The following is a 576,716-nucleotide window of genomic DNA, read 5'->3' on the forward strand; positions in this document are numbered from 1 at the left end:
CTGGGAGAAACTGGGAATGGATGTTGGGTAGACAGCATTGATTTCTGCCACCTTCACTCATCCCACAAAAACTTGGTGCCCCTACCTGCCTAAGGGCCCTGCTGCCTATGCTGAGGGGTAGTCGTGAGCAAGACAGACCAACCCCCATTCCCAGGCAGCTCACAGACTGCAAAGCTGTCTCTATATTATGCATTTCATGATTCCAAATACTTGGATCATTTCTAATGTACCTGAGATGCCAAAAGAATGAAGGGATAAAAGGGATAAATGTTTAGAAATTCTGCACACACGCGTTCTTGAAACGGGGAAACTATACCTTTGATGCAAGTGTCAGAAGTCAATGGAAGAATGAGGCAGAAACATTCAGCCCTGAGAGGTGAAGGCAAATTACAGCAAAAACTCTTAGCTGCCGCGAAGCTTTTGTAAGGTTGGCAGCAAGCGGTCAGCTTGGTAAAAGTGCAATGTTAGAGTAATGGAAATAACCACTGCAACATTTCTATGCTGTTTCATATTTTTCTAAGCATTTTCAAACACATAGGACTCTGTGTCAGAGGAAGGGCCGCTCTCCATTTTATTGAGAAAAATGGAACCAAAGAGAGGGAAAGTGGCTGTCTGGGTTCCCAGCGCCGTGAGGGAGGCGGACTGGAATTAAGCGTCCTGACTCCTGTTCAATCCAGTGGATCAATGCCATCTTTACAGGGTGCCTGCCATGCACACCTAGCTTTGCACTTGGACCTAATCACAGGGCCAGCAGTCATCACTAATATGATTTGAGCACTGCTGTGTGCCAAACACTACCCAAAGCACTATGCTAAGCACTTCACCTGCGTTATTTTAAAAGCGAGTTTTGACAGATACAGTAGTTTGTCTGCAGGGGCGCTGGGATTCAAACTCTGGAGCGGCTTCCAAACCTCGGGCCTCAACTCCTGTGCCCTGGCCCCTCCAGCGATCTCTTCGTGATCATGCTCCTGTGCGGTGCAGAGGACTCTGCCCCTGGGAGTTTCAGGTCCCCCCTGAGCCGCCGTAGTAAGAGAGGGCGTTCTCTGTCCCTTGTCTGTCTGAATATGGCAGTGCCGGGGAGAGGTGGGAGGTTGTGGGGGATGTGAAGCCAGGAGACTTTGAGCCTGGGCTTTACATTCCTGAAGAGCCTCAAGATTAGATTTACCTCCAAATGAGGCCATGCATTCAGGCACAGAGATTGAATGACCAGCATTGAATATTTAAAGTATACCACAAATTTGGCTTCCTCCCCTCTTTCAAAATATACCTTGAGAGACTCCCAAAAAGCCGAAGAGAAAAGAAGTGGGCCGGGCCCCACCTCCTGCAGAGAACCCTGGTCCCGCCCCCCTCCTCCCTGGCTTTGCCTCTCACTGTCCCTCATTGCTGTTCCCTTCCCAATCCAGGGACAGATTGCATTGATCTCTGTTCCCTGATGATCTCTGTTCCCTTCAGTCTGTTCCTTTCCTGTCCCGCTCCGCTCCTTCGGAGAGCCCCGTGGGGTCTTATCTTCCGCTGCTCCCTCAACTAAGTCCTATCATTTTTTTCTCCTGATTTGGAATGGCTCTGCATCATTTTAATCTGTTCCTCTGAGCTTTGGATTTCAATCTCTTCCCAAACTTAATCTCAGACTCTTCTTCACTAAGATAAAAGAAAAGAAACAAAAGGCCCGAATGAGAACAACCTGACAATACCTTCTGGCTCAGGTCACAATTAGAAAAGACAGCAGCTAGCTGCACCGTAATACCCTGGGCATGCAGTTGTGAAAAACGTTTTCTAATTAACCAAAGAATCACCGTCAAGGAATGCTACAGCCTCCCCCTACGTCTGCCTTTTTTTTTTTTCCTTTAAAACTATTGTTAAAAAGTTTCTGCAATACAACGTATGGGAAGAACACAGGTCTTGGAGTCAGACTGGCCCAGAACCTGAAGCTGCTCTTGCCCGACCAGGTGGCCCAGGACAAGTTGCGTGGCTTCTCTCAGTCTCTGCTTTATCACCTAGGAATTGGGAATAATAACTGGGCTCTTCTCATAAAGAAGCACTAAGTATAGCAATGCCAGTAAAGTAGCTGGCACAGTGCTTGGCACAGGTAGGTGCTCCATGGCTGGTAGGTACTGTTGTTAATTCACTCCCCAGCCCCACAAACTTGGCATTGGAAGCACATGTTTATTGAAATCTCTGGGCAGGCCTGATGTACCTTCCAGTAAGGGTGCCTCCAATGCGCTTGGAGAACCTGCACCCTGAACCTGCGGGCTTCTGGTCTATCTCAGCGGCTGTGTCTCTATCCCTTCATTTCTTCTCATCTTTGGAGAGCTTAAGAATCATCATGGAGCCCTGGCTGGTGTGGCTCGGTGGATTGAGTGCTGGCCTGCAAACAAAAGGGTCCTCGGTTCAATTTCCAGGCAGGGCACATGCCTGGGTTGCAGGCCAGGTCCCTGGTAGGGGGTACGAGAGAGGCAACCACACATTGATGTTTCTCTCCCTCTGTTTCTCCCTCCTTTCCCCTCTCTCTAAAAATAAATAAATAAAATCTTTTTAAAAAATGAAGAATCATCATGGAACATGTTACAATGCTAGCTGACTCAGGGAGTCTGGAATTGGTTCCTACTCCTTGCATTTTTCATATCCTCACCCGGTGTAATTCTGCAGCCTGAGAGTGTGGCTCACAGGCTCCCATTCAAGTACTGCTTCTATTAGCCTCCCTGATCCTGAACCGCTCTGTCTCGCCGTGCTTTCTGAACTCTTGACTGCTTTACCTGTGTGCTAGAACCTGTGCCCAGCTCTGGTTTTGCTCTTTCTTGGCCCACCAGGGTCATGTCGGGTGCTTACAGCTATTGCTCCTGATTTACAGTTCATTGTCTTGAACACTCCTACCTGTCTGAGATTTGGCTTTGGCTTGATTCTGCATTCCATTCTAAATTCTTCCAAGGCGACACTGGCACTCCTGTGGTCTCTCTACACCTGTTACAGCTGTCACATGCCATCCTTTCCTGCCTCTCATGTATGCTGTTGAATACAGCCACCCTTTGGACTCCCACTATGATGGAAGGTCTTGGAAGATGGCAAGGGCTCCATTTTGAACTTGAATCATGAATGAAAAACACTAGGAGTGTGGCATGTAGGCAATGCACGGAATGGTTATCGCTCCTAAGACATATGCTGAATTCTTTGTAATTTCAATTTTAAATCTACTTCATTAAATCTTCATTCATTGTTTTTTCACCCCTACTCAGTGATGAAGAATTTAAGAAAAATGCTATGGCTTCTGTCTGGTTTCTGGGTATTTAAGGTTTTGCTGTACCTTGAGTGTGACATCATGCAATTATTTAAACATGTCTTCATGCAGACATAAACCAAAATGGCACCTAGGTCAGGTTGGACCGCGCAAGCTCAGTGGGTCAGAGGATGTAACTGTCATGTTCTCTCTCTGTTCCCATCACCCATCAGTGTCTGGCTCACACTATACTCCCAAATATTCTTTGAACGAAAGAACGTGGGTGTTTCTCTTCCCATGTTTTGGTCCGTTTTATAACACCCTTCACAATAGGTATCTGATTTTCTTGAATTCCTCTAGCAGCTGAAGTTCACGGCCTCCTGTTTAAATTTTATGTTGTTCTAACTGGTGGAAATTGTATCTTTCCAACTGAGAAAAAATCTGCCTCTCTGTGGATTCCCATTCCTGTTCCCCTTTTCCCATGTGGAATAAATAAGACAGTGCTGTTCTCTCCTCCACGTGGCAGCCAGAAGGTAATGGCCATGTTTCTCTCTGCCCCCAAGTCTCCCTGCTTGTTCCTGAAACACCGGTTTCCTTTCTTCCTCATCTGTGTCTAAACATGCACTGCTTTGCCACTGCTCCTTCTTAAAATGGGTTAGTAAGATGACAAATCATCCAATTAAAAATAGGCAAAGATTTTAAATAAAAATTTCTCTGAGAAGATATATATATATAGGCATGGCCAATGTTGACCTGAGGTGCTTAACATCAATAGTCCTTAGGAAGATGCACATCAAAACCACAGTGAGATGCCACTCCACACCCACTAAGATGGCTGTAATAAAAAAGACAGCCAGCCATGGCTCAGTTGGAGCATCGTCCATACACGAAAGGGTTGCCGGTTCGATTCCCAGTCAGGGCTCATGTGGGAGGCGGCCAATCAATGTTTCTCTCTCTCCCCTCTCTTTCTCTCTCTCTCTTAAATCAGTAAATATATCCTCAGGTGAGGATTAAAAAAAAAAAAAGACAAGAAGTTGACACGGGGGTAGAGAAAGTGGAAGCCTCATCCATTGGTGAGAATGCAATATGGTGCAGCTGCTTTGGAAACAGTCTGGTAGTTTCACAAAATGTTAAACACAGTTGCCATATGATCCAGCAGTTCTTTTTGTTGCTATATAATGCCCCCCAAAATAGCATAGGATCACATGAAAACTTGTACCAGATGCTCATAGTAGTAGTATTTATAATTGCCCCCAGATGGAAATACCCCAAATGTCCGTTAGCTGATAAATAGGTAAATGAAATGTGATATATCCATACAACAGAATTCTACTTGGCAATGAAAAGATAAGAAGTACTTGCCCTGGCTGGTGTGGCTCAGTGGATTGAGTGCCAGCCTGTGAACCAAAGGGTTGCCGGTTTGATTCCCAGTGTAGGGCACATGCCTGGGTTGCAAATGAGGTCCCCAGTCAGGGGGAGGGCATGAGATTCAACCACACGTTGATGTTTCTTTCCCTCTCTTTCTCCTTCCCTTCTCTAAAAATAAATTTAAGGAAAAGAAGTACTAATTTATGGTATAACAACTATGAACCTCAGAAACATTATGCTAATTGAAAGAAGTTAGACACAAAAGATCACATATGTTTTTAGGGTGGACCCCTGAAAAAACAGAATTTGTTTATAAAAAATTGTGTATTCTTGCATGTTTAAACTTCAGTCACGTTCAAAGCAAGCTCCATTTGATACTATACACTTATTGAGACGTTTTTTTCCCACTGTTCAAAACAGGTTCTGAACTCATGGATTTTGATGCCTTTTAGTGCTTCTGCCATTTTTCATTTCACATCTTCCATATCAGCAAAATGTTTCCCTTTCAGGACTTTTTCATCTGGGGAAATAAGAAAAAAAGTTGCTCCAGGCAAGATCAGGTGAATAGGGAGGGTGGGGCACAGGGGTTACGCCATCTTTGGTCAAAAACTGCTGACCACTCTGCATGGTATGGGCGTGTGTGATGTTCTAGTAAATCATCCATCATGAAATGGGCAAACGTTTTGAAAGAGTCTTCAAAAAAGTTCACTGAAGCCGAATGCAGCCTCTCACAACAATGCCAGCTGGTGCATTTATACAGATGGGTTCCTGCAATTCTCTCCTAGCACGGGACGCCTGTACTACAGGACTCCTGCCCTCCGGAAGGTAATTCCAGCTTCTTTTAGGTCCTCCCTCGTAGCGTATGATTGCACTTACATGAAATGTCTAGAGTAGGTTAATTTATAGAGACCAAAAAGGATTAGTGGTTACTTACGATTGAGTATACAGGTTATTTGGGGTTAAGGAGTGACTATTAATGGGCACGAGGTTTCTTTTATGGGTTGAAAATATTCTAAAATTAGATGGTACTTATGGTTGCATAACTCTCCAGATATACTAAAAACCATTGAATTGTCCGCTTAACATAGGCGAATTTATGGCATGTAATTTACATCACAGTAGAGCTGTTAAAAATAGGGTTACTTGACATGAATGCAGGGGTCTGACCACCACAGAATAGAAAGAGGCCATCACATTTTCCTACAATGCAACCTAAGACCACATTCATTTTCTAAACAGCAGTATCTCACCCCGTTTCTTCAAACGGAGCTTGTGGTCATTAAAGTCTCCCTGGCCTGCATTGCTGGCTGGGCTGGCGTATTGTTATAAGCATGAGTACTACTTGAGAGGATTCTGATGTTGCCCGGAGAAGGAGGACTTTGGTGGATGATCTGTGTGTGTGTGTGTGTGTGCGTGTGTGTTGTAGGTAGAAAGGGGAAAAAGAAAAGGGAAAGGCAATGCTCAAGCCAAACAGAATGCTTTGGATTGGAAAACTTACTACGCCCAAAGAAAAATTTTAAGTTATTTTTGCTTTAGTTATTCTATTAGATAAAAATGGTACATACAATTTAAATATTTTCTCTCTTTCCCGTCCTCCAGCCATCTCCAGTCCTCTTCCGGGGCAGGGGTTGGGGGGAGTCACCACTGCTTGTTTTGCATATGTGTATTTTTCCCAAATATTTTATTCATGAATAAGCATAATATATAGATTCACATATATTCTATTATACAAAAAGGATTATAGTGTACAATTGCTTGGTACCCTCTTTTCTACTTCATAACATATAGTGGATATCTTTTCCTATCAGCACAGAAAAGTCTACTTAATTTATTTTTAATTGTTGAATAGCATACTAAAGATTATTATGAATGTGTCACAGTTATTTAACCAGACTCCTGTTGGTGAATAGCCTGTGACCAGCCCTCTGCTGATGAAGACTACGTGCAATGAGCAGTCTGATGTATATATCTCTGTGCACGAATGGGAACAGAACTGCACAGTAAATTCCTCCAAGTGGGATTGCTGCTTCAAAGGCTGTTCAGTTTCAATCTTGGTAGATCGGTTATTGTCAAAGCCCTTTCTAAAGTGTTTTCTCAATTTATGCCTCCATTAATTCTGTTATGAAAATGCCTATTTTCCTTGTAAATAACATTTAATTAGCTTTTTTTCCTAGCCCAACAATCTTTAACGTCTACCTAGAGCAATTTATTTATATTTAAATGAATTACTGATATGATTTTGGTTTAAACCTAGTATTGTCTTGAGCTTCTTATTCTTCATGCTCTGTGTTTCTTTTTCTCTTCTTCTTTTGGATAGATTTCTTTTACACTCTTTTTTTCTTTATTGGGTTGAAAATTACACAGTGATCCCAATTTTAGTGTTTCCTTCAGGAGTGACAACATGTGTCCTTATCTTTTCAACATCTGTCAATATTGTTACTTTCCTCCTGGACTATCCAAGACCTTAAAACTCTTTATTTCCATTTAACCCTCTTTCAATATATGCTACTTCATACGTTTTTACTATATGTAAAGTTATTAATTCAACGTGATATTGTTGTTGTATGCACTCAACATTTTCTTAGTACCTATGTTTTCTTCTGTGTATTTCATTGTTTCAAGCCTTATAGTTGAGTCTTTAATCCATTTTGACTTAGGTTTTGTGTAAGGGGTCAAATAGCAGTCTAGCTTCCTTCTGTTTTTCTTTATGTGGCTTTCTAATTTTTCCAGCACCCTTATTGAATAGACTTTCTTTTTAACATTGTATGATTTTTGCTCCTTTGTTGAAAATTAGTTGGCCATATACCTGTGGGTTTATTTCAAGGCCTTCCGTTTATGTTCCATTGGTCTGTTTTTCTGCCGAAACCATGCTGTTTGGATCACTGTAGATTTGTAGTATAATTTGAAGTCAGGCTGTATGCTACCTCTGGCTTCCCAACTACCGCCGGGATTTGTTTGGTTATTTGGGGTCTTTTGTGGTTTCATACATATTTGATGATGTTTTGTTTTATTACATTTTGCTCATTTCTACAAATATCCTAGCCATCTCATGATTTTATCCTTTCAGCCCACCATAGGAACTTCAAAATATTTTTTTGTTTTATGAAAAATTTTCTGAAAACCAACAGGCCCGCTGGGGCAGAAGTCGCTATATAAGGTCAGCTGGCTCCGCCCTTGCCACCGGGTCGCCATGGAAACCGGTTGGGGAGAGGCCTACATTCCAGGGTCCACAGGGCCCCATCGCAAGCTGTGAAAGAGAGAAGAACCGGCTCTCAGGCTGTAAAGAGGTGTCCGGGGAGAGCGAAGGGATGTCGGAGTGTCTTCCTGGGCTGACCTGGCTCTGACCTGGCCAGGGACCCCGCCCGAGAGCCCCCCTGAGCTGGTGGTGGTTGCCATTGGCCGGAAGAGGGCGAGCTTAGTGTGAAGAAAACGGACCTGCTGACTCCAGGCCCGGTTTCTGGGCCAGCCTGGCGACTGGAGAGCCCTGGGACGGGGCTCGTGCCACAGGGAACAGGCCATGCGGTCCAGTTTCAGCGCCCACAGAGAGGAAACCAAAGCCCCCGCAGACCAGAGGGCCAGTGGTGTGCAGCCCAGGGCCCCGGTGCCGCCGAGTTCTGAAGCGCCATCCAGGCCCATGTTGCCACTCACGGCTGCGGAGACCCGGACCCAGGTGAACTGGGACCCGCAGATACTTGGCGCGGTGGACAGTAGCGCGGAGCTCACACCGCGGGAAGCAGAAATGCTTGACACAAGGGAGGACACCGGTGGTCCCCCTACATCGTATTTTCATTTAATGAGTAATTTTTTGAAGCTGGAGAAGCCAACGGAAGCAGTGATAGGGCTTATAGAAAAGACAGTGGAAGTGATGAAACTGGACCACCAAATAAAAGAAACACAAATCCAGCAAAAGGTGGTCATGGAAGAGATGGAGCTGCTGCTCAATGAAAAGTTGCCTGTTCAGGCCGAGACCAAAGTCATGCTGGCAAACGTGATCATCAAAGCCGGGGAGTACAGGAGGGAAATCGAAAATCAGTGTGACGCCGCCGCCCAAGAAAGCGGGGGGATCCTAGACACGAGACAGGAACTAGCCTCCCCGTGTAGGGAACAATCGCAGCTCTTGGAAAAGCTGGATTTGGAGCCGCAGCCGGAGGCAGGGAGGGACATTTCCCTGGAGAAGAAGAAACAGCAGAGAGAGCTGCAGGCATTACAGCAAGAGCTGAAGAAAGCCCGAGCGGAGACAGCCGCAAAGGCCCAGGCCCGGTACCTCCAGGAAAAATCGTTGTTGGAGAAGCAACTGAGTGAGCCAGGCGTGGGAGAGAGAGAAGAAAAGAAGCTGCAAAGGAGGGCCCAGGCCTTGCACGAGGCAGCAGAGAGGCACGCTTCTGAGTTGCGCCACCTGTGCGCAGAGAGCCAGGAGCTACACCAGGAGTTAGCGTGTGCGAAGCCGTGCAGCGGCGAGGAGAAGGGCCCCCAAAGCTGGTTAAAGGTTCAGAAGCAGCAGCTGCAGCAGGAACAGTAGGCCACGAAGCGCTTGTTTCCACAGCGCAAGGACTAACAGGGTGCTCCAAAGACCAAGTTCTTCCCTCGCCACCGAATCGTGTCAGTGCACAGTGGCTTCTAAATTGTCACAGATTCAATAAACACTGCAGCAAGTGTCTAGGTGCTGCATCAAAGGAAGGCTTTGGAATCTCATTATTACTGTGAAGTATCCATCATGATGTGTTAGTGTGAAGGATTAGGTGCTTTTTTTTAGCCAAACCACTGGATATTTGTGGGAGCAGCTTCCCTTAATTAGGTTTCCCTTTAATTAGCTCACGTTAGGAAACAGGACATTTCTAAAACCTCCAGATAACCCAACATCATTTGCCAAACACTCATACATGAAACAAGGTCCTTGAGGAAGTGAAAGGAAAACAGTTCTGTGATTTATTTCATCTGAGTCCGATTTCTTTATAGAAGAAGCACCTTTAAGCATAGCATCCCAGGTTGACTTCACATAGTGCTTTCTGCTCTGTGGTTGACCAACATCAGTTTATCCTTATTCCTTCGGCCAACTCAGAACACAAGGGCAAAGTGTTTTTAAGTTTTTTTGAAGTTTGTGCCAGTTGACCAAGTAGTTTCTTCTATAGCTTGCTCCGGAGTGAGAAGGTTCTCCAGTAAGACACAGAGATAAAAATAACACAATAAGCAGTCACAAGGCTCTATGTTAGGCTACAATTTCTTTCATTACCAAGAGAAAGCAAAGTGTTATCTCTAGATTAGATAGCACTTTCATTTGAGGCAAGAAATCTGTCCTTTGAGTCCTTTCACGATACTTTACTTCATGATACTAGAAGTAAAACTTAAGCAATAAGTACAAGTGCAAAAATAAAGTATTTCATTGTCTCTAACTCAGACTCTAAACTTAGAACCTGATGGGCTGGAAGGAAAGTAACTTCCAGTCACGTTTGGAGGCTCCCCTCCCCTTCCCAGAGGTCACATCGCAGAAAGTGGGGAAGGATTCCTTCATTTTCAGTTCATCATGGCCTCTATATCTTCTAGCAATTTCTGGTTTATCAAAGTTCCTAACTTTGATGGGTTCTAGGCTTGGACACTTTTTCTGTAACTGTAGGAAGCATTTCAAATCACAGTTGTTAATCATTATCAAATTTAATAACAAAACCATTTTCTTTGAAACAAAGGTGAATATAAAGTGACATTTAGTTTTACAGAAAGACTCTGGTGGCTTTTTTTATAGCATTGATTTATTTCCATTCAAAAAGTTGACTTCTTTTTATGTTGATACATTTAACCTGGAGGAGAGTAGACCCGGGGAGATTTGATGTCTGTCTGCACAGAGCTGAAGGACTGCCATTGGGAAGGGGAAGTAATTTTGTTCTATGTGATTCCGGAAGGTAAATTTAGGACTGGGAATGGAAATGCCAAAAATTAATTTCTATCTAACTGAAGGAATGCTTTGCTAGAATAACAGACTGACCATCAGTGGTCAATATTTTGGAGAGTAAGATTGCTTTTTTAATCCTCACCTGAGGATATGTTTTTATTGATTTTAGAGAGAGAGAAAGGGGAAGAGAGAGAGACAGAGAGATAGAGAGAAAGAAACCTTGATTGATTGCCTCCTGTATGTGCCCTGACCAGGAACTGAACCCGCAGCCTCTTGGTGTATGGGATGATGCTCCCGCCAGCCGAGCCACCTGGCCAGGGCTGGAGACTAAGATTTTGATCACGTAGCATGCATTTGCTCTGCTTGTCCATTTGGACTGTCTCTCATACCTCTCTTCAGCCCTTACAGCTGACCCATCACCCACCCAGTGATGGCAGGCCAACTGAGCCTGAGGGATATGAGCACACTTCTTAACACACCCCTCCTACCGCTCCCGCCCCATGAGTCAGGGATGGGCACAAAACCCAAGTTAGGCCAATTAGCAAAAAGACGCCATTCCAAGACTTTTGAGTTATTCAGGATGACTGATCTTTTCCTGCTGGCCCTGAAGGAGAGAATGAGAGGCTGTAGCTGCCACTGTGCCCCCCGAAGGTCGTGTGTTGGAGAGGAAGTGGGCCTCAGATATGAGAATAAAGAAACAAACCCCAGTGACATTGGTTGACGCTTGATCATGCCAGGACTGAAATGATGATCCTGGATTTCATCCTCCATGATATGAGGAAATGAATTCCCATTTTCTTTCATCTAGTTTGAGTTGGGTTTTCTGTCATTTGAAATGGAACTGAAACAGGCAGGCAGCTCCCCACTCACAGCAGTAGTCATGCAGAAGAGGAAGACCCGCCTTCAGAGTAGATATGAAGGGGAGGCCCAGGTTGTATGAAAGGCTGGCTTTGAGGACTCCCAACTCTAAGTGTTGGCTTCTCCAAAACTGTTCTTTATTTTTCTCTTGTTCTGCCCAGTGGGCTTGCTAGCTTCAAAGAGACTCCAAAATCACTGGTTTGATCATTCCTCAGGGCCCAGCTATATAGTTCATACATGTTCAGGCCTGGGATGCATATTTAATAGAGAAATCTGTAATGGTGAATCCTGGGAAGAGTGATTTATAGAAAGTTCGATTATTCACTTTGCTTTGCATTGTCTTGTTTAGACCAAAGAAGACTTCCTGACAGATTTTCGTCATAGCCTTGGCTGAGTAATGAGTTTCTTTGCCAGGGTGAATTATTGGTTAGACCTTGGTATCTATCATCTGCCTTGCAGGTGAAGAAAAACCATTTAATTTTCAAGATGTTCATATTCAGACATACATGCACAAAAGTTTTGAGTGCTGCGCTCTAATGCTCCATCATTTAATCATTTCATGAATATGTATGGAAACTGGAGCTGAATTATATCACAGTCTTGGTTATTTTTAGGTCCAAATAAGTAGTAGTGCACATCTGTGGATGTAAACATTTTCTCTCCTTTTGTTGTTACCATTATGTATGTTTTAGGTCCAGATGCTTAATTTATTTTTAAAAATGGGAAAATTTCAGATCAAAGGAAATACCAAGTACTTAGTAACGAAGCCTTACATTTGTATGATGTGTTTAATTTTGTCATATGTTTTCATTTCAATTTCCTTAATGTGTAATAGTTTTCAGCATGCAGCACACAGTGTTCTAGGAACATGACATGGAGTATGTTATTTAATTCTCACCAAACCCTCCACGCTAGCTACTATTATTATCCCCATTTTGTAGGTAAAGAAACAAGTGTTGGGAGGGTAACTCGCTTGCCCAGAGCCACACAGAGCCAGGGTTTGAACCCAGATGTTCTAACCCTGGAGCCCAAGCTTTTAATCCATGTCCTAAACAATATCTACAAGGCCTATGGTGGTTAAAAACTTCATACAGCCCTGGGTGGTGTGGCTCAGTTGGTTAGAGTGTCGTCCTGTAGACCAAAAGTTTGCGGGTTTGATCCCCGATCAGGGCCCATGTAAGCAGGCAGCCAATTGATTCTCTGTCTGTCTCTCTGTCTCTCAAAAGCAATGAAAACATGTCCTCAGGTGAGGATAAAAAATAATAAAATTTAACATGGTCATCTCCATGGGAATCTAGAATTCTACCAGTGATCTTAGTGAAGTCATACATTATTATCCCAGTTATCAGAGGAGGAAAGTAAGACAGAGATAAAAATAACACAAGGGGTCACGTTGCTTTATGTTGGGATACACTTTCTTTTGTTACAAAAAAAAAAATCAAAGTGTTATCTCTGGATTAGATAGCACTTTCATTTGAGGTAAGAAATCTGTCTTTTGAGTCCTTCACAATGCTTTATACAGTTATACTGGAAATAAAATTTAAGCAGTAAGTATAGATGCAAAAACAAAGTATTTCACTGTCTCTAAGTCAGCTCTAAACTTAGAATCTGGTGGGCTGGAAGGAAAGTGACTTCCAGTCATGTTGGGACGTACCCCTCCCCTTCCCAGGGGTCACATCCCAGTGTCGGAGACATGAGTTGTTGTCCAAAAGGGGGAAGGGTTGCTTCATTTTCAGTTTTTCACAGCCTCCGCTGGGCTCCCCATTACCAAGCCTGAGGTGGGGAGCGTGGGGTCTCTTGAAGACAAATGTCTCAGTTGCTTTTGTGCCAAGCGTGGGCCCTGGAATATTGATCTACCTGTGTGTAATCCCCAAGGACTAGAGGCCAGCCCCCAGAAACCCCGGGGCAACCCCTCTCCAAGATCTGGCCACATCTCCTAAGCACCACGTAGGCAAAGGCCCCCCTGCTTTGTAGATAACTATCTCCTCCTCATTCTGGGGGCATCTCCTCTTTTTTCTCTGGCTTCCACCTTTCTGCTTCAAAGGCATCCCACTCTCTCTGTTACTCCCCTGCCACCCTCTCCCAACCCCGAAATTTATCAGAGAGTACCAGATCCTGGAAAACAAAAGTCCAAGATGTGCTGAGGACAACTTCTGCTTTTAACTTTGCAGCACAAGCCCTGGCTGGTGTGATTCAGTGGACTGAGTGCCACCTGTGGACCAAAGGGCCGCCGGTTCGATTCTCAGTCAGGGCACATGCCTGGGTCACCGGCCAGGTCCCCTGTAGGGGTCATGTGAGAGGCAACCACACATTGAAGTTTCTTTCTCTTCCTCCTTCCCATCCCCTCTCTAAAAATAAAATAAATAAAATTTTAAAAAAAAAACAACTTTGCAACACAAACCTCTCAGAAGAATGGGACATAAAGGCTTCCTGGGTGGCATGGTGAGACACACAGCAAGGAAACATCACTGATACCTCAGTAAACCGTCCTGCCACACAATGGTTTCCTTTCGCGTCTTTCTCAGAGAACCAGCAAAACAGCCATGATTGAGTCCCGCTCTCTTGCAGGGTTTGTCCAGGTACTGCCCTTTTGAGGGAAATGACTGTACTAATGAGGTTTGGGGTGATCTCTTAGGAGCCACCGGGAATGTTTAATTAGATAATAGCTGGAAGGCTACCCTGAAGAAGGGAGGGGCTGTGGGGTTTTGCAAGGAAGAACCAGTTCCAGCAGCGAACGTGACAGGAAGGCAGATCTGTGATCCAGAAACAGCTGGTGGAAGGGTGAGAACTGCCATTGGTTTTCTTAATCACGGGGATACTCAGAGACTAAAAGAATATGTTTCAGGGTATTGGGGATATTTAAATATAATTAGGGGTACTTGATTTTTAAGGAGATCTTTACCCTCAGAATCCATGTTAAGAGTAATCATCTATACTTAAGCCATGTGGGTTGTGAAAAATTAAGGTGGTTTTCACTACATGATAAATACCAAGGAAGGTACACTATTCATTTTCATCGAGTCCCTGTGTCTATGTGTGTGGCCTTTCTCAACAGGGAAGGAGCCTGTTGGCCTGTCCAAAGCCTAGGCTTCCAGACCTTGTGTCTATAGAGTTATCTAGGGGGGCTCCTTGAGGCAGGGTCCAGGAAAACCGGGCCAGCTGGCCTCTGCTCTGCAAGGCAAATGCAAGGTCTTCCAGTAGAGCCATGGACAGATGACAAAACAAAGACGGGGAGATCAAAAGGGGTCCTGAGGAGTGGCCCTTGTCTAACCCAGGGGTCAATGAAGGGGAGAAATTTGAGGGCATTTAAATATCGGTGATCAGCAGACCTCTTAGCGGATGCTGTTTTCATTGGTAGAACTGTAGGCTGACCCTGTCCAGGAGGGGACTTAGGAGATGGTCTCCTCGTAAAGTGTTCATGTCCCATGTGGGGAAAGGGCGATGCGGAGAGGGCAGAGGGCGTGCCCGACATCAGACTGGTGAGTGATTCCACCTGGAGCAGAGCCTCCGCGCGGCCTTCCTCCGCCTTCCACTGTTGGGCGCCGTGCGAACGGGACGCCACGCTTCTCTGCAGGAGTGTCTCCCCACAGCGTCGGTGTCAGGCCAAGATTTCGGAAAATAATATGTTTTGAACATTTTGCAACGCTAGGCTGAAAAGGGAGGGGCTCCTCCTTTCCGCTTCTTTGTATTCAACAGCAAACATTTCTCATTAGCGCAGCTCAATATTCGTGTTACTCAGGTTGCCGGGATGTATGAATTGCCTGGGGATATTGTTAAGATACAGGTTCTTTGGGTCTGGGCTGGGGCCGTGATTCTGCAGTTCTGCTCCCCTTTCGCCGCTCCCCCTACCCCGTGCTGCTATCGCTTCTGCACAGACGCCAGGTGTATGGAGGCGGGGCGGGGGCGGGGGCGGGTTGGTGGCCGCGGGGGCGCGTCGGGGGGGGCGGGGGTGGTGCTGCAGCCAGGGCCCAGGCTCCGTCTTCAGCGACTCCTAGGATTGGCTGCACCGCCTTCTGCGTCTCAGGGATCTGCACCTGGTCCACACCTGGGTCAGGGTTTCACGGGTCCCGTGAACTCTTTACAAGGAGAATGAGGCCCGGCAGCCATTTCCAATGCGATTCCCTTTCTGCACAGGGAAGGTTCCCCGGGTCAGAGTTTGGTAACAAGTCTCGTTTTGGTGGAAATTGTGAAGAGGCTCCAGGTAAGGACACTTGGCAGCAGGCACTGCTGCTATTGGTTCTTATCGCATTTAATTCTAAAACCTCCCTGACACTGTGGCTTGACAATGTTTGTTGATTGGAAGTAGGGGACATTTTCAGAGGGTCTAGGGGCTTCTTCATTGCTTTATAAATCAAATTGAGTACATCAGACCTTCACACTATTAATACTGCTCCTTGGCCCCCTCCCCCCACCAAGAAAACCTATTTGGAGCTAACAGAGGTTCATTCTGAGAATTTCATTATCATTGTGCCATTCATATTCATTACTTATCCTCTGTGGACGGCAGGAAGTGCGGTTTTGAACAGTCCTCCTGGAATAAAATCACAGGGTTAATGATCTCTGCTCTTTGTGAGTAATTGGAAAAATGGTATCCTGGTAACAAGACATCAGCAGAAAACTAGTGTGTACCAATTTCCATAGGCTAGAAGAAGTTAATGAGTGACTAGGATAATTTCATTGTAAGTTCATTCGCCGGACTAACGCCCACGGGAGGCACACCGTGGGCCCTGCACTCTGAGACCAACCACGTGAAATTTAGAAAGTGTCCAACCAGAGCTACTGGGCACAAGTACCAGCATTAAGAGCCCCTTTGCTGACCCACGTAGCGGCCGTGCACACTACTTTGCATTTTTCTTCTGCACTTAACTCAGTGTAGAGATGGTTCCAGCTCAGCATTCGTAGGTAAGCTTTGTTGATTTTGACGCAGTGAGTGGTGGTGACTGCTTGGAGAACCCCTAATTTACCTGGCCAATCGCGTACTGGTAGGCTTTTCAGTGTCTCTTGTATTGGGTTGGCCAAAAATTCCATTACGTTCTTCCATAAAATAAAAGACACATTTTTCATTTTCACCAATAACTTTATTGATTTGGATATTTTGAGATAGCCGTATCTCCCGCTATTGGCTTCTAGTGGGTAGAGGTCAGGGGTGCTGCTAAAGATCTTCCAGTGCATAAGATAGCCCCAGAGCAAAGAATTATCTGGCCAAAATGTCACTAGTACCAAGAAACTTCAGAAATCACTTTTGACACGTTCGATCAGTCACGGCACATTCTCCAAACACTGCACAAATATTTTTTGTGTGTTTCAGTTGCGTTTTTACCTTTCTTGAAATAATAAAATATACATAATCAAAAATGTTACATATCTTCTTCCATCTTTAATATTAAAATGGCTTCATAAAAGTTCATCAATTTTGATAAGGTTTTTCTTTTACTGCATGCTGATATGACAACTGTCACAATACAGTCTAACAAAATTGTTTCGAATGAAGCTAGAGACAACTAAGCATTTACTAGAACCATTGTATGGAAAAATACATAATAGACTTTTTGGCCAACTCAATAGCTTCAAGAAGCAGAGCGGGAACAAAGGACAAAAGCTCATGGTCCCCAGAAGCTAGATGAAATGACAGTCTGTGTGTGAAAGCTAGTCAGGCCTGAACTTAGGCGTCTACAGGAGTCTGTAGAAATCTTTACTGGGAGGAGAACATTTCTCCCAAGCCATGGGCCCTGAGGCTGGCGGAGAACTAAGAAGGCTGTTGTCAGGCAGAGGAGAGCTGCCAGCGTTCTTGGAGCAGGCCCCGGGGGAGGGAGCAGCAGAACACAGCCGTGCCGGGGGCAGGAGAACTCGCCCCTGGCTTCCACAGGAGCCCACAGGAGCGTTCTTGAGCTAAGGATCCCTTCACTGAGGGAGAGAGGTGGGAGGTTACTGACTCACCTAGCAAATGGCCAGGCACTGTCACCAAGCAACCCAACTACAAGAGGAAAGAGTTTGCAAAGTGAGGGAGGCCGAGAATTAGGTAAAGCCATTTCCAGAACTGGCTGACTGAGCAGGGCTGCTCTGAAGAGCCATCTGTGCTTTTTTGGTTTGTTTTGCAGCAGGTTGCATATGTTTGCTTGTGTGGATGAATTTGCTCTGTTTCAATACCTCGTATGTAGCTAAAGGAGCTTGGAGCCTGGCAGGGACTCAGTGCGTTTTAGCTGGTTCTGATTCTCTGTAGTTCTGAAACGTGTTACCCATTTTTGCCCTCGTGCCCCGCTGTTCCAATCAGCTTGGTTCCAAATGCCATTCCTGGAAGCCAGCATGTTCCAAACAGCGTCCTACCATCCTGCCTCATATCCGTCATCTCTCCTTCTGCCTTGTCCGCTTCCTAACCTCATTATCTCTTGTCTGTACTATCACACTAGCCTCCCAGCTGGTTTCTTTGCCTACGGTGTTTTCCCCGCCAAACTGTCAAGGAGCGCTTCCAGGGAACTTTCTAAATCACAACTGCAATCAGAGCCCTCGCATTCTTTGCAAGCTTTGATGACTCCCCTTACCCAGGAGATGCCATCACTATTCCTTACCTGGACGTTTAATAGATTTTGTGGGCTGTACGTCAACCCTACACTCCGCCCCTTTCTTTTCAGGTGTAGCTCTTACCATTTCCCATGAGAGCCACAGTTCTTCCAGAATGGTCAGAATAGAGGCTAGAATCCAGATCCTCATCCCTGCCTTTCTAGTTTATTTCACGGCTTTCCGTCCTGCCAGACAATTTCAAAACCACGCTCCACAACGTTAGTAAACCAGGACGTATGGGGGTTGCCCTTTCTGGGTCCATTGTGTTTCCTATATCATTAGAATTTTCTTCCTCCCTCACACACACCTCTCCTGGATTTTGTTGTTAAAAACCTTTCCAAATGCTTCTTTCTACGCTATCAGCCCTTGCTAAGATGACTAAGAGAAAAGTTACGAGAACAACATTCTGAACCTCACTGATCATTGAGGAAGATGCAGGGTTGGGAAGAGTTGAAGCGATTAGGCATGAGGTGACCTGGCCTCAGTAATGGTCATCTTGTCTTGTCATGGGGCTCCCTCTGTAGAGAAGGCAAAGTGCATCGGAGCCGTAGGGAGCCCTGCATTTCTGTAGCCATCACACACTTCTGTGGAAGAAAAAGAAGTTTTGAGCCAACGTTTTAAAACAAAAACAATAAAAGACAGGAGGGGCTCACATACATGCAATTCGCCCAAGGGACATCCTTCTATGAATACCTTTGCTTATTTGTTGCATGTTTGTGATTTCTTTTTCCAAAGCAAACCAGAGCTAGACAACCATGAAAATGGTAAAAACATTTACTCAGAAACTATTGCAATAGGGGGATAGAGACCTCAGGATAGAGCGAGGCTCAATTTCAAGCACAGCATGGGCGAGTGGGCATTTAGGCCAGGGAGCGGAGCGGAGCGGGGTGGGGTGGTCAGCGCATGGGAAATGACTAATCAGAAGCATCAGGGATAAAGGGCGATGCCTGGGTAAATCCATGTAACAGGATTGCTGGCTGAAGGCAGGCCAGGGTGATCTGATCATACCTTGCGCATGGTGGAGGATTAGGAATTTGATTAGACATGAAAGGTGATCAGATACTGACTTAGCAAGGTTTTTGCTCTAGAAAACCAGACCCAAGAATGAGAAGGGCTCAGAGGAGCCTGACTCCAGGCCGAGTTGGGGGAAGAGTCTTGGTTAGTGCTTTCTGATGGCTGCTCTTCTGAAATACCTTCTACTCTGCCCTTGCTGTTTACTTAAACAATAAGTCCCACCTGTATAAAAAAATTGTTGGGTATCCCAGGACACAAGGTGTGTTTTGCATAGGCCTCGTAACATGTTGAAGTTGGTCTCAAGGAAATACAAAAAGGGCTTTCTACTTTTGAGGGTTTTGATTATTTGGGGGCAGAGAAATTGAAATTCTCTTTTATTAGCCAAAGAATATTGGAGGTAACCTGAAGTTGATTCACTTATGCTTGGAAAGCTCCTCTGTCCACATTCTGGATAGCATTTCCAAACGCAGTCATCTACACCTTTACCATCAGCAGGGTGTAGCCAGGCAACAACCTTCTTCCCAATAATTCACTGGTTACTGCCTCCTGAGGATGGAGGGGAGGCCTTGAGGGAAGAAGAACGAAAAAGCGGTGTGGACTGAGAGGTGACTCGGTGATCAAGGAAACCAAATATACCAACTGCGCGTGCACAAATACCGCGCCATGAGAGAGCCACATCCTCAGAGGGGAGATAATTGAGTTGGAGATCGGTCTTATTGATTTTTGCCTGATGTAGTTATTTTGATTCACTTCCAAGTTTTGTTTTGTTTTTTTCCCCACTACCAGGAAGTTTTGCTTTGCCAATATGCTTCACAGGAAAGAACTGAAGTACAGTTGGGGATGAGGGGAAAGGCGTTAGGCATTTCTTCCTGCGTAATTCTAACAACTATCACACCAGATTTATAACCCAGTCATTTCTAGGCGTTTCTCTTTGGGTTTTACATTTCCATTGGGGTAACTGATATTTATATGCAAAGTAATTTAAAATAACACAAGCTTTAAGGCATGCCCGGTAATTGCATTTTTAGTGTCTTTTTTTTTTTTTTTACTATCCTTGCTAACAGTGCATTTCTGTATGCCTTTTCCTTGTTTGCAACAAATATTTGTTGAAGAATAGATTTGGATAAACACTTTGGGTAGCTCTCAGCTTTACACAAGGAGGGGAGATGAAGAGAGCATCCTTGTGCTTAGCCACCAGCATTTTTATAGAGACAGGCTAGTCTCCCTGGTTCCCTTGGAAGATTAGTGTCAAAAATAGAAAAGGGGCTATTGGAACTGGTGGCTCAAAATTGACCCTGTTTTGGTGGGGAAAACAGGCAACATTTCAGTTTTATGTGGCTTATATCATATGAAGAAACATTTAGAAAAATTACATCCCTGGATAGCAAACCATAATTGGATATCTTAGAGAAATTAGATGGTATTTCACTGCTAATGGGTTCCTAAAATCACTGCTAAAAATGTGAAAAAGAAAACTCTCTGCCATTACTACACTTTTCTTTGTGTCATGCACATAGGTATATATATTTAATACATATGTGTATTATATATGTATATAGTTTCATTTCCCCTGATGGTTATTAGCTATAAATTGGCACCCTCATGAAATTGTATTTACTGCTTTAAACACTTTTGGCTAATAAAGTATGCAAACTTGCGATCTTAATTTCGTTCTTTTCACGTTGTGTTAAACTTTGAATCAATCTATTTTCTATGTTTTCTCAATTCTTGCTCAGGACAAAAGACTCTCTGGAGTAGAAGAGAGCATTGCTATTAAAATGCAACTCTGGACCTGCTTGTCTACTCTGAAACAGTAACTGGGCATCACTCGATTATTGATCACATGGGCTTGTCTGAAGCACATCTTGAAGGGGGCAAATGCATCAAGATGGGCTCATGAATTCCTCTGAAAATACCCTGAGAACAGAGAGTCCTGAAGACTCTGTCCTTTCTCACCTTTGTAGAATATTGATGGGCCAGGTGCGTGAGAGAGTGAAGAGGGGTCCCAGAGAGATGATTTGCAGGGGCATTTTCCATCCTGGTTGCCAGTGACTCCTCTGTAGCAGGGCTGTGCAATACAAATGCCACTAACTCTTGTAGCATCTTTCTTTTCTGATATGCTTTTCTCCTCCAGAAGTTAGTAATGGGATGGGATCTCTGGGGAGCTGTAACAGGCAGGGGATGAGCAGATTTCTCCACAGTATCTTATTACTGCTGGAAACTTAACACCTGTCCACCTCTAGTTGCAGAGTCACTCAGGGGGAGAAACTCGAGAAGACATAAAATTGACCAGACAGGCTCCAAATGTCTGAAATGTTAGGGACTGATGGACAGGGTAGATTTCTGAGTTGCTGAGTATCTTGGGTCTCTGCCTCTGGGTGTCCTCCCGCCAGGTCACCTCTGCTCCCTGAAGCCAACGGACAGGAATTAGAATGCTGCTCTTGAGTTTGGATAGGTTTCCCCGTGACCAGTAACAAATGCAAATATGATGAGCTACTTATGGTAGTGATGAAATGAATATGAAAAAACATGCCAACTACAATGTAAGAGTGTATCAAGTGTAATCAAAGTATAACTGGGAGGTAATGGCTGGTATTAATCTTAGAATTAATAATGTGGTTCTAAGTTTTATAACAACCTCAGTTGTGAGATCAAAACTCAGAGCTATCAGAGGTAGTTAAGATAGTCTAAAGATTACTAGGATTGGATGTCAAAATGCCTTACTCCAGGTCCAGCCCATAGCCCTATCTTATTTGTGTGATCTTGGGGAATCATGTCACATCCCTGGACCCATTGTGAAATGACAGCATGATAGGAAGTGGTGCCCGCCCCTCCTGGGTTATTGGAATTACAAAGGGAATTTTCTGTTTGCTTGTCTGTGTTTTAGGGGGACAGAGATTTTTTTAAAATTTAAATTTAGCTCTGGCTGGGTGGCTTCATTTGAGCATCATCCAGTACACCAAAGACTTGAAGGTCTGGCCCCCAGTCAGGACACCTACTCAGGTTGTGGGTTTGATACCTGGTCAGTGTGTAAGAGAGGCAACTGATTGATATTTCTTTCTCATATCAATATCTCTTTCTCATATCAGTGTCTCTCTCCCTCTCCCTTCATCTCTATCTAAAAAAAAAAAAAAAAATCAATAAAATATAGCCTTGGGTAAGAATAAAAAATTTTAAATTTAGTGGAATAATATTGGCTAATAACATCCTGTAAGTTTCAGATACACACCTTTATAACATGACAGCTGTATGCTCTATTGTATGCCCTCCCGCCGCCTGGAGCCTAGTCTCCTTCCTTCACCATGTATTTGACCCCCTTTACCTTCCCTGTCTTCCTCCACCCCCCATATTTATGAGTTTGGGTTTCTTTTGATTTGTTTGTTGCTTTTTGTTTTATATCCCACATATAAGTGAAATCATATAGTTCTTGTTCTTTTCCTACTTATTTCACTTAGCTTAATACTCTCAAGATTCCTCCATGTTGTTGCAAATGACATTGTTTCATCATTTTTTAAGGTGGAGTAGTATTCCATTGTATACATACCACATCTTTATCTAATTACCTGTCAAAGGATACTGTGTTGTTTCCATGTCTTGGCTATTGTAAATAATGTTGTGATGAACATAGGGGTGTGTGTATATATATATATATATAGATAGATAGATAGATAGATATAGATATATCTTTATGAATAACTTTTCAGATTTTTTAAGTAGACTCTCAGAAGAGTAGTTGCTGGACTTGAGTTATATTTTTTAAAATTCTTTGTCACAATAATGGGGGACTGACATTTAGCTGTTAAATGTCCTGCAATGCAAAGGACATCAAAGCACAAAGAAAAAAGCATCTTATTTAAAATTCTAATAGCACTTCAACTAAAAATCACTGATGATTTTGACCAGTATGGATAGTCTCTGAATAATGGAGCTCATAAGAAATGGGGCTAAGGTGGGACACAAAGAGTTATTAAAGAGTTATTGCCAGAGAACGTCTTGATCTGTTTGTTTTTTAAGGTGCTCATATAGAAAACAAGAAAATAACATTTTCAGCCAGCTTTAGAATGCTTAATAGGTCATGCTGGCCTCTAAGACATTTGTAAATCTTCTTTTCATGTTTCCTTCCTATGTTTCTCAAGAAGTACCTGAAATATTTCATGAGACAGATGTAATCACAGTAAAAAAGTGCCCTTATTCCCCTTAGCCTGGCCTGGCCCCGCGTGTGGAGGCTGCCCACGTTGGTGGACCGAGAAGTCCAGCATAAATAGCAGACTCCTGCCTGTGTGTGGCTCAGAGATTAAATTTCTCAGAACAAAATCCAATAATGCTCTGTGAAAACAGTCACCTTAGCCCCGAAGTGATAGGCTAACATGCTCATTTTCCTGAAGGAATTGGACAGACTTAAATGTAGGAAACAGAGAATGGAGAAGGTCATTCAGAAAGGCCAGTTTCTTCATTTTACGGGCGGGGAACTTGCGAGGATGGAGGGAAGGGCTCGCCTCCATCGCAGAGCGAACCCGTGGCCCAGCCGGCCCTGTTGGCTGTGTGACGTGAGGGTTTCGTTTTTGTGCCAGGCCCTCCCCATGGTTCTTCTTTGCAAAGTCTGACTGTAGGTAAAGCCCTAACAACCCAAATCAGAGTGTACGGGACCTGTGCGCCCACCAACCAGCCAGCATCTAGTGTGCCAGCAACTTCAAACGCCCTGTAGATATACCACATGCCTCTGATGTGGCCGCCTTTTGGTGGGAGAAGCTGCCCAACTGATGAAGGTTATTATGAATTAGGATTCCTGTTGCGAATGGCAGAAACTCAGCTCGAACGGGCTCATTGTCTTCTGTAATTAGTAAAAACGAGAGGCAGGGCTCTCTTTGGGTCTCTCTCTCCATTCATTGCTTCTCACCTTCCTGAAGCAGGCTGGGTGCCTCTGAATGAGCACATCTGACGGGATGTTGGCAATCCCAGACTTAGAGCCTTCTAGTGCCATTGCGGCAAAGACAAGAGACAATCATTGTCACTGGTTCCAGCAGATGCCCCTGAGGGAAAATTCTCTCATGTTCTAACCCTGAACCATCTGCAGTAGCCTTGGATGCAGGGTTCTCTCATTGGGTAAGAGGCTTGATTGGCACCTCAGAGCTCAGGGGATAGGTGGGGAAGGCTGTTTTCGTAACTATAGGGTAACATGTTTTGGTCATCCCAAACTATAAATACCCAGTCTAATCAAAGCCAAAGTATTTAACACAGAAGATACTTATAGCTGGAATTCAAAAATATAGACTAAGGTGTAAGTCCAGGAAAACTTGACGAAGGGGGTAGGATGTGAACCAAATGGGAAGCGTACAGTGTTGCAATAAAACTTTATTTACAAAACACGTGGTGCAATGGATATGGCTTACAGGCTGCAGTTGGCTGATCCCTGTTCTTGCTCACCTGCTGCTTCCCCTGCGACTCACCTCCAAGCCAATTCTTTACCTGGTCGCCAGAGTGGTCCTTTTCAAGGTATATTTAAAACATGTTACTCCTTTGCAGCTAAGACAGGCACTGGGTGCTGTATTTGTTTGGACAAAGGACTACCTCTCCGCCGTGTGTCCAAAGCCATGCCTGCTCTGGCCCCTGACTAGTTTTTGAACCTCCTCTCAACTCCTTTTCCTCCTCAAAGATGTGTACCGGCCAATCCGGACATCTCTCCCCTGGGACTCACACAGCTCTGTCATGCCTCAGGGCTGAACACCCCTGTGACCTCCCCACAAGCTGTTCTTCCCTTGTTCCTTGTCCTCTGGCTCAGCTAAACAGAACTTCCTCCCAGAGGCCACCTGTAACCACCCTGTCTGAAGTGGGCCATGCCCCCTCAACATTGTTTTCTATCTCAAAACTATTTGCTCCCCCCGCCAACCAGCGTACTACCACTATGTGTAACTATTGACTCATTTGTTTGTTTACTTCTGGTTGGCTCCTTCCGCTGGATTAAAAGCTCAAAGAAGGTGGGCACCACGCCTGTTCTGGTCACCCTTAGTCCTGAAGACCCGGAAAAGTACCAGGTGTACAGTGGAGCTCTATAAATGTTCTTGAGTGATGGAACAATCAGAGGACTGGACATTGCATTTCATTCCTTACCTCAGTTTTACCTGACTCCAAATTCAAAATATGAGCTGTATCCGTCACAAAAATCAGTCTGTCCAGGGCTTCCAATTCTCATACCAGCTGGTCGCTCTCAGCAGCTTGAGTTTGTTTTCAAAAGCATATTTTGAAAGCACCGAGAAAGACAGCGGTGTGCCTCCCACCCAGATGCTAATTAGTCCCATTTTTATTTCAGATTCTATGATATAAACACCTTCAGTTAAACATTTAAAAAACATTTATAAATTAAATAAAATTTTTAAAAAATAGCAATTTATTTTTTTCTTGGACTTTGTTTCCTGGAGTGGGAGTTGTTTCTCAAAAAATCCTGGGTAAGAAAGGACCACGTCGTGTTGGAGCACGCATTTCCTGGGCCATTCACAGCATAATAATTTATAAGCAATCTCCTGCCTACTGCCCAAAAAGAATAGAAAGTCAGATCATAACAATGCATGGTTAACTCATCTTGGATAGTTTCCAGTTTTGTCGTCAGGGAGAAGCTGGTTGCTGGAAACCTAAGCTAAGGAAATAGACAAACAATGAACATACTGTGTAACCAAGTCGACTGTCCTCTAGTCAAGGGAGAAACCACTCGGCTGTCTTTCCTGGTCCTATAAACAAACAGCGACCCTTCAGAAGATAAACCCCTTCCGTCTTCCATAAAAAAGATAACGTGCGTTTGCCCATCTCCCTTAATGAGCATTTTCTCCATCACCTTTCTTGTCCATTTTGCTGCTGGCCCCTTTGTCTTTTTGGATGCCGACCTGCATGGTGATTGTCTGGACAAAGCTCTCAGGCGAGCCCTGGCTCCTTTATTAGCTCTGGGACCGAGAAGAGAAAAAGGGATGTCTGCCAGTGGGTTGCAGTGATGTTCCCGAGGTAACTGCACCAGGGGACTTTCAGATATTAAATCCTTAAAACTCACACAGCCTGCCGGAGCCACAGGAGGTCAATATTTAATATTCTCCTCGTTTTAACAGGCGGCAGTGTAAACTGCAGGGGCAGCTGCCCCTCACTACCCAGGAGCTGCCATCAGGGATTTTGATAAACCCCTGGCTGACAGTCTTAAGTTGCTGCCTCTGAGGCACCTTAGATAAACCCTCTCCTGGGTGCAGGGACAAAATCCCTTTATCACAGAAAACCTTAGCGAGGACCCCAGCTCAACCCAGTGGCAAAGAGCTGGGTTCAAATCCCACCACTGCCAATTCCAGACTGTGTGACCCTGGGCAAGTTTCTTAACCTCTTTGTGCTTCAGTGTCCTCACTATATAATAGGATCACCTTGTTTGGTTGCCACAAGACCTAAGTGAGAGAACATGGGAAATGCTGGGCACAGTGCCCAGCATGTCGCAAGTCCCTGATGAATGTTAGCTCTCACTTGACACCCATGGAAGGAAAGCTGCTGTTGGGAGCCCTGCTTGCCGCGTCTCCCCACTGCTCACTAGTTGTGTCCCTGGGACATTTTCGCAGGTCCCCTAGGACTCCGGAGGGTACAGTGTGAACACACAGGACTTGCTGGTTCCCCTGGGGAGTTTTGGATTCCTTGGTCTGCTGGGGACTAACAGGGTTTTTCTGCTCCACTAAATTTGAAGACAGAATCTGTGAAGCAGCTTCTCCAGTAGAGCAGCTTTGCCAGGAGTGGCCAGTAGCGGCCCCAGAACAGAGCTGAGCCTGCTGAGGGCCCTGCATGCCTCCAGGCAGCAACGGGGAAGGTGACCCACACCGCTGGCTCACCACTGTTGTCCAGCCCCTAACGAGACAGTGCCAGGTGTGTCTTGTCTTCCAGAGCTCCTTGTCTGTCTGTAGTTCCACAGATTTGCTAGAAGGTGGGGACCCTCAGCTGGCTCCCCTTGGCTTATGAACCTGGTGCCAGCAGAGGGTCTCATTTCCTGGAAGGTGATGAGGTTCTCCATGAGCCAACTCAGCACCGGCATGACGTCAGCAGCTCCAGTTTTCCTCAATGGTGTCCTTGGAGGCTGTCTGAAAAACTCATCCACCGCCTCCCTGCTTTTTGGCTCCTCACTCTTCATGCAAGCCCAGTACTCCTTGCAGCATCTCCCCTGGCAAGTTGACAGCACCATCTAACTTCTTGCTTCTCTGCCCTGGTTTATTGTCTGTTTTTGACAACCTGGCTTCAATCACAGGCAACCTCGGAGGGGCCTATCCATCACACCGGGCACCGCTGGCCAGGTGATGCCCCGTAGTTCTGGGCTGTTTAGTGTCCATCTGACCGGCCAGGTTCATCATTTTTTCCTCCAAGTTCTCCCTGGTCACCCCACTGCTCCGCCCTTAATTGTATGACCTTAAGTCACCTTGGGTTGTTGACATCCCTGATGAAGCTACACTTCAGAAAAGCCAAGGTATCACAGTATTTATCAAAGCGGATTTGCATGAATGGGCCCATTAGCAATGCCGGACTGTGAAATCATCAGAAATATGTGTCGGCCTCTGCCCTGGGTGCCTGACAAGGAGCTCCTGAAATGCTTGTATATAGGGGAGCTAAGAGAATCTTTTGTTCTAACATTTAGTCTAACACTTAACCCATGTCTGGATACAGGGCTCCGGAAACCCTTGGTTTTCTGGGGTGATAGCAGTGCCTTTTGTTCCAAGGAGGTTACTCTTAATTTTTACTGAATTTTTTTGGGTGACATTGGTTCATAAAACATATGGGTTTCAGAGGTACAATCCTATAATACAGCGTCAGTATAGGCATTGTGTGCCCACCACCTGAACACCATTTGTCCCCCCTTTACCTTCTCCTCCCTCCCTCCACCTTACTTTCCCTCTGGCAGCCACTGTACTGTCGACTGTGTCTATGAGATTTTTTGTGGTTTTGTATGTTTAATCCCCTCATCTTTTTCACCCAGCCCCCCGACCTCCTCCTCTGTGACAGCTGTCAGCCTATGAGTCAGCCTCTGTCCCTATGAGTCTGTGACTCTTGATGGGCTCCTGGATGAGGGCCGGTCACCAGAAAGGCCAGCTCCATTCCCCATGCCCCGGAGAGGGGAGAGCAACGAGAGATGGGGTTAATAAATGACCATACCTCTGTGGCGAAGCATCTATACAATTTTGATCGTGGGAGCTTTGGGGAGCTTCTGGGTTGGTGAGCCATGCTCTGGCCGGGAGGGTGGTGCACTCAACTCCACAGGAACAGAAGCTTTTGCACTGGGGACCTTTCTGGGCCTTGCCCTATCTCTTCATGTGCCTGATCACCTGCATCCTTCATATCGTGTTTCTCCGTTTAGGTTTGCCTGGTGGTTTCTCATGATTGCATGTGGGTTACTCATGCTTGGCCAGAACACGGCACAAGCAAAATGTCATTCTCAGGATTTCACATCTAGCATCTAATATTCATCTGTCCTTCCTTGGAGATGTTAATTTTCATCACCCAGTGAAGGTACTGTCTGATTTTTCCACTGTACAATTAGTTACATCTCTCCCTTGCACCTAATAAGAAAGACGATGCAAAGAGCCTGCTCCTCCTCACAATTTTCCTATTGATTTAACATTCCTTGATACTTTTTGCCTGACCCAACCTTTATTAAGTTGTTTGCAAAATGCTAATTTTCTAACTTCACCATGCCTTCCATATTCATTAGTCAGCCCTTAGCATTTTACTGTAATTATTGGAATGAACTTTTCCAGTACCCACTTTTCATTGGAATGAACTCATGAATCCCTGTATTTTCTCCCAGTGGTTTATAATTCATTACTGCCCTTAATTATTTTAGTGTCCAAAGCTGGCTGCATGTCCTTGTGACATGCCCTCATCATTTTGGAGCCCTTCGCTACTTTCTGGCATATCCTGGGACATTCTAGGCTCATCTCGTCTCAACCTGTCCCAGACTCGAGGGTTAGTCATTTCTCTGAGGAGCCTCGTTTCTTTCCGTGGAGAATGGTGTGGGAGACCGCCATGGGAGTGTTAGGTACACCCACTGCCAGTGGGAAGTCTGTGGGTTTTTATCCTTTAAGTGGACAGAGTGGACATTGACTTTTGTCCTCTCTTCCAGCTAGAATTTCCAGTTCAATATAGAACAGAAACAGTGATAAATTTTTACTCCTAACTTTAAAGCAAGTATCTCTATCCTTTCACAACTAAATGTATACTTGTTAGTTTTTGATGTACTTTTAATCAGATTAAGGAATTTTTATTCCTATTTTGATGATTGTTTTATCATAAATAAGTGTTTTTAGTCCTGGCTGGTGTGGCTCAGTGGATTGAGTGCCAGTCTAAGAACCAAACGGTCGCTGGTTTGATTCCCAGTCAGGGCACATGCCTGGGTTGCAGGCCAGGACCCCAGTGGGGGGCACAAGAGAGGCAACCACACATTGATGTTTCTCTCCCTCCCTTCTCCTCTCTCTAAAAATGAATAAATAAAATCTTTTTAAAAATGAAAAAAATGTTTAAATCAATTTTTTTTCTATATGTGTTGATTTTTTCCTTCCATTACTCTATCAAACAATTCTTGCATGCATGTAGGCATGGTTGACTAGTGGATAAAATTGTCTTGCTAATATTTTATTTAGGATTTTTGCATCCTTTTAAAAATTTTATCCTGAAATCACTATTTTAAAAGTTTGATTTTTTTTTCCTGTGTTACATTTTGAGTAATTTCTTCAGCTCTATATTTCAGCTCACATTTTCTTATTAGATATGTTTAATCTCTATTTGTCCCAGACATTGATAATAATAATAGGAAATGTGTACTATTATATATAATACATATAACATATAAGAATAAAGATATTTTTACTTCTAAGTTATTTGGTTCATTTTTAAAATTACCAGTTCATGTATTAAGAAGATTTTATTTATTTATTTATTCATTCATTTATTTATTTTAGAGAAAGGGGAAGGGAGGGAGAAAGAGAGGGAGAGAAACATCGATGTGAGAGGGAAACATTGATTGGTTGCCTCTTGCACGTGCCCCAACTGGGGACCAAACCCACAACCCAGGCCTGTGCCCTGACCAGGAATCAAGCCGGTGACCTTTCACTTGGCAGGACGACGCTGAACAAACTGAGCCACACGGGTCAGGACCTATCAGTTCATTTTGGATAGTCTTCTGATCTTATATCTTAACTCGAAATATCATTTCATACACTGTCTTTTTAAGTCTCAATCTGATTTAATATCTCGAGTCGTGTGTGGGGAGAAGCGCCTAATCCTCACTTTTTCTTCTGACTCTCCCTCATGGTGGTTCCCTTCCTTGTATGTGTAGTAGTCATTGGTTGTAAGAGCATATGAGGGTGATTTTAAATGGAAGATGGTTTCTTCCAAAGAGGACTTGCAGTTGTTCTGCTTCCGCTGTGACATGAAGTGCTGCCTATGTTGGGACCACTTTAGTTAATTTTAGAGTCCCTGGATTTATTTGGTGATATTCAGATTTCACCTTCACCCCCAACGTACTTTTAGCTTGAGGTCTAGCCTTACAATGGAAACACTGTGTGTTAAACACTTTGCCCTCTGTGTGACCAGACTGTTCTACATGCTCCCTGCTCACAGCTCTTGTTTTGTGGGTATACGGATATTCTTTCCCTCTGTGAGTTCCCTGTGCTTCCCATGAGTCTAGCAATGCAATCAAAATATGCCTGCTTTATGTGGAATCTAGTTGTTTTGAGGGGATGGGCCTTTCCAAACCTATCCATAATGCTGCTGGAAACAGAAGATTACCATTCTTGATTCTGTTTTGGTGACTTTCTTAAAACATAAAAACTTCCTTCTAATCTAACTCTGAAGTAGACAGCGATGGGAGAGGCATGGTCAGGATGACCGTAGTAACCATGCCTGCTTAGAACGGGGAAGAATGGGGGGTACACCGTAGTCACTGGTGTGGAGCAATTCTGACGGCCCCTGGGCTCTCAGCATCAGGACTTTGTAGCTTGTTCCTTTGTGAGCCTTCTGTTCTGCACCCTGCGACTATTTCCACTGGAAACTGTTCTTTCCGGCCCCCTGCTCTGCCTTGTGGGATGGTCTTCTGGTTACATCGCTCTCCTTGGTCACCAGTGTTGTAGGCATAGGATCATGTACCTTACTAGGCAGCTGGCTCAGCTGGCTCTTTCTTGGCCAATGAATGATGTTTGGAGGCTCAAGTGTGGCTGTAAGTTTTGAACAGTCAGTTACTTTTCATTCATTCATATTGTTTTGTTGCTGAATACAACAGAGCCTGTCTCTGGACAGCCTGAGGGAAAAGGCCGTGGCTCACAGAATGGAAGAGTCCCCGTGGAAGCCAGAGAAGGGTGGGCGCCGGGGGAGCTCTGGGAGAGGCAGCAGAAATTCACGGACTTTCTCCCTCGTGCACTGCCATTCGTCTGACTCGGTAATAAAACAGGCTCCCAGCCACGCCGAACTAAACTTCCGATTCCCGGGGGAGAGAATTTGGCCCGGATGAGGCCCCCGGTTTCCCTGGCTCACGTTGACTCAACTGGGTGCCAAGAACATAGGACGCAGAGGTAGCCCTTGGGCTCTGGCCTACCCTGGGGAATTAGAATTTGTTCCCAAAGAAAAAAAATAAATTCTTGCGGGCTGGCCAGCTATATTGATTGGTTTTGGCATAGAAAACTTTAACTCAAGGACTTGAATACAGTTTTGCCAGGTTGCAGGGCTGCGGATTTCAGAACTCACATGGGACTTCTTGCCCCTTCCCAATGAGCTGGCAGGATATTGCAAGGATGCTTCTACATCTGGCTATAGACAAGTAGGTTTATTTGACACACAGTGCTGTCACACAAGCTGGGGATTTATCTAATTTTTAAATTGGACAGATTTTCATTCAAGCCAGTAAGGAAAGCACCAAGTCTCGTGGATGGCCAGATGATAAGAATTCCAGCCTGCTGGGCTTTGCACCTAAAACTCGTACAAGTGACAAAACATTCTTAATGTTGACACGTTCTGGTTGTCTTTTCAGATTATCCCTGGAGAAAGGGAGACAGAGCTAAACATTCTTCCACTGTATCAGGCTTTCTCTTTCAAGGACTACAAGATGAATATGCCTTTCTTTTGTAAAATTCCATTATTTCCTCTATTATGGGTCTGTTCATTTTTATACCTGGTTGTTTGGGAAATAGGAAGTGGGAAATATCTTGCCATTCGTTTTCTTGCTACTCTTGTCCTTTCAGCATCATCAAGTGGCATCTAGCATCATGATTAACAGCGAGAGCTTGGGAGTCTGACAGATCTGGGTTTGAGTCCTCACTTCGCTATTCACTGGCAATGTGACCACGGGCTCATAAAGCCAAGGAAATTTGGCCACGTTGGGTATGACGGATGTTTTCCAGGGTTGGTCCTTGCTAGTATATTTTTCTTGTGTGTGTGGGTATGTACGTGTAATATCTATAATACCTTTGTCCTGCTTTTATTACTTACCAGTATATCTTGGAAGTCCTTTCTTATCAGCCCATAGAAGTCAACCTCAATCTTCTTAATGGCTGCACAGTATTACAATGTACGATTGTGATGTCCTTTACTTAGCTCATTCCTCACCGGTGAATGTTCCAGTTGTTTCCAAATTTTTACTTCAGCCTTAGGTATTCTCTTTACTCATGAATGAGAACATATCTATTGGGAAATACAGCTTGAAATATAATTACGAAGTCAAAGAGAATGTGAATTTTAAAATGTTATAGATGTAGCCAAATTGCCCTCCAAATGGACTCTACACTTCCGCCAATGATTGCGTAAGAAAGACTGTTTCTAACACTCACCAGCACTTCATTTTCAAACTTTTTTGGTATTTGTTAATATTGCTAAAATGTTATTTCATGGTTTTAAATGAAGTTTCTTTCATTTTGAATGTGCATTTGCACATACATTTAAAAGCCATTGCCCTTTTTTCCTCCTAAGTGTCTATTCATATAATTTGTAGTTTTGAGGGTGTGAGAGTCTGTTCTGACATTCATATGCCAGAAATTTTTACAATTTGAGGATTTTTCTGCTGTATCATGTTGCATTTTTCTACCATACTTGTCTTTTTACTCTTTTGAAAGTTTTATGTAGTCATAGATAATCTTTTTTTTGTTTGTTTGTTTTTTTGAGGCTTTTGGGTCATATATCTTGCTTTAACTTTCCCCTCTCCAGTATTATTATTTAAATTGCAGTGTTTTCTTTGACAACTTTGACAAATTTGTTTTTTCACCTTTAGATCCACTGGAATCTATTTTGCTGTAAGTGGTGATGATAGCTCGCTGTCTCTGTATCCCTGTTTCTGTGCCCCCCCCCCCCAACCCCTCACCCCGCCAGTGCCTGGCCAATCGTCCCGCCACCATTATTCAATAATCCACATGGTCCCGCTGCTTTTAAATGCTACTCTTTATCATGTAAGAAATTCTTTGTGGGAGCGATGAGGTTGGACCTTCTGTTCTGTCCCATTGATGTGGCTTTTCCTGCAAAAACCACAGTTTGAAAGAGACATGTCCTGGCTAATCTTGACCCCAAGTTTACAGTTTAAATTTTCTTGATCATCTAAATCAAATAAAAGACAATGAGGCGGCTCTAGCTTATAAGTTTTTGCTATCCTCTGATTGTTATGTATTAAAACAGTAAGTAATGTGCGTACGAGACAGATTTAATGTTTAATCTGGCCGATGAAATAGAGTTGGGAAAAACAAGGGGAATTTTTTTTTTTTTTTTACTCCCAAATAACCATTAACTCTTTTCTCATAATAAATTACCTTGGAGCTTTGATGAAAAATGATGGGGTTGTAGACAGGAGGGATTTATGAAGATTGGCGAAGTGTTAAGGCCCAAGGCAGTTCATCATTCACAGTGCGCTTTGCTTACCCAGACCAAGGCCTGTTTTCATGCACCATGACACTGTCTTCTCTTCTCAGACACCACTCTGTTGGCATTGTCATGCCTCAGGGCCTTTGCACGTAAGATTTACCTCTGCCTGTAGTGCCCTTTCCTGAGCCAGCTGCTCCCTCTGATTCTCCAGGCTTCTGTCCAAATATCACAGAGGGCTTTCCTGACTGAACTCCCTAGATTACGTCCTTGCCATGTGCCCTTTAAAAAACATTACTTCCTGACCTACAGGGTGGGGCAACAGTAGGTTTCCAGTTGTGCGTACACAAATCACGGAGTTTATTCTTGTTATTACTATTTATTAATTATTGTATGATTTTTTCCATGCAAACAAATGTAAACCTACTGTTGCCCCACCCTATTTATTCTGCGCACCCCCCCCGCCCCCGCATGAGATTAGCACATAGAATATGGCCTGGCATAGAGACACACAACTGGCTGTTGAATGAACAAACACACATCGGCCTCTCCTTAGCCTGATTGCTTACCGCTGCGCTGGAGCCCAGAAGTTGCTGAGATGGAAGGGGGTTTCCAATTTTCTTCGTTTTAAATGTAAATACGGGATGACTTCCTTTTGCTTTCTTCCGTTCTAGGAAAGTGTGACCTAGACATCGAGTCCTGTGTAGGGTAACTCTGTGTTCTGGTGGGTGTTTGTATCTGTTGGAGAGATGTTGCTGCAGACCAGAGTGAGTGTTGGCCTAGAAAGCGCAGAGGCCATGAGCCCTACCGCAGCTGGGAAGTCCGCGAGGGCCCCCAGCTCTGCGTTCATGCATGTGCCTCTGAAACAATCGCGCAGGCGCTGGCACGTTTCCATTTCTTTATTTTTTTGAAAAATTGATTTGAGAAGAATGGGGTGGGGCCGGGGGGGAGAGAGAGAAAGAGAGAGGAACATTAATTTGTTGTTCCATTTATTTGTGCATTCATCAGTGGACTTCTGTATGTGCCCTGACCAGGGATGGAACCTATACCCTTGGTGTATCAGAATGACACTCTAGCCCACTGACCTACTCGTCCAGGACTGGCTTGTTTTCCTTAATGCATGACGAACATGTCACAAAACTCTAAGTCTTTACTTGGTTGAATCTATTCATTGTCTTTCAATATAAGATGAGAAAAAAAGAAACAAGTTTTATGGATAATACTTTGAGATTGCTTTTTATGCACCCAGAATCTCTGCTGTCATAGAAATTTCTATGTAGGAAGGATTTGGGGTAAAACTTTACTTGTAAGTGGTGTTCAGGAAATTCTCCTGAGGCTTTGTTTGCAAAGCAACAGGGGAAGTTAATTTAGGAGTGAGTGGTGATGGATAGACTTTAGCATTTCCAAACCACCATCTGCCCCTGGACCTCCAGCTGAGAGGGGTGGATGAGGGGAGTCACAAAACAGGAGGTCGCAAGGGGGAGGGGTTAGGACTGGAAGACCCATGGAGTTTGGTCACAGGTGACTTCCTATTTACTGTAAAGTTTTCTGACCTCTCAGAGCCCCAGGTGATATCACCTCTGGCCTCCTTAAATGCATTTTGCACATTCTTCTGCAATAATTGTCTTCCTTATAGTCCTTCAGGGTTCAAGAGAGATGCGAGGAAATCTGACATTTTATAGACAGCTTCGGGGTTATCTCTTGGAACCCGGGGCAAAGACCCACGGGCGTGCTTCACCGGGCGCCGCAAGTGCAGGCACAGGGCTGTGCACTAAGATCAGGCAGCTTCTTCTTTGCACTTGAAAGCTCCGCTGACTCTCATCTTGACATCTTTCCATCCAACCCCACGTCCCCTCTTTTGGCAGGACAGCTTTGCTTCTCAATTGCACGTGGTGGGAAAATCACATCTCCATTGTTCCCAGGCTTGCGTGTCCTCCCAGGTCCTACACTAGCAAACAGGAACAAATAAAATTGAATCTAATTCTGAACTCATGAGAGCGATTCTGATTGGCGGTCTCGGGGTCAGGTTTCATCCTCGTCCAGCTATTCACGGCTGGACATCAGGGCTCCAGCAGAAGAGGTGCGGGCCTGCAGTGCCACCCGCCCCGGAGGCCTTATCCGGCCGGGAGCTCCTCACAGGCAGACGGCCCAGCGCCGGCTGTTACAGCCACACTGCCCAGCACCTCCCGACAGGTGCCGGCATCTGAATGAACACTCCTTCGTAAGGAATATGAGGAACCTAGTGGAATATTGATTTTAATTTAAAAAATTATTCAGGTTCTTCGCAGTATCATAAAAGCTGATGGCGCAGAGGGTCAGGATCAGGGGCCCAGTTCCATGTTTCTGTTTGAGTTGGAAAGGCCCAAGCAGAAGTCCATGATTCTGTTGTGTCTCAGCACACACAGCGTGACACACGGCACGAGCTTGCTTTTGGCCGCTTTGGGTCAGTTCTTCTCGGCTTGTATTTTATATTGGATGCTATTGCCATTTCTTAACTTTCCTTCTTTTCCCTCCTTGTTAGAAAGTGAAAATCTTCCTACCTCTACATTTTCCTGTTCCGCAGATGTAGCAGCAATTCAGCTCCCTCTCTACGTGGCCAGGAATCTAACATAGGTCTATGTTGCTCTTTCTGTGTAACTTATTTTTCTCCACATAATGATCTGCTTGCCAGTTTTCCATGTCAGCATAGAAATCTCACTCACTTCTCCCAACAGTTCAATATGAAAAATATTTAAACATGCTAAACATGTTAAAGAAATTTTACCCACTATATAGATTCTACCATTAACGATTTACTGTGCTTGCAGAGTCACATAGCCACCCCTCCACTTTCACTTTATTTTATTTGATGCATTCAAGGTAAGTGGCAGGTACTGGTACACTGCCCCCTAAACACTACTTTTTTTTTTTCTTTTTGAAGGTTCTTTAAATTTATTTTTAGAGAGGGGGGAACAGAAGGAGGATGAGAAGGAGAGAAACATCAATGCGTGGTTGCCTCTCGTGTGCCCCCTCCAGGGGACCTGGCCCACAACCCAGGCATGTGCCCTGACTGGGAATTGAACTGGCGACCCTTTGGTTTGCAGGCTGGCACTCAATCCACTACACCATCCAGAGCCCTAAACACCTCTTATATGTATAGTTAGCTAGAGTTCAATATTTGTTTACGTTTTTCTTATTTGAAGATAAATTTTGCATACAATGAAGTGCACAAATCTTAAGTGTAGCATTTGATAAATGTCAACTTGTGCAACTCAAATCCTATCAAGAAATAGAAAATTCTCACTACCCAGTATGTAGGTAGAATAAGTCTTTATTTAGGATCCTGCATAGGCTCTGGGACTTTAAGAGAAACAATGTATAACAAAACCAATTTTTACCATAGGCTAATTGATAGAAACAAGAGTTAAGTTCCTATGGCACCTCATGAATGTTAAATGAAATGATGTTGAATGAATTAGCGTTACCTGAGGACCTGTTGTACTCTTGCATAAGACTCCTTTCACTCAATATGTTTTTGGGGTATATCCATGTCCTTGAGGACAGTAGTAGTCTGTTTCTTTGTATTGCTGAATAGTAGTGTTAAGAGTGTATGAGTGTACATTATAATACATGTCTGTTTATTCACGCTCCTATTCATAGGTACCTCGGCTGTTACCAGTTTTTGGCAATTAGGAGTAAAGCTGCTGTGAACATACTTGTATTGGTCTTTCTTGTGGACCTATTTCATTTCTGTAATGAAAATATGTAGAATGGGAATTGCTGGTTCACAGGGTAGGCAGTTTTAAAAAGAGGTATGTTTTGCCTTATAGATAAATTATAATTTCACCATTGTGCAGTTGCTGGAACTTTGTTATTTCTACTTTTTTTCAATCATAAATTTTCTATAGCAAACCTCTTTATATGTATATTTTGCTTTTTAAAATTTCATCTTCAGTTGACATACAATACTTTATTTGTTTCAGGTGTAAAGCATAGTGTTTAGACATTTATATAACTTACAAAGTGATCACCCTGAAAAGTCTAGTATTCATCTGACACCATACCCAGTTTTTACAATATTATTGACTATAGTCCCTAAGCTGTACACTATATCCCCATGACTTTTTGTAGCTGGCAATTTGTACATCTTAATCCCTTCCCCCTTTCCATTCATGTCCCCTGTCCCCCTCGTATTTGGCAATCATCAATTTGTTCTCCATATCTGAGTTTCTGTTTTATTCGTTCATTTATTGTGATTTTCAGATTCTACATATAAGTGAAATCATATGGCATTCATCTTTTGTCTGACTGACTTGACTTAGCATAATACCCTCTGAGCCTATCCATGTTGTTACAAATGGCAGGAATTCCTTCCTTTTTATGGCTGAGTAATGTTTTATTGCATATATGTACCACATCTTTATCCATTCATCTATCAATGGACACTAAGGTTTCTTCCATATCTTGTATATTGTAAATAATGCTGCAATGAACATAGGAATGCATATGTCTTTCCAATCAATGTTTTGGATTTCTTTGGATAAATACACAGAAGCGGAATTCCTGGGTCATAAATTTGATAGTTCTATTTTTAATTTTTTGAGGAGTCTCCATACTGTTTTCTATAGTGCCTGCATCAGTTTACAATATCAGCAGTATACAAAGGTTCCCTTTATTTCACATCCTTGCCAACACACATTCTTTGTTGACTTTTTGATAATAGCCATCCTGACAGGTTTTATTTCATTGTGGTTTTGGTTTGCATTTTCCTGATGATTCGTGATGCTGAGCATCTTTTCACATGTCTGTTGGCCATCTATATGTCTTCTTTGGAGAAATGTCTATTCAGGTCTTCTGCCCATTTTTAGGTAAAAACATTTTTGGGGGTTAAGTTTCATGAGTTTCTTATATATTTAGGATATTAACACCTCATTGGATGTATCATTGGCAAATATCTTCTTTCAGTCAGTAGGCTGTCTTTCATTTTGTTGATGGTTTCCATTTCTGTACAAACTCTTTAGGTTAATGTAGTACCATATGTTTATTTTTTCCTATGTTTCCCTTGCCCTAGTGTGTGTGTGTGTGTGTGTGTATTGGTATATATACACACACTAAGAGTGATGTCAAAGAGTTTACAGCCTATGTTTTCATCTAGGAGTTTTATGGTTTGGGATCTTACACCTAAGTCTTTAATCCATTTTGAGTTTAATCTTGTATATGGTGTAAATAAGTGATCCTGTTTCATTCTTTTGCTTGTATGTGTCCAGTTTTCCCAACACTATTGATTGAAGAGACTGTCTTTACCCTCCTGTATATTCTTGCCTTGTTTGTCATTGATCAATAGACCACAAAGGCATGGGTTTATTTCTGGGTTCTCTCTTCTGTTCCATTGATCTATGTGTCTGTTTTTATGCCAGTGCCACGCTATTTTCATTACTCTAGGCTTGTAATATAGGTTGATAACAGGTAGCATGATACCTCCAACTGTGTTTTTCTTTCTCAAAATTACTTTGGATATTTTGAGTCTTTTGTTGTTCTGTATAAATTTTAGAATGATTTGTTCTGGCTCTGTGAAATATATCATTGGAATTTTGATAGGAATGGCATTGAATCTATAGATCCCTTTGGGTAGTATGGACATTTTAATGATGTTAATTCTTCCTATCTGTGAGCATGCTATATCCTTCCATTTATTTGTATCTTATTCCATTTCTTTCTTCAGTGTCTTAGAGCTATGTGGCTTATTTTCTCTCAAATTATCATTATTATTTTTTTATTTTGGGACATATACACTTCTGTACTAGTGGCAATATTTATACTAACACCTATGAGGCATTCCTTATTTTACTTCTTTCTTTTCATTTTTTCCTATTTAAACAATTGTAATATTTATGCTTCGACAGAACGTTTAACGTTTATGTACTTTCCTTACACCCTTACCGTCTCTGTTTTAGTCTCCAATCTATAACTAAATCTCTTTTCACGTGAAAATTAAGGGACCATTAGTCCTTGCACCAGAGTTTCCACAATCATCCTTTGCTTGGATGAAGCTTGGTTTGTAGCAGGGGGCTTGTGGATTTTCATGTGCATGCGGACCCCTTGGGAATCAGGCTCTGCTTTGGAAGGCCTGGAGTGGGACTTGCCTTCCAGCTTCGTAGGTGATGCAGCTGCTGCTGGCTGCAGACCTCACTTGGCGCAGTGGGGCTTGCGCAAGTTCCTCAGAAAGTGTTTTTGAGTTCAGTATTTTCCAGTTCCTATGTGTTTAAATTGTTTTTCTGTGGCTTTGATATTTGAAGGGTAGTAGAACTAGGTATAAAGCCATTGGTTTGCATTTTCTTTCCTTCTTGAAAACATTGTTCCACTGTTTCTTGCTCCATACATTGCTGTTGAGACTTTTAATGCCACTTGATGGTAAGCCCAATGTAAAACAAATTTTCTTTGTATAATGTAGCTGTTTTACTAGGATATGTTATGGAGGTGGTCATTCTTTGTTCATTTTTTCATATACAGAATGGGACCCTTTAATATGTAGATTAAGGTCTAGTCTAATATCTGAAAAGGTGTTTTTTTTTTTAGCTTATAATTTTAAATATTACTTTTATTTCACATTTAAAACCCACTTTTTTTAATCCTTCAGGGGTCTAATTATCTGTTTTTATTTTTTGGTCTTTGCTTCTTTTCTATGCTTTTCTTTTTATTTTCCTTTATTTCTTTTATTCTTTTTATTGTTCCAATACATTTGTCTCTACTTTCCCGCCACCACTTTCCCCTGCCCATCCCACCCCCACCTCCACCCTCAGTCCTTCCCCACTTTGGCTTTGTCCATGGGTGCTTTGCTTATCACTTTCTTTATGATCCATTTTACTCCCTATTTCATTTTTTAAAATTCTTTCAGTCTTTCTTCACCCACTGAATTACTTCCTCCTCCCCTTAGCCGCCTCTCCCCGGCCCTGCCCTCCCCCCACACAAGTATCTGCTTCTAGACCAGCCACGTGGCCTTGAGTGGTTTCAGACCCCTTCCTTGCAGTTCCCCAGTAGCCAGTGCTACCATGCACCTCTTTTAAGAACTTTGCCACTCAGGATGGGGCCCTCTTTCTACAAAGGTGATTTTCTCTGTGTTCCACCAACATGTGTACCTGTTGTGTTCTCTCGTTTTCCATGACACAGACTCTGACTTGGCCCTACTGGCTTCAGCACGTGTTTTTTTTCCTACATACACATAACTTGGAGTTTGAAGCATTATCTGTTTCCTAGTAAAAAAACCACAGGTTTTTATAGAATTGGCCAAAAGTACATTGCACTTTTTCTGTATGATAGCTCTAGTAGTGCTTAGTTATCTTTAACTTCATTTGGAACAATTTTGCCAGCATATATTTAAGAAATTTTATCAAAATTGATGAATTTCTATGCAGCCATTTTAATACTGAAGATGGAAGAAAATTTGCAACATTTTAACATATTACGCTTTATTATTTCAAGAAAGGTAAAAACGCAACTGAATCACAGAAAAAGATTTGTGCAGTGTGTGGAGAAGGTGCTGTGACTGTTTGAATGTGTCAGAAGTGGTTTATGAGGTTTCTTGGTACTATTGACATTTTGGGCCAAATAATTCTTTGCTGTGGGGCTGTCTTATGCATGGGCAGATGTCCAGAAGTACCCCGACCCAGCCTCTACTCACTAGAAGCCAGGAGCGGGAGGTAGCTGACATACTCAAAATATCCAAATCAATAAAGTTATTGGTGAAAATGAAAAATGTATCTTTACAGGAAAAAATGTAATGGACTTTTTGGCTAACCAAATATTTTTGCTCTTTATTAGAATGTTTTTCAGAAGATGGGTGAAAAGATTCTGATTTCTATAGTTGCCATCATTTATGTGGGAAATCTAGCAATCAAGATTTCATTGTCAATAAAGCTTCTACTGCTAAGACATACAAATAAGTTTCAACATATTTATTTTAACAGTCTGTGTTTAAGGAACCAGTGAAAAATTCCAGTGGCTTATATTCGAATACCTCCAGTGACAAGAAGCTCGCTCGCTCCTATTTTTAACCCAATCGAACGTCGGAAACTTTTTTTTAAAGTAATAATGTTCTCACTAGTCCTTAGATGAAGTAGTTCTCCTTGTAGTTTTCTCTAATAGTACCTAAATTCAGACCTTTGGGGATACATAGAGCAAATGTAAACTGTTTTTCTAGCTCGTGGGTTTTATAGTATTTGATGATTAAAAATTGTGATCAGAAGTGTTCTCTCTTTTTTTTTCCCCCCCAGAAAATTACTTCATTACTTCAACCTTCTTATTGCTGCTAGGAATAGAAATGCAGTGTAATATATGGTCATGTTGTAGGAATGAGCCTTTGTGTTTATTTCATTAGCTGTACTTATATTTATCTTGACTGTTATCTCTTCAAAGAGTATTCTATTTAACCTATTTTTCTTGATTTAGAAATGCCTATTTACTGAACAAAATTGAAATACATAATTTATAAAAACCAAAGTGTGGTTTTTAGGGCTCTCTTTATTTATGTTTATGGTATAAGTCCAAGTGAGCCCTTGAAATTAAAACCCACAACTTTACAAGTTTAAAATCTAAATGGTTGTCTTTTCATCTTTAAAAATGCCCATTTTGATTGTTTTACTGGAAGGTCCCAACTAAGAAGGCACAGAGAGATGTGAAAGCAGAGCAGTAATAATGACTGATAATCAGAGGAAGGCCAATAAACGTGTTAGTTTTTTTATACTTACCATGGAGATCAATGGGAACTTAGAGCCGAAACTCGTTTTAACTTCAGCCAACTTTTTCTCTACGGCTTTTAATAGGTTTCTCAATCACTTCAGTTGTCTGCTGGAAGAGGCTTTTATTTGCAGATAAGCAATGTTAACTAGTTCCAAAGTTGGAGAAATAAAGGTACCTTCCCACACAAGGCTGTGTGTTATCATGCTGGGCTAACCTGCTTCTGTCTTTGTAAAACCAGTAGAGGACAAAGGTGAGCTACGAGAGGGAGGCAGGCCCGTGGGCACTTCTGCAGGGGCGTAGGCTGGGGATCTCAGTGATGGGAGGTGTTTTTGTAACAAATGAAAGGCTGGACTTTCTTGCATCCTTTCCTGATTCTGCAGTGAAGGCTCTAAAACCTCAATTAAAAGGTAAATTATAAGGGCTCTGGCTGGATGGCTCAGCTGGTTAGAACATTGTCCCCAAATCACCAAGGCTGTGGTTCAGTTCCTGGTCAGGCACATACTTGTACAAGAAACAACCAGTGAATCCATAAATAAGTGGAACAACAAAGCGATGGTTCTCGTTCTCTCTCTCTCTCTCTCTCTCTCATATCAACAGAAAAAACTCAAAAAAGAAACAATTTGTAAGAAACCCAAACATCAAAACTTAGCCCAAGCTAATCTTTTCACCTGCTGACCTTGGAGCTACCAAGGAAATCAACAGCTTGTGTGTGACATGATCCCCTCTTGCTTCATTGCTAAAAATTAATTCTCTGTGAAAGGCCTCTATTGTTTTTTTTTTTTTTTTAATTTGCTCAGGAATAAGTCCTGAGGTTCTGCCATGTCGGCCTTCTTCCCAGTGGCCATATTTCTGGTTGTGCTGCAGGTGACCCTCATGGCATCACCATTCCGCTGGGTCTTCTCGCCTCTACCAATGACTCAGGCCCAAGAGAGGGACCGCCGCTCTTCCCCCTTGGCTGTGGGCGTAGACCCTCCTAGCTTCCTCCTCTATAACTGAGGCAGATTTCTACTGAAGGGCTTTGGAAAATACTCGGAGAGTGACAAGTGCATCAGCCAGCTCGGCAACTTGAGCTGTTTCCGATTCGAGTCCAGGTGGCCAGGGCTCTTTTGTTTCCCAGAATTAAAAACCCTGCAACTTTGTGCTTCGGAGTCAAGGCCAAAATTATACCCCACTGTTCCTTTCTTACTTTCTCCCCGCATGCCCCAAAGAGAAGAGAGGAGATTTCCTTACTTCCTGCCCTGTAATTAGTATTTTTACCGGAGAGATGACAGAGTGAACACTGACTCCCTCCAACGTGACAAGGACCCACCGCAGGGGCTCCTCGGTCCCCCAGAGCACCCTGCAGGCCCCGAGTGAGTGACTGGCTCAGTCCAGGCTTGGCGGCCTCCTGTCCCCAAAGACTCAGCTCTCACCTTCCAAACCCTCATACACAGCGCAGCTGGTGCTCAGAGAAGAAGGTGAGAGGCAGAGGTTCCGTCAGGCTGCCGGGGCAGGACGTGTTGAAAGATAGTCTCCTGTACAAATTACCTTCTAAACATGTGTCTGTTGTTAATAATGTCCCAGCCTTTCTTCACTTTTAATCAGTTCTAATTTATCTCCTCTTTTATCCACTCATATTACCTCTTCTGTCCCTGGCATTCTTCATCATAATCCTTTCTCTTTTTCCTCTTATCAAATTATATTTTAGACAGGAAGGCAATATAAGTGATCTATTTATATATTTCTCCTTTGGGGCAATAATATCTGTAATTTAAAAATAAAAAATGTCTCTATTCTCTTTAATAATTTTATTTTGCCATCACCTCAAACCAAGTTTATTTCTTCCATTTATAACTCCCCAAGTCATGGTCTGGTTGTGGTCATTTACCTTAAAACCTGTAAGTAGGTAATAATCTATATAGCTATTTAATAGATCTAGTGATGGATTTAATTTAGGGAAACCACAGGAACAATTAATTATATTAAGAAAATTAGCAAAACAAAATAAAGCAAAGAAATTCACTACCAAATTTTTAAAAAACCCAAAAAACAAAGGCATGCTTTTTAATTCTGTTTAAATATTTGTTGTCAGGACTTGCTACCTATCTGAGGAATTTATAATAATCTTAAAAGCATTTGGAAGCACTACCTCCATGAATGTATAAAAAGTAACACCAGTAAAATTTATACATATAGTAACCAGGGAAATGCAGATGTATTTTAAGGCAGAAGTTAATACTTTAAATCTGTTTGGTAATGGAAACTTTTCTTTTAATTCCTGGAGGATATCTGAGATTTTCATAATAACCCTAAGATGTTATTTTCTACAGTGCTTGACGTTTGTAATGATCCTGCAAAAGTAATGGTATGAAACTGCTGGTAACTTAGAACAAATTAAAGTAGTGGCATCAACTCCTATTAGTATTCATTGACTTCTATACAATCGCACACACACAATTGTATATACAGGGGTGGGCAAAAGTAGGTTCACAGCTGTGAGTACATATAACACGGTTAGTAAAGCTATTGTCATAATCATAACCTGCATGGCTCTTTCCATGTGAACACCTGTAAACCTACTTCGGCCCCCACCTGTATTAGTTTCAGCTACACAACATAGTGCTTAAGCATTTCTCTCTAGTGATCGCCATGGTAAGTCTAGTAACCATAGGGCTCCATACATAGCTATTACGATGTTATTGGCTATATTGTCTATACTGTACATTATATTCCTATGACTCACGTCATGACTGGCAGTTTGTACTTAATCCCCTTCCTCACCAACCTCTTCCATCTGGCAATCAGCAGTTTATCTCTGCATCCATAAGTTTATTTCTCTTTTATTTGTGGGGTTTATTTTAAATTCCTCATGTAAATGAAATCCTATGGTATTTGTCCTCCTCTGTCTTATTTCACTTAGCATAATGCCCTCTGGGCCCATGCATGGTGTTGCACATGGCGAGATTTCATTCTTTTATGGCTGAGGAACATTCCATTGGGTATATAAATACATCTTTATCAATACATCTTTATCATGTATCAATGGGCACTTAGGTTGCTGCCACATCTTGCCCAGTATAAATAATGCTGCAATGAACACGGGGGTGCATACATCTTTTTGAATTAGTGTTTTTTTATTTCTTTGGATGGATACCCGGAAGTGGGATTGCTGGGTCATAGAATAGTTCTATCTTTAATTTTCTGAGGACCCTCCATACTGGTTTCCAGAGTGGCTGTACCATGTTACAGTCCCGCCAGCAGTGCACAGGGCTTGCTTTTCTCCATCTCCTCACGCACATGTGTTCTTTGTTGACTTTTTGAGGATGGCCATTCTGACAGGTGTGAGGTGATATCTCATTATGGTTTTTAGTTTGCATCTCCCTGATAAGTGATGTTGAACTGTTTTTTATGTGTCTGTTGGTTATCTGTACATCTTTTTTTTTTAAATCCTCTCCCAAGAACATATTTTGTCATTGCTTTTAGAGAGGAAGGGAGAGAGAAATAATGATGTGAGAGAGAAACGCCAACACATACATGTGTGGACTGGGGATTATATGTGCCTGGACTGGAGACGAAGCCTGCAACCAAGGCCTGTACCCTGACTGGGAATCGAACCTGCAACCCTTCAGTTACGGACAACATTCCAACCAACTGAGCCACACCGGCCAGGGTTGTACATCATTTTTGGAGAAATGTCTATAAATAGATTAAAATTTTTTTATAAAATAAACTTCAAATAAAATGCCTAAACTTTGATATAAAACCACTTTTTAGGAATGACAAGACCTATTAGGTATTAATTCTTTCATTTTCCAGTTTGTCAAACAATACTGGCTATGGATTTTCGACTCCTCAGCCTTAGTAGAAATGAAGTCATCCCCAATTAAAATAGGCTTCTAGGAGTCAGCCATTCTGTATTTTAGGTTTATTTAGGTGTTTTCTGTATATTTAGGTTTACAATACAGTGGCCTGACAGCTACGATTCCCAGCTAACTTTGTGAACTTACTATGTATCAGGCACTCTGATAACATGCTTTAAATCTTTAAATGATTCATTTCATTGCATCCTCATGACTGCTCCACAGAGGGAGTGTGACAATACTGAAGTAACCTTACTATCTCTCTAGGCTAGTGGGTGGCAAACTCCAGGTTCAAGTCAGAGCTGTGCAGATGACCCTGGCTGGTAAACACTATACTGTATCTATGATTAACACAGATTTCCAGTTTTCCAACTTTAATCGGTTAAAAATCCCTTGGGCCTTTCTTTCACCATAAACTGACAGCACACAGAATATGGGAATACATTTTGTGTAAGCACATCCAGTGCTGGGATAAAAGCATTGAAGCAATTAGAGGAATATTAAAGTTTGATCTATTTTTATCGTGTTTCGATGTGTGGTATATAAGCACATTTTTATTAGGTGCTTTTATTTCCCTGTACAACTGAACTTGTGAAAAAAGTCTATTTTTATATATTTTACCCAGTAAAGTATTAGATTCCAATGACTTCTAGACATTCTTTATATTCTTCTAACCCATTACTCTAAGGTTCTAAAGCCCTATGGATGTATAATAAAATAAAACTCTATTCTTATTGATCTGTTCTGTGAGAACTCTTTAGTTTCACTGGCAGGCTTGTACCCTGCGCCTCGCTGTGGGGGTCTTGGGTTCAGTAGGCATTTCTGTAGGGGGGGCCTCGGAAGTATCATCCATCCATATGTGAGGTATACTCATCACAGCATCAGTGGTGATATGGAACTCCAATAAAAGCCCAACTCAGCCGTATGCCCTGTGTCAGAGCTCTGCCGCTGCCCCCAGGGAAGTCTGGGCTGCTGTGCAGGGCTGCGTGCTACCGGATTTTGCTATTATTGGACTTCACAATCCAAGTGACCTAGTTCTACCCACCCTCCCATGCCCAGCTTCTTCCCATACTTTCTTGAGCTAATTGACATAGGCTTTTACAGAGAAAAAAAAATATATTATGGCTATTGAGAGCTTGCATGGTTTTAAATTCTGTTTTAAATGATTGCATATACCAGCAGTCTACAGATCTTTCCTATAAGGGCCAGATTGTCAGTATTTTAAGATCAGCATTCCATATGGTGTCTGTTGTAAGTATTCAATTCTGTAATTATGATGGGAAAGTAGTAGATGATGCTTAAACAAATGGGTGTGACTGTGTTCTAATAAAACTTTATTTACAAAAGCAGGCACTGGGCAATTTAACCTGTGGGCTGTGACTTGTCAGCCCTTGGCATATATATACTTTTATTTAATTCTGAAAAAACTTACCAAGACAGATACTGTAATTATCCCCATTTTACAGATATGGATACTGGGGCACAGAACTGCTAACACATTGGCTCAAGATCACATGACTAAAATAGGGGCATAGGGATTTGAACCCTGGAAGTCAACCAGCAGAAATATATTCTCAATCAATTATCATATTGTATCTTCAGTAGAGAAGGTAGCAAAAAAATGCATAGTTTTATAACTGTACTATTTAAGTATCAGGTGTGCTACTGTACTTTACCATACACAATCACATTTAATCTTTTCACAACCACTCTGTGAGGTAGGCAGTATTATTTTCCATTTTCCAATGAAGAAATTGAAGCAAAGCTTAAAGGAGCTCGCTTAAGGTCAGACAGCTAGTAAGTAGTGGAGTCCAAATCAGAACTTGAGTCAAATTCACCTAGGTCTACATCTCCTTCATGAATGTCAAGGGGAAGGCAGTAGAGCATACTGATTAAGAACCTTTATAGACTTCACTTCTCTCATCTAACAGGGGTAATGACCAGATACAGGTGTACTCATGGGAGTGAGTGTCTAAAGTAGGGAGACGGATATAAGAGATGGAGAGGAGTAGACCATAAAACTAAGGAGGCAGTGTGCTGTATAATTCATTCGCATTTATATTGAAATTGCAAGAACCACAGTAGGAATAGTAATGAAGAAAGTGACATGAGACAGGAACTGGAAGTGTGAGAGCATTTAAGGAGTGACCTAGGGTTTGGTCGACAGTGTCAAGGAGAGATCATGTATGATGACAGGAGTTTCGAAACTCATTTGTTGCCGCGACCGCTGTGACTCGGTTGGTTGGGCGTTGTTCTGCAAAGTGAGGGGTCATCGATTTGATGCCTGGTCAGGGCACATGCCTAGGGTGAGGGTTCAGTCCCTGGTTGGGGCACATGTGAGAGGCAACTGATCAATGTTTCTCTCTCACATTGATGTTTCTCTCCCTCTCTTTCTCCCTCCCTCCCCCTCTCATTAAAAAAAAAGTGAACAAAATCTTGTAAAAAACTCATTGTTTCTTTTCTTTCTTTCTTTCTTTCTTTCTTTCTTTCTTTCTTTCTTTCTTTCTTTCTTTCTTTCTTTTTTTTTTATGCTAAGGAGGAAGGGAAATTATCTGGAAGCTACAACGAGAGGCAAAGAGATATAGGAGGGAAAAAAGAGTCACCATTTGAGAGGTCTGCAAGGACTCTGTCCTTAGGAGACAGACAGATCTCACGATAGAGTGATAAGGCGAATGGGGCACCGAGCACAAAAAAGGGCATGTGGAGGGCCATGTGAAAGATGGGGTTCATAAGCTGGGGCTCTGTGTAGTGACGATTCAGTAAACAGCACAGTGAGATGAATTCAAAGCGAATTACAAGTCTGCGTGCATTGGAGGGTTTGGAGCTTCCTCTTAACCCTTACAATAGGGGCAGATGATCTAAGGGGGCCTCATGCATTGGTTCCTTCTTAACCCCCGCCGGGGAAAGGGTAAGCTCTGAGTGTGCACCACTCATCTCGACCTTAATGATTGACTTCTGGAGAAGCAAGGGGTTCTTCCCAGAACGGAGGTTCTCCCTCAGCCTTGGTAATGGGAACAGAAGACACAGGGGAGGTGTGATCTTGGTCTCAGTCACCGGGCTTCCTTCTTCTCTGTTTATCAGTCACTTACACAGTCTTACTCCAGCTGTCTGTCCCTCTCTTATAATCCGAATCTCCTAGAACCCAGTCTCTGATCAATACCTTCATCTTTCTGCTCACTACCTCTATCTTTCAACCCCAGAAGTCCTCCAAACCCACTTGGACACTCAATTTATTAATTCTATTGCCTCTTCAATTAATTATTGCCCCATAATGACTGCGCTTTCCTTCCTAAATTCCAGGATCAGTCGTTGTAAGCATTACCTTCATACGTCCTTGACTCACTTTTATTACTTCGTGCCTGCATCTGTGCAGCTACACGTGATAGGAATAAAATATTTGCTTGGTCTGATTGGGTCTCACTTTAAATTCATGACCATAAATCTCCAGGGGATTCTTGATGCTGCCAGGCAAGCATTAGGAATGGATAATCTTAGTCCATTCACCATCTCATTTCTCTTTCTCTTTTTTAAAATTTATTGATTTCAGAGAGAGAGAGTTTCAAGGGGGAGAGAGAGTTTCAGGGGGGAGAGAGAAAGAGACAGATGGACAAACATACAAACATTGATTTGTTGTTCCACTTATTTCTGCATTCATTGGTTGATTCTCGTAGTGCCATGACTGGGGATTGAACCAACAACCTTGGCATAATGGGACCATACTCCAACCAATTGAGCTATCCAGCCAGGGCCCTCATTTCTAAGTAACCATTTTATATCTCATTTTCTTCTTTAAAAACTCTAATACCTCCTCCTTCATCCTCATTCTAAGCGATGATGTTGTTTCTCTTCCACTGAAAAACATTGAAAAGATCTTCCACTCATCCCTCCATCACATCTACCCATTTGCCAGTGCTCACATCCATATACTCTGTCTTCCCAGCTATGACCAGGGATGAACTGTCCATGATCCTGCTGACCCTCAGTTCTTCCACCTCTATATCAGATCCATTCACTTCCTGCCTAAGCCAAGGATATTACTACAATTATTCCCTCTCACCTCCCTCATCAGTAGATCTCATAGAGAGATCTATTATATCTCTCTAATAGATCATTCTATTTTAAGTGGAACAGTCTATTATTTCTCACACCTTTTTCTTTCTTTTTTATTGTTCAAATACATTTATCTCCATTTTCTAGCCACCACTTTCCCCTGCCCCATCCATCTCACATCTTTTTCTTGATGCTCCCTGCCTGCCCCCTCCCCCCAGTTTCCCTGGCAGATACACTCCATGTTTGCTCCCCTTTATAGCAAACTCCCTGGAAGAATCACCTACACTTGCTGTCTCCAATTCTTCTCTGTTCATTCTTTCTTGAGCCTGTTCCAATCAGCTTCTGCCTGTGACATTCTGCTGAAACAGTGACCAGTGACTGATGACTTTCTCTTGCTAAGTCGAATGTTCCCTTCTGAATCCTTATTTTCTACCTGTTACAGCATTTGGCACACCTGATCGTCACCACCTTCTTGAAACCCTGCCTTTGGGATCTCAGATATGATTTTTCTCTGCTCCCCTCAAGGGCTAGTTCTCATTTTCATTTGCTGGTTTCCTACTTCTTCAACTCCCAAGTGTTGATGCACCCCACGACCCAGTTTTTATACTTCTCTTTTTACTCTGTTCATATTCATCCTGCTTGGTTCTCATCCAAAGCTCTAGTTACTATCCACACATTGATTACTCCAAGTTTATATTCCCAACCCAGTCTTTGCTTCTGTAGTGCAGACCGGTCTTAACAATGGTCGATTTGACCTGTCCATTTGATGCCTAACAAATAAAAATTACTCCCCCACACCCAGCTTGTTCTTCCTACTTACAATCTTTCCTTTCCCCCTTGGTTTCCTTCATAGTCAATGAGCGGTAAGCAGTTACTCGTACAGATTTTGCGTGTATCTGGCATTATATAGCATATGCAGTTGCTTATCTCACAGTCTTGACACTCAGAATTTAAAATGAGCCCTAGCTGGTTAGCTCAGTTGCTTAGAGTGTCAACCTGATATGCCAAGGTTGTGGGTTCAGTCCCTGGTCAGGGCACATACAGGAAACAACCAATGAATACTTGGATAAGTGAAACAACAAATCATTCTCTCTCTCTCTTTCTCTCTTTTTGTCCTTTCCTCTCCTTCTCTAAAGTCAATAAAAAAATAAAAATTAAAATAAAATGTAACAGAGAAGATGTGGCAATAGCCGCCCTTCAGTAGCCCATCTTCCCCTAGGAACCCTGAGCTTCATCTGGGCTCATGGATACCCAAATGGCAGGGTGAGGGGGGCAGGACAATGACCCCCTCTCACTGCTTTGCTCACAGTCACACAACTAGCCAGTGACAGAGCCCAGACTGCAATCTAGGTGTAGTGCCCTTTATAACAACCCTTCTTAAATTAGCAGGCCTAAAAATGTGAATGAGTTCACCCAAGGCCTTATACATATTTATGGATCTGGCAAAAATGATTCCAGAGTGTTTTGTTTCCATTATTGTTAGCAAATGCACACACAGTACCCGTCTGTACCTGAAGGCAAAGGGTATTAGAAGGTTGTTCTGCCTGGGAGCAAGGTACTTTGCACCTCAGGAGGCACTAGTTAGATGTTACTTTGAGCCAACAGTTAGTTAATTAGAGAAAATAATTCTTGTTTAAGGAGAGCTTGGGAGAAGGTATTTAAATCCTATATTTTATCCCATATTCAGACTTATAATATCCACTCTTCTCCGTTGTCTTCATAAATCTGATATATTGGGGATGACCGGAAAAATTAATTTGTGGCCATTTCATCTGTCTTCTTTTTCAAAGAAAGGCCATTGAACCTTAAACTATATTAAGCATTAACTTTTTATGGTCAAATTGAGATTCTGCACAAATACAGTTAATTAAATTTGTAGGTGATCTACTGTCGGGATGTACATGGGAGCCCTTGATTGAAAATGAGCTATAAAACACATGTTGAGTGAGTACCACCCAGCCTCCACTCACCAAGCAGCTGTTTATGGAACAAATGGTCTTCAGGTCCTATTTTGTTGCATGAATGAACATTAGCATTTAACGAGTCAAGTGTGGAATTTGCTGTCTCCTCTTCCTCTCTCTGACCTCCAACTGTTTGTTGACCCCGTTCAATGTGGTTCAGTCTCTCTTTTCATCTCTTCTTTCCATACTCCCATCCTGCCTGCTTGTCCATCTGATGTCTGATAAACCATTCCATTAACATTTGAAACAAAACTTTTGGTTTTCCAGCACACAAAGTTCTTCCTCTCCAGTCTCCCCTGACTCAGGAGATGAGACCATCCACCATGATACTCCAGCCAAAAATTTAGGAGGTACCAATAATTCTTCTTCTACTAACCCCCAGGTGAACCCATCAGTAAATCTCTATTCAGGCCACCTTTTATGGTGTTTCCTCCATAGAGGTTCTTCTCTTCACTGAGGCCATCCTGGTTCTAGGCAGTAAAATTAACTTCATGGATAGAGAAAGAGGTGGCCCCTTTTAGTGGAAAAATTTCCAAATGGCTCCCCTTTGCAGGGGAATCAGTGCTTGCCAGCTGGGTCACAGGGCTTGGCAAGGTGGGTGAAGGCTAGATTTTGCCCCCGTTTTGTCCCCTGTGTTGGACACACTTGTAGTGGAGTCTGTGGTCCAGGCCACCACTCCCTCCCGTCTGGTCTACCTTGGTCCTCTCCTGACGCATCTCCCTGTTTCTAGTCTTGTTCCTCTGCAATCCTTTCTAGACACCACGGGAAAATCAATCTTTTCAAAACATGTGTCAGGTCATTTGTGTTCCTGTTTAGAATCCCCACCTCCTTCCTATTATTCTGTGCACATGGAACCCAAATGGCCACCGGGCCCTCCGTGACCAGCCCCTGACCGCCACGTTTTCCCACCGTCAGTCTGCTCTGGGCGCCCGGGCCTCCTTCCTAGTCTTGAACGTGCAAGGTTACTTCTGCCTGGGGGTCTTCACCTGCCTTTAGATGGTTGACTCTTTTCATCTTATTCTCAGTTTAAATGTCACTTCTTTCTGGAGGTCTTTGATGACCTACTTACCTAAGTTCGCACCCCAAATGCCCCCCTCCCACCACTCTCCTTGTTACAGCATCACCCAGTTTTATGTTTTTCCGTAGCTTTTAACGCAATATGAGATTAGCTGATTTACTGTCTGCTTCTTTCAGAATGTAGTCTCCTTGGGGGCAAAGAACTTGTCTGAATTCCTCATTGTTACGCCTCTAGCCCCTGTAAGGATGTTTGGCACACAGTAGGCATTCAACAAACGTTGATTGGGTGAGAGAGGATGGACTCAGAGTGCTAAGTTAAGGACCAGTGGGAGAGGATAATATTCAGCTGGCAGATTTGGGAAAGTTGATTAATAAAGCAAACTCAAAAATCATTCCATCTTTGCTCTTCTTCCATCCTTCATCCATGCTCTTTTCTTTGTGGGTTGAGGCAGTGGATGTGCTTGTCTGTGTGCGCTGAGCCATTGGTTTCCTGGGGACTCTGGCTGTGAAAGGTGTTGAACGCCTCTCTCAGGCGGAGAGCAAGAAGACCTTGTTCCTGAGCGAACTTCCTGCATCGGGACTCAGCCTGGCGCCGAGGCTGAGGCTCCGGCTTTCATTTGCTTTCCGGGCACAGTAGGGCTGAGCAGCATTGTTTAACCTTTTGGAAGCTGTGTATGAAATTTACATTAGCCGGGTGTTGCTGCTCAGTTACAAACCGTTTATCCCATGAATATCAATGTGGCCGTTGGCTCTGAGAAATTATCTTCTTTCTGTTGAGAAGAGCTGAGGAATCCATAAAAGTGTGCAGAAAATAGAGACTGTCCCTTTTCCTCGGAACTGCTGGACAGAATGACTAAGGAGCAAGGTGACCTGTGAACCCAGAAAAACATTTTTTTGTTTTAAAAAGTTTGATATGTTTTCTTGTGCTGTTACTTTGAGTTAGTTCTAACTGTGTATGAGTTACTGTCAAATAACGGAGGTTGTAGGTAGTTACTAAAGGCAACTACCTAGGTAATTTATCTTAAAGATGATTTGTCTCAAGACATTGCTGTGAAGTCTTTCAAAGGTCCCTTTTGAGTCGAGATCCTTGGGGTTGGGGGGCTTACCCCCATCCCCACAGAGAGCTAAGGATCTTGGTGTTGGCACCAGTGTCCTCATTTTTGCCGTGGTCAGCATGCAGCGCTTTGGTAACAGCTACAAAGGATGGGTCTGCAGGATTTCCAACAGTTGTGAACTCACACTGGCACACACACGACTTCTTTTGCTTCTTTCTGGTTGTGTTCCACGTGCTGTGTGGAGAACGGATAGAGATGATGTGGCACCGCATGGAGGTCACTGGGCCAAACCATGTGCCTTTTGTCTTCATGGTAGTCATGGTGACTTGCAAAGTGCTCTGGGAACTGGGAAGTCCAAGATTAAGGCACAAGCCGATTCAGTGTCTGGTGAGAGCCTGCTTGCTGGTCCATAGAAGGCTGTCCTCCGGGTGTGGAAACCCCACAGAAATCTTTCTTTTCTCTCCTCCAGGGTGACTTTGAATAAATAGTTGGGTTTATTTAGTTAAAAGCATATGAGTACCTATTGCAGAGCCTTGCAAGTAGTAGGCACTTAAAAAATACCTGCCCAAAAGAGCTGTTTGATATTTAATAATACATATTTCACAGAAAACTCACTCAGTAATTGAGAAGAAATAGGAACATGACATTAAGGTAATGCGAACCTAAGTCTATAATTTTTAAAAAATTTCTATTTGAGTAGACACCAATGACTAGAAAAAAAAAACTTTTAGAAAAGTTAATAGACTCTTTTTCAGGGCAGCACAGAAAATTGAGCAGAAAGTACAGAGAGTTCCCATAAACTTCTTTCCCACCTCCCCTCCTTTTCCTCTGTTATGAACATCTTGCATTAGTGGGATACATTTTTTTACAATTGATGAACCAACCTTAATACATTATTACTTTGTACCACATTACTTTGGTACATTATTACCAAATACTTGATAACATTTGGTACATTATTTGGTACATTACATTATTATTAACTAAGGTACATAGTTTATAGTAGGGTTTGCTTTTGGTGTTATATGTTCTATGGGTTTTGACAAACATATAATGACATGTATCTGCTATTACATCATTAGCTAGAATAGATCCACTGCCCTAAAAATATCCTGAGCTTCACCTATTCATTCCTCCCTGCCTCTCCTACTGAACCTTTGGCAACAACTGATCTTTTTCCTTTTTAAAAATTATGGTAAAATGTATATAACATAAAACTTAACATTTCGATTGTCTTTAAGTACAATTTAGTTGCCTAATTACATTCACTTTTTACTGTCTCTATACTTTTGCCTTTTCTAGAATGTCATACAGTTGGAATCCTACAGTGTGTGTAGGCTTTTCAGACTGGCTTCTTTCACTAACAAGTGTATATTTAAGGGAGGCCACGGTTTTAACAATTTTATCTGAAGGAGTATTGCCACCGAAGATGTCAGTCATCAGAACTAAATGTCATCAAGGGGTTAACCTTTTGGTCTTGCTGATTTTACGCCTCTGGCAACTGTCAGCCCCTGCGAAGGGACCAAAGCCCTCCCCCGAGGGCGCCTTTCCTGCTGCTCCGGCCCCAGCCCTCAGGCCTGTGGTGCCCCCGGTCACTGTTCCAAACCTCAGGGTCCGAGGCTGCGCTGTGAGGGTCCCAGGCTGGTCAGAGCCTGGGGCTTCATCGCTGCCGATATTTATTATTTATTTTTCAAGTCTTCAAAGACTAATAAATAAATCAAAAATCATTATAGAATAGTTCCGGGTTGTTTGGGTTTCTACCTTCTGAGAAGCAAGAGCTCACATTTTCGAAAGCATACCCTGTTATTTGCTCCCATTACGTAACGGAAATAACATTGTTGAATTCAAACACTTTTGATATAATGGATACATTTCAGCCAAACCAAGATTTAGCCAGATCAGAGAGATTTAGAAAACAAACCACTGTATGCTTTACTAGTATCGCCATTATTATTAATATTATTATTATTATTTTTACCATCATTAGCTTTTGCTGGCATTTTGTCTCTTGTGTGTCCAGGACATGAAGAAGGTTCTATCTAAACTCAGGAATTTCAGGGCATCAATTGAGTGCTGGTTAATGGACCACTGGGTGTCAGTGTTGTCTTTTCTTACCCTAGCAGGACCCAAATCGGCCTGTCTTGTCCTTGTGAGAGGCTTTCTCGCTTTGCTGGAATACAGACTCTAAGACTTTCTGTCCAAGTCAGCTTACGTCCCAGGGAGAAATTCTGAGTCATGGAGGAGGGAGAGCTGATCCTCGTTCGGGACGGACTCCACCCACTCCGGTTTCCCAAACTGTCCCAAACATAACTGCCCTTAGGGCCGGGTTGATAAGGGGTCAGGTGGGCTCACATTTGCCTGAATAAGAAGTGATGCTCTCTTCTTCTCTACAGAAAGATGCTGTTTCCATTTTTCTTATCAGTCCACCTGCTGTATCTCTCATTTCTGCAATATTAATACAGAGGAAATATCTTGTTTTTAAACAACAATGAGCTTAGGAAAGCATGGTGAAGGCCCCCGGCCCCCTTGGGAAGTGCTGGGAGACGGATGAGGGGCCGCCGTGCTGCCTGCGGCAAGGTGATGGGGTCCCCGCGCAGGTGCCTCTTCAGTGTTTCCAAGAGAAATGGCAAATCTGGATTCTCACACGAATCCTTCTCATTTATATAAGCTGGCTCAACTTTATTTATATTTTATTGATTATGCTATTACAGTTGTCTCAACTTTTCCCCCTTTGCCGCCTTCCATCTGGTACCCCCCTTCCCTCCAGCAATCCCCCCCTTAGTTCATGCCCATGGGTCGTTCATATACATTCTTTGGCTTCTCCATTTCCTATACTATTCTTAACATCCCCAGTCTATTTTGTACCTACCAATTATGCTTCTTATTCCCTAGATATTTCCCCTCATTCTCCCCCTTCCCTCTCCCAGCTGGTAACCCTCCAAATGATCTCCGTATCTATGATTCTGTTCATGTTTTGGTTCTTTGCTTAGTTTTTTTTTTCTTTTTAGATTCAGTTGTTGATAGTTGTAAATTTGTTGCCATTTTAATGTTCATAGTTTTGATGTTCTTCATTTTCTTAAATAAGTCCCTTTAACATTTCATGAAATAATGGCTTGGTGATGATGAATCCCTTTAGCTTTACCTTGTCTGGGGAGCACTTTATCTGCCCTTCCATTCTAAATGACAGCTTTGCTGGATAGAGTGATAGAGTAATCTAAGTTGTAGGTCCTTGCTTTTCATCACTTTGAATACTTCTCGTCAGTCCCTTCTTGCCTGCAAAGTTTCTTTTGGGAAATCAGCTGGCAGTCTTATGGGAACTCCTTTGTAGGTAACTCTTTGCTTTTCTCCTGCTGCTTTTAAGATTCTCTCTTTATCTTTAACTTTCGTCATTTCAATTATTGTGTGTCTTGGTGTGGCCCTCTTTGAGTTCAACTTGTTTGTGATTCTGTGCTTTCTGGACTTGTATGTCTATTTCTTTTCCCAAATTATGGAAGTTTTCTTTCATTGTTTTTTCAAATAAGTTTTCAATTTCTTGCTCTTCCTCTTCTCCTTCTGGAATCCCTGTGATTCAGATGTTGGTACCTTTGGAGATGTCCCAGAGGGTCCTTATATTATCCTCCCTTTTTAAAATTAGCTTTCTTCTTGCTGTTCTGGTTGAATGCTGATTTCTTCCTTATGCTCCAAATCATTGATTTGACACCTGGCTTCCTCCCCTCCATGGATGGATCCCTGTAGGTTTTTCTTTATTTCACTTTGTGTAACCTTCATTTCTTCATAGTGTTGCCATACTCAATGAGTTCTTTGAGCATCCTCATCACCAGTGTCTTGAACTGTGCGTTCGATAGGTAGGTTATCTCCATTTTGTTTGGTTATTTTTTTTGGTTTTGTTCTGTTCTTTCATTTGGGCCATATTTCTTTGTCTCGTCAACTTGGTAGCCTTCCCGTGTTTGTTTCTGTGTATTAAGTAGAGCTGCTTTGACTCCCTGTCTTAGTAGAGTGGCCTATTTTAGAAAAGGCACCTGTAAATTGTGTGGGGTGGAGACTTAGGTAATTGCCAGGATGGGACAACTCACTCTGTGTGAGGGGAGGGCTCGGAGAGGGGACAATGACGCTGTGTGGCTTCTGGAGGTTTGCCCAGCACTCGCCCCATTTCCAATCACTTCACCCACTGCCTGTATGTGACTGGCACCCTTCCAGCTGTTGCCCTGGTGGTGAGTCCCAGAGTGGGTGGATTTGCACATGGTCACATGGGCCCTTTAAACAGAGTCTCCTGAAAATCTGGCAGTTTCTTCTAGTGCTCCAACTCCCACCAGTTTTTACAGCCAGAAGTTATGGGGATTTATCTTCCTGGTGCTGGAGCCCTGGGCTGTGTGGTCTGGCGTGTGGCTGGGATCGCTTGTTCCCAAAGTATCCCTCCCAATTTTTATCCACCATACATGAATGTGGGACTGTCCATTCTGCTGCTGCCGCTACCTCTCCACACCTCTCTGCTTGTCTCCACTACTCTTCCCCTTCTACCAGTCTAGATGAATGTGGCTTTTTAAAATCCCTGTCAGACTTCCATACAGCTCAATTTTCTGACAGTTCTGGGTGTTATTTGTTTTGAGTCTAGTTGTAATTCTTTCTACGGTTATGCGAGGAGAAGCGTATCTACCTACACCTCCATCTTGACTGGAAGTTGGCTCAAACTTTTTTAAAAAGTCTGTAAAAAAAAAAAAATCTGTGGACTAGATACGGGACTTCTAGGATAATGAGCTGTAATCTCTGTACTAAACCTTGAATGTTTCCTTTCCTGACCAGGACCCTTTGGGTGCCTTGGATTAGCACAGTGCCCCGTGCACAGAATAGTGCTCAGTAAATATTTATTGAATGATTCAGTAATTTTTCAGAGATGATAGTCCTGTAAACAAACCCATTTTAGGGATCTATTCATATAAAAAAGCTTAGAACCTCACCCCGCGAACAGTTTTCCATGATTCACACAAGTCATGCAGCAAGTTCCAAGTATTCATTAGTTATTCTTTCTGTGGGATTTTTTTCTCTCCCTTTAGGAAACGGTAAAACTTCAATAGTAGGCTGTTTGCATTCTGCTACCTGTTGCAAGTGTGACTGTCCTTGTGTTCCCTTTCTCACATCCATGGTTTCCCAGCCACAGGCCCCTCGTGCTGCACCCTGGCCCCTGCTGCTGGGAGTCAGCTGCCAGCATTCCTCCCGCTGAAGTCCGGCTGCAGCAGGTGCTGTGGGCAGAAGTGGGTGACATATCACTGAAGGGACATGCTTCAATATCAGAGTCTTCTTCCTGCCCACCCTTGCCAGACCTGCGGATGGGTGGCCACAAGGAGCACACCTCCCTCCTTCATCCCCTTCATCACCCGTGCGGGCCAAGTGGGGTTCCCAGCCTGGCCCGGAGAGATCCCTCCCTCCCTCCTTTCCTCCCTCCCTCCCTCTCTCCCTTCCTCTCTTTCCCTTGTCAGCTATTCCCTGGGAGCCCACTAGGTCCAGGCACCTTCATGTGCTGGGCCACAGGAGTGAACAAGGCAGACAGGATTCCCAGCCCTAATGGAGTAACTTCCTAGTGGAGGGAGACAGGCATCGATCAAGATAAGGAAGTAGCAGGTAAAGTGTACCTGATAGTGACAAATGCTCCGAGGAGAATGAGGCAGGGAAGGGAGGGGGGAGAGCAGGGGGAGCAAGCTACTTACGCAGAGAGCCCTGGGAATGTGGGGCTGCGGGCTGGGGGTGGGGCTGGGGTTGGCCTGGGGTGTCTGGGATTCCCCTGGTGAATAGGGACAACGGGCACAGTGAGACACCTCTGGTCTCAAGGCAGAGAGTGAAGAGAAAGCAGTGAGTGTTGTGTGCAGGAAATGGTTTAAGTTCCGGGGAATAAAACACATGGAATCTCTCTTGACTCTTGCTGATGGAGGTACAAATAGGAGAATTCTTTTAATTTTTAATTTTAAGTGTATATTTTTTTTAACAGGTAAAACACTTACATGGGTCTACATTTAGGATATCTAATTTTAAAATTAAAATTCTGCTATCTTTGTCCCCTAGGAACTCATTTCCTCTTCTTGAAAGCAATTTTTCTAAACAGTGTATGTGTTCTTTCAAGGATATTTCATGAATATGCTTGCAAATATATTCATATATCTGATTTCATATCTATATATTCATAAACATGTAGCTGTAGTATATATGTATATACACACGTGTGTATATATGTATACATTATACATGTATGTCTGTATACTTATATATTTGAAAGAAAAGTTCAAGATTATTCAGGAAACTCTCACTTTGAGGATTTTGTCAGTTGCTAAGGATGTCTGTAATGCTTACGCAAATCAAATAAGGCTTTAGTAGTTTACCTGTCTAGTTCAGTTTTAGAGACACCATAATCAATTAAGCAATACCAAAGATCTCTGGGGGGCAAACCATTCTGATAAATGCTGTAGCTTTGCTTCCCAGTTCTGGTACCTATGCCTACGTTATGATTGATTAAACACAAGGGAACACAAAAACTGTAGAGACGGAAAAACCTGGAAGCAAATCCTAGTGAGGTAGGCATATTCATTTTCCATTGTTGCTGTAATAAATTACCACAAACTTAGTGACCTAAATCAGCACAGTTTTATTGTATTACAATTCTGGAGGTCAGGAGTCTGAAGCAGCTTGCAGCGAGCTGAAATCAAGGTCTTAGCGGGGTTGTGCTACTTCTAGAGGCGCTAGGAAAAAACGCATTTTGCCTTTTCCTGCTTCTACAGGTCATCTGTATTCCTTGGCTAGAGATCCCCTTTTCCTTCTTCGAAAACTGCAATGTAGCATCTTCAAGTCAATCACTTTCCTCTTTTTTCTTGGTCAAATGGACTCTTTGATTCTGACCCTTCTGCATCCCTTTATAAAAGGAGCATTGGATTGCATTCGGCCCATCCAGATAATCCAGGACCCCCTCCCTCTCTCAAGACTCTAAACACATCTGCAAAATCCTTAGTCATGTGAGGTAACATATTTGAAGGTCCTGGGAATTAGGACATGCACATCTTTTTTGGGGAGCAGGGGGTGAAGGGGGTGTCATTATTCTCCTCAACACAGGTAGACTTAGGAAAGTTTTTTCACTTCCAGGAGAGAATTTGTTTCCTCATGTACAAATTTTAAGACAAGGCTAATCAAACGAAATAAGGTATGTAAAGTTCTTGGCCCATCACCACGACAAGCCGCATCTTAGGAAGCTCTGGTTTATTAGCTACGCGATTTTGGTTCTGTCATTTAACTCTCAGTGTCCCAGTGTCCTATTCCATAAAATGGGAAAAAGAGCTCTGGTTGGGTGGCTCAGTTGGTTGGAGCATCGTCCCATAACTGAAAGATCGCACGTTCGATTCCTGGTCAGGACACAAGCCTGGGTTACAGGTTTGATCCCTGGTCGGGGAGCGTATGAGAAACAACTGATTGGTGTTGCTCTTACATTGATGTCTGTCTTTCTCTCTCTCTCTCCTCCCCCAACTCCTTCCTCTCTCTCTAAAATCAGTAAGTGCATTCTTGGGTGAGGACTTAAAAAAATAAAAATGGGGAAAAGAATATCAATCCTTAAGTTTTATTTCTACAAATATCCATGTAATCTAGCACACTTCAGTAAAGGACCATCCTTTTCTACTGAATTGCAAGTAACAGCTTTGTTCTTTGTCCTGAATCAAGTGCTCAAAATGTGTGTGGGTATGTGTAAGAATTCTTTTTTTCCCTTGGTCTATGTGTATATTCTTGTGCCAAGACCACAATTCCACATTGTTTTAGTTACTAAACTTTTACCAAAAATCTTGGTACCTAGTAGTGTAAATCCTCCAACTTTGTTCCTTTTCTCTGAGCTTATCTTGGCCCTTTGCATTTTCACGCCCGCCCCCAACACACAGCAGGGGGAATCTTTCAGAATTTTATCATCTATGATATAGGCTATGTATAGATGTATATTAGATATATATGTATATGAGTTTGTCAGTTTCCTAAAGAAAAAACTCGCTGGTGTATTGATAGTGATGCACTGAATCTATAGGTGAATTTGGGATGAAGTGACATCTTTACAACATATAAGCTTTCCAGTCCATGAACATGCTATTTACATCTCATGTATTTACATCTTCTTCAGTTCCTCTTACTGATATGTATAGCTCTCTGTGTAGAAGGCTTGCATATCTGTTAAAATGTAGTCCTAGATAATGATTTTTTTTAAAAAAAATTAATTGATAATGATGTTTTTGATGTAAATATACATGCACATATACTATTTATAACATTTCTTCTTGTTTTTTGCTTCTGTGGAAAATACAACTGAATTTTGTATATTGACCTTGTATTCAGTGATCTTGCTAAATCCATTTAGTAATTCTATTAGTTTATAGATTCTTTTTAAATATTCTGTATACACAATTACGCTGTTTGGCATAATTTTAGTTCTTAGTCCAAATCCCGTGCTGCTCCTTCCTTTCTGAGGCCGCACCTCACCAGTAGGCACGCCTGGGTGATGTTGACTAGGAGCAGTGATCGCTGGCTTCCTTGTATCGCGTCATCTGGACAGCAGGCGGGATCTTTCAGGGTTTTGTTATTTAATTAAGAGACTAGATATAATATCAGCTCAAGAGGGTTTCCTTTTATGTCTAGCTCGCTAAAGATTTTTAAAAATTATGAATGGGTATTATATCAAAAGCTTTTGCTCATCTATTAAGTTGATCAGATAATTTTTCTGTTAAAGTGGCAAATGACAATGATGGATTTTCAAAACTTAAACCAACCTTGTATTCCTGGAATAAATCCAACTTAGTTTTGACGTAGTATCTTCTATTTCATATACTTATTGGTAGTTAGTTTTGATTTTGCTAATATTTTAACAGTTTTGTGCCTAAAATCTTAAACATGAGAGAGATTGGCCTCATATTTTGCTTTCTAGTAATGTCCTTGTCAAGATTTATCATGAAGGTTTTGATGACTTTATAAAACCAGTTAAAAAGTATTCCTCTCTGCTGCTTTTTTTCATTCTCTGGTGCTGTTTGTGTGATGTGTTTGTTATTCTTTAATCGCCTGGAAGAAACCTACTGGGGAAGTGAGTGGCTTGGCATTCTGCTTGTCAGAAGATGTTTAACTATGGATTAAATCTCCTTCACAGATACAAGACTGCATCTATTATAATTCATCTTATATCTCTTCAATGCAATTTTAGGGATCTATCCATTTCAAGTAAATTTTCGAATATATTGGCTAAAAGGTGTTCATAATATCCTCCCATCTCTTTTGAAACTGAACAGAACTTACATTAAGTAAAATAAGCAAGTCTTAAGTGTGCATCTCAGTAAGTTTTTACAAATCACCCAGATAAAGTTACAGATCACTCCAGAAAGTTCCCTCCTACCCCTTCCCATGAATATTGGCACCCCCTCCACCCAAGGCAACCACTATTCTGTCAAATATCACAATAGATTAGTTGTACCTGCTCTTGGACTTAACATTAACAGAACCATACAGTGTGCATTTTGTGTTTGGCTCCTTTAACTGATTGCAATGTTTTTGAGATTCACCTGTATTGTTATGTTTGTAATAGTGTATTTTGTATTGCTTTATGGTATTCTATATTATGAATATAAATCTATTTTTTTCCTGTGGATGGACAGAGAGTTTCTTGTTTGAAGCTATTATGAATAAAGTTTCTATGAACATTCTTATACAAGTGTTTTTGTAGACCTGTGTACTTTTAGCGCTTTCTATTGACCTAGGTATGGAATTGGTGGGTCATAGAGAAGGTGCACATGCCACATTATGAGGAACTAGTGCAGCTGTTAGAAGTGGTTGAACATTTTTCATTCCTCCAGTCACATACAATGCTTACAGCTGTTCTGCACGCCCTCCGGGGTTTTGTTTTGTCCGCCTTTTAAGTTTTAGTCTCGCTAACGGGTGTGTAATATTTCCATTTACCTTTCCCTATTGAGTTACACTGTTGAGAATCCTTTCATGAGCTATTGGTCTACTGAATATCTTCTCCTAGAGGACAACTTTTCAAGTCATTTACTTATTTTAAAAAAAATTATACTGTTTATTTTTTTCTCACTGATTTATTAGAACTGTTTGCACATTGTAGACACGGGTCTGTTGTCATACATATATAGGTAATATTTTCTCCTGGTCTCTGTGGCCTTTCCACTTTGTTGAAGATACCTTTTCTTGGGCAGCAAAGTTTTATTTTGACTAGGTCAACTGTGTTGTTTTTGTTCTTTGAGAGTTGCTTAAGAAATTTTGCCTCCCTCAGTAAAATGAAGACATTTGGAAAAGTTTTATTCTAGAACTTTATAGTTTTCATCTTTAAATTCACTATCTACTATAACTTTTATGTGCAGTGTGAAGTAGGGATTAAGGTTCATTTTTTTCTCAATTGCTCTAACACCATTTATTGAACAGAACTTATATTTTCTACTGAATTGCTTTGACAAAATAAAGCAACCATATGTGTGTAGATCAACTTCCAGGCTTTCTGCCTGTTCCATTGATTTAGGTGTTTATTCTTGTTCCTAATAACATACTGTCTTAATTACTGTAGCATTAGAGAAGGTCTTGAAATTTAGTAATGTAAGCTACTACTGTATTTTGCTGTGTACAATGTGCAGTTTTTTTGCCCAAATTTTTGAGGGAAAACTAAGGATGTGTTTTATACATGGGTATTATTAATTCCATGTCTATATAAATGTTTTTAATTATTTTATTTATGCTTATGCATTAAAAGTGTAACTCTAGAAAGCAATAACAATATCCATATCCAGAAATAATACCATGGAATACAGTAATTGGTTTTGTTTTAAATATAAATAAATTAAAAATTGAATTAAAAAATTAAAAGATATTTTTTCCTGAAAGTTTGGGCCAAAAACATGGGTGCACATCATACATGGCAAAATACGGTAAACTTATTTTTAGTCAAGATTTTCATAGGTAGGCTAGATCTTTTATATTTTATACAAATTTTAGTATCAACTTGTCAATTTCTGCAAAAAAAAAAGCCTTTTGAAATTCTGGTAAGTATTCCATTGAAGTTATAGATTAATTTGGGGGGACAGAGTAATTAATGTCTTAAATGAGTTTTGTTCTTTATTTCCTACATTAGCCATGCTTATGTTTTTATAGGATATTTAGTCCACTTACATTTAATGTAATTGTAATATATTTGAGTTTGTATATATTATTTCACTGTGTTTTCTATTTGTCACACCTATTTTTCTACTATCTTTGTCTTTTGAATTAATATGTTTATATTGTTTCCTTTTCCCTCTATTGTCTTACTAACTGCACATTCTTTTACTTCAGGTTTTTATCCTAAAAATTACAAAATAAAGTTTTGACTTATTCTAGCCTAGCTTTTACTTTGACCACTTGCAAGGCGCATCAGACCTAAACCCTTTACCCCAGTCACCGCTCTCCCACCTCTTGTGTTATTAGTGCCCCATGTTAAAATTATGTATGAATTAAATTCAGTCTCACGTGGGTACGTGTGATCATGAAATGTATTCCCGCAATATGTGTTTTTTTAAATCACCAATATTTATGGAGATTTATCCACATATTTACCTTTCTGGAGCTCTTGACTTGTTTCTGTGTTGAGGTTCCTCCGCCAGGGATCATCCTCCTTTTGCCTCAAGAACTTCCTTTAGTGTTTCTTGGATGCCACCCTGCTGGTGGCAAATTATCCCACTTTCAGAGGGGATTATCTAGAAACATTTTTATTTTTTTCTTAAGCCCTGGCTTCCTTGGATCCCTAAGGTACTTGGTTTTTCAAACCTTGTGAGACTGACAAAACCCCTTGGTTCCCCTCCCTGCCACCGCCATCCTTTTCTCTAAACATTGGCGTTGGTACCATGGAGGGAAAAAATGACACACACATATTTATCAACATATTTTCCGTCTCTTCAGGAACTTGGCCTACCGAATCCTGGCAATCTTAATTGCCCTGTGATGAGAATAAAAAGCCATTGTTTCCTCTTAAATTTAACCTAGCTCTTATAGATAGCTCTCATTGATGGGAGGTTTAGTCTGGATTAAGCTTTTCTGTGATAGCTAGAAGTAGTACCCACAAATTCCTGTTTGTTTTTAATAAAATATATGGATTAACATGTTAATCATCCACTTGTTGACCTCTGCGATATTTTCCTACAGCTCCTCCAAAGCCTGTTGAGTCTCTGTTCCCTACATGAAATGATTACATTCATCAGCGCGCGCAGCATAACCTCCTGACCCCCCTCACCATCCTGGTTGCCCAGTTCATCTTTTATTTTATTTTTTTAAATGGAGACCACAAAGATGATGACTCCTGATTTTAGAGTCAAAAAAGATTACTTTCAAATCCTAGATCTGTTTCATAGTAATTGCTTGACCATGAGCGAGCCGACTGATGTACGCCTCTGATTTGTCATCTCTGCAAGGCAGAGACTGTGACCCAACTCGCAGAGTCCTTTTGAAATGGAAGAGCACCTGGATTATAGTAGTTGTTCAATAAAAGTGAGCTGCGCCAGTGACTCTCATGCTGTGTACTTGCTGTCTCCTTCAGAAGCCGTGTATTGGGGATGACATCTTCATGCTGTTGTTACGGGTTTGCTGACATCTTCTGTACGCCTGCTCTTTACATGTACCTCGTTGAGTTACCTAATTCTGCAAAAACTATGGGGTCATCCTCAAAGAAGGCATAAATCTGCAGTTATGTGTTGCACCCTCCTTAGCAGCTCCTTCACCCTTAGTCTGACACAGGTGGGAGGAAGGATGTTTCTGGAAAAAAATTCAATTTAACTGCTAGAATATTATTTAAACAGTAACGTGCGCCTCTGTCCCTTTCCAGACTGATCCTTGATCAGGATTTCAGCTTTCCTGTATTTTACAACAGAAAATTAATAAATGTTTTTGGATGCAGTCTGCAGCCAAGGTCAGCGGCCGCTGCTGTGCATGTTTGAAAGGGCTCTTTCCTCCCTCTTCTCCCCGACCCTCCTGGATCCCATTATCAGTGCCTGCACATTTTCGGTAACTGATTGTCATTACATTGTAAGGACATCGCCTGGCTGATTGCTCCTCAGCCAGAGGTGTCAGCCAGCTGAAACCTACCAGGAGAAAACAAAGGACATTCCTGACTCGGGAAAAATGGAGCAGGAGAAATTTACATGTGTTTGACATTTATATTCTTTTGCATAGCTTTTGTCTCTTTAAAAAATTCTCTGCATTTACCACTTCAAGCAGAAGAATGGAATCTAAGTATTAGGGAGAAAAGAGAGCCAGCTTTGAAGATGGAGAGTAGGATAAGGAATTAGAGGTTCATCTCCCTCTTTTAAGGCTTTTTTTTGGGGGGGGTAAGGAAAAGGACAGAGTTGTAAAATTAACGAGATCACAATAACTTGCATTTCTGATGTTTTGGGGAGTAGTTATATAAAACCAGAATATATCAACAGGCTTGCTATACCACTGCTTCCTAAGAGCCTCTCTCCTTTGCATCGGGGAGTGCCAACACAGGTGTTTTTCGCATGATTGATCACATGTAAAGGGAATGCTATAAAGAAATGTTACTTATGCATGGGGGTTTTTGTATTGGACCCATAGAGGCTTATTTGCATAATGAGCCTCTCCTCTTAAGTGGTAGAATTTCACATCGAGACTGTGATAAGCCCATGTGATTAAGTTCCAGAGCCAGACTGGTGCTTGGCCCTCACCCTTATTCCTCTTCCTGATAAATGCTCATTCATTGGTGCATGCTCTGGAGAGTCAAATGAGCAGACACTTATTTTATAGTAAAATCTTGACAGAAGAGGGTGATCCTTTTCAATCAATACATTGCACACAATTTTCAATGCCAGAGGTTACATCAATTTATATGAAGCCATTGGGACCTTCTTCTAATATCTTAGACCCTCAATACCTGAGGTATCTTTAAGAACTCAATACCTGGATTACCACTGTTTATGGAGTTCAAGCAGTTCATTTTTTTTTTTTTAAAAGCAGTTGTGGGGTTAAAGCAGTTAGTTTTTAATTTTCTCAAAACCTTTTTTTCAATTTAGTTTTCCTTGGGAGCCCAACACATAAAAGATGATTTTTAAGGAGAGAGATTTTGGACGACGCAGGAGGCTAACCCGGTGTCTTGTCCTCTCGCCTCCCCTTCACCCTGGCGCATCTGACCAGAGTCCCACGGACTTCAGGAAGCCAAACCCTAGTCTAACGGGCCCAGGGAACTTGCACTATTGGAGGCGAGTCGTATTGGCGAGTCAGGACTCCTAGAGGCCAAATAAAGCAACACCCTCACTGGGAGAAGCAGGCTTTTCCTTCTGTCATTTATTTTGCAAACCTAACTGTTTTCAGAAAGATTTGATAGATTTTGAATTTATCATTTCCATCATGATACAGCCCCAGATCCTTTTCAGAGTCTGAAAGAGGTCGCTAGGGAGCGTGTGAATTGTTTTTCTATTTTCTCATTTTTCAAAATGGCTTAGAGTGATTTTTCTCTTATTCCATCCACCTATAGGCAGGCATCAGTCAAGGATGTTTTTGGCCTCTTGTGAATTTCTGTGGATTTTAATCTGGGCTCCCCACAGGGCAAAGGGCATAGCTGACCGATAAAAAACCTCTGCTTACCAAGTCAGGTGACAAATATGTCTCCAGTGTATGAAATCTATGGCGCACGGATGGGGCTGCAGGAGAGATGAGCAACCCTTGAAGAACCACACAATTATGCGTGTTTCCAGAATTTAAGGCTGATCATTAGATGTGGGCTTAATAAGCCCTAATGAGGAATTTTTGAGTTTGAAGTAACTCAGACTCTGACAGTGCCTCCAGCAAAAGGAATAAATATATTGGTCCACAAAACGGAAGAGTCTGGGAGTTGACATAGTGTCATTCAGTTTCTGTCACCCTTGCTCATGTGTCTCGACGGAGCTAGCCACAGTGTCTTCTCCTCAGACTGGATTCCTCCAGATGTCAGGGGCAGGAGACAGGGCGGGGCCATGGCGCCCTGCAGCAGCCTCAGCCTCAAACCACCCAACTCAGCAGGCCCAGAAGTAACGGAGGCAGTTTTTGTTTCCCTAGCATTGTATTAAAAGTCTTAAAGAAGGTTCTGTTAGCCCGTTTAGGTCACATTTCCATGTGCAAGCCAATCAGTGGTCAGGGAGCTTGCAGATATTATTTTTTTTTTTAGTCCTGTATCCTTATAGAATATTCTTGACATTTACCGCATTCTCTCAAGACTTTGGTCTGTTAAGTCTATTCTGGCTGTTATTTAAGAATGATACTTTACTATGTTATTCCTCAAAAATAATATCGATATTTTCGTGGACCCCTCCAGAGTCTTCACCCAAAGATTTTGGCAACAAAGACACACTGGCTAGTTGGGATCAATGTGGCTCTACCAGGAAGAATGAGAAGCAAAAATCAAAGCAAAACCAAATGATTTGTCTGACTGGGGTGGGGCAGTAGGTATAGTCTTTCTTCAACTCAGTAACACAGATATGGCAAAGACTTAGTGGTTAGAGACCATCACTGCCTTTGGTGCGCTCATGGCAGATATCACTAGTCAATCAATTTGCTATTTCTGCTAAGCCCGGACATGGCGTCAGAACCTTTTCAAAGGAGCCCTCTAGGTACTCTATGATGATATGCCAAATAAGCTGTTTAGCATCTGAGGCATAACCCAGAAGTCTCCATACCCAACTGTTTCTCTTGTCCTCCTCCAACATTCAGGAGTTTAGGGGCATCTTAAAAGTTGTAAAAATATGTGAACTTAAATTTCCTTTTAGAGCCTCTATGTTGGAATCACAGGTTACTGCTTTAGTTGTTTCTTTGGTCTCATTTTAAAGAATGAGGCAATTGAGTAATGGAAAAGACTTAGGATGATGAGACAATAAGCAGGCTTCGGAAGTGTTTTACTTCTTTGGGTTTTCTTCTAACACCTATTCTTTTAAAGCCCATTCTTACAGTGTCACTATTAGATGCTTGAAAACTTCTTACTGAAGTTAAGAAAGAAATATTCTCTCTCTCCACATTAATATGACTCCACTATTATACTGTCTTTATCAATATAGCTTCATTCTTTCAGAAAATGTTTTCCCAAGAAGGTAAATATTGCAAATAATTTCATCGTGCACTCTGAAGACCCACTAACTCTCCAAAGGAAAAAAAAAAATAAGTTCATACCCTAAGGCCCTTTAAGCATTTCTCTTTAAAATTCTTGCTATACTGTGTCTACCAATCCCAGATTTCTATGTCATTCTTACACTAACCAAGCTTCCTGCATTGAGAGACATGTTTAAAAGTAGACTTCAAATCTCACAAATATCCCCACTTTGCCCTTCTCCATTTGTAAGGATCCAAGGACTCTTTCAAAGTAGTGCTCTCCCTTCCTGCAATGAGAAGAAACTCAATTTTGTCTTATCAGGTTGTTTGGGTGATGTTTTTGGGTCAACAGCTGCTGAGTTATAAATTCGAGTTCAGATGAATACAACCAGCAGTTATTGTGTGATTTCTATGTGTAAAGCACACAGTGGAAGGGGCTCAGAAGATTGAGCTCCTTTAAAGGACATCTCCTCTCCTTTAAATCCCTGCAACGACTGGAGGCATAGAATGCAAGTGCCATACTAAAGTAATATTATCAGGAGGTTTTGAGAGAAAGAATGAATTCCAAATGGGATATTTTCAAAGGCTTCTTAGAGGAGGTGTGTTCGCATTTCGGACTGAAACAAGGCCAGTATGGGGGACAGCATTGTAGACTGAGGAAATACCATGAGCCAAGGGCATAGAGGCAGGAAAGGTCAGAGTGTGTCCCCCAAACTCAAGTAGGCCCGCGGGCTGTTACGTATAGTAAGAAATGAGGCGAGAAAATTGGATGCATATCAAGCGCTAGGTACTGGAATGTCAGAAAAAGAGTTCCAGAGTTTATTCTGTTGGCAGTGAGTGCAGAGGAGGTTTTTGAGTTCACTCTACTTTCTTTCTCCCCAGCCTCTCTCTATGTCTCTGTCTCAGGTTATCTGCCTCTGTTTCTTGTTCTCTCTCCTTTCTTCCCTTTCTCCCTACTACCTACAATCCCTCTATCTGATCCCCTCCTTTTCTCTTAATCTAACCTCATTCCCCTCTCTCGTCCTTTGTTTCATAATCTCTTGTTCTCTTTGTGGTCCCCACCGTTCATCTTCATTCTCTCCCTCTCTCCCTTCCTCTCTCCCCCCAACCCCCCAACACACACATATTTTTGCATAGTTTTCTCTTGTGGCAGCTTTTCCTGCTCATTTTACTCTCTGGTTATCCCACTGTTATTAGACGTTTTACTCCCTGTTGTCCTTGTCTCTTTGATCCTTGCCTGAGACTCTTGATCCGACCCCACGGCGCCTCCTCTGGCCCTCTCTCCCAGTCTCTCTCAATCATTCCTCTTCTGTACATACATTGCCTTCATTCTTTCTTACTGCACCTAGTATTTTTCTCTGTGCTAGGAAGACGGCGTCTTATTTCAAGACACATGATCAAAAGGCAAGACCTTGTTTTTAACTGCAATTTCACATTGGATGATGCCATGGAGGGGGGCTCTGGTTTGCCAGCCTTGGCCTCGGTGTCTCATTCTGGATTGATCATGGCGGCCAGGGGAACAGTGGCGATAGCAGCAAGGCTTTCTTCCCATGCAGAAGCCTGTGGATGGCAGCCCTTCCAGAACCACGAAGACGACAGAAGAGATGGCTCCCCAAGGCACCAATGCCAGGCAGACCAAAAACAACTGATGTTCACTTCGTTCACTTTGCGATTGTTACAGTTCCATTTTACACGTGAGGAAACAGACCCAGGGTATTAAAGGAGACTCCTGGTCACAACCACCCCAGTCTGAACTGACTTCAAACCCATTTATGAGTCTCTCTGTGGCACCCTCATTTTCTTATTAATTGTAAACAAAGTGTTCCTGCAGCCTCTACATTGCAGATGTAACCAGTGACTTTGGAGAGCATTTGAATTATGATAGTTGAGCTGGTCTGACCTCCCCCCACCCCCTGCTCCCACATGCTTCCTTCCCTTCTCTTTTCTTATCTATCTCTAAGAGAACAGCTGAGGAGCAGGAACACAGCTCTCACTTAATCAGGTCCTTTGGTTTGTTTTTTCTTCTTTTTAAAGAATAGCATTCCAACATTTCTACGTGCCAAATTTCTGAACACTGAAGTATACACCTGCTAGGATGCAAGAGTCTAGCTGGGAAGATGGGTGGGAGCTTCTATGAAGATCAGACAAGAGAGTGATTCCCTGTAGCAGATAGAGAATGATGCCACCAGCTGTGTGTTCTACTGTCTAAATAAGCAGAGTATCATAGTTTTGATCAAGATTAAAACTTTAAGCAGATGCAGCATGTGTCAAAACAGAAGTGAAAATACCAGTTAACATCTAAGCCACAGCGAAAAGTGCCTTTGGTAAACTATAAATGCTTTTACATTAGAGAAGAGGTATATTGCCCTTCTCCATTTTAATGTGCCTTGAATGGATTTATTTCTAAGTATAAAAGGAATAAATGCACATTTGAAAAAGTTTGGGAGAGTATATCACAGAGACTTAGGAGGAAAACAGGAAGAGCCAGAACTTGAGGGATCTTCCTAGGTCTTTCTTTTTTCCTTCCTGTTAATATGTCTACATGGTTCAAAATAGGCTACAGCTTTACTTTTGCACCGTATGTTTTCAGTTAATTTTATTCATAAGATTGTAAGATTTGCTGCCATTTAATTTCATTTACATTCTTAGAAAACATGATTTTTAATCACTGTGAAGAATACTGTAGCATGATTATACCGCAGTAATTTATCGTTTCCCTGATGTCAGACCTTGATGGGGCTTCTAGCATTTTCTCAATGACAAGCTGCCATGAATATCTTTAGGACTCAATCTGGTGCATTTTCTCTGCGAGGTACTGTTTTTTCCCTCACGTTTGTAACATGTGTGTCTAGTGGGCCTAGCATCTATAATGCAGCTCTATTAGGAACGCTTTTAGAACGTGATTTTTATCAGTCTAGTTCCAAATCTGAGGCCCTGCTCCTCAACGCCGACAGGAATGGTGGGGGGCAGAGGGAGGGTTGAGCTTTGAGGTATTCCCGATGTAGGGGAACTTATACAAAAAATTATCATGAAACACTTCAAACTTTTCTCTGAAGGTCAGAGGCTTCTATAACAAAAACACACCAAGATGTGCCAAACGTTAACATTTTGTTATGTTTGTTTTAGCTGTTTGATTTCTTTGTATAAGAAATGCAGCCATCCAGACACCACTGGGGCTCACGTTTTAGTAACCACAGTCCTAGAGCTGGTGAGAGTCCTTCCTCTCTGTCTCTTCACATCTTCGTAAATAGTCCGACATTTAAAAACTACAAACAGCACTCGTGTATTTAGATTTTTTATTTTGGTATTTTAATATTGTTCAGTCATGCTTATTTTTTATTCATTCAATATGTTTTGGCATGTTTAACTGAGGGTCTGTCATTTTAACTGCTGTGTCGTATCCTGATTGTATAAAAATACTACCCATTACTTACCCATTGTCATCTTATAGTTTGCTTTCTCCTCTTTTGTTTTCCTATGACAAATCAATGCTCGATAACCATCTTCGGTAAACATTGTGATGTGTGTTGTTTTCTCTTGGGTGCACACCTAGAAGTGGATTTGCTGTGTTGAGAGGCAGCCACACCTGCATCCTTGCTACCTAGGGCCAGATGGCCTCCCTCAGGTGCCTGCACAGTTACTCCTACTGCTCTTGCCTGAGGACTACTCTTTGCCCTCATTCTTGTCCACGCTTGTTATCAGATTTCCTATTTCCGCCAATCAGAGGACTGTGCAGTGCTATTTATTTGTGGGTTGAACTTGCCTTTCCTTTATGACTGATATTACAGGTTTAATGGAGCTTCTTATCCTACATATACTGGTCATTATAATTTCCTCTTCAGTGAATTTCCTTTGCGTACCCGGTTTTTTCTTTCTGTTGGGTTGTTTGTCCTGTACTTATAGATGCCATATATTCTTGATATCGGTCCTTTGTTGAGAAAATGCTTTTCAGTGTTTTAGTCTGTGACTTGTCTTTTTGCTTTATTTATGGCATTATTTGTTGTGTAGAATTTTTAATTTTCAAACTAATCACAATTTCTACCTCTTTTCTCTTACTGTTAATATTAAGAAACGCTATCCTATTTAAAGAAAAACATATTCCTGTAGTCTCTGCTACATGTTTTAAAGTGTGCTGTTCCCATTTAGATCTTCATACATTTAAAGTACATTTTAGTAAATGTTCTCAGGTATAAATTAAATTTGATTCCGTTTTTCCATGCAGGAAACAATTTTCCCAAAGCAACTGATGAACATATCGTCTCTTCCACCAGTTTGAACACCACTGCTATCATACCCGCTCCGGTTTTCCGTATGTGTATGGGCCCTCTGTCCTGCTCCACTGGTCACTATCCACCCATCTCTGCTTTAATGACACACTATCTTAACCACTCTAACTTTATGGTAACTCTCACTATCTGGCAAGTAGAGTTCTCCTACCTTATTATTCTTCAAACTTGTTTTAGATATTCTTGGCCCATTAATCTTCTATAAATTTTAGTATCGGCTTGTCAAGTTCCATGAGAAACTCTAGGATTTTTATTGCAATTGTATCAAGAAAGAATAGATTACTTTGGGGAAAATAGACATTTCTGTGATATTGAATCTGCCCATGCACAAGCATGGAATCGCTTTCCATTTATTTAAGCTCCATCCTTGTGCTTCGTAGCAATGACATTTCATAATGTTTTCCTGGGTCTAGACATCAGCAACCCCACAGCTCTAGCCTCACATGCCTTGTGTTTTCATCAGTTTTTGCTTTTACACTATGCCGTTCTTGGTTTGGAAGCCATCTTATCACTTTTCATATTTCTTCCCTTTATTTATACTGAATTTTGAGAGGTCATTAGATCAGAGCCTTTCACAGGTATTTAGATTCAGGCCTTAACACGTATGCTCCTTTCATCATCTTGACCGATGCCGGAGCACAGGAATGGCCCGAAGCGGGGCCTCTGTTCCCTGGCAGCCAGCCACCCTTGGCAATCCCTGGTGTGCCTTAGCTTGGCTTCTGAAATTGTGGTCCCTCCCTGGCACGGTGCAGTCTGAAGTGTCTCCTACTAGCCACCTCTGACTTCTGTCCTCTTCTTATTAACCTCCCAGGATCTCTGTATTCTACCTTCTTGTTAGCCTCAAAGGCATTCCCCGTGTCTTTTGGTTCTTTCATTATAGTCCTTGATGGTCAATTAAAGAAGCCATCCTTAGCACCTAAAAAAAAAAAAAAAGTGTTCTCATTTCCTGGAGGACAGATTAATATTCATACTCTCCCAGCAGGTGAAAGGCAATAATTACAAATTCCATATGTCTACCTCACAAAAGAAAATGAAGACGAGAAAAAACAGTTGAATGTTCAGTCTTTCCAAGTAATGAAACTAAGGACTTGCCACGCTTCTCTCAGCACCGTGCTCCCCCTCCTGGAACACTCTTCTTGCTTCTTATGTCCCTGACTTGCCATCAAACCTCCGCTCAGATGTCTCCCCTTCAGGGAGCGCTTTAACTACACCGTTCTTGGTGTCTAGAAATTGTCTTGACTTTTTTGTAGAGTTGTACATTTGTAGATTGTAAATTCCATGATGGTGGGGGCCATGCTTGACTTGTTGTTTCTCATAATCCCCAGACCTCAGAAGCATGGCCAGCACTTAGCACATGTTCATTGAGTACCTGGCCAATGAAATGGGCTTGTTCCGCCTGGGATTCAGGACTGGTCACAGACAGAGCCCTGTGTGAAATCAACAGATGTGAGAGCTGGGAGCGATCATTCATCTGCCACTTTTATTTTTACAAAGGAAGGAGCTGAGGCTAAAGCCTTCTCACAGTCAGAAAATAATTAATGGCCAGACAGGGAACAAAGTTGACTTTCTCTTATTTATGCTGCATCAACAGACTTCAAAAGGAGGAATAACACGAGGGCTGGACTTCCTGCCACGTGGCTGGTGCTCAGTAAATGAAGACGCACTGGACAGATTCGAGATCTGACTCTGCTGCTTTCACATGTGTAAACTGGGATAGTCACTAAGGCTCTGCAACTCAGTTTCCCCATTTGCAAGGTGATGTGTCTTACTGATTTTATAAGGTACAGTGAGAATTAGTGTAATAATTTTAAAGGATTCTTTGGCAATCCAAGAAAGACCCTATTGACAGAGGCAGAAAAAGGGAAACATAGAAAGTAGGTCACTCACTGCCTTTATGCCAATTGTACTTACTGTACAGACAAAGATTGGTGGCCCGGAGAAAAGAAGGCAGTAGTACCCTGATGGAAAAGTTAAAGGCAAGGTGAAAGAATGAGAAAAGGCTGGTGTTATAAACTTATCCTCATGGTGCAAGGAGTAGGGGAATGGGCCACTTTCTATCTCTTTGTGAAATATCATTGTAACTATCAAAATCAGAGTAGAGCTGTCTGAGGATTGAAATCAGTAATGCAAATTTTAAAATAGATGCCAGAGCTGCCTGAATGGTGTGAAATCACCAGATTTTCACCAAAATGGAAAATAAAAACTAAGGTGTTCTGAGTGCTTTGGTTTAGTTTATTTCGTATTTATTGATAACCTTTCACATCTCCTGGTGCCAGCAGGGCAGGATGGGGGCCTGAACCAAATGGGAGCCTGGAAGGAGAGAGGACTGGCAAGTGGATGTTGAGCAGGCCCTGCCACAGTCTTCTACAGTGTGGACTCAGGGCTGGATTGGGTTGCAGAGAAACAGCCTGTGGAAAACCTTCTGATTTGAACATTAGGAGGTCAACAGTGAACTTTCTTTAAAGAGTAGTCTCATAGTAGAGGTAGGGATAAAAATGAGATTGAAGGATACTTATAAGTGAGAATACTTTTCAAGAATTTGGGAGATAATTTTTGTAGTGGGCAGGGCTGAAAGGACACTTTTGGGCCTTTGTGTCACAGGGAAAACTTGACCGTGTTGGTAGTCAAAATATAGAAAGATTCAAGAAAAAGAAAGAGCCTCAAGAGAAGGTATATCTCTTCAAGGAAGAGAAGAAATATTTCTTCAAGGAAGATGAACTACACAGATGATATTAAGGAAGACTAAGGACAAGAACTGAGTAGGCATGGTTGAAGGTTCTGGAACTCAGATTGCTGAGATCAGAATTTACTGCCATTTGTATGAGGGAACCTGGTCTTAGACACTGGTCTGGCAGAGACATGGGTCTAGTTGGCACCAAAACCAATGCCCTTCCCAAGCACCTGTCCCTTTAACTCTGTGTTAAGCCCTTTCTTGGTAAGAAACATAATTTGGTTGGAGAGGGAAGGATCAAGGGAGATAACTGAGTTGGGCCAGATTAGTTCCACAGATATTTATTTAACTGTTAAAGAGCAGAGAAGAACCCTTGTGGTAACTATCTCTAGCACTGGAGAAGAGATTAATTACTGGGTTTGGGGGACCTTGGTGGATTATCTATGATGGAGTCTTTTGCAGAGATGCAAGGGCTGAGTCAGATGTTGGAGGGCAATCAGGAACTGCCATGTCATGTGAGCCAAGGGAGGTAGGTCATGAAGCCAAGACATCATGGGAGGGATGGATTCAAAATGGACCAAATCTGTATGAAACCACTTGAAATGAGAATATGAGGTCTAACTGACAAAACAGACCTGGAATGTGGAGGCAGAAGGGAATCGTGGAGTCTGAGGGATGAGAGTGAATGCAGACAGCAATGATTGGGAAGGATTTCTAAGACTGGACTGCATGAATGGTCGATATCACATTTAAGGTAGCTGTCCATTGCCAGTTGTGGCAAAAGTTTTCTTTGGTTCCCCTTCAAGTCTCTTAAAATGGGAAAGGGTTGGACCCTTCCCGCTGGGTCACTGCTTGAACTCCGGTAGGGAAGCCAAGTTCCTACAACCTTGGTGTCCAAATAGAGCTCAGATGTGTGGCTTGGTCTTTGATGTCAAATCTGTAGTGGGGCTTTGTAGCTGTCGCAGGGATCAAGAGAACGTTTTCAGAGTTCATTCTTCTGTGAAATGGAAGGAGAGGCCCCCTTAGGCCCCCATGTATTCTCTATGATTGGAGGTCTTTTCTGGTTTGACCCAGGGGAATGCTTGATAAAATGGATGGAAAATTGAAAATTAAATAATTTTTTGACTGAGGTTGAAAGTGATTTCTGATCAGCCATTTTATAAAATTAATGGCTATAAAGTAACCACACTTAAGAAAGTTTAGGACAAACAGAAATAAACAGCCATATTCATACCTTAACATTGTAACTTAAAATTATCAGTGGTCCATTATCATTCTTAACAATCCTCTCCCCCGCCCCCCGCCCCACCATGTAGCTGCAATTAGCTTTCATGTAATTCCAGGTCTTTTTTACTTACTTTAAACATGTGACATCATTCTATGGTTTCCAAAATTATTTTAATACTTACGATATTCCATTGCTTGGATGTGCCACATTTTATTTACCCATTGACACTATTGTTGGGGAAAAGGTACAGTCTAGTTGTTTTTTTCTTTATAAATAGCACTGCAGTAAACAATTTTGAGTATACAAATTTTACTTGTTGAAGGTTATTTGTGGGATCAAATTATGTGTCATTAATTGTGTTTTATAGAAAAAGCAGATAATAGCTTTTTTCTAAAAAGTTTATTATATAACTATTATGAACACAAGAATGATAATAAGAAAAGTATACCTACAATACCACCATCCACATAAATAGGCTTGCTTCATTTTTAGTTTCCCCAGAAGTCTTGATTCATATGTATACATCGTTTTACATCTTTAACATTATATTTTGCCATACTGAAAACAAATCCTCCCAGCCCTTTGTAAAGACAGCATGATATTCCATAAAGTTGAAATAACCATCATATAAATAGCTTCCCTTCCATCTGGTTAGATAACGTTGCTAATTTTTCCCATCCTTAAATTCTACTGCCATGCGTGTTACTCTTGCTAACAACTTTTCCTATTTAAATACTATTGGTTGGATGAATTTTGAAAATGGATTACCAGGGCCAAAGAGCATGAACCTTCTTATGACTTCTTAAAAATACTGACTGCCCTGTCTGGTGTGGCTCAGTGGGTTGAGTGCTGGCCTGTGAGCTGAAGGGTCGCCTGTTCCATTCCCAGTCAGGGCACATGCCTCATTGCGGGCCAGGTCCCCGGTGGGGGTAGTGCAAGAGACAACCACACATGGATGTTTCTCTCCCTCTCTTTCCTTCCCTCTAAAAACAAATGAATAAAATCTAAAAAAGTTACTGACCAATTACCTTCTGAAATCATACACCAGTGTCTGCTGTGCTAGTGCCCAGATATGTATTTGTCTCACCCCATTTTCCTTGCCCTTGAACCCCACTGGATTCAGAGGTTCAAGGGCAAGGAAAGGTAGGCAACTTCAAAAAATGGAAACAGTTAATTGAAGTTAACACTCAGCTCCTCCATTTGCTAGGAGAATTACCCTAACAGTTCCTTAACTTTTTTGAATATTTCAGTAAAATGGGAATAATTATATCTACCTTATGGGGTTCTTTTCAGGGTTAAACAAATTATAAAGTACAGCCTTCTCACATGGCCCTATTTACATATAGTCACTCAATACAGTCACTATTTATTGAACCAATCTGGAAGGTTAAAAAAAAAAACACCCTCATTGATTTCACTCAGGTTTCTTTGCAGGGGTAGGAACATATTTAATCACCTTTATTTGATATATTAATTACATTTTAGTTAGTAGATTCTAAGTTGTACTTTTTAGCATTTCTGAAATCTGATTGCATCATAAAGTTTGTAAATATTTACTGTGGTAGCATTCCTTTGTTTCCCTTGAAAAGTGGTTATTAATTCTCTGTTCCATCTTCCAGTGCCTTACAATGAGGAAAAATGCACATTTTTGCTTGTGTGAATTACATGCTTATTATCTCTTTTGTTCATTTATTTCGATATCTTGATGGGTTTTCTTATTTAATTGCATGAACTCCTAAAAGAACATCAGTTTCTCCTATTTACTGCTATTATTTTATTCTTTAAAAAAATGGTCTATATGTGAGGTGGGGTAAGCAAGAACTCACAGAATTGAATCTGCCAGTTTTTTCTCCTTGTGATTTCTTTTATCATTCCTCCTCAAATCATAGGTTTGCTGTTATTCGATTTCCTGTTACTTTTTCTTATCGTTTTCACAGCTTTTCCATACGATGTTGTAATCGACTTTTTAGGTCTCTGTCCACCGCTCTGGACCCAGAAATTCAAGGGCAAGGAGTGTGTGTTGTTTAATTACAAGACAATAAGCATTCAGTAGATGCTAGATGAACAAATATATTTAAGTCTGGCCCGCAGAAGGTAATTTTTAAAAAAGATTTTATTTACGTATTTTTAGAGAGAAGGGAAAGGGAAGGGGATAGAGGGAGAGAAACATTGTTGTCTGAGAGCAAAACAGTTGCCTCTCACACACTCCCAACCAGGGACATGGCCCGCCACCCAGGGATGTGCCGGGCCTGACCGGAAATCGAATTAGCAACCTCTCGGTTTGCAGGCTGGCGCTCGGTCCATTGAGCCACACCAGCCAGGGCCACTGGGGCTAACTGAAGGTGGGGCTCTGAAGCGCCTCCTTCCTATCCTCACCAAAAACATGGCTGATTACTTTTCCTAATGATCATCGGATCATCAGTACCTTTCCCACTGGCTTGTGATGGCAGCTACCTGCTTCCCTGGCACCGTGAACAGCCCATCATTGCCATTTCCATGTCTCCGGCTACGTGTTTCATTGGCAGGGTTGCCAATCGTGAGTGACGCGAGTGCAGAGATTGGTCTTGTTCTTGTTCTCTGTTTGAGGTTGCTAAAGAATAAATGGTAGAGTGAAATGATCAATTGATAGAAGGTGAATTCTTAAATTCACTTGAGCCTGTTTCTTGGTTTTCTGGTCTGTTCTTTTTAGGTACCTGGCATTCTGCCAGGCTGAAATGCTAAAAATGAAAGCTGTGCCTGCATCCTTGAGCCCATGTTCTAGTGGGGCAAGCGGAAGAGTGAAGAGGTTGTTTTAGCACATGAGGGTCTGCCCCGGGCTCCCTGAGAGCACAGAGCAAGGGCTGCTTGATCCATCAAGGGGGCAAGTCAGGGAATCCTGCCTGGAGGGAGGATGTCTGAGCGGGTCTTCGAGGGTGAACGGGGCGGGGGAGGGGGGAGACATACGAAGGAAGGAGAGGGTGTTTGTCTCACAGGGAAATACTATTCAAGGCAGTTGATCTGGGTTCCTGCTTTTGAAATATTACCAACTTCATGACTGTTTTGTGTTTTTAGACAGTTTGTGAGGTTTATGTCATCTTTGGGTATTTCTGCAGAGAATATACCTTGCTTGTTTTTTTTGTTGTACTTTGCCTGATAAGGTTTAGAATTTTCTTGTTTATTTCCCCTGAAATTTCTGTTGAAACTTTTATCAGAAGTTTGTAACATGAGCAAATTGATTTGAAGGAAAACAAGAAAATCTTTATTAATTTTAGTCTGTACAGATGAGTTGGTCTCTCGTATTTATCTCTTGGATAATTTCTTTGCAAGTTTTGGGTTTTTGTTGTTTGTTACTTGAATGCTCAGTGTAAGAGTTTAATCATGTATAATCAATAAGATAAGGATTTTATTGTTATATATTTTTAATCTGAATCACTCCTAATAATTTTTACCACAAAGTGTACTTTAAAATATTGATTTTCCTTTTGTCCAAATTTTATAGGTTAATGTTTGCCTAACATGTTTTTAAATGAAACTTTTGACTTGGTCTCTAAATTAAAACAGGTATTTTAGTGTTATAGTTTCTGCCTTTGATTTAACATCTATTATCCTAAACTTTGCCTTTTCAAAATGCTTACTTCCTATTTTCAATATACTACAATTTGGCAGATTCTGTTCTCACATGATAAAAACCCATTTTAAATTCTAATGAGTTATCTTGAAATATCTCGCAGGGACTCTATCCTGTTTAGTTATCTGTGCCAGGGAATCTCAAAGGCTGTTCTGCTGTCTGTCCATTGTCACAAGGGTCTTCCCTGAAGGCCATAAATTGATCCTCAGTGGCTCAGTGGGTTTGGTGTTCTCAATGGTACTTGAAATTTGGCATTCACATAATATCATTAACCTGTCTTTGGGCTGAATTGGAGAAGCTGATTCATCCATGTTGCTCACAAGTTTTTCTGAAATGTGTTTCTCTCTCTGTACTCTGCTTCCCATTCTCCACCTTCATTTCCTGGGTTCTTTTCTTCAGATAAAGTGAGATTGGATTATTAAGTTGGCTACAGAATCTTATATTTTTTTTTTAAGTCAAGATCAAAAGAAATATAAAAGTTGCTGATTTATAACTATTTTCCACTTAAAACCTTTGCCTCCTTTCAAAGAAAGGAAATAGAACTCTTTTTGGCCTCTTCTATTTCATCTGCTTTCTCACTTGGTATCAACAATGATGTCAATTAGTGTGACTCATTAGTAGCAGCCTTTTCCTCTCCTTAGTATTTCTTTATTATTTTAGCTACATCTCAACATTTTTCCATCAGTGAATCCCCTCTATTGAATGGTGGTTTCTCTGATTTCTTTCTCTTCAATTTAGATTTTTTTTTTTTTTGGTAAATTCTCCTGCCCGCAAAGAAACCAGGTAATAAAATTACTATATCTTTGGAGGTAAATTACACCCTGATTGGGAGTAAAATTTTTATCATAGCCTTTGACCTTGTGGGTTATGTAACGTTGCTTCACTGTCATTTGTAGGCAGTAGCCAAATCTGATGAGATGTAGCCCACAGTGAAAATACAGTTGGGAATGGACACTAGTCCTGTCATGCACCAAATATGTAAAATTTGCCTCAGAGTTTCTAAATGAGGAAATGACCTAACTCCCCTACAACATATTATGAGGACCAATTTAGATATGTCATTCATTACCCTTTTTAAAAATGAATATAAGCATTATAGGGTTCTAGGTTGATAGGCAAACAGGTGAGTCATAGCACAATGTAGAATTATGAAAGAAATTAGAAAAAAATTAATAGGGGAATCAAGGAAGAGGGATGAAGGCCACAGAGATAAGATGATGTTGGAGGGTTTCCTGAAGGATGGTTTCCCGGGGTGAGGCGGTGCTGGATGGAAGGGCATGCTAGGCGGGTGCAAGAGTATGTGCAAAACCTCAGTGCAAAGGCCAGGAGAGTGGAGATGCTCAGAGCGGACGGCGGGCTGCGGTGAGTTGATCAGAGTGGCTCTGTCATGATAATTTTCCTCCTAAATTACTTCATCCCTGGCCCCATCCTGGGGAGCAGTGCTAGGGTATCTTTGGGAAGCGGATGGAAATGGATTGAACCATGGATGGGCACCTAGGTCCAAAGTGGCCTGTCCGTAGGTTGACCAAGAATGCTAAGGTAGGCCAGTTAAAATGGTTTCGCCCACTAGGGACTGTATTGGCTTCTCCATCGATTTGGGAGGGTGTGGTGAACTGGAGCAGAGAGAGCCTATGCGGTCCCTCAGAGAGCAGGAAGGCATGGCGATTCCCTTGACCGGTTCCAGTCCCGGGGACTCCCAAGCCTAGACTACGTATTACCTTTTATAAGGCAGCCTGTGTGAGTCTCTCCCTGAGAGTCAAAATGGCTTAACCAATGTGCCAGGCCACAGAGCAGAGAGATGCGGAAAAGAAGTAACTCTGAAAATGAATTCTGGGTGGAGTCCAGTAGGCGTAACTAGTTTACCAACTCTCCACGAGGAATGCCCTAAAGAAGTGGACAAGGGTGCTTTCCTTCTTACCAATCATTATTTTTATTAATATATTTTACAAGACTGCGGTCGAAATAATATTAAATACAAATTTTTTTTATACAGAAAGTGTAATAAAGTTAAAATAGTTCCTTGTAATTCATAGCATTATTGCAATGCTTACAAAATTTTTGCATAGAGTGTGCAAGGATTGATGTTATTCAAAATAAAAACAAAACTAAGCTCTTTCTTACATCACGCCCAAACCCAGAGAAAAACAAAACCAAACCAAAAATAACCCAAGAGCTGACCTTACTTACTTTATGAGAATGGGGTGACTTTTTCAAAAATCCCCAAGCAACATGGACTTCTAGGACCCCATCTTCCCTACTAAAAGCGCCAGCACCAGGCTTCCCCAGGAGCGCACTGACCAGCACTGCGATCCAGCATGGTCCTCTCTCTTCCCTTCTACAATCCGACCTCCTTCGGGGGTCTGCTTCTACTTCTTCGTGGCCTCAGAGAAAACTGGGGAGGTTGTTAACGTGGAGAACTGCCTTCTCCCCTCAGCAAAACACTGGACACAAATTAGGTTTATTCAGGTTTGTGGACTCTTCCCTCTACTTTGCTAGGTCCCTTCCCTACTGAGGCATCTGATTTCCAGCTCTCATGATGTTAGCTCCATGAGACGCCTTAACGGTATCCATACCTGATATGCCACTGGGACACGCACGCCATTAAAATAAAACCCCTGAATGACTTACCCTAAAACAGGGTCCCTGATGTTTTCGCGCTCATCCCTTTACTGAGGTTTTATGGGGCGGCGGAGCCACGTGAGCCCTGCAGGACCCTGGCTGGCCCTGGGACTAGGTCCGGGCGCGGGGACAGCAGCAGGCTCTGTCCACACCCCCAGCAGACTGGACGTGTGCTGCTGAAGGAGCCTGGAAAAGCAGGACGAGTCCCAGTCTCTTTCCCGTTTGGTCTCCCAGCGCTGGGTGCCGGCAGGCTGATGGCTGGGCCTTACCTTGGGCAAACTGGTCAGTCACCTGTTTGGATGGTCGCTGCCTGAGCTAATTCTTCAGAATGCTTTTTGGTCTTTTAGTTCTTACAGATCAAACCCCGATCTTTTTGCTTAGAAGATGAAAGTGCCCCAAAGCCACCAAGTTGTGAAGAACTTCAGATGCACTCATCTCCTCTAGTAGCTGGAATGTCCCCAGCTTCATTGCTGAGTCCAGGTCCCCCGTGCACAATGCACAGGTTCAGGGTTAAAGGGTGCCACCGTTTAAATGAGGACTGACCAATGGTCCCTTTTCCAACCCAGATCAATTAGAAGTTACAGCCTGAGTGCTTGGGTGAGAAGTTCCTGCACGTGGGGCGGGGCCTGGCCGGTCAGTGAGGACTGACAGGGCCTGGGGCGTGGGGCTACAGCCATCGGCAGAGCCAAAGCGCCAGGCTGGGTATTGAACGCCTGATGCGAACCGAGTCCTTGCTAGTCCTGTATTCTTGCAGAGAAACACGGACAGTAATAGAGATTGAGCTCCCTTCTAGTTAATTCTTTTTGAGTTTTGCTACAAGTAAAAGTAGGGAAGTGTGATAACCAAATGGTGTCAAAGACCTCACTTAAAATAAGACACTTGTCTTTTGGGCTGAGGAACAGGGAAGAAGATGAATGTGTGAGGAAATGCTGACTTGGTTAGCCACGCCCATAGATCACAACGCGTTAAAATTTTCTCTTCAATGCAAGGCTGACAACACACGTCTTCCAATTTGTAAGGACAAGAAGCCCGACTTAACAAGGACCACATGCAGAGCAAACTGATTTTTTTTTTTTTTTTGGTTCTAGATTCTATTCAGACTGACTTTGCATGTTTTCTCCTTGGGGAGGTAACACTTCAGCACTGAGTGCTGTCATGGACAGGAAATTACAGAAAGATGGGAGACGTAAGTTATAGTTCCATCTACCCAAAGTGGCCTAGTCTAAAAATGGGCAGACGACATTTTTCAATGGCCTAAAAAATAGTTTGACATGTTGGTGACTTCAGAGCACAGTGGCCTGGAGTTAGGTTCACATTCCAGCTCTGCCATTTTCTAGTTAGTGGCTTTGGGCAAGTTTCTTAACCTCTCGAAGCCTCAGCTTCCATCTCTGTATGTAGGGACAATACTAGAACCTACCTCAAAGGATCATTTTGAAGATGAAATAGTGAATGCATGTAAAACACTCAGTAAGTGCTCAATGGATATTAATAAAAATTAATATTGTAATCAGAGAATAGAATCTAACTCCCGTCATATCATAGATTAGGCTTTGGATCCAAGAAGACCAGTTTGACTTTATGCAAAATTTCTAGGGCATGATTCTTTTTGGGGAGAAGGTCCAGAACTTTGCTCAGCTTCGCAAAAGGATGACCCTCAAAATGTCAGAATCCCACGAATTAGATGAATATGGGGACTAAAGAAACACCAACATCATCCTTCTGCCCCAAGACAATTCTTTGCTCTGCTGCTCCTGCCTCAGTGATTAACTTGGAATTTCGCGCATTATGAAATCTGGGTTATCGCTCATTTCACCAAAATGACCTAAATGCAGAACTAGGCTGTGAGGACACTGGAAGAAGAGGGACTACTAGACAAGTCTCAGAGTGGGAATGCAGAGTTGATTTTAGGAAAGACAGATGGTTTCTCCTCTTTCCTCCCAATGAGGGCAGCCTCATGTTTGCCTTGTTTATCTGAACTCAGCTAATGCTCAGAGAAGACGGGGATCCCCTCACGCGTTAGTGAGGCTGGCTGGCTACCTGTCTAATGAGGTGTTTTTGCAACACTACTCTGGCTTCCTATCACAACAAGTACATTTGGATTCTATACATACTTCTCGCCTATACAACCTTTGTTCTATTCCAGCTGCAAACCTCATGCAGGCGGGAGTGATATTACCACTTTCTGAGCTGATGCTGATTTAGCGTTGTTGGCGGTTATGTTTGAGACTAGTGGACTTGAGAACACCTCCAATGTGTTAAGACATGACGCTTCCTATGGCATCAAGGGCTCACAGTATCCTTCAATTGCTCTTTTCTCAAAGGAAGATGCTCATTTCCTACCCTGTCAGTATCTCTAAAAGGAAGCCGGGCAAAAACAAAAGAAAATAGTGTGTGTGAGCAGGGGCCACCCCAAATGGGCTATTTTATTTTACACTTGTGCTCTGACAATACGCAAAACAAGGACCTCCCACCAATAATTATCTTCCCTTTGCCATTCAGATCTGCCTCGAGAAGTTTCAAGGTCTCCATTATGAAGACAGCTTCTAAGAACCATAGAAGCCACGTTGCTTTTGAAAGTGCTAGCGCGGGCCGTACGCTGTGCTGGCCGAAGCAGCAGGCTTCCGGCCGCTTTCTCTCTTATCAGTGGTTGCTCTTTGTGAATGAGAAATTCAGAGGCAACTGTGTAATTTTAAATTCTGATTACCACAAAGAAAGATGTGCATCCGACATCCCAATGCAGTAGCTTTGACTATTTTAATAGAAATATGCTGGAAATGGGAGAACCTTCCATGAAAAGTGATGAAAGACCAAAGGGGAGCCATTTTATATTTGAGATAAAAGGCCTGTTTTCTAAGGTTGTTTCTTTTAACTTTTTCCCCTCACCTGCCACTGGGGCACCGAGCAAATGTATCAATCCAGGAACTGCTTTGTTATCCTTTTTGTGCCTCAGATTTCCTGGTGCAGGGGAAAGCTAGAAAGTGGGTCTTGTTGACAACGTACTCAAATGGGATTTCCACCTTTCGTAGAACCTTAGGAATAAGGTTCATTTGCTTCCTTGAATATGTATTTATCTCTTTTGTCCAAGCATCATGCTACCTTTTACCTAAAAATATAAACAAAAGCAAGAAATTTTTGTCTAGTCTCTCCTGTGACGGGTGGGGCTGCCAACTGAATCCTCTTTCGGTTGGATGGAGATTAAAATGCTGAAGCGCTCCGTAAGTGAGGTTGATTAGGGTCTCAAAATGGTGGTGGTTTTCACTGAGGGAAAAAAACCTTTCCTCTCCAACACAATACTCAGATTCCAAAGGCTCATTCATACTGGTGCTATTCTAACAGTAGCGGATACGAGCACCCTGATTTCGCAGTAGGGATGCTGATGGAAGGGGCACGCCTCTGGTGGGAACCTGCCTCACCGCGCAGATGGAGACAGACTCCCACATGGGATTTTTTGCGCTCCCGCTACAGCGAAGCACAGAGACCCAGGGCCTTGGAGACAAAAAATCAAACCGGAGTTAGCCTGGCTCCTTCCAATAACAGCTTCATGAAAGAATTGTTCTCTTATTTTTTTCCCTACCTATTTAAAGATGCTTCTTGCAATATTTCTAGTTACTTATTGGTCTCACTAGTCTTTCTGGCCTTGTGTGGTCATAGGATAGTAAGTACATCGGAGGTGAGAAACTGAGGTGGTGATGTTCAGTCAAAAACATTCTCTGGAGGACCAGGGGGTGGATGGGCGTCTTTTGGGAATTGGGGAAGGTGAGGAGGAAACCTCTTGGTAGAGACTGCAGAAATAGTCTCTTTAGGGAGGGGATTCTAAATTTAAATCACAGGACCCCTGCTCCCCTCCTTGCCACATAAGACACAGACAGGAGGAGCCTCCTATCTATTAAGGGTCCAAGGAAAAAGCTTTTGGACGATCACAATTTTCCTGTCCTTTCCCATCTTCCCCTGAATTCTTGCCTCCTTGTTCCCAAGATCCTGTGAGCCTCCATTTCTCAGACAAGTGGATCACTTTTTTTTTTTTTTTTTTTTAAATCGCAGCCTAAGGCTAACCTTTTGTCTATAGCCAGGTGTTTATATCCCCAAGCACACGCGGGCATGTAGGCTTACTCCATGCTGTCGTGAGGTCTGCTTCCTTTGCTGCCGTGCTCAACACATACCACGAATGACCTCTTCGTCAGGGGTCAGCAAACTTTTGCTGTAAAGGCCAATTGGGAGCTCTTTAATGTGCTGTGGGCCAGGAGATCTCCGGCACAGCTATTCAACCCTGCTGTTACAGTAGGAAACCAGCCAGAGACAACATGTAAATCAATGGATGTGGCTGTGTTACAATAAGACTTTATTTACAAAAACAGGTGATGAGCCAGATTTGGTTTAGGGGTCTCACAGTTTGCTGAGCCCTGCTCCAGAATCAAGCCTCAAGCAATCTTTGGTCTGTGGTTGCTGGATAGACAATGAAAATGATCCAGAGGAAAACTGATGTAAGAGAAATTAAAACCAATTCATTTATAAGACCTGCTCCTTGGGTGACGTAATTAACAAGCCTCATGTGAAGTTGCCATCTATGCAGATGCCGCCATAAGGGCTTTTGAAACCTCCGTCACACCCTTGCCGTTTCCCAGGACTGAGACGTTATGACTCAGTGCTAAATAGACATAAGCGCTAAACCTGCTTGGAGATCAATTTTTCATTTTTAAAACTCTTTTGAAGAATATTAACATACTAGAACATCTAGAATATTAAAAATTCATTTGATTTGCTTGTTATGCCACCCGCTGCTCAATGTGCTGAAAGGTGTGATTGTCTAGAAGACATTATAAAAATTAGAAAGAATCTCATTTTTTAAAATTAAAGGTTCTCAGATTTTAATGTAAAAGATATATATATATATATATATATTCTTTTTCCCAGCACTCACGTAAAACTTTCCCTCATGACCATGGACAAATATTCTAGTTGAAGGAAGTAGGGGGAAAAAAAATGTACACTGACGAACTTAGAATGCATTTTATCAAGTTCTAAAGTCTGAACCAAAATACATAATTTAATCCATGCCAAATTTCCTGCTCATTACCTGGTATATTGTGGTCACTTAGCACAAATGAAAATTAGGATTTTATATCATGTTTGTCTCCCATAGGTACTTGATTTCTATTCTTGGCTGCTATTATTATTTCTATTTTATTTGTGATCTGAATACCTTTAGGGTAAAATTTTGTAAATGGGATTACACCAGTCTTTTCATTGGTATAAAATTCCCAAGGTGCTTATCTCAGTCTTCAATGTAATGATTAGACAAAAATCAGAGGAAAGAAGTTCAGGAACCTTTTGTGTCCTTGGCATTTGTAGATTGTGTACTAAGATGGGGAAGTGCAAAGATGGTGTGTCTTCTTGAAAAAAACTTTGTCTGCCGGTATTCAGCCACAAAGGACCTAATAGCTACACCTGTTCACCTGAATGACGTGGTACCTGTGTGTGGTGAATGCAGAATCTGGCTGCATGACCCTGCAGGAGATAGATAGATAGATAGATAGATATAAAATATTGATCCACAGAAACTTGATAGCTTTTTGGAGTTTTCTTGTCTAGATCCTAGTGCTATAAACCAAGCAATCTCATGATCTTGCCCTTGAACAACCCAATTCTTCTCCATGGGACACTGAGCAAGAGTGACTAGAGGGAGCTTAGGGTCTGGAAGCCAGCAGGGCCGTGGTCAGACTGGAACCACCCTTTTCCCCCTACTTCTGGGCGACTAAGCAACACAAAGCTTGCTCTTACATCCCATGTGTGCAAACCGTGGCCCAATACTTGAGTGGCAGCTCAACAATATCCTACCTTTTTTTTTTTTTTTAAAATTTAATCTCCTATGACAAATCTTACCCTGCTTGTGAAGTAAGAAAAAACTAGAATCTCGTTGAGGATAAAAAAAAGCAAACAAACAAACAAAAAACAACCGAAAACCAAAAGCCATTCAGGCCTACAACTACTATTTCATTTCAGTCTGTGGGGCCAATCCTGGCCAAGTGGCATCTAGGACTGTCTGAGCCAGGTGTGTCTCCCTTCTGGGCTCCTCAGACTTCACATCTGTCAGCCACTTGGCTCGCTGACCTGCTTTTAAGATGCCCCGTCATTACTGAACCATTCCCCTCCAATCACCCAAAATAAACTACAGGAAACGACAAGATAAATAGGATGTGCTTCTCCTTGCTGAGTGCATTGACTTAAGGCATAGGCACATTTCCCCCTCTTTGAACAGAGATGGTGTAATCCCCTGTCCCAGCACAAGAGCTGGCCAGGGTGACCCTGGAGCATGGTGATGAGGACGGCGTGATGGGTGGTAGCTGATGGCGGGAATTAGAGGGCTGCCTCCGCACGTGGGGTGGGGGGTCGCTGCTGGGCCCAGGGGACACAGTGATTCTGATCAAGACACTTGACTCAGTTGATGTTACATCTCAGTGAGCATGTCTGGGGGGAGGAGGCATGTAGTACTTCAGATCTGTTATTCTTGGAGAAAATATAATGGTGAATTTAGGAATATGAGTATCCCTACATCAAAAAAAAATATATATAGGAAGATTAAAGTCAGTGTGTGCATGCCTTTGAAAATAAAAGGCATGTCTCTAAAATACCTACCAATCCCAAGAAACAAAAATAATTAGGTTCCTGATGCTACCCTTAGACTTCTCTCTCCAAATGGCTCCTCTCGGGGTAGGGCTGCCCTCCTGTTAATTTTGGATCAATTATTCTGAGTTGGAGTCTACTGAGTGTCAGAAGTGAGGATGGAACAGATTTCGAGCCTTTCCCCCCCTTTAAACAGAGATATATTACCCATTTACTCTTTGCCTGTAAGGCCACTGAGTAGCTTCCAGCCGACTGAGGAGCAGCTGGTATCCCGTTTTGTGCTGATTTATAACTCCAGCTTTGACTGGGGGATAGCATGCGAGTTCGAAGGAAGTAAGGTAGCGGGAGTGGCGCACACAGTTCACACTTCGCCGAAATTCACCCTCCTGACTCATCCCACTACAGAAGCCCCCAAACATCTGACTGCAAAGGAAGAACAGCCATTTCGAGCTGCTACGGCTGAGCTGCCCCATCCCTAACTTGAAGAGGGAGAAGGTGGTCAGCCTCACTAAAGCCGTGAAAGGAAACTAAGAGGCCCATTTTTAATTCCAGGGTCTCAGCGCTTGAGCGTGACTTGGAGATTCCCGCCATCACTGCCCCGGAATGACACTGAAGGAGGAGAAATGCTGTTACTCAAAGGCAGGGATGAACATTTGGCAAGTGTCCGGGACACTGAGTGACTTTTGAAGGGTCTGGGGAATGCTGAGCCTGAATTTAGTGTTTTGATTTTTACCATGTTGGGGGTGGGGGCAGGGGCGGGGATGGAAATGACCGGACATCCAGGGTCACCCATGGTTCCTTTTGTACTGAAACCTCATTTTATACAGAGGATATATATATTTATTTATATATATTTATATATATTTATATCCACCCACACACGCAAACACATTCACACGTATACACGCACACGCGCACACACCCAAGGTCTTTGATAGGCTTTCTGTGTTCTAGTAAAAATAGCTGGCAGCCAGTGTCTCAAGCCAGAAAAAGGCCTTCCGCTGCCAACAATGTCCACTATGGAGAGTCTCTCAAAGGCAGACACTCGTGTTTATCTGACAAGTGGAACCGGTCCCTGCCTGGGACAGGAATAATCTTCCGTTGGCGCAGACGCAGATCTCGTAGACCTTCTGCCTCGTTCCTGTGGGCGTGTAGGATCCGTGAGGCAGTCTAGGTAGTTTGATTTTCGCAGCATCTAACTTAATCTAAAGAGAGTAAATAGGAAGGAAGAGTTAGAGGCTGGCGCGTGTTCTCCTGACATTCAGACATAGTAGATGAATGTTCAATTCAACTTAAATCGAATGAGCACATACTATGCGTTGAGTACTGTAGGCACTGGGCATGTGGAGGTGAGTAAGACAAAAGTCGCCACCCTCACAGAAGCTTCTGTTCTGGCGAGACAACACTGCACTGACAATGTTACATATATTAGCATCTTGCAAGAGTATATCATGTAGAATGTGAATAGAGTCCCAGAGTGAAGTAAGTTTGGAAACGCTAGCTTAGCAATTTCCTTCACCATGGGCCTCCTCAGACCCTGAGTATGTCTGCGTGCACGGTGAGTCTTCCGAGAATATTCAACACTTGCTGGGCCTAAGTGACTGTTACGACATAACCGATTCCTGCATAATCTGGATCCTGACGGTGGTACCTGTACCTGCTGTAGTCACTGTTTTAAATGTGTGCGGCTTGGAGTTTGTGGCTATTTGAAGAGATGGTTCGATAACTGAATGCTCTGACGAGCTCTTTTAAAAAAGATACTGCAAATGTCAAACCTATGAAAAGGTGGGCTTGGCATATGGAGCAGCTCAAGACTGATCTCACCTCCCTGTAGCTACAAAAGGTAGAATCGAGTTTTGCTTTAAAAAAGAAAATCATACGTTTTTCTCCTCTTAAAATTCTTAAATAGAAAACTTTGCCTATGAACACCATGAAGGCGTTTCAAAGGTTTGCAGTTGCACCATGTTTTCTGTACGCTGCTTGCAAAAACACAGAGAGCCGTTCTGTTCACCGAAGTGGGGCTGTGCTGGGGTAAGGGAAGGCGTGTTTGCCCCACTGCGGCCTTGTCTTTTGAACTCCGGCTCGTCTGGGCTGGGCTGGCTGTTGGATCTGACTCTCCGTGCTCCGGGAAGGTAGAAACATGCAGCATAAACTTTACAAATGACTGCAAGTAAATTAAGTTCTCCTTCCGCCAGGTGTGTGCGTGATGCATAGCTTAATTTTCCAGCTACATAAATCCTATTTTAGGTGACAAGAGACAAAATTCGGAAGCAGCAATCATCTTTACGGCCATATCTATTATTCTGTACTTGCAATACATGCTATTATCTCGGCATCTTACAAATAATGACTCATAATTTTTACAAGTTGTGGTTTTGGCTTATCATTTTCCTGCTCGACGTATCTGTTTCAGAAATAACACTTGCTGGTTGGCCCCTTGTGTCGTCACGGGGTAGGGTCCACTTTGGCAGCGAAGGGAGGCACAGACAAGTGGTGGGAAAGGCTGGCTTGTCGCAGCTGCGTCTCTGGACCTCTGTCCTCCCCTCCCCCTACCTCTCCATCTTTGGACTCCAGTCTCAGCTCTGTCCTGCAGGTGGCTTCCATGTTGCCGGCTTCTGCATTTATTTCTACTCCTTTTGGGGCCTCCATCACCAGAGACCGGGTTGGGGACTCCAATCTGAAATACACACAAGGCTGAGATTAAAGATCCCACATCAGTTTCTGTGTGTGTGTGTGTGTGTGTGCGTGTGTGTAAAATTTAAGAGGAAGTGTGATGCTCAGAGCACCGCAACAGCACTTCAGTATTTGAGCAGCAAATTTTTCCAGCTTCGATGAACAAACTTGGTCAAGCGGATAAAGGAGAGCACCTCTGGGCTTTACCCTCAGTGCATGTCACAAAGGTTGTAAGGAGGGAGTTCCAGGGTCCTGGCTTCCTCTTATCTTACCCCTAGTCAATTATTGCTTCATTGGTAGAACTAACCACATTCTTGTATAAGTTTTGTTTATTTTTAGAGTAAGGCGATCCCAGGTCTAAACTGTGCTTCCTGAAACTGGTAGGTATTCCTCCTACTCTGTCCTCCTTTCTGTGTCTTCCGTGGGGGCGGAGTGAGACACACGTGGACTCGAGCCACAGCCTCGGGGCTGCCACTCCACGACCTTGGGGAGCGTTTCCTTCCTCCCTTTTTTCTCCTTGCCAGCATTTCTCAAAGCCTCCATTTCCTCACCTATAAAGTACCTCAAACAGTAGCTGGCATGTTGGAATGCATAATACATATTCACTTATGTTCACTACTGTTACGATTGTTGTAATACCAGCAAGTCATAAAGAAATTTCAGGCCTTACTCGAGTAGACTTGTCAAAAGAAAACTCAGAGCGGCTCAGTGGCTGGGGCGCTTAGAGACGGGAAGCGATTTGACAGCAAGGAGGCGGCATGAGGGGGTGGTTGCCAGTCATACAACTGCTCTGTCTCTTGATGGCAGTGGTGCTTACATATTCCTATGAGTTTGTGGACACTCACAACTATAGCCCTGAAAGAGTTCATGAATATCGTATGTAACTTAATTATGTCAGTTATTATCACAAAACAGAGGCTAATACGCCTTAGAAGGGTTTTGGCCTAACTCACTTCACGTGAACAATATTACCCACCCACTGAATAGCCCACAGTTTGACATTACTACCAAATACAAATGAACAAAGGGCCCCTTCTCTGTTGCAGAGAGAGAAAGTGTCCTGACTTAGGGAGGAAGGGCCTCCGTGTGGCTCTCCAGCTGCTCTGATTCAGTCCAGTTTCCTGTGTTCCTAACTTTTGGACACTTTAGAGAATATTCTCACCTGAGGATATGATGATTGACTTGAGAGAGAGAGAGAGAGATGTGAGAGAGAAACATCAATCGGTTGCCTCCCATACGCACCCCCTTGAACCCGCAACCCTTTGGTGTACGGGACGATGCTCCAACCAACCGAGCCCCTGGCCAGGGCACTTTCAGACACTTTGAACGTGTTAGAAAGGGACATCGCCCTCTCTGCCACCTGCTGACTCCCTCTCTGCCTCCTGCCCTCTCTGTGCCTCAGGCAATCCTACCTTGGGCTTCACGGGGTCGGGGGGGGGGGGGAGGGAGCAAGCTGATTGGCGGGACGTCCCCACTGAGAGCCACACCACCTCCCACGGGTGCTGCGAGAGGGCTGCTCCACACTCCCAGGCCTGGGCTCCTGAGCTCTGCTTCCAGGCAGCAGGCTTCTCCACTGGTTTTCACATTTCCCCCACTGTGACTCCACCGGAATCACAGAGAGAAGCCGCAGGTCCAGTACTCGTGCATGGGCTGGCTTGGACTTCTCCATAACGCATTCTTTCCTGTCCGACCTCCCCACTTTCTGCACAGCAAAAATCCCAAGCCCTACCTTCTCCTCCTGGGAGACCTCCACCGGGGGGCGGGGGGGGGGTGCTGGTGTAGGTGTGGCTCTGCATGTGGCTGTTCTCACTGTAATGGCAGTACCAGGAGGGGGTCTCGTTGCCAGAGCGACAGGGAGTGCTCTGCGCAGGGCAGCCTCGCCCAGACACGGAGTCCAACTCACCTGAGCTCCTCCTGTTCTCTTGACCCCCCTCATTTTTGAAATGTGAAGACAGTTTTGCATCGTGTTCCCCCCGGCCCCCCGCCGCCCCCGTCCTGTGAGGACTGACTGACTTAACCCTGCTTATCCGACTCTCTAACGTCTTCTGTTTTCACTGACATTGATACCTTCCCCTTATTGATTTTCCCTGTTGGTAATACTGCCTGCTCACCTCCAACGTTGTTCATGCTCTTCCCAAAGGGACTGCTGCCACCCCCTTCCCCAGGTGACAGTCCCCATGCCGTCTTCATCCCCTTCGCCCTCCCTCGTTTGATCCGCTACCTCACGACTTCTCCACAGTCAGTGAGCTAATTCATCTCCCACCTGCGCTGTTTCACCTGCCTCACAAGTTCATTCTCTCGCCTTTCCTCTTCTCCACTGGCCTTCCCACACGAGCATGTCTTCCTAAAGTGAGTTTTGAGTACATCACTTTTCTCACCAAAACCTTCACAAGTTCCTCAGAAAAGATCCGACCTTCTGAGTTGACTCAGCCATTGAGAATTTGGTCTGATGTATTTTGCTAGTTTCATTTCTTGCCACAAACATCCGCTATGTTTTACTGAGCACTTACTCGGTAATGGGCCCTGGGCCAGCTGCTTTATATGCCTCATCTCATTTCATCGTCACAACAATCCTATGGCTTTGCGATTCCTGTGATCCTTACTGTGCAAACAAGGGAACTAGGGCGAGCGACTTGCTCAGGGTTATACATCTAGTAAAAGGGCAGAGCCCAGATGCAAGTTCAGGCTTAGTGGACACCAAAGCCCGTGCACTGACCGCTGTGCCACACGGCTTCCAAAGGGACTGCACTTTCCTGTCCACCACATCTTCATGCTGTTCTTTGTCATTAAAAGCCGCCTTTCTTCACGGAATGAGCCTTGTGTTCCCCAACCAGCTTCTGTATATAAGGGTCAGGTGATGTACCACACGTGGCTCAGCGACACACACTTCCCAGTGTGCGGTACTTCTCAAAACTTATGTAAACAGTTGACATTGGTGATATCGAATTCAGAATATGGTGGACGTGTTCACATTTGGTAGATAGTATTCAAAGTGAATGATTCATACCAAAAAGACAGTTGGGGGGAAGGGGGTGAAAGAACTTGACAAAACAAATCTGGGGCTTGGAGAAGTTTATCAGATGGCGTCGGCACTTCAGATGGGCTCTGTAATTCACGTGCCTCGGGCTCACCGCCGCGGGCTCTGAGGGCGGCAGCAGCCCTCCGAGGCCAGAGTGGGTGCCAAATGACTGCTGCCTCCCCGCCCCCCCGCCCAGCCTTGGGAGCAGAGGGTGCTGAACGAGGGAGCTGCTCTGCAACTGTCTCCTACTGTCAAAGGCTTCAGTAAGGCAGGCCTGACTACTCCGAGGAAGCAGAGACCAAACGGTGACTGGCCTTCTGTTTCACCGCCCATCTTAAGGTCCTGTGCTGTTAGGCCTTGTTGGGAGTTTACGCACATGCTAGTCTTTTCATGGTGATGAAAGCCCCTGCGGGAGTCCCGGGGGGCCAGCAGAGAGCGGACGAAGCCCTGCTGGAGCGAAGCGAAGCGAGGCTGTCCATCTCCAACCACGGGTTACCAGTCTCACAGCACAGCGGCTTACTTGGCACCGAGCAGGGAGAAACGGCAGGCGGCTCCCCCGGGTGCGCAGGGGAGGGTCCTGCGGGCTCCGGGAAGCGCACCGCTCTCTTCGGAGCAGGTGCAGCTCGCCTCTCCTGGGGGAGGTCTGACGGGACTCAGAATGGAGAGGGGCCGGCAGGGGCGGTGACCAGCTGGGCCCTGTCCTCAGGAACCAGGGCTCGCAGATGCACCAGAATCCCCCAGAGAGCTTGTTAAAACAGATCGCTGGGCTCCAGCCCCAGAGCCTGATGCCCTCTGTCTAGGGTGGTACCTGACGCTTGCACTCGTGACATGTTACCAGGTGATGCTGAAGCTGCTGCTGGTTCGGGACTGCCCTTGTGAGCCACTGCTCTGCAGCAGTGGCGTGATCTCGGGGGCACACAAAGGCTAGGCAGGCGACATGAACGAAAGAGCCCTAAGAAAGCTGTGAGGAGGACAACAGTCTCGGGGTCCATACTGTGTAGCACGGGATGGAGATGCTGTCTGCAGGGGCAGCTGCGTCCTAATCTGGCCCACTGCTGCCCAAACTTCTGGGGTTTTTTCTGATGAAAAAAATTCTTTAAATTTTATTCTGAATCATTCAATTTTTGGAATTGATGCAAAAATAATTTCTAAACATATTAACATGGTATAAAGAATGACAATGCAATGAGCCTTATATCCTCACCATCCTTCTTAAGAAACAAAGTTTTCTCACCCTGGGAATGCGCTGAGCCCCTCTCCCTAGTCCCATCCAGTTCCTTCTCTCAGGGATAACTGCTATGAGGAATCTCGTGTGCACTGTTTCCTTGCCTTTCTTTATAAGATGACTACACATGTGCCTCCTTAAACAACGGATTGTTTACTATCACATGTTTTTGACTTAACACACAGAACAATTCCACTTAGGTATTCTTTAGAGACTTACATGTTTTTCCCTCTCAACACTCTGTTTCTGAGATACATCCATGTATACAATTTCCCTGGCGTTGTCTTCCATTATAGTTTATCTGTCCATCTTGCTGTTGAATATTTGGCTGTGTTCCAGAATTTTGTTTATACAAACGGCCTTTATGCACGTTCTTGTACATGGACCCTGGTGCACATTTGTAAAATCTCTTTAGAACACATATGGGAGGAGTAGGGTTGCTAGCTTCTAGGATATGCATATCTATAGCTTTATTAGATCCTTTCCCACTAGTAGTATAGAGGGTTCTCCTGCTTCTACTTTCTTGCTAGCTTTTGATATTTTTAAATATGAAATGAGTGTGAAATGGGACGCTATTGTCTTTTTAATGCGCATTTCCAGATTAGTAATGAAGTTTAGCATCTTTTCATTTGTTTGCAAGCCGTTTGGGATTCTTCTTCAGTGAAATGTCTTTTGTCTATTTTAATTGCTTTTGTTGTTATTTTGTGTGTGTAAATTACAGCAATACTTTATTCTGAAAAATAATTATTTAGTAGTTCTCTGGATTGACAGTTTCTTTTCTGAGTCTGTGGTCTTTTCATTTTATGCTTAGGATCTTTGAAGGGATGAAGCTTTACATTATAAGTGTCCACAAATTTATGATCTTTCTTCTAGGGTTTGTGCTTTATCTAAGTGCTCCGTCCCTACAATGAGGTCATCAAGTTTTTCTACACTGCTTTAAATTGTTGGGTTTTTGTTTTGTTTTGTTTTTTTGCTTTTTCATTAAATCTCTAATTCACCGGGTATTAATTTTTGCGTTTGGTCTGAAGAGCTGGGGTCAGAACAGATGCAGATCCGTGACGGTGACATCAGGGAGTGAAAAGCCCGGGCAGGCTCTGCCACAAACGACGTTGTCATACACCTGTGGGTTTCTTTCTAGTCTGTTTCACTCTTCTATCTGTCTATCCCTGTAACAACAGTTAATTATTTTAGTTTATTTATTACAACTTAAAAATTCTTTGTTTCACAAAGCAACTCCTCTTACCTTGTTCTAGCTGTTATTGGTCTCCCATGTGCATTTCCAAATGAACCTATGTTCTACCCAAAAAGGCCTTCTGGCATTTTGATTTATGTTCATTCCATCTGTCTCTCTTTGTGTTTCCTTTGATGTATCTCAGTAGAGCTTTAACAATTTTCTCTGTGTGGGTTCAGCATATCTTTTGTGGCTATTGAAAATGGTATTTTTGTTTAAAAAAGTATGTCTCTTATCCCTATTTCTTTTTCCTTTTGTATTGATGTCCAATTATTTTGTATGTTGATTTTTTTACTTGACATCTATGTAAATTATCTTATTTTTCATAATGTGCTTGCAGGTTATTTTTGGTGTTCTCTGTAGGCACTAATTGTTTTATGACAGTGTTGTATCTTTTTACTTTTTATACCTTTTGTTTCTTTTTTCTCTTTACACTGTGTTGCTTAGCACTGACTGTCCAATACTGTGTTAACTTGAAGAAGACGGCAAGCGTGCTGCGTCCGGACTTTAAAGTGAGAACAATGAGCAATTTACCATTCAGTGTAATTTTTTTTTGTTCTAGGTTTTTTCCTCAAATACTTTGTTATTAAGGTAAGAGAGTTAACTTTGATTCTTATTTTGCTGAGAGATTCTGTCACTCATTAATGTGAACTACATCAAGTACTATTTTATTCTTCATATAGTTAGATAATCTATTTCCCCGTACTGGGTGAGCTGTATTAATTGCCCAATAATAACCCACTCCTGTGGGGCTTTTGGCATGACCCCACTGTTGTTACATGTGCTCTTTTCCACATATTTCTGAAACTATTTGTCAATTTTTAAAGGATTTTTGCACCTGTGTTCGTAAGTTAGTTTATTCTGTAATTTCTCTTCCTTATAAGATCTTTGTCATGCTCTATTACTTTTCTGTATTCTAGAATTTTAGGTGAAAGGTTAGAATTATTTGTCCCTTGTATATTTAAAATCATTGATAGACCCTCTGTGCATGAAAAAACATCTTGTTTCCATTTTTAAAAGCAATTATAGGATTATATAGGCTTTGTGTTTCTTCTTAGATTGGTTTTTGTTATCTTTTTGTTGGTGTCTTTCAATTTCATATAAAGGTTTAATTTTTTTGGCAAACCTTTTCATAGTATCTTCATTTCGAAAATGCCTCCTGCCTTTGTAGTTCTGTCTCCTCCCCGCCCCTGCCACCGCCCCCCGCCCCAAGCCGTGCTACCAACTATACTCTTTTCAAAGGGCTAGCTTTAGGTTTTGTTGATATTATCTGTTTTATATATACTTCTAGTTCTTGAATTTTTCCTTGTCTTTTTGTTCTAGATAAATTAGGAACATTCCAGTTGTTTGACATTCTACAGTGTGTTGCCTTCTTAGTTAATTTTTGCCTTTCCTAATTTTTAATCTACGCATTTAAAGCTATGCATTTTTCTTTGGGAGCATCCTAAAGGAGAATTTATAGTGTTGGTATAAATATTTTCTAAAGTTAGTATGGATTCTCCTGTGGTCTGTGAGTTTTATAGATGGAGTTTTCTTAATTTCTAAATATTTGAGATTTTTGAGGACATATTTCTGGTATATATTTTCTTCATTGATTTCAAACTTTTGAACCTTGATTTTGAACTGATAATCTTATACTAGAGAATGTTTTCTGTATAAAATCAATTCTTTAAAAATTGAAAGTAGCTCTTGGGCCCAGAATGATTCAATTTTTATAAATATTCATGCCCATCAGAAAAGAATGTATGTTTTGCAGTAGGTGCTATATTCCATATATGTCTATTAACTCAAAATACTTAATTGTTCCCTTCCTACACACACACACACACACACACACACACACACACACACACACTGTGAAATAATTCCAATTAAGCTCATTAATCTATCCATTGCCTCACCTGTTTACCCCCCACTGCGGTAAGAACACTTAATACCTACTCTCAGCATATTTCAAGTATATAATACATCATTATTAACTACAGTCACCGTGCTGCAGAACTCATTTATAAATGAAATCTGTACCGTCTATCCTTTTAGGAGACATTTGGTGGTTTCCAGTTTGGGGCTGTTTTGTACAAAGTACTGTGAACAGAGTTTTCATTTCTCTTAACTACGGAGCCATGAAGGAAATTACTAGGTTCTAGAATAGGTGGGTCTTTAAACAGTGTGGATAGGCAGCATGTAAGGTGGTCCCCAGTGATCCTTGCCTCCTGGAATTCATGCCCCCACGTGGTTCTCTCCCCTCAATGTAGCCTGGAGGCAGGGACTTGCTTCTGCATGAGGGGAACATGGAAAAAGTGATGGGTGTCACTTAGGACACTGCGTTACAGAAAGACTATGGCTTCCCTCTTGGTTTTGCTCTCATCCCCTCCCTCTGAGTGGGGCCAGCTGCCACGCAGAGAGCTGCCCCAAAGAGGTACCTCAGAACCTGAGGGAGCCCATCAGCCCCTCCCCAAATCAAGCATTTGAAGAGGTCGCAGCCCTGGCCAGCAGCGGAACTCTGAAGCTCAGCACTGATTCGAGGCAGTGGCATCCATCGCTATGTTGCACCCAGATTTCTGACCCACTGGGAGGTTGCAAATATCTGTTGTTGTAGGCTGCTCAGTTTTAGGAGACTATGTGACACAGCAACAGATTAATAAGAAACTGCCCAACTGTTTTCCAAGATAGTTGCACAATTTTACATTCTTACCACCAATACTGGTGTAAGAGAGCCATTCTACTGGCTATGAAACAGTTTTTTATTATGGTTTTTCACCTCCCTAATGATTAATGTATTGAGCAGATTTTCATGTGCTTATTGCCTATTCAAAGATTTTTTTGGGGGGAGGGGACATCTGCTTGAATTGTATGCCCAACTTTTTTGCAATTCTGTTTTTTGTGTTTTTTGTTATTGATTTGCTCTATCAATTTATCTGTCATCTATGTATATCAAGTATTTTGTCTTTATTCCATGACTTGCCATTTTATTTTTTAACAATGTAGCTTGATAAATTGTAATTTATCATGCATTTTATGTTTAGTACTTTTGTGCCTTCTCTAAAAAACCACTGTCCATGCCGAGGTCACAAAAAGGGTCTCCTATGTTTTCTTCTAGAAGCTTTACAGTTTTAGCTTTTACACTTAGATTTATGATCCATCTTCAGTTGGTTTTGAAGAAGAGTCTGAAGGCTAACCGCCCCCCCATAGGTTTATCCAGCTATTGCAGCATAATTTATTGAAAAAAAATCTTTTCTTTATTAAATAGCACCGGTGCTTTTTTGAAAATGAATTACCCACATATTTGTAGGTCTATTTCTTTCTATGCTGTTCTATTTATCTATTTGTCTAGCCTCCTGTTAATACCATAACTTTTACTATAAGTCTAAAAATCATTTTAAGTATAAAACAGAATTCATTTTCCTCATGGCTAATGGTAATGAGCAAATCTTCATGTTCCCACTGGCTACTCGAAGACTTTATTTTGGGAGAAATATGTTTAAATGCTATGCCCAACTTTTTGCAAGTTAGTTGTTTGTGTTTTGGTATTGATTTGCTAAATATTCTTAGTAAAATTATTTTATACATAGATAGAAAATCTATACATAGATGTGAGACCTTTAACTTTTACATACAGAAAACAGATTGTTCTGGTTATTCTAGATCCCTTCCCATATCTATCTTAAAAGCCTGCTGGGATTTTTACTGGGATCGTGTTAAATCCATAAACAAATTTTGGGAAGCACTGATATCCTAACAATATTGAGTCTTCGATAGATTAAAAAATATCTAACAGTCTAAATTCATGATCCTTGATTTATATGCTATTGTTATGTATTTTGGTACTGTGCTCTTTAATCAAGCAAGATTACTATTTATATCAATGTTAATTTACATACATTTATGTATTTTCTCCTTTCTTCACTTATTCATTTTGTTATCTTAAACTTAACTTTCCTTAACACCAGAAAAAATGAAGCTGGTATTCTCTTTTAGTGAGGTTCGCTGCGGACAAGTCTCAGTTTGGTTTTTCTGGAATAAACCTTAAGTGTGCCCTTCCCTGTGGAAGCGGGGGCTGTGGCCGGGCACACGGCTGTGCTGGCGCCGTTGTGTCTGAGGGACTGAAGATGCGATTCCTCTGTATTCTGGTTCTTACCGTTGTGGGTAAGAAGTCAGCTATCAGTTTAATTTCAGCTCTAGACCTTGAATTTGGTTCTTTTCTCTCCTGCTGCATTTTGTCTTTGGTGTTTGCAGTGTCATGTATATGTCTAGATCTGGATTTCATTTTATTTCCTTGAATTTTTTTCGACTCTCTAAATTTGTAGTTTTGTGTCTTTCCTCACTTCTGGGCAATACTCAGCTGATATGTCCTTGAAAATTGTTTTGGCTTTATTCTCTCTCTCCCCTCATTATAGTAGCAGTGCTATTATTCTGCCTACCTGCTGTCTGGATGGTTCTTCAGATATATTTTCACATTCATGTATTTTTCCTTTTATCTATTTCTTACCACATACACCAGGGTTTTACTTTTTGAGATGATATTTTCGTTTCTAGAAAATCTTGTTCGGCTTGTTTTGTAATTTGTGAGTCATTTTTATATTTTTTACTCTTTAAAGTCCTTCTTTGGTTTCTTTACTCTTAGTGTCTGTGCTTGTTTTATACATTTCCCTGCTAAAGCCCAAAGCGGATACCTCCGTGCATCTAAACTGGCCGCCTCATTTGTCTTCGTGCGCGCGTTCGTGGTGCCTTGTTTCTGAGGGTGATTCGTACTTCTTGGCTCTGGGTTAGGATTTCTTAGGGCTTTACCTGCTGAAATTTATTTGGAGACAAATGCAGGCTTGCGTGAATTTAAGGTGATTTTTCTCTAGAAGATGTGCATTTGTTTCCATCAATCTCTGGTGCCACTTTCAGCTTAAACTGTAAACTAATATCTTTGTTTCATGCTTTAGACCCACCCAGGTAATATGAATTCAGGCTACAAACCAGAGTGCGAACCAGCCTGGAGACAGCAATGCTTGGAAAAATGTGTTTCTTTCTCTTCCATTCAGTGCTGAGGTTCAAGACAGGCGACTTCCCTTGCAGTCCTCTGGGAGGAAAGGTCAGGGGTGGGGAAGCTAGGTCGCTCACACTGCACTTCCTCCTGACACTGAGGGTTTGGCATCTTGGGGTCCCATTTTCATCAGACCGTCTGCTTCAGGTGGGTCCTGAGATTTGGCTTTGTTCCCATGACCCTCTCCAGGGGTGTCCAACCTTTCAGTATCTCTGGGCCATACATTAAATACACTGTGACACAATCACAAAGAAATCTCATAATGTTTTCATAAATTTACGGTTTTGTGTTGGGCCGCATTCACAGCCATCCTGAGCCACATGCGGCCCACGGGCTGGACACGCATGCAGCTGGGCTGTGACAACAGAAGCTGAATGCATCTAATTTAGCAAAACCTGTCAGTCAGGTTACAGCTGACATGAATGCTCAGCTTACTTCTCTGGGTTTCCATGCTATTTTAGGTTTGGGGCTCTGAATAATCCCCCTTAAAATGTTTTCTAAAAAAGTCTATTTTTTCAATTCTGACTTTTATTACCCAGACAGCATCAAATTTAGTGAAACAATAAATAGAATGAGAGATTTAGCGCATGAGAGAAAAAAGAGAACCACAGCATTACAATCTTGTAGGCACCACACGTCCAACGAGCGCCCGTTCTGCCCGCCCCCCCCACCCCCCGTGGCGGGACGCTGAGGGCCGAGGGGGCACGCCCTTCTGGGGGCCCTCTCCTACCGCCAGGGCACAGGCCACGGGTAAAAAATATTTTTATCCAGTAACAGTTTTAGTTGTTTTCAACTAAAACAACTGGTCAGGGTGTTTAGACTACCATAGTACTGAACCAGATGCCTACATTTCTGATTTTTCAAAAAAATCAATTTTGAAATTGCATAGTAAAATCAATTCCTATTTAAAAGTAGGCAACATTATTATTATTTATTATTATTTTAAACCAAGGATGTAACAACTTTCCGAGATCCAGATCTGGCTTAAGGGCTGCCAATAAACGATTAGAAAGCTGTCTAGAAGTTTATTGGTCAGGGTGCCATTAGAGAAAGAGAATGCATATGAGTAATGTATATATACGTACATGGTAGGACATGGTAGGAATTTAACCTCATTCGGGGTGGGGTCTGGGTACACAGCCCACGAGGATGTCGTCTTTGTGTCTGATGCTGGGGCCCGGCGTCAGGCAGACAGGCGTTCGGGCAGGGACGGTGGGCGTGATGTGGGGAGAGTGAGAGTGAGCTGGGACCGCCCATGATGAACTGGTGCCTGTTTCTTACACTTCCAGGTCTCTGATTCGGTGGAGGAACAGCTGCTGCCCTTCCTCACGGACCTACGGGTGCTTCTGGCCCTGGCGCTGGAGGAGCTGAAGAAGGATCCTATGGGAGCTGAAGGATCTAAAGATGGGGGCTGCCTCACACTAAGCAGGTGAGCTGTGGGTGCTTTAATGGTGCCTGGGGCCCTGCACCCACCCTCCCGTGTGAAAGGAACACAACTGTGGTTTCACTCCCACTGTCTAATCCTCATGCAGCTACACTGACCCACAGAAGGGAATTTCAGGAAACACAGTGCTGGCTTAGTTACGTTGATCCAATATAAACCCACATCACTGTGCCATCCTGCTTTAAATGGCTGCTTTGGCTTAAACACACGATATTCAGTGGAATCAATTTCCCCTTCCAATACAGAAACTGATTAAAATAAAATAAGACCTACAAAAAATAAATAAAGAGAAACAGGCTTTTTTGATTATACAGGATCTGCTTTTAAGTCAAGCAAGGGTTACTTTGAAATTCACACCCCTCATAAGTGGTAGCTATTTAAATTTCATGAATGGAATTGCTGGATTTTTAGAGATCTGTCTTTAAACACCGAGCTGAAAATCTAAGCAGAGTACTCTAAGGTTCTGCTCTAAAGAAGTAAGCAATGGGTTGGATATTGTCACTTGGAGGGCCATTTCTTTCAGGAATACAGTGAGATTCTGTCCTCAAGAGCAAAGCCATTTTGAAGTTTGCTTTTATGAAAGACAAGCCAGACCGTTACAAAACACTCTTTTGAATCCACCGTTCTTTCCCAGGATAGAGTTGTTGGTTTATTTTGTAAACATTTATTATACTAGGCCTAAGGGGACAGCGAAGTGGCCTTTATGCCAGTCTGGAAGAGCCATTACGAAGTAGCTCATTTATTTGGACAACATTTATTGAATTGCTAGTATATGCGAAATGCTGGGGTTATAGTTGTAAACACTACAGACCTACTCCCTGCCCTAGTGAGTGTATGTGGTCTTGTGGATGAGACACATGAAGCCGCTATTGGTTTACGGTGATGAGGAATCCCTGAGGAAGACATGCAGGGGACTCTAAGAGTTTATCTAGCCGGGGACTGGCCTGTGGGCGGAGTTGGGGTCCAGGAAGGCTTATAACGATGGCTGGAGGATGAAAAGGAGTTAGCCTGGTGAAGGATGAGCGTTCCAATTAGACGGAGCAGCGTGCATGAAGACTTTTAGGAGAAAAATCATTTTGTGGCTTAAAAAAATGGAAAGAAGGTTCACAGAAACTGTGGTATTAGTAAGAGGAGGCCAGAGGTAAGTTAGGCCTGGCCTTGCAGAATATGGTGAGACAATAAAAGGTTGTAAATGGAGTGGGAGAATAGGGGCATAAAAAGACAATGAACAACCTGATCTGATGCCTGTGTTAGAAAGATGACTGTGACAGTTCCTTCTAAGTGTCCATGTGACGGGGACACAGGGTGCCCAGGTCCTTGGTCAATCATCTCTCTCCGTGTCTCTGTGAGGGGTTTCTGAGTGAGAATAACACTTAAATCAGTGGGCTCAGGAAAGCAGAGCGCCCTCCCTAACGCAGGTGGCCCGATCCAGTCAGCTGAAGACCTGCCTAGAACAAAAGGCTGAGTAGGAGGGAGCTTTGCCTGCCTGTCTGCTTGAGCAGGGACACTGGTCGCCTTCCGCTCTCAGACTAGAACTTACACCACCAGCCTTCTTGGAGCTCCAGCTTGCTGACTGCAGATGTTAGGGCTTCTTAGCCTCCATTAGGAGGTGAACCAATTTCCTTATGATCTCTCTCTCTCTCTCCCCCCACCCCCTCGCCCCCCGTCTCTCTCTATGGTTTTAGTCAGAGTTCTCCAGATATACAAAACCAACAGGATATATCTGTGTGCGTGTATGTGTGTATAAAATTAACCTTATACGTACATATATGTCTGGCTACAGAGTGGAGTGGAAAAGAAGGGACAAACAGAAGGACCACAAGGAGAAGAGCTCTAGGAGTCTGTGGTTATCCATGTGGGAGAAGGCTGTGACTTGGGACTTGGTGATGGAATTAGAAATGATTTCCAGCATTGCGAGTTTTACAACTGCTGTCCTGTGTGGGTCAGCCACTGAGACAGGAAGAGTGTGCACGGAATACTCAGAGTGGAAGAGTGGAAGACCGTGAGCGGAGTTTCAGGTGTGTTGACTTGGAGGCGTTTGAAACGTCCGGTGGAAATGTGGGTGTGCCGGGCTGGAGACAGAAAAGCGGGAGGAATGTCGGACGGGGCTGAGTCCATGACAGTGTGCACCCACAGCCTCCAGAGCCGCTGTGACACATAATCAGAGTCTGGAGTGTCAGCTGACTCTTCGGGCTGCGGAGACTACAAATGTGCTCTGAGAAGTGGCTGTCTTAGCCAAGTCCCCAAGTAAGGTGGCTTTTGAAAGGTTCCTTTGAAATGTTCTCTCTATAGCTATAGACAAAGCAAGATCCCGACCAGATTCCAGAGAGCCCCCGACCCTGTTGTGCCCTGTGGGGGCTTTAACAGGCCTGTGTGGCTGGGGACGGGGGGAAGCCCGGCTGCGTCTCCCGGGTTTGCAGGAGGCCCTGGGCAGCTGCTTGCCTTATGGAACCGTCACTTCCTGGCACCTTTCTCGTCATTTGAAAGCTCGGCTTCTCTGCTCAAATTCCATTTCAAGTACCTGTGAAACATGGGGCGGCCACAGTGTCCCTTTCCTCCTCAGTAACGCTCGCAAGTGTCATAAATCCAACAAATTGACGAAACTTAAAATGCTATCACAAGGTCTGTTTCTAAAACTCAGAGAATAATTTACTTGCTGTTGGCACTATCAGTTTGTTCTCTCTGTTTCAAGCTCATTTTTTGTTGAAATTGTTTTTGTTGAAACAGTGATTACTTATCCAGATTTCTCATTTTCATTTCCTTCATCATAAGAATCTACATTAATCACTTCCAAACCTAGACAAGCTTTTAGATCATATTTTGCTCCCATCCTCAGAGAATGGAGACAATAGCTTTTATTACTTTGGGGAGCGACCTTCAAAACATCATAAAAACCAAGTAACATATGCGGTAACTGAAATAGCAGAGGTTAGCCCCAGTCTTTCCGAGGAAAGGGCCGATTCACACTAACACCAACACCTCGGATTAGTCTGTGTTCTATGTTTGAGGAAAAATAATTAATTAGATAAAGTTATGGTTGAAAGGGAAACAATCTAGAAAGAAAACTGATGGGAGGGTTTGTGAACTTGGTGGTGCATTCGCCCACTGAAGTAGCTGCTCTTAGGGAGTTCTTGGGTTGGCTGAGGCCCACGCCTGGGAAATTTCCATTCAGTCAGAATCACGTGGGGTGCTTTCAAAGCTTGGGTCCTGTCCTGTACAAATTAAATCATGATTCCAGGGCATCTACATTTTAAAGTATTTATCTCTATGGGGATGGCGCCTGACAACCACGGACTCAGGCTGACTTAGCGGGTCCGTGTGTGTCGCAGTTATGTCATTTTAATGTGGAGCCCTGTCATCTCACTGATGGGAATGGGATGGTTATGACACTGTTCCCGGGAAAGAGGAACCCACGCTGTGACCCCGGGAGCCAAGTTAATGCACTTGACCAAATGGAGACCTGCAGTGCCTACTCGGTAGGTTCACTCTACTACCTGGGCCACTTGCATTTTGGGCTTGCTGATCTTTTAATACTGTGTATACAACCTCTTAGCCTATGAGCAGGACTCTGCTCAAAGAATGTGTATACTCCTCAGACAATTTCATCGCTGAAGTCCATTAGCTCTCCTCGAATCTTCCAGACCTCCAGTACCATATTTTAATTGTGCTCTTTGAGAAACACTAATGAACCAACATTAGTGTTTACCACTTTTCAGAACCCGATTTGTTCAGTGTCGTGGGCTACTTTGAAGCCACCGCGGGGTTTTGATGCTAGATGACTTTCAGGCATGGTACCGGCTGCCACTATGCCAAACACGGTGGCAATTTAGTCTTCAACCTGAAAATTCACAATGCTCCCTCTGACCACATTTTCTTGCCACTTTTGTGACTCATCCTGTATTTTTGAGTTAGGCTTTCACATGGTCTGATTCAAAGGAACCCCAGAGGCCTCAAGCAGACCCTCAGGATCAAGTTCCAGTGACAGATTTAGCTTCGTAGCTCATCAGTGAGTTGACGCAATATGCTCTGCACGGTGGGTGCCTTTCACGCACGTTGTCCCATCTGATGCTCACCACCGGCCCCGTCTGTGAGACGCGTCAGTGGAGGTTTTGAGAGGTTAAATGTGGTGCAGACCACGTGCCTAGGTCAAACCGTGGCCTCCGGATCCCCAGCTAATATGTCTTATCATAGTCCCTGGTTCTGATGGTTGAAAACTAGCTCTACATATTGGGTGGAAATCTCATTGTGTAAACTGCTGTGTCATCCAGAGTTTCCAGAGGTTAGCAGTTCAAATTTACAAAGACGAGCACTTGTTTTACCAAGCAGTTTGGTTATCCCTGAGTTCATTTCGTCCTGACGGAAGAGGATCTGCAGCAGGTCCTTCACTGCGACGACCTGAGCGACCTTCCAGTCATCTTGCTCCAAATGAAAGGTCCACCTGCCCCATCTTCTCTCTTTGTTCCTTTCTCATCCTTTAAGTGTCACTTAAATGCCACCTCTTTAGGGGGGCCTTCCCAGACCACCCGTTCCATCACCCAGGGACATTCCTTCATGCCACTGAACACAGTCTATAATCATTTGTCTGTTTACTTGTTATAATCTCTTCCTTCCTCTAGAATAAGGTCTGCAAGGGCAGGAATTCCACTAGATTTATGCCCAGCATCAAGGATGTTGCCTGGCATCACTGAATATTTGTTGAATCAATGTGCTGCTTAGATTCTGCTACCAAAATGGAATATAGTGTTCTTGTTACGTTCTGAATAAGGTCCAGGACCATAAAACACTCTTCCCCTTCCTCCCCATACCTTATGGGTATGATTCTGGACAATTTATTATTGTAATCTAATTACATTAGAATTGGCAGTCACATTAGTGTTATTTCATATTGAGTTTAGAACAAAACGATAAAATATGTCCCTCATTTTGTTGCCCATTTTGAAGTAACTACCTCGTTCTGTATTTGTGCTTCTAGGGCCGTAGTTCCATACCCCTCTGACCCCCCTGCCTCCACCTAAAAATTTTATCTGAATTTCTTGGGAGGAAATGTAGGAGAGTGGTTTAAAACTTGACCTTCAGAGCCAGGATTTAAGTTCAGGCACTTTCATCTGCTGGATGTTTGACCTTGGAAAAGTCGACAAGCCTTTCTGAGGCTCAGCTGTTTGGTCACGTCCAGTAGGAATAATAGTATCTCCCTTACCAGACTGTCAAGAAGCTGGAATGTGGGGATGTGGGTGACGCCTTAGACGAGCCCATAAACTGTGGTGGTAAGTGAGCGCTCATATTATTGTGTTCATCGAGATAAAGACTGTCACGCCTGTTTGTTCCCCTCTTACACCGGGGTTAGAATGGATGGGCTCTTTTCCCCCATCACTAGTGCCCTCCGACTCCCTTCACCTGTTAGCATCTCTCCAGTGGTAACCAGTAGATTAACCAGAGGCAATGTGACAGACTTCGCAAATAGCCAGAATGCCAAGGGTAATTTCATTCCAAAATCTTCAAATGCTAGTTAGTGGCCAAAGAAGTCCATTCCTCCTCCAAAAAAATATGTTTTGACTATTCTAAGATTTACTAAAATGTCTGATTTTCAGAGGGGGAAATCGTGACATATTCTCTCTGCATTAAGAGTTAAAAACTGGTCAGGAGCATGGTGTCTTCAGGGTCTAACGTGGGCTTCCGAACAGTGATCAGAAACTTGGATTTTGTAGCAAATCGTGTTTCTCAGAACTTGAGGTTTCCCAGGTGACTGCCTACGAAACTACAGGTACAATGATTGCAGTTTCCAAAGGAACTCTCTCTCTCACCCGTCTTGTACCCAGTCATCTCCAGACCATGACATTCTTTACACTGAAAGAGCCTTTCTCAAGAGAGAAAGGAACTAAATAATTGATTTGAGTATCAAAGAAATGATGTACATTTCCACACTCCCAGCACTCACTAATGACAGTAATAACTCTCACGTCTTCCCAGGAAGAGCTAATGCTCTCAGATGTTTAATGATCCATGCAACTAACCTGTCTCCACGTGTAACAGAGAGCAAGGTTGTCGTTTATTTTAAATTAAGAAATTCACAAATGCTACTTAGATTTTTTTCTTTAAATGAAATCACTAGCTTTGATCTGGATTGGAAGTCCATTCAGCCCCATGGGACATCTAGTAGCATACTAGAAGGAGCACTGGACTAGGAGTGGATTTTTATTACTACGTTTGCTACTGAGTTGCCATGTGGCCTTGGGGACCCACCCTCCATTAGTCAATGAGAGGTGGAGTAGCAGTTGAAAGGGTGCCTCTCCCAGCCCTAAAACAGACTTCATTACAGATTTCAGAAGGTTCGCAGTGAGTCAGCATAGTGCCTGCCCTATGTTTATATGTTGTACAGGAGTGCCTGTCTGTGGCGACCAAAATAGGTAAGCTCCATAGCTCTAAGGGGGCTGAAAAGTAGAAACTAATTATCTCGTATGTTTATAATTATACTTCATTCAAGTTTAATTTTATAAAAGCTATTAAAACTTATCGCATACACACTATGTACTGGGCACTGTGCTAGTAAAATAATTCCCGCCATTACACTACTATCAGCCTTACCGTTAGTGGTCCCCATTTTCCAAGCAGGGAAGGTGAGGCGTGGGGATGCCAAGCCTCAGCTCACGTGGTGGGGAGGGAGCCTCGCCGTGCCTATTCCAGCTGCAGCTCTAGCGCCGGAACCCATGTTTTAAGAGGCTACCCTAAAACCGCTTCCATTTACTGAGCAAGAGCAAATGGTAGGGTAACAGGACTAAGGTTTAGGGCTCTAGGGGAAGAGTAAATTGTTTTTAAAAAATTCAGGAGTACCTTATTGGTGTGGAAAGACATTTCAGATAGTGTGAATGTAACCACTTAAGATGAGTGTAAATGGTTTCTGTTTGATGTCAAACATTTCTATTTTTGGTCTAGCCATGAAATAAACAACTGGCAAATATCTATTTTGCAATTATTTTGGTTAGTACACATTTTGCATTTTTTTCGCAATCTATTTCAGGGTCCTCTCTTGGTTAAAAGAATCACATAGGAAGCCTGAAGGAGTCTTTGAGAGCAGTGTGGGCCAGACCCAAGGCTCTGTCTCAGGCTCAGTGTGGCAAGCGGTGGCTGAACGAAGCAGAGGGCGTGCTTTCAGAGAGATTTGTGAATGCCAGCCAGTAACGATCACTAGGGACTGGACAAGTACACGTTTCTGAGCTGTCACACGGCCCAGGAAATCTTTATGGTCTGCTCGGCAGTGTGTGGCGGAACCCCTACTGAGCCGATGAGGTTCAGTGAGGTGGGGCGATTTGCCCAAGGCCGCCCTGTCACTGGCTCGCAGAGCTGGGATGCAGGCGCCTGGGACAGTGCGGCTTCAACGTGGCCTTCTCACAACTTTCCGCTAAACCATCAACCGCCACAGAAGATGAACAGGACCCACTGAAAGGTCGGCGTTTCTTCGGCGTTTCTTGTACTCAGCTTAAACTTATGTGATTTAGTGTTCTGCAGCATAAAATAGCCCTGTTTAATGGAAAAATAGTGGTTGTCATTGGCTAAATTATTTGATTTCTACCTTAAGGTCTGTAGGCTGTCTTCTCAAGGAAGATGTGCTAGGTCCGTCCTATGGTTTCATGTTTCCTAGTTCAAGTGGCAGCGCTGGCGTGAGGCAGAGCAAGTCAGCACAGGGCCTAGGGCCTGGGGCCTGACCCCCCTCGGTAGCTGCGCCATCTGAGATGCTCACCTTCTCTGAGCCTTAACTTACTCCTCTGTAAAACAAGGGTTAGGATGATTCCAAGGGCTGCCTTCTAAAGCTATGTTCATGTGGTGGTTAGCATGGGTCTGGACTCCTCTAGCACAACCCAGTTGTGAATGTAGGTGGAGGAAAGCTCTCACATGTGGCTTGATTGTTAGAGATGTAGAAAAAAATCATTTGACTCACTTCTCTGCTGCTGCTGTTTTGATTAATGGTTCCTGTTAAAAGCATGACTTCATTTCAATCTGTAGACAGCCTTTTGCAATATTTGGCTCTTCATCTCAGTTTGAAGAACAAAGCAGAACAGCTTTACTCTCTATAGTTAACTCACAAAGTCACCAAAGTCTGAAAATAATTGTTGTTCTGTTTTCACTTCAAACCCTCTAAGGGGTGGGTGGTCCATTTTAGATATGCCTATGTCTGGTGTTGAGAATATCGCTGATTTTTCTGTTTTGTATGTTTGTTAATTTTATCATGTAACAAATGGAGAAAAAAAATGCTTATACATTCTACCCCAGCTTTTCCAATGGGGTTTAAATAAAAGTTCACCCTAAGACTCAGGATATCACCTTAAAATATCAGATCAGGAAGATGGAGGTGGAAATAGTGGTAATAGCACCATTTGGAACATTCATCGCCTTCTTCCTCTATCACAAGACTCTGCCTGCAGCCTTCGTGTGCCACCCCAGTCAGCACCTGCTGCAGCCCTCAGACGTCTGTCCTCCCAGCCTCTCCATGCAGCCAAAGTGACAGACCTCACAGCTCAGTTGCCCGGTCCCGAAGGCCTTGGCTCCACCCCGCTGTTAGAGACATTTCTGCTCATACACGTGGGAGATTTTCATTTGGGCAGTATAGGACAAACCTGGGTCTTGTTGCAAGGCAAATCGTGAGAATAGGACCACCATAAGGAAGAGGACTTGTTCTCAAAGGAACAATCACTATGGATAATAATGTACTATTCTTTACTCAGTCACAACAAGGTAAGTAAAAACCTTAGAAAAATCCAAGAATGACAGATGGTATATACTATATTTTGATGTAAAGCAAATTGTTTACATGGTGTAGATAGCGCTGCTAACAATAGTGTTTATCAAGATTATTTATTACAAGGCATTAAAATAAATCTTTTTCAATTACTCTCTAATGGAATGTACCAGTAACCTTTTGAATGGTGACATATGGCTGTAATCTATTCCAGTGGGGATAAATCTTGTTTACTCAAGGTTTCAAGGGCTCCCTCCTGAACTACATTAATTACTGATATAAACAAAGATAGAAGATTATTATCACATTTATAGATAAATCCTGCATCTCACTGCAATATAGTTCTCTGGGTCAGATGACATTAATCATCAGGTGATTTCCAACAGTTACGGTGCAAATCTGTTGTGAAAGGGGTGTTTCTGCAAGCCAGCTGACATTGGAGCTCGTTTATCAATGTGGCTGAATCCTGGGGTAACGGGGGAAAGTCACATAGTTATTGTGCACAGTGTAGTTGAAAAATAATGCTCTTAAAGCAACTGGTGGGCTACCTGTTGGCTAATCAATGAATAACTACCACAGGAAACTGTCAAGTACTATTTCATAGGGCCTTATCTGGGGTCTATTTGCAAAATACTTGTAGGCTACTGCCTCCTGGAAAAAGTCGGTCCTGAGTGGGCTAAGATTTTAGTAAGGACTTGGGAGGGGAGACAGAAAGAGAGAACATTATTATGGTTTCTAAACACAGGAAAATCTATGGACCTTGGCATTGAGACCACTTTCTTCCTTACTCTATGCTACCAAGCCACCATGGGTTTCAGAGAAGACTGTGGTATTTGCCATGAAGTAGTCTTCTTTGTTTCTGTTTTGGTCTTTAAAAACTTCGCCAAGCTTTGATTTATTCATGTGCTATATGAGGTTCATAGTAATACCGACCTCACAGGACTTGGGGAAGATTAAATGAGATGTTGACTGTTAAGACCATACTGGTCACATTTTGAAAGTTCAAAGATGTTGGCTACATCATCACTGATGAGTTAAGAAATGTAATTTTCATGAGATAAAGAGAAAACTGTTATGTGTTCTTAGCTCCTCAAACTACTTTATACTTTACATTAAAAGGAAACTTCTATAAAATATGGAAGGCAATTTATCAAGGGAAATATACTGATTACCTTCCCTGCTTGCCAGTGTGGTGGGTAATTTATACAAAAAATCTAATAGTCATATTATTCTCATTTTATATATGAAGAAACTGGAAGGGGAAAAAGGATTTATCTTATGTAACTCACAAGTAAGTAGCAGAAATGATTCACACCAAAATATAACTCAATAGTTTATATTCTTTGCATTGTGATTAAAAGTTGATTTTCTAGCATGTACCTAAAAATATTGACATTAGGACCTTGTTTGGTCAAAGTCTGTTGAAAATTTAGTAACCTTTTAAAGCACTGTAAGAACTTGGGTATAACTGAATTGTGTATTTTAAAGAATTGCTGAGAAAATACTTGTGATTTATGCATATTTTCACATCTGCCCTTACCTGTATTAATAAAGTATTGAATACTGATTGTGTCTTGTACAGAGATTTATTGAAGGGCGGCTCTGCAGTAGGCATTGCGGTCAGTGCTAAGAAGGTCATGTTTAAGGCATTCAATGACTATCCCTGCTCTGCCTATGAGGGAAGTGACCCAGAGAGAAAAGATAGGGGACATGGACATGTTCGTGAACTTGGGTAGTAGAAAGAGTGGGATTCAAGGCCCAGAAGTCTGGTTTTAAAGTTGGAATCGTAGGTGCTGGACAGCCTGGCTTGGAGAAGCAGAACAAGGTAAAGTCTCTCCCTCCTTTTTCTGTCTCCTTCCTCTCTCCTGTCTCTCCCTCTTCTCTCGCCTTCTGTTCTATTTCTTTACATTCTGTCTCTCCATATCTCATCTCTCTTCCCCAATCTCTCTCCCTGTTTCCTTCTTTCTCTCCCTCTCGCCATCTTTTCTCTCCTTCGTCCCTATCCTTTCTGTCTCTGATTTCTCTGTCCTTTCTCTGTTTCCTTCCTTTCTCCTCCTCTCTTTCTTATTTCTCTTTCCCTCCAGTCTCTCCCTCTCATTTCTCTTTCTCCCTCTATTATTCTGTCTCCTTCCTATCCTTCCCTCTTTACTCATTTTCCCTTATCTGTCTCTATTTTGTCTCTCCTTTTTCCTCTGTTTCCTTCCTTTCTCTTTGTCTCTTTGTCTGATTTCTTTTACTCTCTTCTCTCTCTTTCCGTCCATTTCCTCCCCTCTCTTTTTTCCCTCTCTCCCTCCCTCCCCTCTGTTTCCTTCCTTTCTATTCCTCACTCTCCCTCCACTTCTCTCCTCACACTCTCCCCCTAGCCTTTCTCCCCCATCACCAGCAGAAGAGGAACTCAGGCATCTGTGATGACTTTGGCTTCGGCATGAACACATCTTCCTCCTCTTACCATACCAGGAAGGTCTTTTTTCTCTGGGTAGGATCGTGGAAAAAAGAACGTCCTGGAACCTTCCACTTCACAGGTCAATAAAGGATCTTTGTGACCCAACTGTGAGCCACTTCTCCTTATTCAAGCCTAAGGGGACTAGGAACAAAAATTTACAGCAAACTAATAAATGTTCCTTTGATTGCCCTTTGTCCTCTGTGCCTATAAAGGGCCTCATTATTATTGTTTGTAGCGTCACACTTAAAACTTTTCTTGTTAAGAACAGCATCATCTGCCACTGATTGTGTGTTTGGATACTATACTCTGCAGTGCTCTATGTCCACTCATACGTAATTATTAATGGGAATACAATGTGCTAGGCTCTACTAATCTTAGCCTGAATCCTGCCCTCATGCAGGTTACAGTCCCTGAAGATTAATTTTGAGTGTCAACTCGGTTAGGCCATGATACCCGAATATTTGGTCAAACATGACTCGTTCCTATACAGGTATTACTTAGATGGCGTTAACATACTAGTAGACTGTAAGCAAAGCAGGTGACCCCTCTAACATGGGCGGGTCTCAGCCAATCGTCAAAGGCCTTAATAGAAAAAGACGAATCTCCCTGGAAGAACAGATTCTGCCAACAGATGGCCTTTAGACTCAAACTGCCTTGTTTCCCTGGGTCTCCTGCTTGCCAGGCAGGTTTCGAACTCGCCAAACCTCCACAACTATGTGGACCAAGCCTAAAAATAAACCTCTCTTTCTCTCTGCATCTATATTCTATTTCTCCGGAAAACCCAACTCATACACAGTCTAATGGAAAAGACACACATTACTCAAAATCATCAATGAAAAACATCACAGCAGTGAATACTACTAAGGAGAGGGACATGGGGTTCAAGAGGTCTGAATCAGGGAGAGCTGCCCCAAATGGGGAAGTCACACAAGCCTTCCCTAGAGGAAAGGCCCTTGAGCTGTGAGGCTGGGCATAAGGAGAGGTAGAAAAGAACAGCACAAGCACAGGAAACGGTTTGTGAAAAGACTTGCTGCCTTTTAATCTTCATAGCACTCGGAGGGAACTACTGCTACTCTCCCTGCTATACAGATGAGAATACCAGAGCACACTAAGGCGAAGTACTTTGTCCAAAGCCAGGCAGCGACAAGGTGTCGGAGTTGGGGGACTGACAATGGACTCCACGCCTGTGCCTAGCAGCCAGCAAGCTCCAGGGCCCCATGCAGATTTGGGGGAATTAGGCAAACACACTAGCCTCTTTTCTGGCTCACGTGCACTCATGGACTCAGATTGAAAGGCTGAGTTATTTTCAGTTCACCTGCTTATTCCTCCTGTCACCACAGACACAGATGCACCGGGATAAACGCTGGGGCTTCGGAGATGAACATGACGCAGACTCTAGGGGAGCTCAGTCCAAGGAAGGGGACAAACATGACTGTATTACAACGTGCACAGACAGAAACCACTTTTGCAGGAGGAATGGGGAAGGTGCCGCAGAGAAAGTGCCTTTGAGCACCTGCGCTTTGAAGGATGTTCTAACTACACGTGAGATCTGTTTTAATCAGGTATGGCAAGACGGAGAGACGCGGGAGTGACTGTCACGAGTGAGGACTTTGTTACCTTCGGATCCCTAGAAACAGGAGGCATGACGTGCCACGCAGGGAGGCCGCAGGGGCCGCACCAGGCTGGGCCAGGAGGAGGGAGGACTGAGGGGAAACATGGACAAGAGCCTTTACCGGGCCTCCGAAGGAAGGAACGAGCAAGGCATTTGCGAGCGTGATGAACTTCAGCAGGCCCCGGGCTGTCTCCGGCTGCGGTAACTGGCCGTGGGGTGATTAGAGCCGGGGAATGGCGATCGGAATGTGAGGGCCTGACGGAGGCGGCGTGCGGGGGGTGGGGGACTCAGGACCAGCTGGCGTGTGCACAGAAGGTGTGCTTGCAGGCAGGCGAGTTGTGTGGTACCCGTAGGAGGTGGCTAACCCTGGGGGGACAGTCCCGCCCAGAGGGCTCCCTGGTGTCAAAGCATCGGAATACAGAGCAGCACAGGCAGGGCCAACGGCGAAGTGGAGGGATATATTCAGAAGAGACAGGGCAAGGCACTGGGAGGGGGCGGGGGCCACCTCATGTACAGAGCCACTGAGGTATAAGGGGCCTGGCGGTTTTAGGGCAGGACAAAGCCCGATGTAGCTGGAGAACAGTACACACAGGCAGGGCAGAAATTGGAAGAGGAGTAAAGTGCCCGGGTGATGGACCTAGATTTTCTCTCCAAGTGAAGAGGCACCACAAAGGCGGCATGACCGGATGTGCTGGTGACCAGACAGAGTGCGCCTCGGAGGCACCCCATGCACCGCGACCCACTGGAAGCCAGCTCAGCTTCCCCAAGCACTGCTTTAGGCGGCCTCCTTTGAACTGTCTGTTTTCTCTCAACCTGGTGCTGAGGTAAAAATGCTTTGGATGTTTTCCTTATAAAAAATATTTAATGTATTAATTTTATGCATGAGGAAAAATCATATTATTAAATCTCACTACCTAATTAGTCAAACCACAAAAACATTTTCAGAAACAAAGATGACTCATGTCATTTCCTAATTAAACCATGCGAGGTTTAATTACGAAGCACGGTTTGGAGAACTCTCGTTTAGGGGGCCTGGGGTTAGGCTTCCTGGGTGCGCGCACAGAGCTGCCCTGCCCTCCTGAGAGGCCGGGGGAAGCAGACACGTGAACGACAGGACCGGCCCCCTGCAGGGGCGTTGGGGTGCTTTCCTCATGCACCACACACTGTCTCAGACAAAAGGGAGCTAGTTAATGGTAAGGAGCAGCCTTTTAAGAGAACAACTAACATTCGGCCACCTTAGAGTACGAGATGCAGAGAACACACTGGCGGACTGGCCACGCAGGAGAATAAAGGTAACAGTGGAACATGTATGGAGCGCTTACTCTATGTCCAGCACTTTGCATTGATATACCAACCATTCCTCACAACAATTCTGCGAAATAGGTATTATTTCCACTTTTCAAATAGGGAAACTGAGGCACAGAGGTGCCAGGCAGGGCTAAGGCAGCCTGCCTGACTTCAGGGCCCTCTCTCCGTCACATTCAAGGTCCCTCTGGGATCCACTGAGAAGCCAGGGGGCCCTGGGGCAGAAAACCTGCGTTTGGATCCTGGCTGTGTGATATCAAGTCCTAGTTTCTCATCCAGTAGAAGCTTCTCATCCTGGAAAGCAGAGGTGCGGTTTGAATAAAATAATGCATGTGAGCCCGACATAGGGTAAGCACACCAAAGGCAGCCTTTGTTGCAGACACTTCCGCTACATGTGCTCTCGTCATCAACCTCAGAAAAAGCGGGTCCCAGCAGAATTTTAGGTCAGGGCATGTGGGAGCGCTGTGGGGTCGCTCAGAGGCCAATCAGAAGGAAAGGGAATGAAAGTGTTGAGGTGACGTTGAAATTTTTTCCAGTAAAAAAGGACAGTACATTGCAGAAATTATGTTTACGACAAACACTGCCTTCTTTGCACAGGGCTACCAGCGTCCTGCCTAACACCATGCAAAGGCTCCCTGACGCCCGTGAGAATTGGTTCTGTAACCCCGACTCCGCCTCCCTGTGAGGCCCAGCAGAACTGGGCCTGGCCGCCTCCTCTTGGACCGTTCTTCGCTGAAGACATCGTGGCACAGTGGCCATGCCTTCTGTTCCTCAGACGAGCACTCAGTCTATACCAGGCACTGTGCTGAGCGCCACTACGCAACTCGTTTAATCCGCTCAAGAGCCTTATGAGGTGGGGACTAGTGTTATCTGTGCCTTACTGCGGAGGCCCTGACAGGTCAAACTGGCCTGACACACAGAGTTAATAAGTGGCACAGCTGTGATTCGAACCACGTACTCTTGTACTGTAGTCCCAACACACAGCCATAGCATCCCCAGAGTTTGACCTCGCCTGGCTCCTGTAGCCACTCCGAGTGACTGCTTGTTGAATGAGGCCAGACTGAAGACAACAGGCCAGCATGGATTAGCCACTCAGGTTCAGGGAAAGCCAGTATGATGCGTGAACCAAGTTTTGTCCCCAAAAGAGACATTTCACAAGTCTTAAATGTGAAAGCACGACAAGTCCACCTCTCCTTTGAGCTGTGCCCTGCAAAATCCTCATTGAGACTGAAGTTCAACTCCACAAACCAAATTGCCATTGGCTGTGGGCTTCTACCCGCCTTAAAGACTATAATCTGTCCTTTCCATTTACTCTCGAGTCAGTCAATTTACAAAAGTTGCACTGAATTTAATCTCCATTATTCATCTTATCTAGTCCCTACCTCCCCCTTCCAATTATTAATTCTTAATTAATTTTAAGTCCAAGACAAGTGACAGGCAATACGATGGCTGACCAGACACATTACGAGGAAATGTAACACACCTCCCTGAAGCACCCCCACCAGGCAGGTTCAGGGGCTGTGGACCAAACGCCCGCTGACACAGCTCAGGGAGCCCCGCCCCGGCCCGTCCGCAGTGTGCAGCGGAAACCTGGTCTCTTCCTTCAGTCAGCAGCAGAACAGCCTAGACAGCCCCAAACGTTCGTGGGTGCATCTGCAGTTCTCACAAGCCTGACACCAATGAGCTGAGACGAATGTGAACAAATGGTAAAGGAAAAAATGATTTATGGAAAGAATGCATATTCTTCATCAAAGATTTGCGTTCTGAACAGCTTGTTTTGAAAAATAAGCATATGCTTTAAGCAAACATCTGGAAGGTCTACTTGATATCATCGATAAAAACAGGTAGGAAAATCCCTTGAAGTAAGTCTCACTAGATTTATACATATAGTTGATTCTCATTATTCATGACAGTTACCTTCTACAGAGTCGCCATGGACACTGAACTAGCAAGCACTGAACTAGTGCTCCCAGGGGAAGGGGAGGTTAGGTTCCTGAAAGCCTCTGGTCATAACACGTTTGTCGACGGATCAATGCATAACCTTGTTTTATGTTTACAGGCACCTTATTTAACAGGTCATTGATTCATTAACAGGGAACGCACGGACAGTGCTATAACTCACGTCTGATAAAGCTCATGTAACACATGTATTTTCTCTGTAAGGCACATGACAGCCTTCTCATGCTTAGGAACACTAAACTGCACTTTGGCACTAGGCTTGGGGACTGTATTAAAGAGCAAAATCATTTAAAAAAAAAATAGTGGTGGTACGTAAACCAGAAAGAGGACACCGGTTTACAGCATGAGAGCTGAACCGGGGAGGCAGTCAGAGAGTCACCTTGTTCAACGTCAGCCCTGTGCTGCGTGCGCATGAGTGCCTCAGATTTTTTTCCACTCTGCCATGTCCACAAATGACCGTGGAAACAGCAGCAAGCACTCACTTTTGGGCTACAAATACATGTTAGCAGGAAGGCATGTTCATAAATACAGGGATCTGTGAATGATGAGAGGTGACCGTAAACATCAATCCCAAGCCTTCAGTCTGAGGTTCCTTTCATCTGGGCCGGAGTGAGCAGGCAGGTGAGAGGGGTACTGGCTGGACGTGACTGTGGACCCGCGCCCTGGGCCCTGTGCATGGCACAACTCGTGAGCGCCTTGAGCTGCTGGTGGAGGGGTCAGCGCCAAGCGGCTCAGAGGCAGGGTCAGAGTGTGATACGCATCCCCCTGCTTCATGGAGAAAATACTAGAACTTGATTAAGGTAGCCAGTTGGAAGCAGACATTCTTGGGAGTATCTCCTAGCTCACCGTGGTCCCCTCTAACTGCTGGTCACCCTTATATAAGCTGAGCTTGCATATTCATTCAGTCAACACTTATTGCGTGTGTGGGGCAATGTCTAGATGATGGGAATTTAGAGGTGAACAAGCTCCTCATGAAGCTTACATTCAAGTTTGGGGAAAGATCATAAACAAGTAAGATAGTTTCCCACTATTTTAAGGACTACAAAGGAAATAGCAAGGGGACAGAGAGCCACTGAGTGGTAAACTAGGCTATTTCAATAACAGGGTGGGGAGTGCATATCCAATGAAGCCCATGAAAGGGAGTGCCAGCTCGCGGGAAGAGCATGTGCGAAGTCGGGTGGGGAGCAAAGGGCGTGGTGGGCACCCTGGAGGCAGGGTCTCGTTCTGCCATGTGACCCGTGGGGCAGGGGCAGCAGAGCCCAGGCCTTGGCTCTGGTGTTTCCTAAGCAACTGGGTGCTGCTCCTTGGATTCTGCGAGACATCTACTAATGTTGTGTTCCCTATATATGTACACATACACTGAGGGAAAAATAAGGATGCGCATCATACATGGGTAGTACTAATTCCATATCCATATAAATGTTTTTATTTCTTTTATTTATGCTTATGCATTAAAAGTATAATTCTAGAATTGTTACATAAAATTTCTTGTACCATATGTTCAAAAATAAATGCTAAAATTCCTTTATAATACAAAAAACAAGTATCTAAATATAAATAAAACTGAATTAAAACATTAAAATGAGAGATCCTTTTCCTGAAAGTTTGGCCCAAATATGTAGGGCCACATTATACACAGCAAAATACGGTATGTATACATATTTTTAATTTAAAATTTTTTTCTTTAACCTGGGTCTGTGTAGTTTCTAATAATTGCATCCGACGCTTTCTATCTAATTGCAAAGTTGCTTAAAATAGGTAAGTGGGGACATTATTTTGCCTGGAAAAAATAATTTATCCCATATGAGTTGCCAAAATAATGGCTATCTTATCGAACTCCCATAACCTTCTCGCATACCAGCAGCTCATTTTAAGTATTTCTTAAAGATCGGTGGAGCCTGTGGTGTTACCTTCTCTTGCAACAACAGACCAGAATATTAAGCTATCACACCTCTGCAGAGATTTGTATTTATGATGTATTTCACTTCGGGGAGTTTCAGAAAGTCATTAAAATATAAAACCTGATTTAAAAAAAAAATGCATGTACTAGATTAAAGCTAAAATAGTAGCTCCCAGGGCTCTCTCTCTAAGTAACGCCGAGTCAGGGCCTGGGGACAACCTTTCCCTGAAATCACAGCAAGAAGTAAAGTAGAGCAATTACCACTCCTCACAGAGAGGGTCATCCTCTGGCAAAATACGATGGATTAAAAAGTACTTATGCTGATGCTCACCGAGGCGAGAGCTGCTTGCATCAGAAAGTTATCTGCCCCTCCACTCTCCCAACTACATTTTCCCTCTTATCTCTCACTGCTCTGTGAGGGAGATATTAAAAGATACATTTGTAGGAACTTAACGTTAACTTGGCAGGAAGCCATCTCTACTGCCTCAGCCGCGCTTTCTAAAGTAGGACATTCCAGGACTAAGAGTCCTATGGGACACACTCTGTAAAGCATCCCAGAATATTGCTCTGGGTCTTGAAAGCGAAGGTACTGTTTGAAGTGCGTGGTGTAACCAAGTGATATTGCCCCCAGGCCAAAAATAAATAGTTTTCTCAGAGAGGCAGAGCGGGCTTGTCTTGCTAAGGGTGTTGAAATTGGCAATGGCAGCCCATCATTCACAGAGTTTTTACAGAGCACGTAGCTGCCATCAGGACTTGGTCTATACAGAGCTACGCGTACCTTTGAAAACCCGTTTAAAATTCCCCCGGCTCTGTGTGTCAGTGCTCTTGAAGTCGGTGAGAGAGAGCTGGAGGGAAGACTTTCTGTATCCACGCGCTGCCCAGGCATCAGGCCTAGGTCACCTTCTGCGACGTTTGGGGAGCGAGACTGGTAAGAAAATGGGACCACACGGCTGCAAGGCTACTTGAGCGCTTTAAGACTGCGAAGTCTGGATCCTTGCTCCTGCTTCTCAAACTCTTCTATCAAGTCCCTGATTGCTGGGGGACTGTGAAGTCAGAGTTTGGCTGGGCAGATTGCTTTTCATGTTGACTACCTTCCCAGCTCCCCATAGGAGGCAGGAACTCACATAAGCAGCAGGAGGTTTAATGGCTTCATCCCACACCCGTTACACGGATCATCAAGAGAATACATTTTTGCTCTTTTCCAAACCCAAAGTTTCTTGTCTGGCAGTGCTGCTGATGAGTTAAAAAAAGGGGAGATGCAATAGGTATGAAAGGTCATCATTCATTGTTTGTACAATCTGTGACTCAGGGGGAGAAAAAACCCCAGAAGCTCTCAAGTGTGGATCATTTTAATCCTTTTTCCTGTTACTCTGAATTCTTCTCCTAGGACCTCAGTCTTCTCAATCTTTGTCTTTGACATAAACTCCTTCCTCCCTGTTCTTTTCCAGATTTTCTCCCTGGTAGACCTGGCATGGCCTCAAGTCGCTCTGACTGTCGTTGCTACATTCTTCCTGTGCACGGAGACTCTTTCACTCCAATACTGTTTGCATGGAGAGGATGTTCATTATTACCAGGTGAACGAGGGGGTGGGGAGGCAGGAGCAACTCAGCCTCATTGGAACCCTCTGTTCCTTCTGATCAAATTTCAAAATTAGCTCACTTCTGTGCTCACTGTGGAAAGACTCCGCAATGTCAAACATTTCCTATTGTTTCTGTCACCACATAGCCTTGGTGATCTCTGCATATTGTCCTGAATTTAGGGACATCCCATATTCTATATCTATTAACCTACTCTCCTGACTTCCCATCCTGCTCATTCCACCCATTCAAAAATAGGCAATAAATGTGTTTGAAGATCAGTGCTTTATCCTGTAAATTCATGCAATTTTGGCATCCGTTCCTGAATACATTTATTTATATATCTGGCGTGTGTGTACCCAGCTGCTGGAATCAAGTGAAGCTGTCCAGAGCCATGTCCTGTTTATATTTGGAAGCGTATTTTACCACTTTGTACTTTGCGTCATAAGCCAGAAGGTGAGAACCCAGCTTACACTATGCTGTCTTTCACCTTGACCAAAACCAGGAGAAAAGAACACATAAAACTGGACTCTTTGAAAGTCCTTTTAGATCACCTATCCAGTAGTGCCGGAAACTCAGTCATGGACTTTCTACCTGCCCTAAAATTTTCTTATTGTTTTTTATAATCAGTACTTTTCTTCCATTTTAAAAGGCAACTGTGTTCTACTACCATAATGGAAAATCAGCATTTGTTGTCTCAAAGAAGATAACCGAAGAATTTATAACAACACAATGATGTTTTACACCTAGAAACCACTGCATACTAAAAAACTCTGAATTCAAGGTCCATGTTTGTTTAAAAAGTAGAAGTAACACCAAACTACCATCAACAAGACAAGTACCTTCGCCTTAACCTGGACGGGACAGCTGAAAGGGGACAGTGCTGTGGCTCTGCGGTTCTATATACGGCCTACAATGGTCTCCAGCGACACTCGGGACATCCTTTCTCCACTCTGGGAAACACTGACATAGTCCAATGTCCCTTCTTCTACTGTTAAAGAAAATACAGCTCAGAGAAATGAAGTGGAGTGCTAATTAATGACACAGCCAAACAAAGAATACTTTTTAGATCCTTAACTAAATGATTTTTTAAGTACAGGACAATTCTAATTTGGAAGAAAAGAAGATGACATTTACAGGTTATTTTTTAGTCCCCTTGACGTGACTGTTTACCATTATTGATTCAATCAACCTCATTAACAGCCTGCACGATAATCTAGCCCAGGATTCCTCTCATGTTAAGATTATCTCTACATGGTTTGTTATAAAAGGTAAATATAAACTAAAACTCCTAAACAAGGAACAAGTAGTTCACATTCAACTGGCTGTGTTCTTCAGACCCTTTATTTGATTGTGTTCATCTGGGTTGTATTCTTCAGCGTTTGCTCAAGAGCTCATTCTCTAGAATAACCATGAAGCTTTTCTTGTTAAAGGAAAAAGATGAGGCCTCGTTGTAAAATCTAATAATGCACAAAAGTGTGTAAAATATGAGTACAGTGAAGCACTCTTTTACTGAGTAATAAGTGTAATAACTGAAGGGGATTGAGTCTAAAGAAGTAATTTTATTGAACAGAATAGGCATGAAACCAGACAATGTGCCCTAAGACGTGATGGCTGGCATAGATTTCTAATGTACTTCTAAATACCACCCTAGTCTGCAGACAGGAATAGATGAAAAGACCAGTGAAAAACAAATATTTTCATATAAAAATGGCCTTTGATCAAAAGATGCTGTATTCAAAGCTCAAAGAGGGTGTTTTGTTTAATCTATGACTACGTATGTTATTATATATGTATATGTGATAGAATAGTATCTTGAAACAATAATGATTGCATTTTTTTTTTTGAACACAGATTACTTCCTGTTATTCTGTAACTCTTCTCCCTATTCAGGTAACAGGTGTCATATTCTTTACAAACTACTTCAAGTAAGAAATGACACAGCAGTACGCAGGCCAAAAGTCAAGTTCTTGGCTTTTGGATCGCAAAAGGGCTGGATCAGGATATAAATTAAACAGTGAATCCCTAAAATCCCGTTGAAGAGTCAAAGTACTATGTCACCAGACTGAATCAACAATCTCCTGGATGAAGGAAGAAAGTGATAAGTCACAAAAAAAGAAAGCTTAGACAATGAGGAATTCCTGAAAGTGGGTCCAAGTGCTTCTTTTATGCTTTGAAGAAGTCCCAGTGCAGGGAGGGGCAGGTCTTTGAAACCTCTGGTAAAACTGGGGAATTTTAGAGCAGAGAGAACACCTATGTTCATATCTTTCCCAGGAAAGGCTAGCAAAGCTCCAAGAGTCCAGGAAGAAATGGCTACCTGAGGGATCCGACAGATAGGCCGAGGGCATTTCAGCGTGCCCCTGGATGCGGCGCAGGAAGGAGCAAAAGGTTTCCCACTGCCACAGGACGGCAGCGGGGTCACATAGAGAATGGATGAAGTCCAGGGCCTCATTGCCAGGATTAGGGGGATGCAGTGATATTCTGCTGCAACCAAAGACTTGAGAGTCCAGGAGAAATAAAGGCATCGTGACAGATGTCATTATAGGTGGAGAATGACAAGGACTCACCGGCCACTACTGAGCATTGTTGTCGTAATATCAGTCCTCTCACCCGAACTGAGTCACATAACTGGCCTGAGAATGGTAGGGGATGGTGATACCCTCAACGACAGATTTATGGTATCTAGAAAAATAGGTGTTTTACAGACATGAAAAGAAGTTCATTTGTTTTTTTAAATTCCAGGTTGGAAATTATACCTGCTATACATATAAATTGAGATCATATGCCCAGAAGATAGATAATACATAAATCCTTCATAGAAATGGAAGAAAAAAAAGGGTTTAAATGTATACTTCAAGTGACTTCTACTTTAGAATTTCGGACAAAATTGAGTATGATCGCACCAGATTGATTGGAGTATTTTAGTAAAGGTGTCTGAACGGGCTGTGAATAAAGACAAGGTACTACAAAATAGTGGTGGAGGGCAAGATCTAAGTCACATCGCTATGAAAGGCCAAGATACAAAATCAAATAGTAGAGTTCTGTAAACTAAAGTACCAAAGGACTTTTCTATACCTGTGATCACAGAGTCACGACAAAGACACTTATTATTTTCGAGAGGTACCCAATGTCTAGGCAGAATCGATGCAGGCTAGTCACCCATAGCTCATTGCCAACACTCTGAATATCGAGTTCTTTGTGATTAGTACAGCCTTTATCCCTCTGCCCACTGGGTGGGAAGGACCAATAAGGCTCTCTATTTTTGGATCAAAAGGGTAATCACGTTTAAGCTGATACAAGATCTTTTTAAATCTTTGGATTTGTATCAGTCAGTTTAGGCCTAGTTACGCTGCAGTAACAAGGACCCAGACTTTCAATGGCTTACAAAAACAATTTGCTGATATCATGGTGGAAGGGAAAAGAGGAAGTGGCCAAACCAAGTCAGGGATCTCAAAGTTTCTGCTTGGAAAAGGTGCTTATCACACTCGATTGGTCAAAGCCAATCACGTGGTTCCTGATGTGGGCAGGGCCGTGTAATCTCCTTCATGGTGAACTGCTCTGGAGCGAGATTCTATTATTCCAGACAGTGAGCCTGGCTGCCCTCTGGAGGGAGACACTGTGTCTATTTTCTAAAGCTGTTCACCATGTAAACATCCTTGAGACTAGAGTTTGGAACAAAAGGCAGCTCACAAGACATTCAGAAACACAGGAGACTGGTGAGAATGGTCTCCCACTAACAGAAAACCTAAATGAAAATAGTAAAGTCTGACTTGATTAAACTTTGGGTGTATAATATCCCTTCAACTGGAGCTCCTACCCATACCAGAAAAAAGAAGCTGTATAGTTAGTTAGACTCTGGAGCTTTCTGAAGAATAAAAAGCAAAACATACATGGCTTTCTTTTCTTTTTTTTTTTTTTATTGAGAATTATTTTCCAAAGAAGGATTCTTTTGGCTTTAGTTTCACTAGGTTGGGTTTCGATACATTTCTCCCTGAGTTTATTCGAAGATGACTTAGGGAGGAAAAATAGCCACATTTTTGCTGGACCATTAATTTGATACCCAGGTAGAATTTATGATCAAAGGGTGGAGAGTTCGTGGAGAGGATGCGGAGCTGACAAAGTTGTTAAGAGGACTGGAAATGCAGGCCTGCACCTTAAGGAGTGGAACATTAACACTAAGCACAGTGGCATGAATGAAGTTTTAGTCCTTCCCCCCACCACCCGGCCTTAAACACTGTTTCACACAAACAGATGAAGTGCTAAGTCAACACTCTATTTCTAACAGCATCCTGTAATACCCAGTACAAGCGTATCTAGAGCCAGAGAAGGATCTGCCTCATCTGCCGGTCTTGCCTCCATGGCTGGCAGGGCATGGTGCACATGGAGAAGTTACATGACATGTATCCAGTGCCACCACTAACCATTAGAACCAAGCTCTGCTTCTTGGGCTCCAGGAAGCCAAGACCCAGGACTGACAGTAGCAGCCAGTCTGTGAAGCTGGTAAGAACAGCCAAGAAACCAGTAGCTAACTTCTCTTCCAGAACTTTCAAAGACCAATGTGTATATAGTTCCAATCAAGTAAAATTTAAATTAAACAAACATTTATTAAGCATTCATGAGGCAGTAGGACCTATGCTATGTGTTTTTATAATTATTATTTCATTTAATTCTTAGAACAAATATCTTCATATGTGTTAAGGCTATAGAACTATTAATATTAAAAGAACCCTCAGGTGAGCAGGAGTAGCACACCCACTGCCTGATTCATGTTAAGACATTTAATAGTTGTTTTGCTGCAGAACAGTTTGGCTGCCCAGATATGTGCATATAAATGGCCCTTTGTTCCTTCTTTTAACTCAGTGCCTATCAAACTTTAAGGTACATTAGAATTATTGTGCAGGGTTGAACCTTAGAAACCATGCACTATAGGCAAAATTTCAGAGATTGCCAAGGGTAATTTCTTTTTTTACTATAATTAGTTCTCTTGATCCTGCTGACTTTGAGACCTTGTTCCCTTATAATTTGTGATCCCTTATGTATAATAACCCAATAAATAAATGTTGAATGAAAAAAATAAATACTGCAATTAGAGTTGTTTGCTTTCTGTCAGAGATACTCAACAAAGCCATTACTGGGAACTGGCTATGTGCCATGAACTTGAAGGTACAAAGGTGGAGCACAGTCTCCTGGGGACACTTGGACAAGCAGGGACATTGTAAGATGACCATGCAGGCCACACACAAAGGCACAGACCCTGAGATGCTGGGGGACGTGCAGGAATGGGGGATGTTCGAGGTAAGTGGGAGTGATCTGGATAGAAACAGAGGGTGTGGCTGCAGGTGTGCCAGGCGAGGGGATGATAGGTTCGAAGCACAGGGCTAAGGACAGAGAAAATCAGTCACTACGATCACTCTAGGGTTTGCCAAATTCATTGAAAGACTTAAACCCAGGCTTCCCTATATTCTCGCTGAGCGTCACGATGCCTTCACCCAGGAGAATGGGACCCAAGAGCGCCCTGCATTTGGAGGCAGTGGTGTAACACAATGGAAGGCCATGAGGAGAGAGTAATAACCTCACGGTCCTGAAAGAAATTTGGGATCTTCATGCTTGGCTATTTGGAAGGCCTTTCCACATTAACCTTATGTTCAGCCCACATGTGCCAGGTGTGCTTTTAATGAGGCAGGAGACTGTGACTGAGACGCGGACTGATGCCACGGTGGGAAGTGCTGGAAAGTCCTGGGCCACCTGAGAAGCACTCCCATATGTTTCTCAAGAGCTCTGTCCCCTGAATCTCATGGCCGCTTTGAAGAAACTGGTTCTGGTGCTGATTCATCCTTCAAGAAGTAAGAGTGGGTGACTGTGGAACTTGGGGAGTCATCAAAACCTTACTCCTCTCTTGGCTGGCCGGCCTGAGAAGCTAGGTTCTAAATCACAGCCCTCTTACTTATAAGGATGTCTCCTGATTATAACACCTGGTAATTCAGAACAATCAACAACAATGGTCTTTTGTTGGAGAAGAAGCAGCTAATTACTTTTAGAGATCAGACAGAGATTCCAATTATCACCTTGATGAGCTCAGTAATTTCAAGCTTTAGAAATAGGGAAAAAAAAGAACCCAACTCCGAAATCAAAATTGGAGTAATCAAACTCTGCATGCGGGTACTGATAGAAAAGAAATAGCTTTTCCTTCCAAACTAATTGATTTGTTTGATTTTGTGCTGTCTCGTGGTTTCCACTCGCTGGTGCAGCAGGGACAGAGAGCTTGGCAAAGCAAGACAGTCAAGGTACACAGAGGGGACCTTCAAGAGGTTTCACTTTCTTCTGTCCCACTTTGCTCTCTCAAGGAAGCGGGGGGACCGAGCCCATGCCACGATTCACACACGCACGCCCCCCAATTTGTACCTGGCCGTGTCAGGTCATTCCGCAGAAGGAGCTCCGAGTCCCTCATTTCAAATCCAGGCGGCATCACAGGATGCCATGTATGTATGTTATAAGATGATACGGGCACGACTTTGATAGTCACGGTAGCCATCGGTCATTCTATTCCTGACCTTGATATGCAAATATCAGTCTCAGAACCTTTTAAGAACGTTTTTTTTTTTTTAAGCTACTACTACCTATTGCATATTTTCTAGGTGCCAGGCAACACATTAAATGCTCTGCATATAACATTTTTTCATTTAATCCTCATAATATAATAGACCAGGTATCACAGCCCTACCCTTTTGTATATATAGAGAGGAGTAACGCTTACAGGTTAAGTAACTTGCCCAAGGGCGCCCTGCCAGTCAGGAGCAGAGCCATGACTCCAGGGCTGCGGTGTTTCTGGACCTGGGCACTTTAAGACTGCTCCTCTGAAAAGAACTTTCCGTACTCTTCTCCGACAGGGAAATCATTTGTCTCCCGCGGTCATGAGTGACTGTCCCTCGAAATGCACAGAGAGCAAGCTGAACACCATCTGTTCAGAGCACTGTGGAAGGGACTTCTGCATTAGTAGCAGGTTGGACCAGGTGGCCTCTGGGGTACCTTCCAACCGATTGTTCCATTTTGGTAAAGAGTTGGCAGATTTTTAAAGCTGAGCATGGGGTACTGAGTTGGTGGCCACATTAGACCACTGTGGGAGCTATCAGGGAGTACACAGATGAAAAGAAAAGAAGTGGCCACACAGAGAATTCTTCATTTTTCAACATGTTATCCCTGCTCCTGACCTACTTAAAAATGGTCAGTCCTGCAAATAAACTCTCATCCTATTTGGTCTTACCCTGGTGAATGATTTCATGCCTTGAAGGAACGTGTGGGGCACCCCATTTGGGCTGCAATGATGTCTCTAAACTGTCCCACGCATCTTTCACCTTACTGCTTCTGTATGAGAATACAGCTCCCCCGCCAAGTTGAAAGATGTTCTCTAATTTATAAACAAGCAGGGAGAACAGCGGGACAGCACAGCTAGGTCAATTATAATAGCAAATGTAAGATGAGCCACCATCCCCAGAGAGCGCCTTCATTACACTCGAATCAAAAAAATTAAGATTCTGAAAAACAAATGACCAGTCTGAATGGTAACATCCTCACCTCTTCCTCTCTCCTGACTTAAGTGGAAAAATTACTTCTTTGTAGCTTCCATCAGCTTTTTTTTTTTAATCCTTACCCAAGGATATGTTTTATTGATTTGAGAGAGAGGGGAAGGAGTGGGGGCAGCGGGGGTGGGGGCGGGGGTAAAGATAAAGAAAAAAACATCAATAGGTTGCCTCTCAGATGCTCCCTGACTGGGGATTGAATCTGCAACCTAGGCATGTGTCCTGACCAGAATTCAAACCGGCAACCTTTTTGGAGTACGGGGTGACGCTCCGACCGGCTGAGCCACTGGGCAGGGCTCCATCAGTTTGTATAGACAATGGAAGTGAAATCCTAAGCTGGGTGTTAGCGGGTAGGTCATGCTTCCATCCACCCACCCACCTGCCCACCCACCGCCCTGCACCGAGTCTTCCAGGCGCTGTTCTGGGCCCCGGCGCTGTAACAGTGGGATGTGATGACAGTGATTCCTGGGGAGGAAGCCGTGATGGCAGAGTGCAAAACGGGCTGGGACGGGGACATTTCATGACATAGTCTGAGCCCGTAACAGGGGCTGATAACTCGCATGTGGCTGGTCAAGGAAAACTTCATGGAAATGGGTAATGTCTGAACTGTCTCCCAAAGGATGAGTTGGAATTCTGGAGACAAAGCACATAATGCAGGAGATTTGGGGCGGGGGAGCAAGGAGAGTGTCATAGTGTGCAAAGGAAATAGGTGAAGGAGATGACAAAGCACAGAGCTGGGGAAGGAGAACACCTCCAAGGGATTCCGTGCACCTCCTCGGACGCACGGTCAGGGGTCCCGGAGAACGATGTCATTCCTCTTTCTATTCTAAAAATCTAAATAGCTTTTTAAAATGACTTTATTAAGATATAATTCACCTACCATATAATTTACTGATTTAAAGTGTGCAATTTACGACTTTAATTATAGTGACAGAGTTGTACAACCAATCACTGTAACTACATTTCACCTCAAAAAGAAATCCCATCCTCCTTAGCCATCAACCCCAAGGCAGTCAGTTTTTACTGTACAACTGGCCTGCAGGAGTAAAGAAGGCCTACCAGTCAACGGCCATCCACTCAGCCCAGAGAACAAACCGCCGGAGACCTGCAGTGCTGGAGTCGCGGGCGGCTTTCCACGCCTGCTGTGGGGGTCAAGCCTGTGCGTGCAGATGGGGGTGCAGAGCAGGGGGCTGGGGGAAAGAGGAGAGGTTCACAAAACCCTAGAATAATGAGTCAGACCCTCCAGTTTTAGCTCTAAAAGAGGCTCCTGGAAGCAGAGGTATTTAATTATGAGGGTTGATCTTTCGAGAGAGGGTTTTGTTTTCTGTTTGCTGGCTTCTTTGTTAAGCCACAAGCAAAATAGTCAAAGGAAAAGAGGTTGGAAAGGCCAAGCATGCATGAGAACAGTTTCCCTACTCCAAAGAGTTTGACAAATAGCTATCAGGACAAGATCTGAAGAGGGGACATATTTGGAGTTTTGAGCTTGTCCATGGCCCAGGGTCAGCTACCTGGAACTGCAGATGGGTTTTGGGATGGTTCCCAGAGCAAAACTGATCATTTCTTAGTTTCAGGATATCACTAGAGGAAACCAGAGGTATCAACGAGAAATCCCAGGTCTTTCTGTTAATACCTCTACGACAGGCATAGGGATGTTAAATATTTACCAGTGCTATTTTTCCTTTGGCCAGTCCTCCCATCTAAGGGCCGTGTTTCTTCACTGTCTCAGAGAAGAAATATGGTCAATGAAAGCAGAGGAAACAGGAGTCTTTGGTGCCTCTTGGGTTTGAAGAGCTTAGCGGACAAGGGGGTCGGAAGTAACTCGTGACGTGCGAGGTTCCCCCACTCCTGGGCTGGGGGCTGCTGACCGCGCTTGGGGAGGGACGGCAGAGGCGAGGGGGACAACCCCGGCCCTGGCCAGCCCCTGAACCCTGCTCCACGGCTCAGCCTGGCGAAGGGGAAAATGTTTAAAAAAAGTTTACGGGGTTGAATTTATCCCAACATCGGAACGAGCACGGAGGGGCAGGAGGCTGGGTAGGCCGACTGGTTCGTGGATTCAGGCAGGGAGGCCACAAACGGCCGTAAGGAGCTTTCTCTGCCCCCGTGTGAGGCAAGGACAGAAAAATGATCTAGAGTGGCCATGCTGATAGCACGAAGCCTCTTTGGACTGGAAGGACCCAGGGAGACAAGATCTAGGAGCATCTCAGTGGTCACCCGTGATGGCTGGGACCAGAGGAGACAATGACCATCTCACTGGATTTCAGCAAGGACGGAAGATATTAAAGATATTAAGTCTTATATGGGCATGCTCCTTTATACAAGATAAACACTGGGAAAACTATTCTGTGTGTCCTAACTGGTAGTTTATGTTTGTTACTCTAGTGGAATAAAAGCTAAAATTAGGTGTTAAGTTTCTAGAGAAAAATGAGGATTCTGTATCTTGTACATTTGAGTTGTGGTTGAAACATGTACACATTAACTGCTGTAAAATGCATGGACATATATACTAAGTGCTCAATATTTAATCTAGCAGCCAATAACTGTTACAATGATGACGTTATGTAACACCTTTGGAGTGTAGAGCAGAGGTCTGCAAACTATGGGCTATGGGCGATCTGACTCACCACCTGTTTTTATAAATAAAGTTTTATTGGAATCCAGTCATGACCATTTGTTTTCACACTGTCTGTGGCTGCCTTTAAGCTATGACAGCAGAGATGACTAGCGGCAACAGGGACAATATGGCCCTCGAAAAGTAAGATATTTACCCTCTTGCTCTTGATAGAAAATATTTCCTAACTCCTGCCTTAGAGCCTAAATTGTTTTAGGATACAACCCAAACACACTAACATACACCTCCTCCTCAATGTCTCCCCTCTGCATTCTTTGCAAAGACTTCACTCAACTCATTTTGACTCGTTTGTAGTCAAATCCGTCAATCTGGATACACACATTCTGCATAATACTCAGTTCTTCCGTGCTCCAAGAAAGAATATATTTTGCTACAAAATTCACATTTTCTCCCAGAGAATAAAATAAAGGTAAATATTTCACATTTCATATCCTGATCATTTTGGTGTAGCACCAGCATGAAAAGGCTAAATTCAAGTGGATTTTTATTTAAATTAGCTGGCATAAAAGATGACACATTCCTTTTTTTCTCTGTGGGAAAACCAGACGGGCCTAATTAATAAAATGTATCATATCAATCTTCAATTATGTCTCAGTGGGGAGGGAGAATAATGCAGTCTGGAAGTCTTAAAGCCTTGGAAAATGATGTTTTAATTAAATAAACATGTTTTCATTTTTGTTTTTAGGAAATAGCTTTAAAAATAAAGTATCTGATTTTAAGAGACAAGGCTGAAATGTAAAAACCTTTGTTAATAACATTCTGTTTTCCTCTTTCTTTTTAAAAATAGGCGTAGCAATACATGTTCCATCTCTCTCAGAGGGTTAGTGTGCAAAAGCAAATGATATTTAGCAGAGAATATTTTTATCCTCATGCAAGGACATGCTTATTGATGTTAGAGAGAGGGGGAATTAGGGAGAGAGTGAGGGAGACAAAGACCAATGTGAGAGAAACCAATGATCGGTTGCCCCTTGTACGTACCCTAACCCAGGACCGAACCGGCAACCTAGGCCTGTGCCCTGAAGGGGAATCAAACCTGCAGGTTCTCGGTTTGCGGCACGATGCTCCAAACAGCTGAGCCACACAGGCCAGGGCTTAGGAGAGGATTTTGAAAATTATGAAAAACTATGCAGATAGAAGATGATAAAGCATGTGGCCAAAATAGTCTTGTTGGTTATAGTTCAGATTTGAGTATCATTACCCAAGAAGTTAACAACAACAACAACAAAAATCCTTAATAAAGGGCTGAATACCAAGGGAGAGCAAAGACAGGGGAGATGTAATTAAACAGAATGCGGGACACCAACAAGCTCACCTCAACTCCCAGAACCCCGAGTCAGCAATTCCTCTGAAAATTACAGCGACCTGGGTGATAAGGTTAGCCCTGTAGTTGGGACTCCAAAGCTCCCACTGCTGGGAAGCTTTAATTAGACAACATATTGCAACCTTAGCCAGTCGAGATGTTATATTTTACCAGACAACCACAGAACCTCTGAGATCTTAAGAGTTCATGAAGTCCAGGTTGTAATTGCAAACGTCTCCAGGGATCGGGCAGGGAGTATAACCATAATATATGTCAGAAGTCACTGCAAATAAAGTGACAAATGACAACTGGCCCTCAGCTTCCTCATCAGGTAGGCACGAAGAAGTGCGGGGAACACAAGAGACCATCCACGTATCCTATCTGAAGGCAGTAGCTCTATTTGGAGATTCCCAAGTCTTGCCATGTAAGAACAGGGGTCCAGAAAAGATGAGAAATGTTCCAGTTTTTGAACATTGGGAGCTAATTCAAATTAAAACACACACAATCCATATGCTAAACTAAACATCGACAAGCTGACAATGAAAATTTCTGACAGTCTACCCTTCTGGTTTTACTGATGAAGAAACAAGACCAGAGAGAAGTGACTAGGCAGGGGCAACCAGCCAGTTAGAGGTCAAGTCCCCCTGCCTCGAAACTATTTTTTTCATTATTATACTATGCTGGCTGATGTATTGCTGCCTGTAGCATTTTGATGCTTCCACATAAATGTATAATTGCCTCTAAGCATTCCTTAGAATATTTTCTCATTCTCATTTCCATCTTCACAACCACTTCCCAAGGGAGACATTACACCATTGTGCAAGGGCCTGACGGCGTGTTTGAGGTCAGGTCACGCAGTTCGTTTCTGAAGTCTGGGGATGTGAGGTGCGCTGGTCTCTTCCTCTAGGTGGTCAGAGCATGTAAGAGCGTGTCCCTTATTGTCATGGTCATAAATATCAGCTCTTGCTTTTTTCTCTCTTCATGGTTTTTGTCAGACATGTCTGAACTTCAAGGAGCCACTGGACTCAGGCTCAAAGGCAACTTGAGTAGAACAAATAAAATCTACCAGAGGGAACACTGGAGTTCCGTTGAATAAGGTAAAGGAAGCTTAAGGGTGTATTGGAAACCATGTTTCATTAAAACAGCAAATTATTTCCTTTACCGCCTTCCCTGTGGCCTGACTGGTCTCAGGTCCGGCGCTTAGCACCGCTGTGCCCTCAGCCTGCCTGGGATCACAATGCCTCACAGGGCCCTGGACGGGAGGAGGTAATGATTCTGAGAGTGGCATTTCACGCGGTCAGTACATGGTCGTTGTGAGCTGAACCTGAGTGCATACATTGTGAGTTACGTCTTTAAACTCATCCATACAAACACTATAGGCATATGAGATGGTTTCAAAAAAAGCTCAGGTCTGATTTTGCCTTAACATCGCCCACTGGCAAACACTGAACAGTTTCAAAGCATTTAAACTGAATGCCTGCTAGGCAGGGCAAGAAACTGGTCAAAAAATAGCTCATGAAGGCTCTGATGCCTGCGATTTGCTTCTGGATACTACGGGAATGAACAGATGAAGGGAAGGTTCGCCATGAATTGGTCATTGTGGAAGGCAGGTGATAGGTCCACCGGGGCTCATTATACCCTTCTCTCCTCTGTTTATGTTTAAAATTTCCCATAATAAAGTAAAAACAAAAAAGCACCTCCTATATAATAGTCAGCTCTTCAACTGGTTCAAAATCTTATCCCCCCCTCCCCTGGCCCCATATCATGCCGCTCATACAGGGATGGCCGTAGCGGACACTCGTAGTCAATTACGACATTTCTCACTTGGCTCCAGGTTGCCACTGTCAGTGGGTGAAGGGTGGTAGATGAGAAGAAAACTCTTTCCCATCAATGTCTTACAAACAGGGAAGGCCACCGTGGTACTTAACTGTGTCATCTCTGAGGACCTCATGGAGTCTTGGGATGATGAGTATCTAACACGGCAAATGGTGGTATTTCAGGAGATTGGGCTGCATATGGGAACTTATTATTTTTTTTTTTAACAGCGAAGATCTAATTGGATTTCTATATGGCAACACACCTAGTTATCTAGTCATATCAAATCCACGCATAAAAATTTCCTTTTCATCATTATATATTAACAGCTTCCCTTTTTACATTGTAAGACAGCTCATGTAATTTTGATGCGTATTTTTATCTGACTTGCATTATCTACTAGGATAAGGAAGGGCAGATGAAACCTAGTGCTGCTATATATCCGTTTTATACTTTTTTTGTTATTCTGTCAATTTAACACACGGAGGCTGACGCCCGTGCCGCTCTGTTGCTGAGACGCACAGTGTTCCGGTCCGGGGCTCGGGAGACTGCAGCGCCCTGGTCGGGGCTGACCTGAGGTCGGCGAGTCCATGGCGCACAAGCTAAGGATACGTTTTATATTTTTAAATGATTAAAATTTAATCAAAAGGATAATATTCTGTGACACGTAAAAATTTCATGACATTTTGATACCATTGTCAAAAAAGAAAGTTTTACTGGAACGCAGCCACACCCATTTGCTCACAAATTATCTTTGGGTGTTTGCAAGCCACGATGGCAGAGTTGAGCAATTGTGACAGAGGTCATGTGGCCTAGAGTCTAAAATATTTTCTTTCTGACCCTTTATAGAAAAACTGCCCTGGCCCTTATTTTAGTTCGACTCTGTATCTGTGTTGTCCTATTGAATAGCCAGCTACATATCGCTATGGAGCTCTTGAAATGTGCCAGTGACTGAGGGACTGAATTTTTAATCTTATTCAATTTAAATTTAAATTTAAATAGTTACATGTGCCTAGTTGACAGTATAGTCTTTGTCTGTCTATAATGGCAATTTGGGTCTCATTTTGACCTTCAAAGACTACAGTACCCTGTCATCTCTTTCACCTTCTGACCTTGTCATTCATCCTGTTTTTCACCATATACCTGACCTTCACGTTACCAAAGGCAGGGAGCCATTCCAGATACTCACTTCCCTTCGCATTTCTTCCACATTAAACCAATTATTTCTCCTTCCTGTGCTACAAAATTCCTTCTCATCTCTCTTTATGGCAAGCTCTTCTTTCTCTTAACTGTAGGCCTTCACTAATCACTTGGCCATGTTTTCTATTTGCAATTGTTTTCCTAACAATAACTTTTACTCTTGTGCACCAACTGTCACAACTAAGCAGATGGCTTTCGTATCTGAGCCGCGTTCCCAAAGTTTAACGGCTTGCATCTACGTCTCCATTTAAAAAACTTGCCAGCACATAACCTCAAGCTCATCTTTTGCCAACACCTTTTTATCTCCCCTGAGCAATCTCTCTCTCTCCCCCTTTTTTTTTGTCTTAATTTTCTAGAAAAAGTTCCAGTTGCAAGGCTTGTATGTTTAGAGTTACCTTTTAGATTTCCCTCCTTTATCTGCAGCTGTATTTATGGAGTGGCTCTATTCTATATTCTTCATATACTCTTTCTCATTCATCACTCCTCCTGCCTCTAGTCCTGCTGCTGTTTTAGCATCATCTTTTTTGTTTTAATTGAAACTTTTAAATAATAACACCAAAATGGTGTGCTGATTAAAAGTGAGGACTCAGGCCAGGCTGTCAGGGTTTGAATCTAAGCTCTACCCTCAGCTCTGTGACCTTAGGCAAGTTACCTAACCTCCTTCTTCCTTGTTCCTTCACCCCACACAGTCCTTACTCCACAGGGCACAATATGAGGATTACAAAGAATTAAACTGTGTAAAATATTTAAGACAATGCTTGGCAGACAGGAAGTTTTTAATATGCGTTCAATCACAACTGTCTTTTCAGAAACATAAAAATTGTGTTTTGAAAATGATAACAGCTGTTTCACATGACAAAAGGGATGATAATCTTTACTAAGATATCACAAAGAACTCCAAACAAGATGCCAAACTCCACATCCTGTCCGCTTCTCTAGGTTCTCGTAAATAACAGTCGATGTCTGGCGCCCCTATCAGACAGTTCTGGATATCTGGACAAACGAAGACTTTCACTGGTGACTATTTCCAATGCTTAAGACACAGAATTGATCTGAATTATCTCTTATTTTAAAGTTTGAATCGTCTTCCCACCATACTCCTTGCCTCCTGCTTTTCTCTTCAGAATCTCCCCTGCCTGTCATGTGAGAGAATCCTTTCTCAAAACAGCTCTCAGAACTTCAACCAACTGACCAAAGAGGGAGTAAATCCCACCTCTTCAGTCTGCGCAGGGGAGTCTTCCATGAGCCTGCCTCTTGCACCATTTCAATGTCATTCTTGCTTCTGTGGTCCAGGGACTCTGCTGCACACTTCCCTCTCCTTGGCGGTGCCCATTTCACCATCGTTCACGACCAACTCAAACCCCACCTTCCCTGCAACTTTGTGCACACATTTCCTTGCCTCTCCTGAGCTGAATATGTTGTTTGTCCTTCATATTTATTTCTTGTATGGTTATGGTTCTTTCTAGACAACATCTTCCTTTAGTACAGGGGCCAAAATTTCAAGAGTTTTGGGAATTTCATAATGCCTTGCATGTAGAAGGCTATCGATAAATGCATGTCACTGTGTCCCAAGGAAGTCTAAGGAGAGCTATCCAGCTGACATTTTAAAAACATTTTATACTTGGAATAATTTAGATTTATAGGAAAGTTATAAAGATAGCACAAATAATTGTATTTTTCACCCAGCTTCCCCTAATATCAACATCTTACATAATCATGGTATATTTGTCAAGACTGAGAAATTAACATTGGTACAATATAACTTACTAACCATAGGTTTTCTTTGGATTTCACCATTTTCTCCCTATATCCTTTTTCTATTCAGGATCCAATGTACCTTGCATTCAGTGATTTGTTCTGAGGTCTAAATGAACGTGTTACGTGAGTGTGCTATAGAGGAAAGCATGTGGAATTGGGGAATAGAAAATACAGGTTTGAGTTACTTTTTGAAGCACCACAGGCGTGATTTTGAGAAGGGACAGATTCTGAGCCTCAGCGTCTCTGTCCACAGAGAGCTGCGGTAGACCCTGGCGGGTTGTTTGCTGCCCAGTGTCCGTTTCTCTTTCCTCACAAGCACCCTACTTACCTTCTGGGATATTCCTCTCAGTAAGAACAGGCCACTGGAGCTGTAACCTGGGGCCTACTGTTCTTGAGGCAAGGGAATGGCCTGGAAGCCAGGCTAGGACGACCCTGCCCGCCTGCCTGGAGCATGACCCCTGAGCGGCAGGGCAAGAAGGTGGAGGTCGGGGTCCATCCCCGCGGTGGCTTCCCGGCCGGTTGCACTCTTCTGGCTCCCAGCGTTTTTGTTTCCTGGACTTCTGAAGCCATCTTCGTTCTGTCTTGTCTCCTTGCCTCCTGTTCCAGCCTCCTATTGTTTTTGGAAGGTTCTTGACATTCTTTGAAAGAAAATCCTCTTTTGGGTAATTAAGTCCGAATGTGTTTCTCTTGTTCACCATCAAAGAACCCTAAGTACGAGGACGGTTAGAGTAGCTGCTGCTTTTGATGTAAAGATCAAATAAATTGATATCTATGAAAATCCATTATAAACAGTACTACCATGAATATCCTAGTTGATAAATCCACTTAGATTACATCCATTACGTCACTCTTATATTCAATGATTTAAATTCCAAATATTTATATATGCCAGCCACTATGCTAAAAATAGCGAATATTCCAAAATAACTATCAAGGCAATTAATTCAAGGCTGAAATGTTCTGCAATTCTTCCTCTTCTGCAGGGAGATGGTGGTATCTGTGTGTGTGTGTGTGTGTGTGTGTGTGTGTGTTGGCGGAACGGGAAGGTTTGCGTGTGTGTGTTGGGGGAACTGGGAAGGGCTGTGTGTGTGTGTTGGGGGAACTGGGAAGGGCTGGGAGGGATGGCAGCAGAATTTCCCATGCTCCCTGTAGTGCTTAAGCCTTTCTCTTCTGGTCACAAATGTGCTCAAGTGTGTATGTGGGCACTGGTTCTGTAATGATGGCGGTCATCATCTCCTCTCCCTCCGCCAGCCAGCACCTGGTGATCAGTGTCGGACAAGCAGGGCCGACAGTCATGGGCACTGAGTGGGTGGTACATTCCTCATGTGCTGCTACCGGCCTGGAGTTCCTACCTGCACAACTTGTCAGCAAAGAGCAATTTATGACACAAGGTGGTGCCGAGCAAAGGAGGGCCAGGGAGTGGAAGTGTGATGTATTTTCCCGGCTGAGGCTGCCTATTTTACCAGACATGCTATCGGCTGTCTTCTTCAATGTGTGTGGGTCCATTCAAAATTGAGAAAGAGTCTCCGATAGCTATTTAGTGCTGTGGCAGAATGTCAGCATGAGTTGAATTTTCTACCACCCACAAACAGCTCATCTCCCCCTTTCTCTTTGTTCTGTTTCATGATTCTTGCTAAATGGTTTTTGAAGAGGAAAAGAAAACATGGAAGGAAAAGATGGGGAGCAAGGAATGTTTGTTCCACTTGAAAGCGTATCTTTTAAATTCCGCTGATTTCCAGATCGCTGCAGTCCAGATCTGAGACCACTTCCGACGCCTCCAGACCCCTCCTGCTGGGTGGGAGGGGCGCGTCAAGGGGTTGGCGTCATGTGAAGCGCTATCACTGCCCGGCTTATTTTTCAGGACTTCGGTCTCCGTGTTCCTCAGTCTCTGGCCTGTCCTGCCTTTTTTGTTCATCGTTCTCACTTGGTCACAATGTATGTCCCTCTACGCCCGTCCCTCCCCTGTGCGTCAGGCAGGTTCCCGAGTCGGCCGCATTGTCTGCTGAGGCCTGAGCGTATCCGGAGCTGCTGATTGCAACGCAGGTGCCGCTGATGGACAGTCACTGCGCAGGGAGCCATCTGGAGACGGGGATATCTTTGGAAAAGGGACTGCCCCGGAGGGGATCAGACACGTTAATAAATCACAGCCACGGCTGTTAAATCCTGACAGAAGCTCACAATGAGAAGGAGACATGGTCGGATTTAAGAAGTGGCCCTGGAAAGTCCTCAAGATCCAATTAGCAGCTTTGACTTTGCCCATAGAATTCTCTAAAGCAGTGCTGATCAGAGATGCAAGCAGAAGATGCCCAATTACTCAAAGGAGCTACTCAGACTAGTCACCTCAAAGCACCGAGATCAAATCACTTGATGGATCTTAAGCAAATTTAATAATCAGCCACAACTTTGTTCCTTGGACTCTCATAAACCTGTTACTGGCTAGATGATCATTGTACCAAGTATTGCGGCTGTTCTGTGCTCAGCAGAGATCCTGCTCTAGGATGAAGACAGGTGGGCGCCCATGATGTGTAAGACACTAACCTGCCTAGAGAGACTATCCGTCAGGGTTCTACTGCTAAACGAGGCAGTGTCTGTGCTGATCATACAGCAACCTTGGCTTCTATCAGGACTGGAGAGCAAATGGGGAAAAAGGTGGGAGAACGATGCCTCACAGATTACCGAAGTCCTGACATTCTCTGGGTACATGACCTGTGGAGTCTGCGAGAAGAGCTGACCCCATGGAGGACAGCCTGGCCTAGGGGTCTTTTGATTTAGACACATCTAAGCTCAAATAGCAGCTGCGCCATTTACTTACAGCATGACCTTGGATTAATACATTCCTCACCGTCTCCAGGCCTCTGTTTCCTTATCAATGAAATGGGGATAAAAATAATATCACCTCATAGGATTGTTTTGAAGATTAAATGTATGTAAAGTATCCTGCACAGTGCTCAGTATGTAGTAGTCACTATTTTTAGTAATTTGTGGAAGAGTAATATTCTTCCCAAAGTGTTTTTCATCCACTTAGAAGACAGAGTATGATAGTCAAGCCCCATGGCATAAAAGAACATCAGCCCAGCTTGATTTCACTTTAGTAAATGTTTGTTAAGTTGCTTCTGTGGATACTGGTTTCTGCCAAGACACTACAGTAAATGACAATATCCCCGTTGTCTTCCCGACTGTACAATAAACTTGTTGACAAGGCAGGCGTGCACGAAGAAAACTTAGGAAGGGTTCCAAGGCGGCAGAAAAGCAAGCTGGAGGTTCTGTGGATACCGAAATTCCTAGGAGCTAAAAAGCAAAGCGAAAAGCTCTTCCCGAGGATACCGATGGCCCTTTCCACCCATCTCCAACCATCCCACAGAAGGCTTCCTCAGATGTCTGGGAAACTGCTAGGGCATCCTATACAACGATATGCCTTCCAGTTCCTACAATTCCAGTTCCTACAGGGGAGCAGCATAAGGAACAAAGAGGATTCTGGGACAAAATTGAATAACACCAATAACTTTCTAGCTCATAACCATCTGTCTCATTTTCTTCCCTATTATCTTCCATCTCTTCATTTTCATGGCCTTTCACACCTCACAGGTGTGAGTCTAACTTGTTCTGGTAATAGCTGCCTTTGGCCAAGTAGCCCACGGGAGTTTCTGTTCGGCCAACTTTCTCCCCTCTGACGTGCCAGAGCAGTCACCTCCCTTCTAGCACTCATTTCCTTTCGGCCTCCACTCTTTGATATGGCTTTTTAAAATTCCACTTGTAGGGTTTGGCCATGTCTATTCCATTAAGAAAATTTTTTTTTTTCCTTCTCAGCTTCTGTAACTGAACTCCTTTGTCAGCTCCTTTTCTTCCTACTAGTCCCTAAATGTATGGGTTTTTTTGCTCTTTGTTCTTCCCTTGTCTCTGAAGATGTCATCCACTGCAACCTTGTTTTCCTGATCTATGGCTTAACTAGGTATTTTTATTCATCTGGTTCTCTGTTACTTCAAAGAAAACAAACAACTGAAATTATTCAGCTTTAAGCCGTAATCTTCCTATTACTCTAGCAACATTCCCATGATTTTTTATGTCTTAGAGTGCTGTTACCCACTCAATAAATGCTGACTGATATATGTACTAGAGGCTGGTTACTATGAATGGGTCATGAACAGTTCTTTCTCCCCCAAACTACTAGGAAGAAAGAAGCATCTAAACATACAAACAGTACAGAGGAATAATTTCTATCATTGTGTTAAAGACTGAAACCAGTTTAAGAGATGCTTACAGGAGGAGATGATGCCTAAACTCAGACCCCCCAAAGGAGGAGCAATTATGTCAAAAGGATATGGAAGTCTTCCAGGCAGAGGATTATTCAAAGATCAAGAGGGGAGAGAAAGATTTGAGAATCTGGAAATAATGCACCATACTTGGAGTCCATTGTGCAGGAGAGCAAGACAGGGGTTAGGGCATAAAAGGCTATTTAGTCCCCCCCAAAAGTGTTTATGACCATGACCACATGGAGGTCTACGGTGTTATGCTTACTTCGTTATCACCACATTCTTCATCATCCTTACCCACCTTTCCCCCGACAATGCCATCACTCTATTTTTTTGTGCTAAGCCTTTATGGTCTGAACTCTAGTGTAGTCCATAAAAAACTCTAACTAGTCCATAGTTTGGCAGTTCATAACGTTTTACCTGGGAATTTACCCATCCATCCATCCATCCATCCATCCATCCATCCATCCATCCATCCATCCAATGTATGTCAATGACTTGCATGCCTGCTTGGTAACACATGGAAGTAAACAAAACAGAATTTGTTCCTGGATTATGAATCTTATAGCTTCTTGCAGGAAACAATCAACTAGTAAACAAGTGAGTTATAATTTGCTACAGTGTTGTTTTTGCAGTTTAGTCTCATCTTTCTGATTGAAGAGTTTATGTTTGATTGTGAGACCAAAGTTCTTGAATTAGAATAATTTTTTTATGATGTTAAATGTCTCTTTGCATTGGCACTTTGTTTTACGAAACTTGTTCGAGACCTTATGAGATGAATCTATTATGATTTTTCTAATAAGGCAAGTGAGCACCAAGAGGTTAGGTGACTTGTTGAAGATCACATGACTGGGGGGGGCAGAGTCCCCTAACTTAGGTCTCTGTGAGTCCAAAGATCAGAGTACTGTGTAGGTGCTCAGATGCTTCAAAGTGCTGGCTTTGTCATTCTTGTTAATTAAATTCTCAAGGAAGTGTTTTTTTATTTTTGTTTTTGGTTTTTTTTTTTGGCTGAGTAAAGATATTTAGACCTATGTCAGGCACAATGACGGGTATGAGGTTCTACAATCCAGCAAAATATAATTGTGTGTACAGGGTTACCCATATCCTCTCTTAGGGTTAATCATACCACCTGGCTTTGAATTATTCCCATTAGTTTACCTGTCAGTCAACAAGTATTTACTGAATAACTACTATGTGTTATGCACTGTTAGTCACTGGGAATAACAAAGAAAGCTGCATTACCTTTATGATGCTTCTGGTTCATTGGGGATACAAACATAAATAAAATATGCCTAGAAGTGAATGTACAATGGAAAATGGAAGTAAATGCTATGGAGGAGAAATGTGGGGGCTGGAAGAGCTTAGGATGGAGCCTGAGAAAGTGATGCTTCAGCTCAGTATAGAATTTAATTAGGCAAAAGGGAGGGAACCTATGAAGTCTTCGATGGAAAGGTCTGTTCACAAGCTCACGCAGCTTATCAGCTCAGTGCAACATTACAGAATGAACGATCCCACGTTCAGCTGTTTCCACAGTCTAGCACGGTTCCCTTGTTAGAGCTAAATATCGGTTCCTTGAAGATGTGTGCCTGGCTGCCACTCAGCTATCTCCACTCCCTGCTGTTAAGAGAAACAAGACTTTCCCTTCCATATTTTAACACAGGCTTCAGCACGTACCTCCTGCACTGAAATGTGTTAACTATTTTAATATCTTTTGCCTTCTTAGGGATCCTAAGTTAAACTTCCCATGGAAACGTGTGCTGGAAGGAGGACCTATGGGGAAGGGAAAGGCTGGCACCAGCTTTGCTAACTATCCCATTCATCTGCCTGCCGTGTGTGTGTGCACACGCACACGTGTGTCTGTACCCTGGCTGTGTATATTGGGACCCTCAGTGCTCATACTGCTCCCAAAGTCATTGCTGAGGGTTCCTAAGGGTAAAACTAAGCTTCCTCCGGTCCTGACCCCTAATACCCTGGGGCCACGGAGAACCGAGTTCCTGCTGGCCAAATGATGGCCTCAGTCTCTCTTTGCAGCTGGATAGGCTAGTTTCTCCCTGCGTTTCCAATTAGTTTTCTGCCCAGTATTTTAGTATTTGTTGTCCATATTACACTGTTTTCTTTATTTTGTTCACTGTATTGAACTCTAAATTGGCTGTTGGATAGTGTGAAGATGCTGCATTTTTGGCAGAAGCCGAGGTTTTTGCATATGTGCAGTTTTATTTGGAAGAAGAGGAGTAAAGCTAAAGCCAATGGTTCTGTTGGTTCATTTTTTACTATTTAAGCATGAATGTTTTCTAAAGAATCCCTTTCTTGCTACTTTCCCATGTTAGAAGCTACTTCTGACACCTTCTAATATGTATTTTATTTATTTTAGAACTTTCCAAGTGCCTGTCACATCCTATGAGGGGGACTCTACAAATGTACTTTTGTTTTTATACCAATATGGCATGGCACCACATCATCTATCTTTTTGTTTTTTAAGTCAAGCTGATATTCTACGTTATCTTTTCTCTTTTTAAAATGATATATCCTTGAATGAGTCAGCAACGTGTGTCACATTTAATCCCCCATAACTGAAGTCCTGGGAAGTGTACCAGATAGAAAATGCACCTCACTTTCACTCTTTTTATATGTACTTCAAGCAGGTTTTCATTAAATCCAGTGGCAGGGAACATGTTATTTTAGCTACAGTGAACTCCTTCATTACGCAAGCCCTCAATTAAATAAAAGCCTGCTGGGATTATATTTTCACCTTCATCACAGCATTTGCTTTGGCTACTTTGAGGCAATCCATTTTCAGGTGGACAGCTTAGAACCAGAATATTTTTCATCAGTAATGCCAAATTGAGAATACATCAAGAACAAGGATAACTGTCAAAACATATTAAAAAGTCACTGTAGTGATTAATGTGATAATGCTTCCTGTATTTTGTGATTGTTTGCTCTCCCCATTATGTAGATTAAAATCCAAATTTACTGGCATGGGATTCAAGGCGTTCCACCATCCCATCCCTCACGTACGCCTTCAGCATGCTCTCCTCCTGCTCTCTGTCCCAAATGTTCTGTTGATGCTAGCATCACAGTTTCTATTTCATTTTGAAGAAGGTGACTGTTACATTTCTGCAATAACAGACGGGGCACCGCATTATCATCACACTTCTGACACGGCACACGTGCACGTCCAGGCTCTGCCAAGTGCCGCCATCTCTCCTGCTGGGCTGTGCTCTTCTTTTTTCTTTTTCTAGTGAATTGCTACCCATCTTCGAGACCCAGCACATGCCTTTTCACCTGTGTTGCCTCAGTACCTTTTACCTAGGCCTGTTATGTGTTTACTAGGCGAGGTATTCATTGAGGTGGGGACTATGGTTTATTTATCTCTGAATTCGAATATTTAAGCTATCTGAAGATATGCTTCCTTAGCTGAGTGAATAAAGAACAAGACTCTACAACACTAGGAGCCTTGTGGAACCCAGAAAGTGCATTTCAACTGGATTTTTAAAATGGAATTAGTATCCCCAGTTTGCTATTCAAAGAACAAAATTGCAGAGGGGGTAAGTGGCAGAATTAGGACTGGACAGTCAGACCCTAATGTCAAGATTCTCATAGTCATGATACCAGGTTGACGTATGAGTGGAATAGAAATTATGAATTAAATGTTGTAAGAGGTCACCTAGTATCAAAAAGATCACAGGCCTGGAAATAAGGAGTCTCAGTGCTGACCACCCAAGTCACTCTCTCTTTCTGGGCCTGGGCCCCCTATTACAACATGACGGGATTGGACCAGGCCATATCCAGGGACCATTAGCACCTTCACCTCTCGTGGATGCTCCTCTGCCAATGGCTGCTTCCTCGGTGCCTCCTGCAGAAAGCTCACGAGGTAGACACCAGCTGCCAAACTGAACAACCCAAACGCCAGTTAAAACAGTTATAGCATGATTTAAAGAAAAACTCTTAATGCTTCCTCCAGAATTTATCTTAGGAAAGACGTCCTCTTTGTTTAGGAAAATATTTCGATATGTGTAGCTTGAGGGAAAGACAAAACCCTAAGGGCATGCATGGGTCTGCAGGAACCTCAGTTACTAAGAAGCTAACAAACTAAAATGCCTCAGAAAGAATCCAGATATCTGGGGGCCAGGAGTAGAAAGGGAAGAGAGAAGAAAGATGGGAAGACTGTGAGAGAAGACAGAAGGACTGGGTAAGGTGGCCTGGAGACTTGTTGGAACAAAAATACTCGCTATTGAATCAGAGCCTGCTGTTCTTTCTCACAACTATAGTAAAATCTTTTGTGCACACCAGAGCCTGTATGAGTCGTCTATTTGTATGTGATCCAAACTGTAATCACTGTGCAGTTACACAGGCAGGAGGGCGAGATGCTCTTTTGGGAGAGAGCATGACTTGCATGGCTGTGCAGGTCCTGCATTGTTCAAGGGTGACGTGTGCATGTGCGTGTGTGTGTCTGTGTAGGGGCAATTCAAATCCTAGGCATCACAGATTTGTGCATTTATAATTCTCCAGTACATAGCAATAACTTTCTTGCTCGAAAAAAATCACATTATGACAATTCCCTGATAAATGGAAGTTAAGTGACCTGAGGAAGGGAAATCTTTTTCTTTCTAATTGAATTTATACGGGTGACACCAAATAAACCACACACGTTTCCAATGTGCAACTCAGTAAAACATCATCATCTGCACACTGCACGGCACGCCCATCACGCCCACACTCGAGGTCTCTCTCTGTGCCCGTCTACCCCCCCTTTGCCTGCCTCCGCCTACCCGCACCCCCTTTCCCTCTGGCTGTTTCCACACTGGTGTCTGTGCGTATGTTTTGTGTTTATATATGCTTTTTGCTTAATCCCTTCCCCTTCTTTCATTCAGCCCCTCAGCCCCCTTCCCACTGACAGCTGCCACACTCCCAGGTATCCACGCCTCCCTTTCTATTTTTGTCAGTTTATTTCATTCATTAGATTCTACATAGGAGATGTGCACAAAAGTGATATATTTAGTCTCGTGGTGGTGCTCAGTCTTACACTGAATATGTTTACAGAATAGATGTCCGAAATTAGAGGTGCTCGTGAAACTAGAGGGAGGATCTAAGGATGTCACCTTTTGCCCCATCTGTCAGAGTTTTGCACCAATCATGCTCAGGAAGATATCAGGGGACAGCATAATCTCAGCTGACATCCAAGTAACATATTGACAAAGCAGTAATAGATACATCAACAGAAGTCTACGTGATGCTACTTTCTCCGCTGGTCTTTCCACTGCTCCCTAATACATGCTCAGACCTGCTTGAACTTGCACATGAGTAAGAGCTAGAATAAAAATTGGCGTGCTCAACATGGCACCGGCATGCCACAGAATTTTCCAGGGGAGTCATCAAGGCTGTAACAAGGAAGGGGTGGGCTGCCCAGCTGTGGAAGATACCCCCGTATCCTTCTCACCTCCACCCCGTCCCCGACCATCGCAATGTGAGCACGGCATACAGCGTTCGCTGTGTGTGTCTTTGGCACCGGGAGGACAGAGACAGAATACTCAATCGCTTGCATACACTTCCCTTTTATTGCTTGGTTTATAAGCGATCGTATCACCCCATACAAACTGTAATTTCCCCTTTGTTACCTTTGCTTCCTTCAGACAAACATGATTCACTGGAGAAATAATCATGAACCATTACCTGTGAGGTAACGGCCGCCTGCGCGGTCGAGGCGGGGGCTGCTCAGGCTGGAGGCTTAGTGTGGCGTTAAGGAAGGCAAGGGGAAGTCCACTCCAAGGATGTGAGTGCCCTGCAGTCTGCTGTTCACTCTTTCATAGCCCTATCTGAAGCCTCTGATGATACTTTTTTTGGGTGGGGCACAGCAGTTTATAGAATCTGAGCTATTATAAGGTTGACTGTAAACAATGATCAAGTAACAGTTATTCTGAGAACTCTGTTTCCCCCCTTGGCTGCCCCTTGGGCTCACTGGTCATGCTCTAAAGAGTCTAAACAATACCAGTATCTAGGTCACAACTCGGGAGAGTCTGATTTAATTGTTCTGGGATGAGGATGGGGAGTCAGATTATTTATGAACTCCTCAGGTTGAGAATCACTGGCTTAGAGTTTACAACCCCGTAAGGGAGACAAAACAATAAGCAAGTGAACGAATGAATAGTAATTGCATGACACAAAGGGCTACGAAGACCGGTGTTTCATGCTTTTTGGGTAGCTCTAACAAATCCCTTTTCTGAGATACGGTCCAAGGATTAGTAGACTGTGACTGAAAAGTAAATTTTGTTGATCTGTGTTTCCCTGCCTTTTTTCCCCAAGGTGTGGCTGTGTTTGTAGCAACACATCTCCCTTGTGGCAGATTTTCAGTGAGGCAATGGCTGGAAATCTGAACTTTGGGCTTTTCTTGCTATGTTCTCGAGTTACTTTTCCAGACTTTCTAAATCAATGCAACAGAGGGCATAGGAAATGCAATATGAACACGGAAATTCCTTTCCCCTTCCAGCTGAGAGCAGATTCCTTTCGCGTGGTGGGATGGTTTAGCTGGAAGAATGTAAGCTGAAGTCAGGCAAAGTGAGTTTTCCCCTGGCTCCTTCCCCATCTTTGTAAAGTCCCTGAACCTCCCTGAGTCCCTGTTTGCTCATCTGTAAAATGGAAATGATTCCTGGGCTTTCTCCCAGGGGAGCTTCTCCTGATGTGGGGGGTAAATGAGAGAACCACACAAAGGAGGCGGGCTGGTGCCAGGCGCGGTGTGTGCTCCATGCCTGCTGACCACTGCGCCTGAGCAGCCCAAGCCTCTCTGCTAGAAAAGGAATTCCATGAGGGCAGAGGTGACCTCTGACCTGTTCGTCAACTGTATCCCCAGCACGTATGTCAGACACATAGCAGGCATGTGGATATCTGTGAAAGGAACGGATTCATTTGGGTAACATTTCTGTGTCTAGCCTGGAAGGTCCAACGAGAACCCTAGGCAGCTGAAATGTCCAGATTCTGGTGGCAAATGTCATCCCAAAGACTTCCGGATGGGTTCAACTTGTGAAGCAGCACTCCGAGGCTGCTCTGCACTGTCCTACCTTACAGGCTGTGTCCTCGGGTCTTACTATGTTCTTTTAGTTGGAACGGGGGAGCGTTAGTATACCAGAGGGTGAGCACTGCGTAGCTTGTCTTGAGGCCCCAGATGGAAGACCTTGACCTGGCTTTCCCTGCTTCCCCTCAGAGCCTGTGGAGACAGCATTTCGACCTGTGCGCTACCCACCCACTAGACCTCCTTAGTGGTGTCAGGTCAAGTGACACCAGCCCTTAAAAAATTCCTGTTGGGGTTTGCTTTCTCATGGCCCTGGGGGTATCTAACTAACTGTTATTACCAAAGGCGATTAATTTTATTCGGAAAACTGCAGAAGACCCTACATCGTGCAAGTTAATTTGGCAGGAAGCACGAGTTCAATGGCAGCAACTCATGGTTATGAGATAAAAATCCCTCCACGCCACGTGAAAAACAGGTACCCGCTGTGGCCTTCGGGGGGAAGGAAACTCCAAAACTCCTAAGGGTACTTCTAACAGAGGATCAGAAACTTGACAGATACATGTTAAAAAGAAAAGGGGGGGAGGGGGCGCGTGTCTGGGATGATACAAAAATGCCAATGTGAAGTATTTTTAAAAACCAGCCTCATCTGAGTTTAAAGTAGGAGTCGACTTTCCTGCTAGGGTTGAGGAGAGCAAGTGACTCCCTACAGCAGCCAGCCACTGGGATGCAAGGCCCCACTGGTTTCTGGGGTTTTCTGCGGAGTCTGGTTCTCCTGGGAGGTTCACAGAGCCCCGCCTTCCTCCTGTGAGTGGCGGCAAGAGCCAGGAGGGAGGCTATTTTGGTCACTATAGCAGTAGAGTTGGTGGATTGTTAAGCATTTAATACTTAAATGCTATACTTTTCCTTTTCTAAAAAAAAGCTTTCACCTCCATCTCTCATGATACTGCAGTTCAGAAAAAGTTCAAAAGCTCTTTACAGCAGAAGCGCTTAAAACACCGATCTTTTCGTTCATAACCACAATGATTAACTGCTTCATCTCTTCTGTGCGGTGTGTAAGTCCCTCTGTTCTTCTCTGCTTAGGACGCACTATCCGCTCTCATGCCTTCATGTAGATGACAAAGGCCTTTGCTGTAGAGCGTTTCAAAAGCCGGGTTAAAGCTCATTTTTAATATTGGGCCAATTCATTAGTCCACAGCTTGTTTTATCATCGTCTTGATTATACTGACTTGTACAAAACAGGCCATTAACCTGTGGCTGACCATTACTATGAGAAACATGATAGGGCAAAACCACCCAATCACCAGGACAGGTTCCTTGGCCATAGCCAAGAATCTGTTGCTTCAGCAACAGAGGCCCCGCATGAATGTGGAAGCCGTAAGTTCTAGGTAACGTCTGAAGTATAATAGTTCCTATACGTCATGTTATTTAGTTCTCACAAGTCCTGAGACTGGTGCTGTTCTTACCACCCTGTTTACAAGTGGGGAATGGAGACAGAAAGAGGGTTTTTAAAACCTTGCCTGAGCCACACCCTAGCAGGTGGTGAAACGAGGGTCCTGGGTCTGGCCGTCGGACCAAGAGCTCCGCTCCTACCCTTCACTCGGGCTGCGGCCAGGGCCTGAGACTCTGTCCCACGTGCCGAAACCTCAGGATCTTGCGGAGTCTCAGCAAAGACAGGCCCTTTTCCTTCTGCCCAACAGAGAGGTGTCGCACAGCAACCCTTGGTCTCCTCACTTGTACAAGGGGAACAGAGTCAATCCCTCTTGTCCCACTTGAGAGAGGACTGGAAAGAGTGCTTGCAAAAAATACGCTGACATTTATAAAGCACTGTACGAATTTGAATTATTTTCCAAACACCCACAGTACAAAGAAAAATGAAAAAGAATCAATCAATGCTCGTCACAGATCTGTTTTTCAACTCTGCAGTGAATACAGCTTTTTCAAGGAATTTAAACTTAATGAGGGGTCCCTGGTAAGAAGACTGTTATCTGCACGCAGTCCTTTGAAGTCTGAGCCTCAGAATCTTCATATTAGAGTGAATCTGAGAAGTTGTTTAGTTAAAAATCTTCCCTCTTTCTAATGTGTGGCACATTTCTACAATAGTTTTGAAATGACAGTCCCCTTTACGATGAGTCTCAGTGACAGAAAGCTTGTGACTATCAAGGGAGATAATTTACCACTTCGGATGATTAGAAACAGCTTACTTATGTTACACTATCTCACTTTTAGTTCTCCACCCTCACTCTTTTGCCATACTAGGTAAGGAGAATAAAGAGAAAAGTTCTCTTTTTGTAAGAATATCACACCTTGCACAAAGAGAGGGGAGTTGCACAGTTACATGTTCACTTAACTTGGTCATCGCATGGCCCAAGCTATGGGATTGTTTTGTGACAGGAGGCACAACCCTCCATGTGTCATTCCTTAAGAACTGACTTCTAGGTTTGGAAGGAGCCACCAATGTGTCCTATTGTAACAGTGCCTCAGGCGCCACCGAGAGGGGGTGTGCCCAATCCATTATGGTTGTGTGTCTTGCAAATGGTCCTCAAAGTGCAGCCCAGACATTTGCAGGGGCAAGCGATCCAAAGTTCAGCACCTCCTGTTCTCCATTGTCATCCCACCCAGCATGCACATGTTCTACAATACATCGGCAATCAAAGACTAAAAGACATTTTCTTCATTTCCCAAAGCACTTTCCATGAGGACTCCAGGGAGAACCATAAACTAATAGATGGATGCATCATGTTAAAAAGGGTGTCAACATTTTCCTTTAATCAGTACACAGTCGATATTCTCCATCATGAAAAACTAATGAGTTCCTCAATTCCTCTCCTCAGATGTCACTGCAAAAATCTATCGAAAGAATGTCATCTGTACTTAATGAAGGGACAAGCATTGTAATTAACTTTTAAGCTATTTCTTCAGCATGAAGCTGCTGCTAAGTGTGAAATGGCTATAATTCATATTTTTAAGACCTTGTATTTATTAGCATCTATTTTCTATTCAAGGTTAGGGATATGGCACATGGTTGTTAAAGAATTCAAATTCCTCTGGTCTTTGTTATTCCAGGCTGAGTGTGCCTGAGCTCAGATGCCAAGCAAGGAAAATTGTCATTAATGAATCAGGGGGTATTTTTGAAAAAAATCCAAAAAACCTGGAAACTCATCTTCCTTTGTGAATAGAATATTATGATGAAATGTGTAGGAGGGTAAAAGGGGACTTGGCATTCCTCTGTGAATTACAGTGGCAGAGAAAATGAACAGGGGCCATAGGCTAGAGGTTCCAAGTAAGGCGCTGCTCCGTTGAAGAGCGCTAGTGCGCGCCCAGGACTGGAGGAGAAAGAGGCCCACAGTTTGGAGACTGCTTGTAAGAGAAAGACTAATGAATGATTCTTTTTGCAAATGACTGAGCACGGATAGAAAATAAAAGACATGAGATTAATAAGTGTTTAGACAAAATTAGGGACTGCAGGAGACTTTGATAGCTTTCCTTTATAAACAAGCATGAAGAAGGTAGTTATTCTTTTTCCCGCCACTTTTGTGGGGAGCAGAATTTGTAATGATCTTTCGAACCCAAACCCCTTTGTGGGCAATGATGACTGTAGAAGACACCTAGCCAGTGAATCCAAAAATGAAGTGTAGGGGTTATGTGTGTTTGTAGCAGGCAGACCATAATGAACCTAGTGGATAGGCCAAAAGGATTTTCTTAGGAAGTCAAGTTCAAGCTGAGAGGTGAACATAAATAGGATTATGCAGAAAGAGAGTAGAGAAGAATGTTTCAAGAAAAGGGTCTAAGTGAAGGCCCTAAGTGAATTCTAGAGGAAACCAAGAAAAGACAGAAAGGTTGAAGCCTAGAAAATGAGGAGAGAAGACTTTTGATTCAATAGTGAACTGCACAACACACGTCTACCTCTGCTCCTGAAGCTCTAGTGCAATGACTGTAAGTAAACGAAGAAAGGACACAAACCCACAGGGATTGAGAGAGAGAGAGAGAGAGAGAGAGAGAGAGAGAGCGCGCGCGCGCGAGAGAGAGAAGCAGCAAGAGTGGAAGATGTTGACAGAGCATTGGAAATTAAAAAGAAAACAACAAAAAGTAACTTCATTAGCAGATGACATAAAACTGAATGCTAAGAGCCTAGGGGTTTGGTGAAGATCAAACCCCAAAAGTTAATTTAAACTGCAGAACCCTGGCCAGGTACAGGGGTGGGGCCACCAGGCATGTGTGTGGTCTGGAGTGTCTGGTGGGGTTGAACTTAAGAAGACCGGTAGAGGTTTCCATGGGGCATTGTCAGACTCCTAGATGGTTTCTCCACTGTATATACCCAGGTGATCAGGACACCCTCACTGTTAGGAACTAAATGTTGTGCCACCCAATTCATATCTTGAGATCCTAACCACAGAAGTGATGGTATTAGGAAGTAGGCCCTTAAGAGGTGATTAGGTCACAAGGGTGGGGCCCTCATGAATGGGATTAGTGCCCTTATAAAAGGGACCCCAGAGAGCTTCCTTTCCCCTTCTATCACTTCAGGACACAATGAGAATAGCTGTCTATGAACCAGAAGTGTGCTCTCAGCAGACACTGAATCTGCCAGTGCCTTAGACTTCCCAGTCTCTAGAACTAGGACAAATAAATTCCTGTTGTTTGTAAGCCACCTAGTCTATGGTATTCCATTAGAGCAGCCCAAATGGACTAAGATACAGCATGGAAGACTTGAACTTCAGGCTCTGTGACAGGACTGCTGAGGGTAGCAGTGCTATACTGAAAACAGGGAATTAGGTGAAAATCTGCAAATTAAGAATGAGACCTCATAGGCCCTGCTTGAACAGACTGGTCACAAAATTCACCCCAAACAAGGGATCAAGGCTCCTCTCTAGGGAAATTGACCAGTCCAAGAAAACAGACCTCCAGATTCAGGCCTTTAGGGTCACCCACCTAAAAATCCCAGCCTGATAACTCTAACTGGAAGCCTACCCCTCATCAAACTCTATTCATGGGAACAAAACTGTCCCAGATTCTTAGCACTCAGCTCTTAAAAATGAATTAGACCTTCATGTATCTCCAACCATTTGCAAAACTCCCAGTCAAAAACCCTGAGATCTGAATTAAAAAAAATAGGGAGAGAACAGAAGAAATTGGAAAAGATCTAAAAGTGAAGAGAGGATAATACATCTGTGAACTTAATGCAGGGTGCCGGAGAAGGGGACCGCCACCGAATAAAGAATGCTTGGAGGTTGAAATATGAAAGTAGGAGTTAAAAGTTGAATGGCAGGAATGAAAAACAGACAGCAGGTCATAGAGAGAAACAAAAATAAGGAAAGGTTGGAAGGAGTGAAAAGAGTAACAGGGGATGGGAGGCCGGGGCCACCACGCAGAACCAGATCGCAGCTTGAAGGTTTCGGCCAAGGGCTTTTGTTTGGAAGTTTGATCTTCGAGTCAGTGGGAGCCACTGAAGAACAGCAAACAGGGAGTGACAGGGAGCCTGGCTTGGCCAGGAAATCAGGGAAGGTCATTGAGTTCTCTCTGATATTTGACAGTCTCATTCTTGTTTATATCATACCCTAACAAACGATGGAGAATTCTGGATCAAGGGGAAAAAAAAATATATGCACTGGCTGATTTTTAAAAAAGGAGCACTTCTAGTTCTCAACTTGTTTCAGGTAAAGACTGTTGTCAGCTTGTTCCTCTCAACTCCCATTCCTCTTAGTTTTGAAAAGGTTATAATTGGAATAAAACAGGCATGGCTTGGAGCCAGGATCATGAAAGATGTAATTAAGGAAGATTTTCTATCTAGACTCCCAGCAGGGCCATCCCACTGAGGGGGGAAGGGGGTGGGGGATTTAAAAGCAATTGTGTGTTTTTTCAAGAATAATATAACAATCTACCTCACGCATTTTACATAATAAATGGCAGCTGCTGACATTTCAATAAAGATATAAACGATAATAAAGCTACAGTGCTCTGTTTTGAGGCAGAAGGTGGCCTCAACTCAGGAATTTCAAAAAACAGACACACTTGCCCGTTCTACTCCGAAGGAGTGGGAGGGCTAGCACTTACTTCTTATGTCACATTTGATTTGATAACATGAATAAATGCGATGTTATTACCACCACTCCCCTGTATGGTTTTATCTCTTGAATGACTTTTTCTTTCACATTTTAGAATCTTCTGTTAAAAAATTTAATCTAAAGGATAACATTTTAAAATAAAAGCCACTTGTCTTAGATGACAATAATAATGTGTCCCATTGTCTCTCTCAAATTCAGATGGAAATGGTTGGCTCTTAAGGGACAACCAGTTCCCTCCTGCCCATGGCTGATGCCTGTGGCTTTCGTAGATAGTGTAGGCATGATTGTTTTCATTTAAATAACATTTTATTCATCCCAATATATCAAAGTATTATCACAACCTACGGTCAATATAAAAGTGAAGAAAATAATTTACAGTTTTTTCTACCAGGTTTTGAAATCAGGTATATATTTTGGAGGGAGTCTTGTGGACTGTTTTGATTAGTAAGGCATTTCCCCCAGAGCTCGCTGTTTTAAGAGATTAAAAATCCAGAACCACTTTTGGGGAGTATGTTTAAAGCGTCTGACCTGGACTACAGTTCCAACCAACGCTGGCTCGACACGAAGAGAAGTGAACATCACTAGTGGCAGGGGCCTGGTGACGGATTCCGGAAGTGCCTTTTCCTTTTGATCACACTCAGTGGTCTTTACAAGACACAGAGAGAAAGGCTGACAGCCTTCGAAGCTTGGCAAAGTCACTGAGATACTTTGTGACTGGCATACTCCCCTGTTTTGCAGGCTGGCCAATTTATAAACCATGCTCATCCATGAAAGCAAATGGCATTTTTTTATGGTTCTTACCTTAGTTTTTCTCTCAAACGTATCCTTATGGACTGTTGGAGAAAAGTAAATGTATTCTATTCTGCTCTCTTCTCTGTGACCAAAAAGTTTCAGTTTCCTCTTTAGGATGAAGAGCCTCCATTTCCCTCTTCCTCTTTAGCATATCATTATGGATATGGCGGGAAGGGACTTTCATGACTTCACAGTGACAGGAACAAAGAAAGTCGAGATTCCATAGATGTTCAAGTTGGCATCAGAGTAGCAACCCACGGTGAGTGAGTTCTGGTTGGGTCTCTCTGCGCTCACTCGGCCGAGTCAGGTCTCACAGGGGCTGGTGGACGCGGAGCTCTGGGCACGTCTCCCACCCCCATCCCCAAACGGGACCGTCTGCAGTGGGGCCCTCAGCCCTGCCCAGGAGCCTGCCCGTCTGCACTGTCAGCCACACGACACAACACCATGTAGATGCCTCTGAAACTCCTCCCTTCCCCCACCATCCTCCAGGAGCTGAGGGAGATTCAGGGGTGCTGACCCAGGCCCTCTTTGTCTCTCCAGAGGCACGACAACCCAGGGGGCTGTGAGACGCCCTGTGAGTTGGCTTCCGAGAGCCCCAAATGAAAATGCACGATGTCTTCTGCTTTCGACTTTCCTTAAAACCTATCCAATTCATTTCTTTCCTCCGTGACTCAGAGGAAAAAAAGCCCATAAGGGCATGTCTTTCACAACCTGCCTTCCCTACATTTCCCATGTTCTTCTTCCCACAGTTCACTAGAGACCAAATAGTTGGGTTTTCAACTTCCTCTGCCTGTATTAACGGGCCTTTCTGCACCCTAGCCTCACAGGTCTCCACCAGGCTATCCGCCGTCTGTCCTTCCCAGGCCCCTAACAGCAGAACTGTAACATCGGGAGGGTGTGAACACAGGACACATGAGTTTAATATTTAAAATATAATCTCAATTGCATTTGTAAAAGTAAGAGCTTTTGATAAATAAAGCAAAGGGAAAGATGGAAGTACTATCTATGTACTACTAAATTAAGAACCACAGAAAAGGGCCCCCTAGGGAAAATTTGGAGATAAGGGAAAAAAAAGAAAATATGAAGATAAATTCAATCTGTAGTACTGATACTAACGGGAAAAAAGGGGAGAATGACAGCATTTTGGAAGACAGGAGGAAAGGAAAGAGGAAGAAAAGAGACAAATATATGACTGGTTTTGGAAAATGGGCTTTCAAATAGGACAGCCTTAAGATCAAGTGGACCTCATTAAGCACTGGCCTGTGGCTTCCAGATCTTCATTTTTTTCCCCCTGGGTGGGCAAAAAAATGCCTGTGGAATGTGGGATAAAGTGTTGCAGGCGCTAGCATCTTTGGCTAAATGGAGGCAAAATGATATGTTAATATAATTAAATGTATTCAATATATAGGCTGTGTTTATTCTAAGGTTATGTCTTCTCTACTCTGTTGAAATATATTTTCTTTTATACACAGTGCTATTAATAGCAGATGAAAGTACACAATAGTTTATTTTTTGTCTGTAATTGAAAAACGATGATTGGTTTCCATTATTTCACAGGAACTTTTATGGGTTGAAGAAAAAACAACAACTCTGGAAACTCCTGCCTGAGCCTGTGAGTCCCCGCGCAGAGCTGTGGGCCCCTCCTCCCAGGAGCGAACATCTGTGGGATGAACATTCGCTGGGCTTTTTCCATGTTCTAGACACTAGGGCTAGGGCAGCTTAAGGGCACTTGCCCAAGTTCATCAAGCAGGGAGGCCCGGGGGCCAAATTCAAACCCAGCACAGGGCGCCGTCAGAGCGACTCTATTTGGTGACCCTCTTAAGTAACTGCGCTATTATTTGGCCCGCTGTACATTTTCACCTCTCCTTTGAATCGCGCCAGTATTCATGCCGCGTGATCTAATAATTCTGAATCCTATACATGTAGAACAAAACTAAACCACTTAGTCTAAGTATGTTAAAGAGGGGAAGAAGGGAGGAGAGAGGAGATAAAGAAAATGACAATGTTTAAAAGAGAGGAAATTTAAAAATTTCTTCCACAGTTACATTGTCCCATATACCATGTAAGAAGCTCAATACATAGCTTTTCCCCATCTCCCCATTTCTCTCTCCCTATGTTTCTGTCTATGTCTCTCTCTCTCCATGTATGTGCATGTGTATGCATTTGTGTGTGTACATTGGTTTTTTTGATCAGGCAGTTGATCCAATATTTTTTCGATCGTGAGTTCTGCAGAGGACAAGAAAGAGGGGCAGAACTACCAAGGCTCTAACTGGTTGAACCCTGAAGGTTTGACAGACTGTTCTGGTCACATAAACTAATAAATCACAGAGAGTCAGTAAATATTTAGTTGGTTACAGACATTTTAAAATAAAAGAAAGAAATGCATTTTTGTCAGCTCATGGGAACCTCACTTAATCTTTATTTCCCTATGATATACACAGATTAAAATCTCACATATTCCCTAAGGGGTTCAGATTTGGTTTCTATCCATTAAAGAACATCCTACAGAATATTCAAGTGCCTACTGGGTGTAATAGATTTATCTTAGAATTCTTCAGTTTTATCATTAAAACCTTGGTAGTAGAATGGAGGAAAAACTAAACAGTAACAAAGAAATGCCTTATTTACTTGGGGCAATAGAATGGGTTTGATATCAGTGAATCTTTCAGCCCTGAATTATGTTATGTATTCAAATATGAAACTTGTAACACTTTTTAAAGTCTTTTGTGACCATATTTGAAATTGCCTCCACACAATCTATTAAAGAATACAATTGTCATAAGGAAATGATGCGCCCCCACCTTTGTAAATAACACAGTAACCTTGGCAGCTACGAGATTATTGCAGGGTATTAGCCCCTCCATGAAATGGCTCTAGAGAACCATGCTTTGTGAATTCTGAAGACTACCTCTTGGGTTTTATCTTTTCTTCTTGCAACTAAAATGTCACATCCTCTGGCCAGCCGTATTTAAATCTCTGAGGTAGATTTTGCCATTTCCTGTGTTTCCTCTGACTTGGTTCATACATCAATCCCAGGACTGAGCTTACTGCCTTATACTCTGAGGTTCTCTTCTGTCTTATTCTCCTTAACTATAAATTATTTGGGTACTCATTTATCTCTCCATCCTAAGTATTTATTTAGCACATGCCTTGACTCCTAATACACGTCAAAAAGTACTTGGTAAGCAGCAGCTGCTCTGACATTGAATGGAAAATCTGGTTACCACCCTGCTTGTCACTTTGTGTGGCGTAAGAGCACATCATCACAGCAGCTGATGACGAATTCTCTTTTAAAGACCTTTGGCTTCTTGCCCTGTTGTGGTTCCTTCAAAGCTTTTGGTTATAGTTAGAGAAACAGGGTTGGCTCTCCATCTAGGGTCTATATAACCTTCTCTTTCTTTACGTTTGCCCAGCATAGCTCTGGGAATAGGATTTCACAATCTATTCCCTGTTCCTCTAGGATCAGCATCCTACGAGGAATCTTCATGGTTGAAAAGAATCTTAAGAACCAGGTGGGCATTCAAAAGCAGCCTCTGTTTTTACAGAAAGTACATATGCAGAACTGAATGGCCCATTTCCTGTCGCAGATCATGCGCTGCCTGAGATCAGGGAGTTTTCCATATGTCTTTTTATGGATTCCAGGAAGAAAAATAGTAAATAAGAGAACACTTAAAATATTCACATTTTAAAATCATAAATTTATTAAAACCCAGTTTCTGTTCAAAACGAGTCCCCCCCCCCCCCCTTCCCCACCAAGGTACAGGCCTAGAGGCTGGTATATATTTGAGTATAGTGACTCTAGTGTGACATATCCTTATTTCAAAATAGCCCTGCCGAACAGTCAGCACACACTGTCCCAGATGAGTGCTGGGCGCAGACCTCGCAAACACCCTATTTGTCTGAAGAGAAACAACCGTCCTTTGTGATTTTCAGCTCAACCTTGGATTATTTACAAACATTTTAAGCAAACACTGCAGACATGGTAAGTACAGTAACTCTGAAAAAAACAGCCATAAACCAAAACTCCAGCAGAAAGAAGCTGTGAGTCTATCCCCTGAGAGCTGAGCTCTTTTAGGGAGAAATGCCAGAGGCTTAAAATTTGCTTCTCATTAACAAACAAGCAAACAGCAGCAGCAGCAGCAGCAGTAACAACAACAACAGGACAAAAAAAAAAAAAAAAAAAACCAAACAAAAATAACCAAAAAAACCAAACCCTCCAGCAGCCAAGACAGGGGTTTGAGGAAACAAAAGTTATTCCAACAGAGATTTCTGAAATGGATGCTAGCTTCTCATGTTTGATTGATTGGGGTAAGTGAGGGGCATATTAAATATTTAAGTTTTGCCTGTTTATTTTATAAGACAGTCTATGTATAAATAAGCTGTGGTCTGTTAATTCAATTTGTTTTTCATTAATAAGTAAGACAAAGAAAATTAAACTTATTAAAACATTAAAAACATTCCAATTTAACTGCATTGGGGGCTTTAAAGATCCATTAACTCACATCTCAACACATGACTTTTCTGTTAATCTTCTTGTATATTTTTTAATCTATAAGACATTAAGGTGATTGCATAAAGTAAGCTTTTCTAGGACTTCAATGTTAACTTCTTAGTTTTTATCAACTTATCATAGATGTGTAAGGTATTAACAGAGAATACCAGTTGAAAGGTGCATGGGAATATCTTTATGAATTTTGGAACTCTTCTTTTTAAAAAATTTTTTTTCAAAAAAATTTATCCACTTATTTTTAGAGAATGGGGAAGGGAGGGAAAAAGAGTGGGAAAGAAATATTGATGTGTGGTTGCTTCTCGCCTGCCTCCTACTGGGGACCTGGCCTGCAACCCAGGCCTGTGCCCTGACTGGGAATGGAACCGAGGACCCTTTGGTTTGCAGGCCAGCGCTCAATCCACTAAGATACACCAGCCAGGGCTGGAACTCCTCCTTAAGTCTAAATTTATTTAAAAATAAAAAGTAAAACAATATAAAGGAATTAGCTGTTTGGAGCAAGAAATGACCTGGCTGTTTACAGATGGCAGGGCTCTAGGTTAGTTCAAGGCCACGTGGTGGGTTTGCAGTAGGTCCTGACTCACAGCCCAGCGCTCCTTCCCCTCCATCCAGCTGCCACTGAGGAGCACCCGCTTCCACTTCCCCTGGACAGTTCCCTCAGTGCTACCTGGTGGCACAAGTCCAGGGACCTCCCGTAGGCGACTCTACTTCCCTCAGACCAGAAGACACACCAACATGAATGAGCTGGGTCAGTAACACTGATCCAACTGTCAAGCCAGAGGCCATGAGACTCAGTCACCAAGTTCATTACCTATTTACTCAATAGCCAAGGTCAATTCCAATCAATCACAGAGAGCACAATGTGGCACCATGACATGGCAAATGTGAAACATTCACAGATGCACTAATCTAGACCAATCAATCAACTGCATTTCATTATCCTTTTATTGGTCAGAGATTCTCCCACAACATGCCACTGAGAAAAAATTCCAGAAGAATGAAGGGGCTAAATGATCACATTCTAGTCTACTGACTCAGTTCAGGTTATGGAGCATCGCCACGATTAGAACAGGTGCAAACAAGAGGCCCATTTTAAAATTACCTATTAAAATCTTTAGATGCTTCCTATCAGAAAATTTTATTTCCATATAATTTTAGAATAAGCAATGAAAATGTAGCAATTACCGCAAGTCCCTATTTTGTTGCATGGACTTAGGAGCCTCACTCGTAGCTGTGGATGTTTAACTGAAGGTCCGTCCGGGGTTTCCCACAGGCTGTGTGCAGGGGGCTGGCAGTGTGTCCACAGCACCACGCGAGCGAGTGCCCTGCCCTGCGTTCGGAGGAAGGATCTCTGAAGGGGGCTCTTTCTCAGAGAGTTGCTTTGTGTTTCATGCGGGCTAGGTTTTTATTTAACAACAGAAAATTATTTTTTCTGTTCAAGTCACGTTAGCCAGCACTCATTGCTCTTATATTTCTCAAGCATTCCAGGTCACGGAGAACTCGTTACCGACTGCCTCCGCCACCCCCGCCAAAACAGTAAAAATAAATAAGGAGCCTGTCTTATATTTAGAGTTCAGCTTCTTTTAGTCAGCACTCATCTTTGGGCTGATCAGCACTAACTACTGACTAGTTCTTTTGTAAAAAATAAAATAATAACTTCGCTCCTGAGGAGGACTCTGAAAAGCGAGGGAGGCAGGCCACCGTGACTTGCCTGGAAAGAACTCTGACACCAGAGACACGAGGAGCCACTGAGCTCTCTGAGACGGAGTTCTCAGGGGCCTGAAACCCAGGTTTCCCTGGGTGCGTCTGCTTAGAAGATCCCAGTTTTAGTACCTGATAGGAAACATCACACCCTGCTGACAGATACTCAGGTAACTTCTGTGCATCTGGAAGCACTGATGAAAACAGTTATTTCAGTAAAATGTACAACTTTGCAGGGTGGTGTATAATCTAAAAAATACAGCCCACTGCATACGGGATTTTGCTAAGAAAAGGTTCTCATTCCCCACCAAGTCGTTTCTTCCTTTGGCCCAGTTTATTTCTCTACACTCACAAGGATTGGCAGGCTCTGCGAGAACGCGCTGAGCTGTGTAATGAGAGGAGAATGCCTTTTCCCCTTATGGTTTGTGCAGTACAAATACATTTGCTCATGGTTAGGTCTTTACAAAACAGTGATTCCCTGCTAGCTCTGATGACCTGCGATGGGTCCTAGCTAAAAGAACTAGGAGACATGAGGAAAGCCAGCATTCACTGAATTCTTCATGGCTACAAGGGTACAGTAAAAATTAAAAGCATGTTTGCATCATCATACCATTAGTTATATGTTTCTTTTTGGGGGCTGGAGACAGTCCTTTGGTGGCAAGGACGGTTTTTAGGCCATATCTCCATCTCTGTTTAACTGTCTGTCTGCATGTCTATTTTCCTTTTTTATTTTCCACAGTTGGTGGTGGTAAGCACAAAGCATCTCAGAGTGCTTTTCTGCTAAAGGCAGCACACGTACGGGTACCTGAAGATCACCAGTACAAGGATACTCACCGAGGTAGTTCTAATACCGTAACCATCCCAGGGAATGGGGGACTTGTTACACAGGAAAAAAATCTATATTGTATTTAGAGTTCAGCTCCTTTTAGACACCACTTTTCTTTGCGCTGATCAGCTCCTAATTGGACTCGTTCTCTAACTGGATGGGTTTTTGATACCACAAAATACAGCAAGAAACAAACAATGCAATAACATAAATCCTAGATCTTACAATTCCAAGGCGGACAACCTCTTCCTCCAAACCCTCAATTTTAAGTCCTCAGAGAAAATGTTCCCTTGGTTGCACCTTACCTTCATGTCCTTTCTAAACAGTTCATTACATGGATTCAAAATGCATCATCAGCCAGTTGCACAGAAAAAACAAATAGCCATTAATCAATGCAAAGTCAAAGGCTTACCTTAGTTCCTTGAAGGGGTCTGCCCTGACGTTAGGGGTCTCTATAGACTTAGGGAACACTGTGCCCTCTGCTCCTGTAAACAAAAGTAAAAAGCAGACAAGAGGTTGGAGACTGACGGGCATGCCACCTGGGGGAACAATCAGCTAAATGCAGTGAATCCTTTACCAACCCAATATACACATATTTTGCCCCTGGCTTCAGGACTCCCTAATAGGAACACATTGAATCAACTCATGCAAACAGCCTTTGAAAATAGAAGGAATTTCTTCTGAAAGTGTTCCTGCTGAGATCAGGGTGGGGCCAGAGGGCAAATTCTATATTGGCTTAAAACAACAACAACAACAACAAAAGAATGCCTAGAATTGACTCTGACTCTGACCTCTCATGAACTCTAAAAGTCACCAAACTGGAAATGTTCGAAAAAACAGCAGCTGAAGGCCTCTTATTGCACTCACAGCGCAGATCAGAAGACACACAACATTTAAGCAGAGGTAGAAATTGGAGATGGTAGAAAACACTGTTAAGGCTGTAAGATATTTGCCTGACGACAGTGAAGCAGAAGTAAAGAAAGTTGTACATTATTTCCCTGAAACGTTACACACAACACTATGCGAGATCATTTGAAGTTCAGCGCTTTTACACTTTGATTATTAACATTGATCCTCAACCCAGTCTAGACATTTAGCAGTTGACTTTGCTATGAGCTTTTATCTTCACAGCTTGTCAACACCAGCTAAACCTTCCTAGCCATAAAGATTGTGATTATTTGATTTGTCTGCTCCCAAAGTGTTTTCAAATCATTTAAGCCTCAGTTTATCACAGACCATTGCACTGGATATTAGTTTTTCATTTAAACTTAGCTAGGCAATAATATCCTGTATACTTTGATGTAAAGGTGTTTATTTTTATACATTTGGTATAGTTCTTTAATGCTGTAAGAGGGGGCAGAATAATATCTTGCATTCATGGGTGAATTTCTAGAATCCTCTTGCATTGTTTTAATGTCTAAAAATCTCCTCCATTAACCACTGTTATTCCAAATCCAGATTTATCCTGACATACTGACGAGTCTAGGACGATGAATTGGTTTCTTTATTTTTGTAGCTTCTACAGAAGTATGTAATCTTTATGATATGAGTAGAAGATTATTGCAAGTAAAATAAAAAAATGCCTTGACTTAACATTATATATTATCATTAAAATAATATCCTGGTGAACAATAACTATTATTCTAAGCGAATATTTTGTGTGACTACCACATGCTAGACAGCATAATGTATATTTCACCCACAATAGCTCATTTTATATCCTTCAATATCCAATAATACTTTCAGCTGCAGGAGGCAGAGAGACATTTAGTGTGAGGACATCTGAGACCTTTCTCTGCCTGCAGACACTTTTCAAGATCCCAAACCACATCATTTCAAACATAATAGAATGTACCCATAGCCCCATTAAAATACAACATTTTTTGATGTAAATTTCTTACTGACGTTCATTGTTTTATTATGCATATGTTGTTTATTTTGCTCGTGTGGTTTAAACTTTATTGTATTCTTTATGGCTGCGATGGTTTGTCTTATAGGTCTACTGGACTGGATCACAGGGTGCCCAGATTTCTGGCTGACCATTATTTCTGGTTTGCGGATGGGATTAGCATCTGAACTGCTGGACCCGAAAGCAGTTTGCCCTCCAATGTGAGAGGCACCGTCCTGCTGAGTGGACTGAATAGAACAAAAAAGTGGAGGAAGGAAGAGTTTTGCCCTTCCTGCCTGACTGCTTGAGCTGGGACGTCTGTCTTCTGCTCTCACTGCTCCTAGGTCTCAGGCGTCACACCTGGGCTGGTCTCTACAACACCAGCTCCCCCGGTACTCGGGCGTTTGGACTCAGACTTCACTATGCTACCAGCCTTTCTAGGTCTCCAATTACAGGCAGCAGATTATGGGGCTTCTCAACCTCGGTAATTGCGTGAGCCAGTTTCTCATAATAAATCTCTTCCTATGTATAGGTCTTATTGGCTCAGTTTCTCTGGAGAACCCTAATACAACTGCTGTGTAAGAATGGGCTGGGTTATAGATGACAGTGTAGCTTTTGTTACATGGGTATGGAATTTGGGTGTGCAGAGTATGCATTCCCCACTGCCTACATCTTTGAGATCCTTTGAACCACACTGAGGCCAAAGGCATTGTAGAGGCTGCCCAGTGGATGAGAGAGGCCTGCAGAAGTCACAGGACAGTGAGTGACACATTGGGATGTGGCTCTAGGCTGTCTGACACCCAAGAGCATGCCCTTAGCCACCCCTCAGTACCAACTCCAATCTGTTATCGAACAACTCCATCTGTTACTACTGCAGTTAACAGGGATGACTTCCCTTTGACATCCTTACAGATATTTTGTTCTTAAGTCATTTGAACCCTATTTAAAAGCAATATAATTAAAAGGAGCAATTATATATCTCAGGGAAGGACACGTTATTTCTTTGTTTATATTGTCTATACTCTTCAGTCCCAATTCAAATCTCCCCTCCCTCTACCAAGAAGCCTATGAAAACGTCACTATAGAGAGCATTACCGCTTTTCAGATCAGCCGTGACGGTCTGTCTGACCAGTATGGCAATTAGTCCCGCCCAGCGACAGCCTTTGTCATTTGAACTCTTACTAGAATGCTGTCAAGCTTAATGTTTCTCCTGTCTCATGTCCACTCCTATCATCCTTTCACAAGGCCTTTGTCACTGAGGAATACTTATTTTGCAACTTTTGACTATGCCAAGTATATGCATGCCGTAGAACACATACTACATTTATTCTGACCAATTATCTAAAAATGAGGGATGACATATTTTTATGTGAAGTGAATCTCAAAAGCCTGGGGCGTTTTCTTTATCCCATCCAGAATTTGTGCTGAGCCTGTTACTTCCTTTGTCAGATCCAATGACAAACCCTCATCTGCGACCTTCCTTCTTACCGTGGGCCACACCAAGCTCCCTAAGGAGGGACTTGACTGCGGCTGGAGGCCCCTGGCTCAGCCACCCTTCTAAAGCAATTCCAAGAGGAGAAAAAGGTCACAATAAAGCAACCCGGCACACTGCAGGTGCTCACTCTGCGTCTGTGGAAAGAATATGCTCTTCTCTGAACACCTGGTCATGGGTCCTCAGCTTTCTGCGATCGCATTCGCTGTGCTCCTGGCTGGAACTGTGCCCTGTCCTCTGCCATATTCCCAATGTCTAGCACAGTGTAGGTGTTCAACAGATAATCTGTAAGATGACCACACAACTCATTTGGCACTGAGCACATGCTACCTGGGATTTTCATTTGCCTTGTAGACATTCGTTTAACCTCTTCAACTAGGTCTTAGGCTCTGTGCGGCCATGGACAAGGTCAATAGAGGATACGGTCACTTCAATTGTAGGTTCCCAAGGCTTCTACTGGACTCATTTCCAATTGTTACCGCTATTTCTATAAGAGTACTAAGTTATTGTTATAAATAAATAAACGTGTACATTTTAAATGTATGCCTAAAAATCACAACCTAACACATTTTAACTACCTTTAAAATAAAAGAGAAGGCTCATAAAAAAAAAATGCTACGTGGCTAAATATGTATAGCTCTAAAGTAGAATGACATCAAAAGGCTGTGGTCTCTTTCTTAGACCAAGGAAGCTGCTTATCTTATAATAGTGGACTGGGGCTAAAAACATGTGAGGCTCATGGTCACATGGCCAGTGAGTGCTAGAGTCGAGTGTCACATCTTACTAACGAACCCACTTTCAGCGTTAGCCACTGAGCCCCAGTGCCTTGCTTTCTCAATTCCTGGCCACTGTGGCACTTGCTAAATGGCAAACCAGCAAAAACCAGAGGGACAGGGCTCTGACAGGTAGAGGAGGTGGGTGACTGACAGACTGGACACGCAATGGAAACGAATGGCGAGAGGCTCATGCTGTCCTAGTGTCCGTCGTCCAACCAGGTGCCCTTTGATTTTGTTTCTGCTGCATTTTGGCCACAGGGGAACACGGGCCCCACGCATAGTGAAGGAGAGGCTCGCAGATGGCTCTCTCAGGGAAAGGTTATCAAAATCTCTCATTAGCCAAGTGACCTTGGGCATGAAACCCAATCTCTCTGATGCTCAGTTTCCTTCACTAAACAAGGGATATTGATAGTACCCCCCTCTCCAGGGGCCCTGAACAAGATCTCTGGCATGTAGCAATCAGCAGATGATAGGTAATAAAATACTACTACTACTGCCAAAATGTTTAGGAACGCTAATTATTCTATCTCTTTTCAGGTCCTCTATGACTCTTTAAGAAATAACACTTTTGGGGGAGTTAACGTAATCTTTTTAAAAAAAACATGTATTTTATTGATTATACTACTAGTTGTCCCATTTTTTCCCTCCCTTTTATTCCCCTCTACCCTGCACGGCTCAGGGAACAAGCAGCATACATAGTAGGTACAAAATAGGCAGGGGGAGGTTAAGGACAGTGTAGGAAATGGAGGAAGTGAAGAACTCAGGTGTATGTACAGCCCATGGACATGAACTAAGGGGGAGACTCCTGGGGGCTGCAGAAATAACATTTTTAAAGCACTATGAAGTAGAAACTATCAAAATTGCTTTTGTTTGATCATTGGAATAACTCTATGAGATAGAGACTATCAATATCTATTATTATGAATGTGGACTCTGAGACTCAGAGCAGCCAGGAGTTTTCCTATGGTCACACAGCAAAGAGGGGGAGCCAGGACTTGAACTCTATTTCAGCTCTGGAACAGATGCCCTTGACCACTATGCCACACTGTTTTGCAGCTGATTAAGTTACTCTCTACTTGCTCATCTTTTTATGAGATACGGACAAATACCAGAATGTTCATACTCTCAAGTAATACTTGCTAAGTCCCCCATTACCCCTCTTCTAAAAACAATTCCCAGGTACAATGAGATAAGTTAATAACACTTTTCAAAAAGACCATTTCTTTCCAAGTATTATCAGGTTTCTGATTTTTACACCATTTTTCACTTTCCCAGAAACTGCAGGGTGAACAACCATCCATCAGAATGAATTCCCCCATCCCATCCTCTATCCATTCTTGGATAATAAATTATTCTCAATTTTATTATTTCAAAAGGTTTCTATCAAAGCCATACCTACTGATTCCTCCTTTTGACACAATATAATTTACTAGCAATAAATGTTCATAAACAGTTTGAGTGAAAAATCCATAAAGCCATTTCAGTTTTATTTTAAGTTCCATTGAATGTCCCTCAAAAGTGATTTCATCAATGTGTTTCCATTAGCTAGTTCTCTGCCCAATAACTTAATTCCACACAATCAATCAGGAACTTATAGAGCCTGTGACAGGCTCTATCTAAAGTGTTTTGAATCACCACAAAGATCAGCGCAATGGCTTTGCTTCCCCTGGTAGCACAGGCAGGGGGTAAACGCTTCAAAAAAAAAAAAAAATCTCAAATGCACTTTGTTGCCATGGTAACAAAAAAAGCCAGCTTCTTCTCTCTGGAAAGTGTACTCAAGTTTGAAGCTCGTATTAGTCCTGCTCTCCCCTGGAAGTGTCCTGGGTGTCAGGAGACCTGCGAGCCAGTGCTCTCTGTGATGCCTGGCATGTCCGATAACCGCTCTGGCCCTTGATTTTCCTTATTTCCTATAAGACGATGGCTGGGATCAGAAGTGTCAGAGTTCCATTGTTTCTTTCCCAGATCTAAAATGTCATAAGGTAACAATCTCACCAAAACAGACTACTGTCTTTAGCAACCTCCATTCCCTATCAGGAAAACAGAGAAACCCGGGAATATCAAAGGACATCACTAAAAAAACGTTCCCAGTGTTTAAGGAAGAAATAAGTGAAAGCAAACAAGTTTTTGTCAACTTTGAACTTCATTTAATTGGTACAAATAATCAACAGAGAAAAAAATCTCATAAGAGAGCAAATGGCAAAGAGCAAAATCCAGTGTAGATGAAGCTAACTATAAAAAGAACCACCACAAAAAACTTGTTCATTGCTTTTTAAAACTCCAAAAGTTGACCCCAGGGAATTCAATTTTATAAAAAAAAAATAGTAAACACTGAAGTGCCTGAATTTGTGCATGTTAAAAATAGCCACGAACTAAAATACTGAAAGAAAAATTTACATCTGCAGAATTTGGCACAGGAAAATTGGACTTGAGAGAAATTAAGACACAAAAGAAAAAATTACAATGATAGAAGTTATAATCAGTAAAAATTGGAGAAAAATTTATAATGAATCAAACCTTTATTGTACATGAATAACAATGATTTTAAGACACACCTCTAAAAAGTTCAGAAACGATATTAAGTGTGCTGTTTAGAAAATTGATTAAGGAATGAAATTAGCTTACTGGCGTTTGTTCGGGTAAATTCTTTCTTGATGAATATTCATTAATATTGGCATGAATATGATCAATGTTTTTGTATTAAGAAACACAGACTAAAAATTGTCTGTGGGTTTAAACAGTGGGCCCGAATTGTGCAACAGGTTTCAAATGCAGAGTTAAAATATCTGATGACCGATGTTCGAAGTCAAAATGCCTGAAGTTTCCTAATTCCTGTTGCTTGGGTAGACAGAGCCTGAATGACAGCCCTTGATAACAACCATATTTTACTCCGTAAGATAAGAATGTATTCCTGTACCAATATTAAATTATAAATAAAAAAAGAGATGTCAATCTAAGAACTGGTGATAAGCAAATGGCAGAAGGAAGATTTGATTTCCTGAAATATCAGAGAACTGAGAAACTAGAGACTGGTTTTTAGTACTGATTTTGCATAAGCTCATTATGTGACTTTTGGCAGTTTGCCTCTTAACCTCATTTCCCCCACTTACTACAACAAGTCGGGTTGGGGACTAGACAGCCTGCAAGGCCTCCAGCCCTGTTCTTTGCAGTACTCCACTGACCTGGCTGGGTGACCAGGAGAGGAGCAAGGGACACCTGCTAAACTGGTGTTCGAGTTATTTAAGAAATACGGATCCAGCAGGGGGCTCTAGAGGTGAGCCAGAGGGATGCGGAGCTCAGTCTAGCACAGAGTGGTATATACACTCCAAGAGCGTATATAACTAGTTTAAATAATGAGGAATAACCTCACAAGGAAAAGTATACCTTAGTCACAAATGGTGATTCAGGCCTGAAAGGAAAATCAAAGATGTCTTTGAAAGTATAAAACTTGGAGTTATCACCTGGTCTGGCTGGAAGTTTCCCTGGAGAAGTGGAGTGTTGCTGACATTAGTTAGGAACAAGCCAGTTAATAGTGGGACATAAGAGCAGAAAACGGTTGGGAAGTTGAAGTTAATGAAGACCCGTGTGGCAAGACCACGTTCATCAAGGGCAAGCAGAATGGGTGAGGCTAGAGAAAAGTTGGCCCAAGCAATACAAAGCCTTGCAGGCCACGGCCAAGGTTGTAAGCAGGGGTCTGACTTAAGCAAATCGGCGTTTTTCAAAGATCACTGGTGCCGTGTGTGATGGTCTGCATGGGTGTCTCCCTCCAGAAGTCATATGTTGAAACTGTAACCTTCCATAGAACCCAACTACGCCGGCACCCTGCCTCTGGCCTCCAGGCCATGAGAAAGAAATTTCTGATATTTTTTAAAATTTTATTTATTTATTTTTGGAAAGGGAAAGAGAAAGGGAGCGAAACATCAATGTGTGGTTGCCTCTTGAGCACCCTCTACTGGGGACCTGGCCCGCAACCCAGGCATGTGCCCTGACTGGGAATTGAACTGGAGACCCTTGGGTTTGCAGGCTGGCCCTCAATCGACTGAGCCACACAGGCCAGGGCAGAGATTTCTGATGTTTAAACCACCCAGTGTATATTGTTACTCTGGCCTGGGCTGAGACACTGCATCATGGAATTGTGCAACAATGAGGTGCGGTGGGGCAGAGGTGGTGCTGAGACCGGGCCGTGAGGGTGGAGAAGAGCGGATGGTGCCGAAAATATTTAAGAGGACAGCCAACGGGACCCAGGGATGTGCTGGGTAAGAGGGAGCCTAATGGGTGACCCCAGGGCCCACGGGAAGAGCTGAAATTGGTGCCAAAGGCAAAATGATTAATGCTCAAGCTAGTGTGCCCATGGCTCGTGTGCTTGGCACAATTCCTTTACTTCAATAAAATCCTGTTGTTGTTGTTTTTTATATTCGGTATTTTAGTTGCAATTGAAATTGCCCTTACTTAATAAAAGAAGCTGCTCTGAATGCAATTGTATTTTTCTTATGAAGGTACAGGCGACATGACAAAGTAAAGCTAAATTAAGTCTCCTATAGTATATATAAGCAATGTGTTATTTAAAAAAAAAACAACTATGAATAATGTAGTAATTCCTTGAATAATAAACATTGATTCTGTGCAAGACAATTCTCTGGGTACTCCCAAGTTTTAGCTAAATACACATTCATATATCTCCAATTGTTTAAGAATCTAAGATACATGAGATACTGTTTTTGCCTCTGTGAGTCCAGGCTAGAGAACATGGTTACATTTTGATGTTTGAATATTATTTAAAGTCTAAGATTCATTCTCCTGAAAGCTAGTCTCCTCTACAGCATGCTCTCCATGGTAGATATAAAAGAATGAATTGTGGAAGAACTGATCACAGGAAATTCCTCAGTAACAGTGGTTTTACATTTAGGTCCTAACATGAACTTCTGACTTTCTCCTAATAGTAATATACACTAAAAAGTTCTTTTTAAGGAAGTGAGTTGGGTTATGTTTAACCAAGAATTTAAAATGAAATGTGTATCAGTGAAGTTGCAGAGTTTCCACAATTCCAGGATTAAGCACTTTGAGGGTGCCTGTCAGCCTCTGAAATGCTTCCCAGACTTGAACACTAGACGGACGCAAGACAGTAACCTGGGAGTGGAAAAAGTCACTTGAAGTAATTTAATCCTATTCTGTCTCTCTGCCTGCTGGTGGTATTTAACAATCTGCTAATGCAAAACATCTGTAGTCATTACAAGTTGTTTCCATGATATGTACCAAATATTTTCTTTTTAGGAATTAGGACAGATTCTCCTAACCTAAAAGGAAAGACAATTCATTCGTCAAATATTAAGGGAGGGCCTACTCCATAAACGAGTTTGTGGGGAAAATGGAACTTTCCTCTTTACAGACCACGAATTCATTAAAAAAATTAAAAAATATATAAAGTCTCTAGCCACTTCAAATACTGTAACATTCTTTGCCTGTAAATATTTAACAATTACCTACTATGTGCACAGCACAGTGCTAAGACAATATTCAGTCTATAGAGCTGATACATGGCCTCAGGGAGTTTTATTATAGTTAGACAGATTTAGAGAACACATTTAAATTTATTTTTAATAACTATTATAAATCATGAATTCTCAATGGGGATGATGTGGCTAAGGCTACAAAATTGGTTCTTGAAGGGGACAGCAAAAAAAATCTTGCTCTATTGATGTCTAAAGGACAGATACACAGGTAAGTAGGTATGTGTACCTCTGTGATACTAAAATTTCACTGGAGCAGAGTAATTAAAAAAGAATGTGAGCCTTGGCTGGTGTGGCTCCATGAACTGAGCGCTGGCCTGCAAACCGAAAGGTTCCTGGTTCGATTGCTGGTCAGGGCACATGCCTGGGTTGTGGGCCAGGTCCCCAGTTGGGGGCATGCGAGAGGCAAACAATTGTTTCTCTTGCACATTGTTGTTTCTCTCCCTCTTTTCTCCCTCCTTTCTCCTCTTTCTAAAAATAAATAAATAAAATCTTTTAAAAAAAGAGTGTGAAATAATTCCTTATAAGATCCATGTTACAAAAAGATTGAGAAACACTGAGGTAAACGCTATGAGGATTAGACAGCGGGCTGACGAGCATGGAGTAGGGGGCTTGCCCCAGCAACGGGAGGATCTGCCCTCTGGGGAAATGGTATTAATTGAGATCTGACCGAGGTGTTAGTCGGGCAAGGAGTTTAGGTGGAGAGGGGAGGAGAGGACACATCAGGAGGGAGGACATGTGGGAGCCGTGAGACAAGAGGCAGCCTGCCGCCTGTGAGGAGCAGGGAGACCAGTGTATCTGGGGCAGAAAGAGCAAGGTCGGCACGCAGTGAGATTGCTGAGGTAATCAGGGGCAAGTTCACGTTGAAATATGGAGGCCATGTTCAAGTTAGACAGAACTTTTTGAGAGCTATGGCTATATAGAAGGAATCTGATACCTTTATAATATTGCTATTATGCTGCACGAGTCAACCTATATCCAATATTTTTTTTACATAATAAAAATAAAGCCCTAACTTGTTTAAGCCACTGTTGGTTGGGCTGTCTGTTATTCCCAACCCAATTTAATTAATTGCAGTCAGCTACGGGACCTGATTACACTCTACAGAATGCACTACACGGGGTGGGGGTCAGGAGCAAATCCATCGAAATCAGTTTCAGTCGGCTAGTGAGAAATGATGATCCCCAAGCCACGGGTGTCCAACCTTTTGGCATCTTGGGGCCACACTGGAAGAAGAAGAGTTGTTTTGGGCCACACATTAAATATATTGTGAAATGTAATCACAAAAAATATCTGATAACGTTTTAAGTAAATTTACAATTTTGTGTTGGGCCACATTCATAGCCATCCTGGGCTGCATCTGGCCTGCGGGCCGCAGCTTGGACATCCCTGTGCCCTAGGCTAAAGGAATTATACTGAAAAAAAAAAGCGGGGTGGGGGGTAATTGTGAGAGTTATCAAGGAAGCAGAGTTGAAAGAACTAAATGGTGAATTTAATATAATGGGCGAGGAAGTAATGGATGTCTAGGTTTTGGTGAAGGAGGGGGGAGTCACACAAGTTCAACTTTGACTATGTTTAATTTAAGATATCTGTGGAGTTCCCAGATTGAGATATTTCTGTAGGCAACTGGATACACAGGTATACTGATCAAGGTAGAGTTCTAAATCACTGGTGTACAGAATCAGTGGAATACAGCTAGTCATAGAAACCAAAAGAACGGGTGATATGATATGATAAATGGTCACAGTGATATAAAAAGAGCCAAAGTCAAAATTCCAAGGGATTGTAACGTTTAAAATTTGGGTATGGGAGGATAAGCCATCAAAAGATACGGAAAAGAAGTGTCTAAAGAGTCAGGATAAAAAACCAAACCAAACCCAGGAATGGGGTTAACACAGGAAGCCAAAAATAGAAAGTAATTCCCCCAGGGGGGCAGGGTTACCTATGTTAATTGGCACTTAGAGGTAAGAATGAGATCTAAAATGTCCATGGCCCTTAGCAACACGGAAGCCACTTACAGCACAGCAGCCACTCTGGGCAGAGCTGAAGGCAGAATGAAGAGTGAGTGGAAAGGGAAAAAGTGGTTAGGGGAAGAGCCATCACTTCTTGACAGGAGAAATCTAGTGAGACAGCTGAGTGTTAGATATTGAATGTTAGGTACTGAAGACCGAGCCATGGTTAGTAAGCAAACTTGTATGGGTACTGGTTTGTTCTATGGGACAGGCTGGGTAGAGGCCCATGTGTTCAGCAGCCTGGATGCAGGCTTATTTGGGTTCGTAAGCCTGGGGACTTCGACAGACGTATACAATGTGAGTGTAACAAGTTTAGGATTGCATGGGAAGATTGTGAAAAGGAAAATGATATTGGGCAAGTTATTTAGGGTCTTCTAGACCCAGTTTCCAGCTTTGTGGAATGGAGATAATAACACTTCTCATAAAGCTATTGTGAAGATTGGAGAATTTATACTTTATATATATAATATTTTATATATTTTTTATATATAATGTAGTACTATGTGTACTTGGTACATCAAAGTGCTCAATAAATGATAGGTATTATTTACTATTATGGAATTGATGATATTGATTATAATGATAGAAGATAAGACCAGAAAGACAGAAGAATATCATTAAATATCTGAATGTTAATAATAGAGAAGAATAAAATAAGATGTGTTTCATTTTAACTTAACTGAACCAGCCATACCATCAAGGTGCACATTTTAAATACTTGTGTAGCATGTGCAACTGCAGGGTAATTTAAGATTCACGTATAAAAATATTCTGGCAAGACATGAAGAGACAAGTAGTTTAATTAAACAAACTCTACTCTAGAAACCAATAGACCAGAACTCATGCTCGGTGTATCATTAAGCTCAAAGTGGAAAAAATAAAAGGAATCAACCAAGCAGCAAGCAACCTCATTTCAGTTTCTTATGACTACATTATTTTTGATAGTAAATAAAACCACACAGTAACACAAATAATTTCAGCTCATTGGTTGTGTGTAACATTAATGGGACAAGGCAGCCGCTGAGTTAGGATGGTCTATGAACAGAGCATCAGCAACAAGCTGAGAAGGCTGCTTGACCTCAGCAGCAAGGGAGACTCCTTGGTTCTCAAAGATGAGGAAGTGCACTGTGTGTCCCTCGAATGAGATGAATGTGGCCCTCCACCCATTCTCCCCCCCAGGTCTCTGTGGAACAGGTGGCCAGACTCAGAGTCCAGGGAGGGAATGAACAGGGACAATGCGAACAAGTTAAGGAGAGCATGGGTTCTGCTGGCCTTCCACGAGGGAGTGAGGGCTACGTGGGAGCCCGAACATGCCGCTTCCTTAGCCGAGATCTCAGCTCTCAAGGGTCTCTCTCAGCGGGAGAGCAATCAAGACTCAGAGAGTCAATGGATGTGGGTGAGAGCGCAGAAAACACGTGCATGATTTTCAGGGTTTCTGGTCATTGAAAAAGTAGAACACTTTGCTCCTGGGGTTAAGCAGGTGGGGGGCATTGCCCTTCTATGGAGAAGGAAATTGAAACATTAATTGAGGACCATGGAGAAGCACTGTCTAAAAAATAATTGGAGGAACTTACAAAGTCATTTACAGGAGACGTAGGTGATGATGACTTGTAAAGGGAGAACCAGCAAGTGGAAATCTTAATAAAAGTGCTGAGTATCTCAAAGCATTAAAACACTTAAATGATTTACTTTCAGAATACAATCTTATTATGAAAGCAAGTCTCAAAACGAATACTTTACAGGTGACTGAAAGGGTCGCTTTGATGGTATGATTTTTACCTCCTCCAGTAACGTTATCCCTAGCATGGCCAGTATGTTATTTATCAACATTCATTCTCCCTGTCAACAAAATACCAGTACTGTTACATGAGAGCCAAGTGCCCACCTAAATGGTCACTTTACCAGATTCCCTAGAAGCTAGGGGTGACCACATGACACCAGTGTGTCTAATGAGACATAGGCAGAAGTCTACTGGGGAGGGGCACAGGGCAAACTTTTACGTCCTAATAGGAAGGTGCACGTGTGGCTGGTTCCACTCTTCTTTCGTCCTGCCTGAATATGAACGCAACACATGGGGCTGTGAGAGCCATCTTCTGACCATGAGACAAAGGTCAAGAAAATTCCAGATATGCCGATCTAACACCACTGAGCCACTAGCAACTGTCTCTCATGTGACTTCTTCTGGGAGGAAAACAAACTCTTACGTAGAATTTGCTTAGGCCACCTTGTGGGAATTTTGTTCCTCAGCCCTGCCTAAGTTTCTCTACTGTTCTTCCCAAGACCAAGGAGAAAGGAGCAAACTGATCACTTAAGAGGGTCGTTCTTAATGACCTAGAACCTTTCTGCCATACACCAAATGACCACAAGTTGAAAATCACTCCTCCTGTACCTTTATACTATACTGAAGTGTGTTTTTTCTTTTTATATCAAGTGCTGAGTAGGGCTGGGTTTTCCCACTTCTGGGACTTAACTCATAACATTCTCAGTCAGTAAGTTCTTTTCTTTCCTTTTCGGCACATCAAACCCTTGAAGGCCCAGCTCAAGTGCCACCTCCACAGTGAAGCCTTCCCTGGTCCTCTCAGTTATCCCTAACCGCTCCTTCCTTGGTGCATCCGGAGCACTTAGCTGCTGTCCTGGGCGAGCACTGGTTTCCTTCTGTCTTGGAAGATGGTTCCTTCAGCATGTTTTCCCTTCACCACCATGTGAGCTCCTTCAAGTCAAGGGCCATGTAATGGGCGTTTTTGTGCTTTTCTAAACAAGGGGTTGGACACAAACTTAGATGTTTTGAACTGAATTTCACACAAGCAGGGAAAGCTTCAGAATGAAAAAGAAGCTTCTGGAGGGGAGAGGTGTGAGCTGGTTTGCATTAGCTATACTACACTGTGAAAGCCTTCGAATTTTTTTTTGTCCAGGAAAGTAAATGGTTAAGCTCTAGCTCCGTGGTCTCGGGGTCTCGGTGGGACAGCCTGCTAACTGCAAGCTCTCTCATAACCTCTCCAATTTACTGCAGTCTGTGCAACGTCCCAGAGCTCACGTGGGAGCGGTTTCTTGTCTGGTTTACAACCTTTGATAAATTCTGTCTCCTACAATAGAAAGCCTGGCTTTTTAATGTGATACGATCAACCCACCCCTCTAGCGTTGTCTGTGGCTTGATAATTTCTTACAGTGTTTGTTTATATTTGTGCCCTCCATGTCTCCCCTCCATTGTAAGCAAGCAGCCAGGCCCTTTGCATATTCTTGATATTTGTTTGTTTCCATAAAGTAAAATATATTTTTTGTGGTGTATATTTTAAGGGTTTTGAGGAACACATACAGCCCTGTATCTACCACCATGAAGAAACAGCACAATTTTACTGCCCTGAAAGCTCCAGGTAGCCGTCCTCTCCCTCAAGCCCCAGCCCCTCCCGCTCTCAGGCCCTGTCTATAGTGGTGCCTTTCCTAGAACGCCATGTGGACAGAGTCACTCAGAGTTTTGGGTTTTGTTTCTTTCAATGAGCGACACGCATTTGAGTTTCATGATGGAAAGTTTCCAGTGGATCAAACGCAGAGTGGCCTGAAATAAACAGCTACCCCTGTCCTTTGTAAAGCTCCAACCCCAGTGGAGGGTAGGCTGGCTCTCCTTTGGGGGTTGGGGGGCGGGGAAGAGAATACTGCCTTGGAAGGGAGCCAAGGAGAGGGGTGGATTTTGCCCCTGGTTTAGAAGAACTGAGAGCGCTAAGGTCCTTTGAGGATGAATCCTCCCAAGGCAAGTGTCATACTCCCAGACGACACGGTGGTGTCATGTCAAAGAAGGCAGGGTCCTTGTCACAGGGGCCCACACCTGTGACAAATATTCCTAGGTCCTCTCTGGAATGTGGAAGTTGAGAGTCAACATACCTTAAACAGCCACACAGACAGGGAAAATGAAGACATCAGAAGTGATCCTTATGGACCAAGGACCAGCGGGCTTGCCCATATCCTCTTGGAAACACATATGCTTCCTTGATTCTTAAGCAACCCAGTAATGACAGAGACGGGATATCCTGCCAGACTAACGTGGCACCTCGGAGTCACAATTGGGGAATAAAAGTCATATGGATAGCTGACATCATTTTAGTGCTCACCATTTGCCCGGCATTTTTCTAAGCATGTCACATGGACTAACTAATTCTCACCACACCCCTACAGGGTATATATTATTATCTCCCAATTTTTAGGTGACAAAACTGAAGCCCAGAAAGGTTTCATAGAGAGCGCGTGTCGGAGCCAGGATCTGAACCCAGGCGAACCTAGCCGCAGAGCCCACACTCTTAACTCCCTGCCGAGCAATGCGCTGCTCCCGCCACTGTGAGCCTGGGAATTATGAGTCATACTCAGAAAACCTCCTCCGCCAGGAAAAGACCACCTGCAGGACTAATGTTGGGTTGCACACACACTACTCATGGCGGTGTCTCTGCTCAAGGGCGACTGTGTGGGCTGTTTGAATTTCTGAATTCCTACCTGGACGGTCAGACTTTTACTTGAGAATTGAAACTATGTGGCACAGGGGACAGTGTCAATGACTGACAGGTATTAGACAATAGCAACTACCATCTACTGAGAATCATGCCCAGTGCTTTCAGAGATACAGTCCCTTCATCTTCATGGAACCCTGAGTTGAGAAATACAAGGCTTGGGTAGGAAAAGTCACAACTACGTTAGTTACAGACCTGGGGTAAGAGCCTAGACAAACTCGTTCCCCAGCTCACAGCTTTAACCTTCAAACATAGACATGGGGCTGGAGGTCACATTAAAGTAGCACCTCAATGAGAAAATGATGGCAGAGCAGAGAAAAAAAGAGGTCACGTGGCCCCTGAGCAGCAGAGGGAAACCTCTGCGTTCTAGGAGTTTCCCCTCTGTAGATCCCATAATACAGGATCGAATGCAGATTAGCAGCCTTCAGGCAGCTTGGCCTCTTTGAATAGAAACTCTCTGCAGGGAGGTCTTCAGTGCACGGAGGTGGAGGTTTTCCAGTCCCCTTACTTTGCTACATTCAGCCCGAGCTGTGACGACTGTCACAGTACTGACCTCCCTTGCCCTCGGCCTCTGACATTTTGTAACTGGCATCAACTAGGATTAGACATGACAGCCATAGAGAAAACACAAGACAAAAAAAAAAAAAAAAAAAAAAAAAGGTTTATTTTCAATTCTGTCCATCATTGTAAATCTTTGAGATTCAGTGAGAAACAAAGTCTGAAGAAAGAACTTCAAAATAAGATGTTAAAGCTGCACGTGAGGCAAAAGGAAGACGCTGAACAGTGGCAATGTCTATACCTGTTCAACATTCTTTCACTCTCCCTTCCTTTCTAGAGCCATTGCTTGGTTGGGGAAACCCACTGGGGCTGAGAACCGCATGTCCATACCCCACACCCCACAAACAGACAGCAGGGAACGTGACTCAGGCTGGCCAATCAGAATATCCAGGTCCCCAGAAACAGTGTTTGCTCTAAGAGCATGGGACCTAAGCACAGCCAATCAGCTCTTTTCAAGGGCTGCTGTGGCCGTCCGGACAAGGTTGTCCCTGTCTCTCTCCTTCTGAGATGATGTTCACTAAGGATCTGCCTGAAGGAAACCTGTGCAGGGGCAGAGATGTTAAAAGCACCAGAGTTTGCCGGATCTGGAATTCTCAAATAAATGAGTGATCTAGGTCCCATCCTCTTTGAATTTTTCTTCTTCTTTGCCCACTTAGTTTTGCTTTCTGTCACTTACAATTGGAAGCACTCTGAATAATGCATTATTTTCCTTGTGGGCTGGAGGAGTCTACCTCATGACTGTCTGTTTCTAACACTCCATATCTCTGAAGCAAGGAGAACTGTTCTCCGAAGCCCACAAATAAGTCTGTCTTTTGAGAGAGATCATTATTTCTACACAACTCTATGTAAGACATCTGTTCAATACAAAAGGGAAACCCACAAGGCATTAGAGCCAGTCAACTTTCATGACCAGACAAGAGCGGTGACAGCGAGTATGCTCAGAAGTGTCCTTCTGGTCTCAATACCTGCAAGACACCTTTGAGGGCATTTAGCAATTTAGCATGTTTCTCTCTAATCTTCCCCCCAAACCCATCTAACAAGTCAGTGCCAAGCATAGTGGGTAAGCTTTTTATAGCTTTTTCATCTATCTGGTGCCAATGTCACACAGTAAGGGAAAAAAAAAAAAAAACCCAGTGTCTATAAGGCTTGAATTATTCAGTGCTGAAGAGTATGTTCTTAGATATTGAACTGATTATCTTTTAAATTAAAAAAAAATGGCAAGTGTCAAAACCCAAATCTGCCGAGCTTCATAGCTTGATTTGGGTATTTGCTAAGTGTATCAGGTGCTGCTTTGTCAATCCAAGTGACAGTTAATCGATACTAATTTGATGAGAGTTGATTCTTCCTTTTCCCTTAACAGGATTAAGGTATGCCATCTATGAATATATTTTATCCCAGGCTATAAATCCATATGCTTTAATATAAATGCATTAGCATCTCTTTTTAAATGGAATACACTGTGTATACAAGGAAATAAAGATGAATTACCAGGTTGTCTTGAAAAATGTCTTTCTAATCCATTATGAAAAGTGTTGCAGCTTTCAAGGCAGTAGTAAGTAGATCAGCCATTTTGCACTATTTAAAATTTGATCTATGCCTCAGTCTCTGGGGAGACCTATTAAGTTAATGCTCAGAATATCTTATGATCATATTGCCCTTCTTGGGCTAGGATTTTTCATTCACATTTTCCTGCTTGTTAGTTTGTCTATACATTTATTTCTCCTTTCAGTCAGTATTTCTTTAGTGCCTGCTATGGGTTAGGCAATGCCCTAGGTATCAGAGATAGAATGGTGAACAACAATATAATATCAACAGACCTGCAATTTGCCCTAATATTTTCCAATTTGTCCACAGCCAACTGGGCCAATACACATCTAGAGCCGAGCCTTCCTATCCTGGACCATCTCAGATTGCTGGGTTGAAGCAACAGTGAAAATCTTTGACTATCACTTTCCAGTTTGTGGGGATTTTCATACGTACTTTTTAATTCTCATACATACCTATATGAAGGGTGCAGGGGAGAAGCGAATATGTGACTCATTCAAGGTTGAGCATCTAACAAGTCCAGGACTATGCCTTACATATAATACCTGATGGCTATGATAGTATCTGCCTCAAAAGTTGTTGTAAAGCTTCAATGGGTGAACACAGGCACTCGGAACAGTGCCTGGCACACAGAAACAGTGCAGTAAATGTCAGTTGTGATGATGACAGTTTTGTTTAGAAACAGACATAATCCCCTGCCAATTTTCCTGTCCCTGCATGTGTTGGTCCATCCATTGGTCCATGTATTTCCCATCCATCCATCACTGATAATGTTGTTTGGGTACTACAAAAGATGCTAAAGATTCAGTGTGGAGCAAGCCCAGGCTTTCATACTTCTCACAGTCTAGGGAAAGACTTTCAGTCTTTGGAATTTGTATTTGGTATCAGACTTCACAGACTGAATGATGAAAAAGTAGCAGAACCGTAGCCCAGATCCTGGATTGGCACACCACAGACTGCGTGGCAAACCTATCCTACCACCTGTTTTTGTAAATAAAGTTTTATTAGACCACAGCTATACAATTTGATTATATAGTGTCTGTGGCTGCTTTCCCTATAATGGCAGAGTTGATGGTTGTGACAGAGATTCTGTGGTCCACAAAGCTAACACACTTAGTCTCTGGCTTTTAATGAATAATTTCCTTCTAAATACTATGGGCTATTTTCAACATAAACTTGTTTCCTTTTTTAAAAATTTTATTTATTTATTTTTAGAGAGGGGAAGAGAGGGAGAAAGAGAGGGAGAGAAACATCAATGTGTGGTTGCATTTCATGTGCCCCCTGCTGGGGACCTGGCCTGCAACCCAGGCATGTGCCCTACACTGGGAATCAAACTGGCGACCCTTTGGTTCACAGGCTGGCACTCAAACTATTGAGCCACACCAGCCAGGGCTCTCTGGCTCTTTATCACAAAAAGCTGGATTGTTACAGCTTTGAATTCTCTTAGCTGCTCTACCTTATCTAGCCCCTTGGAATTTAAGAAATGAAAGGTTATGGTTTGCCTTTATGAGGAGTTAGAATTTTTTTTCTTTTTTAAGTACTATTTTGCATGACAACTTTAAAAAACTGCTTTAACTGTTGGCTTATAGGAGTGTTCAAGAGTCTAACGGGAACTATGATTGACTCTAACCTCAACACAGGCACCTTCCTGCATTATGTTACTTAATCACTGTAACGATATACACATTAGACACTATTATTATCTCTGTTTGCAGATGAGAAAACCGAGATTCTATGAGAGGTAATTAATTTTTAAAGTGGTAATAGTTAACTTATTGAGAAGCCAGTATATCTTGGGAACTGTAGTAAGCTTTACGCGATTTGTCTTACCCAATTCCCACAGCGACTATCTAGGAAAGCAGTACTAACACTCCTCATTCTGCACTGCGCGCTGAAGACTCAGCAAGGCTGGTGACTGGCTTGTGACCCTGCCTCAAGTACGGGGGGACTCCAGGCCTTGATCCTGAATCCTGGCTGAGGCGTAGAAGGCGACTCCCACTAAAGCCTACATCCTGTGGTTCTTTCACAAGGACACTCATCTCCCGTTCTGTCTCCCCGTGGATCAAAGTGGTGTCTGAACGCAGCTTCCTCACTGGAGAAACCACTTTGGAATATTCTAGTTGCCTCGTTCTGCGGTTTGATAATTAAAATGGTAAAAGGAAAAGACAGCAGCTGTCATGATGGAGGCTTCTGCTCAAATGTAAATCAGCTTTAAGTTCTCAAGGATGCTTGATCCCAATAATTTCTTTACTATCTCTTATTTGTAAAAGGAAGCCTAGTCCTAGTTCTAATCCGAAATAGAAGATAATTATTGGAACTCTTACACATGAAGAAATGTAATCACTAAATCAGGGGCCCCCAACCCCTGGGCCACAGATGGGTATTGGTCTGGGCCTGTTAGGAACCGGGCTGCACAGCAGGAGGTGAGCTTGAATGTAATGCACTTCAACCATCTCAGTCTGTGGAAAAATCATCTCCCATGAGATCGGTCCCTGGTGCACAAAAGGTTGGAGACCACTGCTCTGAACGAGAAGCTACCAATGGGTTGCTGAAGTTGGCTAAAGACAGTCCCAAGAGATACACTTTACATCTTAAAATTCCAAAGTATCTCCATACCCTGTGTTTTGTTAACCGAACAAGCCTCTTATGACTCTTAATCTGCGTAGGGGATGAAATACATAGTGCACATTTTGGTTCTATACTTTACCAAGCACCGACATGGCTTGAATTTACAGTAGTGTACATACTAGAACCTGGGTCTTTTACCTCACTGCCTAGTTTTTGCTGCTACACATTGTAGAATACGTTAATATTGTTAATATGTTCAAACACTGGGGCTCTCATCTTCGATTTTCCACCACACTTACTGTGTGATTCTAAGTCTTTTGACTGTTCAGGGCTTGGTCTCTCTACCTGAGAAATGGGCACAATCCACTGGCCAATATACGGCTCAGGTTTATCACGAAGACCAAATTAGAGGTGAATGAACTTTTAAACCTGTGCAGTAAAATACAAATGCTAGTGACCAATGGTGCCACTCTGGGAATCTCCCTGGATCAAATAAAGACTCCCCTCTTCATCTTTAAAAACTGCCCTCTTTAGAAGCAGATCCCTTGAAAGACAGGTTAGGAAACTAAATATGATTAATTTAAGAGTAAAAGCAAGACTTCCAGCTGGGTCTGCTAAACTACTTCTAGGTATGTTCTCATGGCACCCTAGCAGCCCCACTCCGAGGTCTGTTTTTAGGGACGCTGGACACTAGCAAATCAATAAACCGAGTTTCATTTTGTTCTAGCAATGCAAAAATTCCTTCCAGATTTTCATGACAAATAGAAACAGCTCAAGGAGAAGGCTCACAAAATTATGGGAGCTGACACCCCCCACCCCTGATCCATTAGAGCAAAGCACTCTCAGGTACCCAGGGACCCCACAGAAATCACGCTCTTACTGGGCAAATGATCCTACCTCGAGGACTCATTTCAGGATTGGGCCACATTAGCCTTAAAGGAGGTAAAGGAAATGTCACTGATTTTGGCACAACTCAGAATTTTAAAGAAATAATTCCAACTATGAGATCATTCCTGGGTCACTGCAGTGGTCTCCAAGGAGCGCTTCTAACACCTAACACACATCTCGGCATTCGCCATTTTCAATGCCTGGCATGACGGGGCAGCCTATCCTTTGTCCCAATAAGAGGATTTTGTAACAGAGGAAACAATGTAGGATCCCAGGGGAAAGGGGTGTGGGGGAAACATGAACAACAAACAAGGTACTAAATGTGAAAGGTACAAAGCAGTGCTAAGGTCATGGGAGGTGTTCAACAAATGTCAGCAATGTCATAAATGACCTTTAAGGTCTATTTCAACTACAGGATTACATAAATAAGGGAATGGATAGCCATCCTCTATGGTAGGCATCGTTTTTGCTGTATCAAGGAAGGGAACTTCCCACTGGGAATGTCTTGCCCAGGATGCTACATTCTTTACATCACAGACAGAAGTAGGCCAGCAAACTGCTTTGAATGGGTAACGGATTCAGACCTCTACCTGTGTCTCTTCTGTTTGCTCCATTCCAAGTAGCTGTCTCCTGCCGAACTCCTATCTTGAGCTCTTTGCTTCTTCTATCACTACTTTGGAGCCAAGCCTTGAGCTAGAGAAACAGCAGGGTCACCCCGTACCAGTGGCTACACTTAATTATGTACCTGCTGTGTATGTGGCCTGACACTGGGCACCATGAAGTGGGTAAGAATGTAATCTTCAGCCTGAAGAAATCAGAAAGGAGGCACAGCCTTCCCAGTGGATGGGGGGGTGGGGGGGTGGGGGTGGGGAACAGAACCAGGCATGCATGAGTTTCTTTACAGTGGGATTTCACTTAGGGTCCTGTACACCTTGCCTCTGGTCCAGGGCTTCTCAAACTCAGTATTAACATTCGGGGCCAAATAATTCTTTGTTGTGGGGGTGTCTTGTGCATTGGACGATGTTGAGCAGCATCCCCGACCTCTACCTATTAGATGCCAGTGGCAACCCCTCCCAAGTTGTGACAATCAAAGATATCCTTAGACAGTCTCAAGTATCCCTTGGGGGACAAAACTGCCCATGTTGAGAACCATCTTCTGGGTCTACTGTGTTGTAATGTCCGCCCCCTACCATCTCCAGACTAATCCCACCCTCAGAGTTTAATGCTAGAGCTCCACGTGAAACAAGAGGTCCTTTTATGAGGCCTGTGATATTAAACATGAAATGATACAGACATATGTCAGGGTTTGGAATTGTTTTCTATTGTTACATTCTCCCTGAATCTTCAGGCTATCATAGAGTTTGTACATAATAAGAAGTGCTCCCTAGTCGCTTATATTAGGACAGGTGGCCTCCCTTCAGGACAACAGACACCAAGGATTCATGGATAGAATTCAGTGGACCGGTGAACTTCGAAGGGGCAGATTTCACATCACTATGTTCACTCATCTTCTGAAATCTAGTACGTCCTCTGATGAGAGTGTAGAACACGGTCTGCAGTAATTATGGGGACACTGGCGCCAAAGGAAATCCTAGATCACCTCCTATCAGAGGTGGGTTGTTGCATATGTTTCAAAATATCATTCACACTCAACTACAACTAGATATGTTTAGTGTTTATAACAGAGAAAGACATTATTATATCACAAAGTTGTTTTTTTAAAATATGTTGGTAACTGTATGCCATTGGTTTTCTTTGGTAATCTTGGGCACTTGGTACAATGGGTAAAAAATGTAATTCTGAGAAGGGGTCCACAGTCTCCATGGGCCTGACAAAGGGGTCTGTGGCAAGAAAAAAAAAAGAGAACCCCTGCGTTAGAATGGCCACCTGCATACACACCAGGCAAGTGGTGAGAGGTCACAGCCGCTCCCTTAGAACTGTCTGCATCCTTTCCGGTTGCGCCAGGGGCCAGGCGGGGGGGCGGGGGGGCAGTTGTGGACCACACTCACAGCAGGGGACTGTTGTGAGTGTGGTCCACAACCGCCCCCTGCCCCCCCCCCCCCGCACGCCTGGCCCTCTGTTAGTGAGAGGTGGGGTGGCTGCCGCGGGGAGGGGCAGGGCAGGGCGGGAGGCAGAAGCACACTCCAGCTGTGCGAGCTGCTCCACCTCGTGCACTTCAGTCTCTTCATCTCTAAGACGGAAGTGGGACACTGCTTTTCCTTTTTCTTTCCCCATCCTGAGCGCCTTTAAGGATGATTCTGAGAATCAAGTAAGTTGACAACAGGAAAATGTGCAAGTATTCTGAGCTAATTAAACACTACTCTGCAGAAGGCGATGATACACTGTTTTCTAGGCTTTCGTCCGTTCCTGTGCATTAGCCTATTTGTGATCTGTGGTAGCACAGACATTCCTCCAAGCCGGCTTTTCGTGCTCTATGAAGGGTCAGCCTTAGAACCACAGAAGACGAGGAGGGCAGGAGGGCAGGAGGGAGATGGGGAGAGAACGGGGAAAGCGATCATTTTAAGAACCAGTCTGTTCCACTCCGATCCCATAATTCATTTTTTATCCCTCAACTGTTCAGGTGACAGGACTAAGGCTTTAAACTGAAGTTTAGTTACCAGACGATAGCACAACAGTAAGAGCGGATTCTGAGGGTGCCCCCTTCCAGAGGGGGCAGCTCCCCCGCCCCCACCCAGTGAAGTCCTTCCAGGGCTAACAGATCTCCACCTCTCAGTGAAGGCCTCTCCTTGGAACTCCCCTGGCCCCCAAGCTCTGGGCCTCTTTGAGGGCGCTCAGCCTAGCACAGGAGTTCCTCCGGTACATTTCTCACATCTCATACTCCAGCTTAAATTCCTGAAGGCAGGGAGAGGTCACACCTTATAAATCCAAGGCCCTGGCACCTTCCCTTGGTTCACCAAAAACCTGTGGTTGGAATTTGCTGAGGAGAAACACTCCCTGAGTCCTGGGCAGGAGAGTTAGGACAAGGAGCTCCCCGAGGCCCTCCTGCAGGGGGGCCCTCAGTAAACATGCTGAGCTGCAGCGTCCCCAGTAACCGGTCAGCTGCACAGACAGGAAGCGGAGAGGGAAAGCCATTTTCCTTGGCCGCTGAGGTGCCCTTAACGGCCAAAGAAGAGAAGCACATTCCCTTTTCCCACAACTCATAGGTACCTGCACATTGATTTCAAATCAGCTCTCTCCTGTGTTTAGTTAAATGCATCCTCTTCTTTCCCAAGCTTACGATACCAGTGCTTTAAATGTGCTCTGACCTACAATCAGCTCCCGTCAATGGGAAGAACAGTGTCCAGCATTCGGAACTCACTGGCCAACCGGGATGGTCCTGCCCTCCCTCATAGGCTCGGGCTGCTTCCTTGGTGCTGAAAGTAACAGAGGCCAAGGTGAGCCACCTGTGAGTGCAGCCAGGCTAGTAAAGTGGCTGCCTGGCTTTCTTTCTGGAATGTCTCTCATGGGCACATCTGGTCCCACGATTAGCGGATTTGTCCAACCCACTCACTGACCTCATTTGTCCTCATGGGTCAGCTCTTGTCATTCCCGAGTTTGAAGCCCTTCAATGTCTCTGCATTACCCTTAAGTCTAAACACATTAACACAGTTCACGGTGCTCACTGCAGTATGATTTTATGATAGGTTCATATACACACATCTTGATAATGATTCATATATATGTATATATATAACCTATATATTCATATAATATATAATAGAGTATAGCATACACACATATATGATGGAGAGCAAATAAATACACCATACTTACATCTGAAACATATATTATAGAACTGTATATGTACATATGTATATTTGTAGCTATGTGCATATGTGCATTTGTAGGTATGTATATTTGCAGCTACTTGTATGTGATAAAAGCATAGGCTCTTTATACTAAAACACTGAATTTCAAACTTTGGGTAAATCATTTGTTATGTGAATTATATCTCAACAAATGTGTTATAAAAAAAAACGAACAAAATAGAGGCTCCAGAGTCTGATTATCTGGGCATCTCACTTCTGCTGTATAACTTGCTACCTGACCTTGGGAACTTAGCTCTCCAATTGTCAATTTTCTCAGATGTAAAGGAGCATACTAATAAAACTTATCTCAGAGGGCTGCTGTAAGAATTGAATTAACACATATAAAGAGATTTGCACAGTACCCAGTATTTAATAAATGTCGACCATCGTAATTATGGCCTGTCTCTCTTCCTGTCCGGGTGCTCAGCTCCTTGCCCGCCACCCCCTGGCTGTGCTGGACTCCTATGACCTTCCGAAAGATTGTGCCACCCGGGATCCTGCACACGTGCTCCACGCTCAGCTCCTCCAACTCCCTTTTCCTTCACGGGCTCCTATTTATCCTTCCAACCCCAACTTAATCATTGTTTCCTAGGGGAAGACTTCCCTTCCTTGAAAAGTTAGGTTAAGATCTCCAAATTGTATGTTTCCATGACGTCTTGTCCTTCCCCCATGATGAGACACATTTCTTTCTCATGTAAATGTGTAAAACATCTGTCTTTCTGGCTTGGCTGTGGGTTCCAGGGAGGCAGGGCCCCGGTGTCTCTCTGGCAGCACGGCAGTCGGCCCCAGTCAGCGCTCAGTGAATATCTGTCGAATGTACTGAATTTCTTAAGTGAGAACAGCCCACAGCGTCTTGCTGCGGTGACCCACTTCTACTGCCCTCTGACCTGGGAAAGCTCTTGCACCAGGAACTACTTCTAAGGGCCTAACTTCACGTGATTTTCCTCCGGCTTACAGCGTCCCAATCCTATCCACTACCCCCACGAGCGTTTCAGCTGCACCCTGCGCAGTGCACTCCCCGCAGGCAGAGGCCCCTGGCAGGGTCTAGCCTCTCCTGAACGTGGGCTTTTGGGGAAGTAAGCAATTCCTATCTACTCGATGCTGCTAATGACTCTCTCTTCCCAAAAAAGAATTCACATGCTTATTTGTTGGAAAAGCAACAGCTGCTCATCCCACTTCCTCTGTCACGGGCTCTGCTGATCCTGCTGTTGGGGGAGCTGTTGCTCACTCCCCTCCACCTGCTAAGTCATCCCCGGACCCCGGGAATTTTCCCCGGGGCTACCTCCACGAGCTTGGTCTCCTATTCCCCTCCCCCACTTACTGTCAAGTCCTCTCAGCACAAACTGCAGCCAAATGCTATCTTACAGTTTTTGTTTATCTTTATAGGGAATCTTTTCACTGCTCTTTAATATTTCACTGGGCATGTGCTTTGACACTCTTTTACCTACTTGGCATCCTGTTACATATTTGACACCCTATTACCTATTTGAGATCAAGGAAGCTTTTATGCTATGTCCTTACCTCTGGGCATTGAACTTCGATTGGTGACAGCTGCACAAATGGCACACAACAGGCATTTAAAGAAAGGACAATAGTAATGGGCATCAATACACTGGGCCCTTATTATGCGCTTAGCGTGGTGGCCAAGGACTTGGAATATATCATAAAGGCACTCTTTTGTCACCCCATCTCCAGATGTGCAGTGACTTAGAAACATGCCCAAGGTTGTGGGAGTAGAGCTGGGAGTGGAATCCAGGCAGTTGGCCTCCAAACACCAGACCCCTTGAGCCACTCGCCTACACAAGTGTTCCAGCGGAGAGACACTCGGGCATTTGCGTCTGTCCTGTGCCATGAGGTGTTCTGGATATTTTCTCCTCTGCTTCCCCCTACTTCTTCTGTTTGCATTCACCCTCACCACTCTCACGCTCTTTCTAGGGAAGTCAGGGTGCAAAAGGAGTTCCGATTAGAAGGGAAGGACACAGCGAAGCGTAGAGGAAGGTGGGCGGGAGGGCATACAGTGCTAAAGGAAGTATTTTTAGTGCTCTTTTCTCCCATTCAACTACGCAGAATTAAATTCTAGTCTCTCCAATAAAGGAGAATAAAGTTAATTTCCTTCCCTAGTCTGCACACTGAGAGTTTCTTATTCATGTTGTCATCTCATTAAATTCCTAGTGTCACTGTGGAATAGCAACATTCCCCTTGGCCTCTGCTGGGAAGAAAGGAAAAAAAAAATTCAACTCAGGTGACTTTTTTGTTTCTTAAGAGTATTTTGCAACAGTGAACATAATTAATGAGAAAGAAAACAGTGTAGCTAGGCTGCATAGAAAGCCTCTTGACATTGAAGATGGCCCAGCAGAAGTTCATCTCCACATCTGAAAATACTCTCTTCTTAGTATTAACTGGCAAGAAGAAAACTTCAGGGATAAAAAACAAGCCAACAGATGCCTGAAAGCACATTAGCTGTATCTTGATAGAGAAATTAAAGTCCTGTTGGTTCCACAAGCAAAGAAACAGAAACATATCCCTTCCTTGAGAAGTGCTGGAATTGGTTCTCTTCAAAGCAGCCAAATCGTGAACCTCATCAACTCTTTAATCCATTTAGAAAGCGACGAGTGTCCCCAGCTGACTCTCCTTCCCTGCCCTGCCACGTGCGGCTGAGGGAGACGATGGCTCAGCAAGCCCGTCTGCTGAGGGAAGGCTGCAGGGGCAGCTAGGGATGTTTACACAGAGCGACGGTCCACCACGCTCACCTTCAGTCCCATCTCCCTCCCGCCACAGGGGAGAGCGTGTGGGGCCCAGCAAATGCCTTTTCCTCCCGCATAAGGGATCAACCATGGGGGGGCAGCGCGCGGGGCTCGGTGCGCCTGGGTGGACGCACGATAAAACTGGGCGGTGGGATGGCCTAGGCCTTTGGACTGGCTCGCATTTAATTTTTTGGAAAATTATGGGAGTTGTCCTCCCAAAAGCATTTCAGATAAAAACCCCATTATTATTTCTCTGTTGTAGAACTGTGCTTTTCCTCATCAAGCATCTCCGGTTTATTAAGGTTGGGGTCGTTAATCTGAGACTCTTATATTTGGCTTTCTTGCTACATTATTTATGGGAAATGTATCTCTATGATCTAATGTGTTGTTCCGGTAAATAATTAACCAACACTGGAATGAGGTGACAGAGGAGAACTCTATGACCAGCAATTCTTTTTAAATAGTTGAATTCCCAGCAGATTTTCTCTGCTAACGATAACAGAGCGCAGGAGGAGGTCCCTGGCATGGTTCTGGCTCCTCTGATTTGTTACCCAAATGTTCCTATTAGATTGGTAGGCGCTCGGGTCCCAAGGATCAATGTCTCAACTATTCCGTTTTTGCCACCATGTAAGAGGTACTGTGTTCCGCCATTTACTATCATCCTTCAGCCTCTCTTGTGCTTCCTTCCACTCACTGAGATACTAGAGAGAGAGCTCTGGCTGGGTGGCTCAGCTGGTTGGAGTGTTGTTCCCTACACCAAAAGGTTGCAGGTTCAATTCAGGTAGGGCACATATGTAGGTTGCAGGTTCAATCCCCAGTTGGGGCATGTATGGGAGGCAACCAATCGATGTTTCTCTCTCTTTCCCCCCTCCCCCTGCCTGATTCTTCACTCTCTAACATCAGTAAACACATCCTTGGGTGAGGACTTAAACAAACAAACAAACAAACAAACAAAAAATGGCAGGGGGAGAGAAAGAGGAGAGTAAGATGAAGGTAAAGAAAAAGGAAAGGGGGAGAAGTTGTTTATTTAGAACCTACACATAGAGCCTAAGTGACGTGTGTAATGTAGCCCACATCATGTGGCTGGTAGGATGACAGAACCTAGTTATGTCACATTCTGAAAACTCTGAGCTCCTTTTCCTGGTGAAAGGCAGCATGGATTAGGGAAGGCATGAGAGCGTGAGGTAGGGCCTCCGTTTCTGAGGGTGCCTCCCGGGGGGCAGGCATGGCCCTGGTAAGGCTGCCTGTGAGCCTCTTTGCGGGGAACAGATGGGCTGGAGGCTGCTCGTAACGCTCCGATGGCTCAGTCCCTCCAAGTTCTCTTCCAGATGCCCCTCGATGCCATCTCCTTTCTGGAGTCCACCTACTCTCTCTGCGTGGGTGCCTCTCAGCCCACTCTGCTTGGCTGGGCCTCTGTAATGGGTTTTTCCACTGGCGTTGCCCACAGGACACTCGGCTTCTCCCTTAGAGAGGTCCTCAGGCGGGAAGACCAGTTTATCTAAAGCTGAACAATTTCTCTCTGATCCCAGACCTTCTGTTGCTCCTAGACATTTCTATTCACAGCATCATAACTGTCTCACTGACAAGGTACACAACACCAGTGACATCCCTGCTTCCCTCTGTTGACCCTCCACATCCAGTGAGCTACCGGGTTTCATGAGTTCTGCTTCAAGATGATCTTCCCCATTTGCTTTCTCTTCTCTTTCTACCCTTGTTTAGGTCCTGGTGAGCCCTCAACAAAGGTAGTACTGTGTTCTCCTAAGTTAGGTGCCCGCTTTCCCTCCCTCCCTTCCTCTATGCCATCAAATTGGTTATAAAACATTCCAGTGTCTAAAATTGTTCAATCCTCTCATGCAACGAATATCGCCGAGCACTTGATGTGCACCAGGCACTATTCTAGACTCTGAAAAATGTAAGTCCTTCTTGTCAAGAAGCTTCTATTTTAATTAAGGATGAAAATAAACATATATACATAGACATACTATGTAATGTTGTGATAACTGCTCTGAAGAGGAGTAAAGGAGTGTATTTTAGGTGTGTGGGCCATGTGATCTGTCTCAACTCTGCTGCTGTAGTGTGTGGAAGCAACCACAGGCGGTGCACATGAGCGCGGCTGTGCTACTGCCAAAACCAGGCAGTGGTCTTGGCCTGTTCTGGCCCGCAGGCTGTGGTTTGCTGATTCCTGGTATAGACATTGAGAGTGGGAACATGCTCTCTTTATAAGGTGATCAAGGGCCTCTTCAATGAAGTGAGACTGAAGATCTTTTAAAAGGAAAGAGGTCTTTTATGCACAGACTACAAAAGAGGGTTCTGGGCAGAGGCGAGAGTCAGCAGAAAATGCTGGAGATGAAAACACGCTTGCTGATGCAGAAAGGCCGCCAGTGTATCCAGTTCTGAGCAAGTATGGAGGAGAGAACTTACCAAGTATTTTCCACCCAACAGCCTTTGCAGCCTTATGGGTGGACTACTGTCTCATGTACGTGGTCATGATTTTCCATGATCTCAACTTGGATTAATACATTTTCTATTTATCTTTGCGCAGCATCCATTCCCTCTCCTGGTAACAACACCCCAGCCTTCCTTTGGAAAACTACCCCTCCCCCCAATCTCACTCTCAGTTATTTCCAGCCTTCACTCTGTGTGTGTTACATGCGTGGAGTCGGCTCTGGCTTTGGGCAACCTTGTGAGTGAGCAGTGCCTGCCCCAGCCTGTCCTCATCAGCCCTGCTCGGCTCTGCAGACTCATGCCCACGGCTTCTTTTATGAAGTTGACCCATCTCATCTCTGGTCTCCCCCTTTTCCTGCTGCCTTCTCTTTTTCCCCAGCACTACTGTCTTTCCCAAAGAGCCCTGCCTTCTTATGACATGCGCAAAGCAGGACACCTTCCAGTCTGTCACTTTCACCTCCAGCAACGTTTCAGGCTCCAGCAGTGGGGAGATGACCCCGGTTGCCTTGTTAATGACCATATTCCATCATCTTGGTCACAACTTGCTCAGGGAGGGGCATATGGCCCAAGTCAGTCCATCCAGAGGAAAAACTAGGACTTTGCTGGATTTACATTAGGAAGAAAAACATTCTTTCTGCTCACCAACAACACTGGAGAACACGGCTGAGAGATGGCATGAGAAAGAGAGGCTGAATTGCAGTCACATTACTTGAGCCGCTGAATCTAGCTTCAAGCCATCGATCACAGAGTTTTCCTATCACATGAGGCAATCAATCTTCCCTCCTGGGGCTTTGGTTGGACTTACATCACTTAAACCAACTGAACCCTGATGGATAAACATGAGTGATTTCATTCACCACGCAAGTGTTCTCCCTGTTTTTCCCCTAATCCATACTCAAACCTAGTTCAAATGCGCCCTTCAGTTAGGAAACTTTCTCAACTCCCTCCCGAGCACCGCCACACCACAGCTGCGTTCTGAAATTCCACAGTCACTCCGTTCTATCCTACTGAACAGCCTGCTTTCTGCTTGCGCTCTCAGATATCTGGAGTTGTTTTTGTCATCTTCCTGATCAGACAGGCAGCTCCCTGATAGAGCAGGGACTTTCATCTCTGTATGTCCATGATGCCAGTAGTAGTGATGGACACAGATTATATATATGTTACACTCATTTAATGAATGAACACTGTTAAGAACACCCTATCATAATTATCCATTGCCCAGGTGCAGTAGTGTTTCATCAGAAACTAATTCAAAAGGCTAACTGTATCATCTGACGCCTTTCCAAACAAAACAAAACAAGCATCAGACCACATTTAAATTTCTACAAATCTTATGCTAATTTAAATGGCTTTAGGCTTAATTAAAAATGTTTTTCAGTTGATAATAATGTAACTCAGATAATTAGCACCAAGTGGCATCTAGAGGACATATTTAAAAAACTAATCTAGAGCATAAATAGACCTAATTAACAATTAGAATAACATCTAATAATTATGTTTTGTTTATAAATGCTATAAATGTTCGATTCATTGTTCAATGCAATTGGCCATTAATGAAAATCAAAATTATGTTTTCCCTGCTGTCTCCACAGCGATGCCTCTTAGATGCACAGGCCTTTGTGTTGCCTATTTTCTTGCGGCTTTTTAAAAGACCATTCTTGTACAGTATGTAATAATTTTGTTCTGTAATTAAAGCTGAACGATACCACACCTCATCCTGCACACTAATTTTGTACCTCTTTTGGTAATTCAATGACGGGTCTGATTACAAGCCTGCTTTTTCTTGTGTCAGATCTAACTAGAAGCATTGTGGTATGAAAAACCCACAACTGGTACAGACATTCATGCCCATGTAAAGAAAGAAAGGGTCTGATGCCTCAGTCTAAGCAACGGCTCGAAGACCAGCGGAATGGGGGCCCCACGCGGAGAATTAGGGAAGTGGGTTCTGGAGAGGCGGGCAGTGGGAAGGGAGACCTACGTTCAGGAAGTGACGGAAAGATGGCAATGCAGCAAAGTGCAGGCTGTTTGGGAATTTGGAACGAGAACTGAGGAGACAGTGTAAGGCAAGTACAGTTTTGAGGGCCACCTGAAAAGAGCAAATGCTGAAACTTTATGTGACTGTGGGATTTCCCACAGAAGTGGGAAAAGAGGAAAACCAAGGGCTGAACCCTGGGGGAGTCCACATGGGATGCCAAGTGTGAATCTGACGCCATCCACTCGGCCAAGGAAGGCTCTGTGAAACGAGCAGAGAAACGGCCAGGTGTGGGAGAACCGTGGGAACAGCAGGGTAGTCAGAAGGCAGAAAGGCGAGGAACAGCCAGACAGCCCTTGCCCAGTTCTCTCCCTCTCGTTGTCATGCCAGCGTGCTGTGGAACTTGCGGAAGCGGAAGGTTACTGGCAAAGAGGCCACTAAGAGTAGTGGGTAAGACGGCCTGGATCCAGAGCCTGGCTCCGCCAGTTTCTACCTGTGGACCGTGGAGCAGGTTGTGTCTCTGTGGGCTCCTCTATAAATCTAGGTGATGAGCGGGAGCCCTTTCATAACGTCAGTTTGGCACCTTGCACAAGGTAAGCCCTCAACATATGTCAGCTGTACTTATTTTGTAGTTTTTCTTGAGCAAAGTTGTATAAGTTGAGCCTGGACTCAACTGAAAGCCACCAGCAAAGCTGTGGCCACACCTCCGAATATCTGACTTAGTAGGTGTGGGAAGGGGCTTGGGCCTGCACAACTAAAAAGCACAGCTGATGCTCCCATTTGAGGACCACTGTCTTCATGAGTGCAGGGAGGGACTCCAGAATTCTGAAAATTCAACCCAATCCTCTGGTTCCTCTATTACCCAAGTCTAACTTGAAAACAACACAGTGGGGAAGACCAGCCTTATGAGCACTGGGGTGAAATGGGTAGTATAGTACCTCCTAGCCTGTACAGATGTAATCTGTTCTGGTCCTCGCTGTGTACAGAAGTCCACTTGTTCTGACTTAGCTGATATAGGAACACGCCTATAGGTCCTAGACCAATTTATCTGTGAGTACCTTCTTTTCTGAACACAGAGCAGCTGCATAAAATTTTAGGACTGATGAGTCCCATGAAGCCCAAGTGGACCAACAGAAACCATCAGCAACATGACAACGGTTAGCATGTACTAAGTGCTCACTGTGTACCACACACTGTGCTATTCACTCCTTGTACCACAAGTGGCACACCTTGTACCACCCAGTGTCCCCATTACTATGAGAGCCAGGCATTATTACACTATGCCACAGAGTACAAGAATACTTAGAAGGGCAAAGTGATACAACCAAGGGCACCAGGTGACTAAAGACAGAGACCAAGATTAAACCTGTGCATTGAACCACTCAACTATATGGCTCCTAAGAGCTTTCTTTACTCCAGGAAAAACAGGTATATTTGGGAGATCCGTAACTACAGTCTGCCTACACTGATTCCCCCACCTCCTTTCCAGGATAAAAGTTTCCAGATAATTGAAACATTTTTCATGAGGCGTGACGACCGGTCCTTTAGCCATACTATTCAAGGATTGCACTATTTTAGGTCCTTTGAGTGTGCTCAGGGGAATAGGTGGTATGATTACCCAGAGAAGAATTTAAGTAATTACTCTGAGCTCAAGAGTTAAGCTACTAAACCCAAGAGGCATTATTTTCTTATCGTCTATTGATTCTTCCTACTCAACTAAAATAACTGATTTATTTACATTTGTTTCTTATTGTACTCATTCATCCTTACTTCCATTCTTTGTTTTGTTCACCTCTCTTTGTTTTATACTTGCAGAAACTAAAGCTTAGAGACAAAAACAGACTTGTGTAGGGTCACTTCCATCCTAGGTGGCTGTGCAAGGACTCAAGCCCAGGTCTGAGAGACTCCACCATGAAATACACAACCCGACTCAAAACTCCCAAGAGTCTGTGCAGTCTGACCACTCCAAAAGACAAACTTCTCATTAAGCTGAAAAAGAAATTGCCTAAATTTCGTGTTCCGCACCATATGGCTGAGTCCCAGCTGACAGGAAGCTCGTTTCTGCAACACACGAAGCTCATTTCACTGTGTGGGCTGATGCGAGATGCGCAGGGTGGTCATTTCCTAATCTTCTCAGCACTGCTAGCAGCAGCGGTCTTTATCATAATGGTTTCTTTCTACATTTTAACATAAAAAAAACAAATGTGTCTAATGACAGGGGGAGACAGATTTTATCCTAAATCATCTCTAAGAGACACATCGCAAGCATAAGCAACAAGAACAAAAACATGCGCCTGCCCTTAAGTGACCAAAGACTATAAGAGTATTTTAGCCCTTAGTCTACACAGCAGTGGAGTGGGGTGGGGTGGGGCGGAGTGGTGGAAAGTTCTTAAATGATGCCATTATAGAATTTTGTACAAGATTTAGCCAAAGTGTTTGGACATCTAAAATTACCATGTATCTTTGCAAAGTCAGATTTTAAAGCATCGAGTTGATTCAGGAAGCACTAAGAAACTAATGAGAAGTGCCAAACACCATTTGAACAAAAGGATCTTGGCATGAGATACCACTACTTTTTCCCCTGGGCAATTATTTTCGAGCTGGTATAGCCAAGTAGTCCCGAACAAGAGAATAGCCTGAAATTTGTGTGTGTGTGCGTGTGTGTGTGTGTGTTCTATTAACTCCCCAAACCTAGAACATGGAAAGTGTTGTTTCTACAAATAAGAGGGAAAAACATTAATTGTGAGAGTTAGAAAAGGGTCTTATAACTAACATATTTACATGCAGTTAAGTGCATTGAGGCTGGAGTCCATAGGCAAGGATTTAAACTTGATTTTGGGTAAGTTTCCTCACTTTCTCAAGCCTTAGTTTACTCACCTGAAAATGAGATACATTTGAGGAGGCAGAGAAGTACAGCGCTTTAAAGGAAGGCGGTCTGCATCCTGGCTGGGAATTCTGGCCCTCTCCCTTAACTGGGAATGACTCAGTTCTGTCACTTGTAAAATGGTGATATTTACAATGGTGCCCACCTCGCAGGGTGTCGGGGAGGTGTAAATGTAATAATGTTGTAAAGCACGTACTTGGGTCATGAGTGGTCGCTACCCAGGGCAGTCCTGGTGTGTTACATACACATAGATTATTTATTGGAGTTTGGTATAAAATTTTATTTTTATAAGTTTTTGTGGCTGAATTTGAAAACATCTGCTATCTTCTGCTCTAGACAAGTCTCACGCTATAGACAGGAAAAAGCGAGATGAAAAAGGGTGTTCTTTCAGTTCATGCCCTGGGGACACCTGATTAGGGACGGGCTGTCCCTTGCTCTCCGCCTCTGCACCCTGACTTCTCACTTCAATGGAGCCCCCTCCAGATGGTCACTTCCACCTTTTGACTCTGCTGATCCTGGTCCTGGTCAGGATGATGCCAAAGTTTTTAGACTGACAGGGGAGCATAATGGGGCCAGGAACAGTGATAGCGAAGGCAGAGGCAAGCGCAGGTGGGAGAGAAGAGGGCAGGGTGATTGAAGGGGAAGGGGAAGGGGAGGGAGAGGAGGAGAGAGACAGACTGACCAGACAAGTTGACTGAGGACCGAAGTGATGACTCGGAGCGGGACAGCAGTAATGGAGAAGAAAGATGTTTTGTGAAACTAATAACACAGGGAACAAATAGTAATTTCCAACTAGCACTTACTGAACACTTATTTGTTAGCCAACTTACTATCCATTTTACAGAGATTATTTCATTCAATCCTCCCAAGAATTTTAGGAGGCAGGTACTTCTACTACTCCCTCTTGCTCTCCCACCTCTGCATTTTATAGATGAACAAACACAGGCACAGAGGGGTTGGATAACTTGCTAAAGGGCACATAGCTACTACAGGATAAAGATGGGTTAAAATTGTATTGGGCACATTTAGGGGTCAATGGAAGGAAAAGCACTATCAGTATTATTATAGAAGTGGTAGCATGAGTACTAACAGCAGCAGTGCCTACTATTGACTGAGTACTGTTTTGTGCCCGGCGCTGGGGTAAGTACACATAACATGATCTCATTTAGCTGGAGGGGCAACTTGAGATGGCAGATGTTCTCAGTCCGATAGGAGAGAAAAGGAAACTGACTCAGATGTCGGTAACCTGACCAAAGTTATATAGCTGACAGGTGACAGAGCAGAGATTAAGATCCAGGTCAGCTCCAGTATGAGAGCTCGTAACAAACCCGCCATTCTAGAGCGTGACTGTGCACAGCCACGGAACACTAATTGCTTGTATCCTCAGATTCAATGACTCCAACAGTGGGACCATGGGAATCTCTTGGGTTCTTCCACCATACCTTGTAGCTCAGTAATTCACGGCTGGGTTTATGAATCTAACCTTTCTGGAACTCCCCTAGGTGATTATTTTTTTAAAAAATTTTCTAATGAGACTAAATTTATTCAGTAGCCTGGTAAAAGTTTTGATTATAAGCACCCAACAGTATAAAAAGCGCAAAACAAGATTTGTAAATTTCTAATATATTAATACAATGTGCAGCATATCCTATAGGCAAAGAGGTGGGAGGGAAAAAGTAGTGATATGTAAATAAATACAGGGTAAAGATGGTCCGTATTATAGTGTGTTCTACCACCGCTACTGAAGCCCAAAGGTTCAGAAGGAAGGAACCATGTCCAAGTAACTCAGGAGGAAGACGGTAATGCCTGGGACTCTCGTGACATGGCTGAGAGGTCGTGGGAGAGCCACCCCAACTCACTGTGTGGCCTGCATACAGTGGGATATAGTTTTTTCCAGAAGAAATAAAAATTTTAAGTTCAGATTATGAACTACAAAACTACAGGGTGCCCAAAGAAAGTGGCTCATTCTTTGTTATTTATACGATCCAATTAAAAAAAATCCAGTCTTAAAAATAAGCACTGAGTCATGTCATTATAAGGCAAGCAAATGATCCTTCCTCATTATGGTATGTATGAACTGGTAATACATTTTTCCTGAACTTTTAGAAGAGAAGCAATGAGAGTACTTCAGTTTGGGTTCAAGCAAGAAGTTTTTCCTAAAGATTTTAGAATCACAGGGGTCCATGTTTGGGATTTATTGCCTACCATCTCTGTTCAGAAAGCCTGACTGTAAGCAACCAAACCAAAACCAACCCACTGAGCATTAACCCATACCATTTTTCTTTTAGTAGAGTCTTATGTCAACATAAAGTTGTGGGAGGAAGAAAACCCCAAATCCTAGTAGGTAAAAGCAAGTCCAGTACACGCTCTATGCAAAAAAAAGCTTCACAAAAGTCAACTGAATTAATCCAGAGCAAAAACGGACTTGTGCAGATACTCAATGAAGTCACCTGTTATGTCACACAAACAAAGGTTGTAACTGTCCTCAGTTACAACCAGGTTTAGTGATCACTGTAGCACGTACACAGGTTGGACCTGCTTCTGGCAAGACTGCCAGCTGTGAGGACAGGTTGTGCTCTATTGTGCTTCTCAGCACGAGCACACGGCCCACCCAAGGCTCAGTGTTGGCAGATGCACCCCAAAGACGTTATGACGAGAAATTTTCACCAGGGACCAGGCTCCGGGGTGGGGAGTTCAACTGTCTTGATTTAAGAGAATCCAGGTAATTGGCCTAAATCAATTTCTAGACACCATTTCTCTCTTCCTCTCAAAAGTACACAATAGCATGAGGTCAATTAAAAAGTCTCCTTACCTAAGACTCGTAATCGCTCGGCTCCGACTACCACCTCGTTGTTATCAGCCGAGAAGAGCAGTTTCCCAGAAACTGTCTTTACTTCAAACTTTTGGCCATAAGCTTCTACAGCTTTCGGACCTAGAAGGGAGAGAGGGAGGATACATTAGTCTCATTGCATTCAATTACACATGAGCTTTTCATAGAATGTAGACATCTGACAAGATTGTACTGGACTTTGATTTAAGTGGATTGGTTTTCAGAAGCCAACTGCAAAAATCAGTCTCATAATTTGAGTTATGTCTTGTCAATTACTTATCATAGGCTCTTGGGTTATGATTTTTAAGGCCATCACATCCTTCCTCCAAACTAATGCTTGAATGACATTCCCTCAGCTAACCACCAAATTGCTATCAAATACTTGTAGATTTTGGCTTGAAGATATCTAGCCATGGAAGGCTCACCACCTCCTGAAGCAACCAGCATATCTTGGGCCAGCCCCAACTGTTGTAAAGGGGGCCTTTAAATTTAGCCAGAATTTGTCTCACTCTGTACCCTCAACGTACTGGCTGCACTTGTCACCAGACAAGGGTATTTCCTCAGTATAGATATCATTTCCTGGCAGGAAAGATCACAGTATCTTGCAATTACTTGCCTAGAAAGTTGATTAATCTTTTATGCTAGAATTGCATTCTGCAAAAAAATAAATTTTAGAGGGTTTGTCATATGACAACAGATATTATTCTCAAAGGCGGGGCTACAGCAGCGTAACAAAGACAAGCCCTGGTCCCACGGCACTTATCTCCTGATGGAGACACACAGATAGAAGTTTAAACATGCATAAATAAGTGTATAACTGCGGAGAGTCTGGGGTGCTATGGAAAAAATAAAACAGGTTAATGTGTTAGAATTCCTAAAAAATAGAAAGGAAACAAGTCAGCCTATCTGTGTTGGAGCCAGTTGAACACACGGAGTTCATCAGAATAACCTGGGAGTGCCAGCAACCACCACCTCTCCCGCCCCCGCTAAAGAACCCAGCTCAGACCCAAGGGAATTTATCTTTTGGTCTGGAAATTCATACAGAAAAAACTTCAAGGTTAAGGTCCAGAAACCTTCTATTTAAAGAGAATTTTCCAGGAGATTCTAATATAGAGTTTTTGTTTCCTTCTACTTATTAATAAAAAGTGGTAAAGAATCTTCACATCTTCCAGGAAGAAATGACCAGGAACACACCTGCAGTTTAACGAGTTGGGTTTAGCCGTTATTGCTAGGAGGGGAACACACCACGGGGAACCACGCGAGGCATGTCTGCAATAAGGAAGGGTTTCTTACAGTATCTGGCCTTATATTAGGTTATTTTGGGCAGGCTTTAAGGAAGCAAGACTTTGCTTTGATTAGATGCTGTCAGGAAGTGGGAGTAATTTTATGATTGGTACCTTCATAAATCTTTTTCTACCACCTTGAAGTAGGGCAGACCAGAACAATGCTAAAACTGTAATGAACAAAGAAACAAGTCATATTAGCTTGGGAAGAAGAGTGTTTGGTCATTTTTGTGGTTTGGATAAGTGTTTTTATTCTGTCTGAGCTGTCTTTGTTTTTGTTCTGTTTTTACCCTTCATGTGCACCAAGCAGCTTTGTCTGGTGTTGATGTTCTGTGAAATTATTTATGGTCAAACAGGAGAACACCAAGGCTTAGCTGATACTTCCCAGCCAGCCCCTGGATGTCTGTGGCTGCTTTCCTTTCTGTCAAGGTTATCAGTCCAAGCATCAGAAGATGAGAATTATGTCCCAACTCATTTTCTGGTAATGTGATTTTAGGCAAGACATTTGATCTTTCTTTTTTTTAATCCTCACCTGAAGATATGTGTGTTAATTTGAGGGGGGTGGGGAGGGAGCATGGAGAGGGAAAGAGAAAGAGAAAGAAACATTGATCTGAGGGAGAAACATCGATCAGTGGTCTCCTGAACTTGCCCTGGCTTGGGATTGAACCTGCAACCGTTTGGTGTACAGGACGATGCTACAATCAACTGAGCCACATGACCATGGGATTTGATCTTTCTGATCTTCCTTTTCTGCATCCATAAAACTGTACCATCACCCTATGGTATCTACCTCATAGAAAGGTTAAAATGATCAAATTATACTGTTTATAAAAAGAACTCTGTAAGCCAAAAAGGGCCGTGAAATGCAGGGACTGCTCTTGTGATTATCGTCTTCATTGTGTGTCCACGACCCTGAGCAGGTTTCTCATGCAGCGGTCACAACACATTGAAAAGAATTAATGATGAGAACCTCTTAGGGCACTTGCCTCCTTCACATAATCATGTCAACTTGGAGACCTAACCTCTTGCCAGAACATTCACACTGGCCCTCGGATGAAAATAACGGCACTGGAAAGGCTTCTCCATGAGTGAGGAGCGATTGGAAAGGGTTCTCTACAAGTCGGGAGCTGAAACAGCAGACACAGCACAGAATTTCCAGTGCCCAGGCCCCGGGCATCATCTTCTCTGGCTGCCGTCATGCTGTAGGTGGGAAGAGCAGGTGGGGGAGGCTGAAAGCTCCCTCGCGGTCATCAGGTGAGCTAACGGCAGATCTGGGTCTGGAGCTGAGCTTTCCTCACTGTTTCATGGAAGAAAAGGGATGTTTATTTGTCTAGGAAGGAGAAGGGGGCTGGAGTCCACGTGAAGATCTTTGGGAGGATGAGGGATAGCAGAAAGCCAGAGGCAAGGATGAGAGAGAGCGAGCCTGAAAGAATAGAGATGTGGACGCGGACTTTGGATTAGTTGTCCAGGGAGGTCTAGGAAGTGGGTGCCTTCTTGGCAACACCCAAGCCTTCCAGAAAATATGTATTAGTTGTCAATGTTTTGGGGTTGCTGACTCTTCTTTTTAAGGTGGTTATTCGGGATCGGGAGGTAGAGCAGTGCTAGTGAATGAATGAATGATCGTGCAGTGGGCACAGGTGAGCCCAGTCTGCCCACTCTGGATCCAGTCAGGGGCGAAGTGGTGGCATGACTGGGGAACCCTACTACTTGGACTTTGCCTTCGCAAACCTAGGCGGTACTGTGAGACTTGACGCTGCGGAGTCGAGAACGCTTGCCTCTGTGTGAACCGTGTTTACTATGAATGGTGCGTGAGGCATACAGGAGAGCATGCTGAAGAGACAGCAGGCATCAGAAAACACAAAGTACAATGAACTTCCCTGGCTTCCCGGGGCTTCTCAGAATACAGACTGGAATCTACCCAGGGCCTGAACCATTTGGGCATATAAGGCTCATTGATTAGTAGTTGTAGCCAAAACCCCCTAGAGAAGCTGCTGGCTCAGTGGTGCAGATGGGTTTGTGTTTCTGTCAGTTTCACCTGGGGCTGCCAAACCTCTGAGCACATGGTGAGATATTAAAAAGAAAAAAAGGGGGGGGGGGGAAGAGCACAATGATTCTAGAGAGAAATATAAATGGAACTAGAGACTGCAGAGATTGCTCAGGAGATCCCCTGGTGAACCCATTGCTCCCTCTCTGGGATAGGAAAAAAAAAAATCACTTCTTGTAACCTGTAATCTCCAGTTAATCCCCCTCTGTGCACGGTAGTCTGTGTGGGAAGCAATTTAACCGTTAATCTCAGCAGGGAGACCTGGAATCTAACAGGGGGTTTAGCAGCATCCCGGTCAGGCCACTGCCCCCAACACGGGAACGGGAAAAGCCTGCAGTCTACCCAGCCTCATTCTTTTCCCCAACTCCCTTGATACTGGGTCTCTACTCCGCTCTGGCAAGATGCTATGGAAGAGTCCACCACAATTTCATTCTTGCAGGTCAGAAGGTTTCCTGTTTGGACTACTCCTGGGCTGATGCTAAATCAGCTGCAGTCTGAGTCAAATGTGCATTTGAGGTCTAGCCTGGGAACTTAACTATCACTTAAAACACTGTTTCATGTGACAACGTTACCTGAATTGCTAATAGTGGAATTTCTTCTGGGCTTTGGAGACATTCTTTAGGTAAGCCCGGGAATTCCTGAATCCTCTGATTGCCTTAGTAAATCTGGCCTCTGGGACAACAGGAATGATTTGCTCATGGGGAAGTACACGACCAAGGATAACGGGCTTTACAAGAAACTGTCTCCCGGAACTGCCCTGCGCATCCACCATGTGCATACGTGGAAACGGAGAACCCTGAAGGAAAACTTTAGGGGCAGCTGAGTGCGTGTGGAGGGGAGTGCTTAGAGTTATACTTTGAACATATCTGCTCTCCTCTTTAGAAATTGTCTTGAAAGGTTCTTATGGGCTAGTGTTAGGATGGCTTTTTCTCCTCTCACGTTAATGTTAGCTATCTTGTGCCTTGCCTTGAGATTATGGACAGATCTGTCAGATCCCAAGAGGGTCTCACTTGGGCAGAGGAGACAGAAAAAAGTGAAGACAGGGAAAGAGGGAGGCAAGAGAGAGGGAACAGAAGAGGAAAGAGAGAGAGTGGGGAGATTAGGAGAAAGAAAGAAGGGGCAAAGGGCCCTGGACAGGGGGTTCAGTTGGTTGGAGCATAGGCCTGTGCACCAAAAGTTATGGGTTTGATCCTCAGTGAGGGCACATACCTAGGTTGTGGGTTTGATCCCCAGCCGAAGAACGTATGGGACACAACCAATCAATGTCTTTCTCCTTTCCTATCTCTCTGAGATCAATAAACAATCTCAGGTGAGGATTTTAAAAAAGGGGGGGTGCAGAGAAAAAGAGAAGAGGGAAGAAGAGAGGAGAGGAAGGAGGAGAGAGAGAAAGGAATCACAGTGCGGGGGCGGGGGAATGGGAAGGCTAGGGAGCAGGAGAAGGACGGGGGGGAGACACTGACTGTTCGCTGAAGAGTAGTCATTTGGGCAGGTCCAGCTTTGTCAGAACAAAATCTCTCAAATGAACCAAATCTCCCACCATGAATAAATGGCAAATGATCAACAGACTAAATAAGCTCCTTTTGAATGTGGAACACTGGAGCTGGAGGTTGGATTTATTCCCCTCCTGGAGGCAATTTACACACATGCCACTTAAATCACTGCTTACTGAGGCTGTTTATTTAATTATTTAGCATGGTGACTTCGGGCCAGATGTTCTATAAGCACCGCTGACAATGCACTCTCACGCCAGAACACCATGTTTACAAATTCCTTCCAACCCTGAGCTCCCCACTGGTGGTAGATGGTCCAAAGTCACCCACGGGCCGTGGGTCCCCAGACACCCACATGCAGGGCTCCTGCGGGGCAGACAGCAGGACACGGCACCCAGGCACCTGTTTCACTGCCACATGCGCATCAGTGGGGCTGCAGATGTTTTGGTCACAGTAACGTTTCAGGGCATTTGGGCAACTGGCTTCTCAAAACGTCCATCTGCATAATTTTCCCTCAGCCCGAAGCCAAACAAATGGCTTTTTCTGTCTGGAAGTATAACAATGCCAGTTGACACACACCCCTTTTCCTTTCCACCGTGTGGCCCGTGCGGGCTCTGCTTACTGCTGCTCGTAACACACAGAGGGGGCACTGGTCGTACCACGGCCACGAGGCCCTTGTCTGTCATTGTAAGCACTGTCATGAGTGACCGGTCCTTGTTTAAATTTGAGGAATATGCAGTTTAAAACCCAGTGGGTGCTTTCCACCGCTGCCAGGAGCCAATCTGCTGTATTAAAAGGAACCACTCAAACATATTTAGTGGGGGTACATCTGCATCTTGCAGCTGAGTTAGGTTCAAAGTCAGCATGTACGGCAAACATGGCTGCATTCACACTACCGTTAAAAATTCCTTTTACACGCCATAAAGTGTGGCACGCATGATTATGTGGACATTGTGCTCTCTCTTGGTTAATCCAACACAGTCAGCTTTTCCTCCAGCACTGGAGCAGAGCGTTTCTCTGTGGTCGAACACCAGAGGAAGCAGCTGGCTTGTGTTTAGGGGCAATGCTGCATGAAAAATAGTTTATTCCCCCTTAAACAAGTATCACTGGATTTGCGTAAGTTAAATGTATGTCTATAAAGACACTACCCTGTGGTGGTATCATGAAGCACGGGCTTCCTTCTCTTTCTCCGCACTGTAAAACGTGCTAGCAGACGTTGCTTTCTTTAGTTCACATGGTGCTACGTTCAAGTTTTGGTTCTACATTTTCTGAGTGCTTAGCATGGACCAGACACTGCTAAGTTTTTACTTCTCTTACCTGTTATCAGCTGAGTTAGCACTTTAGTCTGGTCATTGAGAATGTTCACGGTCACATTTCTGGCTGATTTGAAGTACAAAGCATTACCCTGTAATAAGAAAATAAGATAAACACATGAAAATGACAGCAGATTTCTAAATGAAAAACCGATTTTAGGCAAGTTCTAATTGATGTCTTTATTTAAAAACTACAAGTGTTTAATGATCCTCACATGTGATAATTAATTGGCATTCATCCAAAATGGATTTCCTCCAAAGAAATACACAGGTAGATACTATTGAGAGTTCACACACACACACGGCTGAATCAGAGACACCTGGGCGACCGAGCCCTTTCATTGTAGTTAGCATTACATGGAGTGATCAGGAGTGACGGGTACCCTCCTAACCTCACCTTTCCTAGTTTATCATTTGTCCAAAGGAACCAAGCAGAGCCCCTGATGGAGAGCAGAAGCCTGTGTAAGGCAGCCCACGCCTGCCCTACGCACGTCCCTGGCTGCGAGGGCCCAGGGCTCCCGAGTGAGATGGAGCAGCCCTCCTGTGGAGCTGCTCGCCCCGCTGGCGCACAGCGCCCGGGAGACCTGCGGCTCCTGACGCCCTGTAGGCCTCCGCCTCCCCTTTCTTCCTGTTCTGGTTTCCAGATTTCTCTTCCTTCAAGCATTTTGTGCCTTCACCCCACGTCCCTTTTCTCAAAAAGGCCATGTGATCCCTCATTCTCACTGTGGCAGAGCTTACTGAGAATGACTCAGAACAGGGGCTGGCATGCTTTTGCACAGGGTCTGACAGTCAACAGTCTGGGCTTTATGGGATGTACAGTCTCCGTGGTAACCACTCAACTGCTGGCGGCTGTTCTGGTGCAAAACGGCCACAGACAATACACGACAAATGAGTATGGTTGCATTCCCAGAACACTTTATTCATAAACAATGACAGTAAAAAAATTCAAATTTAATGTAATCTTACCATGTCATAAAGTATCCCCCCCGCCCATCATTTAAAAATGTAAAAATGATGCCATGTGAGAACGGCAGAGGGTTGGAATTGGCCCACAGGGCGCAGTCTCCCACCCTCTGGCTTAGAGTTCTCCCCTTCCTGGGGCACACTGAAGCCATAAGCTAAAAGATGAACCCTGATGGAACATCTCACGAGCAGACAGTTGTCATGAGCAAAAAGGATGTGCGCAGTCATTCTCGTCTCTCTAAACCTTTGTTACCACGTGGCATATATCTGCCTGAAAACTCAGTATGTAATCCCAGTATCCACTGAGTCCCAAACGCAGAAACACCACCGTCGTACAACTCAGTCTTTACTTGTGAAGTCTTATATTCTGATGCAGACAATGAGATGGGCACATGTAACACCAGGCAGAGAAAGGCAGAGTGATTAGGGAGCTACAAACGCAGTGTTGGGGAACCGTTCCTGAATGGTATGATTATTCACAGCATGAAGCTGTGGGGTGGGAAGCAAAGGAGGTGTGAATGCTTGAGCCAAGCTTTGCAAAGAACACAGATATGGCTTTATTGTGATGCAATGAAAAAAGGAGGTCACGTCACGGAGGTAGGACAGCTGTGGGCTGATTGTCTAATGTCTTTTCCTTCTAGAACTGGTGGGTGTAGAACCGGATTAGTGAGCCTGTCCCTGTGCCTGCATGTGGCAGGGCTGTCCGGACAGGCAGCCAACGCCACGGCCCAAGGTGGTTTCCGCCAGTGAATGAGGGAAGGGGTGGCCAATGCCAAGGCGTTTAACCACAGGCAGATGGTCTGGAGTTACGGTCTCTCTCACCCAAGGTGAACCGCTACAATGGATAACCAATGCCCGCAATGCACGGAGGCCCCGAGTAGCCTGCTAACCTGGGGTGAGAGCTGCTGTCCCGGGGGGCGGGGAGGGGAGAGGGCGACCTCCGCTACAGTAGGCAACCACGGGTTCACTAGTCCCCTACAGCAGCTTCAACGGACATTTTACCTAATGAAAAAAGTTTTTTGTTTTTTTTTAATTGGGTTAGAGAAGAAATGCATTAAATCTAATACTGACATAGGCTTTCTTCCGTCCATTAGGAAACAAAAATCAGCCAGAAATATTTTTTCTGGCAGTGTTTAATGGATGTACTTACAACTTAAAAACAACTTAAAAATGTGAGAATTCAGCGCTTGGAACCTGGACAGGAGGTTGTATGTTTCTACAAGTGAATGTTCTAACATTTCTGTTTGCAGATTCATCAAACCGATGCCACAGAGAGAAGAGCAACCTGGAATCAGAGACCTGGATCAATTGCTCTGCCACTGACCAGGGTGTGGCCTTGAGAAAATCGCCTCACTGTTCTGTGCCCTGTTCCATGCATTCTCCACTGCCACCGCCTCACGGCTCATGCAGCGGAGCCCTCACCCTGCACCGCGTGTGCAGGGGCAACCTGGACTCAGCGCATCTTGCTTCCAGTCTCCACCACTTCCTAGCTGGCTCACTTTGGGCACGTTACTTAATTGTGTCAACCTTCAGTTTCTTGATAAGTAGGATGGTGCAATCTAATTATTATTAAATTATCAAAATATACATATGACTACAATTGTTAAATTCTATGTGTAATAACAGACATGTTTCAGTGCTGGGCACACAGTTAAGTCCTTTGCAGATGCTATGGTCAGGGGACAGGTATGGCGGAGCTGCGGCTGATGAGGAAGATCAGAGCTCTGAACCAGGTCCGCTCACAGTTCTTCTGGGCCCGGGATAAGGCTGCCTGAGAGGCTCCGACCAGAACAGAGACATTGTGCCACCTCACCCCCGGAGGGCGGGGGAGAAGCACAGTCCACATCAGCGCTCTCCCCAAACCGCTAGAGCAGGCAGGGTTTGGACAGAGGAGAGTCCCCATCACATCTGTTTTTCTAAAGCAGGAGAGAACCAAACCTTTTACTGCTGACTCTAGATAGATCAGGGGTCCCCAACCTCCAGGCCGCAGATGCGTGTAAGGCGCCTGAATCATCCCGAAACCCTCCCTACCCCACCTGTGGAAAAATCATCTTCCATGAAACCGGTCCCTGGTGCCAAAAAGGTTGGGGGCCGCTGCTCTAGACCACTGAAGTAAACGCTGCTTGTCCTGCCATGCCCTCCAGGGGCACCTGCCGGCACACGCGTGGCTGTCTGAATACTGAATGGCTCCAGCCCGCCCATGTTCTAAAATTATTACATCTGAGTTTTAAAAATGTATTTTTTGCTCTCATATCACAACTGCACATAAACATCAAATACCACAAAACCTGTTCATACCCCTCACCACTATAAGACCAGAAGGGGGCGCTGTAATAAATCTAACTGAAAGTAACCCTTAATCCCTAACTGGGCAGGTCATAGTGGGTAGTCATGCCCCAGGTCTATGACTTCTTCAGTAAAATGTTTAAGCAAGTCCTGTCCATTGATCTTGTACATTTAGGTTACCACACCTTGAAACACCAGGAGTAATCCTCTTTTCCATACCTCTCCAAGGCATAACCACCCTCAGGAGACCATATAATCTTGCCAACTATCCTGTAAATTGCTTTCTCCTCCCTTCATGTGATACTTCACTCTCTCCTTAATTCCAAAGGTATAAAGGAAAGGGCAAAACTGTCATTCTCTGGAGCAATGGAGATCTTGCTTCCCAGAAATGTCGTCACTTTTGGCTCAAATAAACTCTTATAAAAATTCTCCACAGGTTTGGATGTTTCTTATGTCAACAACAGGAAACTCCTCTGTGGCCCAAAATACACTTCTCTGTGATCTCTTGATTTATCAACTTTAGACATTATCCACTGAATTTCTGCAATGGTATGGACCCTTTGTTACAACTTTGGTTAAAACAATGTTCAGAATCTTCATTATGATTGTTATATTGTCCACAGCTGAAGCAAGTAGTGTTAACTACACATCCTTTTTCTTTCTTGAACCCTTTTTCTGTTCCTGAAGTCAATAAATGTTTCATTTTTTTTAAGTGCTTTTATTTCCCAGGTGGTTTTTTTGTTTTGTTGTTGTTGTTGTTATTGTTGTTCTAATATTTAATCCTTTTTCTTTAGGTTCTGCTTTCTGGGAAATACCTGCAACTTTAAGTTCCAATCTTTCTGCTGATTTTCTTTTAACTTCCACTGTCATACCTTTAATTTTAAGAGCTTTTTCTGGGTCTTTGAACCTTCCTTCTTGCACTCTCCCCTCCTTGTTTGATTGATGTGCTATCCTTTCTTAGACAGGAATGAAAAAGCTGGCTGGAAGCTCCGCGTTTCTAGAGGGGTGAACGTCCCCACAGCGGACAGCAGCAGGGGTTCGGCCAATTCAGTGGCGAGCCCCCAAGTCTGCGGGCAGTCTGTACCCGCGGGCGAATTTCGTCAGAGAGGAATCCTCTAACTCCTGACAGGATGGTAGTGGGGGCAACTTCAGATAGAACAGTTCCGAGGGTCGGAGGAGAAGGCGGCTATGCATTTTGCTGTTCAGGGACAGGCTTTCAATTAAACTTGTTACAGTGACTCATGTATAACTTCATCTATGTTTCATGTCGGGAGCCCAGAGGTACTCTGGTCAAACTTTCTAGAAAATAATCCTCCTATTTTTTGCTAGGCCGAGAGGAGGTTCTTGCTTACTTGGGTCAACTGGGGATAGAAAGAGAGTCTAAAGGGCCTTTATGCAGATTTTCCAAGTCCTCTTTTTCAGCCCCATTCCAGGGTGCATTATGCCCTGGGCACTGTGTCTCAAGTGCCTCGTGGGTTAGTGACCCTGGTCTACTCACTGCATACGGTGGCTTTCAATCCAACAGGCACACCATCATTTTCTCTCTATCACTTTCTCTCCCTTTCTCTGTGACCATGTACATTTATCCCTTTTCAGTTTTGTTCTCCATTTTGTCTTTTTCAGGGGGTTTTTAATGCAGCAGGGATCTATCAGTTCTCAATGTGATCAGTTCATCTACCTCTAGAGCAACTTCATACTACTGCCTTCTTAAGAGGAAAGCAGGCTGAGGTGGTAAGTCAAGAATACACAGTGTCTGACCCAGGACCCAAGGGCTTCTGTTAAGCATGTTATATACGCTCACTGAGTACCTAGAACAGTTACAGGCTATCCTAGGCCCTGCAGAGTGGAAAAGATAAGACCTTTACCTTTGAGAAGCTCCTTGCCCAGGGGTAGACTGAGTCAACACGAAATTACCATAACAACGCAGTATCACTTCAATTGCAATCTGTGGTATTGATATGAGGACTAAGAAAAACAGTGTGTCAAGCGCCAAGCACAGGGGCTACCAAATATTAGTATGTTATAAACTATAACAAAAAATAAATAAAAAAGCACTAGGAGGGCTCCTTAGAAAACAGCTGACTCTAAGACTGGGGCAAGATATATAATAGATGAGCCTAGAGAATCTTTCAGTGTCAGAGAGGAACAAAGTGCTTGGAAAACAAATAAAAAAACAAACAGAAAAACATCCCACAATTATGGGAGGATGTCAAAGGGACACAGGAGACAACTGAAAGAGCTCCCAAAGCTGAACCGATTTGAACAACAAAATAATGTAGCACTGAATTATAACCCAAATCATAAAATAAAAACCCTTGAGCCCATACTGATAAAAATAAATACATCTTCTATGAAGAAGAATTCCAAACAATTCTTATTTAACTCACCACTCCTTAAAGATGGGTTTTACATAGTGCACAGCCTGGCACGGGGCCGGAGCGGGCAGGGGGGTGTGGCATCTTCACAGTGGCGAAATCTGACAAACACCAGCCCAGCCAGGTGATCAAGGCCAATGTCAACAGCTAAGTCATGTTACTAGGATGCACCCTTGGTGTAGGTGTAGAAAAATGACACTGTACCTCTGTGGTCTTCCCCATCAAAACCCATAACCCCCATCTAATAATAAGAAAAAAAAATCAAGCAAGTCTTAATTGAGGGTCATTTTGCAAAAGACCTGACCAGCACTCCTCAAAGTTAGTAAGGTCATCAAAATAAGGGAAATCTGACACTGTCACAACAAAAAAGAACCTAAAAATACCAGAACAAAACAAGACAGTTTCCTATAATGTAGTAGGCTGGATGAGATCCTTGCACTTACAAAGGATACTGGGTAAAAACTAAGGAAATCTGAATAAAGGATGAATTTTTGTTAGTAATAATGTATCAATTAGTTGTGACAAGAACGTGACAAAAAGGTATAATATATTAATTTTAGAGAAGAGTAATAGGGGAGATTCGGGAGGGGGCAAGGGAAAGAGGTGGGGGGAAGGCAGAGACAAATGTATTTAAAAAGTAAATAAATTAATTAAAAAAAATAATTCATAGGTTATTACGAAGCTACTGAAGAAGTTCCTAGGAGAGTAATAAAGATAAATGTGAGTAGTCAAGATCAAAAAAAAAAAAAAAAAAAAAGGCATGCCAACCAAAAACTCAGAAATGTATTAGAGAGAGATAAAACAATAAAAGTTAAATAAAAAAAAAAGAACACTGCACTATCTTTACAACTTTTTTTTTATATATATGTTTATTTATACATATAGAAGGTTTTGTTTTTTGAGAGCTATATTAGGCTGCCAGATTCGAAGAGCTAGAACTCCAGGGAGAGACTTTGGAAAGACATCCATCTACAAGTAGCCAGGACACTTAAAACATCATGGACATGCAATTTCACCTTTGTTATTAGAAAGATTTCCCTTAAACAAACCTATTTCCATGGGACTTTGTCTATAGGAATACTAAAATAAGCAACAGAGTATGGGCTACCTGCGGCTCTCTATCCACTGTCATTCTTCCCAATCAGCTTACGGAAAACAGGGTAATCAGAAGTCACCAGCCTCTCTGCAGTAGGTATCAGAATGTATTGGCTACAGTGACCACTGCTCACTAAATAATACTAACTCTTGATAAAAGTACAAAAAAAAAAAAAAAAGCTGACACAAACTTAGATTTATCATTAAAACCATCCCAAAGGGTAGTTTGTAAATTTATCTTCTGCAAGCATCAAGTGAGTCTGTTATGATCACAATCATTTAGAATAGGATGCTTTTGTTGTCTTTGAAATGACCCTTTCGAAAGCGTAAGAACAGTCCTTACAGAACGATTATTTCTACTTTACTTTGGGACATCTTTACCGCATGATGCCTGGGTGGATTTGCATTTTTTGAACAAGTGTCCAAGTCATGGATAATGAAGCTACACTGGGAAGCACTTGCTCAGAATAAGCTGGGAGCGGGTCCAGACTTTCCATCACAGCATTCCTGTTCAGCAACTCTGCGCTGTGCCCAAATTTGGGTGCATTTAGGTCCCTCTCAATATTTAACTAAGCTGAGCTGCTCTGTTTAATGACCCGTTAGAGGTGTCATGTTAGCATGTCAACGCTGGAAGGGGACTGCCAGCTCTGCTAGTTCCTGGCACCTTTCTGGCACCCACTCGGCTTTCGATAAACATTTGCTGAATAACCAAATGCTCAGATCACATTAAGAGTCAACAGAGAGAGCTGTTGAGAAAAGCAGTAATTAAATGAAGGTTGACATCAACTGTCAGAGAGAAGGCAAACCACTAAGGATGGCGGATGGGATCATCTAAATATAGAAAGCTGAGTGTGGTGGCAGGAGGCTGAGGAGGAGCATAATCCACAAACATTTGTTTAACACAAACAGAATGCGAGGAACTGGAGGTGATATTATACATGAGAGCTGAGATGCTGCGTTTGCAGGCGACAGGGAGCAGCAGGGGCACAAACCGTGGCCCTGAATGCTTCCTGACATGAAGATTAAAATATGCCTGGAATCTCCCCTGGGCTGGTGGCACCTACCCGGCAGGTGGCATGGAACATGTCCTCTTTCAGTTGCCCCTCATCAGTTCATTTTGCTAACATGCTGAAGGTACCTACCTTCTACGCAGAAAGCAGGGTGCCAAGTCCAGAGCAGGTGGCCTCTGCTCCTGGGAACTTACACCTAGTATGGGGCATGGACACTGAAAGGAGTTCTCTAAGTGATTACGTAAGTGCAATGAGTGCAGTGAATGCAAAGTAGAAGGTGAAGTAAGAGCACACGCAGGGAAACCTACCCTAATCTGGCCGTTGGGGAAGGCCTTCCTAATGGAGAGACATTTCTGTCGCGGTGACAGGGATGGGTGGGAATTAGCTGAGCCAGGGGAGGAAGGGCTTTTCAGACAGAGCAACAGACGGGCGCACTGGCCCTGGGACAGGAGGGAGCTTCGCATGCTTAAGGCACAGAGCGAGGGGCCAATGGTCAGAGCTTGTCAATCAGGACAGGGAGGGGAGCTCCCCGGTCCCTGGCACTGCAGCCTTGCTGTTAACACGGCCACGTGGCCTGTGATGAATGGGAACGTTTGATTTTGATGTAAGAAAACTCTTTGTTCTCCGTACAGTTGATTTCTTGCGGTTTCAAAAGAAATCATTTCTTGCCTTAGTTCATTCTTTGTATTCTCTTCTGTTAACATTTGAGTTTTACTTCTCACCCTCAGCCTTTATTGCCTCTGGAACCCACTCTTGTGTACACCTAAGGTAGGAATCCAGGTAGAAGGCATTTTCTTCCACCTTGTCTGCTGAAAGACTGTCACTGTCACATGCTGTGCCACCTTCCCCATATACATTGGTTCCCAAATCGACAGGAGTCTGTCTCCGAGCCTTCTAGCCTGTTCCAGGCTCTGTTCTTGTATCAGTAGCCTGCTGCTGTACCTCTGTGGTTTGTGGTGTGTCTAAATGTCTGATAGATCTGCTCACCCTCTTTGCTCTTGTAGATAATATTGAACTTTCTCCAAAAATGATTAGTCATTGAAAGGGTTTCTGCAGGGGCGGGATGTGAGCTACTCTTCATTTAAACCTAATCACTGTGCCTACCTTGTGAGGACTGACAAGGAAGAGGCAACATTTGATGTGAGAGGCCAGGTGGGACTCTTCCGTTGTCATCCAGGTGAGAAATAATGGCAGCCTGAGCTCGGGCAGGGGGAGGGGGCAGGGGAATTCTACATATATTTAGAATGGACGGGGGTTGAAAAGCGACTGGGCTTGGGAATGAGGAAGGGGCCAAGCCAAGGATGACTCAGGATTCTTGGCAACTGAGAAGGTAGTGGGCTCCTTACTGAGACAGACAATAGGGGGCGAAAAAGAGAAAACTTGAGGGGAGGGCGTGGTAGGTGGGAGGATGGGGACTTGGGAAATGTTTGATGTGAACTGCCTCAGAGTCTGACATATTGGGGTGCAGCGTGGGGTGCAGTGTAAGATTTCAATCTTACATTGTACCTTCTAGGTTCCACAATAAATATGAAAAGTTCCTTTAGAAAAAAGCTCACAATTATATTAGCTCAGCTGACAACCCGAACACAAGAATCTGCGCATTTCCAAGCGGCTTAAATTTTGCTTTCTACTTTCTCAAGAATTCATCCGGGGAATCTGTGAGAGAGCAGGTATATTAAAATGCCATTGTTAACAATTGTTAACTTAAAGGTAACATCTCAAGTTGAATTTCCCATAGTTTCAAAGTTACAAAAAATTGAAAGAAACTTCCCAAGAAGGACAGAAATCAGGGATTCTTCTGGTCTGCATGTGTGTCTTCAAAGGTTGGCGGAAGGGAGAGGTTCTAATTACATGTACAATACGGGAGTCAGCAGAAGCTATAAAATTACAAATTAATTTTAATTTGCTGGTCAGGGTTCCTGAAATGTAGCTTACTCCATAGGGGAAAAGAAAATGCTGATATATTTTTCTTTTGGGGGGTAGGGGCAGACCGGAGAGTTAAACCAGATAACGTGGCCAAGAATGGCTTCCTCCACATCCCAAACTCAAAGCCCAAAGTGACGCATGGTAGCCTGGGCTCCGTTCTGAGGGAGTGCAGCTAGTGCGGAGATTGTTGCTGAGCTGTGTAAAGAGATGTTTTAGTCTCGCTTGCCTGGGAAAGCCAAGGCCAGAGCTCAACGGGTCACCCTTTTAGGTGCCCAGGGCAGAGCGAGGACTGTGCAAGAGCTGGTCTAGGGCCTCTGCAGTATCTGGAGAGAAAATATTAACATTCAAGTAACAGTCCAAAACCAACATGAGATCAGAGACAGACACAGAAGGTAGAACTCGACAACGGTCGGCGCACTCTCCTGTGTGTCAGGTGATCATTTTGTCATAAAATGATGCCGGCTTCAGCAACTGCCTGAGCCTCTTACTGTACTTCCCAGTGCTCCATAGAAAACTTTTCTGTAATATGTGGAAAGCCATTCTTAAAAATAAAATAAAAATGAAATGAAATGAAGTGAAATAATAAAAATGTGTCTCCCAAAAAACTCTGTGGGCAAAAAGTTCAGGAAATTCCATTTATGTTCCTGCCCCTTCTAGGGGCACAGTGCATGGTAGTATATTATCATTTCTGAGAAGTCCTAAATCAATATAATTAGGTTAGCTTCACGTACCAAAAGTTGACTGATTGCTCTGAATACATGTGTTATAACTAAAATATTTCTGCATCTCTTTAAAAACCATGGAAGGGCTTCACAGAGAATCTGACACATGTTGGGCTTTCATTAACACCTGCTGGACTGGCTAATGCTTACAGTCCTAGTGAGCAGGTGTTACTGCCACTTTATAGGTGAGACGACCAAGGCCTAACGGTGGCGCATGACTTACCCAGGCTTACATGCTGGTGAGCTGCACAGAGAGAACCCAGGAACCTAGACTCGAGTCCCCTCCTCCTGTACCGCTGTTGCGGACGGTGCAGTCTAAGCTCTAAATCTAAGGCTGTGATGAAGGAAAGACTTCGGTGCTGGTTGGCACAGGCAGGGAAATCTTCACAGAAGGGGAGAGGCATGACCAGGGTTTCTGAGAAAGATAGTACACAGAGAGTTTGGGGTGCACGGAGGCAGCCAGCCAATGCCCCCCGCATCAGGCTGATTCCACTATTCCAGCATTACAACCCAACAGGCAACAAGATCAAGATAGGTTTTTCCCATGGGCGATTCCCCACCCCTCCACGATACAGGAGGTGAGATAGACAACACTGTTCCACCCTGTTCTTTGCTATAGAAACTCTAGGACAAACTTGTCTGGCTTATGGACACATGTGCCAACAGGGCTCTTGGATGCATGGTGTGCTTCCAGCGGCCCAAGAGCACCCCCGGATCTAGGAGTACAAGCCAGGCCTTTGTGGTGCCCACACACATTCCGCAGCTCCATTTGCACATGTTTTCCTCTCCTCGTCTGTGAGGGCCTTTGCTTTGGATCTTGACCTTTGACAGAATGGTGCATGGCATGCTGGGGAGTCAAACAGCATCTCTCAGAACTGCCTGGGTAAAGATGAGGTGAGCCTTTCAGGGAGAAACAAGGGCAAGTGGAGGCTGGAATTGCTAACGTGGCCGCAAAGACAACTGCTGCACAGGACTGGCTTAGGTCATGGGAGAGGCACGACGTGATTTGTTGTTGAAGACAGATGCTTAACGCTGACTCACTTGATGGAGGCTCCCCCCTGAAAAATTTCATCGGAGTGTCACAGCCTGAAACTACTAACTCTAGGGTCCCTCGAGCCTTTCTTTGGGGTGTGCTGTCGTGGTAATGTTGGCCTTTGGGACACACAGCCCTTCGCTGAGACTGCAGCGATGCCATTTCTTAGCTGGAATCCCTACATCACACAGCCTCGGTTTCCTCAGCTGGAAAGCGGCGATAATAATGTGCAAAATGGGGATAAAATTTATCTCCCTTACAGAGATGAAAGGATGAGCTAAAACAGCACAAGTAAGGAATTTAGCATCACCTTTAAATGTATATGTTTTAGAAGAGTGTTAGATCACTGATGTTGATGATTGATAGGCTCTTTCAGCCCCCACAATTTGGCAGCGAGAGATTAGGATGTGAAATGTTTCTGCATTATACCTGGCTACTGAGGGCCTGATTTTAGGCAGACTGGGCTGGGCACGGCACCTGGTTCTTCCATATGCTACCAGTGTGAATGCAGGTGGGTACCTTAACTTGTGTCTCTGTCTCCTCACCTGTAAAGTTCGGGGAAAACTGCACCTGCCTCAAACGCTGCTGTGAGTAGTAAGACACTACATGCAAGACATACAGCATAGTGTCTAGTAAGGAATGAGAACTCAACATGGAGCAACAGTTAACTAGTATCAAAGAACAAGAAAGTGTCCCACACTGCATTTGTGTCCAGGCACAGCAGGTAGCCCTGTGGTGTGATTAAGGAGGTATCTGAAGGTCCCATGGTCAAGGCTGCTCCTTACACGGAAGCCCTCCTCACCAGCTGCCATGGCGCACCTGGCTTGTGGAGAAAAGGAGAGAGAGGAGGTAACTGTTGATTTCAAGTGAGGACATGAAACACTAATTTCTGTTGGGTCCTAAGAACGGGTCTACCTGGGCAGCCCCATTGGGTGAATTCTTAAAGGGTGGATTCACAAAAGGGTGTATTTAAACAAAATATGTCATACTTGAGGCACAGTCTCTGCACTTTCTATCCATGCAATGATCAGATTTATAGAAAAATTAAGCAGTAATATTCCCTAGGTCACACAGAATCTAACCTCGAAACCAGGCTCAAAACGCAAATACGTCACTAGGACCTTCATGCCATGCATCCTTGCAGCTCTTAAGAAGTGGCAGACGATGTCTGCTTTTAATTTTCCTGTTAAAAACATGAGCATGCATTATATTCGTGACCATAAAAATCATGAATATGCAATATGTTCATAACCATGAATATCATGAATCTAAAATAAAAAATATATTCAAAAGAATATGACATATTACTATATTAAAGAAGTATTGAAAATACAGGCAATGTGTACACTTCTTAATTATTTTTGTGTGTTAATTTGCTTCTTCACAGGTCAAAAATTTATCATTTCTTGCGCAGGTCAAAAGGGAGAGAAGTGCAGTGATACTGTAGTTGTCATCAATCCTCTGAAAAGAAAGCTCAACTCTTATAGAAAAAGTACGTGTGTTCTCTGCTCCCCTCATTTAACTAAGTAATGTGTGCTTTATATTCGTTTGACTGCAAAAGGGGGCTGTCACGGGAGGAGGTCAGCTGAAGTAACCTTTCATTAAATTGGTGTGAAGTCTGTACTGCCTCACAAAGGTATCTCCTTCCTCATTCTGTAGAAAAGTAACAGTATCACGTGGTCAGGGACTTCGGGGGCTTAATCCATTGGCTTAAAAAATATAGCCAAAGTGGATGTGAGGTTCCTGAGCAGGGCTCAGGTCATGGTTTGGCACAACCTTGTGCTCCGAGCCTAACGCCAAGTTCGCGTCCTGCGGTGCTCTGTGGAGCAGAGCGTTTCCTGTCCCGGCAAGGGTGTCTGAAAATCGATCCATTCTCACACTGACTGCCTGGGAAGAGCCTCAGATGCCATAGGTTAAGGGTTCAGTTTTACAAGGCTGCCCCCCCCCCCGCCCCCCGCCTCACCACACACACACTTCAGACACCAGCTACAAACAAAGGTTGTATAACCTGTGCTTCTTATCAACTGCCTACAGACTGGAGGTTCTCAGAGCCCCTCACTGAACTTCAGACACCAGGTGTAGTTCCAGATTGTTACCTGCATGCTGACCTTCAGGCTGTGAGCCAGAGGGTTCAGTTAACCCACCTTGGTTTCGATTAATTTGCTGGAGCAGTTCAGAGAATTCAGGAAACCCTCTTACTTACTAGACCACCAATTTATTATAAAGGCATATACCTCAGGGACAGCGAGAGGGGAAAGACGCACAGGGCGACTTTCCATGACCTGCCCAGGTGCCCCACTCGCCAAGCACCCCCGTGTGTCACCCCGACCCACAAAGTCTCCAAACCCTGTCCTTTTGGGTCTTTATGGAGGCTTCACTGCATAGTCGTGATGGACTAAATCATTGGCCCTCAAAGACTGGTTCCGACTCCTGACCCTCCCCCCTCCCTAGAAGAGTTCAGGGGCTGGGACTGAAAGCTCCCACCCTCTCAGCACAGGGTTTGTTCACCGGGCAACCAACTCCTATCCTTGGGTGAGGTCCAGTGTCACCTCATTCACAGAACAAGGGATACCTTTGGGACTCTTAGGAAATCCCAAGGTTTCAGGAGCTCTGTGCCAGAAACTGTGATAAAGATCAAATGGATATTCCTTATTATAAATTACAGTATCACATAAAGTCATAACAATAACAGCAATGACAAGTAGAAAACCAGTAAGTCACAGCTGGACTCAAAAATCAGACAACGAACTTTTTATATGGATTAGAATGGCAATAATAGCAATCCTCCTCCTTCCCCTCCTTCTCATTGTCATCATAAACTGCCCAGTGTTGGAGAGGACGTGGGGAATTTGGAATCCTCAGACATTGCTGGTGGTGCTGTAAATGTTGCAGCTGCTTTTGAAAACAGTCAGTCAGTTCCTCAGAAAGTCAAACCTTAGAACCGCCATTTGACCCAAGAATTCCACTCTAAGGTATATATCCAGAAGAACTGAAAACAGGACTTCAAACCAAACTTGTACGTGAATGTTCCTAGTGGCACTATTCTGGATAACCAAAGGGTGGGAACAACTCAAATACCTATCAGCGGATGAGTGGGTGAACAAAAATACGGTGTACTCACGCAGAAAATATTCTTCAGCCATAAAAAAGAAGGGCTAACACATGCTAAAACACAGATGAACTTTGAAAACATTATGCTACATGAAAAAAGCCGGATGGAAAAGGCCATATATTGTACGATCTCATTTATACAAAATATCTAGAATGGGCAAACCCATAGAAACACAGGGCAGGTTAGCGGGGCTTGGAGAAGAGGGATGGTGCAGTGACCACTTCAAGGACACAGGGCTTCTGTTCGGGGCGATAAAAAGGCCGTAGACATTCACGGCTCTGACAGGGGCACCCCACTGCCAATATACTTACTGCCACTGCATTGTACACTTGAAAGAGATGAAAATGGTCAATTTTTTGTTATGTGTATTTAACCACAATAAGAAAAAATTGTATGAGCATCTTCACGAACCAGAAGCAGAGACACTAAGTGGAGTGTGACCTCAGCCACAGGCCTGTTGGCAAAAAGGCCAAGATGCAGACCATGGTGACTGGGTACTGAGCTCAGGCAAAGCAGAGGAACCTCACGATTTCTGTGTGAGATGAGACGTCAGAGCCAAACTCCTTGCTGGGAGGTCTGGGCGTGGGGGGTGGGGACAGTGCGTCAGTGGGGAGAGTGGGCTGATGCCTATATCACACGTAAGGGGAAGGCGTAATTACTGAGTAAGTACACATATTAAAAACTCAAATGGTCATTAAACTAGTTGAAATACAATCCATGGTCCTGAAACCCAAAGAGAGTAGGGATAGAAAACAATCCATCAGACAGAAAAAAATATTATTTAAAAATAAAATACAAAGGAGCAAAGAAAAGGAGAAGAAACACAAACCAAGATGGCTAAAGTAAAAAAATATTCATAATCTATGTTAAAAAATCAAAGTAAGTGCTGTTTGTAAAAGAAATATTTAAAACAAAACCATATGAAAAGTTTGAAAATAAGGATATAGCATAAAGATATTGCACACAAATACTTACTGAGAAACCTGGCGTATCAATGTTAGTATTAGAAAAAGTAGTATTTATGGCAAAAAAGCACTAATATGTAAGTAAAAACTACACATAAAATTAAAAATCTAACAAGAAGTTATATAAATTGCAATTAGATACCTAACTATCAATGTAGCTTTGAAATATTTGAATTTGTCAGGCCCTGGCCAGTGTGGCTCAGTTGGTTGGAGCATTGTCTGGTAGCAGAAAGGCTGCAGGTTCGGTTCCTGGTCAGGGCACATGACTAGTGTGTGCATTTGATCCCTGGTCTGGGCATTTAGGATCCCCAGTCTGGGTAAGTACAGGGAGGCAACCAATGGTTGCTTCTCTCTCACATCAATGTTTCTCTCTCTCCCTTCCCTTCTCTCTAAAAGCAATGGGTGAGGGGGAAAAAAAAAAAAGTCAAAGCATGAGGCAAATTCGACAAACCCTAGTGTGAGACTAACAGAAATATACTAGAAAATTATAGACTCTGAGGGCTAAATAATAGCAAGCATGTGAATAATATGAACAACAATATTTAACTAGTTCAAACTAATGGACCTGTAGCACTCTGCACCCAGCAAATTGAGAATCTACATTATTTTCAAATACACAAATTGACATTATGCTAGTTGACAAAGTAATTTCAAACAACCAGGGTCAAAGAGAACACACTTTCTGAACATAGTACAATGAAATGATAAATCAAATAAAACAGATAATTAAAAACCAACCTACCTTGGACATTTAAAAATAGCTGTTGTAGTCCATATTGATTTTCCTGCCCCAACTCATGCCCTCCTAAACTCTATTATTCTGGAAACAGGCAGAGTAATCCCTTTCAAATTCAAAACACATTATGTCATTCCCATGGAAGACAAAATTTGTTCCATTGGCTTTTTTTTTTTTTTTTTTTTTTTTTTACCACCACTAGGCTTAAATTGAAACTCCTTACTACAAGACTACATGATCTGGTCTGCTAATTCGACAATCTACTATGTTTCCTGTCAGGTCCTCCCCACCCCAACCCCAGGATATTTTGATTCCAGGGACCTTGACTTCCTTTTGTTCTTCAAACAAAGCAGGTGCCTTCCCTCCCTCGGGGCACTTGCACTTCCTGTTCCTGATATCCACCTGGCGGACAATGCAGTAGTCTCTTCACTCTTTATCCTTTGGAGAAAGAAGAGAGAAGCTTTCTCTTTCTCCATTGTTTCGTTCATTACTGTGTCCCCAATGTCTGAAACGATGTTCACACAAGGTAGGGAAGAAAAATATTTGTCAAATGAATGAATATCAAAGTCAACATGAGTTCACTGAGATAACTGATGGTCAGAAGGTCAGTACTCTTTGAAGAGACTGTTGCGCCTAAAATGATGAAGAACAAGAAGGTGGTCCCACTTTACCATATAGTCAAAGCACATCTGAAATGCTGTGTCTGGCTCCAGATGCTATACTTTAAAGGAGGCAGAAAAAGGTGAACAACCAAGATGGCCATAAAGTCTGTTTACATGGGAGTAACATACATAAAAAATGGCTCCAAGGTATTATAATATATGATGTACTCAGTGACATTACATGACATGTTCGATTTGTTGTTCCTCAGGAGCAATGCGGAGTTCAATAAACTGAAAAACTGCATTAAATGTAGGGCGTGAACAGATTTTTCCCGAGCTCTGTGTTTGTACCTGTGAGGCATGGCCTCCGATGACTCATGTCTCTGGCTTTTACTGAAGAAGCCTGCATTTTCCTATGTCAGAAAGGTTCAAATCTAGCACACAGGTAGCCCACTGCACGTGTTCGCACATCCGATTCAGATTTAAAGATGTCCACTGAGCAGTCCCTGACCACGCTGGTGTGGAGGTGTGGCCTGGCCTGCTGGGACCACTTGGAGCGCCCGACTCTCCAGTCAAGTATGGGGGCACTCGCTGGTCACTTACATGTCCAAATGTGTCAGTTAGTCACCTACGTTTCCAGACTTCACAGTCACCCTGTATGTTCTGCAATGCTTTTCAATGGTTCACTGGGGGAAGAGTAGGGGTCAGCACCACACAATGGTGATGATGATATAAACTCTGGAACCATACTACCCAAGTTTGAATTCTCTCCCCTGTTGCTTAGAAGGTCTGCATAAACCTGCATACATTACTTAACTCCTCTCTAGCTCGGCTTCTGGATCCACACAATAGAAATAGTAGTGATCCTCCCTTTATAGGTTACTGTGGGGATTAAATAATGTCAGAAAAACAATGAGAACTGTGCCTAGCAGAGAGCGTATTCCAAATCCATATTAGTTATTGTTCTGACATGGCTAATAATATTTATGATATCATTATCATCATCTAACACTTACCCAAGGACTGACCACCATCTCTTGGCTAATTAGTTCAAATTTTCAGGAAAATACTGAATTTGTCATGTGTAGTGGTCTACGTATTCCACTAAGCTGTCTATCATACTCTGGACAACTTGCTCACCTATTCCAAGCTTATTTTGTTAATCTTGATACTTACTGCATGATGTTATAACAACGGCAGTATGATGGTTGGTTTTATGTATCAACTCGGAGGGCATTTTTAGATGAGATTTATATTTAATTTGGTAGATTCTGAGTAAAGCATATTGCCACTTATAGCATGGGTGGGCCTCATTCAACCAGCTGAAGCACTGAATAGAACAAAAGGCTGACCTCCCTTGAGCAAGGGTGAATTCTGTGGCAAATGACTTTCGGACTTGAATTGCACACTGGCTCTTCCTGGGGCCTCCACCTTGCTTGCCTGCTCTTCGTATCTTGGATTTGCCAACCTCTATAATCTCCTGACCTAATTCCTTAAAATTACCTATCGAACGGTCAATTGATCTATCTATCTACACCCCCCCCCTTGATTGTTTCTATTTCTTTGGAAATTCTAATATAGGCAGTAAAAAGAGTAAAACAGCAGAAAGTGGGTAAATACTACTGCAGAATTATTGCACCTGAGGAAAAGATGGCAAGCACTGAGGGAGTCCAGCCAAGAGAAAAGGCGGCTAATTGAGATGTAAGAGCGATCTCGAAATGTCCAAAGGACTGTCCTGGGGTACATGGACTGAGTTTGTTTAGCTGGATCTGAAGAGCGGGATAACTGGAAGGTGAACCATGGGTACAGGCAGATGTCATCTTAATGAAATAACTTTCTAACAGCCAAGCTGTTCCTAAGGATGAAATGAGGGAAACAGGCATTGTTTCTCAGAGCCTGGGACTCTGGTGTGCAAGATGATTTTAGGTATCACAGAGCCTTGTATTACATCAGAGAGCTGCTGCCTTGCAAGTCTCTTCTATCTTTCACGATGGTGAAGATAATGTCTCTTTTGGGGCCTACGATTACATTACTACTTCTTCAACACTTTCACATTTCCATTTTTATCAAAGACAGAGTTGGCATCAAACTTACTTTCCTGCTATTTATAGTTATTTTTTATACCTGCCTTCTATTCATGGGAAATCATCCTGGTTTTCACTTAGAGTCATGTTAAATTTCTCTTTTGCAGCAAAGCAAAACAGGAATTCTACAGAAGAAAAATATTAATTAAAACCAGTAAGGAGGCCCCAGAGTTACACTCCCAGTCACACCAGGGGTACACAGGTGACTAAAGCTTAAGTGAAACAGGGCAGAGAATGTTCTGGCAAAGGTTAGAAGGCCAGAGACCACAAGAGGATTCAGCCCAGGGTGAGTGTGGGGATTCGATGTGTTTTTAAATGAACCTATAAGATGCTCGGTGCTTGAAGATGACGTGATCTTATTCAAATAAAACACCCTGCCATCTAAAACAGGTAAAACAAGCCATATAAATAACTTTCAGAAGTGAATTTTGAAATATCTTTATTTTCAGTAGACTTTGATTAGTTTTTTAAAACTGAGTTTATACATATATTAAAAGGAAGTCCGAATAAAACAGCCAACAATGACCCTTTGACTTACGCCATTCGGTCAACGGGCAGGCGTGGGGCCGTGATGACAGGCGACAGGCATACGGTGCGAGATGAAAGAGAATAGGCCACGGCTGGTGGGTTTTTTTTTTTTTTAATTATTGAAATGGAAATGAGTTTCACTTACAATTAATTTTATACATTCTTTGAAGAACTGTCAAATTGCATTTCCTTAGATTAATATTTGAACAAATCTATTACTTACTGTGGAAAGTAAAATTTTCACAAAACCTAAATGTAACCCTAAAAGTAAATTGTTGTGCAAACAAAAGGACTAATTTAGGACAAGTGAAACATAACAAATGAGATAAAAATGTACAATGGGAAACACTCCACTTATGATTCCATTTATGATTCTGTGGAAGAGAAGTCAACAGAAATTTCTGTTCTGTAAACTGAGAGACTGTCTTATTGATTTAGACAATCCGGTTGCTGAGTCATGGGACCATCAGATCTCTCATTTTAGAGTCTAGGAGCATGAAAGAAACTTTCCACTTTTAAGCCACCGCTTGTTTATAAAATGATGCCATTTCTAAAATTCAAGCAGTTAAGTCAATGTGCTATGAGATTCTTAAAATGTGTTTTGATTCAACCACAGGATGAACGGATAAACAGAATGAGGTATGTAAAAAAAAAAAAAACCAATGAAATATTATTTCACCTTAAAGAGAAAGTAAATCCTGACACATGCTACAAAATGGATGAGCCTTGAAGGTATCGTGGCAAATGAAATAAGCCGGACATAAAAGGACAAATACCATGCATTTCACTTAGATACCTAAGAGCAGTCAAATTCACGGAGACAGAATTAATAGAATGGTGGTTGTCAGGGGCTGTGGGGAAGTGAGGCTGGAGAGTTAGTGCTTAATGGGGACAGAGCTTCTATTCTGCAAAATGAGAAGAGTCTGAGGATGGATAGCAGCTGCACAACGAAGCGAGTGCACTTAATGCCACTGAGCTGTACACTTAAAAATGCTTTATGTGTATTTTACCACAATTAAAATTTTTTTAAATGCATTGCGACCTTTAGAGAGTACAAAAAAGACGTTTTTATATAATTCCTTGCTCCTTGCTTTTTCTTTTCAATAAATTAATTCTCTAGCCAACCAACAAACCAGCATCTTAAAGGACAAATTTCTTCTGCTGTGAAGTGTCACATTTAACTTCCTCATTCTCTGATAATGACTCCAGACAGAAGAGATACTGCATGTGGCAACCGCCGCCCGCCGCCCCCCGCCCCCCCCACTTCGTTTAGTCTGAAAAAGGGCAGGGAGCAAGGAGAGAGCGGAGCAGGAGACGCTTCACGCTGCCCAGGCCCTCGTGGCGCGGCTCCGCAGCCGGACTGCCGGGCTCTGCCCTGGCCCCGCGCTCCGGAGGCGTGAGCCCTGGGTGTGCAGCTTGGGCTCCCTCTGCCTCACACTCATAATCTGCCAAAAAGCATTAATAATTAAACCTACCTCACAGGGCTGATGGGTACTTTGCACAGTGCCTACTTCAGAGGAAGTGTTAATAACTGTCTATAATCACCATCTCCCTCTTGTTAATAACTCTCTTAAGTTCATTAGGTGAATACTGTTATCACAATTCAAGAAATTAAAGGTGAGGCAAAAGAGGGACCTTTCCAGAATACGCAGGATCTGCTCGCTCTCACCCCCCAGGGCTCAGGCCACCGCCACCTCTTGCCTGGCTTTCTGAGGGGCCTCTGTCTGGTCTCCTTGCTCCTGACCTCGCCGCCCTCTCCCTACTCCCTGCCCACTGTTGTTCTGAAACTGCAGCCTGCGTGGTTCTTCTGAAAGTGTTAAGTAAGAAAGTGAAGAAAGGAAAGCTTCCTTTCCTCAGAATCTTTTAATGTCGCCCCGCTTTTCCTCAGGATAAAAGCGAAAGCCTTTACAATGGCCTGCGAGGCCCTACATTGGCTTGGTCCCCCATCACCTGTCCGACCACATCCACTCCTGCTGTCCCTCTGACCACTTGGCCTCAGCCGCACTGGCCTCCCTGCTGTTCTTCAACATGCGAAGCTCGGCTCTGCCTCAGGGCCTTTGCACCTCATCCAGGAACCCTCTTCCAATAAATGGCCTCATGGCCACTTCCCTCATGTCGCTTTTCTTTCTTCCCCACAGTAATCATTACTTTTCTCCCATAGCACGTAATTTACTTATGTTTATTGTCTCCTCCCCTATACCCACTAGAAATTAAGCTCTATAGGTACAGGATCTAGGTATGTTTTGGTCTCTAATATATCCCAAGTAACTAAAACAGTGCCTGGCACATAATAAATACTCAGCAGATATTTGTTGATTGAAAGAGGAGATGCCCAAGTATCTACCTACTATCTACCCCCTGAGCGTCTGCCATGTACAATATACATGCTTGGAGTTCTGCACAAGTTATTTTACTTAAACTTCATGTCGATCCTTTAATATGAATAATACTGCTCCCATTTTAAAGAGAAAGCAGTTGAAATTCAATGAAAGAATTAAAATAACGTATCCAAGATCATGGATATGTGAGCTGGGACTTAGACCTAAGCTCGTGACCTTAAATTTCCATAAAGACCAATGGAAATAAGCCAATGGAAAAAAATATGTATATGTAACAAAAATTGGTCCACTTGCAGATCACACCCAGGCTGGAAGCAATGACCTGAGGAACCTGCCCAGTCACTGGAAAACCACTTAAGTCTATTCAATACCAGTGGGTTGATTATCTCTACCTTCAGAGAAGCAGATGGTATTGACCCCTATGTAACAGGAACAGCTCTGATCTATGCTTCTTGCTCATCAAAATTAAGTTATCCAAGACTGAAGAGTCAGAAAAACCTTCCTTAGAGTTTCATTGCTTTGTTTATTGGACTAATATAAGGCTGGATAAATTTCAGCTAGTCTTTTGATACCGTGTTGGTTAATTCCTTTCAAATGAAGAGCCATTCTTTATTTTTAATATGGAGTAAGGCAAAGATAAATGTTTCTACAATGGCTGCAAAAAAAATGGCTCAAAATAACCCAGGGGGAATCTCCAGAAGCCCAAGCCAGAGGGGTCCTCAGCAGCTATCTACTGTGACCTCTTAATGTGTAAAGGGGGAGACAAGGACTAGAGTTGGCCAATGACTTCCACAAAGCACCGGAATGTGGAAGAATCACATCTTGTCAACAGAAGGACTTTGTGTTCTGTATGCAGGTGGGAGTTGCTGAGTGGAATGTCTCTCCACATTTTCTTTAATTTAGTCTCACCCTTCATTAAGACTGGCCTTCTCTGTGTGTTTCTCTCTGCCCCCCGGAGTAAATTCTAATTAATGAGGTTGTTACTGAAACTCAATGGCTAATAAATAATTGCAACAGCAGCAATTATTACTGAGTATATACTATGTGCCAGAATAAGAGCTTTATATGCATTGGAGCATTTCAGCCTAATAACAGCCTCATTAATTACAAACATTATTATCCCTCATCTCTTTTTCAGCTGAGAAAACTAAAGATCAAGGTTATAAACTGATCATCTAAGCCCATCCTGAAGACAGATTTGAACTGGTTAGGAGCTTGTCTAACTCCAAAGCCAATGTTCATAATCACTGTATTACATGTTATTTGTAATTAAAATTATCTTTGGTTCATTTCATTGGTCTGAAATTCAGAGGATGAGGGGGAAATACAAAGTATTATATGAAACTGACATTTTTCTGGCATTAACTTAATAATGGGCTGTGAATTCTCTCCGATTCTGAATTTTAAACTTTGTTTTCTAGTGCGAAGCCTTCAGTTTTAGAGACTCCACGAGCCTCCTTCATCCTGGCCCAGGCACAGGCCGGCCTGCATCAAAGCCGCTGCCCTGGGGGCCATGTCAGCGCTTGGCAGGGTTTCTGGGTGTGACCCACGTGACTTTGGGAAACTGGAGGACTCTTTTCCCGATTTCTTCCTTGAACTGGCTGACACATTATTTAAGTTTATTTCCTTTCTATTGAGCATGAGCATTTTTCTTCTTCCAAAGGGGTTTTGCTACTGCTCCGAAGCTGAGAAATTGGGGGAGGACACGGTTCCGATGAAGGGAAGAAAAATTATATTCCTACATGTTTGCTTCTATTAAGAGACGTAAAAGGAAACTGTTACATCTGGCTTCCTTTCCTTGCCAAATTCTTTAGTCACTGTGTAGTTTGAGAAAAAACTTAGGTGGTGAAAGGAAACTGATAGAAATAACTAACCTTAAATAAAACAAGCTCAAAATGGAATCCTAACTCCATCGCCATGATGATGCATATTTGTACCTCTAACCTCTGACCCCTTATTACCCCTGAAGGCTTTTTATGAAAACTTCTGATTCTGAATTTTTACTCTTCTGTTGGAGGGGAAAATAGAAAGGGATCCATAATTTTTACGCCCTAGAACTGATAATCATCACCAGACAGAAAATGACACAACTTTATAATAACGCAGAGTTCTCATTCTCTTCAGAAATCTAGAGCCAGGTCTTCTTGAGACCTGTTTGGGAGGTAAATTTCCTTGGACAGGCCAGGTCCCTAACAGGCTGGAGATCAGAGAATACATGTGTGTGTCTCCTGTGGAGGTTCGGGACCTTAGCACGTTGCCCAAAGACCAGTTACTGAGAACTGTGCAAAGCCCTGTAGCTCTCTCACAGCGCTCCCCTGGGACAGGCGTCATTATCCCACGGCACTGATGAGGAAACTGAGGAGTTAGCTCATTTGCTCCAGGTTTCCCAGCTGGAAAGTGGCAAATTTCAAACTTCTTATTCTCGAGTTTGTAGTTGTCATTATTGTTCTCTTCTGATTTTGTGGAACTCTCTGGGCTGTCATAGTTTTTTTTTTTGTTTGTTCATTTGTTTGTTTTAATGCAAAAGTAGCTTCAATTATCTATCTAGACAGCACATATTTTCTGTTTTGAATGATCCAACATGTACTAAACCCAAGTTCCACTTTGCAAGCTTAATACAACAGTAGCAATGAGACATCACTGCTGGGCCCACCCATACCATTCCCACAGCTCAGCCTGGAGCAGCCATGAAAAGAATGACCCCAGCGAGGGGAAGGGTGGTGGGTGGGGGTGGGCTCCCAGCTCCAAGTTCAGGATGGAAGACCTCCTGGTTTGAGAGAGTCAGTGGCAGTTTTCAAAGTACAACGGTGGTTCAACCAAGACCAATCCGCATCTTCCTTCCACTAGAAACAGGCCCACGTTGCCACGCTCCTACTCTGGATAACTGAGCAAAGCTAGATGGCCTCTGCCCTCCTCCACGCGTGACTGCTACCCCCACTTCAGAGCTAATGCATACTGAGTTCTTACTACACACCTGGCGGTATTAAACTTGTCATGTTATCTCATTTCATCCTGTAACCGTCTGATTAAGTTGATATTATGATCACTCACATTTCACAGGGAGTGAAACAGATGGGGCGGGGCTGCCCAAGGTCATCTAGCTGGTGGATAGCGCAGGTGGGTTTACACCCTGTCTGTCAGATTCCAGAACAGAGGCTCTTAGGCCTATTCTTTATCTAACAAATGGCATTGGTAATTCAGCCATCAAGTGCCTACCTTTGCCTTCTGTAGCACCCGTATTCCTTTCGCCCAATTGAAGACCAAGGACTATGGAACTTTTTCTCTTTTTATTTTGTTCTGTTTTTGTTTTTTAAGAGCCATCTGCAAGTGCGAACAGAAACAGAGTCTTCAGGGACAGTGAGGATCCAGAGGTCTCTTCTGCCCACAACACTAGCCTCCTTGGCTCACATCTGAAAGTCCGTAGGTACAGCATCACTTCATTCTCTAGGGGTTTGTTCTCCCCTCGTCCTCAGTGATGGCCGGTCTCTGGCGCCCCTTTGTGCCCGAGCTGCGCGCATCCTTTCCCAGGTGGCACACTCAGGCTTGGCACATGAGGTAGTGAAGGTAATACTTACGGGTCATAATGACATCCAGTCCCTTTTTCTATCCCGACTGACTGGTGCAGTGTCTGACACAGAATAAGAGTCAAAAAACTTGTTTGTATGACAGATATCTTCATCCATACTATTAAGCAGTAACTCAGAAGTGTGACGAAACTTAAAGTGGCAAGAAGGGGAGTTGACTTTGGATGAAAGTAACAATGAGAGTCACCAGTAATTGACACCACATGTTGAATACTTAGTATGTGTCAGGTGTGGTACTAACACTTAACATGAATAATTTTGTCCCCCATAAGGAGTGGGAGGGAGAGAACATTGTTATCTCCACTTTGTAGGTGAGGAAACTCAAGTGGGAGAGGGTAAGTAAATTAACCAAAGACTTGGAGCTCTTACGTGGTGGACATGGAGTTTCATCTTGAGAAATTATAGTCCAGACACCACACATTTACCCACTATCTCAAACTGCCTTGAAAAGAGAGTGAAATGTTTTCTTTGTTCTCTATTCATAATTCAGTTATAGTCTATTTACTCACTCACTCAAGAATTTTTGAGTGCATTCTTTGCCCTAGGTACTAATATTAGGTACGAGGATTATAACTAAGGTAAAGTCCTTCCCCAAGAATAGTAATATTTCCTTTTTTGGATGGACAACTATCTAAACCAGGACATAAGTGAGAATTTTCACAGGCTCAAAGGAAACAGTAGACAGGGAAATTATTTATTTTAGATATTAAGCCATTAAAGGTAATAAGATAAATGCAGTAACTGAAACCCACTCACAATATTAGGAAGGACAGGAAAGAGCATTACGTCCAGCCTGATGGAAAGCACAGGGGAAGTGTCCTGGAAGGCTTCCTGGAGATGGTGATACTCTTGCTAGTTTTCAGTTTCAAATCTCAAATGAACTGAGCCTGAATGTCATACATATCTAGTGACAATAAAAATATTCTGATAACCTTCTAGTATAGTGGTAGGAAAACTTTGTTTGTAAACAGTCACACAGTAAACATTCTAGACGCTGCCAGCCATACAGTCTCCATCTCAACTATTGAATCCTATTATATCCTGAAAGTAGCCACAGATAATACATAAATGAATGGGCATGGCTGTGTGCCAATACAATTTTACTTAGAAAAACAGGCCACAGGTTGGATTTTGCCCATGGTCTATAGTTCGCTGACTTCTCTTCTGATTTGAAAAACTAAAACCCACAATAACTGTGTTAGTGTTGACTTGCCTTGAATTCATGAATACCCCACATGGCCAGGAGTTCTCATTGGAGCAGAAATCCGGGTAAATCAATCAGATTCTGATTCCAGCACGCAACCTGCCTAATTATGACTAACACCTCCCAACTTTTTCTCTGAGAGAAAACATTCTGTGAACAACAGATGGCGTTGCTATGGAGTCTTCAACATCTTCCTCAACTGCAGATGTAACTATGCTGGTTGCAGGCTGAAAATGATCAACCAACTGATGGCTTCCTGGGAAAATATTTAAAAGACAGAAACATTCTGCAGATGGGAAATTAAGAGCCATGGTTGGTTTTTCTCAAATAAAGAATGCCCACTAGAAGAAAAAAAGAAAAAGAAAGAGAGAGAGAGAGAGAGAGAGAGAGAGAGAGAGAGAGAGAGAGAGAAATCAAAGGCACTCATCCTTCACAGCCAGAAAAATCATAAAAACTGGGAAAACCCTAATGATTAAAAGTAGACACTCCCAGATCAAAACGTCACTCACGATGTCCTCTTAATTCTAGACCCTATGGTGTTAGGCATCTAAACTACAGCAATTGTTCTGCAGTAAATCATACGACTCCATATTTGTAAATATGACCCTCTGGTGTATAATCTGTAACCACGGCTACAGAAAAGCAGATATTTCCTCTAAGTCTGCAAAAACTCTCACATTATGTCGTGATTTATATAGCTGTCTGTCAACAAAGAAAACAGCTGAGAAAAGTCTAACATATTTCTCAGTCAAGCCAAGAATAAAATATACATGATTTCACTTCACATTATTTTTGTCTTGTTTCTTTCACAAATACTTATTTATTTAGTCCACAATCCAACAAAACAAAGATGTAGGGATGTAAAAGTTAACTAACCATAGTTACAAACCATGAAACCCTTAGCATTAGCTAGAAGCCACTGTAAACCACTGCTAACCATGCGTAATTTCCCTGGTGTGTATAGATTAGCACTGGTATCTATAGTAAACAGAGGGACGCAGTGAAGGAAGGAAAACTCTTGGCCCACGGCAGTAAATGAGTAGCAAGAAAGGGTAGCCTTGCATCACATGTTGAGGTAGCAGAAGTCAGGAAGATCAGAGGAAAGGATAAATTTTGGAGAAGGACCTTTCGAAGGAGAGACAGTGTCAAAAATGATATGGAAGCTTTTAGGTGACAAATACGCATGAGTAATGTAACCTGCTTAAGGCGTTCTCTGCTCTGCTAGGGAACACAGAGAGCTTGGCAGGGATTACTTTATATGGAGGGAGGTAGCTGAGCTTATAGAGCCTGACTCTGGGCCCAGTACTGGCATGTGTTACCTCTCGTCATTTATATTAGAAAGTGTTTTAGTTATCAGGTGTTCAAGTCACTGTCCGGACAATTAAGCAAACATGTGAGATGTGATGATTGGCTTCAGAAACGGTAATTTTCAGGTAAAAAAGAGGAATCTTTAAAAGCACAAATAGCTAAAATTTATGAGATTATGGAAAACAATTCCATTGATAATAGAATTAAAAAACTTAGGAATAAATTTAACCAAAGAAGTGCAAGGTGTATCAATGAAAGCTACAGACACTATTGAACAAAATTAAAGACCTAAATAAATGGAAAACATCTCCTATTTGTGGATTGGAAGATGTGATATCGTTAACATAACAGTACTTCCCAAACTGATTTGCAGCTCCAATATAACCCGGTTAAAATTTTAACTGCTTTTATTTTTAAAAAAGAAAAATTAGAAATAGACATGTTGATCTGAAAATGTGCATGGAAAAGCAAAGGATCCAAACTAGCCAAAACAGTTGTGAAGAACAACAACAAAATTGGAGGCCTCTTACTTCCTGATTTCAAGTATGTATTTGACTTATCAAGTATGATGCTGATACAGACCGATGAGTCCAGAAATAGACCCAAGCATTCCTGGTTGATTTTCAATGAGGTGCTCCAAACACATGGTGTCAGGACAGCTGGGTATCCACACGCAAAAAATGAATCTGCCACCCCCTGCACTGTACTATATAAAAAGATGAACACAAAAATGGATTAAAGATCTAAATGTAAGAGCTCAAACTATAAACTGTAACAAAAAATATAGGTGTAAATATGAATGATATGGGATTAGGCTACTTAGATATGGCACCTTCCCCTCCCCCCGAAACAAGAAAAAAACAGGTACATTGGACTTCATCACAAAATATATATATATATTTTTTCTGCCACAGGACACTATCAAGAAAGCGAGAAGACAAGTCACAGAATGAGAGTAAATATTTGCAAGCCATATCTTAAAAGGGTCTATATCCAGAATATATATAAAACTTTCATAACTAAACAATAAAATGACAAATAATCCAATTAAAAAGTGGACAAAGGATCTGAATACACATTTCTCCAAACAAGGTGGGCAAATGGCTAAGAAGTATATGAAGAGATGCTCAACATCATTAGTCATTAGGGAAATGCATATAAAAATTGCAATGAGATACTACTTCATTAGGGTGCCTGTAATGAAAACAAAACCCAGCAAATATTAAGTGGTAATGAGGACATGGAGACGCTGGAAACCTCATACATTGCTGGTGGAATGTAAAATGGTCCAAACAGCTTGGCAGGTGGTTCCTTAATAAGTTCAATAGAAAAATTACCCAACAATTCCACTCCTACGTATAAATCCCAAGAAAACAGAAAATATATGTTCATACAAAACTCACACATGAATATTCAGAGCAACATTATTCATAACCAAAAAGTAGAAACAAGTTAAACGTCCATCAACTGTGAGTAGATGAATAAATTGTGATCCACGCAAATAATGGAATATTTAATTCAGCCATGAAAAGGAATGAAGTCCTGACACATGCTACAATTCGAGTGAATAGTGAATCTTGAAAATAGCATGCTAAGTGTAAGAAGCAAGACACAGGAAACCATATATTGTATGATTCCATTTAAATGAATGTCCAGACCACGCAAATGGGTAAAGACAGAAAGCAGGCTAAGTGGCGCCAAGGGACAGCAGAAGAGAGAACGGAGTGGCGCTCATGGTATGGAATTTCTTTTTGGGGTGTTCAAAATGCTCTGGAATTACATAGTGGTGAGGGTTAACAATTCGGCGTATATACTAAAAAAACACTAGCATGCATCCTTTCAAGTGGAAAATACCATGTTGTGTTAATTATGTTTGTATAAAAAGCAGGGTTATGAAGGTATGAACGAGGTGATCATGGACTGGTCCTCAAATAGATAAAATCAGGGGACCTTGTTCAAAGTATGTCAGCAAGTGATCTTAGAGCCCCTAAAGAAGAAATAAACTCATTCAGGTTGGTATCCTTTAAGGCAGAATGAGTTAAGAAAGAGATCAGGCTTGGTAAGGGTGTAGTTAAATGAACAGATGAAAGGGGATTCAGAAAAAAAATCTAAAAGCATCGCAGGCTGATGACACAGGACAGCTGTGCTCTACTGTAAATTGCCCTGTGTCATTATTACTGTTATTATCATTAGTAATATTATAATTATATCCAAGAGAAATAAGAGACAGAGATACTCCAGATTGGCTGCAGGAGGAAATTCTTATTTTCTTATGAGCTGATCCTTACTTTTAAGTAGGTTAGGAGCTTTTTTCCCTATTCACAGGGCCTCCAAATCCATTTGTACTTGAACCATACGTACAATAGATAAAGAAAAGTCTTCTGTTTGGATTCAGTTCTGATAAAAGATGAATGATCAATAGATGCACACCTCCTCTGAATTAATCAGACACACAAACACTGAGTGTTAGGTCCTTGCAGGGTAGGGATAGCAAACGTGAAACTGCAGTAGCACCAGGTCCCCGCTCTGGTGTCTGACGCAGGCGCTGCTGCTCGGTGACTGCCCACGGCCTCCACTGGGCTCAGGTCCTGTTCTGCAGTGTCTCCTAACGCAGCGCTCCTGGCCGACAGAGCCAGGCCACCTGAGCTGGTAGCCAAAGGAAACCTACTCCCACCTTTGTTTTACAGGCTCCCACCCTGGGTCATCAGGGAAAACCAGGGGGGGGGGAGGGCGGAGTGCCGGGGAGAGACCCATGCTCGCGTGTCTGTGGCCTGAGTTCTAGTTCACTCCCGAGGTCTGTGTGGCAAAACCATCGAGGACAGGGCCTGCTGACAGACGTCCATGCCGTCAACAAAGGCCCGGGTGGGCTGTCATCTGTGCCGCCCCGCAGGACAAACAGGCCAAATCAAATGGCCCAGTGTGAATGGCCAGTTCAAGTGAAGAGTAAAATAAAGAACCCCATTCACTCCTATTCGCCAGGAGAAGCTTCATGGCAAGATGACGTTTTCATCAGGCCTTTGAAGAATGGGGAAAATCTGGTAGAAACTATGGAGAAACGCAGAAGGTGAGAAGGCGCGGGTGGGAAAGTGAGGAAACGCGATCTCTGCGTGAGGCGTGGCAGGACGCACATTAGCAAGTACTGATGGACAGGTCGCTAGGCCAGCGGCGGCGTCTCTCGGGACTGGGATCGCTGTGACGTGACTGAACTAGCAAACATCAGGATAGGAAGATCACGGCTCATTTGTTTCTCCCTTTCCCTTGCTTCCTTCTTCTTTCTTTCCCTCAGTCTCTCTCTTTTCTCCTTCGTTCTTTCCACTTCACACTTCCATTCATTCAACAGCTACCCAGTTTTCACTATGTGTCTGGCACTGTTCTAGGCACTAAGGATCCAGGACACTGAACAGGAAAGTCCCTGCCCTCCTCGCCATAGACACAAACGTTTCAGGAGCAGAGCAAGAACAGACTCAACTGTGACATTGTGACCGCAGCAGTCTTCGAGGTCAGAGATCTAGGGTGTGTGCGTGTGTGTCCACATGCATGTGTGCATATGTAGAGGGAAGGATTGTGGTGAGACAGAAGGAAAATGAATACTAGTAGTGGGAAGTGCTAAGAAGAAAAAACAAGGCTAAGTGTTGGGAATGGGGAAATTTTCATCGGAAAGACAGTCCAATGAAAGGAGGTTGATGAGATGGCTGAAAACTTCCCAGGCAACAAGAAAAGCAAGCAGAGAGGTCCTGAGGTGGGGGAGGCTTGTGTCACTAGAGAGGCGAGGGTTAGGGACCGATGAGGTGGGTGTGGGTGTCGAGGTGAGGAGAGACCTGGGGGCAGGCCTGTGTCTCGGTAGGAGGGACACAGAACAGCGGCGTCCTAGTAGGAATACTGTAAGGCAAGGCAGTCCCCTCACGAGGGAACACGTGTACTACATGAAAGAGCTCTCTTGAAAAATGCCTCTCTTCATTGTATAATGATTTCCGTAAAAGAAAAGGACCCATCAAGGCAGAAAAACAGTGGAAGGTCAAGTGCTACCTGCATGCAGTCTGCTAATTCCCAAACTCTCAGAGCCACCCTTAAAGAGCACTGCGTCCCAGCTCTTCCGTTTCTGTCGGCTAAGGAAGGGCCTTCGCTGGTCCGCAGAAGGCCTCCAGCACACCCTGATGTGAGCCTTAAGGCTGAGGCACTGTGGGCCAGGAGAGGGGCTCTGGGAAAGGAAATCTAGTAATGGCGTTTCATTTCGAACAACTCTTCCAAAGCGGATGCCTCTTGTTCGCACAAGTGAACGAAAGGAACTGAGTCATAAGCCTCCCTTCACTGACTCTGCAGGCAGAAGTACTTGGTGATACACCTGTGGACCGAGGAATCTGAGGCTAAATCAATGCATATCACGTCAGTTCCCACGGGCCCCCACTGCACAGGCGTCAATGGCAGCAGTGAGGTGAGGGATGGGAGGGGGAGCAGAGCCATCCTATCTACAGCTTATCACCAAAGCAACCAGAGTGTGACACAACCGCCTCCTGTGGGCACTGGCATCTCTCCCCTTCAGCTTCTCCTGCGATGCCGACTCCCCCAGCTCTGCAAAACCAAATTCTTCCTGTTCCTTCAAGACCAGATCAAATCCCACTGCCTCCCCCTGGGCCTTCCCCATATACTCAGATAAGAAATACAAGGTGTCTGTACTTCTCATAGGATTCTTGAAACGTGTAGAATAATTATGAGAGCAAGCACAGTGGTTATGAGCTATAAGAGACTTACTGGTTTTAAGTGGTAGATTCACCTCTTCCTAACTCCATGTGTCTGCTTTGTCTTAGGCTTTCTGTACCTTAGTTTCCCCCATCTGTAAAGTTACTTTCATAGTGGTAGAAACTCATGAGGGTTGCTGTGAAGATGGAAAGAGTTAGTGTAAGTAAAACATTCAGGGGTGCTTGCCTTGTAGTAAGGGCTCGGTACTCTTAGTTATTGCTTTGATGATGATGATGATGATGAAGATGATGACAATGATGGTTATCTGTGCTCACTTTTCACTTGGCAAAAGGACAGTAAATTTTTTGGTGACAGTGATTACTTCTTGTCCATCTCTGAACTAGAATTATTTAGCAGAAAGGGTCTGGACACCATAGTTAGGATTAGACATTAGAATTTCAGTTTTGCTTCCCTTCTAGCTCTGAGCTTGGGCAATGGCATAGAAATCCAAGAGTTTGAGAGGCTTTTAACAAATGTTCCAGATCTGAACAAAGTACTGAAAGACCATGTAACTGAAGGAAAACCAAAGGCCCTACTAAAAGCAGACACTGTGAACACAGCACAGTGCAATGAGGTAGCTCTGTGGGTTAGGCAAAATACCACACTAATTTCTATCTAGCCTATTATCTCTACCTCTTTTACTGGAGGAGAACACATGCCTAGTAAATGCTAAGTCTTTCTAGGTCTCTATCCTCTACCCCACCTAGGAATCTGTGTATAGGCACCAAGCCAAGTCCATGTCCTTGACAAGCTGTGATGTAATAGATGAATATTTGTAGCCAAGTCTGTTAAACAATAGAATACAGTTAGTAGGTTTATAAAATCCAGGACTATAAAATACCACCATGTTTGCATCTAGGCTGACAATCTGAGTGTCTCCTGCTTTGATAATGGATGTATTCTACGTTCTGTTTTACTGGGGGCGGGGGGAACAACCCCATGGAACAGATGTTTTCCTTTCGAACCAATCTGTAATCAAAGATGATATTGTACCTCGGGCAAAGTAATATTACATTTAACTGCTTGTGGAATATTAAATATTCCTAAAAACAATAAACATATTTCTCAGATGTAGGCTGACTTTTTTGAGGTTTAAATAATTTTGTCTTTTGATATAGAGAACGGAATAAGGTATTGTGAAGGGAGGGATGGTCTAAATAACTTCTTGTTTGAGCTGACAGATTTTATAACTGGACAGGACCTTAAACAGCCCTGGGCTGACTGCACTGTGAGGTGCCGGGCTCTTACCCAGGGACGGGGTGTTTCAGACCATAACTGAGAGTTCCTCCCGATGCGATGCCTGGAGCAGCCCTCTGCCCCTGCAAGGTCACCGGCACTGCCCTGCTCCGCCACCGGCCTCCCTTCGCACGCCCCTGCGCTCGCGCCTTCACTCCGCCCGGCTCGGTTACGGTCACTCCGCTCAGCACCCTGGTGATCTCACTTAGGTTTGCCGACACCTGCCACTCAGTTCACTGCTCTGTGTGCACTGACTCGCTCAACCCTCCCGCCACTGTTAAGAGGAAGGTCTTATTCTCCAAACCTTATAAAGAAAACAAATGAGAGGAAGACTGACTTAGACAAAAATCACACACCCAGCAGGTGGCTGTGTCAACTCTCTCTACAACGCAGACCAAAGTGCTCAAAGCACTGACTGAATTACCGACATCCCATTTCCCCCAGGGTTTTGGTCTTTGGCCCTCCATGCTTTTTTCTCTCTTGCTTGCTCAGCAAATTCTTCCTTTGGGTGTTTTCATAAATCAACTTATAGTCAATTTGGTATTTTCACTGACTCCAACAGTAAATCTGCTTGAATGATGATTAGCTCAAAATGCAGAAGGTACTAACCATATTCTATATTCCATACTTGTCTGATGATCTCTTTCCTTTGCAAAGATTTTGAGGGGCTATTGTGGTTAAGAACCCAACACCCACCCTGCAAAGCTGATCTCATCCATATATGGCGAGTGAGAGGTGTAGGGGCTGGGCGGCAGGGGAGGGTGCTAGTCCTTTGCAGCCAGTGATACATGAAGAGAGGGTTTTTGGTGGTTCTCGGGAAAGCAGGCTGTAGTGTGCCAGGCTCTCTCTCTGCCACTGGACAAAAATGAGGAAGTGATTAGACGTACTTGCTGCTGGAGGCTCTCTTATAACCAGAGGGGACCCGCCCAGTGCCAGGGGAGACAGGCCCAAAGCCCAGGGAGAGCGGAGTCCAGGGCGACACTGAGAACGACCGAACCAACCAAACCTGGAGTCTAGCTTGCCTCAGGATCACTTTTTCAAACAGGTTTCTCCCTTGTTCAAGCCAGTTTAAGTCTACATATTTGATACTTGCAACCAAAAGCATCATGGCTGTCAGAGATTTTAGTCTTCTTCCCTTTACACAGGCCAGAGTCCTTGAAGCCCATTTCCAGTCTGCCCCATCGTCGTTCATGCAAAAGTCCTGTCAACACTGCCGCCATCTTCTAGTACAGTGATTGCTCTTTATGAAACATCTCTGCAACGGTGGTTCCCAACCAAGGTAATTTTGCCCCCAGGGGGTGTCTGTCATTGTCAGGAGTTAATTTTTGGTTGCCACAATGAGGAGGAGGGGTTTCTACTGCAACCCAGTGGGTAGAGGCTAAGGATGCTGCCAACTCTCCGACAAGGCACAAGACTGCCCCCATGATAATGCCTCATTCACCCCCAAATGCCCACAGCGCTGAGGCTGAAAACTTGCTCTGGGAAAATGCACCAGGCATAACCCCCTCTGCGGAGGGAAGTGGGTAGCTGAAGCGAAAGGGTACCACAAACGAATGCAAATACTTTTAAATAAATCTTTAGAGTGATGGTAAAGTTTTTTTTAAAGGTGGGGGCTTTTTCAAATAAAAAAGTTGACACACAAATGCAGTATGTCCTGTTTGAAACCTAATTATTTCTTTCTGCATGAACAATGCCTTACGATGTCCAGTCACCTGTCCTTCGTCGCACCTGAGGTCTTCTGCTGGTCTCACCTCCCACGTCTCTCTCTGCTAGAGCTCATTCCCCTCATGCTGTTCCACTGCTCAGTAGCTTAGGATGGCTGCTTGGCTCCATGGTAACAAGTCCAAATACATTCCCTGCCCTTCAAATCCTGGCTCTGTTCCTATCTGCCGACACCACATTTCACGAATTTTCAAGGTCTAGACAAAATTTCATTTATTCCATAAAGCTTTCTCTAACCATCTCAGCCCATGATAATCCCTCTCTCTCTCCCTTCCTACCCCCCATACCCCTGCCTTCCATGGCGTTTAGTGCCACAGAATTCAATGAACTAATCTGAAAATCATTCAGCATTAGGACAACTTTCATAGAGTCAAGTCCATAATGAAAGTTGAAAAAACAGTATTTTATATTGTTCTCCCATTGCCCATAGAATCTACCACAGTAGTAGGTACAATGATTCAAAATACTTGCTAATAAAACATACACACACACACACACACACACACACACACAGGTACACGTCCACTTGCTGGAGCTCCAACTAAGAAGGCAAAGTTAATTTTATGTGAGAGGAAAAAGAAAGAAAAATTATCCACATAACCAGTTTGTCTGTAATATAAATAAAACAGACAGATTATAATTTCTCAGAGAACCACACCATCTAATCCTGAATTTCCCAATTGTGTTTCATGGGATTGTAATGAGTATTCCAGGGCCCTGGCTGGGTAGTTCAGTTGGCTAGAGAGTTGTCCCACTATGCCAAGGTTGTGGGTTCAATCCCTGGTCAACAACAAAGTGATGTCTGTCTGTCTGTCTGTCTGTCTCTCTCTCTCTCTTTCCCTCCTTCCTTCTGTCCCTCTCTAATATCAATAAATAAAATAAAAACCTGACAATTAAAAATAATAATAATAATAAAACAAATATTCCAAAGAGAAGAGTGCCATGGTCAACTTAATGTAACTTGGCAAATAAAAAAAAAATGAAGTGCGTTTCTTTAACACAGAGCATTTCAGAATATGCTAATACTAGTATCTAAGAGGGGATACAGAGTATTCTGTGTTTTCCAAACATGTATCTCTCAGACATTTTTGAAGGATATTCATTCTTGACAAATAGTTTTAGAAATGCTGATCTAGACTAAACCTTCCGTTTTTCAAATGAAGAAGCTGACACCCACATGACACATTGGCTAATCAGTTACAGGACCAGGAGCTGAAGCCAGGTTTCCTGCTGTGAGCTCCCTCCTCATTCCATTTATTTCACAACCTCAACATTCTTTCAGCATCCTCCAGTGTCGAACTGTGTGACAAGCTGGGCAGGTGTGATTCCCCTTTGCTAGATGACAAAATAAGGCCTCAGAGCAGCTTTGCGTCTGGGCCACAGCCATGGCTACCGTCGCAGAGCTGGGGCTAGAAACCCGAGGCTCGTGATTCCACGTTACCTCGCCGCTCTCAGCACACTTCTCTGTCTTTCCATCGTGGCAACAGATGAGCTCCTGATAGAGTGTGCATATAGGAAGACAGCATCCACTGCCCCTTGGCATTGAGTTAAAACATGTAGAAGTCTCATTATCTTGTTTCATTTCATGCAATACAGACTTAAATAAAAACATTTACTACTTAAAATACTGGGATATTAAAGCAAGAGATCTGAAGAACTATCAGGACTAACCTCTTTATTTCACAATTAGCTGATGTGATAAAAGGAGATAGAACTTACAGAGTTAGCAGGCAGGGCCAGCGCTTGAATAGGCCTCCCAGTTAGAAGATTGCCTAGAACTCCTCCCCGTACCAGGTGTGTGACCTTGGGCCAGCAATTTTCAACTGCTGTGCCACAGAATTTTTGTGCAATATCTCACTATTTAGTCAGGGGTGCTGACCTCTATTGCACAGAAAATGTGCAATATCTGACTATTTAGTCAGGGGTGCTGACCTCTTTTCCCTTAGATCGTCAAATTAAAAAAATGACAACCACCAACAAAACAAGAGCTGCCTGTTGTAAATGAATAAAAATTATACCTTTTTTTGTCAGATTGGCAAAAAAATATATTATTTGGTGTGCTGTAAAATTTTAGTAATTAGTTTACATGTGCCATCAGCTGAAAAAGGTTAACAATCGCTGCCTTAGGCAAGTGACTTCATCTTGGTAAAGTGCTGTTGTCTTTCCTGAAAAGCGAGGCTATCCATACATAGCTCTGAGTGTGAGGACTATGGGAGACAGAATAAAGGCCAGCTAACATGGCCAATGATAATAGTTATTAGTGTTACTGCCACCATTATCACCTTTCTATGCGTACATGTTGAAGTTCATACTTCGGAATAATGTCAACAATTATCATCATCGCCATTACATCCTGATAAAACATCCAATGCCCAAATTTATAGGGAAAAGGCTGTCTTTGACTAGCAGAGCTACTTCCCCTTTAGCTTTTTGCAAAACCCACCTTTTACCTTCCTGGCCAAGAGTAAAACCATCCTGAGCTTTGTTTTTGTTTTGCTAGTCCGTTTGCTGCTGCCTGCCTGCCAACACTGTGTTTATTTCAAATGTCTTAAATCAAATGTCTTCGTGGGCCAAACGCCAGCGAATGGTGATGCCTAGTGTGGGTGGGAGTATTCGCGTTTCCCCCAAACCTTCCAATTTCACGTATGAAGGCACTGAGATGGCAAACACATGCGCACGAGTGCCTCGTGCAAGGGCTGAACCTGCGATGCCCAACAGTGCAGCACAGGTCATCTTCACTTTCCCCCTGGATGTATGTCCCTTTCTTCTCTCCGGATGCTCTGTTCAGTACCCTGAACAACTGGTACTACAATGTTGTCCTGTCCCCAGTCTGTACTAGGTGGTTATAATTCAAAAAATTCTACTTTTAGGAAATGACGAAATCGTTTCCGCGGACCATCCACAGCCCACCCCTTGCTCTGGGACCCTGTGAAGCCCTCACGTTACATTATCCGAAAGGCCCAGACTGAGAAACACAGGCTGGAGGAAGCCTGCCACCCGTGTCCAGGCAGTCCCCACTTGCCGGAAAGAAACAGCTGGAGAGAGAGGCAGAAGCAGGTACGCCACCTTGAGGTACGTATCTTGGAGAACTTAAGCCCTGGGCAGTTTGTAACCATGACCAAAACCAGCTCTTACGACCTGATGCTTCTCCAGCTCATTACTCTGTGCCGTACACGTTACTACTCAGCACCGTTCCCTTTCCGGCACAGGGTTTCCCATGTGCTGACACAGGGCCAGTAATGGCCTGGGTACTGGGGTGCTGGGCCTGGCAGCAATTTTCAAATTTGGCAAAGTTATACCTTCCAGATTTTCTGACTTAGCAGTTTTCAAATTTTACAATCTGGCAGTTCTCAAATAATTCTCATTTAATTGTGAGATAACGGACGTCCAGAAAGGTTGAGTGAGCGCCCAAGTTCCCACAGGCAATTACTCATAGAGCTGAAAATTAGAAGGCGAGCCTTTATTAGCTATCTAGTGCTTTACTGCATGGTATTTGAGTTTCTCCCCCTGACCAGGGAAAGGAGAGAGAATGGAGCAACTTGCTGCCCTTCCTTGGTATTCTTGCTAATAGCAGCTAGCCCAGGGGATATCACTTAGGCTAAGTGACCAAATCCCTGTTAACTTGATACTGAGGGCCCCTCCTGACTTCTGTACACACATCTTGCTCTTTGGAGAGGAGATTTCATTCAGAAAATTTCTTTCCATTGGAATATACCCCGTTGGGCTTTCCCAGCTGCCTCCTGAAGAGAGCCTTAATCACAACATTTCTTGGAAACAAAGCCAGCCCACCCTTGGTACTGACGTCACAGAGTTTGCAGAAGTTACCCTAAAATCAAAGGAGCTCCACCACCTCACTGGCCCCTTACTGCACACTTGTCCAGAAGTAAAGCAACAGAAATGGGTTCAGCAACTGCTGGCTCAGGGCACCAGAGAATACCTCTGGGTCCCCTGGAGAGGCCAGCCACCGCCTGTGTCTGGCACTTGTCCTAGCCTCTTAGCTTTTCATCCCATTTAATCCTCAAAACAAGCCCGTGTTTTAGGTATTGTTATTATCTCTAGTTTGCAGAGGACATTATAGCTCAAAAAGAGTTAGAGACTTGTTCAAGGTGAAGGCACAAACCCAGAGCACATGCCCACGATGGTGCCATACCGCTGAAGTCGCCAGACCAGTGCTGTAATTCCAGAGTTCTGATTTACTGAACTTTCTCATGAAAAGGACCTGAAGTCACATGGTACTTAACACTGAGAAGCACTTAGCAAGGACCGCTGAATGACCAAATGGGTTCTCTTGCATTTGTTCTTCATCTAGGTCAGTGGTGTTTGAGGGAGGCATTTGGTGATGTTTTCTGACAGTACTGACTGGTGTGTATGGGGGCTGCTACTCACTTGTACTGAACAAAGGCCAGTGATCTCCCAGCACATTGGACAACCTTGTACGATCAAGAATTTTCCACCCTAAAATGTCGACAGTGCTGAGGGTGAGAAATCCGGCCTCGATGAAGCCAGCCAAGGTCCTGCTGACATCTATAGATCAGTGATTTTCAATCTTTTTTCATCTCATGGCACACAAAAACTAATTACTAAAATTCTGTGGTACACCAAAAAATGTTTTAGTTTTTGCTGATCTGACAAAAAAAAAAAAAACAGGTATAATTTTGATTCACTCACATTCGACAGCTGTCGTTGGGTTGGCTGCTGTCATTTTTTTTTATTTGACAATCTAAGGGGAAAGAGGTCAGTGCCCCTCACTAAATAGTCAGGTATTGCACATTTTATAAATTGTTGCAGTGCGCCAGTTGAAAATCGTTGCTATAGATCAGAAATAAAGCAGCTTCTGCCCGGATGAGTTTCTTAGGGTCAGAGTCTCCTTTGGTTTCTAGATGTGCCACCTGGCCCTGACTTCCTCTGGATTTTAGTCTTTTGTCTACACCTTGGATACCTGCCTCTGTCTTCTTAAATTCACATACCTGGATTCATGGTCTTCAGGCTCTAATCTCAGAAATGGAACTAGTACCTGGCTCTCTGGTTTTAGAATTCTTGCTCTGTAGTTGTCCCTGATGTGCTGTGATGCTCTGGACAATTCTTTACTGGGGCCAGTGTGCTACAAGGCAGAAGTCGCGAGCTCAATTATTATTAAGGGGAGAAAGCACAGACGAGAGCTTCAGTCTTGCTCTAGATTCAGAGTGCCCGAGTGGGAATGCTGACTGCATAGCTTATGAACTCGAGACAAGTTACTCCGTCTCTTTGAGGCTCACTTTTCTGTTTTCTTACATATACTGCAGGGATAATAAATAACAGGACCTACTTCACTGGGTTGCTAGGAGCGTTACATGAATTAATATGTGTAATGCATATTACCTGACAGTATATGAAAGACCGCTTAACTTAATTTTTTCCAGAAAGCTGGGTGCACTCATAGAAACTGGTTCCAGAAAGTCAGGTTGCACTCATATAATGCAGATAAATCATTCTGATAAATTTTTGCATGCAGACACAGAACTCAAAGATGACGACGTATAATATATCCATTGCAAACCCAACTACCTTGAAAGGCAAGACAAGTTACTGTAAATAGGAGCAACGCCTGGATTAACACAAAAAGCAGTGTGTGTGTGGGGGGGGGGGGAGCTGTGCCAACCTGGGGAATGGGGTACCTTGCCCAAAGGCACTGAAAAGCATTGATACCCTTTGCTCCCTCTAAACGCACAGACACACACACCCTCACGATTGGACCTGTTGCCTTATAATTTGCAAATTCCTCCCCTGAGTTTTAATCATGTCGAGTCTATAAAGGTGTCCTCTGTTTCACATACACTATATGAAGTCATTTGCCCAAGGTAAAGATGCTCTAGTTCTAAGTGGATAGACTCACAATAGCCTTCCCGGAGCGCGTGCTATAAACACACATATACAAAGCCAAATTTAACAGAAGCCATCTTTCTGAACATGGGACGTAATCCTCCGACCTGCTTAGTAGACAGCGAACTCTCTCCCTTTTTTACAGCCCTTCCAATACCAACTGTTTGGCAATCAACCTGAACTTCTGTTAGCACGCTTTAGTATGCCTTATATTTAAAGTGTTAAATATTTTGGGGTGCGAAGAATGCATGTTTGATATCACCAATCCAGCTGCAAGTTTAATGGGAGCGGAGGGGCGTGCTTGCACACAGCAGGCATACAGATAAAGTTGTTTTCTTCTAACTTTGCCATTAAAATTCTATCTCCTGTTTTCATCAACCCATCTTAAAATACACTGTACTTTTTAGGCTCACTAGCCTTTGAAACCTTTGACATTTCGATAAAGGCAAATGTTTGCACTGATGATTAAAATCTATTCCTTAGCTGGTATATAATGAATATTCAACAGATACCTGGCATAATGCTAGTCACTTTTCAAGGAATGAAATATCAAGCTATATGGCATTATCTCAGTCCTCAAAAATAGCACAATATTGTAGAAAGAAATGAGACTTCAGAAATAGATAACTCTGGTTTCAATTTCTGGATCCTTTATTTGCCAACTCTATGACCTTTGGCAAGTTATTTAACTTCTTTAAGGTTTCATTTCTTTGTATGTGAAATGCGTAAGTGATGGTTTTTACTTGTAGGATTGCTATAAAGTAGAAGACTAAACAGGACCTGCAAGGTCAGCAGAGCCCCCTGACACCCTTCAGGGGCCCCGAAACGTCCGATCTCACGTCCCTTTCCTTCTCACGATGCCGTCCTCCCCCGCCCTCCCCTCCATGCCAATGACTTATGATCCTGGCAAGACTGATGCACTTTTTCCAGAAAAGCATTCAAACAGAAATGCAAGATCATAACTGATCCCTCTCTTTCTCTTCCTCTCCCTGCTCCCGGTGGTTGTCTCAGCAGCTCCGGTCAACTGCACCGTCAATGCATTTGTCAAACCTCAGCTCTCTGTTTTCCCTGCCCCTATTCCATTTGGAGTTTCCATCATCTCTCTCTGGAACCACTGAGCAGATTCCTCCCCAGGCTTCCTGTTCGCACGTTGCTCCTTCCTACGGTCCCTTTTTTACGCATCAGTCACAAAAAGCACTATCTATCTTTTTGCAGCTTAAAAGCTTTCCCTGACTTCCTAGCTCATCTAGGATACAACCCCAGGCCACCAACGTTCCCTACGCAGCCTAGCTTGCAGTTATTGCTCTCGAGCACAATACAAGTTGTACTCAGCTTGGACAACCTTTTCTCCTTTCCTGACCCCTCCAACTGGATAAGCCTGTGTTTCTGCTCCTTGTGCCTATCAAGCTTCTTGCCTCCGAGCCTTTGCCTTCACATTCCTTTAGTCTGAGGCACCTCCCCCTCTGCTCTTGCCGTGCCTTGCTTCTTCAGGTCTCAGAAACATCCTCCATAACAACCTCCTCTCATCACACTTTTTCTCCTCATAGCTCTTAAAATAATTGGTATTTACCTGTTTATTGTTCTTTACTTCTCTCACTGGGTTATTAACTCCACGGAAGCACGTAAATGTTTATCTATTGATAAATTGTATCTCCAGTCTCCTGCCCAGGGGGTATACAGTACATTTTTGTGGAAAGAGTGAACAACTGACTGCAATTAAAATTGGGCAGCTGGGTGGATACCACACTGTGTCTACGGTGGAGAAAATGGCCCATCAGGATTTGATCAGCCCTTTGGTATGTGATGAGACAAAACAGCCAACGATGATGCAAAGTAAGACTCAATCATACTTGTTAAATCAGTCACGAGCTTAGGGTCCACTCAGGCGCCAAAGCATTGAGGTCCAGGACTCTCATGAAAATGTCCAGTGAGGAATAGAAGTGAAATGTCTATTTAAATGATGTGGCTTGGCTAGAGTTAGACATACAAAAGGGAATGTATCTCTTGGAAGACTCCCAAGTACTGCCACAGATATCAGCATGGAAAAACAAAACAAAACAAAACAATCTGGTATACCAGTTACCGCCCTCAGAGAGAAAGTTGTAATTCTTACCTCTCTTTTAAATAACTCACTATTAAATACAGAAAAAAATCATAAATAAAATACGTAATGCGTAATATTTTCCTACCATAGGAGTTCCTAGCATGCACTACAAATTCTGCTAAGTGCTTCACATACATTATTTCTACCTTATTTCCAGACATACCAATGTTCGGATAATTAGACAATGTGACATCGTGGTCAAGAATACGGACTTCGGAGTCAGGAAGTCTTGGGTTAACGACCTAGCTGCCTATAAAGCTTGGGACAAATTAAAAACCTCTCAGAACCTATTTTCTTCTCAAAAGATAGAATTGGCAATCATTCATATTTTGAAAGGGTGAGTTTATGTAAAAGAGGAAATGTATTATTCACTTAATGTTCTGCCTGGTGCTTGTAAGTTTCTTGACTCCGTGAGCTCATATTCACCTTTCATTGGACAACTGAAGAAAATAAAGCTTTGACAGGTTCAGCTATTTGTCTGTGACCTATGTGGTTGCAAAGGCTGTGGTTTTCCCAACATATCTTGTTGCCCCTTCAGGTGAAACCCATCTTTTGAAATGTGTCAGAACTGGAACTCATACAAAGAGTGAGACTCCAGTGCACCCTGTGCAGCAGGCACTCTGCCCTCTTCCCTACAGCGCTCAGCAGCAGCGTCCACACACCAGGTGAGACAGGCAGAGCAACTGGTGTCTTCTTCATGGTTTAGGAGGACTGCAGAGTACCCTCTACTAGGGTGTCCCCGAAAGCCCTGCCAAAGGGCCAAAAATACTATTTTCGTTTTTGTGTGCCCTCTTTTGCTATAATATACACATCCATTGAATTTACTATATGAAACTGTTAAGCTGTTATTTATAGCTTGATTATAATTAAAATTCCCATTAGGAGTTATTTAGAAAAGAATTAAGAATGGAACAAAGGAATTTGAAAAGATGAAGGGATAGTGTGAACCTTGAAAACCTGGGCAAGACATCTCACTACAGGGCACACCTCTCTCCCCAAGTTCCCTCCTTCCCTCCCCTCACTCCATTCCTCTCTCCTTCCCTCTTTCTACTGATTCTATAATAATTCATTGAACATCTTCTTTGTGCCATAATATGTATCCAAACACTCAACACAATGCTAAACAAACAGAAGTAGCACAGAGATGTTTTCTTACAGTATTACATAACAGACAATGCAGGGCAAGAAGAAATGAAGGGGGCTTACTTCACACCACACCCACACATTTGCTAAGGGCCTGCTCTGTATATGATGCTGGGAGCAGGTGCTGGGAAACAGAGAGCAGGAGGTGAAACAGCAGCAAAGTCACATATGGTATCTTCAGTCAATAATGAAAGGGAAGTCTCCAGGTACAGGAAGTAAAAGTCATTCTGGCCCTCACTCTTCGGAAACTCCAAGATTACAGAGTCAGCCAAAGAAGGTATTAAGAGAAAACAACAAACACAAAAGCAGAACATAATCAACTCCACATTCTGGTCAGTTCCATTGTAAACAGCACGGTTGCATCGCAGTCTTCTCAGCTGATCTTCAGGCACTTGCTTTCTTCCTTTCAAAAATAAATTGCTCCAAATGATGCAACCATAGCATCCAATGAAACCAACTTCAGCCAGCCACTTAGCTTACCTTACTCAATAGCAGTTTTTGCCAAAAGCATTATTCTAAAGACCCCTGGGGCTCTGAGAAAGCCAAGGAAGATTTATTAACCAAGATACCTTCTGAAAGCACGCCAGAACAGGCCCATGGGGGCTCAGCAGCAAAGAAAACTACATCAGCTTTCCTTTGTTTAGCTCTTAGAAGAAGAAAATTGAGTGTGCTTCTCTAGACCTAGAGTGGAGAGGTGGTAAGCGCACTCCCGAAAAACACATCTCTTGTCCAGCCACTGTGGTGTCTTTGATTTTTTTCCCCAACTCACTTGGGCATCGTGAGTGGGTACAAACATTTCCTTCCTCCCATCACAATGATGAGAACCTTATATACAGGATTGGGTAGCATTAGTTATGGTGGTATTCCTAACCCTTTTACCCTGAAAGTGAGCTCACCACAGAAAATATTTAGAATAATATTAAAAATAAGGTTTCAATCAGGCACTGTGATGTAACTGATGAGAAAGTCCAAAGTAAGATGTGCAGAACTGACAAAGGACATACCCGAGAACATCCTCACTGGTTTCAAGACGTGGCAAGGGTCAAAGGCTGTAGGGGAAAGGGGTTTGTGAACATACATATTTGGAGGGGGATGCTACTTACTAATCTCAAGACTGATGAAAAAGCCTTCACTGAATCCAGTCTGAGATCTTGCCATTTGTTCCCTATCACTGCAGTCATCAGATCCTTTTTATTTTTTTGAACTTACTGGGGTGACATTGGTTAATAAAATGGCATAGGTTCCAAGCGTACAAGTCTACAGCGCATTATCTGTACTGTATCACGTGTTCACCGCCCAGTCAGGTCTCCTCCCTTCGCCATCACCACTTGCCCTCCCTTTACCCTCGTCTGCCTTCCCCCAACCCCCTCCCTCTGTTAACTACCATACTGTCATGCCTGTGTCTATGAGTTTTTCCCCCTAATGCCTTCACCCTTTTCACCAGGAAATTGGGAGGGCACTGCAGGCAGGAGAGGGCTGTTAACTCAGAAAGAGCGTGCACTCTCAGAATCTGCCAGGGCAAGGCGGTATGATTGTTTTCACAAGTCAGACAGGGGCCAGGTAGGAGAGAAAGCTGTTCTGGAGTCAACAGATGTCCTTCTGAAGGGGACTACTGGGGAGACAAGAAGTTCTCATGCGGAACGGAAGGAGGGATGAAGTGTTCTAGCCAGGGATGGAATGCTTTCCTGCTTTTCCCACAGGAGCTGCAAGAGATGCCTCACATTCCCAAGGCTGAGAATCTCCAGAGAATCCCGAAAATGCTTCATGAGGGAGGAAGTCAGCTTAGCCATCGACTGGTCCTGAGGGCACAAAGTCACACAGGCAAATAACGAGTGTCCCACTCTCTACGACCACCATCACCACCACCACCCTGGTAGGGCCTAAAACTACAGCCAGTAGTTGGCAAATCAGAAGCTGAAAGTGGAGACTGCTGAAATGAACCTTACTCCCCGCAAAGGGAAGGCGCCGCCAACTGAAGGCTGTCTCCAGGGAAAAGAAACAAACCCAACTTTGATTACATAAGGTTTGAGTGAATAGATGGGACATTTAGCATTTCTAAAAACTGACCTTGTATTTTGTTCCTGAAAATATCACCACACCGTTTACGACTTTTAAGTGGCGGAAACCTCACCAGGACTATCTAAGGTTTCACGGAGGTGGCAGAGGAGAAGACCACCGCCAACTCAAATTTCAAAGAAACAGCGAAGACAAAATAAAGTTTCATTTCACTTATATTATGAGCTGTGCCTATGTAACATACCAATTACAATATTTGTTCAACACATATTTGCCGAGTGTCAAGCACTGTGACAGGCCAATGAGTGCAATGGTGAGTGCGTCGTGCAACAGAACTGCCTGCCTGCAAGGAGCGCCGGGGGCAGTGGGTCAGGGTGGGGGCTGCCAGGGCCCACTGACAGCAAGGCAGAGAGCATGTGCTTCGGGGTAATTCACACCGAGATTTGAATTTCGGCTGCTCCACGCACCTGCTGGAGAAAATTACCTAACTATTTTGCACTTTAGTTGTCCTCACTTATAAAATGGAGCTAATATGATCTATGTTTTCAGACTGTCAGGAGGATTTAAGGGAAATATAGAGAAAGCACACAGTTTATTTATTGACCAATATGATTTTGAAAAGTAGTAGGAGACGTCCTCAACAAGAGGATGGCGGCCAGTGATCCTTCGGAATCAGATAGACAAAAAAAAAAATGAATGGATATTGCCATTACATAGCTCCATGATAAAAGTCAAAACAAAGGGTTTAAGCAAAAGAGTTCTTCCTAAATAGCTTTCATCTCTTAAAAATTCCCACTCAACTGACCATGGTATTTTTATTTCTTGAGTTTTTATTGTATAAAAAAATCAGTACCAAAAAATCTAGGATTTAATCATCTCATTTTCTGTGCTCTGTCTTCTTGCACAAAGTCTTATCCCCTAAACTATGAGAGTTCATCGAAGACAGGACAAGCAGTAACATTCTGGAATATTCCCTAGAATGCTTTAGATCTTCAACGAGTGCAGGCACAATTCAATAGAAAGGACTTAAGTTTTAAAACACGTCAATGAATATAAAGGCAGGCTATTCTGATCTCTCACTCCAACCACAAACACAAACATGGATTCCTTGCAACTTCTTCCTAAACTGGAAAACACTCTCATTGCCAAAGCAGAAACACTTATTGACACCTGCAAATCACCTTACCTGATGAGAAACTCCTTTTGGCCTTGAGGTGGCTTCCACACATCACAAAGACAGGCAGGTAGAGAACAAACTCTCTCAAACTGTTCTTCAAGTTTAATTTCAACATGGAATCTCACTGAGTCTGCCGATGGCATTTTTAAAAGAATTTCATTAAATGTTGCTAACATGTCATAAGCTCCCTTAAATGGAAGGGTAATGGCTCATAACATTTGTAAGCTTTTTAATTTCATGCAATATGAGCAGCATAATCAGGACCTATTAAAGTCAATCAACTGTGCCAAGTGGGGCTACCTACCTTTGCTTTTGTTTCTAGTTTCCTTGTGGGTATGTCCCGTGAACCAAGAGACAACCGCCCCGTATCATTCTTTAAGGCTAACACTGGCAGATGATGTTCTCAACAACCTCTGAAGAAACCACCACAGCAGCATCTGCCTGTGAGAACTGAACAGACACCTTATGGAAAATGTCTTCTGGCTTCTGGGAAAGAGAGATTTCTCTTTCCATTTGCCTCAGCTTGGAAGGTGCAATTTTGTACCATTCAAAATCAGTCACCTGACCAATGTAATTGGAATTAATATGTGGAGACAAATATCGGGAACCTTATTTATATTTTCAATGACACTAAGGTTCTCAAACTACCGATCCCTCGAGACTCGTCTCTAGGTTTTCTTCTACCATGAAACCCTTCATTATGATAGTGGCCGTTTAGGGCTCAGTGCCAGACGCGTTTCTGGGCATCCTGCGTGTGTTTTCTTATTTTCACAACTCTATGGTACTATCGGCTACCTCATATCATGGACCAAGAAACTAAAGGTTGAGATGTCAAGTAGTACGGCCCAAGTTACAAGTACATTTCAAAGTTGGAGAAGCAGAGCTGAGCGTCACAAACCAGCGTAGGGCAAGGCTGCAAGCAGAAGGATGGTTGAGACGTGAGGATGGCGGAGAAGAGGCTGGAGAACGGAGTGGAGGACAGGCTAGGGAGAGAGGCGTGAGACTAAGAATGTGTGAACACCCGGCAAGGGTCAAGTTCCACTCTGTGCGCTGCTGGCTGGCCAGCGTGAGGCTCGCCTGATGGCCCAGTGGACATGGGCAGGACCAGACAGGTTGTCCTGTCAGTCATCACCACAAAAACATCAGACTAACGGGCACAGAGATGATATCCAAATGCAGTGTCTGCATTCAATTACAAATTATACGAAGGCTCAGGAAAACATTCAGTTTTTCTCTACGCCACCATTAATGAGTACCGAACCAAGAAAACGTACAAACTCACGGTGTTACACTAACTGACATGCACACCCTCCATAATATCTAAAAGAGATGGAAAAACAACTTATCTAAGAACACTTACTGCATTGGGGGGGGGGTACTGTAAATTTAACCATATCGCCAGCATGGCAGTTGGAGTTCATAAAAAATGAAGGGGCAGTTCAAGGAATAAGGATGGTAGTGGGGTGTTGTACTTACTATATTTGAAGAACTTGTGAGAGAAGTTGAATTTAAAATGCACAGAAAAGAATCCTTTCTCAAGAGGGGTTCCCAGAAGTAATTAAACCCTAATACCCTAAAGTATCCATTATATAAAATGAATTAGCTTCTATCCTATGAATCTGGGATGGTACTAGATCTTTGGAGAATTGGAAGAACTGAGAAAATAATCTTCAAGTGTGAGTGTGTGTGTGTTCTGTAGTTTCAAATTAGGATCCAGAGTTAAGAAAGGTCAGGTCTTTAAAAATTTGGAATTTTGATAGGTTTTTATAATTTCATATTTGTTTCATTTTGATGAGGTCAGAATGAGAAAAACCAGTAACTCGTAGCCTGAGATTCTGGGCAAAGCCACATTTCTATAGAATCTGGGATCTCTAGAGTAGCATGGCATTCTTCCTAAGTTAGATTTATTTAGAATGTGGACCCTTGATTATTTCCAAACAGACACTGTAATACAATTCTAACAGGAAGAGTGGCCAGACAGAAGTAACACTGCAGTGGGGGATGGCACAGCTCAGGAGCTTGGTGGCTTGAATGGACAACAAATGGTGACCGCATAAGGGAAAACTATAGAGCAGAGGCCATCAGAAGGAAATGGCCTGAGAAAGAGCAACTGGCAGAGAAAGGAAATACGATGCTCCCATGGTCATGAAACTGACAAGCATGTTTCCTTGGATTGCAGGGAAAGCAGGCGAGGCCAGCAGCACAGGCCAACATCTGCCTGCTGTTTATTATCCCAAGACAGTGCAGCACTTCTGTTAACCCCACGGTCTTAGAGTCAGCGTGGTCTGGGGTGTTAGGTGTGTGGTCTTCTTAACCCTTTCTAAGCCTTTGGCTACTCACCTCTAAAGAGAAGGTCAAAATGACAGATCGTTTGTAGTGTTACTGTGAGGAATAATGAGGTAACTTCACCTCAGTACTGGGCTGTCAGCTATGGCAACACAAGAGCCTGCTCACACATTACTTACATTCAAATTCGATAAACATTTGTGAGCAGTTACAATGGGTTGGCTCTTTGCTAGGTGTTTTTGCATTTATTACCAGTTCACTTTCTCTCCATAATAGCAAACCCTGTAATGTGTATTAAAGTTATAGATATTTAATATTAAAACAAGAGCAGCAAGAACCCTGTAGGCACTTGGTAACACTTCAAAACTTTATAAACATTCACCATCTCCTGGGAGTGATTTGTTAGTTTTCACAAGAACACAATGGTCCGGGCATCTGCAGAGCCTCTTACTTCTCTACTTAGCATAGCCTTCGCGCTTCTCCCGGCCGTCAGATTTACTGTACAAGGCTGGGCACACAGTCACAGATACTGTATCTTGTGGTGATGTAAGACTTTTCAAGGATACTTTTAAAAACAGCAGCATGTTTTGCTATACGGGAAAAACTTAAATATCAAAACCAGGTGACTTTACCCTATGATCGAAGTTGTTGAATAGTGCAGGTTTGTGACCCTGGTCCCCTGCCCGCCCCGAGCGCCACCGCCCCCACCCCCGTCCCCCCGCTGAGCACGGGCGACTGTCTTGCACAGTCCACGACAGTGTCAGTGGTGGCTGTATTTTCATACTAACTCTGCTGTAACGTTGTCAAATCCTGCTTTGGTTTCATTGAACTTCTTCCTGTACCTTCCTAACCAGAGGACCGCTGAGAGAGGAGGAAAGACGCCTGGTGACTTTTAACGCGCTCTCTGTGGCAGCGACAGAAAGCACAGGGGGAATTCCACATCTCAGAAACTCACATGGTCAGATGAACCAGAAATTTATGAAGGCTGCTAAGAAAAAGATGAAAAGCTGAGTTTGTTAACAACTGAAGTCAGAACAAATATGGGAACCATACAGCCATCCAGTGATATGAATACTCATGCATTAATAATTTAAAAATAAAGCCAAGTCTATTTCTCATCTATTAATGAGCTATGACCTGGGGATAATTCATTTTCCATTACATTCCTCTAACGTTTTCTTAATATAACTGCCTGAGCCTTAACTGAGGCCTAAAACCAATATACACAGCTTGATAGTGGAAAACTGCAATTATCGTACCATCTGTACTTGTCTTTTACTGTAGGGAAATGACACTTTTTATTTCCAGGACTCTGATGTTACACAATGGAAGCTGTGGCTTCCTAGGTAGAGAAATCCACCCTATTGCACCAAACAAGGGAAAAAACAGGTAAGTCTGCTGATCCTACTCTTTCAACATGGCGATTTTTACCACAGTCTACCTCTTGCTCCCTCCAAAATGCAACAAATGACACCTACGAAATATTTATCAGTTTTAAAAGCTTTGACTATTTCGTATTTGCCAAGAGGAATAATCATTGCTGATAAAAACAGGATCCTTCATGAAAAGAGAAAGGCCCACACTCACCACTTCGGCAAGTGCCATTTAGAACAGGGCTGGTGGTAATTTACAGCGCGCCACGTCCGAAGGGTGCGCTCAGCCGCTGCTGGAGGTCCCCAAATCAAAGTAAGCGTTAAGTATTCTCTTATAATTTCAGATGGCGAAGAAGTGTTTTCTTAGCCTCTGAAATGACATCTCCTGAAAAATTATCAGCGTTGTTGACAATGAACAAGTTTTTAGAAATAAAGACTAACAGTGTGCACACCCACCACAATTATAAAGTGCTGGGCGTGACAAGAGTTGACTGCAGAGGAATATGTTTTGATTGCAGCGTTAAGAAAATAATTTCTTTAAAGTGACTTCTTCTTCTTTTTTTGCCAACCCTTTGGGAGTGAAGAACAACAAAACTTTTAAGGATGAATTAAAACATCCTTCTTTTGTAAAGCTAATCTCTCTCTCCATTACTGATACTAAATACTTAGCCGGTATTGGCTATGAGATGCCACCTAAAAGTAGGACTCTTCCTCCCATCCCAAGAATAAAAACCAAATCACAGTAGATGCTGCTGTGTACTTTCCCCTCTTAAATGTTATTTATGAAATAAGTGAGAAGCAGTCTTGCGCTAAGCAGTCACTGCAGGTGGCTGGGGTGCTCCGGGAACAAAAGGAGCTACAGAGGATGCTGCTGTCCCATAGTGACGAGGAAGGGAACCCTGAAGACCTGAAGGGCTAAAGTGCCAATTCTGTCCTCTTAACACACAGGCCCACACCTGGGGGCTTCCATTAGCCTGCGGATGGCGTGAACCCAGGCTTTACAGCAGCGCCACATTGCAAAGTAGGGAGAGACGGGCATTAGTACCTTTAGTACTATTTTTATCTCTTCCACCTGGTCTGGCCTGTGCCCTCCACAGCCTCATATCACACAGTGGCTCAAGCTACCTTCCCCATAATAGGATACTTAATATGCGGCTGATACAGAAATCAATCTATAAGCATCAGTAGAAAAGAAATTTATCTCCCCGGCTGAGAGGCTCTGAGACAATCTTTGAGTCAGAAGCATCCTAAGAGAACATTCATTCATTCATTGAAAAGAAATGCTTTTCTTCCATTTGACAGTCACTAGTCTAGGAGCTAGGGATACAGTGGCAAACAAAGCAAAAAACATTAACACATGTTAATAGTAAATAATATATTATTATATTGTAATTTTGTATAGTGCTGTATACTTGAAACACTGCGGTATAAAAACTTATATTTACATAAAAATGTTATATACTTACATGAAATAAATGAACTACTATGACCCTGTAATAAGTTTATGAGGTAATGCTATTCTTATGCCCAATTTCCAGATGAGGAAAGTGAGGCACAGAGAAAGTCAAGTAATTTGCCCGAGGTAACACAGGTAGTAAGTGGTGGAACCAGGATTGGACCAGGAAGTTGATGTTCCAGGGCCTGCAATCATTTAGTAACTGTCTTTCTTTGTCTCTGCCATCATGGAGATTGTACGGTAATGGGATAAGGAAGACAGGTAAATATATAAATATTTAATTGTATACTCTGTACATACATATATAGATAGAAATTAATATAACCGAGTAATTCATGTATGATATACTAGTATGACAGAAAATAAATCTGCTAAGGAATTTGTTTTTGATGGGTGGTCAGGGAAGGTCCCCACAAGGAACTGCCATTTGAACAGAACCTAGGTGAAGCGAGGCTAGGATTTCAAACACTGGTAGTTCTCAGACTGCGGTGTGTGGAACCCCCAGGCCCTTGTGGCTGGTGACAGGGCAGGGCATCAGGCTGAAGTGCCCGGTCTACAACCGCAGCAGCTCAGCTTCCATCTGGTCCCGAACTGGGGGTTCCAAGTAAAATTTGACTTAAGGAAAAGGATTCTAAGGCTTCAAAAAAGGAAAGTTGTAGAAAAGCACTGGTCACGTCCAGACACTTCAGTTCACAGACAGAGAAACAGAGGGAAGAGGAAGGATTCGCTGAGAGCTCACTGCCCAATCACACGAGCACTGACGATGAGGAGGGAACCCAGCCTCCCTAGCGTGGCATCCAGCGTGCTTTCTAGACTGCCAACCTGCCAGCCTGAACTCTCCCCACCGTCCAGGACTCGGACTAATCTTCAGAGGGTATGGAGAGAAGGTTTTATCCCCGAGACTGTGTTTCTGAGTTTGGAAACTTCATCCCAAACTCCAGGCTTAGCAAGAGTAAATATACATACGCTCTGTCCTGTCCCTTGTATTCTATTAAATGGCCCCCATCTCTGTGTCTTATTCAAATGTATATTTTTTCCCAGTCTTAACCCAATATAGCTTTTCTTATTATGTTACTGCACATATTTCTTTTAAGCTATTTTAAATCCTTTATGTAAATGGGTATGTGCATGGGGGAAGGAATATTTGCTGTGTGGGTTTGGCATGAACACACATTCCTGTGTTTTCAAGTAAATGAGATACTGACAAGGAACCTTTGGACTCCATGACATGACAGGCAGCAAGGATGAATCTGGGGTAGCCTGCTGTCCACCGGCACCCACATCGCACAGTGAAGCGTTCTCAGCCTCACTTGAAGTCGGGACCTTCTTCTGCAGACACTCTGGCTGCTATAGTTACTACTGAGATCTGACCAAAGCCCTCGGTAACACCAACATTGCCAGAATGACCTTCATTTAAGAAAAGCATGCCCAGTCAATTTCTTCCAAATTGAAGAAGGAACAAAATCCCTACCAGCCAACTTTACTTCTACTGCATCCAAAAGTCTCTGAGTGACTGTCTCTGTTCCCCAGGATAAATAAACCAATGGAATTTAATATTAGGTGGGACTCTATTCAAACTTGGCACATCTGTTTAAAAAGAAAGAGTAAGCAGCTGGTTCACGCTATTGTCCACGATAAATTACAACAAGTGAAAAGGGAGATCCATTTCGGGAATGGCAATCAGCTTCACAGTACAGATGGGCTTATAGATGGCTCTTCCAACTTTTAATAATCTCCATAATTTATGTGTGAGCAAAGAAAGGCAAAGATGCCTCATGCACCCCTCTCCTCTGGCTTAGTACAAATCACTTTGATTTACTCGGGCAATACTTCATGGTCCAGTTAACTTCTTAATTAAAGACAGCAAGATGTTCATGTTCCATGCAAGTGGCACGGAAAGTACTGCTTTGTGCGCAATATGTTCAGCTGGGAGTTGAAGCCATTTTGCTTACTGAGGAGAAGCCACCATAGTCTTCACTTCGTTTTGAAACTAACCAGAGACACGGCTCTTCGCGCTGCAACTCAACCACTGACGTCGGTGGAGCCTCTGCGGGCAAAGCCTGTGCGTGTCTGCCATCCCTCATCCCCGTTACTCTTTTTTTCTTGCCTCAGGCAGAACATGCCAAGTCCACGTTTTCACCTTTCTTCTGTTTGTTGGCTTCCTCCCCATTCATGGTCTGTTGCGGTGAGAAAATAAAGACCAAAAGAGGCATGTTCTCGGGGGTTCACGGCGGTTCACGGCGGGGATGGGGGGGTTTGTGGCTGTGGCAGGCCAGGACCTCAGCCTCCAGGAGCTCTGAGACTGCTCGCTACCCCTCGGCACTGAGGCTGCATGCTACATCAGAACCCACAGCAGCCAGACCACTCGGAGAAACTGAGGCAAAGGCGAGAGCAGCAAGAAGGGAGGAACCGGGAATCATGGGTGACCAGAATCCTAAGATGTCAACCTAATTTCTGGACTTCTGCATGGTGAGATACACATATGTACATTGTCATTTCCATAAACCGGGAGTTGTATCCTCAAAGAACCTCAGGGCTTCACTGGAGCTACTCAGCTCCCGTCCTTAGGAGTATCAAACACTTCCCCCAAATGTTCTGGTTTTTCATGAGACTCAGAAAGAGGAGACTTTTAAAAAATGTTAAATCTGCAGGTATTTAAGTATCAGAAACAAATTCATATTAAAAAACCCCAGTGAATAAACTATCTGTCAGCTGGATTCAGTTTGTAACTTCTGTCATAAGCCTTTATATTAATAGTTCACTTAATGACTTATAAGGTGGGTCCCTTAAAATTACTTCATTTACCCCTTGCAACAAATTCATGAAGTAGAGAATGTCTTCTCAGTGGTTAAACCAGGTATTATTAAGCTCAGTCTTGCATTATCCACTGCTGCTCCCAGTTTTCCTTTCACAGTGCTCTGAATTCTTTCAGAGAAGTAACATGCTTTCCTCATGAGAAGTTAATAGCATGTGTAACTCAACTTCCTGTACTACATACAGTGTCACGAGACACTTAATTAACATGTACACAGCATGTGGATGTGGAGGACCACTGAAACCCTGGATTTTAGTTCTGACTTTGGCTGGGTATAACTTGGGTAAGTCCTATCTGCTTTCTGCGCCTTTGGGCCCCATATGGTGAATGAAGTGACCGACCTAACTGCACTCCTGGGGGCTTTCAACTCCACCCCTCACACTGTCATCGTCGTCGTCGTCGTCATCATCATCACGAGGGGTGACAGCAAGGGTCAGCATTTCTGGAACACTCAGTTCATCTCAACTTCTGTATGAAGCATGTAACAAACATGATCTCCCTTATTTACAACCACTCATGACGCAGGCATTAGTATCGCCCCAGTTGCCTGGGTATGAAAACAAGGACTTGCCAAGTTAGAAAATGGCTCAAAGATCACACATCTGTCAAACAGTGCCGGCTGCCATCCGAGACCAACAATACAGCACATGAGCTTCACCACGGACTCACGGCGCCCCTTGGTAGGAGGCAACTTCTAAGAGTCCCATTTAGATATGATTTCATAATTCTATGAACAGCTTTTGGTAGCTAGAAATTCTTAAAATATGTGAGTTTTTATAGAGTAAGATTTTTTGATGACATATAAAAGGCCCTTAAACCTTTTATAATAATTTCCCACTTTTTCTCTTAATTTTTTAAATCCTTCCTCCAACTTCTTTTTCTACCTCCTCCTCTCCTGAAGTTCTAAATATAACAATGGGCGAGGATCCTATACTCCAAGTATAGTCTGAAGTGTGGATACAAATCCACTGTGAAACTTTCCCATGGCTACAGGCCTAGTACACAATGTGCCATAAATGCTACTTTCCTTTCCCTTATCACTTTACATCAAATTATGGAAAAGCACCATCTAGTTCTAGCATAACAGGAGGTAAGGTAAGAAGCCTCTCTGAATTAAGTAGGAGTCTGTCACTTTTGTCCAAAGTAACACTTTGTGATTAAAGTTCTCCTTAGTTTTCCTTCATTCAATCTATCCACCAGTAGCTCCTGCCAAAAACATGTACTTGTATTTAGCAATTAAAAAGATGCCAAGTTATACACTGAAATGGGGATTTAAACACGTAATTTTTTGGCATTATATTCCTTACCTTTACAAACGTCTGTATTATATTCAGGTGGTAGTTCTAGGGACAGGCTGTTTTTTGGATGAGATGATGGAATAGTTTATTTAGTGTGTCTTTTTCAATCTATTTTCTGAGCAGGATGACACTTTACCACTTAAAAGTTATGCATCCACGTGCTAAAGCTAGAAAGTCCTGGGGCTTTCCTCCTATTCCCAGAAGGAAGTTTTTATAGAGATGAACATTTTCTTAACAATTTATCTTCCAAAGTGATTACTATCACACTAATCAATTTGTAGTGACTTTACCAGGGTTGCAACCTTCAATAATGAAACTGGATACAGTATTGAACATTGTGTAGATTGCTTACCCAACCTCAATTCCTCTCAGATCAATGAAACACAGAACCAAAATGAAGTCAGGTGCTGCATCATTAGTCACCCTCCGTAGGAGGGCTGAGTAATCTTGTTCAGCTGGACACTGTGGAAACCAGGAGGCGTCCCACACAACAGAAGCAGCTATGGTCTGTGGGGAAATGATACTGCAGGTCATTCTAAAGAGAAGAGTCTTCAGGTGCGTTGGAGAAAACCAGTAAGCTGAAGATGCCAGATGGGGAAGGGAAAGCTGCTACATGTGAGGTTCACGTGAGCATCACGTGAGGTTATGATCAGTAAGTATGGCAAATTCTATTGACTGCCTGTCCATCAGTCATTCCCAAGATTTTCTTTGCTCTCAGGACCCCAGTTTTGTCCAGCTGGCAACTGTCTCTGTGCTCGAGGGAAGGGGAGCCCTGTGTACTAAGTCACCAGCTCCTAGTGTTACTCTTGCCTTTTTGATCCAACATATGTTTTCACCTGCTGTGACAATTCAAAGAGAGACTAATTCTACCTTGGTTGTCATGCCTAATATGTTATTCTACAGTCTCTTTTCTGTGGTCTGATGTCACCCAAGAGAAAAACAGTAAAGGCCTACGCCCTGAGCCACCTTTATCAGTCCTCTCGCTCACCAGCCCAACCAAGACACGGCCCAACTGCAGGCAAAAACTATCTTATTCTTCTTTAAGTTGGATATTAAGTAGATGGTTAAAAAAAGATCTTGACAAAATGACATACAACTTATTCTTAAAATTATTTAGATATGTAAATTGTCTGGTTCTATTTTTTTTTAATTAATTTATTTACTTTTTAAATACATTTGTCTCTGCCTTCCCCCCACCTCTTTCCCTTGCCCCTCCCACCTTCCCTCCCTCAGCTCTTCCCCTTTGGTTTTGTCCATGAGTCCTTGCTATATGTTCCTTGACTTTCCCCTTCCCTTCCCTTTCCCTGCCCCACCCCCTTCCCTCTTGTCTCTGTTGATTTCTTTTCCTTTCAGTGTTGCTGGTCATATTTTCCTTGCTTCTTTGCATTGTGGTTAGGTTCCGCTTATAGGTCTGATTCTATTTATATGAAGTTCTAAGAAATGCAAGAAAATGTAAAGGACAAAAGCAGATCAGTGGTCGCTTGGTGACAGGAGTTAGAGACGCAGGGCGGACGCCACAGGACGAGGCCTGGAAGAACTCTTAGGGGTGACACATTTCTTATCGCGATTTTGGTGGTGGTGTCACAAGTATATACGTAAGTAAATACTTATAAAATTGCACACTTTAAATATGTGTGGCTTATTTTATATCAGTTATACCTCAAAAAACTCTTAAACTTTTAAATATTATTTAGATATAAAAATTTTACTGTTAATATATTATTTGGTGGAAAATAAGCACGGAATAGAATGCAAAGTATGGCTTTGTTAAAAAATATACTCATGGTAGATGGCTGAAAAAATTGAATAAATTGTTAGCAGTGCTTGCAAATGCAAGATAAATTTAAGGGATGCTTTCATTTTTAATAATTCATTACTCAATTCCACAAATATCTACTGAGCACATACTATGTGTATGGACTTAGCAATAGAACTGGGGAATGTAGTCGGGAAAATCCAGACAATCTCTTGCTCTTCCAAATTTATATTCTTAAGCAAATAAGAATACAAATGATGACAGTAACAAGGGGGAAAACCAGAGCGGTGTCTATATATGGCTGCTATGCTCAATGGATTGATTGGGGGCGGGGGGCTTTGTAAAATGGTGATATTTGAACTGAATTCAGGCTGACCCGAGGAGCCTTGCATGAAAGTCTCTAGCGAGAATTTTCTTTTTTATTCTAGGTGCAACGGAAAGCTGATGGAGAACACTTTGCAAAGGGGTGGAATGACTTGACATTTTGAAGAGACAACTTTGGCTGCAATTTGGATTACGACGCTGAGTAAACGGCAGCAGAGAGAGGGGAGGCTACGGCACTGATACAGGCAAAAGAGACGGTGGCTTGAAATGGGAGTGGCATAGAATGGAGAACGTGTTTCAGGTACAGCGCACATGACTTACTGAAAGATATTATTGTCTACGCATTTCTGTATGCAAATATAATATCTTCAGCTGGATGATATTTATTTTGTCATAAGAAACATGTAAGTCTAAAAAGCTTTATTTATTTACTATATTTTCCAAAAGGAAAAAAAGGAAAAACAGTGAATTTTAATACTTTATTTTCTTTAAATGGATATTTGAAAGCACTGAATTTAACCCCTTGATTTTTCAATATTAAAGGGACGTTTTTGAAATTATCATTACTTTTTAATCGTCCAATCAAGTGTGTCTTTGTGTTGAGGTCAAACGATTCTTCATTTCCTGAAAGACTGGCTGAAATACTTGCTATAAGTTCCATTCCTGTGTGAGTCTGAGATATACCAGGTGCCCTTTCTCAAGTCTTCTAAAACACATTTCTCAATTCCTTAATAGGAATCTAATTCTATACCAAGGAAACATTTCAGGATATTTTACTTAACACATACCAACTATTCTATCTATGATTTTAAAATCTACTCTTGAGTACACATACAATCTACCAGACCATTTATATAATTACAGAAATACCACTAATATAGGTTAGAGAGATTGGCAAACTAGAGTCTGCAGCCTGTTTTTGTGTCCCTTGAGAGAATATGGGTTTTTAGTTTTTGGGTTTTTTTTAAACATGTTTATAGAATTGTATAAAAGGGGGAAAAAAACCCTAAAATATTTCCTTCTGGCCAATGCCATCAGAGAAAAATGGCCAGTCCAAACTAGTGAGTTAAGCAAGCTCAAGATAGATGAAATTATTCATCTAAAGTGTAACTAGTAACTCAAACCAATGATTTAACTAACCAACCTGCCAGGATAGGAGAAGTAAAGGCAGATCAAGAGCTAGACCACCAACTTATACCATACACCAAAATAAACTCAAAATAGGTAAAATATTTGTAAGTCATGACACCATAAAATTCCTAGAGGAAAATACAGGCAGTACAATTTCAGATATCCCATGTAGCAATATTTTTGCGGATATATCTCCTAGAACAAGGGAAATAAAGGAAAAAACAAACAAATGGGACTACATCAAATTAAAAATCTTCTGCATGGCCAAAGAAACCATCATCAAAATGAAAAGGGAACCAACCGTATGGGAGAACATATTTGCCAATGATACAGTGGACAAGGGTTTGATCCCCCAAATATATAAAGTACTCATATGACTCAACACCAGGAAGACAAATAATCCAATTAAAAAACGGGCAAAGGACCTGAATAGTCACTTCTCCAAGGAGGACATACAGATGGTCCAGAGACATATGAAAAGATGCTCAGCATCACTAGCCATCAGAGAGATACAGAAACCACAATGAGATATCCTCTCATACCTGTCAGAATGGCCATCATCAATAAATCAACAAACAACAAGTGCTGGCAAGGATGGGGCGAAAAGGGAACCCTAGTGCACCGTTTGTGGGAATGCAGGCTGGTGCAGCCACTATGTAAAACAGTATGGAATTTCTTCAAAAAACTAAAAATGTAACTGCCGTTGACCCAGAGATTTTGCTGCTGGAAATATACTCTTAAGAGTTCCTGATCATCAGTTTGAAAGAACTTATATACCCTTATGCTCATCGCAGCATTATTTACAATAGCCAAGTGCTGGAAACAGCCTCAGTGCCTATCAGTAGATGAGTGGATCAAAAAACTGTCATACATTTACACAATGGAATACTATGAAGCAGAAAGAAAGAAGGAACTCCTACTTTTCATGACAGCATGGATGGAACTGGAGAATATTATGCTAAGTGAAATAAGCCAGTCAGTGAAAGACAAATATCGTATGATCTCAACTATAGGAGGAAGCGAATGAACAAAATAAACTAGTGAACAAAGTAGAACCACACGTATGGAAACATGGAACAGACTGACAGTGACCGGGGGAGGGGGGCAGATAATGGTGGGAAGAGGGGGGAGGGACTAGTTACAAGGCATGTATGAGTGACGCATGGGCATGGACAACGGTGTGGGGACGGACTGGGCGAGTGGGGGCAGGGTGGGCGGGGGAGGGCAAACGGGGAAAAATTGGGACAGCTGTGTTAGAATGACAATAAAAAAATCTTAAAAAAATTTAAAACAACAACAAAAAAGTGCAATGCATATCCCAGGTATTTCTGAAATGCTTAAAACCAATGGTCTCCATTCAATCCGAGGCAGAATCATCACCCGAACCTCCTCATTATGGTTTTAGTCCATTCCTCCTGCTAGGATGTAACTTCCTCAAAGACAGCGGGTACATTTACAATACTCTTGGGACTTTAAGTGTGCAAGCCAGGATGCTATGAGTTTCAGTTAAAATTTATATTCATTCTGCAGAAACACCAACTGGCACTTTTTGATGATTTTTAACATCATGGCTTCCTCTCTTTTACTAGATTCACGAGGAAATACATTTATTGGCAATTCAGCAGTTGCACACAGTTTAATACAACTCAGTAGTTTAGATAATATTCAGTTTAAAATTCCCCACTGCATCAAGTTGTCCAATTTCATTAATTTCCCCAACCACTGCACACGATGCAAATGATGCTTTGGGGAGCTTTCCTGATACTCTGCTTCCAGGTGGACCCGAATCAATCCAGGCAAAGCAAATGAATTAATAATCCCCTCCAACCAGCAAAGTCCACCACCCACCAAAAACGAAAATAAACACCAAAGAAACAAAAACATACCCAAAACCCCTCTCATAAACGATAATTAATTTTGTTAATATTGGGTAATAAAAGCAAGTATCTAGGAATCACTATCATGGCAAAAGAGAAGAAATGAGAGAAAAAACTTAGGAATAAGACGGTGCTTAACAGAAAAGCTTCAGAATTACATTACCGAGTGGAAATCCTTGTCCTCCTACTTCACAACTATGTGGCTTTGGCCATACTTCCTTTCTGAACCTCCATTCTTTAATTGAACTGTTATTACACTCAGGACTTTGGGTTTGAATCCAACATGTTACCTGTATCATCGACCCCATGCCACCTTTTATGCTCATCTGATGGTGAGACAGATGTCCCCCGGCCTACATTCCAGAGGAGCAATCATTCCTTCTCTCCGCAGAGACTTACCGGTTGGGACTGGATTTCTTTGGCGTAGAGAGGTTGCAAGAATTCTGAGTCTCCTTCTAGCTTTAGGCCTTTTTCTGTGATTCTCAAGTTCCCCATTCCATCCTGAAACAGAGGTACAGAGAAAACATGAAAAGTGCAGTTTGTCAAAATTTCAAAACACCTCCAGTTTTCAAATATTGCCTTTTTTTTTTTTTTCCAGAGAGTAGAATGAGTGGGTAGGGGTTCAAACAAATACACAGATTAGTAGGAGGCACTGTTCAATGCAATTACGCATACTGCCCTCTTTGCTTACTTCTTCTAAGGAAATTCTATCCCAAGCAATCTGTAACGACCCTTCGAGTTGTTCTCGTGCCCCAGATGAAGGAGGCCCATTGGCCAGGCAGTGCAGAGAGAATGAAGGCAGGGGGTGAGCGGGAACAGAGGAAAGGATGACTCCCCGAGTTAAAGCAACAGATCCTTTTTCCCGAAACCCCATGCAGCAGTCGCAAACTGGCAGTCTGCTGGACAAATCCAGCCCTTGGACATGGCATGTGTGGCTTACAACATATTTAAGAAGTCAGAGCAATTACTGATAATTTTACTAATAGTTTATTATAGAAATATTAAAGTATATACCAAAGTAGAAAGAATAAGAAGCAAACATTTATGTACCTATCAATCTTCAACTAGTATCAGTTTACATTTATTGTTATCTATTACACCTACCACACTACCCCTCCTTTGTTTAAAGTTAACCATAATACTACTACCACACTGAAGAAAAAAGTAATTCCTTAGTACAATCAAATATCCAATGTCAGTGTTTGGATTTCATTAATATTTATCTCATTATTTTACTTATTTGAATCAAGTTCTACACTGCAATTGGTTGACACATAAAATACTAGGTCATTTCCTAAAATCTCCTAAGTTAGTTTCTCTCCCATAAATAAACACACATACGCACACACACGATTTGATAAACAGAACAAAGCACTTTTCTAACAGCACTGCCTGAAGTTTAGATATTGCCGTAATTTCATATAATGTGTTCCTTTGCACCCCATATTTCCTGTAAATTGGTAGTTATATCAAGGGGCTTGATCAGATTCAGACTCAGTTTTCTAGAAAGAATACATCCTGGGAAAGAGAATATATTAGTTTTTTATTGCTACTATCAGAAATAATCACAAACTCAGTGGCTTAAGACAACACAAATGTAACATCTCACAGTTCTGTATGTTAGACATCTGACCCACCACTCAAAAGACGAGTCAAGGTGTCAGCAAGCTGCTGCATTTCTCTCTGTAACCTCTAAGGGAGACTTTATTTCTCAACTTTTTCTAGCTCCTCAAGGCTGGCCACATGCTCGGGCTTGTGGCCCCTCCACCTTCAAAGTTGGCAATAGTTGGTGGAGTCTTTCTCATATCCAGGCTCTCTGACATGTCTTCTGCCTCCCTCATCCACACTTGGATAAGCCAGGATAATCTTCCTATTTTAAGATCACCTTATTAGCAAATATAATTTCACCTGTAACTTAATCCCCCCCATCACGTTATGTATCTTTACATGGGTTCTGAGATTAGAATACTGACATCTTCGAAGCAGAGGGTGTTTTTCTGGCTATCACATGTGGTACTGCTCTACCAAGAAGCACATGATGTTCTTGCTACATTGTCATCAGTCATTGGTGATCTTTGCCCAGGGGATCCATTACCTCACTAGAGAGTTAAAATTGGTTATCAGGTAATGCCATTGTTTCTTCTGAATTCGTTAGCTGGGATGTTCTATCAAGGGAAATTGCATGTCATCAGCTACATGTTTACCCTAGATGCTTGATTTTCCCCCCTTTATTTATTGACCTTCAAAATACTGAATCGGTTATCTAATATCCTCCAAGGATGACTGAGATTTTTATTTTTACTTATTTTTTAAAAAAATTTTTATGTACTGATGGGGGCGGGGGGAGAGACAGACAGATGGCCAGACACATCAATTTGTTGTTCCACTTACTGATGCATTCATTGATTGATTCTTGTATGTGTCCTGACCGGAGATTGAACCTGCAACCTTAGCGTATTGGGATGACATTCTAACCAACTGATCTACCCAGCCAAGGTGAGATTTTTATTTTTTAAATATCACTATGATTTTCTTTTTCTTTTTCCTATGCTCCAAGTGCCCTTCTTTCATCTCTGTAACTTGTTCCTTCTTTCTCGGTGACTTTCTAAGTAAACTTTCGCTTGTAAAAAACATAAACAAACAAGTAAATAAATAAAATAAGTATCACTATGAACATTTTGATTTGTTTCACTCCAGAACTACTTTTTAATCCCTACTGATGGTCTCACTGTCTGCCCTGTTCTTTCTCAGTGGCGGGTCTCTTCAAGTTGACTCCTAAGTCCTTCTAATATGACCTGGCAGTCTTTAATGGCCCATAGTTTCTGGTATGACAAGATATTCCAGGGTTATCTTATGTATGTGCTGCCCCAGGCCTGGAAGCAGCCACTTCTAACAAAAGTCCTGGTTCAGTTTGGTGGGAACTGGTATTTAGAGGTGATAAGCTGGGAACTTTGGGTGCTCACTGCTATGGAATTGACCCTTGTTTCTGTGGAAAAAGCTAGAAAATAAGTTATGTTTTTAAATAGAAGCACCAGGAGTGCACACAAGACTTCAGTTCAAATTCAGGACTTGAAGGTTTCCATTTAACCTCATGGACCCGATAATGCTGTTACCTTTATTTCATACTAAAAATCCATGTTCTCGGTAACATTACCTTGATCACTCAGTTGATTTAACCCACGATACACACAGAAGAGTTTCAGAACACAAATGCCACTACCACAGTAACAATGTGATTAGGAAAAACAGTTTACAATTTGTTTTTTTTAAAAAAATACTAAAAGTGTATCGTACTAGGAAAGCACAGACTTCTGGGTTTCAAAGCCGCTTGCAAGAGCTCTGTGTGGTCATTCCGCCAACCTGCTGTCCACAGAGGTTCATTTCTTCATGACTGATTTTTAAAAAAAACCTAATTTTGTTTTATGGATTTGTGAAGTATTTATACAGCATAACAGTCAAATCTACAAAACAAGACATGTTCAAAGAAGTGCAGTACCTTTCCTTGTCCCTCCACACGTTTCCTCTCTGTGTCCCGGTTCTCTAGAGAAAAGGGACCAACAGGATGTGTGTGTAGATGTACACACATGCGTGAAACACACACACGCTCATTTATTTCAAGGAACTGGCTTCTGCAATTATGGAGGCTGACGAGTCCTAAAATCCACAGAGCCGTCTGGAGACTCGTTCCAAGAAAGTAAACCATCCCCCCGCCACACGCGCACGCGCGCACTTTTAAAAAACGTATTCCTCCATTTTCCCCATAATAGGAGGAAACTGAACGACTCAGATGAAAACATCCAGGTTTTCAGGCTCTCGGAGAGGCTGGACTCCCGGCAAGCCCAGGCCTGCCTGCTCCCCTCCGCAGGGGGCGCAGCCGCCGCTCTGCCGGAGCCGCGCTCCCCGGTCCAGCACGGCGCCCACCCAGCCCGTCCCGCCTGCGCGGCCCAGACCCCGGCAGTGTCTCCCTGGAGCCTGCCCGGCACTGCCACGGGCCCTGTACCTCAGTACCGGCAGCACGGACACCACGGGGGGCCGGGGCGGGCGGTGCATGGCCACGCGGAGAACGGGCGCTTCCCCTTCCCTCCTTTAAAACTGCGCTTGAGCCTGCGGATGAGAACACATCTTTCAGGGCGATACTGTCTTTCCACGGGTAGCCCGCCAGCTGCATGTTTCTGTTTTTGGTGCTTGAGGGGACAGCTCTGCCAAGAGGGCCCCAGACTGGCGTTCAAACCCAGCGCGGGGGGCAGCAGGCTGAAGCGCACGTTCAGGTCACACCAGCAGCAGGTGGAATCCACAACGAAAAGGAAAAAAATGAACAGCAAATATCCACCCAAATATTTCTCCTTCCCCTCTTACAGTACATGCGCAGATCCTCCATCTTCAGCATTTATCAACGACTAAGTGCCAGTTACTATACTCTGTGTTTTTCATACTTCATATCATTTTCTTCATTATACTAAAAACTACCACGTTACTTCTTGAATTTAATCATAGGGAAAAATTACGTAAGTGTGAAAGTATTTGGCTATAGAGTTGTCAGATACAAAAAACAAAAATGTAGACACTGTCTAAAAGTTTCATGTTAAAAGGGTAATTCAATGTTATAATAGAATACTATGTAGCTCTTCCAAAGAAATATTTAAGAACATAGGAAAATATTTATAATCCATCATTAAAAATACCGAAGAAAATGTTAATATCGAATATCTTTGTATGCTCAGGATATGAGTGCTTTCTATTTTCTTTTTGCTTATCTGCAATTTCTAATTTTCTATAAACACCAACTGTAATTTTAAAACTCCTTAAATTATTAAAAATGAAGTCCTCATCACTGATTTTCAAAACCAACATTTATCAAGAATCTGCACTCTAACATGAAGTGCTGTATACATAATCTCATGTCATCCTTTCAAAGACAAGATACGCATTAATTTTCTTATTTTACATGTGAGAAAATTTATTGCCAAGTAACTTGCACAAAATCACATAGCTAATTAATGACAGAATCCGGAATCTGAACCCAAGTCTTTCCACTTTCCTTTCAGGATATATACTCTCAGTCATTAATTTCACCTGCTTGAATGTATGCAAAAGTCATGTCTTTTAAGTGATCTGCTAGTTTTCTTAATGCCTGTTTGGTTTTCACTTATTTAGTGAGTGTACTCAGCAACAGCAGAGAGGGCCACTTCAATCCTAAGACTAACGCCATCCACTCTTACAGTGAAATACTTTTATTCCACTTTCCCAGGGTCTAGAGGCTCCTTAATACAACCTGGCTGCCTCCTACGCCCAGGAACATGGGCAGAATGAACCCTCTGCTGTTTCTGGAGAGCCTACTCTGTGCATACAGTGGTGCCTTGGTGCTGGTGGGAGATCGGTCACAGAACCCCTCCCGTCCATGGATACCAAAATCCATGCTGAAATTTCTTGTGTAAAATGGAGTAGTATTTGCATATAACTTATGCTCATCCTCCTAGATTCTTTAAATTACCTCTAGATTTCCTATAATACTTGATACAATGTAAATGCCATGTAAATAGTTGTTACACTCTATTGCTTAGGGAATAATGACAGGAAAAAGTCTGTAATGTTCAGTCAGATGCAATATTGGTAAGTCTAACTACGTACATGTCGGCAACAATTTACCATTTTTTTTGCATATTTTCGATCCATGGATTGTTGAATCTGCAGATGCAGAACCTGTGGATATGGAAGGCCACCTGGAATTGTGCGCTGTGAGCCACAGAGAGTCACAAAACAGAAAGTCCCTCTTAGTTCTGTCCTTCTGAGGATGTTTGTATCACAGGTGGCACATAGGCCAAAGAAGAATAGTAAAGGAGGTACCAGAATGATTAAATTTGAGAAACACTCATGTAATACAACAGTCAAATAACTCCTCCACAATAGAAATTTAACTTTTGCTTAACTGGATGTGTTAGAAAAGTCACTGCACACTGGACAAATCTCTATCTTTTCTTTCATCTATAGTTTTTTGTCCTATTCTTGGGCATCATCATCTCATTTTTTCCAGTCTCCTTCCCAGTCCTCAGTTCCCCCAACGGTATGTGGTGACAAAGGCCCATCAGTGTGAATTTTTATTAATGGCCTCTTTTTCCAAAATATAATACAAAGCAGATTAGAGTAGCCAACTGATGTTCCCATATTAGAGTCTCTTTTGTAGCTTTGCAACAATCAGACTGGATTTGATACACATCAAAACTGCTTGAGAATCGTCTCATTAAACCATTTGACCTTTAACCGCCTAAGAAGCCTTAGGTATTACTACGGTAAGGGCTTTGGGCCAACTGCGAAGCAAAACTGCCCTCCTAGTAAGACGCATTTAGAAGATCCACGGTTATTTCCAAAGCAATTAGGAAAAACAAGACCATCTTCCCCTTCCGCTGATGGTAACACTTCAATTATGTAGAAGGCAAGCATGACACTTCTGGCAGCTGGAGAGCTGGACCGGGACTGCGCCGGCTCTGTCCTGTGGGCGGTCCCAAGGCCTGTGAGATGCACCTGGAACAGGAGCCGGAGGCCGTGATCCCACCGTCACCTCGGTGAGGGCAGGGAGTCTGCTGCCCTGCGCACTGTAGTATCATTGTCGGTGCCTACCCCCGCGCCTGGCACATGCGGATTCGCACAAATACACAGGCAAGTCACGCTGTTTTCCCAGTATAGTTTAGGGTGGCCCCCTGTAAGCTCTTTTTGGGGGAGACAGGGCTGAGGGGCAAGGGCAGAAGGGTAAAAAATGGAGACGCTCTCTCTGGGCTAGACCAAGAATTATGGCATTTGCTCTTAATTCTTTTCTTTGTTCAGATCGGCTGGTTGAGTGTTTCGAATGGACAGTTTTCTATAAGGTGAGTCCAGAATAAATGAAGTGATTTCAGAATGGCAGGACAATACACTGAATATCGTATCCCTCTTTGTATCACTCATGCCAGCTCCTGGCCCTTTCATACCACGTCAAACAGCTTCCCAGGCTTTGTAATTATGGGGCTTAGAGCTTTTGAGAGCAAAAAGCAGAAGTCACCTGAATGCAGCGGGGTTCTTACCTGCAGTAAAGGTAATGCTCATTGAATGGATTGTGCCAGGTGTGCTGGGAAGGGAGGCAAGAGACAGGAGGAGATATTTTCCAACTGAGGGCTGGACAAGAGGTCTGTGATTCCTCTGAGTTCTAGAGACCACTGTCCCACCAGTGTCCCCAGCAGGGGCTAGGACCTCGGAGGGAAATGGGCTGCTGACTCTCCAAAGTTTCCCTTCGCCAGGAATGGCAGAGAGGTCTCTTTCCCAGACGTAATGGGACCACGTGGACTCTCAGCCACTGCCAATGAAAGGCAGTGACTGGTGTCCCCCGGAGCCTTCCCACAGGTACTGAGCAAAACACTGGGACATCCTGAAAACCTGGAGGATGTGGAATGCCCCGCTGGGGCCTGGGGCTGGGAGTTAGTTTTACATTGATTTAAAGAAAGCATTATTTCTTGCTGCTCTGATTTTCCTGCTGCATCAGCATGAAACAGGTTTTTAATTCCATCAGCACATTTGCAAGCTCGAAGAAATGCCAAGTCCTATTTTAGTAAGCTCTCTCTTGCCGGAGCAGTTTTAATGGCAGGCATTACTTAGTTCTGATTAAAGAGAGGAACAATTTTATCTATACACAGGTTGTTGTAGAAGGTAAGCTTCATGAGGGGGAGGGTTGGTGTTTGCTGTAGTTGCTCTTCCTAAAACTTTGCTTGGCTCATAGTATGCCAACAGCAGATACTTGGTTAAGGGACAGAACTTCTTCATTCTAAGTGGCTGCATTTTGAAAGGTATTGTGAGAATTATAAAATGATAACACCTAGGCCTATCCCTCGGGTAGATTCCAATACTTAGAGCATGCATTCTCACCTAGCGTGCTACAGCCCCCGACAGGCAAGCACCGGTGACTGGGGCGATGTGAAAAGGAAAATACATCTGTACTCACCTTACGTATAAAGCACAAGTGTGCCTGTGAACAGAGTACATACACGGTGTGTCTGTAGTACTAAAATTTCATGGGATGTGGACCAATTATGATAAAAAATGTTGAAAAATGCTTGCAGGAGAGGGGGAGGCAATAATTGTAAAAAGTTGAGACACCGTGCACCAGAGTGTTTGAGATTTTGACCTGGCTCCAACTTTCCTCCCTTTAATGTGTAAGTAAGTGGTCATTTCTGCTGGTCAAGAGTTGAGCCATTTTCTCTCTAGCTCCTCAGCCTATGGGGTGGGACGGGACGGGACGGGACGGGACGGGACGGGACGGAAGCTGCACAGGTAAAGGGCAAACTTCTGAGTGCGACACTTAACACACTCATCTGGCCACTGCCTTTGTCCCCAGCCTTCTCGCCAGTCTCCCTTCACGGTGTCACAAAATACGCGAGCCATTTCCCCAAACCTTTTCCTTTCAGGTCTTTGTCAGTGCGCCTCCTTTGGCCAGTCGTGCTCTCCCCAACTCTTCTACCCCCCCCACCCCAGTCCTGTGGTTCTGGTTACATTCTTTTCTGCATCTGAGGTCCTACTCTGCGGTCCCCTCATGGTCTGTGTGTATCACTGTCAAAGCACTGTCACATGGCACTGTGACGGTCCCTTCCCATCTGCGTCCTTCCTCGTTACACTTCCAGTCCTAGAAATGAGAGCTGCTGTGTCACCCATTATTCAACCTTTGGGCCCTGCAAGCATTGTCTCTATGCCTAAATGTGTGACTGTAAAGAGCAAAAAAGAAATAAGCTAAACTAGAGATTGTTCAGAAAGTGTGTATCAATGCAAATTTAAAACACTAATAATCAAAGCTACCATTTCCACATGCATGAAAGAGAGCACTTCATCGACATTATCGCCATCAATCCACATTATAACTCGAGAGGGCAGGTACCATCAGCTCCCTCTCATACTTGAAAAAACTGATGCTCAGACCCCCCGAGAGCCTAACTCCGAAACCCAAGTCCTTTATCACCACAATCTATGCTGCACTGTTATGCTCTGACCGGGTGCACAGCCCACGCTGAACGCTAGATGAGGAGGCCTGAAGATAAGAGCCCCTCCCTTCTAGGGGCTGCTAGTCTAAAGGAGACAAGGCACGGGAAACACACGTGATGCCAGGGATGTGGAGACACAGGAACTTTCTCGTGGGTGGGTATTCAACATGGTGCGGGCGCTCTGAAAAAGGCCTTGACTTATAAAAATTTAAATGCCAAACATTCAAAGACGACTTAATATCCATCTTTCACAAACTCTTCCCCTCAAACCTCCCATATCCAGCAGTTCACGCTTAGACACCTGTCCAAGAGAAATAAAAACCTCTATTTACACAAAGTCTTGCACATAAATGTCCACAGCAGTAAAGTCCAAAATAGCCAAAAAGCAGAATTTGTGGGGGTGGGGAGCAATCCAAGGTGGTATAGACACAGGGGTGTCCAACCCACGGCCTGCGGGCTGCATGCGGCCCAGGATGGCTAGGAATGCGGTTCAACACAAAACCGTAAGTTTACTTAAAACCTTTTTTTTGCTCATCAGTTTTCATTAGTGTTTGTATATTTAATGTGTAGCCCAAGACGACAATTCTTCTGCCAGTGTGGCCCACAGGCGCCACAAGGTGGGACACCTGGGGAAAGACCTGCGACTCACCTGCTCCCACAGGCACAGAGAGTCTATGGCCACGCATGGGTCATTTCCCCCGGAAAGGGTCTGAAAACTACATGCACTTCTCCTTCTCGACAAAAGATGGAAGGAGCACTCTGAGACGGGAAGGAGAGCCAGGGGCACGCTCTTGCCCAAGTCACACCCCCGCCCCTGCTGGTGGAGGAACACAGTGTGGGTCTCGCTGGCCTGGGGCTTCTCCCAGAGGACGTAAAATGGGGAAAGGACGGTCTCTTCAATAAATGGTACTGGAAAAACTGGAAATCTACCTGTAAAATAATGAAGCTGGAGCACTCTCTTACGCGATACACAAATGGACTGAAGACATGAATGAAAGATCTGAAACCATAAAATTCCTAAACTAAAACATAGGCAGTAAGCTCCTCAACACTGGTCTTCGCAATGTTTTATTGCATTTGACTCCAAAGGCAAAGGCAACAAAAGCAAAAATGAACAAATGGGACTATATCAAACTGAAAAGCTTCTGCACAGCAAAGGAAACTGTCAACAAAATAAAAGCACAACATTCTGAATGGGAGAAGATATTTGCAAATCATATATCTGATAATGGGTTAATATCCAAAATATATAAAGGAGTCATACAATTCAATAACAAAAGTAAACAATTCAATTGAAAAATGAGCAGAGGATCTGAACATTTTTCCAAAGAAGATATACATATGGTCAACAGGTACATGAGAAAGTGCTCAGCTTCACTAATCATCATGGAAACACAAATCAAAACCACAATAAGATATCACCTGACACCTGTCAGAATGTCTATTATCAAAAAGACAAGAAATAGTAAGTGTTGGCAAGGATGCATAGAAAAGGAACTATGGGTGGAAATGTAAACTGGTACAGCCACTATGGAAAACTGTACGGAGTTTCTTTAAAAAAGTTAAAAATAAAACAACGACATGATCCAACAACTCTACTTCTGGTTATCCAAGGAAAATGAAACACTAAATTGAAAACACTAAATTGAAAAGATATATACACCCTTATGTGAAAAATTATTTAAAATAATGAAGGTATGCTACTTGTCTACCAATGGATGAATGGATAAATTCATCACATATATATATGTGTGTGTGTATATGTATATATATTAATTTATCCATTCATGTACATATGAATGGATATGTACATGTACATATCCATACATATGTATATATGCATATATATATACATATATGTGTGTGTGTGTGTATATATATATATGGTGGAATACCACCCAGCCACAAAAAAGGATAAAATCTTGCTGTTTTGAATATACGGATGGACCTGGAGGGTATTCTGCTAAGTGAAATAAGTCAGACAGGGAAAGACAAATGCCACATAAATTCACTTCTATGCAGAATCTAACAAACAAAACAAACCAGACTCAAAGATACAGAGAACAGACTGGTGGTTGCCAGAATAAAATGGGTCAAGGATATCAAGAGGTACAAACTTCCAGATATAAAATTAATAAATCATAGGAATATAATGTACAACGTGGAGAATGTGGTCAATAAAGTGTGTTAACTGTGTGGTAACAGTAAGTAGACTTATTCTGGTAATCATTGACCAATGTATACACATGCTGAACCACTGCATTCTCTACCTGAAACTAATATAATATTGTATGTCAATCATACTTCAATAAAAACATAGGAACAACCCAAACTTCAACTGACATCTAAAATAGTCTTTATTTGTGCAATGGAGTACCACTTAGCAATACAAGGAAAATGAAATGCTGAAACATGCTACAACATAGACAAACCTCAAAAACGTTACACTAAGTGAAAGAATCCAGACATGGAAGACAATTCATTGCATGATTTTGTAAGTGGCTCAAGGAATTTCATTGAGGTGACATTGGATTGTGGCGATAGTTGTCTACCTCAATAAATTTCTCAAAATCACTGAAATCTAGGCTGGCAAGGGTAAAGCTTATCGTATGTGATTTTAACCTTAACAAGGTTGTTTTTTAAAAAAGAGTAAGAGGCATGTGATGATGTTTATAGAAAAGAGGAATCCAGTTCAGGAGACATGTTATGTACCTTGGAATTCCCAAAATCAGTACAGAGAGCTGGTTCAGAGACGTATGCTGGAGGGGGGCGGGAGGCCGCAGGCTCCTGAGGGAGGGGCTGGTGAGAGACCTCGATGGCTTGTCTAAGCCTGGTGAGCACATTAAAGGAACGTGCTGGCCAATGTTCAGCCCCCATCTAGGACCAAGCCTGGGGAAGGAGGAGGAGGGTGAAGGGAGAAGAGCTCCGTTATGCAGGAAGTGTTTTGTGCTCAAGGTAGTTAAATTGTGGGACACTCTGCAGAGACAGCTAGAGGTCTTTCTCTGCAGGGAGCATTATACCTGGGGCCACGAGTGCTGGATGATTAACACACCAGCGAGAAAGATGGCCTCATGAGTCCTCAGTGACCGGGTCACAGCTTCTGATGCTCTGTGTCACCTGCTGTATCATCTCAGCTTCATTCACCTTTTCTTTCTTTTACTGATGATGCCAATTTATCACATTTCCTTCTTGTCCTTATTCCCGGTCTCCATGAAGCTAAAGCTCATAGACAGGTTAGAACTGTGTACGTGAGTGGCTGTGCGTGGTGGTGGGCTGGGGGGGGGGGTGGTATAAGACATAGATTATTGTACAATTGCTTTGATGCCTCACTAAGTCGGCCTTGTGATTTCTCACTTATGTTTTATGACATCTCATACAGTTGCTTTTAATGATTTATAGACCCGAGGTCATGGGATTGGAAGCATTCTGTATTTCCTAGTTGCCAGTAGTAATATATGGATGGGCATTCCTTGCTCTATGCTTTTCCTGGGGGTGAGCCAATCGGTCAAAGAGAAGGGATTCCTCCCACACACATACATAAAGGCAATAAGCCTAATTCTCTTTATTTCCAAATTGCTTTATTCCTCCTTGTCCTTTAGGGCTACCTATCAGTTTCTTTGGAAAGCCATCCTTGATCCCACTCAGTGCTTTGGAAACCACTGGCCCTCCGTCACGGGGTTGGGGGGGCGCACGCGCGCGCACACACAGCATTTTGGTATACTGGCTGAGAATGTGAGTTCTGAAATCAGACTGCATTGGTTACATGCGGGCTCTACCACTTAACTTGTTGATTATTTAACTTTACCTTAAATAATCCAGGTAATTATATATTCTAAAGGGAGATAAATTAAAGAAATAAATTAGACAATCCGTGTGTGTCAGTCAAAAGAGGTTAGGTTATATACACCCCAGTGACAACAACACAGTTCTCCATGGCTTCAAGTAAGAAAGATTTTGTTCTCACCCTGCTACAGGTGTGTGGCGGTTTAACAGTGAAATCAGCCTGCACATGACAGAGCAGCCATGATTCTAAACACTTTGCTTCTCTGTCTTTGGGGACAAGCAGGATGTACTTCCCCACCCACATATGAAGACTCTGGCCGTGAGGTGTGCTGTGGTTTGTGAAATGTGAGCATAAATCAATTCAGAGCAGATGCTGGAACAGCCAGGGCGTGCTGGGCCAAGCTTGCCTGTTTCTTTCCCTTTATCTGGAGATTGAAAGCTTCTGCCAGACAAGCACGATATTTTCCACTTCTTTTTACCCCAATCACCTCTCACAATCCCTGACACAGGGTGGCCAGACAGTAAATTTTGGCTGCCTGCATGAGAAGTGTTCTGTCAGCCACAAAGAACCATGAGCGCAGCGCCGAAGGCAGTCAAGTCTTCCCGAAAAGCCACTTACCCAGACCAGCACCGCGCTTGCTGGCCATATGGAAAAAGAGCCAGATCGACGTGGGGTGGGTGTGCACCTCTAGACTTCAATGCAAGAGTATCCTTAAAGAATATTTGTGAGGAAACATGAGGACATCCCATGGAATCGTGAAAAAGGTGTGGCACTCGGGTGGCAGCCCCGAGCCTTCTGCCAGCTCCCAGCGCAAAGCCGGGCAAGGCCGGCTGCTCTGCGTCTGTTTCCTTTCACCCCGTAATGTAGTTGAACAGTATAAACGTTAAGGTCTGTCCCACTTAAACGAAGTCCTATGATGCACAGGAATGGGATGTTCTCCGTACAACAACAAAGCACAGCTGCCACTGGGCACTGCTATCCACAGCTCAGAAATGCTGCAATGAGGGTTTTGCCAGAAAAAGAAAAAAAACCCCAAACAAACGAATAAAGAAAAACACTGACTCTTAAAAATCACTGCAAATGCACACCCAGATTCAGCGAGGATTTAGGCATCAAAGCTGCAGCACACTGTCCTGAAACAGAAACTTGTAAGCAACCTTTAAAAAGAGACATCAGCGGAGAAAGTATTGATTGTGGGAAGGGAAGACAATGAGAGATGGATAACAAAGTGCAACTGGTTGTATCCCCTGTCCCTCGTGAAAAATGTGATCTTATGAATCCTGAGCTATTGTTGATAAAGGTGGGGACTCATTTATATTAAGCTGACACAAAAGAAAATAAGTGGAATACGATTAGGTGTATGGCACGTGTTCAGATTAAATTCCTACGGTGCCATTCTGTTGCTCAGTGAGTGTTTTCTGCCAGTAGAAAGCCTGATTAACACGCTGGCCTGAGTGATATTAAAAATGCATGCTGGGAAAATCCCTCCCAAAATAGAGTCTTTCTCTCGGGTATATACCCTGAGAGAGCTACCTGTCCTGTCCTCTATTTTCATTAGGAAAAGTTGTCAGTTGTATGCGACAGTGTCTTTCATGAAACTTGAAGTTGTAGCTTCAAAGGGCTCCAGTGCCTTTTTGATGCTGGTGAGAAACATTTCCAGGGACAAGTTCAGAAACAGGAAGGCTAGTACGTGGACTCCTGGCACTACGGCTGTCTTATCTATTCATTTGGCCCTTCTGTTCAAGTTTTAATGTCCAAATTGGCCTACCAAAGGTTGATATCAGATATATTTCAGTCCTACGGATGTGTAGCCAGTTTCCAGAACTACCTTTAACCTTAAATGAACAGGAAGAAGCAGTCATCCATAGGTGATGTCTACTGCTGCTTCCCTGGCATGTATCCCTGAGGCCTAATATTCTTCCCACGTTACCTGCATGTGTTCTTGAGGCAGTGGGACAACGAAATGCAACACAGGGACTCATTTAACCCTCTGCTCAGTGAACACAGGCATGCACTGTGTCTTTTTTTTACGCAGCCAGAGCTATGAAGCGCTGGAAGAATGAGGCAGTGCCAGAGGGGAGGGGGTGAGGAGGGAGCGGCGGGGTGAGGAGGGAGGGCAGGGTACACTTTAGACGGGAGGTCCAAGAAGGTGTTTCTGAGCAGAAACCCAGAAGAAGTGAGGGAGTCAGCCATGGGAAGAGCTGGGGAAAGGGGGAATGAGTCTGGCACATTTGAGGAACACCGAGACCACCACTGTGACCGCAGTGAAGTCACACTTACCCCTACATAAGACAGAGAACAGTAGATGAGTTCAGAATAGAAGGGACCAGACTGACAGATCATCTTGGAGGAGATGGTATGGCAGAGCCTGGGTTGGTATTCTACATGTGATCGATGCCAATGGAACACGCTGAGGATGGAATGATGGGAACTGGTTTACATTTTAATTTAGATAAATTCCAAAAAGACTTCCATGAAAGTACTGAACAAAACTCTGATGAACTGACTACCTCAGAAATAATTTCAAATGTAATTTTCTAGTAAAAAGTTGGTGGTAATAGATTCTATAATTTTGTTCAACTTAAATAATTTATTGGACTGTATTCTCTACTTCCTTCACCCAGCCAAAGTCATAGAGCACAGTGATCAAAGCCATGAATTGTGAAATCAAAACGACCCATTTTGGGGTCCAGGTCCCACCACTTACTAGTCATCGAACCTTCCTTGAACCTTTTCTATCTGTAAAGCAGGGATCACGGTGCCCTTCTTTGGGGAGTGTATGTGTGTGCACGTGCACACCTGATCTGCTTGGCAGGGTGCGTGGCCCACGTAAATGCTCAACAGCACCCTATACAGAACCATCCAGCACCCCATTCCCCCGCTCCCACGTCCATCCCCTCCTCCCTTCCCTTTCTGATTGCCTTCCCTCATCTCTGGCACCCACACTCGGCCACACGCAGCTGAGCACATGCTTACTTGATTTGCTGTGCTCTGAGAGGCTGGTGTGAGGGGAAGGAGAAAGAGGGTCAGTAACAGAGCTGCAATGTCAAGAGGATGGAGAAGGAGGCAGATAAGGGGCACATATGAAGAAGCAAAAAGGAGTTGGCCACTGAATGTGTCTCAGACGGTTTCTAAGAGAAAGTGAAGGGATTAGGACTCACCCAATGTCTAAAAGCTAGCAGTTCAGGAGGCCAGAAAAGAAGGGCTGTTTTAGGGTCTGCCAACATTGAGGCTGCCTTTCTCTCTGGACAGGAGAGTAATTTAATGATTTTAACTGCATAGAACCAAATCATCAAATATTAAGAGACTAAAACTGGTTAAAGGGATTCCATTTACCTCTTATTCACATTTAACTACTGGGCCAGATAGTACCCACACCCCTCTATCCGTCCCTTAAGAAGGGAATCTAGCCCTGGCAGGGAAGCCCAGTTGGTTGGGGCATTGTCCTGATTCACCAAGGTTGTGGGTCTGACCTCTGGACAGTGCACACACAAGAGCCAACTGGTAACTGTATAACTTAAGTGGAACAACATGTCTGTCTGTCTGTCTCTCCCCCTCCCTTTTCTTTCCTTTCTCTCTCCAAAATCAATAAATAAAAATGAATAAAAGAGGGAATCTTTAACAGTCTGACGAGTTTAAGAGACCCAGAGCTGGGTAATTCTCTGGGCAAGAAGATCAGACACAGGAGTGTAAGAATACATAGCAAACCAAATCAAATCACAACCATTTTTTAAATTTTGGGATAGTAGTTGTGATTGTTAATTTCACATGTCAATGTGATTGGGCCACGCAGTGACCAGATACTTGGACAAACATTATTCCGGGTGTGTTGGTAAGTGTGTCTGGCTGAGATTAACATTTGAGCTGGCGGATCCAATAAAGCAGACTGCCCTCCCTAATGTGGGTGGGCCTCATCCAACCAGTTGAAGGCCTGACCAGCACTAAAAGCCTGACCCTCTCTTGAGTAAGGGAGGATTTTTTTCAGGTTTGAACTGAAACACTGGCCCTTTCTGAGTTGCCAGCCTGCTGGTCTTTGTACTAGAACTTAAACATCAAGTGCTCTTGGTTCTGAAGCCTTAGGACTCAGGCTAGAACTGTATCACTAGATCACCGGAGTCTCTAGCTTGCTCCCTGTAGAATTTGAGAGTGGTCAGCCTCCCTAATCACGTGAGCCACTTCCTTGTAATAAATCTCTTTATACACACATGCAGGGCCATATGTGCACATTCTGCCGGTTCTGTCTCTCCGGGGCACACTGACGGACCCAGTGGCACCCTGCGTCACCGTGGTAGTTTATTCCCACGTTCAGTTTACAAAAAAAGAAGTATATCACAAAGCAACTCTGAGGATGATTTTGAATTAAAAGAAACCTTCATAAAGGGCTCATCCATGTTATGTAATCTCTACATCCACTACTCACTCCTTAGCGATGTGAACCAACCGTTCTCTTGGAGAGAACGTAAGGTTTTCTTGGCCTTTGCATCACAGCTCTGGCCCCCACCGCCGTCGCCCATTGGCCGCTTCTGCTTTCCATGGGAGAAACCCCACCACATGGCAGTCTCGGGGCTCTCACGCACTGAGTTAGAACTTCTCCTTGGGTCTCTGCCAAAACAGGAGGCCAGGCTTAAGCTTACAGTGTGATCATGTAAGAATGACCTGTGTCATGACTACAAAGAACTTAGGGCCATCTTAACCTTGCTGGGAAGAGAGGCTACCACAGCTGCTAAGAAATTAACTGCTTAATATATGTGACCTTGTTAGGTAATTTGGTAAGTAAGGCAACTGCAAGTTGGAGGTAGGGTGCGTCTTCTTGTTAGATGTGTATTCCACATGCTTATAGAAGGGTCTTGAGAGATTTGCCTTTATTAATGGCCTTCTGTATACTTTGTGGATAAGGCAGACCCAGTGAGTCAGACTCACTTTCTCCTACCTTCTCTACAACACATGTATGTCAAAGAGGTTAACAAACAAGCAACCTCCCTCTCTTGGACTCACAACATGTCAGAAAGAAAGAAGTACATAAAAGGAGGAGAAAGAATATGGTCCCTCAGGCCACTAAGAGGTATGTATAGCCAGGAGACTGCAAGTTAATGAGAAAACGTTCACCTGAGGAGCCCCTCTGCTTTTCAGCAACAGCGGGTACCTGCATTATGGTAACAACTTCCTACATTTGTACAACTCTTCACATTAAAAACAAGAGAAACTGTCCCCAAAGGTTGCATGGCACATCTTCCTCATTTACTTTACTAGCATTTTCAATTTGGGTTCAAATCCTATTATTCAGGAGATATGAAATGGCCAGTGGGAACACTTCCAGCTACAATATTTCAGAATTAAAATCTAATTTAACCAAGATGACCCCGGGAAATCACCAAGCTCAGGTAAAAGGAAACTCTTTAACATAAATGGCCATGTGTTATTCATTCCATCCAGAGTGTGCTGGGCAAAGTGTCCAAGCATTTTTTATCATCTAAGTTGCCTTTCTCATCACACAATGCCTTGTAATGGGCAAGCTGGAAAAAGAGCCACATGTCACCATAACTTACAGATGTGCGAGAACGAGACCAGGTCTGGGAAATACAAAAAAAAAAGGCCATTTCAGAGTGACTGGATAAGAGGGGAGTAGGAATAGCTTGAAAAACAATGCACAGTTTAACAAGTAAGTATACAATGAAGATATTAGCTTAGGAAATAACTCAATACTTTCAGATTTAAAACTTTTTTTTTTAATACAAAGCAGTGAAATACCAGCTTTATTATCAAAAAGACCCATTCTCATACCTCAGTTCTTTCTTCATTCCCTATGTGACTTTGGGCAAGTCACTTAATATTTTGCACCTCGGTTTCCTCTTATAAAATACAAACTACCTAGGCGGATGGGTGTGAGTATTTAAAGTGTTGGTCACCTAGCATAGAAAGTGGCAAACTGTGGATACTATAAAAATATTTCCTTTTTTTTTTTTTTCACTTAAAAGTAAAAGAGATTTAGCCTTAACATGCTTTCTCATTTTAGGGGGAAAAAAGGCTTCTGTTAAAGGTAGGGATTCCTGAGGCTAGGATTATTTCAGGGTTTCTCTTTTCTTCATAATAACATCAGGTACTAGAGAATGAGTTCTTCAGTGCATCCAGACCGCAGTCCACGAAGTTATTTCCCTGAGGTTCAAGCCCGGCACGGGGGACTCACCCGCGCTCATTTCTGTATATTGAAAGACCTGGTTTCTGGGATGCCAATTTCAGACTAGTGGGAGTATTCATGAAGTTTCTGTGGCTGTAGATTTTAAACTTCAAATCCTGAAACACATTGCATCCAGGCTGAGAAAGTGATTCCAACTGGCATCCAGTGACTACCCCTCTTACTGGGGTCTGGCCCCCAAGTCTAGGTTATAGTACAATGAGACTTACTCTAAGCTCTGTCCCCACGTTAAGAACGCTAGGAGAGACACCTCAAAGCTGCCTCTAATCTCCTGAATGATGCCAACTTTGCAAACTTGAAAAAGAGAAACTGGAATGAGTAGCAGGGTTTTATAGGAATTCAATACCTAGAAATATCCTTGCTGTGTCAACTATTTGAGAGACAAAAGTCACATCAAAATCAGACATGTTAAACAAACTGGCTGGCCTGGCAGGTAGAGAAGAGTGTCCTGGCTGGGTAGCTCAGCTGGCTGGAGCATCGTCCTGTATACTAAAAGGTTGTGGGTTCGATCCTTGGTTGGGGTGTACAACCAATTAATGTCTCCCCCCAAAACTTTCCCCCTCTAAAATCAATCAACATATCCTTGGGTGAGAATTTAAAAAATAAAAATAAAATAATAAATGGATATGGTGGCATACAGGTCAATTTAAGGGTCACAACAACGTATTTTACTCTTCATGTGGCACATATGAGATACCATACTAGTTATACAGCTACTGCTCTCGGTGAGGGGTTACGGAATACGGAGGGAAGGAAGGAACCTGAATTTCCCCCAAGGCTGATGCCACCCACAAAGGAAGATGGGGGACTCCTGGCCTTCCTTCTCCCTTTGGGTCTCCATGAACAAAGACCACAAAAAGGTAATGTGTGAAAAACAGTGAGTGTACCCAGAGTCAGCAGGCATTTAAAATGACATACCGTGTCAACTGCAATCTATATCCATTCTCTCTCTTCGACCTCAGGATGAACGCCTTCCCTCACCGTCAGACATCTAATATTTGTTGTCTTCTAAAAATGTCACAGTCTGACTTCTGTTAAATATCAGGCATGTGCATAAGAAGAAGAAAGTTTCTGTCTAAGCCACGTCCATGATCGTGGGGGCTTGAAGGAAGAACACAACTCCATTCCAGCCACACTGGCCTTCTTCCTGGTCCTCTGAACACCTCAACCAGGTCCAGTGTCTGGGCCTTGGCATTTGCTGTTTCCTCCGGCTGGAATGCTTTTCCCCAAGTTCTCTGCACAGCCGGCTTGGTCACTTAAATTCAAGTCTTTGCTCAAATATTATCTCCTTCATGAAGGTTTCTCTGACCACACTATCTAGGATAGCACCCTCTCTCCATCAATGCTGGTGCACTGCTCAATATCAAACATCCCACTCTTATGTACGTGAGGATGGCTGGTACCCCCATCAGAACGCGGCTCCATGGAAAGGTGGACATTACTCTGTTTGTTGCTGGAACAATACCTGACATATGGTAGGAGGTCAATACATAATATTTAAAAATAAATGTGTTATCTTTGATAAATCACTAAAGCCAAGTCATTTTTCCTCATCGATAAACTGAAATAATGGTATCTAATGCCCTTAAGGTTGGCACAGAAATTAAAATACTTTGACAAACTTCTTGATACACCCTAAAATTCACAGTTAGTAATTGCTTTTATCATCTTTACTGTTAACTAGCTCTTCTATCAAGAGTGCCAGGTAGTGATGGATTTTGAAGCTTTGCTTTCATTTACAAACTTGACAGAGTAGATGAACCTCTTGAATGTAGTAATCATACTTTGTTTTATTTTTCTTTAGGTATGACTTAAAGTAGGCACAGTACATTCTCTTTGAAAGGTAGATGGATAAATGGATGGAGGGCATAAATAAGACGCCGTAGTAGAGATGTAAAAGGAAAGGAGGTGAGGTCATGTGTACAGTTCTGACTCATGAAGCTGGGAATTAAGGCAAAACATTAGATATGGTAACAGACCAGCACCTGAAGACTCCCAAGTCTCTCTGGAAAGTATCTGGATTGAGTCCAGTCCAGAGGCCAAGCTGAATTGCTGGTCAAAAAAATCAATAAAAGTGTCATGATTAGTCAAATGCTCACTGACTATAGTTCATACATGAGCCATAAATCCACTCTGTTAAATGACAATGGATACCAGGTCCTTGAGAGAGACAGGAATTCCTGTACCTAAGGGTATGGCCAGCCCAAGGCCTGAAAGCAACAGCAGGGATATTTTGCTGGAGTGGAAAGAAAGCAGCTGATATAACTGGTTTACCAATGTGTGGTCAGAAATGACAATGGATTCAGTCCTGGGTGGGTCTGGGAACTGAAGGTTCCATTCAGTAAAATGATATTCTCTCTAATCGCATTTGCGTCTTACATTTTATCAAATCCATGGTAAACACAGGAGATCACTCATGCCAACAATTTCCTGTCTATGGTTCTGGTTCATGAAGACAGATAAGACCAGAATTAACTGAATGTATATGCAGATATAAAACTAAAGAATTTGAGAGCAAGAAGAAACCTTGGAGATGATGTAAGTGAATGCTGACATTTAACAGAAAAGGAAATTGGGGCTCTAGGCTCTGGGGTAACTCGCCCGCAGCCACACAGGTAGTTAGTGGCAGGACTGAAGACAGATTTCTGACTGCGTGCGGGGAGTTCGCTCCACTTCACCTTCCTGTTCGTACTGAAAGGTGCCTGACATTAGTCAGGCCTTCTGAAAGGGACCTCGAGACAGAACAACTCAAAACGTCAAGCAACGAATTAAAACAGGGCTGTGACCTCACTTCAGAGTTGTATTTGTAGAATCCAAGAACTTTATGTTATCAGGAAGAATATCCCAGATATACAAAAATAGCAACATTCCTTCAATTCTTTAGAATTTTAGAGCCAGAAGAACCCTTAGCAATCATTAACTACAACTCCTTAATTTCACAGATGATGAAATGGAATTCAGAGAGGTTACTTTCCCAGTACCAAACAGCTGGTTAAAATGAAGACCCATCGATCTAGCCAAACTACATTTGCACTGTTATATATACAGCTGTCTGGGCATATGGGTCATGGAGATGCTTTGAAAAGTTCCTTTTCATTCTAACCAAACTAAATGGGTCTTCTAGGAAAAACTGATACAATGGAAGCCAAGAGCTTCCATCCCAGCATCTAGGGAAAGCACTCTAGAGGTGATGTCATCTTCTCTGTAACAACTAAAAAACAATTGTATTTTTTTTTATACAACATGTGAAACACAGGTCCGATGAAATTCTCCAAGCCAGTGTTTAATGTGGGCCTCAAAGAGCTGGGTGAACTTGCCCACACCCTGACCTGGAGTGGACAACTTAACAAATCTTGTTGGACGGACTGAAGGATATGTGGGTGAACAGAGTAAATGAAAGGCCTATGGTAGATATTAAAAGGAAAGGGAATGTATTTTACATTTACAGCACATCTCAATGCGGACAAGCCACATATCAAGGTCTCTATAGCTTTTCATGTGGCCTGTGGCTACCATATAGGAACAGTGCAGATTTAAGCCATTTCTACCCTTTGCCATTTTTCCCCAGAATTTTAGTTTTTGAAAACTTCCAGCAGGACCCCCCAACACTTTGAGCACAGAGGCTGCAGCGACCTGCAGAGGTCTCCGTCACGCCACGGCACTGGCATCCCACACTTGATCCCTTGCATTTGGTCTTGGCTCAAAGATTGCTGTTTGGGTCCCAGCCGCTGCCTTGAGTCCCCCAACTAAACATTTCATTAAAACCTTAACAGTCAGGCTCTGAGGCAGCCAGGCACGGGCGCAGGAAGCAAAAGGAGGAGCTTCTCCTTGGAGGGGCTTGGGACTAGAAGGCCTCTCTGTGGGCTGTGCCGGTTCCAGTGGCCCCAGCAGGTGACGCGGGGTACGTCACGATGAATGAAGCAAAAGGAAGCTTTCGCATGCCCCACCCTTGCTTCTGTGCCCAGGTAAATATACTTCTTACCTCAGGGTTTTTTATGAAACCCCCTTAACATTCTTTTTTTTTACAACTTGCTTCTGAAATGAACCTGAAACTCAGGGTAGAAACATTTCTATCTTTTTCCTTCTCCCTCAAATTCCTGTGGGGCAGGCACTATTACTACCTCCCTCTCCTGACCGACTGGGATAAGAAAACCCCAGCTTGTGGAGCTCAAGAGACACCCTGGCAGAAGTTCCAAACTAGGCGCCTGTGGGCTATTGTAGGCCAGCAGATGTGGGGTTTTTTTGTTTTTGCTTTTGGATGGACCTAATGTTTCAAATAAAAAAAATAAAACTAAACAGAAACTAAGACATTTGAATTGTGGGTTTCTCTTAAAATATCATAGGACTTAGCAACAAGGCCGGAATTCTTGTATTATTAAAAGTGGCCCAGGCTGAGTAGCCGCTTTCCTGTTCACAGTCAGGGACTCGAGGTCCAGAGCATAACACACAGCCCTCCTACCCCCAACAGCCTCTCCCTGTGTCTCTCTGTGCGTTTGCTACTGGCCAGTCCTCATAGGTTTTGGAGTTCAACGCCTTAGCTTAATGCATTAGACTGCAAGGATAGGTAAACTTTCTAAATGGAGGAAGCTGTGGGCTACAGGTGCATGGTAGAATTTCAAAAACCAATAGTCTAGGGAAGAGAAAAATACTTGTATTTTTTTATGTAACTTCTCTATGCTTTGATACCGTACTTCTTATCCTAATCGTCTCACGAACATTATAGAATCCACCCTATTATTATGTTCTCAATTTGTCAGGTGACGAAAACCAAAGATCAGAGATTTAGAGACGTGTTCAAACCACGCTCATGGAAAACTATTAGTGAATGGGCTGCAAATAGCTTCCTGAGTCATCTTTTTGTTACTTATGGTTTCCCTCTCATCCAATTCTCAGGGACTATTATGCTCTTTTACATATACAGTGTCCTGTAGGTATGGCTTTTGAAAGCAATAAAGTCTAAGTGTTAATACCTAATGGGCTTCTTAAAAACTTGATCTAGTTTTTTAACCTCCTGAGAGTTAAAGGGCTTTCAGAATTTTCTAAAAAGCACAACTGGTTTTCAGTACTGGAAACTGCAAGGTAAGTGGAGTATCCGACATTATTCCTGGGAGAAAACAGAGTGTCAGAATATGTTGACCCCTCCCTGCCCCCAGCCCAAATCTGGTTAACTAACCAAACCATTAGAACAGGTACTGTAATTGCCCATCTGCCACGAATGGTAGCAGCCACACAATCTGGGTCGAACTGACGCCTCGCCCAGCTCCCAGGGAAGTCCCTGAACGACACACAGCCTTTGGGGTAATCTGACTCCTTTTGCACAGTGATTGCCTCAGGCTGAGCATGAGAAACCAGTGGTCTAATCAGAGTGAAGCCCAAGGATTATATGCAAGGTGGAGGGAAGAGAAGCTCTTTTACGCTCAGGATATGCTGTGGTATGCAAATACGATGCCCGGAGCAGCGACTGCCATTTTGCTACCATGAATAAAACCATTTTAGGAAAGCCAAATCCATGCTCTCTAACCCAGGCAGAACCGTGAGGTTCAGTGGGAAGCACTCCACAGGTAAGTCCAAAATAATGCCCGTCGGACAACCCTCAGGACCAAGGGAGCATGCTCCCCGCTGCACTTGCCTGCGGGCTCCTGCAGCCTTGTGCTAGCCACTTGTCTTGCGGCTGCTTGAGCCATCCACTGGGTTGGAGGGAAGAGTGAGGCAAGACAAGCGGAGGGCCGGCCCTTCCACCCACACGGGCTCCTCCTGGACACCACACCTGCCAAGACAACACTGGTGGTGTCCGCTGTGGTTTGAAGTTGTAGCAACTTCATAGTATTTGGGGCAAAGCAGGTTACTTCTTCATGGGAAGTGTTGAGACAGCCTGGAAACCAGATTCTGTACCTGTCGTATTAGCAAGTGGCCTAGGAGTGGGTGGCTTGTGTCAATGGCACCCTTTTCTAGCTCTCTACTCTTACGCCCTGTATTGTGGTGAAAAGGGAGCTGCGGGTGTTCTTGGACTGGAGTGTGGGAAAACGCCACAGGGGCTCTGAGCAAAAGGAGGGGACCCTCCTCAGGTCTTAGTGCTTTAAGCCTAAGGCAAGAGTCGCACGCTCCTGCCCGTGGAGGCTGAGGTGGCGACGTTAATGAGCGAAGCGGACACCCAGGGAGAGGCCCGCAGAGTGCAGACCCTGACAGGGACATGGCTGCTCAAGCGCTGGTCAAATGTTTTTGACAAAAACATTGAAATGGTTTTTTGTAAATGTAAAATTGCCCTAATTTTAAAACTCCTTTTTTCTCTCCACATGGAGAAGAGCAAATGAAACACTCGAGTGGGTGGATTTGGCTGAGGCTAGACAATAGAGGGATCTGGCTGGCTAACTAGGAAGGAGGAAGAGGGGGCAGTTTTTTGGTTCCAAGTACTGCAAGTGGAGAGTGACCGAGGGAGATGGGGAAGGTGGACGGGGAGCTGTGGTTCCCTGAGAGGCTGGAGCAAGACACCTCAGGGGACAGGGCTTCCCATGGTAATGGCTACTCAGGTTCCTGCCGGGACTGAAAGTGGGCTCAGTAGTTTCAGGAGCGTCCACAAAGATTCCTGTGGCTGAGAAAGGCCAGGAGGGATCAGAGCTGCCCTGACAGCTACCTGTTATCGAAAGGGCCTCACTGGGAGGGGACTGGCATTACCTGTGACCACCATCACAGTCTCAGGCCCAGGCTGTCTCCCCTCTTGGGGAAGGGAGCCCGCTCAAATTCCTGATACACGCTTCTCATCTATCCCAGAAATTAAAGACTGATAAATAAGGAAAACAAAGACAGGTGACATGCTATGGAGTACTCATCACTGTTACAGTAGAAACTGTTATTTCTACTTGACAGATGAGGTAAGAATCAGAAGCACTACACAACACTCAAAGTTCACAGAGCTGGTAGAGGGCAACATTTGAACTTGAACTCTAAGTTCTGGTCTCAAGTCCCCAAGGATCCATGCTGCCTCTTCAAGTATTCTTCCTGTAGTTCCTCTTTTGTTCCTACCTTTAATTATTTTTTACATTACCTAGATGGTGGTGGCATTTTGATCCAGAGATTCCAAAAGTCTCTGAATAAAATATCATTTTTTCCCCAACAATCTGTTCACTGTCTATGGGTTGAGTATTCTGGAGAACGTACTGAGAGAAATGCTGCATTATGCACCTAATGACATAGAAAATAAGTGATTTAAAGGTAAATTTTTACTGCCCATTTTACCTCCATTACTGTTAGTTCAGTTCATTAAAACAAAATTTAGATGAAGCGTCTATGGCTGGGATATCACATTTTTTGGTTGGCCTTAAATGTTTTTAAGCTGTTGGCTGTGAGATTCCGAGGCCAGTTACTATGTAATCAGAGATACTTTCCAGCAAATGCTTTTCAAATTGTGAAATACTGTGGGTTCTAAAATGTGTGCCAAGGGGTTTTTAATTTATGGAGATGACTGAGTGGTGATATGGAGAGGCCAACGCCACTGGAAGAACAAAGTATTTACTTTTCCCGAGAGAAGACGCGGCCTTGTGGGCCAGCACTGGGTGTGGCCAGGCAGAAGGAGTAAGGGGGGCCTGGTTCACAGACTTTCTTGGGTTTCCCCAGGAAAGGCAAGGTCAGAGAGAATAAACAGTTTAGGGTTGGCTGGTTTGGATTCTGGTGGACTATGGGCTGCAGGGTCGCCCTGGCTGCCTGGTAAGTGGCCTTGGGACGATTTAGGGCCCAGGTGAGGGGTCGCATGGGAGGGGAGACCGGGCTGGTATGTGAGGGTTAGAGAAGGAGACAGTCCACACCGTAGACCTGACAGGGATTGATCTGCATACAAAAGGCGTACCAGACAAGCTGTTGTGATCTTTTAAAATTAGATCGTCCTAGAAGGCACAGTCTCTCTGGGTCTGTAATGCCTCCAAGTGCCAGAGCATCAAGAATAGAGAAAATAACAAAAACAACAGGCGGTGGCGAGGATGTGGAGAAAAGGGAGCCCTCGTGCACTGTTGGTGGGAATGCAGATGGGTGTCGCCTCTGTGGAAAACAATGTGGAGGTTCCTCAAAAAATTAAAAATGGAACTGCCTTTTTACCCAGTGGTTCCACTTCTGGGAATGTATCTGAAGAAACCCAAACCACTGATTTGAAAGAATATACGCACCCCTTTGTTCATTGCAGCATTATTTGTAAAAGCCACGATATGGAAGCAGACCAAACCCATCAAAAGGTAAGTGGATTAAAAAGGTGTGGTAAATTTATACATCGGAATATTATTTGGCCATTAAAAAAATGAAATCTTACTTTTTATAACAGCATGGATGGACCTAGAGGGTAATATGCTAAGTGAAATGTCAGACAAGTACCACATCATTTCATTTTTATGTGGAGTCTAAATAAAGTGAACAAACAAGCAAAGTAAAAACAGACTCACAGATACAGAGAGCAGACCGACAGTTGACAGAGGGGAGGAATGTTGGGGGACTGGGTGAAAAGGAGAAGGTAGTGAGACTGGTGGTTAAGATTAGTCACAGAGATGTAGATTGCAGCACCGGGGATATAGTCAATAATACCATAACAACTATGTATGTGGCCAGGTGGGTATTTGAAATATTGAGGCCTGTAGCCAGCATGATTTTCTAACCAGTATGATGTATGTTTGAAACTAATATGGAATAACATTGAATGTAAACAGTAACTGAAAAATAAAATAAAAAGAAAAGAGCAAATAAGAATATGTAATTATAATGTAATTGGTCCTGTGACAAATGGGTGTCAAATAGACAAATACAAAAGCTATAAAAATATACCCCTAAAAATCATGGCAATTGTCCAGAAAGACGCAGTGTCAGTGTTGGGAGAGCCCCACAAAGCCCTCATGAGAGCAAGTCCCTTTAACAGAGGGCAAGTGCAGAGAATGCTGGCACCGGCTATACCACCACGAGCCAAGGGAGACTTCCTGCTCTTTTCCCTCTTCTCCCTGGAATTACTGAAATGAGATGTCCCCGTGACTCTACCTGTACAGGTGACTCTTCGTTATCTGAGAGTGACCGGAGAAGTCATGGGGTCCGCCGCACATTCATCCAAAGACAGGACAACACTGGGTGCACTGAATGAGTTCTAATGGGTTAGATAGTGTTTGGGAGAATAACCTTGTTGTCTGAATGCATCTTATGAGTCTTAACTTGCTCAGTGTACTGGTTCTACCATAGTATTGTATAAAAACATATACATACTAAACAAATGCCATATTATGTTGGTACCATTCTACTCAATGGGGCTCAACAATACTAAAGGATTCTAAAAGTAAAAACAGAATATAGAAAGAATTGAGTCTAAAATGCTCTTTCAAACTACTTCTCAGTCCATTTAGCACTGACAATTGTATGGGTTTTCCTTTCTTTTTTCTTTTTCTTTTTTTTTTACTTAAGTTCACTGCATTAACACATCTAAAATTGCTGTTGCTTGCAGTTCAAGGATATTGTGAGTTCCAACAAAGCTTCCTGTAGGTCCATAAAATATCTTTGTCTTAAAAAAAAAATCCCTGCTGAGATCACAGTGCTAAGGTCTATTTTGGGAGAAACCTGTCACTTAGATTGGCGACACCAGCTGGTCTGGATGTGTATTTTTAAAAGGAAAGGACTCAGTTTACTTGATTAGGATTCCCAGAGTCATCTTTGTAACTAAAGCAGCCTGGATGGGTTCCTCCCTTGGGTGACAATTTTCTTCTACAACGATTTTGCTGGAGAAATTCGGGATTTACCATCCTCTTTGAGTTGATTCCTCTGGGTGCATCATTTAGCTACAGAGGCATGAACCTTTGCTCTATTTTCTTGAAGGGGTTTCCCACCCCTTCCAGTTCCCAATATGGTTCTTCTATGCCCTGATCTCAAAATTAATTTCAAATGCCTCCCTATAAAAGTTTTAAACTTTACGTCTGCTTATGGCCATATTTGAATATAACTATTACTCTAGAATTTAGTCTTTCTGGATGTTGCAGGTGAAAAATGATGACTGAGGTTTTTTGTTTTTCTTTTTTAATTTCTTCCCATCCGTTCTTTTCCTCAGCTCTTCTATCAAATTAATTCTGCTCCCACGGTGGCCATCCCACCTCTGCACGCCCAATTTGTATCTGGAATGCTTTCTTTTTCACTTACATAAGGATTTTACTAATGTTTTGAAGATTAACTCAAAACATTTTTTTTTTTTTTTTTTTTGCTCAGCTGAAATGCAAGCCCCCGAACTTGAACTGAAAGGTGCCGACAGACAGGTCTGAAGACCCTGCCAACCTCCATGCCGTCCCCTCACACCCCAAATTCAAGCAGCAGCCACACAGGGGACTGCTTGGAAATTACCAAGTTCTTCGCTTGGTTTGTTGAAAAGTTGCATGGAGACGGGGGTTAACAAAGCCTGCTGGGGCTTTAGTGATGGGACAGAGGTGACAGCTGACTGCTGCCTTCAGCCCTGGCGAATCACGGGCAGGAGGGTTGCCCCTCTCTTGGATTTCTCGCTCTGGGGCCCTGGGGAACTTCATTGTCAAGCCCCATGCATCCTATTCCAAAAACAAAAAGCAAAAAAACCCTCTGCCTCTCTTGCATGTCTTTCTTTTCTCCTCCTTTCTGCCCTTCTGCCCTCCTCAGGTTTGGCCACTTCCTCCACTGGAGTCATCGCTCCTCTTTCTGGGGCCCTAGGGCTCTAACGGGCTTCCTCATAACTGTAACATGCTCAGTGGGACGCCTGAAGCTGCCAGAGAAACACACTTCCGCAGGGCCCTCCAGGAGTTACATGCAGCTGGGCTCTGTTTGGGAGTGTATGCCTTGTCACAGTGGGACTTGCTAAAAGTGTTGGCTTGAGGGAGGAACTGGAAGAAAATGGGAATCGTAGGCTATCTTGTCTCCTCCTATGTTTTGGGTGGACTGAAGTCCCTTTGGGAGACAGTCGAGAGGAAGAAGCTGATAGAACTAGTCAGCACAGGTTTCTAAATAAGCGATGGGCCTGCTGTGTGGCCCACAAGACAAAAAGGCACAGGAATGCAAAAAGATTTTTCTTCCTCTTCTGCACGGATGATGGGCTCTGACTTCTCCTAAGACTACCAGTCTTGGGAGAACCTGCAGCTTCAACCGCCGCCATGAACTTGGCCTTTCTGAAGACATCCCATGGCAGAGGCGCCAGGGGAAGTCAGCTCAGGTGAGAGAGAATGGCGTCAGGGGCAAGGGTGGCCGCAGCTGAAAGGCCGACGTATTGGGAGAAGGGAGGGACCCCTGGGTGGGTGGCTAAGACAATGGATGGGGATGCTCCGAAGAGGAGCTGACTTGCAGTAATTATGGCAGAGGAGCGTTTACTGTATTGTCAAAGGCTGGCAGAGCTCGACATGTTTTACAAGGTAGTGGCACAGGAAAATAACAGCTAAGAGCTATCATTTATTTAGCACTTATTGCATGCCAATCACTACACTATAATCTCTTTACACATATTAGGTCTTTAAATCTTTCTAACAACCCTTTACTATTATCATTATTATCACCATTTTGTAGTTAGGGAAACTAAGGCTGAGAGCAGTTTCCTAAATTCCTGAGATCACATAGCCAAACTGCTGAGCCACTGAGACCCAATGCATATGCATCAAGTTAATATCACCCTTAATAGCACAGCAAAAATAGGCCAAATGGACCCTGGGCACACACGGAGCATCCATCCTATCTTATATTCTGAGTTATGAGGTTTCCTTTCTCCCTGTTACCCCAATTATCCTTTTAAAAATCCCAAATCAGAGACGGCACATCTCTAAACTGGTTTGTGCTTCAATCAGAACCCAAATTAAATCTGTTTCCCTCAAATCCAGCTGGCTGCTCTTTCCGTGATCAGCTGGAGCCTCTCCCACCTCACCAAAGAGCCGTCGGCAAGGCTGGGTGGCCCGTGCTCAGGGCTCCCTGGCCCGCCGCTGGCAGCTGCAGCATCGAAGAAACGAGACCAGCTGCCACAGGCGCACCGAGGAGTCAGCCCAAGCTGCCTCCAGGGAAGGAATGTCGCAGCCCAGCCTGGGGCTTAGAGCGAGGATGAGCGTGCAAAAGCGTACAGTGCAGCCTCCAGGAGCTCTTGACACATGGTGTTTACACAAGGCTGAAGCAATTTGGAGAGGACCTGGGCTCACTGAATGCCACCATGACTATGCCATGGTTTCTCCACCTTGCACTGTTGTGTTGGGGCCCGAGTGTCCTTTATTGTGGGGGTTCCTTTGTATGTGTCCCGTATGGCAGCCACCCGCCTCCCCAATTGTGATGACTAAAAATATCATCAGAAATGCCCCATGAGGGACAAAACCACCCCTTTTGGAGAACCACTGCACTCTCCCATCTTGATAAAGCCATGGTTTGAAAGGGAGAACTGGATTAGGTTAGGAGTCAGCAGACATGCCATCGAGGCTCCATGCAGCTCTCTCCAACTCCAGGACCTTGGGAAAGTCCCTGCTATTCTCTGGGCCTGTTTTCACATCTATAAAATGAAGAGGCTGAGAAAAATGATCTTTGCATTTAGGCCCCTTCCTGGAATGCATTTGAAGTTTCTAACAGCATTATACACAGCTGAAAACTGGTATCTGAGGAATTCACACATGCCTAATCTATCGATAAAGGGCCTTGTTTCTTGGCATACGGCACTCAAGCCTTGTGGGTATGACGGAAATGACTCAAATACGATATAGATCAGTGTTTCCTAAAAGGTTGTCAGTGGAGAATCACCTGCAATCCGCCTTAGAAACACGGATTCCTTGGCCCCATGCCAAAGCTAACAATGAGACCTGCAAGAACAGGCCTGAAAATCAGGATTTTAATAAATTCCCTAGGTAATTTTTGTGCATATTAAAGTTTGAGAACCACTGATGCAGATGATGCTTCCAAGGAGTTTACAATTCTTTGAAGAGACAGGCAACAATTTTAAGGATGTAAAAAACCACACATCTTTAAATAAAGGTGGTAAAGGCTGCAAAGTTGCTGAAAGGACAGGAAATGGCTGAGATAGTCACACTTAAACCATCCGTGAGACTTTAGCTGGAATTATCTAATTTAGGCACTGGATAAATGGAGTATATGAGGTTGGATGACGGCATTTGAATCCTACCAGGCATTTCACTCTTTCCTTTTCCTTACCAGAACATTCATATACCATGAAATGCACATACTATTTGTAATTTAATGCATCTTGATGAATGTACACACTTATGAAACTGCCATCTTAATTAATACTCCCACCCCCCAAAGTCCCCTCGTTCCCCTTTCAGTCGATTCCTACATTCCACAGACATTGTTTGGTTTCTATCACATAAATTAGTTCTGCCTTTTAAAAAACTCATATAAATGGAATCACACAGTATGTACTCTTTTGTGTCTGGTTTCTTTCATTCAACATAGTAATTTTTTTTTTTTTTAGATTCATCTGCATTGCCGTGCATTAGTAGTTCTGTATTTTTTTAATTGCTGAGTATAAATATTTTTCAATTTACTCATCTCCTGTTGATGAATATTTGATTATTTCCAGTTTTTTTTCAGTGATTATGAAAGAGCTGCTGTAAACATTTTTTAAAAAAACCCTTCTTGGGCATTTTTTTTGTTTGTTTCTCTTGGCTACTTAGAAGTAAAATTGCTGGGTCAGAAAGTAGGTATGCTTAACTTTATAGAAAAATACAAAACAATTCTATGCGCTCATAATGTTTATATTCTCAGCAGCGTCACAGGTGAGTTCCAGTTACTATACACCCTTAACATTTGGTGGGTCAGCCTTCTGTTGTGAGTCATTCTAGGATCTGTGGAATACAGTCTCATTGGTGTTTCAATCTGGAAATCCCTAATGACTGCTGAGGACCTTGCCATGTGCCTATTGGCCATTCATAAATCTTTCGTGCCATGTTTCAGTTTTTTGCTCACTTTTTAAGTTGACTGTAGCAATTTTTTACATATTACTGATGTAAGTCCTTTGTCATATATATATGTATTTATATAAAATTTTAAGTTTCTTGATTGCCCTTTTATTTTCTTGATGGTACCTTTTGATGGGTAAAAGTTTATATTTTGATGAAATCCAATTAATCATTTTTTTTTTATGTTTAGTACTTCCTATGTTCTAAGAAACCTTTGCCTATCACAAACGCATGAAGATAATCTTGTAGGTTTTCTTATAGAAGTTCAATAGTTACAGCTTTTAGGTTTTAGTTTGTAATCCATTTCAAATTAATTTTGTTTTGTAGGGGCTGCAGTTCCTCTTTTTAAAAAATAGATTTATTTGCTTTTTTCCAGGACCATTTGTAAAATGATACTTTCTCTTTCCCCAAATTGCCTTGGAATCTTATAAAAAAAATCAGTTGACTATGTATGCGTTGACTATATAGACTGAGTCAATTTCTGGACATTCTGTTCTGTTCTATCATTCGATTTGTGAATTCATTTGTCAGTATCATACTGTCTTGATACTGTAACTTCAGACTAAATTTGGTAGTGTAAGCTCTTCAGCCTTTTTCATTTTCAAGAGTATTCTGGCTATTCTTACTCCTTTACATTTTTTTTGTGTGTGATTATATTAAAACTATGGGTCAATTTGAGGAGACATGGAGAAATGGCATTGCAATAATATTGAGTTTTCCAGTCCATGACTATGTTGTATCTGTCTATTTAATTACATATTTTTAAACTTCTCTTCTACAGGATCATTTCTTCCTTATCCTATGCAGATCCTGTTGTGCTTGTCTAGCATACTTACACTCATCCATTAGCAAAGGGTGAGAAGTCATCCAGTTAATATCACCCAATTGATTCCCTGTTTTAGGAATTTAATTTGAGGAGCTGAATTCTTCAGATTCAGTACCAACAACACACGGCTTTTGGCTAAGCTTCCGAGCAATGATCTACCTCCTGTATTTCTCTAGACTTTAGTTAAGCTTTTCCTTTAATTTAGTGAGTTAAACCCAATATCCATACAAGCATTTTCTTAAGTAAGGTAAACAGTTGCTTATGACCAAGGAAATTTAATGCAGCATTTAACATTATTACAGAAGAACACAATTTGAATCAAATTAATTCTTATTACAATTGCTTTTGAGATACTCAGTGCTGGTTCATGTTGACATATTTTGATATGGTACAAATTTGTAACTTGGCAAACATGCCTCTGAGAAAATTCAGAGCAGAATAAATGATAGAGAAAAATTTTCAAAACATCAGCCACTTCATGAATTGTATAGTAATCATTCATTGCTAATTAGGAGTGCAGCCTATGTAATAATTCTTTTAATATTCTTCTGGGATAATATCCCAGGAGTGAGCTGAGAAAGCATTTTCATATTTTCTTTCTTCCGAGGTGCTCAAGAAACAAATGAATTTGAATTTGCGGACACGGTAGCGTATTCACCTCCAGAAAGCAGCTACTTCACCATATAAGCCAACTTCTTTCCCCGAGGCTCTCGGCTCCCTAGGCTGGTTTGGATGAATTGTGTGCAATTTATAGGTAACTGCCTGGCAGAGGCTGATTATTTCAGAAAATGGGCCTCTCTCAACGACCACAGTACTTTATGAACTTATTAAGCCCATATGAACTCGGGGGACTCCAGAACTAGCAGCATCATAGTCTTCCGCTTCACCTGCCATGTCTGTGATTCTCCGAGTGCGTGTTTTGACAGCTCTGGCCCTCACGCTGTCTCTCCTCGAAATCACTTCTGTTTTTTGGCAGCTGTGTTCAGTTCCCATCAAATGGATGCCTAGGTGGCACTCGATACCAACCCATGCAAGAATGAGCTCAATCAACCAGGCGTAACTGTGAGTTACCCCGGGGCTGTGGTGAGGACTAAGTGTCATAATACATGCAAATTACTCCTTAGAAAAGTACCGAAAAATGGTAAATGTATATTATCTATTTCATTTTATTTTTTACCATGGTAATCATTTCCCAGAATCATTAGGAAATGAGTTGTTTCACTTATATTGATTTTCCAAAGTACTGAAATTCACACCTTTAGGTTAATTTAATCCTTTACATGAAAATTGTTTGTTCAATATCTGGGAATCTCACCAAAATATATTACTATGCATCCTTGGGTATCTCCTTAAATATGGTTACTAATTTAAGGGAACATGTTCTTGATAGCTTGGATTATCATCAGAAACAATTATAACAGAGGCTATGATAGGTGCCCTCAAAATGTATGTACTGTTTCTATTGTAACATGATTTGTACAGCCTTTTGGGTCACAGATCTCTCTGGGAATTGGATGAAAGCAAGGAAACTTTAATCTAGAAAATGCACATGTGGACAAAAAATTTTTAAAAGTTCTCGTATGCACAGTTTTAAGGGAATTCACATGCCGTTAACACTCACTGTGTGTCTCTAAGGGGACCCAAACTCTCATGCCTCACACTAGGTGATGACGATGAAGATGAGGAAGGGCAGTAGCCTTTATAACACCCTGCACTTTCCCCTACTGCCGGGACTGTGCCAGGCTTCTTACGCATTTTCATATTGAATATTCCCAACTGCCTCATGACACACAGTCTATTTATACCCACTTTTACTCATTTTTCAGATGTGGTACCTCAAGATCAGAAACGTGTGCAGTTAGAACACAGCTAACACCTATGCTTTTAGGTCCTCCCTTCTCTGTTATTTTTCCCAGCAGTAATCATTCCTGCCTCTAATAGGAATTAAAATGCAACCATTTATTGAGCACTTGCTTCACGTTAATCAAGGATATAGGGCCTTTACATGTAAAATGTTACTTAACCCTCTCAGTTGCCATGTACGATGGATAAATAGGTTTTCTTGACCCTATTCAATCGTTAAAAAACTGAGACTTAAATTAAACCCATGCCACACCATAAAGTGAGCAAGTGGCAGACCTGGATTTGAGTCTAAATTGACCCCAAAAGGCTGTGGACTTGTCCTTGCTGGCTGTTTCCTGCAGCCACCACTATTTTATGTGCACTGTCGACCCATTTAGCCATTTGTTCCTGGGTTGAAGCCGATGAGAACTGAAGTGCAGGCTTCAGGTGAGCAGGGGCCTGCCCTCTCCAGCCAGGTGCACCCTGTTCACGCCTGGGCTCGCGCTCGCCTCGCGAGGCGCTCAGAGTTCTTGGTCATAAACTGAGGCTGAATCTCTGGGAAGGTCTTCCTGTCTCTCCTACATAATTATTAAATATTCTCTCTCTTTCAGAAACTGCCTAGTCTGCCAAAGCGATCAGAGGGAGAACCATTCCACCCGCTTTGAATCATGAAGGATGGTTGCAGAGCGTACCTGGGCATGCTGGCAGGTACGGTTTCCGGTTACGCGTGTGTATAAATACACACATGCTCCTTAACAGAGACTGTCTGCTTTTATGAGTGTTTTCTTTTTCCATACAAGGTGGCCTCTGGGAACACTGTGGTGTGACCACGCTGCTTTGTTATCTCATGCGTGACTTCTTTTCTTTAGTACAAGGAAGGAAACTGTGCTGGCTTGTTCTAGTTGGGCGAATCTTGAGTAACTGAGACCTTAACACAGTCCTTTCATCTGGCTATCTTGAATACCCCCAAATATGTCACTCCTCTTCCCCCTTTGCTTGCATTTGCCTGGGGAGATCTCACAGATAACTGAATGAAAAAAAATTATGATTCTTTTTGGTAGTATCAGTAATAAAAGCATTAGTTTAGGATTGATTTCAGTCAGGAGTTAGCAAACTAAGGTCAGTGAACCCAATCCAGGCTGCTGTCTGTGGTCGTGAATAAAGTTTTATTAGAACACAGCCATGCCCATTTCTTTACATTGTATCTGTGGGTACCTCAAGCTACAGTGGCATAGCTGAGTAGTCACAACACAACAGAGGCCGTCTGGCCCGTAGAGGCTGAAATGCTTAGTCTGGCCCTTCACAGAGAACGTCTGCAATCCCCAGTGTGCTTTCCTCAAAAGCATGTTGCGACGTGCTGGTCATTGTTATAAGTGATTTACATACATCCAGGACTCACTGCGATTTTTGGGTGGTCCTAGGTACTTTAGCCTTTGTGCCCTCTTTCTCCATAATAAATTATTCAAAATTTTATGACTGCATTTGTATAAACATACCTATATTACACACTAAAACATTTTCTTAGACTTTAAAGCTCATTTTTTCCATCCGATTTTGAATTTTTTGGTGCTCCCAAAGTATCATGGGCACTGTGCCCACTAGTCAGCTTTGGCTGCATCCTTGTAAGGCCTGTAGTACTTGTCCGCAGTCCTGGTCACAGAGATGGGGAAGCCAAGTCAGAACATCTGGAGTCCTCTGCGCAAGCCCAACAGCCCGTGAGAACTCGGGCTCAGTCCTGCCTGACCCTGAGCATGAACTGCCTGCTCTGCCCTGTGCTGACGTGGCTGTGGGGAGAATGAGGTAAATGGCTCAGGAACCACCAAAAATAGGAGAAAAGCTTTTCCATTAAAGCACTGGGCCTAATTGAGTGCCTTTTGCCCCTCATTATTCTTAAAGCTAGTAGTCAGCTTAATTAGTGTTTGTGAAGTGGTTTTGGAAATAAATAGTTGTGGACAAGGGTTAAATACATTCATTTCTTAGAATGGTTTTTCTCCCTAGAGTCTTTACCAAGAGTGGAGATGAAATTACTTCTCCTCGTCTAGTCCTTCCCTACAGTTCCCCGGTTAGGGCAACACTGAATTTTTACAGTGGCATCTATTCACTAAAATATATGACTTGGCGTTTTCACTCTCGCACTATATTGAAAAATCATTTAAGCTGCCTTCCGGTGTTATCTACAGCTTGTCTAGGACATTGACGGCTGGGGAGGAAGCTCGGGAGGCTGCAAAGAAATGAGAGATTTGGAAGATACTGTCCCAAAGGGGAAAGAATAAGTGTATTACTTTCTTTTTCTTTACAAACACATACCAAGTAAGAACTTCTGAGACAAAAAGCCAATGTAGCTTTTTGGCATGAAGCTTGAGCGTCTGCAGAAGCAGGTACAAGGGATGGTCTGCCAAGCAGACAGCACAATCGCTCACAGAGGCCGAGGGCAGCCAACTGTACCAGTGTCTGTGTGGCATCATCTCAAGGTCCCAGGGGTTTCCTCTGCTCCAAAATCGCTCCGTCCAACTTCCCTGAATCGCTTGCTTTTGCATCAAGACTTTCCATTTATTAGACTGGCACCAGCTCTAGAGTAAGGCTGTGGGAGTGAAGGAGGCCACAGTTTATTTTTGAGGGGGGTCAGAGAGACAGAAAACACAGGGAAGTCTTGGAGCTACGGGGCCACACGGGAAAGGCAGAGAGATGTTCTCAGAGGCCACTGGGCAGGGGCAGCTTGGACACTTATTGATTCGGGAAATACAAGGTACATAAGGAAAGATGACAATGGATTGTATTATTTAAGGAGATGTCTAAACATAAATTTTGCTACTTTCACAATGTTCTTGTGAGTCTCACTACAAAGAACTGAAGCAAGTTGCCCAAGGGTTTTCTTTTTCCTAAGTTGACATGCTACATCATTTCCTTCCACTAGGACTCAGAAGTGTCCTTTAATGTCTTGCTCCTCAAAATACAGTGAGTAGACCAGGAGTAGCAGCACCCCTGGCTCCACCCCAGGCCTACTGGATTTGAATCGGCATTGCCACTGGCTCTCAAGTGACAGATACACACAATATAGTTTGGGAAGCACTGTCTAAGGATACACTTGAAGCACTGAGCTACTAAGAGGTAGGTGGGTCATTTCCTGGAGGAGATCATGGAGCGAGTAGCCCTGATACCCTCTGGTAAATGTATTCTTCCATGGGCAGATAGGACAAGTGGCAGCTAAGACACTGAAGACTTCTCTTCAAACACGGTCCTCAACAAATCTAATGTGTGCAGAATGACCTTATCCTATGTAGTATTTCAGTTCAACTTCAGAAAAATGCTGTAATTAAAATTAGTGTCAGAGAATTGGAGTTTTGACTTAAAAAAAGATCAATAGCTACCCAAAAGCCTTTCAATTATTTGGGGCCAAAACATTTCTGCTATACTCTGCCCACTCCTAAATGTCATTACATTATTTGACAAACACAATGTGGAACATTCATGAACTGTGGTGTGTTGTACAAGCCCTGTTTGCCAAGGGGGGAAAAGAGCTGGAGGAGGAAGTCAGAACATTATTTCCAGTTAGCTTCTTAAAGAGAAATCTTGTAAATCAAGTACCCTTTCTGACCACTGTTTTGATTTATTTCAACAAGACTATCTAAGAGTGATACAAGGAAAAAAGGTCCTGTATTTCTGTATGTCTGTTCTCAAAATGCTTTCATATATAACATGGTGGTTAGGAGCATAGATTGAAATCTCGTTCTTCCACTTACTAGTGGTATGATTCATGGGCAAACTATATAAATTTTCTTAGTCTGTTTCCTCATCTGTAAAATGAATATCATAGTTGTAGCTATTTTATAGATTGTTGGACATTTTAAATAAGATAGTACATTACCTGGCACATAGTAAATAGAGTAAAATCAATCAATCAATCTATCTATTTATCTATCTATCTATCTCTCTATCTATCTATCATTATCTAGACAGTTCTGTTACCCTCCTTTTGAGTGGAAAAAATAAAACTAAGAACTTCAGTGACTTGTGCAAGGTCAAATGCTTTTGGGATGAGGAATACAAAAATCTTCTCATTTCTTCCTTTTTGTCCCCACACCAACAGCAATGTGAACCATGCCGTCCCTATGTAAATTCATCCAAACAAATGCATAGTTCGGGTTAAAAAGATGTGCCTCAAAGGCTTATTGCCATGGAACTTTATTATATCATTTATTTGAGAAACCAAGACTGTACATCTGCTCTCTAAAGAAGATATTTTGGGAAAAGGTGACACCTTTAAAAAAAAAAGATTGTATTTATTTATTTTTAGACAGAGGGGAAGGGAGGGAGAAAAAGAGGGAGAGAAATATCAATGTGCGGTTGCCTCTCTCACATCCCCCACTGGGGGCCTGGCCCACAAACCAGGCATGTGCCCTGACTGGGAATCGAACCAGCAACCTTTTGGTGCTCAATCCACTAAGCCACACCAGCCAGGGCAACACCTTTTCTTTGCTGCTATTAATACACATTTTATTCTGATGCTCCCCAGAGCTGGTCACTTTCTTCCAAAGTGTCATTACAATCTTTCCAAGTGTAAGAAAGCATTTGAAAGAAGAGAAATGGGCTTACTTCAGGGCTAACTTTCCTCAAAAACAACACACTCAGTAAATCAAAATATGAATTCTTATTAATCCTAACTAACTGTCTATTCTTCACAATCCTGAATAAGCTCACAGGCCAAAAAGTTACATTAGAACTTTGTTCCCTTTGGGAACACTGCTATGAAAATAAAGAAACATGTCAATATTCTAAACACCTGTATTTTATTGATAAGAGAATACATTCCTCATAACTGTCTCTGCTGTCATCTCTACTCCCAGTTACTCCAAGTCCACTGAATTCGACTTCATACAAAATTCTGACAAGCTTGGCATTGATTCCTTAACACAGTAGAAAAGACACTAGATTAGAACCAAGGAGACAAAAATTCTACCTACCCTCCCCAAATCCAGTAAATGTGCTATATGATTTCCTCACTTTGGGTCTAGATTTTCTCAACAGTAAATAAGGATGGTTAAACAAACAATCTCTTTGGTTTCCCTTAATTATAAAGTAGTATAATCCTAAAAATTTCAGTAGCATGGTACCTTGAGAAACAGGCATCGGAAGTGAGCAAATAAGGTGAAAATAAAATATACACACAAGTTAACTTTGAAATTTTCTTAAATTGCCCCATAAAACTAAGAGCTGAGCTCTTAGGAACATGAAAGTTCAGAATTAGCCTTTAAAAATTTCTATTGTACTTGCATTTTGGCTGTGGATTCATGATCCATGGGACTACAAAGGCCCTGGTCTCATCAGAACAGCAGGAAGAACACAGAATATTTGATCATTTCATTCCTCTCACCCCTGACTCTCCCTCTGTGTTGGCATTATACAGCTGAAGCCTGGCTATAAAAAATTCACATATGATGCTATTTTACCATATGGAACTTTTCCTATTTTTTACTTCACTCAAAGTTCTAACCATGTCCTGAATATATAATATTTGTAAGAACGAAGTAGGCGGGAAGCTCAAGATCTCACAGGCACGGTTAGGATCTAAACTTCCTTGACTTAATATAGAGCTCAAAGGATGATGTAAAATTGCTTTGTCTGGGAAGGAAGGACATAAGAAGTGCACTTACTTGGTCAATCATAAAGGATATTTAGGAGAAGAAATTCAAATGAGGAAATGTGGGAGGCTCACTCCAATACTACCTCCCTCTTAATTGAAACCCAAAGGTTTATTGCTCCTTGAGAATATTGTAATAAAGGTGACCTCAGATTTAATTATTTAAAATGAGATTGTGAAAATTAACCGCAGAGTAAGAGAGAGGGCAAAAGACCAAGAAAAAAGGAGTGAAAACTCATAGAAAATATGAATTTCCTAACACTATCTTATGTAATTTGTAAGGATGGAGGCTTTTTCCCCCTAAGAAAATTGAATTTTATTATAGATGTCTTAACTCAAGAATTAACATTGTTTTATTTCAGCCAATTATTGCCATATTAAAATTTACTCTCATTTAACAGTAGTAGAAATTTCTCCTCACTTTTTTCTTCTAGTATTTCTGGGAATGCTATGCTGTTACAGAATACATGACAATAAGATGTTTATTTTGACATTTGTTCGGTTAACTAGACAAGAAAGACCAGATGTATCAAGTTGTATAACAATATAATTTTTTTTTGACCATTAGGAAACAATACTTTTATGAGAATGCAATGTGTATCTTATGCCACACATTCTGACGTTTGCAGAGGAAGTAATTTACATGAAGAGGAAGAGTTATGATAGGAAAGGAATAATCTGAATATAGGTGTAATCTCACATTGAAAGTTTTGGTAAAAGTCTAGGAGAAGAAAAATATTCTGTTTTTGTTTGTGAGTACTTCCCAAGGTATTCCCCGGAAACACTTTCTCTATGAAATGCCTTAGAAAAATAAAATTACCTATCTATCTAATCTATCTAACCTTTCAGTATATGTGTTTAATTAAAATTATTTCTTTATTGGCCCAAATCATCTTGGGAAATGCTATATACTCTGTTAACTTCTTAAAGGATGACAAGGTATAGCAGTCTGTTGAACATTCTGAGAAGCCTGCTCTAAAAGCGAGACCTGTTTAACTTGACTCATCCCAGTATTTTGCAACTTGTGTACAGAACTCCTTTTAATGAACCATCTTTTACTATCCTATAGAGCATACCACAGGCAACAGTATTATGACAGATGTCATAATCTGGAAATATGGGGTTATGATGTCCTAGACCGAGCAACCCCTTCGGGGTGTCCAAGCTGTGGCTCATGGGCTGTAAGAAGCCCAGGATGGCTATGAACATGGCCCACCATGAAATCGTAAAATTAACTTAAAACATTACGGGATATTTTTTGTGATTACACGTTGCAATGTATTTAATGTGTGGCGCAAGACAACTCATCTTCCTCCAGTGTGGCCCAGAGGCGCCAAACAGCTGGACACCCCGCCTTAGCCCAACCATCACAGGCAGTGGAGTGAACGGGCTGACACCCACCTGATCGTGGTGTCCCGAATCGCTGTCCTTCCCTCACCTGCTCAACCACGCTGTCACCACACACCCTGTTCAGACGCCCCTTACCTTTCCCATTCTTCAGAGTCCTGATCAAATCTCACTTCTTCATGAATTCTAGTGCAATGCCTATGATCAAATGGCCCTCTCCCTTCTTTGGACGCCAGAAGCACTTAACACATCCACAATGATGATTATGCTTTCTAACTCTTTTCATAATCCTAGGCTTTGCTTTGATGCCTAAAATTGTTAAGCTCTTAAAAGGAAGGCATTATAATATTTCCTACATTTTAGACTCCTAGACCGAACGTGGTCTTCACCCAGTAAATAGGTGTGCACTTGACATGGGTGGCAGCGCTGTACCCTCTGGCCTTATAAATTACGTCATCCTGCATCGCCCACATTGAGAGCGGCTGTCCCCTCCTTGGAACGCAGCGATTGATGCTGCATTTCCCAGCCTGCATTTATACACAGAAAATTAACTGCCTCCCATCACTGTTCTCGCTGACCTTCAGCTTGGGTTTGAAAGGAAAGACCGTGGTCAAACAAGAAGCATTATTGATGATTATCAATCCACTAGTGGCACCTTTGGTTTCATTATAATGGTGCCATATGGGATAATGAAAACATTTCAGGAGTCTGGAAAATTATACAATAATTAATAAATAATAGTACAAGAAAAAACTGTTTCACGTACTCACAACTGTAAACCTACTTTTGCCCAACCTGTATATATTTGTTTATACATGTATAAAAACATTTTCACAAATATTTGAAACTGTACAATGCTTATACATGTACATATATCAAGGGGCCAAAAGCCACCCAGCTAGACTGCAGAAGAGCCTGGACCGGACTCCAGGTCTAACTCCGTCACTTGCGCACATACCCTGAAGGAGAAGACAAGGTGGAAGGAAATAAATGACCTTCCAGCTCCCAAGCGGGTAATGCAAGGCTCTAACGAGCCAGCCGTGAAGTAGGGCACGTGGGACGCTTGCCCTGCCTGTCCTAAGTGAGGGTCCCAGGGAAAGGGTTCTGCTTTTAAATCCTCGGAGAGGACTCTGGGTGCTCCAGGCTCAGACGCCACCGGGCAGGGGGCTTTGACGTGACAGTGAGATTTAAATGAAAAAAAAAAAAAAATACTGTTTCGCTCCTGTGTTTTCTTTAGTGTGAGCCAAAACAATGGGATAAATGCGGTGCCTTGGTGAATGCCCCAGAATACCTGCAGCCCCTTTCAGGAAAGTGAGATCTGATGCATTTTTGGATGTCCGTGTCAAATAATTTGATGTTTTATGCCTTTTATTTTAAATGATTTTTTTAAACACTTTTTAAAGTTGTAAAAGAAATGAAAATTCATGTGAATAACTGCTGCGTACTTAATCAGTAAACATCAAGCCAGCCTTTTACATACATCAGAATTTATTTTAGGGAACAAAAGTGCAGAGAGCCATAATGACCAGCTTGAAGTAACAAAGCAGGCTAGAGAAAAGGCTATTTTCAAAACTGTTGTATGATTAAAGAAATATGAGGTGTTCATATTTTAATCTTTACTATTTTGAGTAAATACAGCTCCTGAATGGGGTACAATAGTTAAACACAGATTTTCACACATGGGAAAGCAAATAAGAAAGCAGAACAAATGGGATTTTGCTCTGTGTTCCAGTGAAATGTAGGTAACTGAGCAAAACCCAGAAACGGAAAATATTTCCTCAGGCAGAGGCTCCAATAAAGACATGTTTGCTGAGACCAAATTACTTTTGCATTAATCCAATTTTTGTTAAAATATACTAAACAAAATTTTGTCTGTATCCTCACAAAGCAAATGTAATTACTAAATGTGTTTCAATTCAAATTTTGAATTAATGAATAAAACTTGCCAATTATATTCATTTCTTAGGGCTTCTGTCACAAAGTAACCACAAACTGGGGCCTGTAAACAAGAGAAAGATATTATTTCACAGTTGTGGGGGTCTTCAAGTCCAAGACCAAGGTGTTAGCAGGACCACTTCCCTCTGCAATCTCTAGGGGAAGAACCCTCTCTTGCCTCCTAGAAATTCTCTTTTTCTTAACAGTTCTTTCCTCAGTTTGGTTCCTTTTGCATTTTATGCTAAGCAGCAAAGAGGAAGCTGGCTGCCCCTTGCGTGCTTTGCTTGAATATGTATTTAGGTGAAAAAATACCCAAGTTCATTGTGTTTGTTTTCCACTTTCCTGCCAACAAAAGAATGTAAGTCAGTCCAGTTCTCCTCCATTTTTTAACAAGGGTCTTCTTTCCTCTGATGTCTAGTAACATGTCCCCTATTTCTGAGACCTCACCGGAAGCACCTTTAACGTTCACACGTCTAGCAGCACTCCGCTCACGACGCTGTAGGTATTCTCCAAGACAACACAGACAGGTTCTCTATGGGTCTTCCCTATCCTTTCCGAGTCCTCACCAGAATCACACATAATGTCCGCGTTTCTACCAACAATTTCTTCAAATCAATTTCAGCGTTTTTTTATCCAGGGTCTCAGAAACTCTTCCTATCTCCTACCCAGTTTTCCCAATTCCGAAGCCACTTCCACAGTTTCAGATATTTGTTACAGCAGCACTTACCAGTTTCCTATGGCAGCCATAACCAATCCACACGAACAGGGAGATTCGAAACAACGGAAGTTCATTTTCACAGTTCTGGAGTTCAGAATCAAAAACCGATGTGTGAGCTGGGCCGGGCTCGCTCTGCAACTCTGAGGGGACCCTCCCGTGCCTCGGGTGGGGGCTCAACCCTCGGTGCTCCTCGGTCTGCACACGCACCAGCCCAGCCTCTGCCTCTGTTGTCACACGGTGCCCTTCGTACGTATCTGTCTCCACGTGGCAATTTTTGCTTCCTATAAGGACACCAGTCAGATTGGATCAGGGCCCACCCTAATGGCCTCATCTGAATTTCATTATATCCGCAAAGACCCTATTTCCAGATAAGGTTCCAGCCACAGGTACTGGGGTTAGGGCTTCAACATATCTTTGAGGGGAGGGGTGGGCACGATTAAACCTGGAACAGTAAGTGTGTTGGGCATCCATTAATAGTCCCTCAATGCCATATTCAGCCTTCAATACGTGCTCTTTAATTACGGCTGGGATTTCTGTAAGCATCCCTTCTTCACAGTGAAGATGCTGCTGCGTTTTCCCCACAGGGGAATGGCAGGAAGAGGGCCCCCCGCCCTTCTACCTCCCGTTCGGGGGACGGCCACTGTGCTGGGAGGACGTCCAGGGCAGCGCCGAGCCAGCCGCACGCCCAGAGCGCCCCGCCCCTTGGCCGCATTGCGGTCCCTGCCTGGCCTGACAGTAACCTGTCAGCAGCAGCTCTCCTGACAGGGACACCATAGGCTCCAGGCCACCTGCCCTCACAGAGTCTGATTCTGTAGGCCCACACACAGCCCTCTTGCTGCCAGAAGGTCCCAAATCTCGTCCTCACTCCCTCGGCAGGCGCAGGCACGGCTTACAGGTGCCCTGCCTGGAACCACCTCTCTGCACACTCACACCACGAGCTGCTCATCTGCCGCACCCTGTTCGCACCCCACAAGGTCGCCTGCTTCAGAGCAGTGACTGCAGATGAGCTCTGATCTGGACCATCCAGCAGACTTCTCTGCTATTCAGTGAGCTGAACCACACCTTCTCCAACAAAGTCTGATCTATAACCTTGGGGACAGGGTCCCCTTCCCACTACAGCCTTCCTTGGGCGCTCTCCCTCAACCCTAGTTACCATATGCCTTAAAATTACTCTTCCATCAGAATTTATTTTATTTTTTAAGATATGTTTACTGATTTCAGAGAGAGGGAGGAAAACAGACAGACAGACAGACATTGATTGGTTGCCTCTCATATGTGCCCCAACCAGGATCAAACCTGCAACCTAGGTGTGTGCCCTAACCAGAATTGAACCCTCAACCTTCTGGTGTACGAGACAATGCTCCAACCAACTGAGTCACACCAGCCAGGGTTTCCATCAGAATTTAAAAACTCTACACTCAATTTCCCCTTTTTACCTTCCTGTGTGGTCTCTATCACATGACTGGATCCATACTGGCACGACAAGCTTTTATACCATCCTCTAGATTGGCAATACGAGGGGCCTAAAGAATAAATTAATAGCAATTTGGAATTGGGAAGCCAAGTAAAAGATCTTGAGTGCAGTTCCTCCCAAGGTAATATGCCCTATTTTAAAAACAATTTTACTGAGGTATGATTTATATACAGTCAAGTGCATTTAAAAAAAAAAGCAATGCAGTGAATTTTGACAGCTAATGTAGATATTTGTTACAGCAGTGCTTACTAGTTTCCTAGGACGGCCATCACAACTCACACGAAACAGGTGGTTTCAAACAAGAAAGTTTGTTTTCACAGCTCTAGAGTCCAGAATTGAAGACCAAAGCATCAGCAGGGCCAGGCTCCTTCTGCGACTGAGTGGAATCTTCAAAAGCAGAACCGCAATGAAGATACAGGATAGCTCTATGTCCAACACATTTTTCTGTGACTCTTTGCAATCCATTCCCTCCCTTCACCCTGGGCCCTGGGCAACCATTGATCTGCTTCTAGTCACGGTAGATTAGTTTTCATTTTCTACAATTTTGTGCAAATGGAAGAGTGCAACATGTATTCTTTTGTGTTTGCCTTGTCTCTCACAGTGAAATGATTCTAAGATGCATCCTTGTTGTTGCATACATGTATCAGCAGTTTGATACTTCGTATTGCTGAGAAGCCATTGTGTGGATGTGCCATCATTTGTTTATGCCAGGATTTCTCACCCTTGACACTACTGCCATTTGGGCCTCTGTACTGTAGGATGTTTAGCAGCATCCCTTGTCTCAAACCAATGGATGCCAGAAGCACTTCATTTCCCCACTGTGACAAAAAAAAAAAATTTCTCCAGACATTGCCAAGTGCCTTTTGGAGAGCAAAACTACCTCTGGTTGAGAACTACTCGTTGATGAACATTTAGGATGTTCGGAGCTTTCAGCTACCGTGAACGAAGCTATTGTAAACATTTATGTCCAAGAATAATATTTCCTTTTATAGCATCCATGATATCCAATTTTCCAGTCCCTGAACAATTTTGATGATGGGGTGCTCACTACTTTGCAAAACAACAAGTTCTAAAACTGGACACTGCAATGTGGCTCCCATCACGTTCTCTGCAGGAAGGGGCAGTCCATCCACTGCCCCACAGGTCCCTCTTCTGCGCAGCAGTGCTTAAGTGTCCAGCTACCTTATTTCTCCTCTGATTTGCTTTCCTTTCCCCTCCATGATAAAGATTTAGTTTCTTCAGCCTCCCATCATGCGCCCAGAGTATCTCTAAAATTATGCAATTCTGTTGCCTTCTCTAGGTCACACTTTAATTTGGCAATGATACTTTTAGAAATGATTTCAAAATGGAATCAAAAGCACCAAATACACCCTGGCCAGGTGGCTCTGTTGGTCTGCGTGTTGTCCAGATACACCAAGACTGTGGGTTTGATCCCCAGTCAGGGCACAAGAATCAACCAATGAATGCATAAGTGGGACAACAAATCGATGTTTCTTTCTCTCAGATCAATAAATTTGAAATTAATTGATAAAAATATATTCTTTTTAAAAACTCCAAATACTACTTAATAGTACAAATAAAAAAAAATAAATGTTTATACTCAGTCACCAAAACTATTCTACTGAATGTAGATTAGGACTGAATTGGTTCACAGTAATTTATGGTTGTTAGTCTATCTTCAATCCTTTTTATATAAATTGATGTTAATTAGGGCTTCCTTTATCCCATTCTTGTACAACTATTTGGGAGTGAGCACAAACCTAAGATTTCACATTTCTCTGCTAATTTCACCCCTTGATATGAACCAGCATTTCAACAAGTCAGGGCTCACTTGACTCCTGACTGTTGTTCAGCGCAGTGTCTTAGCTTTGCTGCACCCAGACGTTTTTTTTTTTTTGAATAATTCCTAACTCTTCTGTGTGTGTAAAACTGAATGCTGAGTATGAAAAGCCAAAAGTCCTGCTGGCTTTTGCTGATTTGGCATGTTTTCTAAAACCCCAGTGGCCGTAGAAGAAAGCTGTTATCAGGGTCACCTGGGAAGTACCATAGAACCTTTGGTTTCTACAGAATTGGGGAGCCGTTTTCCAAGTATAACCCGAAGAAGTAACTGTTTCTTCCTGCCAAAAAAATTGTGGCCTGAAAAGCATGCTAACTGTGATAGCGCCACCTGAGCAATTGGGTAGGAGGTGAGAGGAGAATGTGGTCGGAGAAAGAAGTGCTTAGGGCTGCAACTTGCCTTGTGCAACGAGCCAGCACTGGATGACAATGGAACTCTCCCGCAAAACTTGATGGGAGACCTGGAGCATGACCTCTGAAGACCTGCAGGGATAAAAAGCTGATACAAAGAAGCAGACACTGGAGCTCAGAGGGTCACGAGACTAGACATCAGCAGTGGAAACCCAGGTGAACAACGGTGGGTAAGGCAGGGTTCAGAGGTTAAGGGAAGGCACTCTGAAGTCACATTGCCTGGGTCCAAATCACTGCTGTACCTTGTACCCGCCGTGTGACCTTTGGCAAGATAAGTAGCCTCTCTCTGCTTACTTCATTAATCTCGAAGACCAGACTAACTATACCATGGGGTTGCAAGAAGAGTAAGTTACGTAAAGCCTTTAGCAGTGCCTCGTACAGATTAAAAGTTCAGTAAAGGTCCAGTGTTTCATTATCCATGAAGTGACTACGGAGGGATATCCCCGTTAGCCACACCTCGCTGAATGTGTCGACGGTTTCTCAGTGCAGATAAAACGGGATGTAAATAATCAGCATGTTCCAAGTTGTAGTTTGATGTTCTTCTAGTTCACCTCCAGGTTCACCATTTAGTTAGCTTGGTAGTTCACTCAGTAAGAATCCAGCTAATTTTTCCATTGTTTGTCTTCTTGATAAAATCCTTAGTTAAAAAAACCCCTCCACATTCTGTGCCACATTGCAGCAATGTCCCAGCTGTTGCAGCTGGGATTATGTATGTCCCCAGCGGTCTCAAGCCCACCAGCTCCACTTTCCTGATTCCATCACTGAAGACCGTGGTTGGTTAATGGAATTTGATTGAAAACTGCTGTCAAGATTTTGATATTCAGTGTGAACAGATCAGCAGTTCTTAAAAAAAAAAAAAAAAGGCCTTAATAAGGTATATTCCCAGGTAGTCTCTGAACATAATATCTGCTAAGCATACTAGTACTAACACCACTGGGACCTCCCTGCTGCTTGGTATCTATGCATTAATCAAAGTCCTTTGGGTAAAAGGAACTGTTCAGCCAGCTGTGAACTCACCTAATTGTCCTGACATCCAGACCATATTTCTCCATCTTGTCCGTAAGTATGTGATAAGCACTGAGCTTTGCCAAATGCCTCACTGAGCCTAGATTGGAACCATCTATGGCATTAAACTGATGTATGATTAACCAAACCCATCAATTCTTAGCTAAAAAAAGGTTTTGGGAAATAGTATCATCACACTAAAAAAAAAAAAAACACCCTACAAAAACTGAATTTAAATAAAGAAGAAAAGGAAAGAAGAAGAAAGAAAGTAGATTATTTCAATCTGTCTGCCCATGTCGGGAAAGAAGGAAAAATAAAAGGCTAATTTCAGGAATAGTGGAATTCTAAGTAATTTTTTTTATTTATTTAGTTTTTGCTCATCAAACTTTTATACAATATGTTTGTATTACCTTAATAGTATGAAAAGAGGGTTCCCTCTTAATCCTAAGTAGATAGATAGCATTAATTCATTTCTACCATTGATTTCAGTTTCAGCTATACTTCTTTTAATTAGCTTTAATTTAGAGAGTAATTGAAATTCCATACAATGTTAAAATTATATGATTTGAAAACAAATGCCAGTGCTTTGTGGGCAGTGGGATTCCCTTATCCCCTCAAACAATAATAGAAAACAAGTAGAATACTGGTCTTTACTAATCTCTTAATCTGGAATACAAGAATTTTTTCCAAAGATGATTCACAGTTAATCTAGATCATCTTTTGGTCAATGTATGGCTTCTGTATATTATCCTTACTACACAACTTATGCACATTTGAGGAAAGATGTAGTGGGTTCTGGATGACTTCTCGACACTGGTTTAAGAGTGCTCCTTCTGAATGAAACATCCTGCCTCCGGCTGCGTTATTCCCACCAAGCCTCCCCCTCCAGTGTGCAGAGTGTGGTGTGTGAGGGCCCAGCAGTCTTTCAACACCTGTCCACATCTCCTGGCTTTGCACCTGGCTCCCACCGTCAGTGTGGACATGAAAAATGGACTGTTCTGGGCAATCATAGCAGCAAGCTGCCAGCAAAGGAGGCAAATCCAAGCTCCAGGAAAAACAGCAGTCTGACCCGCAGCCCACAGGAGCATTCCTAGAGGAAGAAGTCAGGGCAATATTGAAATACAGGAGCAACTGCTAATGGGGCTCATCTGACCAGCTGCCAGGGTGTGCAGGGGCATGAAAAGAGGTGTTCACAGCACGTTTGCTCCAGGCACTCTCATCCTTCCTCCCATCTGGAGGACATAGGCTTTCAGAACCTAAAAATAAATATAGCCATCCAACTTACCGAATCCAAACTGCCCCAGCCTTGTATGCATGCAGGGCTTAGAGCTGGCCCATCTTTGGAGGAATTCTGATTAGTCATGTTCCCTTTTTATTCTCTTGACCTTATTTACCTCTTCTTGGTAGATTCTCAGACTATCTCCTTAGGTTTGTCTTGCTTAATTCTGTCCTCCCTCCTTCCCTCCCTCCCTGCCTTCCTTTCTTCCATTTTCAAATGCATACTGAATGTGCCAGGTGTTATATTAGTTACTGGAGACCTAGTGGTAGGAAGTTCAGACTTAGTCCTAACCTTATGAAGCTTATGGTCTAGTGTGAAGTAAACATGATCCAAATTATCTGAAGAATGAAGCAGAAATTAAGGAGAAATAAAGAAACCGGCTTCATTTAGATTAATTAATTTATCTGATCACAGAACCTTTTTTAGAGTACAACCTACTCAATAGTATTGCACTGATCTTTTGGATACGCTATCAGGAAGCGAGGATGATCAGGAATAAGGGACACAGCAGCCATTTTGAATGCTTTGATAAGGTCCTTACAGAAAAGCGAAGTGAGGCCTTAAGGATTTGACGTCCGCCTGTACCTTTCACGCACTCCTGTGAAGGAGCCTGTTCTCATGCCTTTGCGTCGCCAGGGGCACTGCCTGTCTTCAGCATGGGCAACTGCCAAGACTAAGTTTGTGCAGAAATGTCCTAACACTGTTTCCCAGGCAATGGGAGGCTATTTTAAGGATGCCTTTCCAGCTCATGCTGCTGCACTCTGTGGAAAGAAGGGATTGCCAACAATGTCTCATGGAGAGCTTGCTGCTGTTCAGTGCCGTGCCATCGACCACACTAATAAAGGAATTAAATAACTGCTTTCCGTCGTCACGCTCTGATTGAGAGATCAATACAATTCATCCCCAATAGGGCGCTCTAATTAATGTGATCTCATTTTACTTTGTGCAAACTCAGGCAGGTGGTCAAACTGGAGCTGATGGCTTGTGCGACAAGTACAGCACAGGGCTGTCAACCACAGAGCTGGAAAGTGCATGGGAGGCCCTTGTGGGTGTGAGATTAGGACAAACTTTTGAACAGTTGGAACCATTCAATGAAGTTGCAGTTGTGCTACAGAAAGTTCTGAGTTCCAGTCACAGGGGAACTTATGACAAACGAGGAGGACTAACACTGAAGATGCTGTAGTTGGGGTTTTACAGAGGTGGGACAGAGTGGACACCAGAAGCACACACTTTGATTCAGACAGACCTGGATTTGGGCTCTAGCTCCTGGGTTGGAAGACTGGTTTGACCTTGAGCAAAATTTCCTAATCTCACTGACTCTCATTTTCCTTTCTGCCAAAACAGTGTCTAAGAAAACAAACAACCGGGTTTAAAAATGGGCCAAAGACCTTAACAGACATCTCACCAAAGATGCACAGGTGAAAAATAAGTATATGAAAAGATGCTCCATATCATATGCCATCAGGGAAATGTAATTAAAACGAGATGCCACTGCACACACGTTTAGAAAGGCCAAACTCCAAAACACTGACAACACAAAATGCTGATGAGGAAGTGGAGCAACAGGAACTCTCACACTCTCCTTCATTGCTGGTAGGCATGCAAAATGGTACAGCCACTTTGGAAAACAGCTGGGCTGTTTCTTACAAAACTAAACATACTTTTACCATATGATCCAGCAAAAGTGCCTCATAGTATTTACCCAAAGGAGTTGCAACCTTATGTCCACACCAAAAAACACCTGCTCATGGATGTTTAGAGCAGCTTTATTTATAATTGTCAAAAGTTGAAAGCAACCAAGGAAAACATGGAGGAACTGTACTTGTATATTGCTAATTCAAAGAGGCTAAGCAGAACATGCTATATGTGGTATGATTCCAACATACATGGTACTTTGGAAAAGGCAAAACTCTGAAGGCAGTAAAAATATCATGGTTTCCAGGGGCTGGAAAGAGGGGAGGGATGAACGAGAGGGACACAGGAGGTTTTAGGGCAGTGCAAATACTTTGTCTAATACCACAATTATGGATACATGTCACTATATATTTGGCCAAACTCACAGAATTATACAACGCCAAGGGTGACCTCTAATAAAACTAGGGACTTTGGGTGATTGTGATGTATCGATGTAGGTTCAGCAGTTGTAACAAATATAGCAGGGGGAGGGTGTTGATAGTGGGGAAGACTATTCCTCTGAGGAGGCAGGGAATTCATGGGAAATATCTGTACCTTCCCCTCATTTTTTCTGTGAACCTTAAATGTCTCTGAACAAATAAAATCTTAAAAAAAAACAATGTTTACACCTAATAGGACAGTAATGCAAATTAAATACAATGGTGTAGATAAAGAATTCTGCATGGTAACAAGACATATGGTAAGTATTCAGTAACAAGTAGTGGTTAATATTCAAATTTTAAAAATATGATTACTTTTTAATACTATCTAGGTTGCCCAGTAGGGTATCTGCATTCTACGGGGCATGCCAAGATTTTAGGGAAGATGAATTTCAATTTAGGCAACATGGCCATAGCAGGACTAGAAAATTTGGTTAGGGAATTCAGAAAGCATGAATTATTCCTGGCCACACTCCTGTGTTCTTAGAAGATTAAATAAGCACTCATTTGTTTGTTGTATTGCATTAGACTGAACATGACAGAAATTTCCATTTCAGTATGTCCAAAGTGGTCAGAGACTGATGATTCTATATGGCTCCACCTAAAATCATACCTTCCCATCTTATGTTTTAAGAACAGATTTGATGGTGGGTAGAAGGAGAATAAATTAACATTGTTAAAATATTTGATGGTGGGTAGAAGGAGTATAAATTAACATCATTAAAAAGTTACTTTATTTCAGCTCAAGGTCCTACCTATGTCTGTCCAGTACCCGTCCTGTGTTCTAGCCCCAATCCTGGGCACGGTACTTGTGGTCTCTGCCTTGTGTATGGGGAGACCTGGGCTAAAATCCTAGGTCTGCCACTATTTGATGCGTAACCTTAGGATACATGCTTACTTTACCTGGGCCTCAGTTGCCCCATCTATAAAATAAAGGTGTTGGAGGGGCGGTTTTCTAGATCTTTTCCAATTCAAAAATTCCATGATTCTACAGCTGGGCTCTAATGGAGGGGCCTGAAATTCATATTCTTTCCCACATCATCTCATCCTCACAAAATCAATCCATTCCAGGAATCTTACCAGGGGCTAATTTGCACAACAATTATTCCTGCCCAGCCAGCTTTTTCCTGGACCGGCTCTTTGGACCCGGGAAGGGAGGTAGAACTCTGGCCATCTGTCCCTTTCTCCTACAGGCTGTGTTTCTGAGTGGCTGCCTAAGATAAATTTAATTAGGCAAGCAAACCTGTTGGGGGAAATCACAAACACATTGCAATACCAGAAAATAAAAGGGGCTTTAGAATAAGACTTGTTTTCCTCTACCGTCCTGACACTGGCGAAATGTTGGGGCTTCTCCTCTTTCATTTCACGATAATTGCCCTGTCCGTTGTCTTCAGCCATCGAACTGCTCCACACACCTTAAGGTCCATACAAACGATCACTTCTGTGAGTTTTCCTGATCCCCGCACCCCGCTGCAACTGCCTCTGTGACTCTCCTAGGACAGTCACCTTTCCCCAGACATCCCTAATTCTTCCTGTGTCTGCAGAGGACACTGATTTTTGCTTCCAAACACCTATTCTGCCTTTGTTGTTATTGACAAAAAACAGACCACTTTTGCTTTGGGGACAGTGCCTTCTGTCCCTGTGTTCTCTGGGACGCTGCGGGGGCTGGAGCTCAGGACTCTGGTGGGCCCAGCTCTTCCATCCAGCAAGTCTCTCTTTTAGCACCAACTGTACAACAGGCACCGTGGATACCGAGCGAGCATGACAAGGCTCCTGCCTTTTGGGAACTTAATATGTCATAAGAACTTCTAGAGACTGAAGACTGTTTTTACATTTTTCCATCCTTAGCAATAGCATACTACATGGTACATAGTACATACCCCACCTCCCAAATATTTGGTTAAGGAATTAGTGAATAAGATTACCTCAAGGGCATGTGATGGCAAAAACAATGTGTGTGAGTGTGAGCACACACACGACATTACCGAGTTTTCAATCCTTGCTAGGACGGCTCCCATAGTTTCACATGGATAAGCCCATTTAATCCTTAAGGCGAGCCTATGCGGCATCACTGTTATGATGCCAGCTTGCAGAGAAGGAAACCAAACACAGAGAGATTAAGGGACTTGTCCAAGGCCACAGGAGCAGCAGACGGTGGAGAGAGGGTTTAAACCCGACAGTCTCGCTCCTCAGACCTCACTTAAACCCTGCTATGTTGTCTCACTGTCAGCCAGAAACAGCGGCCTGCGGGACCTGGCAACACAGTAAAGGTGGAAGTCACACTTTTACTCCTTCCTTCCCATCTGAAAAGTCATACTGCGCACTTTACATATTTTTCTCATCCTCAAGTCAACCAAATACACTTCAAAATAAATCCCTATTTTGTTACCGTTTTGACTTTATGGTTCTCCTTTTACCAGAAAGATGGAAGGTCAAGATCTATATATCTGCACGTTGGGCCAAATACATTGATATTGATAAAAACACAAAAGAAACAACCGACACTGGAGATCAAAATATATCTGCGCATAATACACCCGCGCTCATACATGTAACACGATGAAAACTGAGATGTCTGCTGTCTCTTTTTGGAGCCCCTAAGATCTTTCCCAAATCTTCTGGATCCAAGAAGCCCAAGAGAACGCCCGGGCAGCAGCAGACCTTCTGAGGTGGCCTGCTGAGTCGGGACCCGCCCGCGGCGCAGGGAACCCGTCAGGTCGCGTTCCACGGGGCGCTGCGTGCGGTCTGCAGAGCACTCATCGGGCTATTATGAAGAATGCTAATGCTCTCAATTACACCCAAATTAAGATAAAGCAGTAACCTAGTTACTGTAAAAGTGGTTTTATTTATAGACAGCAATTTAATCTTTAATATGCAACCACCATCTGTAAAACTACTTAGCCCCATCTATCCCATTTATGTCTTTATTATCCTCTTATAAAAACACATGGAGCATTCTTAGTTATAGATGTGAAATGAGTTCTTTCTGTAACACTTTTTTTTAAGCTTAAAAAAGTTGACGTAATTGCAGGGGATGGATATATTTTTGTGCTGCACGTTCTTCATCCATTATATACTATAATGAAATTAACCACAATCTGCAGAAACAAAAGGGGATTTACGATAGCTGAAGACCATTTTCCTCTCTAATAGAAGCATTTGTTTGGGTGGCAGGGAAGTCGGGAGCTGTGAGTGGAGAAGGGGAGGCGCAGAGAGGCGCCGGTGCTCAGGACAGGCATCCTTTTCGACTCTACCTGCCAGAAGGAAGCGCGCCGCTGAGCCCAGGGAGCCAGCCGGCTTCCTCAGCCAGCCTTGCGGGAGGCCCCGCTTTCAAAGAGCAACCTGTCGCCTGTGTCCGAACACACCAGGAAGCATTTCAGCAGAGGAGGCCTGTCTATCCCAAAGGACAGAAGTGTTACTCTCCGAGTGGGGTTTGTAGGCTCTTGAGGGGCTGTCAGTTACAGTGCTACCTTTAATGACAGTTAGTTGACAGCTGGAAGGAAACACGCACACACAAGTGCGCACGCACACACACAAAGAAAATACTTTGAAAGCCTGGTGGGAAGTCCAAAATGAACAAGTATCTGTTTTGTTCAGGCTGAACTTTCGAATGCAGAATATCTCAACTAACTGAGATTTTATATAAAGGTAGAAGAATTTTGAAGTTAGATGAAGAACTGGAAAGATAATATAATTCGGGGTCAGCAAATGTATGCGAAGGGTGACCCAACTTCCCCGCTCCCTTGCCCATGGCAGAGATAATCAGCTATGGCGTTCTTTGTCACTGGCCCCAACCCGATGTACCACACCACCCCTGGCATGTGCGATGAAATTTAGACGACATTTAATGCCAAGTCATCCCCTCATTTCCGAGGCTGAGGAACTGAATCCCAGGGAAGTTTACTGTCCCTCTCAACGACACACAGCAAGTTAACACCAAGGACTGGAATGGATCCCAAGTGTCCTTCCTTCCTGGTCTTGAAATCTTTACATGTCACAAGAGTTTTACACCCAATCAGCAGTCACCCAGGGTACAGTGAAAACATGAACCTATGAGTCAAACTGCAAAAGATGAGCACGTGCGAAGCCTTTAATCGGCACAATCCAGCTTTTAACACTCGCAGTCCCAGACAACGGAGACAGACACTTTGTCTAATCATTCCTGGGGTGGGACCAGGAGCCTCACACACAGCAACTGATTCACATTGGCAGAACTCTTTCCAACAAGAATTTAGCCAGGCATTGCTACCAACAGCCCGTTAAATTGCTACTGTCCTTTGCAATATCAGCCTCAGATCTGAGCACATACTAAAAGCAAATAGTCCACATGAAGGCGGAAAAGAAGGCTCCACGCAGGAGAGCAAACGTCCCCCATAAAGCCGGCCGCGCCCTCTCTCCGTCTGTCACAGCTGTCTGTCTCCTTCAAAAATACCAACGGCTCTGAAATTACTTTGTTTTCGTGTTTGCTTTCTGTTTCCTACATAAACAAGCACAAAAGCCCTACAAGGGCAGAAACATTTTCTTACTCTCTAACGTATCTCCCATACCTTTTACAATACCTGATGTAAGGTAAGTGCTCAAACTGTTTATTAATTTAAGTAATGAATAAAATTTGGGACATTTATAAAAGAAGACAAAGGGCTTTTACCTAGGTGAACAGCTAGGGAATGAGGGCTTATTAGGCAAGATTATGTAAATGACAGTTACAAAAATGACTTGAAAACTCAGACCACTGCTTATAATGAGTCATGGAAAGAAAAAGCAGCAGGCTACACAGCTGCCTGTGTGCTGTGGTTAAGGTGCACTCCTGCATCTCTGGACTTCATCCTGTGGTGTCTATTCATTGCTTTTGAAAAATAGAATAATTTAACTATCACCAACATATTTTTTTACTCCAATCTTCCCACTGTAGTCAATAAGACAAACGGACTTCCAGAGACCAGGGGCAACCGAAAGGCTCAGAGGCAGGGAAATGGTGCAGCCGAAGGTTTTCTGATTCCATTTCTATGCCTTCTGCTCTATAAGCCTGACCCCTGGGGTTAACAGCATCTTGAGAGTCCTGACTTCTTAATTCAGCCACACCTACCGATACCCTCAACCAATCTGAATGCATTTCATTAGCTCAGAGAACAGACAAAAAAACAATACACAACGTCATAGCAGAACTACACGCAATCACTCCCTGCTCCCACAGAAAACACCCAGCTGCCTCATTCTGAGCTAACTATTTTGTTTCCTCCGACTGAATCCTGTTCAATGGTTCCTGCCACCCAAGAAAGTGCACCATTATTTGGGGCCAACGTGGAATGCCAGCTTTAGAAGCTTCCAGCTCTCAAACACAACCTGCTACCTTCCGCCCTTGGATAAAAAATTCCAGTTAGCAAAGCACTCTTACAACAGTGCGCAGAATCACCGTCATTCTTTCCACCCAAGTCAGCCATTTCTACTTCGAGTGACTGTGAGCAGTTCACCTGTTTGCAGCACTCAGGGACTGCATGCAACTAATCCCCAGGCCTGATGACGTCATAACGGTAAACTGCAGGCACTGATGTGTGGAAACCGCCTTGGCTGGATTCCACACACGTTCCTAGGTGAACTTTCCTTGCACTTACACAGGTGACCAACAGACCTTTCATGTTTAAACCCATGGGGAAAAGGCACAATGGAGCTACATGGCAATGGCTAATTTTGACCACAAATGCAAAAAAAGAAAAAGAAAAAAAAAAGGGTTTATCGGCGCAATCATCTTTCCATTAGTCATACTAAGAAGAATTGTTGCAAAGATAAAACAGAACCAATGAATGTGGAAATGATCACTTGTACTATATGTAGTGATTAGTAAAGAATAAAGTAATAATTGTCACTAATATAGCTAATAATAAAATTTATCAAGCATGTACCATGTACCATATACTGGATTAAGCTCTTTATAACATGTCCTCATGAAGGAGAATCATCAGCCTCCCTTTACAGAATAAGAAAACTAAGAGAGGTTCATTAATTTGCTCAAGGACACAAAGCTAGCAAGTAAGTAATGGATTCAAATTCAGGCCTATTTGCACCCAAAGCTGTTCTCTAAAGCGGCGTGCTACCCTTGGTAGACATTCATCTTGTATGTGCTCAGAGTGGCTTTACGATGTTCAGAGTAGGTGGCTGCTACGTCAGCTTGAAGATGTTGCTGCAAGGCCACTCCCACCAAAGCTAGTCTTGACCCATCCCACCACAGGGCCTGACATCACAAGATTAAAGCTGTAATACTTTAGGTTAAGGGCTTAATAATTGGAAGAAGCCTGTTAAAATGCCGATGCATCTTAGATATAAACACCGAAAGTACAAGCAACCACCACCAAAAAAATCAATGATTTGGATTTCAGCAAAATGAAAAGTTATTGTGCATCAAAGTGCACTATCAACAAAGTGAAAAGGCAACTCACAGAATGGGAGAAAACATTTGTAAATAATACATCTGAAAAAAGTATCCAGAATATTTACAGAACTCTTAAGATAATAAAAATACAAATAAAACGATTTTAAAAAAGGGGTGGTGGTGGTGATGTGGATTTCAATAGACATTTTTCTGAAGACTATCAAATGGCCAATAAGCACACGAAATCCTGTTCAACATCATTAGTCATTAGGTAAATGGAAATCAAAACTACAATGAAATATCACTTCATACCTAGAAGGATGACAATAATAAAAAAGATGAACGATGAGTGTTGGTGAAGATGTGGAAAAATTCTAACTTGCTTACACTGCTGGTGGGAATTCAAGATGGTACAGCCACTACAGAGGAGAATTTGGCCGTTCCTGAAAATGTTAAACCTAGAATGACCAGATGATCTAGTAATTCCCCTCATTACCCAAGAGAACTGAAAACATATGGCCACACAAAAATTTGTAAACAAATCATTCATAACTGCATTATTTCTAATAGCTAAAAACTGGAAACAACCCATATGTCCATCAACCGATTAACAGATGAAATGTGGCGTGAGCCGAAAGAAGTGATGTTATCTAGCTGCAAAAAAGAGTGAAGCACTGATACATCTACACATGGATCAAACACCATGCTAGATTAAAAGCCAGACACAAAAGGCTACTTACTGTATGATTCCATTTATACAAATTATTTAGAAGAGGTAAATGCATAGAGATGGATGCTGACCGGTGTTTGTAAGGGTTGGCAGAACAGCTGTTGAAGGCATACAAGGGTTTCCTTTTGGGGTGATGAAATGCTTTGGAACTAGGTGGAGACAGCAGTCTCACATTCTGAATATACCAAATGCCACTGAATTGTTCCCTTTAGAAGGGCTAATTTTAGATTATGTGAATTTTGTCTTAATTAAGAGAAAAAAAAAAAACTAACCTGTAGGATGGATCTCCTGTGAGCTCTGGGCCTCAAAAGATCGAATAGAAGGCACACAAGGCAATTCCCGTTCACTACCATTTTTTTTCAGAGCCATGTGATACAACCTGGCAAGGCAGAAAGGGTGCAAACACGAAGGGTTCCTCGCTCACTAAGTGGAGCGTCCTGCACAGTGAGCTCTTACTTTAATTTTACTCTGCTTTTTCAGAGCTCATGCCAAACAGCTTAAAATAGGGGCCTCGAAAGACTCACTCCCGTATTCTCATTGGGGCAATATAGAATATCACCCCCAACAGGCTGAAACGTGCTTCTTGGTAGCTAAAATTTCTTCTTTTCATGCATGAAGCAAACATATACATGGAGTATATAAATAGATATAGTATATACCCATGGTATTAACAGTTCCTGGTGTGGGTTGGGGCAATATTAAAAAAAAAAATCCCTAACAGGCTCTGTAGGGGAGTCATCATGAATAAAGGATTGAGAAACACTTCATTAGATAAAGGAAATCAGAACATAAATTTCTCTTGAAATATAAGTAAGTTTCCCCAAGAAGAAATTCTCAAGTGGATAATATTTATTTGCCACTTAGGTATGTACCAACTGTGTCCTGAGGACAAAGTGGTGACAGTGGTTAAGAAGACAAGGTCCCCAGCTGTATGGCCCTAAGCAACCAATAACCTCTCTGAACCTAGGGTTCCTCAAATGGACAAGGGGGCTGGAAAGAGCACCCCCCGCAACTGGGGTACTGCATTCGGAGAGACCGCGCCCTAAGATGCCCGGACCCCGCCCGGGGCGGCCCGACCCCTCTGGCGCGGCCGGCTGCCTTGCCCTGTCTCTCACTGCCGGCTGGCCGGCGGCCCCAGGGTTAGAAGTGCAGGGCTGCAGACACGGATGCCTGGGCCTGAGTATCCTCTCTCACTTTTGCAACTTTTTTACTGGTCTCCAATGCCTCTCAAATGAAGGAACTAAAAGTAACCCTGTTAGGGTTGTTTGAAGATTAAATAGGCAGTCCGTTCTTTGAAAGGTTAAACAGTGTGTGCCACCTAAAACGCATTCAATAAATGTAAGTTGTTAACGGCCAGTGTTATTAGCATAATCACTACTGCAGCTATTATTAGCCTCTCTGGCTGTCATCATTAAACCAGGGGTTGAAAGGGGGACAGGAGCCTTTTAATGACGTAAAAGATAGAACACCACTTGGACTGGCAAACAGGGAGAAAAGAGATGGTAGAAAGACTAATGGCTAAACACGGCAGTGGAGATTACAGGTACTCCGCAGTCACACAAACAGGAGCTGGAGTCACTGAAGCGAGTTTCCTGGGGGGAGGTGGGTTGAGGTGAACATGCCTTCCTGTCCCTTAGAAATATAAATGCCTCCCTTTAGCTATAGTCTTTGTGCTGTTGCACGTGAAAAAAATCTGCTGAAAAAGATCTGTCCATCTTTACTTAACTTCCCACAGGTTCCCTTTCTTGCTGCGAACTGCCCACCTGAAAGCGCATAGAAAACGAAGCCAAAGTCCACCTCACGGAATAACAGGTCCTTAACTGCAGTGGCTGCCAGAAAATGCCAGCTCTTGGAGCAGGAGCATATGGTGGAAACTGCCAGAAAGGCAGTGGTAATTTTTACAGCAGGTTATTACAACGAACCTCCTTTGAGAGGCCAATTCACAGCTTGTCCTGAACACTACATTAACTCATTTATGGTTTTCCAAAAATGCTTGATTTCCCACTGTCCCTAAATCTGACGAATATGCTCTCCTAATTTAAAAACCCCTCCTGGAGATCCTTCAACTCCCAGTCGAGTGTGGTGCCATTTGGAGGTTGCAGACCCTGCCTTTCCAAGGCATCCTCTAGGTAGCAAGCTTAGGCGTAAGCTTTCCATTCCCCTAAATGTAATTTTCCTTAGGCTGCCAGGATTCTCACAGCTTCTCTGCTTCAGTGCTCATTCAAACACCCTCTTGTAACAAGTCCAAAGCGGTAATTCCAAATCTCAAACTTGCTTATAATTTCCAAAAGTTAAAGAAAGGCAGCCCTGCATGTCATCCTGTGCGCTGAAAGCTCGTGGGTTCAATTCCCGGTCAGGGCACATACCTAGGTTATGGGTTTGATCCCTGATTAGGGCATGTGGGGGAGGCAACCAGTCGATGTTTCTCTCCGATATCGATGTCTGTCCGTCTCTCTCTCTGCCCCCTGTCTAAAATCAATAAACATATCCTTGGGTGAGGATTAAAAAAACCCCTGATATATGTATAGTTCCAAAAGAGTGACATTAACTATCTATCCGCTCTTCATTGTCTGTGAATTGACATCTCCTTCTCTGGTCCAGATTTAAATAAAAGCAGTCAATTTGGGATTCTCCATTGTTGCTAGATAAATATCAATGATTTCCATGTGTTACCAGAACTGTTTTCTTGAAAATTATGTCAAATTCAGATGCTAATGCAACACTGTTCTCATTGTTTAATCACAGTAATGAAATGGCCTTTATATGCTACAAAATTTTCCAAAGAAATTCTAATTTCTACCTTAGTAATCTTTATGACATCTTAATTCCTTAAAAATAACTAAATAGCTCTGGTCAGAATATTAACGTTAGAAGACTATCCAAAGTGTCTCACTAGAGACAATACTGTAGAGCAGTCGTCCCCAGCATTTTTGGCACCAGGGACCAGTTTCCTGGAAGACGATTTTTCTGAGGGGGCAGGGTGAAAGGGAGGGAAGACAGGGAGATAGGAGGCGGAGCTCAGGATAATGCAGGGGAAGCATCGCTGGCTAGCCCACCGCTCACCTCCTGTTATGTGGCCCAGTTCCTGACAGGCCACGGACTAGCGCCAGGGGTTGGGGACCCCTGCTGTTAGAGGACTTAGAGAATGCTAGAACCGTCATTTTCATAATTAGAACATAAACATATTTTTTCAAAAGTATATGAATACTCTCCTTTGAGGTGTAATGGGAAGATCACAGAACCCAATTAAATAATGAGGAAGTTGTAATCCACACCATGATATATGTACCACTGATCATACGAGTTCTGTCTGGAAAACGTCCAGCCATTGTTAACATAGGGAGAACAGTTTGCATGACACCAATGTAACCTGGCAGCCAAGGAGAGTGGACTGGAATGCACATGCATGAACAATGATGACTTCACTGTACTAGTCAGTGGGGGCAGTACAGACCATTGAGCGAGCATGTGTACTATGTGGCTATCGCATTCAAAATGACTGAGGGAGTAGAGTGCATCAAATCTGCATCAAATTTTGCGTTAAGCTTGACATTCCTCCATGGAAACTATTCGAATGATTAAGAAGGCCACAGCTTTGGGAAACTGGTGACTGGCAGCTTCATCAAGACAACATGCGTGCTCATGCATCACGTCTCGTGCAGTTTTTCAGTGACCCATCAAACCATGCAGGTGGCTCAGTCCCCCTACAGCCCAGATTTGATGCCTTGTGACTTATGGCTTTTCCTAAAACTAAAATCACCTTTGAAAGAGAAGAGATTTTGGACAATCAATGAGATTCAGGAAAACACGACAGAGCAACTGATGGTGACTGAGAGATCTGTTTGAGATCCCAGGGTGCCTACCTTGAAGGGCACTGAGGTGTCATTGTTCTCTGTACAATGTTTCTTGTTTCTTCTTCAATAAATGTCTCTACTTTTCATATTACATGACTGGATACCTTCTGGACAGTCCTTGTATATAAGAACACTTAATAGTACAAGAATGGCACTTACAATAATATTTTCAACATATTAGAAAACAACTGGCACACCAGACCCAAGATCATGCATATTACCATTCAGGATGAATCAATATTTTTTTTAAAGTTCATTTGAAGGACAACATTTGGTGTTTGAATATAGCAGGTATTGTGATGACTGAATGCAGGTAAATAGAAGATGACACACAGCGGACTAAATGGTATGAGGGTCTTTCAAGCCAGGAGGTGTTCTGCTTTTTTAAGGCTGGGCTGCTTGATTGTTTGCTATACCCTGAAATCATCAGAACCCTGACATTCTGGTAAGAACTTTTCCATGAGTTAGCCTTGGCTGAGTTGCTTAGGGATAAGGCAGGAGTGTCTAGGAGAGGTGGGCTGTAGTTATCTGGAAACTGTCAAAAACTGGATTCATTTCTAATCTTTTTTTTTTAACTTTATTTACCATTCAGTCTGTTATACCCGCCTCCTCCCTCCTCCCTGCCCACCCCACAAACCCCCATTGTTGTCCATGTCCGTGAGTCCTTTCTCCTTTTTGCTCAAAAAACTGGGAGAGTTTGGACCTTTTCTTAAGAGGTTCTGTAGTAAGAACAGCTGTTCTCCTTCACCGGGCGAACCGCAGCAGTGGGAGCACAGTGACATGGGAAAGGTGAGGGCCCGTGTGAAGGCGTGGGCCCTTATTCCCTCTCTGCTACTAACGTGCTTGTGGCCTAGGCAAGTTTCTTTCCATCTGGTCATCTCAGCCACCAGGACCCTTCTAACTTTCAAAATTTTTTCTAAGCTTCTGCAGCACTGGAAATGAGAAATGGAATCCCATACCAGCAAAGCTTTGAGTCAAAGTCTTTAAGAATGTTCTTGCTACGTGGTCTTACTACTTCATTTCTTATGGTTGGAATTCACTTATTCTTGCATTCGTTCACTCCATGAATGCACACTGACTGCTTTGTGTGCTTGTCCATTCTTCAGGGAGCTGAGAGGATATACGAATGTTTCGAGACTTAATAGCATATAAAAATCACATAAGAAATTTGTAAAATCCACTTTATATGTCTTCCCCTCAGTTAAGTCTGGGAACATCCAACAAATTTTAATTTTTAATAAACCACCAAGTGATTTCGATGTTGGGGGCACTCGGACCGCATTTTGAGATGTAAAGTGAGCGCGGCAGGCCACCACGCAGGCTGCTCTACGCCTGAGTGATGGGAACCGTGAAAAATGCAGGCGGATGCAGCTGGGGTGGGCACACAGGTGGGGCCCGTGGCTGGTGTGGAAGCCAGGGATGGCTATTCAGAGGAAAGAATATTCACACAAGCACTGAAAGATGAGGAGACTTCTGCCAGCTCATAAATGGATGGATGGAAAGATAAATTAATTTATTTAGTGTTTAATAGCCCATGGATGTTAGCATACTTAAATTCTGGTGACACGGGCTGATAACGAGATAGAAAACTTGCAAAGGAACGCCTGTATTGCCACAGAAAATAACGTCAGAACTTGATGTGGCAGAAGCTGATAACTAAGCGCCCCCGCTTACTTTGAGCACTTTCCCATGTACCATCTCATGCAAGAAATAAACAGTCAAATCGTATTTGTTCATCATATAGATTTTTCATTTTCTTCACAGTTACAAGTATAGTTGATCATAATCATTTCAGATAAATGTCTCTCTGTAAAAAAAAAGTCTGAGCATGTCCTTAGCTTAGTGACACAAGTGGGAAATACCTGTCACAATTCTTCACAAGTTACACTCCACTGACTACACAGGGAACCGTGAGTGAAGGCGCACAGCTCAGCTGTGCAGCCTTGAGCAAGTGATATAGCCTCTCTGTGCCTCATTTTTCTTCTTGTAAACAGAATATAGCATGTGTTAGATAATTCCTGAGAACTGTTTCTACTCTGGCAGGCCATGCATCAAAGTAAAAGAACTTTTCTACAGGAATTAATTAATCCTCTGGGGATAAAATGAGATAAGCTTTTGCTTTTATTCAACATCGCTCTGCAGATGATCTCTCCTTTGCAATAATCAGAGCTGAAGAAAAGACCACGTGACATGCTTAAGTGTAACCAGACCGTTTTCTAAGAGATACAGTAAATTGAGCGGCGATGACTTGCTTGGCAGCTACAATTTTACCTCCTCAATGACTGAGCCAATTTTCTCCTCCAGCTCTCTTACACACCTTTAATGAATACATGTTTCTTTGATTAAATTAACATTTTTGTCTAGCTAATTAGCCTGAAAAACCTATGCTGAACTGATCTGTGTAGCAACTTCATTACCGCTCATCGGTGCATGTTTGCGACCAATCACTGTCAGCTCAATCGCCTAATGATTAGGGGAACATTAAGTTTGGCTAATTTGGTTCTCTGTGGCCATCATCACGTTCCCAGTGATGAGCCAATCCCCACCCTGAACTGACCCTGCTCGACAGTGATAGATGTTTTAATCACAGGGCTCCATTCATTAGTGTCCGTCAGCACCGCTGGCCAGGTTTTCAGCAAATGCCTTGATTTGAAATGAAAACCAATTAAATGCTATCTTCGTAATTACCTTATATAGTTACCCTTCCCTAAGTGGGCCAGCACAACAAGAACTGAAAAATGAAGCTCTAAGCAGGGCTGGAGAGGGAGGGAGTCCCAGCATTGCTGAACTGCATTCCTGTCTACATGTTCAATAAAAGGCGGGAGTCTGTGGGGGGCTGTCCCTCCCCGCTAAACGCAATGTAGAGAAAAGTATGTGCTAGTTTTACCTGTTACACACCAGCCAGGTGGTGGAACACCTTGCTTCCTCAGATCTATGACGTTTTAATAAGATTACTTTATGCACATACAGCGTTCAGAGGATGTCACTGAATTTTCATTACCGAAGTTACCACCCTTCTGGTGTGAGCCACTTGGGGATGATTACTGTCCTTCTAGGCTGTTCAGATGACACTGGCTCCACTGTCATCTACAAGCGTGGTGTGTGGCCCGGGCCTAGCCAGTGGGCGCTGGGCGCAACCACAGGCGACGACACTGAATTCTGGGACTCTCATTTTGAGCTACGTAAAAAGCTGCCCCTGTCTTTCCTGAAGTGTGTGACACTCAGGGACACCAAGGTCAGCACAGCTATTTTAGAACCACGAGGGGGAACCCCTTTGAGAAAGGAGCCTACAAGAAGGAAGACAGAGCCTGAAAGCCAGCCAGGGAGGAACCAACTGGCAGCGACACTTTCAGGCCTTTACCCGGTTGCCTACGTTAGCAGACCTACTCCTGGAGTTTTCAGTTTTATGCCTTGGTAGAAGACCTTTTTGCTAAAAGACACATGCAAATAAGGGAGCAATATCTCATATAAGCCCTACTTAACTATTGGAAATACTTCCAATACTTTTATGTTTGCAAGCCTCCACGGCCTCCGCACTAATACTGTCAAAGTGGACACGGCAGAAATGGTTAGTTTTGTTTCACAAAGAAGAGGACTGAGGCTCAAAGAGATGGGAGCTTGAGAAGGCTCGCCAAGCTGGTGCCCAACTCAGTCCATCAACTTGACCCTTTGTTCTCCTGTCTGGTTCACGGTGACTTATTTCCACAACCTGGTTCATCCTGCGTCACCCTTGGAATGGTGTTTTGGGGAATGGGAGTAGAACACATGGATAAGCTATGGCTCCGGCATCTGCTTGGTTCAAATCCCCGCTCCACCAGTTACTAGTTAAGTGACATTTGGCAAGTTTAACATCTGTAACATCAGCATGAATAATGCATGCAGAGTACTTAGCACATTGTGAGTAGGTCTTCGCTCTCAACCAGAAAAAAGAGTCAGAATTAACCCAACTTGATATTTGCTGTCATAAAAACTTTAGCTTTTCCTTCCTGTGCTTCAAATAACCCATCATCGAAGCAGTTTAAGAAAACATGTCACTTGCTCAGGACGGTAGCCATGGCTACACCTTCTACTTATGTGAGTTTAATTACTCAAGGATATTTCCAGAAACTGCTTCCAAATAAGAAAATAACAGGTCAAATTATTTTCAGCAAAGAAAGAGACAATGATTAAATTTTGTGGGACTACTGGGGGCGAGCCTAAATTGCCAGCAGAGAGAACGTCAATTTTAGAAGGCACTTTAAAAAAGAGGCCTCTTTCTAGGAAGCCTGGGGTACGTCCTGCCTCATTCGTTTTTTGAGCTCTGTGACCTGGGGCGAATTACTTAACCTCTTTAAGCCTCCATTTCCTCATTGTAAAGAGAGAGTGTTATCATCTGCTTTCCTGCCATTGTGTGCACCGAGACAACGAAAATGAACGTGCAGGACAGGGAGCGTCGCAGGCCTGACTGCTGTCCTTTGAAAGGACGGCTTATGAGGTTGGCCCGTGGCTGGCCTCCGGGGACCTGCATTTGGGCAGGGTCCCAAGCATTCCCAGGACTCTTGTGAATGGTGCGCTACTCCTTACCTGCTTGTGCAGGCCTGGTGGTTCATGCTGAACATCGCCTTTCCTCTGCGCTGTGGGACACCCCGGGCACAGGCTGCCCTGGGGACCGGCCCTGTGAAAGCCCTGGTGCTGAACCTCTGGTGGGTGCCCCTGCTTGGCAGTGGCAGACAGGGGCCACGGCTGGCTGCCGGGAGAAGGGAGTGCGCGCGGCCTCCCTGCACTGAGGGGGCCTCCCAGCACCTCTTCCTTTGCTCTTGGTGCTCGGCTTCCTTCTGCTAAGGTCAAACAGCTGTGAGTGTGACGACTGCCGAGTTCTGTGAGTTCTCCGACCAGATCGGGGGTGGTCCCGGGGACACCGCCACATAAAACATCTAGTGTAGTGTCTATAGCATAGGAAAAGCGTGCAATAAATAGGTGTATTTTTAATCACTGTATCCTCTTCCTACGTTGATGCTACTGCTGTGAGTGAAGCTGCAGGCGGCAGTGACACCCATGTAGCAACACTGGAAATCCGGGACGCTTCCCTATTTCAGCTTCTGTCTGACGGAAATGTGTGAACAGTGTCTGTCCCAAATCAGTCCTCACACATCTTAAGGATATTCATGCATGTGTTACTATGGAGACTTGGAGGCCATCTGTGTTCCCGTGACTGCGAGCACACCAAGGTGGAATGTGTTGATGTGCGCCGCCCACTGTCATGTACCTGCAAAGCAGTACAGGAACGAGCAGCACAGGCTGAGTGAAAGAGAGTAGGAAAAAGTCACACACTACAACACAGTATCACTTATGTAAATGATAAGTGCATACGAAACGATGTACATTATATAAGAACGCATGCAAAAAATAAAGATATCAGCTACCTCAGGCTACATTAGAATGATTTTCCGTAAGGGGGAGGGAAGAGTGATGAATGTGGGGTATGAAGAGGAGGGGAAGAAAACGCATACAAGTTGAGGGGTAGTACCTTGAAAAATTTCTTAATAAAAATGTGCCATGACCAGAAGAGTACAATTAACTCAACTGTCTGCACCTGGGATCCAAAATACATCTGCTTTACACTTTAACTATAATAACAGTGATCATAATGACAACTATAATCAAATTAACTAACATTAATTGAGCATCAGGTACCATGTACAATACTTCTTACATATTATTTTATTTATTCCTCACCACAATCCTGTAAGGCATGGCCTGGTAATGTCCCCATTGTATAGGTAAGGAAGCTGAGGCCCAGAACAGTGAAGCAACGCGCCCTGTCCCGCAGCTGGTGAACCGAGCTTGGGGCTGAGCTGGGAATTAATACAAGGATGCTGAGGTTTAGCCTGCGCCCAAGTGACCACTGGGTTTGAGGCTATTTTCGAGAGGCTGTCCTCTCTCTATTTTCCTCATATTACCATTTATTTTAGCACACACTAAGTGCCAGGCAATATTCCAGAAAGACAGAGATAAAATTCTCATGATCCAAATTGCTACATTAAAAAAAAAAAGATCTAAGACTCTAGGTACAACTTCATATTCAAGGTGCCTGGGACTCTTAACAAACCTCGACTCTTTGCCCATTTAACACTTCCCGGTTCAACTGTTTCTAAGGACCCTCGTGAAATGGACTCATGTACTTCTGTTAAGACTAATCCCACATTGTGAGTTTCGTGTCCGAATAAATCAATCAGTTTGTGAGTAAACACTGCCGGCCTCCCAATACTCACAACCTGCAGGCTCCTTGGTCTCACCTTGCACACGGTCTCCTTTAATCCTCCCAGTAACCTACAGAGGGATGTGTTAGCCTCACTCCATGCCACTTGTTCTCAAGGGGGATGAAGGGGGACGTGTCCCATGGGGACATCTGGCAATGTCTGAAGATAATTTTGGTTATCACAGTTGGGTGAGGGGTGCGTTCCTGACTTCAAATTGGGTGGCAGCTCAGGATGCTGCTCACACCCTGCGAGGCACAGGACAGCCCCCACAGTAAAGAATTATCCAGTTCGAAATGTCAGTAATGCTGCTGTTGACATAGTCTGTTTTATATAGAAGAAACTTGAAGACATTATGTACTATGGTATATCATGCATTTGGAGAGTTGAGAGCGTAATCAGGCTATCTTGCTTAGGAATATCAAGGATCAAGCTGTATGTTTACTCAGTGAATCTGTTTCTATTGTAAGTGCAGATTTCTCTAGAAGGCTGCTGTGAGGCTGCTGGCCATCTATTACATTTGAGTGGGAGGCAAGAAAAGTAAAGACAATCTGCCTGACAGATGCTCGTTCAAAAACTGGCTTTTCTTTGATGGCTAAGCAAGAGGAATCGAAGACAGAGGGAAAAAAACAGTAACTTTGTTACGTCACACCATTCTGATTGAAATGGATGGGTTGGGTTCTACATTTGGGGGGCAAACTGAGCTATTGTTCCAGAACTTTTGTTTCTGCCTTCCACAGCTTGATTTTTATTTTGACTTAGGTTCCTGCTCCCTGCAAAATGTCCCCCCAAGTGAGCAGTTCTAAGTCCTGGAAAAGCAACTGGAATGGGAAAAAGGCTGAGTGATAAAATCAAGAAATGAACTCTCACCCCTGGCTACTGGGTGGTAAATTTAACTTTCTGACCTTCATCAGAAACCACACTGGTGAAGTGCTGATAAAACACTCTAAGCTGGTGGGTGGAAGGTAGATGTTTCCAAAAGACTTCGTGGACTCCCTGGCCCAGCATAATGTGAGGCTGCAGTTATCGCTGTAATTTCCAGAGGGCACACGCTGTCATTTCACATTTATCCTGAGTGCCGAGCCTGCTAAAGGCTCACTTACAGGGTATCGGGACTTACCCTGAAACCACAGCCTATCCAGAAAACTTTCCAAAGGCCAAAAGGAGCAAGTAAAGCAGTTTCCCAGGCTTTACGAATGGCATCTGTGATTTTGTGAGGGGTCTCGTCAGGCCACAGCTGAGAAAATGAAGGACTGCTGACGGCTCTCACTTACTTAAGCACCACTTCAGCAATTCCAACTCGATGGCTCTTGAGATGTGACCTACCTGCCTGCTCTTGACGTCACCCACTCTCCCCGTCTCAAGCTATGTCCTTTCTCCTACCTCTGCACTTAAGAGACTATTGTACAGGCAGGAAGACGATGCTATGGGACTATAAAACGGCACGTGTGGCTGAGTTTCCTTTGTCGCAGCAGGGACGGTCCTGCTGGCCTGTGCTGGTGGAGCACACCGGCTGCTGTGAAGAACGCTGTCAGCACCTTATGGTATAAAACAACACTACCTCAACTGCCGGGAGCGCCAGGCACCACAGGCAATAAAGCGGGGAGGCGAATGAAATGTTGCTTTAACAACAGGTACCAGGATTCCTCTAAACAAGAAGGATGGTGGAGCACACGCTCGGCAGGCTGCCGTGGGCGGGTCGGTGCGGCCCCCAGCACTCGCACTCAGAGAGGAAGGGGCTTAACAACACGGGGTCAGGCAGACCCTGCAGAGAAACACCACCAGGCAGAAATTTCTAGTGGGTTACAGCTGAAGGGCTTCTCACAAGAAAGGACTGACATTTAAATTTTGAGTAATTTGTGATGTAAGCTACTTCTGTTATCCCAAGTCACACATCACAGTTTGTTCAACCCGCAGCCTTGTGTTGGTTGACTGGGGAACCAACCTTGGGGGCTGATGGTGTGAAGTGTGTCTAGTATACAGAACAGGGACAGGGTGGGTTTATTAGTGAGAGAGGAGATCTATAAACTGCACGAATAGAGCAAATGCAAAAATTCAGAGCCAGAAGTAGAAAAAATAAAAGCCTCTTTCCTCTGAAATTCCTGAAGATACCAAGGGAGATGCTGAATTACTCCACAAACATGTCATTAGAGGTTTACATTTACGTAACATATCTCAACTGGCAGTTGGCCTCAGCAGACACCTGGGATACAATACTATCAGACTGCAGCTAAGTCTTATTAGAATATATGTTTCACAAGGGCAAGGATACAGCCTGATTTGTTTTGCTTTTTCACCTGAATCCCCAGTGATTTATGCAGTGTCAGGTACAGAGCAGAGACTCAGTAAATAGATATGAAAACCTTTCTTAATCTAACAGCATTGCCCCAATTTAGAGACCAAAAAAAAAAACCAAAACGAAATCCAAAAAACAAAAAACAAAACACCACAATGCTAATATGAGATCAGCAACTTAGCCAAGGTCACAGGGTTTACGGATTCAGAGTCAGGGTGCAGATCTATGCTGCCAAAGTGCTGCCCTTTCTGTCAAACCGCCCAAACTCCTGCAACCTGATTATCAGGATGTTTTAATGAGCGGGTCCAGTAGAAATTCCTTGAACATACTATGTAATTTAGTCTGTGTGATTACCCTCTTTATTAGTAACAGTTTAGAAGGCATGAAAAAATCAGGCCATTTCCACTCTTAACCACTGCCCCCCCCCCCATGTATATACTTTCTTTGTGCCTTTTTATAACAATTTTCTGTTATGTGTCCCATTGGGACCATTTGGAGTTGTTAAGTTTTTCTTTTTTTCTCCTTTTTTTCAGGCTCTGCTGAACTAAGCATTTGATTTAGGGGAAATAACAGGTTTGAAAGAAAGACGTCTGGAAACTTAAACATAACAGATGCTTGTTTACAGACACCTGATTGAGCTGAATTGAAAGCCTCGGTCTAGATTCTAAAAAGCCGTGAATGTCAGTTGACTAGCACTGAAGCATAGCCACTTTGAAGCATGGATCACCAAACGATAGCCATTTCAGAATCATAACATCCAAAATGGCTCTTCATCGTGTCAACACTACTGAGGAGCAACATAATTCTTTCGTGGGAAGGAGCATTTGTCTCTTAAGAGATAGTGGCTGTAGCTTGCAGCTAATTGTCTTGGCAATTACAGAGCAAAAAAATGCCTTTTAAAAAGCCATGATGAAGATACCACATTGATCTCTTATCTCCACAGAAACCTGAACATGGTAAGAAGAGGGAGGATACATTTCTTTGTAAGGTAGAAATTAAATTTAGAATCTGGTTTCAGTGGAGATGGATTTTTATGTAAATTGTAGAGAAATACAGGCGAAGAAATTCACAGCCCTGTGAAATTCACACAAAATTAGTAACTGGAGTTATTTGGTGCATTATAGAGCATTCTCCCAATGTTCTCTAAGCTCCTAACAGTATGAGCTCAGTGAAAATGCCCAGGAACAAAATTCATTTGGTAATTCCCTCATGCCTTGCATACGTATTACATGCTTCATCTTTGAAATGGTTTCTGTTGCATTCATGACACATTAAACATTTTCACATGCGGAATCACACAAAATTAAATGGGCATTTTTAATCAGACTGTATTCAAACCCGAACGATACACCCATTTGTACCCTGGACTCAAACTGAAATAGGATATAAGAACACTTAGAGAAGAAAGACTTGGGTATTATAAAGAGAAAAGATGGTAAAGTTGAGGGCAAAGGCAAAGTAAATATTTTTGCAATGTTACTGTGGGAAGAGGTCAAGAAAGCCAAAGCAAGATATAGCAGGGCCAATGGGCTGTAGGCAAGTGTTTCATAGGGGTATAGTGAGGTGGAGCACAGGGGTAAAGCCAAGTCACAAGAGATCTACTATCTTGATAGAGCTCAGAGTTCTGCTCTCTGCTGGCATGGAGTTACCTTGGGCAAGAATGAAGAAAAGTATCTCACTGTATTAATGTACCAGTTTATTCTCATTGCTTAGAGCACACTCACACAGACATATATTCAGACACTCACCTTTGTAACTACGATTTACGAGGTCTGTCTGGAAAAAGTCGAGCCATTGTTAATATAAGAATAGTTTGCATCACAGCAATGCAACCTGGTAGCCAAGGAGGGTGGACTGGAATGCATGTGTATGAACAATGATGACTCCCCTGTACTGTCCCACTGGGGGTGGCAGATGCCGTTGAGGGAGCATGTGTCCTGTGTGGCCATTGCATTCAAAATGACTGAGTGAGTAGAGCAAAGAATATACATCAGATTTTGCATGAAGCTTGAACATCCCTCTGCAGAGAGATGCACTATGATGAAAATGGCCACAGCTATGGGCAACTGGTGATTGGCAGCTTCATCACAACAATGTGCCCACCCATGCATCGGGTCTCGTGCCAAGTTTTCTGGCAAACATCAAATCACCCAGGTGATTCGGCCCCCCTTACAGCCCAGATTTGGCGTCCTTGCGACTTCTGGCTTTTCCCAAAACTAAATCACCTTTGAAAAGGAAGAGATTTTAGACCATCAACAAGATTCAGTAAAATATGATGGGACAGCTGATGGTGATTGGGAGAACTGTGTGAGGTCCCAAGATGCCTACTCTTAAAGCGACTGAGGCATCATGTCCTACGTGCAATGTTTCTTGTGCCTTCTTAAATAAATGTCTCTATTTTTCACATTACATGGCTGGATACCTTCTGGACAGACCTCATACAGACATGGGAAGATTATTCTATTGTATACCCATGTAAATTGGCCTAGGTCTTTTCCAGAAAGATGTTTAAAAAATGTTTCAGTTAAAATATCAAGAACATGGATCATGACAGTCCTCTGTTTTCTCTTGTTCTCTTATGAAATGAACAAACATTGCACATGACAGCCACCAATCCCTACCTACCCTTGCCTCTTGAGGACCAGCCAGGTGCTGACCACCCCTATGTCAGTCACTCTTAGTGCTTGCCAGTAACTTAGAAGGATAATTTTTATCACATTCTTAGACTCATGCATGGATAGTAGCCAGATGCCATTCTGAGTGGCAGTATTGCTGTTTCACAATAACTGTATTTCTGATCCTAAAAAAAAGAAAGTGATGGAGATGCTGGTGTCAGGGACTCAGTAGAGACACATGCTTTCTCACCAACAGAACATCAGTTGCTGAGACTCCCTTTGCGGCCATGCTTGGGGGATGGGCGATGGCCATGGGCTATACAGCAGGAGGAACAAAACTGAATTCTCCGCAGACGCACAATCTGGGACGATAAATTTGCTGTTAATAAACTCTCATTCCTTTAGTCTAGATAAATACATCTCCTGCTGTCTAAGTGGCAAATAACTGAGACTGTTACTTCTATTTTAGTCAAATCCACAGGTGAAAAAGTGAACCAAAGAGGTCAAATATTCAGACAGGTTCATCATTTCTTGGTGGTCAGATCCTTCATGATAAACAGGCTTGAATTCTGTAGACGGTTTGGGAAACACTCCCAAGAGTACGCTGAGCTATGTCTCTTAATTGTAGGAAGCTAATGAAGTAGGATGATAAAGTTCACAGAGACACCCAAGTTGTTATGCATCTCTGCAGTCACAATGAGAACAGAACACAAAGCTGACATCAACCTATGTAAAAGAAGAGAATTCAGCCCTAGGTTTCATTCTGAATGGAAACAGAATGGAACCTACATGGCAGTGCCAAACACACACTACTATAGCAGTAGGCGAGAGGACTCCTCCGAAGCTGAAACGGGAAACCCTTCAGCACAAACAGCTTTCCATGGTAGAAGCTCTGAGGCTGCAGACTGGGGCAGACAGCAGTTTTGCTTTCTTTTGTTTTTATGGATACCCTGCACCTAACCACTTTCTATTTTGGAGTATGTCCCATCTGTATGGAGAGGTAGGGCCTAAGTTCCCTATGGAAGACGTGGGGGCCAGAGCCCGCCTCTTCAGTCCTAGGGAGCAATGGTATATGGGCATGGTCTGCAATAGGATGACTGAACACTACCTTCTGGGCACTCTGTGTTTTGAGGTCCCTGAAAGACACAGCATTTGTTTTAATTCACTCCAGGTGATGCTGGTAGAGGCCATGTCCCAACAGCAGAGATGGTGTCCTATAAATGGCCCTGGGGATACTTTCCACTCTGGTTACTGATGTCATATAGGACCCTGTCCAGTCACCAAACCAACTCTACCACTCTCACTGATTCTATGAATTCCTGGTATTCATTTGATTAGGATCACAGTCAAATTTACGTATTTTGCAACTGCAAATATCCTAACTGGAATAGATTGGTCCCATGAGACTGCAACTCACTTCAAAGCACAACTATGCAACCTTTCAACTGAAAGCACAATCGCATCCACTACCACACTGAGCACTGTGATGGGCGTCCGGAAACCTCCAGGATCACGTCAGTGGCTGATTATCAGAACTACTTATGGCAACAAGTTTCACCTATATGAATCTCAGTTTCTCCATCTGAAAAGCTGGGTTCAAAGTTTGGTCTGGCTGATTTCTGAGATCTATGAATCCACCATGTTGCCTGACCCTCATAACTGAGTTTTATGTTGACAGGTCAGTAGACAGAAGCCACTCAACTCCTGGCTTGAATTTTTCCTTCCATTCCATGCTTCTCAGAGGGAAGAAAATTAGTAGCACTCCTGATGCCCGTGGGACAGCCATGACAAAGGGTGAGAGCAAGAGAGCATGTTGTGAAATTGTCCAGTGAGCCCTGGGGCCACAGTAGTCCAGTTTCTGAGTATACGCTGCCACAAAATGAATTATACCCCTCCCTAATTAACGTGCTGTAGCCTAACACCTGCCCCCTCCAAGTGACTATTTTGGAGAGAGGGCATTGAAAGAGGTGATTAAGATTATATGAGGTCATAAGCATGGAGCTCTGATCCTATAAAACAGGTACCCTTGGAGAGAAGTTAAAAAAAAAAGGACAAGAGCGCTCTGCCCCACCCTCAGTATGAGAGAAGAAAGTGAGAGGGTTGCAGTCTATAAGCTGGGAACCGAGTCGTCACAAGAAACGAAATCCTGCTGGACCTTGATCTTGGACTTTGAGCCTCCAGAACTATGAGAAAACAAATTTCTGTTGTTTAAGTCATTTGGTGAATGGTATTTTGTTATGGCCACCCAAGCGAAGGAAGACAATACCCCAGGCATTCTCTGAAAATTGTGTGCAATATTAAGCACACTTCAAATGATTCATTGATTTTCCCCATTTTCCTGTGAGGTATTCTTGTCATCATTATACCAGTGAATTTATATAGTGTTCTGCATTTTGAAATGCTCATGATCATTTATTAATGATTAGAAGAGGTGTGTTAGAGACTTGTGACTTGGGATAATATCTCCAAAAGTGAAAGAGGGATGGAAGTAAATGTTGGACGTTTGGGATATTTGGAACAAGGGTAAAAAGAGAGAAATCGAGGGTTTTCTTGAGGGAATGAGATGCAGTAATTCAACTGAGGCATTGTACCTTGATAATGCAGCAATATCTGAAATGTGTAGAAGCAGTTTTCTCAAATACTTTTCTCCCCTAAAATGAGTTTTTAAAAAGGCCTTGTTCCCTCCTGCCCTTTCTTCTACTTCTTGCCACTACAACATAATTTTCTTAGCAAAGAAAATCTAAGAACATGAGATGGAACTGAAACTGCATTTGACGTAGAGCCAAAACTGTATTCTTCAAACTCACTAATACTGTAAGAAGAAAGAAAAGTAAAACAACCACGTGACTTTTTATTTTATTTTACTCACTTAAATGACTAAAATTTCAAAAGGGATCCGAAAGCCCTGGCTGGTGAGATGGTGATGTCATCAGCACACTCTAAAACTGGGGGGAACATTGCAAATTGGCTTAAAACTTTTGGAAAGCAACTTAACAATATGGACTCCCAGGATCTGCCAGAGGCCGAGAATGTCCTTTAAATGATGTCTCATGAGATGAACAGGACAAGGGAGACCAGAGACGTGAAGGAGTTTGCCCAAGATGGCCCAACAAGTTGGTGACTCCTATATTCCCAGCACATAGCACATGGCTTGTCATACTGTGGGAACCTTGTTAAATGTGTGAATAAATGAATAAATACATTTAGGTGCTAAAGCACCTTATTTCCCTCCTAGACATTTCTCCAGGTTAGTTAAGAGAAGGAAAAACTTGCATGCCCAGTGATGTTTACTGGAGAGTTCATTCTAACTGTGAAGATACAATGGAATAAATATAATTTCTCCAACGAAAACCATTTAGTTAATTTTTCCTGGCAACTTGATGAACAGTGGACATATACTCACTAAATATATATTTGTCAACCCATGGTTCTGTATCTGAAAATGCAAAGTCTATTTTAGTTGAAACTTAAAGAGACTTTGCTACGAGGTGAGGGAAGTGTTTGGCTTGGTATTCTAGAATCAAGCAGATACCTCATAGTTGAGTTTCTGCTCTCATTTTCATTCAAATAAGCTTAACTTGGACTACACATTAATTTCCTTGATCCATCAACTGAGCCTGGGCAAGGAATCTCAAATGCAGATTATGTCCATTCATTTCACCTCAAGGCCAGTCAAGCACCGCACGCTTACAAAGCTCTCAGTCCGATCAATAGTCGAATCATGGTATCAGAGAATGTCAGGATCACAGAGACACCCAGTCGGTCCTTTCCAACCCCCAACGCTGTGCTCAGACCCCACCTTCAACATGGGCAGCAGGCAAAACAGATAACCATGCGAAACACACGTTCAGACACCCTGCTTTCTCCTTTCAGTTGTGTTTAATGCCACATAAGAGAAAAGAGGAAGGGCACCTTCTAATCTAGGGTAACATCACGCAAAAGAAGGTCAAACTCTGATAATGCAAAATTCATGTTCCAGTTCTACGTTTTTAGAAAGTTTTAAAATTGGCATACCCTAAGGGTTTACATCAAGGTTCATCTTCTTCTAGTATGTGAGATCAGAGTGTGACTACAGCTACAGCGTAATTACACTCTGTTCTTGTGTAACTTCAGTGAGTTTGATCCTATACTTCTGGTTGCTTCCTATAAAGAATAAAATACCAGCAGCTAGTAAAAATAGTTAAACATTATTTATTTGGGTGGAGACACCAGGATTAGTTCAAAGTCTGATTTTTTTCCCATAAAAATGGAAGTATCTTCATTGTTTTCACTGACAATAAGCCAATCGTAGCTTATTTTACTATTTAAATGTTAGTAAAAATACTCCATTATTCCATCGCTCAAATATAATCATCATTAAACAGTTCGGTATATATTCTTCTAAATATTTAACTGTTGCATAATACAAATTATTTTATACTCCACATAGTTTATAAGAGGGTCTGCGACTGCAGCCTGTGGGACCACTGCCTGCTTTTGTCAATAAATACTGGGTTGGGACACAGCCATGCTCGTTTGCTTATGTATTGTCTGTGGCTGCTTTCACACCAAAACAGGACAGATGGGAACTGTGACAGAAACCGTATGGCTTGCAAAACCTGAAGTATTTACTATCTGGTCCTTTACAGAAAAAGTATGCCGACCCCTTATGTATAACCTTTATTCTCCGTCCATGTTACCTGAAGAACATCCTTTTGTTAATTTTATCTGATCTATCTCATTCTTTTAAAAGCATATGTATTATTGCATGCTTTTGAATTTTATACACTTTTTATAATTTAACTGATACCCTACTGATGAGCATTTTACATTATTTTCATGGGTGGAGTTTATAAATTTCAAGAAACAGGGAATCAATGAAGCATTTAAAAATGGCGCTTGGTAGAAATCCACAAGAAACTTGTTTTAGGAGAATGTACTGAAATATTTGGGCAACCATTTAACAATGGGTTTTCCTTTGAGTGTCTGGAAACAGTTTAATGCTGAGTATTACCTTAAGTATTTTCAATATTCTCCCAGAAAATCCTGGGAGTAAAGGGATATAAAGGACACCACTTTATAATCTTACTAAGGAAATGGGCTGCAAAGCAGAGCTTGAAATTCAGCCTTGATCAAAGCTCAGAAATTCTGCATTACTTAAATTCAAACAAACTGGCTTTCTCTCTCACTTAACACCGTCTGAAGGAAAGCAGCCCATGCGACTCCTGGCTCTTGAGGCCTAAGCACTGTGTCCTCCATTTCTAAGTCCCAAGTTCTTTGCTGAGGTACCCGCTTCTATTACAAAGGCTTTCTTTCCCCAATTTTCTAGCCTCAGTTCTAAAAGGCTAACCTTTAAGAAATCCATTTGAATGTCCCAGCCAGCTAAGACAATTCATTTTACATGCTGAGAAGGCTCAAAAGGGAGGTTAATGCTAGTAATGTGACTAAGCAGCTGCTTTAAGAAGTTCAAGGTTTCAACTGCAAGAAAGAACTCTCTGCCTCCACCCCTCTACCTGGTGCTCTACAAGGCTTGACGGGTTTCAAGTGTGAAATGCCTTCTTAGTCTAAAGTAATGTGTCAGGTTTGGTCTCCCCTATGCTGTGTCCCTAATCAACAGCTAAGCTGAGGTGTCACAGATGTGTCAATCTACCCCCTTCTCATCTCTTGGGTCTCTGCTTAAATGCCACTCCTTCCAAGAAGCCTCCTTAAATCCTCCAATTCCAAGAGAGGCCTCCTTTGACTCTCCAGTCTCCAAACCAGCACCTACTGGTTTTAGCTACATCATTTATCACAATGTGTTAATCTCTACTCCCAGGATTTTCTGGGAGACTATTTAAAATACTTAAAGTGATACTCAGTATTAAACTCTTCCTAGACACTCAAGGGAAAACCTTAAATAGTTGCCCAAATATTTCACGTCTGTTCTCAGCCGCCATTCCACTTACTGCATTATTTTCCAACTTATAAACATGGGTAGAAAAAAAATAGCTATTATATTATTTGTATTCATGGACAAGTACAGTTTTTTAAAGCATTTTTATATACCTAGACTAATTTTTAGTTTTTAAAAAATGTGTATTGATTTTCAAGAGAGAGAAAGGGAGAAGGGGGTTGGGGGGGGTGAGAGAGAGAGAGAAAATGGTGCGAGAGAGAAGCGTTGACTGGTTGCCTTTGATATGTGCCCCAACCAAGGATTGAACCCACCTTTTGGTGTCCAGCATAACATTCCAACCAACTGAGCCACACCGGCCAGGGCCCACCTAAACTGATTTTATACTTAAGAAATTCTTGTAAATGTAGTCAACTAAGGGTCCCTCTAATCATTCTGAGTGGGAACGAAGAGGAAACTAAAGGCTTCCACATGCCTGTGCCTCACCCTGGTAAGATGATGACAGTTGCAGGCCACTGACCCATGTAGTCCAACTGTTTGACATTCCGTTTTCCTAAGACACACAAAACATGAAGGTGAAATAAACATTCTATCAAGGTCTACCCTTGAATGCATGGCTAAAAAATATTAGCCAAATTCCACATTGCCTTATTGAATCCCCCTCTTTAGGGAACATAAAAATTGATCAGAGCTTGAAAATTCAAAGGAAAGGCAGAAAGGTAATTTTCAGGCTTTTCTTCCTGGCTGTCAGGTAGGAAATAACAAAAACGGCCCTAACTCACAGGTGTATTTTATCACGTTTTCCTCCTGTTAAGCAGGAAGAACAAATAATCAACTTTAAAGAAGGTTTTTACAACAGGTCTGAGTGTGGATGAGAAGTTATTTCTGGCACATGCATCAATAATGTCTGCAGTGTCTTCTCTGAAAGATGTTCAACCACCTCTGGGGTGGCAGGAGGACAGTATTAAATGTCGACTCTGTGCCAGGGGCTGTGCCAGGGGTTCATACTGTCTGTTCATACGGACCCTCTCTCTGATCTTACAATAGCCCTGGTAGGCTCATGTTGTAATCCCCACACTGTGGATTGAGAGAAGATTCAGAGAGGTTAACTGACTTGCCGCAGGTCTCAAAGCACACAACCGGCAGAGCCAGGATCTGAGCCCAGTCTGGCCCAAAGCACCTTGTTCTTTACCTGATCAGCAGCATTCCTACTTAATTTCTCAACATGCCTTGGAGAAAAATAATCAGAACTAGGGTTTGACAACCTTGAACCTACTTTCAACTCCCTGGCGTTCCATGTGACCCCTACTTCCACTTACCCCAGAGGGGCTGCCCTTCTGCATTTGCAGTTTACAAGGTGGGTGGGGAAGGAAGTGACTCATGAGCAAATTTCTTAAAAGGAAAAAATGATTCTGGGCGGGGGCCAATACATAGAGTGGGACCTAAGGATCAGAAGGTGCATGAGCTGCAAATACCATGAAAATCAACCTGGAATGTCACCAAGAGAGTTTACTGTGCTTTTATTCTGTAACTACTCAACATCCATCCCGTCTCAGCATTAGAAAAAGAAACACAGGCGATAAAAAGTCCCTCCACACAAAAAATATACATTCAAAACAGCATTTAAATATAATGCCAGAGACTACAACATCATTTGCTAATGTGATGTGTTTGTACACTGAATGTGACAGAGTTCCCATTACAGACTGGCATAGTGAGATTTTAGATGACTAATACTCTGAAAATCCCTGTGTTTCTCTTTCATGGAGTTAGACCTGATCTGGTAACTGGGAGAACAAGAGGACTTTGGTAAAAAGAGAAAGAAAACTGGGATTCTAGAAAGGAGGATTCAGAAAAACAGTATGACAGAGGCTAAGGAAAATGAAGCCCCTTACATGGGTAAAAAAAGTCATGAAGAGGAGGGGACATTAGGGAGTAAGACAGCAATGGCATCCAGAAGGGGTTGAAACTAAACTGTGGATGAGGTGGACTGTCCATCAAGGCATTTAGGGGGTTCATTCTTTGAGTGAATTAGTGCAAGGTGCTATTACCCTTAGTGAGTCTGAACGCTGTACTAGGTACCATGCAAGGAGCTTGATATTTTTAATTCCTAGTCCAGCTCTGAATGGTGGTTATGGCTAGTTAGATCTTTAAATTGAGGCAACTGAAACTCAGAGATGTTTGGAAGTCAGACCAAAGCTACCCAGCTAGTAAGTATCAGAGAAAGGATTCAAGCTAAGGTCTGCCAACTCTACAGCCTATACTTTGGCCATAACATGTTGCTTCCTAAACATTTACAACTGCACAGTAATAACACTGATCTACTATGTGTGGGTGGGATCTGGAGTATGAGATGGAGGGAAGCTGGAGGAAGACTTAACAATGGCATAAAAAATAAGACGACTGCCGCTTGTTCCAGTTAAACAAACAAACAAACAAACAAACAAAAAACCTAACCTGAGGTTGGAGTGGCGTGGAGCTGATTTAAGAGTTAAACCAAAGCTTCGACAAGTTCAGTAGTTTGTCAAAGTCCACAAAACTACTAAGAGGCTGGGCATAAGGTCAACACAACTAATCCGTCTGCAGAATGAGAGGGAAGGGGGAGGGAGAGGCCAGGAAAACACTGTACATGAGGACTCAATAGGGCCTGGTGATTGGTTGGGAGTGGGCAGATAAAAGCAATGGGCCACTCGAAGTTTCTGCCATGGTCTGAAGCTTGGGGGACCGGAAGAAGTGTGTTATCTTCTTAACAAAAACAGGGAGGAGTCTCTCAGTTGAACAGAACCGAAAGAAAAATGCTTTGAGTTGTTTCAAAAGAAAAGAATTTAACCACTGAAGTGTAAAAGACTAGTGAGGCATCAATGAGAAGGAAAAAAAATAAACAAAGGCTACTGGGTTTGGATATTGGGTCACTAGTTACCCTCAAGAGAGTGATTTTGAAAGAAATAGGAAGAACGGAGTTTGTAATGGGTTAAGGGGTGACTCAAGGAGGTGGTGAGGCAGCGGAGACAGGGAGTAAAAGGGTTTTCTGTTGCCATGTAGACAGAGTAGAGAGAGAAAGCAAGCATGATTTTAGAACACAGGCTGAGTGTGAAAGAGTCATTTCTTTCTAAAGAATAATGGAATCTTTCGTATATTTTTTAGGTATTTTTTATTATGGTACTGTTTAGTGTATATCTTCCCACTGCCGAGAGGATACAAGTTCCATTCATTGGGAAAATATATGCAACTGCAGAGACTGGAGATGGAAGCGACAGAGAAGCCATTATCTCTTTTCCATAGATGCGGACACTGAGACTTAGAAGCACAGGCACAGGGACTTGCCTGAAATCACCGTTTGCAGGCAGGGAACCTGCCCCTTGGAGCTCCCAGTTTCCACGCCATCCGTCTTCCCTAGACAGAGAGCTGCTGGCCTTGGAAAGAAGGCTCCGCTTCCTCCGCACTAGTGGAGAGAGACTAAATGAAGATAGAGAGATGCTCAGCGGATGACAGGAGACAAAGATGATAGAGGAAGAAGGGGAACTAAGAGGATGCTGAGCAAGTGAAAATCAACCAGGATTCCTGCCCAGGATGTGGAGGAGGGCAACCGAAGCTTCCTGGGTGCTTCCGCAGTCGGTCTTGTATGGACAAGTCCAGAGAGTACTGTGGTGGCTGCATCGTTTTTTTAGTGGATACCTCTTATGCCTTATAAAATGCTTAAATCATCGAGAAACATTCCTATGTAAAGATGAAAGGATATTAAGGGGGCAATGATGAACTTATGTCAGGTTGTGGTATGACTCTACAGTCTCACATTACATATGCAATGGTAACATAAAGTGGACATGTAAGTAGTACCTTGCCCAGGCCACTTTCCCTGCACTACTGTTCCTGTGGTGGACAAGCATAGTCCCCGAACTGAGTGTTAAATGCCACCATCCTTGGCTTCGAGGAAAAGGCCTTTGTCCTCCACGGGTGTTAGATACAATGCCTTAAGGGGGAAAGGGTATGACATGAGCTTAGGGAATAGAAGGTCTTAAAATCACTCCTCTGAACAATGGCACATGGCAGTCTTCGTCTGCCCTTCATTCTGTAAGTGGAATTAAACATCGGCGATACGAGAACACTGTGTGACTGAGAAAGACATGAACTCACAACTTGCTCTCCTCTTTCCTTCCTCCCCTCTCTGTTTTTTTTTTTTATCTTCTTGCCATTCTCCTTTCCTCTTCAATGAACGAAAGCTGAATGAAGTCAAGCCCTCGGAGAGAGCCCATCCCTGGCTTTACCATATTTAATTGAGTAGATCAGAGCTTCTCTTAGTTATTTCTTGCCTTTGATCATGTTTCCTTTTGCTATTTTCTTTTTGTTGCTCACTTATTAAGTTCAGCCATGTCGAAAGTTTTATGAAGTGCTGTGGACAGGCATTAAGAGGAAGAGACCATGGTCCTTAATCAACTGAGGTTCACAGACCAATGAGGGAAACAGATGTGAACGGCGATGGGAAGGAAGGAGCGGCCCCAGCCCACGCATCAGGACGGGGGCCAGGCAGCAGCAGAGCATGGAGACAAAGGGAAAGGTCTCAACATTATAAGGACTTTGGATTAAAACAGTCTGAAGCTCCAGTCCTGCCTTAACAGTAAAAACTTGGGCAGGTAATTTAACCTCCCCAGGCCCCGGCTTCATCCTCTGTGCAAACAGGGGTAACGCCCACCTCCTCCAGCTGCAGCGAGCAGTAGGTTGATGGAGCTCAGGCAGAGCGCCCGGCATAAGGAAAGGAGTCAGTAAACCTTTGTGAAAAAGTCCGCTGCCTGGGGGTTCAGGGAAGGCTGCATGCACGTGACGCCTGAATGAAGTTTTGAAGGATAAATGTACAAATTATGAGACGGATAGGATTGAGGGAGAGGCTGTAGGAAAGTTTACTCCAGAAAAGGCACTTTATGCACTGATCTTGGAGGAGAGGAGAACCATGGGGCCAGAGGCGTGTGAGTAGGTGAGTACAACCAGAACAGAAGCCTGCACAGGGCCACGCAGCAGGGGTGAGGCTGCAGGGGCTGGGGCCCCGGGGTGCCACAGGAGGTCACACGCTGTCCTGCGCTCGGTGAGGAGCCACTGAAGGCTGCCTGTGCTAACGGCCAGGAATTATAACAGGATGCCTCGAGGAAGGACACGGCCCCCACGATCCTCTTCCCCGCTGTGTGCAAGGTCTCCAGCGCTCAGGCTATTTCCTGCCGTACACAGAACTCTTAACAAGCCAACCATGGTCTGAACACATGACAGTCATTCAATCTTTAATGCCACAGACCAGCTGCTGCTCAAACTATTTCTCTCTCTGAAAAAGGAATTTATGCCTGGAGGTCCTTCTTTTTCCTTTTTCTTTTCTAAACGTAAAGATGGGGCCCCCAAATACAACAGGTGATATCTAAACACAAGAGTGGATAAAGTCTCAAAGTTGAGTTCATCGGATTTATTTAGTAGGGAGTGCTGTTCCCTGACTGTAAAATCAGTAAGTCCAAAAGTATGTGGGAGTCCACACTGCTTGCTGGGCTCAGGGGGAGACGCGGGAGCAGAACCTCATGGCCCCGCCTCCAGGCCTCTGGCTGGGGAGACAAGACAGAAGGTGAGGAATGTTGACTGATAACAGGATTTCAAACCACCTTGACAACAAAATGAAAGTCATTACCCGGGCACAGGTTTTAAGAACTCACTGTTAAGAGGAAGCAGATTTCTCGGAGGCGGAAAATACCCAGAAACCCTTGTGAAGAAGCTGACGTGAGGTGAGGGGAGACGGGTCGTTTTCAATCTGTGATTTCTAGACTTGGTCAATTTCATTGTTTACTAAAATCCCCAAACTAATTATATATGGCAGGTGAGAGCCGGCACGGACTGGTAAATTTTCCATTTTCCCTAAGGAAGACCATTTTATTAACGATAGAAAAACATATTCTCTACTAAGTACCATCCTTTCCCCAAAGCACAACCACTGTGACATGCACGGTGAAGGAAAAATGAGCCCAGCATGATGTACGCGCAGCACCTTCCTGTTGCTGAGGAGCAGATGACCACGCGTGTAGTGGCTTATCTCAGCCCCCACTTATTAGGTCAGAGTTTGTGCAGGCCAGAGCTCCAGGTCCAGAACTGGGTTCGCAGCCCCGGGCCAAGTCCGAGTTTCCACTGGGCTGCATCCTTTGCTGGGACTCGGCTCATTTCTGAGCCCCAGGGCTGGCGGACAGATTCAGGCCTCAGCAGCTGCGGGGCCGAGGCTCCTGCTTGCTCGCTGGCCAGGGGCCTCTCTCAGGCCCGAGGAGCTACCTCAGTTCTTTTCCCCGCCGTCCTCTCCACGTCCCTGTCAGGCCCCCTCCCAGCCTCTCTCTTCCTCAGTCTCTGATCTTCACACCTGCTTTCAAGGGCCAGTGTGGTTAGGTCAGGCCACCCGAAGAATCTCTCTTTTAATGAACTCAGAGCCAAGTGGTTAATAACCTGAATTACACCTGCAGCTTCCCTTAAGTCATATAACATAACACGAGCCAGTCTTGGGGATGCTGTCTCATGTTATCCCCCTGCCGACCCGGAGAGAATCCCTCCCGTAAGGCAGGCATACCAGAGAGGGAGGGTCTTGGGAGCCGTCTTCAGTTTGTCTCTCTCTGTGCATTTCTTCCCAAGGAAGCAACACACTTCTATCAAGATGTTATAAAGGATATTTTTACGAATTCTTCCCAGTTGGTGTTTACTTTTTTAATAAGTAAAACTAAAGGATGGCCTGTCAGAGAGGATACAGATGGAAAAGCCTTTTGAGACGGGAGCGGGGATGACTGAGCTGCTCCATATGCTATGGGGACTGGAACAGAGGTGGGGTTTGAGGTTACAGAGGTGAAATGTAGGAGGGGGGGAATTAGAAAAGACATGCTGGAAGAACCAGGGAGAAAGGCAGAGGAGGAGGGAAGCCCCAGTGTGATCTGGAGAGAATGAACAGACTTAGGATGGGCGATGCAGCTGATGAAAATGTCATCGTCTTTGCTACAGATGCTTCTTGCTCTGGCTCCCCTATGAAATCTTCGGTAGAATCTATATTCCCCTCTAATGCTTTTCGTGTTACTGGAACCTCACTAACAAAACACAAAGGAATGCTAAATTCTGCATCAAAGATGGTGTGGGACAAACAGGGAGAGAATGCCTATGAAAGCAACAACGCCGCGCGCGCACACACACACACACGCAAGCTGGAGGGAATGGAAACAACATTCTCAGAACTATTTGTGCTTTCATTTTGAATATTCTGGGAAAACAAGAAATGGCAGGGAATCTTAAGCCCTTCTCCTCTAGGTGCTTTTCCATCTGCTCCCCAAAGATCCAAAAGAAAAAAACCATCCAAACAGTAGATAAGTGCAAGGACTATAGATGAACAATGAGGACTAGAGCAATCTCTAGGAAGCAGTAAGGAGTTCATCTGAGAGCTATGCATTTCAGGACCGCGATTCTAGATCTGGACTCAAAGAAAAGGGAGCAAGAAAGCCCAAGTCTTTTGCAGCTGAGTGAATATCCAACAAAAGGCTTTGCAAACACCTAGCTCCGAAGGGAGGTCATTACAGCCATACCAGTGAGTCAGAAATCGTGGGGATTTGAGGAGGTTAAATGACCTGCCTGGGGCTCCTTCACACTTTGGGGCAAAGTTGAGATTAGAACTCCCTCCGAGCCTATGCCCCAGGCTTTTGCTCAACCCTGACACAGTTCAAGTTCTCTAAAACCAGCAGCTTTTCCTCTGGGCCATGGCAGCAGGGTTATGGAAAATTGTACTAGGGATGGGTCAACTGTGATCTGAAGGGACACATTGGAGGCCACCTGACACCAGGCTCATAACCTCTTGTGTCAATTTCTTATTCTAAAAGTTGAAATACAGTGCTGAGGCTTTTCTTCACTAGGGACAATGGACAATAAACTGGGGGAAGGGGGGGGCAAATTTCCTCAAACAATTAAATACAGAATTTACCTTATGACCCAGCAATTCTGCATCTAGAGCTATACTTAAAAGAATGGAAAACAGGGTACAGATATTCGCAAACAAATGTTCATAGTAACCTTATGTGCAATCACAAAAAAATGAAGAAAATCCCAGAGCCCACTGATGGATGAATGGATAAGCAAAATGTGGTATATACACACAACGGACTGTTGTCCAGCCTTACAAACGAATGAAATTCTGAAACATGCTAAACATGAATGAACCTTGAAGACGTTATGCCAAGTGAAGTAAGCCAGACACAAAAGGGTAAATATTGTACGGTTTCACTCCCATGAAGTTCCGAGAGTGGTCAAATTTACAGAGACGAAAAGCAGAACTGTTGGCAGGGGCTGGAGGGAGGGACAATAGGGAGTTGTTATTTAACAAGGTACAGAGTTTCAGTTTGAGATGACAAAAAAGTTTTACAGACAAGTGGTGACAAAGGTTGCACAACTGTGTGAACCTGCTCAATGCCGCTGAATTGTTATACTTGTAAATGGTTAAAATGGTAAATTTTATGTGACGCATACTGTATCCCATTATTTAAAGAAGAAATAAAGACCCTGACTACTTATTCCCTCTGTGAATCTCCACCAGACTGCAGGCCTGTGAAGGCAGCGGCCACATGATTTGCTTATTACCCATATTCCCAGTGCCCTGCACGATGCCTGGCACCTAGGGAGTTCTAGATAATGATTTGTTAGGTAAGTGGAAGCAATCCTGGCCCGCTCTGTGGAGAGACAGCACCAGGGCCTTCCTCTGTCACAGTGCTTTGCCTTTAAAGGACAATTTGGCTCTCTGCAGACGGCGCGCTCCAGGCTGGGGGAGCCTCTGCAGCCTGGGCTAATAGCTGCCCTGCCCAGAGTTCCCACTCGTCAGCCCCATCCACAAATAAAAGCACAGGACCGGGCAGTACATACGCGATGTTACTTAACGAACACAGAGTATGTCCTCTGGGTTAAGAACGTATCACAGTAGTGTACTATAGAGCATCAGTTAATATTTAAGAAATTTAAAGCTTTCCCATGGGGGTCTACTTTGCCTGGTTATCAGGTTCAACGAGGGAACTTAGTAAAAGTACATATTCTCGGGCATCACCCTCTTGATATCTGAGTCACAGGTCTAGGACAGGCCCCGGGAACCTGAGCTTTTGTTGGCTTGTTTGCTTCAGCTGCTGGGTGAGTAAGTTTAGAAACTTCTGCTCTGCTTACGTTATGGGTGTGTCTTGCTTCCCAAATTATAAATTCTGCAAGGGCAAGGAGTGTGCCCGCTACATTCTGTATATCACTCACAGCGTCTAGGGGATTAGGAAGTGCGGAGCCGAGCGACTAAAACCCCGGCCCACACAGAACAGCACAAGGTCCCCCCAGGGCCCGTGCTGCTACGCCAACATTTTAGACCTCAGTACCCGAACGCAGCTTTTCATTCCAACGCACCAAAATATCTAGATACAAATAGATATAAATATGTTTCCTTTGGAAGGAGTATCAGCAAGAGTTGATTATTCCTTTAGGTCCACATCTGTTCTCTCAGAAACTTGGAATTCAGCAGACTTATGAGTAACACATTTCAAACCACAGAAGAGTCCGAGAGGCAAAAAGCTGCACGTTGTCAGGGCCAAGCAATGTGTGTTTAAACTAGAACAGCTGCAGCTATAAAGCATCACTGTAACTTTAAACAATAATAATGTCAGTGATTTGAGTTATAAACAGTTCTTTCCCAGGCAATGTAGGTTTTGATCCACCCCGTTTCATAACTGGGAGGAGTAGGTGATTGTTTTTTTGATACTTCAAGGCAAAATTCTGTCCTTACTATTTTAGAATGCGGTCTAAATTCTCCCAGAAGCAGCACAGTATTTGTGCTTCAAGTAGTTCTCTGCGCAGATGTCTCTTTTACAGTGTGAAGGCATTACTTTATAATTTATTGATGCTCAAGTGTGAACTAGTTCAGCACATCCTAAAGTCAGAGAGAACTCTAGCTTTGAGAAAACTTTTAGTTAAACACTTCTGGGAATGGTGAAAATGGTATTTTTTTCTCTGGGAGTCAAAAAACACACCTCAACGGCAGTTTGCAAAGGGTGGTCACTAGACTGGTCCCATCAGCATGACTCAGGACTTCATTCAAAATGCAAATTCTCAGGTGTCCTGAATCAGGAATTCTTGGGTTAGAGTCCAGTGACCTGTGGTCTAACAGTCCTCAAGGTGAGCCTGATGCTTACTAAGGTCTGAGAACCACTGCGTTGGCATATTTACAGTGTGAGAAAGCTTGCAGTAATGAAACATGCTTATTCGAAGCAGCATTATTCAAATGCATTTGCCTCTACACCTCCTTTTTCATGTAACCTCTGTCGACTTCCATGGACTCGATAGCTGATGAGATACTTATTAGAAATCACTACACGAGATGATGAAAAAGCAAAATATATTCACTGCACCATTGGCAGCTTCTAATGACAAGAACAAATATTTATTGCATCACATTGCATGGCAGACCATGGAAATACTATGGGAAAGCTAACAGATATAATCCCCGCCTGCCCAGGATACATAGTAGTAAGACATAGAGAGCAGTAAGACAGACAAACAGGGAACATAAGGAAAATGTTAGGTATGGAGTGCACACAGGGTATGAAGCTATGAGAGCCCATTAAAGGAACAATGGACAATTAAACATTGCTTGGGTTGTTCGTGTGCTTTGCAAGACATTCTAATCCTTCTCTTGTCTTAATAGCTTTGGCCAAGGGGACTCAAGCACCTGCCTGTGGCAGACAGAAGACGACCACTTCTCTCAGACATACTTTTACAAGTCCCTTGTATTAGGGCTTTAGTTAGGTCAAGGTCACCAACAAGGCTGGTGATATGGTCTGAATGTTTGTGGCCAGCCCACTCCCATTCATATGTTAAAATCCTAAGCCCCAAAAGTGGTGGTATTAGTATATGGGGCTTTTGGGAGGCACTTCAGTCATGAGGCATGAAACCCTCATGAATGGGCTTAGTGCCCAATGAAAGAGACTCCACAGAGATCCCTGTCCCTTCTGCCATGTGAGGGTACAGTAAGAAGTCCCAGTCTGCACCCTGGAAAAGGGCCTTCACCAGCTGCTAAATCGGCCCGCACCTTGATCTGGGACTTGCCAGCTTCCACAACTGCAGGGAATAAACTCCTGTCATTCAGAAGCTGCCCGCTCCGTGGCATTTTGTCACAGCAGCCCGCACAGACAGAGACTGTGGGCCCATGATGGGCCACGTCCCTCACACAGGCCTGTCTTCTCTGGTGGCTCTTCTGAGCCTCCAAAGTCAGGCCGGCTGCTTGGGATATAGTTGATGTTTGGGAAACTGGTGAGAGAAAATGATATTGCTGCTACAAAAACAACGAAGCCTGGATTTGCACCTTAGGAAATCTACGGCCAAGTCATACCACCCTAGTACAACGGTCTCCTTGGAGGCAGGGAATTCTGTCTTTTAGCTTCAATGATATATTCCTAGACTATGGAACGGTGCCTGACACATTGTAGGAACCTCAAATATTTGCCTCTTAGAAGTCAGCAAGCCCTCTGTGTCAATCTTGTTTTGACTCGTGTATTAGCAAGAGTAGGCTAATGGTTACAACAGTCAATGTCGAAATATATAAAAGCTCAGATATGACAGAGGAGGAGAACTATCCAACAAAACTTAGTGCAATAATGGGAAAGTCCTTTATCTACATTGTCTGATATGACAGCCAGCTGTCTCTGCCACAATGACTATGAAGATTATTTTCTAGGATCTTCTATTACCTGCTCCTCTCCTACCAACTCTAGACAGAGAATATTAGAGTGAGATACAAACTAATAGATTGTTTCATTCAGCTGTCCATCAGGTGTCCGGGCCGTTCATTCTAGAACATTCCCTGTGACAGGCAGGTCATCTGCTCTTCACACTCTTCATTTCAGCTTTTCTACGTTTCCTTCCCTTCAAGTCAAACTTAATTGCACTGTTCCCTAGAATCTACCCTGGATGATGGCATTAATCTGATTAACATTTGCCTGTGAAGGAGAATGTCAGCAATCCTATCGCTTGATGCTGTCAAGTCTCCAGACAACTCTGCTGCACCCTGAACTGAGGACTTCAATGCCGAAGTGGAAGGAATGACCATCAGGAACGTCAGGCAGGGCCTGGAGGAGAGACTTACCTAACCAGGAGGGCTAGCCCTCAAGTTTCCTGGAACACTTAGAAAAAGGGGGTTAAAAAGATTTGGATGGGGACCCAAAAGCATAAGGGACTTATGATAAATCCTTCCTCTGCCAGCCTCAGGAGAAGCTCAAAACCGCTTCTCAGAAGGCGGGAGGGACGGCGAGCACCAGACCCCTCTGCCCAGAATCTCACCAGTGGAGCCCCTGCCCTTGGCGAGGAGCTGCCGGCAGTCGTTCAGCCCCATTCGCCGGGACTCGGCGGTCACGGCACCGCCCTCCTCCCTGGCCACGACTAGTGTGCTGCTCTGGGGAGGGCTCCGTCCTGCTGGCTAACTTCCCGTGTGTCTGAGTCCTGTCTCTCTCTGGACTCCAAGCTTCTAGGGGAAGCAGGGGCCTCGTTCTGCATGTGTGTATCTCCTAAACACGGTGGCCGGTGAGCCACCCCCGACAGGGAACACACACCTGCTCAGTTTGATCAACACGGCCCACAGAGCTATGCTACACAGTTGGAGCTGCCGTCCTGGCTGTGTGGCCTTAGGCAAATCACTTTCCCTCTCTGAAATTTGGATTGATCATCTAAAATAGAATTTAACTGACCACTGTCTGTAGGCCAAATCAAGTTGGTGGTCTGTTTTTGTGCAGCTTGTGAGCTAAGGATGTTTTTAAAATATTTTTAAAGGTTTATTTAAAAACAACAACAACAAAGAATCTCTGACTAAAATTACGTGTGGGCTTAAGCCTGAACATTTTATCTGGCTCTTTACAGAAAAAGTCTGCAGTTTCTGTGACAGTGCAACTCAAGTGCCAAGCCGCCTCAGGTTGGTGAGGGGCGGGAACTGATGAACCCCCTTTCCTGTAGGGCAACCCCCCATCCAGGATTCTGTAGTACAGTTTGAAAACCTCAGGCAAAGTGATCAGTAAAACTTTTTTTTTTTTTGGCCCTGACATTATTTGTTTTGGGGAGACAATAACGCTTTATGGTTAGTGCTTAAGCTCGGGAGTCAGGAGTCCTAGCTTTATCTCTTATCACCTATGGGTGTTGGTAGGTTACTTAACCTCGCCAAACCTCAATTACCAAAAAATAGAAATCACAATAGTAACCTAGTCCCAGGGTTGCAGCGAAGGTTAAATGAAATAACACGTGAAGAGCATTTAGCAGAAGGCCTGGCAATGTACTAAGAGATCCATCAGTGGAAGCTATCGTTACTGTTGTGAGAACACACTCCTTTTCTGTCTCTCACACATGCCGGCCTCTTGGAAAAGCTTCAGCACCACCATCCAAAGGTCACAAGGGCCCCCTCCTCACCGTTGTGAAGTACTCCCCCACACTCCACGCCTGGGGACACTCAATACAGAGCAGCCAATCAATACTGCTGGCAAAGGGCTCCGCATTCCACAGCTGAGGGGCCCGACAAGGACATGGAATATTTTCCCTGAATTTCACTCCAACATCCTCTTACCTAATCCCAAAGCCTTCCAGATACCCTCTTGCACTGTAATAATAAAAATGCACGCAAAAGCACATATATAAATAAAATATTTTGCTGCTAATGTGAGGCAACCCAGCAGTTTTCTCATCGCCCTAGTGACAAGTTTATGTGTTCTACCATTGCAGTCGAAATATTTTTGCTATTTTCATGATATTCTTGGCTTCCTTCCCAGGGAATTAATCATTTCTACGGCACTGGGAGCAGCTGAGAAATCGCAGACATGACTGAATGACATGATAGAGCCTTCTCTTCACCCACGCTGATGCTCTCTCTGTGCATGAAATTAAATCACCCAGGGGCACATGGCTTGTGGTGGCAGGGCAGGTGCGGGGCCACCTCCTCCAGGGCTCCTGCCGCATGGAAAGGGGTCAGCTGGTCAGGGAGGCTGCCCTCAGTTCTTCTGCGTTTCCCAAATCCTAGGTGAAGAAATCTGACCCTACTCAGGTCCTGTGGATACACCCAAATGAAACTCCTGGTGTCACTGGGTTGACAGGCAGGAGACAGTTGCCCACCTGCTTGGGGGGACTGTCCGACTAAAGTTATGACGAAGAAGAGAGACTCTTGTGATCAAGGTTTGAATCTGAAAATTTGACCTAAAAGAGCCTGTAGAGGTTTTCTGAAACTCCTAATTGTGTAAGTGAGGCACCTGTAAACCCACAGGCTTTAGACACACACACTACACACACACTTCTCTCTCTCTCTCTCTCTCCCTCCCCCCTCTTCCCCCACCTCCCCCCGCTTCTTATAACAAATCACCTAACCTCTCGACAACCCAGCTCCTCTCTGCAAACGTTAAAGTGCCCTTCTCACAGAGCTGTGAGGAGGATGAGTGATACAGTGAAGCACAGGGCTTGGTACACAGGGTAAGAGCAAATATACAAATCGCCAGACAATGGGCAAACCATATAAAATTGCAACTTTGATCCACAATCTGCAGCAACCTGCTCAGGAAGCCAGCCCCTTATTTACAATAAACAAATCAGAAAGCCAGCTGGCTATGCCAGATTTGCAGCAAGTCAGAATTGCTATCTCCACTGACAATCCAGGAGGCTGAACAATAGCCTCTGTAATGAGCAGCCCCAAATGGCCAGAACTTGATTGTTAACTGACAGCTTCCCTAAATACGTCCCTGATTCTAACTTAGAATGAACCAGCAACAAGCAAATATGCTTCCTACCCGACCGGACCCATGCCCTGCCTCTCGTTAGCCTGCCTGCAACTTCCCAAGCCGACAGTCTCCATACAGCATGTGCCTGAAGCTCCCCGCCGTCCCCCTATAAAGCTCACCCACTCTTCTGCCTGACTTTCAGTCTCAGCCCAAACACGAGTGGTGGTGGCGGCTGACTCTTGCTATAGCAAGCTCTGGCTCAGTGGCCTTTCTCACTCCCCCTTGGGTGGCCCTCCTTCACAGTGCACACTGACCCTGCACATTGCCTGCACACTCACACACACGGGGTCATACAGTGAATAAAGAAGAGATGTACCTCTTTTTTGAAAGCCAGTGATTCAATTTTTCAATCCACAGATGAAAGCTAGTTAAGAAGGGAAGTAATCACCATGGTATAATTATTCAAGCTTGATTTAGCCAACAAAAATTCTGAAAAGACTGTAACTTTGTATAGTGTTTGATCTAAGAGCTTACCCAGCAGTTCCCTCATTTTCTCATCAACTTTATGAACAGGGCAGAGGCGGAGTTGACTTCTCTATTAAACACAGTAGGTACGAAGCCAAGGGCCCACAATACATTTAGGGGCCCGAAAAAATTATTCAATTTTTTTTAATCAGAAGGAAGAGAAACTTTTACAGTGAAGAAAATAATTTATATATACTACTAGCATATTGGCTTTTAAATCTACACAGCTGTAAACTTTAGTGTTAATACATTTTTCTGGAGGAAGGAGACCACCAAAGCAAAGCTGCATAGAGTCTCCTGAAGTTCCAGCGTTGCCCGCATCTGAGGAAATCCTGTCTGTCTTTCTTGTGGGTGAGTGAGTGAAGCAATGGCCACTATCACTTATCTACTTCAGGCTTCCAGCCCACCCATAATCTCTCTTCTACGTTTTGCTCATTCTCAAATGGTTTTCCAGTTTTCAATGCAGCCCACCTGGAGCTATTGGAGATAATAGGCTCAAAATTCAGAAGATATCATTACCCGACTTGTAAAAAAAATCGTTTACAACTTTGGCTGGTGCCTGCTCTTAGGATCACAGCCTGATCCTAGTTTATACTCTTGCCTCCCTCACTGTTGCCCCCCCTGGAAGTCCCCATCCTCAGTGCAGGCCGGCCACATCACACCTCCCCTGGCGCTCCTCCGCCTGCTCAGGGCCACTACGCTCTGCCCAGGTTCTGCTTTGCACACCATTCTCCGTGAACTCCTCTCAACTCTCCAATGTGGGCTGTTCCCACAGCTTACTCTTAAAGCGCCACTAGATCTTAGTTGACTGTAATTAGTTAGATATGCCTGTCTTCCACAGCTTAGAAGATAGCCTCTTTGAGGGCAGGAATCAAATCTTATCCACGCTTTTTGGAGTGCCAAAAACGGACACTCAAGCAACAACTTTGGTGCTCTAAGTTAACCCGCTACGCTCCTGGGTTTGCCTCCTTGTAACTCAATACACAGCATCTTTATAATAGGCAGCTGGACCAGGAGACAGATGGACGCTGTGGATGTCAAGCACTGAAGTAAAAACAATGCAGGGCTAGTAGATATTTAACAACAGGATTTCCAAGAAAAAACAAGACAACACCCCCTCCCTGAGATTTAAAGAATTTTCCAATTGCTGTGGTATAAATACCCCCACCATAGACAATTTCAAGCTATCAACAACCAACGTGACTTACTGAGCACAGAGGTGGGGATATGACACACAGGCCACACCAGTGTGTGTTATTTCTACCACCTAGATGCCATAGTCTAAATAACCCCAAGATCATAAATAACCATGAAATGTAATACAATAAGAAGTGATGATTTTTTAGTACTTGTTACTTTTATCTTGATTTATTCAACTGTACATAGATACAAATTTTAATTTTCATGATTAAGTGTGTTTAGTAACTAAATCAATTGGAAAAATTCCTGAAAACTTAGCCATTGGCTCTCATGATTCAGTACCAGCTGTATTAGGTGGCACAGAGCTTGTTTGCATGTAGCTTACAGGAATGCTGGGTAAACACCCATGACCCTTGAGGTTTAGATCAATTACATAGTAAAGGCACAGGCACGTCTTCCTTGTGCCTGTCCTGTGTTTCTCTATGATATGCGTCCCTTCCATCACCTGTGTTCCATGCCTACCTGTCTCACCAGGCCATAGGCTGTTCAAAGTGTAAGAACCTGTCTATTCCTTGTCGCTATATTTCTGGTGTCAGGACTTCAATAAATGTTCATTGAATACATAGATAGAGTAAATGTGTAAGTGTCTTGTTGCCACTCTATCACTTCTATTCTGCACGAGAGATTTCAAGTGACAAAGGGTTTGAAACAGGAACCAGAAGACAGCAAGTTTGTACTCAGGTGACGTAATGTTGCTAGCACATGAGAAGTGCCTGAGAATATACATGGTAGGTGCGTGCTGAAACCTCTAGGCAGCCAGTGTGGCCAATGGCCACAATTTTTCTAACAGTTTTACACTAAGCACTAGCCACGAACTATGAATTGAAAAGCAACACGGCAAATAACTTAATAAGCCAAATACAGATGTAATGCACAAAGCACTACCTCATTCTTACTCACAACTGAAGAAAGTATCAACAAAGGAGAACATAATAAACTTGGATTTTTTTTTTGCCCTGTGCAATTTCAAAAATATAGTAATAGTAGTAAGCACATATTTAGTACTCTTATCTGCCAGGCACTATTAATTTAGTCATACAACCATCCTCTACTGTATGGACTGCTGTTGTCATGAGGAAACTGAGGCACAAAGGAAATTAAGTAACTTGCTCATGTTCACACATTTACAAAGTAACGGCAGTCTGGCTCCAGAGTCTCTGGTCTTAATCACTATGCTATACTCAGGTGACAAAAACAATGTCCCGAATGTCCCTAGAGCTTTATTCCTCTACAGTTAGTCTCGGTTGTCATGGCAAGAGTTTTGTTCTTCTTAGCAGATCTCTGGAGTAGGCATCCAGTCTCTGGATGAGATGAGGATCAGCCTCATTTGGGGACATATGGACATCTCTCCTAATCAGAGGAACAAGGGTCAGGAATTCCTAACATCTGCCCACCGTTGGGGCAAGTGCTTCTGGCCATCATTTCAAATGGAGATCTGGCTTGCAGGAGGAAGGATCTGCTAAGCCTCTCTTTGCTTGCTCAACTGAGGCAGGCAACAGAAGGGCCTAGGGAATAAGACAGGGAAGCTTGTCTTCGAAGCAGCTTGGGGAGAGGGAACTTCAGAAATGTGTGCCTCTTCAAATATTTGAGCATTTGTGTACATGCCTTTATGGGAGAGTGATGGGGGTGGACGTAAAAACATTGTGACAGGTTTAGTCTAGGGATGGATCTTACTGCCTTCTAGATAAGAATATTATTTCCTTTCCTCTTCCATGCTCATTACAAAGTCAAGTCAACATCAGGTATATATGAGGGATGAGGTTTTTGTAGATTGTACAAATAACTGATTTTTAGAAGAATGGCATGGGGACTTTCAGGTTTTAATATTTTCTATTTCAAAACAGTATCTGTATTAGGTTTTCACTTCCAGAAGTGTTTTTAGGACATTATTTAAAATACAAGTAAGTTCTCATTACTCCTTTCCAGTCGCTAAAAATTATAGGTTACTAAAATCATGGAAGTTTAGCAAGAGTGGGAGTAAGGAAAATTTAGAAGTTAAACTTATTTTGTTAAGAAGATACAAAGCTTTTCTAAAGAAGTTGGAGGAACCAATCTAATCAACCGATCCAAGCTCCTAGCTGTATTTTAATGAAGCCCCTGTGTGGACTCTGGCACAATAGGTCTTCAGGCTGCCAAATCCAAAATCGATTTGTAGGAGAAACAGCAATCAGTCATTAATTGATTTCTGATTCCATTCAGCTTTAAATTAAAGGATACCCCCAGGACTTTGCAAATAGAAAAGAATGATCAGTGATTGGGCAAGTCGGGTAGCAATTTGATTGCTGCCCACATCATACTGCTGGGTTTGCCAAAGACTGCCACTGGCTTGGCATCTAGTCATTGAATGAATCTGCCTTCCATATTTAATCCACTGATATATTTGTTAATGAACGAGAGTCCATGGCATGAAGAGAGGTGTGCAAGAAAGTGTCAGGGAGCTTTTTCAAAGAGCAAACAGTTCTTGTAGTCACATCCTGAATTCCTCCATAGCCACGTCGCCCTTCTATCACACAACGGATTCTGATGGTGATTTAGAATCACAGATTGGTGGTGCTGTCAGCCAAAACCAAAACCAAACCAAAACAAAAACTCCCCACCTCCCCAAAAAAACCCCAAACAAACATAAATTCACTGTAGAATTTCAATATGACTTCTTTGCAGACTCAGAATGTGAAATCCAACTTGCACTGCTCTTCTGGCTGGCAATCCATCAGCGCGCACTGATCCTGAACTGAGGACTTAACGTAAGTTCATACCTGCTGAGTCTTAGAATCTCTCTCCCTTCTTCCTGTCTCTTTGAAGAGGAAGAGTTAGAATGGAAATGGCTGAACACACGAATTGGAGTTGAATCTTTGCTTTTAGCGATATCAAAATCAATGAGGTCAGTTTGAGAATGTGAATGGGCGATGAGGAACCAATGTCCTCCACCATCTTATATATTTTGCTTTATGCCAAAGACAATATTCATTTCTACTTCAGAATGTACATTCTCCTAAGTAAGGAACATATTCTTGGGATTGTTTTGGTGTACTTTTTTCTTATTGAAAATGCATTTTCTTTCCAACATTTCAGAAAGTTATTTAGAGACTGTACTTGATGCCAAACAATAATTTTGCTTTTATAAAGCAATGTCATGCTTCAACATTAATTCTTCATCTGCTAAGACAGAGCTAGCAAGGGATATTTTATCTTCAGCTGGGTCCTGTTAGTCCTTCAACTCAGCTCATAGGGACAATACATCATACCTGGAGGCCCTCTGGTTATTATATAACCTCCCATGCATAACTTGAATTAGCAAGGAAATGACATATTTATATAGCAATTAAAAATATGTTTAGCATTCCCTGAGGTGCCACCCCTCCCAATTACTTAAGCTAGAAGCACATTAATCATCTGGCAGGGTGTAGTCCAATAGAGACAGTAGTTGTTTCTGTAACCAGTGTTTAATAAGGTACACAGAAGTGTAATCTGAATTCCCACAACCTTGAAACGTCACCACACACTGATTAGGCTTACACGGCATGCTCTTTTTTAGACACCACCACTTGGAGATGTCACATCCCCAAATGTATGAGGCCCACGTGCTCCCGTTACCCACTTAGGCAATGAGACTGTTCATTACTGAGCATGAACAAGAGGGAAATGGGAGAGAGACAAGTTCATTCCCAAAGTCCTGCCTGAGCTGAAAGCCTATTGTTGAAAGCACAGTGCTCCGTGACTATAAGATCCCAGAATCTGTTAGACATTCTGGAATGTTCCTTCCTACTCATAAATGGCATTCTTTGAACTTTTAACTGCTATGTACTTTTCCAGACCAACATAACAAAACAAGAAACAACAGCCCTGATTCATGCAGCACGGTTGATTGGGCATTGTCTCACAAAGCAAAAGGTCACTGGTTCACTTCCTGGTCAGGGCACATGTCTGGGTTATGGGCCCAGTCCTCAGCTGGGGCGGGTGTGAGAAGCAACCGACTGATGTTTTTCTCACCCATCAGTATTTCCTTCTCTCTCTTTCTCCCTCCCTTCCCCTCTCTCAAAAATTAAATAAAATCTTAAAAGAAGAAAAGAAACAACCACATATAAACACATACCTTTACCTTGGTTGACCATTCTGAAAACACTTTTGGAGAGTGCTAAAATTTTTTTGAAATACTAGGAATGCCTGAGATGTTTTCACGGATCCTAAAGTAACGTCAATCCAACACGAGCGCCCCATCCCTCCGCTGTCCAGAGAACCCTCAGGTTACGGACAGCGAGGGCGTCTTCAGCAGCTTGTCATCAGCAAAATGCCACCAGCACTGGGTGGACTTTGTGTTTCAGAAAACTTTCTACATTCTTCATTTCATTTAGGCACATGATAACATTATAAGGGGTTAACAGGACCCGGCATTTATGTTGAGACCTTAATTTCCTGAATTTTATCTGACCTTTTAAACAATGCACGTTTAAAAAGTTGCAAACTCAGATATTTATACTTCAGTCCACCATATGTGATAATGTGGATGATGATTATAATGATTGGTCATGTGTATTGTATTTTTACTACATGCTGAATAACATCTCTATTCAACTTTTAAACATATTAACTCATTTACATCCTCACCACTCCATTTTATGGATGGGAAAATCCAGACCCAAGAAGACAGAGAGCGGCCCCCAAGTCACACCGTTAGAGGCCAGAAGCTAACCTCCAGCAGCCAGGCAGCAGAGCCCACCCTCTTTACCACCCAACACACTGCAGGGTCCTCCAGACAACTGGACTTCGCCTGGGGCCTTTAGTGCTTCAGGAACATCCATGAATCTATACACTGAGGAGAGTCAAATAACTGTACTATCACTAGCACAGGTTAGAGAGCTCTGTGACCAATTTATATCTAATGGAGTAAGAAACATTTTAGTCACCATCACCTACTGGATTTCGGGATTCAGAGCTCATACTCTGATTCTAATTCGCTGTATGTTCCTGGGCAAATCACTTATTCTCTCTAAATCTCCATTTTCCCTCACTTATGCAATGGAGGCATTAAAGAAAAGAGCTGAACGGTAGTTTGGACAACGGTGCCAGATCATACGTGCACACCACTTAGTACAGTGCCTGGCAGTGGTCAAGTGCTCAACACATGGGAACATCTGTAATTTTTAAGTTCAACAGTTCACTTAAACCCATCACTCTGATTCTTTGCTTAAGACGTTCCCTCGACCTGGGAGACCCAGCCCACCTGTATCCCCACTGCACTGGGCAAGTCCTTTCCCCTCTTCAGACCGGTTAAGACCCTACCTCCCAGGCAGCTAGTTCTCAGATGGCCCCAGTCGGGCCCTTTCTCTCACTCTGCTATTCCTACAGGCTTTCAGAACACTCTTCCAGGTCCTGGCCCAAATATATTGTCGAAAGGAAACGGCAGTAACGATTGTTCAATTTAAAGTAACCCTTCCTCTCACTGGTTTTAATTTTGACTTCAAAATGGAGAGCGCTTGTGAGGAACTGTTACTTTACAGCCAGCCCTTCCCCCACCGCACTTCTTGTGGTATATTCTCCCCTACTCCTAGGCTCCGCACTCCCCGCACTTGAGACAGACTTGGATCATAAGCAGAAAACGCACATGCAGGGCATCCCTGCTTCAAAGCCCCCTGGTGACCAAGAAGCTCCCACAGACCCCCATATGCCTGTTGCCTAGACAGAAATCAAAACTTTCAATTGGCTGAGAGGCTCAATCCCTTTATTTTACAGGTGAAGAACTGGAGCTAGAAAGGAGCGATGACTTGCCAAGGGTCACGAGAACCCAGGGTTCGGTGCGGGTTCTCTCCCAGACACCCTTACCTGCTTCTCCTGCACCTGGAGCCAACCCCGAGCCCTCCTCCTCCCTCTCCAGACGACCCCAGCTCCACCTCTGGGTCACTGGCTTTCAGTACCTACAGCCCTGTCTACTCTGGTCTGACCTGTCCAGGCCACGTCCCTCCTCTGGTTACCTAAGGCCTGAAGTGACAACCACGGCTCGCACATCAACACAGTATATAACTTGTCTTTATTCTCTTACGTTAGAAAACTTTATCCTGAAGTCTAGATTTCTTAGATTCTTCTCCCCAAAGTGTATCTAATGCCACTGACCATAAGAGAAAACAAAAACCTGGATGATTTTTTAAGATGTGATGTTTTAAAAGTGTCCTTAATTAAGCAATCCTTGTAAGTGTTCTCTATAAATAAAACTCTCAAGATTTTATTGTCTCTTGGCATTTAACTTTTTTAAAACATCTATTTGTGTAGTTACTAAGCAAACAGTGACTGCTCTATCTTCACTGCCCAGAACAGCGTCTGGCACCGCAAGAGAAGCTTTATAAACAAGACAGACACAGTTCTCATTCTCACGGAGTTCCCACCCTAGCGGCGGAGGACCGAGTCACCGAGGAATTACACTCAAGTGTGAGACAGGCTGGGAAAGGAAACCTCTATGATGATATAGAAGCATTCGGGAGGGACATCTAACTTAGATTTAAGAAGTCAAGGAAGGGTTCCCAGAAGAAGGGACTTCTATGCCAATAGCTAGTGGAAGAATAGGAGCAAAGGAGGTTCAGTCAAGTAGACCAGTGTTCCCAGAAGAGATAACACTTATCAAAGCCTTGGAGGTAAGGAAATGCATGATCCTGTGGGTACTGGAAGCATCTACTCCACCCCTTGTGGTCCCTCTTCTTTGCCTCCTTCTGAGATCTCTGCAGGCAGACATATTTAACAGCTTGTATGCGACCCAAATAACACAATCTCAGAACTAAATATGCACACACAGGCAGGCACCTAACTGCCCACACACATGCTGCAAACAGCATGCACTCTGGAATGAGCACGAGGGACAGGAGGTTTGATTATAGTCCTCACATCTTTCTGACACACTAGGTCTCTTGCCACATTTGTCCAATTCTGGCTTTTAATGACATGTTTTATTTTTTCATATGATCACCCCCAACGCAAGCCAATTACTGATTCTGGCATCTGGTGCTTAATCCAATAAACCACGATCTGTTCCTGTATTGGAGAAGTAAACCAGTTGTTTCAGGGTTCTGGAAAAGGGACATGGAAGGGCCATTTTGAGCACATCCGTGTTTTGCTTTATGGGCCCTGGATCAACTTCACTTGTAGACTCCCTTGAACATTTCCCTTTTCAAGACAAGACAGTTGAGGTTGCTGAGAGGATCCGTGGCCTGTCCGAGCCCCACAGCGGACCAGAGGCAGTGGTCTCAGGAATCCTGTCTTCCCCATCAACGCCCCTCTCGCCAAGCTTCTCGGCTCAGGTTTCGGGGAACTGTCAGAGTTAACCTTTCAGATGGCAGGCTGCGTATCTTCTTTGTACTACAATCTCAGTCTTTGAACCAGGTGTCACTCAGGAATGTTTCTCTATTCTACAACACTCCTTAATAAAAATGGCTGGTGGGCTTCTCAGCAACAGGAATGAGCTTGGTAGTCACTAAGAATACAATCCATTATACTCAAGACATACTCGTCAAGAATGGAGTATCTTAGTTTTAGTTCCTGAATGCCCTTATCAACTAGATTAAAATCTAATAGATGTTTTTCCTCCTAAAATTGTACTCTAACCTTTGAAAGTCCATAAAATTTCTTATATGAATCACCAGTTCTGGCAACCTTAAATTAGAGAAGAGAAATTTGCTTTGCTGACATGTTTCAGTGAACAGAATTCAGAAAGTTGACAAGCTAAATGCCAGTGTCAATATATCCTCAACTGGATTTAGAAAATGTTATACTCCTCCTATTATGGTATTACAAGTCAGACTGGGCGTTCTTAGTTTTCATTACTTTTTTTGCTTTAAATCTCCACTGTAGCTCTGAAAAACCACAAGTTTTAGGTTCTGAGTAACAACCTATTGGCATTTGAATGAAAATGAGATAGAAACACTTTGTAAAATTTAGCTTTGATTTGCAAGTGAATCATAGCTCAAAAGTGATCTTTCCATTGTTCCATGAAACCTGGTCCTCAGCATTTTCTTGGTTCTTAGGTTTCTATACCTTGAGAGGTTTTTAAACTTTGTTTCTGACATAGAGCAATGCGAGTGAGCTCCCGTAGGTTCCTGAAGCCTGCAAAGCCACTTTGCCAGTTTCTTTTGGCAGAGGAAAGCTGAGGACAGAAAAGGGCGTGGATATGTGCCAGATGAACATCTAAGGTGAGCACTGGTTAAATCCCTGCAGATGAGCACCGTGTGGCTGAAGAGCAAAGGTTTTGGAATGAGACACATCTGGGTCTGATTCCTGCCTGCACTATTATTTACTTACATACTTTAACATTTCTGGGCCTTCTGATTAGCAGTTGTAGGGAAAGGAAACATATTGTGGGTACTTTAACAAGTTCTGAGAGAGCTAAAGAAGACAATGTAAAAGTAATGTTTATGACCTACTGCTATCCCACTTTATCAATGAGAAAATGGAAGGCATGGAGGAGTCCAGTTACTTAGCCAAGGTCAAAGAGGCTTAAATGGTGGAGCTGGGATCTGCTCCTGAGCAGACTGACGTTAGAGCCACAATCAAACGGTTAACTGTACCTTCCTGCTGTTCGGCACCCAACTCTTCACAGATCCCCTTCATTTCAAAAATGCTGCGATTCTCTGACTTCTATTACAAAGCCTGCCTTCGAACACAGACATTGGCAACTTCACTACTTGAGACATATAGCAGTACAATATGTAAAAGATACATTGCGATCATACATAAATACATGCATGTTTCTAAGAAGGTATATACCTGTCTGAGCATTGTACTACACTTCTATGGGAACCTGATGCTTATGGGTCAGTTGTAATAAAATGTCTGTGCCATGCCCCTCTGCCTGGTCCCCCAAACCACCACTCCAGGGCAGGGATGGATATTTGCATTCTGTGTGAAAGCTAGACGGATTTTATTTTCCTTGCCCAACAAGTGAAAAGAGATACTCCAACTTGGTCCGGTGTCTCGAGTTTCCTTTTACCCTTGCGGCCTGTGTGTGCGTGCCCCTTTTCAGAGCCACTTTAGTGACGGGGCGCACTTCAGCCAGCTCTGCTTTGCAGCTCCTCTGCACAGACCGCCGGACCAGCTACCAAGCTGCGGGCAGCTCGCAAGCCTCATGCCCGTGGCCTCCTCCCAGCTTCTTGGGATGCCTCCCACTCAATTCCTCCTGGGATTTTCGGGTCTGTGATTTGTCGATTGCCATTATTTTTCAGCTGATGTCATGGGAGAGGAAGGAGAGAGACTGGAAAATGTTGTTATTTACTCTCCATTTATTCTGTTACCTAAGCTAATAAAATGGCATCTCAAACTCCAGTGACACCGAAGCGTATGTAATGACTCCAAAGAGGCGTACTGCTTAGCTTATCTTTGCTTTGCCCGCAGGTACCTCCTCACAATTTAAGATTGGAACGAAGGCCCACAACCTGTCTATAAACAATTCCAGGTGCTGTACTACATACTGTCTTCATAAGAATTAATTCTTTTGCTTCACACAAAAATCTTGTGAGATTAGCATTACAACTGCCATTTGAGGAGACTGAAGTTCAGAGAAATTGAGAGATTTTTTAAAAAATTCATTGGCTATGAAAAAAACTGTGAGTTTATCTAACCCACATCAATCTTAACCTCTAAGCCATATTCTAAGTGTAGGTTTCTCAGGTATCACCACTACCAAATACAAATTAAAAAAAAATAAACCATCTACCTTGTAAATCACAATGCTTCATAGAGGTTGGTTGGTATGATTTGTCTCTGAAAGAATGACTGAACGCCTGAAGGACACAGTCTTCCAGCTTTTGTTAATGCTGCCTGGTCAGGCCTTTCTGCTGCAGGCTGAAAGGAGAAGGCCGTGGCACCTTTTTAAAAAATGTATTGATTTGAGAGAGAGACAGAGAGACATAGTTTTGCTGTTCCACCTAATCAAGCATTCATTTGTTGACTCTTGTATGGATGAACAGGGAATCGAACCTGGACAGGGCTCCAGCCAACTGAGCTACCCAGCTAAAGCCACGTAACATTTTTTTTAAATAAGAAAAATAAATATAAAACACAAAGTATGCACTGATCAATGTAGGGTTCTCTAAGATTCAGGTAGATAGGATAGCATTTTTTATGCCTGGATTTAACCTGAGAGAGTTTTATTCAGTGTGTCAACTTCTGTATTATCACATAAATTCTCTGAGACCCACAGGGAACACAGATGACCCCCAGGGCCCTGGAAACATAGTATAAAGCAGGTGTTTGCCACGGTGATTTCCACGGAGAATGGAAAATTAAAGGGAAGAGTTCACAACCCAGGAAGCAGCAGCTTCAGCAACCACATGGCTGCAGATGTGGTGCCTGGAATGGGCTCTAGACCTGGGAGAGCCCTGACTTTAGAACCCTTTGCTTTGGTTCAAACACAGGAAAAGAATGTTAAACACATACATTACATCTAAAACAGGCTCTTATAATGGACCCTCTGTCATTCATACTCAGATTATCTTTTTTTTTTTTAACCTAAAAGAATGTTCTCAATTATTCTGAAGAAAACTTCAAAGTAAAAAAAAAAAAAAAAAAAAAAAGTGCTATCCTGATTGCTTTTTTTCCCCCCCCCTCACAACCAGCATACTATCCAGCAGAAAATCCTACCAATCTACCTAAAAAGCAGTTCTCTCTCCTTACGACGCCATCGCGCTGGTCCACATCACGGTCTCCTCACACCCAGATTACCGAACAGCCTCCTACTGCGTCTGCTTCTGCCCTGCCCTTCTGCTGTTCACTCTCGCCACCATGGCGTCAGCCATGCTTGCAAATAAAAAACCTGGTTGCTCCTCTTTTGCTTAAAAAGTAGCTTCCTTTTTTCCCCTCAGGAAAGAAGTTCAGAGCTTGCTTTGATTTCTAAGGTTTTGGCCCCTGCTAACTCTCCGATCTTGTCCCCGCTGTTCTCCCTGCAATCACACTGCTTCAGCCACACAAAAGGGCACTCTTTTCTGTTTCTGAAATATACTGTCCACACTTCACCTCAGGGCCCTTGCACATGCTGGTCGCTTTGATGGGATGTTGCTTGTCCAGACGTCTGCATGCGTAATTCCTCTACTTCTCACAGGCCTTTACTAAAGTCGCCTAACTAAAACTTCTCCCTGAACTATCTAAACTTTTAACTCCATCCCTCCAACAATAGTGTCTCATCTCCATTTATGATTTAATTTTACTTCTTAGCAACGACCAATATCTAAAGTACTACACACTTGTTTTTATCTTGCTCCATGTCAGATTCCACATTAGAATACAAACTAATTATTTAGAGCAGATTTTGGGGGGATTTTTCTTTTTCATCTTCAGAACCTAGAATAAATAGTGCCTGGCATGTTATAGGCACTCTTCATAATTAATTATTAAAAGAATAACTGAAGAAAATAATGTATAGATATGTGGGCAGTAGAAGTGGAAGTAGATATAAATACTTAGCACTACGTCAACAGTAATTTTGTGGATTAAAAAATAAATGAGTCATAAAATTGTAGTTACTAGGGTTGGAAGCATTACAGGTGATTTTATTTTTTAGGTTTATCTATATTTTATCATGTTTATATGATAAAAAAATTTTATTTTATCACCTGTATAAAACTTTAGTTTATAAATTTTTTCCACATACTATATCTTATCCTCTGGGTGGTGTGCTGAATAAGATTATATTCCCTTTTACATGTGAGGAACTAAGGTAAAGAGAATATAAACTGATTATCCAAGAGCTCGCAGGTAGCAAGTGGCAAAGATGGAAAAAACAAGAAGGGATTGATTCTTTTGTTTATGTAAAGTGAAAGAAAAATAAAAGGAAAGTCTTTTTTCTTTTTTTAAAGTGGGCTTGTATCAGGATTTCTATACACTAGGAGCTTATTGATGGTAGGGAGGTTAGATAGGTCTGATTTATATAACGCTGGACATAAAACTGAAAAAAAATCATAAAATGTGATGAAAATACACATAACACGAAATATACCATCTTAACCTCTCTAAGTGTGCACTTCAGCTGCAGTAAGTACATTCACACTGTTGTATAATCATCATCAACACCCATCCCTGGAATTCTTTTCATCTTGCAAGACTGAAACTCTGTTCCCATTACACAATAACTCCCCACTCCCCCAGCCACCACTGTTCTACTTTCCTTCTTAGATTTGACCATGCTAGGTATCTCATGTAAAGAGCATCATACAAACTAGTCTTTTTGCAACCAGCTTATTTCACTTAGTATATAATGTCTTCAAGGCATGCATCAGAATTCCCTCCCTCCTTAAGGCTGAGTAATATTCCACTGTATATGTAGATATGGAGACGACACTTTGTTAATCTGTTTATCTGCTGACAGACCCACGGGCTGCTTCTGCCTTTGACTACCGCGAATGCTGCTGCCATGAGCAGCGCCCTACAGGTATCTGTTTGACCCCCAGCTCGCGATTCCTTTGGGGGTACACCCAGAGGCGAGCTTGCTGGATCACATGGTTATAAAAATAATTTTTATAACAAATGGGGGTACCTAAAAGACATAATCGGTAAGAGAACGGGTGCTTACACCTCCACTTTACTTGGCTTGAACGCAAGAACACACCAATATACACCATCCCCTTCCAAAGTGTATTTCTGGCTTTATTTTCAGTGAAAATACTCATCCATGTAACCCGCCGTCTCCTGAACACTTTCCATGCTCTAGACTCTGCGAACTGAGCACAGACCAAGACAGGAACACCACCTACCTTCACGGAGCTTTCCATCACTTAGCGAAGACGAGGCATACTCTGTACATCATAACAAGTCAGTACTTTACAACTGGGAGAAACCCAGTGCTCTGAGAGAACAGTGAGCAAGGCTGACCTCCCGGGTCGGGCGGAGGAGCCCTCTGCAAGAACCAGGATGTTTCACAATGTACCTAGGAACCAGGCACCCATTAAAATATCAAATCGGTTTTGCAGTGTAAACAACCAATTTGAACCTCATTAGATCACTCTCTTCAAATTTCAAAACCATACTCCAAAGACCCAGAATAATGTTGGTGATACTCAGATGCTCATCTGATGAATTAATTAGACTAATGAGTTTAAAGTTTAATTAAATAATAGGCATTAAGTTCATTATCCCTACAACACTGATTTGTTTTTTAAAGTGGTAGTTTGAGATTTTTATGTATAATTATTTCCTTCTACAATGTTTTATTCTCTATTTCAGTGGTTTAAAGATATGCATAGCTTGTAAGAAATTGTTGGAGTGGGAGCTCCACCCTTTTATCTTTTGGTCATTATTTTTCAGTGGTGATCAATTTTGGTTCTCATCTGTTACCCAGTCAACATGTGACCAAACTGAAACTGGAGATGCAAAGGCCACACACTTTTTGCTTTCATCGTTGTCTGATGACAAATGGAAATTATTTAAGCATTAAAAAAAGAAACTTTATTTTTTATTGAACTATTTCAACCAAGAGCACCTTGGGGCACCTTTGATGATAATTTCTCAGTAAACCAAAAAATATAGTAGTAAATTCAATAAACCTTTTTTCTAAAAGTATCAATTTCTCCTAAAAAGTATAATTTGGGGTAAACATACAAAAATACAAAAATGTTTCATTAGAAACCCCCCAAAACAAATCTGACATAAACCATTTAATAGGACTCCAGTCACTTAAGCTGGGACTCTGGTGCTCCGTTTGTAAACAGAGGGCGAGCCTGCCTGCCACGCTGACCTCAACAGTGGCCGCGCTGGAATTAAAGTCAGAGAAGTCTAATTAATAAAAGATGGAATCAAACCGGCACTTTACATATGCACAAACAACAGACTTCTAGAGACAGCTGGCTGCTCACCGAAGACTCACGCTCACCTGCCAAACTTTGAATTTACCCCTCAGGCCCCGCTGCGCTGCCACGAGCAGCACTCCTCAGCCTCCTCCGCCAGGCATGGCCCTGGGGCTGGGTTCTTGCCAATGAACGAATGTGCATGGAAATGGTAGGGGCCGGTCCCTTACAAGTGTTCCTACACTTCTTTGCACTCTCTCGCGCCTCTTTCGCTGGTTAGATGATGACACTCAAGGGGACCTGGGGAGCGAGTGCAGTGTAAACGGCAAACCCTCCTAAAGCCTGGGTTCTTGAATGGCTCTGCAAGGAAGAGAGCCCACCCCTGGATTCCAGGTGAAGGAGGGACAAACCCTTCTGTTAAGCCAGTGACATGGGGGTCATCTGGTATGGGGTCTAGATTTTGCCTCACACCATAAGCCACTTCTGTGAAGTCAAGGATCTAAGAAATATTGCAGCAGAGACGGGGAAATCCCGAATATTTTAGACATAGATCTTCTACTTTTTCTTATAAAATATTATAATCATTTTCAGTGTTCAAAAAGAAGACTGGTTAGCTTACAGCTAAACAAATTAAAAGAGGAATGAATCTTTAAAGTGAAATCAATATTGTGAAAAACTAGAAAAAGCATTTTCCAAACTGAACTATGCAGATAGTTGGGTGGTCTATGGTCACTAAATTGGGAAATCCCGGGTTAAACAAACAATGAAGCCTCCTGGCAGCATGAATATGTGAGCCTTTTACAAGCCAATGCAAGCTGTAAATCTCCAAAGAGTGAACAAAATGGGTGTGGGGTGAGTGTTTTTTAAGCTTTTCCCCCTTTGAACTCAAAATCTTCATTTTCCACAGCACTTCCTGGAATGAGCACTGTCTGGAACACACTTTGGAGAATACTGACACAGTTCACCACGAGTCTGGAGATTAGTATTATAAGAAGAGTGGCCATCTGCTCTCGCTCTAAGTTTCTGAGTGACTTCATAAGAAGCCAGACTAGGGGGCTAGAGGTAACATTACCAATGCTTTGGGAAGTGCTTAAAAAATATGAAAGATATTGCTAGGACAACAGATGAAGTCTGAATATAGACTATGGAGTAGGTAATAAAATCAGAGCAAATTTAAGTGTTTTGATGTTTATTTTATTGCATATATGTAAGAGAATATCCTTTTTCTTAGAAAATTTATACTAAAGTATTTAAAAGCCAAAAGGCACAATTTCTCCAACATACTGTCAAAATTTTTTTTTAAATAAAAGCATATATGGGGGGTGGACAGAGGATGTAGAAAAGAGAAGAAGGAAGAAATTAAGAGGGAGGGAGAAGAGAGAAGGGGCGAATGGTAAGTACATAAGGTAAAATGTAAATAATGGGTTAATTTTGGTTAAACACCTTTTGAACTTCCAATGTGCTAGTTTATGTTGCTCTTGGAGGAGAATGACTGCCACGTCAGTGAGCTGCTGATCAGGAAAACTACTGCTAGTCTGCCACCAAGTCAAGCTGACTGGCAGTAATCAGCCCCCTGGTTATTTGTGTTGCACTGTAGTGGGTCATTTGTTACTCTCTCTATAGCTCTGAAGATCCCCACATTCCAGATGCTGCTACCAAGGCAGGCACGGATGCACTTGTTAGACAGACATCCGTGATGCTGTTTCTGGGTAAGGAAGCCTCTTTGGGTCAAAAATACATTTTAGGCTAGGCTGTTAAATGAATAACCTGAACGCCGAGGACACTGACTGCACATCTGCCTCTTGCACACCCCCCTCTCCCCTCTGGTATTCCTTTCCACTTTCTCTTCCTTCATTGCTCTGTCTCTCTTTCCGTGTGGTCATAGTTATTACTGCCTATTTGCATCATAGTCATTGCCTCTCACAGATAAAAATAAAATACACTTTCTTGCCATATCTTCTCGTCCAGCTTCTATTCAATTTCTTTAGTCCCTTCTCAGCAAAATATCTTGAAAGAGAATCTAAGGCCTTGGTTTCTACTTCTTTACCAATGCAAAACAGGCTGACTGCTCTTCCAATATTCCAATATCTATCCCTCCACGATGAGCAGTGGCAACATGCTATTCCTGACAGCCACAGACACTACATGAATCCAAACGAAAATATCCACAAAAGGATGACAACACCTTTTGGTCTGAGTTAACAATAGCACCCCCTTTTCTGTGCCTCATTTTTCTGTGTAAATGGCTTTAAGATATCTGAAGTGGGGAGTATTCCAATTACAACCATTACCCATTCCATTTCATTTGGAGCTAAAATTCTGTGGAAATTAAACATTATTGTTATAGTCAGAGTCACGGTGATTTCTGGAAATTTAGGTTTTGCTCACTGTGGCATTCTCTAAAATTAGGCCTAATTTCTTTTGGATAATAAATGCTTTCATAGAGATAGAATCCTGGTGGATTTCCAAAGTAAAATGTGTAATAGGCTCTTGTTAAATTAATTCTTAAATGGAGTGAATTTTCTAAATATAGGCTAGCCTTGGGCAGTCTTAATGCATTACTTACTTTTAAGTGATTAAAGCTTATTTCTACCAAATCAATAGAAGAAGATACCCTAAAATCAGCACTGATGGAGGATAGATATAAAAATAATACGGGATCATGTTTTCTTTAAAAGCCCAGCAAAATTATTGAAGGTTAAAGAAATGAAGAACTGGAAATGTAATTGGATTGGCAAGTGTCTTCTCTTATAGATATATTTTAGAGGAAATTATACTCTTATTTCATTCACTCGTTCATTTCTGCTTTACTAAATTTATTGGTGGAAATGTACATTAGTACAGCCACTATTGAAAACAGTATGGACGTTCCTCAAAAAATTAGGACTAGAGCTACCATATGACCCAGCAATCCCTCTTCTGAGTATCTGCCTCAAATTTTGAAAACAAATATTCATAAATATATACGTACTCCTGTGTTCATTGCAGTATCATTCACAATAGCCAAGACATAGACCCAACCTAAGGGATTCTTTGATGGATGATTATATAAAGAAAATGTGGTACATATACACAATGGAATACTACTTAATTGATCTATTTAATATACTTCTTATACTATTTAATATATTCTTCTCTAGTACATTACCTAAAATATATGAATACTAACACCAATGTAAATGAAACATCCTCTAATATATGGACACCTAAATTATGACTGTTTACTGTGCATTGAAACACCAAATACATCTAATGATCAAAAGTCTCCATTTCATCCCTATGGGATGCTACAAAAGAACATGCAAATAACTGCATTTCTTTACATTTTATAAAATGCCAACTTTATTAGGACTAGGGCATCTTAGGCTGAAAACACAAGGGCAAAAGAGTGACACATGATTGAAATCTAGAAATATGACAGAATAGGGAAACGCAAAACTCCCACTCAAAGTTCTTTAGGCTTGAAAGAGATGCATTTAGAATGAATAAAGTAAAATTTAATATCCAATGGGTAGTAAACTGCAGGTATTTAGTACCCTGATAAAATGTTGCACAGTGTTTTAAAAGCTTCAAAATATTTAATTCATAGGAGGGAAAGTTAATTCCCACAGTTCTAATGCAACTAGCTAAAATAGCCCTATTCCCTCAAAGCTTGCATTTTTTTTCTGGGTAAATTATTACTCTTGCCTTCAAGGAATCATATATTGGTTGACATGTATACACTGTTGCCAAGAAATATATACAAAATGGTCTACAAATGAAGATTAACTGTGGTGATCTATATTGTTTTAATTGATGAGCAGCCCAAAGGGAGAAGGTGGTGAAATCTAAAAGCAATTAAATAGTATTCCACTGTATATATGTACCACATCCTCATCTAATCATCTGTCAAAGAACCCTTAGGCTATTTCTATGTCTTGGCTATTGTGAATGATGCTGCAACGAACACAGGGGTGCATATATATTTATGAATACTTGTTTTCAAATTTTGAGGCAGATACTCAGAAGAGGGACTGCTGGGTCATATGGTAGCTCTAGTCCTAATTTTTGGAGGAACGTCCATACTGTTTTCAATAGTGGCTGTACTAATGTACATTGCCACCAATAAACTTAATAAAACATAAATGAATGAGTGAATGAATGAACAAATACAAATGAAGATCATTTCTTGGGGAAGGTAAATGAAATGAGCCCTGGCTGAAGAGAGCTGAGAGATTACAGATGAGAAAAAAAGGTAAAAGTTACATCAACTATCAACCGCCTCTTCTCATCGCATTACATATCTGTTACAAGGTGTGCCAAAATAAACCATGCAGTTAAAATAACAGAGTAACACTGTATAAAGATACTACGAAACATGAATCCCATTATGCTATACCTTTTGAACAGTCTTCAGTGATAATTTCCTACATTTCACCATGTTCTTTAAATTTGCTCTTTTCTGTTATAATTTCACAGCAAGCATACCAAATAAGTTCACCACTGTCAGCGCCCCTAAAGATGCCCGGTTTGGGCACAACTGTCTTGAGACCTCTACGCTGCATTATTGATACTGTTTTATTTTCTAATTGTTGAGAGAGTTGAGGAAAACGTGGTGCATTTTTACACTGATAGATGGGGACGTGGGAACGGCAGCCATCAAACAGTAACAGCTGGAAATGTTAGTTGCCATGCAAAAGTTAAAATTCAACACACAAAATGAAGCTGAGTGTTGTCGGTATGTCCTGTACCTATTGTTACATAAAAGTAAAAAATGTACTGTAAGCATGAGACCCAAAGGCATGGGGATCAGTAAAGCACATTCATGGGACTGTGACTACATCACCGGAGGGCAATGGAAGGGTATTCCTTGAAAAATGTAAAAAACTCAAGTGGGCAAGTCAGCAGGGCAGCCTGACTAGGGGGCCTTCTAAGGGAGAGGAATTCCGTCATTACAGAGAGGGCAGCTGGGAGCCGATGACCACCCCGAGGACGGGAGTGACGCCTCGAGGCGGCATTTAAGAAGGATCTGTCAGTCCGGGCTGGGCCTGCAGGAGCCAGTGAGAATGAGACGGGATACAGAGGGCCGTGGACATGGAGGAGGAGGGCAAGAAGGACCAGGGGGGCCATTCAAAAGCAGACCTGTTTTCCCAGGGCACGGAGAGGCAAAACGCTGGCCCAGAGTCGGTGCCGCACACCTTGGGTTCTCTGGGCGGCTTGCTAGAGACCACGGTGGGGGCTCACATTTTGAATCCAAGCCCCTCTCCCTCTTCCTCTGAAGGAACAATTCCAGCATCAGGGACGCCACACACCTGATGCTGGGGCCTGTCTGCCTGTCCCTCTTGTCTGCGGCTCTGGTCCCGTTTGCACGCGGCCTCCAGGAGGGAGCCGTAACTTGTGTCATTCACGTTCTTAATGGACTACTTTCTTCCTTGTGTTTCACCCCTTACAAGTGTTAAGAAAGATTTAGCAGTGTTCCCTACCTGAATCCTCAGACTACTGGTCTCAGTATAAATAATCTTAGAGATTATTTCACCTCTCCAATTACACTATAAACAAATACTCTTAAAAGTAAACATCTTCAAGGGCAAGTAAATAGATACATTTGCATGATGCTAACAGCAGAGGACTGTCCGTCTGACTTGCTCTCAGTCCTGCTTAAAATAATCCCCAGGCATGGCAATATAGGCATTGTTCTCTTTATTTAGCAGAAAGGTTACAAAAATAAATTAAAAAAATGAATGAACATATTTGTAGTTGCAGGTTTCCTAAATAAGGGAAAAACATGCTCAGGGACTGGGGTAGGGTAAAAATAGAAACCTAAACTGGCGACTGCATATCATTAAAAAAACATTGTTTTTCTTTTTCTTTTCCTCCTCCAGTGCATGAATCATCTACTTGCTGGTTAGCAAGTGGGGGGAAAATACAATAAATCCTCTACTGGCCTCCCACAGACTGTTAGTAATTAGAGTCCCATTATTTTTAAATGCACAACTGCTTTGCTGACTACATTACTACTCCACTTTCTCATCACTCTTGTTCTGTGGTTCACAAAATCATCCTGCCCCCTTTTTTGGTTTCAATTTATGTCATAAAATGGTCTCCCTTCAAAGAATCCCCCTGCAAAGTACCACACACTCACCTGCACTCTGTCTTGAAATATGTATGCTTCAGCCTTATAGATTTCATATTGACAATCCCATAAGGTGACAGAAGGGTTCATGTGTCGATATTTATTTACTGGAAACTTATTTTCAGACACAGTAACATCATAGTAAGTGAATAAAATGCACACATCATTCATTAAGCACGGCAGGGCAGAGAGCAGTTGTATCCCTTCATGAAATATCGTGCTAATTCTGAAATCATTCTTAAATAGGCGAGTGACCTCACCTCTCTAAGCCTCAGCTTCTTCATCTGTCACTTTGTGGTAACAGTGTTGCCTTCCTGAGGCTCTTGGGAGGCTGGAACGAGGTAAGGAGCATGAAAGTCTTACTGTCTTTGGCATATAAGGAACGTCCCACCTTCCTCATTGGCTGCACGCACCGCCTGTTAGAGAGCTGTCCTCAAGCCCATGGAGCCCTCCCTCCCAGAACTCCTGGTTTCACCAGCTCCTCTACTCTTTTTGGCATGGCCAGCCAGGGCTCTCCTGCCAGACAGCTGTGCCTCCGAAGTCCTTGGTCTAATAAGTAATTATTCCCAAGGTCACTGAGCAGAATCTGCAACCTTAATCTCGGATGATTTCTGGAGAGGGACCGACCTTTGAGGAAGGCGCCCTCTGAGAGCACCAGACTCAAGCCGTGAAATGCTGAATCACTAACAATCTAAAGCAGAAAAGAATTTAACCAAGTTAGACAACCTGTAATAGCTTGTGTGACCGGGGCCATGAGGACCATTTCGGTGTAGTTCAGACCAAACTAATGACTGTGAAGAGAAGGCACCTGAAAACAAGTAGACTGATTCAGCTTTTCTATTTCCATTTTCAAACCCATTTGGAGTTTCTCTAGTGTGTCTTCCTAGGGTGACATTTTTTTTCCCCCACATCAATTCGTTCTAATTAGTCAAACAGTTTTTAACCTCCAAAGTCTGCTTAAAAATAGCTTTGCACACTGACGGTCAGAGTTTGCAGAGCAGAGAAGCTAATGTTAGACACTGACAAGCTAATGCTCTTCCCCTTTTTAGATTTCTATTAAATGCTTAGAAAGGCTAACATGGTAAACACAAATGAGTGGCACGGATGGGGTTAGGCAACAGAGAGTGGTGAGAGCTGGGGTAAGACGCAGAGCACCTGCCTTCCCTCTAAAGGCTTTCCAGGTTAACAGCTGCAAGAAAAATTGTGAGCGCCCTGAAGGTCCAGTGACACACTCTGCTAGCCAGTTCTGGCCAACTGCCAGTCCGTAATTCCTGTGGAATCCAAATCTTTCATTTCAGAAATGGAAATTTACCCAGAGAACTCTCAGCAGATTGTCTTAGGCCACGTTAGATGCAGACCTGCCAGTGGGATCTCTTGATGCCTAAACCCAAACTCCCAGCTTCCTTTTTAACTCACGCCTGTCCCCTTAGGTGACATGAAGAAATGCAAGACCGTAAACCCGAGTCTCCACAGAACTGCAACTATGTCCACTACTCAGTTCTAAGCCCCAGGGTGGTGGAAGGGGGTTAAAGAAATCATCAACTGATATCTCTTGAAGGGGATAATAATCTGTTACCTCTTTTGTTAAACCTAAACCCTCTCTCATTCACACAGTCACCCACAAACACATACAGATCTTCTACCCTTCTGCCTACAGGCAGATAGAGTGTTACTGACATATTAAAAAAAATAAATTTACCAAGTAACAAAGAAGCCTGTCTTTTTGCTTTTTAGAATACAGGTTTTCTTTGGAAGAAACATTTTATATAGTAAGATAAAAGAATAATAAAACAAGTATTTCCTAAAGCATACAGTACAGACTATACATGCTCAGCACATAGCAGAGAAATCCCAGTTCCTGGGCTGCAAAAACTGAAGCAGGTCTCAGCGCTTTTCAGGAAGCTACTCACTTGAAGAAAAAAAAAAGTGTTTAAAGTGCCAAGGAAGTATGAACAATGGTTTTCACAGAAGGATACGGATTCTACATCATTTCTGAAGGTCAAACTTAGCTCAGATAAGTCACGCTATTTATCCCCGGCACAATGGCCCTGCTGCGTCACCAAGCCCAGATGGCACCACCAGAAGCTATTTTGTTTACAACAGCAACCACAGCAGAGCAGAAAACGCCAGGGCGGCCCCGCCACAGCCGAGCCTGCCCCCGACTCCCTGGCTGGCTGTGGTTAGGACCAGGCACCACGGCAGCTGCACAGCGCAGTCCAGTGGGGACCTTCCGTGCCAGTTAGGAGGGAGCAGTGAGAAATGTCTTAGTATCTCTTCCTCCTCAAAGACCTATGACTAAATGAGGTTCCTCATCTTCAGATATGCCATGCGGCTACATGATCATTTCCATACTAGAATTAGCAACTAATTAGATTGAGTCTTTTAGATTAATCTGCACGCCCTTCTTGCATGTCTGTGTAGTGCTTTCTGTCTGTTGTTTCTGAATGATAATTTCTTCCTCCCCACCCCCAGGATTAGATGAAATAACAGTCTTAATGTTTTTGGTTTTTCAATTCCTTAGTTCACATTTCACTTACTATCAAAGTGAAGACAGAATTATAGTTTTAAAATTGTTCCTGTGGAATATATAGACTTTTGCACAAATTTATGTCTTCATGCTTCCCTTTCTGCATCTCCCACCTCCCCCTTTTGGGGCTTTAATAGATGCTATCTGGCATCTTGGAAACCACTGTTCAGAATATTTTACATACTATATCTTTTTTTACACATTTATAATTGCATTTCATAATTTTCAGAAGACATTTAAAAATCTTTTATATGTAAATAGTTCCAAAGTTTACTCACAAGTCATTTTATATCACAGCCCTCTCATTTCAGGATTCTTGATTTGTATTTAGTTTTCATTTGGCTGAAGCAAACAGGGAAGAAGGAAGGTATGTGTTTTGTGAGGCTTGGGATACATGAGGAAGCACCTCAGTTTTTGTTGTATAAATAAAACAACTTCTTATTTTTGTCTTTAAGGTAAACAACTTCTCTGACTGCAACATTCTTGGGATGCGTTATCCTCTCCAGAAATGTCTAGATATTTCATTGTTTACTGCTTTCCCCTAAAGAAGACTCCTTTCATCATCATGACTTCTGTTCTTCTGTAAGATTTTTTTGTTTTTACATGGAAGCATATTATTTTATCTGGATGTAGCTGGGTGTGGTTGTCATGTATTTCATCTGGTTCTCAGCAAAACCTTTTAATATGTATGTCCACCTTCAGAAAAATGTTGGATTACGTCTTTGAAGTGATAGGCCACATTCTAGTCTCTTCCTGAAGAATTTCTATAGGTTTTTAGAAATTTCTATAACTCATCTACCCATCACTTAATCTCTATTTTCTTCTGCTTTATCATTTTTCTTCCTTATCCATTCTGGAAAAGCACTTCATTTTAACTCTTCGCTTAGCTGATTTACTTTTTCACAGTATGAATTCTTTGCTAATACCAAAGTCGGTTTTAATTCTGTTACTGCCTTTTTAGCTCCGTTCAATGTCTCCTGTGTCATTTCCCTGGATTCTACGGCCTTTCCATCTCTGCCTGCACTGTCCATGGGGAGCTCCATTCTTCTTCCAGGGAGAAATTACAATGGCCGTTCTCTCTTCTGCCACTGCGCCCTCTGCAGTTTTCTAAATCTTCCTTCTGGTTTGTAAATTAAATCACGTTCAGCTGTGTGCTTTTCCACCACCTCTTCAGGAGGATGTTCCTGTTCCTTGGAGCTTTCTTCATAGGCTCTGTGTTGCCTCCATTCCCACAAGGAGAAAGACCTATGCAGATGTCCTGCTGCTCTTGGGCACACACTCTGTCCCTCTGGGCACTGGCTGGAGCCCCTTCTCCCACCCGTAGCTTCAGGTGTCAGGAGGCTCTCGTCTCTCCCGGCCTGACCATTGAAATCACGAAGGACCATGTATTCCAGTTTGCATGGCTACTCACGTCTCCTGTACCTTCTCTTGCATAATAGGATCTGCATCTACCAAGACATAAAATATCTTGGCTATGTCCTATTTCTGGCTGTTGCATTTTGGGGATTGGAGCCTCTCATTAGTTTGAGTATATGTACACATGGATACATATTTATGTGCATGTATACAAGTATGTATGTGCGCACACACGTGTATGTACATGCGCGCACACACATGTACTTGTGTGTGTCTATGAATGTGTTTTTGCACACACGTGCATTTGTGTATACATATATATCATGCATGTGTCTGTATATATATGCATGTGTGAACTGAAGAGCAGGTTGACTCAATAACAGCACCCATGAAGAGCAAAATGGACATGTTTGTCTTCCCAGTTGCTACTGACACTGGGTTTTGCATCTAGTGAACAAATACGGGTCCAAAAATAAAGTACCTCTTAGGGAACTACTGATAAGGGTAGGAATTATGCTTCCAATGCTGAATCATACAGTAGCTTAATTATGTCCTTCAATGCAGTTTCATGAATCTTGAAAGTCTATGAAAATCCCCCCAACAGTTTGGTTAGAGACTGATCACCACCCCTAGCTTTTGATAATGAAATAATTCCTCATTCTTTGTGTATCTTAAGACATTTCAGCAGATAGTTAAGAGAAGGTAAGTAAGATGCCATTGTAAAACTAGAAGTCCCTTTTTTCCACCTCCTCATTCCAAATGTTTACAACTTTAAAGATAAAGGCCGCCCAAGATATAACTTGGTTCCTCATGGCTTTGACTCTCCATTTTATCAACATGAACCATGATGCCCAGGGGGGACGAGTGGTGTGTCCAAGGTCCCAGAGCTTGGGACAAAGCCTAGACCATAACTCAGTGTCCTGACTTTAATAAGGGAAAGGCTGTACATGGTCCTAGAGAGAAAATGGTAATGATAGCGATTTAGAAAAAGCTACTGAGTCTGTGTGTACTCTGCTTTCCCAATCCCGAGGGAGAAAGGAGGAGTGACTCTCATTACTCTTGAAGCACTGTCCTGTCACTAACAATAGCCAGTTCCAATTTCCTATCCTCTGAAGTGAGCAAAAACTCCACAAAAGCAGGGAGGCTGACTTCATACACATTGGGGAAAACGACCTTCTTATCGCGTGTGTACATGACTAAAAAGGTGTTGAACCTCTACAGAGTCTTTGAAAGTCATGCACATACCGGATTTCTCTTTTTTTCAACTGCTTACGGCTAACTGCAACCTAGAGATGGACCAAAGGTTTTTCAATTCATGCAACGGCCAGACACTTTTCCTTTCAAATATAAGCCATGCACAGCCCCCAAAGCCAATTTTACAAAGCGCCAGATTCTTTCTAAATATTCCATGGATTTCATTATGCATTTTGAAAAATGTAGCCCTGAAGCTAAAAGATAGGCACTGAAAACACGTCCCTTCTGAATTGATTCTATAATACTGGTTGTTAATGAACCTTGGAGAAATGTAACAAGGGAGAGCACTTTATAGATCCAAAATTCACATACACGGACCATCTTGAGCAAAAGCACTGTAAAGTCAAGAGGTTTCCCAGGCTTCGGCTATTACAATCCCAGAAAAACACCGCACATTAGCTCTGTGCAATGCGCCTGTGATTGTCTTCCCAGCATCCCCATCACTTCCCTTAGGAGGGCCCTCATTGTCATTCTGCTCCCATACCCCCCGCACAGCTCATGGGCCTTGGGTACCGGGGGGGCCCTTGTGACTCAGGCCCAAGCCAAAGTTCATAATCTCACTGCTGGCCACACTTCTTGGCCCACAGATGAGTACGCCACGCCACTCAGATCAGTGAGACAAGTGGTGACTTCTGCTGGGTGCCCCTGGGAAAATGCAACACCCATCCCCTTCCCAAAAATGAACAAGGAAGAGAGAAAAAGGGAGGATTTCACCATCCTTAATTTATATGCAAGGCTTATTAGGGAAGTGATCAGGGAACGAATAATAAAGTTTAATTGCCAATCAAGTGAGAAGGCATGTTTTTAGAGAGTAATTCCTTAGGATTAAAGATGGCGTTCTTAAGACCTCTGCAGAGGAGAGAGCTCCTGCAGCAGGCGAACTGGGCTCAGTGTATGGCAAAGTTATCATTCTTCTCAGGAAGAGAAATCCTGGAAATATCAGCAGGTTTAAAAAATAATAGCTATTCTTTTTGACATTTAGCTGATCAATGTAATTTGAACTGTCATTCAAATAGACTAAAAAAATCTAGGTAACTTTATGAGAAGTAGTGGGCTTAGGAGAACATATCAAAATTGTATTTCTATTTTTTTGTTGGCTTCCATCAAAACAAAAGCAATGCTATTCTGGTATGCTTTTTCATTGCATTTTCAAAACATGAAACACGGGTTGCCAAGGTAATCACTGACTTCCATGATAAAAGTCATAAATCAAAGGAAAGAGTAATACTTGTAGAATTGTGTGAGTTGATTTAGCATTACCAGGGAAGGCTAGAAATGCAGAAAACCTAAAATATGATGTTTAGAGGTCATCAGAGAAAAGGTTACTGTTTGCATGAAAAAGCTGTTTATGCAATTAACAAAAATTAATTATGCTTGTATAAATTTTAAAAACATAACACAGATCTGGATTTTGAACTAATTAAGTTTTAATTTAGTTTAGAAAACTAAACAGTATAAGCTTTTATGGGAAACCCCTGCTCACCCATTGAAAGGAAGAGGTAAAATCATAGCTTTTAGGAACATCTAGAGAAATAAACAATTTAGGAAGGCTGCAGAGACAAAAATGGTAGTCAATTATCCAAGACGTAAAGCTATGTTTTGGGGTTATGCTGTCCTTCATTTTCTCCAGAGTACCCCTTAATTAAATGCAAATAATCAGAAATAGCAATTGATAAATTGCTATAATTCCATGACTAGACAGTGGAGCCCATTTATAATATTTTAAATCTGCTGTGGACTCTGAAAAACCCAATGGAGTGTATATTCATAAACTACTCTCCAATGTATTCGTTAGTGAAAGTTTTCCATAACGGTGCTATCTCAGAGACCAGCCATGAGACAAGTAGCCATTGCACAATCACCACTATGTCTAGGACATTTGGATAATCAATTTCCCTTGACAGATAGGGATAGTGACTTTGAATAGACCAGCAACAACCGCAGGGCTTTCAAGAAGGCTGGACTTTCTAACAACCTATGTGAGCGTCACATGATACGAATCAGGAACAAGCCACTACAGCATGGTCTCTCATAATGGACATAGGGCACCACAGGGACCTGAGTCTCAGTGTGTCGGTCCTCCATTCCCTCTTAGTCAGGGTGTGCCTGCCTACAGTGAAGACTGAACAACAAGTCCCTCTTCTTCCCACTCTACAGACACTGCCGACTCCATGCTTTTCCCCAGCAGGGCCTCTGGACTTGCCTCTCCCTCTGCCTGGAAGCTCCCCCAGCTCGCTGCTTGGTTGTCTCTATCTCATCCTTCTGGCTTCTATTAAAATTCACCTCTCCAGAGATGCATATGCTGATCTACGTCTAAAGCAAGCCATTGTCACATCTCTATATTTCCTTCCAAGGGCATAACACAATACATAATTATTTTGCTTCTTTAGTAGTTTGCTTCTATATAGACTGTCTCATTCATTAGAATGGTTATACATGATCTCCTCTGTTTCACACTGTTTTAAGATGAATGATTAAGGAATAATGTATATATATAAAATATCTAGTGACTGTACTTCAAAGAGCAATGATGATTTTTCAGCCACACCCATGATATATGCTTTTGAGACTCCATTAGTCATTCTTTAAAAGTGAGCTCATGACTCTATGCTGAATTTTAGCAACTGACTCATCTTCTCCTCTTTGTAAGGCAACTCTCCGAGAGTGCAAGTTGACAATAATAACCGTAAAGAGTTACTGGGTGTCTACCATGCTCTACTTTCTGGTTATCTCCAATCTCATCACGACTCACCAAAGCAGGTATTATGAATCCCTTTACTACAAACAAGTAAGCCAGGCTCGGAAAAGTTAAGCTACTTTGCCAATATCGTCTGGCTCATCAGAAGTAGAGCTGGGGTCTGAACCCAGTTCTGTCATCTCTAAAGCCCATTATAGCACTCTGCCCCACTCTATCATCACATTTTATCACACATCAGAATCCTTCCAAAGCATTGGCTGGATCGTGGCTGCAGCAGACCCTCTGGACTATGAGAGTGAGGTGGCAAATGAGCCAAGAAGCTGGGAAGCCTGGACCGAGAGGATCTGCTCCAACATAATTAAGTCTGCTCATCGTAAGTCCTCTTAACCTCTCTATGTTCAGTAAGTGTTTTGTCCCATATGAAAGAGAATCAATAGGGTCCATTATAAAACACAAAGACAATTTCTCAACAAACTGTGTGGGAGGCATACCACCAGCGGGGATTGAGAAGTATTCATCCTAATATGTGGGCATTTCGAAAGTTCTGGAAATCAGTGCATCTTAGGAACACTACAGACCCTCAGCATTCTCCATCTGCCCTGCTGCTCACTACTGGAACCATCCCAATAATGTCACAAGCATGAGGACTGGGAGCCCTTAGGAGCACAGACAGTGACGTCTCAGCCTGCAGAGTATCATGGGAGGGTGATGGCACAGTGGTTAAAAGTTCTGGGTTCAAACAGGCTTCCCATCCCAGCTCGGTCACTGGCCGCAACCTTGGGAGAGTGACTTGACCTCTCTTATAAGCCTCAGTTCCCTCACTTGGAAAAAGGGGGTAATTATTGGACCCATCTCCCAGGGCTGCTATAGGGATTAAATAACATACCCAATGTTAAGTGCTCAGTACCATGCCTGGCATAGAATAAGCTCTCAATACTTACCATCCTACTAATGATAATCTATTTGCAAATCCTGCAGTTAATGTACCTGCAAGTGGCCACATACTGTTTCGTGCCAATGAAGAATGCAAAAGACTTATTATAAACAAGCTTCCTTTTTCTAATGCAGAAAGTACTTGTAGTAAGTGTGGGGTATTACAGTTTGTATTTATTCTTATAGGTGAAATTTCTAAACCACATGTAGCCAGATGGTCCAGCAATCATCATGCATCCTTCTTTTCTCCTTACGATTTTCCCTCTCTTTTTCCTTTTATGTTTTTTTTTCTTGTCTTTAATTTTTGAGTCCCACAAGTATGACATAAGTACACTCTCTGTGCAAAATGGTCACTAGAATGTGGTAACAGGGGAAAGCCGCCCTCCACCTGCCTCCCCACCCTCACCCCCAGAACATCTAACTGCACCCCAGAGGAAATCATTATCAGACTTCCTAGGAACCCATACACAGTGCTGGCTAGACTGCCATCATCTCGTTTCCCTTTGTCTTCCTCTGTCCAGTTTCACTTCCCCTATCTATGCAATCATCTTGTCTCAGGTCCCCATGTGATCATGCCAAGTCGCCCCTTCATTCGTTCTTGTAGCATCCACTTGTCATAGTGGCATTTTTACATTCTTTTGCTTCATCACATGAATATCTTCTGCCGCCCCACTGTACAGCCAGCTCCAGGAGGCAAGGAGTGCATTCACTTTTGCTCACTATTGTACCTCTAACACCCAGTGCACGCAGTGCTTGGCTCACAGGAGGAGCTCGGCACATGCTCGTTGAGTACATGACTGTAATCCATTCATTAGGCTGTCACCAGAAAGTAAGGAGAGTAATGAAAAGCTTTGAAGAGTTGAGAATTTCATAAAGGAACCATTCACCTAATTGGGAGCAGAAAATTATTTTCCAAAGAAGACCACAGAAGTCAGAAAGAAGCTCAAGGGTTTGCACCAGTGAATAACAAGACATACATTATCACTGCTCTCATGACACCCTCCTTGCCAAGAAATGCCATGCCGGTTTCAATGAAGAATATCAGAAATTTCTTATGTGAACTATAAAGCTCTCATTTCTAACACAGCAACTAACTATGTATGGCATGAAGATGGTTTAATTCAGTAAGAGAATGAATGTCCCAAATGATCATTTTTCTCTATCTTTGGGATTTAGGGAAAGTACTTCCTTTTTTATCTTGGAATTAAGAGATTTGTCAGAGGGAGAAAACTTGCTTGCTTAACCTGGCTTATTACAGTCTTGTGTATTAATGGTCAATATTCCCTGATATTGGTCAACCTGGATTTGATGGCCAGGTAAGGGACAAGAATGTGCTGAGTTTACCATGTTTTTGATAAACAGTGGCTTCCTAACTTGCTTGAGTCTGCAAAGTGCAATTGTTGACAAGCTCTACTGCTTGTTATTTGTTCTCATTTATTCTAAAGTTGGGAAGCTGACTGTAGTACTCGCTAGGCAGCAGACCTTAAGCAGATCGCTGAGCCTCAGCTGTTCCTTCAATCAAAAGAGTAAAATTAAATTATCCCTGTCTTATGTCTGCCACTGGGATGTTTGTAAAGAATTACATAGTGCAATAGACATGAATGGGCTTTCTAATGTGCAAAGAACCATTACAGGCATAAGGATGTTTTAAGAGGGTAAAATGGAGTTCTGGTTGGTTTTTTTTTTTTTTTTATTGTGTTTCTTGGAATATGGTAGGCACTTAAAAATACTGTGGTAGTGATTATGTCAACACAGTGATAATGGTTTCGTGGACCTTTTTACTGTTAGTTCTTGAGTAGGGAAGCAACCCTCGGGGCTTTATCATAGCGCCTGGCCATCCTGGGTCCTTGATAAGTGGGTATAAATGCCTCACTGTTCCACAGAAAAGTACTATTTCCTACTGGAGAAGGCTTAAACTGACCTAAGTTCATTCTTCCTCATTCTTTATCAATAAGCACTTACTTACAAGGCATCTACTATGAGAAAATAAAGTTTTAAGAGATGCTAAGTTCTCCACTTAATAAATTTGGTGGATAACTAAAAGCTGAACAAAATTCACAATTTCATCTCCATAACCATTATAGTTAGGAGGTTTCTTCCTGAATAGGAAAGCTATGCTCCTACCTAAGAATTTCTCCTATTCTTTAATTCACCTAACAAAGCAACAAGTAGGCCATTCACCATGGCTTGGTAAAGGCAGAAGAGAAATTCAAAAGGTAACCACACTATGGCAGTAACAAGGAGGCAGCGATGTAGGCAGCATCGCTCCTTCGAGCATTCTTAAGGCTGAAACTGCTCGACGGTTCACCAGCACTGAAGTAGTCTTACGATGCCCATTCCTTACGACTCCCAGCTACACCCTGACAATCACTGCCATTGAACGCTATGCAATAAAGCTATTACTGATACTGACATTTTATTTTTTGAGGGTAAACATTTCCAAAGTTAAAAGCACAAACTTTCAAGTTAGACATATCTGTATCTATATACTGCTCCTTTTTCTTACTGGCCAAAGAAGTTGGGCAGGTTAAGTTCTCCGTGCTTTGGTTTCTTCACAGATAAAGAGGAGATAAAGGTCCCCTCCCCCCACAGTGCCACTGTGAGGAATAAGAGAGAGAACACAGGTAGGGACTTTAGCACTGTGCTCAATACAAGGTGGGGCGCTTGCCTGGCTAATAGCGGCTGTTGCTATTGTTGTGGCTGACTGTGCTTTCCAAAGAATGCCACAACACCATCTCTGTATTAGTTCCCTGCGGCTTCCATAACAGCTCACCACAAAACTAAAGACTTAAGACAAAAGGACTATCCTCTCCCAGTTCTGGGAGCCAGAGGTCTTAACTGAAGGTGGCAGCAGGGCCACACTCCCTCTGGGGGCTCTAGGAGAACCTGCTCTCTGACCTCCGCCTCCCAGAGGCAGCTGGCATTCCTTGTGGTCGCATTTCTGCTCTCCCCGCCTCTATGGTCATACTGCCTGCTTCCCTTCTGTGTCACTTCTTCCTCTGCCTGACTCATAAAAACAGCTGTCATTGGAATCAGGGTCCAACTACATAATCCAGGATGATCTCACTTCAAGATCCTTCATTTAGATAAGGTGACATTCACAGGTCCTAAGAATTAAGTGGACTTATCTTTTGTGGGGGATGAGGACTACCATTCAGCCCACTACAATGTCCCATCCTACATTCTTTTCTAGAACCTTGCCATGTCCCTTGTACAGGTGGAGTCTACGCCACCCTGTGAATCTCCACAGGACTCTGGGTCTGCCTTGACCAGCAGAGTAAAGCGGAAGAGAGGCTACCTGACTTCGGAGTCTGGGCCCTAACAGTGCGATACCCTTCCATCGTGTAAGCGGAACGCATTCTGGAACCCGGCTCCGATGCGGACAGGAAGCCCCAGTTGGCCCACGGAGGGGCAGTGTGCAGGCATCCTGGCTTGCTGAGATCCCAGCCCACAGCCAGCATCAACCACCCACATAGGTAAGTAAACGCGCCTCCAGATGGGTCCATCTCCAGCTGCTGAGATGACCTCAGCCTTGGAGGCTCCCCAGCTCAAGTGCGGGACAGAGATCAGGGGACTCAGAGAAGCCATGGCCACTGAGCTCTGCTCAGACTGCAGACTCCTGAGCAAGGAAAAGCATCACTGTTCTTACTAAGCCACTAACTCTTGGGATGGTTTGTTGTGTAGCAATAGATAATGAGACCCATTGTTCATTATATAATTGAATAGATTAAAATTAAAAATTAGGAAAGGCACATGAGATATATTTCCTGGCATTTAGCATCTTGGATTTTTGTCTAACTAAATATAGTGTGAGCAAACAAGCACACACAAACATACTTCGAAAGGAAAAAGTGATTTAGTCTCCCTCATTCTGAGTTGGGAGAGTATGGAAGGACGCAACAATTAGATACAGAAACTATCTGAGCTTTGCAGGACGTCACGTACCACCCGCTGCAAATTGCGTATGTTACGTATTGGGAGAGTGTGGTTCAGAAGTGGTTCCTGGGCCTCCCCCTCAGTTCTGCTCCTCACCCTGCCAAGGCCCACCTTGCTCCTCACAGGCAAGACGAAACATCTTTCCCAGTCTCACATAGTTATTTTGGGCCATCTGTTCATCAGATTATGAGAAGCTTTCTACTCTTTCTGTTAAATTGGGTTATTTTGCTTGTTTTCTTTCTTACCTTATTCCCACGGCTCCAGGTCTTAAAAACTGTCCAGGGCACAGAGAAGAAAGGCAAACATTGTTACATGGAGAGAAATGGAAAACTTCTTTGTTCAAGGTCCTCCTCCAAGACCGTGCTAAGAGATAGGCCAGTTGACTGTAGACCTGTTTTATAACCAAGAACTCCGTGCAGTGATGGAAGTGTTTTATATCGGCTCTGCTGATGATGGTACCAGTAACCCCAGCCAGCTGTCAAATGCATGTGGTGCGGCTAATGTCACTGAGGCGCTGCATTTTTGTGTTATTTAATTTCAAGTCCATACTGGACAGCGCAGTTCTAGGCAAAGTATCTGCAGAACCACGTTGACTTAGCAACTCTAGCTAATGACTCTCAGGTAACCCAAATGACCTGGAACCTCCTCGTAGTTACGGGGCTTCTTTCTACACCCTGAAGAAATCCGTCTGCTGTGGGAAGACTGACCCTCATGGTAACATGACCCTTGGGATTTGGAAATTCTCTCCTACAATTGCTTAATGCCTCAGTAAGAGGGACAAAATTTGCAAGACGTGGTCACAACTTCCACCTTCTGAGAGTTACTCAGAGTTCACAGCCGCATGACTGATAGACCTAACAATTCCATATGTGAACGGCTATGTGTTGATATATTGAAGACAGCAGTATTTCCAGAGATTTTCTGACGGTCTTTATTTTTCTCAATTCTAGATACATAAAAATAAATTTTGAGTGTATGAAAACTCTAACAGTGCCAAAGGTCATGGATATGATCCAAATAACAGGCTAGCGTTGCACAGTAATTTGTTTATAATTGGCTCTCAAGCTTCTCAGTGTGACCTCTCAAGAGTATAATTTGCATCCTGTTTGACTTGACGGGTGCCGGCTCCCTCCTCTCCTCCCCACCCTCTTCCTCTCAACATTGGAACCACAGTGGGCTGAGGCTTTGTGACCAAGTTTAAATCACCGCTTTCAGACTACAATCGTAATGCTTCCTCTGTGCTAAACACCAGGCAAAAGCCTTGTCCACCCTATCACATTCAGCTTAAGAAGTCTTCCAGGGCCTTCTTAGCTATAGCTGATTTCTTCTTCATACTCCCTTAAAATGTCGTTTTTTGGAATGTATTAAAATTACAATTTTTTTCCTCCTAGTAATTATGGTCTATTAAAGTATAGGATTCTCTTTATAATAATCATCTTTAGATTCCATGCAGAACACAGTGTCCTGCATAAATAGTGTGCTTGAAAAGTACTGACTGAATTGAAACCACTTTGCCCAATAAATTGTATAAATTTGTAGCAAGCTTGGTTTATGGCATTTTGCAGCAATTACAATGACCAAAATGATTTGCATTTATGTAAAGGTATAAAACACAGCGAGCTTCAGACAAAACGAGATACTGCAAGACATATCCCAGGACTGCTCATGGGACAGACTCAATTGCTGTCTTTTGTTTTTCTGCAATTTTCATGCCACCTCAAAAAAATAACACTGTGACAGCTGTCCAGGTTGAAGCATTTGAGCTAGTGCATGTGAGGAGACCACAGGAGTCAAAGCAAGGAGGGGTGGAAGGAAGCGAGATATTCTCCTCTGCGAGGCCTTCCCAAGCTCCCAAGTGAAGTTGGCATCCGCGCCAGAGGGGACGCTACTCCCACATGCGATGCATTCATTGACTGTGTCAGAGGGAAAGTATACTAAAGCCAGTAATACCACTTTCTCTCACTGGCTAAACAAATCTGCACTAACTAGGATGATGTCTCCTACTTCTATTTCACATTCCACTATTACCTTTCTCTTCCCATGTAATTAAAATGTAGCAGGTAGTTGATACAGAAGAGGGAGAAGTGTCTATATTAAAAATACCTTTTCATAATCAAACTCAAGCACTCATCTCATTTATAACCTGTCTATCTTAATAAATCTACTAATACTTCATTTTAAAAGCAATATAAAGCTCTATTAACCCATCTTTATACATTTTAATTTAAAGTGATTGCCTACTCATATTTTTGTCATTCATTTATTCAATAAACATTCTAAGTATCTGATATGTGCTAATAAGCGAGGTGCTTCAACTATGGATACAAAGATGAGTAATGTAAGGTCAGTATCTTTGGGAGCTCACAGCTGACTAGAAGCAGCTAGGAATGTAACAAATGCAGTGATGCCTGCCCCCTGCCCCGCCCCCGGCCCACATTCCACCAGGTACAGCAAAGCACACAACGTCAGCTAAATTGGGGGACTCTGGAGAATAAATCAGAAAAACTTAAAGAGGATAAATTCCAACACGGATGCTATTTGAGAGTGAATGCTGACCGCTTCAATGGGAGGGGGAAACCTGGCCTGGCCACCCAAGCAGCAGGCCTCTGAGAGCAACACAGCTGCGCCTTCCAGGACCGCAGCTGCTGGGGCATCTCACTGGGCCTGCGGACAGTCAAGGGAGCGCTGATGTGCTGTGGAGAGTCTGCTGTGCCAGGGCAGTTCCCCCTCAGGGCTCCCACCCAACGAGAGACCGGTAGAGGAAAGAGCTGAAATGGAAAGGTCACTGTGCAGGGAAGGTCGAAGGCAGACAGAGTCATGCTCAGGGTGACAGAAGAAGAAAACCTGAATAAACAGGGGGAGCGAATCAGGAGCACAGCAAAGGTGTAGGGAACCTGGCTGGCAAACAGGAGAGAATGTTCCAGGGCAAGATGAACGCCATGTGGCCCAGGAAAGCCAGAGGATGCACATCCCCAGAGGAGCCTTGGTTCCTGCCCAAGGTCCCACTGCTCCAGGTCCCCCTGCTGTGAGGCTCACCCACACTTCCATGCCCTCACGCTCCCGTGAGGTCCCTCCCCGCTTCCACGGCACGGGCACCCGCACTGCCGCCTACCTGAGGTAGCTGCACTGGGCCACTCTTCCTGGGATCTCCCCTAAACAGCTGATGTGTCAGTGTCCTGAGTTATGGAACACACTGGACATTCTGTCTGGCTTTTACTGTTTTACAGTGCGTCCAATTTACAAGTATTAGAATGCCTTCCTCTGACCCTCCGTGGATCTTTATCTTACTGTAGGGTAAATAAATCATGTTCTAGACACTGCGCTGAACAGATTCAATTTGTCTTGATAAAAGATGGCACTTGGAAAACGGGCAGCGTGGTGTGCTAGTCAAGAGCCTGACAACTGACCTCCCTTTGACCAGACTCCACCTTCACTGCTCACGGACAGTGTGACCTTGTGAAGTGACTGCACTTCTCCAAGCCTCTGCTTCCCCACCTGTAAAATGTGGCTAACGGGGGTGCCTACCTCACAGGGCTTTTATGAGGATTCTATGGGAAAATTATAAAGTAACTTCTGTAGAAGTTTTTATTAAACAAGTAGACATTTCTGACATAATCATGAATTCAATGGTTTGAATTTTGTAATTTTGATGATATAAAGAGAAACAGAAGTTAGGAAATTTATTAAACACAGGAATAGACAGTTATACTTCACTGAGGAACTACCATGTGCCCAATGCTGACCACACACTTGACATCCATTGTTTCACGGAAGTGGTCTGCGCCCAGGCAGCTGACAGTTAACAAACACACACTGAAAGCCCACTGTACGCTGGGCACTGGGTGGGGGGATTGTAAGTGAAGAGAATACAATCCCTGTCCCTGAGGAGTTCCCGGCATGGTTGGCGTGCTCGAGCGGCGTCAGGCAACCTTGCTATCTCCTTTGGCTCAATCATTGGCAAAATGAGCACATCCAACGAGGTGACTCCTAAGGTTCCTATTTCGTCTAACAATGAATGATTTCACACGCACACCGGACTAAGAGATCATGACACCTATTGATAATTCCCATGCCTTTTAAGTTTTGCCACTTATTTTCCACTTGTGCTAAATGATGATGTAGATGATCAATAATATAGTATTTTGGGAGGTCTTCGAGGTCAAGTTCTTTGGACTGGCTGCTAGAATGTGCTGGCAGAAGCAGAAGCCCTTTACAGAGCCAAGGCAAAGCCTGAAAGACAAAACCCTAGTGTCCAAACAGGAAGATGCCCTTCAGTATTAAAGGACACCTGAGTCAGCACATTCGTTTCCATGCTGACCCCCAGGAGCAAGATGATGTGGTCCCTGGCTGCCTGGGCATCCAGTTCCCAACACCTGCGCTCGGGCTTTCTGTGCTACCCCTCATGTTATCAAACTGCCTAACAGACTAGGCTCCAGAGCCTGACCGCCTCCACTCAAAACTCTGCTCTGCCTCCTTAGAGCTGTCAGATCAAGCTGCTGAGCCTCTCTCCTCCCCTGTGAGGTTGGTGTCCTAACAGCAGCGACCTGCCAAAGGATTAAGTTAGATAGCACTTACTAAGAGCAACAACGTAGTGTCTGGCACAAAATGAACCTTCAATGACTAACAACGATGATGGTGGCAAACACGCACGTGAAGCACCTACGATGCACCAAGCTCCATTCTAAGCACTTTACATTCATCACCACGTTTAATCTTCACAACTATCCTATGAATAGGTAGGTATAGGTAGGTTTCCTGAGTGACCCCAGGAAACTGCAGCACAGAGACTGAGAAACCTGGCACAATAGGTAGCACAACGCAAATCTGTGCCCAGAGCAGCCGCCTCCAGAGTCTGAGCTCTTAACCACTACGTTGTGGTGTGGGGTCACTCGTGGCTTTCTGTGGCCAACATCGAGTCTTCCTAGGGGTCAGAGGCCACTATACACGCCTCATGTGAATTCACCCCACCGAGTTTTCATGCCAGCCTATGACACAGACGTTAAGTTTCTATTTAATGTTCACATGAACACAACACGGAGCTAAAACAGAAAGTGGAGACCATAAGAGGGGCAGAGTCGTCAGCTACAGGGCAATGAGAAGAGAGACAGGGGCTGAGCACACAGCACTACCAGGAAACTGCTCTAGGCAGAAACATCAGTGGACACCTCAGATAGGAGAGAAATTTGTGACTGGATCACACAGGTGGGCAATAAAGCTAAGGAACCATTTTGCCAGCTTCAGAGTTTTGCTGAAGAGCCAGATCACCATGGCAATTAGGGGAGAAAGTACTGTGTAGCAGAAGGGGTGGGGTTTTGAAGTTAAGCACCATTTCTTTTACTTACTAGTTGTGTGTCTTTCAGGAAGTCACTCCACTTCTCTGAGCCTTGGGTTTTATTGTACAAAAATAAGAGCTGTTTTGAAAATCAAACAAGATGTTTAAAGTGCCAAGCACAGTGACAAGCACACAACAGACGTGTGGTAAGTATTAGTTCCTCTGCACAGGACGGTCCTCGGACAGGCCTCGCAGTAGGAGTAAACCACATGCTCCTCCACTTGGGGGAAAATGAGGGGAGAGGTGTAAGCTTGCTGTCCTGCCCAGCAATGAATGCATGAGTATCCTCGTAAGAGCGAAGAAGAGCAAAGTCACTTCTCTTCCGATTTACATCTGGGACACAGAAAGCCTAGTTGGACGTTTGTCCAGACAGCTGTGATTGACGGACTCCTCCAGCACCTTGGGGAGGACGCAGGATGTAGGCCGACAGCAGCAAATCCTGGCTGTCCAATCTTGGGTAAATCGCCAAGTCCTCAGAAACACTCTCAGATGACATCATTCTCTTGGTTCGTGATTACTCAGAGGGTTTGATTATAGTGTGAGCCTTTGAAAATCCGAAATTATTGACTACTCCAGGCGTACAAAATAATCACTCTTTCCTATTGGCAATATTTTTAAATCCCTGCAGGAAATGCTAAACTGTCATCTTGTTGATTTCCTTTGTACCTTCACCTCAACTTTCTCCAATAAAACACTGGTTAATACCACACTCATTTTCAAGATCTTCACTGTCAGTAAATTATTATTTGTGGAATAGAATTATAATTCTAAAAGGATATGCTTTACACTGTGATTGATGGGAAAATATGCTCCGAACTTGAATGGAAAGACCAATTTTCTGACACTTCAGCTCTATTTGCTCAAATGCATTACTGTTATAAAGCACCAATTACAGCTAATAATGGCATTATTCTCACCTCAGTAAGTACTTGGTTTGGTAAAGCCCTAAGAACTCTCAACTTTGGCAATCAATTTAGTTAACTACGGGAAATAGCCTATTTCATATAGATTATTACCTTAATGTTGCATTGCTCCCTAAGCTCGCACATGCTCAGAATGAATTGTCACTCAAAACACATTTAAATATACCTCTCATTATTAGGCTTGGCAGATTAAACACACTCTAGAAGCCACATTTGTATAATATCACAGTTACTGATGTTTGAGTTCATATTCTCCACAGTCCTAAATCTTTCAGTTTCTATAAATTAACTTCATGCCGAACTAGGTAAAAGTAACAAAAATACTCCAAATAGGGGGATATAAGAGTTTCAGTTCAGCTCCAGTGGGAAGGTAGGGAATTCTGTCTCACTGTCTGGGCCCCCTGTTCCAACCATCTCTCCGGCCAGAACCCGGGGGTACTCCAGGCTGTCTTTCAACACCTCAGCTCCCACCTCCAACAGGAGATGGTCAGATGCGTCAGTTCCACCTTTTAAATGTCTCTTGAAACTTTTTACTCTATTCTATCATCCTACCTTCAGTCTACCTTCATTTAATATTGCAATATAGAAGCTTTTCCATTTTCCAAGTTTGTGAAACACAAAATAAAAGCACCACAGAACATGGGCATCAACATATGGCGACTGTGGGAACTCGGATTTAAAACCAAATGGACCCAGGACCCTAAACTCTGAGAAAATTTTCCCATGATGCTGCATCCTCACCCGAGCAAGCATTTAGACCACAAATCTGATCACATCTCTCCTTAAGACATTTCTCTGAATTGTATCTGTAAAAAAAAAAAAAAAAAGTCCAAGTCCAAAAAGTGTCTATTGAGTCTAATTCAGAAACAAACTAACGTGTTCCACTCGTCTAAAGCAATGATTTTCAACCTGTGTGCTGCAAGAATTTCTATGTGACGATGCATAGAGTGTTAAGGACAAAAAACTAATTTTATAACTCAGAAAAGGCAAATACCCACTATCCTATTTGGGAGTGTCACATGAAAACCTTACTGTTAATTGTGTTATGGTCACTTTTCTTCTTCAAACGAGATGCATTTTTTTTCCTTACCATTGAAATTACTTACTTTTGACATCAGGAGAAAGTACAGCCTTCTAAGGGAATCAGATCAGTGCCCTCTACACACTCACTAATAACTTAAATTGCTTCTCTTGCTAGCATTGCTAGAAACCTCTAGGGGGGGAAAAAACCAAACCTCAAATTAACTCCAGAAATAATTCTGCAAAGATCTGCTTTTCATTTGAACTTCAACAGGTAAATATTCAACCAGTATAGTGGCCCTAAGACTAAAAGAAAGAAAAAATTTTCAAAGCAGCATCAACACAAATTCTTAAATAAGAAAACCTGGCTCCATTCCCCTTACTTACACCTTAGCCATGTGGTGGCAAAGAGAACGCCATTCCCCTCAAAGCCAGGAGGCCCCCATTAACCATGTCAACGGGCTACCGGGTACGAATAGACACAAAAAATTCTTAGAGAATCCCCAACACCTCACAAAACCGCTCATAATCACTACTAAAATTTGGGAACATTCAACACTTTGAATTTCCCCACTATTTCCTCCTGCATTATTTACTCAAAGTGCGTGTGAACTACAGGCAAGGGAGGGGACGCATACATGATCGTGAAGTAGGAAATGTCTCTAACCAGCCTCTGAGGAACTGAGGTTAGATAAAGGCCATCCTCATGTGTAATGTGAACAGAACTTTTTTAACCAAAACTCCAGGTTGCAGATATTTTGAATCTTATGACCGCTGCTTTTTTACGATCCTCCTTGTCCCACACGCCCCCTTCACCCAAGGAGAGCTACAGAATCTTGTGTGGTTTTACTTACAATTGTGAAGTTCATGACTTTGAGAATCCAGATGGTCATGGCCAAGTTCACCAGTATTAAAATCATCAGGAGCAGGACAAAGAAATACAGGCATCTTTTCCGCCAGCCATAAATCCCCACTTTGTACACCTGTGGCCCCCCGGAACCAGGCATGACGCTCCGGTGGTGTGTGTACTGTTCCTGAGGCATCTGAAATAAACGAGGTGAGAGAGTAGCACTCACATTAAACTTCTGAGAGAGGAGAGAAAAAGGGAAAAGTTCGTGAATTTTGATAAAGAGATATGGCTGGCCACTGTCTATACGTTTCCACCCTCTTGACGACTCTCTGAAAATCCTTTCTCTGGACAAAGCAGTTTTTCTGGATGCTTGCTTTAGTCCTCTCCATTTACGGAGCCATCTCTCATGATGCGTATTTAGACATCCACGTACACACATATCATGGGAAAGAAAGGACCCCTAGGAAGCCATTTTCCAAATGTTTCTTAGACTCCAACATCTTTGTGTGGGACACACTCTAGATCTGTGAAAGTCCTGAGGGTAAAATGTGGAATTTGTCAGAGAAAATAAAATAACCCCAACAGTTCACTGGTATAATACTCTTCAGACAATTTATTTGAGAAGGGGGGATAGTGACTTTCAGTGCAACCATTCTTATTGCTAGAAAGTCAGTTGCAAAAGTAATACTTCTGATCTTCTCTATATTTGAAAGTTCAAAGGGGTGCTGATGGGCAGAGACGATGCCTCACTTGACCCAGGAATATTCAACAAGTGATAGCCTGTGCTTACATGCTCCCTTGACAGAGAACTCACCACCCATAAAGTTATTCCTTATATATCAGACAATTCTAATTGGTATCAATCAACTCATTTCTTTAGTAAACATAAAGGAGCCCCAAAGTCAAGTAAGGTGTTAAAACATGCCTTTTAGGGGTCAACAGGCTAATGGGAGGAATGAATTAGTTAAATAGTGATTTTGTCAATATTAAGTAATATGTCAACCCCCTTTAAAGTAAGAATGCTTTCCCAAATCACCCCTGTTGATTAAAATTATCTTTATACCAGCACTGCTAATTAGGTACCAACACTAATCTAAGTAAATTTATCACCTCCATAAAATTATCAATACAAACAAAGCTACAACATGTATCATTCAAAACAGAAATAACTGACTGCTACAAAGGAAGATGATTTGCTAAAATTAAACTGCATAGTGTGGTACCAAGGGCTTTAGCACAGCATCTCCTGAGCATGTCATCCCTATACTGCCATGACCCATGTGACAACAGGACCGCTGCAGAGTTTCTCCATTCAAACTACTGCACGACCTTTCCGCGGGCCTTTTCCCTTCATTCGGCCCTCATGCAGGAGCATGTCATTCCCTGGGACGAAGGCTGGCTTCTGTTTACTTTCACCTTACTCAACAGCAATTACACCGGTGACATGTAGTGCCAAAGTGACCATGGTGACAAAGAATGTGGGCCCCAAAATCACATCCTTGGCTATTAGGTCCTCTTCCAGATAGTTCACATTATCATTTTATGGTTTTCAGATCATCATTAAAGTGTATGCATAAAATCTGAAAACCCCTCCGGAGAGCTCACAGACTTTAGGCATCCGTGAAATTCCACTTGAGAAACCAAGTGAGTTGTTCCTTACGGTCAACAGAAATGCTCATCAGAGGCCTACGTGATGCCTGTCTCATCCTGAACACCACCCGAGCACTGAAACCAGGCCCTACTATGTTTAAATGTAGGTCTATGGAATGAGTAAGTGAAGAGGTGCATGTATAAATGATGAATGAATGAATGATTTCCCATCCACTATGAAATCAGCTGCTGTCTGGGGGTGCACAAAAGTTGAAGCCAAACACCATGGGAAGTTCTTATTTGAATCTTTGCAAATTTCCTTTTGAGGCTCCCAAAAACACTGGGTCCCCAACTAAGCAGTGAGGTTTATGCTATATGAAAATCTCTGTTTTATTACTCAGCTCCTTACAGTTCTGTAGATCAGGGCTGTATTGTAACAACATAGGAACATTACAAAGTCATTGCTCACTGGTCTTTTTATGAAGATTAATTAGAAGGGGAAAAAAGTGCCTTGTAAGTCTAAAGGAAATCAGGCCTTGATTTTCTATTAAATCATTTTCTGTAAATTAAGGAAATGATCACAGAGTCTTAGAATCATATGTGAAATATTCTTTGATTACAATCCACCAATTTTATGAATGACCTGATTTAAGAGCAGCGAAGTTGACCCATTTGTGCATGGCTACAGGTTTTGTGGCAGGGTAAGGACAAAATTAGCAGTCCTTGGCTCTCGTAGGTATGGCAAACAGCAAGGAATCCGTCCCGCTTTAGTGTACAGGAGCTACAGATATGGCCATCACGCCAATGTTCTTTCCTTCAACATTCACCCCAATCAATGGGAGAGTTACAGTAACTCAGCTATACAACAGAAATGCCATGTTCAATCAACATCAATAAGAGACCGGGGAGATGGATATCACATGTGTGATTTTTGTTTCATACACAGATTGGTCGAACTTGCCAGCAATCAGTGATGACTTCTGCTAGGGGTTCTCAATCCTGATGCCCCTCAGAGGTACCTGCGGAGTTATTCAAAACATCTCCACTCGGGTCTGTTAAATAGCAGTTACAAGGACAGAACGCAGGCGCCAGCATTTTAAAAGCTCCCCAGATGTCCTAAAGTGTAGACAAGGTTGCATACCACTGGTATAGAATAATGTCTCTCAACACAGTACATTTCAAAAGAAACTCTGAACAAATACAAATTCAAATTCTGAGCTCTGTGATGGAATTACTGGGTTGGCCAAAAAGCCCATTTAGTTTTTTCTGTAAAATAAGACACATTTTTCATTTTCACCAATAACTTTATTGATTTGGATATTTTGAGTATGTTGGCTATCTCCCATGTGGAAGAACACTGATTGTTCTCAATTAATTCTCTGTTTGAGCATTATCAACTTCAACTGGTCTACCCCGCCATGGAGCACTGTCCAGCAAGAAATCTCCAGCATGAAACGTCACAAACCACTGTTGATAATTTTAATCAGTCACAGCACCTTCTGCATACACTGAACAAATCTTTTTTTTTATGTTTTTACCTTCCTTGAAATAATAAAGCATATTCCAAAAATGTTGCATATTTTCTTCCATCTTCAATATTAAAACAGTTACACAAAAATTCACCAATTTTGAGGTTTTCTTAAATGCACACTGATATGACAGTGGTCATAGTACAATCTAACAAAATTGTTGTGAATGAAGTTAAAGACAACTAAGCGCTACCTGAGCCACCTCATGGAAGAAAGTAACGAACTTCTTGGCCAATCCAACACAGCTATTAAAAAGACTCCCAGGTCACTGTGAGTACTTGGGGCAACTTTTCTTTAAAAATGGCTTTCATTTTTTTTTCACAGTATAACCATTTCAAGACAACAATATTGAAACAAACTCTAATCTAGCATATAATACAGCAAGAAAGCAGAGGTCCTCTGCTTAAAGCAAGAATGACACATTCACTACTCTTGAGGCACCTCTGCAGAATCCTCAGACTCCCAGAAACCACCAATTTTGCCTGACACATTTACTAGCTAAACTGAGTTACTCAAAGCCGAGAAGGGAAAGTAGTTCTCCGTCAAGTCACAGTGAATCGGAAGCTGAGCAGGGATCAGAGCTTAGATCCTCTGGTGCCTGGTGTAGTGGCCTTTTCTACATGTCACGAGGGTCCCTGTATCTCCACCACACCCCCTGCTTAATTTCACGAGCTAAAGGAAGCAACATACTTGAATCTGAAAGCTCTGTCATAAAGATAGATTGACAGATCAACCAATCGATCGATAGATAAGTAAGGAACAGGGAAGGCAGTGAGCAATTTTCTAGATGACTGTAACAGGAAGTCTTGTCAGCTAGACATAATGGAATGGATACATCTGTGGTCAATAACCCTGGGAAGGGAAAATATAGATATGCTGAGTATATTAATTTTTCTAGTAAAAAACCAAAACATGTTAAATGATAAAAACGTAAGAGGAAAGACAATCTACAGTCTGCGTTTCTGATTCTTCCCAAATGACATTTGCTGTCCAGGGAATGAAGCTGACGTTTCAAATCCTCCCTTGCCCAAGCTCGTTCCTTGGCCCTGGGAAAGGCCACAGTAATGCATTAACAATATCAAACATTTTTATAAAATTGACTTAAGAAAGATGTTTTCACTACAACTAGCTAAGACCCTGTCTTTAAAGTGCATGGCTTTGGAGAAATTACATGCACTTTGGAGGTGTAACAGGAAGTTAAATTGGAAGTTCATAGTTTGGGTGTAGTGGTACATATTTATTATATATGGTTTGCAGACACTTCCAATTATATGATAGCAGACTTTTTCCCTTCCTCTACACCAAACATACATCCAAAACTCCCAAAAGTTGAGTAATTTGGCAAAATAACTCTCAACCACTATAACCTGTCCTCTTAGGAGGCTTGCATCTGTGGAAGTGTACCAGACACGTGAATTTTCGAAAGGAGTCCCTCTATCTAAATACACCCTGTTCTTGTGAACTATAAGACAGAAATGTGTATCATCAGACTTTGGGAACAATTTTACATTGTTATACAACATATTTTATAGTCACATATGTAATCCCTCTGAATGTATTCTAAACTCTTCTAAGTTTTTAAAATTTTTCCAAACTTTAGGAGCACCTAAACAATGATGTATGTGTATATGCATTTGATTTAATTCTGTATATATGTATGTATGTATGTATCTATCTATCTATCTACCTACCTACCTATCTGTCTTAGCATACATTTGTTCAAGGAATGAATAAAAATCAAGCCAATGCTAAATGGCAATGCACATACTCCAGCAATAAGTAAACAGCTGTAAGATCAGAAGCAAAGGAATGCAAACTTACACAATGTGCCTCCCTTTCCAAAGGCACATGCAATTACACTGATGTTAAGTAGGCTTAAATCCAAAGCATTACTTCACTCTTTCATGAAGCTATTTTCAAAGTTCCCCTGTTTAGGAGCAAATACGGTTGACTTGAAGATAATTTCTCACACACAAAATGCTACAGCACTATATTTCCCAAATAGTGAACATAGTGAAACTTTCTGTTGCTTTGCCATTAGGTAGGAAGAACTACCCAGAGTCAAGGCAATGTCGTAACATAATAACCACTCATAACGATGGACTAATTAAAAAGCTGCCAAATATAATAGATGTGGGGTTTCCAAAGAAAGTCATTCTGGATTGCTGTGTTACTAAAACATGGTTTTGAGGGTTGTAAACTCATTCAAATATGCATACCTGGGATCACATACCATTAAAGAATCAAGGCCTGAAGCTAATTTAATGTGACAATCTCAAGGAGAAGATTCGTTTTTAAGCGGCGGACTTGGGAAGAACCTCCTCTAAGTCTGTGTGACCTTGTTTCACTTCTGCCCCTGCAGCCACCACCAACCCCTCAGTGACTCTCTGATGCCAGTGCAGGTTTTCCCAGTTGCCTCACAAATGCCCAATATCAGTCACAGGAGCCACAGCATCACAAGGATCCTTGGGCCAGGTCCAGCCTAAGTGGTTCCTAGAGCCTGTGGCTGTTGCTTGTCTAATAAAGGAAACTGCACTGCATGTTCCGTTTAAGGCTCACCTACACTGAGCTTCAAAGTGACAAGCACTACTACTCCTCTGACAGGCCTCTGAAATCTTCATGCAGAAACTGGCCTGATCACACTCAAGTAGGCACGGATTTTTATTCCATGTAGATTTCCCTTCCTAAATCTGGTCAGTACCAATTAGCTACTAGAAAATCTTGTGTTGTTTCCTTTCCTACATTCCATCAGTTGGTACCAGAATGATGGAAGGTCTTGGGGCAGAAACGCAGACAGCTGCCAGACTTTGTAAGGCTGAGCACACACGCCAGAACGATACTGTTAGAAGGCATCACTCTCTGTCTGCACTCAGCATTATGTTTCAGCTGGGTTCTTCTTCTGGAGAAGAACAAATGCTTCCCTTTTATTCCTCCCAAATAAGAGATATCTGGAAAACAGTTACAATACCCACTTTATCAACTAGCTGTGCAAGAATGCGTTATGCGTTGAGGGATGATTAAAAAATAATCAGTAAACTTCTAAAGATACATTAACGCCATCAAGCCCAGATGATTTTTCTTTTGGGCCTGTAGAATTTTATGGGCCATAGGGTACAGCTGAGGACAAGGAAGCACTGATAAGCATGTCCCTAATGCTTGCTGGACTCTTCTACCTACTAGGTGCTACAATCTTGTTCCATAAGGGAACTTACAGGAGCTCCACTGAGTGCGATTCTATGTAGTTACATATTGTGAGAAAAGAAACATGGCCAAGCATAGACCTGGCCTTCAAGGACATTTCCAGTCTATTTTTTCAACAGGAAAAAAATGTAAAAATGTATTTTTGACATCTACCACATACAGGTGCCACACAGTAGGTCATGGAGATTACAGGTCTTCACATGGATAAATCTACTATTTCTACTTCATCAAGCCTGTGCTTAATAAATGGAGGAGACTATTAGAACAGAAGTGTCAGGGAGTAAAGAAAGTTCCATGACAGAAAACAGAGGGTGACCTACTCTGATCACAGAAGGTCATTCTCACCAAGTGACAATTAAGGTGAGGCCTAGAGGGAGAACAAGATTTTCCGGAGCAGACAGACACAGAAAGCATATGGCCTTAAGGACATGCTCAGGGTATGCACAATGGCTGGTAGAGTTAGCTTTGAATAAGCTCAGAGGCAAGGACAGGGGGTGAGTTTGTAGAGACAAGCTATGGACCAATTATACTAAACCTCATAGGTTATGGTAAGGAGTAAAGAATTAATACAGCCAGACTAGTAACTACATGATCTTATTTAGAAATAAGACATGTGATACTAATCAAGTAAGCTAGGGTTTGTCGATGACGATGCTGTATGTTAAAATGTCCAATGCATTTAGGAGTGAACATGAAATTACGTCACCATATATGACTGTGACCAGTTTACACAGATGGTGGGCCTAAGTGCCCTCATGGGCTCATCACAGTTTCTGGAGTGTGTTGTGGAATCCCAGTCATTTTGAATTATCTTGGCATGTAAATGGTTTTCCATTAGCCATGTTAACATGGAGGTCCTTGATTTAAAATGGCCTGCTTTCAAGGGTTGTTTTCATTCAGCCATCCATATAAGCCACTAGTCTTGGGTTGAGAACGTCTGGCACAGCTTATACAATTGCAACAAACTCATCACTTTTAATTTGGATATGATGATCAACATTTTTTTTTTCTTGTAAAAGTCATACAGAAAAGTAAATGCCTGTTGATGCAAAATGGCATGTTCTATTTAAACAAATATTTTGATTTAGAAGTTAGGTATTCCATATTTTAGTTGTCTAGGACTTGTTACAAGTTTTCAGCAATTCTTAATAAAAAAATTATACAAGTGCACGTATTTAAAAGACACAAAGAACATACAGTTAAGAACATTTCTTTTTCATTCATACTTTCAGCCTTCCTCCTTAAGGAAACTATTGCCATCTTTTTTCTTTTCCTTCCAGACAGTTAAATACATATACAGGCTTTCTTCAATTTATACATTGAATTCATACACACTTGGTTCACTTAATAACACAGTACAGTGCCAATCCTGCAAAAACATACAGAAATATATTTTTTAAGTTAGAGATTGTATGGTTCCATGATACTTTAACCTAACCAACTCCTTAGTGATGAATATTGATCTGTTTCCAGTATTTTTCTGTTACCAAAGTTTATCCAAAAAAAAAAAAAAAAAATCAGTATTTGCTGGGTATCACCGTGTGCTGGCAACTAGATATTCAGCAGGGAAAAGACAGATTCCCAACTCTTGCACCTTATGTTCAAGTGGACGATATGATAAACAGATAAACAAACACACACATAACTTTTCATCCTTATTCTTGAGTAAGATTTATAAAGAAAAAGTAAAGCCGGAGAAAGAGACAGACAGTGACTGGGAGGCTCCCGCCCACAGGACTGTCAGGGAAGGCCTCTCTGTAGTTGGAAAAAACAGAACAAAACAAAGCATGAACAGGCAAGAGAGTAAAGCAAGAGGACGTCCGGGGAGAGCACGCTTGTCAGAAGAGACAGCACTAGCAAGTGCAAAGGCCCTGAGGTGGGGGCTCACTGGCCCACCTAAAGGACAGTGTGGCTAGATCAGAGTGAACAGGGGAGTGGCTAGATCAGAACAGTGTGTGGCTAGATCAGTGTGAAAAAAGGCTTGGAAGCACAGGCAGAAGGGCTGCATGTTCAGTCTTAAAAGGTACGATAGTTTAGGCACAACGCTGAGGGTGAGGGTAACGCTCTGACAACTGAGGTGTGGCAGTGCCATGGCTGGATTTCCACTCCAGGATCACTCCAACTGCTCCCTGAGGAGCAGACGTGAAGGCACGTGGAGAACCCAGGGGCCTGTGGGTACTAGTCTGGCCCAGAGGGCATAGCCCAGACCTGGGTAGAGGTGAGGAAGAAGGTGTCAAGCGGCTGTGTTTGAGATCTACTTGGAACGCAGAGCTAACAAGATGCATTGCTGCCTGAGACAGTGAGTGTGTGCAGGAGAAGGACAGGAGTCAAGGAGAATGCCAAGGTCCTGGCACGACAACGGGGCCATTCATCAGGATGGGGAACATGAGAACAGAGGGCTTTGGGGCAGGAGGCGAATGGGGTGTGCAGAGGGAAGGTGGAGAGCTTTTTTGTGTTTTTGGGTTTTGTTGCATTGATTTTGAAACGCACAGAAGAATCCATGGGGGCGGTGTCACAGAGCTGCTTCCAAATACGTCTGGAATTTAGGGGAAGACTGGGCTCCGAGATTAAATGCTTAGATCTCCTGCCTCGGAGTATTATTTAGAGCCATAAGAATGGAACATGCATCTTTCATAGATGTCCAAATAAACTTCTCAGAGAGGCCCTGAGAAGCTGAACTGCTACATCGAAGTGAATATGTTTGTGCATGTGCACGCGCATATACTGTTTTATAGGTGCTATTATTAAGATTCTCTTCCAAAGTACAATAGCTCTTCCATTTAAATTTAAAATATTCCTCATTGATGAAATAGAAGATATTTCAGTATAATTATGACCACTAATTCTTACTGTTCTAGAGATTTAGATATTTGGGGTGCCAGCTGAGATAGTTTCAGATAGAAATACAGTTTTGAAACATACATACATATTTGTACTAGGCATTATCAGATATATGAGCTCATACATTTCTCACAACATTCTAGGAGATGAATATTATTAAAATTATTTCATAAATTAAGACACTGAGATCCTAAGGAATGAAAGAACGTTTGAAGGACTCCGAACCAACAAGTTGGTTAGGGTCCAAACTCAAGCTCAGGCGCCATTTTCTTTCCATTACACACAGTGAAGCAACTGCTTGGCTTTCCCTGAGTCAGACACGGGGCACTCAGACTTGCCATCTAGGTGTGTACTTCATGGGGAATGCATAATCACCGCCCCCACCTGACCAATCCGTGTTTTCCTTCAGGTCCGCGCATGGGCTCTATTCCGGCCATTTGGGATATACGAATGAGCTAAAACACAGATTCCCAATCTCAGGGCAGTGGTAGGAGGCAGCGATGGGAGAGACAGGTAACGGAAATGAAAACCATGTTTGAGACTTAGGTTACAGAGAATTAGTGTTATGGGGAAAAGACCAAAAGAAAAAGGGGAAGGAGAGAGAGACAGACAGACAAGCAAAGGAGAATAAGCAGTCCTGTGGGTTGAGGAGCAGAGCAGGTTCAAAATTTAAAAGCATGAGAAAGACTGGTCCCATGGAGACAGTAATATCCAAGCCACGACTTGAGGGAATCTTGAGAGTTGTTGAAGATTTGGCCGTGCATAAAACTCAGACATCAATTATAAACATAGTCCTTGATGTTGCAAGTTGAGGACCAGAAAAGGATATATAAACTGAACAGCCCTGAACAGGAAGTATAAAGTCAAACACCTGACTGCAAATTTAATAGTGTTATTCTCACATGCAAAGGACACTGCATTCTACCCATCATGGCCTCGTCTACGGCCAGCTTCCTGAACAGGAGTGGTGGGTCCTTTCAACTAACTGGCTACCCTGTGTTGTAAAGGTCCATTCTTCTTAAACCCCCATGGATGATTCTGTCCAGACCCAGATAATGAAAATCACAGACAGGCCACTACAGCACTTCTGTGATCTGGGGACCGAGCTGTGTAATAAAATAATAACAAGCATGACTCAAACACTTAAGATCAGAGAATGAGACACGCAGCTTGAAGGAAGCATGGACAATACAAAGTTCAAATCTATTTTCAACTGTTAAAATTTATTTAACAGCTGAGAAAGCTAGGTTCAGGGAGGTGAAGTGACAATCAAAGTCACAGAGTAAATCAGTGACAAGGACCGAAGTCAACTAAACTTAAAACCAGTCTGTTTCCCACAAATTCCAGGCTTCAATCTTTTCAACTTCAACTCCTACTCCTGTTAGACATTGCTTTCATCCACCACCATCCAGATGCCTTTTGAACAATACCCAAAGGCAACTCATAACAAAACCATCCGTTTCCTGAAACAAAGAAAACATATAAAACTGATGACAAACACTTGGGGGTAAGGGTTGCCCTGTGCCAAAGAGTGTTCTAAATATGTTATTGAACTTGTTTAATCTTCACAGACATAAAATTATGAGGTAGGTATTATCATTACCCTCATTTTACAGAGGAGGCCCATAAAGATTTAAGTAATCTACCCGAACTCAGTTTGTTAAAGCAGTTGAACCCAGAATACCTAGCTGAAGAACCTGTTCTCTCAATTCTTCTGTTAAATGCTTCCAGACATAAACATATCTGTATACTTGGTCAGAACACTATGATTACTAATTTTAAAATGTTTTTGTAACATTTTTAGCTAGAATTTCTCAATGTGGGTATTCATTTTAAGTCAATTCATCAAATACTTATTGAGCAACCACTGCATTTCAGCCAGGGTGCTTGTTACCCCATTGGCATTTTCCCCACATAACAAACTCTCTTTGATTTGTCTCTAAAACCCGTAAGCTTTTACAATATCATGAAAAACAGCTACAACAAATTAGATACACCCTTTTATAGTGACTCAATAGACCTATAAAATTAGCATTGATCCATAGATTCTCCTGTGACAACTCTGTTTGGTAAGGATCTTTAGCTATTATCTAAGCTCTCAAATACTTGCAAAGAAACCTGCTGTTGGAAAGGAGATGTCCCTCATCTCATTTTTGGTCATGTTATTTGTTTTTATCCTAAATGAACATGTCTGGAAACAAGCATAATAATAATAAGTCCTAAAAGTTATTAGGCACTTTGCTAAGCACCTAGTATGCCTTCACATATGTATGTATATTAAAGTATAACTTACTTCCAGTGATGTACATAGACACAAACCATCCAGCCTGAGATTTACAAAACAGCACACCTGTGTAAACAGTATTCAATCCAGACAGGGAACGTTCCTATCACCCTAGAAAGTTCCCTCATGCCCCATCCTAATCAACCCCCACCCCCAGAGGCAGACTAATCTGGATTCTAGTACATTTAAATTTTTTAACTCTACATACAACTGTACAATGGGATTGTTCTGATAAATATCTAACATTGACGCCTGTGCTCTTGGCCACCATGCAGCCCTACTGTGTTTCCTCTCAACAGACACTTAGCTCCTCTCCACAGGTCCTCCGAGAGAAGCAGGTCAATGTCCCGACTTCTCCCCTACACATCTTCAGTGGTGTTATCTGTATCACCGTTGGAAGAATGGGAAAAAAGACCACAGATCACGTTGTACATTTTGTGGTTCAGATGAGAAACCCTACTGAGAGTTTACTAACATCAACACCCACAGGCAGGGAATGTGGGTGTCAGTGACGTGGACACGTACTCCCGAAGGACCAGGAGCTGCCCATTACCGCCAGCCGCCGTGCCGTGAGAAATCAGATCGGGGGGCTCATCCTCAGCTTCTTCTAGATAAGCTGGATTTGTGCCTAATATCTCAGTAGGTTTGAATAATTTGTAACTAAGTCCATTAAAAAAAACCCATTATAAACAGAAAGGTACCTCCAGGCCAGGGCACGGATCGCCGTCTGTGACGGGCTATCGGCCGCCCTGGCCTGCGAAGCACTAGGAACAGCTGCCGCAGGGACAGCGGTGAGGCCGCGAACCTTGGCGATCATGGCCGACTTTAGGAGAGAAGGTCTGCCATTGCCCAGAGAAAGTTACGCAGTCCGGACTCGGGTCTGCGACTGGCACTCCTGACCACTGAGACAAGCAGATGACGTCGGCACACACACTCTAAACAAACAACAGAGAGAAGAGCCGGCAACAGGAAGCTACAACAGGGAAAAAACAAACAAACAAACAAACAAACAACTAGAGGGGGCAGAGCTGGAAGAAGTACAGAACAAGAGAGATGGTGGAAGGCAAGAAAGGAAGGAACATAGGGGGATGTTTGCTGCTCCTTGGCTGCGGGTAGGCCTCACACAGTTGGCCTTCGTTGCCCAGGCCACACCGAGGGCCACAAGCCTGTCCGCCTGAGGAGGACAGAGTGGTGCTGAGTGGTTTGCTTGGAGGAAGAAGCTAACCCTGATATTTATCTACTTGAGCTCAGTGAGAGCAATTTCAGTGGCTGGATGCTTTGACCCCAGCAACCGACTGCAGGGTTTCCTAGAATTCAGAAATGTGTTATTTGGAAGTCAGGGTGCTCACAAAATAGTCTGATCCTATCACCCTGGCCAGGGAAAGTGGTTTGAACAAGGAGAGAGTTTCTAATCCCTAGCAATATGGTCTTTTATCAGGAAACTGCGCTGGCTTTAATAGGTGCCACTGTATTATCGGTTAAAAACAAGAATAAAGCCATCACTTCCACGTCCACCCACACACCCGGAGCTCCATTAGGATAACCAGCAGTGAAGATTTCCAAGCAAACCAATCTCCCAGGATTTATACACTTAGTGAACCGTGCTGACACATTCCTCCCCCAGTCCTGCAGGCCCATGTGACAGGCAGGCCAGGGGCCGCCGCTTACATGGCTTCCTTTCTATAAGGCGGTTCACGCTTGGCCACAGGAATGCGAAGCAGTAATGAAGAGGATCACCTTTCTGTGTAGCAGCAAAGGTGAAAGAAAGAGGACAGCGGAAGCCACAGAGAAATTTGGGCAACACAGAAAGAAAAAGCGGTCTGGACGGTGCTGCGCTCAACCTGCTCTCCTCTGCTGCTTGTCCGAACTCTCCATTTTATCTTATCTGCCTATTTCACTCCGTGCCAGTCTGCCTCATGCCACCTCAGTTAATATTTAAGTATGGAAAGCTGAAATACTTAAGTTCTTACTGTGCGCAAGGCACCGTGCTCAGAGCGCTGCACGCACAAGCTCACAGCACACTAGGGGATACGTAGGGTCGTGTCCCTTCTCGGGGAGATGCGACTGCAGCGCAAGGAGATGAAGGAACCTGCCCAAGGTCGCTCAGCCAGGATCACAGCCCGGCCTGCGGGCCCCCGAGCCGGGGCTCAGCTCACAGTGTAATCACACTCTTTCAGTTACCAGTTGATTCTGTTCTTTTTCCCTCTGCTTTCTCCCTCACAATCACCCTGTTCCCCTTAGGTTAATAGGTGTACGCTGTCTTATTCGTGGAATATGTACTTGTCAGATGACTGGAATTGAGTTCAGAAAACTACATTTTTCTCAGGAGGAGGTTAACTGGAATGTGTTCAGAGAAGAGGAAAGTGCAGGAAAAGAGGAGAGTGGATAATACAATTCAAGATGCCCGGCCTTGGGAAAGGAAGACTAAGACATAAAGAAATGGAAGAATATTAGTATTATAAAAACAATACATTCTGAGAAACAGAAAATGCATTAGAGACACCTGATCCCATTTCACAGATGGGAAAACTGAGGTCCAGCTTTCTGTGGAGTCAGGACCTATCTGAATGCTTCTGACTCTGCTACCTTCACTCCCTTCTCTTCACCTCACTTTTGCACCATGGACCACTACCGCCCTCACATGTGGCTTAAGAGGCTATGACAATGGCTACGGGTTACAAAGAAAGTGCAGAGATGCAAATTCAGCCCCACTGGAGGAGGCTTGATTTCAGAAACAAGGCCCCAGGCTGCCTCGCAGTGCAGGGAAGGTCTCCGTCATTGCATCTGGTTGGCATCTGGTAACGATGCTATAAATGGCATCCCTGCAGTGAAGAGCGATTTAGCCAGGACAGTGTTAAACAAACTCAGTTTGGTGGAGCAGTGTCTGCTTGGCTTCAAAAGAAGCTCTCAGGAGGTCTGAAAACGATAGGGATTCCCCAACTGTGATCTCAGAAATTCCTGATTCAGGAGGTTTTGAGAAAACTTGGAACCAGATAATTTTGGAGGGACCTTCTAACCGTAAGAGTCCAGTAGCATGTTATTTTCTCTAGCACAGCTTTCGCCACTGTTGTGCCAACACCTGTAACATGCAGTCCAGAGCAGACTCAGAGTCAAGGGACAAGAAGCACTGCTGTCTCAGACTGCCTGTGTTTCTTAGGCAGGTAACTCATCCTTTCTGGTCTCTGTGTCCATTCCTTTTAAAAAAAAATTTAAACAAAGATTTTGTTTACTTATTTTTAGAGAGAAAGGAAGGGAGAAGGAGAGGGAGAAAACATCAATTTGCTGGAGAAACACTGATCGGTTGCCTTTCTCATGACCCCAACCAGGGACCTGGCCCACAACCCAGGCCTGTGCTCTGACAGTTTGCAGGACAACGGTGAATCCACTGAGCCCTACCAGTTAGGGCCAGTGTCCACTTCTTGAAAATGGAAGAAACACATTGTTTTTCAGAGTACTCAGAACCCTCACAATGATAAACCACATTCTGGTCCATATAATGTCTCACTGATACAATCTTGGGAACAGGAAGAACAATGGAGACAGAAAGTAGACCAGTGGTTACCTGGGGCTGGGAGTGTGAACAAGAGCTGACTCAACGGGCACAACGAAGGTTGTTGAGCTGGTGGAAGTGTTCCAAAACTGCCTATTGCACAACTGTCTAAATGAACTAAAAAGCACTGTACTCTTACGGGGCGAATTCCCCAATATGTCAAATTATACCTAATACAGCTGAAAAAAATAAAGGAGAAAATGTATTTGTTTATTCATTCTTTCTTTTTTTAAATTAAGCATTTGTGGCCAAAATTATCCCTGCCTATGGACAGACATCCTCCTCGCTGTTTACTGTTGACTGCACACTGATATGCTATCAGACTGAAAGCCCTTGATCTCAAAGTGTAGGCTCCCAGTCACACCTAGAGGATGAAACGTCCTCGATCCTATCTTGGTAACATCATTCCAAGGGGCCAGCAGGCCTACGACCAGTTCGGGCTACACATTCTGAGACACTGGGGAAATTCTACATGGGGTTGGGGAGGAGATCCTTCTGTGATTAAACAGGCAAAAGCTCATGAGGGGAAATATTTATTACCTTCATGTCCTGTCACCATTGTCCTGACTTAAATGTGGCACACAGAGATGAGCGTGAAGAGTAGAGCTCAAGTGCTGAGGACGGTGGAGCAGAAAGAAAGTTCTGGTCCTGGGAGACACCGCTTAACTCTGGCTCCTGCTCTGGAGTGCCTAGGAGCAGCCCACATCTCTATGTGCACAAAGTAAGCCCTTAAACACACAGACGCCAGAGAGCAAGCTTTCTCTTGCTTGCAGTTCAATGTAAACCTCCCTCACACAGCACTGAAACTTTCAAATGAAGTTTCTTGCAAAACCATAAAGTAGGAAACAAATAAAGTGGCTGGGCTACATTACAAACATAGATGGGGTGTTCCTGGGGCTGTTTCTCCCCACATTCCTGTGGGGCTTCATCCATGGAACCAACCAGCCATCATCAGCATCTTATGAGGTCGAGACCTCCAGTTACCAGGGAACCTCAGATCTTCTCAGGAATCTGAGAGTTCTCAACAAAATCTGTTCTTGTGTTTGTTTTTCTTTGCTTTTTCTTTGCTTATTTTATTTATGCACATTCTGATCTAGAACATGTTGATCTGATTCATGGCCAACAGCTACTACGGCACACTTTCGGTGTCCAAGTTTGTATTCATTGTATGATCATGTTGGCAACAACGGATTCCATTCTTGTCATGAATAATGAGAAAGGCACAGAGTCTGATATCACACAAAATGGCACATTCCCTGTATGTAGAGGTCAGAGGCCATCATGGCTCACAAGTGAAAGGAGATTTGAAGAGAAAAAGTTGTGAAAGAATAAAGGATCTGTCCAGAATGCAGGAGTCTGAATGCACTGAAATCAAAATAATTTCTAGACAACCATCAGTCTCCTGTTCATGATGTAAGCCTTATTAAATTTCAGTAAAATTCTCTACAAAAGACATCAATTTTGATAATCTAAATATTATATCCCTTTCTTTGTATTTCATTCATAAATTTGTTTTACTATGATATCTGTTAAGCAATGATTAAAATAGCTACATATTTCTCTTTCTAGAGATAATGTCCAGGTGGATATTTTGGGTTTGTATATATTTAAATAACAGTATAATGAAAATAATTAAGACAACAATGGAGGAACAGATCTTTTTTCCAGTCCTGTTAAAAGAGGCCACTATGTTACTCAAACTCAAGAAAGTCTGAGCTACAGAAAAGCCAGATCCCTTACAGGCAGTGAGAGATCCATGACTGCAGGAACATCTTACATCATGAAGCAAATATTATACACTCGCACCAACAATGTTGTACAGGCCCTCTGAGGTGTTTTTTAAAATGAAATTAAAAATTAAAGAAATGCATTAAAATAAGGTGTATACAACATTCTCTATCTAAGAAGCTTTAGTGTTGACGCTGACGCCGACGAGCAGCACCTTGCGTGAGCTTTGATCACAGCCATCGTTCGCCCAACCCCAGCTGGTCCCTTCCCTCAACACCCCAGCAGGAGTCTCACTGACGGAACAAACAGGGGTTAAAAACGCGGCCTTAGGAGCCTGGCCCCTCCTTGCTTAGGAAATCTGAACCCTTGGACGATGCCAGTCTTACAAAATGTGCTTTCTGATTGCTTCCAGAAGGCCCGGCAGGGCAGACTGACCACGGGGTCTCCTATTGTGAAGAGGGTAAAACAATTTTCCCTACTGGGGCTGTGGCTGATCCACACACTTCAAGTCAAGCAATCAGTGCCTGCTGCTTTTTGCTGTTTCTAGAACATGCTTGGTCTCTGCGCACAGACCTCCTCCCTCTGCCCGTGCGGCCCAGGCTCTGCTGGGGTCACTCCTCTCGCTCTGCTGCCTGCACCTCTGCCCTGGATTTCTTCTCTACCCTCTGCTCTGTTTATTTCTTTCCAAGGGAACTTGATTTCCCCCCCCTCCCATTCTTCTAGTGGAGGGAAACTATAGAGTTTCTTCCAAGGTTTAGGCACTGCCGCTTGCAATCCTGCAACCTGGAGTTGCTGCTTCACGCCTGTTCTGCTCCATGCTTGACGCAGACTAAATTTAGAAGAGGATGACATTAGAGCTCACTTGAGGCTCCTTTTTCACCGGCAGTGGGCTTGGCTATGGTTCGCGTCGGTTCCTAATCGGTCTTGGCATTTTGCTCACTCAGTAGGCACTTAAGAAAAACACAGTGTAGTCACCATCTATGGTGACTTCCAACTGCATCCCCTTCTTGTTCGGTGTCCCACAGTTGGCAAGCCCTCCCCATCCCGACCCAACACAAAGGTGAGGTTGACGAAGAATAAGAAATCCTGTCGCCCCATTCCCTCCTCCAAGTGCAAAACTGTGGAGAAAATAAAACTGCTGGCTGGAAACCAAATTCCACCAATAGGACACGGTGTCCGCCCACTCATCCTAGGCTGTACACAGAGGAAGACGGGAAAAATGACAGCCCTCCACGCTTCATTTATCCATTAATCTTACTCTCTACTATTAGCTACGCGGTGAGAGGTTTTAAAACTGAAGTAAACACACACCTGTTTTTATGACCTCTACCCTAAGAGGTCTAGCTACTACTCTGCTGTTCTTCAAGGAGTATCCAAGAATCTATTCATTCATCCGTTTTCCCAACCAGACTCCTGGCCAAAACCTCTTTGGAAAAACACCATTGCTGTCACCGGTTGCTTTGCCAGGAATCACAAAGTTGTAGTGACATTTAGTTCACCCCTTTCTGAGCTGAACCAGTTTCTTAAATGCAATCACAATGTTTTGTATATTTTATAATTGCTAAGCAGAAAATAAGGTATACCTTTCCTATGTGATGAGAAAGTCTATATTGCATTACAGCTGATACGTGTGAGACAGATTATTTAAAATTTGCTCTTTGAAAAAACGCACTCTTCGGTAACGTGTAAAATAAAACCAATTCATCAATAAAATAAAATCTACCCCATTATTTCTCTTCTTTTAACAATGATTTTGAGTAAATAACTGTTTTCTGTTACTCTTTAGTGATCTATATTTCATAAAATATATTTTTGAGAGTATAACTGCCAGTTATTTCAACTCAGAAGAATTTTTGATTATTATAGAAGGAGAATTAGAAATGTTGATCCAGCATATAGATCTAAGCAAATAGATCACTGGGCTCCTTTAAGGACCGTCATAATCTCATTTTATAATAATAAAAGATGCCAGGAACTGATATATACATATCTGCTCCTACATGTGGAAAGTGTAATCCAGACTTGAAACTTCAAACCCTAATTTCCTCCTGAAATGAGAGCCATTTTCTGCTACAGACACTCCTCTCAAAACTCTCCTGAAGCAAATAACACAGACAGTTTCATTTAAAATTATCTTTCTCGCCAATGAATTCTTCCTTCCTCACAGAAAAGTTCCAGAAGGTTGGAGCCGGGTGACAACACATGAATTCACATACTTTTCTTTTTTCACATTGTGTTGCCGGCTAAATCCGAGCTTTCAAAAGTATCTCTGTCCTGCTGAGAGTCAGATCTTGAAGGGAGTGGGAGAGAGAAAAGATTACAAGTCCACACCAAATGTTTAAGTGATAGAGTTCTAACTTACACACACACACACCCCCACCCAAACCACCCCCCACCCCCCCTGAAACCTCAGAGTTCGTGCAAGCAAACAGCAGGCTTAGAAAGCAAAGAGAAGCGTGGAAACGGAAGAACGCCACAGTCCCCTACCTCTCTCGTCTGCCTCCCAGAGCAGCTGAGGAGACGCGCCCTCGGCCGGGAGGGTGCCGGGAGGCTGGGAAGGAGGCGGCCGCAGGGCCGAGTGTGAGCAGGCCCAGCCTGTGTTCAGAAGCTGCCCCAGTCAGATTTTCCAACTGTGGAACTGCAGCCAAGTCCCTGCCCATGCCTGAAGAATTTCCTGAACAGCATTCCCGTTCTTTTTCTGACTGCTTTGAAACCGTACTCTGTCTGTACTTCAATACGGCTTTGTCAGGCCAACTCGGAGCTACTGGGCTGTCTCCAGCTATCAATGGGAAACACATGTGTCAAGCGCGGACTCGCTCCCCTGCCACAGCGCCCATGGCGTCGGCTGGGCTCACATTCACAACCACAAAGGAAAGTGCCTCTAGAACCAATTCGGATTTCGCAGCCATTCTCCACACAGGCTCTGCGCGATGGTGCTAGATGCTGGAGATAAGCCTTCTCCTTTCTTCTGCTCAGCCTTGCCCCTTTTTAACTTGCTCCTTCTACTCACATTCCTGGCTGACCCTTGTGAGCCCCCCTGAGCTCGCTCCGGCCCTGATAACAAGCCTATTACAGCTGAGAGAAGTGAATTCTAATTTGATCTCCCTACCTGCGTTGCCTCAGTCTTCACTCAAAATTCCAGTTGCTGGAGGGGGAACAATGTTTTTAGCATTTCCAGACTGGTTTAGCACTTCAGAGTTGTGCCTTTGTCCTGATGTGTGCATCTATGACCGTGGCAACTAAAAATGATGCAATTATTTTTTAGGGACTTTTGTTGCTCTCTGCTCTAAAACTGTGCTGGTCCAACCATGGAGCGTTTTACAGGCTGTGGCAATGTGTGTTATGATTATAGGAAACAGAAAGGAGAGAAGAATGTACCTTTTATCAGAATGCGTCCTCATTCCGTGCACCTGTGATTATTTTTGGATGGCCCTCCATCAAGATGTCCTGTGTACATTCTGCGGGATTGTGTGGTCCACCACTGACATCTCTCTTGTCCAAGAAACAAGAGGAAATCTCTCAAGCTATGAAGAGGACACCCCTCTCCTCCTTTTCCCACACTGAAACCCAGCACCTCAAGAGCCAAAGCTAAGTTGTCAAGGTAACACTGTGGAAAAGACATGATTTAAAGAGAGAGAGACTCAGAAGTGTTTTGAGTTTTTTCTTTCGGTATTAATATTTTACTTCCTAAAATTATACCCCATTAGCAACTTACTTTAAAGAACTGGCTCACCAGATTGTAAAAGTGCTGTGTGTCCCTGAGGGGGCTGTTGTAGTTAACAGGGCTGGGTGGGGGCTGGGGTTTAGAACCCAACCGCAATGGGCGCCTGCAGCAGCATTAGATCTTTTTGCCTCGGGAAGCAGACTGTGTGTGTGCGTGTGGGAAGGGGGCCATGTGCACCTCTAAGGTCAGGATGCAATTACAGACTCAGAGAACTTTGGAGTTGGAAGGAACCCCAGAGACCATCTGATCCAAATTGTTTCCGCCCCTCGTGTTATGGAGGGAAATGGGGGCCCTGACAGAGTCGAGGCCGCGTCCAGCGCTGCCGCAGTCACTGCCAGAGCTGAGGCTGACACTTGGGGTTTGGGCTAATTCTCTATGTGCTTTCATTATCCCAGACGCATCTGCGAGAGGAGGCATGGCGCCTTCCCCGGAGCAGGCTTGTAATTAGTTGGCCTGGGTTTAGTCTTAGCTTTGTCTGTGAATCCCAGTTGGCTTGTTTAACCTTCTGGACTTAGTATCCTCTTCTGCAAAATGGGGACAATAATAGGCTCTAACTCATGGAATTGTTAAGGATATGGAGAGAGAATCCAAATAAAGTGTTTATTACAGTGCCTATCAATAAATTTCAGTTGAGTGTCCTTTTAATGGAGCCAAAACCAGACCCTTTCTCTTACTTAAAAGCTGTCCTCTTACACCTAGTTTGAGCTCCTAGAATAAACTACGTGGCAGGCTGGTTTTCTGCCACCTTAACATAACAGGCTTATCGCCTTACACACAGGCCAGTGTCCCGGTGCCTCCGCGAACACTGAGCCAACCACACAGCTACACTTTTCATGAATTCCCTAATCATGGCACTGACGTCTCCCCTCTAGACTAACTCACGGGGGAGGAAAAACCTGCAGTCAGGGGCAGGAGCCTGAACAAGGTGCCACCTGCAGAGAGATGGACTCTCCCTCCAAACCTTAGGAGCTCAGCGGGACCATTGTAAAAACTGGAGGCCAGTAACAATTGCAATTCCCACATTTGGTAATTGAAACGTCCTAAATTAACAGCAGCAGCGTAACATCCCATAAGTTGAGAAAGGAATCTTACCGAGGAGATAGCTGCTACCAATTCTAACGAACTGCATTTCCATCAAAGGTTCCAGAGCCTTTGTCTTAACTAGCAAGTGGCTAAAGAACCACTCACTCCTTACTAATCACGTTTGGTGTGCCCAGTTACTTTTGGGGAAACAAAAGAGGAAGAATAGTTGGCTTTGAATGGTTCACAAATGTCTCTGTAATCAATTAAAACAAGCCAACACACATTGAACTGGGAAAACCCAGCTCGGACTCACACAAGGGCCGACCAAGGGTGATGTGATCCAACAGATGCTGGCCCAGTATCTCCCCAGACACTACACTACTCATCAGTGCGGGTGTCAGACGCCCAGCTTGAGGCCCAGCTTGAGGCCCAGCTTTAATACCACGAGCTGGAAAATCCTGAAAATTTACTTAACTCTTCTAATGTTAAGAAAAATTACCCAAAACTTGAAAATGATACAAAAAGGTTATCTCATGTTTGTTCCAGGCACACTGGGCAACGGTTTCACAGTCCATCTCAAGAATTACTTAGGGGAAATGTGCTTTGTTACATTCACTGTTTACCTCTGAATAAAACCCCCAAATTTAGTAGTTACATGTTACACCTTGGAGACTTTTGTCGAAGATATAAATTAATTCTCTCCAGTAGAAAAAAAATAATGCCACATGTGATGCTGTACTGCACTATAAAACATTAACCAGTTTTGCATCTAATCTAGCAACCTGTTCTAACATTCATTTTTTTATGCACCTAAAATAAGAAGCTCCTCAAATGATACTAAGACCAGTCTTACCATCATACCGATTCCCTCATCAATTAATGTGTCAAATCAAATCTTTGACATATTTTCACTTCGTATTTGTAGGAGCAATGTTTTTAATTTTTTTAAATTATTGCTGGACACTATTTCATTCTCCACATCAGTACGATGCATGTTACAAGCCTTACATGAGATAATGCATAATAAAGCACTTAGCAAAGTGTGTGGCACATAGCAAATGATCAAACTATGGAAGTGTTTCTATTATTTAATACTATAATATTTGGTATTCATTTTCGTAAAGGACTCTAAAGGCCAGTGGGCTAGATCACTCATCCATCTCCTTCCTGTTGCACCTTCTCATTCTTGCTATTGGATTCTGAATACCCTCTATGATAACCATTCTTACTGGGATTTTTCCATAGATGTTAACTTTGCTTTTCAGATATTTCTACTATTAATGTTCTAAAATTAATCACTGAACTGTATCTCCCTATTAATACATATTCTAGAGCTGCTAATCATAAAGTTCAGTTAAAACTTCTGACCTCAAGGAATGAGAAAATGTGAGAGAGAAAATGTCATTCTGAACTAGAACAAAAGCTCTGTGAGGACAAGGATTTTTGTCTATATCACCTCCTGCCATATTCCCACTGTCTGGGATGGGTATGCAACTGGCCCTCATATTTAACATTTGAATAAATAACATCCTTCGACTTCCTTAAAAACAGGGGGTCTAACCCATCCTGAAAAAAATTATTTTGACTTACAGTTTAAATATATCTGGTACTATTGGGTCATTTCTTCTCATTACAGTTTAGATTCCTTTTAGCATCCAGTTTGCTTTCTTCTAGGGATATTTCAGCTTGACTAACTTCCTCATAAAATTTGGTGCTGAGAGGTGAACAAACTCTTCGGGTCTGCTGTGTCTAATTCAGAGGGCTGAGGAACAACTCCCTCTCTCATTTAGGACATATACTTCTATTAATGTGGTTCTTGATAATATTAGGTTTGGGGGAAGTGACCTTGAGTCCTACTGAGAAGCCAGTTTCAGTGCCTGTATCGCACGTGCATCTCCTACATAGCTCACACCTGCGATTCTCAGGCCTCGCTTTATGATACTGGATAGAGCTCGAAAGATGATCGGAGCCAGGGGCCAACCCCAGAGACTGATTCTGTTGGACTGGACAAGGAACCAGATCACAGCATTCTGTTTTGAGATCCCACTGCCTCAATGATTCTAACAGGAGCCAGACTTAAGAATCACTAAGTTACAGTGACAACTGAACCTTTTAAAACAGAAACTTAATTCTGTAACTCTGTGAACTAAAACACTAAAATGGCTTCTCACTGTCTGAGCAGGAGAGACAGCCCGCCCTCGCTGTGACTCCAAAGGCCTGGCTTGATCTGGCTCCCTCTCTTCCTCTTCAGTCTCTTCTGTTGCCACTCTCCTTTTGTCTGGTTCTTCAAAGAAATAATGTATCTTTCCACTTAAGAACTTTCAAAACAGTCATTCTCTCCTTCTGGAAAGATTTTTCTTTTTTCCTGGAAGTTACCCTCACTCTATGTTTCATTGTACTTTTATTTGACTGCTATCAATCTTGCCTGATACAAAATGAACATTACCCTTGAGGGCAGAAACCAGGCCTGCTTGCCATTTTGTTCTGGTTCCTTGAGTAGCTCGTAGGAAACAACATTAGATACTTTCAAGTGAGTAAATGAAGTGTTTTGTTTTGTTTTTTTCTCTTTTTAAATCTAAGCACAGGAACATGCTAATAGACTCAAAATAAAGAAAATAATGTTTCTTACATGTTAAAATACTGTATTACTTAAGATCCTGAGTTCTCTTATAAAGTGTAAATATTTTCAAAAACTAATAAGCCATTTTACATGTTTATCTAAAAAGCTTTGCGTGAAATTACCGAGCCGGGTGCTGAGCAAAGCTCCTGGGGTCCGGGGCACAGGCAGGCCAGCTGCGGCTCTCGCGGGGAGTGCTCGCTGCGTCACTCACGTGGGCGGGCGGGCTCCACTGAGACCGTCCTGCAGGGTCACACAGAGGCCGAAGTGTTCACGGCACACACTGGAAAAGAGGCATTTGTCTGGGCCTTCTTGGTTATGGCGATCAGAACTCATTCAAATTAGCCTAAGGAAAGGGAAAGACAGGGAACAGCCCCTAAGCCACACGACTATAATACGAGTGGAAAATTTTAAGGTGGGATCAACTGCAGCAGTTCAATAGAATCAAGGCTCTCTGCCTTCTTCTCTAGCCTTCCCTGGGCTTCTTCTCTGTGTTTCTCTCTCCACTGGGTAGCAAGACACCCACGGGTGGTCCCGAGCTCACTTTCACAGGGAAAATAAAGGGTCTTCTCCAGGAAGTACTCTGGGTGGCCTGGCTTGAGCCACATGCTTATTTCTTATGATCTCTATGATCAGGGGGGTGGGCCCTCGTGTTGGCCGTACATGGCTCATATGACAACTCTGGAGATGAAGAGACAATCAGCACCACCTGCACCACCTGCACCACATGGACTGACCGGGCTGATTAAGGAGCTGGGAAGCAGCTGTGGGCAGACAGAACTCCCATGTGAACTATGGATGGTTGGGCCCCCGGGACATAATCCTGGTTTTGCCTAGGGAACATTCACTACGAAATATTATGAAGCTACATTTAATTAACAGAAAAAGTATTTACTATATACATGGCCAAAACAGTTGAATTAGAATTAAACTAGTGGCAGATAATTAGAACAGTAACATGATGCCAGCCTTTCATTTAAGGGTTCATTTCACAAATGATGCCTGATGGGGCATGACCCTCACCCTGCTCTGGCTCTTCGAAACAGACAAATACAATCCTGCTCTTCAATGGCCAAGGGCAAATATATCAGGCTGAATTTGAAGACACTTTTTTTTTTCCTTTTGGAGGAAATTTGGACCAGGAAGTTCGGCTCAGTGACAAATCAATGACCCAAAGTTTTGAGAATATCTCCAGTGGCCAAACACAGTGTCTAGGCTGAAGTCATTATCTGTTTTGGAAATTCAAATATATCGTGATGCACAGTGAAGGATTCTCAAACTAAATCATGACTTTGAGAAGGGACTGACACATTTGATCATTCATGTGACCAGGAATGAAACACATTACAAATATATCTTTTATAAAAAATTAACAGTGTAAAACAAATACTGGTACAGTTACGTAGATTGTTACATGTATTTTTTTTCCAGCACAAAATAATAACCACTCCTTTTAAAATTCTTTCTGTCCATAATTTCTCACTGTAGTGCAGCTTGCTGAAAGTAAAACTCCTGAAAGATCACATTTTTATTTGGAAATAAAATTTATTGATCACTAAAAATGGGTCAGATCCCATGGTAGGGGCTCTATGCTAGGCAGAAATAAATGAGACCTGTATTTGAAAGCAATAGCATTGCTCAGGGCTCAATGGTATGAAATACAACTGCTGGATGCATGAATCCCCAGATAATTTAAGCCCCCGAATGAAGAGTGCTGCCTGAAACAAAAGGCCGGTCCTCCAAATTCAGCACCCATTCCCAGCAATTATAAACCAAAAAATACCAAAAGCTGCCAAGGACAGAATATTTAATGTTACACATTTTAAATTATTTGATCTTGAGAAGTAATTCATTTATATATTTGGCAGAAATACAGTTGAGGAAATTCGCAACTAACACTGTGTCTGGCACAGAGGAGTTGCCTAATAAATGTTTGTTGTTTAATAAAAACTGCTAGTAATAAAAATATTCTGACACTGCCAAACAAAAGCTGTAGGAATTTATCACCACTAGATCTGCCTTACACAAAATGATAGTGATTCAAGTTTAAACAAAAAAATGCTAAGTAACAACATATAGAAATATAAAAGTAATAAACAAATACCAATGGTAAATATACACTCAAATTCAGAACACTCTAATATTGTAATGGTGGTAATGTAAATACCTTTTAACTCCATTTTCAAAATTAAAAATCCAATATTAAACTACAATTATCCCAATTCAAGCCTCCTTCCATCACCATTTATCCAATAAATTCAAGAAAAACAAAAAACTATAATAATGTGTTAACAAGCAATGGATAACACAAAGTGTAAAGTGATATCAAAAGCATAAAATGGGCATGAGCGAAGTAAAAATGTAGAGTGATTCTATATGTAATTGAAGTGAAGTATGTATCAGCTTAAAATAGGCTGTTATAAAATGTTTTATGCAAGTTTTGTGATACCAACAGAAAAAAACAAACAAACCTCTAGTAGATATGCAAAAGATGAAGAGGAAAAAAATCAAAGCATAATACTACCCTCAAAAATCAATGGATCACAAAAAAGACAGAAAGGAAATAACATAACAACTACAAACAGAAAACAATTTGAAAAATGGTAACAGCAAGTCCTTACCTATCTAAAGTCCATTGAAATGCACATGGATTAAATTTTCCAATCAGAAGACACATAGTAATTAAATAGAAAAGAAGGTTCAGTTATATGCTGCCTACAAGAAACTCATTTTAGTCTTAAGGACACACACTGGCTGTACATGAAGTGATGGGAAAAGATATTTCATGTAAAAATAACCAAAAGACAGAAGGAGTGGCTATATTCCTAACAGACAAAATTGACTTTCAGTCAAAACCTTTTGCAGGAGAAAAAGGAAGTCCATATATACTGAAAAAAAGAGGTCTATTCTTCAACCAGATATAACAGTTGTAAATACTTATGCACCCAACACTGAAACACCTAAAACATAAAGCTAGTATTAACAGAACTAAAAGGAGAAAAAGACAGCAATACAGTAATAATAGGGAACTTCAATACCTCATCTTCAACAGTGGATAAATCATCCAGACAGAAAATCAATAACAAAAAAGCATTTGAGTAACATTATAGACAAACTGGACCTAACAGGAATATACAGAGCATTCCATCCAATGGCAGCAGAATAAACATTCTTCTTATGGGCACACAGAACATTCTCCAGGACAGATCATATGAGGGACTACAAAACAAATCTTAATAAATGTAAGAAGACTGAAATCATATCAAATATCTTTTCTGACCACAATGGCAGAAAACTAGAAATCAACAAGAGGAGAAAACCTAAGAAATTCACAAGTGTGTGGAAATTAAACAATATGCTCCTGAACAACCTATGGGTCAAAAAAAAAATCAAAAGGGAAACCAAAAAGCATCTTGAGATAAACAAAAACACAGCATACTAAAACATAAGATGCAGCAAAGCAGTTTTAAACGGGAAGTTTATAGTGATACATGTTTACATTAGAAGAAAAAAGACCTCACATAACAGCCTTATTTTACATCTCAAGTGTCCACATAAAAGAAAAACAAACTAATCCCAAAGTTAGCAGAAGGAAGAATAAAGATTAGAACAAAAATAAGTGAAATAGAGACGAGAAAAACAATACAAAACAACAACAAAACTAGGAGTTTATTTTCTTTAAATGTTTGAAAACTTTAACGTTAGACTATGAAAATAGAGAGGACTCAAATAAAATTATAAATCAAAGAGAATACATGACAACTATATCAGTTGTAAAGAAACACAAAGAAATATAAGATACTATTATGAACAATTAGGCACCAATAAATTGGACAATCTAGAAGAAAAGGATAAACTTCTAGAAACATACAACCTACCAAGATTGAAGCATGAAGAAAGAGACAATCTGAACAGAGTAATTACTAGTAAGGAGACTGAAGCAGTAATCAAAAACATTCAACAACATCAACAACAACAAAAGCCCTGGAGCCGGTGGCATAACAGGTGAACCAAACATTCAAGGAAGAATTGATGACAATCCCTTTTAAGCCTTTCCAAAAAAAATTGAAGAGGAAACACTTCCAAGCTCATTTACAATGCCAACATTACCATCACACCAAAGACAGATAAGTGCGGAAGAAGAAAATAAACTTACAGGCCAATATCCTTGATAAACACATATGCCAAAATCCTCAACGAAATATCTAACTGAACACAACAGCACATTAAAAATATTGTAATAAATGGAATTCACCCCTGAGATTCAATGATGGTCCAACATACACAAATCAATGAATGTGATATACTACATTAACAAAATATAAAAATCATATGATCGTCTCAATAGATGTAGAAAAAGCATTTGATGAAAATTCAACATGTTTTCATAATAAAAATGCTCAATAAATCACAAAAAAGAAATGTACTGCTGCCACATAAGAAAGGCCATATATGACAAGCCCACAGCCAATGTCACATTCAACAAGGAAAAGCTTTTAGCTTTCCTTGATCAGGGACAAGACAAGGATGCCCACTCCTATTAAATACCTGCTCCTATTAAACATGATTAAACATACTACTGAAAGCCTAGCCAGAGCAATTAACTAAGAAAAAGAGGTAAAACTCAGCCAAACTGAAACGGAAGAAATTGCCTGTTTAAAGATGACATGCTCTTATAAACACTAAAAATTCCAACAAAAATTTTTAGAACTAGTAATTCAAGACTGTTGCAATATACAAAATCAATATACAAAAATCAGCTGAATTTACACACGCAAAAACACATTACCAAACAGAAAAAATTGAAGGGCTTATTAAATTTCTGGTGGAATGGATGAAAATAAAACACTTCTGTAACTGAGTGAATCGCAGAGTTCAATGGCAAGGTGATTTTCCTCAAGGCTTCCATCTTTATCAGCTTCAACAGCCCTTCAATATCCTGAGCTCCATGTCTTGTAATTAGCTGAAACTATTAGAAGCAACAGACTGGGCCAGTATGGCTGAACTGCATTACCATCCTATCGTAGAGAAGAGCATGGAACGCTGATGTGATAGTACCTTTTACAAGAATTTATTTTTGTGAGCCTAAGTGACATACCTTGCTCCTCACTCCCAAAAACAGGATGTGGGAAGAAGCATAAACACCAACGGGATGAGAACAGAAGCGCAAAATCAGCATAAAAAACAGACTGGCTGCCTGACCAGCAGATGCACCTCTAACTGTACTATGCTGGCATATCTAATGAGGGATTGTGTCTTTCAAAGAACGTCCATGGATGTGTAGAAGAAGGGAGAGCCACAGAAGGGAAAAAGCAGACAGAGTTCATTCAAGAACTGAAGTAGAGCCTAGCCAAAGAACTCTACACACCTGCTTAATGAGGGGCTGTCTATGCCAGGCACTGGAGATATGCTAGATGTAGAATAGATATCTATAACCTCCAGGCATTTAGGGTCTTTGCTGGGAGGATTTCAAGTGTCCTTGGTGACCACCTACAAGACCGTCCCTGTGGGGCTGACTTAGTGTGATGCTTTGATGATAACTAAGGAATCTTTTCAGGGGTGTCCAACCTCCAGCCCACTGGCTGCATGCGGCCCAGGATGGCTGTGTATGCGGCCCACCACAAAAAAATGTAAATTTACCTAAAACATGATGACATTCTTTGTGTGATTATGTATCATAATGTATTTAAAGTGTGGCCCAAGACAACTCTTCTTCTAGTGTGGCGCAGAGATGCCAAAAGGCTGGACACACCTCTAAGTCTTTGCTTTTGTTTCAAGTACATGAATTATCTTTCATATTATATTCCCTCTTCTTATGCAGATCTTTCTAGAGGAAGAGAAGATGTACCTATCTCTACCCATGCACGCTTATTTTTAATTGTAAATTTAAAAGTTGGTATTGCTAACACAGACATCAATCTTAGGAGGCTTGTCAGCGTGAGTCTGCCACGGAAGGAGGACACACTCTGGCTGAACTGATAGAACCAGATTTCCAAGACTGAAGTTAAGAAAGACATTCTGTGATGACTCCGGGGAAAGAGACTTGCCCATAAATAATCACTACAGTATCTATTAATTTCCAGACCGAGGATGTAGAATAATGAATTGGCAAGGGTTTATAGCTAGAGAAATGGGTCAATTCTTTAGCCACTTCATTTAACAAATTTATAAGAGATCATGGGAGCTGAGCCACTTCATTTAATTCTCTCTTACTAAGATACTATCATATATCAATATTTTATTTTAAAGAAACACTTAAAGATTCTACCATTAGATGAGCTACAGCAATAGCGCAGTGTAAAGGATGAAGTAAAAGTTGAGCTTGTAGTGAAATGATTAGTATAATAAAATCTCCACTTTTTTGGAGCTTATGTCAAAATATAAAATATTTCCACATTGAATAAATGCATTTAGGGTTCTGGAAAGATTTTGAATTGGCATTTCAAGATTTCATATGAGTGCTTTACTTGATTTTGAAATAATAACCTTTTACTTTTAATGCCGTGAGCCTGAAAGTATTCTTTACATCTAGGTATGGGAAAGTTAATGAGGGGAAATTTTTATACCTGCCACCATATTTGTGATTTGCAGGAGTTACAATTTCTATCCCCTGGGATGAAATTCAACAGATTTCAGTTACTATCCTGGTGCTGTTAGCTTTTAGCCAGGAAAGGATGGTAAATTACTTAAACTCTCTAATCCTTGAATCCTCGAGTGTGAAGTGGAAATAATAGCAGCTATCTCACAAGACTGTACAAGGACTTAACAAAATAATCTCAGTGAAAGTGGCTGTAACACAGATAGCAATAACTAACATGAATTGAGTGCTTACTGTGTTCTTACATAGTAAGTGTTCAAATATTAACGGATATGGGTAAATTCTGCAGAAGGATTTTTTTGAGCCACTCCATTACTTGGTATTTAAACACATTCAGAACTTAGGTATGTTTTGGTAGCAAAGACTGCTTTCAAAAGTGACCCAGTCTACCATTATTTTTGCTAATTTCCTAGTGACTTAACTATTAAATTTCATTTCACAGTGATTTAACAGGTACATTTTCAGGCGTAAGTTTATTGCTATTACTATATAAAGCAGAACTATGTCATTCTACTTTACTTATTAAGAGACAGTATCCAATACCAATTCATCCACAGACCCTCCCTTAGACCCAGTTGGATCCAGACCTCCCATATGGCTCATCTGAGTTCTGACCACTGTTTTTTTCTCTCCCATTCCTTAGCCCGTTGACAATGCATTCTTCAATATTCAGAAACTGTTAGTCACACTCTTAGCACCAACAGTTCCAAGCTCTTGTTCCTCTTAGGATACAGTGTGACTGTCCTAACATGGACTACAAGGCAGAGGATGACCTGGACCTTTTATGACATCCAGGAAACAAGAGCTGACAGGTCACTTCTTGCCGGAAGCCTTCACCTCCTCTTCCTCCCTCTATAATCAACTATACCTTGAGTCCTCAGTTACGTGTTCCACAAAATTCCTTCAATTCTTCCTGTTGTACTATTTGCCATTATTTTTATTGTTACTGTCCAGTTAAGAATCTAAAGCTTCAACTAGAGTGTCAGCTCATGAGGACATGCCTTACGTCTGTCTTGTTCATCAGCTGTCACCAGGGCCACCACACTGTCTGGGCTGGAGAAGATGAGAAAGTGATAGTTGCATGAGGGAAAAAGGGAGGAGCCGAAAACTGTGCCCAGACAACACAGAAACAAATGGGCGTGTCTTGTCCGAGTAAATCTTTTTATGGACAAGGGCATTTCAAGTTCATACATTTTTTTTGTACGTCATGAAATGTTACTTTTCTTTTGATTACTTAAAAACATAAAAGTCATTCTTAGCTCATGAGCCTTATAAAAACAGGTGGCACGCCTGATTTGGCCCAGGGAAGACCTCGGTTGCCAAGCTCTGCACTATCTAAGTATTTGGGGGCCTGGAACTGATGCTCACACAGACAGGGCTGCTGGTGAGAGGCACAGAGGTGATTCTAACTCGAAGGCCCCTTCTTCTTTGAAGTCATGTGTCTCTCTGTGTTGCGGTGTAAATTCAGTACAAAGGCTAAAATCTCCCTCTTGCCAAGATCTTAAAATGACTGACAAATGAGTTGACAGGTTTCTTCTTCGAGTGATGAAAGCAGCCCGAGACTATTAACTTCAGTGGAGCTCATTTGGAAGGGAAGTGTTTCTGGCAAGTCAAAATTAGTAAATCATGCTTGTATTTACTCATTATCAGTCCTTATAACAAAAACAAGCTAGTTTTCTTATTACTATAGATTTAATTTACATATCCTAGAATTGTAAACATTTTTATTGGTTAAAAACTCAGGAAAACGTTTAAGTCTACTAGAGAAAAAGGGAGAAATAAGGAAGAAAAGACATGAGGAGTGAACTATAAATTATGGCCCATTTTAAAATTCTCTTTTAATTTTGGGTCTTCAAAAATTTAAGAGCAATGTATTTACAGCTTTCATGATAAAAAACCATGGGTTTGGTTTTTTTTTCCAATCAGAAACTTCAAGCACCATAGATCAATAATTAATCATTGTTTGTTAGATGGGTATGAAATCAGTCAATAAATTTTCTGGGATGAGAAAAAGAAGAAAAGTGAAGGAGGAACAGGAGAAGAGGAAAAAGATGCTTCAGCCACCAGCAGCAAACTTAGCTACAGGTGGATCTGAACACACTGCTCTGAGGAAGTGAGAGAAAAAAAAGAGTCAGAAATATGTAAACAATTCCTGGTGGAAGCAGGAGACATTAAGGGCTTTGAAAATTAGTTACCTTGTAAAGCGCTGTAAACAAAATTTTGTAACTATGTATGGTAATGGATGTTTACTAGACTGATTGTGGTAGTAATTTCAGAATATATACAAATATCAAACTATTATGTTGTATACCTGAAACTAATAAAATGTTCTATGTCAATTATACCTCAATTTAACAAAGTAATCAAGCTTGAAGAGATGAGACAATAAAAAAGTGGTCCTCTAACTAGTGTCTATGGGAAAAGGGAGCTTAGACACTTGTCTTATAGGACTTGTTGAGTTGGTATAGATGAATAAGATAATGATAATTCCAATTAATTTTTTTAAGGGTTAAATCTTCACTCAGCATAGTGTTAAGTGTTTTTCCTGTATAATTTAATCTTTAGGACAATCTCTGTGAGTTAGGTGCTGGAATTACCTCCACTTCATACATGAGGAAACTGAGGTAAAGAGAAGTTTAGTAAGTGCTCCAAAGCCACGTAGTAGATGAGAGATAAAGACAGCCTAATGAGGAAGACTGTGCCCTTAACTGCTATGCTAAACTACTTCTCAATCCTATTAATGAATGTGAAATTAAAAGAGTGGTGTCACAATTTAATATTTTATACAAGTGACAGACTAATGTAATTTAATAGCACTTCATAATTTATAAAATGCATTCACGCACACGTTTCACTAGTTTTGCATTTTCTCTGTGTGGTTGTTTAGGATTATCTTCTAAGTATGTCTCTTCCAAGTAAGTGAGGAAATTCGTATTTAAAGAAGTGACTTGTTCAAGGTCGCAGGGCTGGAAAACATTGATGTGGTCGAAGGGAAAGAGCTGGCTCCATCTGTTTATCTGGGAACTCTGCCCCAGCACATTCTAAACGAATGTTTTTGGACAAGCAAATACTTTCTGACTCCAGCGTCTACATCTGAAAAATATGGATAGAACTTTCACTTCCTAAGAGTTTTTCCCACCAATGAAACTATTTAACCTACATGAGTGTCTTTGGTGCATACAGGCATCCAACAAATGCACACTTTCTTCATCTGCCTATTAATACTGGGTGTTCCAGTGAAACCCCTCAGTAAATGCATATCCAATCATCATGTGGTACACGTTACAGAGATACAATACGTTCTGTCATGATATTTCAATAAAGCTGGGGGAAAACACTCCTAAATGTGAGTTCAAATATCTGGGCTCTTTCGTCAACCATGCCCTTAGCCAGCTGCGATGTGGTACCAAAACTTCACACCCACTTGCAGCCTCAGGTTGATAAACTGGCTGCGGGCGGGAAGGGACAGTGCTTTGTACGTGAGGGAGTCAGGACGTGCTGGTGAGTACAAGCTGCCTCTAGCGCACCACCGGGTCAAACGATGAGGCTGCATCAGTGTTTTCCAGTTAGTTTTGTAAGTTGATGTTGACAAGTTTGAAGTAGAGTTAAAGAATTTTTAAAAGAGGAGTAAAGTTGGGTTTCCCAAAGAGTTCTCACAGCAAAAAGAATGATGCAACAGAAAAGAGAGCCACAGTCAAAAGCTTTTGGGAAGCTAAGTCAGTCTCTGGTGATAAGCAGGACTCTCAAGGCTGGATTTTTCTGAGCTTCAGATCCAATCCGTATTGTAAATCTCCAAAAGGGGACTACCAAACATAGCATTTCCTAAGCTTACATGGTCACAGACTCTTTCTTCACAGGTCATTTTATATGACTAATGTTCTATAAAACGTATTTTGGAAAATCCTACTGCAGAGGAAATAAGGTGAGTTAATAAGAACTTTAACTCCGTGTTTTAATCCATGCAATCTAATGAAGGAGTTACCTAACACCAGTAATGCGTCCAATCCTGTGCTAGGCGGCCATGGCTTTCTGCTAGGCTTTCTCTACAGAAGGAAAAAAGAGAAAAAAAAAGAAAAAAAAAAGGGAACATGATGTAAAGGAAATCTGGTATAAGATCAGAAAGTGGAATTTAAGGGGCTAGTTTCTAGATCTAACAGACTTAATCAGGGAGTAACATCCTTAGAGTCAGAATCAAAGCATGAAACAAATTTCCTGGAGCAAATGCTAGATACCTGAAAAAATGTCAAGAAAACAAAAAGTAGGCTAAAGACATGTTTCCTTTCTAATCCAAATGTATCTTTTCCTTACCTGTGGGAAGGAGTGAAGAGCACTTCTGCTCTTCAGTCCCATTAAATCACTAACACATCGAGATGACCATTCTGTCTTTTACTCTGTTGGAGAAGCAGTGAGACTAAGGAATAAAAGCCCTAGTTGGTTCTCCTTTGGACAAACATGGAAAATGACAATGCCCTTCAGGGTACTACATACCACTTCCTGTGAAAAAGTAAACCCTCAGAATAGGCAACAGAAAGCAGTGAGGCTGAGGAGTCAAGTTAATCTCAGGCCAGCAAAGAAATGTTTCCTTACCATCCTGGGATTCTGCTGGGAACAGAAAGCAAACCTAATGGTACAAAGGGAACAATGTAAAAACTTTTAGTTCCACTGTGTTAGATATTTTATGTGCCAAGTAATGGACTCAGACCTATTGGTTTCCTTAGGTCTCTGACAGCTACTCAGAAAACTTAAGAGAAAGAGAATTCAGTGGCTCAAAAGCTCCCAAGAGTTCTACTCCAGTGACTGTTTCCAAAGTGTTTCCTGTCGTGACAACTTTCCTGCCATACGCCTACATTCAAAGGATATTCTGAGGCACACAAGTGAGTGTCAAGATCCACCCTGCATAGATTTTATGCTGCTAGGTGTTCTTAATCTGCATGCAATGTTTTTGAGAATGTATTCTGACTTTCACAGGCCTGCAAATCAAGGCCACGGCGCCACCTCCTCTGCTGCCACCTCCTCCGCCGCCACCACGTATGGTCCAGATGCATGCAGTTCTTAGAGCTTTGCACACATAATCTTTACTCTTTAAAAGAACAGCAACAAAGAGAACGCACATGCACACATACACATGCCTTCTTTATTGGGGGTGGGGAGTGTACATCCATTATCCAAAGGTGCAACTAAGGGTCCAAGAAGCTAAGTTACATGTTCCAGGACACCTCGCTGGTAAGAAAGAGGCAGTCCAAAACCACACCCGGGAACCTGGGACCCCACCACTACATCTTCCCAAGCTGCCAGCGTGCCCCTGCCTCCCTCTACCTCCCTCCCACGGAGGTTTCCATCTTCACTTTTCTCTCTATTTCTGTATTTTTCAGTCCTTTCCCACACTTCTTTCTAACTCCTAGCAATATGCCTAAACCTTCTTACTACTTTCTAGTTCACTGATTCTTAGACCTGGAAGCCCTTTCAGTCACATGAAGATGCTTGGACTCCAGCCCAGGCCTGCTGAACTGGGATATCTGGGGGCGAAGTGTGGAATTTGTATTGTGATCAAGCTCCCCAAAAGATTATTTTGCACAGGAAAGTTTTAAAACTGCTGGAATAGCTTACACAAGAGCCTAAGCACTATATAGAAATTAAAATTGCTTTTCTTCATATACCTATGGCCACACCCCTTCTGTTTTCATTTCGCTTTTTACCTCAGGGTATGCTGTGTTTACTTTCTTTGTTGTATTTTCCTTCTAGAATGTAAACTCTACAAAAGCGTGGATTTTATCTTTTTTTTTCCATCGCTGTCTCCACTAGCACCAATTGAGCGATCAATAAGTATTTGTTCAATAAATAAATGAAGGAAGGAGGAGCATTCTACGATTAACCTCCCTCAACTGACACCACTGCCTGGTCCTGGGAACACTCTAAATGCTCCTTCAGTCATTTGAGCCGAAACACTATCAGCTCAGAGTATTTCACAGCCTTTCTTGACTTCCATCCTTGCAAAATGCCCTAAGAAGTTACGCATGCATACACACAAATTAGCAATTCAGGAAACCAAAGCTCATAATAGTTAAATTAACAATCTATCCCCTAAGTGGGAGAACTGGAGTGGAACTTATTCCACATCTAACTCTGTCCTCACAGCACCAAACAGATTTTCACCATAACCAAGTCCTTCTTGGAGGCTCAGCTGTATTTTTTCAGCCTGGTCCTCCATAAGCAGCATCACTTGAGTATGTGTTAGGAATCCAAACACTTAGACAGGATCCTGGACTTACTGGATCAGAAACTCTGGGGAGGGACCCAACAACTTGTTTAAACCAGCCCTCCACATGATTCTGGTGCATGCTCAAGTTTGAGAATCACTGAGTTAAGACAATAAACCACTGTTAAAATAGGAAAATTATCTAAGAAAAAAAAATGCACTGAGCAATTGTCATTAATCAGCACAGGAAAGAACTTCATAGAATTAGCAGATACCACAGCAGTAGGACGATGTACTAAATGCTTGGACAATTTCTGTCTCATGGTAAGTGCTAAAAAAAACCCCACTAGGGCCCTCGGTGGGGTGGCTCAGTGGGTTAGCGCATCATCTCATAACTGAAAGCTCGTGGGTTCGATTCCCAGGCAGGGCGCATGCCTAGGTTGCAGGCTTGATCCCTGGTCCTGGTGTGCGCAATACCGGGTGCTGGCCTGCACGAGAGGCAACCGGTTGATGTTTCTCCTTCTCCCTTCCTCTCTCTAATAGCAATGGAAAAAAAAAAAAAAACCACTAGGAAGAATCGATAACAGGACAAGAAAGTATCAACAAATATTAAAGAAGAGCTCAGGAGAAGTATGGATAAGCTTCTGGCTGAGACGGATCTGTTCAATATGCTGAGCCAGAGAAGAACTCAATTTAGGGCCAGAAATATGGCTTAGTTCTTCAGTTCCAAATACCATTTGTGAATGAAATGCTTATGTGGCTCTTTCCTCGGGAGCAACACTGATCCCCTGCTCTTCAATGGGTTACACAGTCACGGACAAACACTAACCGCCCTCCCCTATGATCACCATGTGTGATTTTGCTTCTAATTAGAAAATGTCCCTGTCATAGACAAAGTTCTCCAGGGAATAATTTAAGGAATATAAGTCTGCAGACTCTGTTACTGAGCATAATGGAAAGTGTTCCTTTTAATCTTTCTAGCAACATTAATTTAATCGCCCAGAACAATCTCTGAAGTACAGTGAATGGGCTAAGAATTTCAGACAATAATACCATGTACAGAAATCTTCAAAAATTATATATTTTCCTTAAGTTATTTAGCAATTGGATAATATACTTTTATTAAAAGTATGTATTTTTAATTGTAAATATTCAATTGAATGTCTCAGACAGTGGGGATAGATACAAAGGATACCTATTTCCCTGTCAAAGGAAGGGAATTTTTAAAGGATTCATATAAACCAGACTTAGAGAATCATAGTAAAGGATAAAAACATCCCTTGACCCAAACCAGTAATTACTCAATTAAGTAGCTAATAGTACCCAACCATATTACAACTAATTGAGTCACTATTCTTTGCTCATTGTATTGACGCACTTAAATACACACAACTGCTTTACAATTTCCCTTGTGCTAGCAGTGGTAGAAAATTTTATTTAACCAGAGCAGCCATAACCATGCATTTAAGCCATTCATTTTTCCATGTGTTCACTTAGTACAAGTGTTGAGTCCCTACCCTCTCCCAGGGACTATGGGGATTATAAAGTTCCATAAAAACATAAACACCCCTACACAGATAGTACACACACTATCATAGCTCTATTTTGCATCGTTCCAAAAGCAAAATCATGACGAGACTGTCAGAGTGTTGCAAGCCTGTTGCTTTTGCCTTCCCAGCGCTCACTCCACCCTTTTCTTACAGGAGAATCCTTCATTTTACTTGCAGACCCAGCCCTTCCATGGTTTCCAATTTACTCGGTTTGACTGGGGCTGACTCCACCCCTTGGTGCCAGGAATGACCCAGGCCCAGTCTATCAGCATATTCTCTTCCTTCAAAATTGGTTCCTATTGGGGATATGACCTGAACTATGCTAATAAGACTTATGTATGCAATTCATATTAGAAATACTGAGAAACAGAAGCTATATTCACTGATATTGCTAGTTTTCTGACGATGCAAGCTTGGACCTCTTGGAGTTATCTAGTGAGAGAGTCTATGGTAGATCAAAGAAATCGACTCTGAGACAGAAAAATCAAAACAGTGGATGACACCATTTGAAAGTTTTCTTGGGTCTAGCCATGCCTGAATCTAGAACTAACCTCAAGATTTAAATTAGAAGGCACATATATCCATTTCATATCATTCTTCCTGCCTTATTTCTTACCAGTCTATATATGCTTTACGTATTTATTTTCTGTCAGGACCCATCCCCCCTACCCCCACAGAATATAAGGTCTGTGAAGACCTTTCAATTTCTAAGGGAAGGTCTGTTTTGTTCACTACCACATCTCTGCATGTAGAGTAGGAGCTAACACACAGCAGTTACTCAGTAGTTATTTTTCAAACAATCAATAGGAACCATTGTGTTGCTACCATTTCCACTACTATCACTACCCTCTTTTGCACACACATGAACACAGGGTACTCACTCATTGACCTGCTACAGTACCCAAATCCTCAGGATCATTCCCTGCATTCAATTTATAAAATTCTCACATTTTTTCTTGACCTTAATTATCACAGAGAGATATAGTAAGTTGCCATATTGGGGGGGGGGGGCATAAAATAAGGAAAACCTGAAAAACCCATTCCTGGAAGAAGATATTCACAAATGATACATCCAATAAGGGCTTAATATCTGAAGTTTATAAAGAACTCATATAATAAGAAAAAATCAATCTAATTAAAAAATGGGCAGAGAACCTGAAAAGACACTTCTCCAAAGAAGACATACAAATGGCCAACAGGCATGTGAAACGATGCTCAACATCACTGATCATCAGAAAAATGCACATTAAAACCACAATGAGCTATCACCACATACCTGTGAGAATGGCCATCAGCAAACAAGCGTGGACCAGGATATGCATTGCTGGTGGGACTGCAGATCGATGCAGCCGTGATGGAAAAACAGTATGAAGGTTCCTCACAAAAATTTAAAAAATAGAACTAACTTATGACCCAGCAATTCCACTTTTGGGTATATATTCAAAGAAATCTAAAACACTAATTTAAAAAGATATATGCACCCCTATGTCCACTGCGGTGTTATTTACAGCAGCCAAGCCATGGAAGCAATTCAAGTGCCATCAATAGACGAGTAATTAAAAAAGAAGTGGTACATATGTGATACATATATTCAATGGAATATTATTCAGCCATAAAATGTCTTACACTTGAAACAACATAGATGGACTTAGAAGTTATTATGCTAACTGAAATATGACAGATAAAGAAAAATATTGTGGTTTTATTTATATATAAAATATAAAGACCAAAATAAATGAACAGACAAAACTGAAAGAGACTCAGAGATACAGAGAACAAACTGAGGGTTGTGAGATGGGAGGGTAGTCGGGGGCTGGGTGAAAAAGTAAAAGGGATTAATTACAAACTGGTAGATACAAAACAGTCACAGGGATGTAACGTACAGGATAGGGATTGTAGTCAATACTTGTGATAATTATACACGGTGCCAGGTAGGCACTATAATTATCAGGAGAGCACTTCCCTGTACACTATGCTATATACCTGAAATAAAATATTGAATGCCAACTATAATTGAAAAATAACATTAAAAAAATAAACCATCCCCTAAATGGATGTGCTGGATTAGAACTCAACATTTATATTTCCAAATATAGCACTCTCCAAAATACCAACATGCAAGCTACCCTTCCTCTTTCTCTGCATTTGTATTTCCATCTGCAGCCCCTAGTGTCCAGATGTACTCTCTTCTGTATGTACTCAAAATCTTTCTACTGAATGTTGAGTAGACGTAAGTTAATTGGTTGAAATTCCACTCTGTAACACTGTATTGAGTTTTCACTAACACCTATGTCTTTAATTCTGGGAACTGCCTCCTAATTTAAAAACCTCGCTCTATGGGTTTGCACTAATAATGACGCTTGATTTCAATTAATACAATGCAGCAGGGGAACGTTCCCTGTAAAAATGTATCTGCATTAAAGGAAAAAGGGTGGAGCAGATTGAGTTCAAACTGCTACTGGCAGGAATGGTATTCTTAATTCGTTTTTCCCAACAGTGAAGTCTGCCCGCTCTGCGGATTGCCTATGCTTGTACTAACTATGTAAATGTATCTATGATTGATTTTTAAAACAGCACATCAGGGCATATTCAGCCCCTGAACAAGAAAAATATCACCCAACTGTAAATATCCAGTGGAGCATTACAACTTTCCTCTCTGCCCTATGTAACTGCAGAACCCCGAGAGGAGGACCGACTCCCCAAATCTGGCTTCCCATTAGATTAAATAAATGTCACCTTGAAAACCAGGAAACGAAGAATGCCATTATGAGGTCTTCTAAAATATAAAATATTCAGAAATCCCTGCAGCTCAGGAAGAATTCCTGAAGCTGCCTGGCACATTCCAGCTTGAGCCTGCAAATGCACGTTTCAAGAGTTTCCATTCTAATTGCACATTGTTATGCGTGTGCTCTTATTCCCAAATCACACACACTCTACGGGTTTCCAGTGATAATGGCATCACATGCCTATTAATACAATGCTGTGGGAAAACCAATCTGTTAGATGAGCAGTTCTCAGAATCACAAACTGGGGGCACAATGCTGTTGCCAGTTGTTACCCAATGTGGTTCTTTTTATTTTTTCCATTCTCATTAAAATACGAACAAACAGGCATATTGCTGAAGTTGGTACATTCTGGTCAGTGTGGCGCTTCATGGTAACCGGGAGGGAGAAAATATTACATGATGCATTGGAGAATACGCCAGCACTAAAATGTTTTTTTAAAAGAGGAAAAAAAGCATACATTTATTATGTATGCTCTTCAATAGTGCTCGTTAGTATATAACCTAGGCTCCATCCATGCCACAGGGCAGTGGGCTCCTCTGTGGATTCCTCCTGAAACGGCCATCATGACTTAGTCACATCTGGGGACGTCATTTTTTGCCTGAATATGCAGCCACACCCTTGTCTTTGCAGCTCACTGGAGATCCCAGTGCGTAGGGGCAGTAGTGTGGGAAGTGTTCCCTCTCTACTCTCATCATTTTTGTCTCCGTTTTCCTCAATAAGAAGATGAGCTTGAAATAACATGGAAGGGGCTTTCTTCATGAAAAAAGCTTGAGCATACTTGCACTTTCCCAACACTTTTCACAACCACTGTTCTCCAAACAAAGAAGAATGAATTCGGGTGGTTCTGAGGAGCAAACACTGCCTACAGCACCCTTCCCTACTGCCTAGGTATTTTTGTTTTTATAAAAATGTAAAATCAACCAGTTTTTCACATCAAATTTACCTACATCTATTATTGAAGCTGTTGAATAAATTTTTCATATTGTGGGTTTTTCATTTCTTTTTTTTTATGAACTGTCTATTTATATATTTTGTCCACTTAATCATTGAGTTATCTGGGGAAGTATTTATCATGCCATGTTAACAAGCATGGAAGGAGCAGAGATCTAATCTGTGAGAAACTTGAAGAAGTATCTGTTGTGTATATGCTCTAACCATTAGATTTGCTAATAACATGACCTAATTTTGAAATAGAAGCTATTAATTAATATTTACATTTTCATGAATAGAGTCTACAGCTGTATATTTGATTTCCTTGATGTAATTTTTATTTCCATAGAGTTGGGCACAAACAGGTTGTTGACAGTTGTGAGTATGCAACACAGTTTATTCTTGTATTACTATTTATTAATTATTGTATTACTTCCCACACAAACAACTATAAACCTACTTTTGTCCCACCTGTACTATAGAAGTTATAGAACCGAGCACTCTGGACCATGCTGCAGGCTCTGCATATTTAAAAGACCTCAGGACCCTTTAGATTCCTTGTGCTGCCCACAGCAGACTGTCCTCAGTGACACAGGTGAAGCCTGCTTCAGCCACAGGCAGGACCCCACGTCAGTAAACACCCTTCTAGTTCAGGCTGTCCCAGCCTTGGCATTACTGACACTTTGGACCAGATAATGCTTTATAGCAGGGACTGTACTGGGTGGCAGAGGATGCTGGGCCACATCCCTGGCCTCTCTATCCACTAGACATCTGTGGCACTTCCTCGGTTGTGATCATCAACTCCTGGCACCATCGGATGTTCCCTCAAGGGCAAAATCACCGCTGTTTGTGATTTGAAAACCAGCGGTCTCCATTACGTATTGAATAGAAATTTTTTTTCTAGGCTTCAGAATGGAAACCCAGTGTCTGCCATAGCATGCCATTTGTCCGAATGCAAAAGAAACATGGAGGCAAGCAGGCAAATATAAGGGAATCCCAGAGTAGACTGTTGGGTCTATATCACTGCTACCTCTTGAAAAGTTAACCATATTATATTGTTCTGTGGTTATATTGCCATGAAATAAAAGTTAAAAAAAAAACAAAACAAAAAACCCCATACAATTTCTAAAAGGATAGGTTTGGAAGGTATTTGTGAAGCAGCCACAAAGTCACTGAATCACACATAACTATACAAAAATAAATGATTCAAGTTTCATGTCCCACGAGGCCTCCCTCTTACTCATACTTAACTCCCAATCCATCCCCAGGTCTCCTCAATTTTGCCTGGAAAAAAATGTATTTTAATCCTCTGAGTTTTCATGTCCTTTAACATCCTGCCAGATTGGGCCCTCACCATCTAGTGTGTGGTGGAAGCTTCCCAAGTAGCTTGCTCATGCCTGACCTTGGTCCTTGTCCCACTCTGATCAATACAAGCAAAAGCAGCCAGAGGGACCTTGAAACCATGTCGTTCCAATTATGGGCCTGCTGGTGCCTAACACTCCTCCGTAACAGTCCTGTGCTTCAGAATGAGCCTGCAGCTCTTACCTCAGTTCCAAGACCCTACAGAACTTGCTACCTGCCCGCACACAACCACATTATTTCTTGCCACTTCCTTCCTTTGCTCCCTATGCCTCGGTCATGACTTCTTTAAGTTCCTCTCCCATCCCGGCCCTGTGACATATACTCTTTCCCTCTGCCAGATGTTTTTATGTCCAGTCTTCACATGACTTGTTCCCTGTCTTTAAGTTTCAGCTCCAGCATCAATAGGATGCTGGTATTCTAATAGGACACTTTCCCCTTTGTTTCATATCTCTCACACCAACCTATGATTTTCCTACATAACACATATTCTGGTCCAATGCCTCATTTACTACTTAAACAATTCTATGCATAATGTCTAGCTCTCAGATCTGACTCTAAGTCCTATGAGGTCAGGGAACATACGTGTCTTGCTCATGTCTGGTGACAGCACAGTTCTTCCCCCACAGCACAAGCGAGATACAAGTGACTGGAGATATGAATGATCTTCAGTCATCTTTATATCTCTTAAGCATAATAGAAAAAGCTAGCTTGCCTATAAATCCAAACATCCCTTGCTGAGGGTAAAACAACCTAATTATCCCAAAGAAAAGAAAAAAGAAAATTCAGCCTGCTATTTCTCAAGGGAGAGGCAGGGGAACAAAGGAGAGCTCGATTGCAAAACCACTCAGGGTATTCCCGCCTCTTCAAAGGGCGAAACTGATCTATCAGTTGTCACCCAAGTATTCTCTTCCGTCCTTCTGTTACTTACCAAAGTTTTATTATGCTGCGGTCAATCAATACTCTGCAGCAAATCCTGCAAAGGTAAACAGGCCGGCACAGAGAGTCCACAACCCTCTTTGCATTTTTATGTCCTTCATTACAACAAGTGGGCTATTTTTATACCTGTTAGCTGCTAACAATTGGCAAAACCTCAGGCTTGGAATAAAATATGACAAGGGCCAACCAAGGTAACAATAGCATTGCTTGTACTGCAGCCAGCTTGCCATTAATAACAGCAGGAAGAAGGAGTGAGGGTGACAGGGAAAGGTGTCAGCAGGGGAGGGAGGCTCCTTGGGACCCCGGGGTAGCTGGTCAGGTAAGGTCACCTGGCCAGCCCAGCACTGGGACCCCATCCCACTCTCCACCCCGCTCCCCTCTGAAAGCCTTCAACACAGTAAATCTTAGAACTAGAGAATTCTCACAGCCTGGCGGGACCCTATATGTCATTAGGCCAAACAACTGTAAGGGGTTTATTTGTTAAAAATAATATAACCCATTATTCTGAAACTTTGCAAAGTTCTTCCACAACAATATATGTGCAAATGGGAGAAAAGAGGCATCCACAAGGATGTTCACTGCTTTGTGGATTAATAATAAAAATATGAAAACAATCTAAATGCTTATCATAGAGAAACACCATGTGAATTTTTGGCAAATCAGCACGTTGGAATTTTTGGCATATCAGTGCCTTGGAATAATAGCTACTACCTTGTTATTATTAATTTTACAGATCAATGACTGCTAACTGACATTGCATAGTTTGTTATTACTTATACATACCTATTATACATTTTAAGTGGATTTATTTTCTATTTTCAATACCAAAATATAAGCCCATGAGGCAGAAACCTTGTACCTAAAACAGCATGGGACACGTAACAGGCATATGACAAATGTCTACTGAATGCATGAAGTACACCACCATTCACAAAGTACAGTAAATCCACACGAACAAAGAAAGAGACAATTTCAAAACTGCTCTTATTTGCTTAAGAAAATAAAAGGGGTGTGCTGTTCATGAGGGTCTGGGAAAGGCAGCTTCTGACCCGCCGCCCCTGCCGCAATGCTGGGCACACTAGAAAGGGAGAGACTGACACCGAGTGCCCACCTGCCACATCCTTCAAAGCAGAAGCTTATGTAGCCTGACAGGTAAAAATCTTGGTGGAAGTTTTGAAATTAAAAGCCTTTTATGAAATCAAATCGATATTGTCATAGTAGTCTTTTATATTTTTGACCTGCATCTGTGTGAGCTGTCTGCTATCTAATAGTGACACCAAAATGTCTTTTAGAATAAAATCCACAAATCTAGTAGGTGTAGCCTCCCTATAGACAGAAAGACTCCATGTTAACCTGGGGCGGGGGGAAGAGAGGGAGGGCGGGAGAACACGAGAATATGAGTGTGCCCGGTGCCTGAGCTGGTCGAGACACGGAAGACTACAGGATGAAATGGCTCTGAGGGTAGGTTTGACGTTCTAATCGACATGGGCTGGAACCGCCTGCTGTAACTCGAGGACCCTGGGCAAATCCCTTATTCCCTCTGAGGCTCAGTGCCGCCATCTTAAAGAACAGGCATAGTACCTCAAACTGGCGCAAAATCATTTTAAGAAATGACTGTCTGCATAAGGAATTTTGGACAGCCAGCACGTGGCCAATGTTGAATAAATGCTAGTTACGTAGTTTTATCTGAACTTCTGACAAGGAGTATTACATTCTGAGAGTCCATTTAATATTGTTACATTTTCAAGCCATCAACTGAACCAACATGGCATCTCAATAATGACACAGTTCACAAAGAAGGGGCCAGCATGTGTAGGGGTTGGCGTGATTCTTACATATTTGTTTTATTCCTGAAAAGTAATTCAAAGCATGCCATCTAGGGTAGGGTATTCTGTATCTCCCAATGCTATCCCTTTTCCACCCTGGAACTTGGCACATACTGAACCTAGAACAACAGAATGGAGCCCCTGGTATTATTGCCCATGGAGAAGAGGAGACAGACACCCTGGAAAGCATCATAATGGGCAAGGAGCACGCGGGCAGCAGGCACAAGTAGGCACTGTGAAGACCTGACTTTGTCTACTTTTTAGCACACTCTGTGCTTGTTTTATGTGCATCACTCTAATAAAGATGTTCTAAGCGTGCATCTCTGCTACATAAATAGGTATTCACTACACACATCTGCTCTGTAATAATGTAGTGTGTCCACTGCAGACTTTTAAAGTAGAAAATTTAAAGTGATAGAAGAAGAATCAAACAGAAGTCCTGGCATTCTCTTTTGTTCCAATGGTGTCTTGTGTGCACCCTGGGACCTGAGAGTCCCACAGTGAAGAACACTGTTTCACGTCATCCTCTCTGAGTACTTCTACCCTTGGATGAAGAGCTTCCCCCTTTCCCCATCCTTGCCTAATCAGGGGAGACTGAGCTGGGGAGGCAAGGGGTTCAAACAAGATGTCAAGTCTGCCCTCTCGTGTTTTTATTTGGCTCAAGTTATTGTTATTATTATTATTATTTTTGTTTCAGTGCCAATATTCTTCAATCAGGACATTTCCTTTACTTAAACAGTTCAACAAGTTCAAAAATACTGGGTCCCTATGTGCACTTCCACTTTGTTGAGCCTGAGAGGCAATCATCCACTATCCTTAACTACGGTCCTTGCCAAACTGCTCTCTTTTGCAAAACCAGCTCTAATTCTGTGGCCTATTTGACTTTTCAATGCCTTCTAGACTGTGGGGCCCCAGGGACACCAGAAAACAGAAGGAACAAGTTTAAAAATGGGAGTGACCTCTTGACCACCAAGACTCCATGTGTGCTGGAGAAGCAGGCACATGGTGGAGCTGAAGATGCAGAAGCCATTCCAGGCCACCAGCCACTGTGGTTTCTGTTCATTTCACTCTCTCACTAAAATCCAGAAGAAAAGATATTTGAATTTTTTTTAATCTACTGTTTGTGTGTGGCCAACTAAGAACAAGATCAGTTTGTTAGAACAGCATTATATAGTAGTCTGGAGCCATTGTGCATTCCTCTAAGCACTTATCAAGATAACCAAGGTCTGTCCGGAAAAAGTCGAGCCATTGTTAATGTAAGGTGAACAATTTGTGCAACATCGATGTAACCTGGCAGCCAAGGAGAGTGGACTGGAATGTGCATGTGTGAACAATGACGACTTCACTGTTCTAGTCAGTGGGGGCGGTAGATGCCGTTGAGTGAGCATGTGTACTGTGTGGCCATGTCATTCAAAATGACTGAGCGATAGAGCAACGAATGTGCATCAAATTTTGTGCTAAGCCTGAATATGCCTCTGTGGAAAATACTTAGATGATTCAGAAGGCTGCAGCTATGGGCAAATGGTGACTGGCAGCTTCATCAGGACAACGCACCTGCTCATGCATCATGTCTTGTGCAGAGTTTTTTTTGCAAAACATCAAATCACCCAGGTGAATCAGGCCCCCTACAGTCCAGATTTGGTGCCCTGAGACTTGTGACTTTTCCCAAAACTAAACCACCTTTGAAAGGGAAGAAATTCCCAAAACTAAATCACCTCTGAAAGGAAAGAAATTCAGACTTTTGATGAGATTCAGGAAAACACGATTTTTCCTGAAAAAAGGTCGGGCTGACAGGGAACAGGAGAATTGTATGAGGCTGCGAGGTCCCTACTTTGAAGGGGACTGAGGTGTCATTGTCCTACACAGAATGTTTCTTGTATCTTTAATAAATGTCTCTATTTTTCATAGTACATGGATGGATATTTTCTGGACAGATCTTATAATATATTTTATATATATACAAAATTCTTACCTGAGGACATGTTTCTATTGACTTTTAGAGAGAAGAAGAAGGGGGGAAGGGAAGGAGGGAAAAATGGATGGAAGAAGGGGGAGGGGAGAAGACGGACAGAGACATCGACTGGTTGTCTCCTGCACGTGCCCTCTAACCCACAACCCAGTCATGTGCCCTGACCAGGAATCCAACCAGCAACCTTTTGGTGCACAGAAAAACACTCTAAATTGCTACACTCCCATATTTTGAACCAAATGCAAAAAGTTAATAAATACTCTATAATCCAAAACAAACAAAAACAAACAAAAAACACGACTGCATGTGAAGTCTGGTGCTGCCTACCCATGTTACAGCCATCGGTGCGTATGTGTATGAGGGGGTGGGCGGTGGCAGCCAGCCAGGCTGAGGACTGTAAATGGACTGCTCCCCCTAAAATGCAAAATCATAAAGCAAACAGCAGCCTATAGTTATTTAAAATTGTGATATATTGCTTAATCATAATTTTTGCATTAATTTTGATTCAAAAAAAATAACATTCAAAGGACTGCTCTGAATTGCTGAGGTTTTTGGCATTCCCTGAAATTCTGTGCCTGCAGTGAGTGCCCCGTTCCCTCCCTGTGGCCCTAGCCTGACCCTGGGACCATGGCCCCGCTCCCGTTATGGGGCCCAGGCTTGAGGCTGGGTTTTCTGTCTCCGTCAAGGCAGGAGCCCAGCCTCTGCCCACACCCAGGCCCCTGAAATCCCCTGGGGACGCCCAAGGAAGGGCAGCATGACAGGACTGGCCCACAGCACGGGCAGCCTTGGGATTAGGCTCCGCCTGCACTGAGGACAGAATTGGGTCTCCTCATTTGTCTGTGCTCCCAACAAGAATATGACAACCTTACAAATGCAGCAGCAGCAGTTCTCGAGCTACTAATTATGGCTACAGGGACCTTTGGGTGTTTTTTTTTAAGTTTTTATCAATTTTTCTCACTTTTCCGGGATCCCGTGATAACCCCCAAGTGACACATCTCCATTCATCAGCAGTGACTAATTTTCTTATTTTTAAAACACTCCAAAGCCAAATTTTCCAAGTATCCTACATGGCAAATAACTAAGACTCCTCTTCTCCCATGGCAGACAGGGTGCTAAAAATTCTTTTCTTCTAGATGATTAGACCCTTTGAAAGGTCAGAGGAGAAATAAATGTAGCGCAGGCAGTAACATGGAAAGATCCCATCACAGAATTAGGCTGGGGTGGATTAAAAAGTAGTGCCGGTGGTAAGGCTGCTCTATTGATCTGAAGGTGGCAGAGAGCTGACGGTGCGCTGTGAGTGGAATTCCCATGCCACCCAAGTCTCTCCCTTTCGCTAATCTTGGCATTGCTTCCCATCGACTTGCAAGAAAAATGAGTTCATCAGCCTGTTGGGGCTTTTGTTTTTTTTTTTTTTTTCTGTATGTGAGGAAAGACTATAAACAAACACAAACACAGCAATTATTTTGCCTCTTCCAAGGGAATTGTGAGGAAAGAAGGGAGCCTGGAACTTGTCACCCTGGATGACGGCATGTGGGTAAAAAGAAGGAATTACCCTCAATGTGCCGTTCTCTCTGGCCTCCTACCCAAACCTCATCCTCTGCCCTCCTCGCCGACCCCAATTCTACTCTTTCCCTCTTCCAGGCAGAGAAACTCATCCTAGAGAAGGTGTAAGGACAGAAAATGTCAAATTTCTCCAGGGCAATTTTTACCCTCTTAAAAGCAGAGGCTGGCAGACCTTTTCTATTAAGGGCCCCATGTTAAACATTTGGGCTTTGCAGACCATACCATCTCTTTGCAACTATTCAAGTTTGCTACTGCAGCGCTCAAAAGCAGCCAGAGATCCTACATGTGTGAAACAAATGAATGTGGCTGGCTTATAAAAACTGGCCGTGGGCCACCATTGGCTGGCCTTCCCCTGTTCTAAAAGGTACCTGTCATGACATCCCCCTGGACTCTTGAACATTAAAAACAAACAAGCAAGCAAGCAAGCACCGTACTGCCAATAAATAGAAGCAAACAGTCTTTAGCAGACAGTGAGAAGGCTTATTTCTCTGCAAGAAAAAATGTGTTCCTAAGCTTTGGAATTACATGAATGTGCATTTCTTGAGGATGCTGTTATAATGGGGAATTTATGTTTGGAGCTCCATGGGACTCTGACTAAATAGAAAATTCAAAGACAAGTGGAATTTTGCGCCTGCCCAGAAAGGAAAGCAAACCTTTTAAACTGGATTTCATCCTTCCTCTTTTAGACATAAGCTTCAAGCCAAAAGTTGCCAGATGTTGTATTCCGTTACCACAGTGATGGTTTTCTTGTTCGGCCATTGGCTGTCTGGAAAAACTGCAATTCATGGGCTTACTCACTGCACCTGTTGCAAAATTTGCCTGGGCAACTGCAGCATTTAGCAAGCTAACTTTAGACTGTGAGCAAGTGGGGAGCAGGGATCCATAATGTTCTCTGGGACATGCCCCGTGGCTCATGGCGTATTTACAGAAATAGCTTCCAAGGACTGCTCTCCTTGGCAAAAGAAAAGTCACACATGCCCGCCCCTCTTTTACCCTTATCTAAAAGACACTTCAAAGTAGTAGTCTCTAATATTTGGAGATCTGGGATTACTTAAAGTATTTGAGGAATGCTATATAATATGCCAGTGAAAAACAAATACACACGTTTATGTATAATTTTAAAAAGCTTAAAATACTCCCCCCGCCCCGTACATACACAGAAACAGACACACAGGCTGAGTCCCAGGTCCCAGCATTAGAAACTCCAGCCTCAGAGAGGATTCAGAGTTCGCCTAGCCTCAGGTCAGGGCAGAGCCAAGGTCTAGGCCGATCCACTTTTCCCCATAAGCTTCAGGATCCCTCCAGGCAGGAGGCAGCCTGAGACCTTTTTCCCACCCTGGAAAGGCCAGCCCTACACATCAGGGCTTTCTAGGTCATACCCAGACTCCGCCTCCCTGCCCATGACGTTCTCCTGGAACATCCTGGAACTGGAGCTATGTTTCTCAAAGACAATGATCCACTGACTCCTCACAGGGAGGACACAGGGTGGTTGCCTTCTTCTGTGGAGTAGCTTGAGGAGAGTTGAAATGGTCTCCTTCCTTCCAAAAAGCTGCCTCCATTACAAACTTCTTGTTTTAGCCTAATTCATTTTATCAACACCAGGGTAGAGGTGACATGCTGAAGTTGCATCTGTCATTTGAACACTGCCTGAGTTTAGCTGACAATAGAAAGAAAGAGGTTCAGTGCGTAGTTTTTAGGTAAAGCCCACATGAAGAAAGGACTGCAGGAAGGCTCTCTCCCACCTTCCAGGTGACCATGGACCAAAACTATCAATAGCTAACATGTCTTCAATGAGGTGCACTTTATAAAGTGCCCTCACTGCATGAGATGACCGAGTCCTTCCCACAGTCCTATCCAGGAGGCACTGTCACCATCCCTGCTGCACAGAGGAGGTGACTGAGGCTTAGAGAAAGGAAGTGACTTTATTTGTATCACACAGCTGGTAAGCAGAGTACTAAGCATTCACGCCCAGTCCCTGGCGCCAAGTATGACGCTTTATCTATACCCAATGCAGCACGTACTTCCTAAGTCTTAATTCTGTTCTGGCCTCCAGAAGTAACCACATAGCCATGGAGAGGTCCCTCCATTTGGAGGCAGGGTTTAACTCTTAAATTAAAAGTTGGTATACACACAAACAGGAATAAAAAAGAATGCAGACTTGCCACTTGCAACAATATGGATGGATCGAGAGGGTATCATGCTAAGTGAAGTAAGTCAGACAGAGAAAGACAAACACTATATGGTTTCATTTACATGTAGAATCTTAAAAGAATAAAAAACAAAAACAAAAACAAAGTCACAGAAATAGAGACCAAAGGGATGGTTACCCAAAGGGAGAGTGGAGAGATGGGTAAAATTAAGAAGAATGTAGTCAATAATACTGTGATAAGTTTATACAATGACAGATGATAACTAGAAGTAGTGGGGTGATCACACTGTAAGGAACAGACATGTCAAATATATTGTACACCTGAAATAAATATAACCAATATAAGACTATATACCAACTACACTTAAATTTAAAAAAATAAATTTTAAAAAAGTTGGAGAAGACAATCTTAAATATACTTATCGGCTAACTCATTTTTATAAAGTATGACTTTGGTTACGTTAATTACCTTAAAGCACTACCGCCTTGGCTTTCTTTTCATGTTATTGTTTACTTCAATAATGCACAAGTGAACACCAACAACAAAGAGGCAGCCTGAAGATGGAAGGCTAACCTGAACTTTCAAATTTGCTTTGGTCAGATTTCGCAGATCTAAATTTTATCACCTGTCATTAGGGTTTCTCGATTGACTGGATAAAGACGGCATCTATTCTTACATAGGTTTATATCAGGTACGGTGTCTGGCGCTGGTTTCAATGGGGCAGGAGAAGGCGGAGGGAGAGGCCCGGGAATGCCCAGCATTGCTGTGCAGGTGTCACTCTTTGTGCCCAGGGAGGAGAACCAGGGCTTTGCCTCGAGCCGGCCTCCACCAACCTGCTGGAAAGCCTGGGAACAGGGCGGGTCGGAAGTGTTCAGGACAGAGGTCAATCCATTTGGTCCCAGAGCTGAGTGTCTTGGTTTGCCCTTTTCTGGCAGTAACTTGATGTCTTCCTCAGATAATTAGGACAGGGGTGAACGCTTCAGAGGGGAGAAACAATTCTGAAACATATGGTAAAGAATAAAATCAAGTGATGAAGGGATTTTTAAGAGTAAGTGTGAAGTGGGAAGAACAGTGAGAATTCCATAACCTCAATAACAGAAAGACTTAAATGGGACAAAGTTACCGTTATTAAGGAAATTATCATTTATTAGGTGACTACAGTGCTAAGTTACCTGTTACCAAATTCACTCTGCACAATAAATCAGTGAGATTTGACATTCCCACCTTACGTTAAGGAAATGGAGCTTGAGAGAGTCCATGACTGGCTTGCCAAAGGTTGCACAGAAAGGAACACAGCTGGGCACAGAAATAGGATTAATGTTTTCAATAACATTTTAAAATGTCAGAGAGACATGGTATGCAGTGTTTCATGACAACATTATTTTATAGCTTATATTGCCTATTAGAATGTTCTGCACAAGTCTGGGGCAACTTGACCCCACTATGTGGACCCTGCCATTTGATTCTGAGGATGTTTCAACTCCATGTTTATGAAAACACTATCAGCATTATACCAACATCAATGGGTATTCTACTAAGAAAATGTTTTGGAGTGAACTACATTAAGCCAATTTAATTTGTTGACCAATATTCTACCCAGTATTATAAAATAGTTATTTTTGCAATTTCTTTTTATGTTGTTAAACATATTTTCATCGGGATCCAACCTTTTCTGTGTAAACTTCATGGAGGAGTTTATTGAACATTTTGACCAGAGCAACTATTGAGTTTTCTTTTCATTCCCAATGTTTCTCTCAAGTACGGTTTTCTTGGTGAAAATTCTGCAGACCTAAATGTTATCATATGCCAGGGAGTCTTGGTCAATTTTATTTCTTGATAATTGTATCTATCAATGATACTCATTATTCATTAAATGCCTGAGGGTTTGCTTTTATGCACTAGCTGATTTATGAGAGCATTGCGAGCAATTATCCTTGGACAATCCAGGATTTCTCTATTGTCCAGACTTAATCTTTTGGGTCCCTGACCCTGGCCTACCATGTCCTTCTGAAACCATCACGCCTGGGCACTTGGTGATTTGTGAAGCAAAGGAAAACTGCTGCGATAAAAGGAGGAAGGTCACTTACCTCGTCTTTGAGAAATGCATAATACACTATTATAGTTAATAATAAGCATTCTTAATTTTAATGAAGGGGAGAAAGAAAAAATATTTAATTGTCTAGAAAATTTTTCAATAGTAATCAAACTCAAATACCAGTTTATTTGGTTCACATAGTCAGCTGGCAACCAAGAGAAGCAACTGGACATTTCATGTTTCAGGCCTATGTAAACTGTTTTTAATGTTTCTGGCAGAACATGTGAACATTTAATTACATTTAATGTAGTCAGCGTCTCAAAAAACCTACAAACCCACCCTTCCTCACTGAGCAATTAGGAAGCAAGATTGCTTAAGAGTTCTTCATATCCATCACTGAAACTATGCACTGATTTCATTTTGGAACCTTTTTATTGTTGTTTGTCCTCCACAAGGACTAAGAGTAGGGCTCAGCCATGTGGAGTATGAGCTTTAGAAACAGATGAATCCTCATTATTAAAAGAAAGAAAGAAACCCCAGTCATAACAATGAATGAGGGCGGAGGCTGGAGTTCAGATTGGTGCAAAGTTTATTATACCTATTTGCCTTCTGTGATAAAGCATCGAGTTTATCAGCCAAGCCTGAAAACACCTGGGCTCTAATCCTCTCCGGATGCTTTAGCTCTGTGGTTACTGAGTCGCTCACTTCTCCCCACTTGTCTAATTCCCCAAAGGATGCTGCTGATGGGACCCCAACGACAAGTAAGCTCCATCCTAACGTTCTTGCTCCCCTCCAGCTCCCCAGCTGCAGACTCACATAAAGAACATATTCATCCATTCATTTGCCAAACATTTACTTGATGTTTACTGTATTCCAGGCACTATTCTAAGTGCAGGGAGAGATAATGAACAAAACTGACAAAATTCCCAGCTTTATGGAGCTTAGATTCCAGACGCCTGGGCTGCTCTCTGAGCTTGAATAAATGCTCAATCCTGTGGTTGCCAAAGCTTAGTCTCTGTAGTGGAAATGTTTCAATGATTCCCAGTTGACACTTGCTGTACTTTTTATGTCTTTTCTAGTAAATCTTACAGCAACTCTGAGTCGGACACTATTAATTTGCCCGTTTTTTCCAAAGAGGAAAGGGAATGCTTAAAATAGAGAATAACTTGTTCAGTCTCAGGAGATAGGAAGAAAAAGCACTGGAATTTAAACCTGGGGGCCTATCTAATTCCAAGGCCTTCGATAATGATGATAGCTACATTCCAAGACTGCTGTGAAAACTATGTAGATATTCCCCCAAGCAAAGGCAATTTCTATGCTTTTCAGAGAATTTGCTGAAGTTAATAGACAATTTAATTCCCATATAGTCTGTCTTTTCTCTCTGGGAGTTTTAAAGATGTTTTCCTTGTGGTCCAAGATGTTGAAATTATCAAACAGGAACTTTAAAATTAGTATGTTAAAATTGTCAAAAGATATAATTAAAAAGATAAATATCTAAAGAGAGAAGAAATTTAAGTACAGAAATGCAAACAATGAGATAGAGTCTACTGAAGGTGTTAAAAACAAAAGAGATGCATATAAAAATAAAGAATGGAGGTAAGCCATAGAAATTGCCATTAATTCAGTGAGAAAAGTTTTTTATCTACTGCTCTAACAACTGTATAGCCATATGAAAAAAAAATCCCTTTTTTTACTCCGTATGCAAAAATTAATTCGGTATCACTCAGAAATACAAAGTTAAAATCCAGAATTAAGCTTTTAGGAAAAATAAAGAATACCTTTGCCAATGTCTAGGCAAACAAATACACCATAAAGCAAAAGAATGGTAAAGTAGACTTACTCAAATTTTAAAATTTTGCTCATCACAAAAGAAACATTAAGAAAATAAGTAAACAAGCTACAGAGTAGGAAAAAACATATAGGATATATCTAATAAAAATCTGTATATAGATACAGAACTCTACAAACCAACAGAATAATAAATAATCCAATAAAACAAGGGCATAAACTCACAAAACTCAAGAACACAAATCACAAAAGATATAGGAATGGCCATGAGAGGCATGAAAAGACGTTCAACATTATTAGGTAACAGAGAAAAGCAAACTGAAACTGTAATTAGCTATGACTTCATACTACTAGGATGGTTACACTTTTTAAAAATAAAGAAACAGCAAATGTTGGAGAACATGTAGAGAAACTGAAATGCTTATCCATTGCTGGTAAGAATGCAAAATGCTACCATCACACTGAAGACTCATTTGGCAGTTTCCTATAAAACCGTGGTTCTCCAACGAACATCTTTAATCCTTTTAATTATTACGGAACCTGAGGAGCTTTTGTTTATATGATAATTATCTATCAACACTTAACATATTAGAAACTGAAATTGAGAAAAATTTAAATATTTTCTTAATTCACTGTAAAATAACAATGTAATATTTTAAAGAGAAACATTTCCCAAAATGAAAAGAATTAGTATGAGTAACACTGCTTTACATTATTATACATTATAACAAGTCTCTTTAAGATCTGGCTTTTAAAAAGACAGCTGTATTCTTATATCTTTCTCTGCATTCACTCTCTTAATATTGTTTAGGTTGAAGTAGATGAAGAAAATCTTGCCTTTTCCAGGTAATTATGGATATTTCAGTTGACACTGAACCAAAACTCAATGGTAGATTCTCAAAAGTTAGGTTTGGTGTAGAACCAAGTCATATCAATAAACTTTTTGTTCTCGGTTACATTAAATCCCATTGGTCCATCTTGCATTATCAATTGATCTTTACCTCATGCGTGATTTTGTAACACTAGGCAGTGACCCATTTGGAAAATAGTGGTTCTCTGAATTACGTGGATCATCCAAATAGTGACTCATTTCATTATGTAATATTTTGATATGACATTTGTTAATACCATGAGCAATCTCAGCAGAAAAGAGCAACAATACTGAAAAGTGGTTAAGCTCATAGTAGCTAATGCTTGTTTTCTGAAATTCCAACTTTGGCTTCAAAGTCCACATTTAATCACTGACAAAAGATAGTGAGTCACTTTCCTTGAAGCGACATGCTCGCTTTGTTTATGTACGAGAAAGTATCTGGCAAACATACAAGTCTGAATAATCACTTTGTCAATAAAAATTGGTGCTCCATGCAAAAATCAGCTAGTTCAGCTTGTAACTCAATCACAAAGTGGCCTTTCCTGGAGATAAGCATCATGCTTTAGTATTTGGCAGAAGCGCTCTTGGTGTACCTCCCATTTCACTACATAGACTATTGAAAAAATGACTACTCAAGGGTCAACATTTAACAAAGTTAATAATTTTTACTGATTTCATCAAGGACACTCTTAACGTAAAGCGGGAGAGGGAAGGCATGCGGTGGAGAATGATAGAGTAACACCATGACTAATTGTAAGGTTTCATTCATTTTTTCACCCAACGTTGCTTTTGCACCGTTACTGTAAATGTCAACTCAGTGAAAAAGGCAGATACCGTATTCGTATTATGATGAAATTGGTTTTGACCTTGTGAAACCCCTACAATGGTCCAAAGGTCCCCAGGGGTCCATGGACTGCATTCTGAGGAACACTGTTTAAAATTTAAACATGTATCTTATCCTATGACCCAGTACCTTCACTCTTACATGTTTACACAAAAGAAACGAAAATGCATGTTGGCCAAAATACTGTCAAGGTGGTTTATACGACCTCATTCAAAATCAGTCAGAACTGTAAACAAACCAAGTATCTATCAACAAGAGAGAGGATAAACAAATTGTTGTATCTACTTAGAAAAGGATAATATTAAACAATAAAGAGAAAGAAACAATTGATAAATGTAACTACTGAATGTTTTTGTCTAAAACATTGTATTAAGAGAGAGAAGCAATATACAAATGAGAATATGCTGCCTGGTTTCATTTATGTAAAATGTGAATACAGGGAAAATTGGTCTATGATGGTAGAAACTATAGTGTCTGGGGACTGGAAAGGGTCTGAAGGGAGATTTCTGGGGGAAAAGAAATGGTCTATATCTCGCTTTGGGTATATACAATTCTCAAGTATTAATGAACTGAATCTTTAGTGTTTATACATTTCACTATACGTTGATTATACCTCAATGAAACAATGTCCTAGCCATTACAATAGAAGTAGGTATGAAAAAAAGAAAAAGGAGTATTAAAGCTGACATTATCTGCCGATGATATAATAGTTTACATAGACCTCTCTTCTCCAATATATATAAACAATGTGTTAAAAATGGTAGAAGAGTTCAGTAAGATGACTTATTATTTTCCTCACTGACAGTGACTTCACTGCTTTGCTATACTCAGACTGGTCATTCAAAAGAAATTTAGATTCTCCGGGAGTCGAAGAAAACATTGGTTGTTTCCCTTAAATAAGCTGTTCTTTAAATACTGTAAATGATAATTATTGCAGAACTGTATTTAGTATATCACACTGAACCTGATTTTCAGCTAGAGGACAGTGAAATTATGCTGTTTTCCCTCAATTAACTGAGGTTAACTGACTTTAACCTTAGTTCTTGTTACCTGAGACACCTGAGTATTTAGCACACAGACCAGACATATTTTTGATGAACTGATTTACTAGGTGTTATACATTATAGGTGCTGAAATTAAGTATTTTGAATGACAGGAAGTCATACAGCAATGCAAAGCCCTCTCCTGACAACTTAAAAGCAAGGGGACCAATTACAGGAGAACGGAAATATGTTCATAATACATTTCTCATCCTGGTGATTTTCTCCCTTAGTCCTAAATTCTCATCCCAACTAAAGAATACCCATCTGGGGGGACTGATTTGAGCACACAGTCCCTTTCTTGAGAATATAACATTAGAATTGAAAAGCACTAGTTTGTTTCTCCCATCATCTGAATAGAGCGCGCATCTCCGCCAGCGCCGAGGGGCGGCCAGACGTGGCGGGTGGGGGTCTGCAGACAGGGAAGCATGGCTCATGTGCTCAGAGGGGAGCCAAGAGAAGAAAGGAGTCAGGCCCAGAGATGAAGAACCCGAGTCACCTGGGTCCCCTCCCCTTGCCTGGTCTTAACTGCAGTTCTTTATGCCACACAACGCCAACCCTGTCTCCATGTAACAAACACTCCCACTCCAACACACACATCTGGTCAGCAATTCAGGTCAGTTATGTGGATTTCTACTCTACAGCAAAGAGCCTGAACAAAGAGAGATGTAGACAAATAAGGTCTTAATGCACTAAAAAGGTACCCTATTTTAAAAAGAGGAGGTGTTATTGACTTTGACAGAGGCTTCTCAACAGTAGCCCCTGGTAAGGCAGCCTCTTGCATCTCTGCCTGAGTGGGGCCTGTGGCCTCCAAGGGCATCCGGCGGCACAGCAGAGGGCAGGGGAAGCCATGGGACAAACGCTGCACCTTCCTGCAGCTCCAATTCACTAGGTATTACATAATTTAAAACACTTTTAAAGAAAATTAAAGTAAGACTTTGCATGAATATTTAAGATGAAATATCCAACTTCAAAGAAATTTCCTGCTTGTTGGCAGACTGCTTGAGGCAATGTTGGAGGCTAAGCTGCGGCCTCCTGGGCGCCCCCCTCCCCCGGTTTTCCCCAGCCGCGGGTTCTTTAGAAGAAAAGTCTGAACAATCCTTGTGCATTGTAACACCAGCAATCAGGACGGTCCAAAGAGCAATTCCATTTGCCAGCATGTATAATTTAGTCTCAGATCGTCTTCACAATTAAACCTCTCATTTTCTTCCTCTTAGTATTAAAGAAAAGAGACAAATTATCTGGAAGTCCATGATAGCTTCTGGGCAACATTCTGCATTATCTGGTCCACTCCCATTCCATTTATTACTGGATCTAAGATATTAATATCAAAATGAATATAATATTAACGGGATGTAAACAACTCCAACTAGAATTTTGAAATTTAAAAACAAAGTCATTAATTTTATATCTAAACTTAAGGGCATTTTCAAATGAAGATTTTACTCACAGGGGAGGTTAAATAAACTATGGTTTAATACTGTAAAGTAAATGTTGATGGTATAAACCCAACATACAGTATTGAGTTTAAAAATTGAGAAATAAAAGTCCCAGCGTAAGTCATGTAAAATCAATTTCAAAACAAATACATACAAAACACTAAGTAATTCTATACATTTTCCACAAGTATTTACTAATGAGCGTAAAATCCATAGCAAATGGTCTGGAAAGATCCACCGCAAACTAGTAACAGTACTTATCTTTGAGAGACTAAGTCAAGGAGAAAAATCAGAGGGTCCATTAACATTGTATTCACATTCTTTTGCATGCAAACTTGGTTTTTCCTTCTAAAAGCAATTCGTGTTCAGTCACGATGTTTCCAGTCTGCTTTGGGTACTAGAGGGATGGGGGGAGGGGGCAGGGTGCGCAGAGAGAGAGAGAGAGAGAGAGATCTCTAATGTTGCTGTCTATAAAGCACAAGTAAAAAAAAATACACACAAAAAAGGTGATTATTTGGCTGCTTTCTTAAAACATGAAGAGATCCTTTAATGATTTGCTTTTCCAATTTCTACTAAAAGTTTATTAATGTAAAATGTTTATATTTTAATAACATTTTAGCCAAAGTTTCCTAAGATAAGAGGAATTTGGTAAACCATAAAACTGAGCTAAGCTCAATAAACCAAAGGAAAAGACAACATTAAGCTGTCTCCAGAGCAATGCCTGTTTTCGAGCTCTTGGTTAAATTTCTATAAAAAGAGCAACAAGATACTTAGTTGTCTCATTACCATTACTTCCATGTTGATTTACTTGGTAATTCCAAATATACTTTATTTTCAGTCTGGAATCATTTGCTATTGGCACTGACTCCAAAGAAAAGAGTTTTAATGTTCCCTGCTAACTCCCTACCTCTGATTTTGTGTCAAACAGTAAATAATCTGTAAACAAACACTAAACCAAACCACCCAAGTCTTCCTTGAAGGGATTTCTGGATTTTGTTGGGGAATCATAGAACTGGTGAATTTTACAGACAAAATGGTTTACCTCTTCTTCTTTTTTTATTTCTTATTTATTTATTTTTTTGCAGAGGAAACAAAGAGCTCTGCTCAGGGTCTCACAGCACATTAGCGGTAGGGCAGGATCTGGACACCAATTCCCGATCTAGGATATTCTTTCTATGCCCCTCGGCCTCCAGTTAAAGAAAATCATTTGGGGTTTTATACATTGGATTCTGACGTCTATAAGCTGAAGCTCATTCATTTTCTCAGAGGTCCTTGTGGGTTTCACACCTTTCCTGCATTGATCGTAGGAAGAATAACTATCACTCCTCCTTTGTATAAACATCAAATTTCATTTTTATAAAGGTACCTCAATATCTCTGGGACATATCAGAAGCAACAAAGGTAGACCAATGTTTCTTTATAAATTATGTCTGACTTTATAGTAAATGGCAAAAAAGAGGAAATCAAAATTGACAGTGTTGATTTTCATGGACAAGGAAAAATATCCAAGCAGGAGAATGAATCAAAGTTTCCACATTCATTACAGTTATAAAATTCTAGGAGAGCCTACAGACAGCTGCATCACACAAAACAATTCTTAATCTTATCATTTTTTAATATGTAAGATCTATAGACATGTAATTTAAAACCTGTATGAGCACTGGGCCAGGGAATTTTTTATCAAATAGTCAGGTTTTTCAAAGATATACAGGGTCTGGAGAAGTGGCACCTGCTTGATGTAGTTGATAGGGTAGTAATATGGGTGTAATAATGTACAATAATTTTAATTTGAACATTTCACCTAATGTGTTGTATGGTGTGCTTGAGTGTGACATTGTTATAGAATTACCATGCTTGGGATTTTGTAATAAAAAGAGGCGTCACTGATGCCAGACCCTGTATTTTGTTATACATTTCCTTATTGAAAACAGTTAATGACTTTGGTTTTCCTCTAAAAGAACAGTACTATGTTTTTTCAAAATTTTGGAAAATGGAGTAGATATTATGCATCTGCACACATATATATGCATGCACACAAGTGGAATGTGTTTTTTGTACACTCGAGGCACAGACAATCAGAAAACGCACACACACCACCTAGTTCGTCAGTCAGTAAGCTCGCTGAATTCCTGCGGAATTGCACAACCGAGGCCGAAAGACGGGGGGGAAATGACTGGTGCAGGGTCACACAGCAGACAGGCAGAGACACCAGGGCTTGAACTGAAGTCTTCTACTGAGATCCAAAGCTTGTATCATCTCCTTGGAACTTGTAAGTCTCAGAACATGGAAAAAAATCCAGGGTCCTAGACATTTGTACAATGCTGACTACAAAAGCAGGATTGTTACTGCCCTCCAATTTGGCATCTGCTCCTATCAAAATGGTCATTTCTTTGTTGCTAAGCTAATACGTTTTGCAGTCCACCCCTTACCTGACCTCCTCGCAGTAGCATTGATGCCCCTCTCTCTCCCTGAAACACCCCGCTCCTCGCTTCCTGACATCTCGTTGCTGCCACATTTCCTATTTCTTCATCTGGTCATGTCAAAGCCCTTCGAGGCCGAGTCCTAGCATCTCTCTGCCTGTCACTCCATGCTTGACCACTCACACCCAAAGCTTTGATGTCTGTCCACATCCTGGAGCTGTTACACTCCAACATACAGACTCCAAGCATCTTTAAACCTTCCATTTAATGCCTCAAAGGTACCCCAGAATTCAGGGTCTCAAAAAATTATCGGTGTCGTCCTTTTCCAAAACCAGTCTCCATCCAGGCTTAGCAAATTGGGTGAGCAGCAGCGTCACCCCGTCCAGTTACACAAGAAGCCTGAAATCCCCTTGGACACAGCTTGCCAAACCCCCAGCGCTAATACCCCATCCACACCAACCCCCATCAAAAATAGCTTCTTTCCTTCCCCACTGCTACCGTCCTCGTCTAATCTATCTTTAGCCCCTGCCGAGGGACTTCCTCTGCCTCCTACCTGATCTCCCAGCAACATCCCAATTCATTTTCTACACAGTAATCTGTCATCTTTTCAGGCTTTCGTGGCTTACTCTTATCTTAGGTCCTAAATCCTTACTATTGTATTTCAAAGCTCAGCATGAGCTAGCTTCTACTTCCCTCTTCAGGTTCCTCTTGTACTTCTCTCGGTTCTCTGTATTCCACTGACCCAGGTTCTAATTTCTAGAGGCCAGGCTTCCTTTTGGCCAAAGGGCTTTAGCAGACTCTGTCCCCCTACCTGGCCCCATTCCTTCCCACAACACTCACTCAAATTCATTTCCTTCCTTCCTCCTTGCCTCCCTGCCTCCCTCTTTGTTTTAATTTCTCTCTCCTCCCTCTCTCCCTCCAAACCTCTCTCTCACATATACGTACATACATGCACACTTACAACACACTTTGTTCTTCTTAACTCTTACCCTTTAAAACTGATCTCAAGGGACAGTTCAGGGAAACCTTTTCCAACACGCCCATCCCACCCCTGCCTCTGGCAGGTTAACTGGTTATATACTTCCAGAGACTGACTTCCGTTCATAACTGCAGTTTCATTAGTGTGGCTATTTGTTTAATGTCCATTCCCCCTGTGAACCAGGAGCTGGATCCCCAGGGCCTGCTAAAGCACAAGGCATAGTAGGTACTCATAAACTAATGAATCAATTTCTGCTTTAAAAAAGGATCCAACGCAAGAATCCGAAAGAAAGTACAGTGCTCAAAATGAAAAGGTTAATTGCTTCCAAAACTATCATTTTAAATAACTAACCTCCCTTTGGGTATTTTTATCACATTAATAGTATTGTATCTACCTAGCTGTCTGTGTCAGGAACCCAAACATCATTTTGCTGTCTTTCTTCCTCTGTACCAGCCGATTCCACTGCATTTCTCTCCAGCATGCAGCCCGGGCCCCTTCCCTGCCCTCCTCTCTGGCATCACTGAAACCGCCCCTCTAAGGACTGCACGTCCTGCTGGGATGATGGCAATGACCTTAGTTTTTCCACTTTCCCTTTTTTGTTCTCCTAAAATTACTTCTTTACTCAGAAGTTAAAATTATTATTGAAGACAAGTGCATCAGATCACTTCAACTGTTTAGAAGTCTTTACTATTTAAAAAAAAATCTCTTTCAACACCATTACTCTTCATCACATCACTGTTTTAGTCCTCTTATCACGTGACAGTGTTCAATGAATTCTTTCTAGTTCTGACGAGGAGGAGAACTCTGTGAAGGGAAGCAATTGCTATGTGCACTTACTACATGAAGCACACAGTAGGGGCTAAAAACCTGTTGAATTACTGAATGTATGGTGACTGTAGTCTATTTTGCCAAAATCCTCTTTCAGAAACATTTTCAGGCGCTTGCTTATTGAATAAAGTTGCCCCCCCGCTTTTACCCTGGGTATCTCCCTGAATTTCCAAAACCAGAGAAAACTCAAGGAGGGGACATGAAATGCCTTCTAATGATGAGGTCCCCACAGAATGTTTATTATAGCTTCAATAAAATCTACTTCACAATTCATGACTTTGAGAATTCTTATGAAAGAGGCCTAATGTGATCCTCCAATTTCTTATCCTTCCCATTCCTAACGGTGAGCATGGCTAACAGGGCAACAGGGTAATAATCTTCATTATCTCTTCCTCTTTTCAAAATTGCTCGCACAGTGCTTCGAACATAAAGGGCCCACTGGTGTCCAGGACGGCGAGGAGTCTAAGTGGTGCTTTTTTTGTTTATGCTAATTAAGTAGGTTGCAGACTGGTTACTTAGCAATACCCTTCATTGAAATGCTCAGTGCTGGGAGCTTAATTATATGTTTTAGGCCTAAAGTGGTCATTATTAAGATGTGAGCAGACGATATCCATGGATTGCATGCTATTAGTCGTGTTGTTGGGGTCTGGCATGATAAAACGCTTGGGACGTGCAAAGCCATTTATGGGAAGATGGGTTAAATTGAACTGTGGTGATTCACTACCCACTGGCTTAAACTGAGCAATAAAAAAAAAAAGACATATCAAAAATAATTTAAAATATACTTGTATGTATTTAAATGTATTGGAATATAGTGATTCTCCATCCTTTCCCCAGGGGTTGGAGAAACTCCTCTTAGCTTTAACATATTCTTGTTATTTATTTAAAGCATTTTATTGAATTTATTGGGGTGACGCTGGTTAACAAAATTATACAGGTTTCAGGTGCACGATACCGTAACACACTGTCTGTACACTGTATTGTGTGTTCACCACCCTAAGTCAAGCCTCCTCTCATCACCATTTATCTTTGTTTATATGAAGCAGTTTCCACACTTGCCTTCAACTGGCATGAGTAACAACTTCCTAAATCAATCTGCTCAGCATACGTGAAAGAACAACTTCATTAAAAATTAAATTTCTCATGGACTTTAATGGAACTCATCAATACTGTGTGTTGGGGGATCTATAATCCTATTTTTTCCAAAGAGAAAACAAACTATTGATTTTTTTAAACAGAATTTTACTGTTTTAAGGCTTCTCTTCCCTCTTAAACATCAGTCTCCCGCCATGACCTGTGTGGCGGGGACGAAAATGTGCTGATTTTATACAAGCTGACCAGAGAGGACTCCATGGAAGTAGAGCAAAGAAATGTAAACGTAAAATATTTAGATCACAGGAACATTAAGAGCAATTTTGGTAATGGGCATAAATTATGTTTAGGGCATGGATCATCTATGCAACAGCAAGGAGCTGACAATCTTCCAATGCTCTTCCAGGTAACAGAAATAAACCACAGCTCAGAATAAAAACATAGAAATTAGGCATGTTGGAAAGTCAGCCACCATTTAAATGTGTCAGATACGAAACAATATAATTAATAATAATTACTATAATTCTGAATCCTGTCACTGTGGTTTGTCTTTTTCCCCAAGTTTAACCGATCAACATCTCTTTTGCCTCATAGTAACAAAGCCTCGGAATGTTTAACCTAGAGAATGTGTGTAGCAACTCTTTTCTTGAAAGCTGATGGGAGATACACATTTGGTTCACTACTGCATCCCCAAAGAGAGTGACAGCCAGTTGCCAACATCAGAGGTGGAGACAGTGGGAGGGATATGTCTTACCAGCTAGTAAGACAAGCGCTACATTAAAAAAATGGCACCACACACCCTTTCAGTCTTCTGTCTGACATTTACTTCACACGGCTTCCGCTGGTCTATTTTCATCAATTTGAACAATTTTCTTATCATCATCTTACCTTTAAAATTTTTGATGATGATACATAAAGGGAAAGTCAAACACATACTCTTTCCTGTTTGAATGGCACCTCAGGGTAATCAAAATTGTTTAGGGAAAGCTATTCTTTAGGAAAAAAGCAGCTAATAAATGAATGAGGAATGATAAAGAGTATAAATAATTCCATTTTGCATTCCCTGTGGGAATAATGGATCCAGGCAATAATAATCAATTGCTTATAAAACCACAAGGTAAAATCCTTGTAGGGCGTTTTATAATGGATGAACTAATAACATAAAAACATGATGATTAATCTTAACAAAAAGACAGACACCAGACATTATGCATGCTCTAATGTAGAGCAATGAGATATACATGAATCACCTTCAAAATAAGCCAAAATCTTGAACCTCAATCTGATAAATCCTCTAGTTTAAAGGGCAGCTTATAGGAAATAAGGAAGATAAATGAGCACAGTAGGAAACATGATGGGGATGCAAACCACAAAAGTTCAAAAGGTGAGAAATTCCAGACCACAACAATAACTTTTTTAACAGAAAAAGATGAAAATGCGATAGATTAAATGATAACAAAGTAATATATTAACTAAATGCAATGTGTGGACCTTAATTATTTTGCATGAGGCAACTGTACAAATCATTTATGAGACAAATAGAGAAATTTTAACACTGTTTATTTGAAGAGAGCAGGAAATTATCACCCTTGCTTGTAAGGCGTGACAGTGGTATTATGGTTGTGTCTAAAAGATACACTGGAGATGTTATTATATAGAGACATGCACCAGAATGTTTACCGATGAGGCGATGTCTGGATTTGCTGAGCAGTACTGCAAAGTGTGGGCGCGCCACTGTATGTTTAACCACTCACCTGTTGAAGAACATCTCGGTTGCTTTTTGGTTTGGGCTTGTACGAAGCCGCTGTGAACATTCGTGTGGAAGCTTTTGTGCGAACACCCTACTTGGCTTCTGGCACCATGTAAAAACCTGCGCTCCGAAGCCGAAACCTGCAGTGGGGGTAGGGTGCCAGCGCCTGCTCTGAACCGCCATGCTCTCCGCAGAGCCGCTCCCCAGGCCCGAGTGATGGCATCTTTGTGCTCTGTCCTCCTTACTGAACTTTAGGGCAGAATAGCATAAAAGGGCTTATGTGACTTCAAACACTGAGTAGCAGGGGTGTCCAACCTTTTGGCATCTCTGGGCCACAGTGGAAGAATAGTCAGTTGTCTCGGGCCACACATTAAGTACACAAACACTAATGAAAACTGATGAGCAAAAAGGAGGTTGTAAGTAAACTTACGATTTTGTGTTGGGCCACGTTCATAGCCATCCTGGGCGCATGTGGCCCATGGGCCACAGGCTGGACACCCCTGGAAGGTTACTTCAGCGAACATATTGCCAGCACCTAGTAGTATAGTGACTGGCACCAAGTAACTCAATGAACTTCTGTGAAAGAGGAAAGGCACATTTGAGAATTTACTTTCTCAGCAGACAAAGTTGATATTTATTAATTTTGTAATTGATGAATGTTAAGTCCTTAGAAGAAAAACATGCCAGAAGAGAGAAAGGGAAAGAAGAAAATAGTAGCAAAGTCCTTAAAGAAAAAAAGGTTGGAATAGCCAGCAACAAGGACCCAACCCACGGCTCTGTCCCAAGTACTTCTGCACGCCGTCTCTGCCTCAGATTCTATGCCAACGTGAGCCCTGCAGCCATGGAGCCGCTCACCGCCCGGGCCAGCATGGTCAGAATAATGCGTGATCCACCTTATCTCCTCAACAAAGCTTCCTTCAATCCTGGAATTAAGTTAATCACTGGAAATCGAGTTGTTGAATGATCAACATTTTAATCTATCTATTAGCTAATTAATTAAGGACTCCCCATGCCCCAGTATTTTGATTTCACGCTGAATTTCCAATGGCCAGTTAGCTGTGAATTTATCAGGGTGGCTGAGCTGAATGTCAATTTTTCACATTTCAAACTTCAGTCAATCTCAATTTCCCCATAGTTTATAAGTAATTGGTTAAGTTTTCCCTTAAATATAGCTGCTTGTCTTCTACATACAGGGTGGGGCAAAAGTAGGTTTACAGTTGTGAGTCTACAAAACAGAATTTATTCTAGTGTTATTATTTATTATCATATTACTTTCCATGCGAACAACTGTGAACCTACTTTGCCGCAGCCTGTATCTGCCTTGCTCCTCACAGTGAGACAGCTTTCTTGGGCAATGGGCACACGATGCTGTGTCAGGTGATGTTTTACTGCGTTGGACACTTCAAACCTGTATGATTTTGCCACCAATGTCACCCCAATAAATTTTAAAAGAAGAAACATCTTTGGTGAACTGTCATAAACCCATTTTAGACGATTTTCCTGATAGTTTTTTTTTTCAATATTTTATTTTTAGAGAGAGGGGAAGGGAGAGAGAAAGAGAGGGAGAAAAACCTCAATGTGTGGGAGAAATCAGTTGCCTTTTGCACGACCTGGCCCACAACGCAGGCATGTGCCTGGCAGGGAACTGAACCCGTGACCTTTTGGTTCACAGGCCAGCCAGGGAACTGATAGTTTTTATGAAATCAATCACTGACTAAATTAACCTAGAGCTAATGACTAGCATCTAATAGCAAGTTATTTGTTCTCCAACTTTTCTAGTGCTTCTCAACATATCTATGGTGAAGAAAGAGCAATTTATTGTTTGTTTAACTGACCTGCTGCTGATTAATATTTTGTAAGAAATAACAAATATGAATTAGAAAAATGAAAATTTAAAGGTAAGACAAAATAAAGACCTACAAAATAGAAGCCTCAATTTTTTATTAGATTAAACAAACAAAAAAGCACTTTCTCAAGTTGATCTGGAAGTTCCTGAGCTTGTACTGCCAATTTTGATTCTTACCACATCACAGATGAGTAACAAGCAGTGCAGCTGGGTACCAGCCTGCAGACAGACTACACTTTGAGTGGCACTGGTCTATACTGATCTCACACTAATTATATCTTGATTTTTTTCTCATTCTCTAAGATTTCATGCATTTGCATCTCTCTCCAGGGACCTTCCATGCTCTTGGAGGTCAATAACAATGTTTTCAATTTTGTTAGCATTTCCCAAAGCATTCAGCCTGATAGAGTATAATAAATTCTTATTGATCAATGGAAAACAACTTCTATTCCTTTGATTCTTTTCTGTTTTTCTCCCCTACTGAATTCTATGTTTGTATATAATTCATTTTACATCCTTTTTGGAAGGAGACACAAGTTGTAAACGAGTGGCCTGCAGGCTGGATATGGACAGTAAGGGAGCTTTGTTTGTCCCACAGACTATTAAAAGTCAGCCTTTAATTTATTTCATGAAAGTGGCAATGCCTGGCCCCACATTCACATGCAGCAGCTGCAAAGCACGGAGGGCTGCCCCTCCATGTGGGTGAGCCCCTCAATTCCGCACAGTCTTCACTTGGTTGATCCACTGTTTAAACTACTTGCTTGGAACCTTTCGACTTTGCAATTACAACCACTAATCTAGATTCACATCACCAAGGTCAATGAACCCTACAGAAGACAAAGGAAAGTACAAACAAAAGAGCCCCACTCACTACCACAGGAGCTCATGTTTCTCTAACAGTATACAGGTCCAAAACATTTTTTTAAATCCTCACTTGAGGAATGTTTATTGATTTTTTTTTTTTTTTTTTGAGAGAAAGAGGAAGGGGGGTGGGGTGAGAGAGAAACAGACAGCGGTTTTGTTTCCTCCCGTATGAGCCCTGACACGGAATCAAACCTTCAAACTTTTGGTGTACCAGATGATGCTCCAACCAACTGAGGCTCCCGGCCAAGGCTAGATCCAAAACATGTTGTTACCCCATTTAAATCTCAGTATTCCTATTTATAGGCAAGAAAACTGAGGCTCAGAGGGTAACCTTCTTCAGACCCCACCTCGAGTCAGTGATAGAGTCCAGACTCAAAGCCCACATCCCTGTGCAACAGGGTCCTGCACACCCACCCACTAGTTTCCGTGGTTTTCTTTCCTAAGCATTTTCTATACACAAGACAATGAAAACCAACACTTATTTTCTCTAATGCAGAACTCACAGTTTCATATTCATCTGCTCACACTTCACAGTGCATTTCTGATAGAAGGTTTTTGTTTTTGTTTTTGTTTTTAAGTTCCATACCAATAGTCTTATGTTTTCCTCATGTGTTACTTTGGTCTGTGCCGGTCCCTACTGCACTGATCCTTTATTTCCAAACCAAAGACACTCCAATGAGCCAAGACCCAAACTGAAATGGTCCAGGAATGGAGGCCTCACATTTTCATTTCTAGACCATTCAGAAGCTGGAGAGAAATGTCAGCTTCCTTACAAGCCAAACTCCTGTATCTCTCTCAGAAGTGGCAGGAGAGATTGACTAGGAATTCTTCTATAAGTCTAACATCATAGCAAAAGAAGCAACTCCAAACTTCCTTTAATAATCCTTTAGAACAGACTGTAGGATGCTATGCTCTGGGATCATTATGCACAGACCATCAAGCCTACGTGAGGCTCTTGGCTTTCTGTGACCTTGAAGGTCATTTTAGCCAGCGGAGACATGTGGTTCTACACATTTATTTTACAGAAATGTGCTGTTCAATACAGTAGCCACATGTAGCTCTTTAAGTTTAAATTGATTAAAACTCGGTAAGATTTCAAAACTCAATTCCAAGCCACATGTCAAACACTCAGTAGTCACGGGATAGTTTGCATAAAGGTAGCTTGGCTTGACCCACAGGAACAGGGCTTGAGCCAGGGAGGCCAGCCTTAATAATCCCAGGAGAGGGAAGGGTGCAAGACCAGGGGCCTACGGCAGTTTCCCAGAGACGGGGCAGCTGTGAGCCACGCGTGAGCTGCTGGCATGGCTGGGAGATGGATGGCCCCAGCGATGAAGAGAATGTAGACTCCAGCGCTGTCTACTTCAGACGGCTGCGGGGTGTACTGCTTCCCCAAACAAAACCCAACAAAAACTCAAGTGACAAATACAAAATCGAGCAGGGAAAACCATTCATCTTACTCTGTAGTAGCCTTTCCTTGGACCTCTGGGAAGTTTACTGGTTCTCACCTGACTATAATCTCCTTGAGCATAGAAGCTATGACTTAAAAAAAAAAATCTCACTGAGGATATATTTATTGGTTTTAGAGAGAAAGGGAGAAGGAGGCCAGGAGGGAGAGGGAGAGAGGGAAACATCAAATGGGCCTCAACTTGCAACCTAGGTATGTGCCCTGACTGGGAACTGAATCAGCAACCTTCTGGCACATAGGATGATGTTCCAAACAAGGGAGCCACCTGACCAAGGCAGAAACTATGACTCTCTTTGTGCATTGCACCTCTAGTGTCTGGCACTTATTATGTGTTCAGTAAGTATTTATAAAATGAATATTGACTTTAACAATTATTTTAAAGTGTATATTAGGATAAACACAGATCCTGTTTTTGACACCTCTATTCTAGTTTATGTAGTTCCTCTAACATATTTATTAATAGAATCCTCCCTTCTTCTCAAAAATGTCCCAATTTGTTTTATCAACTATATGGTCACTTTAGCTTAAAGGACATACATACAGTCAAGGTGCTGGGAAAACAATGAAAACAGGTTGAGTGACTTTAATAACTACTTTAGGGAATTCCTTCAGCATACACATACAAAACCTGTCCAGAAAAACTCCAGCCATTATTAATATAACAAGAAGGTTTGCACAACATCAATATAACCTGGCAGTCAAGGACACTAGACTGGAATGCCCATAGGTAAACCATGACGACTTCACTGTACTAGTCAGTGGGGGGCAGTAGACACCATTAAGTGAGCATGTGTGCTGTGTGGCTGTTGCATTCGAAATGACTCAGTACAGTGATGAACCTGCATCACATTTTGCACCTAGTTCGAACGTTCCTCCACAGAAACTATTTGGATGATTCCGAAGGCTGCAACTATGAGCAAGTGACTGGCAGCTTCATCATGACAACACAGCTGCTCATGCATCACCTCTCTTGCAGAGTTTTTTGGGAAACCATCAAACCACTCAGGAGACTCAGTCCCCCTACAGCCCAGACCTGATGCCTTGTGACTTGTTTTTTCCCCAACTAAACCCACCTTTGAAAGGAAAGAGATTTCAGACAGTCAATGAGACTCAGGAAAATACGAAGGGGAAGCAGATGGTGTTTGGGAGAACTGTGTGAGGTCCCAAAGTGCCTATTTTGAAAGGGACTGAGGCTTGATTGTCCTATATACAATATTTCTTGTACCTTGTATCTTCTTCAATAAATGTCTCTTCTTTTCATAATACCTGGCTGAATACTTTCTGGACAGGCCTCATGTGTCTCACATTTGATATAACAGTTCAGGTGCTCCCTTTAGAGAGAAAATGTCCAGATTTTATTAAAAACACATTTGTGTTTAAAATTCTGGCTTAGGTTTGCATGCCCACTAGTTACGACATTGTCTTCTTGGTGTTGAAAAGGGAGCATTAAAAATAATAAATATAAGTAAAATGCATAATATACACTTGAAATTGACATGTATGTGAAAAATGATCAGTTGATCTCACTACCTCTAGGTGCTGGCAAAGTTAAGAGCTGCAGACCAAAAACTCACTAGAGCTGAAATTTCTGTGCCTTCACTGAACCCAAAGGGATAGTACTACAAACTAAAGTCTGTCTTGAGTGTATAATAATGGACACACTGTGAGCTTGTCTCATTCCCAAGAATAGTGCATTCTGAGAAAAAACAGAAAAAGAAAATACCTCACATAAAATAAAAAAAATAGTCAATTCTAACCTTATTATTTGAAGCACATCCAGCTTTCTAACAAACTTTTACTTAATAGATTCATGTTAATCAAAATCCCTAAGCCTCTGAATTATTTAATTATAGTGGTTTTAACTGGAAGACAAACCATGTTGTATAACCTAAATTACCCCTTGGAGGAGAGAAGAAAAGGGCTGCCTTTTTCATTAAGAAATGAAGTTAATTCATAATCAATAGAAGAACACTCTTCCTCAGACAAAGCTCTGAGCCACGTTTGGGCTCAGCAGACGCATGTTTACACTGGGCCGCTTACAAACAGAGAGGTCTGCGTAGCTCTCTAGTCCCATTTCCTCACTGTCCTGTCAGCAAGTAGTCCGGAGGGGTGACAAGTCAATCTAAAGGGCTAAAACACATTTTTAAAATATGGACAACAATGTTCCCTTGCTTGCTCATTTTTTTTTTTTTTTTTTTTTTTGTGATATAAATTATCTAAGAGTCCTGTGGTGCAAAGACTGATCTCCTGCCCGAGCACAAAGCTGAACACCAAATGGAATGACGCCGCCCAGGGCACCTGGGCCACGGGCACAGTTGCTCAAATCTGATCGGCAGTAACGAGCCTATGTTATTAGCCAAGCTGCATGCGTGAGTCATTTCTGTTGATAGTTCCTCTTCCTCACTGACCTGTGTCTTCTTCTCTATGTAAATCCCAACAGAGGGAGTTATGGAGGGGAAAGACCCTATGTTACCAAGTTATAGACTTCAATTTACAAATAATTTTTACTGGGATTACAGGAAAATCTCTCTGGATCCATAAATTTCCTTTACCAGAGATGAATTACACACAGGTAGAGCATACCCATCTACTCTTGTACAAGGACTCTTTTGGTTGCGAGTGACATAAAGCCCAGGGACAGGCATTGGCTGAAGGGGACCACATAATGACAACCCTATCCGTTTCTCCATCTCTTTACTTTGTTCCCTTCCAAATGGTGTGATACTCACATGCCATGTGATACCATCATGGCTTCCAGAAGCACCACAACAGTGTTTGCCCAGATATATATCCAGCAGAAATGTGTGAGTTCCTCTCAGTTCTTCAGCAAGAATCTTGTGATTGTCTGTGGTTGACCACACCCACCTGTGAGCCAACCACGGAGGCAAATGCACGTAAATGCTGTGACTGTGACTGCCTGTGGAACACAACTCTGTTCCTTAGCCCGAGAAAGCAGAAACCCGTATGCAGAGTAACAGAGACGCCGGTGGCAGTTAGAGCCCCTCCATTATGATGTTTAATTACAGGAAGGTATAGCAGCTTCCAAACAGCGGGGGGTACAACTCAGTCTTATTACACTTCACAGCAAAGGCACTGCCTTCCTCTAGAGAAAATCTGGCATTTCACACAGGCAGCAGGTACAGCTTATATTTATTTTTCTTATGCAGTATTTTACTATTTGCAACAAATTTTATCATGGTTCTATTAGGATAGGTAAAATAAATTGTAATTTAACAAGCTTTCTCTGGTTTCCTCTTGTCAAGAAAATATACATAGTATCCTCCAAAGGGAAAAACTATGCATCACAAAACCCTTTCAGCCAACCCCACAGTAGCTCTGTATTTCCAAATACCATACATCTGAGATGAGTTAAAAGGCCTTTGTTTTGTGTATACAAAAATAGAATTTCTGTAGCTTTGTCTCCCATTCTTTTCTGATGGGATAAGTGGTCTTTTTAATGGAGAGCTAGGGGAATGTACAGGAAGCACTCCAGACAGTATTACTCAATACATATGCATGGAGTGCATTGTGGATAAGGGCATGCAAAGCCCCAGAACTGCCTGAAATGAAGTGTGATGTGCTTATCACAGGACACACTAACAGGCATGCTGAGGTCCTCAGGAGGGGCCACAATTCCATTAAGACCTCCTTGCTGCCAAATCATTGCAACTTTGAAATAAGCTGATACATGTTGTATATATCAGTCATAACACAACTTGTGTAAGTTAAAGACATAGTTTGCTGCCATTAATTTCTCAGGGAAGCAGAGTCAATAGCATTAAATCATCAGATGGAATGGGAAAGGCCTGCCAATGTTGACATAAGATGGGTCTTTAGGCTGCGGCCCGGAGAGGCAGAAAGAACCCATGGGTAAATCCACAGCCATGGGCTTCTGCCTCAGTAATAGGCACCGGGACAAGAGTTGGAACTGAGGGTGAAAGAGCTTTAGAAGCAGATATTAGAAGTGTCTAAGCAAAGTTTTTCACTCATTAGATAGGTGCTTTTCCCAATAGCTCTAACTCACATTATTATTCACTTTAAAATGTCATAAACACTTAATAAGCTAATTGCAGCAAAAGGCAAGAGTGGGTTAAATGGAAGCTTATGGAGGTTTTCAAGGAAACTTTTGGGCACAATCAACCATTTTAGATGTAGACTGCATTGTCTCTACTCGTGGTTTTTATTTTCCTTGATAGAATCTCTTGAATTACTTAGCCTGTTTTTATTAGCCAAGATTGGGGGACTTATTTTTTCTGTTACCCAATCTAATGCTCTAATGGCTACTGATATTGCCTCTCAGGAACATTCTTAAAGCTCCTGATAGTGCCTCTGAGGATCATTACTGAAGCTATACCTCATGCTGTCTTAATCAATCTATGTCAAGAAAAGAGAGGAATACCTCAGAGACCTCAAGGACAGAAAGTCTGTGTGTGTGCGCGCATGCACGCACGTGCAGGGGGTGGGATGCATGAGAACTGGAACTGGGAAGAGAAAAGTCAAGTCCTGAAGCCGTATTGCTGTCCTCCTTATTGGCCTGTCTATGTGCTACGTGAGCTCTGCTCCCACCCAACAGAAGTAAGCCTCTGCTTTGGGTTAGCATGGTACCAAGCCTCTTCCCAATTCTTCATAAATCGACACCACCAGCATTCCATCCTATGGCTCTAGTTTTTCATTCTTAGTGTAAATTATCAAGAAAATCTGAGCAGCTTTCCTTGGTAAAACACAGGGTTACCTTGTGTTCAACTCTAACAATAGGCTTCCAGGCCCCACATCTCAGCAAGGCATGTAAGGGTACTGCCATTGAAGGAACCCAAGGTACAGCAACAATTGCTAATTCTGACCATCAACAACCACCTACTAAGTTTTTCTCCTTGGACATCATGGTAGCATCTCAAATTCTTTATGCCCCACACCCAATTTTTCATCCTTCCTTTTCTTAATTTTTCCTATGCTTTTCCTGTTAAAACAATCATCTTCGTTTCAATCCCACTCAAATTCAAAGTTAGTTTAACTTTTGTTTTTCACATCCCTTATTGAGATGGGGAAAACTGTACACAACTGATGACTTTTGTGCAATGGATACTGAGAAGATGACACATATACTTTGGGGAATGTTTGCATATCCAAATATCTTGCATGGTCATTAGGAATACTGATGACACAGGTGATAATCAGTAACTGTGCTGGGCTTACAAAACTCATTTATGTGACCACTAAACATTTACTAGGTGCACACTGCATGCTCAGAACTGTGCAAGGCACTGGAGGTAAAAAAAAAAAAAAAAGTGAATGTTGCTGCTTATATTCTGATTCCAATATTTGCACACAAAATGATTTCAAATAAATGTCCTATATGTCTAACAGCTTTTCATTTCTTTCTCTTACAAAAATAGAAATCATGCAATTGTGTAAAGCACGTGGTATAAGTGCTGCTGCTCTTCTGCAAAACAGAGGCAAACTCTTGAGTAAAACAATAGGGTGGGAGTCCTCTCCTAGCTTTGCAGCTCTCTTTATACCATCTGTGCTTATCTCCCTGTTTTTGAGTTTAAATAAAAAATTCTCTTCTGTCAGTTCCAATAACTACTTCAGTAAACACTGATTATGCTCAACCCCTTTAATTCAGTAGACATTTTAAAGATACTGTTGTAAGAGTCAAAAATCTAGTTGCAGTTTTGCCATTACAGGCAAATGCGGCATTCATTCTCTTACCAGTTGTTTACTTCTGAGCTAGTAACAGCCACAAGCACTCAGGATGATGACCAAGTGTCCTGAAGACAGAATTGAGGAAGACACAAAATGTCACTTCACAGTACTGTATATTCTTCAAATGGTGGTGTGCATTATTTCATATCTTAATGGGATGATTACAATTGTAATAATAATAAAAATAATAATCAGTCTTTTCAATAGATTATGCTCATAGTGGATTTTCTGTAAGTAGCTTCATGTGTCTGGTAAATACCCTATTAATCTTCGCAGCACACCAATTGTTTTTATGTATATTAAGGAATTAATATATCAAGTAGCTTGAAAGCTAGATTTTTTTAATCACCAAGGAAGAGGTTACAGTTAAGAAGCAGGTCTTGCACTGGATACTAAAGTTTAACTAACTGCAAACTCTGAAACACCAAGGGAAAATAGAAAATTTTCTGACTACAGGCCTCTTTCACACCTGGGTAGGGTACCCTGGTTGCTGGTGGCTTTAAGAGACTTGCATCAGGTGCTCTCCACAAGGTGGTCAGTGATGAAGACATTTTCATGCCACTTCAGAGCTGGTAAGATGGGTGCAAGGAGGTTAGGTGACTCTCCCATAAGAAATGAAAACGCCAAACATGAACTATACCTGATCCTTACTATCCTCATGTTCTGCTATGAATGATACCTCATTATGAGATTTCTGCAAAGTACTGAAGTAAGGAGGCTATTTTGCTTTTCGTTTTGTTTTTCCTTCATAACCTTTTCCCCTTGATCCATGGGAGAGGGACTATAATTACATCAAGACCTCCTGGTTCTTAAAGAACTGCCATTTCACAAAATGAGTATGTAGCTAATTGGAACTAAAACATAACTTGGAAATAAAACTCACTGCAATGTGGTGGTTATTAATAGTGATTATGATGATGTTGGGTTGGACACACAGAAAACTTACCTTTTGGTTTGTTTGTATGCTTGGTGTTTGGCTCAGATATCCTTCCTCTTGTGTCTGGTCTACTCCCCCTCATGCCTGCCCACTTCAAAGGCTAAGTGAGGAATAATGGCTTTGCCTTTAGGGAAGATCATGATCAGAAAGTTAATTATGAGGTAGGCTGCCAGACTCTCAAGAGAATGAGCCTGGGTCCGAGGGATGAAGACTGACTCCAGACTCTACCATTTGCTGGCGTGTAACTGTGGTCAAGGGTCTCTACCTTTACAGACCCCAATGTTGCCATCTATATGTGAGAGGGTGAAAGTTGTACCTGTACGGTAAATACAATTATGCATGTACAACACCACAGTGCCTGTTATGCAATAAATAAGCCATCAATAAATGAGACCTCTTATGGTAATACAAATCCATAATTTTTCTATGTTGACATTTGCTACAAAAGCCAAGCATTAGTAGAAGAAGATATAGACCACAATTGGATTCCTTAATTTATGGGCCAATTTTAATTTTACCATCATTGGACGCATACCTTATCACATATGCTGACTTAGTTACAAAGACATTCTTGGTTGTGATTGCTGTTCCATTTGTGGTTGTCTTTGGACAGAAAGCAACTGTCACACCATCTACATCCTGCTGTTTTGTTGTCACATTAGCCACAAGCCAGTCATGTCATTTAGGTTCCCCCTCTGCATTCAATCTGTCACTACATCCTGCTGCTTACTCTTCAACTGCATTGCTCATGTCAGCCCCAGGTTCTCCATTCCTGTAAACCACGTTCCGGCCCTTGTCAGCACAAACTGAAGATAAATTCAACCTATTTCCTACCATTCTACCTTATTTGCATCCAGTTTTCTTAAGAAATCAGCAGGTCTGATGTCTTGTCCAGTTTCTGGAACCCTGCCCTAAGCACCTCCAACCCAAACCATGAACAGCAGCACACACCCCCTAGCAGCCCCCTTTGGGGATTCTGTGTGCCACGCTTCCTTGTGACACCAGGCCAACGTTGCTCAGATTGCTTACATCGTAACAGGCTTTTGTATTTGAAGAGGGTGTTCTCCACACCATGTCACAGGTCTATCACAGTGCCTAGTGTCTAGATACTTGCATCATTCTGACCAGCCACTCAGCAATCTTCACCGATCACTTGAGAGAATTCAACTTCTTTAGTCCATCTATTCAACCAGGTGTTCCCAATCCTGTATCATGAATTCTATTAAATTTATGTGAAGAGTCACAGATCCCTACCTGATAAATTAATACGATCAAGCTCGAGAGAAACTGCCCATTGCCAACCACTCACCCCCATTTACATTCTTTCAAATGTTAGGTCTACTTTTGCGTTTATCATAATTATTTTATTATTTACATTGAAAGCAGTGAATCTCAACAGCAGTATATGAGTGGAGGGGTGTTGACCAGTAGACATATTAGAATCACCAAGATGGAGGAAGTCCATTAAAAAAAGAGTAAAACAATGATTGATAAGAAAGTTAACCTGATGGTGCTTCATCTTTCACACTATTCACACTATGGAGAAAAAAATAGCTTAGGCAAGCAGATAGGCCTAATAATTTCCAATGATCTAAAATTTTCAAAAATTATTCATCCTTAAAGGTAAAAGATTGGTATCTACTTCTTGATTTTAGTATGTATTTAAAAATGTTATTTACTTTGAAATTTCAAATAATGTAAAAGGAGAGCATTCCATTTTTACATTGCCCAAGAAGATGTGGGACTTGTAAAAATTTCAGAAACATAAGTCCGGAATGAATACCATCTCAGAAGTTAACTGCTTAACTTCACTCAAGGGCTCTTTAAAATACTAACTTCTACCTAAATTTTTTAACACCAAAAAGAGCAAAGAAACCTCTTTAACCACAGTATAATGTCCAATAAGAACTCCTGGAAGATGTTGAGTGTAAGAATTTGTCAATACTTGCCCTTCCTTCCCTCCAAAAGAAAGTCTTAACAAATTCAATACAGTAACTAGCATAAAGTGAAATTTCCATATGTAGGAATCCCGAATGGTAGGAATTACCAGTGTTTTCCACTTTGCCTCCCTCAATCGACACTTGCAAAATAACTGAAATCTAAAATACAGAATCTTAGCAGTGGGCAAAAATTTAGAAATCATCTAGCCCAATATCTGTGTCTCCTGTGAAGATCTTTTCTATTTGACTTTCATAGGAAGTCTTGAGACAGGGAATGCATTCTTTCTAGAAAAAGCTTCTAATTTTTTTTTAAATAAAAAGAGCAGAACTGACAGTTCCCTGCTTGCGACACGTACAAATTGGTCCTACTTATGCCATATGGAGCCACACAGGAAAAGCTTATCCATTTCAACATGATATATCCTCAAATCTTTCCAGTTCACACATACTTCAAAGCCCTCCCTTCTCTAGGTTACCAGTTGTTCTAACCACTCTTTTTAGACACGAGACAGGGGTTGAAGTCCTGAGCTTGGGAGCCAGCCTGCTCCAGCTCACACCACCAGCTCCACCCTGCATTAGGTGGCAGGTCCTTGGGTAGGCTGCATAACCTGCATGAAACTTAACTTTTCACATGCGAATAATACCATTTAATCCACCATTTTGTTCTGAGGATCAGTAGATACCATATGTAAATTGCTTAAAGTGCACATAAAAACTTTCAAAAAAGATCTGCTTGTTATCATAAAAGGTTTGTTTTTACTGTTGTCTCTAGGGATGTCATTCCCAATAATCAGACAAATCTTTAAAAAAAAGGAATGAGATAATAAACATAACAAGATTACCATTATTATTGTGATTACACTTACTGTCATTACATCGATACAACTGGCATATTCCAATCTACGAATCACACCATCGCTTACTAGTGTTTTCCTTTAATATAAAGTTCTGTTTTCTCATTATTTTCAATAGTTATTCCATGCCTGTACCTGAAGCTTTTGATTTAAAGGGGTAAAGTCAGAATAAACTGGTCTACTTAATAGACTGTTGGATACATGAGTGAATTCTTCACAGCACCAGGGCACGTTAAGATTTAAATGCATGTGTGCACATACAACATCAAAATGCAGCAAACTCCCATACCTTACCAGGACTCTGAAGTGTGAATTGAAAACCCAAGGAGTAACTGCTCTATAGCAATAAAAACTCCAGACGTATGTGCACATAAAGGCCGAGCTTTGCAAAGCAAATAACAAATAAAACTGGAAATGTTTCTTCCCCAAACCTTGAATCACCATGACAGCTTCAGTATGTGTGAATTCTCAAATACTTACAAAAATGATACCAGATTTTAACTGAAAGCAGCAATACGTGCACATTTATTTTCCTATATTCTGCCTCCAGCATTTATGAAAATCTAGAGAGAGGCTGAACCAGCCTAAGACCTCAAACATGGTAAGCCTTCCCCTGGGAATTTAAATATAAAAATCACATTCTAAATTGGTACTGCTGCCGCCGCTGCAAAATGTGCATTCATTGCCTTGGTGTTTTTGTGAGTTGTACCTCTGCATGCTGTAATCTAAAACACGTCTCCCGTACAGGGCAGAAACTTTGGAAGCTACAGATGCGGGCCAGATTATCAACTATTCCCACCATCACTACATCGTATGTCTGGCCTCCGCTGTCACTCAGCCAACGAGGGACTAGACAGCAGAAACGGTTTCATAGCTATGTCACTAGGAGATAACATTATAAATAAGATTTTGGCTTCTATTTTTAGCTGACCTCAATAAAGTATTACAGAGTTACAGCCACTTCTCAGTGAAGGTTGAGCTATGCAAATCACAAGGTTTCACTTCAACAGACCTAGTATCTTAAAGCACATGAAAATATTTTTTCTCACTGCAGGAACCAGTGTAAAAAAAAATACTTAACAATGCTTTCATCACACAATAAATTAATATAACTTATGACTATAAGAATGAAGAATTTTTTATTAAAAACATGCTACATGCATACGTATGAATATACACACATGCATACACATACATATATAAATATAACTGTTTATATGTCAATCATCAGTGTATTTTTTCCCAATTTTATCAAATTAAATAAACATCTCTAAAAACCATTTTCACAACTCTCCTAATTTTATCCTTACGATGCTCTTATAGGGGAAATTCAACGTGTTTGACTATCATTGAAAAGATGAAGAAATGGAGGAAGATAAGGACCCAATGAATCTCACAAGGTTATGAAGGGAAAATGCAGGTCTCTTGGCCTTTGACTTTGGAAATTTCAACTACATAGTGTTACAAAAAACAAAGTCAGAAACTACCCTGAAAAACATATACAAAGTACTTTTTTTCCTTATGACCCTCTCATTTCTTTTGACTAAATAGCTATCACTAGGCTCATTTTCAGGGCAGGAGAGTAAGGAAGTGTATGAGTGAGTGGATGGAGGAATTGGCCATTGTGTGAAACATTCTGCCAGGTTCTGTGGAATGGGAATGGAAAGCAGAGATAGTTAAACATAAAGAGTGCATAGCATTTGTGCAACATGGATGTGCCCTACTTAAAGGCCCCATGCTAAGTGAAATAAGTCAGAGAAAGACAAAATATCATATCATTTATATGTAGAATCTTAAAAAAGCTAAAAAAATAAAACAGACAGTAGAGTGGCAGTTACCAGGGACTGGGGGATGGGGAAATCGGGGGAAGTTGGTCACAGCGTAACAACTTTCAGTTAGAAGATAAATAACTTCTGGGGATCTAATGTACAGCATGGTTAATAGAGATAACAATACTGTATTATCTACCTGAAAAGTTGCAAGGAGAATAGATCTTAATGGTTGGTTCTTAACCACAACTAAGAAATGGTAATTATGTGAAGTGACCACAGTATAAGCTAATGTTAATCATTTTGCAATATATGTGCATCAAATCAACATGTTGTATGTACATCTTAAATATATACCATGTTATATGTCAATTAAATCCTGACAGAGCTAGAAAAAATAGGGCATAGCTTTATTATTTAGGAAATTTACAAAGATATTATGAAAAACATAAATTATGCCATTGCATTTACTTTTTATATTGGCAGGATGAAAGCACACACAACACGCCCAGCAAAGAGGAACTAAGCCATTTTTTTCCATCCATTAGCAGGCAGAGTTTTAAAGATTGCAAAGAAATGGTTGTGGGTGGTTGTCCAAAAAACGACCAAGAAATAAAGTAAGAATGGGATCCAACTCATGACTGGCCTTGCCCACAAAAGATTCACACCAACCTCACCTAGAGCCAAGGAAAGGGTTCAGGAAACAACAGCCATGTCAGCAAAAACCAAATTTAGGAAGTTGAAGCTGGTCAAGTTCAGTTTGTCAAACATAAATTGTTGGCTATAAAACTGTTTTGTCCCAGTTTCAAAATTTAACGAGGTTAATTCTATAAACTGTTGCCATCTTATAAAATAGTCAGTTGCTGGCAAATCTGTGGCAATTTTCTTTGTGACCAACCTTTAATTAATGTGAATCATCTTGTCTCTAGTTCTTAGGGGATGATTTATGTAATAATGACTTTCATTTGGCTTCAATAATAATATCAAAACATCATTTTAATAACTGTAATATTAATGTTAAAACAAACAGATCCTTTCTTTCATTAAGCTAATTGTTAAGATTTTAGGCATTATTTTTATGATGATTAAATCAAATAAAATATATAAGTAATAAAAATTCTAATATACACACAGACATACACACTCAATTATTCTTATATGCTGAAGGGAGTTATTATTCTCTCTGGGGCTTAATATACATTGTCAAAAATATTAACCCCTTTACTTGTTAATTTATTCATGTCCTGTCTCATTAAAAAAAATGTAAGCCCATTAAAAATGTTGTAGAGTTCAACAGGTTAAGGATCTCTGGGTCAATGAGTTTTTAATTGTTTATCTAAGCTGATTACCTAAGCAAAAATAAAACTAAGAAGTAATTTTTGTGTAAAAATAATACAATTTATATTTAAATTCAGTAGTAGAAGAAAACCAAAGAAAAATTTTTAAAAATGATTTTACTGCTAGCTTAGAAAATCTCTGGCTAGATAGCATTACTCCTTGCTGATCTGTGAAGGTATGGTAATATTTTGTTTTATTTACATTATCTAAAGCCCCTACTTTATTCATATTGCCTTAGTTTTTATCTAATGTCCTTCTATTTCATTGTGGTACAACTAGTATACTAAGATACACACGTCTCAGATGTACTGCCGTATAACGTAGTTTGGTACTTGCACACTCTCCCCAGCTGTCACCACTCTAAGGTCACCCCCCATCACCACACAACCGACCCCCTTCAGCCCTTGTACCCTTCCCCCAAACCCCCTGCCCTCAGGTGGTTCTCTGTTCTCTGTATCTACGAGTTGTCTTTCTCTGATTTATTTCACTTAGCATAGCACCCTCAAGGTCCACCCATCTTGTTGCAAACAGCAAGACTTCTTTTTCTTTTTTAATGGTTGAGTGGTATAGAGACAATATGAGTAAAATATGGTCCCTTTAAACTAAATTTACTTAGCAGTTCTAGTATTTTATGGAGTCATTAGAGTTTTCCATATTGTTACATCATCAGCAAAGATTGATAGTTTTACTTCTTCCTCTTCAATCTGGATGCCTTTTGCTTCATGTTCTTCCCTGATTGCTCTGGCTCGGACTTCCAATACTATGCTGAACAACAAGGGCAAGAGTGGACATGGTCACCTTATTCCAGATTAGAAGTAACGCTTTCAGCGTTTCCCCATTGAATATCATGTTAGCTGAGGGCCTGCCATGTATGAGCTTTGTTTTGTTAAGAACTGTTCCCTCTACATACTCTTTGTTGAGCATTTTTATGATAAGTGGAAGATGCTTTTTCTGCATCTATGAGATGATATGATTTTTATCATTCATTCTGCTAATGTGGTGCATTGTGCTGATTGACTTGTGAATGTTGAACCATTCTTACAGTTCTGGAATAAATCCCACTTAATCACGATGTGTAATCTTTTAATGTATTGTTGAATTTGGTTTGCTAATATTTTTTAGGGTATTTGCATCTATGTTCAGCAATACTGGCCTGTGTAATTTTCTTGTGATGTGGTATCCTTGTCAGGTTCTGGTATAAGGGTAACACTGGCCTTGGAAAAAGAGTTTGAAAAAGTTTTCTCTTTTTCAAGTTTTTGGAAGAGTTTTAGAAAGACAGGTATTCAATCTTCTGTGAATGTTTGGTAGAATTCCCCCACGAAGATGTGTGGTCCTGGATTTTTGTTTGCAGGGGTTTTTGGGTTTGTTTTTTTTGTTTTGTTTTTTGTTTTCTAACTGGTTCTTTTAGCTTACTAGTAATTGGGACTATTGAGATTTATTTTTACTTTATTGAGATTTATTTTTACTTTGTTCAGATTCACTCTTAGAAGGTTGTTTCTAGGAATTTAACTATTTCTTGTAGGCTCTCCAATTTGTTAATGTATAGTAGTAGTTCCTTACTATCTTTTCTATTTCAGTAATATCAGTTTTAAGTTCTCTTTTAACCCTGATTTTATTTATGGAACTCTTTTTCTTTTTTTCTTGGCAAGTGTAGCTGAAAGTTTGTCAATTTGGTTTATCTTTTCAAAGAACCAACTCTTGGTTTCATTGATCAAAGATGCTATTGCTTTTCAATCTCAGTCTTTATTATTTTCTTACTTTTACTATCTTTGGGCTTTGTTTGTTCTTTCTCTACTTTAGGAGAAATGTTAATTTGAGATTTTTCTTATTTCTCCGGATAATCCAGTATGACTATGAACTTCCTCTTATAACTGTGTTTGCTTCATCCCATAGACTTTGGAATGCTATATTTCCATTTCCATTTGTCTTGAGGTATGTTTTGATTTCCCCCTTGATTTCTTCATTAACCCACTGGCTACTGAGTAGCATCGATTTTAGCCCTTAGATATTTGTGATTTCCCGTTTCTTTTTTGAGGTTGATTATCAGTTTTATATCTTTATAGTCTGAGAATATACTTGTTATAATTTCAGTCTTCTTCAATTTATTGAGACTTGTTTTGCGGTCTACCATATGACCTCTCCTGGAAAAATGTTAGAGTTAACATTACACTCTACACTTTTTAAAATGATTAAAATTTGACTTTTAAGCAATCCTTAAAACCAAAATATATTTAATAACAGTATTTAATTTGGTATTAACAAGCCACATTCAATTGTTTTATGACTGAATAAATTAAGGCTGACATCAAGTCACTTAATAGAAATATATTTATAATAGCATGCTATTTTCATACATGCCATTGTTTAAACAGACATGCAATGTGTTTCCAATCATGCAAGTGCTTTTCTGGCCATCAAACCCTTAATATTAACGTATTTTGTTCATTTTCTTACACTTCAGTATTTTTTCAAAGCAAATGCTATTAAGGTATTCTGTTTTTCCTGGAATTACTAAACATATTTTCACCTCATCTCCGTGACAAAATGTTTTAAGCTGCCTGAGATGAGTAAGCAGAACACAAATTACAAAAGTCTATTTAATCCATGCCTCCACCATTTTCTGAAAAAGCTCATATTACATTTCAGAAGTGCCATGCATGATGCAGGAGACTCATGGGTGGTGGCATAAGAGAGAGCTGGGAATAAATCAACTATTGCTTTTCCTTTATGACGATGCTTACACAAACAAACTAATCCAGTATTTTTATCACACAAAATCTAGTAAGTTTATCTATACACACGTAAAGGCACCAGGACAGAAGACTGTATTTACAAAAACGACTAGTGTAATAATTGTTAAGAGCAAAAGCAATCAGTATACTATTTATCAATGAAGCCTGTTAAACATTTGAAGGCATACCCACAGTCGTTGGGTGGAGAGTCAGAAGAGACTGCCCCTTCTTGAACAGCCCGGTCAACACTATTGCACTGTTGGTGGAGATGCAGAGGTGTGGCCACTCTGCAAAACAGCATGGAGGTACCTCAAAAACTTGAAAATGGAACTGCCTTTTGACCCAGCAATTCCACTTCTGGGCATCTATCTGAAGAATCCCAAAACACAAATTCAAAAGAACATACGCTCCCCTATGTTCATGGCAGCATTATTGACAATAGACAAGATGTGGAAACAGCCTAAGTTGATGGGAGGATAAAAAAGCTGTGGTACATTTATACAATGGAATACTGTGCAGAAATTAAAAAGGAGGAATTCTACTTTTTGTGACAGCATGGATGGAACTAGAGACTATTGTGCTAAGTGAAATAAGCCAGTCAATGAAAGACAAACACCGTATGATCTCACTTATAACTGGAATCTAATGAACAAAATAAACTAACGAACAAAATAGAACCAGAGGCACAGAAACATGGAACAGACTGACAGCTGTAGAAGGAAAGCGGGGAGATGGGGACTGGCTGAAAGAAGGTGAAGGGATTAAACAAAGAACATATATGCTTGACCCATGGACATGAACACCGGTGCGGGGACTGACTATGGGAATGGGGGACAGGGGGTGGGGAGGGGGACAAAGGGGAAAAATTGGGACAACTGTAATAGCACAAAAATATAAAGTGTTTAACTTTCTAAAAAATTTTGTGGGGGGGGGGCAGTACATTTTCAACAAAACTAAATCCCACGAAGGACTAATAAATGAACCTACACCCCTGGTAGCTCCCCAAGGTTCTGAAATGTAAGTCCCAATCACTCCCCGGAGCTACTCAGAATGACAGCTCAGTCAATCAGCTCCTAAACGCAGAAAATAAGAGAAAACCATGGGAGCTTGAGATCCACCTAGCACGAATGACTTTATTTTGCGTATCTTATCAACAACATACTGTACTTTGTCATGTATAATGCACACTCTTTTGCCCAGATTTTTGAGGGAAAAAGAGGATGTGCATTATACACGGGTATAATGATTACATAACATGGGCGTAATAACGGATATAATAATCCCATATATAGTGCACACAAAAACATGGATGCACGTTATACACAGCAAAATATGACAATAACAAAAATCTATAATAGGCCCCATGTTTATTGCACTTTCTTCCTATTAGGTCATTTTATAGACAAAATCTTGAGGAGAGGAGAGCTTCAGTCTGTAGCGCAAAGCAGACTGATTCAGTTCAACTCTTACATTAAAGCTGTTCTCATGCAAGAAGCCTTCTTAGATTCATTCTACCTAAATATTCTCTTACGCAGTAATTATAATATATACTTTTAAAATTTGTGCTTGTAATTCCTGTCATGTACTTATATTTTATCTCTGCATGCTTACTGATAATGCTGAGATTTGTGTCTAATTTTTGATATCTAAAAACATGGTTTTATACACAGCATTCTCAAATAATGCTTTAATATATCGAAGCATATATGTAAACACCCCAATCACTTCTGCCTCCCATCTCACTTTTTGACTTCTCTAAATGAAGAACAAACCTATCAAGGTTACCAGTTGCTATAGTGATAAGCACAACAAATGCAAATAGATCAATAAACAGTTTTTTCCCCTGTCCCTATGTCTGGTTTCTGTCTTTAATTTTAGGTAAATGGTAGCGTGTCTCACAATTTTCAATCCTCTATGGTACCTAAAAATCAATAGGTCCTCAAATAGCATTTTGTTCAACACTGTTTCATTATATTGTTGATAATATACTGTCGGAACTTGACTCTTGTTTATATCAATTAGCCTATGGTTAAATTGGTTTCATCATACATTGTTTCACTTAAAGTTGCAAAAGCTATCAATGACATAGATGACAAAAGCTATCTTATTTGTATATACAATTGGGAATAAAATAAAATTTTAGGAAAAAATTAAAAAGCTCAAGAATAACCCTTATTAATGTAGACCTATACATTCCAATAGTCAGGAAAGATTGATAACATAAGTAGAATCAAAAAGACATTTTTATTTTATTTCTTTTAAATGCATTTTATTATGCCATTAAGTTGTCACAAGTTTTCCTCCTGTGCCCCTCTCTACCCAGCACCCCCACTCCCTGGTGTGGGGCTGGGACTCCTTGCTCCCGAGACATCCCTCCCGAGTTTCTATCCACCAGACATGGATGTGGGACCAGCCTGTTCCATGACTCTACCCCTCCTACCAGTCTGGATGGATATGGTTTCTTTAATTCCATAGTTGTCACACTTCCATTCAACTTGATTTCTGATGGTTCTGCATGATGAATGTCCTATAATTTAGTTGTAATTTTGATGTGATCGTGCAAGGAGGTTGAGCCATGTTTAAATGTGCCACCACATTGACTGGAAGTCTCTCAAGAAGACATTTTTAAACTATAAAAGACATGAAAGATCAACTAGCCCAAACTGCTCATATACCAGAAGTGGGAAAAATTGAGATCAAGATATATAAAATGACTTGCTTTTGGTTATTAAGACCAGTGTTAGGACCAAAAGTCATACACTTTCCTTGCTACTTTACTGATTTTTTGTCCTACCAGAATATGATACACACACACATGATACATAATATATATTAACACATATGTTAAAATATACAATATATTAAGACATATATGTACCTACAGGCTGAGTCCCAGGCACCTGGGAACATCAGAGCACAGGCGCGCTGACCCCTGGCGCAGGGTAAAGGGGCTCACCCCTCTCGTCAGGTGGTCCTTGCCTTTCTCAAAAGGGTGGAAACTAAATTTCCCAGAGGACATCTGCAGGCAGGTGTGTTTCTGAACTAAATCTTCTTTTCTAAAAATATTTCAAGTGAAACACAGTTGGCAAGCTCCAGGGGATATGTTCACCAAGAAAAGTATATTTTATTAAAATTTTTTGATACAATAAACATTTCAGTTTAGGTCTTATCATTCAATCAACCTGATAATGGAGCCTGTAAATGTGTGGCTGAGTGCATGGAAAAAATATTAGTCTTTTCAAGTGCCTGGGGAGTCGCCTTTGAACAATACGATGCATTTTCATGTAAAAAATTACTTGTTCCCTTTGGACATATATCTATGTGCTACACGCTACAAAAGTACTCGAAGAGAAAAGAAAGACACAAAGAAAAAGCCTCTCTTGAAGTCAACAATATTGTACATTTTCAAAGCTACAGTGCACAATAGCTATCTGAGTCTTCTGGTGAAATGCAAAGTTGTCCTCTATTTGGCTTGGCAAAAATTTAATTTCTGAAATGCTGCCTAACACCATTTAGCTACACTCACCTTGTATTAATTAAAAAACATTTTATATTTCTTACATATCAGACTGGCTACATTTAAGAGCCTAACTGAAAGGTATGTTCCTGAGGATACGGGGAAACATAATCTCATGCACTATTAGAGTGCATAATGATTAAACCTCTATGGAGAAGAATTTTCCTATATCTAACAGACTGTATGTGTGTTCGCCCTCTAACCCAGCAATCTAGAAATGTACCTGAAAAATTTATTTCCACAAGAATTAAGCAACATATGCACACAACTTTGTGCCATCTTCATGTTAATTGTGACAGCAAAATATTAGGAAAATTGACATGTATAGCCAGAGATTAGTTGAATACATTGTAATACCTTCACACAATGAAGTATTATATAGATATATAAAAAAAAATCTTTATAAATAAATATAGAGTGATTTCCAAGAAATACTGTCAGGTGAAAATATTAAGGTATGAAAGACTATCTATCATGTCTGTCATTTGAGTAAAATATAAGGGTAAATATGAGTAAATATACATTTTAATGTACATGCATGCATGTATTCATGTGCATGTACATGATGTATGTATATATGTAGCATGTGTTTTAATATCCACACTATTGATAAATCAGAAAATAATAAAATGATTACCTATGGGAATTTAGGAACAAGGCAGAAAAAATAAGATGAACTTGAGACTTCTCTGAGTTCAATTTTTTATAAAGCTGTAATTCCAAATATATATTTTATATTTTCCAAAAGTGAAATTAAATTAAAAAGGATAAAAAGCCAAACTTAATATAAGAGACAGGAAAGAAACTTAATGCTGTATCAAATTGATAACACAGTAATTCTCTTGGTGAAAAGCATTCAAGACAAAAGAACTGCAAAAATATCAAAAAACTTCACTTAATGTGTATCATTAACAAAATCATAATACCAATCTCAGAAATTTGTTCTTAGAATTACATGAATATAGGTACCAAATAAGAGAAACTGGCTGGGAGGTATGCGGAAATTCTATGTACTATCTTCAAAATTTTGTAAATGTAAAATTATTCTAAAATAAGATGTTTAAGACAAAAAGTAGGCACAACACTTGTCATAATTCCTGACATGGCAGACATAATTTAATTTGAAGATAAAAATCACCGTGCATCTCATAGATAGTGAGCACTAACTGAACATTAGATGCTGTCGTTGCTATTGTTGTTTTATTCTGGTAAAAAAAAAAATGGAATTAAATATTTGAATAACAGCTCATTTTGTAGTGTCTGAGTCATAAGATTTAATCATACAAAGAAATTATAAAACATTTGCCATGTTTACCTTAGAATTATACTCTTTACATGGCACTGTATTTAGACACAAGCATGTACACACATATATACAACTCTATGGTTTTCAAAGAAGACTCACAAAAATGGAAGAAAATAGATAGGGCAGGACATGTCACCTCCCTTGAACAAATGAGGAAACAGATGCCCAGAGAAGTTTAAACACTTGTCCTCATTCACGAAGGTTATCTGCAATGGAGCTAGGCCTAGAACCTCACCCCCAGTCTGTTCCCACACAGCATACAACAAGCAGAAGAACCCCTGCTAGTCTGCTGGATTATCCGTGGACACACCCAGCATTCCCCACTCAGTCCTGATCCTGACCTCCCTGGGGCATCCTACACGAGGCAACCCATTGATCTGCATCTTCAGTACCTGGGAGCTATAACCTTACTATTTGCAATCATAAGCCTCTTCTCTAAATGAAAGGCTTCCGAAGAGACTTTGAAGGGCTCTTCCAATTTTAACGCTTCTCTATGGTGTTAGTTGATCGTTGAGGGTCAAGGAATCTCAATACTAAAGACAAAGTACAATCGCAACAGTTTATCATTAGCCTTGCACCCCTTTCGACTAATTCAAGGGCCACAATAAAGCTCAGAGCCATTTAAAAATCAGACGGCATACAAACCACCGAGTAATAGTGGTAAATTCAAAACTGCAAGCCAGTTTGGCTTTCATTCATTCACTGAGCAAGTATTTATTTTAAGCCTACTATGTGCTGGGAATTAAACTGAGAACAGTAGAACTAAGTTCTGGGGAGTCAGAGAATAATCAGTACAAGGAAGCTACCCAGAAGGAGATCAATATGGAATGGGGTCACACTCGGTCAAGAGAGTATCTTAAGGGCAAGGGTCAAAAAAGCCCTAGGAGATGTTTTCCTTTAGACCAGGAGGTGGCAGAGTATCAGCGATGTTTTTAAGGTTGTAAATGAGTGGTGCTCCAGATGAATTCAATTTAAACCTGGATGCTTATTTTCAATGCAACAACAGGGCAACGACGTGAAATTCCTTCCCTGAGCAAACCCAAAGAGCTGCTTTCGAAGCCGGGACCACTCCAGGATCGGCTCAGACGGCTGCTCTCCTGTGGCCTCATTAGCTGACTCTCACAAGGTACACACTGGAGCAGTGGCCTAGATTCCCACACGCTAACTCTGACATTTATAAAGCACTTTCAGCACTGACAAGATCAAAAACTCAACATTCTTTCAAATCTCATCGTAACCCCCAAACATCCCTTGCTTGAGCTGAGAAAACTGAAAGTGATAAAGCATGTATTAGAGGTTAAAAAAACACCCCCCCCCCAAACTTGGAATTATGGGTTTCTCCTTCACCCTCCTGCAGCATGAGGCATTTATAGGATATTTATAGGATTTTGATGATTCTCCTCTTAGGAAACACTCATTGCATTACCTCCCAAACTGGACTCACTTGTAATTACTGTGGTCCTATGATGTTAGCCAGTGTGCCAGCAGACAGCGATTTCCTTGTTAAACAGTAGTCCTCCAACCCACACCTCCTATGCTTACATTGTAATGTCAATGGGAGACATCCTGGCATTGCACACTGGTGCCAAGCCTTGCTCACCGCTACAGTGAGAGGAACGAAGGCGTGCCAGCATGTTCATGGGAACTATGTTCTGGGCTACCGCTGGCACACAGATGATACTTTGGGTTTTCCAGTTTTTCAAACCTTCCACTTTAAAGATAACTGTTAATAGCTGAAATGCATTGTGTACCGGTGTGTCACGCTCCATCGTATCACTTTTCCATTGTGGTAAAAAACACAATGTTAAATTTACCCTCTTAACAAAACACTTCCGTGCACGATTCAGTAGTATAGTGTACTCACATTGTCGTTCAACAGATCTCTGTAACATTTTAATCTTGAAAAACTTGATCTATACCCATAAATCACTCCCTACTTCACCCAGCTCTCGGCAACCACCTTTCTACTTTTTGTTTCAGTAACTTTGATGACTTCAGATATGTCATACGAATGAAATAATACGGTACTTGGCCTTCTGTGATGATCTTATTTCACTCAGCATACTGTCCCTCACATCCATCTCTGTTGCAGCATGTGATAGAATTTCCTTCTTTTTAAAGACTGCAAAGTATCTTTCTTGTGTGTGTATGTATGTGTGTGTGTGTGTGCGCACATATATAATGTTTTTCTTTTCCATTAATCTTCCAAATGCATATACGTACATATATATGTATATTTGGATTGTTTCCACCCTGAGGCTACTATGAACAGTGCTGCAATAAACATAATTGTGCAAATATCTCTCCAGGATCCTACTTTGAAGTCTTCTGGCTATATAAATACCCAGACGTGACACTGCTAGCTCATATGGTAATTGTATTTTTAGATTTTGAGGAAACTTCATGCTCTTTTCTGTAATGACAGCACCATTTCACACTCCCACAAACAGTGCACAAGATATTTCATTATGTCTGTTTCCTCATCAACACTTACTATTCTCTGTTCTTGAGTGTGAACGTCCAAACGGGTGTGAGGACATATCTCATTGTGCTTTTGATTTTCATTTATCTTATGATTAGTTATGTTGAATGACTTTTCACATGCTTTTGGGCCATTTATATATTTCTTTGGAGAGATTTCTATTTAAGTCCTTTGACCATTTTTAAAACAGCATTTTTTTGTTGTTGAGTTGTAGATGCTATTTATATATTATGGCTATTTAATCTTATGAGATACATAATTTGAAAATGTTTATCTCACTATATAGGTTGCCTTCACTCTCTTGATATTTCCTTTGATGCACAGAAGTTTTAAAGCTTGCTGCAGTCCCCATTTGTTTATTTTTGCTTTTCTTGCCTGCGCTTTTCATATCATCTCCAAGAAATCACAGCCAAATCCAATGTCATGAAAATGTTTCCTATGTTTTATTCTAGGAGTGGTATAGTTTTAGATGTGACGCCTAGGCCTTTGATACATTTAGACCTAATATTTGGTATAAGGTAAGGTCCAGTTTCATTTTTCTGCATATAGGTACCCAGTTTTCCCAACATCATATGTTGGAGAGACTGACTGCCCCTACCCCACTGTGTAGCATTGGTAGAAAATCATTTGGCTATGAACCAGGAAGAGGGCTCTCCCCGCAGAACACAAGCATGCTGGTGTCTTGATCTTGGGACTTCCAGCTCCCAGAAATGTGAGATACAAATTTTTGTTGTTTATAAGCCACTCAGTCTGTGGAAACTTACTACAGCAGCTCAAATGGACTTGGACTATGACACCCCCTTCTTTCTTCCTTCTTGGCTGAGGTTGGGGGTGATCTGGGATAACTATTCCAGAAAGAGAACCCGAGAGAGATAACTATCAACATGCACAAGTAAATAGGCACAAAAATCATATATAATTACCATTTGCAAGCAATAGAAAAAATATAAGCCACAACTTCTGATAACTTTTGTCTTCAATTCATTGAACAATATGGTACTTCATCCTTCACTTGGCCTTTATTTTCCACTTTCCCTTTCTTACCAATCAACTTTTACTCCTTTCAACCCAACTATAGCTATGAAAGCCAAGTACTCTACAAAAAAAAAAAAAAAAAAGAAAATAACTTGATACTAAATAATGAATAGAAGTTTTAATATGTGAGAACAAAGAGTAATTCAACAGATAATTAAAAATATTAACCAAGATAATGCTATAAATTAGGTTATAAAATATTCTAAACTCATATATCGTGTTACAAATTAATCGGTGTGGGCTGTGAAATGCATCTCCTTGTTTGTCACTAGTGCGAAAGTCACTGGGACACCATCTCAGGAGGGCAATTGGCTGAGTGCATCAGAGGCTCAACAAAGGTCTATGTCCTTTGACCCCTCAATTACTCTTCCAAGGTAAATTTTATTAAGCGAATCATTAAAAATTTATGCAATTATTTATCTACAAGAAGTTTTAAAAGACTTCTATATTGGAAAATTAGAAACAATATAAATATCTGACAAATATTATTCTTAAGAACCATTTCTTAGGAGAGTGATTAATGGGCCATTTGTGAATGCTTGCATAGTCCATATGCCATTTTAATTTTAAAAAATTATGGAAAGCTCCTTCTTTGATAAATGCAGTATGTATGTAAGTCTTAGTATGAGAACCTACTGCAGCTACAGTTAGGTGTGCTAAGGCAGGTTATATTCCCAGAGAGCTAAAATATGTATTCCATTCTAATTATATGTAGTCCTTCAGTCAGTATCTTTTAAAACACATTTTTGGCATTTGGGGCACACCACTAATATTTATTTTCCCTCAACATATAACACAAGTAGTGATTGGCTAAGGTCCAAGCATCCATTAGTGGTGAATATATAAATATATCTCCTTAAATTTTCCAGAGCTTCAAATTTTTCCCAATTTTGTATTTTATATACAATTTTATTTTATATAAAAATTATATTTTATATAACTTTATTTAATAAAGTTATATTAAATTAATAACCAACAAGGTATATGGTCAGTATCGACACTGTTACCTTTTTTCCTTTCTTTTTTATAAAATGAAGAACAGATACCTATGATATCAAATAATATACAAAGATGTGACACGGACGAGCTTGGCCAGCGGGCTGGTAGGCAGCATCCTGATACCAGGGTCTCAAAGATCCGTACATCAACACAGACATTAAGTCTCCACCTGCTTTGTGAAACGTAGTTTGGGGTCTTATGAATGACGTTCAAACAGATAACACAAGTTAAATGAAAAAGCGGAGAATCATCTCTATATTGCGCATACTAGTCAGTGTCTATTTGCGTTTTTTAACAAATAGAATTTAACATAGGGAACTAGTTCAGAAACACCGGAGCACTAGAGAGACTAAAAGCCACATCCAGTCATTACAGCGCGAAACACTACGGCGAGCAGCTGCAGCCCTGAGGGCTGGGGTAACAGAGGAGGGCAGCTGCAGCCCTCAGAACCAAGTGGCTCTGCGGACGCCCCAGAGGCCCGCGGCTTAGAATCCACAGAGCGGAAGCTCACAGCCCTCAGGAAAGGGCGCAGCACACGGACTTCATCCTGGCACCGTGGGAAGAATATGGACTCTTGATGCCAATGGCCAGGAGTCAGCTACGCCTCTGGTAGCAGCGCCTTGGGGGAGATTCGAAAAGATGATTAATCAATCCCTTCTCAAGCTACCCTTTTCCAGTTTTCCTCTTACTCTCCCAGTTGGCAATCCCTCCCAGGGAACCAAGAGCAAAGAATGATTATGGCTTGCCCAGTCCCAGCCACGCCATCACAAAGCTGGTATAGAAGAGAAGGTTTGGAGTTGAGTGAGACTAACTTATTAAAAGTGAGCGAGAGAGAGAGAGAGATTTTTTGATAATTGTAACTTCGTTTTGTTCTTACCCCAATCCATGCCCATATACACACACATTACATACACACACACAGGAAAAATGATATACATCAACATGTTGACAGTAGTTGTTACGAGATGGTGAAAAATTATGAATGATTTCATTCTCTCGATGTTCTCCTTTGTTTTCCAGTTCTACAAAAAAATATAAGTCAAAACAATTTTCTAAAATTATACAAAAAAGCTGACTTCTGATTAAAAGATCATTAAGCAATATCATGTAACATTTGGATGTGAAAATGTCTGGTATATGTGTGGGCTTTTTTTAGAATGAAATTTCTCATTTAGACTAATTTCCCTAATGGCATCAAGAATAAAATGCAAGCTCCTGTTTACCCAGCTAAACACTGATTAATGCTAAGCATATGGAAGCATATGGTAAGACTAATGAATAGTTTTCTCTGTTTGAACGTGGTAATGGTTTTTTTGAAGTGGTCTAGCACAGAGTGTAAATGAGGTTACTAGATGAAAACCAAATATTAATCAACTGGTTAATAATTTTGGCATCACTATTTACAATGAAAATAAGGTAAAATAATTATTACAGAAATAAGCATCCCCTACAGAGCATTAACGTTTAACCATAACGAACACTGGCTCAGTGTGCCTCGGCGGCACGTCTCCGTTTTCCCCGTGCCCTGGCGACCGCAGTAATCCTTAGCATCATCAGCATCACCTGCCACCGCTGCCGCAGCTAGTATGTGTGGAGCATTTCCTATATGCTCACGGTGTGTTGTATCATTACCTGGTTTTACTCCTCACAGCAATCCTATATGCTTTGTGCCATCATTTTCATTTTTTGATTCAGGAAATAGAGCCATAAATGGTGTTAGCTATCTTTCCCAAGATCATGCAGGCAGTGAAAACAAAGCCAGGAGTCCAATGGAGCTCATTTTCTTCAGGGTAATATATTCATATTTAATGTTAATCAATTTAAGGTGTTAATGTTATATTACTAATAAATATAAATCTAGTATAATATTAATCACTTTGAGGTAATAAATTATTTTGAATTCCAATTATTTATTTTGTCATTGGAGTTACTTCATCTGTAGTTCATTGATGTAAAACAGCTTAAATTCCAAAACCTAGACTGTAACACCTTTGGCTGTCTCCCCCTCCACTAATATATACCACATATCTAATAAGGGTTTCACATGTAAAATACAAAAGGAACTCATACATCTCAGTAACACAAAAATAACCAAATCAAAAAACAGGCAAAGGAGATATGCAAATGGTCAACAGGAACATTAAAAAGTGCTCTACATCACTAGTCAACAGGGTAATTGTTTAAGTCAAAACCACAAGATGCCACCTAGTACCAGTGATAACAGCTTTTATAAAAAAAAAAAAAAAGAGAGAGAGAGAAAACAGATGCTGGTGAGGATGTGAAAAAAAGAAAGAGAACCCCAGGGGAATGTTAAGTTAACAAAGAAGTAGGAAAACAGTAATAGGGGTTCCTCAAGAAATTAAAAACAGGAGCACCACATGATCCAGCAGTCTCATTTCTGGGTACACACCCCAAGGAAACAAAAGCATTATGTCCAAGAGGTATCTGTACTCTCATGTTTATTGTCAGCATTATTCACAATAGCCAAGGTATAGAAACAATCCAAATGTCTGTTGACAGGTGAATAGAAAGAAAACATGCTACATATACACACACATTTTGGGTACCCCCCCAAAATGGAATTATCTTCTAGAGGGTGGGCTTGTACTTTGTAGTACAGGCTTCTTCCGCTAGGTGAGGTTCTAGGAACCCATCTGTATCAGTGTTACCAGCTGGCGTTGCTGTGAGAGGCTGCATTCGGTTTCAGTGATTTTTGGTTTCTTTTTTAAGACTCTTTCAACACCTTTGCCCATTTCATGATGGGTGATTTACGGGTGCACCTGCCCACCTGGCACTGAGTGTTCAACAGTTTTTGACGAAAAACGGCATGACCTCCGCGTCTCTCCCTCCTTATTCAGCCGATCTTGCCCTTAGTGACTTTTTTTTTGTTTCCCCAGACAAAAAAAGTCCTGAAAGAGAAACATTTTGCTGATATGGGAGAGTTAAAACAAAAAATGGAAGAAGCACTAAAAGTCATCAAAATCGACGAGTACAAAAACTGTTTTAGGCAGTGGTAAAAAAAGAAAAAATGTCTCAATATGTGTGTTGCATCAAATGGAGAGTACTTTGAAGGTGACTGACGTTTAAACATGTAAGAATAAAGACACAATATTTTATAAATAAATACCTGTTGGGCAAAAGAGGTTTACAGTTGTTTGTATGGAAAATTAATCCAATAATTCATAAGAAATAGCACAAGAATAAATTGTTTCATGTATTCACAACTGTACTTTTGCCACACCTTGTATATGAATGAAATGGAATATTGTTCAACCTTCAAAAAGAAAATCCTGCCATTTGCAGCATCATGGATGGAATTGGAGAGCATTATGTTACATAAAATAAGTCAGAGAAAAGACAAATACTGCACAGGATCATTTATACATAGAATCTAAAAAAAATTAAAAATAAAAAAGCTGAACTCAGAGAAACAGAGAGTAGAATGATGACTGCCTACGACTGCAGGTAGGGAAGTAGGGAGGAGGTGATAAAAAGGGTACAGATTTCCAGTCATAAGTAAATTGTGAGGACCTAATGTAAAACACCGCGACTACAGTTGATAACACTCCAATGTATAATTGATACTTGCTAAGAGCAGAACTTAAATAGTCTCACACAAAAGGAGTTAAATATGTGAGGATGTGAGGCAATGATTATGTTAACTCAATGTTGGAAATTCTTTTATAATTTATACATGTATCAAATCATCATGTTGTACTCTTTATATATATCACAACTTTTACAATGACAGTGCAGTTGTAACAGAGACCACATGCTCCCAAAATCTAAAACATACACTATCTGGCCTATTACACAGAAAAAGTTTGTCGACCCCTATTAACATAGATAATGAATAAAGCTCCTCATGGCTGTGTGTCCATCATTAGAATTTTCCACCACCAAGTGCTAAACTTTCACAAATATAATCACTGCTGGGACCTCTGTTTAGTATACAAATGTATCACCATCAGATTAGAAGGTCGCTCCATTTTGCATGAACAGCCCCAAAGTGATCGAATACAGAAGCTTACTATCTTCTTTATGTTCCCCTTTCTCATAAAATAGAAACCCACCAGGAAGAAAGGAAATACGAAATGGTTACTCTTTCTTCCTTTGATCATCAAGTCACTTTCTACAATTTACATAATCTAACAACTTCCTCAGTCATGATTCACTGTTGGACTATATCGAAGTATACCGTTTTAGTTTTAGTTTCCTGAAGGAGAGACAGATGAGACTGCACCAGGGAACCATGAATGCCTCTGCTGGCTGCGCAGAGCCGGCCAGGCTCTCCAGCCGCTGAGCTGTGGAAGCGACTGGCTGGTTCCCATGGAGCCCCCAGACCCACTGGTTGCTTCCCACTCAGCTGTGATCCTGGTTGACAGCTTCACTGCCTCTCTTTTGAGTTCGCCTTTGATTTCTTGCCTTTAATACTGCACCTGGATAGCCTATTAGAGTGGAAAAGAAAGCCATGAGCCACATCTCAAAGCTGTGTTTCTTTTGCATTTTCTCAAAGAAATAAGTGCAAGGAGCAAGGGAACCCTAGCAATAAGAAGGGAAAATAGACATGTAAAACAAAATACTGAGCAAATAAAATGAATGGCCTACAAACTTTGAGTGTTAGACCCAACCCAGTAACATACGTAACATATTTTGCATCATAACTTAGAATCTCAGGAAGAGGATGTTCTGGATTCTAAAAAGCAAACCAAGAAATCAAGAGACGTTATCTGCAAATCATGTATCTGAAAAGAGATGAATATCTAAAATACATAGAGAATGCCTAAAACTCAAAAACAAAAAAGCAAGCCCCTGATTCAAAAAGGGGTAAATGACCTCAAAAAAAAATTTCTCCAAGGTACAAATGGCCAACAAGCACATGAAAAAAATGTTCAACATCAATGCAAAAACTACAGTGTATATTCTCTCATACCCATCGAGATGGCTACTGGTAAAAAAAAAAAGAACAAAAAGAACTTGGGTATGGAGACACTGAAACACTTGTGCAACGTTGGTAGGACTGTAAAATGGTGTATCCATTGTAGAAAACAATATGGTGGGTTCCTCAGATTAAGAAAAAATAAAATTTTCATATGACCCAGCAATCCTACTTCTGCGTATATAACCAAAAGAATCAAAGCATGCCTCTAAGAAGTGTTTGTGTGCTCAGGTGCACAGCAGTGTTATTCATAATTAGTGAAAACATGGAAGCAACCTAAATGTCCACTAACAGATGAATGAAGAAGCAAAATGTGGAAAATACAGACAAAGGAAGATTATTCAGCCTTAAAAGGAAGAAAATTCGAACATATATTACCTTACGTATTAGCCCAAGAACACTGGGCTAAGTTAAATAAGGCAGTCTCAAAAGAACAACTACGGTATAATTTCATGTATGTGAGGTGCTTAGTCAAAATGATGGAGGCAGAGAGTGGCTGCCAGGAATTGGGGGGAGCGGAGAATGGGGAGCTATTATTTAATGAGCAGAGTTTCGGTTCTAAGATCAGTCCTGGAAATGCATGATGGCGACCAGTGCATGCGACTGTGAATGCGTGTAATACCACTGAACTATACACTTAAAAATATCTAAGATGGTGCATTTTACAACATGTGCATTGTATTACCATAAAATAATGAAAAAATAATAAATTCGCCTTTTGACATGCCCATCTAGTTCATAGCAATATTGTGAAAATCAATGATCCTTTATTTTGTGCATGATTATTTCCATGAAAAGTATAAAAATCACACATATTCTAACTGGTATTATTTAAGGAAACATTTTTTCCAGATGCTAACTCCCTACTAGGTTTTAATATGTGAAAGATGGTTATTGACAGGTAACCACACCTGATGAATTTGAGGTGGCACAGGAGACAAATTATTAGAGCTGGCCTGGCTCCTCCTCTAAAACAGGGCAAGTGTGAACCACCACCTCACCCTACGCTACCTTCCTCCCCCCCATAATGACTATCACCTTCTAATAAATATAATTTACCTAGTAATTATGTTTATTATTTTTGCTTCTTCTGTTAAGCTACACAAGGGTACATAACTCCGTCTACTGTGTTCATTGATATAGGCCCAGTACCTGGAATAATGCCAGGCATAAAATAAGTTTAATAGAGGATTATTGATTTGGACCATTTTTGCCTACCCCAAGTAGATAGCAATAAGCTATATAGGGTAACACATGAGAGTTCCCCTTCATTTAAGCCCCCATAATCCTATTTCCTTTTAAAGAAGTTATTTACAGAAAGGTTAATTGAGGGGGGGGGGATCTTTCCAAAATACATAGTAGATGGATCGCTAGTTCTTTAATTATTTATCAAGTATTTATTAAGCACCTACTGCGTGCTCAGCACACTTCTAGATGATATCCTTGAGGGCATTCTCTCTGGCTGAGACTGAGTATGGAAACATGGGTGGCTCCTACGAATGGAACAGATTTACGTTATTAAACAAAACCTCCCAGATCCCCACGACCATTTAGATAAGATAATTCAGTCAGGCCACATCATGCTGCCTAAACCCAGTTCCACTCCAGGCAACAGAATGTAGCAAAAAGCCGGAATGCAGGTCTCTCATAAATACCAGAGTGGAAACCAACTCCACCTAGACTGACCCAGATTGCAGAGATGGTTCTAGTTTTTGTCACTACTTTGCAAAGGAAACCTAGCTGCTGCCCAATGAAGATGAGAAAACTCTTCTAATGCTTTTCCTCACTGCTCCCAACAACAGAATCTGTGGCCTTTAACTATGGCTTGTTCACTTGGTGTAGCAGCCAAAGCAACTGCTGTCCCAGGGAGCTGCGCCCTGCACTCCACACCACGCTCTCCTGACTCCACACCAGCAATGGCATAAAACAGCATCTAACACAGTTTAAAACGTCAGTGCTTTATGTCTTTTTTTTCCAGGGCGGGGGGGGGGGGCTCATTCACTTTTCTGATTTATTCTTGTCCTTCCATCTGTTTTAGTCTTCCAAGACCTAATTGCCATGCGTTCTGATGGATAAGCCCTTGGCCGCGGTCCCCTGTATTCAGTAACAGAGGCTCTTTCCCTTTGTCACCCTTTTACAAAGGAGATTTCCTTAATTAAATGATCTTTGCATCCATCATTTCTAAACTCTTCATTTTATATCTGCTTTACTACATGGCCACCTAGGTCCCCTTCCAGTTCTTAAATTCTGTGACATTTGTGCATGACAAACACTAAGGAGATCATAGAATTCATCACTCTTCTCTAAATTTTTTAGCATTACTGCCTACTTTTTCATTTCAGTGGTATTTTACAGTCAATTTGCCTTTAGATTTTTTCCTCACAGAATCATTTCCAAGGACCGAAGGTTTTTTTCATCCAAAAAATGGAACATCTGTGTTGCTGGCAAGTTCACTCCATAACCACCTTAATGGCAGGTGCTGAAAGAGCTCAAACTTTTGGTGCATTGTAAATTAAAGGAGGCAAATAGGTGGAAATGACAGTCTCCTTCTTCATGCCTGACCTCATGGCAGACAGCGCCGGTGGCTCAGAGAACACACTTCTTGCAGAATACTTTTACCAAAGGGGAGGTTCCGGAAACCACTTCCGATAGCTCTGAGTAGGGTACTGGAAACAGAACCTCAGAACCAGCCTGGGTCCTGCTTTAAAATGCAGACCATCTACACGTGTGGTTGACACCCTTCATCCCGCTTTATGGAACGTACCACATCCTAGCATAACATACAACATGGTTATTCTGTTAGTCATTTTTGTCTCTTCTGCTAAATGTAAGCTTCACAAGGGCAGGAATCTTTGACTGTTGTGTTCACTGATATATGCAAGGCATTTAGAATAATTCCAGGCACAAAGCAGGTACCCACAAAATATGTCTAATGAAGGGACGAATGAGTTCTGCCTCCACTAGTATCAGGATCTCAGGGGGCAGGTCAGGGTGAAGTCAGGAAATGAGGATGCAAAATTTAAGGAGGTGCGCACTCTCAGGGCCAACAGGGCACTAGAAAACCCCTAAGGAGGTGAGAAGGCCTCCGTAAATTGTGCACCCTGGGCACCTCATTCGCTCCACCCCAATCCCAGCTCTAAGGATCATCGTTGTTAAAAATACAGGCTTCTCATCACACCCTACACCTACTGAATCATAATCACTGGGATGGGGGGTGGGTAGTGGCCTGGGAATTTATTTCTAATGAGCTACTTGGTCATTATAATGCACCATTTTATTTGAGAATCATTGCTTTGAATTAAGTAGCATTGCCAAAATGAATTTCTCACTAAGTGATCTCTGGACAGTTCCTTCTTCATTAAGTCCCTTCATGACCTTTGTAAAACTTAGCTCTCCCCTCTTTTTCCTAACAAAATTCTAATAGTCACAAACACTACTACATTTCATATACATATTGTTTTCAATGCTCCAGGCACTGCTCAAAAAATTTACTGTATGTAACGCACCTAATTGCCCTTCACCACCATGTGACAGGTACTGTCATTAATGCCACTTAATATGAGGAGATGGGCACAGGTTACGTACTTCAGCTATGACTGCACCACTAGTAAGGGTAGGTTCAGGATTCGAACCTACACAGCCTTGCTCTAGGCGCAGCAGTGCCCAGCCCGCAGGCCGCAAACAGCCCAGAATGGCTGTGAATGCAGCCCAACACAAAATGGTAAGTTTATTTAAAACATTGAGATTTTGTGTGTGCGTGTGATTAATGTCACCATATAATTAATGTGTGGCCCAAGACAACTCTTCTTGCAGCGTGGCCCAGGGACACCTAAAGGTTGAACACCCCTGTTACTCTAAAGAGAATGCTGTCAACATTCCGGCGACAGGGCCACTGTTTCCATCCAAGCAAAAGATCCTCTCAGGTTTCTCCTTTCCCTCTTACTGGCCACTCTCTTTACCGAGAAACCTTTTCCATCGCTTCTCTACAAAACCCTTCCTACTGAAATCACGGCCACTCTTCCTTATCCAAGCAGAATTCTACTTCCCACGATGGCGCCTTCAAGCGCCCCACAGCGACGCATCCTGCCCTCCCTTGGGTTCATTTACCTCGGTTTCTCTAATGGTCTGGTCACATTAGGTTTTGGTGGAGAACTAACCAGACACGATTAAGTATTTTTAAATACAAACCCTTATTAGGCCTTACTTCCTTTTACCCACTGTCCCTTTCCCAATTAAAGCATTAGCCATGCCATTCTGTACTCATTGCTTCTGAAAAAGAAAAAAAAATGAAGAGAAAAAAGTTAATTTTTGGCTTTTGAATTTCAAAAGTCTAGCATATTCTCCTAGGAGAGAACAGAGATTACTCATGAACAAAGGCTGTTGATTTGGGAAAACTTTAGATGAGTAAAGGTCAAAGATATCTGGCTAACTCCTTATTCCACCTATAAATTCCAATTTATACCAAGTTGGATAAAAATTTCTAATTGGGATGAGGACCAGAGGAGCGATAAGGAGTGAAGAGTGATTTTAGTTTTGTGTAAAGGGGGGACCCTGTAACAGAGGCAGATGTGACAAATGCATATTAGTTTTTAGAGAGACAGGAGAGACGCGAGTAGGTGTATAACACTCCCAGGTGAGAACCCAAGAAAGTAGCAGAACTCTCAAGAAGAACTGGTGGCTGTATAAGTAGGCAGACAGGGCATTATGCAGCCAGTCAGAGAAGGACTCCAGCAACAAAACCACCAATTTTCCCAAAAGTAACAAAACCAGAGAGAGTCTTAAGAGAGCACTAGTTACTTTCCTAGCCTAATGTTGCCTTTAAGGAGCAGGATGATGCACATGCCCCAAAGCAGTTTGGGGAAAAACTCAGACAAAGCTGTACCGCAATTGAAGGGATGAAGACTGATTCAGCAGTGTCCTGAATGGACAACAGACCACGTGGCGACAGGGGGATCATGCATTTATCAGCATAGACAGATCACGACCGGTCCATTTGCACCCCCCACCCCCACCGGCCAAGATCCCAACACCTTGGAACCCTCAGGTACCCCGCGTATACATCATTCCGCACTACAACGTTCCCCTTGATTCTGTTCAACCCCCCAATCAAGGCCTGGCACAGGAAGTGCTCAGTAGGTGTTTGTAAATGAATGAAAAAAGGAAAGTAAATCTCACAAATTCGGACATGGATATTTTTGCCAGGAAAGCCCTCCAACCCTAGCAGTCATCAGAGCGGCAAATTAGAATCCGAGTATAGAAGCAGGTGTTTCTCTCATCGCTCATTATTCCATGTCTAATCACAGGTGTGTGGTGCAGATCAAAACATCCCAAGTCCTGAGTGAGTTCTGGACACAGCACTAACGAACTCAATAAAAAAAAAAAAAAATGCATGGAAATGCGGCTATCTGACTTTAGTTTGTAAAAATCCTAGTCCACTGAATTCTTAAAAAACTCACAAAAGAGGTGACATTTGCTGAGGTCCTGCCACAGAGGGACTTTGCAAATTTGTTACTGAATAAAAATGAATCACTGTTTCCAGCAAGTTCTCCTTGGGGAAATTCAGATGCTGGGTTATCCTTAACTTCAAGTTAATTTGCACATATCAGACAACTGCAGGCCTTCATTTTTGATCAAGGGCAAAAAAAAAAAGATCAATGCATAATTTTTTGAAAAATGAGAAAACACAGCTGAAGACTGCATGAGAGGAAGAGGAAACCAGCACAGTATAATAAAGCGAGTCATTTCACCATCTGACAACCACCGCTACAGAAGCGTCTTCAACCCAGAGACTTAGGAGTTCAATTACTTTACAATTGAGAAAATTCAGAGAGAATGATTTTTAAAATAAGGTATAAAAAAGTATCCACTGAAGAATAGTTATTTCTTGAATGGGTGTTTGAAGGCTTATAATAAAACATAAAAATACTGGAATATTCATCTCAAACCCAGTTTACTTCACAAATTTATTTTTATAATTAGTCCTTCTGGGGGAAAAAAAAAAGATTAAGAACCAACCTCAGCCTTAGAGCAACTGAAGGCAGCTCTGGTCACTCTCCTGTCTCGGATGTAAGTGGCCCGCCATGGGCTGGCGGTCCTGTATCAGCTGTGTGCTTGCCCTGGCAGTGCCTGTCCTCTGCCTGGAGGCTTCACGAATGAACTCCTGGCTGCGGCCAATGAGCAGGCATAGCAGAGGGACTCCAGAAATTGGGGGAGCGGTGTAATCGTTTTACTTGAATTGAATCAATTCAAGCCTCATTAGGAAGATATGTCACATTTTAGGTGTTTGGGAAAAACTTCATAAATTTTTTTGGGGGGGAAGGGAAATCATTAAAAATGCGAGGGTACATTGTAATTATCAGGGGCTTAAGGGGAGGGTAGACTGAAACAACTTTGTATCCAAACTTCTAAAGAAATATTTTATCAAAGTACTATTTGTATATCATTTAAAAATCAAACAACCAATAAGATGACTTAAAAAGAAAAGCATTTGTCCCCTCACCAGCTTTCCCCAGCTTCTCAGATGCCAGAGACAGTATTTTCAACTGTTTTACTTGTTCCTGTTAGAATTTGCCTTCATGTTTCCAATTAACTTGCTTATACCACAGGTATTGATTTTTTTCTATTTAGCTATTACCCACCGACTTGCTACTACAGCAGATGAGGGTTTTACTCTTACATGACCAGCCTCCACTCCCACTTGCTTCTCCTCCTCCTTCCTCTCCATAGTCTCATCACAATTTTAATGAAATCCACATGTGCTTTTTAAAATCATTCTCATGACTCTAAATATTGTTCATTGCTAAGCCAAGTATTATTGCCAATTTCATCCCATTTCAATTCTTCATTTTTTCCTGAAGATGATTGCCTCTTTCATTCCTTACATATTTGCCTTTCCTGAAAATGGGCTCTTTCCAAACACTGGAGTTTTTCACCTCCCGGAGGATGGCCTCAGCTGGGGCAGCAGCAGTAAAGTAACACAGTCTACGCCCCTCCCATCTCCCTCCTGCAGGCTGCCCTGGACATGTCCTCCTGGGAATGGCCAAGAGAAAAAAGCAGAAGCAGAAATGTGCAAGAGATTTGTTCTAGCCTCTGCATATATTACATTTGTTAACATCTCATTGGCTAAGGCAAGTCAAATGGCTGAACTCAAAATCAAGGTACAAGGAAATAAACTCTAACCTATGGGGGAAGAAACCGCAAAGTCATATTGCAGATAAGTACAGATACAGGAAGGGATGAAGAATCAGGAACCTTCATTTAATCAGTTTATCACAGTCATTAATCAGGTTGCCATATGTAAATATGAATGGATCTGTTTCTGGATTCTCTTAGCTTGCTCTATTTGTTCTACTCTTGTGTCAATATTCTCCTGTCTTAATTCTATAGCATACTCTTATTGAACAGAGCCTATTGGTCTTGATAATTTGTAATGTTAAGTCTTCCAGTTCATTGTTGTTCATGATTGCCTTCAATATTTTTGGCTTTTTGCATTTCTATATAAATATTAGAATCAGTTTGTCAATTTCCACAAAAAGTATCTGTTGGGATTTTAGTTGGGATTGCAATGAACTGACAATGTTGAATTTGACCTAAGCACCGAGCTACTAGAAAACAGCAAAGCAATCTCCCCATCCTTTTGTGTTTCAGTGAAGAGTTTACTGCCAAGAACTAAGTCCTCCCTTGTTTATCTGTGACAAATCCAGACACATCCTCCACATTCCTATCCTTTGCCTCATAAATGACTACCTGATCCCTTTTGTACTCCTCCCCTACTCCCAGGCTCCTGGCCTTCTATTTGCCCCCAAGTTTAAGGAAGCATTTGAATGCAAAACAAGGACCCCTTCCAAGACTGACTGACTAGCAGAAACACATTTGCCAAACAACTGTCTGATGACACTACCTTGCTTACCTTGTCTGCCTGGCCTACTCCCTCACTTGCAGTCTTTTCTTGTCTTGTCTATTCCTCACTGTGAAAGAAAAAGCCTTTCTGCCTGAGCTTTGAGATGCTTGCAGATGTTATGTTTGGGGTAACACCCCGCCCCCCCCCGCCCCGCCACAGCAACAGTACCTTTTGCCCTACTGCAACTGTTTCCTCTCCTTATTTTGATAAAGCCTCTCCATAAAGTTTCTCCTAACCTAAATGTGGATTTGTTTTTATTTGACAAACCTATGGGTTGCACTGAGGAGAATTAATATCTCTACAACATCAAGTTGTCCGGTCCATGAACATGGTATAGCCACCTTCTTATTTAGGCCTTCCTTTTTTATTTTCCCCAATACTGTTTTGTACTTTTCAACAGCAAGCTCATACATCTCTTTCTTTAGGTGCATTCCTATTTAGTAGATGTTTTCTGATACTATTGTAAATGGTACTTTTAAAAAATTCATTTTCTAAACGTTTGTGGCTGAAGTATATATTCATCATGAATCTAGAAGCCTGAAATGATTTATTAATTATAAGAGTTTGTCTATGGGTTATTTTTTATTTTTAATATCTGTGAATAGTGAAAAATCATATTTTTTCTTTCTAGTTCTTATGTTTCTATTTTGCATTATTGCTTTATTGTACTGCCTAGGACCAGTAGAAATAATTCAAATACCTAACAATAGGGGAATGAATAAATATAACTACTGTATTTATTCCCAAATATAGTATCAGTACATTAAACAAAAGACTCTACATAGTGTAATCATTTTTTGTTAAAAAACCTATTTGCATATGTAGGCATATTTAATGTGTGAAAGTACATATAAAATGTTAGGAGTTAACTGCTGATAAACCACACAAAATGTCTATACTACATATGTTTATTATATATGTGTTTAAAATAGCACCAACAGGGAATAATGATAGCAGGAAACACTATTGTCATTCACATGTAAACAGACACTTTATTTTTACTTCAAAATCGTCATTCATTAGCCTAAAAATGAGCTTTGGATTTGGGTAAAGTATTAATTTTTTTAAATTTAATCTTTATTGTATTTTTTCCCCCATTACCATTTGGTCCCCTTATACCCTCCTACCCCCAGAAAGCCACCACATTGTTCATGTCCTTGAGTCCTTTTTCCTTTTTATAAAATGGTGACTAACCATTGGACCCTTGGGAATATATTAGTAGTATAAAATTTTAGACACTGCTATAAACTCACACAACATACATCAACAATTGTTAACATATTCAACAATTAAGTGTGGGCCTTGACTTCTGCTACACCACCAAACAGTCATATTAATGACATTTGATAAGTATTTTGAATATATCGGTTGTCCCTAGCATTCAGCACAAGAGGAAAACTAAGACTCTGATGGGTAGCATTTTTTACTTACCTATATAGATAAAATTACATGAATTCACTCACAGCATTTGTAGTAATGTATATAGCAAGTGAAAGAAAATTAATCTGCAATGTGTATGTATAGAGAGACCTAACCTCTCTAAATTTGTACAAGGGGTTGGTTGTGACCACTTTCATATTTGTCTATTGTTTCGAAAGTAGACTCAAAGAACTAAGGTTTTGACATGCCAGTGATGAACTCAGATAATAATATTTCACTATAAATCTTCTCCATCCATGTTGATGCCCCAAAAGCATTATCAAAATAGCAGTCTCTTCAGTTGCTATTTAGACAAAGGAATATACTTCACACTAAGCCCTCCTCATCCTTAAAGCCATCGCTTTTCTCTGTCTCTTGTCAAATGTGTCAATGTCCTGAACTGAACAAATACTGCATATTCAAAAGACTGCTTTGACCAAAAGGTGCCCGGATCAGAAGAGCGTCAGCGGAAAGGAGCGGACTGCAAAAAAGGCTCTTTGGGGGCTGATGAAAATACTTTTCCTCTTGATGGTGGCAGTGATGAGTTCATGTGTGTATATATCTGTCAAAACTGAATTACACACAGGAAATGAGGCAGTGCATTTTACATAAACTATACTTAATAAACTTGATTAAATAAACTCCCTAAATAACTGGTATATCGTGTTCTCAGGAGAATTTAGTGACCGAGTAGCAACTCTCCTCTTTCCATGTTTTCTGAAGCTGAGATTTGCCATTTCTTTGGCTTTAGTAAGATAGACCCAAAAGCCATCTTCCCAACTATCAAGGTGTATTCCATTTTAACAATTTACATAAGATTTTTTAATTATTTACGTAATTTACAAAAGACTGTCTAGAATTTATTCACTTTTGTTTGTTTTGGAGCTGGCATTCAAACATCTGTCTGTAGCATGTATATACTGTTGTTTTCTAAATAATAAGTTCCAGTGTCTTTTTTTTTGGCCTCATTCTTGGACAATTTGTCACCTTATAATTAAGCCAGGCTAAAGGCAAATAAAGAAAAAGCAAGTGGGTATTTAAGAAGAAAGTGTTTTTTGGAGGCTGACATATTTAGGCTGAAAAAAACACACACTTAAATATTTTTTCACATAAGATTAGAAAAGATGTTGCTAGAATATTTTGTGGCTTACAACACAAGATGAAGAAAGTGTTCAGACGTCTAAAGGTCTGTGAAATCAGACAGAATCATCGATACTTTATGTTGCAGGTTAGTCGCTCTGAGTCTTAAGGAATAATCAACATGGAGTCCTTCACCTCTCCCACAAAGTGAACAAAATAGAACATGTCACTCCTTTAAACAATGTTCACAAATGACTAAAACACTAGACCTAGATTGAATTTAGGATTTCAAAGTGGAGCACAGCTTGATATGGAATGGGGAAAAAATATTTTCTTTGTTTTTTTGTTTTTCAAGATTGTATTTCCTGGTGTATCCAAAAAAAAAAAAAAAAAAAAAAAAAAAAAAGGCATAAGGCTTCCCTTGGAGATGTTACAAACCTGTATTTCTTTCCATTCCTCATATCTATAGTATATATATTGCTACTTGAACAAAGCCTATATGTAAATAATGCTATGTGCTTTTTCCTTAATATTGGCTCTGGCATATTAAAATAGAAGTACTGGTGGAGTTAATAAAAGGGGAGAGTGCACAGTGACATTCCGAGTCTATGAATTCAGTACATTCAGCCACGCTGCCACCAAAATGAAGGTTATTAACTGAATTCCAATGAATTCCATATGCCACCACTCTAAGTAAATCCAAGAGAAATCAAAGTTTGCGACCAACTTCCTGAAAGTGGTTAATCTGGCATGTGACAGTAATTCTACTTATTCTATTCTAGATAAATAAGTTCTTTTATTTCAAAAATAACATAAATGATCCACTGAAAAACAGCCACAGAAGGGCTTATTTACATAAAAATGTGTCCATTTGAGATGAGCACAAATCTTTACACTTTTAACTGAATGCACGGTAATTTTATATTCTTAAAATACACTTTACTCTTCCAACTAAAAGCACAATAATTTTATATCCTTAAAATATATTTTACTCTTCCAAATGGAAGCACAGTAGTTTTATATCCTTAAACTACAACATAATTTACTTTCCTCAATATTGATTAGTACCATCAAAATTATATTAATTGATCTTCTTAGGAAGTCTAAACAACAGCATATCTTTCTGAGCCCATGACTTCCAAGTGAATTTATTTGGAGCATATTTCCATTTTTCTTCCATGCACAAGTAGTTACTTGACTCCCTTTTAATTTTTTTGAGAGATAAATTAAAACCAGAAACTCCTTGTTGCATTTTACATTCCACTGAGTCACAGTCTCTTGGAATGATACATTTTCCTTGGTTAATTATTACATCTTTGGATCATCTTTGCAGGAGGACAGACAAATGAGAGCTGGCTCTTTGTGAAGAACAGAAATATTGAAGGTAAAAATCTAGCTGATGATTTGGTACACACTAATATACATAGGATTTTTTTTTTTCCTGAATAGAATGCCCTCAAAAAGTAAAAGCCATACACATTTGGAATTTGTTCTTTGTTCCTTCAGTTGATTTTAGACTATGTACTTACTGTACTATTGTTCTTCTCTACACTCAAAACTGACATGCATAGTTAAGTCCTTGAAAGAGCATCTGTATTTTAGGAAATTTCAGGATCATATACCTAATAAACACTTAGTAATTAGACCTAATTACAACTCACCTTCAGGATTCTTGGTTATTTTTATAGTGTCTTCTATTCACCCGCGGAATCTCTTCTAGGCTACTGGTTATGTTAGTATTACTGAAAAGTATTAGTCTTTCTGCCACTGCTTTTATGCTGTTGCTTCATTTCGTACTGTACATCCTCTCAACTAAATCTGACTCTTTTCCTGCACTCATTTCTCTTTCCCAGCAGGTTTACTGTTCTTGCTGACCTCATCACTTTTTGATCTTTCCAGCCCTTACTCCAAAGCCCTGACAACAGGCATCTCCTAAGAGTGAATTTTCAGCCACGACTTATCCACTGTCTACATTCACTCTCTACGAAAGCTATTCTGCTCTTACAAACTCAACCCTATCAGTGTCCTTCTGGAACTTCAGACGAGAAACCGTGAGGTAACATTTTCCCCAACTATTCGCATTTGTATTGTACCGCCCCCTTGGTGGGTCCTTTCAAACACTGATGTGATCTTGCTCTTTCCATTCCCCCTCCTTCTGTACCATAGCCTATATTGCACAGCCTTCTGAAACTAAAAACACCCCAGAAATTCAGAAATTTCAGCCTCTGAATTACATCTCTCAGTTTGTGTCTCACACTTGAATTATCACAAATCTCATACCTAACGAAACCAATAAATAGCAAAAATTATGGGTGGATCAAAAAGGCATGTCCAATCATAGGAGTAAAGCCTGTGAAGTGATGAGGTAGGCAGGAGGAAGCCATTGTTGCAATAGGTTTTGGGGTTTGTTTTTTTGTTTGTTTGTTTGTTTGTTTTTGTTTGTTTGCAAGACTTCAATATTTTGAAAATGTTATCACTGGAGGATCTAGCTCTCTGGGTTTAAAGAAAAGCCAGACTACCGGAGGAATCTAGGTGGAACAGGAGAGGGCCTGGGCAATAGTGTTTGGTATTTGTACTTGCATTATTTCTTTATCACTTTGCCCCACTCAGATTGATCTCCGATGCTGCCACCCCAGTCACCTACCTCTATCTATGCCCCTATCCACATACGAAGCTTTTCCTCTTCATCCTATTGGGGTTTTTTTTTGGGGGGGGGGTGCAGAGGTAGGGAGTTTTGTTTTAATGAGCTTGATTCTGACACCTTCTCATGGCCGATGTTACATCTTCGCCTCCCCCAGGACACCTTCCCAGAAGCAACAGAAGTGTCAAAAAGGTTACAAGCTGGAGCTGTGTGGCTAGATGCCCGAGTTCTAAACTCGGCTCCCTCTGTCCTACACTGTGGTGCTGGGCAAATTACTGAGCCTCTCTGAGCTTCCGAGTCTTTATCTCTGAGAGAGGGATACAAGAAGTTCCCAACACGTAGGGTCACTCTACGTACTCAAGGAGATGGTCCCTGTGCCAAGCTGAGCACTTAGCCTGGCACAGAATATGAGTTCAAAACATGTCGCCCACTATCATGGGCACTGTTTCTTCCCTCCCTCATCCCTGGGTGGTGGTGGCGTTATTGTTATTGTTTTATTTCTATGAATTGCTATAATGCATCAAAATTTCAAAATATTCTGGTATCGATTAATCTAAAATTTGGTGGCTGCTAGTTAATGTTTGTGTACAGATCTTGCTTTGCCAGTTAGAGTCAAAATTTTAAGGGCACAAACCTCATCTCCAATTTTTTGTTCTTCCTCCTGATAATTATATTTATAGTGCTGTTAGTAGTAACAGTCACTTTCACCATTTATTTAATGATTACTGTGTTTACATTAGGCACTGTATTATTTTTATTACATTTTATCAGTCAATTCTTTATACAGGCAAACATTATAGGAGGCAATGCTTTCCCTTTAAGAGGTAAGAAAACTAAAGTAGAATTGGTTATAAAACAGAAAAGTAGTGCACAGAACGGGTGCTTGCATGCGTTTAAAATTTAGTTCTATAACCTAGCCAGAGCCAAAGACGTACTAGCATGGCCTGGAAGGCATCCCCAAGCATTTTTAAAGAGCCTGTTCTGCGACAGCATGGTGGCTCGTACGGCAGCGATAAAGGGCAGTAGGATGTGGGCCCTGACCTTGGCGGGCTTATGGTGTTAGCTGGCAATATGAGAAGTTAACCCAGTAAGGAGAGTATTTTCATTTGCTTGCATGAGATCACTGACGTTATGGAAACACAGAGGAACAGAGTCTGGAGGGGTAAATAGACACGGTCCCAAAGCCTCTCTGTCAAGGAAGAGCCCTTGCAGAGGTTTAGCGAGGTGGGGGCCTTAAGGAGGTGCATAGAAAGGTCCCACACAGAACGTCTGGGAATCACTGGTGACAAGTACTAAGATGAAAAAAGGGGGAAAAAATGAAGTGTCTCATGTCCCATGCACAGACATTTTGGACTTGGTGAGAGACGGGAAGACACAGAAGGGTTTTACGCAGCTGGAGATGGGACGGGCTTGGACGAAAGGAAGGCGACGATAGGGTCAGATTTGACCCCAGAACCGAGTGTTTTCAGAAGACGTTTGGAAGACAGATTTCATGGGGGCAACAATGGAGTTTGTTATGTTAATCCAAGAGACAAATTACGATGTCCTCAACCAGAATACTGGTAGGAGGGAGAAAAACAGTGGAAGAGATGAAAGAGCTATTTAGGAGGCAGAAGTAATGATAGAGATGATCAACTGACAATGAGTTTTGAGGGAGGAACCTAGGAAGAGGCCATATTATCTTGGAATATTCTGATTTCATCTTCAGGTTCTCTCACTTGGGGGTTATTGTGAAAGGCAGTGTTATATAATAAGAATAATTCGTGAACAAACCAAGAGTGCCAACTGCCTCATATGATTACCTCCTCTGTACTTTGCTCTTGGAAACTTTAAGGAATAACTTTAACCCTTAAAACAATCGCAAAGCTTATCCAGGACTCCAGAGCAGCATGGCATACGTGGCCACGTGCAGTCTGGCCCCTGCTGCGTCCGGGGTCTCTCTTCCCCGTAGTGCACCAGGCCCCAGCTGCACTGGCTTCCTGTGGGTTCCTTCGACTGAGCTGGTGCCTCCCAGCTGGTGCCTCCCCTGGAGCGCCCCGCACCCCCTTACTGCTGGCGCTTAACGCAAAGGTTATCTTCTCAGAGGCTTTCGGAAACCACTCAGCTAAAGCAGGCTTCTCTCCTCTGTCAATCCCTTACCCTCTATGATTTATTTCAAAATTCATATCTCTGTTTGCAAGTGTCTTATTTGATTTCCCGCTCGTCGTCTCCCCTAATTAGAATTTCAACCTCTGACTACAGGTGTCTTTTATTTATTTTTTTTTTTTTGGTCTTACTCATAGTTGCACCATGAACGCAGTGCCCAGCATATAATAAGCACTCAATTATGCCCCCGGTGTAAATTTAACATGAGTAATTAGGCTCCTTGTGTGCATAAGAAAACTGGGACTCAACAAGTTTCCCTGACTTGGTAAAGTTACACAACTAGTAATAACAGGTGCAATAAAAAGAACTTAATTTTCCATATGATTGATCATCAGTAAAAAAACTACAGTGTTTTTTTAAAAATTTACTATCAAAGGGATAACAATTAAAGGTCAAGTTAACTATAAAAGAAGTTATTGCTTCATTATTTCAAAGAAAAGGAAATAAATTCAGATATTTAATATGGTTTGGGGAATTTTAGGATTTCACTAAGATTTTTCAGCATCAAGATTAGTTAAAAGGGCACTGGAATGGCGGCTATCAAAATGATTCTATGTATGAAAGCAATAATGTACAAAGACATCAATTTAATCTGTTTGTTGAAACAAATGCAAATGCTTATGCATTTACTGAGTTTATTCACCCTCTTTTTCCTGGATATAATAGTATTTAGTGAAATGACAATTATCTTCCCTTTCAGTTGAGTAACTGTTCATTTGCCTCTTTGGTTTATTTTTGTCAAGAATAGAAATGGCATTTATTTCGGTATTTGTGTATGCACCAAGGCACAGACACCCTATAGCTATCATCAAGATCTTGTAAAGAAGGTTGGTAAAAACCACTTAAAAATAATTTTAAGACTGTATACCAGGAAATAATCCTTTTGGCAAGTGTCCAATTCTTATCTTGTCCCTTTATTTTGGTTTTCTATAATAAGTGGGTTATAATCAAACAGTATCAAAACTTTAAAAAGTCTATTTATGTTACCTAAATTTCTTCCAGAATTCATGTTTCATTTTTTTATTACTAGTCTATTCTGTTTAGCTTTCTAATACATTTTCCTATGTCACAGATTTTAAAAATAGCTAATGAAGCACTAAAGTGATATTTGAACTTAAACAGAATCAAATGCATGTTCACACATGAATTATAGTTTTATGATTATTATAGAAAACTTGGTAAGGTAACAGTCATCTTACACTTACAAACCAATGATATGTAACAACTTTTAGAATAGCTTATCATTGTCAATCTCTCTTCACCCCTGTACTACCACTCATATGTACTAAAACTTATAAATATATATACATACATGCTAAAATCACTACTGAAAAATATATAATAAATTGTTTACAATAAAATTTCTTACAAGTACTCACATTTTGTGGGACTGGTAAATAATGCAACAGGATTAAGGAGTTGGCAGGATTATTTAGGAAAAGAAATGAACGGGGATGAGAACCCAAATGTCACATTAGCCCCCTTCACACCAAAAGGTTATTTCCCTAAGTCCTGAAAGGCCTGCACTGGATAGAAAATGCGTTCAGTAACATTTGAGCTAAAAAGTACTTTATAGGTAGAGCAGCAAGTCAGAGGATTTCAGAGCTGGAAGAAGTCTGAAGGGTGATCAAATCCAACCTCTTCATTTTATAAATGAGGAAGCAGAGAGCCAGAGAAGTATAGGAAGTGTTCTGAGATCAGAGGTTCCGAATGGGAGGGCAGGGGCCGAAAGGAATAGGGGTCCAATGCCCTGGGGAAAGCAGGCGCATGCGGCAAGGGCGGGCTCCAGGCCTGAGTCCGCTGCCACTGCCTGTTGAGTTTGGAGGCATCCTCTCCCCAGGCTGAGGCTCAGAGTCCTCCTGCAAGCGGGGCAGGCCGGCCCGCACTGCCTCACAGGGCTGGGGGCTGCTTGTGGCCTGGGCGGCTGCCATCAGCATCAGCCTCCCGTTGGTGTTGCTCACTCAACTGCGAGTTCGTGCGAGTTCGTGCCCTGGCGCCACCTCTACGGCAGGATTCGAGAGGCTCAGGAAACAGCCACAGATCTCTCTCTACGGCGTGCCTATTTTTATTTAACTTTTATTTTGAAATAATTTTGTTTCAGTAGAGTTGTATAGATAACAGAGTATGTTCTGTATACCTGTCACACAGCTTTTTCTAATACTCACAGCTTACATAATCATGTTCCATTCAACAAAACTAAGGAATTAACATGGATACAACACATCTTAATTGAAATACTACCATTAACTACTGAATTTTGGGGGGCTTCCTCAAAGTATCTAGTATTGTCCTTCCTCTCTTTCATTATTCAATCCAGGATACCACACTGTATTTAGTATATCCTAGGCCTTAAATCTGACCTTCTCTTAACCTGATTAAGAATGTACTATTTAGATCTATTCATCAAAATCAAGGGTCTGGCAAGCTGGCGAGAACACGGTAGATGGATCCACATCATCCATTACAGTAAGTGCTGCAGGCTTGCATTAACCAGCCCCCCGGCCATGGAGACCGAAATGCCTTTAGTTCTCTGATAACCCACTCAGTATGACAGAGACGTTATGCTCTGTCTGTTTGTAAGTTAAATCTTGAAGGAGAACGAGTAGAAAAACAGCAGATACAGGCACCTTTGGTAAACATGCTTTGGCATTCCTACTCTCCTCCTTGGAGAATTACATGCTTCTGTCCCTGAAGACCAAGCTGCAAAGACAAAACCTTTAAATTAAGAAAAAAATCCTGCCAGCAGAAACCAGACAGGTCCTAAGACATGCCTCTCATTCAGGGGGAAGTAGAAGGTTATTCCCCAGCTTGGAAGCGACCTAAGAGTGCACCTAATAGATGATGTCTGGCAACATGTTATAAATGCCCGCTTCCTTCCAAGCACTAATCCAAGCACTGCAAAGAAAAAGCGATTGTGGAGAACTATGGAAAAGCAGCAATTTCTCCTCCTGCAAAAGCCACGTGGGGATTTATGGGGCGATGGAAGGTGATTACTGCCTGGAGACCGGCCAGGGCAGGAGGATAACAAGGTGACGGTCTCTGCTGGTCCTAACGAATGACTTTCCTGGTGTGACTGATGTTCCAACGCCCCTCCTCCTAATCTGTTTCACCTGGCACTGCCTTGCAGCTACAGAGGAGCAAGGAGGACTCCAAATCGGCTTTCTGGCACCACTTGATTGTCAGAGAGAGGACACTGGTAAGACCTAGTTCTGGGAGTTCTGACTGTAACCGAAGCCCTGGCTTTGGGGGGAAGGGCTGGGAGGGGGTGTCATCTCACTGCCATGCCGTTCTGCAGCTCCTGAGGTGAGCCCACGTTCTTCCTGTGCTAAGACACTCTGCTAAAGGCTTGTGATGAACACACCAGATCAAACTGTACCCACTTACAACTCAGGTGGGCAAAGGAAAATTCTACTCTTTATTTTCCATAATCCTGGATTCAGTCGCCATCTGCAAGAATGGTGTAAAATCTTTGATTTGTGAGAGAAATTCACCCTTCTTCTGGTTTGCGAGTTTGTTTTCTGTAAGCAATTATACCATATTTCAGAGATTTTCCTTACTTGTGTTTTGACCCCAAAAGGAACCCTTACTTGATATCATGGCAGGGGGTGGGGCTGCCACCTCTTAGGGTCTTGTTGGATCCTCAGGGTCTATGACAGTGTTGTGCAGAGATGACTCACTCACAGGCTCAAGGTCTGCTGACGACTCCTCTGTGACCCTACCTCCCTTCCATCCTCACTTACACTGCTTGTCCAGGGTCCGGAGGAGAAGCTCCTGACCATCCATCCACCTGTGGGGAGCTTACTAGCTAATCCCTGTGTCCACCTTCAGCTCTCTGAGACCCTTGGAAATTCTAGATTCCCGTTAGACCACATAGTTTGGTATCTCAGAAACAGCTTGCCCATCAGCGCTCAGACCCACACCTAGCAACTGCTCTCCTGGTTCCATTCTGCCTTCTCACAGCACACCCCCCGCCCCGCCCCCACAGCCGGCAGGCAGAGAAACTCCAAGAGTCACTCAGATCACAATGCCAGCCTGCTGCCCACCAACATCCATGGCTGTCCCCTTCACTCAGAAGAACCCCAGAAGCTTCTACATGGTCTGAAATACCACCACCCTTCCTGCTTCCCTTAATGACTAACCCACTAACTCCCCTTTGTTCACTCAGCTCCTTTTGTGTTCATTGGCTTCCTTTTTATGCTCCCAACAAGCCCAGCATAACCCCAACCTCCAGGGCCTCTGCACAGGCTCTCATGCTACCGAGTCCATAATGAACATCTCCCTCCAGAACTCACATGCCGACACCCTGCCGCCTCAGCAACCTTCTGTCCACCCAGAGAGCACACCCCACGCCCATGCCCACCGGCCCTGCTTTGTTTCTCTTCATAGATCTTTCACCCCCTGACATTTTATGTAGTTAACAGCTTCTGTAGAGTTGCCCCCCTCCAACCACAATAAATCAAGAGAAAAAAAATTCCCCATTTTTTAACTAATTGTTAACGACACTGTAATGTAAGTTTTAAGATGGCCTTTATTTCCGTTTTACAGATAAATAAATTTAGTTCAGTGAGTCTGATCTGCAGAAGCGTAAAGAATGAAAATTACTGCCTTTCTACCCCCAGGAAGAACAAACATACACAAAGTGTATGGTTACATAAAGAAAATGTAACAAGGAGACGGCTAGCAATATCCAGGACCGCACAGCACCAGCGGCCTGGGAGAAGGCGGCCCAGCGCAGTGAGTCGCTGGCCACTACTCAGCAGTAATTCCACCGATTCCTGCAAACAAACCTCCTGTGAGGAGGCCTGTTCATTTGTCAAGTGGTCAAAGCAGCAGCTGGGCTGCAGATAATCAAGGAGCCTGGGGGCAATTAGTTTTCCTGTTGTGACAGTGAGCAAGTGGGAAAGCCTTGGCGTGTCCGGAACAACTGTCATGCTTGGGAAGATCTTCATTGGGCCTGGAGGTCAGGTGTCCCTCCTGTCAGCCGTTTTGATTCCTACTCACAAGGGCAGAAGTCTTAGCCTCACTTCCTCCATCAGCACACTCATCACCTCTGGGCCACGCAGAAGCTGGTGGGAAGGCTCCCGTGACTGCTGATGGCGCGTGCGTATTTCCTTCTTTCTGCAGAACATGACTCCGTGCAAGCCCACCCCAGCCTTGCTTTTCTTCTTGCCCCCAGAGCACCTGGCACAGAGCAAGTGTTCAATGGATCTGTTACAGTGAATTGGCAATTCCCTTAATTAGTCCAGGCCTGGGTTTCTTATCTGTCAAATGGGGAGACTGAAGCTCCTGACCAGGGTCATTAGATTGAACAAATAAAATCAAGGGGATTTTTTCTTAATAGCATACATTGCATGTCTAGGTTTTCTTTAAATTTAAAAGATGAAACAAGTGTGTTGTGGGCCTTTTAGGAAGCATGGTGGTTCTTCACTTCTCATAGGACAGTTTAGTGAGGGAGAAGTTCAGGGTTTAACTGGAGCTATATATATTATTCATTTAGGGTGGTGAAACTTAAAAGAAGAAGGAAATTAAGTTGAACATTCACCCAAGGAGTTAATAAATATTCTAATTTGCTCAATCTAATACACCCAAAATTATATTGCAAATTGAAATAATAAAATTGCCCTATATTAATCTAATACTTAAACAGTATTTACTTGTTCTAACAAGATAGTCAGGAAAAATTAATGATTTTATTTTACCCTACTTACCATGTGATAATTTACTTTGTGCTAGGCACTTGGTTAAATGCTTTATCTAGCTGATCTTGTTTGTTCCTCATAATCACCCTAGCATATGTATGTTTTCTCCATTTTGCTGAGAAAGAGCTGAAGCCATGTGCTCAGGATCACAGAGGTAAGAAAGGGAACTGGTAATTGAGCCCACACGCTGTGACAACTATGCCACCATACTCTCTCTCTAAAAGCAATCAAAATTAACTATCCATGACTGACCCATCCACGCAGCCACCCACCCATCCATGCATTCTCCTATCCACCCATGCACCCACCCATGCACGTACCCACCCATGCACGCACCCACGCATGCATGCACCCACCTATGCATGCACCCAACCATGCATGCACCCATGCACCCACCCATGCATGCACCCATGCACCCACCCATGCATGCATGCATCCACCATCCACCCACTCTACTCATGCATCAATCTGTCCATAAATCCAACAAGGGTTTATGAGCGCCTGCCATAGAGAAAGCCCAGAGCAGTTGCTGGGGAATACAACAAGGAGAAAAAGACAGTTCTGCCATCATGGAGCTTGAAATACAGTGTAGGAAAGTAACATTGAACAAGTAATCAAACACACACACACAGAATTAAAGTTACTGTAAGTAATGGGAATGAAACTTACAGGGCATTGTAAGAATACTGACCACCACAGAGAGAGGGGCAGGGGGGCAAAGACAGATGGTCAGCTGGGAAGAGGAGTCGGGAAGGATACTCTGAAATGAATCTGATGTGAGAATGGAAAGAAAACAAAGCAGCGCCAACTGTGTGTTTGGTTAGAGCCATGTGTCTACGGGGTCGCTGATGGGAGAAAGACCTAGGCCTGAGGATGAGGGAAACAAAGATCAGAAATCAGAGAAGAGTGGAGAAGGAAGTGAAAAAAGTCAGAAAGGAGAATGAGAGAGAGAGCGAGAAAGCGAGAAAGAGAAAGAGAAAGAGAGAGAGAGAGAGAGAGAGAGAGAGACACTGCTAAAGGAAAGTTAAAAAATTGCTGCATCGCTGTGGGGCATGATTGTCTTCATTGTGCAGGTGCTAAGAACAGCTGACCAGTGAGGGAGACAAGGTACCATGACAAGGAAGAACACTATTGTGCAGATGTGGCTAAGTTCACTTTTCAGTGGAAAGGATTTGAGCAAGGTATGGAAGCACTAAGTGCAGAGAAAAACCCAAAGTTGTCTCAAAATTCCTCCCCAAAACTTCACCTAGGCTTTGCGTCCTAACTCAGGAGCCATGCTGGCCCTTGGTCTGTTCAGGCGGATGTGACAGAGCTCTGCCGTAACCTGGCTCTGGGTGAACTCAGCCTCCTCACCATGCCCTGGAAGCTACAGGCAGTGCAGTCCCTCTTAAATGGTTTATTTTGTGTCCCTATAAAGCAACAATTAGTATTATTCTTAATAACACATGAAAGTGATATACTTCACTGACATAGTAATGGAAAGAAGATGCACGTAATAAGAAAATGCCAATTAACTTCAGAGTCCTCTGATATAGAAACAATAGACACAGGAAGAGAAAGAAGTTAGAATCTCAGAGATTCAGAAACGGCCAAGGGTATAGATTACTGGAGGGATATTTTTCACACAAAGCTAAGTCCAAGAAGAACAAAAATGCTGTCTTGTCATACTTCAAGCACCTCGTTAAAAAAGGTTTGACTATTTCCTAAAATCTTCTAGAAAATCTTTGTGAAGTGCACTGGTCTAAAATTCTTCAGAAATAGCTAAGATTTCTTTTTCTTCTTTTAAAAAGTCTATTCCTATAAGTCTGTCCCTATTTTGCTTGTTAGTTCGGTGTGTTCCTTAGATTTCACATGAGTGTAATCAAACGGCACTTGTCTCTCCCTGACTGGCTCAGGTGGAGAGCGGGCTGAGAGCTCAGGGCGGTGCTGGGGGTGATGGAGGGAGCGAAGTCTCGGATGCGAACACCAGCGCGGTGACTGCAGGGGAAGGGAGGTTGGAGAAGGTGGAAGATGTTATGGGGGGGATAAATGGTAATGGAAAAATACAATAAAAAGTTAAAAAAATGTATATTCCTAAATTTTCACAGTCACAAGATACTTACAACAAAAACAGTATGTAAATCAGAGACCATTAACGACACTTCCTAGAATAGCCTATCTGCACCTTCCAGTTTGAAGCATTTATCCTTAGAGACGAGTACTCGAAAGGCATCTAAAACCCTGTAGACACAAGGCGAGGGCAGCTGTCAGTGTCACCCAAGTTCAGGGTGCTCTTAAAAGGCTATACACCTGTGAGCTCAAGCACTCAGCCAGAAAGATCAACAGGTTTCCAGGCGGAGAAACCAGGTGTACCACAGAGAGGGACGCATCTGGCTCCATCAACGTGCGTATTTGGCAACACAAAAAAATAACATCCTAAAGTTAAAAAATGTGTTAAAATAGGATTCATGTACCTGCCTTAAAGGGCAGAGTCTGAACAATTTCTTTGCTAAAATGGATATCTCTGAAAAAAATTCCATGTCAGTCCTTTTCTTTTAAAAGAGTTTTTGTTTCACATAGTGTTGAAAAACAAGACTGAAGGGCGGAGGCAATGTAAAGGGGTGTCACGCTAGCACTTAGGAAGCCCACTGGCAAGTGTTTTTCTGTCCCTCATCACACACCTTTCTGGATGGCCCAACTAAACTCCTGTTACCTCTGTGAAAGATGGGAAAGTACAGCCTTAAAGACTCCTTTCCTCCTGACCTCCTGAAACGCTTGCAATTGTTACAGTTTGACTCGTAGGCATATACTGCCTAGTGAGGTCTCTTGAATGAAAAACACATGTTTAGCCCTGACCGCTGTGGCTTAGTTGGGTGAGCATCATCCTGCAAAGTGAACCACTGGTTCGATCCCTGGTCAGTGCACAGGCCTGGGTTGCAGGTCTGGTCCCCAGTTGGGGCACATGTGAGAGGCAACCAATCGAGGTTTCTCTCTCACACTGACGTTCTTCTCCCTCTTTCTCTCTCCCTTGCCCTCTCTCTAAAAATAAAGAAAATATTTAAATATATGTATGTTTACACACACAGATATACACACATTACAATGATACAAATTATATATTTACATTTTACCATTATAAAATATTTTATGCGTATATGTCTATATACATGTACTCACATACATAATACACACATATAAAATATATTGAGCAATTACTATATGATCAAATACACTCACAAATTCTATTTAATTTAATCAACACAACAACTCTAACAGAAAACATATCATGTCAATTTTCCAGAGAACTGAGGAAAGGAATTTATCAGTCATTCAAATCTGAGTTTTTTAATGAATTTATAGACAGTCATACGCCTCTTGCCTCTCCAAATAGTTTATGAGAACTTGGATAGTTGGGACCTATATCATCTAGTTCTATGCGACTTGGAAAACCTAGCACACTGCCTGGATACAACATATATTTGTACTTGCATAAGCCAATGTGTTCTGATGTGATATTGAAAAGACCAGAAAGGCAATACTTGCTTACAATGTACCCTGTACAGATGACATTTGAGTTCAATAGTGACTTGGAAATAAAATTCAAGACCCATTCATATTCGGTCCTGGAACCAAACACCAAATGAATATAAACGGGGGGCATTTCCATGCCTGCCTCCTCCTGGTGTTTCCAGCGTGGGTGAGCAGGGCGGAACCGCATCCCCAGTCCGTCCGTGGGCAACGGTGGTGCTGGCGCCAGGGCTCAGTGCCACTGCGTGCCGTGAGCTGCACGGGTGGGCGTGGGGGCGAGGCTGAAAAGGCAGAGGGAAAACAAAAAAGGGGGGGAAATCCCAGACATTCACATCCTGTGGATTAAAAATCCAATGAAAGGAGAGTAAGAAGCCAGTCCAACAATGGGAAGAATTTTCAATACCATCAACCTAAGCTTCAATATTTACTCCAACAGGAAAATTGAACCTTGAGTCCAGAAACAACTCTCAGCCCCCATTCTCCACTCTAATGCACACACATTTACATTTATGGGTGACAATGTGGCTATATTTAAATCTCAGCTCTAAAAGCAGCAGGACGGTAAATAGACTCATTTTAGCCATTTTATCAAATTCTATTAGCTTTCCTCCCCTGCCTTTCTCGGAGGCAGAAAACATTCATACGTTTCACACGTGCAGAAAATGTAAATGATTTCTTCTGATAACTGCATGGGTAGATTCCCAACTCAGGAATCCGCTCATGCTGACTTCTGAGAGCTTGCTGAGTGATGCTAAAGAAGTCATTTCAAGATAAGGAGCCAGTGGAATGTGGTACCTTAAGTAAAAACAACAACAACAAAAAAAGCCATTATACTAGAACCATACGGTGCCTCAGACCTGGCAGGCCTCATGTGCCATGTGGAGAAAGCACAGGGAGCATCTACAGGGACTAAACACAGCTCTCTTTGGAGAGAAGCACTGTGGTTAATGACAGTGTCTGGTATGGTCTGTAAGACAGAGGAAGTCCAGGACACTGCCAAGGTCACAGACTCCTCCGTGAGGTCTGCTGGGGACCCCAAGAAGAGCATCCGCCCTGGCCTGGTTGCTCCAGACTCGATTCTCAAGAGGAGCACATCCCACCCCCCCTTGCCTTGCCCCTCAATTCGCATACACAAGCGGTGAGATGCCTTGCTTCGCTTCACCATTTACTAGCTCCTGACCTCCTATTGCCTTAGTGTTCCCTTATGGTTTTCATTCAGGAAGGTGGAGCCCAGCATTTTCCAAACTGGAGAAAGTGTAGCATAATCAGTGAGAGAAAAAAGACATGAAAATGATGGGTTAAGTTTAAAAGTCTCTGAACTCCACCTTATGACAGAAAAGCTTTTCAGAGAAGCTTGGTTAGATCCCTGCCCCAAATCTCACCATCCAAACCTAGAAAAGGGAGTCTCTTGAGAAAAGGAGGGACGTTTAATAAGAGTCTAAGACAACCAGATGTTGATGTGACAACAAACTGCCCTGCCGCCTCCCCGCAGACTCAGTGTGTGGAGCTCAGAGAATCGTGTTTAGTTCTGAGGATTTTAGAGCAGAAGGCAACTGCGGTCCATCTCCTGCACGGAATCCTGCAGAGCGGCTTAGATCTGCCCTAAGCCAGTGATTTGAGGTGCATACAAATCACCTCCCAGAAACCCGGGGCAACTTGAGGAAAAGTAAAGATATCATCCCTGCCCATCCCCTGAGCAGGAGAAAGCATCAGCTGAGAGAATGTGCTGAAGGTCCAAGCGGTCCTCACAATGAAAGGGGAATGCAATGGGCTATGGACAATTCTTCAGAGACCATGGTAGGACTTGAGAGGATGACGGAGCATCTCAGTAAGAACCAGAATTAAAAAATGAGTCCAGTCTAGAAACAGTCTGGCCACTTTTCTGCCAATGCTAAGATATACTGGAAGTCCTATTTGGTGGACTTGGTATATACTCCTAATAAGATTTAGTCTGCCCCTCCTGCCTCCCTGGTCCTTGGCCATCTGCTCCATGGAAAGCTGTGGCCACTAGCTTTGCAGCTCATCTACTGGCTCCCCACCTTACCCTGCATGAGGCCCACCTGCTGGCTCCCCGCTTCTCCCCACAGGAGGCCGGGCTGCAGCCCCGCCTCCATCACATCACACCAAAGGCAGCTCCAGCCTCCCTGGCTCTCAGGCCAAATGCCCTCAGATCACAGAGGCTCTGCTTCTTTCCTTCCAGACCCCAACAAAACACTGCTCACTGGACAGGAGCTGGAGCTTCCCCAAAGTTGCCTGGAGGGGCTATTTGACTACACACAGAAGAGCAGGCAGACAGCCTGTGTTTATTTGCCGGACTGCAACCAGTTCTGTGATCTACCCACTTTAATTTGCTGACCTCCTTCCTTGGCTCGCTTTTCCCCTTTTCCCTCCCCCTTACCACCCTGGGACCACTTGCTGGTCTAATCAAGAACACTTCCTGGAGAATCTAGGCTAAAGCATCTGGTACTTGAAATTAACGCCAGGAAGGAATAAAAGAGAAGGGAAAGCTCTAAACTTAACCTGAAATTAACAACAAATGGGGAAATCTGATGGAACTTAGCAAGCAGTGCTAGACTGGAATAATAATTTTAAAAAGTTGCATCTTCATACTTCTGACTTTATAGCTTATGAATTAAATAGTTGCTATATTCGAAAACATCAAAAAAATTCAAACTTCATGAAAATCTTTTGCCTAAGGGCTTGAAACATGCAGTTGTGATTCAAAATTAAAAACCATTAAGGAAAAAGAGGGCAGTGTTCCTCTCTGTAATACAAACATACAAGGGGGACTTCCCCACCTCATCTGCATCACTCCTGCCTTGTTTTACCAAGGAGTGAGAAGGAATTACCAGCGGCGAAGAAGGTAATATGGAGGGGCATGGGTTCTGGTGTCAAAGATAACCAGTCTTAGCATCATTTCTTCAATTCAGCAGCTTTGTGCTCTTGGGCAACTGAGTGATCTCTCAGTCTCCCGATCCATAAAACAAAGACAGAAGCCACACCTCCAAAATCGCTGTGAGTGCAAACATACCCTCCCTAGTACTGGGTCTGGAGAACAGTAAGCACTTAATAAAAGTGTGCTATCATTATTATTAAGGTGCTGGTTGAATGGAATTTAAGAAATTCATCAACTAACAGCAAAATGAACAACTCTCAGTGACACACAAGCAGATACTCATTACAGAATTAGCAGCAAAAATAAAGTTTTTATCATTCTATATCCTTCTTACGGGCTTTTCAGTCCTCCCCGTGGTAAAATACTCAAGAGAGTGTCTTCATGATAAAATAGAAACACCAATTTTTGACATGTTTGATCACTGACTCCCTGTAGTTTCAAAAATATTCATCTAGAAAGACACAGATATTCATAAATAAAAGTACACGTTAAAGAAATGTATGATGCCGACATCTAAGGCAAAAGCTCATGGGTAAATCAGATGGGCTTTCTGTCTTGCAAATAAAGTTTTTTTGGAACACAGCTATACCCATTCATTCACATACTTTCTGGGGCTGTTCTCTCATATGAAGAGAAAGCTTATGGTCTAAGCAAAGTCTAAAATATTTACACTCTGGCTCTGTAGAGAAAGAGTTTGCTGGCTTCTGATCTCAGAAAAGAAACTGAGGGAAGAGGCAAGAACAGGAGGCACAGCTGGAAGGGCAGATTTAGAAAATATCAAGTGAGGTGGCTTTCGATGGTAAGATAATATTTGTTCTATGAGGATGGGTACAAATGGAGACAAGGCAAAGAAATAATAACCTTAAATCAAGTTCAGTGTTAGTAAACTAAGGCTAAGGGGCATACCTGCTAAGTAACGCTAAATGATGAAACCAAGAATGCTCATGTATTTCTCCCTAAGGATGTTAAGTAAAATGCATCATCTTAGGAAATATAAAGAAAGTACATATAGTTAAGAGAGCCTCTTGTACGAATTGAAGGCAACAATAACTGAATTTAATGTGTTATGGTGGTTGATTTATATGATTATTACACAGATATCTTTGAGACTATAAAGAATATTATCAAATAAATGTAATTCTGTGACATTTTTACTTTATTGCTCATTAATAAGTTGACAGAAAAAAAATACTAGAAGCAAAGCTTTTTAACTAAAAAGAACTAGAGAGATCAATTATTTAAGAATTTCAAATTAGAAGATAGAAATGGATGCTGGGATAGATCTTTATCTGAATGATACAACACTATTTAAAAATAGATTTTAGATTTTATCATGATCATTTTTAAAATTTTAGCTTATTTGAGATGATAATTTCCTTTTTTGAGGTAGGTTTACTCATCATATAATTATTGTACCTTATTTTTGAAGCAATGGTGAAAAATTGGACTTAAAAATTTAAAAATGTGTAAATTGATTTAATGCAATGAATTACACTGATTCAAATATTTACTCAGGATTCATTTAATAAAGAATTCATTTCTTTGTCCAAAAAAAAAAAAAATACATCTTCCTATTGTCTCCCAGACTCCATCCAGTCTTCCATGATACATAAAAAGAAAATGTCACTTTCTTTTAGTAATCGAAAACACTTTTCAAACTTTACATATTTAGCAGCATAAAACTAATTGGTGAAATTAAGTTATTCTCATATAACCATTACAAATGTTTAAATATTTAACGACATGGGAAATATGTTTACAGTATCTTAGGCCCTTGCTGGTATGGCTCAGTGGACTGCGTCAAGGCCTTCCAATCCCAGTCCGGGGCACAGGCCTGGGTTGCAGGCCAGGTCCCCAGTAGGGGGGCGCGAGAGGGAACCACACACTGATGCTCTCCTCCTCTTTCTCCCTCCATTCCCCTCTCTAAAAGTAAATAAGTAAAATCTTTTAAAAAAGAAAAGAAAATATGTTTACAGTATATTACATAGAATGTTACAACAATGGATTTCCATTTTTTTAAGAAAAACATTTCTATACATACTTAACCACACAGTGATTCTTTCTGGAGTCTGGAGATTATTAGCGAATTCTACATTCCTTTCTATACTCCGTAAGTATTTTATAACTTTTATTTATTTAATATTTATTTCATCTGTAATTAACAGAAGTATACATAGTGGTTGGGATTCTAATTTTTTGTGGCTGGTTTTTTACTTTTTTCTTCATTTGCCTGAAATCTAATCTCAAAGAATTGATCATTAAAAATTGATCTTTTGAAATATAAAGCTTAAATAATTCAAGTACTGAACAGGTATTTAGAGCATCAAAAAATGTGTGAAATGTACACATTTTTATTCTTAAAGTTTTTTATTTTTACTTATGATTGCATTCTGATGATTAACAACTCTAAATTTCTGAGGCATTTTATATGGCTCTTTGATGATTTTATTTGATCTTCCAAACAATCCTGTGAAATAGGCAGGACAGATAGTGCTATTCTGTAATGGCAGAAAAGAGGCTCAGAGTGCTCATCATATGAGCTAATAAAAATCGCAGAACTGGGATGGAACCTCCAAATCCCTCTCCCTTTCTGAGACAGCATGCTGCTTCTTGAAACCCTAATGAGACATGCTCCACGCTGCAGAATGGTTAGTGCATCCCTCCTATCCACACATTTAATAAAGAGGACTCGAAGTTCAATGACAGCTGTTGCAGCACAGATTGAGATGTGCAGTCAGAGCTAGAAGGTCTCAACTCTAGTTCTTTCCATCATTCTGTGCTGTGTGATTTTGAAAATGCTCAAAGTGTAGATTTGTGCAATCCCCCCCGAGATTCCTGACTTGATGGGTCTGTTAAATACATTCATACATGATTGAGCTCATAGAATCATCTCTTTCTTCCACTCACCGTTGCAGGTAGACTCTTGCCATCTCTCCTGGGTCCACTGCCCAGGGAGCTGGTCTCTATAGACTTCTTCCATGCACTCCCTGGTCCCCAACGCTGCTGGATAGGTTTGGTCAGTAAGGGCCACTGGCAGAAGATTGAGGAGCTGGAGGAGAGGGGTTAGGTTACTGATTCCCCGGCCCCTTCCCCTTGTGCCTTCAGGACTGGAAGCAGTTGTAGCTCCCTACTGTGTCTTGACTGGTAATATGAGAGGAAATAAGGGGACCTTCTTTCTCTGGCCAATTGACTCCACAGGAAAAAATCATTCTTACCCTAATGGTGGATGCCAAACAGTGTCTAGTATCTGTGCAGATTTGTGGATGGATAGAGAAAGGAATATTGTCAGAGAGTATCCAATAAAATACAACATCCTTGTTCTACAGACGTGGAAATGGTGGACTGGAGCATAACTCAGTAAAGAACAGTAGCTTTAGTATCTGAAACTCTAGTATCCAATGTATAGTCATCCTGAGTCAACTCAGAGGTCCCATAAATAATGAAGTACTCAAAGAAAAATACCTACCTGGAGCATGCATATAATTCAAACTCAAATAACTGAATGCCAACCTTCACAAATAATGACAAGATTTTTCTTTTCCTCTTTTTTTTTAGTTTACTGGTTAAACTGACACCATGATGCAGAAATAACACACCAGGTTCCTGTTCATTCAAATCACCAACTTTGAGATTACCCACTTCTTGAAGAATATTAATTTTGGTAATTCACATCATTTCAAAATTTGAATATAAATTCAGAAGTAAATGCTTTGACTTTATATTATTTAAAATCCCCAAATTTAAATGCTCAAAAAACTGATATGGACCACATATACCTATAACAGGAAGTTATAGAACCAAACCAGTCAAAAAGCACTTAACTGTTATAGTGCGGCAACACTAATTCAGTTCCTTTTAATATATCCTTAATAAAAAGTTCCATTTTCAAAATCCACTGTGTTACAGCATGAAGTGTCAGAGTTAGAAATATGTCAATGAAACAAATCTGCAGAGAGATGCTTCGCTCCCGTGAGAGAAGACACCCAGAATGAAAGGAGCCTCTTGTGTACGTACTATAGGCAGAAATTTGTCTTCCTGATTGTATATGCATGGAAGAATATTTTTCCCCAACTAAACACTGCATTCTAGTACCTTTAGAGTCCAGGGCCAGTGGAACTGGGGGAATAGTGATAGAGGGAGTTTCTGACCAGGTGAGCTTGCAGGTCCTTTTAAAGGAAGCTGAATGGGCCAGCCGCCCGCTAGACCTATGCATAAGACTGAGAGGCCAGCTTTGGACTTTAACACCTGGCTCTGCTTATTCCAAACTGTGTTTCATAGGGTGAATTTTATCATCTGAGCTTTTGGCTTATCATTTGTGAAATGGTAAAAACAATATTCACACCCCATAGTACATATGGGACTAAAAGTGATAGTATTTGTAAAGGCATTTAGTCTAGTACCAATGCTTAGGACCAGTAAATCATATTGACTATTAATTACTACTATTGAAGGGGAACAGAATATGCCACATCAAAATATGCTACTTTGATCATTTTGCATTAAATTAGCTAAGAAACAGCCAGTACGAGAAGGACACTCTGACCTCTTCTGTGCCCCTGACACCAGGACATAAGTCTGGCATGTGACCAGCACCCTCCCTGTACCAGGAGGGCAGGAAGACATCGTTACCACCAGAGAGGTATTTTAGGGCTGAGAAAGCCAAATAAACAAACTTTGCTATTTCTTTACTCATTTACCATCCCAAACCTCTCCGTGTTGTTACTTTTTCACAAATTTATCATGTCTTTGCCTAAAAGGTGTAAAATCTGCCTGCTCTGGTCACACTACTTTTGATTCTAATATTTTTACAGGCTCCCCTATGTATGAAATTAGATTTGTTTTTCAATTAATCTATTTCATATCAGTTTCATTATTAGGCAAGCCCAAGAAACTAGAAGGGAAGAAGGGAGATGTTTTTCTCCTCTACACTATGTTGATGACAGACATTCATTCATGGCCAGAGAAAACACTAAAAATCTCAGTGGCTCAAGTTAAGCATTTTATCAAAACCCAGCTTTCCAGTAAGTTTGGATATTTCATTTTCTTCTTGCCTTAGAGAGAGATCCTGGGAATACTGCTCACATAAACATTTGAAATCTCAAATGCAATGAATCCTTGAGCATGCTTTAACTAAAATTTGTCAAGCATCAGGGAACCATGACAACAAACCATTTCTATGTAGTATATAACAATTTCTACTTTCTTCAGTTTGTCTCAGAAGGCCAAAATAAAGCATTCTGCCTTAGAATCAAATATCACTGAGAAACATGAATATCAGTTCTCCGAAGAATGTCTGCACTAGCATTCAGTGGTGACCTCTGGGTGCGGAGTCACAAGTAGGAGCCAATGAGTCCCAACTACCTGTCCATGGAAACATTACCTTGGAGTATTCCAGGGACTGGAAAAACTACACATTCCTTGTCTTCATCCCTGGAATCTAATTCAGTAGATCTGGGGTGAGCTGCACAGCTTGGTTCTAATGCTATTCACGATATTTTGTTGCACAGCCAGATTTGGGAATCGCTAGCAAATGAACTATGAATAAGGAAGACTCAGTTCTAGCCTGGCTAACTTTACACAGTGCCCTTTGCCAATTTTCCCTTCTGTCTTGCAAAAGAGCTGCATTACAAGTATCTTTAAGATCTCTTCTGGAGTCTGCTCAAGTCAGTGCTAAAAGTCACTTGAAATAGCTAGAAAGAGGAAATATCCTGGTAAATGTAGAAAAGATCAATTCACATTTGGCCATTCAGGCAGAGTTTTGGCAGGCCAACTGATTTTTTTGATAGCTCCTTGGAAGGCTTTCCCACCACATGAAGCAAAAACATTGCCCACAACCTTCTGCTTCCTCCTGTCTGGGAGGTGTGTTGTCTCGGCAGCGCACCCTCTCCGCATACTCAAGTGCTCATCCAGTTCAAGTCAATGAGACACTGAGCCTTGGCAGGAAGCCCGCCGCTACCTCCACTCTCCTGGTCAGTGGCAGGAGGGCACAAGTCAGCCTGCAGAGAGGGACGAGAGCCACTTGGCTCCACCAGCTACCTGTTCTCACTGACGCAGAGCAGCTGACAAGCTGATATACTAGAAATTATAAAAATTACGCATGAGTAAAACACGTGCTCTTTTGGCTCACGGCCTAGCTTACAACATTACTAAGGTTTGCCCTGCTTCCCAGGATTTTGTTTTCGTTTGTTTCCTTCAAAGGTTGTAATTGGGAGGCCCCAAGCCAGAAGTAGATTGAAAGCATAGTTTGTTTGGCCTCTGCAGTGTTTTTATATCTTTTAAGTCAACTTGGAAAAATTGAAATATTTCACATAAAAATCCAATTTTATAGGTTCTTCTGGAAAACACTAAAAGTCTAGAAACATGGGACCACCCACAGCCTTTTGGAGCCGAATTATTGGCTGCCCCATTTTTAGGGAACATGGAAACTCCAGGCTACCCCAGACCCCACCCCTCCCCCATGCATGATACCACTGACAATGAAGTCTCATGTTTATGACCTGCAATCACTTAATACCTTGCTCTTGGAATCTTTGCCGTTTTTAAAGAGTAGGGAAAGGCTTTGGTAGCTATATTTCTAATAAAAGGGCTACAGGATAACAGGCTGTTATCAGAGATCACGATGTTTCAGAAAAACAACATGATTATACAAACCTTTCATAAGTGCCTAAAATTCAAACTGACCCATTTCATGCATTAGCGTTCTCCTCTTGTCCCCGTAGACATTGGATGTGTAACCCCTTCATTAACAGGTAGGCTGAGCTGTGTCCAGAGCTTACTGATTAAGCAGGGGACAGCATTAAGGAGCAGCATGTCACAGAGCAGTCATGTTCAGCCCTATTGAAATGAAGATCCCTTAATAAAGAAAATGTTACTGTTGAAAAAAATATTTCTATCAGTTATCTGTTAAGACGCAGCCACGTGGAGTGGTTATGGAAAAGGTTTTAGAGTCAGGACAGCCTTAGTTATATAAAAATGATGCAGCTGCTTAACAGTTTTGCTCCTCTGTTTCTCACATGGAGATAATTAATAATCCTTGTCTCTTAGAGTTCTTATGACACTTGAATAAAACACATAAAGCACTAAAAGCAGCATCTGGTACATAGTAAATGCTCAGTAAGGGCTGTTACTATTGCTGTTATTGATTGATAAAATGCATAAAGACAAAAAGCTGGTATGTATACACTATCCACTTTGAATTAAATTTATTTTCCATTAATCACAGTGGCATCTGCATGCATATGAAAAACAGCAGCATATAGATATTTGTCAGACATTATTCATTCAGTCTCCCCACGCTGCTTGGTGCTGAGGGAGTTCTGTGTTCTCACTGCCTCCAAGGGAGGGGTCAAAGGCGAAGAGGGTGAGGAGAGGCAAGAGCACTATGCCAATTCAAGACATGCCCGCACCCAAACTAGCTGCAATCCTCGGAGAAAAGGAAGTGAGTGCAGAGGTGGAAGAGGGAGAATGAAGGAAGAAAAGGTGTCCTTGGGCAAGTCACCTAACAGGTCCGAGCCCAGTAAGTCAGGACCTCAGATGAGGTCAGTGGCTTTCAGTCAGCACTTCAAGGAGCGGGTTCAGAGAAGCCCCAAAGGGATCACCCAGGGACGGGGCCAGAGGCAGGCCAGGTGGGTGGGCTTCAGTCCAGCCTTGCTTTAGAGAGAAGCACGGCTTTTACAGAAGTTTCACGTAACATTTTGTGGGGGAAAAGTGTTTTGCTGCTTTCCAAGTGCTTGAAACAATGAGGCTAGATCATCTGAAAAACGGTGATTCTCCAATGTGGCTGTTCATTGGAATCACTCCAAGGAGCTAAGAAAACGCTGATGCATGGGACTTAGCTCAGAAATATGCACTTGGTCATGGGTGCAGCCTGGACCTCCAGATGCACAAATGCCTCGCCTTTGAGGTGGCCCTAGAAATACCAGCCAAGACAAGGTCAAGGCTGCCCACTAGTCTACGGTCGGTCTATTCAACGCAAGGGTCCCATGAAGTATAAGGAAATAAAAAATTCAGTTCCATAAGGAGCAGAATATCAGAAGAGTTCAGATCATTAAAGAACAGCAGTGGTGTTTATTTATTTGCTTGAAGACTGAATTTCTAATTATTTCCCTTTACAGAGACAGTAAAAGAAAATGTAAATGCAGTTTTAAAAGAGCTATGTGCAAACCTAGGTCCAGGCAGAAGACTCGATCACAGCCTCGATTCCCATCCACAGTCCTGTTGATAAGGGAACTGAAGTCCTGCGTTTGCCAGGAAAAAAAAAAGTAATTTCTGATTCACTTCACTGAACCATTCCTTTGACAAGTTATTTATTTATGACTGTGGCAAGAATAAAACATGTCAGTTCCTAGAGACCAGCAAAAGCTACCAGGACATAGTTTGAAACATCTAAACAAGACAATACAGCCACTGAGCTATGATCACCTAGGAATAGTTAACTGACAGTCGATTTGTGTTTATATCAAATGAGACTCCTCATCTCTGGAAACTGGAGATTATACCATTCTCCTTCCACACTTTTGCTAATCAAAACCACCAAGATCATTTTCTATCTCAAAGAGAACTATGTCCTGACATATTTGTGGTGACTGGCAGAAGAAGAGGAGCAGAGAGCAGAATTTCTAACTTTGAAAGGGGTATGTATCAACTGGTCAATAGGTGTTTTGATTGCATTTCCTGCAACAAATCATATGCTTGGAAGCCATTATCTAAGTAAAAGCTGTCCTATAGAAATACAACATGAGACACATATTTTATCTTAAATTTGCAGGCAGCCATATTAAATATAATAATAGAAGGTGAAACTAGTTTTAAAAATGTACTTTAACCTGGTATATCAGAACTATTACCATTTCAAAACATAATCAATATTTAACATATTAGGAATAGGTGAATTGTGTAATTGAATTATGTCTCAATAAAGCTGTTAAAATTATTAGAGATATTGTATATACATTTTACTAAGTCTTGAAAGTCTTATCTGTATTTCACACTTAGAGCACATCTCCATGTGGACTGGTCACATCCCTTTTAAGAGTCTGATAGCCACCCATGGCGAGTGGCCAGTGTATTATGATTTAAGTGATTCGAGTGTAACATCATGACTTACACAAAGGAACTACCACGTGCATCTAAGCTAACTCCTCTTTAGTTCACCTATCCTGTGATGCTCTCAGTAAACAGTATCTGAATCTGTCAGGACTTTACTCTTCATCTTCTATGTCACTCGTGGGAGGAAAGAAAGAAAACAGAAAAGAGTAGGAATTCTTGCATCTGCCTCTCCTCCTCTCCGGGTTCCCTTCTTTCTCTTTTACTACTTTCCCCCTGCTGCCCTGGATGTATCTAGATTTATATTATTGTGTTACTCAGTCATTTATGTTCTTCTCTGTTCTTAGTTTAAGTGCAGACTAATGAAATGTTTTATGTTTTTCTTTTCAAAAAATGTTTATCGACTGAAGGCATCATATTTTTCTGTTCCTGTTAAGAGCTTTTGAGGTACAAAGGTTTCATTCAACCACTAGGCTACATGAAATTAGATGACATTATTTGTGTTTTTGAGAGTCTCTTTGGTTCTTCTTCACTATGTTTTACACACACACACACACACACACACACAATCTAAAAGACCAGTACTTTTCAGAAAAAATAGAGAACAATTAACGACCCGTTTTTCAGAAAACAAAACAAGTTCATTAATTGAAAAGGCAAAATAACTGCATGAAACTGATTTCTCTCAAAATCTGGGATTTTAACAGACTAAGGCAGGGAAAACACCAGCCTGAAGATCACTGTACGGAAGCCACAGTGTCCCCCTTCTGCAGTCCTCTGCCCTTGGAGTATTCCACACTTATCACAGGCAAGGCGAAGTCAATGCCAAACCAGTGCATATTTATTAAGCTCTAACTCTGCATGTGACACAGTACAAGTGCTAAAGATAAACCATCAGTGAGCCAAACAGCATTCACAATACCTGATATCAAACTATGCTACAAGGCCACTGTAATCAAAACAGCATGGCACTGGCATAAGAACAGGCATATATATAAGAGAAAAGAACACAGAGCCCAGAAAGCAACCCATGTCTATATGGTCAATTACTATTTGACAAAGGAGGCAAGAGCATGCAGCGGAGTAAGGACAGTCTGTTCAATACATGGCTTTGGGAAATTGGACAGATACATGCAAACAAATGAAACTAAACCACTGACTTACACCGTACACAAGAATAAACTCGGAATGGATAAAAGACTTAAATGTAAGTTGTGAAACTATAAAAATCCAAAAAGAAAACTTAGGCAGTAAAATCTCAGACATCTCTCGTAGTAGTATCTTTGCTGATACGTTTCCTAGGGCAAGGGAAACAAAGGGAAAATAAACAAAGGGACTACATAAAACTAAAAAGCTTCTGCACAGCAAAACAAAACAAAACCACATCAACATCAACAAGGAAAAAGGAATCTACTACCCACTGTATGGGAGAACAACAATAATAAAACGAGACAAACACTGTCCGTTAAGGGAAACTCTAATCCAGCAGAAAATTGTGACCCCAGTGTAGGGTTTGAGGCACATGGGGTGCACATAAGTAAGCTGAAACCAGGCCAGTGCAGAGGGTTAATGGAGTCCTCCTATGTGCTAGCACCACTGAACCTTGAAGGGTGTACAAAAGTTCCCTAAATGAAGAACAAGTAGGGGTGCCAGAGGGTAGAAAAGCATCCCTAGTGGTGGGCTGGTGGCATTGGCAGAGGCTGGAGATGCCAGTGTTGTGGTTTAGAGGAGCCGCAGGAGTCACAAGAAGAGGGGACAGAAGGAATGAGGTGAAGTGGGGTGGCGGGGTACGATCCCGAAGACCAGAAGAGCCTCATAACCATTAATAAAGCCTTTAGCCTTTAACTCCAACAGGAAGCTACCGAAGGGTTTTAAACAGAGATAAGACGTGATTAGTTCTGCATTTTAAAAAGATCACTCTAGCTGCACTGTGAACAGACAACAGAACAGGGGTGGTTGCAGGGAGACCAATTAGGAAGCTGTAAATATGGCCCATGCGTTCAAGGCCGAGGCTTGGGTGGCAAACTGGCTCCCATGTGAATGGAGCCTGCCGACACACCTCATTTAGCGCACAGGCCGTTCTGAAAAATCACAAGACTGCATATAAAAATCTGCCTTTCCAGCCTCTCATACAAGATAGCCTTGAAAACTGTAGGCTCACTTCAGTATCCAAAGGCAACTGTCAGGAGCTGAATAGTGCTAGCCTCTTCCAGGCAGGACACTTGGTCCTCCCCTGCCTCGAGGTCCCTGCCTTGTCGCGTCACCTTATTTCTGGCCCCTGTGCCAATCCCTATAGAAACTGCAGTACTTGACCTCCAGGGCACAACCACTTAGTGGCCAAGCTCAAGATGGGGAGGAGTTCAAGGTCCTGTGCTTCAAGGACTACGTTGGTGAGCAGCACATCAGTAGGGCTGCCCTCGGCTGGAAAAGGACGGCTGGGGATCTAGCACAGGCTCTGGCATCTTGAGATCACCTGAAAGCATCTAACAGTAACAGCCAAAATATGACTCAGCATGTTTACCAGAGTGTACTCGAAGTTTAACCCGGAAGACCATGTTCCAGTTACAGCAATGGGAATCTATTTTAAACTGCTTCAAATAAAGACCTTTGATTTTGGTGGGTGCATGGGGGGAGACATATACTATGTTTCCCAGTTTTCCAGGCACTATGTTTGTGTATGGTCTGTGTGGGAGAGGGCCATTCTAGCAGAAGAAAAAAAGTGTTTATGATTATGGGTTTTAACAAAAAGCAAGTGGCACCATTTCCTAGCCCCAGGTATGAAATAAATAGGGTATGAAATAAATAGAAGATTCTCCCCAAAATCTTCCCTTTTGTTTCATTCAGAAGTATGTTTAGCATTAAGAAGAAAGATTTACAAAAGATCTGAGAGATGAAGCTTCCATAAGTCATTTAACCTAGCAGCGAATTCTATTTCCTTTAACATCTGAATGTAGCAGCATTAATAAACAGTAGAATTTCACCCAGCTATTTATTGGACAACTTGCAAATGGCCACATCAACAGATTTTGTAGATTTAAGTTTTTCCCTTCTAGCTATCCTCTTACTGATCTTTCTCTGCCTGTGTTCTCATTTCTAATGTCCTGTCTCTGCATTATAAAAACCACCAATAACTTCTGAAAGTTAAATCACTAATTCAACAAATACCTTGAGAATTTACTATGTAACAGGCCTGTGCACAGAAAGCTCACTTTCTAGTGGGGAAATAAGGCAAGCAATTAACAATTTAAAAAGAGCAATTAACAATTAAATTATATAAAACTTCTCTTATTACTATAATAGATGTATGCTAAGGAAACACAGACAAGGCAAGAGAAAGTCATGTTGACAGGATATGGGAAACTTTCATGGGATAATCTATGAACTTTTTTTTAAGAAACAAAAGTTATCCAAAACTTCGCAATTGAGAGAATGAAATGTGTACAAAGACAGACCTGCATATTGATAAACAAGTTCACTGAAGGATCACTTACCCCTCTAGGAGAATTCACCAGTGTTTGACTTTGCTATTTTCTATTTCATTAGAGTTGACTTTGAGAAGGTACTTGCTAAGACGTAAGGCCTGTAGAAAGATCATCTCAAAGTTACAATTTGATTTCTCCATAGGACTGATTGGTTTTGTCTCTAATTCAAATTCATTTCCAAAAACCTTTTCATGGTGGTCTACAGATATTTTGTTCCTTTTAATGTTCTTTGATTCAGCTTGTCTATCTTCCTATTAATTCTAATTCATTAATGAGTTGAATAAAACCTTTGACATATACTCTTTGTATATTTGAAGGAGAGCCATGTTTATACTTTTTGAATATTATGCTTTAATAAAGTGAGTCTTTCAGGATCAGCAGGCACTGATCTGGAACTCAGGGTGGATTCCTTCTTTTAACTGTTTTCCTCAATAGAACACAAATACAGAGAAAAAGAATAAAATAATATTGTTCACTTCCTCACTCTCCCCACCTGGGCTTCCCAGAAGCAACAGATTATATTTAACTGCCTCTGTTTTTAATTCTCTAGAGGTAATCTCACTAATTCTCCTTTTTAGACTTTTATTACTCTCATAATTTACCTTTTCATGATAATATTTATGAACTCTCTCTGGGTAAGATTTAGCTTACTCCTCTCTTTTCCAACTTCATTTTATTCTTCTGCAGTTATATTTGTAATGATAAGTAATATATCTCCACCTTTGCCTTGTGTCATTAACCTCAGGGGAGACAATCTCATCTTCCCATTTTCTTAAAGACATTAATGACTCTACCATTCCCTTCAGCTCTCCTTCACTTAACTCTGTATCTACCATTATCTGTCTGCCCTACTTTCACTGTCAAGGTTTATAACATTTGGTCGACTTGCCTATGTATCTGCCTTATAGGTTGCTCACATGATGGGATATTGTGTATGGTACAGTAAGGGGTCTGGACAGTTCTTGAAAGCAAGCAGCGTTCGTTTTTTCAAAGTGTTTTCAATTTATTCCCATTTAATGCTCACAAAACTTCCCCAAACCTCTGCGGTCCCGGCTACACATGAGGAAAACACTGGTGTGAACATCTGAAGGTATTACACATACAAAATGGGGAAGTGGTGGTGCATTTTGCAGCAAAGGAGAAGCATAAGCAAGTTGGAGAGAAAGTTTTGCATCAATTGTTGATGTAAATTCTCAGTGCACAGATTTTTAACCTATGTCATACTTGTCTACTTACAAAAAAAAAAATGTCAAATTTCAGGAAAAGTTAGAATAGCCATTTTTTCATTATCATAGACAATAGCAGTGATTGGGTGGGCGGGTGGATGTGTGGGTGTGTTTTAGCCTGGCAAAATAAGGGCTAAATGTATACAAGATTTTGAACACAAAAGCAACTCATATTTTGTTAGTTTCAAAGGTATTCGGTAAAATTCAGCCCGTGTAAACAAAGAGACTGCCAAACACAATGCTCAAGGGAGAACCACAAATGTCTTCTTCAGTTATTGTCAAAAAGGGACTATTCTTGAAATGGTAGTTATTTGAATTAGAAACAAAATATAAAGACATGAGAGTTGCTACCACATTCAGAAGCAGAACCAAAGAACATTAAGGCGGGTATTGTTTATTAGGTATGCGTTAGAACAGCATAAAAAATCGTGACTAGAGTTGGGCCCCTTACATTCATTTTAAGGGCCCAATCCCAAAATCAGGGTTTTTTATTTCACCAGGTGGTTTTAAGAAAGTTACTTAACCTTCGCTTCCTAGTTTCCCTACCTGTAAAATGAGATAGCCATATATGAGCCACTGTTAGAGGTAGAAAGAAAAAAAGGAAAGACGACCTTTAGACTACACTGAGGGGAAAATTAGACTACATCCCAAATGAGACTTTCTGAATGAATGATATTCTACCATCTCATGGTATAGAGTAAGTATTCAAATCAAACAAGAAGTCATATAGAGGTTTTATAATTTCTTTAGTGCAATCTATTTGGACCTTCATATTCTGTACTGGAATTGATACTTACAGATAAGAGTCAAACATGCCTACAGAGTGTTGTTACATCGCCATTAATTATTAGTTTATTTAAAATTAAATGAAATTTGATATTTGGTAAAATCTAAGATATTCTCAGGCTTTCCTGATCCAAACTCCCATTTAACATACCAGGGAAATGAAACCCAAGAGACACCAGCGGTCATGCAGATGTAAGGTAGCGGACTTGGCCCAGCCCCTTGCTCAGGATAGGTGCTCAGTGTGTATGGGCTGAATAAAGAAACAAACAAGCCAGCTATGGAAAGCTACCCGCTGGTTTTCCCAGCAAGATCCTTCTCCTTTCACCAGAAAGTGGTTCTGCTGATGTTTTCATGTTTGACAGTAAGATATTTATTATCTGAGATGAAATTTCAATGCACGATGAATTTCAGAGGAAATTCAGTGAAGTTGAAGAAAACCACAGAAGAAGGACTGTCATAAGACTTGATAAGTTAGCCACAGTTCTGCTGATGTGCTGAGAGGCACAGAAAATATAAAAACCATCATTTCCACATCCAGAGGAAACAGACAAGCACAAAGGCAATCTGCACAAACACTAGCACTTGCATAAAACCAGCGTAACACTTGACTGATGAGAAAGATCCCAGAGCGGGAAATATGAATTTGTACACATACAAACACACATACACACCTCTCTGACAGTATCTAAAGGGCTCTTACCCTGAGCCACCTACCTTCTCACACTTAGTGGTGACACCCAGAAACAATGACAAGAACTATTCTGAAAGCAGCTTTCTCTTCCTAACAGTTTTTGGAGGTATGCAGAGCTTCTCTATTTAAAGAGCAGGTTGGTAACAGACTAATTTGGACTTCACAAAAGCAACACGGTAAGCTTGCACATATTTGCCGTATCTCTGGCTTTTAAATTTTGCTATGGAAATTGAGACTTTAAAAAGAGCAGATAAAATAAAAACTCATGCCCAAGTCTCATGAAATTAAGATGACAGACAGTATCACAAATTAGAGAAGTGTATAAAGGAATTCAGCACTTCACCATTCCTTCCCAAGACAATTAACCTTGTTGATACCTGCTAAATGTGCTAAATAGTTTCGATAACCATGGTCAGATAAAATGAAATGTCTACACTTAATGACAGTTTTTCCTCAATACAATTTCTGCCATATTAATTAAATGCATTTTTATTTTTTTTATTTTTTGGCCACAGGGTCAACTTATTTCAGAGCTCCCAAATTCTTGTAATTAAATGGACACAGTTTTTTAGAAAACTACTGCATTTCGCTTTCAGCTGAAGTGAATGCACGGATACACAGGGACTGAGAGACGGCGCATCAAACAGAGTTTCATGTTATTCTCTTGCTTAGGGGTGTCATCACTCACGTGATCACTAAGATCAAAAATAGGAGCACAACTTTTATACAGAGATTAGAAAGGACCAGCACATACCAGCACTTTACAAGCACAGTTTCATGTAACCCTCACTTTAAGTGTATCCAGTAGTCATGAGCGTCATCCCCATTCCGCAAATGAATACCAATCTTAAATCTTTTTTGGTGTTTGGCTTATGTTACACATCACACTGTTTTTAGGATTCATTTCTGTTATGTTTATCAAAAAAACCCTTTTTTATTGCTGACTAGTGCTCCGTTTTATGAATGGATCAGAGTTCATTCATTTTCCTGAGTTGGACACCTAAGCTGGTTTCAGCATTGGATAGTTATAAATAAGGCTACTATAAATATGTGTGGATAAATAAATGTTTTCAATCTTCTTGGATAGATACCTAGGACTGGGGGTGCTCGATCTTAGCACAGACAGTTGTATAACTTTATAGGAAAGTGCCAGATCATTTTTCAAAGTGGTCGTAGCATTTTACACTCCTACCAGTACTATCTGAGGGTTCTAGTTGCTCAGCACCCTTGTAACTTTTGGTATTTTGGTCCTTTTTAATTTTAGCCATTCTTATACTGGTGTGCAGTGGTGTCTCATTGTGCTTTTAATTTGCATTTCCCTGACAATGGATTATGTTAAACACCACTGCTTATGTTTATTGGCCATTCAGTATCTTATTTTTTGATGACTACATGCTTTTAATTTTCATGGAGTTCACTTCAGTTTTTTCCTCTGTGGTTTGTGCTTCACCTGTCCATTAGCAGAAACCTGACCCATGCTTAAATGTATCAAAAACATTAATATTTTTAGAGTTTCCTGGTTCTTAGACATGAGATTAAAAAAAAAAAAAAACACAACAAAACGCCATTCTTTATCAGAGGTCAGGGAACAGGTTTCACAGTGTTGTTCAAACTTTAGGGAGGCCTATGAATGACCTGGAGAGCCGTTTTAAAAATAGGTCCCTGCCCCTCCCCACAAGAGGCCCTGATTTCCCAGGTCTGGGGCGGGGCCTGAGAGTCTGCAGGCCTAACGAGCTTAGCGACGCCAAATGGCGTTGGCTTCGACAAATGAAATGGCCCTTCTAATGTTCATGAAGAAGCTTGTTTGCTTTTTCTAAAGCCTGAGCCTACAGCCACTAATTTATACTGTCTTCACTTGAAAAGACATCAGAAAACTCTGCTCGGGGCACTGGAGCATAGGAGCCAGGAAGCATTATGGTAGATTGATGGCCCGACACTGCCTCATTTCCTTCTTCCTTCCTGGAACCTGGGTTCTGGCCTGCGAGCAGAGACGTGCACTTCTCCCCATGCACTACAGCGGAATCCAGCCGTGTTAGGAAGGGGCCCTGGATTCTTGGCCAACCATCAGAGGGAGCTTTATTTTTCCCTAAAGGGTTGACTGGTCTCTAAACCAGGAACATTTTTATGGCCAAGTCCTTTAAAACTTTCTCTGCTGAATTTATGTTTTAAGGAGTTCGCATCTGGGTGAATATTCCTGACAACACATCAGCATTCTGAATTAAAGATCAACACTCTCAAAGCAGAGAACTCAGTCATCAAAACACCAACCCAAACCCCAAGCTTCTCCAGGTTTTCAGGACGAGCAGCGAAGAGCTTTTTAGCTTTCCTTTCCAAAAGATCAAGGATGTGGGCAGAGAACCGCACAGCAACTAGACATCTATTATGTACAATGTTTATACCTGTGCAAGGACTCAAAAAGGTACCCTGTATGTTTTCTTCTTTCTATTTAGCCTTTGGAAGCATGTTAATGGAAAATGAATTCATAAATAGTATTTATACTTAAACTGCTTTACAGATGCACTTATGATTCAAAGAGAGAAAATAATTTATCTTCTTTACAGAAAAATATTCCCCCAAATAAAGGAGAAGAGTATGTTTCAAATACCACTTTCACATTTTCACCAGCCTCTTAGCACTCTTTCAGAGGTACTGCAAGCAATGCGAATATCAGAGCTCAATAATCTCTGCAAGAGCTTGGAGAATTTTTACAAAAATTATATATATGTGCTTCATCCTCAAAGGAAGGTCTATTTATAATCAGCTGGAAGTATACACCACACTTGTTCCAGCAGTGAGAAATTCAGACATAAAATGAAAGCAGACCTATACCAGAACTAATTTGATTTTCACCAGCTCTGGACCTCAACCTTGTACAAGTAACAACACAGGGGAGGCCCGTGTGCTACGAGAAGGAAGCCAACCCCACGTCTGGGCTGCACTGCTCTCCCAGTTCCCAGAAGCCTTTGGGTTATGAAGGGTTTTTTTTTTTTTTTTTGAATGAAATTACAATGATAGCAAATGATTTATTGATGGAACAGAGAGAGGCATTATACAGTTTCTCTTAGACATGCCATGCCAGGTTGTTGAACCGCATGGTCCTGATGCTTTTAACCTGCAATGTACGCAATCCTCCTATTTCACATGATAGAGCTCAGAGACTTATATTCTAACAAGTCTGGGAACGAGTCTGCCCCCACCCCCTTCCTTCCAAGTACACAAGCAGGAGAGAGCAATTAGACACCATTCAAATTATGTATATATATTAATTAGACATATGCGTGTATGTGGGTACACACAGACACACATCACTGTAATCAGAAGAAAATGGGACCTCTGGATTCCAACTTCAAGTCTGCCAGCATGGGTACGTATCCTAAAGAAATATAAAACTGGCTCCCCAAAGAACTTAAGATATAATACAAAGCTGTGTCAAAGTTTCCTGTGGACATTAAACCTGTAAATTAGTTGTGTATTACACAGCACCACTTCTTTACTCGTCCTCGGACCTGAAGTCTTATCACACAGGCACCGACCTGGATTTCTCTTTCCTTCAGATCAGAGATACCTACGTACACCTCCCCCTTGCTTTTTTCTTACTGCCCTCGGGCCACCTCTTTATAATTGAGACAATGCAGCCTTCAGTTGCTCTCACTGTGTCTTCATCCCACCATATCCCACAAGCTGGCAGCAAAAGTAAAAATGTATCATTGCTGAAAGGGAGAAGGGAGAAGGGAAAGAAAAGAAAAAGGGGAAGTGAGGGGACCAGAGGCGAGGGGATGTGAATGAGAAAAGTCTATGAAAATGATCAATGTCTTTAAGTGCTTTATTTGCCTTAAAAAAGTAAAATATTGCAATCACAAGTCCGTACCTTAGCAGTCTTGACCTTCTTGAATCTTAAACACAGAATTCAGGGCAACATTGGGGTTGAGATACTCTCCTCAGGCCACCACCAGCTTTCCTAGTCCCAGAGGATGGAGGTGTCTTCCACAGCTACAAAATCACAGAAAAAGACAATGTTAATAAACAAAACCATAAACTAAATTAACTGTGATATCCAATTCAAGACAAATTTGTCTGAAGAGACTAAACAGAAGATACATTAAATCTGATTGGCATAAAAATGCGTAACACCTGAATGTATTCAGTCTGGTTAAAAATCAAGGAATCATATAAAAACCAGAAAAAAACCATAGTATATCAAGCCTGGAAAGTGTTTTAGGACACAACCAGCCAAATTTGCTCATCTAACGTATAGGGAAACTGGAGATCAGGGAGGAAAAGTGACTTCCCCACGATGATTCATTACCTGTGGCATATTTCGAGCAAATCTTCAGAAAACACAGACGTCGTGCTTAACGCTGTGGCCTACGCTAGAATGAGCCAAGGGGACAATGCATCACTACTTCATCCTGAAACACTCCCTTTACCTGGCTTCTAAGGCACCGAACTTGCCTCCTATCACTGGCAACTCTGTCTTAGCTCCTCCACCCAGTCTTCCATGTTTATTCCTTCTCAGTCAATGGCAATTCCGTTCACTCTGTGGGTCAGCCCAAACCCTTCCGGCCCAAACCCTTCCAGTCAACCTTGACCCTTCTGTGTCATACGCATCCCACAACCTCCATGACATCAGCAAATTCTGGGTGGCACTACCTTCAGACTACCTCCAGCAGCTGGTCACTCTTACCTTCTCCATTACTGCTACCCCACACATCATTAGAGATCTACACAGCTAAACCGCAGGCATGCTCAAGTCATGGCTAGAGACCCTCAAAACCTTCCATGTCACTTGGAATCAAAGCCCAAGTCGTTACAATGGCCCCAAAGACCCCTGGTGATGCAGCTGTTACCACGGTCTTTGCCTCCCACTGCTGTGCCTCATTGACTCCTCTCCAGCCATGCTGACCTAGCTGTTCCTCTAACGAGCTCTACCTGAGGCTGAGGCACTCACAGTTCCCTTTACCTGCAATATTCTTTTCCCCTTGTTATTCAGAGCTGTGTTCCAGTGTGACCTGTGCAGTGAGGCAGGCTCTACTCTGAGCAGCTGAACACTGGTGAGGAAGCCGGGCGTGATGTTTGAGGGGGAGGTTTGGGGAAAATCGCAGTATTCTCACCCTGGTTCCACCACCGTGAAAGTCTGACCAAGACACTCTGCCTAAGTGTCCAATTTCTCTATAAAGTGAGACGACAGAAACAGCTATCCCTTTAGGATGTCTATCCAAGTGAAGGGAGGCAACCTACTAAAATCATTCATTACTATCCATGCCATAAGTACTCAGCAAATGTTTGCTGCTCTTCATTTATTTGTGTCGCTGCAGGCTTACATTCCTCATGACATTACCTAATTTTATCTACCTGCACCTCGCTCCCTGCCAGAGTCTGAGTCTTTTCCGTCTTGCATCCTGTGGCATGGCAGCGCTCAGTGAGACTTTGGGCAACTTTCTCTGGACCATCTCCAGGCTCACCCAAGTATCATTACCCCAACTGGCCCCACATTCTGGAGGCAGATGGCAGAGCTTTGTAACATGAGAAACTAAGGTTTTCTGGTTCATTCCTTGCCCTCTTGCTGATGCCTGGCAATCTGAGGATGATTTTGGTCCTCATATTATAATTGTCAGGCCCCAGTCTACAATTATTCCTGCATTCCAAAGCCAAGAAACACAACTTTGAAAGCAAACAATGCTGTAATTCAGTGCAATGATATATGGAGTTGTTAAAGAAATTGTGCTGCTTTGAAAATTCAAGTTTCCTGTCTATCTAAATGCTTCTTTTTCCTAGCTAATATTAAGTAACGGCCCAAGGTTGGTAGCAACATAAAAATATGTCATCTATCTTTCAGGTTTAGTTATACTACAACCTAATAAAAAGTTAAGATGCATCAGGGAAAACTTACAATCCATTAAGTCACCAAAGGACTTGCTCAGAATGCATTTGCTAACAAATGTTTATTGAGTACATATTTGCCATGTATTTGTTAAGGAGAGAGAGTATGGTAGGGAATATTAAGGACTTTTATTTGCACCTGCATGAAGCTTTCATTCCAGCACTTTTTTTGTCTTTTACAATATCCTAACCTCTGCCCAGGCATGAGAAGATATGACAAACTCCTATTGTCAATTCACCCAACTAGTGATATAGGGTGTGTCAATATAAATAGCCTAATTTCTGCTTCATCTAGAGAGAAAATTCTGTAATTCTTGGTTTTCTTGAGAGACATGCTCATTTTCTTAATTTGTTCCCCATACACAGCTCTTCTGAGTTGATGATTCTGGTTTATTTCCCTCCTTCAGCAAAGAAATGAAAAGTATTCACCAAACCCACGAATACACTGTCCATTAACAAGATGCCACATGGATGGCAGGGTATAAAGGGCACTGCATTCAGAGGACACAGCTTCATAAATCAGCTTGTTTTGAAATCTTTGGAAACTGGAATGGGATGAATGCAGTTATATGGCAAAATAAACTAAGAAAGTATACACTAGAAATATTGTCCAAGGGAATGGAATAATGTCAAGAAGGAACAACGTACATCTAAAGTCCCAGTGCCTGTATGAGTAGAAAGCTAATCACACAGGTGAGTGGCGTCTCTGCCTGTCTGCTGGCCTTGACTGCGCCAGGGAGTGTGTCATTTTTTCAAGAGATATCAGTGAGTGGCCGCCCTGACAGCAGAGTGTGAAGCGCACCTCTCTAATGGCTGGGCTGCCCTGAAAATGTTTCCTGAGTGTCAGGCTCACAGGCACCCACAAATGTACCCACGCACACTCCCGAGAGAGGTGCATCCAGAGAGGGTAGGACCGGGGAGATAGGAGAGGGGGAGTAACGAATCAGGAACTCCAAAACGGATCTTGACTAAGATTTTGAAAGTGTGGCGGGGGGGGGCGGGGGGGGCCGGGAGGGGGCGGCCGGGCGGGTATGAACTATGAGTTAAATCTAACTACACCAACAGTGTTGGGTCCTGCTGGGAACTGAAGGAGCACTGCCATAAAAGGGTGTACATTTCAAGGAAAGCTGTGATTACAGGTATACCACATATACCAGGTATACAGGCTGTGCCTCGCGTACCTGCACACAGCCGCCGCGTAGCCGTCCATGCTTTACAATATGTATATTACATCCATTTGCATATGAGGACCTTGAAGTTGGAGACAATGAGTAATTTGCTTGAAATCACGAAACTAGAAAGTGACAGTCAGGATTCAAACTCAGAACTGACCCTGGAACTTGTCGGTGCTCCCAAGCATGCTGAGAACCAAAACAGAATCTTTCCTGGGTTCTCTGTCTGATTAAACATAGTTCTGAAGCCAGGAAATGCCTCAGTCCGAGCTCCAAGGCTGAATTCGGTCTTCTGAGAATGTAACTATGAAAACTGGCCCAGCTCAGTCTCAGCCAAGAGAGTGAAGTACCGAGACAGGAGGGGACACATTTCTTCCAAAGGCACAGCAGAGGTCACGCCAATCATTGGAACAGTCACTTCCTGAGCGGTAGAGACAGTGGCCGAGGCACCGTTGGTGGTGTGTTGGGTCTTGGTTTGTAAAGTATTAGTTCCATTTTCTCCCAGAAGACATTACTGAAACAAAGCTGGGCCCTCAAAATGTGAAATACAGAGGGGGATCTTGGTTCTCATCTGTACCTGGAATCACAACCCTCTGACACAAAATTAATACGCTTCCCTGCTTATTCGTCTGGACACCAAATAATTGAGCTGCTAGAGAATAGCACAAAAAAAAAAAAAAAAAAAAAGGCGACGACTCATCAGAGGGGCCTTATAGTGTAAAAAGTATTTTTAAACAATAGAATATCCCCCATTTAGACCCAGTCTTCACTCTATAAGAGACTTAAAGAGCTGGGACAAACAGGAAAGCAGAATCCAGCCTCTTCTCTTACCCTGGGGCGTGTGCTCATTGCATGGAATGCAGGACAGAATCCTCTTCACCACTTAAATAGTTCTCTCTTTATTTGCCATGCACGTACAGTTGAATTTACATAAATTAAATGCACATAAACTGAGACTCCACTATAATTGTGAAACCACTGCATTGGAAATAAGCTTTCATTGAAATCACATTATAAGCCAGAAAAATTAAATTAGAAACATATTTAGCCCCATTAAGAGGTAGATTACAGAGAGTTTATAAAACCACACGGATACACGTCGCATTCCGGCAGAGTGCCTGGCTAGGAAAGGGACACCCTCACCACCTTGACCAGGAGAGGAAAGCTATCCTTTAACTGCAAAGATCAGAGTCATCCAAACCTTGGAACCAAATCCCTGCTCTGCAAACTCATCCAGCCTCAGTTTCTCTTGCTTATGAAACAAGCAGAATACCTGTGGTTGCTGAAAGGAAAGACTGTGTATGTCAGGTCCAGCACCCTGATTTTCAGAACAAAGACAAAAATAAACACAAACAACGAAACCATAGGAACAATTCCTTAAGTCTAGGTGTACAGTCCAGGGAAATACAGATTTGCTGACCCTAAGCCAAACCGTCCGCTTCCCACACAGCACAAGCTAAGTTTCTATTTAATGTTGATTAAGAATCCACAGAGCCCTATGAATTACATAAATGTGCCTTAGATGGCCGACTATTATCTTTCCCTCACCCTTCCTACCAGACAAATGTGAAGCTAAATTAGTCACTTATCATAAAGTTCTCTGAAAGCATTAATGTTGAAAGAACGGCCCGATAATTGTTCTTAGCCATCTGGCACCAAGTGATGCTCATGAACTTACATGAACCGCTTGGTAAAAATCCAAAAGTGTCTAGCTTCATTTTACATCTCACTTACTCAAAGTTCTGAGTTGAAAATTTTCTAAGAGGAGAAAATGGTTGATTAGAAAGGAAAACAAATGGGAAATCCTTGAACTCATCCATAATCACATTGAAAAGCTTAAAGAAAAATTCCACCTCTAGCATCCAGTTTTAACTCATTAAACTTAAGGCAAAACTATACACTTGTCCAACACATGTGCATGCACACAGGTATGCACCCATAATACACATTAAAAAGGATACATTGTGGCTGCTTTTTTCCTAAGTCCTTTCATGTGAACAACACCACTTTTACCAAGAAGCAAGCAAACCTGATACCGACAAGCCTGCCTGCGATGCCCCTCACATGAAGGAGAGCTCTCCTTCGACTGCGGGCCCCTCTCCTCTCCCAGACCCAGCCGGGACAAGCGGATCTTCACTCGCTGGAACATCACATGGCCTTCCAACTGGTCTCTAATCAACTCATCGCTGGCTGACTCCAATCCATTTTCTACTCTTTAGCAGGAATGAGCTTCTACAAATAAACCATTTTCATTCCTCAGCCTACACTAAGCTGTTCACCGGCTTCATATGGCCCTTAGAATTTAAAAATCTCAGATCCTTACCATGGTCTAGAAGCTCTTCAGAGACCCGGCCCCGCCTTGTACCCCACACTTCCACCCACTCAGGTGCACTGGCTGTAGTGGACACCTTTTTACAACAGTGAAGTGACACGCTTCTTCTGGCCTCAGGACTTCTTTTTTTTAAGAATATTAGAAATAGAACATATGATTTTTGCCCCTATGTACTCAAAAAGAGAGATGAACACAGCCCTGACTGGTGTGGGCCAGTGGGCTGGGCGCTGTCCTGCAAACTGAAAGACCACAGGTGCAATTAGGCTGCAGGCCAGGCACTGGGCTGGGGGTGTGCGAGAGGTTAATGATTGATGTTTCTCTCGCACATCGGCGTTTCTCTCCTCCTCTCTCCCTCCCTTTTCCTTCTCTCTAAAAATAAGTGAAGTCTAAAGAGAGAGAGGGGGGTGAAAACATATTTGACAATGACTGTTGATGTGGAACCATTTTCCTCATTCATGAGAAGGTTGGGTTCACTGGCCTAGGTAAGTTCCAAGGATGTTAAGTAATTTTTTCCTTCCTTTAATAGTGGAAATATTAAAATATGGCTCCTTTTGCTGGAACCAGATTTTTATTAAGTTATTCTCATGTAAATATTTTCTCTCACTATTCCCCCCCGCCCACCCCAAATCTCAGACATGCTGAGCCTACTAATCCTCACAATGTATGGAAGCTGGCAACCTGGGCGACAAACTAGCTTCTCAGGCAGGGCTGGAATCAACCAAGGCACTCTCCTGGAGCAGTTATAATATTACTTATATTTCAATGACTTTATGACAAGCTACAGCTTCTGAAAATTACTGGATATTACTCTAAAAATAAAACATTACACACAATACCCCTTAGAATGGAACAAATCATTATATTAATTTGAAAAGTTATCTTGGATATGGGGGAGAGAGCACTTATTTGAAGAACAAAATTGCCAATGTACATGAAAAAGCTCATTTCTGAAAGGAAATAGGAGAACAAGAAACTGCTTCATGTTTTCTGGAATTCATTATGCTAATGCTAATAACCAGGCCGACGCTGTACTGTCTCCCAGAACCCTTGGCAAGAATTGCATGAAACGTGTTGTATGGAAAAGAAGGAAAAACACACAGGTGAGTGAAAAATACTTTAATTTTTTAGGATATGATATTGGTGAATTATTTGAGGAGGAACTTAATACATATAAGCTGAAGTAGAAATATGGCTATTATAATTGCAAAGGGAGAAACAGGTAAAACCTTAAGGATGTCAGTGAACAGGAAAAAAAATCAGTAACAGTAATTAAATCTAAGTTCCATTCACATGCATTGACTCATTTTGTCCTCCTAACTTATTAAGTAGGTTCTAGTACAATACCCACAGTTGGAGAAAACAAGCAACTTTCCCAAAGTAGCAGTGCTGGGGTCTGAATCAATACAGTTTGGCTACAGAGTCCACACTCATAACCAGGGCCCTGTGCTGCTGCTTGTGTCTTAATGTCAGACACACAGGGATATGTTAAATATCACACCTTGCCATTGATCCCCAAAGCCTAGGTGGGTTAGTACCTCCTTGATAATGCAGAAACAGAAACCCACAGTATTGCATAAGCAAAGGAAAGAAGTCTTAGAGGTATGCTGATGTGCCCCAAATGACGCAAGATCTTCTGATCCTTAATCTCTAGGTGTCCTCAGAAGTCATGGCTCCTCATTTGGCAAACTTATGTGGCATGACTTTAAAAGATTTGCCACTGTGTTTACTATGGGCAATGAGTAAGTGCAAGGCCTTGTGGGATCACCAAAAGATAACCTTCACCCTGGGTACGATGGATAAGACCTTTATGAGATCTGAGGCTGAAGGGTGTTTATCAGAATGAAAACATAAGCTGAGAGATAGATGGAAAGACCTTTCCAAGCAGAGGAAACTATATGCAGAAGACCCTGGAAGAGAAAAAAACTGCCTTCGAGGAACTTAACAAAGTCCCACATGGATGGATGAGTTACACATTTTCAGGGTGAAGCATTATAACTAACTGCTATGGAAAATAAACTGGGATGAGACCACTCAGCACTGTGCAGGCTACTTTAGGAAGATGAAACAGAGTAAGCCGTTTTTAAGGTTAAATGAAGAGCAAGACTTGTTGCTGGCATGGCTCCCTGACACCTCCTGCGTCCCACTCCACTTCTATACTGTGCCACCCCTCCCGCAGAGGACTCCGAGAAGAACCACACAAAACTGAATGACCGAGAGCTGCACAGGGACTGAAAAGAAGAGGATGAAGCCAGCCAGCCAAGAGGCGAAGGGAAAAGAGGGAAGAAAGAATATGTTCAGAAGAAGAGTTTGCTTCACAAGAAGACAATTCTGAGCAATGGGATCAAGATGCTGTATTGAAGCCAGATAGCAGGATGCACATGTTAAATCTTCAGGAACACTGTGGACTGGTTGTCGAAATCAGCTGTGCTGGGAGAATTTACACTCCGAACATTGACAATTGCTATAAAACAAGGCTTTTTGTTTTGGACAGCTGGTTGACCAGCACACCACTGCCCACACTCTGGAGGATTTGGTGTTAACTGACATTGTTAAAAAGAAGTAGCTTAAATAATACAAAGAAGCCATTTTTGAAACGTCCCATTTCTTTATGGGTTCTTTATGCATTGGAAAGGGTAACAAAAATCCAAAATAATAAACCACATGGTACACTCCACTGGCCCCTCTGCTTGTATGACCCAGTCAGAGTGAAGCTAAGTACTGAACTTGACCAACCCTCCTATCTATCTCTTGAGTTCCTATCCATTTTTTCAGATACACAGATCTACAAAACATGTTAAATAAAAGCAATACATGTGCTTAGAAAAGGCTGTAAGACGTGATAGAAATTTCATCTGTGGATCATATCAAAGCCCTGAACATCCTAGAAGTAAATACAATTGGGAGTCACCAGTCTTGCCAACTAATTATATAGGCGATTTAACCTGAAACCATGGATGAGCTGCTAGGGGTTCCATGAATCCCTGCAGTTTATGCAAAATGTGTTCTTATTTGCCTTTTCCTAAGGAGAGGACCCATGGCCTCTGATTGAAAATAAGATTTAGAACGAGTGACTTACAGACTTATTCCAAAGTAAATCGGTGGGCTGAAGTAGCTACTGTCTGTCTTCTAGAGTGGAGTCATAAGTTAGTTGTAATTGGCAATTTTATTTGCTTTTAAGGATTCGTAACAGACATCGGAAGTATTAGGCAGTGACTCTGGAAAGAAGGAAAATAATGCTGGGTAGAAAAATAAAGCAAAGTGAACACACACGTGGATTAAAAACTCTTAATTGTACCTAAGCTAATAAGGACACTTTAACATGGAGATCAAACATCACGGGGAAGAAATGTGTTCCCCAACCAAAAAGAAGCATAGGCAATAGATACACATTGTCCCCAAAATCCCAACAAATATAAATCTTTTATCCTCAAGATAATGCATACACTAAAATAATGTATCACAAAAACTGAAATAATTAAAGATAAATATCTAAACATGTTTTCATATACTCAATGTCACTAAAGGGGGGTGAATTTCATGGACATACCAGTGGACAAGAAAGAGAAGCAGTTCTTTCTGTCTCCAAAGACAAATTGATGTGATCCACGTGCCCATTCTAATATGCTCTAGAATTTTCCTTTTAGTAGTGTGCTTCAACGTGGTGAGCAGTTAAATACAGATCATTAGGCAGTGCATGTTTAATTACATACCAGTGTTTCTTGAAGATTAAAAATGTCTACAATTCAATTATCCCCACAAAGCAGGACCCATTTTCTACTCATTCAGCTTGAAACAATGGAGTCACAAACTACACTGTGTTGGATTAGAACCTGTTTGATAGCACTCCATGGAGCTGATTTCAAAGCGGGAAAAATATGCCTGCTTCAGTCAAGGACAACACAGTCTACTGCTCTATCTCTTTCCACAAGCACATGGATTCCAGCGCACACCCATGACCGTTCACGGAGACCTTTTCCTCCAACACGACTCACACAGTCTCAATTTTCACAAAGCTGGCCTTTCAAGTCATGTCATGCAAAATGGCTAACCTTTCATTTAAATGATCTCAACTCTGGACTCAAGGTCTTGTCCCTACACATAAGCAGATTATCTTCAGAGATTTGGATCACTGCACATAGTTCCCCACACAATAACCTTCTGACCAATTCTAAGTGATCCTTTGCAAGGAGAAAGGGGAAAAAAAATAAAAGACAGTGTTCTAAGCTCTCAATTTAAGGTAGAAGACCCAGAAAAAACAATTTAAAATATATAAGTGGTGCTTGGAATAATTTACTTGATGACATGTACTGCAAGTATTTTCCTTCATGTTTTTGTAATGAACCTGATCATGGAAAAACAAATTTATGTCTGTTTTCTGTGTCATTATGAGCTGAGCTCATTTGGTGCAGAAAACCTACAGTTTAATTGCTTGATTTAAATTTGGCTGGTAGAATGCATACTGAAACATTACTCTTTTAATTACGTTACTTTATAACTGAAAAGCTAAATTTACAAAGGCAATAGCATTAATTATTTACTTGCCCATTAAAGCTGCATATATATTACTGAGCTAATTGGTTTCATGAGTCTGCCAAAAAATTAAAAACAAGTTTGTTCACTGATTTATTTGAGAAAGGTACACTTATTCTCAGCAGGTTACTTGTTTTTTATTGGATTAACATGAAAATATGTGTAAAAATACTTTATCTAAACAATGTTCCATATATCTTCTTCCTTCCACGGATAAAATACATTTTAAAAGGAAAAGGAAGGAACAGAAGCAACTGACATTTATTCAATGCATATTCTGTATCATACGTTACATGCATTATCTCATTTAATCCCAGAACTGAATAAAACACTAACATGCATTTATCTACTTTTTGAAGATGAAGAAACAACAATTCACAAAGATTTTTAAAATTTTGCCAAAGCCAGAAGCAAAACAATCAATCAAATCCAGGACTGGCTTTAGGAATAACCAAGACCTTTCCACATAGCTATACTATTTGAATACCTGTTGTTCACAGCAGACTGGATGCTTGTTGATGCAATGTGATTCCCTAAGGACTTTAATGTCAAAATCAAATTATTTAATGAAAAATTAATTTATAACCCTATTTGGATATTAGCATAAAAAAATAACCAGAGACCACAATCAAAGGTACAGAAGTCACAGATTACTATATATACCCCAGTGACCTAAAATCAGAATAACACAAGGAAAAAGTCCAATGAACATACTTGAGTCTTATCTGTATAGTGGAATTCAATATTCGACATTTTTCTCTTAAGACTGTGACTCAACAAGAGTACTTAAAAATTGAAGATTATAATACCTATATTACCATCCTTTTGGGCGCAGTGTGAAAATCAAATGTGAACTGAGATAAGAAAGAGCTCTCAAAAATATCAAGCATTATGCAAATCTAAGTAAGTACAATTTGAATAAGACTGTTTGGCACCTAAATATTTGCCACATAATTCATTCGTGGAGACTACAGTGTAGCTATATTCTCAGATAACTAGAAAAGCTTAAAAAATTTCTCTAAGTTTTAAGCCATTAAACTCTCCCACTTCTGTAACATTTATTCCAAAAAATATTTATTGAACATGGGGACTATTCAAATACTTAGCAATAACAGGCCAATGAATATGATGAAAACAAATAAAAATGCTGAGGTTGTAAGCTGACATTGTTTGCACTGCAGGTAACACTAACTCATATTGTTTTTTCATTCAAGAGAGAAAGAGACAGAAAAAGAGACGTAGAAATTTAGAGACAGCAGTGGATGAAATACGTGTAGAAATTGTATTAATTTAACCAAAAATTTGTGCCCTGGCTGGTGTGGCTCAGTTGGCTGGAGTGTTGTCCCATGGACAGAAAGGTCAGGTAACAGGTTTGACCTCTGGTCAGGGTACAGGGTGTGTCTGGGAGGCAACCAATCGATGTCTCTCTCACATGAAGGTTTTTCTCTCCCTCTGAGCAATAGAAATGAAAAAAATATATATAGGTCTACTCAGATTATCCTTGAATCTTTTTTATCTGTGACATTTTTATCTCACTTTCAAAAAGTCTCTAAAATAAAGGATTTCTCTATAGTCTGAGTTTCAACCAGAAACTACTATGTCTTAGAGTAAATATCCCAAAGAGAGGGGATTTAAACAAATGGTAAAAAGTACTTCTGTGTAACTTAAAAATTAAAGTGCCTTTACCAAAAAGGCACAATGGCAGACTTTCAAAAACTGTAATTTTCAAATATAAAAGCTATCGACACTTAAAGTAACTCAAAGAAGAAGTGGGATTCATCAGAGGAGAGCTCCTCCAGTTAAGGCCAAGATGTATGCCCCTACTCTGAGCATCGTTTCTGCACGAAAACCGCGATTCCCATCAGCAGACTTGCTACAGCCTTTCCTTGGCTTCTCATATTCCCTGTTACCCTCCTGACACACCCGTGAAGAGCCTACATGAAATTAGAGATTTCATGGCCCTACAGAGGCTTCATCCTGTGTGCCCTAAAGTGGTCAGCTGGAAATGACACATGCTGGGTCATAGAAAAATATCCAACTGAGTCCTCAACAGGCCAGCCAACTATCTGAATGCAACTGGACTTGCACCACTTTGTCTCTGAAAAATCAAGGCAGACTGTCATGGTGCTTTGAAAAAACACAGGTATTCAAAGAATGTCTTTAAGAAAACCTCACAATTTTTATGAGGTAGGGATCAGAGCACAGCTTAACCAGGTCCTATGATTCAGCATCTTTTACAAGGCTATAATTAACATGTTGGTCAGAGTTGGGGTCCATCTGACATTCCACTAGGGTAGGATCCACTTCCAAGGTCATGCGATTGTCGGCAGGTTCAATTCCTCACAGGCTATTGGACCTCCTTGCCATGTGCCCCTCTACATGTTTGATTTATCAAAGCCATCAAAGGACATGGTCAGCAGAGTAAGTCTGCTAGGAGACAAAAGTTAACAATTTCTTGTACTTTAATCACTGCACTGGCATCCCACCACCTCAGACATACACTATTAGCTAGAAGCAAGTCACTAAAGCCAGCTCACACTTGGGGGAAGGGGTTACATACAGGATTTGGGTACCAGGAACTGGGATCATTAGGTGTTATATTAGTGGAGGGAATGTAAACAAATATAGAAGTTCATTTTCTATATACACTTTGGCACCTCTGATCTATTCATTTACTATATCATGGCCATCCTCCCATTCTGCTATCAACAGATCTATTTTATTCTTTTGAATAGCCAAGTAGTATGTATTTACTTTATATAGTTAGTTTCCTAGGCCCTATCTTTTAAAAAGTTTCCATTTCTCCTTGGCTTTTTATACACAACCCCAAGATAATGCTACTTAAAAGAGGGAAAGTTAAAGGAACCAAAACAGAAGTTTCCGCACTTCACTTAAAGTGAATTTTGGTAACAGTAGACTGTTATACTATTTTTTTCTGTGTATAGCCGTACACAGAGCAACTAGTACAAAGAGATACACTCAAACACACTATAAAAAAAATCAAGATAAAATTCTGAAAAAAAGTTCAGCTTACCTGTAGGAAAGTAAAAAACTACAAACATAGGGAAAAAATGAAAAGCAAGTAATAAACTGATATACTTAAGCACTAATAATTTTTGAAAGTTTCTATACATTTTTCAACAGTTTTATTAAGCTATAGTTCACATACCATTAATTTTACCCCTTTAAAGTATATAATCATGACTATTAGTATATATTCAGAATTGTACAGCCATCCTAAAATCAATTTAAAAATCACCATATTCATTACCCCCAAAAGAAACTGGACCACCTGCCTCTTACTGCCCCAAATTCCCATTCTCCCAAGTCCTCGGCAACCACTCAGCTTCTCGTGTCTACAGATTACCCTAATCTGGAAATGTCATATAAATGGAATTCTACCATATATCATCCCTTGGGATTGGCTGCTTTCATTCAGCATAAAGGGAAATGACTTGACCAAGGCCACATCACCCGAGTTACAAAAATATTTAAACTCTGTATTTTCCTGCCATCATCGCACATCACACTGTGATTGCAACAGATCAGTCATTACAGGATAGTGTAGGTCACATGTGTGATGCACAGCACTCAACGAGAGTGGGCCAAATAGGTGCCAAAAAGGCAGCACAGAACCAGGGCCCCGAGCACAGCAGAAGGTGAAAGGAGGCAGAAGCCGCAAATTGCTGAAGATGACCTTAATCTCTGCTATGCTCCAGCCCCAGCACCCTTCCTGTCTAGAAAGATGATCAAATCTTTAAAACAAATCCAAGAAGAGCAAATCTATTGAACCCAATTATTGCTTTGGAAGATAAGAATATATGATGGTGAAGTGAACAGGGCTGGGAATAGACAGGCTTGTGTTCAACATGCAGTTCCTGTGAGAACCAGGTGTACCAGGTCCCTCCGGTGGGCCACCACTCGACCTCTTGCTCCCCCGCCGCCCGCTGCCCCCATCCTTATTCCAGCCACTGCTCCAACAACCAGCTTCAGCCAGCTCCACACAGGTGCAAATGGAGAGCATGTTGCCTTAGGCCCTCGACACACACCTTCTGCAAGTACCCGTCCCAGGACTTCTCTGACACCACGGTGGGAGACCCCAGTGGGACCCTGCTGGACACGGAGAAACAGACACTCTCATGAAGTCAGTCAGTGTAGGCCCACAGCCAATGAACACGTTTTCCCTTCAGCCCAAGATGGATGGCTTCAAGATGCATCTCCTAAAAAGCTCCTCGAAATAGCCTTCCTTCCGGGAAGATCAAACAACAGACGTCCAGAGGTGTCCAACTCAGTGACACATACTGATTCTCCCCTTCCCTTCTTTCCACTCCACTCCTGTTCCAGGGACCCCGTTCCCAGAGAACAGCCGCTGTCTCCGGTGCTGCTTTCAGGACAACCCAGGCCAAGAAACTAGCTGTGTGACTCCAGCAACACACTTCACCCATGCGGAAAGTGTTTTCCCCACACACAAAATGTTACAAATAACCATTTTCCCCCCACGGAGTCTTAGAAATACTGAAAGGAATACTGCATGCATGTAAAGCATTTGGCCCATTCTTGAGCCCATGGTGAATGTCGACTAAATGGCAGTTGTTTTATTCATGGTTTCTCTGTAAAGTCACTGGACATCTTGTATGGAAGTCCTGAACTTAATCACAGTGTCTCCAGCAAATACCCAGATGAGAGCTATGACACAATGTAACTATTTTCCTAACCGTCTTCCTGCTTATTACCCCAATATAGAATGCCCAAGTTCAGAATGCTCAATTCCTACAAAAATTTAAATGAAAATGAAAATACCTGGGAGGTGAGAAGGAATTGGGAAGGAGTAAGATTATTGCTCATGTAATGCCTACATTAAATCATTAAGAGCTGTAAAACTGAAAGCAACAAATGAACAAACAAGAAAAACAAAAACTCATAGACACAGACAACAGTGTAGTGGTTACCGGAGGGAAGTGGGGTTAAGGGGCAGTAAAAGGTAAGGGAGTCGAATACAAGGTGACAGACAATCTGACTGTGCGTGGTGGTGCACAATGCAGTATACAGAGGATACATCATAGGGTTGTACACTTGAAACCTATATTATCTCATTAACCACTGTGACCTCAATTTAATTTAATTTTAAAAAGTGGAGTAGTAGGGAAGAAATGCCTAGTGTCACACTTTATCACACAGGTAGCTAGCAATTTTAAGAAAATCTGGGGACTGGGTGTAGGGTTTGACATTGCTTCATGGCAACGTCTATTTCTCTGACTTCCATTTTCCCCAAATTTCTTAGAAATTGCTTTTGAAATCTCCAACTGCATTGAGAGATTTAATTTTAAACTGAAGAAAGTGGTGCAGTTTTATACTATACTTTACATAAAATTATGGTAAAGAAAGCACCCATTTGGAAGAGTGAAAATGAAGATTTATCCTCAAAAGCTCTTGGAAAGAGAAACAAAAACAGTAACAAAAATAGCAGTCAAAGGGAGAAAAAAAATTCTCCTGTTGTATATCAAGGTAGAGACCTGGAGGAAGAAAGCATACAAAAGAAACCTGTGAGTTCTGAGACAACCAAGACAAAACAGAAATCAGAGAGACCTCCTCAATTTCCCATGCAACCTAATTATCTCCCTGCTTCAGTCTGCTGACCACCAAAAAAAGCAGCACTGCCCATTCTGGAAGTTTATTCTAAAACAAGCACCAAAAGCAAAACTAAAGTCTACTGGTTTGTGATATTTTGCACCTCAAATGGACAAATCTGGAAAAGGTTCCAGGTTTTCAAACAGTGAAACAGAGCAGTTTAGGATTTTTCCGTATGGAAGCCCCAAAGCTTCTGAATTGCGCTTCAGCTTGTCATCACAGAGCAGTTTACATCTGGAGATGAGCTGCAGGTTCAAGATGACGAAAAGTCGGGCGATATAATGAACTATTCAAACTATTCTGGCCAGCACGAGATCCCACAGACTCGGGCTCTGAGATTTCCCTGTCAAACATTGTGCACTGTTCTCAACGCTATCACGCTAACACCCACCTTAATTGCCTCATACTTGAAACATTACAAAAGGCTCCTAATAAGTCTTCCCTGATTACCATTTCCTTCCACCCACCCAGGTCCATCAGGAATTCCACTGTCCTATTAGAATTGCAAAGCATCAGTAGAACTTGTTCACCTTTTTATTCAACAACCTTCAGAAAGGTTAATTCCAAGCCTTGAATCCTGGTGTTCCTGATCCCTCAGTCTGACCCCAGGACACCAGTCCACTCTAAACTCCACCATCTCCTTCTATTCAGTCTTTTGTTCCTACCATATACACGTACACTGTACTAGGTGCTTGGGCTACATAGGAGACACCCAAGTCCCTGTACTTCATGCAAGATACACTGTGGTTGCAGAAGAGAAACAATAAATAAGTAAATAATTACATAGATCAGGTAACTTCAGACAGCTAAGTCCATCATGAAAATCAGCGAGCGTGCTCACAGGTCCTCCTCCTATTGCCATCCCGGGCTTTGTTAATGCGGTCCCTTCCCTCCTATCCATCCACCCAAATCCTACTCACCCTCCAGGCCTGTGCTGAGTTTCTTCTTCCACGAGTGTCTCCCGAAACCTTGCCCTTCTCCACCCTAGTCCTTAGTAACTTCTCCTTGCTCTGAGGTTTTTGACCTTTCAAGCCATGCTATGCAGACCCTCTGAACAACTCTTTACACTGAACATGAGACTTCAAAGTAAGAAGTTACATGAAGAAAACAGTTCTGACTAAAAGCACATAAGAAACTGTCTTCCCTTGTTATGTTTCTGTATCTTATCTTGCCTAGTGATTTAGATGATGTGCTCTTCAAGGGTTGAGAACGTCTCACATTCTCTTGTATTTCTCATAGCATTACGAACTGCATCTCCCAATTCCTCAACCCAGTTACTCTGTCTAAAAATAGAAAATATAGACCATGGGCAATAATGTCATATAATGGAGATGTGATCAGATAAAAAAAAAATTTTTTTATTAAGGTAAAATTGACATACATTAGTTTCACATGTAGAACATATTCACTCAATAATTGTATGTCAATGAGATTTGTAAAAAAAGAATTCTAGCCCTTGCCAGGTGGCTCAGTTGGTTAGAGCATCATCCTGATATTTCAAGGCTATAGGTTCGATCCCTGGTCAGGACACATACAAGAATCATCCAATGAACATTTAAAGAGGAACAACAAATCGATGTCTCTCTTTCTCTCTCTCTCCCCAAACTCAATAAACAAAAATTTAAAAAAAGAAATAATTCTACAAGTTACCAAAAATTGAAAACCCCTGCATAGATATTAAC

The 576,716-nt window shown here is 42.3% G+C and overlaps 1 protein-coding gene across 1 annotated transcript; it reads right to left on the bottom strand.

Annotated features, from left to right (window-relative positions):
- Positions 1 to 92,312: 92,312 nt before the first annotated feature.
- On the bottom strand, positions 92,313 to 431,617 carry SGCD (sarcoglycan delta). The gene is made up of 8 exons (XM_054568124.1): positions 431,421 to 431,617; positions 412,215 to 412,403; positions 274,186 to 274,287; positions 211,609 to 211,696; positions 205,457 to 205,576; positions 167,479 to 167,551; positions 94,049 to 94,172; positions 92,313 to 92,700 (listed from the first exon to the last, which is right to left on the bottom strand). Exons 2-8 carry the CDS (start codon positions 412,401 to 412,403, stop codon positions 92,527 to 92,529), a joined length of 870 nt encoding a protein of 289 aa, XP_054424099.1. The 5' UTR covers positions 431,421 to 431,617; the 3' UTR covers positions 92,313 to 92,526.
- Between the last annotated feature and the right edge of the window lie 145,099 nt (positions 431,618 to 576,716).

Source organism: Pteronotus mesoamericanus, unplaced genomic scaffold, assembly GCF_021234165.1.
Source record: "Pteronotus mesoamericanus isolate MK-2021 breed Mesoamerican mustached bat unplaced genomic scaffold, CSHL_Meso_final contig_2, whole genome shotgun sequence".
In the NCBI taxonomy this organism is placed as follows: Eukaryota; Metazoa; Chordata; class Mammalia; order Chiroptera; family Mormoopidae; genus Pteronotus; species Pteronotus mesoamericanus.

Excerpts from the sequence above, each read along its gene's own strand:
- SGCD (XM_054568124.1), bottom strand. The coding sequence starts at position 412,403 with ATGCCTCAGGAACAGTACACACACCACCGGAGCGTCATGCCTGGTTCC. Across the intron at positions 211,697-274,185 it reads AAGAAATCCAGTCCCAACCG|GGTAATGCTTTGTACTTCAA; the intron begins GTAAGTCTCTGC and ends TTCTTATTACAG. Across the intron at positions 205,577-211,608 it reads GCTAACTCAGCTGATAACAG|GTCCGAAAGCTGTAGAAGCT; the intron begins GTAAGAGAAGTA and ends TCTCCCTTCTAG.